Source organism: Scyliorhinus canicula, chromosome 4 (genome assembly GCF_902713615.1).
Source record: "Scyliorhinus canicula chromosome 4, sScyCan1.1, whole genome shotgun sequence".
NCBI classification, from domain to species: Eukaryota; Metazoa; Chordata; class Chondrichthyes; order Carcharhiniformes; family Scyliorhinidae; genus Scyliorhinus; species Scyliorhinus canicula.
This window is the reverse complement of record NC_052149.1, coordinates 44,685,730-45,262,445: the sequence shown is the minus strand read 5'-3', so window position 1 is coordinate 45,262,445 and position 576,716 is coordinate 44,685,730. Positions and strand designations below refer to the sequence as shown.

The window sequence follows — 576,716 nt, the reverse complement described above, 5'->3', positions numbered from 1 at the left end:
CCTCCAAACTGGAAGGCCTCTGGTTGATTGTCCAACTTCGAGGGTCCGCCCACCGCCCTTACTTGTGTAGAAAACCAGTCTCCATGCCAACCAAGGGAACCAAACCAACTCTGTGAAATTCTCAATGAGTGTCTGCTTCCTCCTGACCCGTTGCTTGACCTTGTAAGGAAAGCACATCCTTTACGTTGTAATATGAAGCAAACAAGCCAGGTGTCTTCGCAGAGCTCCTCCCACTCCGATTTTGGTGTAAATGGGTTGTAAGTTTTGTGGCCGGTGACCATAAGGCATTGGAATGGAAGCTGTTCCAACAATATTCTGGGCCTCAAATCTCTGTGAATCTAAGAATGGTCAGAGTGGGAATGGTTTCATTAAGTCAATTACACTGCCATTAGGCAGGCACAGTGCACCTGACACACACCCATTCTTATCGTTGTGAGCTACAAGTCAAGTCATGGGCAGCACGGTAGCACAGTGGTTAGCACTGCTGCCTCACAGCACCAGGGACCTGGGTTCTATTCCCGGCTTGGGTCACTGCCTGTGCCGAGTCTGCACGTTCTCCCAGTGTCTGCATGTGTTTCCTCCGGGTGCTCCGGTTTCCTAGCACAAGTCCCAAAAGACGTGCTGTTAGGTAAATTGGACATTCTGAATTCTCCCTCAGTGTACCCGAACAGGCGCCGGAGTGTGGTGACTAAGGGCTTTTCACAGTAACTTCATTGCAGTGTTAATGTAAGCCTACTTGTGACACCAATAAAGATTCTTTAAAGTCTTTATTGAGGCCCGTGCTTCATTTACTGGCAACTTGTGAACAGTAGGTGGTAAATTCATGCCCAGAGGAAGATAGTCAGTTGGGGTAGGTGGGACATCATCTGGCCTCCACGCAGAGCCACTGACAATCAGATCTAGGAGAGGGTGTTCCTTGGCAGGGGCTGGGGGTGGAGTGGAAAGAGGAGGGATCATTCCTGCTGCTCCTGGAACCAGAAATTTACAATTAAGAAACAAGTAATTTTTGAGCAACTTCCAGTGGTCCCTTAAAGGATCAACGGCAGTATGGATGTACTGGTCGTGATTGATCTCCATCCATCTGCACCTCAGAATTACAATCAAGCTCCTCTGTACAGTGTACAGCCCTGTTTTTCGTATTACAAGTAACCACTGACCTGAAACATATGTACACTGTGGCTGCTTTGGCAGGCAGCTTGCCCCAAAGACATGGATGAGATCCAAGGCCCAATTTTGGGATGGCCTCAAGCCCGGCCTAATCTCCTCTCCTCCCCAATCATTGTTAAGGATTCTAACATAAATGAGTTTGGACAATATCTTAAATCTGTTTCCAGTAAACATGAGAGGCACAGCAAAACATATTTTCCAAAAGCAGCATAATTGTTCTATTGATTCGGGGTAGGCTTGTTATTAACTGAGCCAAGGTGACACAGAGATTTTAATTAGCATGACTGATGCACTGGTAATTTAAGAAGAAAAAATGAATGGAGAGTGAGTTTTCAGCATTATTGAGAAAAAAGTTGAAATCTCCATTTACATTCTCTTCTCCCCCCATTATCCAAGGACAAAAAGATCATTTTTTAAAAATTGCATTGATTTTCCTTCCCTTGCCCTCTACACACACATCTACATATATACATATACATACACTCATATATATACACACGCACACATGTATACATACATACACACACATACAAACACATAACACATATACATACACACACATACAAACATATACACACACATATATATATATACACATACATATACATATACACCCGCATATATGAACAAACATATATACACACACACATACACAAACAAACACATAACACGTATACACATACAAACACATACACACATATAAATACACACACACACATATATATACACACATATATGCATACACACACATAGACATACACACACAAACACCTACACACATATACCTACATACACACACATACATATACATACATACGCATACATACACACAGCTACATGCAGACACACATGCGTATGCACAATTGCAGGTGGAATTGAGCCCATATATAGCATTTGCTTTTAACTCCTAAAGACATTCTGAACATCCTACTTCACAGAATTAGAGAAAACACAGACAAATATCCATGCTCAAACCTACATACAAGCAAGAAAACTAGAATGATATATGTGTTTTTGACACGTAAAAATGGTCCAGATCCTAACTATGTAGCTGCCTGTAATGAGACAACTATGCACAGGGGGGACAAAAATTGTGCATTAGAATATAAAATACATTATTAGGCCCTGTCGCCTGGTCCATGTCAATTTGTCAGGATGTAAACAGAAAGCAGAGCAGTCTTCTCCCTATTGCCGCCAGCCATCCTGTTTCTTTAAAAAGGAAAGGGCAGGCAGCAGTTTCGTGCACTATCCAGACTCTTCAACAGTCCCGTCAAACACAGATAACAAATCCATTTGTTACTAGAAATCGTTTCCAAATTTATATGTAATTACAAAAGTGGTAACATCTGTTGCTTGGCAGATGGTAACGGGTGCCTTAGGGATTGGTTTGAAATGCTCTTGTGGAACACATTTTATTTCAAACCCCCACCCCCTCCCACCCCACTCCAGTTAAATTTCATGACAGTTTCATTAAAGGGTTTGTTCAGTGCATCATATCATAAGAAACCATTACTTTCCAATTTAGGTCAATGAAGCAATATAATATGATTCAATGGTAAAGAAGAGGGACAGGCCCTTATCAATGCAGAATATGAAAATAGCACACATCACTATACTTTAAGTAGCAGTCACGTAAACACTTTTGGTACATCTTTAAACACAGAAGGTCTGTGTTCTTTTTCCTAACCTTTGTGCAAATAGTTGGCCAAAGTTCTGCCTACTGCACTGTAACACCAGTGACACAATCCAGCCTTCAAAGTTTAATTAGTTCAGCAGAGCTTACGAAGGTTTAAAGTGCTGATGTTTTAAAGATGAATGTCCTGTACAGTGCCTTGTACATACAATGGTGGTTTCAATGAAAGGAGAGGAGATATAATGATACAATTGCATTGCCAATACTGTCTGCCAAACTTAAAGCCAACATGACCCGATTTCTGGATCGTGGATCCTTGCATTCTAACAACTGAATACAGTAAGTGTTTTGAATTCTATATAATAAATCTTCCATGTCACTAATTCCTTAAGCAAATCAAACATTGTAATTAGAACCGCAGAATCTCAGAAGCCTATAACACAGGAGACCATTCTGTCTGTCATACATATGCTAGATCAATGAAAAGCTAATTCCAGTGTTCTGCTCTCTCCCATTGATTGATAAAATATGTAGGTTTAAACATTTTTCAGTTTTCCCTAATAGGAATCAAGGATTTTGCCACAACCGCTTGATGCTCCCAATAACTCTCAATCTCTACATCATTCATCTCATTTTCCGAATGACAATTTTAAATTGATGGCGTAAACCACCCACATTTAAATTGGGCAACTGTTTAATTTGGAAAATATTGCTAACTAATTTTCATTATCATTTTGTAAATGACAAAGTCACCAGTTAGAGTTAAGTACCTGCTATTTTGGGTGTACTGCTAAATAAACTACACAACAGTTTTCCATCCATGCAGTTCAGGTACAGTTAATCCAATTTAAAATAGAACACATTTATCTCTGGTACGTGTTTGTCATCTGAAACTCCTGTCAAGCTTCAGTGGAGTTTCAATAAGCGATTCAGCCGGGTGCAATATAGTGGTACTAAATTGCACCAGGTCCTCTTCACCCATCGCCTTTTGTTCACTGAATTAAGTTGACTCCCACTCCAGCAGTGGCTCTATTTTTAAAACTCTCATCCATGTTTTCAAATCCTCCATGGGCTTGTCCCACCCAATCTCTGTAATCTCCTCCAGCACTACACTTGCCGTGGTATCTGCACTCCTCCAATTCTGATCTTAACTTGTGCATCCCCAATTTGAATCACTCCACCATTGACAGTGAGACCCTCGATTGCCTAGACTCGAAGCTGTGGAATTCTCTCCCTCAAACTGTCTCTAACTCTCTTTCCTTCCTTTACCATGGTCCTAAAACCTGCCTTTTTGGCCAAGCAGCTGTTGTTGTTTATGGAAGGGGAAAATAACAACCTCTTATCCTTTCTCAAGTAGATCTGTGGAGATTGGTGCTAGCAATTTCTCCGTTATGAAAACCACACAGGAATGACGGAATTTTCCAGCTTTTCTTTGCAGAGTGGCGCAGTGGGCAGGAAAATTGCAAAGAAGCTGCCGGCCCCAAGGATGGCCTCCTCCGCCGTGTTTTTAGCCACTTGGTGCAAAAAAGGTTAAGGGGCGGGTCGCACAACGTAACCGCCAAGCAACTTAAGTTAAGGACGCAACAAGGGAAAATGGTGGGGTTGAACTGTTTATACTTCAATGAAAGGACTATTACAAACAAGGTAGATGAGTTAAGGGGACAGGCAGACACGTGGCAACAGGATGTCGTTAGTATAATGGAACCCTGGCAAAAGGAAGGGCAAAATTGAAAGCTCAATATCCCTGGATACAGAGTTTTCAGACAGGATAAAGTGGGAGATAAAAAAAAGGAGGGGGAGTAGCACTAATGGTTAGAGAATCTATTCCAGTTGTGAGAAGGGATGATATATTAAACAAGTCAATAGACAAGGCTTTATGGGTTGAACTTAGAAATAGAAAAGGGGACGCCACACTACTGGGACTAAACTACAGGCCCCCAAAGAGTGAAAGAGAGATAGAAGATCAAATATATAGGTACATTTCTGCCTGTAAGAACAAGAGGGCAATAATCGTAGGAGACTTTGACTATTCCAATATAAACTGGAATTGAAACAATGTAAAGGGAACTAAGGGAGAATAATTCATGCAGTGTGTTCAGGATTTTTTTTCAACCAATTAATGACAAAACCAATGAAAGTCTTGAGGAACGAAAAAGGGCAAGTGGGTGAAGTGACAGTTGGAGACCATATCAGGGATAGTGATCACAATTCAGTTAGATTCAATATTACTATGGAAAAGGACAGAGACTAAGCAGGAGTAACAATTTTGAACTGGGGGAAGGAAAATTTTGCAGACCTCCTTGGTTGTCTAGAGGAATACAGAAGAAGATCAAACAGAAAACGAAAGCAAATGATAGGCTCAAAGAACTAAGCACTGCAGATAGCCTAGATGAATATGGGAAGTGCAGGGATGAAGTGTAAGAAATATTCTGCAGTACAACATACTTTGCTTCAAGGACGTTGCAAATTTAATCTGCGTGATAAAAAAAAACATCATGTCATGAGACAGCTGTTTGGACATTGAATTAAGCTCAACACAAGTCCACTCTTCAACACCAGTATTATTGGAGCATTCAAAGAAGCCTAAACTAGTCTCACCGACAACAATCATTTTTCTCCATTACATATGCCTTGGTGTTTCCCTGAGATATGGCTGACACAATAGAATGCAGATTAAAAATAACATGAACTTTGGAGAGCTAGTGTCACATCAAATAGGTGTGACATATTGAAGAGTTTATTTTTTTTCAGGTTATAACTAAATAAGTTCATGTCAAACAATATTTTCTAAAACTGTTCCTGCTATAATACCACCCTTGACGTTAATTCAATTGGAAATATTACTATTATTTTAACAACTGGTGACATTACTCAATGATCATTCTACTTCCTTTCTTCAGAATAAATGGTGTTGGGGGTCACGAGATGTGTGCCCAAGTGGGAGTGGCTGCGTTTTCGTGGGCTCCAGATCTGGGTGTCTTTTAACTCATTTTTTTATCCATTTGCACGTTTCTTTTATGTCTTTTCTGGGGTACATAATTTTTAATATGTCCCAAGGTTTGTTGGTCAATATTTCGGTACTATTGAGTCGAGACAAAATGCGTAAATCCTCGTTGATTCCTGGTGGCTGGAAGGAGTTGGGGATGGGGCCTTCTCATTAATGGCGCAGCTGCTTTCGGAAGGCTTCCTGCCCTGACGGTGCGGTGTGTTCCGATGGATGATGGCTGCTAGTGATGATGTTGATCAGTCCAAATGTCTCGGCTCGATAATGAAGGTTGTCAAAGTCCAATTTCAAGAGTTTTGAGGCATTTATAAAGAATGGGTCACAGACTAACACAACTTCAGCATTGAGTTCAACTTTAGAGAGACCAACTTAAACTCCTTTTGAAAAAAACATCCCATACATTTATTGTCTCAATGCAGTAATACTCCCCCCCCCCCCCCCCCCCTCCACCCCCTCCCCACACATATTGGTCCATCTGTCTTTTGTTCTTAAAGTTGCTACATCTTGTTGAAATCTCTCCCAGCTAGTTTAATGTCTTACACATTCTCCCGTTCTTCAGTTCTGATGAGGAGCCAAAAGGACTTGAAACGTTAACTCTGTTCTCTCCCCCTGCAGATGCTGCCAGACCTGCTGTGATTTTGTAGCATTCTCTGTTCTTGTTTCAGATTCCAGCATCCGTGGTATTTTGTTTGGTTTAGAGAATTAGGTTAATGCTTAAGTTTCACTTCACTGAAAATTACTGCTGTTTCATTTCGGTGGAAACAAAATTAGTGGAATGATTATTCTTCCGTAATGATAGGTAGCCCGAAAAGGAACCATAGCTGGGTAAACTGTGTTAGGTCTTTCCTCAACCTTGTTTAATTAAGCTGCTGACGAAATACAAAAGTGTGTGGAAGTAATAGTTAATGAATCACCTTGTAGATCAATAGTTAGACTGGATCGCCATTTTATTAACAAGCTTGATGAGTGTCTTTAACCATAAATAACTGGTAGCAGGTACACACCAACAATGAGCCCCCGGAAGTAAGCTTGAAGGACAAAAGTGGTATACCTTAAGGGAGATTGGAACGAGCCATGGGGAACATGACTTAGACGTAAGAAAAGCAGTTCTACAGATGAGATGAGCTAAGGACATGATTGACAAGAAAATGGAAACCCATGGAAGGTGAAAAATAACACAAGAGTGGGTTTTTGGTTCATGCTTTAGACAATTAACTTGGCATACCATTGGGCACCTTGTATTAAAGGAGAACTTTTAAAGGCCAATTAAGATCTGCCAATATGACTCGCAGGTTCACCCCTGAAAAAGGGTATAAAGAGTCTTGGAAGGCTCCATACAGTAGGTGCTGGAGAGAAACTCCCAAGGGTGGACACTCGCTCCATGTCATGACTATATTTTTGCTGTCTATGTGGTGTGTTACAACTGTCTTAAACTCTGATTAACACAACATCTTTGCTTAACACTCACTCTTTGCTTGCAGTTGATCCCGATTAATTTATTAGATTAATATCAACAACAATCCTGCTTAAATTAAAATGTCAACACTATTCATCCCCACAGTGGTGAGGAGTGCAGGATGAACTACCTTTTTAAAGAGGTTCCACGCAATTCAGCTGCTTACACCCTTTTCAGAAATGTACATTGGTGACTGCAGTGATGGGAATGCAAATAGTGATGGGAATGCAAATAGATCTGGGTGTGTACCTCCCTCTTCAGGTCAATGGCGGGAATTTAAAAAATTTTAAATGTGACAACAATGCATCTCACGTTCTGGATACTTTAGGCTAATCGCACTCCTTGTTCTGTGTTATTTGTCTACATGGCTTTATGTCATTCAGATAAAAATGCTCAATAGAAACGAAAACCAGGCAGGATGTAGAACAATGGGGCATCCTGCCACTTGAAATCTAGTCCAGCCAATCTATAATAAATACTAGAGTAAACATTTGTATTTATTCCCTGAGCATTGAGGATTACCTGAGTGTACTACAGAAAGGAAAATCAGGCAAGAAACATTGCTCGTTGGTAACATTTAATTAATGAAAGGAAAGATTAAGCGAGGTTTGTGCCAATATGTCGCACCCAATGTTCCTTTCAATGATCTAGGCAGGAAGTGCTCAACAGTCAGATGGTACACATGAAAATCTAGTGAACTCTGTTCCATACCAATCATAAATACAGTAACCAACAAATGTCCTAGGGCAGATCTCTGTGGAAAATCACTGGTTACTTTTCCCTCTGAAGGAAAATATTTCATTTATCACCACCCTCACCGCCAAGCCTATATTCGATCCATCTTGTTACCCCCGCAATTCGGTGCTTTTTTGTTTCTTTTTCGAATGATTATTATGAGTTATACAAACTTGTTTTTCTCATGAATGTTAAAATCTCCAAAATGGTTTCTTGTACCTTTTAAGATACTCCTATCGGTTTTAGGTTTCTGAAAGCAGGACGGCATAACAGACACTGAGGTGGCATGCGAGGCATCCACACCATAATGAGACGACGACAACTGAGTTGTGATGGTGATGTCGGCAGAATACTTGACACACACTTATCAAAGTGAATCTTCTGTGGAGAGCTTGAATCTGGGGCGCGCTCTCAAGGTGGTCAAAAGAAGCACTACATGGATTCTCTGAAGGCTTCACTTAAGAGTTTTGACATGGACTTTGAATCCTGAGAGAAGCTCGCTGGGGACACCGCAGCAGGCAAAACCAAATGAAAAACAATGCGGCCTCCTATGAGAGCTAGCGCATATCAGAGACAGAGAGAAAACGCGAGGAGATGCAATTCTGAGTCAGTAACTTGCTGAAATGTCTTGTCTACGATATCTTGATCTAGTTGCAATAGAACATAGAACGATACAGCGCAGTACAGGCCCTTCGGCCCTCGATGTTGCACCGACATGGAAAAAACTAAAGGCCATCTAACCTACACTATGCCCTTATCATCCATATGCTTATCCAATAAACTTTTAAATGCGCTCAATGTTGGCGAGTTCACTACTGTTGCAGGTAGGGCATTCCACGGCCTCACCACTCTTTGCGTAAAAAACCCACCTCTGACCTCTGTCCTATATCTATTACCCCTCAATTTAAGGCTATGTCCCCTCGTGCTAGCCACCTCCATCCGCGGGAGACGGCTCTCGCTGTCCACCCTATCTAACCCTCTGATCATTTTGTATGCCTCTATTAAGTCACCTCTTAACCTTCTTCTCTCTAACGAAAACAACCTGAAGTCCATCACCCTTTCCTCATAAGATTTTCCCTCCATACCAGGCAACATCCTGGTAAATCTCCTCTGCACCCGTTCCAAAGCTTCCACGTCCTTCCTATAATGAGGCGACCAGAACTGTACGCAATACTCCAAAGCGGCCGTACTAGAGTTTTGTACAACTGCAACATGACCTCATGGCTCCGGAACTCAATCCCTCTACCAATAAAGGCCAACACACCATAGGCCTTCTTCACAACCCTATCAACCTGGGTGGCAACTTTCAGGGATCTATGTACATGGACACCGAGATCCCTCTGCTCATCCACACTACCAAGAATTTTACCATTAGCCAAATATTCCGCATTCCTGTTATTCTTTCCAAAGTGAATCACCTCACACTTCTCTACATTAAACTCCATTTGCCACCTCTCAGCCCAGCTCTGCAGCTTATCTATGTCCCTCTGTAACCTGCAACATCCTTCCGCACTGTCTACAACTCCACCGACTTTAGTGTCGTCTGCAAATTTCCCATCCTTCTGCGCCCTCCTCTAGGTCATTTATAAAAATGACAAACAGCAACGGCCCCAGAACAGATCCTTGTGGTACGCCACTCGTAACTGAACTCCATTCTGAACATTTCCCATCAACTACCACTCTCTGTCTTCTTTCAACTAGCCAATTTCTGATCCACATCTCTAAATCACCCTCAATCCCCAGCCTCCGTATTTTCTGCAATAGCCGACAGTGGGGAACCTTATCAAACGCTTTACTGAAATCCATATACACCACATCAACTGCTCTACCCTCGTCTACCTGTTCAGTCACCTTCTCAAAGAACTCGATAAGGTTTGTGAGGCATGACCTACCCTTCACAAAACCATGCTGACTATCCCTAATCATATTATTCCTATCTAGATGATTATAAATCGTATCTTTTATAATCCTCTCCAAGACTTTACCCACCACAGACGTTAGGCTCACCGGCCTATAGTTACCGGGGTTACCTCTACTCCCCTTCTTGAACAAAGGGACCACATTTGCTATCCTCCAGTCCTCTGGCACTATTCCTGTAGCCAATGATGACCTAAAAATCAAAGCCAAAGGCTCAGCAATCTCTTCCCTGGCTTCCCAGAGAATCCTAGGATAAATCCCATCAGGCCCCGGGGACTTATCTATTTTCACCTTGTCCAGAATTGCCAACACTTCTTCCCTACGCACCTCAATGCCATCTATTCTAATAGCCTGGGTCTCAGCATTCTCCTCCACAATATTATCTTTTTCCTGAGTGAATACTGACGAAAAGTATTCATTTAGTATCTCGCTTATCTCCTCAGCCTCCACACACAACTTCCTACCACTGTCCTTGACTGGCCCTACTCTTACCCTAGTCATTCTTTTATTCCTGACATACCTATAGAAAGCTTTTGGGTTTTCCTTGATCCTACCTGCCAAAGACTTCTCATGTCCCCTCCTTGCTCGTCTTAGCTCTCTCTTTAGATCCTTCCTCCTTGTAACTATCAAGCGCCCCAACTGAAACTTCATGCCTCATCTTCACATAGGCCTCCTTCTTCCTCTTAACAAGAGATTCCACTTCTTTGGTAAACCACGCTTCCCTCGCTCGACCCCTTCCTCCCTGCCTGACTGGTACGTACTCATCAATAACATGCAATAGCTGTTCCTTGAACAAGCTCCACATATCCAGTGTGCCCAACCCTTGCAGCCTACTTCCCCAACCTACACATCCTAAGTCATGTCTAATGGCATCATAATTGCCCTTCCCCCAGCTATAACTCTTGCCCTGCTAGAACCTTCTGGGCACATATCATTCTTAGCAGTCACCCACCGAAACCCTACCAAACAACCAGATGACAAAATTGGACACCTTTGCTTAAAAGGCTGAAGAAAAAGAAAGTTTCAGCATATATTTTCATACTAACCTCATGTAAATACATGAATAAAGATTTTTTTCCCTGACTCTCTCATTTCAAATTTAATCAAATTCATTATTTGTCTTTCTTTTGCTGCATGTACAGAGGATAAACCAACAAATGCAGTTTTAAACTTGAACGGCAGATTTGACCAGATAAAGAAAACTGAACATGGATTTGATAAGTTTATAGAGAAATGCATTTGGAAGAAAAACAGATGACATGAGCTTAATCAAGCATTTTCTAATACCAGACCTGTGTTAACAGCAGCATTTTTCTTTGTAGTCTTGTTACAACCTTACACCCAACTATCACTGTCACCCTTGAAAAAAGAGCAATAACTGAGCCATCAGGCCCTTCCCTGGATTTATTGATTTTGGTTTGAAATATCTCCAAGTCCACAATCACTCGCTTAAACAAAAGAAATTTAATCTGAAATTTATCACAGCAAAGTTAATTAATCTGTCTAAACTTAAATTGATCTCAAATGCAAATTCTAGAAGTTCACAATGTTAAGCTAATTATTTCAGTTATCTTTGTATTTTAGTCGTGGACAGTAAAGGCAAAAAAAAAAACTTCAAATGGGTAGAAGAAGGCAGCTCATCACTTTGTGCTTCTATTACTCAGAATGGATTTTGTAGTGTACACAAAGACCACAAAAGCTAAGTCTAATAAACAAAGCTAAATTTATTACACTACTTATTATACAGTTCAATCACTTCTTAAAGCAAGCAATATTATAACTAAACTATAATATACACTATACTAACATCTATCTCATGCACTATATCTTAAATTGTTCTCTGCTCTACTATTCTCACGAACTCTCACCTGCCTTCTCGACACTCTCACAGAAGCCCGAGAGGCATTCCATTTTATAGATCTGCTCCCTAGCCCCATTTAGTGGTCGATTAGAGTATTACATGAACCCTTTATGTGCTACACATTATACATAATGTCACAATCAAGTGCATTTAGGGATGGGCACTAAATTCTGGCCTTGCCAACACAAAGAATAAAAAATAGATACAGTGCTATTAATTATAATACTGACATTTTTCATGCAGTGATAGTTTTCCTTTGTATTGGGGTTACTTAGATATAAACTAAGATGGCCCATGTATGAAGGAAGTAGTTCACATTATAGTTCTGAAACTTGAATCTTTCATGTCTTTAATGGCCCATTAAATGAGCATAGCTATCCTGCTAGAGAGTAATAAGTAATTCTTACAATAAACTAGATTAAGACCCAAAATGACTAGAGCTACTTTAGACTACTATTGGTGATGTTTCCATCAGCATCAACAATCTCACTCGGCAGAATCATCATGTACCTTGGATAACAATCACCAAATAACCTGTTCCTTGATGCCCAAATCTACACCAGGATTGTCAAGGTCACAGCTGCCTTGTGAAAGTTGAGAAGATGGGTGTGAACCAACAGCAAACTAACCAGCTCCCTCCTTTGCAGTAGTGAGTCATGTATGCAATTATGAAGTCAACAATTTATCCAAGTCAAGAAAAGTGGCTTGACTTCCACTTCTGCTGCCTCGGATGGATATTGGACATCTCCTTCAAGACAGAGAGCCAAATATGGATGTGCACCAGTGGGCAAGGACATGCAGGGATCCCCAACATGTTTGCCCTCTATGGGCAGCACAGTAGAACTATGCTTCACAGCACCAGTGTCCCAGGTTCGATTCCTGGCTTGGGTCACTGTCTGTGCAGAGTCTGCACATTCTTCCTGTGTCTGTGTTGGTTTCCTCCGGGTGCTTCGGTTTCCTCCCACAAGTACCAAAAGACATGCTATTAGGTAATTTGGTCATTCTGAATTCTCCCTCTGTGTACCCGAAGAGGCGCCGGAATGTGGCGACTAGGGACTTTTCACAGTAACTTCATTGATGTGTTAATGTAAGCCTACTTGTGACAATAAAGATTATTATTATTATAGAGTCAGCAGCAACTCCATTAGTGAGTCACAGGAGCCAAATGGATAATGACTGCATCTCCAAAGATATGGGGCTGGTTACGCCATTGGCGGAATCCTCCATTTCGCCGGCAGTGCACTCGCGCCCACAGATTTCCCGATGGCATGGGGGTGCGAACAATGGCTGCCAGGAGGGAGAATATCACTGTCAACGGGGGCACCAGAAACGGGTGTGGCGGGATGGAGAATCCCGCCCATTGTCTATCGTGACCTTGCTACCAACAGGCCATCCATATCTACAATACAAGGGTGTCAGTAAGCAAGACCTCAAGTTGATGAGGATCAGAGTCAGTGCATGGGAATTCCTTGCTGCTGAGGGGGCATCCTAAAGACAAGCAGTCAGGCAGGGTGACGCAAAAACATAAGGTTAAAGGTTGCGGAAAAGAGAACCTGCTGGAAGGACAAAGATATCAATCGATCTCGGACTACTGTTATTCATCTGTACCAGCTACAGAAGGAATTGCCATTCACAAATTGACTTCCACACAACAGATTACATTCAACCCAGAAGTGATATACATCCTGGGCGCAGTCCATTGTCTCCTGAGGTTAACAGATGACACAACAATTAAAATGTTCATCATTAATGAGCTTTGAACATCAACAATTCCCATAGTTGATTAAGGCCTAATGTAAAATCAATGTTGCCATTGTGGTGATATGCATCACTGTAAGTACACAAGGGGTTAATGTAAATACACTTACACTACATAAACACTAGAGGGAGCACCAGAGACATAATGACACACAGACATTCAACCAATAGGCCACTAAGATAGGACACGACCAGTGGGCAGTCACGACACACACAGAGGTGGCACTACCACAGGGGGGGCATTATACCAACCCATATATAAGGACACAGCACATGATCTTTCTCTTTCCAGTGGAGACACTTAGTGAGTACAGATAGGGTTAATTGAAACACATCACACCCACCACGTGGATTGTAGTGAGTAGCTGTAGCAGGATTAACAGGGGGGTTGAATCCAAGTAGGAGAATCATTAACAGTTTAATAAATGTGTTAAAGCTATCTCCAAGTCTGAACCTTCCTTTGTCAGGGTGCACATCAAGGAAGCAGCTTATGCTACGTCAAGAGCATAACAAAACGACCATTTTTCTAGTTTTAAATTATCTAATTCCAGGAGATTGCTATTGTTATTTCATTATTCTGTGATGTTTATTCATTGTGTGGCAATTTCTGTGGTATTTGGTAGTTGGATTGTGGGATAAGTAATGTGGTTTCTGTTTTCGTTGGGGTTGTGTGGGTGTTGAGAATGTAGAATTATGTTCTGAATCAAATTGAAGACACATATTTACACAGTTTATTTTCATAATCTTCCTTTCTTTCACGCGTGTTTGGGTTTTGATATGCATTAGGTCTGCATGTCCTATCTGATTCAATAGTCAGGAGACCTCTGCCATGAGGCAATCTCTGTAAGCGGCCATTTTGGAGACAAGTTCAATGAAGACCTACAATGAGAAAATGCTGAGAAGCTATGCTGTCTTTAAACATGAAACATGGAACATGATCTAGTGGCCTCATTAGCTATGGGCACAAATCTCACAATGGCTGCTAAATCTCATGAGCATCCAAAAATGCAATTTGTGCTGATGAGATTTCAGTTTCAGATCTTCCCACGCCCTTGATCCAGCACTCCGTGTAATTTTGGGAAAATTCCACCCATGGCGTCAGAAGTGGAGTTTAAAATAGAATTTTAAACCCTGGAAATGTTGCAGCGAAGAGACGGCTCAGAAAGGCACACAGAAATGCTCAAACCTGCTTAAAGCTGCCAAAAAAGGATACGAAAAAGTAAAAACATACAAAAGGCTGCAAGTATAATTCTGGGTGAGACCATGGCGGAAATATTCCACTCCCTTCTGCAGTAGGAATGAAAGGTACATGTGACAGCATTAATGGTTTTTCAACTTGCAATGGCAAAACTATGATCTGGCAACAGATTTAATTAACAAGCCAGAACCGATTAGAGTGGCCACACTTCGAACGCCATTGGGGAGAGTCTGCAACCAGTGTGTACCACTCTAAATGTAACCAGTGACCAAGAAAAACAGACTGCAGAGATTTTGAAAGTCTTGAATGAACACTTTGAACTCCCAGGTTTACATTACTTATGAATGCTATGTATTCAACACTGGCATTCATGGTGAAAGATTAGTACGTAGTTGCTGTAACACAGCTTGCAGAATCATGTGAGTTCAGACAGCTAAAAGGTGTTCTGATTAAAGATAGATTAAACTTAGGACATGAGACCCCTGAAAGAGGAGAAGCTTACACACAAGAAAGCAATAGGGCATATGTAAAAATGCAGAAGTTGTAAAACATCAGCTAAAGCAAATGTATGACAGAACAGACCGGAGGTACATTATGCTGAGAGACATTACAGGCCAAAAGAGCAGAACAATCTCAGACAAATGGCAAGACAGCGGAAGACATTATGCTAAGAAAAAGAAGGATTGTGCAGTGTGAGGAAAGCAGTGCTTTAATTGCAATAAACCAAATCATTTCGTACCCAAGTGTTTGGTGAGAAAAGATCAAAACAAGTTTGTATGGGTGGGCACTGAGGAATTGTCAGCAGCAGAATCCGATGAATAACTGTGCACGATAAGGGCACAGTGGTTAGCACTGCTGCTGTTTCCCGAGTTCAATTCCACCCTCGGATCACTGTCTGTGTTGAGGGAGGCAGCGTAGAGCTCCCAGCTCTAGCTGCCGATACGGCCAGAAGCATTGCTGGGTCCGTGGCCACGCATGCGCATGGCGGCGCCTGCAACGGCCGCGCCCTGCTTCAAGGCGGACTCAGTTTACGGACCCGGACCTCAAAAAATAGTACCCCCTTTGGGCGCTTGTGCGCCCGGACCGCCCGGACCGCCCGCCCACAGTGCCCCCCCCCGGCCCCAAATGAAGCCTACCCTTGCCCAAGGATCGTACCTCCCCGACTGTGGCGGCACCGGACTTAGTCCGCAGCCGCCACGCTGAGTTCATGATGGGTGAGACCACACGTGTCCCACGCCATTGGGAACTCGTCCTGGAATACGCTGCTTTTCAGGAGCACCGCGAAAGCGCTACCACCCCCGATTTGGGCGTCATTGGGGATTCTCCTCCCCCTCACCGAACACGATTTCGGCGTCGGGGATCGGGGAATTCAGCCCCATATTAGCCATGGTTGAATGGTGGAGTAGACTCGATAGGCCAAATGGCCTAATTCTGCTCCTATGTCTAATGGTCTTATGGAACCATGCAACATCATGACCTTCACAGACCTGAGTGAAGTAGCTCAAGATGGTGATCCAAAAGTGAAGCACCCAAAAGTAAGGTTGAGGTTATATGATGGCACAATATTAATATCAAGAGGACAAATTAGTCTGAGATCCCAATGCAATGGCAAGGAGGAAGATCTAGAGTTCCATGTCATAAATGTGATTCAACATCCACTCATTTTAGTTGAAGACAATCTAAAGCTTAGGCTGGTAACCCCGAACATGAAAACACAACTTGTTGCAACACACAAAACCATTTACCATCAAACAAATCCAAGAACAGTACGAAGATGTGTTTACAGGGTTAGGATGTCTACCAGGAGAATATCCTAGAGGTAGATGAGGAGTGTAAGACTAATTCGGCATTTGTCGAGAAGAATTCCAGCTGCCCTCAATTCAAGCCTAAAAGACAGGCTTGAAGAGCGGAAAACAGAGGGTAATCAAAAAAGTGGCAACTCCAACAGACTGGATTAGCAGCGTGTTAGCGGTGAAACAGCCTGGAAAGCTGCAAGTATATTTAAGCCCAAAGAACCTGAATAAAGGGAAGAGATCTCATTTCCCCATGCCAACCTTCGAAGGAATGTTGCTGCAACTTGCCAAGGCAAAGATATTCACTCTCCTAAATGTGAAGTATGGTTAGTGACAAGTGAAGCTGGATGATAACAGTAGCTTTCTAATAATAGCTTATTGTCACAAGTAGGCTTCAATGAAGTTATTGTGAAAAGCCCCTAGTCGCCACATTCCAGCACCTGTTTGGGGAGGCCGGTACGGGAATTGAACCTGCGCTGCAGGTCTTGTTCTACATTACAAGCCGGCTGTTTAGCCCACTGCGCTAAACTAGCCTCTAATGGCGTTCTGGGTGACATTCATAGATAGTTATGCATGCTGTTTGGCATTTCCACGGCTCCAGAAGTGCATCGATACAGCAGCATGAGATAGTCCGTGATCTTCCCAAAGTGGAAGCCATAGTGGATGATCTACTAGCCTATAAGTGTGAAGACACAATGTAAGAATCCATAGCTGACCATGATCAGAATTTAATACAACTGCTGGGGAGAGCTTGCCAAGGAACCTGAAGCTGAACAAAAACAAATTGCAACTGAAGATGTCTGAAGTCAAGTACATAGGTCATGTATTGACGGCAAAAGTTCAACACCCAGATCCTGACTAGGTGAGAGCTGTAGTATTGATGCAGCAAACAAAAGATGTGAAATAGTGCATTAACTCATTGCATTTGTGAAGTATATCACAACTTTTTGGTCTAATTTGTTTTCAGAGTGTGAACCATTATGCAAGCTCACTGCCAAGGAGGTGCCATGGTATTGAGGAACAGAATAAGAAGCAGGGTTCACGGGAAAATATCTAGGCTTGGGATGACAAGTGGCAAGTAACGTTCACATCACGCAAGTACCAGGTAATGATCATCTCCAAAAATAGAGAATCAAACGATTGCCCCTTGACATTCATGGCATTACCATCGCTGAATCCCCCACTATCAACATCCTGAGAGTTATCATTGACCAGAAACTGAACTGGACTAGCCATATAAGGAAATGACTATCAGAGCAGGTCAAAGGCTAAGAATCCTGCAGCCTAACTCACCTCCTGATTCCCCAAAGCTTGTTGACCGTCTACAAGGCACAAGTCAGGAGTTTAATGGAATACTCTCCAGTTGCCTGGATGAGTGGAGCTCCAGCAACTCTCACGAAGCTTGATACCATCCAGGACAATGCAACCCACTTTTATTGCACCCCCTTCCACAAACATTCAAACCCTCCACCACCGACGAACAGTGGCAGCCATGTGCACCATCTACAAGATTCACTGCAGGAACTCAGGGCAGCACGGTAGCATTGTGGCTAGCACAATCGCTTCACATCTCCAGGGTCCCAGGTTCGATTCCGGCTTGGGTCACTGTCTGTGCGGAGTCTGCACATCCTCCCCGTGTGTGCGTGGGTTTCCTCCGGGTTCTCTGGTTTCCTCCCACAGTCCAAAGATGTGTGGGTTAGGTGGATTGGCCATGATAAACTGCCCTTAGTGTCCAAAATTGCCCTTAGTGTTGGGTGGGGTTACTGAGTTATGGGGATAGGGTGGAGGTGTTGACCTTGGGTAGGGGGTAGGATGCTCTTTCCAAGAGCCAGTGCAGACTCAATGGGCCGAATGGCCTCCTTCTGCACTGTAAATTCTATGTAACTCACCAAAGTTCTTTAGACAACATCTTCCAAACACATGACCATTACCATCTAGAAGGATAAGAGCAGGATATACCTGGGAACCCCACTATCTGGAGGTTCCCGTACAACTCACTCACCACCCTGACTTGGAAATATATCATCGTTCCTTCATTATTGCTGGATCAAAATCCCAGAATTCCCTCCCGAACAGCAGAGTGGATGTATCGCCACCTCAGGGACTGCAGCGGTTCAAGAAGTCAGCTAACCACCACCTTCAGAAGGGCAATAAATTCTGGCTTAGCCAGCGATGGCCACATCCTGTAAATGTATATTTAAAAATGCCACACAAACTTCACTTCCAATAGCAAAAAAGCTATTGTAACCAGAGGTAGTAATACCTGAGTGAAAAAAAATCAAGGTGTAATCAGCTGTAAGTTCCTTTTTTTCACAGAGATAACATCCACTAGACTCTGGCAGAGATTGAAATTATGAATCACTCAGTTCTTTATGAAGTTAAGTCAGAGGTGGCAGTTACAGGAGATACTGCAGCAGGCAGTGGCCATCCCAATGAAGACCTGCTGGACTTGAATTTACTCTTCCTAGAAGAAAGTGAAGAGGAAGAAACCCTTGCAGCACTGTTTGATGTCTTAGAGGTTGAGGTCCTAGAGGATGATTTGTTTTTGTGGAAGTCAGCACAGAATCTGCAGCACTTCTGAAGCAGCAGAAAATGTCCAGCAATCTTATCTCTGAGTTAATCGTCTACAGGGAATTTGTCTCCTTATGGTTGATGTCTTGTCTCCACATCCTCAACAATTCTTCCCATTGCCCTGAGTGAAGCAACTTCACAGAGAGGGAAGTGTGGTTGTTCTTATCACTGCCTACAGAAAGTGAACAATCCTCCCAAGATACTATCAGGAAATCATCCCTTCATCTTTTCCTGAAAGGCTTACAGGAATTTTGTCATTTTAACCTTCGCCATTTAAATTCATTGAAATCTGACGTCTTCAATATCTTCTCAGTCTTCAATGTACCAGTGAATGATATGGTTGCGACAGTCTTCCCTGGTGTTGAAGATCATTCCTCTTCTGGAGGTCTTTTGCTATGTCCCTTGAGAGAACAAGTTCTTCAGGAAGTTCGAAGTTCTTCTCCTCTTGTCCCAGGGGATCCAACGGTCAATGTTCTTCAGTCTATTCTCTTGGATCAGTCTTTTGTTGAAAAACCCCTTGCTGTCCTTGCAATCTAATCATGCTGAAATGTACGCTCTAGTTCCCCACAATGCTGTTAAATTGCTGTCTAATTATGCAGATGATGATATTCTCCCAGATGCAGGAGGAAAGCCTCATGTCACCAAGATGTCTTTCCTAATGGCCAAGAATACTGTGGGTGATTGAATTCCCCAAGACTGAGACTTGGAAAGAGGGACAGGGTAGGACTGAGAGCTGGGTACACTCTGTAGTTGTAAAAAGGGAGTTACAAAAAACTGGGGGAGGTGTAGTATCAAGGGTTAACAAATGGGATATGCTGAGATATGATTATAGATGATGATGCACCATTGAACCAGTCAGTCATGTCTTAGAATCAAGAGAGAGAGTTAGAACAACACACCCTGGAGCAACATGCCTACTCTGTAACCTGTTGTGGTGTAAACAAATGTTAATCAGAATAAGTCTACAGGCTGCTTAGTAACAAACTCCACACCTAGAACCCACAAGTAAAAATGAGCATCCTAAAACAACTTCTCCCCCTCTATGGCCAGGAGGAGTCAATTAATAACCAGCAAACAGAGGAGGTGATCAATTAAGGATGGCATCAGCCAAGCCTTCTACATGACCAGGCCAATCAGAGGGCCCAGAGTTCTGGAGACTCAGTAGCACCATGGGGAGAGGTAGCCGCTGCTGTGGCGGCAAGGAGAATGCAAGCGCGCCAACCTCAGAGGTGCCCTCGGAAGGGTGACCACTAAATACATTTTTATGTGGACCAAGTGGGGCCTCACGGTAGCATGGTGGTTAGCATCAATGCTTCACAGCTCCAGGGTCCCAGGTTCGATTCCCGGCTGGGTCACTGTCTGTGTGGAGTCTGCATGTCCTCCCTGTGTGTGCGTGGGTTTTCTCCGGGTGCTCCGGTTTCCTCCCACAGTCCAAAGATGTGCGGGTTAGGTGGATTGGCCATGCTAAATTGCCCGTAGTGTAAGGTTAATGGGGGGATTGTTGGGTTACGGGTATACGGGTTACGTGGGTTTAAAGTAGGGTGATCATTGTTCGGCACAACATTGAGGGCCGAAGGGCCTGTTCTGTGCTGTACTGTTCTATGTTCTATGTTCAAGCAGGTACTTGGTCTCCATTGCAACCACAGAGGCACATTTTCTGCCGGAGGTCCCCACTTTGCGTCATGGAGCCTCAGGCTCTGGTGGACATCCCAGGAGGCTGCTGGGACATCAGTTCCATCCAATTCTTACAAACATTCCACTCTGAAATGTTAATCAGTCCTCTCCATAAACACTCAATGATCTTTTGAAAGTTTCATTGTTTGCTCCTTCAGTTTCGGATTTCGAACAACCATATTTTATTTGTGTTTTCATTCATTCTGCAATGCTATTTATCTTGGCACAATAGACTGAGTGAAATGAACAGTAATGAAATTTACCTGATCTACCTTCTCACCTGAAGGGGTGATCACAGCCTCCTGAATTTCGTTCAGTGCCTCTCTACCTTTTCTTGATTTCACAAAAGGCTTTATTCTCTTAACTTCAGCTTTGAACTGGATTAAAAGGCAATCATTCCACAATTGCAAATCTATATACTAATGTTACTCGCTTTGACAAATTTGCCAAAAATATAATATTCCATAATAACATTTCCTTTGCACGTTCTCTGAATCTAACATTCAAAGGGTAATTTTCCTTCTTGATAATTCAATTAGACTTACTGTCTTCAAATCAAATCCATGGAGATATAAAAACAGCGTAAGAATTTCTGAAAGCTTGTGGTATTAAGTAATATCGGCTAATCCAATGCCACAAGACATTTATGATCAGTAAAAGCTCTCTGACATAATCTGGTTTGTTACCTGACCTATTTCCTCCTTTTTTTTCCAGCTTTCCCATGAACTGCATTCTGAAATAAATACTATTTTTAAAAACTTGATGAAAGTGTTTTGATTTATCACCAGAATAGATGGGGGATCCCTCCAATCTGCCTGTCAACCCTTCACCCGGGGACTGAGAACCGTCACTGAGGACTCACATTTGCTAGCATTAAATGGAAAATAAAATAAAAATGGTCATTATTAAAAATAGTCTGAGCTGTTTGCCAAACTGAACTTATGAAAAAAATCATATTTAATATTTCAGGCCTCTTAGTTCATCTTAAATGTTGGTCTACAATGAAATGCAATTTGAGTTCACGGTTACTTTAGGATCTTGAATGAAAATTATATTCGCAAAAGTTTTATCCAAGCTTGATTATAAATAACCTAAACTAGATATAATTATCTTGCACCAGAACAAAGTGAGCAGAAATATATTTAGACAGGCTTGACTTAATTCTTAGAATGTGCAAATCCATAATTACAAAATTATCTGCAATTCAATTCAACCTTACAGGCCGCAATTTAATGGGCTAGTTGCCCCGACGTGGCATCGTGGTGAGGCCATTGAATGAGTTTTGTGATGCTCAAGATGCCTCAAGAGGTTCAACAGAATCATTTAAATATGCATGCAAGCGCCAGATTCTCTGGTCTCCCAGGAACTAATGGACTTTCCAGCGAGGCACCGACCGGTCGCCGTTTAGCTCCGATCGCCACCCTCCACCAGCGCAGAAGGTCAGCCACAAGACAGCCATCCCGGGCGGCCCCCTCTCCTGACTCCGAGGAGAACACCTCGGAGGAGAACTCCGAGGATGCAACTGTTATAGTCGCAGCACAGCTGTCATCCCCACCCTCCACTAGCGCAGATACACACACCTCGGTGGGAAATGTTAGTGCTCAAGCTTCTGGGCCCAAATGGCACCTAAAAGGTTTCCCAGGGTCTCACAGGTCATTGGAGACCGCTGGGTGGTCAGGTTCAGGGCACGGCTCTGGCTGTGGCACCGGGCACCTTGGCACCTTGGCACTGCCAGCCTGACACCATCATCCTGGTACTGCCAAGGTGCTTGGGTGGCACTGCCTACTGGCAGGGACACTGCCAGGGTGGCAGGGTCACAGTGCCGGGGTGCTTGGGCGCCAGGGAGGCGCTGCCAAGGGTCAGGGTCTAAGGGAGGCCATTCCCATAAAAGGGAGATGAGTGGGGTTATGAAGTATGGAGGGGTGGGGTTGTGGGCTGCAATGAAGGGGTCTCGTAAAGGTTGGGGGAGTGAAGGCTGGGGATCCTGAAAGGAGGGGTCCCTATACAGTGGGTGTGAAGGCCTGAAAAGGACAAGGGGGTCCTCAGCAAGCCCATAGCAGAGTAGCAGTGTGTCCTCACTTCGGGGGGTACTAATGCTCATGTATGCAGGGGGGGTTGGTGGTGTGTGGGGATCCTCAAGTTCACTTAGAGATCGGAGTACCTGTTCAAAATGGCGGCCCGATCTCTGAGGAGCCGGTCTCACCAATGAGTTCAGTTCCCCGCTGCTGAAATAATTTCGAAGTGTTGTGATGTTCTTTCTTTAGTTCTCCAAGGTGGCTAAAAGTTGTAGACTTGACAAAGAACATCAAGCTATGTATTTGAAACAAAGCTAGTTTATTTTACACTATTTCAAATGGTTCGCATACTTCACTATGTAATAGATAATAAAACAACAGTATAAAATCTATGTTACAGAAATCTATAATATCTTTTTAGTACAGCTAACAATCTATCTCCCCTGGGGAGGGTGAACTCGTCCTCTTCTTGCACATGGCTCAGCTTAATTCAGCTGAAGGTGCTGCATAGGGCGCACATGACTGGGGCCAGGATGAGCCGGTTCTTTGGGGGGGAAGACAGGTGCGGGAGGTGTTCGGCAGGCCTGGTGAACCACATCCACATGTTCTGGGCATGTCCGGTGTTGGAGGGGTTTTGGAAGGGGGTGGCGGGGACTTTGTCCAAGATGGTCGGTTTCAGGGTGGAGCTAGGCTGGGGGCTCGCGATCTTTGGGATAGCATCGGAGCCGGGAGTGCAGGAGGCGAGAGAGGCCGGTATACTGGCCTTTGCATCTCTAGTAGCCCGACGTAGGATTCTCTTATAGTGGAGGGACGCGAAGCCCCCGAGCCCGGAAGCCTGGATCACTGACATGGCCGGGTTCATCAGACTGGAAAAGATTAAGTTTGCCCTGAGGGGGTCGGTACAAGGGTTCTTCCGGCGGTGGCGGCCTTTTCTCAATTTCCTGGCGGAGAGGTAGAGGGTGGTCAGTCTCAGCAGCAACCGGGGGGGGGGTTCGGGATTTGTTAAGGGGTTTTGTTTTTGCGACGGTGTGTTTGCTATTTCTTTTTCTTTCTTGCATTGTTATTAGTTATTAATTTATTACTTTGTATTGGGGGATTTCTGTTTCTGTTTAGTTTTACACCTTGTTTACTTTAACTGTTGGGAGAAAATTTGTTGTTGAAAAATTTGAATAGAAATTATTTATAAAAAAAAACAATCTATCTCAACCTCTCACTGTCCTTCTTCATAACCTTCTCCCAGAATACCTAGAGACGCAGCCTTTATAAGACTACTCTGCGGTGCCATCTAGTGCTGACATACAAGAACGTCATCTTGTTGACCCTTTACACTCCTTACATTATACGTATTATTAATCCCCCTTTTTTGATGTTTGTACAGTAACAAACAGTATAATATAAGTAACAATATTACATTATACATTGATTATGTATACCAAAAAGTTAACAAGTGAGTCAAAATTTGTTAAAGTTTTTTACAAAAGTCTTTCAGGTTTCTTTCTGATTCGTGATGATCTCCTCAATCCAGTCGACTGAATTGCAGATGTTTCCAATATCTTCTGGAAGTCACCTTGTTTGTCATCAGGTCTTGTAGTAGTATGCAATTAATTACCATCAAATTCAATGCATGGAAATAATGTTTGAGAAGACTTGACTTTCAAAAGAGCACGTCGGTTTCTTCTTAGAGCAGAACCATCAGTCGCTTTAACAATATACGAGTGAGGTGCTGTTTGGCATACAACCTTAGCTAAGTCAGAACATCCCCCAGTGGGAATCTGAATTCTCACCAGATCATCTGGTTTTGGTGAGAAATGGCCCTACAATATCTCCACAATCTCGCCATAAGTTTTTGAGGTTGTTTTTTCTTTGTTGCACCAGACTTTGCAGGTGTGAAAAGTACTGTTTTGCGTACAGTCCAGGCAGATCAGTCCACACATGAAAAACAGAGGACATATGATAAATACACGAAGTGAATACATAGACATCGGGTGAAGCATACGGAGCGTAATGCTACACAGTAGAGAAGATGCGCGGAAAGGTCAGTTCAGTCCATAAGAGGTTCATTCAGGGTTCTGGTATCAGCGGCGAAGAAGCTGTTTTTGAATCTGTCAATCCATGGTCTCAGACTTTTGTATCTCAAGCCCAATGGAAGAGGTTGGAAGAGAGGAGTCTTTGATTATAATCCCGCTTTGCCAAGGCAGCAGAACATGTAGACAGAGTAAATGGATGGGAGGCGGGTTTGCGTGATGGATTGGGCTGTGTTCACAACTCTCTATAGTTCCTTACGGTCTTGGGCTGAGTAGTTGGCGTACCAGGCTGTGGTGCAGCCAGATAGGATGCTTTCTATGGTGCATCTGGAAAGATTAGAAGAGTCAAAGTGGACTGCCGCATTTCCCTAGTTTCTTGAGGAAGTGTGGGAGCTGTTGTGCTTTCTTGGTCAGAGTATCAACATGGGTGGGCCAGGGCATATTGTTGGTGATGTGAATATCTAAGAATTTGAAGCTGTCAATTATCTCCACCTCGGCACTATTGATGCAGACTGGGGGTGTGTACGATACTTCTCTTCTTGTAGTCAATAAACAGCTCCTTAGTTTTGCTGACGCTGAGAGAGAGATTGTTGTCGTTACACCACTCCACTTGGTTCTCCATCACCCTCCTGTACTCTGACTCAACGTTGTTTGAGATCCAAAGCAAAACTATGGTCTTTCATAACAGCGGAACCAGCAGATACTGCCACTGGCTAATGGTGAGGGGAGGCCAGAGAATCCCATCCTTTGTGTTTTTAGTTTAACTGAACCCATTGGCAGTCAGAGCTAAGAAGGTAGAGAGAGAACAGCTCACTCAGCTCTGCCAGAAGCAGGGCAATAGAGTAATGAGCAGCAACGCAAGGCCCAGAAACTAAAGGACAGTTAGTTCTAGAAACTAGGGAATTATAAGAGGAGTTTCAGGAAACTGAAGTTAAAGGAACAGAAGAACTGGAATTGAAATTCAAAAGTTAGAGCTGAAAAGGGCAGATCTGAGAAGCCAGAGGTATTTGTAGCAATCTTAAGGTTGATGATATCTTACTACATACCTTACTACATACAGCCTTTGAATTAAATGTTGAAGTAATTGGGAATCAAGTGATGACTGGTTCCTTGAGAGATTATGTGAAAGAGCATGTGGCTATTCAAGACAAAGGAATACTGGAACAAAAGTTGTAAATCATGGGAAATCCAGTGAAATCAGCTGGTTCTCGGTGTAATAATCACCTGGGGCAGTTGAGGATAAATCCACAGAGGTTTGATTGGGTGACATCTGCCACTTGGGTTTCTGAGTGTGGTGTTACAGCCTGTTGGGTTACAGGGATTGTGCATTAAGAACATAGAACATACAGTGCAGAAGGAGGCCATTCGGCCCATCGAGTCTGCACCAACCCACTTAAGCTCTCACTTCCACCCTATCCCCAATATAACCCAATAACCCCCCCTAACCTTTTTGACACTAAGAGCAATTTAGCATGGCCAATCCACCTAACCTGCACATCTTTGGACTGTGGCAGGAAACCAGGGTACCCGGAGGAAACCCACGCAGACATGGGGAGAACGTGCAGACTCCGCACAGACAGTGACCCAGTGGGGAATCGAACCTGGGACCCTGGCGCTGTGAAGCCACAGTGTTAGTCACTTGCGCTACCATGCTGCCCTTAACTGAGAACATTTTAGCAAAAGATATATTTTGTACCCCGTGTTATCCTTAAAATCTGTGTATAAGGGAAATGAAGACGTATGACATTATAGTCAAATTTTCCATATTTAATCATTCATTTTTGTTGTTAACATCTAATTGGCAATCCTATGACTCTGTTCATGCACATTTTCTAAAAAATAGGAAAAGTTAGTCTTTTGAGCCAAGGTTCCATTCTGGAACCTTCCCGCCCAGTACTAACATCAACTGGATCATAACACAAGGATTCTTCTCAGGGTGTTTCCATTCTCATCCATTGACCCATGCCCACAAACAGAACCACAAGTGCTGCCTCCAGCCTCAGTTATCAAGTCTGTCTTTGCTAGTGGCTGCAGTCTTTGGTGGCGCTCTCTGGCTGCAAAACCCAGAGGGTGTCTGATCCCGAGTTCTCACAGCAGAGGCATGAGCAGTCTGCCTACAGGGGTTGTACTTCACAGGGATTGAATGAGAAAGACCTGTTAGGATTAAATTAAATGGAGTCGGATAATTTCAGTCTTCTGACTGCAAAAGCTCTTTTTTTTTAAAAAAGGATATGCTTGCTTATTGAGTGAGTGCTGTGACTGTAAAATACACCAACAGAGAGGTTTTCTTGATTTTTTTTGAAAAGAATAGTGTCTATTGCACTTTAGCTGGTTTAAGAAAAATAATAAAAATGCTCCAACTTTTACATACATACAAACATACAAACACTGGGATATGTTATAAAATGGGAGGATAGATTAAAGAGGCTGCCTGGAGTCTGATAAAAGATAAAGATATACGGGTCATGCACATTGATGTCTTGGATGGTTCCACGCTGGCTCAGTGGTCCATCAGGATTAAGGCGTTGTGGCAGTTTAAAGATGTTGTGTTGACATTTTAAAGAATCTCTGCCTACGGTACATAGATAGTCTCAGAGGAGACAAGAGCTTACAAGATGGATGGGGAAAGAAAGGAAGGCTCACCCAATGGCCTCTCTGCTTCTGTCTCAAGTCTAGAGAAAACAATTTCTTAAAACACAAAAGAGAGTCAGCCGGCCTCTTACATGACCATCACTCTCATCAACTTCCCAGTTACCCAGATATGGGCATCGACAGTGCATTCCAGGTGGATGATTCTGACTTGATTAGATTATGGATGGGTGAATTCCTTTTTCAACCAGAGTTCATTTCTGGAGGTGATTACATTTAATGCACAGTCCCTTCCCATATAATTGCTGGGATCTTCTTTGAATGGGTAAGGAGATGATCCCATTCACACTCCTTAAAGGTAGTGGTTTTTCTGGGGTTTCTGGACAGTCTAGTTTCATTTAATAGCTTTGGAATTTGTCTGGTGAAACGATGCAAGTGTTCAACCATCTTGAGTCTGCTGTTTAAGTCACTGGAATGTTGCCGCAGTCTCTTGAAAATTAAATTTGTGTTTTCCAACTAGTAAATACATAAAATCATGTTTTATAAAGCATGGTTTGCAACGTATTAATTGTTGTGCAGGGGAATTAATTTGGGTGTGTCTAACAATGTTGATGGTATTATGTTAATAAATTAAATTCTTTATTAGAGTTTGCACTTGTATGTAGATCCTGTACCAGAGGTATTTCCTCTTTCAAGCTACAGCTCTGCATCATCCCCTCTGCCCTGTGAAGTGGCATTGGCTGTGGAGAAGGCAGCTGTTTTCGGTGTTGTTGCTGCTTCTGGTGTTGCTGGTGATGTGGCTGCTCCTCATCAGAAGTCTAGGCTACTGCTGCATAGGTTACTGCTGTGCTGCGGTGAAGGCCGACAGTAAAGAAATTATGAAATGGCAATGAAAGTACGACCAGAAATTGAAACTGATCCTCAAGGCAATGAATTCAGGCTCTCATAGCTAATCTTGCAAGTACAAATGTTCAGGTTGGCTGACTACATCTTTGTGATTTCACTTTTTAAAGGTTTCCGAGCACGCCAACAATCACTCCACAATGTGATGTCGCCCCTTTGATCCTGGCAAGTTGCAGAGAACTCAGGAAACCCATGTGCTGGCCTTCAAGACTAGAATTCTGGGTTAGGTTCAAAGTTAATTGTTTGCTTTGTACATTAGAATAATTTTCCTAGGGCATTCCTGCTCATCTGCAAACCCGCATGGGTCGAACCCGCAAGTGGCAGGATCACGTCGGGTGGCGGATCCAACAGCACGTATCGAGGACTGAACCCCTGCCTGCACCCAAGACTGCCTCTCATTGACAGTTCCAATTCTGCACAATAGGCCCAGGGTTCATTTATTGAAGAGAAATCGGGAAAGGCACAGTTCAACCCTTCATAAGATCTCCAGGTCTAGAGGCTCATTGCATGATACAAATGTATCTAATAGATGGTGATAAAATAACTTTATTCTTCAAAATTTGGGCAATTAATAGAATGGCATTCATGGCATTGTAAGGTTTTCACTATAAGATAATAAGAGCTTTTTAAAAATCTTTTGACAGCGGAATGAAGCATCAGAATAGCAGTAACATTTTACAATTATGTACACTTTGGGTGAGTGTTGGCAATTATGACATCATCTTTGGGACTGTTTCTAAACTTTAGTTTACATTATAGCTCTTTTTCAGACCACTTATTTTATTGTTTAAAAAGAGCTCTCAAGTCATAGCATATGTTCAAGTTACAACTGGTTCCTATATCAATGCGTGGCATACACCAAACTGAAGCAATTTTACTTAAAGCAGCTACAGATGTAGTCAATTATTGATCCCTTTGCATAATGCTAGAGCATGGAAAGGGCTCGGATAAGCAGTTATTTTCATCTCCACAAGGTACGTCTTCTGGCTAAAAAAGTAATGTTAAAGAAGTAAAGTACAGATTGTTCAGCAACAGCATATAGCAGCAGTACAGAAGGGTCTTCTCTGACCTACCCCAGATCAAGTTATTGACTGTCAGCCAGACCTCAGAACAAAGAAAAGTAAATTAGACACTCTACCCACTTCTACTGATGATTATAACAGCAACACAACCAGAATCACAGAACTACTCTGTAAACATCCAAAACAAGAAAACGGGGGGTTGGGGGGGCATTGGAAATGAAAGTAGGAAATGAGCCTTGATGCAAAGAGAATGCAGCATGGTGTTCATTAATTGAGGAAGAACAAGAGAAGAAAATTCAAATCTAGAAAAATGAGTCGTCAAGTTGAAAAAAAAGGCAACCCCCGTTTACATTATTGGACATAATGGAAGTCTGTATATATTGTAAAAGAAATACACATTCCAAAACGTCATAATCTTGAAAGTTCTTTCATTTTACCTACTGTGGACTAACCATGGTGTCATTTGTAAGAATAGTCTACCAGAGGTAGCTTATGGAGACAATTACATTTTCTTGGGTACTAAGCTAAAAGTCAAATTAACTAAAGTTCCACAACTATTTGCTGTTGCAAAAGTGATATATGGCACCGATTTATGGGTTTCCTACACACAACATAATCCATTAAAATATATTTTGACAATTTGTAAACCAAACAGTTAGGCCAAGAACTCAGGAGTTGTTACAGCTGGACTGTTATATCAATCCAAAATTTCCTATGAAGCTTCATTCATTGCTTCTTACACCTTTGGAACTTTCTCAAAGACTTGAACCTTCGTTTACCTTCACTTCAGAGTTAATCGTTATTTACTGAAACAGGAGTGGTTAGAAATGTTATTCGTGAGCCTCTAACAATATGCAGGATGACCATGGAAATTGGTGGAACCTAAGTAATTTGAACCACATTTGCAGCATTGCCTGCCCTGGAATCACCAGACTAATACTGCTGCTGCTCCATTGTGAATGGTTATGATGAACCAGCTGTCTTTGGAGAAACTAGGCTTCCAGCTAATTGGCAGAGGTTCAATCTGATTGGCAATGAAGTTCCAGATTCCAGATATGTGATGCATGCTCAGGCTCTGATGCACAGAATAGGATAGTTTTCATGAACTGTGCTTACATCTCTGCTTAATCTTCCAGCATTGGTCTTCTAAAATGTATTATAACAGCTGTGCCTTCTTAACTATTTTATATCCTTTAAACATTGAGAAGTGGGCATTCACATTTAATTAGGTGAATTGGACATTCTGAATTCTCCCTCTGTGTCCCCAAATAGATGGCAGAGTGTGGCGATCAGGGGCTTTTCACAGTAACTTCATTGCAGTGTTAATGTAAGCCCACTTGTGACAATAAAGATTATTATTATTATCTTTTCAACCCGACTGACAAATATAAAAAGGAGACAATTTTGAAACAATTTATAATATGCCCTCAGTATATTCACTCTTTGCGCTCCGCATTGAGGGTTTTATTTTCAATCATTAACATTTCAATATATTTAGACATATCTTTTAAACCAACAAATTTCACATATCCCTGTTTTGGGGGTGTGATGAAGTCAACATTGCACCAAAAGACTTATAAACCAGTTATTTTGGCTGAATTGAAAGGTGTGTGATTTTACAATCCCTATTTAGGCAGCATGATGGATCAGATCACATTAATTTCACCTCTGGGCTTAAGTCCAGGACAAATGTCTTCTATTCCTCATTGCTCTAAGGATTGTAAATGAAATGCATTTAAGCAACCTTAATCTAGTTCAAAGTAGTTTTGAATTCACATCTTAATCAGCAACCTCAGCTGGACATTGGTTTTTAGAATCAGGTACTAACCCATTGAAGAGGGATTCACTACATTCCATGGAGGATTAGTTTGGTCGTTGATTGCGATACTATTCTTTCACCTCTGAGACTTGCATTGTTTCTATTGCTGAAAGCTTCTTTTCCCAACCAGACATACATGCCCTCACCAAAATATGTTTCTCGGTCTCCGAATAGTTCCTGGTGCTGTATGTCAGCCACATAAAACTGTCGGCATTTCGGCGCAAGTTTGCTACCTTGTGTAACCAAAGCCAGAATAGGCCTGGAAGTTAAAACATTCATATCAAGTTTGAAGCCGAGGTTTCGATATAATGGACTGAATCTTCCAGTCATTGTCGCTGCCTGCAAAGATTTTCCCTCCCCAATATTATTCTGCAGTTCTTTCCGTATCTTCCAAGCATTGCTGAAGGGGAGATTTGAAGCACAGCATATTCCAGAGAACTCCATCAGAATGCAAGAGAGATGGGGAAAGATCCCGTCCCCTTTTTTACAACACTAGCTGCCGTATTTTGGTAAGTATTTAAAGGTCCAATTTTGGACAAAGGTTGTGGGTTGGTCAATAGATGAGACAGTGGGTGAAAGGGTAGATGAGTGAATGGGTCAGTGAGTGAATAGGTATATAGATAGCTGAGTGAGGTGGGTAGGTGTGTGTTGGTAGTAGCATCAAAAGTGGTAGATGGATGGTCGGACGGTAGTTGGGTCAGGTTGGGGAGTAGGTGGGTGACCAGAGAATGGCAGAGGGGTGTTGGGTATGGTCAGGATGGTAGTCATGTGGTCAGGGTAGTCAACTCTGGTTGGAGGGTTGTCAGGTGATCGAGGAGGTGTTGGAATCCATTCGGGCTGGGGGGGGGGGGAGGGAGTGAAGGTATTCAGGTCACAGGGTAGTCAGCAGGTCAGAGAGATAGTTGGGTCTGGTCAGGGGATAGTCGGGTTGAGTATGTGATCAGGCCTCATCTCGGGCAGTCAGGTCAGTGTGGGTAGTCAAGAGGTCAGAAGGGCATGATTGGTGTTGGGGAGGGGGGGAGGGGAGTAATCAGTTGTGGAGATACCGAGGTGTTAGACCATGTTTTATTCTGTCCAACATTTACTGGGTAATTATCAAGGAAAGTTGCACGTATCTCAAATTTCTGACTCTACTCAGGGTGGGATACATTTGCGGAGGGTTTCCTCAGCAGGGAATCAGCGCACCAGAAGTTTAAACTTCCCAGCATTGCCCACATAGGCCCACACCTCAGGGCTTTCACAGGGTGCTGACGCACATCTTCCATCATATGTACAATCTCCAACAATCCAGAGGCTAGAAGAATTGAGTCAATATTGAGGTATGGTACAGTAGCAATTTTGTTTGGATATGCTAAATTTACCTAACCTGAAAAATAACTGCTACCAACACAGAGACTTGGAAAGTTGGCTCAGCTGTGCAGCCTCCATTTTCTTTGACACTAAATGGTTTTGTAAGCCTCCAAATATGGCAGTCAGGAAGCACAGGCTCACTGCAAACTGGAAGTACCTCACCGGCCAGATTATTATCGGAGAAAAAATTGGATTTGCGAGGCCCACGAGGCTCTTTGCACATACAAATAAGGGACTCACTGCCTGTTTGATGCCTCCTTTGCAATAATGGTTGGCCCTGAGTCAGTTAGTGCCAGCTGTATTCAGAAAAGCAGTTCTATATGTTGTGCTTCTTGAAAGAATGCTCGAAGTCGTCTTTAGGTTAAGGATGATTTATTGTGTCCCACAATAAATTACAGATTACACTTGATAAAAGGCTGCTCTTCAATGTTCTGCAACTAGGCCCCAAACAGACTAGCACCCTCCAGCTTCTTGCACCTCTTGCCACTCCAACCCCTCCGGTTCCAAGTGCCGGAGGCGGGCCTTCGGCGTTCCTTTTATGGGTGTCCCCGCGCTGCCCCCTGGTGACTCAGGCGAGGATCACCACATCCCCCTTCTTCACATTTTTTTTTTTTTTTTTTTTTCGGAGTTGCAGAGCTGTAGTAAAACACAAAGGTAAAGAGTTATGTTTATATATGTATATACACAGAACAGGGCAGGGCGATGCATTTGTCAGTCCATGTTCACAGGTTCAGACGGTCAGGTGCACGTCTGATCCGTGTAGACCTCCTGAGTGGGCTTGGAGATCCAGGGTCGTTTGTGTCCGTGCGGACATCTGCTGCTGGGGTGTCAGGAAGATGTATGACCGTGTCCTGTGGATCCAGTGTGTCCTGCAGATCGAGTGTCGGAAGGACCCGTGGACGAGGTGTGACCTTCAGAAGGTCTCGCCGATTTCGTCGAACCATTGTTCCATCATCCGACTGCACGACGTAGGACCGTGGCGATGTTAGGCGGAGGACCACCGCCATTTTGGACCAACCCCCAGCTGGGTTTCGCAGCCTCACTGTGTCGCCGATGGCCAACGGTGGCAGTACCTTGGCCTGCTTGTCATAGTGCTGCTTTTGCGCTTGGCGCTGTTGACGCATTTGATCCAGGACAGGCGAGTGATCAGGATTGGTGAAGTGTAGCGCTGGTAAAGTTGTCCGCACATCCCTGTTGAAAAGCATCTGAGCTGGTGATAGTCCCGAGCTCAAAGGTGACGAACGGTACGATAGGAGGGCCAAGTGTACGTCAGATTTGGAGTCCGCAGCCTTGCTGATGAGTTGCTTGACTATGTGGACACCTTTCTCCACCCTGCCATTCGATTGCGGAAAGTGGGGACTCGACGTTATGTGCTGGAAATTGTAAATCTTGGCGAAGTCCGTCCACTCCCAGCTGGCAAAACAAGGACCATTGTCGGACATGACCGTCCGTGGGATGCCATGCCTGGAGAAAGTTTCTTTGCAGGCCTTGATGACGGCTGCTGCTGTGAGATCCGGGAGTTGCAGGACTTCCGGGAAGTTGGAGAAGTAGTCAATGATCAGGACATAGTTGCGGCCCATGGAGTGGAACAAATCAATGCCCACTTTGTCCCATGGTGACGTGGCCATCTCATGCTGCTGCAGTGGCTCCTTGCATTGTGCCGGTCGATGTCTTTGGCACGTGTCACAGGAGAGCACCATGTTGGTGATGTCCTCGTTAATCCCTGGCCAGATTGGCGCGCTCTCCTTTTGCATTTTTCGGCACCAAGGTGCCCTTCGTGAATCCTGTGGAGGATGTCCGCCCGGAGAGCCATTGGAATGACGATCCTGTCGTTCCGCAGTATAATGCCATCGACCACGGATAGTTCAGTCTTGACATTCTGGAACTGTGGGCACCGCCCCTTTGGCCAGCCATGCTGCAGGTTGTGTAGGACTTGAAGGAGGGTGGCGTCCTCCTGTGTCGCCTGACGAATTTGCTGCAGCTTCTCATCCGTTGCCGGGAGCGTCTCCTTGCACCACTGTGCATGAGCTTCCACATCATTGATGGACGCCAGTGGCGGGTTGTCAGCGTCCATGGCTCGTGATAACGTGTCAGCTATCACAAGGTCCTTGCCAGGGGTGTAGACCAGCGTGAAGTCGTACCTGCGCAACTTCATCATCATGCGCTGTAGGCGCGGCGTCATATCATTGAGGTCCTTGTCAATGATATTGACCAGCGGCCTATGATCCGTTTCCACGATGAAAGTGGGGAGACCGTACACATAGTGGTGGAATTTGGTCACTCCTGTTATTAGCCCTAGGCACTCCTTTTCTATCTGTGCATACCTGCACTCTGTGGCGGTCATCGCCCGTGAAGCGTAAGCCACTGGAACCCAGTCCAACTGGTCATCCTGTTGCAGTAGCACAGCACCAATCCCATGTTGACTGGCGTCAGTGGAGATCTTGGTAGGTTTCACCGGGTCAAAAAATGCAAGCGTTGGAGCTGCCATCAGCTGGTATCTTAGATCATCCCATTCAGCCTGGTGAGCCTGGGTCCAGGCAAACTCCGTGTCCTTCCGTGTCACGTTCCTCAACGCCTTTGTCCGTGCTGCCAGGTTGGGTATGAATTTACCAAGGAAGTTGACGAATCCCAGGAACCTTAGAACCGCTTTCTTGTCCTGTGGTCGCTGCATGCTCTGAATTGCAGCGATCTTCTCAGCGTCCGGCTTCACCCCGTGCTCTGAGATTGTGTCGCCCAGGAATGTCAGAGAGGACTGTGCGAAAGTGCACTTGGCCCGGTTGAGCTTGAGTCCAAAGTGGTGTATCCTCTGGAAGACTTGCTTCACCCTCGCATTATGGTCTTTCTCCGTCGCCGACCATATGATGATGTCATCCACATAGACACGTACGCCTTCGATGCCTTCTACCATCTGCTCCATGATTCTGTGGAAGATTTCGGATGCAGATATAATGCCGAAGGGCATCCGATTATAGCAGTACCTTCCAAACGGCGTGTTGAAGGTGCATAGCAGGCGGCTGGACTCATCGAGCTGCATTTGCCAGAAACCCTGTGAGGCATCAAGCTTGGTGAAGATGCGAGCGTTTGCCATTTCGCTCGTGATTTCCTCGCGCTTGGGGATCGGGTAGTGTTCCCTGCGAATGTTCTTATTCAGGTCTTTGGGATCTAGACAGATCCGAAGTTCGCCAGACGGCTTCTTGACGCACACCAGCGAGCTGACCCAGTCGGTCGGCTGTGTGACTCTTGAGATGACGCCTTGAGTCTGGAGACGCTGAAGTTCGGCTTTTAGCTTGTCCCGCAATGGAGCCGGGACCCTCCGTGGGGCATGAACAACCGGTATGGCTGTCTCTTTGAGCAAGATTCTGTACGTGTAGGGCAGTGTACCCATGCCCGAGAAAACGTCGGGGTAGTCGGTGAGTAGCAGCTGTATGTCCTCGTAAATGCGTGATGATGCAGCCGTGTGCATGAAAATCCGCTGAATGAGCTGCAAATCCTTGCAGGCTTGAGCGCCGAGCAGCGAGGACCTGTTGTCTTCCACAATCTCAAAGCGTAGGCCTGTTACGACAGTTTTGTTGGCAACTTGTAGGTGGCAGGATCCCTTGGAGATGATCGGGTTGCCGTTGTAGTCAGTGAGCTTGCATGCTGCAGGTAACACCTCGTGCGTCCCTGGGACCGATGCGAGATCTTTGCTCGTTAGCAAGTTTGCTGAGGCTCCCGTGTCCAGTTTGAACGTGATGGGGAAGTCCTGTACGTGCACCGTGGCAGTCCATTCACTTGCAGAGTTGATGGCATGCACGTGTCGAGGTTGTGTCGTCAGCTCCTGTGGTCCCGCTGTGGCATTAATAATGCCAATGCTGTACGTGTGCTCCCAGGAGTTGAATTCTTCATGGTCGGAAAAATTGTCGCCAGGAGCCTGAGTGTTCGTGACATCAACCGTGCGGACTTTCAGGTTGCCATGCCGTTGAGTGGACGAGTGAAATTTAGCTGTGGATTGACATTGGGAGGCAAAGTGATTCATTTTTGAACACTTTCTGCACCTTTTTCCTTGGGCAGGACATTGCCCTTTTAAGTGGGAGGAGCCGCAGTAATGACACGTCATGACGTCATGCGTATGCTGCGTTCGCGCATGCGCATTGCGGTTTTCAGACCAGGGCCGGTATTGCGAGTAGTGCGCATGCGCGGACCGATCACTTCCGGGATCGCGTCTTTCAGGACGGTGCGCATGCGCAGACGGGCCAGAGAACGGAAGAGACGGCCTGGAAAACGGAAGAGACGACCTGTGAGGGGAATTCACCATCTTTATATCGTCCTCGTGGTGGATGTTTTGTAAGGAATGTTTTTCAAATAGCTCCTGTACCTGCTGCATTTTCTGCTCCTGTAACAAGCATTTTTCTATGGTAGTTTTTAGTGTTAAATCGTTTTGCAGTAATAGTGAGTCTCTTAGTTTTTTGTCAGCAAGACCATAGATTAGCTGATCTCTGATGAGTGAGTTTGTTAAATCACCAAAGTTGCAGCCTTGTGCCAGCAAGCGTAACTCTGTGACCAAGTGGGTGATAGTCTCCCCTTGTTTTTGGAGTCTGTGACGGAGGGTGAATCTTTCAATGATTTCATTGGATTGAGACTTATAGTGTTCATCCAATTTTGCCATTATCACTTGAAACTTAGTTTTGTCTTCAGTATCCGCATATGTGAACGAGTTATATGTGTCTACCAGTTGCTGGCCACACGATGTGATTAAAAGTGCAATTTTCTTTCCATCGGTGGCTGTATGTAAGTCCTGAGCTAACAAGTACATTTCAAATTGTTGTTTGAACATTTTCCAATTATAATTTAAATTACCTGTAGCTCTCATTGGCGCTGGAAGTACCGTGTGTTCCATTGTTGCAGAAAGTCGTCTGAAGTTGAGAGGCTGCAAAGTCTGGTGGCCTGCCTGTTGCTGGTGCTTCTTCTTTGTCTGCTGTCTTTGTCTTTCTTTGTCTTGCTGGTAGCGCTGGTTCCCTCTGTTCAGAGAATCCACTCCTGTACCATGTTGTGCTTCTTGAAAGAATGCTCGAAGTCGTCTTTAGGTTAAGGATGATTTATTGTGTCCCACAATAAATTACAGATTACACTTGATAAAAGGCTGCTCTTCAATGTTCTGCAACTAGGCCCCAAACAGACTAGCACCCTCCAGCTTCTTGCACCTCTTGCCACTCCAACCCCTCCGGTTCCAAGTGCCGGAGGCGGGCCTTCGGCGTTCCTTTTATGGGTGTCCCCGCGCTGCCCCCTGGTGACTCAGGCGAGGATCACCACACTATATACAACCTAACACACACTGATTCAGCTAAGCTTACCTGATTGCAGAATTGGAGGGAGCCAGGGAGGCCCTTCCAGATGCCGCATTAAAAGCATGCTGGATGCTGCGATCTGTTTCTCTTTGCAACAACCTGGTCAGTGTTTCCAGCATTCTCTATTTTATTTACAACGTTTATACCTGTTGAGTGTCTTGGTGGTTGTTTGAAGGGTGCTAAAGGAGCATTGTTTCAGCAACACAATGATTCATACTGTTTTCTCATTACTGTTACCAATATAATATTTTCCCACTGGGCGTTTCCACAATTTAATTAGCTGCTTGTACAGTCGGAAGGAAAGCAGGAATTTCTCATATTTTAAAAATAAAATACTTGTATTTTATCCAACCTCAACATCAGTCATCACACAACTTCTCGCTCTCATTATTCAGAATTGCAAGACTGAAGAAAATGTTTTTTCATAGCTACAAGTTAGTAAAGTTCAACAAATGCAAAATGAATGAGAGTTATTACTCTGGTGTTTTCTTGTATTGGATGGGGTAGCAGTTAACCAGTCTGGCACAGAAATACACTCAAGTGAATCAGAATATATCAATTATAATTACTGGTTCAGTAGGCAAATGGCTAGGTGTAAAGAACCATCATGAATCCAGGAATTACTGCCAGTCAATGTATGAATTTTTAAAATGTAGTATGATAGTCTTCTATCCATTACCTTTGCCTCCCATAAGACTACAAGACCATAAGACATAGAAGCAAAATTAGACCACTTGGTCCATCGAGTCTGCTCCGCCATTCAATCATGGCTGATATTTTTCTCATCCCCATTCTCCTGCCTTCTCCCCATAACCCCGGATCCCATTATTAATCAAGAACCTATCTATCTATCTCTGTCCTAAAGACACTCAGTGATTTAGCCTCTACAGCCTTCTGTGGCAAAGTGTTCATCCCTCATCCTTCTAAACTCCACCGAGTACAGACCCAAGGTCCTCAACCGTTCTGCATACGACAAGGAGTTCATTCCAGGGATCATTCTGGACCCTTTTCAAGGCCAGCACATCTTTCCTTAGATACGGGACCCAAACAACTCACAATACTCCAAGTGTGGTCTGAGCAGAGCCTCAGAAGAACATCCTTGGTCTTGTATTCTAGCCCCCTTGACATGAATGCTGACATTGCATTTGCCTTCCTAACTGCCGACTGAACCTGCATGTTAACCTTAAGAGAATCATGAACAAGGACCCCTTTGTGCTTCTGATTTCCTAAGCATTTCCCCATTTAGAAAATAGTCTGTGCCTAAATTCCTCCTTCCAAAGTTCATAACCTCGCACTTCTCCACATTGTATTTCATCTGCCACTTCATTGCCCACTCTCCTAGCCTGTCCAAATTCTTCGGCAGCCCCCTTGCTTCCTCAATACTACCAGTGCCTCTGCAGATCTTTGTATCATCTGCAAAACTTAGCAACAGTGCCTTCAGTTCCTTCTTCCAGATCATTAATGTATATTGTGAAAGTTGTGGTCCCAGCAAAAACCCCTGAGGCACACCACTAGTCACTGGCTGCCATGCTGAAAAAGACCCATTTATCCCCACTCTCTGCCTTCTGCCAGTCAGCCAATCCTCTATCCATACCAGGATCTTACCCTTAACACCATGGGCTCTTAACTTATTCAACAATCTCCTATATGGCACCTTGTCAAGGGCCTTCTGGAAATCTAAATAAATCACGTCCACTGGTTCTCCTTTGTCTAACTTCCTTGTTACCTCCTCAAAGAACTCGAACAAATTTGTCAGACATGACATCTCTTTGAAAAAGCCGTGCTGACTCAGTCCTATTTTATCATGCACTCCAAGTACTTCACGATTTCAGCTTTAATAAAGGACTCTAAAATCTTACCAATGACCGAAGTCAGTCTAACTAGCCTACAATTTCCTGTCTTCTGCCTCCTTCCCTTCTTAAACAGCAGTGTTTCATTAGCCACTTTCCAGTCCTCTGGGACCCTTCCTGCCTCCAGTGATTCCTGAAAGATCACCACCAATGCCTCCACAATCTCCTCAGCTATCTCTTTTAGAAACTTGGGGTGTAGTCCATCCGGTCCAGGTGACTTATCCACCTTCAGACCTTTCAGTTCCCCTGAACCTTCTCCTTAGTAATGGCCACTGCACTCACCTTTCAGTTTCCCCTGAACCTTCTCCTTAGTAATGGCCACTGCACTCACCTTTCAGTTTCCCCTGAACCTTCTCCTTAGTAATGGCCACTGCACTCACCGCTGTCCCCTGATTCTCCTGGAGCTCTGGCATCCCATTGGTATCTTCCACTATGAAGACTGATGCAAATTAACTATTCAGTTTGTCTGCCATTTCTTTATTTCCTATTATTACTTCTCCAGCCATGTTTTCCAGTGGTCCAATGTCTATTTTTGCCTCTCTCTTAGCTTTTATATATTGACAAAAAACGTTTCCTATCTTCTTTTATATTACTAGATAGCTTGCATTCATATTTCATCTTCTCTCCCCTTATTACTTTTTTAGTTGTCCTCTGCTCGCTATTAATGGCTTCCCAAACCTCTGGCTTCCCACTAATCCTCACCACTTTGTATGCTTTTTTCTTTTACTTTTTTGCTGTTCTTGACTTCCCTCGTCAACCATGGATGCCTTGTCCTCCTCTTAGCATGTTTCCTCCTCCTTGGGATGAATTTCTGTTGTGCCTCCTGAATAGCCCCCAAAAACCCCTGCCATTGCTGTTCCACTGTCTTCCCTGCTGGACTCCATTTCCAATCAACTGTGACCAGCTCCTCCCTCATGTCTTTGTAGTTACCTTTATTTAATTGGAATACCGTTACATCTGATTCCAGCTTCTCCCTCTTAAACTGCAGGGTAAATTATATCATATTGTGGTCACTGCTCCCTAAGGGTTCCTTCACCTTAAGTTCCCTAATCAAGTCTGCCTCATTACACATCACCAAATCCAGAATTGCCTGTTCCCTAGTGGGCTCTACCACAAGCTGCTCAAAAAAACACTTCTTAAACATTCCACAAATTTCTTTTCTTGGGATCCTCTACCAATCTGATTTTCCCAATCCACCTGCATATTGAAGTCCCCCATGATTATTGTGTTATTGCCTTTTTTACATGCTTTCCTTATCTCTTGATTTATTTTCTGCCCCACACCCTGACTACTGCTTGGGGGCCTGTACATAACTCCCATCAGGGTCTTTTTACCTTTGCGATTCCTCAACTCTACCCACAAAGATTCTATGCCTTGTGATTCTATATCGCTCCTTGCTATTGATTTAACTTCATTCCTTACTAACAATGCAACCCGCCTCCTTTGCCCATCTGCCTGTCCTTTCGATAGGACTTATATCCTTGCATATTTAGATTCCAGCCCTGATCCCCTTGCAGCCACATCTCTGTGATGCCCACAACATCGTACCAGCCAAGTTCAATGTGCTCAACAAGCTCATTTACCTTGTTCCGTGTACAGCGCACATTAAGATACAATCCCTCCGTCCAGCAAGACCACCTCCCTTCTCATACTTATCACCATTTTTGCTCTGCCTGAGGATGGTGTTGTTCTCTTATTTTTGTTCTCTATTTCCCCTTAATTTATGACACCTTCTAAGCTAACGCTCGGGTTCCCTCCCCCTGCTATACTAATTTAAATCCTCCCGATTGATACTAGCAAACCTCCAGCCAGGATATTGGTGCCCCTCGCGTTTAGATGCAATCGGTCCTTCTTGTACAGGCCCCACCTGCCCCGGAAGAGATTCCAATGGTCCAGAAATCTAAAACCCTCCCTCCTACACCACTGGTTTTGCCATGTGTTTAGCTGCACTATCCTCTTATTTCTAGCCTCACTGGCACGTGGCACAGGGAGTAATCCAGTGATTACACCCTAAAAGTCCTGCTTTTTAGCTTACTGCCTAACTCCCTGAACTCCTTCTGCAGAACCTTGTTGCTCTTCCTGCCTATGCCGTTAGTACCTAGGCGTACTACAACTTCTGGCTGTTCACCCTCCTCCTTCAGGATCTCCTGTGTTCGTTCAGAGACATCCTGGACCCAGGCACCAGGGAGGCAACACACCATCCTGGAGTCTCTCACATCCACAGGAGCGCCTATCAGTGCCCTTACTATAGAGTCCCCTATAACTATTGCTCTCCTGCACTTTGCCCTCTCCTGCTGAGCAACAGAGCCAGTTGTGGTGCCACTGTTCTGGCTGTTGTTTTTTTCCCCTGATAGGCTATCCCCCCCAACAGTCTCCAAAACGGTATACCTGTTAGAGAGGGGGACAGCCACAGGGGAGTCCTGCACTAACTGCCTGCCCTTTCTAGTGGTCACCCATCTTTCCGCCTGCACCTCGGGTGTGACAGTAAAAAATATTACAACACCAGGTTACAGTTCAACAGGTTTGTTTCGAATCATTAGCTTTCGGAGCCTCCTGAGGAAGGAGCTGTGCTCCGAAAGCTAGTGATTCAAAACATATCTGTTGGATTTTAACCTGGTGTTCTAAGATTTCTTACTGTGCTCACCCCAGTCCAACGCCGGCATCTCCACATCTTGGGCGTGACCACATCTCTATAACTTCTATCTATGACGCTTTCCATCACCTGAATGCTCCTGAGTGAATCCAACTGCTGCTCCAACCGAACCAAGTGGTTTCTGAGGAGCTGCCATTGGTTACACTTGCTGCAGACGTAGTCGACCGCAACGCTGGAAGCGTCACGATCTGCCACATCTCACAGTTAGAGCACTCCACCCCACTGAGTGACACTTAAACACTAATTAATTTAAAATAAATACTTAAATTATTGTTAGATTAAGTTACTATTAACTATGTGGCCCTGGTGCTAGCTTTTTACTGTAAAATTAAATGTTAAATACTAATCTCTGCCCTCGGTTTTAGTTACTCCTCTACCTAGTTAATTAATAAGTTTTAATTAGGCTTTTTCCAATGTTTTCTTTCTCTAGTCACCCACCGGAGAATCCTGCTCGGCTGCTGATTGGTATCACCACCCAAAGCTGCATATTGGCTGTCCAACCTATTAAATCCGCCATCCGGGGGGAGGAGGGTGCACAGTCAAGCCACAGATCGCAAAGGAAAGGGAAGATGAGGCGGAGGGCGACGGGGAAGGGGGGGGGGGGCAAAAACCCATAGGAAAACCGTGAGACACAAGGGGCTCAGTCACTGGGGACAAATCCAAGGGCAAACGGAGGACCAGAGGGAGCACATCGGGAAACAGTTTGACCATACGGCATAGGAGCAGAATTAGGCCACTCAGCCCATCAGGTCTGCTTCGCCATTCAATCATGGCTGATATTTTTTTCATGCCCATTCTCCTGCCTTCTCCCCATACCCCTGATCCCTTTATTAATCAAGAACCTATCTACCTCTATCTTAAAGACACTCTGTGATTTGACCTCCACAGCCTTCTGCGGTAAGGAGTTCCAGATTCACCATCCTCTGGCTAAAGACATTCCCCTCATCTCTGTTTTAAAGGATTGTCCCTTTATCTGAGATTGTGCCCTCTGGTTCCAGTTTTTCCTACTAGTGGAAATGTGAGAAGAAATTTATTCACCCAGAGAGTGGTAAATCTGTGGAATTTGCTACCACAGAAAGTAGTCAAGGCCAAAACATTGTGTAATTTCCAGAAGGAATTAGTTATAGCTCTTGGGCGGCATGATACATAGTGGTTAGCACTGTTGTTTCACAACACCAGGGTCCCAGGTTCGATTCCCGGCTTGGGTCACTGTCTGTGCAGAATCTGCAGGTTCTCCCTGTATTTGCGTGGATTTCCGCCGGGTGCTCCGGTTTCCTCCCACAAGTTCGAAAAGGTAATTTTGCCTGTTAGGTAATTTTGACATTTTGAATTCTCCCTCAGTGTGCCCGAACAGAACGGAATGTGGCAACTAGGGTTTTTTCACAGTAACTTCATTGCAGTGTTAACGTAAGCCTACTTGTGACAATAAAGATTATTATTATTATTATATTATATGGGGCTAAAGGGATCAAGGGATATGGGGGGGGGGGGGGGGAGAGCCGGGATTGGGGCATTGAACTTGATGATCAGCTTTGAGCGGTGCAGGCTCAAAGGGCCGAATGGCCTCCTCCTGTTTCTATTTTCTATGTATGTTTCTATGTATGACCTTATCAGCCTTCCCCTTCAGGATGGCCTGCAGTTGTTCAGTTACATCCCAGATCCTGACACCAGGAAGGCAACACACCATCCTGAAATCAGTTTGACAGCCCTAGTAGCACCTATCTGTTCCCCTGCCTAATGCTGTTTCTGTCTTCCCCTCCCTCTTGTACAGACAGGCTGTTTGTGGTTCCAAAAGCTTGGCTCTGTCTGCACTCCCTGAGGGAACCAGCCTCCAATTTGCAAACAGGACCTCAGGGGGACTCCTGAACTATCTGCTTGTTTCTCTTGGACTGCCTGCTAGTCACCCATTCCCTTCCTTCCTCAAGTCCCTTCAGCTGCGGTGTGACCACCTCTCTCAACATGCTATCCACGTGCTCTCAGACTCCCGGGTGCTCCACAGTGTCCCCAGCCAATGTTCCGCTCTGAACCCCGAGCTTCCAGGAGCTGCAGCTGGAAGCACTTCCTGCACACGTGCTGGCCCAGGGAACGACAATGGCCCTTCCCTTCCACTTTCCTCGTAGGAAAATGCTCAAGTGTTACAGCAGGGTCCGAGGGCCTGGAAATTCCTATCCCACCCTAACAAGGAAAATTTTGATCAGGGTATTCATGGTGTGCCACAAACAAACATATTCTGTAAGAGAGGAACACATGACAGTTAGCTCCAAAAGAGCCAGCTTAACCATTTTTAGCTGGGACATTAGTAAATTGGATATAATTGTGTTTTGTAAAATGAGGAATAACAGCAAATTGTTGGATTGCACTGCAAAACCTGTTTTGTGTGTAGTTCATTGGTTGTAAAGTGCTTTGAGACGTCTTAAGGCTATGAACAGTAAATAAATGCAAGTTTTTATTTGTCGTTAATTAGTTTCTGATATTCATGACTTGTCTCATTAGAGCTCTTCGAAATCTTCCTTGCTTGGAGAAATTGGAGATATTTGGTAGTTCATATGAGATTACAGAAGCCATTCCATGCAAAAAGACTTCTATGTTATGACCACTGGTTCACACTAGTATTTAACTAGACATTGGGAGGTAAATATTTACTCCAGCTCATGATATTTGATATATTAGTGTGGCCAACAATGCCGAAACCAAGAAGTGCAATAACCTACAAAATTAACCTTGCTTACTTCTAATTGCAGGGAATGTAGCAATCCATATCACGGAAATTGTGTGAGGTGCGCTAGACAAACCTTATGTATTTTCTGAGATGGAAAGGACATACATGCTTTACGTAAAGCATGAATTGCTAAACTAAGTTTTGTAAGGAAACTACTCTTAAAAAAAAATCACTTGGCCTAAATTATCATTACAGCATCCAAAGTCATAAAGAATAGCTAAAGATAAATAAGCCACTATGCTAAAAAGGTCCTTTTAAAAAAATTATTCTGAACAAATTTAGAAGTGATGGTTAAGCCTTTTTCAGCTATGTTACAAGCCAGGAAACAATCGACTCTATTGCTCCTTTGAGAAATTTAATAAGGCAAGTGTGGTTTAGGAATCAGGAAATCATCAAAGTGCTGATTAAATGCTTTGCATCAGTTTCCACTAATAAAGATGATATTACGAAGCTGGCAATGTGAGATAGGAGCACCGTTGAACTTAATTTAATAGACATTGATCCCTGGGAATCTAGATGCCAGTTATAGGGAAAACGCAGTAAAGTGTTATGAGGGATTTATGATCAACTAAAGATTCCAGTTGTCATAAGGGAATACCATAGATGATTTCAGGAAATAAAGTTCCTGCCATAAGATCCTAGAACTTCTCTGAGGAAATACACAATTCAAGGATGATGGCAATCCAGTGAATGGTATATACTTTGATGTCCATCAAGCCTTTGACAAAACTATTACATAGATTATATCATAAGGAGTTGCGGTCAGATAGACAACTAGTTGCAACCTTTTAGGTAGAGGGCGACCTAATGGAACCTTGGGACCAGGATCTAGGTGTAATCCTGCGGTTGTATGTGTAAATATTTGTCGAGAGTATTGCTGAAACGATTCACAAACCTGTAGATGAAACAAAATGTGCTCAGAGTTAAGAATTTCCATCAAAACAATAGATTGCAGGTTCATTTGTTTGCATAGAATAGGGACATTTGTGGCAGATGTAGAGCAATGAGGATGTGGAGTTGAAAATCTGGATCAAATTATGCATTTCATATCAACCCACCTGATTGTTGCTATTGCCTGTTGCTGGTACAAGTTGGGAAGTGGCTATTCCCAGAAGCAATGAAAAAAACCCTCACCTGTAATTGAAGAAAGCTAGCTGGAACTTAGGGAGGCATTTTATGGCAATCACTTCCAGATTGTACAATGTAGTTTCTGCTCTATGTTCCACCCACATGTTTACCATTGCTGTTCGTTCTCTTTGTGCCCTAAGGTAATGCTCCTCTCCTTTAAGGTCCTGTTGCAGAATCCCTGCAACCGGCCACCCATCCCTATTCCCCACCTACAGATCAAATCACATTTCCGGATCCAAGACAAGAATTGATGAGGTCTCATACCGATTTCTGTGGATGACCATCATGCCTGTATGCCCAGACATCCGTCAAATTTTGCTCAAAGTAAAAATTGACCTCAAGGGAAGCCTTATGTGCACATTTTTTTAATCTGTCATCTAGCTTTTCGTTAAATAATTTGAAGTATAACTGAACAAAAATTGCTAGAAGATTAAGAAAAATACTCCAGTGACTAGTGCATCCTGGGAAATTAAGTACAAGCACAACTGCATCTTCTGCATTCACCATATACAATTATAGCTCTGGGAACGATATCTAACAAAGTTTAAGCTTTTGAGGCCTTCGATATAAATATTTTTACTAACATTGTGAAAAGTCCCAAAAATGCTAAATATTGTGACATGAATCTTTACATTTGAAACTCTTCGGCTGGACTCTCCTTTCTTGAGACCAATGTTAACGCCAGCGCAGAATTCACTGCAGCTGGACCAATTCATGTTAAGAAGCACCAGCGCCACGTGGAACACAATCGATTCCAATGGGAAATGAACCGGATTCGTGATTGACACTCGGAGGCCGACAAGCAGCAGCCGCATATACACACTTAACTCCCCACACACTCATCCCAGCCAACAAGATGGCACTAATTGTGCTGGAGCGCACCCATACGATAGATGGGTCAGCTGAGGCCAGAGGGCATCTAGGGGGGGGGTGCCCTGGGGAGACACCCATATGACCATGGCCCTAAGTTCACAGTGAGCAGTCAGCAGCGAGTACAGCTGCATGGCTACCTTGCAGACTGCAGCAATGGTGTTCAAAAGAAATGGTCCGTCCACCCCAACTCCACAACCCCTCCTGGCCAGGCCCCGCTACTCCCCCCCCCCCCCCCCCCCCCCCCCCGGCAAGCAGCGCAACCATCAGCAAACTGTGCCAATGTTGGACACTTTCCATAGCCCCTCTCTCTCCTTCAGCAGCCACAGCACCTGTTTCACGATTTTTAAAAGTACAAGTGAACCTCGCCATCATGAATTCGGCCTATTGGAGGCAGAGAATCACGGAGGCCCCGAAGAATACCAGGTCAGGCCCACCATTGATATGCCAATACCGTTTACTGTACATGCATTCTGGAACACACTGATGCCGCTGTCGAGGCGACAGAGAATTGCAATTTGGTGTGAAATCGGCACCCACCGCGATTTCGACGTTGGAACCGATTCTCCACCCAATCGCGTTTCCCAATTCTAGCGTCGGCCGACAGAGAATCCCACCCCTTATATTTGGACATTTGGTCAGCTGTGATTGCACTGTCATTTGAGTCAGAAGGTTGTTGTTCAAGTTACACACTGAGGGATCAGACAAAATCTAGGCTGATAATTCAGTGTGGCCCTTGAGGGAATGCTGCACTGTCAAAGGAGCAGTGGTATTAAACCAAAGTCCCACCTTTGAGGTGGATAGAAAAGTTTCTATGCCACACTTTTGAAAACCATTGTCTCTTGGTGCCCTGCCCGATATTTATTCCATAACCAGCATCACTGAAACATTGGTCATTATGACATTGTTATTTGTGGGATCCTGCTTCTTCTTCGTAGGCAGTCCCTCAGGTTAAAGGATGACTTGCTTCCACTCCAGTTTGATGGATTCTGAAGTGACTGATGAGCAAATGCAGATGTGGTGCAGGGCAGGTGGCGCTCGGAGCGTCTGGTAGATGAGCTGTTTGGAGGTTTGTGTGCACCTTCCAATGCTTTGACTTCACCTCTACATATTATGCTGAAGTCTCTTGGTGTGTTCCGTGCTTTCCCAAATGAACCTTTTCCATTTTGGTCACTCACAAACCAGGAATTCCATGAGTTGGTGGGAAGTTTGGTCTCTTTGAGGACATCCCTAAAGCCTTTCTGATGTCCTCCCTTGAGTCTCCAGCCACTATGTGAAAATTAGCTACATTTCCTACATTACAACAAAAGTATTCAGTTGACTGTACAGCACTTTGGGATTTTCTGAGGTTGGAAAAGGTGTGGCATAATTGCATGTCTATTTTTTATTAGACGTTTCATAAATGGCAGTGAAATATTTCAAGAAACATTTAATTCAGGAGCAGGTGTTTGCCAGGTAGTACAACTGTAGAATAATGACTTAAGATAGGCAGTTTCCATTGATATGAGAGGGGGGATTTTCCAGCCGTTCTCATCAACGGGATCTTCTGGTCCTGCCGATGGCAAAGCCCAGCCACGAGTATCCTGGCGGTGGAGGTTGGATTCAATGGGAAATCCCATTGACAGAGATGGGATCAGAAGATCCGGCCAACGGCCTGCTGCCTCCCGTCGCCGAAACACACGGCGCAGGGGGGCAGGGAAAATCCCAGCTGATGTTAATACTGGACAAATCAGACCCCAGAGTGAAACCCATACCCGGCGGGGCAGGAGGTTCTGGTAGGACGGAGTGGCGTGAACCACTCCGGCGTCGGGCCGCCCCAAAGGTGAGGAATCCTCCGTACCTTCAGAGGCTAGGTCCGCCCTGGAGTGGTTAGCGCCCCGCCGGCCGGCGGGAAAGGGGCTTGGCGCCACGCCAACCGGCGCCGAAGGGCCTCCGCCGGCCAGCACAAGTTGGCGCATGCGCGAGAGTGCCAGCGCACGCTGGCGTCATCCCCGCACATGTGCAGAGGGATTCACTTCCGTACCGGGAATGGCGGAGGACCACAGCCTCCGGTGCGGAACAATAGAGTGCCCCCATGGCACAGGCCTGCCCGCGGATCGGTGGGCCCCAACCGCGGGCCAGGCCACGATGGTGGCACCTCCCGGGGCCAGATCCCCCCGCGACCCCCCCAAGAACCCCGGAGCCCGTCCGCGCCGCCAGGTCCCGCCGGTAAGGGACCTACTCCAATTTACGCCGGCGGGACTAGCAAAGAACGGGCGGGACTTCGGCTCATTGCGGGCCAGAGAATCCGGTCAGCCCCGGGGCCTATTGAGTCGCGCCAGACCCCGCCATTCTCCGAGGCGGGCGACGCGACTCATGCTGGGGCAATTTTTGAGGGGCGGGCGAGTTAGGAGGATGGCGGGGGCGGGATTCACGCCGACGATTCTCCCACCCGGCGGGGGGGGGGTTGGAGAATCTCGCCCCTGGCTTGGCATATACTAACTTTGTTTTTTTATTAGAAAACAATGGAGGTCAATTACTGAGTACATTCACAAGAAATCTGCTGGTGTACTTTTAACACAAAGAATAAAATATTTACCAAACAAGAAAAAATAACTATATGACACTGGTTAAAAGGTTGGAAAGATTTCAAAACAAATACCAGAAAATTATTCAAACTCACACTGTTATTTTTATTCCAGCAATTCCCTTGCAGACACAGAGCCCCAGTGAAGCTTTATCACTATCTGGAATGGCTCATTTTCAAAGAGTTTTCTTCTAGCAGACTTTTGAACAATCACTAGATGTTCTTACTCAATTGCTATCTTTCCTTGGGAGAGCCAAAAGCTCTACCTTCGACACAAACTACTTTAACTTTAGAATAAACACATGAGTTCCCAAAACATCAGTACTCCAGTCTGCAGCATTTCTTCCTGGAAAGTTTTAAACATTCTGCCTGCACTCTCAGGTATCCACACACTAACTAACTAACTGCTCTTCTGTCTTTTCTTGCCTGTATGTGTATTTGGACCCATGTCACTAAATAACAGCACAGTTTTCTACTTTTGCTTCTTTTTAAACTTCACTGAAGTACTAACCCCTTGGTAACCCATCTATTCACTTCCCAGACTTGGCAGCACCCAACTCACAAAACTCTAAATGGAACTAGACCCCTGTTTCACCTTTCGTAACGCACAAATACAAAATATAAATTAACTTAAAGCAAAACATTGTTCCTATCAATAGGAATTTAGAAAGGAAAATATTGATTCAAAAGAGTGACAAAAACTGAAAGCAGAGAAGTAAGGTTTTGTGGACAGGATGCTTATTCACTCTCTTAGGCTAACTTTTCTCTCCCACCCCAAGCATCACATAATTTTCCAGGCGTAGCTACAGGTAATCATATCAGTATTTCTCAGCATTCAGCTTCCACATTCATGCTACATCCAACATCTTCATTCTAATTAAGCCATCTTTTCCACTACATGTGACCTAATACTCATAGGAGAGGGTAGCAAGAAGAAGTTGTCATAAGAGCTTACATTCAGCTTTCACATTACAGGTATTTGGATAATTCCAAAGTGTTACAGTGGTTAGCACTGTTGCTTCAAGGTCCCAGGCTCGATTCCCGGCTTGGGCCACTGTCTGTACGGAGTCTGCACGTTTCCCCCGTGTCTACGTGGGTTTCCTCCGGGTGCTCTGGTTTCCTCCCACAAGTCCCGAGAGACATGATGTTAGGTGAATTGGGCATTCTAAATTCTCCCTCCCTGTTTGTACCCAAACAGGCGCCGTAGTGTGGCGACTAGGGGCTTTTCACAGTAACCTCATTGCAGTGTTAATGTAAGCCTACTTGTGACAATGAAGATTATTATATTATTATTGAGGGACGACTTTCATTTTGAAGTGTTTTCACTTGTATACGAACAAGGGAGCAACTTTACACACAGCAATTCACAAAAGCAAATGCAGCAAATAAGATAACAGATCAGGTAGTCTGCACTTTGGATAATACTGTAGGATGTGTACACATACACCTGACTGTCAGCATTGTCTCAGACTCTTGCCTCCGAGTCAGAAGTTCATGCATTCAAGCTTCAGTCTGGAGACTGGAAAAGAAAATTAACCACATTTGCCAGTGATCTCAAACCTCACATGCACTTGTCAGGCTATTATTTATTATTGGTGATGTTAGCAGGCAAATGCTAAATGTGTTCAGATGGCATTCCTCTGACTGCTAATTTGAATAAATATATTAAACTGTTCAAAGTGGGTAAATGTCAGGGAGCAGTGTCACTTGAATGCATGAAGCTATTGTCTATCCAATACTCCCAACAGTAATTTCCGGCCTGTAATTGCCTTGAAGCTTCTCGAGATGCTCTCTCAAATTGTGTAAACTACTGTGCTGCAATGTTATGTTGAGCTCTGGGTATCGTTTCATCAAACTTTGATAAGAGGCCTCTGTGTTGATAAACCTGAGGCTGCATTGGACCAAGGCAAAAATATGAGTCGGCTTAGGTCTCTGCTAATTAAAACGAAACTTGGGAAACTTCAAAATATATTTTCATCTATGTTATCCTCCAAATTTTTAGAAAAACATCAGTTACAACTGGGGTGGGGGGGGGTTGCTGGTCATAGTTCCGAAAAAAAAAGAGGCAGCATATGTTTCTGTTAATGAATGTGCCATTTGGTCTCTGTAAGAACTGTGCACCCTCTTTACTTCTCGATTCCAACAAGGCTAATGGAACATTTTAATTGAAAACACTGTAGAACTCTCTTTAAATCTGAATGTTTTATTACGCTGCCCTTTCTTTTTAAAATTTACAATGGTGAAGCTGAAATTCACTGACAGATACTTTTTATTAGGGGTTTCACAGGGGCTGCCAAAAGTAAATGCAAACGCTCTCCCACTCAGAACAATGGAAAACAGGCACACACCACCCGAAATCTGACTTAAAAGGGGGAGAAGAAAAGTAGCTCTTGGAAACAATGGACACTCTGTAACCAAAATCATCATTATGGAAGTTTTGTGGGATAAGTCGTCACACTTTAAAGGCTAGTTCTTAAAGGGAAACAAAAACAAAAATATGTTTTTCATTAATTTTAATTACGTTTGTGGTCATATATTCAACAACTGTACAGAGCCATAAAACAGAAACTGTACTTTCATAAACCATAGGAGAGTGACTTGAGGTGCCCCAGGGCCCCAACAAAGCAAAGCCATTATATAAATTCTTGTGTTCTCTCAAGGAAAGGTCCAATCCATGACCTCCAGCTTTTATATACTTTGAGTACCTCACATTTCCTAAGGATAATCTAAAACATTTTTAAGAATTATTACTTGTAATTCCCCATCTCCCTGAATGTAGAAGAAAAAGCTCATTAATATATTAAATAAGAAGAAAACTGTGGCTGATTTTCACCTGTTTGCCTATCTTGTATCATTTTTGACCCAATGTTAGCAGTGTAGACCACCTGTCCAATTATATGCCACAACTGATTTTGGATTCCATGAAGTCAATACAAAAGGAAAGTCAGCCAGGACATTTAAGGGTGGCTGATCCCCAACCTGCAGTTTACCACCTTCACCCAAAGTGAAAATGAGACTCTGGTATCCTTGTAAACCTGCATGGAAATTAAGTACTTTTTACGATGTTGGTCCCCACTGAGTTTTTCTACATTAAAAAAGGGTCATATTTGAAGTGTTCTTTCGGTTTGTGAGTGGAGACAACTCTCCGAATCGCCGATCACACCCAAAACAGAATACCCATGGGAAACATAGAAACCTAGGCTATTTAGCTCCTTAAGCGAGTTTGGTCATTCAATGAGATCATGGTAGATCAGCAATCTAAGTCTATTTATCAAACTTTGTCCCACATTCCTTAATACCTCTGGATAAAAAAACCATCAATCTTGTTTAAAATTTATCCAGCATCAATTGCTGTATGAGGAAGACAGTTCCAAACTTCTATCACTCTTTATGTGAAAGTCGCCATAGTCCCTTTGAGAGACAGAGAGCTGACTGGTGATGATTTAACGTGAGGGTAACCACATTTCAGGTGAGGGACAAGGTTGAGAAGGCAGGGCCTTCATGGTGACCTCAGCCATGAATTGAACCCGTGTTGTCGGCGTCGCTCTGCATCACAAACCAGCCGTCCTGCCAACCGAGTTAACCAATCTCCCGCTCTTTAAGTATGAAGTGTTATGGGGGACTGGGGTTTTGTGGTGGGTTTAATTTTGTATTGCAATGTTTTCAAATGTTAAAATGTTAAAAATTTGTATCAAACTTTTTTTTAGAAAGTAAGAAGTGGTTTGAAATTTAAAAAATTTTGAAAAAATCTGGCTCTAATTTTTAGACTATGATCCCTAGTTCTATACTCCTAAAATGCAGAAATAGTTTGTTTCTATCCATCCTATTTGTGCCTCTAAATATCTTGAAAACATTGATCAAATCCCCTATCTAAATTCCAGTTTGTGTAGTCACTCCTGGCCTAAGTATCTGTAATACACTCCCCCCAAGACCAGCATCTCCTTCCTAAGGTGTGGTGCCCAGAACTGCTCACAATTGTCCAGGTGTCATCTAACCAGGGCTTTGTATAGCTAAAACCTCACTTTGTGAAGTGCCAAAGGACTCGACAGTGGAAAATGTGACACTTCTTTTCAAATAAAGTAGGCAACATTAAGCCAGATAACATTGTTAAGTTAGTCTTCCTTCCGTTGTCGATAAACTACAAAGCTAGGATTTTCCTCAGGAAAATACTGATGGTAGTACTGTTGGTAGTTAAGGGAAATGGACAATATTTTTTCCAAGACAACTACCCACCAAAAAAACAATGGTTATATTTACCCTTGGGAAAAACACAAGTGGGTGGACATGGATTGATGGCCCCAATAATTTCCATCAGAGTCTTGTAGGGAACATTTTATTTACTATCACATAATTATCACTGCAATTTAAAGTGAGCACAGAAAATTAAAACTATACTTTGAGAGGAATAATAATTTCTATTTCTTTACTCATTCTGGGTAATTGGGCTTCGCACCCCTAGCGGGGGTAGGCAAGCATTCCCAGACCCTAGGTCCCGTGCGAGATATTATAAAGATCACATATTATTCTTCCAAACCCCACCCTACTTATCCTTTACTCATAAGATAATCACATCATCCCAAGAATCAGTCAGATGAACCTTCTCCGTTTGCTTTTAATGCAATTATATCCTTACTTAATTAACAAGACAAAAACTGCAAACAGTGCTCCAGATGTGGTCTCGCTAGGCCCTGTACAGCTGGCAATAAAGGCCAACATTCCATTTGCCTCAGCGGAATGCTAATTTTTTGTGATTCATGGACCTAGACTCCCAGATCTCTCTGTAGCGTAGAATTCAAATAATGTACTGCTTTTCTATTCATCCACATTTCCCCACATTATACTCTGGCTGCAATTCAACGGGGAAAAATCTACGACCAGTTTTTGGCAATGCCAAAGTGCTCAGTTGACTAAGGGAGTGCCAGGGTGTCACCCTTCCCTATCCTCGACCACCCAGGGGTCTCTAATGGCCTGGGAGACCCTCCAGGGCCATTATAACTGGTCCACATTTGTGGAAACCAGTACCAAACTGCAGCCTGGTGAGGTCTCCCAGGCACGGCAATTAGGTCCCAAGTGCTCAGAGAGTCCACAAATGCATAGTTAAATGTGTCTAATGATCATTTAAATTTGTAGATCTGGATTGTGGCCAGTGAGGGTTCCGCTAAATCTCGTGAGGCGGTTTCAAGTGTTGAAAATCTCACAACCGCCTTGTCCCGACACCAAGACGGACACAACAAGGCCATTAGATCACACCTTCCATCTGCCGACTTTTTCCCACTCACTTAATCTAAATCTTTTTATTTCTATATGTTCACTTGAAAACTTACATTTCTACCTATCTTTGTGTCAGCAGCAAATTTAGCTAAAATACATTTGGTTCGTTCAGCCAAAATCAATATGATATAGATTATAAATAGTTGAGACTTCAGCTGGGATTGGGTTTAGCTCAGTTGGCTGACAGCTGGTTTATAATACAGAACGGTGTAAATTCAATTCCTGTACTGGCTGAGGTTATTCATGAGGGCCCTGCCTTCTCAACCTCGCCTGAGGTATTTTTTTATTCATTTACGGGAGGTGGGCGTCGCTGGCTAGGCCAGCATTTACTGCCCATCCCTATTTACGCTTCAGAACGTTGAGGTGAGTTGCCTTCTTGAACCGCTGCAACTCATGGAGTGTAGATACACCCACTGTGCTGTTAGGGAGGGAGCTGCAGGATGTTGCCCAGCAACAGTGAAGGAACGGCAATATATTTCCAAGTCAGGGTGGTGAGTGACTTAGAGGGGAACCTCCAGGTGGTGGGGTTCCCAAGTATCTGCTGGCCTTGTCCTTCCAGATGGTAGTGGTCATGGGTTTGGAAGGTGCTGCCTTAGGAACCTTGGTGAGTTCCTCCAGTGCATCCTGTAGATGGTACACAAGGCTGTCACTGTTCGTTAGTGTTGGAAGGTTTGAATGTTTGTGGAAGGGAGAGCAATCAAATAGGTTGCTTTGTGCTGGATGGTGTTGAGCTTCTTAAGTGTTGTTGGAGCTGCATTCATCCAGGCAAGTGGGGAGTGTGCCATAATAATAATAATCATTATTATTGTCACAAGTAGACTTACATTAATTAACACTGCCACACTCTGCCGCCTGTTCGGGTACATAGGGGGAGAATTCAGAATGTCCAATTCACCTAACAAGCACGTCTTAAAGGACTTGTGGGAGGAAACCAGAGCACCCGGAGGAAACCCACACAGACATGGGGAGAGCGTGCAGAGTCCACACAGGCAGTGACCCAAGTGGGAATCAAACCTGGGACCCTGGCGCTGTGAAGCAACAGTGCTAACCTCTGTGCTACCATGCCACCCCTAATACCTGACTTTGAGGGGTCAGGAGGTGAGTTACTCACCGTAGGATTCCTAGCCTTTGACCTGCCCTGGTAGCCACAGTAGTAATGTGACCAATCCAGTTCAGTTTCTGATCAATGGTAACCTCCAGGATGTTAGTTGTGGGGGATTCAGCAATGGTAATGCCATTAAATGCCAACGGGCGATGGTTAAATCCTCTCTTATAGGAGATGGTCATTGCCTGGTAATTGTGTGGCACAAATGTTACTTACCACTTGTCACCCAAGCCTGGATATTGTCCAGGTCTTGCTGCATTTGGACATGGACTGCTTCAATATCTATGGGGTCGCGAATGGTGCTGAACATTGTGCAGTCATCCGCAAACATCACCACTTCTGACCTTATGATGGAGGGGAGGTTATTGATGAAGGAGCTGAAGATGGTTGGCCCTAGGACATTACCCTGAGGAACTCGTGCAGTGATGTCCTGGAGCTAAGATGATTGACCTCAAACCACCACAACCATCTTTCTTTGTGCTAGGTATGACTCCAACCGGCAGAGAGTTTTCCCCTGATTTCCATTGACTCCAGTTTAGTTAGGGCTCTTTGATGCCATACAAGTTTTAATGCTGCCTTGATGTCAAGGGCAGTCACTATCACCTCACCTCTGGCATTCAGCTCTTTTGTCTATATTTGAACCAAGGCTGTACGTAATAAGATAAGGAGCTGAGTGACCCTGGCGGAACCCAAACTGAGCGTCCGTGAGCAGGTTATTGTTGAGTAAGTGACACTTGATAGTACTGTTAATAACTCCTTCCATCATTTTGCCAATCGAGCAGTAATTGGATGGGTTGGATTTGTCCTGTTTCTTGTGTACAGAACACACTTGGGCAATTTTCTACATTGCCGGGTAGATGCCAGTGTTGTAGCTGTACTGGAAGAGCTTGGCTAGGGGTGTTGCAAGTTCTGGAGTACAAGTCTTCAGTATTATTGCAGGGATATTGTCAGGGCCCATAGCCTTTGCAGTATCCAGTGCCTTCAGCCGTTTCTTGATATGATGTGGAATGAATCATATTGGCTGAAAACTGACATCTGTAATGGTGTGGTTCTCCGGAGGAGACCAAGATGGATCATCCACTCGGCACTTCTGGCTGAAGATTGTTGCGAATGCCTCAGCCTTGTCTTTTGCACATATGTGCTGGGCTCCTCCATCTTTGAGGATGGAAATATTTGTGGAGCCTCCTGCTCCAGTGAGTTGTTTAATTGTCCACCACCATTCACCATTCACATCTAATGCATTCATTGTGGAATCGCATAGCTCTGTCTATTACTTGCTGCTTATGCTGCTTGACACACAAGTAGTCCTGTGTTGTAAATTCACCAGGTTGTCACCTGATTTTTTGGTATCCTGATGTTGCTCCTGGCATACTATCCTGCACTCTTCATTGAACCAGGGTTGATCCCCTGACTTGGTGGTAATGGTAGAGTGGGGGATATGCCAGGCCATGAGGTTGCAGATTGTGGTTGAATACAATTCTGCTGATGCTGATGGCCACAGTGCTTCATTGTTGCCCAGTCTCGAGTTGCTAGATCTGTTCGAAGTCTAAACGTTTAGCAAGGTGGTAGTGGCACACAACATGTGTGCTGATCCTCAGGTTAAATCACCACCAGTCAGCTCTGCCCTTCAAAGGGGAAAACAGTCATCTTGCTCGCTTGTTACTTAATAATAATAATTGCTTAGTCACAAGTAGGCTTCAATGAAGTTACTGTGAAAAACCCCTAGTCGCCACATTACGGCACCTGTTCGGAGAGGCTGGTGCAGGAATTGAACCCGCGCTGCTGTCTTGTTCTGCATTACAAGCCAGCTATTTAGCCCACTGTGCTAAACCAGTCCCAAGAACTCTAATAAATTGGTGCCTAATGATTTCCCTTTCACAAAAACGGTTTGATTGTATTAAGAATTCCCAAATGTCCTGCTGAGTTGGTCTAACATCGACTGCAACTGGATGCAGTGAGACTCGAATCAGGCTTCCGACACAGGAGATGGTCCAACACTGTTTTATTGAACTTGCTTGTTGCTGTACATAATCTGCTGTGGGTTGACACTCTATGAATCTAAACTGATAACCTCAGACTGGCTTGACCAGACTAGCTCTCTGTCACATGGAGAAGGTGCTCATGGCCTTGTGCACTCTAACTATCTCCTAAGCTGTATCCAGTGAGAAGAGGCAGAGTCTTAATGGCTCGTGTGTTTTATAGTGGTAGTGTCCTGCCGGGTGATTGGTTGTTCTGTGTCGTGTGTGTTCATTGGTTATCCTGTGTGTCAATCACTGCCTGTCTGCATCTCATTATATCCATGAGTGGATATTATGACAGCTATTACCTCCTAAATGATGGATTCTAGCATTTTTCCTATGACATGTTAGTCTAACTAGCCTATAACTGCCTGCCTTCTGTCTCCCTCCTTTCTTGAAGTGTTACATTAGCGATTTTCCAGTCCACCAAAATCTTGCAGAATCTGGGGAATTTTGGATGATCACAGCCAATACATCTATTACCTCTGCAGGCACTTTTTTTTAAGACCACAGATGCAAGCCATCAGTTCCAGGAATTGTCAGCCTTTAGTTTCCCAATGCTTAATCCCTAGTGATTGTGATTGTTGTAAATTGCTCCCTCCTTTTTTTTATAATAATAATCTTTATTGTCACAAGTAGGCTTACATTAACATTGCAATGAAGTTATTGTGAAAAGCCCCTAGTCACCAGACTCCGGCACCTGTTTGAGTACACAAAGGGAGAATTCAGAATGTCCAAATTACCTAACAGCGCGTCTTTCAGGACTTGTGGGAGGAAACCGGAGCATCCGGAGGAAACTCACGCAGACACAGAGAGAATGTGCAGACTCTGTACAGACAGTGACCCAAGCCAGGAATCGACCCTGGGACTCTGGTACTGTGAAGCAACTGTTCTAAGCACTGTGCTCTTGATTTTCAAGTAATTTGGGGTGTTTTTTGTGTCTTCGACAATGAATTCAGACGCAAAATACCTGTTCAATGTTTCTGACATTTCCTCATTTTCCATTATTATTTTCCCAATCTCACCTTCTTTTTCTTTTTAAGTATTGTAGAAAGTCTCTGTTTTTATATTTCTAGCTAGCTTTCTCTCATGATCTAATTTCATCCTTTTTTTTTTAGTCATTCTTTGCTGGTTTCTAAAATCTTCATCCACCAATTGTTGCAGTATTATACACATTTGCATTCAATTTACTACTTTTCTTAACTTCTTTTGCCCACAGTCCAAAGATGTGCGGGTTAGGTGGATTGGCCATGCTAAATTGCCCGTAGTGTCCTAAAAAGTAAGGTTGGGGGGTGGGGGGGGTTGTTGGGTTACGGGTATAGGGTGGATACGTGGGTTTGAGTAGGGTGATCATTGCTCGGCACAACATCGAGAACCAAAGGGCCTGTTCTGTGCTGTACTGTTCTATGTTCTATGTTCTTTAGTTAGTTACAGATGGTGCAGATGTCTCACAGAACCTTTCTTTCTCAGTGAAATATATCTTTGCTCAAATTACAAAAAAATCTCCTTAACTATCTTCCATGGCTTATATATTGTTCTACCTTTTAACCTGTTTTCTCAGTTCACTTTAGGTGACTTTGTGCTCATTGTCTTGTAATTGCCTTTATTTGGGTTTATGAAATTAGTCTTAAAGCCATCTTTCTCACCCTCAAACCTAACGTGAAATTCTATCATGTTAAGATCACTCTTACCAGAGGAATCTTTACTATGTGGTCATTAACTAAACCTGTCTCATTACACATTACTAGTTCTAAAATAGCAGCTCTTTAGTTGGCTCCATAAAATATTTCTCTTCAAAAATACTGTCCCAAATACATTCTCTGAACTTATCCTCAGGCTATCTGTACCAATCTGATTCATCAATCTATATGAAGATTAACATAACCCTAGCCAAAGAGTTCAAATATTGACTTCTCAAGCCAACAATATTGTATATACCTTCCCTCATGAAGGCTATTAAACAACTGTTAGCCAAGACTAACAATTTACGTTAGCAAGAAGTTATAAAAGTTACCACAGCATTTAATCTTTATTCAATCAGGTCCTTTCAGGCCACCTTGGGTGGCATCAGTCATAGCAGCTGTGTATCACTGTATTAATGTGGTTACTGTTGCCCTTAATTCATCTTAATTCATCATACTCTCAATGGGCACTACAAGAGGGAGTTAATATTTTATAGATGGCAGGATTCCTCCAGGGACAGGGTGCCATTGATTACACTCATATAACACTGAAGGCTCCATTTGAGAACCACTTCAATTATTGATTCAAAACACTAACAACTTGGTCGATTGGAGATCAGAACTATGCCTCACAGCCCTGGCTAATCTATACTCAACAAGAATTATAATAAACCCTTGAAACCATTCTAATTGTTGTCAAACAGACAATTGAAACACTGAAGTCTTGGCTCAGCTCAATTGAAATATTAAAGTCTTGGGCCAGTCAAATGTGGACTATACTTTGCCTGATTTTAATCTCTATTGAAATGAATCAAAAGTAAAATCAGGTGAAGGAGAATACAGGTGGCCAATCCAAACAGATCCCTGTCATTAGGTTAAAATTATCACCTTTGCTTCAACTGCCTTTACTGGTGATAACCAATCATATCAAGAGTATAACCAATAGTAATAACCAGTATCAAGAAAAATTGTGGCCAGTTGTAAGCTACACAACAATGCAAATCAGAAAGACATAGATGCAGAAAAGAATGATGAAGAGGAAGAAGGAACAAGCCCACCATTCCAGGATAATGATGTGGTTATCCAGGAGGGACATGAGGTGTTTCACGAAAATACATTGCCTGCAGCAAAAGAGAGATGTCAGGAAATGATTTCCAACTGTTTTCAATAAATGAAAGGAAAAATGAAAAATGAAAATCGCTTTTTGTCACGAGTAGGTTTCAATGAAGTTACTGTGAAAAGCCCCTAGTCACCACATTCCAGCGCCTGTCCAGGGAGGCTGGTACGGGAATCGAACCGTGCTGCTGGCCTGCTTGGTATGCTTTAAAAGCCAGCGATTTAGCCCAGTGAGCTAAACCAGCCCCAATAAAACAGCTGAGACTATATTCCCCGAATAGGCCCACTGTATTGGCCAGTTATGAATAGCATGCTCTAAAGCTTCTAAACTTTGTGCCTTCAAGGGGTTATTCAATTTCCTCACTGTATAGCCATAAGCAGCAGATGTCTACATACTGCAGCTGTAACTAAACATATGCACACACGTTTGGATGAAATAGTGCATATTATAACTGTTAATTTCTATTGCTTCTTACACCACAATGTTTCCTGCATGAGAACATCAAAAGAACTTAATTGGCTGTGAAGAGCTGTGGTTATGAAAGGCACTATAAAAATGCAACTCTTTCTCTTTACTTCTTCTACCTACCCATATTTGTTCTCGTAATCTCTTAATCTATATGCTGGCCTAAAGTGGTTGCTCCTGGTTGAGAGGAGTGGCTGGAATATTCTGCTGGAGCCTCCATGAACTGAGGTACCTCAGAACACTGATATGCTTGAAGGATCCATTCTGGTTTGATTTCTTTTCACTTGCAAGTGTTGCCAGTTCCAAATGTAGCTGCCTCATGCTAGCGTCAGTAGGGATGGATGGAACATAAATGTCAATATCTTGAGAGACATCATGTTAACACTCCTTACTGTTGTGTTCTGTGGTCTTGCTGTTACCATGATGCTCACAGAATTGCTGATGCCTTATTCAGAATGATGATTTCTTGGAAGGATAACATACAGAATATTATACAGACTAGGTTTCTCTGGAATTACCTGATGTGCGACTGTCCTTGAGTACGCTTTACTTACTACCAACTGATGAGTCTGCTCCATCACGTGACCAAGGTCTAACGCCACTAGCTGGTTGGAGGTCACATTGCTAACTGCATACAATATTATTCAAAGACATATCACCACATCCCCCTTCCTTTGGCGATGCCAACATTTATATACAGAAACATTCTTTGTCGTGCACAGAAACATGATTTGTATTATATTTTAACACATGTGACACGTTTATGTACACATTTAACTGAGCTTTAATCTACATGATATATTGATTTAATTGTGCTTTAGTCTACATGATATATTGATTTAACTGTGCTTTAATTTACATATGTCTGCTCAAGTGTCCTTTGTGCACAGCTCATTGTGCAGCTCCGACAGGATCACCCCACTGGTCTTCTGAGGTCTTGCCAGCTTACTGGGAGACTGGTTTCCATAAGATGGTGGACCCTGTCGGCCTCTTAAAATGGGCGCCCGCACTGAGACATTTCCTATTGAACTGCGTCACAGTGCTGATGCCGCTGGCGTCTTCCTCCATGTGGGTGACAAAATGTACTGATTTATTATGCAGCCAACTCACTCGCATGGCAAAGCTTTATTGCCTGTTCCTTTATCAGATCTTCATCCTGCAGCAATCTCTCACAGAGCTTTTCATTTGATATACGAAATACTATCTGGCCATGGATCATTGAAGATTTTAGATTATTGAAATTGCAGGACTGGGCCTTCGGCCTCAAGTCAGTGACAAAACTGTCGAAAGGTTTGCCTGGTTTCTGGGTAAGCGTATGGAAAATATATCTTTCAAATGTCTCATTCTTTTTTGGAGAGCAATGCCGAGCGAAGTACCCTATCACTTGATCTTCCTTCTTGCTTTCCTCTTCGCTAGCAAAAGCGAAGGTATTGTAGATTTTGATTGTGTGTGGACCTGCCACCGTGAGCAGCAACGCAATGCACCTCTCGTCAGGCTGCGCCTACAGGCCAAGGGCTGAAACACATAGCTTAAACTTCTGTTTGAAAACGTGCCAGTTTTCCACTACGTTACCCGATACTTGAAGCTGGTGGGGTGCCTTTAAACTCTCCAACTGGAGCTTCACCCTTGTTTATTCACTGAGTCGCCGCAGGCCGTAGTTTACCAGATCAGTTGAAGTATATTCTGTTTTGTCCTTCGGCCTGTTTTCCTTTGTCTTTTCTGTTGTTTCCTTTAAATGTTCATAGCACCTGGTACCATGTTATATTCTGTGGTTTTGCTGTTACCGTGATGCTCACAGAACTGCTGATGCCTTATTTAGAATGATTTATTGATGAACACATGGAAGTATAACAAATAGAATACTATACAGACTAGGTTACTCTAGAACTACCCGATGTGTGACTGTCCTTGTATATGCCTTACTACCAACTGATGAGTCTGTCCCATCACGTGACCAAGGTCTGACACCACCAGCTGGCTGGAGGTCACATTGTTAATTGCATACAATGCTATTCATAGACATATCACCACAATTACAGGCCACTGGAGCTGTGTGCAAGCTCTTCAACGCTAATGGTGAGCTAAAACTCTGACTCAATAAAATCCCAACTTTAAATTAAATCCTAAAGGCACCTATGGAAGCTTGAACGTCTCCACTGTCGGTTGATCCTCCTTTTTGCCACAGATCTTTCCTGGATTGTTCCACACTGCAAGATGGCCCACATAGCCCACTTTATTTCCTTTATGACACTGCAGTAGCGGGTAGTGGATTCTTCCATCCTGTACGCCTTTTGAACCACAGTACCTACTGTCTAGACAGGACTTTGATGCTTCGTTATCATCTTTTATTTGAAAACTGTGCAGCTGGGATCAGGGACCATAGGCATCTCAGCTTAAGGCAGCTGTTTCTTCTTCGTCCAGTGAGCTGTACATGACTCCTCCCATTCCACTCTCAGCGACTCATTCTAACAGGTGATGAGTGCATCACGATTATTTCTTAATTAGATGAGTGAATGTATCTGAACTATTACACAAGGAGGTGTAGAGCGTGAAGGGAGCTGGGAGTTTACCGAGAGTACAGCTGACTGGGAGCAGAGTCGGAGGGCAGATTTCCAGTTGGTCCACAGTGCAGCTGTATTCTGTAAGGTAAGAGGGGATGGAGGCTAGAGCAGTTGCATACTCCTCCTGTACGATGTGGGTGGTGAGGGATACCACTGGTGACCCCGCTGACTATGCCTGCGGGAAGTGCACCTAACTCCAGCTCCTCAGATACCGTCTTAGGGAACTGGAGCTGGATGAACTTCGGATCATCCGGGAGGCAGAGGGGGTAATAGAGAAGAGTTACAGGGAGGTAGCCACACCCAAGATACAGGACAAGAGTAGCTGGGTTACAGTCAGAGGAAAGAAAACGAAAGGGCAAACAGTGCAGAGATCCCTCGTGGCCGTTCCCCTTCAAAACAAGTATACCATTTTGGATGCTGTTGGGAGGGGATGACCTACCGGGGGAGGCCCTAGCGGCCAGGTCTCTGGCACTGAGTCTGGCTCTGGGGCTCAGCAGGGAAGGGGGAAGAATAGAAAAGCAATAGTGATAGGAGACTCAATGGTTAGGGGAATAAATAGCAGATTCTGTGGTCGCAAGCGAGACACCAGGATGGTATGTTGCCTCCCGGGTGCCAGGGCCAGGGATGTCTCAGATCGTGTCTTCAGGATCCTTAAGGGGGTGGGAGTGAGCAGCCAGAAGTCGTGGTGCACATTGGTACCAACGACTTAGGTAGGAAAAGATGTGCTGTATTTTTCTATGTTCTATGTTGTATGAGGTAAGACCCCCTGATGGCATTGGTGAGGCTGGTGCAATAGGGCCAAGGTGGATGTACTAGGTCTCTCTTAAGACTGATCATCCCAGTTGCACCTAGGAAGGGTATAAAGGGATAACTTTTAGCGTAACTTTGAAAATTATGATAGGGGATTTTACAATTGAGTTGAAAAACTGGAGAGTTTAACTGAATGTAGACAATCTCTGCCATTAGTACTCCAGTCCTGACAGCTTACCTCTAATGTCCCCATCTCCCACTGCTCCTTCCCTATGTCTCGCGAGAAATTGAAGCACTTTGCTCTTCTTATAACACTAAAGGCTGAATTTTCCTAGCCCCCTGGTGGCAGACTTGGAGGAAGAGGAGTGTGGGAAAAACAGGAGGGAACCACGTCAGGACAACTGCCTGACACATTGCCAACACTGAGAAGCTTACTGAGGGAGGCAGGCAGCCTATTAACATTGTTAAGGCCCCAATGAGGGGCAAGTTGCAGCCGCATTGGCATTTTCTTGGCAGCAGAGCAACCTTGCCATGTGTGTGGGGTCCGTGTGGCAGCTGTGAGGTCATCGCAACCGAAAGCTTCAAGACCCATGAAGGGCAGCAGCAAAAACTATTCCTCCATAAAGGTTTACTTTCCACGGCATGGAATCCAAAGGCCCTGGATGCACCTTCTCCTCTAAGATGCACCCTTGTGGTTCCTGACCTGCCTCAGGAGTCTCCACCTCTCTCTTTGCAGCTGCTAAGTCTCCAGAGCTTCAGATTATCTGATTCAGCCTCAATAGGAGAGCAAGCATGGAAGTGGCCAATTAGGAGAGTATCTGACACCTCATGGAAGATGATGCCAGCAGTCCCATTGTCAGTAAGTTGGGTCTCACAAGATCCACGTTTGATCCGGACATCGGGGTTCCGAAGCCCTCGGGAAAAACTAGCCAATGGTTGCCGTTCCTCCTGCTCTGACTCTTTGACACTAATTATGATCAGTATTTGCCTATGCACGAATAACACAAGAATTATTCACGTTAAGCAAGGCCTCTGGCTGGCATACTTAAACTCACCCACGTGTCTGCACCCAGGTGTCTGCAGTAATTCCAACATGAGGATGCTTTAAGTTCAAGGCAATCAGCTATCCATTCCATTTAGGATCTGAATGACCAAACTTGGTCTCAAGTACACAACAGAATGATGGAAAGGTGCAGACGTGTCAAGCTGGAAATTGGCAAAGGGGCGTGTGTGACGCATGACGTAACTTATGTATATTAGGGCGAGCAAATTCCTGAGTGGTGGAGGAGGCTGTAAATTGACAATGACAATGCAGAAGCACTCCAGCAGAAATTCCGTTTGGCTTCATAATAAACAAAATAAGTAACCCCCTCCCACTGACAGCCACATGCAACTCATGGAATTGGAATGGAATTGTCAATTTGCATGACTGTTGCAAATCTGATCCACTGCTTACAAGGCACAATTTAACAGGAGATATTATCAAGGCAGAAGCAACGGGAACACGTGATATTGCTTGTGTCGATTTTGGCCTTATCTTGGAACTCAGGATGTTTCATTTTAATACTCAAAAATCTTTTACAACTGTGCAATCAGCAAAGGACTGATGGTACATGTCCAGAAGATGTCAAAAAGCCTTATAAAAGCACTATTGATGATGAAGACACATGTACCAATTCAAGAGAGTATTCGATCCAAGGAAAAGGAATACAAATTGGCCAGAAAAGACAACAGACTTGAGGATTGGGAGCAGATTAGAATTCAGCAAAAGAGTACCATGTGATTGATTAAGAAGGTGGGAAAACAGAATACGAAAGTAAGCCCGCGGGGAACATAAAAACTGACTGTAAACGTTTCTATTGATATGTGAAGAGAAAAAGATTAGTGAAGACAAGAGTCAGAAAGAGGGGTATTTATATTGGGGAACAAAGAAGTGGCTGACCAACTAAATACATACTTTAGCTCTGTCTTCACAAAGGAGAACACACAAATAACATCCCAGAAATATTGGGAAATGTTGGCATTAGTGAGAGGGAGGAACTGAAGCAAATCAATATTGGTAGGCAAATGGTGTTGGGGAAACGATGGGATTGAGGGCCGATAAATACTTAGGGCCCAATAATCTACATGCCAGAGTACGTAAGGAAGTGGCCCTAGAAATAGTGGAAACATTGGTAATCATCTTCCAAGATTCTATAGACTCTGGAACAGTTCTTACAGATTGGAGGATAGCTCATGCAACCCCACTATTTAAAAAGAGAGGTAGAGAGAAAATGGGGAATTATCGAGCAGTCAGCCTGACATCGGTAGTGAGGGAAAATGCTAGAGTCCATTATAAAAGATTTAGTAGCAAAGCATTTGGAAAACAGTGGTAGAATCAGATGGAATCAGCATGGATTTGATAAAGGGAAATCACGCTTGACAAATTTATTGGAATTCTTTGAGGATGTAACTAGTAGAGTTGATGAAGGGGAGCCAGTGTATGGGGTTGATTTGGATTACAGAAGACTTTTGACTAAGTCTCACATGAGACATTAGTGTGTAAAATTAAAGCGCATGGTATTGAGGGTAGTGTATTGAGATGGATAGAAAACAAAGAGTGGGAACGGCAGGCAGTGACTAGTTGAATACCAAAGGGATTGGTGCCCCGGCTATTCACAATATATGTTAAAATGTAATATAGAACATAGAACATAGAACAGTACAGCACAGAACAGGCCCTTCGGCCCTCAATGTTGTGCCGAGCCATGATCACCCTACTCAAACCTACGTATCCACCCCACACCCGTAACCCAACAACCCCCCCTTAACCTTACTTTTATTAGGACACTAGGGGCAATTTAGCATGGCCAATCCACCTAACCCGCACATCTTTGGACTGTGGGAGGAAACCGGAGCACCCGGAGGAAACCCACGCACACAGGGGGAGGACGTGCAGACTCCACACAGACAGTGACCCAGCCGGGAATCGAACCTAGGACCCTGGAGCTGTGAAGCATTTATGCTAACCACCATGCTACCCTGCTGCCCCTTGTAAATAGTTACGGAGTAAATAGCTGCTGCCCAAATATCTCCAGATTTTCAGATGACATTAAGTTGGGTGGGAGGGTGAGCTGTGAGGAGGATGGAGAGATGCTTCAGTCTGATTTGGACAGCTAAGAGGGTGGGCAAATGAATGGCAGATGCCATATAATCTGGATAAATGTGAGGTTATCCAATTTGGTAGCAAAAACAAGGAAGAAAGATTATGCGAATGGTTAGAAATTGAGAGAGGGGAATGTGCAACGAGACCTGGGTGTCCTCGTACACGAGTCGCTGAAGGTAAGCATGCAAGTGCAGCAGGTGATAAAGAATGCAGATGGTATGATGGCCTTCATAGCAAAAGGATTCGAGTACAGTAGCAGGGATGTCTTGCTACAATCATACAGGACCTTGGTGAGACAAGACCTGGAATATTGTGTGCAGTTTTGGTCTCCTTATCTGAGGAAGGAAGTTCTTGCTACAGAGGGAGTGCAGCAAAGGTTGACCAGACTGATTTCTGGGATGGTGGGGCTGATGTATGAGGAGAGGTTGAGTTGGTTTGGATTATACTCATGGGAGTTCAGAGGAATGGGGGGGATCTCATCGAAACGGATAAAAGTCTAACAGGACTAGGGAGGGTCGACGCAGGGAGGATGTTCTCAATGGTTAGGAAGTCCAGAACCAGGGATCACAATCTGAAGATATGGAGTAGACCATTTAGGACAGAGATGAGTAGAAATTTCTTCACTCAGAGTGGTGATCCTGTGGAGTTTGCTACTACAGAAAGCAGTTGAGGCCAAAACATTGTGGGGGAAGCTCTCTTGCCTCCCCATGGAGTTTTTGTCATGGTGGGAGGTAGTGTACCATTTGCCAGTGGCGAGATCATCTGATCCTGCCACTGCCAATGGGACTTCAATAAAGAGCATGGAGAGAGAGAGGGTGAGACTTCAATAAAGTGTGCGGAGAGAGAGAGAGAGAGAGAGGCGAGACTTCAATAAAGAGCACGGAGAGCGAGAGGGCGAGACTTCAATAAAGAGCGCAGAGAGAGAGAGGCGAGACTTCAATAAAGAGCGCTATCGGGTGAGACAGCTGTGATGCGCAATCAATAACTACTGAAACGAGGATGTAGTCCGAATTGAAGGCTTTAATCAACAAGATGTTTCCCCAGCAGCTCGAGTACAGAAAGAGGCTGGCTGCTGGGAAACACGGGTTCTTATACCCCGCCTCACTGGGCGGAGATACCTTACATTCCGACCAATGAAATGCAAACACTTGGGCCAATAAGCAGCGAGCCTTCTCCACCAATGGTAGCTCACACTCCCAGGTACCATAGTACCTCTAGTCATACTACCACATTCACCCCTGTTGAGAAAGGAACCGGGGGGGGAGGGGGGGGAACTGCTTGGGCATCCACCATGACTGGTAGTCCGGTGCAGATGGGATAACCTACTGGTAGCATGACTAGTGATATGGTACTATACCCCTCTCGAACGGCGGCTGCCCACTGGCCTGTAACTATGTACAGAGTCAGGAATTGTGTTATATACATGGCGCACTGGCCCGTAACTATTTACAGAGACAGAAAAAAAAATCCATTAAGAGTTCATATCGACTCGATCAGACGATTGGGGGCCTTGGACGTCCTCTGCGACAGACGGAGCTTCAGCGGAGATGTTGATGGAGGTGCAGGCGTCCATGACTCCGGGAGCGATGATCCGGTCCTTGTGGAGGTTTCAACACCCCTAGACGGCGCTGGTGAGGGTCGGGTCGGGGGAGGGGCGTCTGGTCCTCCAGGCGGCGCAGGTAAGGGGGTTGACAGGCCAGGGAGGGGAGCGCCTGCAGGGTGCAGTTGCGGTTGGTGGGGTCCCGCCATAGCCTGTGGGGGAAAGTGTTGTCCAGGGAGGGGGGCTACGGTGAGAGGTGCCGGCGGGGTGGTGGGTGGGGCTGGTGACGAGGGCGATGGAGGGGAACCGGCAGGCGCCAGGTCCTGTAGAGAGACCATGTCTGGTCGGCCGTCGGGGTACTCCACATACGCATATTGCGGGTTAGCATGGAGCAGCTGGACCCTCTCGACCAATGGGTCCGATTTGTGCGCCAGCACGTGTTTCCGGAGCAGGATGGGCCAGGGGACTGCCAGCCAGGTCGGGAGCGAGGTCCCTGAGGAAGACTTCCTGGGGAAGACAAGGAGACGTTTGTGAGGTGTTTGGTTTGTAGAAGTGCAGAGTAGAGACCGGATGGAGTGGAGGGCGTCTGGGAGGACCTCCTGCCAGCGGGAGACTGGGAGATGTCTGGGCCGTAGGGTCAGTAGGACGGTCTTCCAGACCGTACCGTTCTCCCTCTTGACCTGTCCGTTACCCCGGGGGTTATAACGGGTCTTCCTGCTGGAGGCAATGCCCTTGCTGAGCAGGAATTGACGCAGTTCGTCGCTCATGAAGGAGGACCCCCTATCGCTGTGAATGTAAGCGGGGAATCCGAACAGGGAGAAAATGCTGTGGAGGGCTTTAATGATGATGGGTATGGAGGGCTTTTATGATGGTGGGTGTGGTCATGTCGGGGCAGGGAATGGCAAATGGGAAGCGGGAGTACTCGTCAATCACGTTGAGGAAGTACGTGTTGCGATTGGTAGAGGGGAGGGGACCTTTGAAGTCCGTGCTGAGGCATTCAAAGGGGCGGGAAGCCTTTATCAGATGCGCTTTTTCGGCGCGGTAGAAGTGCGGCTTGCACTCCGTGCAGATGTGGCAGTTCCTAGTGACTGTCCTGACCTCCTTGATGGAGTAGGGCAGGTTGCGGGTCTTCACGAAATGGAAGAAGCGAGTGACCCCCGGGTGGCAGAGGTCCTCGTGGAGGGTTCGAAGGCGGTCCACTTGCGCGTTGGCACAGGTGCCGTGGGATAGGGCATCAGGAGGCTCGTTTAGCTTCCCAGGACGATACAAGATGTCATAGTTGTAGGTGGATAACTCGATCCTCCACCGATCTTGTCGTTTTTTATCTTGCCCCGCTGTGCATTGTCGAACATGAAGGCCACTGACCGTTGGTCTGTGAGGAGGGTAAACCTCCTGCCAGCCAAGTAATGCCTCCAATGTCGCACAGCTTCTACTATGGCCGGTGCTTCCTTCTCGACCGAGGAGTGGTGGATTTCAGAAGCATGGAGCGTGCGCGAGAAGAAGGCCACGGGCCTGCCCGCTTGATTGAGGGTGGCTGCCAGAGCTACGTCAGACGCGTTGCTCTCGACCTGGAAGGGGAAGGACTCGTCGATGGCACACATCGTAGCCTTTGCGATATCCGCTTTGATGTGGCTGAAGCCTGGCTGGCCTCCGTCGACAGGGGGAAAGTGGTAGTTTGTATGAGAGGACGGGCTTTGTCGGCGTAATTGGGGACCCACTGAGCGTAGTAGGAGAAGAACCCGAGGCAACGCTTCAGGGCCTTGGAGCAGTGAGGGAGGGGGAGCTCCAACATGCATTCCGGGTCGAGGCCCTTCACTCCATTTGGCACTACGTAGCCGAGGATGGCTAGGCGGTCGGTGCTGAACACGCATTTTTATTTGTTTATAGGTCAAATTCAGGAGTTTTGCAGTTTGGAGGAATTTGCGGAGGTTAGTGTCGTGGTCCTGCTGATCGTGGCCGCAGATGGTGACATTATCGAGATACGGGAAGGTTGCCCGTAAACCATATCAGTCGACCATTCGGTCCATCTCTCGTTGGAAGACCGAGACCCCATTTGTGACACCGAAGGGAACCCTTAAAAAGTGGTAGAAACGCCCGTCCGCCTCGAATGCAGTGTACTTGCGAATGCTCGCGCGGATGGGGAGCTGGTGGTAGGCAGACTTCAGGTCTACCGTGGAGAAGATCTTGTATTGCACGATCCTGTTGACCAGGTCAGATATGCGGGGGAGAGGATACGCGTCAAGCTGCGTAAACCTGTTGATGGTCTGACTGTAGTCTATGACCATCCTATTCTTCTCCCCGGTCTTTACCACCAGAACTTGTGCTCGCCAGGGGCTGTTACTAGCCTCGATGACCCCTTCCTTCAGAAGCCGCTGGACCTTGGACCTGATGAAGACCCGGTCCTGGGCACGGGGCCCTCGGAGAGAGACGGGGTGATGTCCCGCAGTCGCTGCCCGGGACCGCAGTGACCGCCTTGGCTTGGCAGACTGACATAAAATGGCCCTTCTTACTGCAGCCCTTGCACGTTGCCGATCGGGCTGGTCAACGCTGTCGGGGGTGTTTTGCCTGTCCACAGAAAAAGCAACGGGGCCCAACGGGGTTTCCAGGGCGTTTTGCAACGCAGGTCTGAGGCGATTCAGAGTCCACGGGGTAAGATGAACTCCACGCTGCCCAGGGGACCGCCGCGCGGTCGGGGGGCGTGTGAGCGGGGGTTTCGGTAAGCAACATCTAGAGAGTTCACAAGGGCCCATGCCTCCATGAGGCTCAGAGTTTCCTTTTCTAAAAGTCTCTGGCGGATCTGTAGAGACTGCATACCTGCAACAAAAGCGTCTCGGATCAACAGTTCGGTATGCTCATTAGCAGAAACTTGCGGGCAGCCGCAGTTCCTCCCCAGTACAAGGAGCGCACGGTAAAAATCGTCTAACGACTCATCAGGGGTCTGCTGCCTCGTAGCCAGTAAGTGCCGAGCGTAAACTTGATTCACCGGTCGGATGTAGTGTCCTTTTAGCAGTTCCATGGCGGAATCATAGTCGGACGCGTCCTCGATGAGCGTGTAGATATCGGGACCTACACACGAGTGCAGGATATGTGCAGCTTCTGCTCCCTTGTTGGTACGTTTTCTGCCGTGCTGAGGTAGCTATTGAAACAAGGTAGCCAATGCTTGAATGTAGCTGCTGCGTTAGCCGCATGGGGGCTTGATGCGGAGCTCCATCTTTTAAAAATCTTGTTGATTAAATTGATGCGCAATTAATAACTACTGAAACGAGGATGTAGTCCGAATTGAAGGCTTTAATCAACAAGATGTTTCCCCAGCAGCTCGAGTACAGAAAGAGGCTGGCTGCTGGGAAACACGGGTTCTTGTACCCCGCCTCTCTGGGCGGAGCTACCTTACATTCCGATCAATGAAATGCAAACACTTGGGCCAATGAGCAGCGAGCCTTCTCCACCAGTGGTAGCTCACACTCCCAGGTACCGTAGTACCTCTAGTCATACTACCACAAGCTGCTTGTTTGTTTGTTCAAAATTGAAAAAAACCCGGTAAAGTGATGTCACATGAGATTGTGATCTGATTGGCTGAAAGGCAGACTGGCTAATTTTGAATATCTGGAGTTACTGATTTAAATACTAGTTTTGATTTGACTTAGATTACTATTTTTAAATTGATTTAAATTACTATTTTTAAATTTTTTAAATTTAACTTCAATAGTCAAAGTCAGAGAGTCTCGTGGATAGCACGTATTGAGAGGTGGTCACACCACAGGCTCAGACTCCGCAGACAGGAAGGGAATGAGTGACCATCAGACAGAGCAAGAAAGCGAGGAAGGTAGTGCAGGAATCTCCTGTGGCCATTCCCCTGCAGAACAGATATACCTTTTTGGATACTGTTGAGGTGAATGGCTCTCAGGGGAAAACAGCAACAGCCAAACCTGTGGCACCACGGTTGGTTCTGCTGCAGAGGGGAGGGGTGATAAGTGTGACAGTGCAATACAGTAGTCCCCCTTTATAACGCGGGTGTTGGGGTCCAAGACAGCTACCCGCGTTGCAACCGAGCCGCGGATATCCACGATGGGGGTTTTAAATTTATTTAAAAATCTATGCTAGCGCTTCCCATTGAGAGTCTACGGGGGGGGGGGGGGCGGGGGGAGAGGTCAGACCCCCGTAGACTCACAATGGGAAGCGCTAGCATAGATTTTTAAATAAATTTAAAACCCCCATCGTGGATCTAATTAAAACAGTGTCAATTTCAGCGGCCGGCTCACTTTGATCCGGAGAGGGAAGCTGCTCTCTCACTGAAACAATCGGCCGGCCGCTGAAATTGACACTGCCGCTGCTCTCTCCCTCCAATCCAACTTTTAAGTTTTAATGTTTCTGATTGGAGGGAGAGAGCAGCGGGCAGTGTCAATTTCAGCGGCCGGCTGATTGTTTCAGTGAGAGAGCAGCTTCCCTCTCCGGATCAAAGTGAGCCGGCCGCTGAAATTGACACTGCTGGCTGATTGGAGGGAGAGAGCAGAGAACACAGGAGGAGGTCATACGGGCCTCTGCAAGACCAGCATGGTCTCACATCGCCCCTCCCCTCTGTAGCTGGGGTTCAGGCTGTGGCTGCTGGGGTACAGGCTGTGGCTCCTGGGGTACAGGCTGTGGCTCCTGGGGTACAGGCTGTGGCTCCTGGGGTACAGGCTGTGGCTGCTGGGGTACTGTGGCTGCTGGGGTACAGGCTGTGGCTGCTGGGGTACTGTGGCTGCTGGGGTACAGGCTGTGGCTGCTGGGGTACTGTGGCTGCTGGGGTGCAGGCTGTGGCTGCTGGGGTACTGTGGCTGCTGGGGTACTGTGGCTGCTGGGGTACAGGCTGTGGCTGCTGGGGTACTGTGGCTGCTGGGGTGCAGGCTGTGGCTGCTGGGGTACTGTGGCTGCTGGGGTACAGGCTGTGGCTCCTGGGGTACAGGCTGTGGCTGCTGGGCTTCAGGCTGTGGCTCCTGGGGTACAGGCTGTGGCTGCTGGGCTTCAGGCTGTGGCTCCTGGGGTACTGTGGCTGTTGGGGTTCAGGCTGTGGCTGCTGGGGTACAGGCCGTGGCTGCTGGGGTGCAGGCCGTGGCTGCTGGGGTGCAGGCCGTGGCTGCTGGGGTGCAGGCCGTGGCTGCTGGGGTACTGATTGGAGGGAGAGAGCAGCGGGCAGTGTCAATTTCAGCGGCCGGCTGATTGCTTCAGTGAGAGAGCAGCTTCCCTCTCCGGATCAAAGTGAGCCGGCCGCTGAAATTGACACTGCCGGCTGCTCTCTCCCTCCAATCAGAAACATTAAAACTTAAAAGTTGGATTGGAGGGAGAGAGCAGCCGGCAGTGTCAATTTCAGCGGCCGGCTCACTTTGATCCGGAGAGGGAAGCTGCTCTCTCACTGAAACAATCAGCCGGCCGCTGAAATTGACACAACTGACAGTTGGGGTCCATAAGCCCCCCCGCGGTATATCGCGAACCGCGGTATTGCGGAGCGCGGTATAACGGGGGACTACTGTAGTTATAGGGGATTCAATTGTAAGGGGAATAGACAGGCATTTCTGGGACTGCAAATGGTATGTTGCCTCCCTGGTGCTAGGGTCAAGGATGTCTCGGAGCGGGTACAGGACATTCTGGAGGGGGAGGGTGAACAGCCAGTGGTCGTAGTACAGATCGGTACAATGACACAGGTAAAAAAAAGGATGAGGTCCTAAAGGCAGAATACAGGGAGCTAGGAAGAAAGTTAAGAAATCGGACCTCGAAGGTGGTGATCTCAGGATTAGCCACATGCTAGTCAGAGTAGAAATGACAGGATATATAGGATGAATACGTGGCTGAAGAGATGGTGTCAGGGGGAGGGTTTCAGATTGCTGGAGCATTGGGACCGGTTCTGGGGGAGGTGGGACCTGTACAAACTGGACAGGTTACACCTGGGCAGGACTGGAACTGATGTCCTAGTGGGGCTATTTGCTAGAGCGGTTGGGGAGGGTTTAAACTAAAATGCCAGGGTGATGGAAACCTACGCAAGGAGTCAGAGAAAGAGGGAGCAAGGACAAAAGCAAAAGATAGAAAAGTGAATAAGAAAAGTGATAGGTGGAGAAACCAAGGACAAAATTCAAACAGGGCAGTAGAGAAAAATATTGGGAGCAAGACAAGCATTGTGAAAAAGACAAACTGAAAGTCTCTGTGCCTTAATGCATGGAACATTTGCAATAAAGTGGATGAACTAATTGCGCAGATAGATATAAATGGATATGATGTAATTGGGATTACGGAGACATGGCTGCAGAGTGACCAGGGATGGGAACTGAATGTCCCAGGGTTCACAGTGTTTCGGAAGGACAGGCATAAAAGAAAAGGTGGTGGCGTGGCACTGCTGGTTAAAGAGGAAATTAACACAATAGTGAGAAAGGATATTAGCTCTGACAATATGGGATCTGTATGGGTAGAGTTGAGAAATACCAAGGGACAAAAAACATTAGTAGGTCAAATATATAGGCACCCAAACTGCAGTGGTGAGGTTGGGGATGGCATTAAACAAGAAATTAGTGATGCATGTAATAAGGGAATATTGGTGATCATGGGTGATTTTAATCTTCACATAGATTGGGCAAATCAAATTAGCCACAATGCTGTAGAGGAGGAATTTCTGGAATATATACGGGATGGTTTTCTTGACCAATATGTGGAGGAACCATATAGAGAGCAGGCCATCTTAGACTGGACACTGTGTAATGAGAAGGGAATTATTGCTAATCTGGCTGTACGAGGCCCCTTGGGGATGAGCGACCATAACATGATAGAATTTTTTATCAAGGTGGAGAGTGAAGTAGTTGATTCGGAGACTAGGGTGCTGAATCTTAATACAGGGAACTATGAGGACATGAGGCGTGAGTTGGCCTTGATAGATTGGGGAGAGTTACTTAAAGGGATGACAGTGGATAGACAACAGCAAACATTCAAGGAACACATGGAGGAACTACAGCAACTGTTCATTCCTGTCTGGCACAAAACCAAAGGAGGTAAGAGTGCCAATCCATGGCTTACAAAGGAAATTAGAAATAGTATCCAATCCAAGGAAGAAGCATACAGATTGGCCAAGAAAAATAATAGGTCTGAGGATTGGGAGCAGTTTAGAATTCAGCAAAGAAGGACAAAGGGATTGATTAAGAAGGAGAAAATAAAGTACGAAAGGAAGCTTGCAGGGAACATAAAAACTGGCACTAAGAGTTTCTACAGATACGTGAAGAGAAAGAGATTGGAAAATAGAAATGTAGGCCCTCTGCAGACAGAAACAGGGCAATGCATAATAAGGGGCAAAGAAATGGCTGAGCAATTAAATACATACTTTGGTTCTGTCTTCACAAATGAGGACACAAATCAGATCCCAGAAATGTTGGAGAATGAAAGGTTTAGTGAGAGGGAAGAACTGAGGGAGATCAACATTAGTAGATAAATGGTGCTGGGAAAACTGATGGGATTGAAGGCAGATAAATCCCCAGGGCCTGATAATCTGCATCCCAGAGTGCTCAAGGGGGTGGCTCTGGAAATAGTGGATGCATTTGTGGTCATCTTCTGGGATTCTATAGACTCTGGAACTGTTCCTGCAGATTGGAGGGGAGCTAATGTTACTCCAATATTCAAAAAGGGAGGTAGAGAGAAAGCAGGGAATTATAGACCAATAAGCCCAACATCGGTAGTGGGGAAAATGCTTGAATCCATTATCAAGGACTTTATAGTGGAACATTTAGAAAGCAGTGGCAGGATCAGTCAGAGTCAGCATGGATTTATGAAGGGAAATCATGCCTGACAAATCTGTTGGAATTCTTTGAAGAGGTAACCAGTACAGTCGACAAGCGGGAGCCAGTCGATGTGGTATATTTGGACTTTCAGAAGGCGTTTGACAAAGTCCTGCATAAGAGATTATTGTGCAAGATTAAAGGGCATGAGATAAGGGGAAATGTATTGAGGTGGATAGAAAACTGGTTGGCAGAGAGGAAACAAAGAGCAGGGATTAATGGGTCCTTTTCAAATTGGCAGGCAGTAACCAGTGGGGTACCACAGGGATCGGTGCTGGGACACCAGCTATTCACAATATATATTAATGATTTGGATGAGGGAACAAAATGTAACATCTCAAAGTTTGCAAATGATATCAAATTAGGTGGGAGGGTGAATTGTAACGAGGATGCAGGGATCCTACAGCAAGATCTGGACAGGTTGGGCGAGTAGGCAAACCAATGGCAGATGCAGTATAATTTGGATAAGTGTGAGGTTATTCATTTTGGAAGCAAAAACAGGAAGGCAGATTACTACCTGAATGGTTGTAAATTGGGAGAGGGGAGTGTGCAGCGGGACCTGGGTGTCCTTGTGCACCATTCACTGAAGGTAAACATGCAGGTGCAGCAGGCGGTAAAGAAGGCTAATGGTATGTTGGCCTTCATTGCAAGAGGTTTTGAGTACAGGAGCAGGGATGTGTTGCTGCAATTGTACAGGGCCTTGGTGAGGCCATACCTGAAGTATTGTGTGCAGTTTTGGTCTCCTTCTCTGAGGGAGGATGTTCTTGCTCTCGAGAGAGTGCAGCGAAGGTTTACCAGACTGATTCCAGGGATGGCGGGACTGTCATATGAGGAAAGATTGACTAGGTTGGGATTGATCTCACTGGAGTTCAGAAGAATGAGGGGGAATCTCATCGAGACTTATAAAATTCTAACAGGACTAGATAGGGTAGATGCAGGGAAGATGTTAGCAATGATAGGTGTGTCCAGAACCAGGGGTCACAGCATGAGGATTCAGGGTAAACCATTTTGGACAGAGATAAGGAGACACTTCTCACACAAAGAGTGGTGAGCCTATGGAATTCATTACCACAGGAAGTAGTTGATGCTAAAACTTTGAATATATTCAAGAGGCGGCTGGATATAGCACTTGGGGAGAATGGGATCAAAGGCTATGGGGAGAAAGCAGGATTAGGCTATTGAGTTGGATGATCAGCCATGGTCATGGTGAATGGTGGAGCAGGCTCGATGGGCCAAAAGGTCTCCTCCTGCTCCTATCTTCTATGTATCTATGTATGTATTTCCAATTACTCCCACCCCATACTGCAGAGGATCTTGCCGGCATGAACAGCCAGAGAATTCTGACCTGTATGTTTTCAAGAAGCACTTAGATGTAGCTCTTGAGGCGAAAGGGATCAATGGATATGGGGAAGGGGGGGGGGGGGGGGGGGGGGAGGCGGGATCAGGCTGTTGAACTGGATAATCAGCCATGATCATAATTAATGGGGGAGCAGGCTTGAAGGGCCGAATGGCCTCCTCCTGCTCCTATTTCCTATGTCTTTCTGCTTCTGGAGAACTCATTTAGCTACTTAGGGCATTATTTCCTTTTCACTCAAACACTGCTCTCGCTGTTCTCTTCTCTTTATTCTTTTTTTAAGTGAACTTTCAGGAACCCATTATTTTTTTTTAAAACCTAAATTCTACTTTTCCTTAAACTCAAAATGACAGCTCTTGCTTCCGAGGGCCATTTTCCATTTTTTTTCATTGTACATTTCTAAACTTCCGATTACACCAGCCAATTTAGGTCCGCTCTGTGTCTGCCCCTCAGGGTCTGGCAATATCTCAACATCTCAAATGGGTCTATTCCCAAACAGGAACATTTGGGTGAGTATTTTTTCTTCAGATTTTGACTAAAACAGGATATACACAGGTGTCAGACCAGAGGCTGTGTCATCTAAATCTATTTTACCCTCGTCGCCAAATGTAATGATGCACACTCGCATATTTCTTTCGAAACACAAAAGATATTTATTAATAAGTAAAACTGTACAGAGGCCAGCAGCCCCCCCCCCCCCCCCCCCCCCCCCTCCCTCAGGTGCCCTAGTCCCTACATTGCAGGGGCTGTTTAGCACAGGGCTAAACTCTGGCTTTGAAAGCAGACCAAGGCAGGCCAGCAGCATGGGTTCGATTCCCGTACCAGCCTCCCCGAACAGGCGCCGGAATGTGGCACTAGGGGCTTTTCACGGTAACTTCATTTGAAGCCTATTTGTGACAATAAGCGATTTTCATTTTCATTTCATTTCTTCTAAATCAGTGTTTTTCAAACTTTTCTTCCCGGGACGCCCTTTTACAAACCGGTTAACATTTGGGACCCATGCAACTCGACCCTCGCAACGCACCATTATTGTTTACCTTTGTGACAGAGGAGCCTGCTTGGTGTGGTCCTCACAATCTCACTTTCTTTGTCATTCAATACTATATTTCTGCTAAGTACTTCAACTCGCGATTTAAGTTCCCACTGCATCCTTTGAAAGAAATCAAGAGTTTTGTCCTCAAACTCAACGTGCTTAATCTTCAAATGCCTTTGAACTTTTGAGGGTTTTAAACTTTCATTTGCTCGTACCTCCCGGAATATAACACACATGAGGCAGAATTCTGTTTCTGAGACTAAGTGTTGATGCCGACGCAGAATTTGTGGACTTTCATGACACCAAAACTGGAACCTGGATCAATTCAGCAACTGTGGAGGGGCCAGCACTGGCGCCACATGGAACACAATCGATTCCAATGAAAAACGGTGCGGGATTCGCCGGGTCCGTGATTGACACTCAGGAGGCTGACAAGCTGCAGCCGCATATACACACTTCACTCCCCACACACAATCATCCCAGACAACAAGGTGGCACGGATTGTGCTGTAGCGCATCCATAGAGCTGATGGGTTGGCTGGGGCCAGAGGGCACCTGGGAAGGTGGCCAGAGGAGACACCTATACGACCCATGGCCCTAAGTTAACAATGGGCTGTCAGCGGTGTGCGCAGTTGCATGGCTGGCTTGCAGGTTGTGGCAATGGTGCTCCGTGTCCATCCATCCCGACCCCAGAGTCGACCTCCTGACCATCCCCCCAGCCCTAGCAGTAGCTCCCGGCCAACCGCACAACTGTCAGCACACAATGGCGATGTTGGACACTTTCCGTACCCCCTCTCTCTCTTTCTCAGCAGCCACGACGTCGATTTCACGATTTCCAAAAGCACGAGTGAACCACACCGTCGGGAACTTGGCCCATTAGAGGCAGAGCATCGCGGTGTCAGGCCCGCTAATGATATTGAAACGGTGTTTACATTACGTGCATTTCGGACCGCATTGATACCACTGTTGAGGTGACAGAGAATAGCGATATGACGTCAATTTGGCACCCGCCATGATTTTAGCATTAGAACCTAGTCTCCACCCAATCGCATTGTGCGATTTCAGCGCAGCCAATGGAGAATCCCACCCATGGGCTTTCCACTTTGATTTGCAGTGGCACAATTGAAGCCCTACCTCAAGAAACCATCTTCATAGTGCTTTGTTCCCGATTTCAGTTGCTTCTTAATGGGTTGTTCACCAGAGGCGCTGGAGCCTGTACAGAGCTAACACTAGGACTGCTTTGTCCTGCCATGGACTCTCCTAAGCAACTCTCTCCAGCAGATTCAGTTCTGAGATCCTGGCCTGCTTGTGCCTTCTCTTCCCTATTATAAAATAATCCATCTTCAGATCTTTACAATGTCTTATTGCGTGCTTGCTGGCAGCTACAAAGTGAAGAAATCTCTCCTCCGTAATTTCTCCCGCAAAGCAGGGACCTACAGGTCGCATGACTTCAGTGTACTTGCTGGACACATGACCTTCTCTCTGCTGCCACTTCTGGTGGGTAGACTCCATCGTTTGTATTTAAAGGCCAGTTGCAGCTGGCATTCTTTTGACTTTGAAGATTTTTCAAAGTTTAGGATATTTTACGACTGAAAGTTAAAGCAATTTTAGTTGAATGTGCACATCCTTACATATACACACAAACTTTGTTTTAAATCTATTCCATTTTTTTACTTTACAAACTATGATTTTAGACAAGCTAAAGTAACTTGTCAAACACACACAATGTCACAATATTTCTTAGGGCAATGGGGATCAAAGAATATGGGGGAAAGGAGGATTAGACTATTGAGTTGAATGATCAGCCATGATCTTAATGAATGGTGGAACTGACTCGAAGAGCCGAATGGCTTCCTCCTGATCCTATCATCTATGTTTCTACATTTTATCTCCTTCTCGATTCTTATAAAAAGCACTTACTTCCTGGTTTCCAAAGAGTCGTGACACAAAGTAATAAGTGTGTAGGTATATTCAGTGTTGATGTGTCAGCCGTATTGACTGGCCTCATTCGATCGGTATTCCTCACCGACAAACTTGGCCTGGCTTCCCTTGCTGTCCAGTAGTTGTTACTGTCATCAGATGCATCCACCTGAGTCACAGTTTCTGACCACTTCCCAACCCGTACTTCAGGTCATGGGAGTGCAAGTGGATGTTGTGCCGGCTGTTGAGCAGCTTAACCATGGAGCCGCAGGTCACATACTGCCAAGCAATGGCGGGGGGTATGCCAAGCAGCAGAGGACAAGCACCAGAGTGGAGTTCCAAGCTGGAGCCACCACAGTTAGCATCGCAAGCCCACCTGGCCGCTCATCAGCCCCTGCACCCCCCCCCCCCCCCCCCCCAGCCCTATGCGCAGTGACCAGCACAGAGCCCGGCCTCATGTCACCCCGCCCCCTCGAACACCGCAGCCAATCAGGGACTGCCCATGGCCAGCATTCATAAAAGCCAGTCATGGCCATTGGGCACTTATTCTCGCGATTGGAAACGCAGAACTGATCACTCCATGACCCTGAGTTTGAAAATCCTGTTCTAAATATATTCAGCCTGATTACCCACTCTCCGTTCCAATTGGTCCCCCAGGCCAGATGACCCTCTTCTGTTGTGATGCCCTTAAAGGAATAATCATCACAATATCCCTTGACATCCATGGTTCTCTGCACTCGTCAGTCCTATTATTCACCTTTACGGGAACATGTACATAGAACATGGAACATACAGTGCATAAGGAAGCCATTCGGCCCATCGAGACTGCACCAACCCACTTAAGCCCTCAGTTGCACCCTATCCCCGTAACCCAATAACCCCTCCATCCATTTTTGGTCACTAAGGGCAATTTATCATGACCAATCCACATAACCTGCGTGTCTTTGGACCGTGGTAGGAAACCGGAGCACCCGGAGGAAACCCACGCAGACACGGGGAGAACGTGCAGACTGCGCACAGACAGTGACCCAGCCGAGAATTGACCCTGGGACCCTGGAGCTGTGAAGCCACAGTGCTATCCACTTGTGCTACCGTGCTGCCCCGTGCATAGCCTCAAAATAAGGGGAAGTAGATTTAGAACTGAGTTTAGGAGGAACTTCTTCACCCAAAGGGTTGTGAATCTATGGAATTCCTTGCCCAGTGAAGCAGTTGAGGCTCCTTCATTACATGTTTTTAAGGTAAAGATAGATAGTTTTTTGAAGAATAAAGGGATTAAGGGTTATGGTGTTTGGGCCGGAAAGTGGAGCTGAGTCCACAAAAGATCAGCCATGATCTAATTGAATGGCGGAGCAGGCTCGAGGGGCCAGATGGCCTACTCCTGCTCCTAGTTCTTATGTTCTTATGCATGTAGCATGTGTATTGGGAAGGTTTGTGCTGCAGGTTTACATCCTGGGGTGGCAACTCACCAATCGGAAATCACTACGGTGCCTACATGAGGGACCTCTCCTTTTGTTCAGTTAGAATCAACCCAGCATCCATAAAATGAAAACCCGGTTCCAGTCTACTGTTGTACCCAGTTATTCCCCATAAATGGTCTAGACCAGGCAAAAACCAACTTCAGAAACAGGAAAGTAGTTTATTGTGTAAGGGGCTTGTGATGGGGCAGTGGTTAGCAGAGTTGCTTCATAGCTCCAGGGTCCCAGTTCGATTCCCGGCTGGGTCACTGTCTGTGCGAAGTCTGCACTTTCTCCCCGTGCCTGCGTGGGTTTCCTCCCACAGTCCAAAGATGTGCAATTTGGCTATGCTAAATTGTCCTTCGTGTCCAAAAAGGTTGAGTGGGGTTACTGGGTTAAAGGGATAGGGTGGGCGTGGGTAGCGTGCTCTTTCCAAGGGCCAGTGCAGACATGATGGGCCGAATGGCCTCCTTCTGCACTGTAAATTCTATGATATGATTCTAGGATTAAATTTTGGCAAATATCGAGGAAGCCATTCTTGAACTTATCAGTTCTGCCATGTTGGTAATCAGGAAATTGGATAATCTCTTGTATTATCTTGTTTAAAATAAATCATTAACAATCAGTATAAATAGAAAATGGATTCCTGCTAAAAATGGGTGTTTGATAAAGGAGGCCAGTTCCCAGCACTTTTAAAATAAGCCTCCAGAAAACTATAGAATGCTGAAACTTGCATCATGTTTTCTGTCTACCTCTGTCTGTTTATATTTTGTATAGATTTTTGCTTAAAGAGGAAATCAAAGGTCAAACTGGGTGTGAGGACACTCTCCTGAGGTCAGAATTGTTGTGGAAAGTAGGAACTTTATTTAACAATGCTGAGTCCTTGCTTCCTTTCATCTGATGCTTCATGCTCAAACTGTATGATGTGGAAAAGTAAATAAAAATTAAAGCATGCTTCTTAAATCCACAGGATGTCCCAAGGTACTTCATGATGAATGAATTACTTTCAAAATGCAGTCATTGTTATGTAGGTAAACACAGCAGACAGGTTGTTTGGAGCTATCCCATAAATAGGATGAAAGAACAGCAAGATAATCTGTTTTTCATGGTTTGGTTGAGGGAAATGCTGGTAAGGATACCGGATGAACTCTTCCTATTTCTCATGAATCTTTTATATCCTCCCGAGTGGGCAGATGTCTCATTTGAAAGCTAGCACCTATAACAGAGCAGTTCTTCTTCAGTCTTGCACTGAATTGTCAGCCCAGATTGTGTTCAAATCCATAAGCAAGGCTTGAACATACAACCTTCCATCACAGACAAAAGGTCCACCAACTGAGCCACATTGGCATTTGAACTAAATGCTTAATCGCTGGGTTACATCGGATATCTGGCACGGGACAGGCCATTCGGCCCAACCAGTCCATGCTCTTTTGTTAGTGCTCCACTCAAGCTGCCTCTTTCCTCTTCTAAATCTACCATCATTTTTTATTTATTTAGAGTACCAATTTTTTTTTCCAATGAAGGGGCAATTTAGTGTGGCCAATCCACCCTCCTGCACATCTTCTCGGGTTGTGGGGGTGAGACCCAGGCAGACACGGGGAGAATATGCAAACTCCAAACGGACAGTGACCCAGAATCAAACCCAGGTCCACAGCGCCGTAAGGCAGCAGTGCTAACCACTGCGCCACCGAGCCGCCCTCTATATCTCCCATCATTCCTTTCTCCCGCAAATGCTTGTTTGGCTTCCCTTTAAATGAATCCATTTGCTTCACCCACTCCTTGTGATAGAGAGTTCCACATTCTCACCACTCTTTCGGTAAAGATGTTTCTTCTAAATTTCCTGTTAGATTGCTTGGTGACTCTCTTATATTGATGGACTCCAGTTATTCACTTCCTCACAAAAGGAAACATTCTCTCTCGATCCACTCTTCAAAACCTTTTATAATTATAACGACTTCCATTAAGTTACTCCTGAGTTTCTTTTCGCAAGAGGAAAGGGATCCAGCCTGTCGATTCTTCCCCGATATGTCCACTCACACATTTCTGGTATCATCCTTGTAAATCCCTGCATTCCCTCCAATTCCTCTATGTTCCTTTTATAATATGGTGACCAGAAATTAGCACAGCACTCAGTATGGTTTAAACAAGCTTTGACTGATGTCGTTCAGCTACATTAGCAAAATTAATTGCCAGAAAGACACTTCTACAAAAAGAATCCTCACACCTTTGGATAAATGGTAGGTAGGCACTGGAGTATTCAACCTTTACCTTTCTTTTCTGGTCTCCCCTTCAGTAACATTCAACATTTTCAAAACATGTACACAATAGCTAACGTAAGAAGTGGGAAGGGAAAGATATCAAAAAACAGAAGCAACGAGGAGAATGAGGGAGAGACAAAGATCTGAAACTGGAGAGAACGAGAAATGAAGCTGAAAAGGATAGAGACAGCTAGAGGGATCTGAAGGAGCAGGCAAAGAGAGGGGGAAGACATGGACAGAAATGAAGTAGACTACAAAACATACAAAATGGATTGAAGATGGAATCACTTTAATCCAAATTCTTAATTTTTCATTGGGGTTTTATCATATGTGATGGGTTTTGGCACATAAGCCTGGCCACTGTTCCAAAAGGTTAGATGTCCCTCCTTAGGCCAATGATTCCAATTATCAAAGGACAGAAAAGAATGAAATGACAAAAATACTCGGATTTCCAGAGTTGCTTTAATAAAAACAAAGAGTCATCCAAACTGTTAGCTCCGCTCTCTCTCCATGGATACTGTAAAACATACTGAAATTGTCACTATTTTAGAAAAGGCATGTACCAATTTAAAATGAAATAATAATGGGTGCAATTCTCCCCAAAAATGACTAGATGTCATTTTGGACGGGTTTCACCGGGCGATTCCTGTTGGGTGTTTGGGCGCATTGCAGGCTTGTATTCACCCACTTAGTCATTATTTTTGGAGCTTCGGGAGCTTCTCACTGAAAAATCCCACACTTTGAATTTTTTTATGCATTGGGTAGCGAAAGACGCTGGCAGGACTGGCTCCTCAGAGATTGGGCCGCTATATTTGAAGTGTGCCCAGATTTCAAAGTTAAGTTGAGGGTCCCCCACATCCCCACCCATGGACATCGTCCCTCCTATACAGCCCTTCTTAAGGCTCAACCCCTTACAGCCCCCCCCCCCCCTTCAGGACCTGTCTTCATAGTCCCCTTTCATGAGCCTGGCCCCCCTCAGGCCCTCCCCATGACATCTGAGCAGTGCCAACCTTGCACCTGGGCACAGTCCTGGCACCCCTTCAATGCCAGGTTGCCTGACAGGGCACTTGCTCTGATCCTCAACCACCCGGGGGCTCCAATGGCCTCCAAGCTCCCCTGCATGGAAATCACGTATGGTTTCCGTTTCGAGGCAGCATGAGGCATCGCCAATGGGGCCAGTGAATACCGAGAGCTAGGAGACTGCAGCGTCGGGTGGCGGTGCATATTTAAGTCATTTTAATGACTCATTTAACTATGTTGATCTGGATCACACATTGGGCATAGCATCGGACCTCAGCACAAAACCAATTTTTGGCCTCTCCTGCTTTGCACCCGGCGTAACGGGATCGGTGCCAGCGCAATGTGGTGAGAAGATCGGGCCCAATATCTCCCCGACAATAAAAAAAAATGGCTATCACAACCAGAGACATAGAACATAGAACAGTACAGCACAGAACAGGCCCTACGGCCCTCAATGTTGTGCCGTGCCATGATCACCCTACTCAAACCCACGTATCCACCCTATACCCGTAACCCAACAACCCCCCCCTTAATCTTACTTTTATTAGGACACTACGGGCAATTTAGCATGGCCAATCCACCTAACCCGCACATCTTTGGACTGTGGGAGGAAACCGGAGCACCCGGAGGAAACCCACGCACACAGGGGGAGGACGTGCAGACTCCACACAGACAGTGACCTAGCCGGGAATCGAACCTGGGACCCTGGAGCTGTGAAGCATTTATGCTAACCACCATGCTACCCTGCTGCCCCAAGACTGTAGCATATAATCCAGGCTGACACTTCAGTGTGTAACTGAGGGAGTGCTACCCTTTCAAATTGATTTATTTTTAAATTCATCCATGGAATATGGGCTTCTCTGGCCAGGCCAGCATTTATTGCCCATCCCTATTTGGTCTTCTTAAACCGCTGCGCATTGATGTAGCCATGATGTGGAGATGCTGGCGTTGGACTGGGGTGGGCACAGTAATAAGTCTTACAACACCAGGTTAAAGTCCAACAGGGTTGTTTTGAATCACTAGCTTTCGGAGCACAGCTCCTTCATCATGTGATGAAGGTACACCCACCATGCTATTAGGGAAGGAGTTCCAGGGCTTTGACCCAGCAACAGTGAAGAAACGGCGACATATTTCCAAGTGAGGATGGTGAATGGCTTGGTGGGGAACATGCAGGTGATGGTGTTCCTATGTATCAGTTGCCCTTGTCCTTCTAGATGGGAGTGGTCGTGGGTTTGGAAGGTGCTGTGTGAGGAGCCCTGCTGAGTTCCTGCAGTGCATCTTGTAGGTGGTACACACGACTGTCACTGTGCATCTTTGGTGGAGGAAGTCAATGTGGATGAGGTGCTAATGAAGCGGGTTGCTTTGTGCTGGATGATATCAAGCTTTTTGAGGAGCAACAGTGAATTGGAGCAGCACTCACCCAGACAAGGGGAGCATATTCCATCACACTCCTAACTTGTGCCTTATAGATCGTGGGCAGGTTTTGGAGAGTCGGGAGATGAATTACTCACGGCAGGAGTCCTAGCTCTGACCTGGTGTTATAGCCACAATATTTATATAGCTAGTCTAGTTCAGCTTCTGGTTAATGGTGACACCCAAGATGTAATGGGTATATACAAAGAACAAAGAAAAGTACAGCACAGGAACAGGCCCTTCGGCCCTCCAAGTCTGTGCCGACCATGCTGCCCGTCTAAACTAAAATCTTCTGCACTTCCGGGTTCCGTATCCCTCTATTCATGTATTTGTCAAGCTGCCCCTTAAATGTCACTATCGTCCCTGCTTCCACCACCTACTCCGGCAGCGGGTTCCAGGCACCCACTACCTTCTGTGTAAAAAAACTTGTCTCGTACATCTCTCTAAACCTTGCCCCTTAAACCTATGCCCCCTAGTAATTGACCCCTCTACCCTGGGAAAAAACCTCTGTCTATCCACTCTGTCTATGCCCCTCATAATTTTGTAGACCTCTATCAGGTCGCCCCTCAACCTCCGTCGTTCCAGTGAGATATACTGAGAAAAAGCAGGGAGCTCTCCTGGTGGTCCAACCAACAGTCATCATTCACCTAACATTACCAAAACAAATTACCCCTAGTCAAGGAGCTCATTGTTATTTGAGAATTTGCGGTGTACAAAATAACTTCTCTGCACATTACATTTTCCCTAAATTTGCCGCCATTTCAAAAGTACTTCATTGGCTGTAAAATGAGCTGGAACGTCATATCATGATTCATGAAAGGTATCTTATAAATGCATGTCCTTTCCTTGCTCATCAGTTGAATTTGCAATTCTTTAAACAAATATAAAGTTAATCATCACTAGATTTTAATATTATGACCCAACTATCAGATATACAATGAACTCAAAACAATTGCACTGTTCGAATCATAGAAAAGTTACAACACAGGAGGCCATTCGGTCCATCTTATCCATGCCAGCCCGAGGATACCCAGGTACCCTTTCTAATCCCACCTTCCTGCACCTGCTCCAAAGCCCTGTAGCTTAGAGCACATGGGTGCAGATTCAGGTACCTTTTATTTTTTTCATTTTAAAAAATAAATTTAGAGTACACAATTCATTTTTTCCAATTAAGGGGCAATTCGGCGTGACCAATCCACCTACTCTGCATATCTTTGGGTTGTGGGGGGCGAAACGCACACAAACACGGGAAGAATGTGGAAACTCCAAACGGACAGTGATCCAGAGCTGGGATCAAATCTGGGACCGTGGCACTGTGAGCAATGCTAACCACTGTGCCACCGTGCCGCCCCTGATCCAGGTACCTTTTAAAAGAGTTTAGGGTCTCTGCCTCCACCACCAACTCAGGCAGTGAATACCAGACTCGCACTACCTTCTGCATAAAAAAGTTTCACCTCTTGTCCCCTCTGCACCTTCTGCCACTTATCTTGAAACTATGTCCCCTGCTTCTAGAATTCTCCACGAAGGGAAGCAATTTTATCCTGTCCACCCTATCTCTTCCCCTCATGATTTTGTACACCTCATTTAAGTCACCCCCCCGGCCTTCTTTGTTTTAAGAAAAATAACAACAACCTATCCAAACTCTCCTCATAGCTACACTTTTCTAATCCTGGCAACATTCTTGTAAACTTCTTCTGCACTCTTTCCAGAACAATAACGTTCTTCCTGTAATGTGGTGACCAGAACTGCACTAATGCAGAATTAAAAATAGAGAAACATAGGACAAGAAGAAACACAACTCCTTCAACATATGCAAATGAGGCAGAACTGGGCAAATGACTAAAGTATGGTGGACGGTACTTTGGAAAAAAAATTCAACACGAGAAATCATGTTAAAAGCAATTTCAACAGCACAATTTGTGAAACTTTGAATATTTTCTTCTGTTTATGACGAGTATCTTCCCCTTGCATCAATCCTTAGAAACTGTTGTGAATGTATTGATTACAAGGCCAAGATGATACAAGAGGTCTGTGATGCCATATGTTTCAGACACAATCGATTTTGCCACTATTAAGAATATATAATCTTACTTATATTTTTGACTTTGTTTTACAATATTTGTAATCAGACATCTTCATTTTGATCCATAACATCTGACTTGTCTTTAACAATAAGCTCTTATCATTTTTCTTCTTTAATTTATGATACCTCTGAAAGAATAATACTTTAGATTCATTTGAAATGTGTTTGCCTAGCTCTAGATGAACTACCTTCTGTGATTTTGTTCTTTTTAGATATTTATAACTAAAATTAGGGGGCTGGTTAGCTCAATTGGTTAGAGAGCTAGTGGAATTCAGAATAACATAACACTGCAGGTTCGATTTCCATTCCAGTCGAGGTAGACCTGGGAGCTGCCTCCTCACCCTGCCCCTGACAGTGGAAGGCAATAGCAAACCACCACTGACAAAAACTGGCTCCGGGTGAAAAAGCAACGGCCAAGGGCCTGCCTTTAGGCAGAGCTCAAACTAAATGAAATTGCTAGTATTACGAAAATATTTCTCCAAATAATATCAGGACAGTAAGGAAAACTTGTGTGGAAACTGTAACAGCCACATTTTGTCTAGAATTACTGGATGACTACTGTAATTGAACTCTGAGCAAGCCTTCTAGAAATTAGAAAGAACTTTACTTTTAAAAGAAAGAGGGGAGGTATATTAAGGAGCCGTTAGAATACAAGCATTCATGGGAGCTGTTTTCAAGTTGGACAATGTTAGTCGAGTTAAAATTGCTGATATAGGTTAGTTTTAAAATGCCCCACTATGATATTCCACTCCAGAAATGGTGAAAGAATGATAAAAGGAGCCATGCCCCGAGTGGACCAGAAGGCATTAGACAGCTCACGCCCACTTCATTGTACCAGAAATTATATCTGAAAGTCTTATCTGGCAATGACCAAGGAAAATATCCTCCACAAGTTTGGACAAGACTTCAGAGAGACCTGTAGTCAATCTGCACATTAGGGGGCAACACTGCAAATGACGGTCAAGTTCGCTAACAATGCTTTCACTTTTGTCTCCTCAGGTGAAGGGTGGCACAGTGGTTAGCACTACTACCTCACAGCACCACAGACCCGGATTCAATTCCAGCCTTGGGTGACTGTGTGGAGTTTGTACATTCTTCCCATGTGGGTTTCCTTCGGATGCTCACCGCCTCCCACAGTCCAAAGATGTGCAGGTTAGGTGGATTGGTCATGCTAATTGTTCCCTTAGTGTCAAAAGGTTTAGGTGGGGTTACTGGGATAGGGTGGGGGCATGGGTCTAGGTCGGGTGCTCTTTCAGAGGGTCGGTGCAGACTCGATGGGCCAAATGGTCTCCTTCTGCACTGTAGGGATTCTATATGAGCAAGAACATTAATAGTACAAAAACGTCACGTTTACAAGGCTTTCTATAACACAGGGATCTCAGTTAGTTAAGGATGTGAGACGAAGGTATGCTGGCCGACTTAAAAGATTTAAACATAAACCACGAAAGAAGAATTGATTCCCAATACCAAATCATACAACCAATTCTTTACAGAACAGACCAAAACAGTTAGTAATAGAACAGAACCTGGCCTGGGTAAAAATGAATACTTAATCTCTATGACTGACTTTCAATAAACTTTAAAGACAAGTAGTGGCATAATAAAAATCCTTACTGCATTGTTCTAAGAGAGGGAGCATTGCGAGGCGGTGAGTGGCTAACACACATTCGCGCATTCGAGGACATCAACTTTAACAAGAAACTATAGTGATGGCAACTTTTGGTTAAACAGCACAAACTTGAGGAAAACAAGATCAAAATCCACAAATATGTTGTGCGCTTGTTGGATTGACAGAACAAAATGCATCTGACCACAATTTCACAATAATCATTGTATGGAATGCTTCCCACAGCACAGTCTTTAATTTGACCAGCATACCTCTGTGCTCAGGAGGGAATTTCTGTGATCAACGCCTATATCATCTTCTATCACATGGTGCACTTCATTAGTCTTCACTCTAACTAAACACTCTCAGACATTTCATGCCTTGGAAACTAAAAACGCAAATACTCCATAAAGTATTGTATGCTATACTACATTGCCATCTAATGCAAGAGGAGAGAACTGCATCCCAAGGAGCCACTGCCAAACCCAATTCAAAAACTGTTAAAAATGAACTGAGTTACAGAATGATACAGTAAACACCAGTAAAAATTCTAGACATTTTAAAATAAGTAGGAACAAAAATATAATTAGATTTATTCAGTCAGCCCTAGTTCAGTAGCAGCGATCACATCTCTGAACCAGGTCTTGAATGAAAGTCCTACGTCATGACATATGGGGTCACAAAATGTGGTGGACATTCTAGTGCAGAACTTAAGATCTGAGCATTGTTGGAGGTCCCACTTTTCAGATCAGATGTTAAACCAAGGTTGTGTCCACCACATATGGCAGTGTTCTTCAAACTTTTGTTCCGGGGACCCATTTTTCCCAACCGGCCGACCTTTGCGACCCACCTGCACGACCCACCATTTTCTCTTACCTTGTTTGCTGCTGACAAAAATGGAGGAAATGGTTTTGGGTCCCTTTTGCCCTCGTACACAGTCCTCCAATAGAACCTGTTGGATGAAGGTGAAGCCTTCCGGTGTCGGAAAGTATGGAGTCTCCATCTGTCCAAAGTTCTACATTTTTTTCCTATAAAACTTTATCAAATAAACCCCCCCAACTTGTAAAAAAGAATAAAAATAAAATGAATAAAATAAATGAATAAAATCGCACCGAACTTGTAAAACTGAAAGCTGCGGCCATTTTATTTTAAAAACGGCCGCACTGCGCATGCGTGCCCGACCATTGGCGTGCATGCGCATAGTTTTGTGCATGCGTGCCGATGTTCTGGCACGCATGCGCAGTGCGGCCGCATTTTGTTTATATGTTCGTGGCCATTTTGAAGGCTGCTTGCAGCCGGCGTTATTAACAGCCGGCTGTTGCGTGCAGATTTGCGTGATCGGGAGCGCCGCAACGGACAGCTCCGCGACCTTCACAACACCATCCACGACCCACCTGCGGGTCGCGCCCCCGCGTTTAACAATGCCTGACCTATGGTGCCAATGAAATATCCTGGCTAACATTTATTCCTCAATAAAGATCACAGATTAACTGATCATACATGTCTTGGCTATTTGTGCGATCTTGATGTGTATAAATTGACTGCTCCTTTCATCTATCAAACAGAAGTAATCCATTGACAGTAAAGCACTTTAGAACATCTCAAATACGGAAAACAAAATGATATAAATTCCAGGAGTCTGGTGGACAAAAATAAAAAGGAATTTAAGCTCTGCAGTCCAAATATATAATTGACACTGTAAGATACTGTACTTAATCTCAATCACGTACTGTGTATGCCTGTCACCTCTCTCCATACATATAACACACAGTTACAGCTTCAACTTCAATCACACACACCTCTGCACAATGTAAACATGTCAAGGATCTCCACCAACTTATGGTTGCATCTGTACAACAGTTTAGTAACCGGCTTTTTCTACTGACCTACAAGCTGTAGCCTATTATGCCCAGAAGCCTATTAAGAACATCTGTAATCACGACACTAAATGTAATAAGCTGACAAATATACAAGTAGTGGTGGTCGGTAACAGCAATCCAGCACATAACAGTCCTGTCTATTCCTGTAATAAGAAGACATTCTTGCTCAATAAGAGTTATGGATGACTACATCACCAGAACGAGGAATCGGACATCTGACCAGCAATTTCCATGACACACATTGAAAGGAACAGCTTGTGAGCTTATTTGTTGAATCGGATATCTATAACCAACAAACTTGGGTACTTTTTTGATAGAATGGAAAAGTAATTGACACAAACCTTTATTTTGAAGTACAAGGAGTAGAGGCATTATAATAATAATCATTATTTTCACAAGTAGGCTTACATTAATACTGCAATGAAGTTACTGTGAAAAGCCCCTAGATACAGAGTGTAGAATCCAGGTAATTTTAAATGTAAAGGATGAAATCTCACCATTGGAATCCCTTTGAAAATAGAAATAACCACAATTAATTAATGACTTGTATTTATGGAGCACCTTTAATGGTGAAAAACATCCAATGTATAGGGCATACTTGAAAAGAAAATGGATGCCAAGCCATTCAGGTATGAGGATTCACAATGAAGTGCTTGGGCAAAGAGATAGATTTAAGGGGGCTTTTAAAGGAGTTGAGGAGGTGCAATGCAGGAGAGGTTTATTGAGGAAATTCTAGTGTATTGGGTTTACTATCACCTCGGAGTCAGTAGGTTTTGAGTTCGTGCCCCACTCCAGAGGCTAAATCACATAATCTAAGATGGAAGTTCAGTGTGATGATCTTTTTGTGGGTTTAAGAGAAATATGTTGGGCAAGAGACTGGCAAAACTTTGCCTTAGGATGTCCACGTGAGCCACTATAAAAGCCAACGGGAATCTTGGTTTCTCAATGCTGAGGTCCTTCAGTCCTGGCACAAAGTTTGAACTTCACAACTGATCCAAGCTGGCATGAAAGAATTATAACCAGCAAGAGCACCATCATAGCATTAAATGGTGGTTACCACTAGTAAGAAACAAAACCACAGATAATGGCCAGGATTTAATGGTCTCAGCATGGCAGACTGGGTGTGGCAACAATGCCACTGAATCTAGCGAGAGGCATCTAGTGAGATTCACGATGCTCGATATCTCGCAAGATTCAACCAAACCTCATGAGATGTCATGATCTGGATCTCGCTGCCCTACTCTCTTCTCACCCTCCCCATACCACCTATTCCCCCTCCCCCCCGTGCCCTTTCAGTGATTCTCGACCTACCAAGCTTTCCATGCTCTAGCGCTGCGCCTTGGTGTCTCCAGGATACACATCAGAGGTAGAGGAGCATGCTGCCGACCACGTCCCACGGCCTTCAATGCCCCTCACATCCATCTTCTGGGAGCCCTGAGGCCAGAGGGCCCTGGCGCCCTTGACGGCAGCACATGTCCCGCCGTGCCACCCTATTCCGGGTGCTGACTCCGACACGCACCGCGGTCAGGAGGTGGGTCTCGGGGGAGCTGGTGGCTACCGTCGTCACTCCATAGGGTGGCTCTGGGATACCACATAGCTCCTCCCAGTTGGGGCCTGCAGGGCCCTGGGGTTCACCTCGGGACAGAGGGACAGTGGAATCGAGCCCCGGCTGCCCCTGCATTATCTGGCTCTGCCAGCCCAGGCGGCTCCCCAGTGTCTGCAGCACAATATTGAGGCCTTCGGTGATGCTCCTCAGTGATTAAAAATTGCTCCGCAGCGCCTTGGCAATGCCAAGCGGAGACTGGGATATGCTCTGCAACGCCTCAAGGTCCACCTGGTACTAGGTCACGTCCTCCAGCTACTGGGGCACGCTGTCGAGGCGCTCAGTCATTGCCATTGCTGACTGAACCACGCCTTGGACACCTCCACTCATGCTGCTGACGTCGTGCACCAGGCCCTCCACTGTGGTCACCACCCTAGCAGTGTTGGCCTTGGTGTCACACATTGCTGGCACCATCTCCTGTGCCTGTAGCCTCTGGGACTCATCCAGTCGACTATGGACCTGCTGGAGTGTCAATGACATCCCCCTCTGAATATCACAGCTGCACCCTAGCGTCTAGATCAGCTCCAGGCAAACCTGGTCCAGAGGCTCAGCATGTAACTGGGACCAGTTGGGTCTTAGGATCAAGCAGACCTCTGACTGCTGTCTCGCCTGAGCGTTCCCGTCTCCACCTGATGTGCATAAGCAACTGTGTGGTACTCGCCAGATTGTGCCCCAGCAGCCTGTCCCCCACTGTCGCCTAACAAGTGTGTCTCTGTGCTCGTGGAGGGTAGGGATGACAGCTGTGCCATGAATACAATGGTCTCCTCGGAGCACAGGGACGCAACCACTCTGGACGAGCCGGCACCATCGGATGAGGATTCCTGTGGGAGAATGGACGTGGTCAGTGGGAGGGGTGGGTCAGTCTGTATGGCATCAACAACTCGTGTGACAGGTCATTTGGGCAGGGGCCCGTGTAACTCAGCTTACGGCGCAAAACTCTACATCGGTGACCCATCAAACGTCAGCCACCTCTGCAACCAGGGCCCGTTCCTGGTAGGGGGGGGGGGGGGGACTCTGGTGTCCGGCACTCCGACGCCCGCCTGGGCCCTCTCCCATCTGTTGTGGGCCAACTTCTGCGGGGACACAAAGGGGGCATACATAGTGAGTTGCACGTATGCCCAGGTCGGCATTCCCAATTCGTGGAGCTGGTCTCCTCGATGGCATGGCTGCGAGCTGTGTGGGGTTGGCTGTGCGGGAACGGTTTAAGTGCTGCCCTCCCCTCTCCCTTGTTAGCAGGGGACTGGTGAGTGCGGTCCCAGCGAATCAGCCAGCGAGACAGTAATTTGCGGTGTGAAGTCCGTGGGGCCTCGTTAAGTGGTCCAATTAATATTTACAGCGTCGGGAAGCTAGTGGCAGTTCTCACCCATTACCACACTTGGAAACCTTTCCATTAAACCGGTTCTATGTGTGGGTGATTGCTGGTGTGGATCTCATCCAAAAAGCCGGTGGAAAACACCCCACCAAACATGACATTTAGAAATCTTTTGGTTGAATCGCACCCTCTTCCATGCTGAAGTGTGCTGATGAAGTCTCAATCTTGGCTCAGTGGCAGCACTTTCACCAATGAATCAGGGATATCCAACTCCACTCCAGGGATTTGACCATATAATTTAGGCTGATGCTCATGAGGCAAAAATGCAGCATCTCTGATGAGGACCCATTTGTTCTCTCAGATGGATGTAAAGGATCCCATTATATTATTCTCCAGACTAACATTTACCCTCAATCAATAGTGCTAAAAAGAAAGTTGTCTTGTCATTCTTACCATTTTCTACACTGCAACAGTGATGGCACCTCAAAGTAATAATAATAATCGCTTAATGTCACAAGTAGGCTTCAATAAAGTTACTGTGAGAAGCCCCTAGTCGCCACATGCTGACGCCTGTTCGAGGAGGCCGGTACGGCATCTTCATTAGCTTAGTGAGGACACTATATAAATCCTTCTTCTTTCTCAATGCCTTCGGTATCTGCTGCTCTGTAATTAGTAAGTTTCAGATTGTGAATTAAAAAGAAAAACAAACATATTCTCGAGCATTTATTTGTAAATGTAGGATCGGATCATTGGAAAGGTACAAAAATTGTCATGATACAGATTTTTTTTTTTTAAAAAGTGTTGTGAAGATGCTCCATCAATTAAAATAGAGACACATTTTCCTCTTAGAAACAAATCACTTCCAGAATACAAGTGTAAACATTACACAACAGGCAGTTCACCTGAAACATTGGGCGACGATTTAATGGTGGTGGAGGTGACCCTGTGAATTTCCCCACGGCTGTTCTCCTGCAGGGCACATGTTCTGCCTCCAAAGAGATACCAGCCCATCAGAGGCCCCGGCGATGGAGAGGGAGAGGAAAAAGGGGGTTTGAGGGTAAAGGGGTGTCTTCCTGTGGGTCCCTCCCTTGCTGCCAACGGACCCCACTATAGGGCACAGGGTGCCCAAGAAGGAGGGATTCCCCCACCAGGCCACAAGCAGGTCCGCCAGACTTTATCCCTCAGCTGGCCCACATGGCGGGGCCTCACCCACCGCTGGCTGAATGCCAGTGACAGCAGGATGATGACCTTAAGTGGCCATTTAAGGGCCTCATTTGGGTTCCAGGATGGAAGGCTGCTCTCGACCTGCCAGACCCTGAATTATCTAGTGTGTTGGTAAAGTGATGGAATCTCCAACCCATTATATGTCACCCCCCCAAACCACCCGCTCGTGGGGTGGGGAGGAGCATTAAATATTGCCCATTTTTCTCCCACATATGCATCCCGTCCTGCTGAGTATTTCCAGCATTAACTGTCTTTATTTCAGATTTCCAGGATCCAGTCCTTTGCTCTGATCAGTATTAAAGCAGAGTTCAGTTGACCGAGAGATGACTGATTATTCTAACTTTCACCAACAGAGAACAAGCCAATAAAGAAGAAATAAAGTAGAGAGTTCTACTACAAATAATAAGTTTCGACAAGTATTTAAACTGGAGAATAAGCTATTTGCAATCTATGACTGCAATATAACAAAATTGGAAGAGTAAAATGATGAGCGCGTTTAGCAGTGTTTCCCGGCACTGTGGTGCTCGCAGTGCCGAGAAACGCCACGCTATCTATCGGGACTTTGTTTCAATTCGGAGCTTCAGCAGGGTACACCCCACCGAGACCCCATTTAGTCCCGTTTGCTGCAGATGAGCGCCACTCGTTGGAACTCCTCAGTGTCGGAAGTGATCGGGACACTATTTTTAAATGCCATCCTAATCTCTGACCTGACACGACCCTCGAATCCCCCCCCAAAAGCTCCAGTTCACAAATAAGGCTCAGGCCCTCTCTGCACCCCACCTCACAAGTGCAGGGCACCCTCAAGCCCGATTCCCGCCAGGGGAAAAAAAGACAGCCTGACACCTTGGCACTGCCCCTACCAGCTGGTAGTGTCACCTGGGCACCTTGGCAGTGCCAGGATGGCAGACGGCAAGCACCTGGGGGCCTCCGATCCCTTGGGAGATCCCCCCCACACAGTCTGGTTCCCGTTTGTGGAGACCAGCTCTGAACGGTGCTCATCCGAGGCGAAGGGGTTAGATCCCAACACCTTGGGTAATTCAGGGGAGTGACTATTAGACTGAGATTAGCTGTTTTATTCTAATATGCAGACTTGCATAATACTGATCCAGCCCATTGATTCAGATCATAATGTGGGACGAGATCACGTTAGATCTTGCGAGGCGCAGCGAGACAGGTAGATTTTACAAGAGGTTCTACAGGCCGTACCTCCTTTCGGATGCAATATGGCTGGTAGATCATGCCCTATGTTAATGACTTGGGTAATGGGATTAAATGTATGGTTGCTAAATTTCCTGATGACACCATAGATAAATAGGAATGTAAAATGTGAAGAGGGCATAAGGAATCTGCAAAGGGATATAGATTGGTTAAGTGAGTGGGCAAACATTTGGCAGAGTATAATATGGGAAAATGTGATCTTGCCCACTTTGGCAAGAAAAATAGAAAAGCAGCACATTATTTAGGTTGCAGAACTGAGGTACAAAGGAACCTGGGTGTCTTGGTACATGAATCAGGAAAAGTTAGTATGTGAGATGACCATGATTAGGAAGGCAACTGGAAGTTTAGTGTTTATTGCAAAGGAAATGAAATATAGAAGTAGAGAAATTTTCCACAGTTGTACAGGATGTTGGTGTGGCCATATTTGGAGTTCAGTGTACAGGTTTACTCTCCTTATTTCAAACCGGGAATAACTGCATTAGCACTTCAGAAAAAGTCATCCAACTGATTGCTGGGATGAGGGGTTTTAATCTTATGAGGAACATTTGGACCTAGAAAGTTGAGATCAAACACGCACACCATTCTCTCTCTAAGCGTTCTTTCTCTCTTGGAGCGCGAGTCTGCAAATTCTCTTCTCCCAGAGAGTGACAGAAGCAGAGGTTTAAATATACTTAAAGCCAGAAATGGATAAATTCTTGACTACAAAGGAATCAAAGGGTACAGGAAAGTGAGTTGAGAGCACAATTGTATCAGCTGTGATCTTATCAAATGGCGAAGCAAGCTCGAGGGACCGGATTGACTTCTCCCGCTTCTAATTTGTCTGTTCGTATATTTTTTTAATTGCTGTAAATTAGAAGTAAAAATCAATTTTACAGAAAATCCATGCACGTTGAAAATACTGCATCTGTTCTTCATACTTGTACAAAAATAAGAAACAGATGAACTTAAAATCATATATAAAAATCCCATTAGTTAGTAATTTCAGTTCCATGTTTTATGGAATTTATTTTAGTTTTTATCCACACCATGTGGATTTTGCCTTCCGATGACAGAGGAAAGTCTGTAATCTAATGAAATAGTTCAGACTTAGGAGAACTAGATACTTGGGAGTGATTAAAAGATAATAACATAACTTAAGTGGGGGGAAATCAAATAATAAAATTTCAATCCTGGATTGAACTATTTATACCATTCATTTGGCTTCCAAGATAAAACATGTTAGATGCATATGTACTACAAAAACAACTTGAAAAAATAAATGTATTCTTGATTGGTTTTCTGCAAACAGTGATGACCAGCATCGATACCCCATTGTAAGTGACTATGGTGTAGAAGAACACGCTCAACGCAGCACTCTCTCTCCATCACTGAGACCACAATCATTGCGGTGCTACATCACTCAGAGCTTTGAAACCACTCCAATTTTTAATTCACAGCAAAATTTGGAGTGTATTCCATTTGGAGTCAAGATTTGCACTTCTGATGGATGTCCTGACCAGCAGGGACAAGCAGTGAACTTGCACACAGTGCGAGAGCTTGTCCAGCCAAAGAAATAACGACTGTAATGGGAACAATGTTTATCAAGTGAAAACCCAATTGATTACTAGGAAACAACTGTCAGTGTATTTTATGTTAAAAAAAAATTGTTAAAAAAAAGACATCTTGCAAGCACACGGCTTGGTATAAGGCAAGAATTCCCAAGTCTCAAATTGACTATTATTTGTGAACTGTAGAATAATCATAAACAGCTGACACCTGGAGCAGAGAACACAATGCTGTACTATTAGTGGTGTGAATCCATTTGGGACTGCACACACTTGAACATCACTGACTCACAGATGTTGCTCTAATATGATAATTAACACGTTATTAGCCTCATGCAAATGGGCTTATTCAGGCATTAACAAAGAGTATCTTCTCATCACCTTTGAAGGAATAGACTGGCCTTTGTTGTCAGTCAATGGTCATCCTCAGCAGTCAGTTATCTAGGTTGCCTTATCCTGGACTGGGCTTGATGTCAAAAGGCGAAAGATGAAGTATTGACTGTTTGCTCTCTCTCTGGCCAACTATAGGGGTTCCTTCACTGCAGGTCTAAAAAAGCTGTCCATTGAGAGTTGTATCCTCCCACTGTCCTTTGGGCCTTTGTGTTTTCTTCCTTTCCGCTTTTCCCCAAATGTTTCAAAGCCACACTCTTGTTTGTCGCCCTGCAGCAAGATCAAAATGCACATTGGACTAGTATTACTTGCAATTAAAAATTCTAAATAAACCGTTCTAATAGAAAAGAAAACTTGTGACAGTTATTCATATATAAGCCTTTTACCAAGAGCATATTTGAATACATAGGGAATCATAATCAATTATCCTCACCCAATATTTAGACACGCACACAACTAAATCAATCAAGAGCTGTAGCCTTCACCAATTTTCCCTATTCTAATTTATAGTATTAAGAGAAAATGTGACTTCTGGTGTGGACCATGGAGTAAGTGGGCACACACAAGGCAGCTTCTGCCCAAGGTTACAGAAAATAACTATTTTTTTAATCAATACGGGGTGGAATTTTCATGAAAAGATGTAGGTGAATGTTGGAGGAGTACCTTCCCCCAGGAATGGCATGTCTCTTGGTTACCAGACCCGGCAGAAACAGTGAAAGATTTGGCTGAAGCTGCAGCAAAGACAAAAGCCTCTTCCAGCATGCAGGTGGGGGAAGGGCAAGCTTAAAGGCTTCAAACTGTCTTGAGGGCCTTTATTAATGCTGAATTCCATCAGCAGAGGGAGCAACTGTGAAAAGATCTCGCAAAGGCCATTGAAGAAGCGGTGACGAGACTTCCGGTGGCGGCCATGGAGGAGTAGGTCACATATCGGCAGCTCCCGTCTGGAACGGACTCTCGGACCTTTTTCAAGAGTTTTCACGGACTTTTTGAGGCAGATTGGTGAAGCGAAGACTCTCAAAAGGATTTCCTCTCTGTTGTATGGATAGCTGGACCAGGAGTGGCCGGGTGAAGCTTTAAGTCCCAACAGACAGAAGCGTGCGGAGCGGGCGCTGAGGCACGGCATGGCAGCCGCTATAGACCAGGGTACATGGGTGCAGTGGGCACAGGAGCAACAAGAGTTCCTTAGGGGCTGCTTTGCTGATCTTAAAAAGACATGCTGGCCCCGATGAAGGCATCAATAGACCAAATGATTGCAACTCAGGCGACACAAGGGAAAGCAATTAAGGAGATGGAGAAAAAGCTGCCCGACCATGAGGACGAGTTGGTCGTATTGGCCCTTAAGGTGGAGGCGCAGGATGACCTCCAGAAGAAGTGGCAGGAGAGGCTGGAGGACCTAGAAAACAGGTCCAGGAGACAGAACTTGAGAATTGGGGGCCTCCCGAAGGTGTGGAGGGGTCGGATGCAGGAGCATTTGTGTCCAAGACGCTGGAGACGCTGATAGGGACGGGCGTATTCTCTCGAACTCTGGAGCTGGATGGGGCGCACAGAGCCCTCGCAAGGAAGCCCAAGGCGAATGAACCACTGAGGGCCATGGTGGTGAGATTTCATCTCTTCTCGGACAAGTGACTTGTCTTGCGGTGGGCAAAAAAAGAACGGAGCAGCAGGTGAGAGAACAACCTGATACGCATCTACCAGGACCGGGTGTGAAGCTGGCCAAGAGGCATGCTGGATTCAACCGGGTGAAGGCGACCCTCTTCAGCAAGGGGGTGAAATTTGGGATGCTACACCCACCGAGGCTATGGGTCACATACAAGGAACGGCATCAGTATTTTGAGATGCCGGACGAGGCATGGTCATTCGTCAAACAAGAAAGGCTGGACTTGAATTAAAGGACAGTTAAGCTTTGGTGGAATATGGCGGTGGGGCTGGGTAACACAGTACCGTTTCTAATATAAGATTGTATACAATACCTGGGGGGGGGGGGGGGGGGGGGTGTGGCCTGTACTTAGTGCGATTCTTCGGGAAGTTAGAGCCTTGGTTCAACAAGTGCCTCCTCACTGGGCAATGTTAGTGTCTTCTGTTTATTTTTTGTTTCGTATTACTATTTACTCACTGGGGCTGGAGAGGTAGTTTAATTGGTTTATTCATGTGGGGAGAGGGGTCCGGACGGGGTACCAATTGAATGTCGGGGAAGATGGCTCCCTGTGGGGGCGCTTGTGAAAGCAAAGGGCGCAGGCTCGAGGTTGGCCAAAAAAGGGCGATTGCTAGTCGGTGGGGGGTTAGCCCCACCGTCCAGGCTGATCACGTGGAATGTGAGGGGTTTGAATGGGCCGGTCAAAAGAGCGTGCGTTTTCACACATCTAAAGGGATTAAAGACAGACGTAGCAATGCTTCGGAGACACATTTAAAGCTCGCAGATCACACGAGGTTGAGAAAGGGATGGGTAGGCCAGGTGTTCCGTTCAGGGCTCGATTCGAAGACCAGGGGGGGTAGCAATTCTGATCAGTAAGGGTGTGACATTCGAGGCTGGGAGAATTGTGGGAGATAAGGGGGGGGGCAGGTATGTAATGGTGAGTGGAAAGTGGGAGGGGGTCCGGGTGGTGTTTGTGAACGTCTACGCTCCGAATTGGGATGATGTGGAATTTATGAGACGCATGCTATGCAAAATCTCGGACTTAGTCACACAACCTGATCATGGGGGGAGACTTTAACATGGTCATTGACCCTGAGCTGGACCGGTCGAAGTCCAGGACAGGGAAGCGACCGGCAGTGGCTAAGGAACTGAAGGGGGGGGGGGATCCCTGGAGGTTCGCGCAGAACGAGTTCTCTTTTTTCTCCCACGTTCAAAAGGTTTATTCCCGCATAGACTTCTTTGTCATGAGCAGGGCGTTAATCCCAAAGGTGGCGGCGACAGAATACTCAGCAATCACAGTCTCGGACCATGCCCCACACTGGGTGGACCTGCGTCTTAGTGAGGAGAGAGGGCAGCGCCCACCCTGGAGACTGGATGTGGGGCTGCTGGCGGACTAAGAGGTTTGCGGGAGGATTAGCAAGAACATCCAGGATTATCTGGAAACAAACGATACGGGTGAGGTAGCAGCGGCGACAGTCTGGGAGGCTCTGAAGGCAGTTGTCAGAGGGGAACTCATCTCAATTCGATCCCATATCGGGAAAAGAGGGAAAAGAGAGAAAGAGCGGAGTGGGAGAGACTGGTGGAGGAGATACTCCGAGTGGACAGGAGATACGCGGAGGCCCCGAGGCGGGGCTACTGAGGGAGCAGCGGAGTCTGAACTGCTGACCACAGGGAAAGCGGTAGCACAGCTGAGGAAGGCAAGGGGGGCAGTCTACGAGTACAGGGAGAAAGCGAGTAGAATGCTGGCACACCAACTGCGAAAGAGGCAGGCGGCCAGGGAAATCGGGGGAGTAAAGAATAAGGAGGGTAACACGGTCTTGGATCCGGGGTGGGGGGGGGTGGTGAATGGAGTCTTTAAGGAGTTCTATAGTAAGCTATACGAGTCGAAGCCCCCGAAGGGAGCGGAAGGGATGAGGCAATATTTGGACCACTTGAGGTTTCCAAAGGTGGAAGAAGACCTGGTGGAGGGGCTGGGGGCCCCAATTAAATTGGAGGAGATTGTCAAGGGCATAGAGGGCATGCAATCGGGTAAAGCCCCAGGGCCGGACGGTTACCAGGTAGAATTCTATAAGAAAGTTTCGCAAATATTGAGCACACTCCTGATGAGGATTTTCAATGAGGCTAGAGAGAAAGGAACCCTCCCCCCAACAATGTCACAGACCTTGATCTAATTCATTCTGAAACGAGGTAAAGACCCGGAACATTGCAGGTCATACAGGCCGATTTTGCTTTTAAACTTGGATGCCAAATTGCTAGCTAAGATTCTGGCCACAAGAATTGAGGATTGCGTCCCAGGGGTGATAGAGGAAGACCAGACTGGGTTTGTTAAAGGCAGAAAACTCAATGTCAATGACCTGAGACTTTTGAATATTATTATGATGCCCTCAGAGGGAGGGGAGGCGGAGGTGGTAACAGCAATGGACGCAGAGAAAGCCTTTGACCAGGTGGACTGGGAGTACCTGTGGGAAACGCTGGGGAGGTTTGGGTTTGGTGAGGGCTTTATTGGCTGGGTGAAATTGCTGTACCAGGCTCCTGTAGCAAGTGTATGTACAAACCGGCTGATGTCGGGGCACTTCAAGCTTCACTGGGGAATGAGGCAGGGGTGTCCCCTCTCCCCGTTCCTATTTGCCCTAGCTATAGAGCTGAGAGTCTCAAGGAACTGGTGGGGACTGGTTCGGGGGGGGGGGGGGGGGAGAAGGAGAGGTGGAACATCGGGTCTCGCAATACGCGGATGATTTGCTCCTGTACATTTCGAACCCTGTGGAGGGGGTGGGGGAGGTTCTGTGGATCCTGAGGGATTTTGGTAGTTTTTCAGGGTACAAACTGAATGTGGGAAAGAGCGAGTTATTTGTGATCCAGGCCAAGGGGCAGGAGGAGAGACTGAAAAAGCTGCCGCTCAGGATGGTACAGAAAAGTTTTTGTTACCTGGGTATACAGGTGGCCAGGAAATGGGATGCCCTGCACAGGCTCACCCCGGTTGGTGGAGCAAATGGAAGGGGACTTTAAAAGGTAGGACATGCTCCCGCTGTCACTGGCAAGAAGGATGCAGACCGTGAAAATGACTGTCCTCCCAAGATTTTTGTTTGTCTTTCAGTGCCTCCCCATCTTCATCCCCAAGGCCTTTTTTAAGCGGGTGAGTAGGATCATTACAGGCTTTGTGTGGGCGAATAAGACCCTGCGAGTAAGGTGATCGCTGTTGGAGCGCAGTCGGGGGGGTTGGCGCTGCAGAACTTTCACAACTACTACTGGGCGGCATAGCTATGATTAGGAAGTGGGCGATGGGGAGGGGCGTGGGAGCAGCTGGAGGTGGCTTCATGTAAAGGTACTAGTCTGGGAGCTTTGATAACGGCACCTTTGCCATTCTCGCCGACCCGTTACTCCACAAGTCCAGTGGCGGTGGCGACACTGCGGATCTGGGGACAGTGGAGGAAGTACAAGAAGGTGGAGGGAGCATCGGTCTGGGCCTCGATATGCAACAACCAAAGGTTTGTCGTGGGTAGAATGTATGGTGGGTTCCAGAGCTGGCAGAGGGCAGGCATCAGAAGGATGGGCGATCTGTTCATAGACGGAAGCTTTCCCAGTTTGAAGGTGCTAGACGACAAATTTAATCTGCCGCCAGGAAATGCCTTTAAATATCTGCAAGTACGAGCCTTCCTGAAAAAACAGGTGGTGGCCTTTCCGACGCTGCTGCCACTGAGGATACAGGACGGGATGGTCTCCAGCATCTGGGTGGGGGAGGGGAAGGTATCGGATATCTACCAGGAACTACAGGAGGTGGAGGAAACCCCGGTGGAGGAGCTCAAGGGCAAATGGGAGGAGGAGCTAGGTGAGGAGTTGGAAGCGGGTCTGTGGGCAGAGGTCCTGGGCAGGGTTAATTCTTCCTCAGCATGAACCAGGCTCAGTCTAATTCAATTTAAGGTGATCCACCGGGCACATATGACGGCAGCGTGAATGAGCATGTTTTTTGGGGTAGAAGACAGCTGTATGAGGTGCAAGGGCAGCCCTGCAAACCATGTCCACATGTAAGCCCGAAGCTTAGAGAGTTCTGGCAAGGGTTCGCAAGGGCAATGTCCAAGGTGCTTAACACAAGAGTGATGCCGAGTCCAGAGATAGCGATCTTTGGAGTGTCAGAAGACCCGGGAGTTCAGGGGGCGAAAGAGGCCGACGTATTGGCCTTTGCCTCCCTAGTAGCCAGGGGACGGATTTTATTAACGTGGAGGGAAACGAAGCCCCCGAGTGTAGAGACTTGGGTTAACGATATGGCTGGGTTGCTCAGCCTCGAGAAAATAAAGTTTGCCTTAAGAGGGTCTACACTAGGGTTCTCTCGTGGAGGTGGCAGCCGTTCGTCGACTTTCTCGGGGAAAATTAAAATGTCAGCAGCAGCAGCAATCCATTGGGGGTGGGAAGATCTGGTCGCGTGGGTTTTTGATATTTAATTGTTATTGTATATTTGCTTTTTGCACTATGTTAATGTTCACTCTAGTTTGTTTTGTTATTATGGTTACTACTGTTTTATTATGAAAAGTTCTGCAAAACCTTAATAAAAATACTTTTTAAAAAAAGAGCAAATGTTGCATCTGCAAAGTAACCTAGCAAAGACCATCTATCTCAGCACAAACCAAACATCAAACTAAGAACCTTTGTGGACTACAGGATTCAGATATTTACTGTCAAACTTAAGGAGTAAGCTACTCAGTCGTATAGAACAGAAGAGGCCATTCGGCCCAGAGTCTCACCAGCAAATCTTCACTAATCCCACTTTCCAGCACTTGGCTCATAGCCTTGAATGTTATGACATTCCTTGAATGTTATGACATTCCAAGTGCTCACCCATGTACTTGTTAAAAAGGTTGAGGTTTTCTGCCTCTACTATCCTCCCAGCCAGTGCATTTCAGGCTCCCACCACCCTCTCGGTGAAGCAACTCAAATCCCCTCGAAACATCCTACCCCTCACCGTAACATTTTGCCCTCTCTTCATTGACCCTTCAACTGAGTGGAACAGCTGCTTCCTATCCACCCCGTCCTTACCCCTTATAATCTTATACACCTCAATCAGGTTGCCCCTCAACCTTCTCTGCTCTAAAGAAAACAACCCGAGCCTCTCCCAGCCTCTCTTCACAGTTCAAATGGTCCATCCCAAGCAGCATCCTGGTGAATCTCCTCTGCACCCTCGCCAGTGCAATCACATCTTTCCTATAGGAAGACGGGAGAACTGCACATAGTACTCCAGCTGTGGAATAACCCAAGTTCTGCACAGCTCCAACATAATCTTCCTGCTCTTATAATCTATGCCAGGACTGATAAAGGCAAGTGTCCTGTATGCCGCCTTAACTACCCTATTAATCTGTCCTGCTGCCTTCAGGGATCTGTGGACAAGCACGCCAAGTTCCCACTGTTCCTCTCAGCTCCTGAGTGTCCTGCCATTCATTGGCTACTCCCTTTTCTTGTTCTCCTTCCAAAGTGCATCACCTTGCATTTTTTAGGGTTAAATTCTATCTGCCACTGACCTTCCCAACCCATATCTTCCTGCAACCTACGGCTTTCTTCTTCACTATTACTCCACCCTGCCAATTTTCACATCATCCACATACGATCATTCCCCTACATTCTCATCTATATTGCTTATATATATCACAAACAAACAAGGGACCTAGCACTGATCCCTGTGTACGCCACTGGACACCGGCATTCAGTCACACAAACAGCCTTCAACCACCACCCTCTGTCTCCTACGACTAAGCCTGTTTCGGATCTAACTTGCCAAGTTAGCCTGGATGCCATGTGCTTTAACCTTTATCAGTCTCCCATGTGGGGATTTTCAAAGGCTTTGCTGAAATCCATATAAATCCAGGGTGACACAGTGGCAAGCACTGCTGCCTCACTGTGCCAGGGGCCCCGGTTCAATTCCAGCCTTGGGTGACTATGTGGAGTTTGCACGTTCTCCCCATGCTTGCATGGGTTTCCTCCCATAGTCCAAAGATGTGCAGATTAGTTGGATCAGAAATGCTAAATTGCTCCTTAGTGCCCAAAACATTAGTTGTGGGGATAGGGCGTGGGTGGGGAGCTCTTTCGGAGGGTCCATTTAAACTCAATAAGCCAAATGGCCTCCTTCTGCACTGTAGGGATTCTAAACATCAACTGCACTTATCCTCATCTACACACCCAATCACCCACCTGAAAAATAATCAAATTCATTAGGCATTACCTTCCTCTGACAAAGCCATCCGACTATCCCTGATCAAACCTTGCCTCTCTAAGTGGAGACAGATTCTTGACGTCAGAATTTTCTCCAATAGTTTCCCTACCACTGATGTGAGACTCACTGGTGTGTAATTCCCTGGTTTATTTCTGCCACCCTTTGGGTCCGCGCTCCTGTAATTTCCTTCCTCGTCTCCCACAGCAGTCTGGGATACGCCTCATTCCGATATGGGGATTTGTTCACTTTTAAGCCTGCCAAATGTCTAATACCTCCTCATTCAGCACTGGCGCAGTGGTTAGCACTGCTGCCTCACAGCTCCAGGGACCTAGGTTCAATTCCACTCTCGGGTGACTGTTTGGATTCTGCACGTTCTCCCAGTGTCTGCGTGGGTTTCCTTCAGGTGCTCCGATTTCCTCCCAGTCTAAAGATATGCAGCTTAGGTGGATTGGCCGTGCTAAATTGCCCCTTAGTGTCCAACAGTTCGGTCAAGTTCCTGGGTTTATGGAGATAGGGTGGAGGTGTGGGCTTAAGTAGGGTGCTCATTTCAACGGCAGTGTAGACTCGATGGTCGAATGGCCTCCTTCTGCATTGTGAATTCTATGAATTCCCTGTGTCAAACTGCTCACGAACCTCACAGTCCCTCTCCCCGAATCCTGTACCTACAGCCTCCTTCTCCCAAGTGAAGACAGATGTGAAATACTCATTTAACACCCTGTCAATGTCCTCCAGCTACATGCAGATTGCCCTTTGGTCCCTACTCACCCTTGGTATACTTATAGAATATCTTGGAATTCTCCCTAATCTTACCCACCAGTGCTTTTTCACGCTACTTCTTCGCTCTCCTAATTGCTTTCTTATGTTCCCCCTTGTACTTTCTATACTCTACCAAGGCTTCCACTGATTTGCTCCCTTTGTACATGCCAAAAACCTCTCTTTTCTTTCTTATCCAGTCCTGAATATTCCATGACATCCAGGGTTTTCTAGGCTTGTTGTTCCTACCTTTCACCCTATGGGGAACATGTTGGGCCTGTACTCTCTGCACTTTATGATGACAATGTACTGTGAAGGACTGGTGAATCTTGTGATTATACCGAACGACGATCATAAAAAAACTACAATATCGTAAAAGATAATAAGGCAAACTAAAGTAGGAAAGTCCAAAAGTAAATTGCAACAGCTACCTTGCACAGCCTTAGTTTTCACATGAATGCAGTCAAAACCTAATTCTACCCCACCACCACCGTTGCCCTGTCATATTTTTATTTTATAATACTCTTGTGAAGTGTCTTGGGATTTTTATGTCAAAGACGTTACATAAATGCAAGATGTTACTGTTACCTTGTTAAACAGCTTTTCGTTCATACACAAGTTGCCGTACAATCGGAACACCTGAAAGTATGATGAAAAGAGTCAAAACATTGAACTGTGAGTTCTGATCCAAAATATAAATCACTCACTTTTGGTAAATGTCAAAGCCCAAATACGCTGCTCCATTCAGTGGGAGGACACAGATTCAAGCCCACAACTCTTCAATGGCTCACTGCTCATCTCAAGCCTGGCATTACACTAAATCAATATTGGGGGATGCCGGGACACACTTATACCAGACTATGGAGCACGAGTGACAGACACCGATGGACCCCCCGCCCATTCTCCCAGTTGGATGAGGTGCATATTACAGACAAATTACAGAGGTAACAAGAGGGGCGGTACTTATTCCCAGAGAAGAGCCCCGTGATAGACATACCCACAATTATAAAATGCTGAAGTCTTAACATCAAAATCTTAGTAACAACATTTAGAATATTAGTAAGCATGAAGAAAAAGCACATAGCCCAGTTATTTGGCACTAGTCAGTGTACAGAAACTATACAGGCTATTTTTAAATTCCCTCCTTCCTCATTTCAAAACATTCACTCCTCCACTCACTGCTGCTTTGAATCGTCGAATAGGACAGCATTGAAGAAGGCCATTCAATCAAAGTTTACACTGGTCCTTACAAAGAACAATCCAGTGAATCCGCGGCTCTTTTCCCATACCCATGCATTCTTTTTCTCCTTCAGGTATTTGTTCAATTCCTTTTCGAAGGCTAGTTTTAAAATTCAATGCCCACCGCCAAACCAGGCAGCACATTGCAAATCCAAACGTTTCGCAGCAAGTTTTTCTCATGTTGCCTCTGGTTCTTTTGCCAATCATCTTAAATCTGTGCCTTCAATTTTCAATTGAAGACTTGAGCCCACATTTAGTGCAAAAGATTGATAAGACTGTCCCCCCCCTCTCCCAAAGGGGGAGGAGAGTGCTATCAGAATGAAGTACTTTCCTCATTTAAGTAATGCAAACTAGAGATTAAAACTAGCCCAAGAAAAATGTAAACCCCACATAGCTGATGATCAAAACTTGAATCTGAAAGAAGCTGCTCAGATGTAGTCAATCATTAAGGAGCCTTCAAGTTATAAGCTTGGAGCCCAACAGTTTCCAACGCTATGGAGCACTGTTCCTTTCTTTTTGACTCCGCAAATTCCACAGCCAAATATATTCGGGGCTTTTACCTTCTTCATGGCTGTAGACACAGCTGATTGATGAAACTCAGCCTTGGTTACCCAGCGGAAAGGAGGGCACTCTGTCTCCTCCTGCTTCACAGTATCGACGGTTGAATCACTAAATGAGTTACTGTAAACGTGGTAGGTCTGGTGAATGTGAGAGAAGATATGTACTACCTAAAAAATAGAAAAATAAAATTACTATCCCATCACGGTTTTACACAATAAATGCATCAGTTGGTTGAGTTCAGTAAAACACACTAAATGCAATATTATGCCATCCCATCAAACTTATACATCGAGGGGCTAAACTTCATTACTGCAGTGAAATTTGCTTTATTTTGATGGCTTTAATCCAAATCTGGACTCCTGGAAATTGAGCACGGGTTCCATCCACACTTACTCACCTCTCCCAGGTGCTGTAAATTTGCCTCAGTAACCGAGCTCCCCATTAATTCGGCAAGTCGATCTAAAATGATGTGCTTCTGCTTGGTTTCTGTCAGCTCGGCCTCCATTAGAATGCTGGGAAACTCCCACATTCCAGCCAACAGACCTGACAATCAGGAGGAAAAGCACAATGAATGAATGGCTTCCAAGCTCCAGCAGAAAGAAAAGAAAATGGAAAAAGATAAACGAGGGAAAAAAAAGACCGAGTCGCAGGCAATGTTGTAACGTGACAGAACTACAACCTCACAAGATAATCTATTATATCATTATTTCTATTATTCACATGAGGCATTCTATTGTGTCTGATAGTGAACACCAATATTTGCTACGTGACATATTTGTACTTCGTTCTTGTGCCCCCTCTCATCTGCTCCACTTAAATAGATATTCAACTGAGTTCAGCTTAGCTCGTTATGAAATTGCCCTTGGAGCTCTCTTAATTTAGTAGAACACGTTCTCAGATACTCAATGGGCTGAATGGCCTAATTCTGCTCCCATGGCTTATGGTCTTGTACGAAATCAAAGGACATTGACTCCAGTGACATGTACACTTGAAGTCACTTCTTTCTTTTAAAGCTACTATTGCTACAACTCTCAAGGGCGTGACACATTAAAAATACAATTTCTCTCCCCTCTCTCGCGCCCCCAAAAAAACCTCCACTCAAATTGTTTTCAGTTGACAACAGGTACCAAACTTGGGTCTCTGAATGATGAAGTATTCTTCTGTATCATCAGTATTCCTCTTCCGTGTCACCACACAGGTCAGTGTTCGCTCTGTTCGTGGTGGTTTCTTTGCAGGTTTCCTCGGAAAATTCATTACTCCAAGACTACTAACCCAGGATTTTTTGTCAGGTAAGCATAAGGAGCAGCTCCCTGCAACACCAAACAGAAATATTACTTTATTGTGTATTCACAGGTTGCCGATCGTGACATATTGTCAGACATTGACATGTTGTGCCTTTGAAACCTACTGGGCAGAGGATCAAGGTGAGCCACAATGGCTTCTGAGACAGATTAATCTGGGATGGATTCCTTCAATCACTGCTCCAAAACAACTGAAGATTATGTGGAAATGTCCCCAGAGGATAATAATGCGGAGGGATCAGTGGAGAACTTTTCTCCAATTTTCCAAAAATCAAGTTCCACACCTCGGGCTTTGGGGGAAAAGAAAATCTCACCCGTTATCCTCTGGACAGTAGGAAAGAAATGGAAGAAAATTTTAAAAATGGATGGGTGAATTTTTCTGGCCTTTATCAGCCACCCTCTGGAGCAAAATTTCACCGAGATCAGTATTTCACCCAGAAGTGGATCAAAAATAAATAGATCTGAAACAAAAACACCAAATTATAAATAGTTCATTATCTGTATTGGGAGTCCTTACTTAAAGTTGTATGAAAATCACAAATTTGAGTGGAATGACTTTAAATGATTCCGGTTCCCATGGCAGTCTACGTTAAAGCCAGAGTTCAGGTTCCTTCGACATTTCTCACCCAGAAAAAGCAATGTACAAATTGAAATACTGTACCATATGTACAGCACCGTATTCCAAGCAGAAATAACTTGCATCATGATTACACTCACCTACAGTGCTTTTCGATTGATCGAACTCCATCTAGTGGCAGAAATTGGTCAGTGGAGGTAGCAGTCGAAGTCCCAGGACTACCTGCACTGACCAACATCTGCTACTAGCTGGAGCCCAGGACTTCAGCACGAGCTTAACGGTGGCAGGAGACAAGCTGGGAGCAATTGAAGGACAAACTCCGTGGACCAAGATAAGAACTGAGGCAAGGCCAGGGATAAGGAATACCAGAGGGAAGCAACGGCGGGAGACAATGCTGGGAAGGAATTCCAGGAGGCGAGGGCGGGGAGCAGGCAAAATCAGAGGAAGCAACAGCAGGAGACAATGGGCGAAAGTCTCCGCGGACCGACGTGACGCCCATTTCCGGCGGGAAAAGGCGGTGCGCATGACTCCGGCGTCGGGGCCATCTTTTATGCCGGTAATCTCCGTTCCCGAAAGGGCCAGCAGCGGACTGACGCGATAGGCGTCAGTTTCACCCGCTGCGGAAGTGGCGAGTCCCGGTGTTTGTGTGGTGGGGAGAGAGAGAGACCCAGCGTGGTTTGGGGGGGGGGGGGGGGGGGGGGAGCGAGAAGAAGAGCGACCCGGCATTGGGGGGGGGGGGGGGGGGGGGAGAGAGAAGCGCGACCCGGCATTAGGGGGGGGGGCGGCGGGAAGAAGAAGAGCGACCCGGCATTTGGGGGGGGGGGGGGGGGGGGGGGGGGGGGGGAGAAGGGAGAGACCCGGCGTTTGGGGGGGGGGGGGAAGAGGAGAAAGACCCGGCGTTTGCTGGGGGGTTGCGGAGTTGAGAGGGGGAGAGCCGGAGAGAGGGAGGGAGAGGGAGAGGGAGAGGGAGAGGGAGAGGAGAGAGAGAGAGAGAGAGAGAGAGAGTGAGGAGAGAGAGAGAGAGAGAGAGAGAGGAGAGAGAGAGAGAGGACGAGAGAGAGAGGAGAGAGAGAGAGAGAGAGGGAGGGAGGGAGGGGGAGGGAGAGAGAATGGGGAGGGGGGAGGGAGGGAGGGAGAGAGGGGAGGGAGGGAGAGAGGGGAGAGAGGGGAGGGAGGGAGGGAGGGAGAGAAGGGAGGGTGGGAGGGAGGGATGGATTGCGGCGTGGAGAGGAGAGGGGGGTTACGGCGTTGAGTTGAGAGGGGGGAGGGGGTTGCGGCGTTGAGTTGAGAGGAGAGGAGAGGGTTACCTGCGTTGAGAGGAGGGGGGGGGGGTTACCTGCGTTGAGAAGAGAGGGGGGGTACCTGCGTTGAGAGGAGAGGGGGGGGTACCTGCGTTGAGAGGAGAGGGGGGGGGGTACCGGCGTTGAGAGAGGGGGGGGCGGCGTTGGAGGGGGTAGGGGTGGTGAGGGGGGGTTGAGGTAGGGGGCAGCGGCGTGCAGAGGGGGGGGGGCGACGGATGGCCGGGACCAATGCACCGTCGCCCCCTCTGCACGCCGCTGCCCCTACCCCAACCCCCCCCCACCACCCCTACCCCCTCCAACGCCCCTACCCCCTCACCACCCCTACCCCCTCACCACCCCTACCCCTTCCAACGCCCCTACCCGCTCACCACCCCTACCCCCCTCCAACGCCGCCCCCCTCTCTCTCAACGCCGGTACCCCCCCCTCTCAACGCCGCACCCCCCCCCCCACTAACGGAGGAAGGAAGGGGGGGAGGAGGAAGGAATGGGGGGAGGAGGAAGGAATGGGGGGAGGAGGAAGGAGGAGGGAGGAGGAGTGTGGGTGTGTGGGTACCGGCTTTCAGAGGGAGGGGGGTGTGTGGGTACCGGTCTTCAGAGGGGGGGGGGGTACCGGCCTTCAGAGAGAGGGGGGTGTGTGGGTACCGGCCTTCAGAGGGAGGGGGGGTGTGTGGGCACCGGCCTTCAGAGGGAGGGGGGGGGTACCGTCCTTCAGAGGGAGGGGGAGGGGTTGTGGGTACCGGCGTTGAGAGGGGGGGGGGGTACCCCCCCACTAGCCCTCGTACACTGAACGGCGTCAACCATCATCAATGGTTGACGCCATTTTAAAGCTACTCTGTTTTTCGCCGACGTGACCCGTGGCCACGTCGGCGGGACTTCGGCCCATCCGGGCCGGAGGTTTGTTGAAAGAAAAATATAATGAAATCCCGCCGGCGCCAGCTGTTTTCAGAGGCTGCCGGCGGGATTTGCACAACGCCGGTTTTTGGCCGGTTGGAGAATAAAAAACCCTGCGGGAGCTGGATTAACGCCGCTGCCGGCCGATTCTCCGACCCTGCGTGGGGTCGGAGAATTTCGCCCAAGGTTAGGAAGGAACGCCTCAAGGTGAAGGTGGGAGGTAAAGGGAAGAGGGACTTTGGCCAGGAGCAGTAGTACTGCAGAAAAGGTTTTGGTAGCAGGTAGGCCACAGAAGAGAAGTCTGGGGCAAATGACATTAAAGTGAAACTGGCAACATTAAATGGATATATTGACATTACTTTATTAATGACATTAAGGTAAAACAACGTCAAATTGGTCAAACCGAGCCAAGGATTTACTGTTAAAATAGTGTTAAAAATGTTTCATTATATAAATTATACATAATATTGTTCGGTATTTATAAATTCTTTTTTTTTTTTTAAATAAATTTAGATTACCCAATTATTTTTTCTATTAAGGGGCAATTTAGTGAGGCCAATCCACCTACTCTGCACATTTTTGGGTTGTGGGGGCGAAACCCACGCAGACACGGGGAGAATGTGCAAACTCCACACGGACAGTGACCCAGAGCCGGGATCGAACCTGGGACCTCAGCGCCGTGAGGCGGCTGTGCTAACCACTAGGCCACCATGCTGCCCTGGTATTTATAAATTCTTACCACATTCTTCAATATCTGGGGTGCAGGAGAGTTTTGACATGGTATTACCCAGAAGCCTCTTTGAGATCGCTTTCTCCTCCTTTATAACCTGAAATATACCATCAATAGAAGAAAGGTTAGTATTTATAGAGTGCCGTAAGTGACTTCAGAACATCTTAAAATGCTTGACAGCCAATGAAAGGTAGTCACTATTGTAAAGTAGGAAATTATGCACCGAGTTCATAACAAATTAGCTCCTGTTTGACATTCCCTTTCACCAATTCCCATTGCACAATTGTTTAAAAAAGCAGATAGCTCTGGCAGTTTTAAACCCCTGAGGTTGGGGGGCTGTGATCATGGGGATTTTGTTTGCATTTGCTCACAAATGATACAATTTGATGAAGTAAAGCACACTCACGCAGGTCTTTCGATTTCAATCGTTTGTTAGTGTGCACTTTATGTACCGTAGTCAGTCCCATTATCTCTTTCAAAACCCACCTGTTGGTAAGCTCTACAGTGGGCCTGAACAGGGCACTCTGAACAAAGTGGAGCTTTGGGAGTACAGACGATAGCACCCAGTTCCATCACAGCCTGATTAAAGTCTCCTGGTCTAACTGGATCCACCAAGATATTGGCCAATGTCCTATAACGAAACAACAGCACGAAGAGTAGATTTAAAATATCAATATCAGGAGACTGCAACGTAAGCGAACCATTTTTGGTCTCTCATTGATGGAGATCTTTTTGAATCAGCTGTTATACATAAGCAATTTTTAAAATTACAAGGTTTTAGATCCCAGTACCAAGTTTACTTTGAATCCCAGGTTGCAAGGGCCATTACAATTAGTTTTCGTACTATAAGCCAAGCTAACTTGGATCGATTAAAGATTGTCCGATTTGTTCAGTTAAATTCATGACTTGATACTATGGTGAAACAGTGCAGATAGTTAGGTCTACATCACTGCCCAGAAGACCTCCTGCAGTGATGTCATGGAGTGGAGCTGATGGACCTCAAACAATCACAACCATCTATTTTTGTGCCAAGTATGACTCCAGCAATTGAAGTTTTCCCTCTGATTAAAGCTCCACAGTACCATACATGGCTAAATGCGGTCTTGATATCAAAAGCAGTCACTCTGACTTGTCCTCTGGAATACAGGTCATGACCATGTTTAGACTAAGACTGTATTAAGTTCTGGGGCTGGCAGAACTCTAACTGCACATTTGTGAGCAGATTACTTATTTCAAACATTGAAGTGCCACATGGCAATTACCAACCAGAGTTTGCCGTTATTCTTTTGCTATGTTAGCAAAGGATTGCGGGCGCAATTTAACAGGGCACGTTTAGCAGGGTGTTTCTTGGCATCACTATCAAACGGGACTTTTTGGCCTCGGTGAGGAACGCCCTGCCGAGGCCGCACTTACTTGTCAGCGCAGGAAGAGATCGGGGCACCATTTTTAAATACTGCCGCAACCTCTGGACTCCCCACTGCGGCCTCCAGATCTCCACCCCCCTCCCCCTCTACTCATGCTCTAACCCCCCTCACCCCACCTCAAATGGGCAGGTCACCCGGGCCTGATCCCTGGCACCCAGGCTCTGTCAGCCTGGCAGTGCCCCTTCCAGCATGGTGGTGCCAGCTGGGCTCCCTGGCAGTGCCAACGGGAGTGCTAAGGTACCAGCCTGCCTAGAGCCAGACCATACAGGAGCCTCTGATGGCTTGGGAGATCCCCCAAGATCCACGGCCTGGTCCATGTATTTTTTTAAAATAAATTTAGAGTACACAATTCATTTTTTCCAATTAAGGGGCAATTTAGCATGGCCAATCCGCCAAGCTTGCACATTTTTAGATTGTGGGGGCGAAACCCATGCAAATACAGGGAGAATGTGTAAACTCCACACGGACGACTTCCGGTTGCGGCTACGACTAGCTAAGCCGCACATTTGGAAGCTCCTGCGACAAAGGTGTTTTTGGGCCAATTGGAGGGCCCCAACGGTGCTGAAAAGACGAATCCCGGTGGGGGAAGGTCCCCTGAGGAGAACTAGACCGATTTTATGGTCGGTACCCGGAGTGGAGCGGCAAGAAAAACGGCAGCAGCTCCCCAAAAAAAGCGGGGGAAGAAAATCAAAATGGCGGCCGGCGGCGCATCGGAGGAGTGGAAGAAATGGGCGGAGGAGCAGCAGGCCGCTCTCCTCCGTTTTTTCACGGAGATGAAAGTGGAGCTCTTAGAGTCCATGAACGCGACGGCCACCAGGTTGGTGGGAGCCCAGGCGATCCAAGAGGCGTCGATTAAAGAGCTGCAGCAGGAGATGACCGCGAGGGAGGAGGAGGCCACAGTCATCGGGGCAAAGGTGGCGGTGCACGAGGCACTCCACATGAAGTGGCAGAGCCGCTTCGAGGAGCTGGACACTCGGATGAGGAGGAAAAATTTGAGGATCCTGGGCCTGGAAGAAGGCCTGGAGGGGTCGGATCTCCCGGGATATGTGGCGGAGATGTTGAGCTCCCTGATGGGGGAAGGGGCCGGTCCGGCGCCCCTGGAATTGGAAGAGGCATACCGAGTCATGGCCAGGAGGCCTAGGGCAAACGAGCCCCCGAGGGCGGTGCTGGTGCGGTTCCAGCGGCTAAGTGATCGAGAGAAAGTCCTGAGGTGGGCAAAAAGGGAGAAAAGCAGCAAGTGGCAGAACTCGACGGTAAGGGTGTACCAGGACTGGAGTACGGAGGTGGCAAAGTGGCGGGCCCGGTACAACCGGACAAAGGCGGTGCTACACGCGAAAAAGATCAAATTTGGAATGCTGCAGCCGGCGCGCTTGTGGGTCACCTACAAGGACCAACATCATTATTTCGAGTCCCCAGAGGAGGCCTGGACCTTTGTACAAGAGGAAAAGTTGGACACGAACTAAAACCTGGGAGCACCGGCGGTCGTAGCCGCCTGGGGACTCTTGATTGAGCAAGTGGCCCTTTTCTTTTTCAGGCCAGGTCGGAACTGGGTAACAGTTTCGTGGATTGTTTGGGGTGTTTTTTCTCAAACGGTTGACTTTTCTGAATATCTTGAAGGTTTCGAGTTGTTGGGTGTTTCTGTATATTTGTACTGTTGAAATCTCTATTGTGGGTCGTTGGCTTCTTATGGGGTGTTTCTTCCCGTTTCCAATTTCCCTTAGTTATTTACCCCTTTTACCCTTTTCCTTTGGGTGCTTGGGGGGGGTTTTTTGTTCCTTTTTTTCTTTTCGGGTTATGGTTATCTGCGGTTATTTATACTGTTTGATGGAGGGTGATGGTTGGGCACACTGTTAGTTGATAGCTAGTTAATTATTTTGTTATTTAAGTATGTAGTTAAGTATTTATGTATTTAGTTGCCATTGGGTATTTATATCGTTAAGTTGGGGAGACGGGACGGGGGGGGAGCGGGTTGATTATGCGGGTCTTTCTCTGGGGTTTTAAGGGGATCTTTCACGGGCGCAGATGGGGTGAACCGGGAGGAGTCGGAATGTGGCAGGAGCAGCCGGGTCAGCGGAGACCAGCTGACTCTCGGGAGTACGATGTTGGGTACATCGCGGCTAGGAGGGGTCCTAGCCAGGGGGGGGGGGGGGGGGGGGGGGGGGGGGAGACACCGGGTTGCTGCTGGAAAGACCAGGGACGAGAAGGGGAGAGCCGGGGGGGGTGGGGCCATCGCTATGGGAAGCGGGTCAGAAAAGGAGGGATGACCCGGGGCAAGCAAGGGACAAGACATGGCTAATCGACAGGGAGTAGGGACGGGTCGCTCTGCGATCCGATTGATCACGTGGAACGTAAGGGGGCTGAATGGGCCGGTCAAAAGATCAAGGGTCTTCTCACACCTGAAGGGACTGAAGGCTGATGTAGCAATGCTGCAGGAGACTCATTTGAGGGTAGCAGATCAGGTCCGCCTGAGAAGGGGGTGGGTGGGACAGGTGTTCCACTCAGGCTTGGATATCAAGAACCGGGGGGTGGCGATTTTGGTGGGAAAGAGGGTGTCGTTTGTGGCGGCAGAGGTGGTGGCAGACAAGGAGGGCAGGTATGTGATGGTGAGGGGTAGGTTGCAGGGAGAGAATGTGGTACTGGTAAATGTGTATGCCCCGAACTGGGACGACGCGGGTTTTATGAGGCGCCTGCTGGGCCTCATCCCGGGACTGGAGGCAGGGGGCCTGATCATGGGAGGGGACTTTAATACGGTGTTAGACCCTGGGCTGGATAGATCGAGTTCCAGGACGAATAGGAGGCCGGCAGCGGCAGAGGTGTTAAGGGGGTTCATGGAGCAGATGGGAGGGGTAGACCCATGGAGATTGGTAGGCCTAGGGCGAGGGAGTATTCTTTTTTCTCCCACGTCCACAGAGTGTACTCTAGGATCGATTTTTTCGTATTGAACAGGGGGCTGATACCGAGAGTGCAGGACACGGAGTACTCGGCCATTGCGATATCGGACCATGCACCACATTGGGTGGACGTGGACATGGGGGAGGCGCGGGATCAACGCCCGTTGTGGCGCCTGGATGTAGGGCTGTTGGCGGACGAAGAGGTGTGCAGAAGGGTGAGAACGGGCATTGAGAACTATCTGGGTACGAATGACACAGGTGAGGTGCAGGTGGGGACGGTCTGGGAGGCCTTGAAAGCAGTGATTAGAGGAGAGCTGATCTCCATAAGGGCACACAGAGAGAGGAAGGAGAGGCAGGAAAGGGAGAGGCTGGTGGGGAGCTCCTAGAAGTAGATAGGAAATATGCGGCGGCACCAAAGGAGGGGCTATTGAGGGAGCGGCGTAGCTTGCATGCCAGGTTCGACCTACTGACCACTAGGAAGGCGGAAATGCAGTGGAGAAGGGCGCAGGGTGCGGCGTATGAGTACGGGGAAAAGGCGAGCAGGATGCTGGCACACCAGCTTCGTAAGCGAGATGCAGCCAGAGAGATTGGGGGAGTGAGAGAGAGGGGTGGGGACGTAGTGCAGAAGGGGCAAGAGGTGAATAGGGTCTTTAGGGACTTCTATAGGGAATTGTATAGGTCTGAACCGCCGAAGAGGAGAGGGGGAATGAAGAACTTTCTCGACAAAATGGGGTTCCCAAAGGTACAGGAGGAGCTGGTAGAAGGGTTGGGGGCGCCAATAGAGCTGCAGGAGCTAATTAAAGGGATAGGCCAGATGCAGGCGGGGAAGGCGCCGGGGCCGGATGGGTTCCCGGTGGAGTTTTACAGGAAATTTGTGGACTTGGTGGGTCCAGTGCTGGTGCGAGCCTTTAATGAGGCGCGCGAGGGGGGGGTTCTGCCCCCAACAATGTCGCAGGCCCTGATCTCCTTGATTTTGAAGCGGGACAAGGACCCGGTCCAGTGCGGGTCCTACAGGCCCATCTCCCTCCTGAATGTTGACGCCAAGCTGTTAGCAAAGGTCCTGGCAACCAGGATAGAGGACTGTGTGCCAGGGGTAGTCCATGAAGACCAGACGGGGTTCGTGAAGGGACGCCAACTTAACACAAATGTCCGGAGATTGTTAAATGTGATTATGATGCCAGCAGTGGAAGGGGAGGCGGAGATAGTGGTAGCGTTGGACGCGGAGAAGGCATTTGACAGGGTGGAGTGGGAATACTTGTGGGAGACGTTGGAAAGGTTTGGGTTTGGGGAGGGATTTATCAAGTGGGTAAAACTGCTCTATTCAGCTCCGATGGCAAGTGTGGTAACAAACGGGAGGAGGTCAGAATATTTTGGGCTCCATCGAGGTACTAGGCAGGGATGTCCCCTATCCCCCTTACTCTTTGCGTTAGCGATTGAGCCGTTGGCGATGGCACTGAGGGGTTCAGGGGGGTGGAGAGGGCTGACAAGGGGAGGGGAGGAACATCGGGTCTCGCTCTATGCGGATGATTTGTTGTTGTATGTGGCAGACCCGGAGGGGGGAATGCCGGAGGTAATGGGGATACTAGCGGAGTTCGGGGACTTTTTGGGGTATAAATTAAATCTGGGGAAAAGTGAGGTCTTTGTAATACACCCGGGAGACCAAGGGGAGGGAATTGGGAGGCTCCCCTTCAAAAGAGCAGTTAAAAGTTTTAGGTATTTGGGGGTGCAGGTGGCAAAGAACTGGGGGACCCTCCACAAGTTGAACTTTTCCAGACTGGTGGAACAGATGGAGGAGGAGTTTAAGAGGTGGGACATGGTGCCGCTGTCGCTGGCAGGGAGGGTGCAGTCAGTTAAAATGACGGTCCTCCCGAGGTTCTTGTTTTTGTTCCAGTGTCTGCCCATCTTCCTCCCCAGGGCCTTTTTCAAGAAGGTAACGAGTAGTATCATGGGGTATGTGTGGGCACATGGCACCCCGAGAGTTAGAAGGGTCTTTTTGGAGCGGAGTAGGGATAGTGGAGGGCTGGCGTTACCCAACCTTTCAGGATATTACTGGGCGGCAAATACATCGATGGTACGAAAGTGGATGATGGAAGGGGAGGGGGCAGCCTGGAAGCGCATGGAGAGGGCGTCCTGCGGCAACATAAGCTTAGGGGCACTGGTAACGGCACCATGGCCGCTCCCTCCCACGAGGTATACCACGAGCCCGGTGGTGGCGGCCACCCTCAAGATCTGGGGGCAGTGGAGGCGACACAGGGGGGAAGTGGGAGGTCTGATAGGGGCACCACTAAGAGGGAACCACAGATTTGCGCCGGGAAATACAGGAGGGGGATTCCAGAGCTGGCAGAGGGCGGGTATTAGACAACTGAGGGACTTGTTTATAGAGGGGAGGTTTGCGAGCTTGGGAGAGCTGGAGGAGAAATTTGGGCTCCCCCCGGGGAACACGTTCAGGTACCTCCAAGTGAAGGCATTTGCCAGACGACAGGTAGAGGGGTTCCCCGCGCTCCCCGACAGGGGGGTGAGTGATAGGGTGCTATCAGGGGTCTGGGTCGGGGAGGGGAAGATCTCGGACATCTATAAGATTATGCAGGAGGTGGAGGAGGTACCAGTAGAGGAGCTGAAAGATAAGTGGGAGTTAGAGCTGGGGGAACAGATAGAGGACGGGACATGGGCAGACGCCCTGGAGAGGGTCAACTCGTCGTCGTCATGTGCGAGACTAAGTCTCATTCAATTTAAGGTACTGCATAGAGCCCACATGACGGGGACAAGGATGAGTCGGTTTTTCGGGGGTGAAGACAGGTGTATTAGATGTTCGGGAAGCCCTGCGAATCATGCACATATGTTTTGGGCATGTCCGGCACTGGAGGAGTTCTGGAAGGGGGTGGCAGGGACGGTGTCGAGAGTGGTGGGGTCCAGGGTCAAGCCAGGATGGGGACTTGCGATCTTCGGGGTTGGGGTGGAACCGGGGGTACAGGAGGCGAGGGAGGCTGGAATATTAGCCTTTGCGTCCTTGGTGGCTCGGAGGAGGATCTTGATTCAGTGGAGGGACGAAAGGCCTCCGAGTGTTAACACCTGGTTAAACGACATGGCAAACTTCATCCAATTGGAAAGGATCAAATTCGCCCTGAGAGGGTCGGTGCAGGGGTTTTTCAGGCGATGGCAACCCTTCCTAGACCTCTTGGATCAGAGATAGAAACTGAGGTCGTGACAGCAGCAACCCGGGAGGGGAGGGGAGGGCGGGAGGGAGGGGGGGGGGAGGGGGGGGGGGGGAGAGGGTGGACAAAGACGAAGGAAGTACGGTAGCGGTGGTGGCACGGGCAAGGCCTGCCCGAGGACGCTGCTAGAAATGATAAGTTGGTCTGACTGTCGGTTCGCCGGCGGGGGGGGGGACTTTTCTCTTTTTTTGTTAAGTAGGGGGGTTTGACTTTGTTTTGTTATAATTTAAATGTAAATGTAGGGGGGGTTAAAATGTTTGTATTTTGAAAAATTTCTTCAATAAAAATTATTTTTAAAAAAAAAACTCCACACGGACAGTGACCCAGAGCCATGATCGAACCTGGGACCTCAGCGCCGTGAGGCAGCAGGGCTAACCCACTGCGCCACTGTGCTGCCCTTGCCTGGTCCATGTTTGTGTGGACCAGTGCTAAATGGTGCCATGGCGAGGTCTCCCGGGCACAGGCCTAGCTGCTCACTTAAGCATGCAAATCTGGATCACATCCAGTGAGGGCGAGATCCAGATCACGACGTCTTGCAAATTTTGTTGGATCACACAAGGCGTCCCAAGCCTCACAAATCTCACGAGAGGCCTCTCGCGAGATTTAAGGCCTTGTTGCGTCCTGAGACCATTCAATCGGGCCCTATGTAGTTCATGTGGCCTATGTAGTTCACAAAGGCATGGGAACTGACCCTCACCTATGAAAGTGGTCTTTGATAGGAAAGCCAGAATTTCAGGATAGGATGATTTGAAAAGATCCAAAGGTAAAAACCTAAATTTGGGAAATTGTAAAAAATTGAAATCAGAAAAGAAAAGCAACAGACACTTACATTGGAACAGGAGAAGGACTAGACCATTCAGCCCCTAAAGCCTGATCCACAATTTAATAAGATCATAGCTGATCTGAAGGTAACCTCAAACCTGCATCCTGCCTACCCCCATCTACTTTGTTAGAATTCTTAACGTGCCACTAGTTAGTACATCAGTAAGGGAAAAGTGAATCTTACCAAAGTGCTTCCGTCACTGCTGTGCTGGTGCTGTCCGCTCCAATCGCTCTCATACGGCACAAGACCCGTACTACATTCCCATCCACCACTCCAGTTACCTACAAGAAGCAAAGAATCAAGTTCAAATCTCCCACTGCTAATTTTTCCAGCAGAAAAGTGAGTTTTTGGATTTATTAAGAGGGAATAAATAATTAAGAGGAAATAAATAATTCATAACAATTTAGAGCCACATTAGTGAATGGTGTATTTTACAAAATGTAATTCTCAACCAATTGTTACTTTTCCTTACAGTTATATTTCACAGGTTCCTTTGTGCCTACTGTGCCCTTGGTCATTGTGAGAGGATGTGTTTAAACTTTTGCTTCATGGACCACATGTTCAAAGATTCTACCAGTTCAAGTTCAATTATTCTAAGTGTTTCAAAATGAGAAAATATTCCTTTGATGAGATGTCAAACACAGGTCCCGTCTGTTCTCAGACAGAATTAAAAAGAGCAGGGGATCAATTCCTAGTGCCTAACTAACATTTATCCCTCAATCAACACCATTGTCACATTTCTGTTAGCCGGAGCTTGCTATGTGGAAATTGGTTGCCTTGTTTCCTAAATTACAACAGTGACTATAATTGGCTGCAAAATACGCTGAAGCATTCAAAGGCACTAGTTAAGCACAAGTCTTTCTTTCTTGAAGTACGACAAGAATACATCATTCGGCCTCCTGCATGGGGACCTCTCTCCGGGCCCTCGCCACGGCAGCACTCCCATCCCCACCCAAAAAACACTCCAGCAGCCCAGTGGTGACAGCCACCCTCCAATCCTGGAACCAACTGCGGCAACAATTTGGCCTGACCAAAATGTCGGACAAGGCTCCCATCTGCAACAACCATAGGTTCACACCAGCACTGACTGACGCCACCTTCAAAAGGTGGAGGTAGGACCGGGGGACACTGACAGTCAGGGACCTATACACGGACGACAGGATCGCAACACTGGACGAACTGACAGAGAAATTTCGGCTAGCCGGGGGGAACGAGCTACGGTACCTGCAGCTCAAAAACTTCCTACGAAAGGAGACAAGGACGTACCCACAACCGCCACGACAGACACTACTGGAGGACCTGCTGGACGCAAGTATCTTAGAGAAAGGGAACTGTAGCGACATGTATGACCGACTGGTAGAAAGGGACGACACCGTACTGGACGCAACAAAAATGAAATGGGAGGACGACTTGGGGATTGAGATAGGGTGGGGATTCTGGAGCGAAGCACTGCATAGGGTCAACTCCACCTCCACGTGCACAAGGCTCAGCCTGACGCAACTAAAAGTGGTACATAGAGCCCACTTAACAAGAAACCGTACGAGTAGGTTCTTCCCGGAGGTGGAGGACAGATGTGAACAGGCCAAAGAGGCCCAGCCAACCACACCCACATGTTCTGGTCTTGCCCCAGACTTGTGGAGTACTGGACAGCCTTCTTCGAGGCTATGTCCAAAGTGGTGGGGGTGAGGGTGGAGCCATGCCCGATAGTGGTGATCTTCGGGGTTTCAGACCAGCCAGATCTATTCCTGGGGAGGAGAGTGGACACCCTTGCTACGGGTTCGTAATGGGGGTTTGATGGCTAGCTAAGGCCCAAAACCAAACTGTAAATAAATGCCTATAAACATGTGCCTCGGCCATATTGGGGAATGTAAAATATGTATGCCGGCTAAAGGGGGCGGCCACAGTTGTTATTATGAAGATGCTTACCTGTAAATATACATGTTAATTTTTGCGTGTTTTTTTGGTTTTTTTTCTAATAATTTGTAATTTGTTGGATATAAAATATGAAAACTCAATAAAAAACATTTTTTAAAAAAAGAATACATCATTCGGTTTTGCGATGTCAAAAAATTACTCATTTCTCTTTTCATTCCTCCTCCCCCCACCTCCCTTGCTTGAATACAATTCCATAGTCAAGCTTTATTTTGAGTCCAAGGGTGAATAACTAAGATTGGCTAGCTCTATATTTAGAATCATCCTGGACTTAAGAATTAATACAACCTTACAGTGCATTTGAAAAAACAGAATTGGATTGTTCTGATGAGTACTTGACAGTAAAGTCTTTCTCCAAGCTAGAGTCCTCAAATTAGTGAAATATGACAAATCCTACTGTACCAAGTGAGCAGAGTTTTCACTATATATTCTAGCTTCCCAATGAATAAGGGGGCTTACCAATACGGATATACTGGAGTCTTATGGAATAGACTTGATAACAAATCTGGGAAATTAGCTGTGCACTTGGATAGAAGAGCCTTGATATGCTGCTTCCTCACCTGTCCAAAACTGATTGAGGCAATTGCAGAAGCTGTGTATCTCCCAACCCCCGGCAGTAGCTTTTGTAGCTCCTCTGCACTCTTTGGCATCTCACCGTTGAATTCTGCTAAAACCTATATAAGAGACAAACAGGTAAAGATTGCATAACTGTATCGGGCGGTATTCTTCCCCCCCACCACGCCGGGTGGGAGAATCGGCGGGGCGCTGCGTGACTCGTGCCATGCCACCCCAACACCCACACACGATTCTCCCACCCCCCTGAAACCAGGACCGCGCGGATCGCGCAGGGCCGCTTGGAGAATCGCCGCAAATGGCAAGCGGCGATTCTCCGGCCCGGATGGGCTGAGTGGCCGCTCCGACACAACAGGTTCCCGCCGGCGCCATCCACTCCGGTCGCTGGCGAAAGGAACAGTGCGGGAACGCTGGTGGGTGGGGCCTCCGATGGGGTCTGGCCCGCGATCGGGACCCACCAATCGACGGGCCAGCCTCTTTCCCCCCCCCCCCCCCCCCCCCCCCAAGGGCCTACCTACTTACGCCGCCGGCCGCAGAACACCGGCGCCATGCTGGTGAGGGGCCGGCGCGCGTAAGAAGTTCCCCGCACATGCGCAGGATGGCGCGGCCCAACTGCACATGTGCGGGTTGGCGCGGCGCCCATTTGGCATCGCGCCCATTTGGCATGAACCGCTCCAGCGCCGGGCTAGCCCCCGTGGGGTCCAGAATAGGTCGTGCCCGGGACCTGTTCGTGCCGTCGTGAAACGTGACTGCGTTCACGATGGCACGGGCACTTAGTCCCGGGAGCGGAGAATACCGCCCATCATGTTTTTTCCTCTTTCTAGCATGTCTAAGCAGTAGATGTCACTCCTGGTTCAAAGGGACAGGTGTCATTCAGACGTCTCCTCCAACACTGCTCGGAATCTGGTCTCGAAACAACACAGAATAGGCCAGAACAACTTTATGATTCTTCCCCATCTTCTTGCGAGGACATACCTGGCCTCTAAGCATCGCTTTCACGGCAGCATGACTGTGATTAAGAACTCAGTTACACAGAGAATGGGGTGTGTAATCTGGACTCCTAACATTGTGACATAGCAGCAGCCAAAATCTGCTGCACTTACCATAATGCCGGTGCTCATATCTCATATTTGTAAATTCCTCTCCTACCAATTGCTGACATATTCTTCTAATATAAATGTGCTGAGGATAGGGATATCGACTGTAGCACTTATGCAAGGTTGCGTCTGATACCTTTTGGGCTCCTTCATGCAATCTTCTTCCTCTGGAATAATATCCAAGTCCTGACCACATTTCATTAACTTCCTGCAGGAATGGCATTAAAGAGACAATCTATTACATTGCACCATGAAAATACCAGAGTTAAAATATCAAAAGAATGACTTGAAATTTTAGTGATGATGCCTGCAGGACTCCATTATTGAATTAACCCGAGATTAACATTTTTCTCTATCGAAATGAGTGACAATTCAGAGATTAGTCATGTTTCATCATTTCGTAAAAGACTCTGGTCTGAATTTATCTCAAGCGGTGATGCAAAGTGGACAGTTTTACATCAGGAGCGGGATTCTCCCCTACTAGGCAGGGCAGGGGGGTCCCGGCGTAGCGGAGTGGCGCCAACCACTCCAGCGTCGGCCCCCCCCCCCCCCAAAGGTGTGGAGAAGCCCTCGCATTGAGGAGCTAGGCCCGCGCCGGAGCGGTTGGCACCACGCCGACTGTTGCCAAAACTGGCAACAACGGCCTTTGACGCCCGGCGCCAGGGCTGGCCGAAAGGCCTTCGCCGGTTCGCACATGCGCCGGTGCGTCAGCTGCGGGGGGTCGGAGAATTTTGCCCCAGATATCTGTTATACGGAGCACCCGATAATGGAATTAGTTAATGGAATTAAATACTAGGTGCTGTACATATGGGTGGCCAATCCAATGCCATCTGCTTAGCGTTGCAGATAAAGACAATTCTTTTTTTTAAAAAGAGGTTTTCTCTGTTTGTATTGTACTTCGTGTAAAAATGGATCAAGACCTACACTTAAAATGGTTTCTGCAACTACATACTGGGAGAGCGCCTTCTATTCAAGTTAGTACAGCTGTTTATCCAGATGAACACATCTGTTGATAAACAGTTACCATGCACACTCAAGTGCTAGAAATAGCTAGCTTGCTTCATTGCAATATAATCTCATCAAATCAGCCGCTATAGGTGACCGCTGGCATATTCGTGTATATTAAGAACCTCATCATTCAAGGTACAGAAATCTTGCAAACAAACTTCTCACAGGACTATTTCAAGGGATTTATAGGTACAAGAGTGTAACATTTTTGATATGCCAGTTAACATTCTGACGTGTAAGAAACATCTGCTAAGAAACAAATCAAAACCACTCAACTGGATATGTTTAACCCTTTCATTAACTGGTTTAAAGCTTGTTTGGACTGACTTCAACTATTCACTGTCATGGTTTGCTTCAGTGAATGACTATCAGTGAGTATATTTGCTTTATGCTCAAAGTCTGCTCAACAGCGTTTGAAGTGACAGATATTAATTGTTTTCTAAAGTGGCATGGACACATTGGAGAAGTTCTCTGCCTGAATCTAGACGACAAATGGATCCATCTTTCAGCTTGGATACGCAATCCTAAATTACTTTACATGCAAGATCTAATGTTATAGGAAACAATACCATACCCGTGATGCTGGCTATTCTACGGAGAACGTAATCAGAGAACTTACAAACTAGTGTTGCCAAATTCAGTGTGTGAAGCCTTTCAGTTAGACACAATAAAGTGCTGTAAAAGTGCTCAAGCCTATCTTTACTCTGAGAATATAATCTCTGCAACATTAATACAGAATCTAAGTCACCTTTGGAAACATCAATTAATTTCATTTGTTCTTGGAAATGTTTTTTAAACCAAAGCACCTTTTACCTCAAGGGTGGCTTTAGCGAGATCCTGCAAGGTTGGCCATCTCTGAAAGTGAAAGCAGTAACAGGATATTAAAACTTTGTACTTCCTGCTCAACCAAAACTTACTCTCAGAAGGAGGACAATCAGAATTTTATTTTTACCTGAATCCATTTGTTGTAGTAGCTAATCACAGTGGCAACCTGTGTTTGTTGCAGCATGATCTCAGACACCCAAACTGTGAGGGAAGATAAGGATTTCAAAATATCAGAACATTTACATAAGACATTGAGGAACATCGCAATTGCTAGGCAAAAGGCCATGACCATCGACTTTGCCTTTATCATCCTGGTAGTTGCATGGTAGAACGACAATGGACTTGTTGACAAATTAATCAATTCATTAGCCTACAACAGATGCAGAGAGGAGGGGAGATAAACCCCAGCAGCACTAATGATCTCAGGAGTGCTATTGGGAGTAGGGCTGCCAGGAAGCCAGCTACTTTCTAACAGAGAGAGAAGAAACGCGGAGGAAATCAATAATTATGCAGCTCTCACACACTTTCCATCCGCAAGAATAACATTGGCAGTGCCTTGCCGCATGTGCTGTGAAAGGGTAAAATGAGCAAGACCAGTGACAGGGAGGACATTCAGAACAACTTAATTCTTAAAAGGTTGGTACGGTGGCACAGTGGTTAGCACTGCTGCCAAGGACCCAGGTTCGATCCCGGTCACTTTCCGTGTGGAGTTTGCTCATTCTTCCAGTGTCAGCGTGGGTCCCGTCTCCACAACCCAAAGATGTGCAGGCTAGGTGGATTGGCCATGCTAAACTATCCCAGAATTAGATTTGAAATATATATTTTTTTAAACTTAATGATTAAATGTTAGTATTTATAGTGAAGGAAGGATCACAAAGTGCATCTCCTGGCAGGCGATCATTAAATACAATGGCCAGGAAAACAGCCTCTCACACTTTCCCAGGCAAAGGACAGAGCATGGCATTGTAAAGACAGCAATGAGGGGAGCTAAAACATGCATTCACTGATAACATAAACAGCTACATTGAATTGTCATTATGGGAATTGGAAATTGTCTTCATTACGATAATTTGATCAAAGCTGGCCACTGGGTTGTGGGGGGAGGAGTGAGCAAGTGGCAAGTCCTGCAACAAAGAAGAGTAAACCCATATACTCTCTTGATCCTGTTAAACAGTGTCACAACCCCGTGGGCTAGGGAACGGTCAATTCCAATCCCACTTGACCCAGAGTTGCAACACAAATGAAATTAAGTGTTATTTCAAAATACCCAAGGACCTTAGCTGAGCCCAATAAACTGCAGTCACCCGGTTGATAAATTTAACACACAAATAACCTTGTTATTTCACAGTAATATAATTAAACTGACAAAAATGTACACACACACACATTTTCAGTTAAGGTCTTTCAGGCGTTCAAGTTTTTATTTCAATGCTTCATCCTTCCAAGCTCGAGAAGGTTTTCTCTGACAAGGCTATCTGCTTTGTTTGTAGATTCCAGATCATTTCAACTATATAATAAAGATGTGTCAAGCACTCACTGCTTTGAGATTACTTCAGGAGATACAGACAGACAGACAGAGAGAGAGGGACAGACAGAGAAAGAGAGAGAGAGAGAGAGACAGACAGAGTATTTGACAAAGGGTCACTTGGACTCAAAACGTTGGCTCTTTTCTCTCCCTACAGATGCTGCCAGACGTGCTGATATTTTACAGCATTTTCTCTTTGGTTTCAGATTCCAGCATCCACAGTAATTTGCTTTTAGACAGACAGAGAGAGACAGACAGACAGTGTTCCTTCTTCGTTCAAGGTCTAATCACTTCTAGCCAGCTGTCTCAGAAGAATCCCACAGAAACCAATCACTGACTGTTGTCAGTTAGAACAGTCCCTGGCCAACCCACAGATTGTTAGCCAGCCAAATCAAACCGACTTCCTCCAAAGCTTGTTCTTTTTTTTTTTTTAATTTAGAGTACCGAATTCATTTTTTCCAATTAAGGACCAATCCACCTACCCTGCACATCTTTGGACTGTGGGAGCGAAGCCCACGCAAACACGGGGAGAATGTGCAAACTCCACACGGACAGTGACCCAGAACCGGGATCGAACCTGCGACCTCGGTGCCGTGAGGCATCAGGGCTAACCCACTGCGCCAACGCCGTGCTGCCAAAGCTATGTTTGTTCTTAAGAGTCACCCGAGGGTCTGTATTCTCTACTCCAAAAAATAAACTACTCCTGGAACACACTGTTCTGACTAGCAAACTGCCTCAGTCCACTATTCAAAGGTGCATTCCAACTGGGAGTCAAAAATAATAAAAAAGAAACTGGAAGAAATCGAAATGAAAAGGAAAGACTCTAACAATAGAAACATTGTTTCTGAAACAGAAACAGAAACCCTGAAACAATTTACCATCCTGCTTCTTGGTCAGGAAAGGGAAACACAAGAATGAAAGTAGAAAATAATAACAGATATAGAGTTCACAATACCTGCATAACTTCTTTTGTTCAAATCAGACTCTGCCACAGCCTGGAAAAGAAATGTTGCATTAATTAAATAAAACACTCCAAACCAACAGGAGAATTCGAGTAATATAAGAGGAGGGAATTTCAATAACCTCAGATCGTACCATTCTCCTCCAGGGTAACTCCCGTTTGTTTTTATCATACCAGGAGAGAAGACGTGCCCTAATGGAACAGATTTCAGTTAGATCCTTAAAGGAGTGACAGTCGATTTCCGTGACATTTACAATCCTTGATGACTCTGTAAAGGCAACAAAAACCAGAACAATGTGCAATTATTATAGATATACAGAGAACGGCAGGCCACATTGAATTGAAGGTAAACACATTTCCAATGTCAGGGGACATTCGGAGTGAGAAACATGGCCAAACATAGTGAGACAGGTCGTAATTTCAATTAAACGTAATGAGTGCTGCTTTCTCCCTAGGGCAAAATACATATTAAGTTTTAAACCAAAATAAAAGGATTCACAAACAAAACTTAATTAGTTTGCGAAGAAGGCTAAGATTTTTATTCCTCTAACTAGCTATTAATTTTCATGTCAGTTATAGACTAGAAATATCTGATTGACAAGTGTAGCCATCTGGGATGGCCACTTTCCATATATAAAATGGACACTCGCAGAGCCTATAGGGAAAAATGGACAATACTAAGCAACAAGCAGGCACAGAGCCTGAATGTATATTTGGAAGGCAGACTGTAGACTGAATCGAAACTCTGGGTCGATTTACATATTGATGGCCCATCTCCGGGAAACAAAGAATGAATGCTCAGGTAGCCGATACTGTTCCAGACAGTCCGGCGCCACTACCCAACCAGAAGACACAAACAAAGCAAGGCCAACTGCCACTTAGGACACGCCCAGCCATCAGTACACCCGCCCCTTTATTGGCTTAGATCGATGGCAGTGATCAAGAAGCGGCCCAATTAATTAGGACCAAGTTTAAGTCCAGCCTAAAAGCATGCGAAGCCCCTCCAAGTATAAGAAGGAACCCCCGCCAAAGGTTCAGCCTCTTGGATTCGGCTCTCAAGTGGAGAGACCCTTCCACCAGCAACACCAGAAGCAAGTAAGTTCAAGGTCAATGCTCGCTTCCAGACGGACAACCTTAGCTGTACTCCTGTTACCTCTTCGAACCCAACAGCCTCAGATCCGAACAACGGCCACTGTTCCTCTGACCTAAGTGGGCACTCGAAGTTAAGTGTAGGTGTTAGTGATAGATATAGTTTAGCCTGTAGTGTTATCGTGCATGAGTAGATAATACTGTGTGTAAATAAAGTAGTATTGACTTTGAACTAACTGGTGTATTGTGTTGGTCGTTCTGGGTGAGTGTGCTTTACACTCAATTTGGCTCCGTTTTATTCCTTAGCTCTAGAGTCGCTAGGTATCGTTAAGATACCGCCACAAGTTTCAAGTTGAAGTTCAGACCAATAACTCGATACACCAGTTAGTAAGTTCAAACAAGACATGTTTATTATAATAGTTATCTACTACTTATGCATATAAAACTACAAGACTAGGCTAATCCTACCACTAACAGGCCAATACTTATCTGGAATAAGGGAACTGCCGGATCAGGGAACAATGGCCTCTTGCTTTGTCTTGGATCCGCAGGCTTCCAGTCGGTGTGGACTAAAGGGGTCAGGAGTGTCTACTCTCGTAGCGTGCGTTGTATGACACTTACTTGATGGCGGCTGCTGACCAGGCCTCTCCTTCTCAAGGTTCTTCGAGAGCTGCTAAGATGTTCTGCTGGGAGGGCCGGCTAAGAGGAGCTGGTCAGGAGAGCGAATCAGTCCTGGGACCTGACTTTTATAGGTCCCAGGGGCTTCGCATCCTTCAGGGCGGACCATCTATAAACCTGCAATCGATTGGGTCTCTTCCCAATCGATTGATTTGAATTTCCCCAATAACAGGGCCGTTCCTCGATCACCGGGCGGTTCCTTACACCTTATTGGTGTCCTTTGTCTTAGACTCTACTGGCGCCGGAATGTCTGGCCTTCCATAGAATGTTTAACTGTTGTGTCCATTGTGCCTGGGAATCACCGTAAATCGCTTCATTAATATGCGCAGCCTGTTAGTTACAATTCTGACGGGTTTCTGTGGCAGCTAGAATACAGGGGATTCTGCAGACTGCTGGTTTCTTTGCCAATGTCCATTTTACCCTGCAATCTTTGCGTTCTTCCATTTTGTGTGAGGAAGTGGCCAACCCAGGTGGCTACAATTGGCTCTTTGATCGGTATTCGGTAGAGTACTTGATTGATGATGTGGCGGTAGAGAGAGATACCTGGCGACTCTGAAAGTATATTCATAATTAGGATTAAGAAAGGCGACCTTATTAACCGCCATATTTAGAGCAAGTAAACAGAGCAACACAAGCAATACTCACCCACTGACATCCTTGAGCCTTGCGGTGTGCATGCTGATTTTCTAAATTTATTTTTAAAATAGTCTCATACCGCAGCCTTGTTTCCTTATAGGTGTAACACCCTCCTTCTCGACCCCTTTCACATCTGGTAGAACAACCATCTCCTACATTCTACCACCCTCCAATTTTAAATGCCACCAAACAGTCTGCCCCGTTCTTGTTCTGCTGACCCTGCCTCCTCTGGCACAATCGCAATTTGTCCATCCCTCAATCTAAAATGCAAATATATCCCACAGCTGGAAACATCTTGTTCTGCTGATCCTGACATTGCCTCCTCTGGCACAATCCCAATTCGTCCATCCCTCAGTCTAAAATGCAAAGATATTCCACAACTGGAAACATCTGGCACAGGGCATAAACAAAACCAGGCACCTTACTGCTCCCAGGCCAGCATTTTGAGACAGTTTTTAATGCACATAGAAACTTTATAATGCTAAAAGCGAACACAAATCTGTACATTTCTGGAAAGCGGCATGGGAGAGCACAGTGGTGGCTCTCCCCAATCAGGCTCGGAAACTAGTCAGGTGAAGTGTAGTTGGCTGGATGTATTACATGAAATGATCATGGGCAATAACAGAGATCCCAGTGAGTGGAATCCACATCACAAAACTGGCCAGCGACTGTCACAAAATTAGCAACATCCTTCAGAACCCAATAAAATGACTAGGGTAAGAAATGGAAATGTCTTCGGGTAGCCTAATGGTGCTCTTTCCCGACATTATACCTGACCTGAAATTGCACAAGAAAGATATTGAGTGCACTAAATCCATCACTTTTGTGAACACAAAAGGAAACAACAAAAAGAGCTCTCACGCAAAATAAGAAAGCACACCAATTTCAGAAAACCACAAAAACTAGTACGACTAGAATCTGTAAAATGAAGATTGGGGGGAGGAAAATAACTGAAAGTGTTATCAACAATTTGGAACTTCACTACTGTAGCCACCTAAGATGGACACTGGGCTACAAAATGGAGAACTGCTAAGGCTGCAGGGAAAAACAGTCTTAGCAAGGACAAGCAGTTTGCAGAAGATTAATTAGCATTCTGCACGTACAGAAACCAGTTTGTGGCCAGGTGCAGAGTCTCAGCCAAAGGTGTAAATGGCAACAAGATCTACATAGTAATGAGGTGATCCAGATCCAGACCCCACACAATAGAAACATTTAAGTATGAATGGATACTTTTGAGTAGACGCCCAGACAGAACGGCACCACTGTATCCAACGCAAAGAACCATAGGGACAGCCCACCCATCGAGAAACGACACTCAGATTGGGGGGTTTGGAAGATATCGATTGGGAAAGGCCCAATCGATACATGGCAGGTAAAAGGCCCGCCCCGAAGGGGCACGGACTTCTAGGGACTATAAGAATAGACCCCGCACATGGTTCGGTCTGTTGCTTCCAGACTCCGGCCCAGACTTGTTACATCGCATCCTGACTCCAGTTTCAGCACCGGCCGTTGAGCATCAGCCATCGAACTGCAAGTGCCAATACAACGATCGCTACGTGATCCAGACCTTGCTAAATCCTGACAACTTTAAGTACCTGAGAGTTGCAGACCAAGAACGGGACGAAGGCCTTGCTCCCTGACCTTGCCTGTTCCTGTCCAGATAAGTATTTTAGTTGTTTAGTATTAGAAGTAAGTTAGTCTCTTTAGCGTATGCATGTGTATTTATTATTTGTCATAATAAATATCAATCGTTTGGACTTACTAATCGGTGCAGATTTATTACTTTGAACCTGACCTTGATATACTTTTGAGGTGTCTAAATACGGCACCTGGCGACTCCTGAGCATAATTACATACACAGAGCCATAGCAGTGTTAAGCACACGGCCTTTAAACGGAGGCGTGTTAATACACTCCAGTAAAACGAGCAACACTACATACCTTCTTTTATCCGTTCCTGACATAATCTCTTCCTTTGCGGAGAATGTTCCACATTTTGTTTTCTTTTTAATGATGTTTTTCTAACCATCACTGCGGTTCTCAATTTGCTCATTCCAGCATATTCTCTGGGGGAAAACATGTTCAAAATTTTTTAATCACGTTCAATGAGGAAGAAAGCTGACAACTCAAAAGTAAATATTGGGATACAATTTGCCTTGCTCTTCTAAAATGAACATTATTCTGACCATAAGACCAATTAAATAAGCATAATAACATAATTAAATAAGGAGCACAATTAGGCCACTCGGCCCATCGAGTCTGCTCCGCCATTCAATCATGGCTGATATTTTTCTCATCCCCATTCTCCTGCCTTCTCCCCATAACCCCTGACCTCCTTATTAATCAAGAACCTATCTATCTCTGTCTTAAAGACACTCAGTGATTTGGCCTCCACAACCTTCTGCGGCAAAGAGTTCCACAGATTCACCACCCTCTGGCTGAAAAAATTCCTCCTCATTTCTGTTTTAAAGGATCGTCCCTTTAGTCTGAGATAGTGTCCTCTGGTCCTAGGTTTTCCTACAAGGGGAAACATCCTCTCCACATACACTCTATTCCAGGCCTCGCTGTATCCTTTAGGTTATGACAGAAGTGAAGAACTGCTAATTCCAGATTGGATATTTGCAGAGATGCATTTCATGGATTCAACCAATAACCTATGCATGTCAAAGCTGGTCCAATCAAAGGATAATTGAACATGAAATTACAAAGTTCCAAACATACACTTATGCACTGCAGCATATTTAACTGGTGAGAAAAGGGGTTAACAGAAATGTCTTCACACAGGTTTGTGCAGCATAGAATTATATGCCACAGGGCAGGAGATAGCTGCACCTTGAAGAGAAAGCAGATAAATGTTTGAAAATGATAAAAGATTCAAGGATATGGGGAAGATAACAGGATTGTTGGAAAGAGTTGGTAGAGATACAACAGGCAGAATAGCTTTTCTTCTGTGATTTAAATGCATAAGGTTCCAATTCTCTCCATGTTTGTGCTATTATTTGCAGAAGATGGTGGTGTAGTGGTAATGTTAGTGGACTAGTTATCCAGAGACACAGACTAATGCTCTGGGGGTCAAACATTCAAATCGCACCATGGCGGTTGGTGGAATTTAAATTCAAGTAACAAATCTGGAATTGAAAGCTAGTCTCTCACACAGCTATCAGTGATTGGTGTTTTAAAAAAAAACATCACTAACGTCCCTAAAGGGAGGGAAATCTGTCATCCTTATCTGGCCTACATATGACTCATGGTAGCTAACTCTTAGTTGCCAATTTGCAAGCAGCTGGAAGAAAAGTCCAGTTTTCACAAATGAATCCAGCTCATGAAGATTGATAGCCAACAATAAATCACCCTATTATCATGCAGTTCAACAAGCTCTCCAAACCCAATACAATCGTGAAGGGGTGGAAACCCTCATTTATCCTGTTCAGGTGGACGTAAAAAATGCCAGGAGTCACCATAAGGAAACTTTTAAGTGTCTGGCTTGGTGCCCTGCTCCACAATATCTAAAGCTCAGCCTCCGCGTGGTTTCCTCGTGTTTGTTTTGAGGATAATAAACAATCTTGTAGCAGCCGCCGCCTGGACTTGCTGCACGACATCCGTTCCGGGTCTAATGAGAACCCCCGGCAGCCGGATAAACCACAACTTCACCCGAAAATAACGGGCAGATGGATATTTGGTGAGAACTCACTGTTCAACATCCCCCACATTGGGCTCCGCTCGGCCGATCTACACCGGCGGCGATCCCGGACCCCCCCGCCATCCTCCAATAGACCTTAATCGAAGGCGACATCGAAGAAGAAGGACCTGCCTCGGACTCTCCACTCGATTTGCCTGTGAAAACATTGCCGTGGACTTGTCGCTTAAACGTTTTGCGCGCGGGTGCGCCTGACAATTTTCCGCCCCAACCACTCAAGGCGTTAATTTTTGTTCGCCGAATTTAACGCCGCCCCCGCCCGGAGGGGGTTTTGTGATTGCTCCGGTTCTGAGCGACCGCAGCAGAGAAGGACCCGGTCCGTGAGGCTTGTGGAGGTGGGTTCATGGCGAGTCCGAGTCCCACTTGCTCCAATGTCTCTTCCCTCGCCCTGTTGGTGCATCAACCTTGTAATCGGAGCAGTGAGGCTTCACATAAATGTCCATCTGGTGAGAAAGAGAGGGATTGAGTGAATGGGTAGGTAGAGGACGAAGAACTGCAGCAACAGGACATCCCAAAGCGGTGGGGGACCGTCTCCATTGCTTCAGGCGCCCTTTCTACAATGTGCCATGGCGCCTTTTTATCTGAATTGCATAAACGTCTCTCTTTAGTGAAACATGTTCTGATCTCCTATAATTATCTGGGGCAACACAGAGAAAATTGGGTAACCGAATTTAGCTGCAAAAGAGGGAAGCCAGTGCAACAATCTGGGTTTTTAAAAAAAACTATTTTAGTTACCTTTTTAAGACGAGCACCTTGAATTTGAGCGGGTAGGTGTCGAGCCAAACGCCCAAAGCACTCGTCGTTACCCTGAATTGCACTTCAACACTGGCATGGTTGTGATTTTCCTGACTGGGGGATAAGGCTCAGGATTATTTTAAAATGTCAGCTAAAGAAGAGAAAATTCTATTGGTTTTAATTTTTAAAAACATGGCTGTAATACTAGTGAGCAAAGTTGGAACAGTTTACAATGGCGTTTAAATTGCCCCCAATTGCATTTAAGGTTTTTGTTGAAAATAATGTTGTTTTTTCTTCTAAGTGTGTGATGGATAAGCAATATAATAAGGTTTAGCCAGAGAGGAAGGTGAGGTGATTTTAAAAGAAAATACTTTAGTGCAGACATAGTGTCCTTGTAAAATTATATATGTCAATTGGAAAAAAGTTATTTAACATGTGCTTTTTTTAAAGACTGTGAATGAGATGAAGTTGATTTAACAAATCATTTGGCATTGATGAAAATCTGGTGAAGATGTCCTTTATGAAAGTGCCTGTTGTTGATGTCCACACTGACAATTTTAAGGAGATCTGGCCATCTATGCTGCTTGCAGTAAGGACAGCAAATTTCATAGCCATTGATACTGTGAGTGCAGCATTTCTTATCTCTTAATTGTTTTAAAGTCATTTTAAAATGATAAACATTTATATTTGACTGCTCTACTCACAGGAACTGAGTGGACTTGGGACACGAAAAGCTTTGCTGGCACAGTGAGTAGAAACTTTGTTGTGGTTAAAGGAGCTTATCCTTCTATATTCAGTTCAGTAATATTATTACAATATTGTGATGAGTGGTGTTCTTTCAAATTGATGCTGCCATTGCCCCATTCCTCAAAAATGCAAACCTAGACCCCCTCGGTCTTTGCAAGCTACTGTTCAATCTCCAAATTCCCTTTCCCCTCAAGTCCCTGAACTAATCCTCTCCCAAACCCATCCCTATCTTTCCCGGAACACCATGTTTGAATCCTTCCAATCAAGTTGCTGCCACTGCCAAAGTCACAACTTGCATCCTATGTTATTGGCACAAGTAAATTTTCCCTTCTTGAGCTGTCTTCAGCCGTTGAGTTGACCATACCATCCTCCTCCAATGCTTCCCCCTGTCGTCCAGCTGAGTGGGTCTCCTCGTATGGTTCCATTCTTATCTATCTAATCATAGCCAGATAATCACTTAGTAGTTTCTCCCCTTGCTTCCGTACCATTACCCTTGGTATCAAGGATCAATCCTTGGACTTCCGGTGGTGGCCATGGAGGAGTAGGTCGCACATTTGATAGCTCTTGCCTGTGACAGACTTTTGGACCTTCTCCCCCCACCCCCAGTTTTTTCCGGATTTTGAGATAAATCGGTGAAGAGTGAGACAGTGAGGAGAAAACCCCCTCCAGTACATGGAGAATTGGACCAGAAGTGGCCGTGTGAGAAGACAAAGTCCTACAAGGAAGACGTGAGCAGAGCTGGCAACGTAGGAAAGCATGGCAGAGAGCAAGGGGGGTGGGAAGATGGCACAGTGGTTGATGGAGCAGCTGGTGAAGTTTTTCGAAGATTGCTTCGCCAAGCTGAAGAAGGACACGCTGGACCCGATTAAGGCTTCGATTGATCAAGTTGTGCAGAATCAAGAGACCCACGGGAGAGCAATCCAGGAGGTGGAGGAAAAAGGTGTCCGAGCACGAGTAGTACATAACCGTGCTGGAGACCAAGGTGGAGATGATGAACAACCGCCAGAAAAAAATGCAGGAAAAGCTGGAGGACCTGGAGAACAGGTCCAGGAGGCAGAATTGTTGGCCTCCCTGAATGCAGCGAGGAATCGGATGCGAGGCCTTATGTGACGGACATGCTGGAGAAGTTGATGGGGCCTGAGGCGTTCCCTCGGCCCCTGGAAGTGGATATAGCGCACAGTGCCCTTGTGAAGAAGCCCTGAGCGAATGAGCCGCCAAGGGCGATGGTGGTACGTGTTCACCGATTCCTGGACAAGGAACAGAGCAGCAAGTGGGTGAATTGTGAGCCGCGCATTTATCAGGACCTGGGCGCGGATCTGGCCAAGAGGCAAGCTGGGTTTAATCGGGCAAAAACGGCCCTCTTTAAGAAGGGGGTGAAGTTTGGGATGCTGTACCCAGCCCGTTTGTGGGTCACACATGAGGAACGGGACTTCTACTTCGAGACACCAGACAAAGTATGGACTTTTATTAAAGAAAAGAGGCTGGAGGCGAATTAAAAGACGCTGAAGCCTTGGAGAGTACTGCGGCAGCAACTTGTTGTGCTGGGCTGTATAAGTAGTGCTAATTGTAATTGTAAAGGGGCTGTTTGGATGGCTACGGGTAACTTTGTCTTGCAGGGAGCTGATTAGAGGGGGGATAGTCTTTTGGTGCTGGTTCTGTTTTTTGAGTATTTATTTTTCTAAAGTGGCTGTTTCTTCACTTTTTTTCTGATTGTTTACTGGGGAATGTGATGCTTTTAATATGTTTGTCCAAGTGGGGGGAGAGGGGAGAGAACAATTGGGAGATAGACTGCTTGGTGCCAGGGACGGGTGCTATCAAGTCAGCATGGGTCAGCTGACTCTCTGAAGCACAGTGGGGGGTGAGCAGGTGTTAAGCTGGAGCTTGACTTTGGGGGGGGGGGGGGGGGGGGGGAGGTTTCTAGTGTTGTCCGGGGGGGGGGGGGGAGGGGGGGGGGAATTGTGAGCTGGAGGCTGGCCAAGAAAGGGTGATGGCTGAGAGAGAGAGGCTGGAAGCTCTCTTTTTTCCCCCCCCCTTTCCGACCAGGCTGATTACATGGAACGTCAGAGGGCTGAATGGGCCAGTCAAGAGGGCTCGCGTGTTTGCGTATTTGAGGGGGCTGAAGGCAGACTTGGTAATGCTACAAGAGACACACCTAAAGGTTATAGACCAGACGAGATTGAGAAGGGGGGGGAGGGGTTAGCCAAATATTCCACTTGGGGCTGGACTCAAAAGATCAGGGGGATAGCGATCTTGATCAACAAACGAGTGGCATTCGAGGCAGGGCGAATTGTGTCAGGCAAGGGGGGTAGGTACATAATGGTGAGTGGGAAGCTGTAGTGGGTGCGGGTGGTACTCATGAACATATATGCTCCGGATTGGGACGATGTGGAATTCATGAGGCGGGTTTGAGGTAAGATCCCAAACTTAGAGTCACATAACCTGATCATGGGAGGAGACATTAACACAGTCATTGATCCGGAACTGGATCGGTCAAAATACAGGACAGGGAGGAGGCCGGCTGTAGCAAAGGAATTGAAGGGGTTTATGGAACAGATGGGAGTAGGCCCATGGAAGTTTGCACGGCCAAGGGCGAAGGAGTTTTCTTTTTTCTCACATGAACACAAGGTATACTATCGCATTGATTTTTTTTTGTTCTGAGCAGGGTACTAATATCGGAGGTGGTGGATGCTGAGTACTCGGCAATCGCAGTGTCAGATCATGCCCCGCATTGGGTGGATCTATGGATTAGTGTGGAGAGAGGGCAACGCCCGCTGTGGAGACTGGATGTGGGGTTGCTAGCGGACAAAGCGATCTGTGGGCGGGTTAACAAGTCGATCCAGAACTACCTGGAAACAAATGATATGGGGAGGTCTCCGCAGCAACAATTTGGGAAGCTCTGAAGGCAGTGGTCAGAGGGGAATTAATCTTGATACGGGCCCACAGATACTCCAGGTAGACAGGAGATACTCAAGAGGCCCCGGACACGGGGCTACTGAGGGAGCGGCGGATGTTACAGGCAGAGTTTGGGCTGTTGATGACCGGAAAAGCGGTGGAGCAGTTGTGGAAGGCAAGGGGGGGCGATTTATGAGTAAAGGGAAAAGGCAAGCAGAATATTGGCGCACCAACTCAGGAAAAGGGAGGCGGCCAGGAAGATAAGTAAAGAGTAAAGGCGGGAATATTGTCCTGGACCCAGCGGGGGTGACCAAGGTGTTTCAGGACTTCTATAGTAAATTGAGTCGGAACCCCCAGCTGGGGTGGAGGGGATGAGGCAGATTTTGGATCAGTTGAGGTTTCCGAGGGTAGATGAAGATCTGGTGGAAGGGCTGGGAGCCCCAATTGAGGAAATAATCAAGGGCTGGAAGGCATGTAGTCGGGCAAGGTCCCGGGGCCTGACTGCTACCCGGTGGGATTCTATAAGACTTTTTCAGAGATATTGAGCGCACTGCTGGTGAGGATATTTAACTAAGCAAGAGAGAAGGGAGTCCCCCCTCCAACAATGTTGTAGGCCTCAATTTCATTGATCCTGAAACGGAAGAAGGATCCGGAGCAATGCGGGTCATACAGGCCGATTTCTCTACTGAATGTGGATGCCAAACTGCTGGCTAAGATACTGGCCACAAGGATAGAGGACTGTGTCCCGGGGGTGATAGAAGAAGACCAGACGGGATTTGTAAAGGGCAGGCAACTCAAGGACAATGTTCAACGGCTTTTGAATGTTATTATGATGCCCTCAGAAGGAGGGGAGGTGGTGGTGGTGGTAGTGATGGATGTGGAGAAGGCTTTTGATCGGGTAGAGTGGAATTACCTGTGGGAGGCGCTGGGAAGGTTTCGGTTTGGTGAGGGCTTTATTAACAGGGTGCGGTTGCTCCATCAGGCACCAGTAGCGAGTGTGTGTACAAACTGGCTGAGGTCTGGGTACTTTAAACTACACCGAGGGATGAGGCAAGGGTGCCCCCGCTCCCCGTTACTGTTTGCTCTGGCCATTGGCCATGGCATTAAGAGCCTCTAGGAACTGGAAAGGGCTGGTTTGGCGGGGGCGGGGGGGGGGGGGGGGGGGGGGGGGGTTGGAGCACCGGGTCTCGCTTTTCGCAGATGACCTGCTCTTGTATATTTCAGACCTGTTGGAAGGGATGAGGGAAATAATGTGAATCCTGGGGGAATTTGGCAATTTTACGGGGTATAAATTGAACATGGGGAAAAGTGAGATGTTCGCGATCCAGGCAAGACGACAGGAGAAGCCACTGGGAGAACTACCGCTTAGAATGGTAGGGAAGAGCTTTCGGTATCTGGGACTCCAGGTGGCCCGGAAATGGGAGGTACTGCACAAGTTAAACCTATCCCCGTTAGTAGAACAAATGGAAGGGAACTATCACAGGGGGGGGGGGGGGGGGGGGGGTGTACAGTCCGTGAAAATGACGGTCCTCCCCAGATTTATGTTGTCTTTCAGTGTCTCCCCATCTTCATCCCAAAGGCCTTTTTCAAGCCGGTCAATAAGGTTATTTCAGGCTTTGTGCGGGCGGGTAAAACCCCACGAGTAAAGAAAGTGTTGCTAGAACGCAGTCGCGGGGAGGGTGGGTTGGCGCTGCCGAACTGTTGCAATTACTACTGGATGGCTAATATAGCCATGATTAGGTAGTGGGGGAGGGGTCGGTATGGGAGCGGATGGAGGCGGCGTCATGCAAAGACACCAGTTTGGGAGCACTGATACCGGCACCTCTTCCGTTCTCGTCGGCCCGATACTCAAGTCCGGTGATGGTGGCGGCTCTGAGAATCTGGGGGCAATGAAGGAGATAAAAGAGTGGAGGGAGCATCGGTTTGGACCCCGATTTTATAATGATCGTCGGTTTGTACCAGGTAGGCTAGATGGTGGGTTCCGGAGATGGCAATGGGCAGGAATTAAAAGGATGGGGGATCGATTTATAGATGGGAGCTTTCTCAGCTTGCAAGCCTTGGAGGATAAATTTGAATTGCCAGCAGGGAACGGTTTTAGGTGTTTGCAGGTGCAAGACTTCTGGAGAAAGCAGGTGCCGGCCTTTCTGGTGCAACCGCCAGGGGGATACAGGATAGAGTAGTCTCCAGTACCTGGGTGGGAGCGGGGAAGGTTTTGGGTATTTACCAGGAGCTTTCGGAGGCTGAGGAAACTCCGGTGGAGGAGCTTAAGGACCAATGGGAGGACGAACTAGGAGGAGAGATAGAGACGGGTCTATGGGGGGAATGACCTAAGCAGGGCTAATACCACCTCATGTGCCAGGTGTAGCCTGATACAATTTAAGGTAGTCCACCAGGCACACATGACAGCGGCTAGGATGAGTAAGTTTATCGGGGTCGAGGAAGTTGTGTGAGGTGGGCAGGAAGCCTAGCAAATCGTGTTGACATGTTTTGGGCATGCCCGAAGCTTAGAGGGTTTTGGCAGGGTTTTGCTCAGGCAATGTCCACAGTACTAAAAACACGGGTGGTGCTGAGTCCGGAGGTAGCGATCTTTGGAGTGTCGGAAGAACCGGGTGTTCAGGGGGCAAAAGAGGCCGATGTCTTGGCCTTTGCCTCCCTGATAGCCCGGAGAAAGTCCTTGTTAATGTGGAGGGACTCGAAGCCCCCGAGTGTAGAGACCTGGGTTAGTGACATGGCTGGGTTTCTCAGTCTCGAGAAAATAAAGTTCGCCTTAAGAGGGTCAATGGTTGGGTTCACCATGAGGTGGCAGCCGTTTGTCAACTTCCTCAGGGAAAGTTAAAATGTCAGCAGATGCAGTATTCCAAGGGGAGATGGGGAGAGCCGGATTGTTGTTTTATGGTTGGGGTGTGTGAAGATTGGGATGGGAGGGGAAATGTTTATTATACCGTGTTGATGTCATTGTTAATGCTTTTTAAAAGTTTTCAAATACCTTTAATTAAAAAAAAATTTTTTTTTTTTTTAAAGGATCAATCCGTGGCTCCCTCCTATTTCCCATCTACATGCTGCCTCTTGGTGACATCATCCTAAAGCACAGCATTTGCTTTTGTATGTTTGCTGACAACACCAAGTTCTACCTCGCCGCCTCCAATTATTGCTAAATTATTAGACTGCTGTTCAACTTCCAGCACTGGATGAACAGAAAGTTTCTCCAAATAAATATTAGTAAGACTGAAACCAATGTTTTCAGTCTGCTCCAAACTTTGTTCCTTAATTTACCGACTTTCTCCCTGACAAAGATCCAAGATTAGACCAGTCCATTCTCAACCTTGGCGCCAAACTTGACCCTGCGATAAACTTCCACTTCTCTTATTCATTCCATCTCTAAGATTGCCAATTTCATAATCCATAACCGCGCCCATTTCAGCTCATCAGCTTAAAACCTCACCATGCCCATGTTACTTCTAGATGTGTCTATTCCAATGCATTCCTGGCTGGTCTCCAGATTCTGCCCTCTCTAAACCTGAGGTCATTCAAAACTCATCCACCCATGTTTTACTCCACAGTAACTCCCAATCCTCAACTCCCAATCCCCTATCACTCTCTGTGCTCACTAATTTGTGTTGGTATCATCCTTGTTTTCATATCCCTCCATGGCCTTGTTCCTTTCTATCTAGTCACGTGGAACGTGAGGGGGTTAGGAGGTCCGGTCAAGAGGTCAAGGGTGCTTGCGCATCTTAAAAGTTTGAAAGCCAATGTAGCAATGCTGCAGGAGACTCACTTGAGGGTGAAGGACCAGGTGAGATTTAAAGGGCTGGGTTAGTCAGATGTTTCACTCTGGATTTGATGAAAGGGCTCGAGGAGTATCTGTAATGGTCAACAAAAGAGTATACTTCCAGATGGAGAAGGTGGTGGCAGATCAGGGGGGTACATATGTGATGTGTGACCGGGGCGCTGGAGGGGAGGTTAGTGGCACTGTTAAGTGTTTTGGGTCCCAATTGCGACGATGTGGGATTCGCAATGAAGGTGTTTGGGGCCATCTCCGACTTGGACACACACAAACTGATACTACTCGCTGATCCCATCGGGGCGGGATCATGCTCCGCATTGGGTGGATATGGTACTGGAGAAGGGGGTAGCGCAGAGGCCGGGGTGGAAATTAGATGTGGGACGTTTGGGAGACCAAGGGTTCTGTGACAAAATTGAAAAGGTAATTGAGGAATATGTAGGTTTCAACTGTATGGGTGAGGTGTCGAAGGCAGTTGTCTGGGAGGCTCTGAAGGCGGTAGTGAGGGGTGAGGTGATTCTGTTTAAGGCCAGGGTGGCAAAGAGGAGAGGTTGGACCGGCAGAGGGTAATAGATGAAATGTAGGAGGTAGATAGGAGTTATGCAGAAGATGGGGACCCAGCGAAGCTGGAAAAGAGGAAGGAACTACAGACTAGCTTTGACCAACTATCTACCAGGAAGGCGGTGCGCCAACTGAGACGAGCAAGGGCTGCAGTTTACGAACATGGAGATACGGTGGGGCCTATGTTAGCAGGTCAGCTCCGGGGGGAGGCAGCGGTAAGGGAAATTGTTCAGGTGAGGGTTAGGGCAGGGAAGTTGGTGGTGGCTCCGGATCTGATTAACAAGGTTTTTGAGGAGTTTTATGAGAGGTTGTACAGGTCAGAGCCACCCAGGGGAGACCGTGAGATGCACGTATTTCTAGATGGGTTGGAGTACCCGAGGTTAGGGGAGGGAGACAGAGCTACATTAGAAGGAGCCACAGTGGAGCAGGAGATAAAGGATGCAATTGGAAGGTGGCAGGTGCGGATGGGTTTCCGGTTGAATATCATAAAAAATTCAAGGATAAGCTGGCACCCCTGATGGTAGGGATGTTTGAAGATGCAATAGGCAAGGGGGTGTTGCCACAAACTTTAGGTCAGGCATCGATTTCCCTGTTGCTAAAAAAAACATTAGGATCCGATGGCGTGTGGGTCGTATAGGCCCATATCACTTCTGAATGTGACACAAAAGTATTGGCGAAGGTACTGGCGGGTAGGCTCCCGAAGGTGATCGGTGAAGATCAGACGGGGATCGTGAGAGGGAGGCAGCTCTTTTCAAATGTCAGAAGGGTATTGAACGTCGTTATGGCACCGGCAGAGGGGAAGGAAACAGGTGGTTGTGGAATTGGACACTGAGAAGGCGTTTGACCGAGTAGAATGGGGGTACTTGATGGCAGTTCTGGAGCGGTTTGGGATTGGAACAAGGTTTGTGAACTGGGTAAAGCTACTATATAAGGAGCCAAGGGCGAGTGTCTGCACAAACAACATCAGCTCAAGATACTTTTCTCTCCACCGTGGGACGAGGCAGGGATGTCGTCTGTCCCCCCTGCTGTTTGCACTCGCGATTGAGCCATTGGCCATCGCATTTAGAAGTTCGGGGGTATGGAAAGGAATAGTGCGGGAGGGATAGAACATAGGGTGTCCTTATATGCTGATGACTTGCTGTTATACGTGTCGGAACCGAGTGTGCCGATAGGGGGAATATTGGAGCTGCTTCAAGTGTTTTGGTCTTTCTCGGGGCACAAACTAAATCTAGACAAGAGTGAGTATTTTGTGGTCGCGGGGGGGGTTGCCATTCCGTAGGGCAGGGACTCACTTTAGGTACCTGGGGGTGCAGGTTGCCCGGGGGGGGGGGGGGGGGGGGGCTCCGCAGGTACAACATTTCTAGTTTGGGGGGGGGGGCTCCGCAGGTACAACATTTCTAGTTTGGTGGGGAGAGTGAAAGCCGATCTGGCGAGGTGGGATGGTCTCCCTCTGTCACTGGCAGGTCGGGTACGGGCGGTTAAAATGAACGTGCTGCCGTGATTTCTGTTTATTTTTCAATGCCTGCCGATATTCCTGCCAAAGCCTTTTTTCAGAGAGATTGAGGGATTACTTCTTTCATATGGGGAGGGAAGGTGGCCAGAGTGAGAAAGGTGCTGCTACAGAGGGGAAGGCAGGCAACTTGTTTGGGTCTCCCAAACCTGATGTATTACTACTGGGCGGCGAATGTGGAGAAGGTGTGCAGCTGGGTCAGAAGGGTTGATTCCCAGTGGGTCAGAATGAAGGAGAGTTTGTTCAGGGGGTCGGGATTGAAAGCACTAGCAACAGCGCTGCTCCCGTTAGCCCCGGGGAATTACTCAGGGAGTCCAGTAATAGTAGCTTTATTGAGATTTTGGAGGCAGTTTCGCCAACACTTCGGGTTGGGGACAGGGTCAAGGGAAATGCCGATTCGGGGGAACCACAGATTTGAGGCAGGGAGGTGGGATGGAAATTTTCGGAAATGGGAGACTAAAAGATTTGTTTCTTGGGGGTCGGTTTACAGGATTGAAGGAACTGGAAGCGAAGTCTGGGCTGGAACAGGGGGAAATGTTTAGAAACATGCAGGTTCGAGATTTTGCCAGAAAGGAGTTACAGAGCCTCCCAGTGGAGCCGGTCTCCACATTGCTGGAGGAGGTGCTGACGACAGGGGGATTGGAGAGGGGGGTAGTGTCAGTGGCTTACGGAGTTAATTTGGAAGAGGAGAAGGCACCACTGGAAGGGATCAAAGCAAAGTGGGAGGAAGAGTTGGGAGAGGATATGGAGGAGGGGTTCTGGTGCGAGGTGCTCCGGAGAGGGAATGCCTCCACCTCGTGCGTGAGGTTGGAGCTGAAGGTGGTATACAGAACACCCCTCACGAGGGCGAGGATGAGCCGATTATTTGAAGGAGTTGAAGATGTGTGTGAACGTTGCGGGGGGGGTTGCTAATCACATTCTTATGTTTTGGTCCTGTCCAAAGCTGGAGGATTACTGGAAGGAAGTTTTTAGGGTATCTTCTAAAGTGGTGCATGTGAAACTGGACCCGGGCCCTCGGAGGCCATATTCGGGGTGTCGGACCAGCCAGGGTTAGAAACTGGTGGGGAGGCAGATGTTGTAGCCTTCGCCTCGTTGATCGATCAAAGGTGGATCCTGTTGGGATGGAGAGCAGCCTCTACACCCTGTGCCCTGGCATGGCGGGGGGACCTGTTGGAATTCTTGACTCTTGAGAAGGTTATGTTTGAACTGAGGGGAAGGATGGGGGGGTTCTACAATTCATGGGCATTATTCATGATACACTTTCAAGAACTGGATAAGATCGAACATTAGTTGGGGGGAGGGGGGCTGTGTGTGTTAATGGCGACGATGGGTGATCCCTAATTCCTTTTTGTAATTTGTTTGTGTGAACATGCGGGCTAATGTTTGGGGTTTGGTGGGAGGATGGGATCGTTGTTAATGATATGGGGACTGACATATTTGTTACTGATTATTGTTCATTGTTGGTGGGTGTAAATTTGGGAGAAATGTCCTGCAAAACAGGCTGGTGAAAAGAGCACCGAGCAGACTTTATTTATTATTAACCAACGTGAAGGACACTTTGCGCAGGATTGCAGGAGGGGGTGGGGGGACAAAAACCCCTGTCCCATCAAGATTGTCACCTGGAACATCGGGAGACTTAATAGCCCAGTGAAAAAATCCACAGTCTTTGCCCACCTGAAAAGTTTGAAAGCAGGTAGTCTTCCTCCAAGAGATGCACGGAGGAAAAGGACTAACTGCGGATAGGAAGGGCTGGGTGGAACAGCCCTACCATTCCGGCTATGGGACAAGTGCCGGGGGGTTGCTGTACTGTTAAATAAGAGGACAATGTTTACTGCAACAAGGACAGTTACAGACCCAGGAGGACGATATGTCATGGTCAGCAGTGTCCTGGGCAGGGAACCGGTAGTCTTGAGGAATGTGTACACGCCCAACTGGGACGACACAGAATTTATAAAGAAGACCATGGTGGAAATCCCTGACGCCGGCACGCACCGACCTATCATGGGGGGGGGGGGGAGAATAAATGACAGACAAGATGGGTTGAACCCCAAAACGGCAAGAAAATATCACTGGCTATAGATAATATGTTACTAACAACCAGAACAGTGAGATCTCACCCTTCATGGTCTGGGAGGCGCTGAAGGCTGTGATCAGGGTGAAATTGCCCACAAGGCATGTAGAGTTAGGGAAGAAAGGGTGGCGAGGCAATAGCTAGTTGACTCCATGCTTGAGGTAGACCGGCGATACTCCCAAGTACTCTACCGTAGAGCTTCGGGCGGCGAAGAAAAAGCTACAAGTGGACTTTGACCTGCTCTCCAAGAGGAAAGCCAGTGCACCAGCTCTGCTCAGCACAGGGGACTCTGTACAAGCACTCATAAACTGAGTGTCCGTGACCAGGTTATTGCTAAGTAAAATCTTGATGGCGCTGTTGATGACCCTTTCCATTACTTTCTGAGATTGTGTAGACTGAGTGGGTGGGAACTGGCCAGATTGAATTTGTCCTGTTCTTGTGTACAGGCCATACTTGGGCAATTTTGCACCTTGCTGGGTAGATGTCAGTGTTGTAGTTGTATTGGAACAGCTTGGCTAGGGGCATACTAGTTCTGGAGCACACTACTATTGACGGAATATTATCAGGACTCGTAGATTTTGCAAATCCACTGCCTTCAGCCGTTTATTAAGTGGAGTGAATTGAATTGGCTGAAGACATCCATCTGTGATGCTGATGAGGGGAATCTCAGGAGGCCAAGATTAACCATCTACTCGGCATTTCTGGCTGATAATGGCCAGCCTTGATTTTTGCTCCAATGTGCTGGGCTCCCCCATCATTGAGGATGGGGATATTTGTAGAGCCTCCTCTTCCTGTTAGTTATTTAATTGTCCACCACCATTCATGACTGGATCTGATCCATTGGTTGTAGGATTGCTTAGCTCAATCACTTGCTGCTTCCACTGTTGACATGCAAATTGTCCTGTGTTGCAGCTGCACCAGGTTGACCTCATTTTCAGGCATGTCCTCCTGCAGGTGTTGCTCTTGGCATGCCCTCTTCATTGAATCACGGTTGGTCCCCTGGCTTGGTGGAAATGATAGTGGGGGATCTGCTGGTCCGTGAGGTTACAGATTGTGGTCAAGTAAAATTCTGCTGCTGTTGATGGTCCACGGTACCTTATGGATACCCAGTCTTGAGTTGCTGGATCTGTTTGAAATCTATCCCATTTAGCTCATTTGTTAGTGCCATACAACGCTATGGAGGGTATCCTCGATGTGAAGATGGAACTTTATCCCCACAAGGATTATGCAGTGGTCACTCCTAGAATTACTGTCATGGTCAGATGCATTTGTGACAGTCATGACCTCGTTGAATGGTGGAGCAGACTCAGTGGGCCGAATTACCTACTTCGACCCCTAAGTCTTATGGTTTTATGGATTGCTGATGACGAGATTGAGTTGGTTTTTGGTTCCCTCGCCATCTGCCGCAGACCCAGTCTTGCAGCTGTGGGACTCAGCCAGCCCGGTCAGTAGTGGTCCTAACAAGCCAATCTTGATGGACATTGAAGTTCGCCACCCAGAGTACTTTTTGAGCCCTTGTCTTCCCGGTTTGGGAGGGGGGGGGGGGGTGGTTCTTGTTGGTCTACCCTATTGGTGGGATAGAACACACTCATGGAAATGCAATCATACAGACTAGTCTGTGGGACAACTCTCCTAATTTTGGGCTCCAATGTTGGTATGGAGGATTTTGCAGAGTTGGCAGGGCTGGGTATGCCATTGTCATTTCTCATGTCTAGGGCAATGCCAGGTGATCCGCTTTCATCCTTTTGGACTTTGTACCAGTTTGATGCAGCTTGCTTGGCCATTTCAGAGGGTATTTAAGAGTCAACCACATTACTGTGGTTCTGGAGTTACATGTAGGCCAGACCAGGTAAGGACAGCATATTCCCTTCCCTAAAGGACATTGGTGAACTAGATGGTTTAATTCTAGATTTATTAATTTAATTTAAATTCCGTGGGATTTGAACCGATGTCTCGATTACTAGTCCAGTGACATTATTACAAAATCTCGCCTCCCCTTCAATCTTAGCTATGTGGTTATCTTGCAGCTTGGTTCAATCTCTTTCCAGATGTTTCTTATCAGAATAGTTTCTGCTGTTATTTTTTTAAGAAGGGGCAAAAAACATGGCTCTTAACCATGTGACCTGTGACGAGTCGTAAGTCATCATTCCACAAAAAGAAGTTGGGTTGGGCTGATATACATCCCATATTGTAGCCTTTCACTTTTTTTATAAATTTAGAGGATCCAATTTTTTTTTCCAATTAAGAAGCAATTTGACCTGGCCAATTCACCTATTTTGCACATTTTCTTTTTGAGTTGTGGATGTGAGACCCACGTAGACACGGGAGAATGTGCAAACTCCACGCGGACAGTGGTCCGGGATCGAACCCGGGTCACCTGTGCCGTGAGGCAGCAGTGCTAACCACTGCACCACCGTGCTACCCATAGCCTTTCACTCTCAGAGTTTTGAGACAGCCAGGGTTTTTTTGTAATTGAAGATCCATTCCATTTAAATAACCCCATTGAATTCAGATAATTTTTCCGGAAAACGGATTTTAGTTTGGGTGTCTCTGTGACATGGTGAAGTAGGGCGACTGGTCAGCTACTCACAGTTCATCTTTAATAAAGGGACGTACGAATTTCACAACTGGCTGCAATTATCCACTTTTTCTGAAATATATTCACTCGGTTGTCGCTGGCTAGACCTGCATTTATTGCAGGTCCTGTTCAGAGGACAATTAAGAGTCGGCCACATTTCTGTGGGTCTGGAGTCGCATGTGGATCACACCAGGTAAGGACAACAGATTTCCTTCCCTAAACGGCATTAAAGAACCATATGGGTTTTATGATAGAAACAAAGATCGGAGCAGGAGGAGGCCATTCGGCTCTTCGCTCCGCCATTCGTCATGATCATGGCTCATCATTCAGCTCAATAGCCTAATCCTGTTTCTCCCTATAACCCTTGATCCTATTCATCTAAAGTGCCATATCTAGCAGCCTCTTGAATGCATTCTTGGTCATAATTAGACTTTGAATTCCATGCTTTTATTGAAAAATTTCACCATCTGCTGTGGTGGGATTTGAACCTGGGTCCCCAGAGCATGACCCTGGGTCTCTGGATTACTTGTACCAGTGATATTACCACTACATCCTCGCCTCCCCAATATAGGTATTTGCTTTTGGGTCTGTCTGAAACTTTTATGTTGCCAGCCATCTTAATAGCTGTTGTGTCCATTTTAAAATACAACTTTTACAATTTGTGTGTAAAGGGAAAGACACGTAGCTCTTTTGTTGGGTCAAAATCCTGGACCACCCTCCCAAACTGCACTGGGGGCACCCTACAACACCTGGCTCGCCTACACTTTCTCCAGGGCAATAAATACCGGCCTTGCTAGTGATGCTTGCATCCCACAAACTAATAAAAAATTAAACGAAGGAGGGGGTAGGTCCCAATATTGGTTAATGAAACAATCTGCTTTGAAGAGGAATGATATGCTCGAAGGATCATCAGGTGAGGCCACAGGCTTGAACTGATAAAAAAGGAACAATCTCACTGCCGGGTGTATGCTATGGACCCCAAAATATCAGCGACCGGTAGAGAAAGTATATGGACTGAATTGCTGAGAAGTGCAGAAACTATATGGCAGTAATAGGGAATTTCAATTCCCCAATTATTAACTGGAATAAAATCAACATAGAACGTACTATATAGCAGGCACAGAATTGTTTATGCATTTAGGAGGACTTTTTCAGTCAGTACAGAGCAGGCCCAAGCAGAGCAAGGACAGTGCTGGACTTGGGGAATTAATCAGGGCATCCGTGGGAGGGCATTTTGGTGAAGGTGATCATTATTCAGATATATTGATTTAGCATCTTTGTTCTTTTTAAAGATAGCCGCAGAATAAAAATGTAATATTGCGGAAAGGACGGTTTTACTAAGCTGAGAAGATAATCCAAAAGTGGATTGATCCAGTAGAGCAGAGCTACTGATTGGCTGTTCCGGGGAAATTTGCATACGTGCAGTGCGGTCAGCGTAATTTGAAGGTGTACCTGTGTAAGAGACCTGAGGTGTTCAAGTGAAGGCAAGCATCCAGCAGAGAGCAGTAGAGCAGAGCTCATGATTGGCTGTTCTGGGGAGGCCTTTTGGCTACGATCGAGCGTAGATTGAGCCTTTTGGCTTAGATCGGGTATGTCTGTCTTGTGGGGACAATGAATTGGATTCAATTTGAATTGGTTTTTGGAGCAGGCAAGGAGCTGGATTAGGGGTTCGCCTCTGATCCACACTCTGACCCCTAGCTTTGTAACTCAGATGAAGTAATTTAAAAAAAAAAAAGTTCTGGGGAAATTTGCATACGTGCAGTACGGTCAGCGTAATTTGAAGGTGGTTTGTGAAGGGGCTGTTGTCTCGTGACAGTTAAACCCGAAACACTTCCTCAGTATTTCCCCCCACCCCCTCCTCTAACCAAAAAAAACAACCGTGGTCATTGGGAAGGTAAGTTTACCTCTTTAAAAACTTACCTTGAAGAGTGACATCACAGCAAAACAGTGACCTGATTGGCTGGTAAGGAAAGTGCTCCAATTAGCAGTAGCTGGGAGAAATTGAACTCTTTGTGCGTTGGTAAGTATTGTGATTGTAAGTAAAATAATGTGGCGGGGGGTGGGAACCAGATTCGGAAGTTAAAGGTCAGTAAAGAGGCAGCAACTAAAGCCAGTAAGGAACTAGATAATAAACTCAATGTGACTAAGGGGAAGAGTAGACAGGGAAGAGATGATGATCGCAAAGGGACAGGTGGTCTGAGGTGCATTTGTTTTAATGCGAGAAGTGTAGCAGGTAAGGCAGATGAACTTGGGGCTTGGATTAGTATCTGGGAATATGATATTGGTATTACTGAGACTTAGTTGAGGGATGGGCAAGACTGGCAACTAAATATCCCAGGGTATAGAAGCTTCAGGAGGGATAGAGAGGGAGGTAGAAGGGGTGGAGGAGTTGCATTACTGGTCAGAGATGATATCACAGCTGTGATTAAGGAGGGCATGATGGAGGATTCGAGCACTGAGGCAATATGGGTAGAGCTAAGAAATAGGAAGGGTGCAGTAACATTGTTGGGACTTTACTACAGGCCTCCCAAAAGCGAGCGTGAAGTAGAGGTACAAATATGTAGACAGATTATAGAACAATGTAGGAGCAATAGGGTGGTTGTGATGGGAGATTTTAACTTCCCCAACGTTGAATGGGACTCATGTAGTTTTGGAGGCGTAGATGGAGCAGAATTTGTAAGGAGCATCCAGGAGAGTTTTTTGGAGCAGTATGTAAATAGTCCAACTCGGGAAGGGGCAATACTGGACCTGGTATTGGGGAATGATCCCGGCCAGGTGGTTGAAGTTTCAGTCGGTGATTACTTTGGGAATAGCGATAACAATTCCGTAAGTTTTAGAATACTCATTGTCAAAGACGAGAGTGGTCCTAAAGGAAGAGTGCTAAATTGGGGAAAGGCCAACTATAACAAAATTCGACAGGAGCTCGGGAATGTGGATTGGGAGCAGCTGTTTAAGGGTAAATCCACATTTGAAATGTGGGAGTCTTATAAGGAAAGGTTGATTCGAGTGCAGGACAGACATGTCCCTGTGAAAATGAGAGATAGAAATGGCAAGATTAGGGGACCATGGATGACGGGTGGAATTGTGAGACTAGCTAAGATGAAAAAGGAAGCATACATAAGATCGAGGCAACTCAAAACCGATGAAGCTTTGGAGGAATATCAGGAAAGTAGGACAAATCTCAAACGCGCAATAAAGAGGGCTAAAAGGGGTCATGAAATATCTTTGGCTAACAGGGTTCAGGAAAATCGCAAAGCCTTTTATTCGTATATAAGGAGTACGAGGGTAATTAGAGAAAGGATTGGCCCACTCAAAGACAAAAGAGGGAATTTATGCGTGGAGTCAGAGGAAATGAGTGAGATTCTTAATGAGTACTTTGCATTGGTATTCACCAAGGAGAGGGACATGATGGATGTTGAGGCCAGGGATGGATGTTTAAATACTCTTGTCATGTCGGCATAAGGAAGGGGGAGGTTTTGGGTATTCTAAAAGGCATTAAGGTGGACAGGTCCCCAGGACCGGATGGGATCTAACACAGGTTACTGAGGGAAGCGAGGGACAAAATAGCTGGGGCCTTAACAGATATCTTTGCAGCATCCTTGAGCACGGGTGAGGTCCTGGAGGACTGGAGAATTGCTAATATTGTCCCTTTGTTTAAGAAGATAGCAGGGATAATCCAGGGAATTATAGACCTGTGAGCTTGACGTCAGTGGTAGGCAAACTGTTGGAGAAGATACTGAGGAATAGGATCTATTCATACTTGGAAGAAAATAGACTTATCAATGATAAGCAGCATGATTTTGTGCAGGGAAGGTCATGTCTTGCAAACCTAATAGAATTCTTTGAGGAAGTGACAAAGTAATACATGGATTTCAGTAAAGCATTTGATAAAGTTTCCCATGGCAGGTTGATGGAAAAAGTGAAATTGTATGGGGTTCAGGGTGTACTAGCTAGATGGATAAAGAACTGACTGGACAACAGGAGACAGAGAGTAGTGGTGGAAGTGAGTGTCTCAAAATGGAGAAAGGTGACTAGTGGTGTTCCACAGGGATCCGTGCTTGGACCACTATTGTTTGTGACATACATAATGATCTGGACGAAGGTATAAGTGGTCTGATGAGCAAGTTTGCAGATGATACTAAGATTGGTGGAGTCGCAGATAGCGAGGCGGACTGTCAGAGAATACAGCAAAATATAGATAGATTGGAGAGTTGGGCAGAGAAATGGCAGATGGAGTTCAATCCAGGCAAATGCGAGGTGATGCATTTTGGAAGATCTAATTCAAGAGCGGACTATATGGTCAATGGAAGAGTCGTGGGGAAAATTGATGTACAGAGAGATCTGGGAGTTCAGGTCCGTTGTACCCTGAAGGTGGCAAAGCAGGTCGATAGAGTGGTCAAGAAGGCATACAGCATGCTTGCCTTCATCGGACGGGGTATTGAGTACAAGAGTCGGCAGTTCATGTTACAGTTGTATAGGACTTTGGTTAGGCCACATTTGGAATGCTGCGTGCAGTTCTGGTCACCACATTACCAGGAGGATGTGGATGCTTTAGAGAGGGTGCAGAGGAGGTTCACTAGGATGTTGCCTGGTATGGAGGGTGCTAGCTATGAAGAAAGGTTGAGTAGATTAGGATTGTTTTCGTTGGAAAGACGGAGGTTGAGGGGGGACCTGAATGAGGTCTACAAAATTGAGAGATATGGACAGGGTGGATAGCAACAAGCTTTTTCCAAGAGTGGGGGTGTCAATTACAAGGGTCACGATTTCAAGGTGAGAGGAGGAAAGTTTAAGGGAGATGTGCATGGAAAGTTTTTTACGCAGAGGGTGGTGGGTGCCTGGAACGCTTTGCCAGCGGAGGTGGTGGAGGCAGACACGATCGCATCATTTAAGATGCATCTGGACAGATATATGAACTGGCGGGGAACAGAGAGAAGTAGATCCTTGGAAAATAGGCAACAGGTTTAGATAAAGGATCTGGATCGGCACAGGCTGGGAGGGCCGAAGGGCCTGTTCCTGTATTGTAATTTTCTTTGTTCTTTGTTGTTGTTCTGGACTGGAAATAACTACTTGCAGGTTAATCAGTAACTGAACTATGGGAGGCAATCGAGCAGAAAATAGAGGGGATTCCAAACAAATGTGTTCCCACAAAGAATAAGTCTGGGGATGTCAAAGACAATACCGGGGAGAATAAGGTAAAAAGGGAAGCTTATGTCTGATACAAGTCTCGAGGATAATAGAAAATGCAGGGGTGAAATTAGGAAAACAAGGGTATAAAAACAAATGTAGGGAAAAAAAATCAAGGAACGCCTAAAATGTTACAGAAATCGATTAATACCAAGAGGACAACTAAAAGAGTATACCTGTTGGAAATCAAAAAGGTTACTTGTGTGTGGGGTTGAAGGACTTGGGCATGCTTCTTAAAATATTTTGTCTGACTTTTATAAAAGAGGGGGGAGAGGAGGTTTCAGACCTTGTAGGTAAAGAGGAGTGGAAAGTATCAGATGGAATAAGTACAGTGACAGGAAATATTGAGGTGTGTAGCGTTTTGAAAATTGGATAAACCACTAAGCCCAGATAGGAGGAGGAGAAGGTTGTTCAGCCTACAGCCTGCTCCATTATTCAATTAGATCATGGTTGGTCATCTACTTTAACGGCATTTTCCACATTATCCCCATAGCCCTTGATATCTTTACTATCAAGAAATGTATTAATCACCAGTCTTGAATAAACTCAATGACTGAACCTTCATAGCCCGCTGGGGTTAAAAAATTCCAAACCTTTGCCACCACCCCCTAACTAAATACCTTCTTGTCTCAGTCCTAAAAATTTAATATTGGGGCCTACCTCTTATTCTGAGATTTTGCCCCCTGGTTCTAAGCAGATAAGCTGGAGGATGGGGAGAAGAGGGAAAAGCTGTGAAACGGTGCACACCTTCATGTGTGGCGATTGCTCATACAGCCAAAGAAAATATAGGATATGATTTTCGGATGCCTTCTGGGAAAGCATACCTCTGCCAACTCCAATTTCCCAAAAGCACCAATCACACATTATAATGCCTTTTTCTCAGATATGAGACCTACCTGTATCTGCAGGAGCCAGTTAATGATTCTTTAAGCCAAAATCCCATCCTGGAGTGGCAGCACTGACATGAGGAGAGATTGCGTCAGTTAGGATTGTATTTGCTGGAGTTCAGAAGAATGGGGGACGGGGCGGATATAGAAACCTATAAAATTCTAACTGACTAAACAGGATAGATGCAAGAAGGATATTTCCTGATGGGGGTGTCTGGAACCAGGGGCCCACAGTTTGAGGATACGGGGCAGTCTGGTTAAGACAGATGAGGAGAAATTTCTTCACTCAGAGTGGTGAGCCTGTGGAATTCGCAACCACAGAACGTAGTTGAAGCCAAAACATTGTATGTTTTCAGGCAGCAGGTACATATAACACTTGGGTCGAAGGATGGGGAAGTCTGGATCAGGCTGTTTAGTTGGATGATCAACCATGATCATAATAAATGGCGGAGCAGGCTCGAATGGCCTCCTCATATTTTCCTGCTTCTATTTTCTATGTTTCTAGAACCCAAGACCCAAGATTTGGTACAGTATAGTGATCATTATTGCTTAAATATATATAGCTTAGCAGTGCACACACTTTGTATACAAGTGCAACTAAACCAAGGATACTTAAACCATGACAAGACTCTACACGACAGATCTCACTGCTCTCCAACCAAATCAGGCACCATTCAGGCCCCTCCAATCTTCTCCTGGATCACAATCTGTCTGTACCTTCTATAGGCGACGAGCAAGGATTCCATAATCCCAAACAACAAAGGACAAAAGAAAACCCAACACTAATAGTTCTAATGGGTGTTTCCTCACCCGGAATGAGGACTTGTACAGGCATTCCAGCTATCTCTATATCAAACCATCCACCCACTGCCCTGCTGCGGTGCCATTAATCTCCAAATAAAGTGACGGACTGCTTTTAAAAAATGTACTCCGCATAGAAGCATGGATTACAGCACATAAAAATAAAACTAGGTAAATACTGCACAAGCCTCATGTCATGCAACCAACTCTGCATGATTTTTGCAATATAAAAGGACAACAGGCGACCAGTGCCTCTGTGCTCATTTACGGACAAGGGTGTATATGTAGTTAGCACTGCTGCCTCACAGGGCCAGAGTCCCAGGTTCAATTCCGTCCTTGGGTGACTGTCCGTGCGGATTTGACATTCTCCCCGTGTCTGCGTTGGTTTCCTCCAGGTACTCCAGTTTTCTACCACAGCCCAAAGATGTGCAGGCTAGGTGGGGTTATGGGTTTGAGGATGGGGTGGGGAGTGAGCCTAGGTAGGGTCCTCTTTGAGAGGGTCGGTGCAGACTCGATTAGCCGAATGGCCGCCTTCTGCATTGAGGGATTCTATGGATTCAATATGAGCTGGGGAAGGCCAAAGCCATGACTGAATCGTTGGGCAACATTAGGATCCAACCAGAATTTCACCAAAGCCTCTGCACCTCTGCCATATCATTGTCCCAAAGCCCTGGTAATGAAAAACCTGGGCCCTGGCAGGTGGCAATGACTCATCCTGTTCAGCCACCTCCAACTCTTCTCTCTGAATATGGTCAGAGCCCACGACCGACCCCAGGCCTCGAAAACCAGATACAATGTGCTCCATTTAACTCCACACCCAACCTTCAAATTGAGATTATGAAAGCATAGCGGCCAGTTCTCAAATTCAGCTGGGAATTCAATCCCAGCTCCCCTTGGGAGACTGGACACACGATACCCTTCTCTGGTCCCCATCTCTCCAAATCAACCAGGATATTCAACATACCATGCAGCAGGGTTTCCGCGGACCGAAGGTGTAGCCCCACCGCTAAGACTGCCCTGTTAACCGAATGGATTCTCTTCCCCACTTCATTCATTTTTCTTTAGGATATCTCGCAGTTCATTGATGTGAGCACCAGAAAATAGTGCCAGAGAGCCAAGACTGTCGTCCACAATTTCACACTCAATGGCAGCCATCATCTTGACACCAACGGCATCATTGAAGTATAGGCCCATTCACCAGCACAACCCCACCCCAGCCAACCTCAACCCCTCAATCAGTCATGGATTTTGATGGCTTAACATTGCCAAATTTCAGCCAGGATCTCCCAGGAACATAGCACACATCACACACACACCAGGATCAAATAATTACGGTTTGTGCATCAGGATAAAGAAAAGGATTAAAAGATGAATGCCCAAGCTCGTAAAAACGTAGCTGCTCCCGCGCTTGCATCACGTGACCACCTCCTCGTCGTATTTCTTTAAAATCTTGAATATGCATCTAAAGAGCCATTGCCTACAGGGTTATGGACCAAGAGCTGGAAAGTGGAATTAGGCTGGATAGCTCTGTTTTGGTTAGCACAAGAGGCAATTTGCTCCAAGTTAACTTTCTGTGCCGTAAACCTCACTAGAGTAAGCTTCCTGTCCAATATAAGTGCCAGTTTGAGCTCTCTCTTGCTTTTCCAAGTTTCAGTCACTGTGGGAGTGTAATTGTGTAAATGAAGGCGGAGTGTTTACAAGTGTGGGGTGCTCATTGGAAGGTTGTAGAATGGAGGAGCTATATACTTGTAATGTTTCATTTTGTGAATAAATCTAAAACCGAGTTAAAGATTTGACTTCTGGCAGTCAATTGGTGAAGGAAGGCCAGCAGGTTAACAGTGAGGGTAAAGACCCAACAGTTCTGAGAGCTAATTGCTAACATTGTCAGTAATAGTAAGTGCACACGCATTCTTAAAGTGAACTTCTTTGGCTGATTCCTCTACTGAGTTGCTGACTAAGCACAGTGGCAAGTTAAAGAAAGAGAAAAGCTCCAGCAATGAATTAGCTTTTGTTTCCTCTGCTGTCATAGGTGACATCTGTTTCTAATGGTCGATTGAATAATTTTTGCTTTCTTGGATGTCCCAACAGATCAATTGAAGACCGATACAAAGCAATATGCCAAGCGGCCCGAACCCGTTCTGTTTTATCTCTTGGGATAGCAAGTTTCAAAGAGCTGTCAGACAAAGTAAGAGCTTTACAAAAGCAATTCCATTTAATCCCTTATGCTCTTCAGAAAGTTCATATTCCTCAGTGGCTATCACAAATATCTCTACAGATGAAGTCACCAGAGGCACACTTGGCCATATGATATAATCCATCGAATATTCGACAGGCTAACAATGGGGACAGCGGTTGGGTAACTGCGTACGGCAAGAGAGGTGCAATCTGAGTATGGGGAGAAGGCCGAGCCGCATGCTAGCGCACCAGCTGCGTAGGCAGGCCATGTCCAGGGAAGTACTGAAGGTCCAGGGAAATACTGAAGATGCGGACTGGGCTGGGGACGTAGTGTCGCAGCCAGGGAGGATAATTGAGCCGTTTAGGGAGTACTATCAGGGACTTTACGAGGTGGACCCGGAGGAAGAGGAGGGGGACATGGGGCGGTGTCTGGACGATCTGGAATTTCCCCTGGTGGAAGAAGCAAATAGGCAGGCCTTGGTGGAGCCCATGCGGCTGAGGGAGGTGCTGGATAGTATCAGGGGTATGAAGTCAGGGAAGGCCCCTGGGCCGGATGGGTACCCGGTGGAATTTTATGAAGAATTTACAACAGATCTGGCACCACATCGGTTGGGGGCGTTTAATGAAGCACTACCGAAAGGATGTTGCCGGTGACGACGGCGCAGGCAGTGATCACACTAATCCCCAAAAAAAGGGAAGGACCTGGTGGAATGTGGGTCATATGGACCCATATCACTATTTAACACGGATGCGAAAGTATTGGCTGAGTTGTTGGCGGGGAGGGTAGAGGACTGTGTCCCGGGGCTGGTTGCAGAACATCAAACGGGCTTCGTGAAGGGCAGGCAGCTCGCAAATAATCCAAGACGACTGTTGAATGTGGTGCTCTGGTACCAGAGGTGGTGGCTCCACGGACGTGGAGAAGGCTTTGATCTGTTGGAGTGGCGGTACTTGTTTGAGGTTTTGGGAAGGTTTGGGTTTGTGTCGAGATTTGTGGCATGGGTGTGGTTGCTGTATGTGGTACCCAAGAGTGAGGGTGAGGACATGAGCTCATAAAGCTTTGACTTATACAGGGTACGGGGCAGGGGTGCCCGCTGTCGCCGTTGCTTTTTGCACTGGCCATAGAGCTGTTGTCGATGGCTCTCAGGGGATCGGCGGAGTGGCGGGGGATTATGAGGGAACAGAGGGAGCATCGGGTGTCGCTCTCTGTGATGACTCTTGCTGTGGCATGTTTCGGATCTGTTAGGAGAGTATGGGAAGGACTATGGGCCTGCTGGGGAGGTTTGGAGGGTTCTCTGGGTACAAATTGAATGGATGGAAAAGCGAAGTATTCCCGGTGAATGAGCTGGGACAGCGGGCTAATTAAGGGGGGATGCCATTTCCGGAAGCGAGGGATATGTTTAGGTATTGGGATTCAGGTAGCGAGGGAATGGACGGGGCTCCATAAGTGGAACTTGACGAAGCTGGTGAAGAATTTCCCACCCACCCCCCTCCTCTAACCAATTTGATACGGTAAAGTTGTTTTTTTTTCACTCTTATTTGGTATAAGTTTATTACTGAGTATTATAGTAGTTGAATTGAGCTTTTATTTAGCAGAGAAGTACTAGCAATTATTTAACATAAATTTGTAAACGTTAATTAAATAAGTAGAGATGGTTGGACAGGTGATGTGTTGTAGCTGTATGATGTGGGAGCTGGCTGATCCCATTGTGAATGGCAGTGACCACATCTGCAGCAAGTGTTGGTTGCTGGAAGAACTCCGGATCAGAATTGATGATCTGGAGTCTGAGCTTCAAACTCTGCGGCACATCCGGGAGGGGAAGAGTTACCTGGACGTTTTGCTTCAGGAGGCAGTCACGCCCGGTAGATTAAGTAATTCAAATTCAGTAAGTGTTCAGGAAAAACAGGGTGTGATTGTAAGTGAGGCAGGTAGGGGGATTCGGAGTGCAGGAGCCTCAGCCCTTGACCTTGTCCAACAGGTATGAGATTCTTGCTCCCTGTGCGGATGAGGAAAAGGGCTGTGGACAGGATGAGCCAGCTGACCATAGCACCATGGTGCAAAAGGCCATTCAAGAGGGGGGAGCAAAAAGACAAGTAGTTGTTATAGGGGATTCTATAATTAGAGGGACAGATAGTATCCTTTGCAAGCCGGATAGGGAGTCCCGCATGGTGTGTTGCCTGCCCGGTGCCAGGCTGCGGGACATCTCCGACCGGCTTGAAAGGATACTGGAGCGGGAGGGGGAGGATCCAGTTGTTGTGGTCCACGTTGGGACTAACAACATAGGCAAGGCTAGGGTGGAGGACCTGTTTGGGGATTATCAAGCACTAGGAAGGAAATTGAAGAACAGGTCCTCGAGGGTCATAATCACCGGATTACTGCCCGAGCTACGTGCTAATTGGCATAGGGATAAGAAAGTTAGGGAAGTAAACATGTGGCTAAGGGATTGGTGTGGGAAAGAGGGATTCCATTTCATGGGGCATTGGCACCAGTTTTGGAACCGGGGGGATCTGTACTGTTGGGACGGTCTCCACCTGAACCGATCTGGAACCAGTGTTCTAGCGAAAAGGATTAATAGGGTGGTCAGTAGGACTTTAAACTTCTGAGTCAAGGGAAAGTGACAGGGAGTAGGGAGTTAAATGGAAGGATAAGCAGCAGGTTAGCATGTGTGCAGGTGGATTTAAATTCAAGGCAGTCTAGGAATGAAGCAAAAAGGAAGGATAACTTAGGACATCTCATGATGTCCAATTTCTCTAATAATAAGAAAGTCAGCATTAAGGCACTTTACCTGAATGCTCGTAGCATTCGTAACAAAGTTGATGAATTAACGGCACAAATCATCACGAATGAATATGACTTGATAGCCATTACGGAGACATGGTTGCAGGATGGTCACAACTGGGAGGTAAATATCCAGGGGTACCAGACGTTTCAAAGGGATAGACAGGTATGTAAGGGAGGTGGAGTAGCACTAATAATCAAGGACGACATAAGGGTGGCATTGAGGGATGATATAGGTTCTATGGAGAATGAGGTTGAATCCATTTGGGTAGAAATTCGAAATTCTAAGAAGAAAAAGACACTGATAGGCGTAGTCTATCGGCCACCAAATAATAGCATCACACTGGGACGGGCAGTAAATGAAGAGATAACTAATGCCTGTGAAAAGGGTACAGCAGTTATCATGGGAGATTTTAATCTGCATATAGATTGGTCAAATCAGCTCAGTCAGGGTAGCCTTGAAGAGAGTTGGTTGAATGTATCCGGGATAGTTTTCTGGAACAATATATAATGGAACCGATGAGAGAGCAAGCTATCCTAGATCTGGTCCTGTGTAATGAGGCAGGAATATTGGATGACCTCATCGTTAGGGATCCTCTTGGGAGGAGCGATCACAGCATGGTTGAATTTAGCATACAGATGGAGAGTGTGATGATAGAATCCAATACCAGGGTCCTATGCTTGAGCAAAGGGGACTACGATAGAATGAGGAAGGACCTCGCTAAAGTAGACTGGAAACAAATATTTTATGGTAGGACAGTTGAGGAGCAGTGGAGTACTTTCAAAGAAATCTTTCATAGTGCTCAACAAAACTTACAATTCTTCCTTCTCACTGGAATATAAGAAAAGAGGTGATCTACCATGGGTGTCTAAGGAGATACATGAGACTGTCAAATTGAAAGAGAAGGCTTACAAAGTGGCCAAGATCAGCGGGAAACTAGAAGATTGGGAAAACTTGAAAGGTCAGCAGAAAGCCACAAAAAGAGCCATAAAGAAAAGTAAGATAGAACACGAAAAAAACTGGCACAGAATATAAGGACAGATAGCAAAAGTTTTTATAATTATATAAAACTAAAAAGAGTGGCTAAAGTAAACATTGGTCCGTTAGAAGATGAGAGTGGTCATTTAGTTATGGGATATGATGAAATGGCGGAGGCATTGAACAAATATTTTGTATCAGTTTTCACAGTGGAGGACACTAATAACATGCCAGCAATTGACCGAGAGAAGAAGGTAGGTGAGGACCTGGAAACCATTACTATCACGAAAGAGCAAGTGTTGGGAAAGCTAATGGAGCTCAGGATAGATAAGTCTCTTGGCCCTGATGGAATGCATCCCAGGGACTGAAAGAGATGGCTGGAGTAATAGCAGATGCACTGGCGGTAATTTTCCAAAATTCGCTGAACACTGGGGCAGTCCCAGAGGATTGGAAAACAGCAAATGTGACGCCACTGTTTAAAAAGGGAAGTAGACAAAAGATGGGGAATTATAGACCGGTTAGCTTAACCTCTGTCGTGGGGATGATGCTTGAGTCTATTATCAAGAAAGAGATAGGAGGGCACCTCGATAGAAATTGTCCCATTGAACGGACGCAGCATGGATTCATGAAGGGCAGGTCATGCTTGACGAATCACTTGGAATTCTATGAAGACATTTCGAGCAAGGTAGACAAAGGGGACCCAGTGGATGTGGTGTACCTAGATTTCCAAAAGGCCTTTGACAAGGTACCGCACAAGAGGCTGCTGCATAAGATAAGGATGCATGGTGTTAAGGGTAGAGTACTAGCATGGATAGAGGATTGGTTGTCTAACAGGAAACAAAGAGTGGGAATAAATGAGTGTTATTCTGGCTGGCAATCAGTGACGAGTGGTGTGCCTCAGGGATCGGTGTTGGGACCACAATTATTTACAATTTATATAGACGATTTGGAGTTGGGAACTACGTGTAAGGTATCCAAGTTTGCAGATGACACAAAGGTGTGTGGCAGAGCAAAGTGTACTGAGGACTGTAAAACCTTACAGAGGAACATTGGCACATTAAGTGAGTGGGCAAAGTACTGGCAGATGGAGTATAATGTCAATAAGTGTGAAGTCGTGCATTTTGGTGGGAGTAACAATAGAACGGATTATTACTTAAATGGTAAAAAGCTGCAGCATGTTGCTATGCAGAGGGACCTGCGTGTACTTGTGCATGAGTCACAGAAGGTTGGTCTGCAGGTGCAACAAGTAATTAGGAAGGCAAATGGAATTTTGTCCTTCATTGCGAACGGGATTGAGTTTAAAAGTAGAGAGGTAATGTTGCAGTTGTACAAGGTGCTGGTGAGGCCACACCTGGAGTACTGTGTGCAGTTTTGGTCTCCACACTTGAGAAAGGATGTGCTAGCACTAAAGGGGGTGCAGAGGAGGTTCACTAGGCTGATTCCGGAGTTGAGGGGGTTATCGTCTGAGGAGAGGCTGAGTAGATTGGGATTATATTCACTGAAATTCAGAAGGTTGAGGGGGGATCTAATAGAAACATAACATTTTGAAGGGAATGGATAAGGTAGAAGTAGAAAGGATGTTTCCACTGGTAGGTGAAAGTAGGACAAGAGGGCATAGCCTCAAGATTAGGGGGAGCAGATTTAGGACTGAATCAAGGAGGAACTTTTCACTCAGAGGGTGGTTAAAATATGGAATTCCCTACCGAAAGGAGTAGTAGAAGCTACTTCATTGAATACATTTAAAGATAGGGTAGATGTTTTTTTTTGAAAAATAAAGGAATTACGGAATATGGCGAGAATGCGGGTAAGTGGTTCTGAGACCACGAAAAGATCAGCCATGATCTTATAGAATGGCGGAGCAGGCTCGAAGGGCCGGACGGTCTACTTCTGCTCCTAGTTCTTATGAAGGCTGGGGAGGATTTTAAGAGGTGGGATACACTGCACTTAACATTGGCAGGGTGGGTCAAAGTGGTGAAAATTAATATTCCGCTGAGGTTCTTGTTTAGCTTTCAGGCTCTCCCGATCTTTGTACCAAAGGCCTTTTTTCGGAAAGATCATTTCGGAGTATGGGTGGGGAGGACCCTGCTACAGAGGCAGCAGGGGGGGGCTTTGCCAAACCTGCTTCATTATGATTGGGGGGGGCGAATGTGGACACGGTGTGGCGGTGGTGGGAAGGAGAAGGGGTAGAGTGGGTTAGGATGGGGGAGGAATTTTGTGAGGGGTCTAGTTTGAGGGCTATGGTGACAGCAATGTTGCCAATGGCTCCGAGTAGGTATTCAGGGAGCCCGGTGGTGCAGTCCATGGTAAAGATATGGAATCAGTTGAGGAGGCATTTTAGGGTGCCAACGCCGCTGTGTGAGAATCATGGGTTTGTGCCGGGGGGGATGGATAGTGTGTACAGGAGGTGGAGGAAAGTGGGGCTGGTCAAGGTGAGGGATTTGTATTTGGAGGAAGGGATCGCCAGTCTGGAGGAGCTAAAGGCGAGGGTAGAGCTGCTAGGGGGGAGAGGTATCTACAGGTTAGGGACTTTGTGCAAAAGGTGTGGAGGGGTTCCCGGGATACACCTTACTGGAGCAACTGCTGCTTCCGAATGAAGGGGAGGGAAGAATTGGGGATATATACAAGTGGCTGGGGGATCAGGGAGGTGAGCAGGTTGTGAAGATCAAGGAGTTGGGCAGGGAGATCAATTGGGGAGTATGGAGTGAGGCACTCCGTAGGGTAAACGGGACCCCTCTTGTGCAAGGATGAGCCTGATACGGTTTAAGGTGGTGCACAGGGTGCATATGACTCGAGCGAGAATGAGTGGGTTCTTTCAGGGGACAGCAGATGAGTGTGTGGATGGGGGCCAGTGAATCACGCGTGCAGGTTTTGGGGTTGCGAAAAATTGGCAAGATTCTGGGTGGGAGTGTTCGAGGTCTTAGGATAGTGGAGGAGGGGTAGTGGGTTAGCACTGCGGCTTCACGGCGCTGAGGTCCCAGGTTCGATCCCGGCTCTGGGTCACTGTCCGTGTGGAGTTTGCACATGCTCTCCGTGTTGCCCCCACAACCCAAAAATGTGCAAGCTAGGTGGATTGGCCACTCTAAATTGCCCCTTAATTGGAAAAATGATTGGGTACACTAAATTTATTTTTAAAAAGGATAGTGGAGGAGGCGGCGGACCTAGACCCTTTGTTGGCGATATTTGGAGTTTCCGAGAAGCCTGAGCTCGTGGAGAGGAGGAAGGCCGATGTCATGGCCTTCGCCTCTCTGATTGCACGGCGGCGAATTTCGCTGGAGTGGCGGTCGGCATCGCCACCGGGGGTAGCAGCTTGGTTGGGTGACCTGTACAACTTCCTGCGGTTAGAGAAGATAAAGTATGAGTTAAGGGGCTCAGCAGGGGGGTTTGAGAAAAGGTGGGGACGTTTGTGACCGTGTTTGAAGAGCTGTTCGTTGTGGGGGGAGGGGGGTGAAAAAGGACAAAATCTGTACAGACTGTATAATTGATTGTTGGGAAGTATGTTTCCCGGGGTGTTTATTTGCTGTAACCTGTTTTGATGCACGTTTGTAATAAAATACATTTTTTTTTTTTAAATTATATAATCCATCGACAGAACTGTATTTTGACCTTCTCATCTCCTTGTCTTTTTTTAAAGTGAGACAGTGACCTGGCTGGTGGTGGCAGCCTAGCTGTTCGATTGGCTAATGAGTGACAATTCTGTCAGTATGTTTTTGTCGAGTCATAGATGTTTACAGCATGGAAACAGGCCCTTCGGCCCAGCTTGTCAATGTCACCCAGTTTCTATCACTAAGCTAGTCCCACTTGCCCTCATTCGGCCCATATCCCTCTGTACCCACCCTGCCCATGTAACTGCCTATGTTTTAAAGGGGAAAAGTTGTACCCGCCTATACCACTGCCTCTGGCAGCTCGTTCCTGGTGTACACCACCCTCTGTGTGAAATAATTTCCTCTCATGGTCTCTTTTGTATCTCTCCCCTTAAACCTATGCCCTCTCGTTCTAGACTCCTCCACCTTTGGGAAAAGATGTTGATTATCTACCTTATCTATGCCCCTCGTTATTTTATAGACCTCTATAACCTCACCCCTAAGCCTTCTACACTCCAGGGAAAAAAGTCCCAGCCTCCTCTTTATAGCTCAGACCATCAAGTCCTGGTAGCATCCTCGTAAATCTCTTCTGCACTCTTTCTAGTTTAACAATATCCTTCCTATAATAGGGTGACCAGAACTGAAATTAGTATTTCATGTGTAGTCTTACCAATGTCTAATACAACTTGAACAAGACGTCCCAACTCCTGTATTCGATATTCTGGCCAATAAAACCTAGCATGCTGAATACCTTCTTCACCATCCTGCCCATCTGCGACTCCACCTTCAAGGAGCTATGAACCTGTCCCCCTAAATCTCTTTGTTCTGTAAATCTCCCCAACTCCCTCCAATTAACTGAGTAGGTCCTGCCCTGATTTGATCGACCAAAATGCATCACCTCACATTTATCCTAATTAAACTCCATCTACCATTCATCGGCCCACTGGCCCAATTGGTCAAGATCCCGTTGCAATCTTACATAACCGTCTTCACTATCCATTATGCCACCAATCTTGGTGTTATCTGCAAACTTACTAACCATGCCTCCTACATTCTCATCCAAATCGTTAATATATATTACAGATAGCAGTGGACTCAGCACCGATCCCTGAGACACACCGCTCGTCACAGGCCTCCAGTTTGAAAAACAACCCTCCACAACCACCCTTTGGCTTCAGTCACCTACATCGTTGGTGCCTACATGCACCACAACAGCTGGCTAGTCACCCTCCCCCTTTTAGAATGTCCTGCAGCCACTCAGACATTCAGGACCCTTGCACCCTGGAAACACCAGCTTCCTGGAGTCTCGTTTGCGTCTGCAGAAACGCCTCTCTACTCCCTTTACAATCGAATCCCCTATCACTATAGCTCTACCATCTTTTTCCTGCCCTCCTGCGCAGCAGAGCCAGCCACAGTGCCATGAACCTGCCTTCCCCTGGTGAGCCATCTTCCTCAACAGTATCCGAAAAGGTATACCTGTTTTGGAGGGAGATGACCACAGGGGGCCCCTGCCTTCCTACTCTTCCTTTGCCTGATGGTCACCCATTTCCTATCTCCCTCAGTACTCTGCGGTGTGACAGCATGTGTGATCCACGACTTCCTCAGCATTATGGATACTCCAAACTGAGTCCATCTGCAGCTCCAGAGCCGTCGAGCGGTATTTATTTTCTCTTTGGCAACATCCAGCTTCTTCTCTGTGGTGCCTGTTGTCCAGTATGGGCTAAGATTGGGTTCTTTCCAGTTTGGCTCCCCTCTCTGCAAATCTGTCAAGCTGTGAATGAATACTTTGGATCATACTGGTCAACTTCTGGGGTTGCACTTTAGTTGAGCAAACAAAATATTGAGATAAGAGGGCATGCAGATAATTGGATTGGAAGATCAGAACAGAGGCATGCTGGGTGAAATGGGAAAGTACCTTGGCAGGGAGTGCTGTCCTGGACTTTGTTTTGTTTTGGCCTGCCGTTTACTTTATTTTCAGTAGCAAGGGAGATCTTGGTGCACTAAACCTTCTCTTCCCAGGTCCTCATTTTTGAGGGGGGGGGAATTATATGAAGTCAAACTGTATCCCCCGACAGGGTTAAATAAATGGTTCTTCTTGGTCAGCAGGATGGTGTTTCTGAGCATGAGCAACGTTCCCATCCAGGAATGTACAGGGGGTTCCTTCATGCTGTAGTTTATGCCACACACAAAATGTAGCTATCTGGGTAAGGAGGAAAAGTTGCAGGAAGGGGAAAGATTCACTAACTTTTCTAATGCTTTTTGCTACCCTATACAAATATGGCTGTTGGGGTTAGGATTAGGGTTGCTCAGCGCGCACAAAAAAATGAAATGAAATGAAAATTGCTTATAATCACAAGTAGGCTTCAAATGAAGTTACTGTGAAAAGCCCCTAGTCACCACATTCAGCGCCTGTTTGGGGAGGCTGGTACGGGAATTGAACCCACGCTGCTGGCCTGCCTTGGTCTGCTTTAAAAGCCAGCTATTTAGCCCTGTGCTAATTGATGGTCAGAACATGCAGCAGTTGATATCAACTCTCAGTACGTGTAACTACTGCTCTTTTAGCAGCTATTGTGAGAAATTCAACATTGGAAACACCTAGCATTGTGCTTCCTGCCATGTAGCGTGTACGTTGGATTAATGTCAACATTTTTTTAATGCATTATCCCATTAAGATCGTATGAATTGGGTCTTTTTCAATGTACTTTGAAATTAAGTGTTTTGATGCAATGATTTAAATAAGATATGGATAATGCATGTTTTGCATTATAATTGGTTAATCACCACTGTTAAATATTTCAGGCAGGTGGTACCTATTTGAGTCAGGTGTACAACATCACCTTGCTATGCATGGATGAATACATAATCGAGCCACAGTCAGTTCAGTTCTTGGTCCAGCATGGCTTTGATTTCAATAAACAGTATTCTAAAGGTATTCCCTACCACAAAGGAAATGACAAGGTAAGGGCAAACTTAGTTTTACTTATTTATTTATTTTTAAATACATTTAACCCTTTATTATATTTGTTTGTGCTGGATTTCTGGCTTCATGCTCTTTCAATTACTATTGCATACTTCGTAGGGGTGGGAAAGATGTTGACTTCATTGATTTGTGTGTAATTTATTTCACTGGTGCATAAGTTATGGTGTTCAGAGGCATAGTACAGCTCAAAACAGTCTTATCGTCACCCTGCCAGGCTGCAGTGTACAATAGCATAGAGCATATCCTACTAACGCTGCCATTTTCAGTATCAAGCTGTGCCAGAGCAGCTTTACCATGGTTACATTCAAAGTGCTCAATGTACCTTGGCCCAACATCAAAAGAACATTCGCTACTATGAAATTGTAATCTTTTGCAGTTACCAATCTGGTGGCTTGTTACAGACTGTTTTATGCTGCGCTTTTGTCCAGGAACTGGATGGATACTACCCAAATTCTGTTCACATTCAACCTGCGCAGGGCAACTAGGGGGAGGGTTACATATCAACAGTCTAGGCCTCCAAACTCACTATTTTTGATTTTTCCACAGCCTAATGAATGTCGTGGCCAGAATATGAGAGCTCTGTTCCTAGAAATTATTCAGTCAAAGAAGCCTTTAATTCTTCACAATGGGCTGATTGACTTGGCGTTCTTGTACCAGTGTTTTTATGCAAACCTACCAGACCAGCTCATGACCTTCACAGCCGATGTGTCGGAGATGTTTCCAGCTGGGGTTTATGATACCAAATACGTTTCCGAAGTTGAAACTCGCTTTGTGTCCTCCTACTTAGAATATGCCTACAAAAAATGGTAATTGATTTTCCTTTAGAGATAAGGGACCAGGGAAGTGATTTTCTTTAAAAATTGAACAGGATTATCATCTAAATCCCAGAAATCTTAAATTTCCTTATGTTATAAGTGTCATGTGAGAGTACCTTTAAGAAATGGGTGTTTATTACTGCAGTGATGTCAGAGTGGGTGGAGCTGGGCTGTCTCAGCTTTTTATTTTCGTTTTAGGCTGTTTGCTGCAGGGTGTGTTTTAGTTTCGTTTTCAGTGTTGGAGCTCAAGCCAGACCAAGCAGGTTTGCTGTTGTTCTCTCTGCCATCAAAAGACTATCTCTTGATCATTTGGTGAATTCAGAATTATAAATGTTCTCAGTAGTGAATGTAAACCTAATGTGCTTCTGGTAAAAAGTGCTTTAAGTCTTATGGATGTTAAAAGGAAAGCTTAAAGGATTACTTAGTGTTGTATTTGAATGGTTGCTAAGATGTTCACTGTAGGTTTTAAAAAGGCTAACTTGAGTTCATAGAATAAACATTGGTTTGCTTTAAAAGATACTTTTCCATTTCTGCTGTACCACACCTGTACAGTGGGTCGTGTGCTCCCCATACCACAATCTATTAAAAGTTGTGGGTCAGATGACCTCCATGATACACTTTGGGGTTCTCTAAACCCTGGCCCATAACATAAGGAATTGAGATGGTTTTAAATTACACAATTGAAAAGCTATAAAAGCATAATTAATATACTGCAAATCGCAACAGCTTTCTCACCTCCAATGAATTATTTCATTTGTATTGAAACTATAAAACTAATGTGATATTGGATAATTAATAAATGTTCATTGAGTTAATTCCTTGTTTTCAAGTCATGGAATCTGTGTCCATCTGGCCTTTGATTAACATTGCTCAATTAAAAGGCAGCAATCTTCATACTACATTGAAGTGTCAGCCGAGATGATGTGCTCAAATCTCTGGAATGGGGCTTGAACCCTTCTGACTAAGAGGAGAGAGCTTCTGATGAACCCAAAGCTAACACAATGAGGCACTCTTGGAAAGTGCCAAGAACCTTAGTTGGCAAACGCCGTCTGAAGAAGTGTTTTCACTCCTGAGCAGACATCCCCAGCCTTGAGCAAAATATTAAGAGCATTTTTGCAATATAAGATTGGTATGCCAAACTCTTCACCCATATACTTTTTTTAAAAGCATATTTTTGTTGTTTGTGCGAGAGGGCTTCATTTTTGTCTCAATAATTACTTGGTGAATATAAATTTGTAAAGGGCAAGCAATACCTCTTCTTTGTCATTAGAGGGAGTTTGTTGTTTAGAAAGCTCTTCCAAGACCTCTGGTGGTTTGAAACAGTAATGTCAAAATCCTGGGAAAGCATAGCTGTGATTTGCTGATTGCTGTCCTGACTCTCGTAATGGTACATTGATTGTTTCAATTTGCAGCAGAAGGGAGAATACCAGATTAATTGGCACTAGCAATGGGCATCTCTCCATTGAGTTCTGCAACTACAAGCAGGCATTCACCGGTTATATTGACTATCGGCACTGCAACCTCCCAGAAGCTGACAAAAAGGTTACAGACGAGGGTAAAATAGGAATATGTGAACGGTTTTCTGTGAGTATAACTAACATTTTTAATTTTGGGGGGAATTTTGTAAAATGGAGGGTGTCTGTACTCCTCTCATAAATCATCTTTAGGTCAACATTTCACACTAGTAACCAGATATATTATTTGTCAAGCCTCACACGACCCTTTTTCGGCTTAGTATAATGCATAATGATAATGGGAAGTACGTTCCATGACAATGCACTTATAAATGTCTTTGCATGTCTCCTAAAAGGCTTACGGTTGGTGTCCAAATGGAGTGAAATGCTCCCTCTCACACAACACTGACCTCATTATTGATGAAGATGAACGCATCAATGATAAAAGAAAGAAGAAAAAGGCCAGGAGAAAACGACGACAACACGCAGTAGAATCGAGCGACAATCCTACAGAATGTGCAGTTGCAGATAATATGGACCCCACTGATGTCCCACCGTCTAAGTTATTGTGCGACGACACCAGCGTGGAACCAGAAAGGATGGACACTGGGGAAATAGCACAGGAAAAGCTATTAAGTGATGTGCAACTCCCAGAGGCTACCTTTGACGAGGAGAGGAGTGAAGACAATCTCTGTGGAGTGGAAAAGCAGGGGGAATTTATAAGCAACAGTAAAATGGAAAACAACCCCGAGGATCAAAAGTGTATAAGAACTGAATTGGTGGAAAAGAGCGAAGTGGAAAAATATGAGGGGGGCACCCACCGTGCAGGGTTTGACGCTTTCATGACTGGATTTATAATGGCATACATTTTAATGTGGAAAAATGGTAGCACAAAGATGGACCCATGGCTCCCTGACTGCCATAATAAACTTTATCTAAGTGGGAAGGCCATTCCCTTACAAATTTGTAAAAGTTCATTCTCAAAGTCCTCAAAAGCTCACCAGGCCAAGATTGAATTGCTTAGGGAAAAACACTGAGGTTCGAACCATTAAAAAAATTTAATGCAGCTTTTTAAAAAAAAAATAAACATTTGAGTTCCAGGAAAACAGCCAGGTTTTCTTGTACATCTGTTCAAAGAATGTAATTAATTTACAGACCTATGGACTTCTGGGTAGTAGGAGGGATACAATTAAACATGCATTGTCTTTCTATTGTGGAAATGCTACAATTGATTAAATTTTAGTTTACCTTCCTTGCTTTGCGCTGTTAGATTACAATTACCCGAGTGTTGCTGTTTCCAATATATGAAACTAGATGCTAGAAGTGTTTGTATTAATATGCTACACGGTGATATTTGATATGGGGATTGGCCAGCCTCATTGAAGAAACCTTTATTGCTATTTGTTTAGTTTAATTCAGTGTTAAATAGGATCAAAGACATTCTTATTCACTATATTGCATAACTATCATTAGTTACAGATTGAACAGTTTCTTTTCCCCCCCCCCCCCCCGCGCGTTTTCTTTTGTTAAACGTTGATCAAGCTCGTCCTGGACCACGGAACCCTTTGTCACTGAATGTTAAGTCCAACCCAGGTGGTGCAGTGTTTAGTACTGCTGCCTCACAGCGCCGAGGACCCAGGTCACTGTCCGGGTGTTGTTTCTACATAATTCTGCTTGTGAACCTTATAAATTAGTCAGTTTCAGGTGGAGTAATAAGGGCAAACAGTTTAGTTGTCATTAAGGTGGTCCTCAGTCTGTCCCAAATTTAAATCTTTAATCTCCACCCATTTTCCACTGTGGTCAGTATTTCTTGATCGAATGCTAAATGGAGTATATAGTGCTATAATCCCCTTTCGAACAGGGAAGGAATTTGGCTCCAAATCTGTCGCGCACACAAAAAAATTCCAACAAAGCAGTTCTTAAATTATAGCTTTAATTAGAGGTCTGAATATTAAGACATTTAGCAAAACTCCTTTCATAAATAAGAAAATAGATCTACAATCAATATATTTTTCTTCCCATTGCAAAAAGAGGAAAACATTTTTGCATAGAATGTAGTGACAAGAGCTGCTTATTACAAGTGCAAATTATCTAGTTATACAAGTGTCGGAACTGCAAACTGGCAAAGGAACATTACAGCTTTTGTTCAAGTCTATAACAAATTTGTAAAAATCATTTTGTTGTAGTTATAAGGAAAGCACTCTGAGCCATAGTTCAAAATTACATCAATGTTTTCAAATACCTTTTTTCTGAATGAAGTGATACAGGAATTACTACCAAGTATACCTCGTCAGATTAGACTATTTTTAAAAGGGCATTTCCTGTTCTATAACATCTTGTCTCCGATTAATTTATTTACCAGAATCAACCTCTCAGAGTATAAATGACCCATTGTTATGTACACCTTGGGTCGGTAACTTGGTTAACCATGTTTCTTTCCTATTAAAGGAAAACTAAAGATCACTTTGTCCATTTAAGACAATTATTGGCGAGAAAATTGCCATTATAAAACTGTCAACATTCAATTATTGAGAATGTGAGAAGAATATTCTGCAAAGTTTACAAATAACATTGATTAGAAATCTCAAGTTGCTAAGATAGAAGAAGAATGTAAAAAGCTCTGTTTTAGCACTGCTATTCCAGCACTTTTCATATTTGGTATACCATCAGAGAATGTGGTGTTCAATACATGGGGATTTTGGAAAGTGAATATATCAATCACAAGGCAATCATTTATTTTTGCAGATCAAGACAATGTTTTAAAAAAATTTTTTTTTTTTTTTTTTTTTTGCTATAATCACGATTGCAGTTCTTGTAGTAATTTACTGGTGGACTGCAATATTAAACACCTACAATATTGTTTGTAATGGTGAAAATTATTTATCAGCCGACAGAAGTTTTTTAATTTACAGGGATTTTTCCATAATCATTACAAAAATAAAGAATTTCTCAAGCAGGCATCAAATGCCTACAAATAAAAACTGTCATTTGAGCTCTTGTAACTAGTTTTCTCAAAAGCTGAACTCTCCAGAAATGATCATTTTGTTCACAGACATGAGCTTCAAAGTGGACTCGCTTTTGACAAAATTCAAGAATGTTACATTTATGCTGTTGAAAATTTGCAAGTAAAAACATACAATAGTTTTCATTTTTCCAACAAACTAAAAGGATGCAAAGACTATAACGGGTGCCATGATGGAAACCATACCCTTCAAATAACTTACAGTAATATTTCATCATGATCAGCAAAGGCAACTAAAACTCACTTTGTTGCTGCAGATTGTGTGTATGTAGGACATCATTTCAAAAAATAAAGTAGCACTGGCCTGATTAAAAGTGGAACTCTAATCATTGATGGCTTTCTTGGACCCTGGAAAATTAACATAGCTGAAATTGCACATATTCAGATACCTGTGGCTAATAAGCAGTACTTCACAATCTGGTGTTAAATATTGGCTGTATCTCTATTGTAAAGTACTCATTTAAATTTGCAGATCCAATCATTTAACTTACTGACAAATTTTATGTGTGGTTCCAGGTAAAGCTCAACCAGAGGCTTTGGTTGCTCAAAATTATCTGTGTGAAAAACAAAGTTCCCAATTCTGAAAATTACACACAAATGTGGGAAATAGGTGGGAAGCAAGTGGAAATTTAAAACAATGAATAGAACAATTATCACATGAGTATTGCTGAAACAAATTGAAGCAACATCAGAACAATTCACAAAAATACTATGTAAAGAGAACAGTTTATACTGCATAAGACAAGTGCTGAGATTGATTGGCAAGTGGATTCTGATTGGTAGAGGTGTTGCCACAGAGAATGCACTAGTTAATTGTCACGCTTTGTTTAAATTTAAACCAGGCATGTTGACTGTGATCGGACAAGTAATTGCCCTAGGGAATTTTACATATATTCAGTTTACACGGTCTTGCCCTTTGCAGACAGAAAGAACACATGCACACATTGCACCTTTTCCAGCTAACAAAATAGGCGGCAGTCATTCTCTGGTTCATTCCCCAGGGCAACGTCTTGACCATGGTCAACCTGTCTGGTTTTAATTTAAACAACGCTTGGCAATTAACTGGTGCACTCTCCATGGCAACCTCTACCAGAGTCCACTGCCACACTCTTATACAGCATAAATTGTTGTTCCCTTTACATTTGATATTTACAAGATGAAACGCTTCAACATGTCTTTTTTCAGCAATATTGAAGTTTTGTGCTATCAAACAATAAATGATCAAATTATTTTAGCAAGACAGATTTGCTAAATGGACATAAAGATGTCTCGCTTGTGTCAGATGATGACATTTAGTAAATATATGAATCACAGTGAAATGTTTCAGTGGAAGATCACCCATTGATTATCTGAAATCCAACCCAAACTATTAATTTGGAATGGGATTCATTTGAAATAAAAAAATGTTCCCTCAACCATACTAATAAATGTTTTGATAGTTGAGCCTCTTCATTTTTAAGACCTGAAATGAATATCTCAAATTTTGTTGTCAAAATTGGATCTTTCCCACCTTGCCAAGTGGTTTTACTTAATAATGGAGTCTGCATAATAATGTACATTTAGTGAGGCATTTCACTTGGTACAGGGAATCCATTTGTGATCTCACGATTCCCATCATTTAAATAGTGGCTCAAAGGTTAGTGCCAATATAATAAATTAATCCTATTGTGTGAAAATAATCAAACTCCTGGTAACATTACATCCAATCAGCAGCTGAATCATGAAGAAATTCCCATTTATACACACATTGTAATGAAAGTCGCCATAGTCCTCGAGGACCATAGGTTGTACTCGCTCCTTTTGAGAGTGAGCTGACTGGTGGTAATTTAGCCTGAGGACAGCACACTTCAGGCAAGTGGCACGGTTGAGAAGACAGTGCCTTCATGGATACCTCGGCTGGTACGGGAATTGTAATAAATGGTTCCTGAATCACCTTTGTCTAAAAAGATAAATGAACCAAATTCATCACTTGTAAATTATTGGCAGGCTACACATGGATTTACAGAGTTGAACAGAGCTACTGCCAACCCACTTGTTACTTCTTCACCATAATTGATTCAGGTATCACAAGCCCGAGCTGGAACTTTCAGGCAGAACATTATGTCAAGTGCTCAATCTATCTGAAATTCCATTTTTCTTGAACAGAATTAGTAATTGTTTATTCTGATCAGATATCAATTTCAGGGTGGTACGTTATATTTAAGTATAAAAAAACCTTTTTATGATTCAAACCTACATGCACCACAAATTAATTTGACCCAATTCTTTAAAAATGACACAACCGCAGATAGCTTACATGGTCCAATGTCACATGGTTATTGATGAATGTACCCCACCCATACTTTTACATTCCTCCCCCACATTGTCTTAAATAGTATACGTTAAAACAAAATGCACAATCTAGCTGCACAGCACATTTGGCATTCAAACATACCGATATTGGTTTCACATATTGAATTCCTGCATCATTGTGCAAAGAAGGAAGAGTGCCTGCGTGGTGTGCTTGTCCCACCCACCTATGGAGCAACACTGACAATAATATGGAAATGGACAAACTACCGTAAAATTGGAGAATTATTTACCAAATAAAAAATAAGCCTGGGCTTCAGTTCAAAAGCTGTCCATCCATAGTTAAGCATAATTCTAGAGACAAATGGGTACACGACCAATGAATGAAACTTTATTTACACATTGCCTTTCAGGTCCTTGATCCTGGTGCTTTACAGCCATGGAATACTTTTGTGCAGTCACTATTGTAACCTAGGGAATCAGTAGCCAATTTGAACACAGCAATGACCCAATGAGACACATGAAAAAGTAATATGTATTTTCTAAAGTGATTATTTGAGATATAATATTGATCAGAACATCAGGAAGAATTCCCCTGCTCTTACTGAATAGAATTACAGTATAAGTTGAATCCAGCCAAGAACTGATGAACATCTCAACTGAAAGATGACATCTCTGGCAGTGTAAAACTCAGAATTGCTGAGATTATGTGGTGAAGTCATTGGAATGAGATTTGAATCTGCAACCTTCTGATACAGGTAAAAATGTTACAATCGAGCCAAGGCAGATCCCACAATACAAAGAAGAATGATATTTGTGGGAATACTTCAGCTATCTCAACATGTTAAGAGCAACTTTTATATTACACCACAAAGAGATGGGTGATTACGGGCAAGTACATTCGAAACATGGTATTAATCTTTGTGCCCCAATTCCTCCATTAAGATCAGCAATAAACAAGTAATGAATTCTGCAATAGAAAACATGTCTGGAATTTACACCATTTATATTGATAATGCAAATCTTAAAATTGAAATGGAGGCCTGTCAAAACTCATGCCCCAACATTATTTTGGATAGGTTTCTTCACAGTGAAAAAATTGCAGCTTCAGTGGTCTGACAAATTCTATTAATTAAGTGGTAGGGCAAAGAGTTTGCTCTATGTCTTTACTGCAAAATAATCAAATATACAGAAATTCAAAATAATATACAATAGTCACACGCCTTTTTGTGCAAACCACAAAGTAAAGCCAATCCATCAGATTCCTGTCATTCTACTCAACTAAGTTCATATAACATTTAATATTAGAAATGCCAAGTCATATTTAAAAATGTGGCCTTTTTACATAGATTGTTATTTGTTGGTGTTCACCCAAATATTCCGAAAACCAAATGGCCTTCCATTCAGCTCCACACTAGCAGCCATGTAATGCATCTTTCTTGATTTGGGCCACTAAAAAAAAGAGTGCTAACAGTTTGTACGGCTGGAGGATTCTGGACACAACAGCTTTGCTTTTTGCACATACATCAACTATATCAAAAAGAAAACCACAAGACATCTGTAAAATGAGATTCTACTTGATTTCTGACCCTTTTATGCTCAAATGCCTGGTTCCCATTTATGGAATGTAAAATAACAAACATCTATTAATATCTATTGCAAAAATCTTACTTTCTGAATTACTTCTAAATTAAATTATGAAATGTTAATAGTACACACCAGGTAAAAGCCAGAGTTTCCTTACATAATAAGGTACATCTAGGCACACATCTAATTCCTTGAATATGTACACTGCAAGCCAAGAAAGCACAAAGCCTCCAATGGATCAGAATCCAATGTTTGAAATGACAGAAAACAGTGATGGTTAAGGACAGCCAATAAGTGATTGACTTGATATCTTGGGCCACTACAGCAGTTCTTAAATGGTGTATTTCTTGAATGAAATAACACATAACTGCTGCATGCCACAAATCAGTGCCTGGATTTATCAAATACGTACTATCCAAAGGTGTGTACATTGTTTTAGTTAGATGCACAGTATGTAAATAGAAGTGGGACCTTATGCATATTCTTTACACATTATGAAAAACCCAAAGCATCTACCAACCTACACTTCTGTTATTAGTTATCCTTCACTTCACTGTTACCCAGCCAAGCTTAGGGCAAGTGTTTTCAAATAGAATATTTTTTGGTGTCAAACACATAGCTAAAGGTAATATCAATTGCAATGCCCTTGCTCCAGGTCAAGGCTCTGCGAATGATGAAGGCGCATGGGTGAGAATAAAGATGCTCTTGGTTCTTATGGAACTATTTCTCACACAGAGCGAAAATCCTCCTGAGAGTCCAACTAGAACTTACAGGTGGCATCAAAATGATAGCAATAACCTGATTCAAGTGTCAACAGCAGTACTATGACACCTACAGCAACTATGATACCAATACTGTGCTTCCTTCCCAAAGATACATACTGCCTATATTTTTATTGTGCAATAATTGTTTTGTTGCATGTAGCTAAGTTTGATTCCATTGATAACCTTATCCAAATCCATGTGCTGGTAACTCCCCTTAAATAGCACAGAGATGCAATACATAGTATTTCTATACACTTGGAATCAAAAACTCGGTAGCTTTTATATTGCACTCTACTCTGGAAATGGATTCATAACTGCACAGTACCCCTGTAATTTTCACCAACCAAAAAGTTATGGTTTTTGATCACAATTAAGTAATTTCCTAGGATTTCAATACTATTTATAAACATCATAATAAAGTATAGGTTTGCACTTAAATCGATAATGCTGTTTTAGTAACCCAAACCATGGCCAATATAAGGAAAGACTGGGTGTTGAAAAATGGTGCCAAGACAAATAGACCACCATCTTAAAGAAAATGTATTAAATTACATGGCACTATGCTGAAATACTGTGATATAGCTCTCTACCCCACCAAAAGCTTTAATTTGTGAAATGTATAAATTAGCAGTTAAGGTGAATTAGAAATGCAACTTCCATCATCATCGTTACTTAAATGGGAATGAGCAGAGCTACAAAGATCTGAATTCGCTCTGATATTTGACCACATTGATCATGCTTCCCAATTTCTCTATCCAGAGGCTTATTTTTGCTTTGGCTATTTGTGCTATTTTCGCAAATTTACAAGAGGATTAATCACTGATATTAATAATGTTAAGAGTTTAAAAACTAATTTCACACCCTCAAGGAATTACAGGATTATGTTTGTAGAGTGAATTATACAAATTGAACTAAAATCTGTGAAAATGTTTAATACAAAAAAAAACTCAAAACAATGCAAATTGCACACATAAGAAACCAAAGTAATGAGTCAAAGACATTTTTGCGGCTTGTCCAAGTCTCTTTTTTTTAAAAAGCATAATCAGATCAATATTGGACAGCTTTTTCACCATTAGAGTGCTGTAATTTGGAGTCAGACTGAATGTTAATTAAATGGTGACCAGTATTCATGAGGTCTGAAAATATATATACAAAATCCACATTTTTTTAAATTCAAGCAAAAGAAAATTCTAAGTGTTGATCAATGAATTAACATTAATGGGCCTGAACAATAACACATTTCCCATTAAATTTAGTTCATTATATGTCAAAGCTCATTTAAGGTCAGAAAACATCTGCACTGCAGTATTAGTCATGGGAAAACCTGGAATATGTTTGAACAAGTCAATTGAGAATAATCTGAAGTAACTCACCCATTAGCTCAAATGCAAATTAAATGCACCAATTTACCTTAACGCAGATTCTTTTTAATCCAGACCCATGGCCCTAGTTTAAACAGGGTATATAGGAACCATTGTTTTTTAATTCACATTCATGATTAAAATCAAATTAACTGACCAAGTGAAACAGGACAGCCTACAATCCGTGAAGTGCAGCAGTAAACAAATGTGCAAAATACTTCAGCACAGGGATAGGAAGACGGGTAACACAGAATGCAAATAAACATTTGAAACACAGCCTAACAGCCAATTACAAAACAGCATAGGATGTTGTGAAAAAAGTTCACCGATCTGCATAGTGCATGGCATTTTGGGGGGGGGGGGGGGGGGGGGGGGGGGGGGGGGAACGAAAAAATCTAATTCAAACAAAATTTCCACATCATAATAAACTGCATTTCACAGGGTTCATAAAAGATAAATACACCATGACTGACTTTCTTTGTTAATTAAACATTCCTTGCGCTAATCCCTTGGTTGACCCATCTTAAACTAATTTACATGACACCATGCTGCTATACATCTGACTCCAGTTACAGTAATCCAGGCTGAAAAACAAAATATACAGTAGTAACATCTTTCAAGCTATAGGAAAGAAAGTGATGAAGTGCTTCTCTCATTGAAGAAACCCTGGCGATCTGCCTCTTCAATTTGAGTAAAACAGTTAAATTTAGAGAGAGAAAAATCTTTCTGTGGACGACGGGGAGACCAAATCGAGACCCAAAACAGTTCATTATATACTGGTACCCTAGGACATGCAGGCTGTTCTAATAATGACACCGTGTTCATAACAGTAATCTTATCTCAAGCAGACTTGGGTGCAAACATGAAGTAAATATAACCATGTGCACTCTTTAATTTTCATGCAGCATGGACCTAATCCCGATTTATCAGGGCAAAACCTCCTACATATGGAAAGTGTGAAATTAAACTGGTACTTTATTATTAATTTGCCCAATGGATTTTCACTAAAACATGATAGATACAGGTCAATAATAATACAGTAAACTGCATCACAATTGAGGATTTTAAAAAATATATAAATATCTTAATTGCATTCAAATTGAGACTAGAATGGCCATCTAACATAGATTTGTTAAAACCACTAATGATTCTACAAATACTGAAATTTATGAATGGATATACTGTTGATACTGGCATTAATAAGGGGATAGACTTAGCTGCTTTATAAAACTACTGCCATAAAGATTTCACGTAACTTGTAGGTGATCCAAAATTTTACCCAAATTAGACCATTTATAATACTGGCTCACCACCACATATTATGCCAAATCATTTATCAGAACAGACTGATGTCCACAGTACCAGCATCCACCTGTTGAAACAGTTTTAGAATTTTAATCTTTCTCATATACCTTTTTCTGACGAAATAAAAGTAACTGGATTTTTATTAAGCCTCTCTGTACAATGTTAGTATGTGCGCGCCTTCAAATGTCACATTTTGACTGAATGTGACATGGATTTGAAGTCATGCATGGAGTCAGTACTACAGACGAACGCCCTTCCACGTCAGATTCTTCAGCTGTAAAAACAGAACTACTTTGATCCACTTCACCATCTTGCTCCAGTGCAATATTTACACTGAAGGGTAACTTAGGTTCTGGTATCGCTAATTTAGACATGTCCCTCTGCATCTCTTGTTCCTCCATTTCTTCATCGGAAACTGAGCTATCCCAGTGGCTGAATGATGTACGATCTAAATTTGGTCCATTACCTCCAGTCATACTATTGTACTTCAAACCTTCTTGGCCAAGGACAGTCATGTTTTCATTGTTTTTTACCTTCAATAGTGTCTTTAACTTTGTATATGCTTCATTTTCATCCTGTGGGAATTCACTTCTTGAACAGTCCATCGCAAACTGTTCTGATGATTCAGATTCTTGTGTCTGAGGTTTGAACTTAAATGGTGGAATCTGCAATTCAGAATGTCTGCAACTGCTTGACACTTTCTGCCGCACATCAGTTCCTAGGTCACATTTCCCAAGCATCAACGAAAAGGGTCCAAAACCGTGACATTCTTTTGCTGGAAGATCAGGTGAAACTGGAAGAGAGCGATATTGTCGTTCAGAGGGTAAAGATTCCTGAAACTCCCCACTGCGGTACTGTTTCACCTGCGATATAGACGTGACTGGATAGTTTACAGCATCAGGTGACGGCAGGTCAAATGCAAGCGATATTACTGATTTACTTGGTGTGTCCACAAATTTGATCTTTCCACCTTTCAGGTCCTGTCTGGCATTGAAAGGGTTAATCTTGCGTGATGTCCCCTCACTAGGAGTGTAATGTGGATCTTGGACATTAATCTTCCGACTGCTTTTTCGGGTAAAAAAGTCTGACTGACTACGAGAAAGCCATATATTGCGGCGAGGCCGAGGTGATTTGGGTGGAACCTTGTCACCGGGCAGTCGAAGGGGGCTGCACCTTTTTATTGCCAGTCCTTTCTCTCCAACGCCTACAAATGATCACAAAATAAAAAGTGTTAGAACCAAGAATATTATGATTACAGCTCGATTACATATTTCAATCTATCCATATTATACTTACTCGTGACAATGTCTTGCATAAACAATCCAGTGGCAATAAAACTAATTTATTATTAATAAATGCAATAGCTTTTTTATTGATTTACTTTTGAAGTATCCCTGTTTAAACATGAGCACTTCCTAGATAAATACTAAGCAAATGGTCAAAGTAAAGGCAGCAAACGTATTTTCAACTGCACAACAAACAGGAAGGTGGGAAAGGGAGAAATCACAAGAAAAAGCTCAAATAGCATTTACTGCCTCTATCCATTAAAAAAAAGAAAACATGCAAGTTTTTGTTTAAAACATATGCAAAATGCCTCTCCTCCCGGTCAAAATTCAAACTTGGACATTTTCAGGCATACATGAATTTAACACCCTATAAGGACAAAAAAGGGTGAAGGGACAGGAGCGGGGTGGGTGGCTAAACATTAAACTTTGAAATGAAATGAAAATCGCTTATTGTCACGAGTAGGCTTCAATGAAGTTACTGTGAAATGAAATGAAATGAAAATCGCTTATTGTCACGAGTAGGCTTCAATGAAGTTACTGTGAAAAGCCCCTAGTCGCCACATTCCGGCGCCTCTCCGGGGAGGCTGGTACGGGAATCGAACCGTGCTGCTGGCCTGCTTGGTCTGCTTTAAAAGCCAGCGATTTAGCCTGGTGAGCTAAACCAGCCCCTAGTCGCCACATTCCGGCGCCTGTCCGGGGAGGCTGGTACGGGAATCGAACCGTGCTGTTGGACTGCTTGGTCTGCTTTAAAAGCCAGCGATTTAGCTGAGTGAGCTAAACCAGCCCCTAAGAATACATACGTGGCATAATTTTTATTTTAACAGCCACAGGCATGTCATGCTTGTGTCCCATTTTGGAGAGGTGCGATATTTTATCAATCATATTTAAAATCAGCCTTCCACAGTTTAATTAGGCACATTATTTAATAGTTGCCAAACTGGGTTTCCCAGGAATTAGTTGCTTAAACACAAAGAATGTTTGTGATTATGGGAACTGAGCTGAAGAATGGAGTAAGACTAGCTGGAGAAAAACTCTAGAAGACTTAATTGGCCAATTTTGAAATAACCTATGATTCCACAACTTGTTTTCAAACAACAAACGTTCCTCAACAGAGGCAGAAGAACTCTGCAGCTGAGCAATATTAATACCACACCTAACCCAACAAAAGACAAAAAAAAACAAAATGGTATTCAGCCTCAACTGTTCATATTTTCCACTAGTGGCACTGGAAGAGTCTTGGAAAACCACCAAGTTAGTTCTTACCTCTTCCAGCAGTCGTGCCACCTCATTTACATCACAATGCTGCATCTTGCAGCAATAATGCAATGCAATGGGGTACCTGTAGTTTTTAAAAAATATACAACTCTTTTAGTGAAAATGAGGACCAAGCCATTAATCTATCTGATCCTTAAGCATATAGCTTTAAATAAGAAGTTATCTATTTGTTAGCCTGGATGTTAGATTAGATGGGCTTTTTGGTTGGCATGGACCAGTATGGCCGAAGGTCCTGTCTCCGTGCTGTAGATTCTATGATTATTTCTTTTAAATAAATTTATAGTATCCAATTCTTTTTTTTCTAATTAAGGGACAATTTAGTGTGGCCAATCCACCGTGAGGCGCCATTGCGCCGTGAGACAGCAGTGCTAACCACTGTGATTCTAAGATTCTAATACACTTTTCTTCCGAGTAAATGGGCCTTTGCCAAATACATTTCAACATATGCTAGCAGGTGTTCCACTGCTTATTCAAGTAGCCATTTTGCTTGCAAGAACCGAATATCCCCAGGCTACAGGGCCATAAAAAGCATCAACGTCAAGCCCAATCAAATTTTACACAGGCACAAACTTTTCAGACTTGGGAATTTTTGTATTTTCCTTTCCTAGCCCAGAAGGCATTAAAACCTGTGGACGGTTGTGCAACTTATCTATTGAGTGTTCCTGGTAAAACCCTTGCATCCTAAGTCTTGCACTTAATGGTAACAAATGTGGCTTAGTCCTGTTACAGCGAGGATAAAGACAGAAGAATATCTTCACACTAAATAATCACATAAGAAAGCAGCAAACAAAACACAGCTTTCCCTGGGCTTCTTCGCGCAACTCGCTGCATTGTGTAAATTATTTTGCATATTCTTGTAGAAAAAAGAAATTCAAATTACAAAAGCTTCTCACAGCTGCAAAAGGAAATATAACTCACTTCTTTTGCAAGTATACTGTCTCACTGATGTAATCTTCCCTTACATTGAAGTCAACTTGATAACTGATTCCATATCCCCCATTTTATACCTTTACCCATAAGACATAGGAGCTATTCGGCCCATCCAGTCTGATCAGCCATGATTGAATGGCAGAGATGTTTCTCATCCTCATTCTCCTGTCTTCTTCCCAAAAGTTAGATTTATCCCATTTTTCTCCAGCTCAGCAATATGAAAGTCAAGTCAATATATGTTCATTGTCTAATTTTTTAAAAACGATTGCGTCTTCAGCAAGAGGCCTCAGATACAATAGGTTGAAATGAACAGAATAAATGCTGCAGCATCCAATCCTGATGAAAGCGACCATGATAGATACAGTAAATGTGGCTTGAGTTTGCAGATTGATCATATTTTGTTCACTTTATTCATCATAACGTTAAGAAAATAACTGCACCTCATTCACAATTAAATTTTTTAAGTAGCCTCTTCTCTTCCCCTCAACACTAAATTTATTTCAATAATGCCATGACTTTACATCTGAAACCATTAAAGGGGACAGCAGCATGTTATTAGATTAGTAATCCAGAGGCCCAGATTAATGTCAGGGTCATGAGTTCAAATCCTGTGGGAAGTTAAATGCAATAAATTAATCAATCCAAAATAAAAGACTAGTATCCGTAATGATAATCATGAAATTACCCAATTGTCATAAAAGGCCATCTGATGCATGAATGCTATTCTTGAAAAAGAATATTGCCCTCTGAAATGGCCCTGCACACCACTAAGTTCTATCAAACAACTACTGAAAGTTAAATATCAATAAAACCGGACAGGCATACTCACAGAATTTGTTTCTTTTAACAGTCACTGTCTGAGACTGCTCCATCACCATCTCTGTGTATGTTCTATCCAACAGTCAGGACAGACAAATCTGAGGTGCTAACATGGTGGTATAAAATTGGGATACGGTGGTCCTGGGAGTCCTCAACATTGACTCTGGACCCAAAAATGTCCCATGGCATTTGGTCAAACATGGGCAAAGAAATCTCTTTCTGATTACAAAGTAACACATTTCACCCACCCCCCCAACTCTGGTTCAGCTGATGAATCAGTGGTCCTCCATGTTGAGGGCACAGAATGCACTCCGAGTGGGGACTTCAATGTCCATCAAGAGTGACTCATTAACGTCACCAATGACTGAGCTGGCTGACACCCAAAAGAAATATTGCTACATGGGCCTGCAGCAGATGGAGAGAAAAGCAGTCAAGTAGGTGTTGCCCACTTGCTAAGTCCTCGCCAATCTATTTGTTGTAGATTCTGCCTGTGACAGCACTGCAAGAGTGACCACAAAATCATGTCTTTACATCAAAGACAAGTCACAACACATCTAGCAGTTCAAAATCGGGCATCCATGAGGCGCTGTGAGCCATCAACTGAACATTATTCAATACAGTCTGTACCCTCTTGGCCCTGAAAGGCTTCACTTGAAAATGAAAATCGCTTATTGTCACAAGTAGGCTTCAAATGAAGTTACTGTGAAAAGCCCCTAGTCGCCACATTCCGGCGTCTGTTCGGGGAGGCTGGTACGGGAATTGAACCGTGCTGCTGGCCTGCCTTGGTCTGCTTTAAAAGCCAGCGATTTCCTTACTAGCTGACAAGGTCTTCAGTGAAAGGATAGCGCGGGCCATAGCAGAGTACACGGAGAACAACCAAAACAGGGAGGTCTCATCCTCCATGTTCTGGGAAGCGCTTAAGGCCGTACTAAGAGGGGAAATCATTGCCTTCAAAGCGCAGAGAGATAGGGAGGAAAGGGTGACTAGGCAGAAGCTGGTCGACTCCATACTGGAGGTAGACCGTAAATACTCCGAGGCCCCGACCGTAGAGCTCCTGGCGGAAAGAAAAGAACTACAAGGAACTTTGACCTGCTCTCCACCAGGAAAGCAGTGCACCAACTCCGCCAGGCGCGCGGGACCCTGTACGAACACGGAGACAAAGCCAGCCGCCTGTTGGCACACCAGCTGAGAAAGCAGGCAGCCACCAGAGAAATTGCGCAAATCAGGGGTACCAGAGGCACGTTGGAAACAGAACCAGAGAGGATTAACAAAACCTTCAAGGCCTTCTACCAAGAGCTGTACACCTCAGAGCCCCCAACGGGGAAGGCTGGGATGAACCGGTTCCTTGATGGACTGGACATACCAGTCGTGGGAGAGGGCAGAAAACGGGACCTGGAAGCACCACTAGCACTGGGAGAGATCATGGACAGCATTAGCTCCATGCAGACGGGGAAGGCGCCGGGACCGGATGGATTCCCGGCGGACTTCTACAAAAAATTCGCGACAGCGCTGGCCCCGCACCTGCGGGAGATGTTCACAGACTCGCTAGCTAGGGGCACACTGCCACCCACGTTAGCACAGGCCTCAATCTCGCTGATACCTAAGAAAGACAAAGACCCAACGGAATATGGGTCACACAGACCCATATTTCTGCTGAACGCAGACGCCAAACTCCTAGCCAAAAGGCTAGAAGACTGTGTACCTGAGGTGGTCACAGAGGACCAGACGGGCTTCGTCAAAGGTAGACAGCTTACCTCGAACATCAGATGCCTGCTGAACGTGATAATGACCCCCTCCGGGGAGAGAACACAAGAGGTGATCGTCTCCCTGGACGCAGAAAAGGCCTTCGACAGAGTCAAATGGAAATACCTCATAGAGGTACTGGAGCGGTTCGGGCTTGGAACAGGGTTCACCGCTTGGGTAAAGCTCCTATACAACGCTCCCATGGCGAGTGTACGGACCAACAATACCAACTCCCAATACTTCCAGCTGCACAGGGGCACCAGACAAGGATGCCCACTGTCCCCGCTGCTGATCGCACTAGCAGTCGAACCGCTAGCAATCACGCTCAGGGCAGCAAAAAAATTGGAGGGGAATCCGAAGGGGAGGCAGAGAGCACAGAGTCTCACTCTATGCAGATGATCTGCTCCTCTACATCTCGGACCCACAAAGCAGCATGGACGGAATCAACGCGCTCCTGAAAGAGTTTGGAGCCTTCTCGGGCTACAAACTCAACATGAGCAAAAGCGAGATCTTCCCAGTACACCCGCAAGGAGGGGGGGGGGGGGGGTGCAGCACTAAAGGAGCTGCCGTTCAAACGAGTCCAGACGATCATAATGAACGTACTGCCCAGGTTCCTCTTCCTGTTTAGATCCATTCCGATCTACAACCCCAAGGCCTTTTTCAAAGTGCTGGACAAACTTATCATGGCGTTCGTATGGGGGGGGGGGGGGGGGGGGGGGGGGGGGGGGGGGGTAACAATGCTAGGATCTCAAAGAAGGTCCTACAAAAAATAAAATCCAGGGGGGGCCTAGCCCTCTCAAATCTACAATTCCACCACTGGGCGGCAACAGCCGAGCGAGTAAGGGGATGGATCCAGGAGCCAGAAGCCGAGTGGGTGCATGCGGAGGAGGCCTCCTGCATGGGAACCTCCCTCCGGGCCCTCGCCACGGCAGCACTCCCATCCCCACCCAAAAAACACTCCAGCAGCCCAGTGGTGACAGCCATCCTCCAATCCTGGAACCAACTGCGGCAGCAATTTGGCCTGACCACAATTTCGGACAAAGCTCCCATCTGCAACAACCATAGGTTCACACCAGCACTGACTGACTCCACCTTCAAAAGGTGGAGGCAGGACGGGGGGACACTGACAGTCAGGGACCTATACATGGACGACAGGATCGCAACACTGGACGAACTGACAGAGAAGTTTCGGCTAGCCGGGGGGAACGAGCTACGGTACCTGCAGCTCAAAAACTTCCTAAGAAAGGAGACAAGGACGTACCCACAACCGCCACGACAGACACTACTGGAAGACCTACTGGACGCAAGTATCCTAGAGAAAGGAAACTGTAGCGACATGTATGACCGACTGGTAGAAAGGGGCGACACCGTACTGGACGCAACAAGAATGAAATGGGAGGACGACCTGGGGATCGAGATAGGGTGGGGACTCTGGAGCGAAGCACTGCGTAGGGTCAACTCCACCTCCACGTGCGCAAGGCTCAGACTGACGCAACTAAAAGTGGTACATAGAGCCCACTTAACAAGAAACCGTATGAGTAGGTTCTTCTCGGAGGTGGAGGACAGATGTGAACGGTGCCAAAGAGGCCCGGCTAACCACGGCCACATGTTCTGGTCTTGCCCCAGACTTGTGGAGTACTGGACACCTTCTTCGAGGCTATGTCCAAAGTGGTGGGGGTGAGGGTGGAGCCATGCCCGATAGTGGCGGTCTTCGGGGTTTCAGACCAGCCAGAACTATTCCTGGGGAGGAGGGCGGACGCCCTTGCCTTTGCCTCCCTGATCGCCCGCCGTAGAATCCTGTTTGGCTGGCGGTCAGCAGCACCGCCCAGAGCTGCAGACTGGCTGTCCGACCTCTCGGAATCTCTCCAAATGGAGAAGATCAAATTCGCCATCCGAGGGTCAGACGATGGCTTCCACAGAACGTGGGAGCCATTCATGCAATTGTTCCGGGACCTGTTTGTGGCCAACGAACAAGAGGAAGAATAGTCGGGTGGCCAAGAATCAGGGGAAAATGGACGGGAATCGGGGGAAGGTAGCCGGGGGTGGGGGGGGGGGGGGGCTACTGGTTTGTTATGGGGGTTTGATGGCTAGCTAAGGCCCAAAACCAACCTGTAAATAATTGCCTATAAACATGTGCCTCGGCCATATTGGGGAATGTAAAATATGTATGCCGGCTAAAGGGGGCGGCCACAGCTGTTATTATGAAGATGCTTACCTGTAAATATACATGTTAATTTTTGCGTGTTTTTTTTTTTCTCTAATGATTTGTAATTTGTTGGATATAAAATATGAAAACTCAATAAAAAACATTTTTTTTTAAAAGCCAGCGATTTAGCCCAATGTGCTAAACCAGCCCCCTCTTTACTGTCACTATCAAGCCAAGGGACCAATGCTGGTTCAATGAGGAATGCAGGAGTGCATGTAAGGTGCAGCACCAGATATACCTAAAAATGAGGTACCAATCTGGTGAACTATAACTTGAATTATAACATTGCTAAACAATGGAAGCTGCATCTAATAAATGCAGCAAAGCAAACCCACAACCAACAAATCAGGTCAATGTTCTGCGGTGCTGTCACATCCTATTGTGACACTTAAACAACTAACCAGGGGAGGCGGCAGTTCCACAAATATAATAAAGTAGTCATAATAAACTATTTTTAAAAAACATTAACCCTGCAATAAAATTACTGTGAAAATCCCAATCGCCACACTACGGCCCCTGTTGTAGTACACTGAGGGAGAATTCAGAATATCCAATTCACCCAACAAGCGGGTCTTTCAGGACTTTTTGTAGGAGGAAACCGGAGCACCCGGAGGAAACCCATACAGACACTGGAGAATGTGCAAACTCCACACAGACAGTGTCCCAAACTGGGACTCAAAACAGGGTGTCTAGCGGTGTGAAGCAACAGTGCTAACCATTGTGCTACCACGCCACCCATCCTCACCCTCAAAAGGTGATGGAACCCAGCACATCAGTGCAAAAGGCAAGATTGAATCATTTGCAACCATCTTCAACCAGTATGATCGGACTTTATTACATCTGGCTCCAAACATGGAAAAAAGAGATGAATTGAAGAGGTGAAATGTTAGGGACTTCCCTTGACATCAAGGGAGAATTTTATTAAACCTGCAGAGAGTATGTGAAGCTTGGCATTAAAATGAAAGCAGAACCTCAAAGGTACTAATCTCAGGGTTATTATCTGAGCCACGTGCACGGCTCAAAGACTGTTGTGGGTGGCAGCACGGTGGCGCAGTGGGTTAGCACTGCGGCCTCACGGTGCTGAGGTCCAAGGTTCGATCCCAGCTCTGAGTCACTGTCCGTGTGGAGTTTGCACATTCTCCCCGTGTTTGCTTGGGTTTCGCCCCCACAACCCAAAGCAGGGTAGCATGGTAGTTAGCATAAATGCTTCACAGCTCCAGGGTCCCAGGTTCGATTCCCGGCTGGGTAACTGTCTGTGTGGAGTCTGCACGTCCTCCCCCTGTGTGCGTGGGTTTCCTCCGGGTGCTCCGGTTTCCTCCCACAGTCCAAAGATGTGCGGGTTAGGTGGATTGGACATGCTAAATTGCCCGTAGTGTCCTAATAAAAGTAAGGTTAGGGGGGGTTGTTGGGTTACGGGTATAGGGTGGATACGTGGGTTTGAGTAGGGTGATCATGGCTCGGCACAACATTGAGGGCCGAAGGGCCTGTTCTGTGCTGTACTGTTCTATGTTCTATGTGCAGGGTAGGTGGATTGGCCACGCTAAATTGCCCCTTAATTGGAAAAAAATGAATTGGGTACTCTAAATTTAAGGAAAGAAAAGACTGTTGTGGGAGAACTAGGTTCCAGTTCTTGGGACACTGGCACCATTATTGGGGAAAGTGGAATCTATATTGTTTGGACGGTCTACACCTATAAAATCTACAGAATCCCAACAGTGCAGAATAGATAGTTTGTCCCATCGAGTCTGCACCGACCCTCCAAAAGAGCACTCTACCTTGGCCCACTGATTCGCCCAGACCCCATAACCCCGCGCATTGATCATGGCCAATCCACCTAATCTGCACATCTTTGATCTGTGGGAGGAAACCAGAGGACCCGAAAGAAACCCACACAGACACGGAGAATGTGCAAACTCCACAGTCAGTCATCCAAGGCTAGAATCGAACCCGGATTCTTGGCACTGTAAGGCAGCAGGGCTAACCACTGTGCCAACCTGAACCATGCTGGGACTAATGTTTGAGCAAGCCGCAAAACTAGGGATGTAGAGAGTGGTATAAGCTAATTAGCGAGAGCATGGGATCGGATTTCGGAAGATACAGTAAACCAAAGAGAGAGACAAGACAAGAGAGAAAGGTATTGATATGTTAAATGATAAAGGGAACATGACAGGAAGACTAGAGAATACAAATCTAAGAATAAAACAGCAGTCAAGGCTAGAGGTAACAAAAATGATAAAAGGGCAAAACTAAAGGCTCTGTATCTGAATGCATGTAGCATTTGAAACAGAACAGATTAAATTATAGCTCAAATAGAAGTAAATAAGAATGATCTGATGGCCTGACTTGACTGCAGGATGACAGATTAGGACCCAAATATTGAAGGGTGTGTGACTTTTAGGAAGAACAGGGAGCTAGGAAAAGATGGAGGGATGACTCTGCTAATTAATGGTGCTATTATCACATTAGAGAGAGATTACCTAAATTCAGGAAACCAAGATGTAGAAGTGGTGTGGACTGAGGTGAAAAATTATACGGGCAAGAAGTCACTTGTGGGGGTTGTGTACAGCTCCCCTAATTATAACTACATGGTAGTAGAGTGTATAAAGGAAGAGATAATGGGAGATTGTCAGAAAAGAGGATTATAATCCACACATAGGTGACATAGCAGCGATTATAATAACATTGAATTTTACATTTTGTTTGAGGGAAATGTAGCCACCTGGGGTGACCACTGCCCAAACACAAAATGGAAGATTGCAAGGAATGCAGGGAAAATTGGACATGTTGTAAAAAGCAAGCAGCTTGCAGAGTGCTTGTATATTTGGACTGCTGCAGAAACCAGTTTGGCTGTTGCTGAAACCAGACAACGCTGTGAAAAGAAAGTTAGCATATTAATGAGGCGATACCGGGCGATCCCCAGGCACAAAAGACACAAGTTAGCACTAACCGATACATTGAATGGAAGGCCAGACTTTTCAGCGCCAAAGAAGCCCAAAACAATGAGTCCCAAGAACCGCCACAGTGATCGAGATACTGTCCCGTTATTGGGGAATTCAAATCAATCGATTGGGAAGAGACCCAATCGATTACAAGAGTATAGAGGGTCCGCCCAGGTGGGCGCAAGACCCCGAGAGGAGTATAAAACAGAGACCCCGACCCCAGCTCGCTCTCTCTGTCAGCCTCTCCTTGACCAACTAGCCCTCCCAGCAGAACGCCGTGCAGCAGAAGAACCTTGTGCAGGAGAGGGCTTGACAGAAGCCGCCAGCAAGTAAGTCACAACGCACGCTACGGGAATAGACACTCCTGACCCCTTTAGACCATAACCACTGGAAGCCTGCGGACCCAGGACAAAGCTAGAAGACGTTGTTCCCTGATCCGGCAGTCCCCTTGTCCAGATAAGTATTTGGCCTAGTAGTGGTAGGATTAGCCTAGTCTTATAGTTTATATGCATGATTAGTAGATTACTGTAATATAATAAACGTGTCTTGTTTGAACTTACTAATTGGTGTATGGTTTTATTGCTTTGAACTTGACCTTGAAACTTGTGGCGGTATCTTAACGATGCCTGACGACTCCAAAGCTAAGTAACGAAACAGAGCCAAATTGAGTGTTAAGCACACTCACCCAGAACGAGCAACAGAAAGAAGTGGGTCCGAGACTAGTATTTCAAAATTAAATAAGGGGAATTATATGGCCAAATGTTAGGAAGCAGAGGTAGTTTATAAATAATCTATATTTTTATGTATGGATATTAGAAACAAAGTATAGCTTTACGCATGTTTAATTGTGTTTCTGTGTAACATGGGGTTAAAAGATTCGTAGCTTCATGCGCTTGCATGTGAATTTCACGTCAAACTGTATCTCCATTGTAATTTAAAGTTTACAACGTGAAAACACACATTATTTTAAAAAAGACTAGGCTGTTGTTTTGGAACCTGGGGCCCACATTGAAAAGCATCATCACTTATCGTTCAGTTGAGACCAGGTACCTGAGAAGAAAGCATCTCTCACAGAAACTGCCAGCAAAAAGGCAAGACAATGGAGTAAGGGGCAGAAAGCAAGTCCCAGAAGGTAAACAACAGATAGTTCTAGAAACCAGGGAATTGAAAGAGAAGTCCCAGGAAGACGGAAGTCAAAAGGACAAAACTGGCATCTGAACAAGGTACTGCTCACTGAAGTTAAAGAAAGGAGCAAGGAGAGAGGCTCCCAGTTAAGGATTGAAATACAAGGTGCAGACCTGGGAAAATTGACCAGTGAGAAGCCAGACATCTGAAGTAACACTAAGGTTGGTGAACGCTTAATGTAGCCTGTGAAGCAGTAGTGTTATGTTGACATGGTTCATTACCTGAGAGATTGTGTGGAACTCTGAATGCACATGCAATCCAAGACAGAGAAATATTGAAAGGAGATATTCAAATCCTGGAAGTGGTTTCCTTTTGAAGGCATCCAAGAGAAAGCATTCTTTGGGAGAAGATTCCACATCATGTTTTTTCAAGAGTGGAGTTTGGAAACATTCACGTAGATGTCAGAATTCCAGTGAGACCAGTTGGCTCAAAGTGTGATAAGCATTTGGAGGGGATTAGATGAGAAATACACAGAAGTCGTTATGGGTGGCAATTGTCACTTGGTTTCACTGTCATTTCAGCAATTGGTACATAGACTATGTACTTACTGAGAACATTAGAGTCCAAGGTATTTTGTAACTTGTGTAATCCTTGTAGATCTGTGTGTCTATGGAGGTGCAGTGGGAATGAAGGAGTAGCATTTTATAGTTAATCTTTTCTGATTGAAGAAATGTTTTTGTTTTGTTAAAAGTTGATTGGCAGTCCTGTGATTCTGTTCATCCACATCTCAAAACAAAGTTAGGGTCTATTGAGCTAAGGTTCCATTCGGGGACCTGACCGTCCAGTAGTAACATCAGCTGGGACCAGAACAATGAAAACAGAGCTAGCTAAAATAAACTGGCAAATCAGGTTGAGGGAGAGATGCAATGGCAGACATTTAAATGGATATTTCAGAATACATACATTTCAAGGAGAAAGAAAAATTCCAAGGGGAGAATCCAATATCCGCGGTTAACTAAATGCGCAAAAAAGCATATAATTAGACAAAGGCAATTGGCAGGTCAAAAGATTGGACGGAACATAAAGAATAGCGAAGAATGACAAAAACCTTACAAAGAAGGGAGTAGAAGAGAAAACTAGCTAGACACATAACAATGAATAGTAAGAGTTTCTTTACATATATAAATAAGAATTCACAAAATGAGCACTGGGCAAATAAAAAGTGAATCTGGAGAATTAATAAATTTAAAATAAAATGAGATGGCAGATAAATTGAACAGGTATTTTTCAAGGGTGTTCACCATCAAGGTTACAAGTAATATCCCAGAAATAGCTGTTAAATCACGAATTGGAATGGAGGAAGGAACTCAGGAAAATGACAATCACAAGGGAAGTGGTACTTAGAATATCGTTGGAGCTACAAGCTGAAAAATCTCTAGGTCAAATGAACTTCAACCTAAGGTCTTAAACTGAGTGGCCAGTGAAATCGTTGACGAGTTGGTTTAAATTTTCCAAAATATCCTGGATTTGGGAAAGGTGCATTAGATTGCAAAAATACACATGTGAAATTAAATGAATGAAAATTAAATGAAAATCGCTTATTGTCACAAGTAGGCTTCAATGAAGTTACTGTGAAAAGCCCCTAGACGTCACATTCTGGCTCCTGTTTAGAGAGGCAGGTACGGGAATTGAACCGTGCTGCTGTCCTGCCTTGGTCTGCTTTAAAAGCCAGCTCTTTAGCCCTGTGCTAAACCAGCCCCTATGTAATTCCTTTACTCAAAAAGAGAGTGAGACAGAAAGGAAGAAACTACAGGTCAGTGAGCTTAACATCTATTACAGTGACGATGACCGAGATCACTGTTAAAAATCAGTAAGAAGTCTTACAACACAAGGTTAAAGTCCAACAGGTTTGTTTTGAATCACTAGCTTTCAGAGCACTGCTCCGTCCTCAGGTGAATGAAGAGGTAGGTTCCAGAAACATTTATATAGACAAAGTCAAAGATGCAAGACGATAAAGTCGTTACAGGTCCAGATGGAGCAGGTTAGAGGTGTGAATTGTCTCAAGCCAGGACAGTTGGTAGGATTTTGCAAACCAAGGCCAGATGGTGGGGGGTGAATGTAATGCAACATGAATCCAAAGTCCCGGTTGAGGCCGTACTCATGTGTGCGGAACTTGGGTTATAAGTTTCTGCTCGGTGATTCTGCATCGTCGCGCGTCCTGAAGGCCGCCTTACCCGAAGATCAGAGGCTAAATGCCCTTGACTGCTGAAGTGTTCCCTGACTGGAAGGGAACATTCCTGCCAGGCAATTGTTACGCGGTCCGTTCATCCGTTGTCAAAGCGTCTGCATGGTCTCGCCAATGTACCACGCTTCGGGACATCCTTTCCTGCATCAGGACCATGCAGACGGTGCGACAACGGATGAACGGAAATATATTATCATTCATTGCAAAGGGAATTAAATATCAAAGTAGGGGGTGACAATTCAGTTACACCGGTCACTGGTGAGACCACATTTGGTATACTAAATTTCAGAGAAGGTTTACTGAACTAATACCAGAATTGGGAAGATTGCCTTCAGAGGAAAGACTGCACAGACTAGGCTTGCATCCATTGGGAGTTTAGACAAGGAAGAGGCAACTTGATTGAAACATCAAGATCCTGAGGGGTCATGGCTGGGTGGCTGTGGAGAGGATGATTCCTCTTGTGGGAGAATCTAGAACTAGGAGTCATTGTTAAGGGTTCATCCATTTAAGACAGATGAGGAGAAATGTTCTCTCTCAGAGGGTAGCGTATCTTTGGGACTCTCATCTTCAAAAGGTGGCAGAAGCGGGCTGACAAGGGGCGGGGAGGAGCACCGGGTATCGCTATACGCGGACGACCTGCTGCTATACGTGGCAGACCCAGAAGGGGGAATGCCGGAGGTGATGGAACTGCTAGCAGAATTTGGGGACTTTTCGGGGTACAAGCTAAACTTGGGCAAGAGTGAGGTATTTGTGATACACCCAGGGGACCAGGAAGAGGGAATCGGGAGACTCCCGTTTAAGAGAGCAGGAAAGAGTTTTAGATATTTAGGGGTGCAGGTGGCAAGGAACTGGGGGACTCTCCACAAGCTGAACTTCTCCAGGCTGGTGGAACAGATGGAGGAGGAATTTAAAAGGTGGGACATGGTGCCGCTGTCGTTGGCGGGCAGAGTGCAGTCCGTTAAAATGACGGTCCTCCCGAGGTTTTTGTTTTTATTTCAGTGCTTGCCCATCTTCCTCCCTAGGGCCTTCTTCAAAAAGGTGACGAGTAGCATCATGAGCTACGTGTGGACGCACGGCACCCCAAGGGTGAGGAGGGTCTTCTTGGAGCGGAGTAGGGATAGTGGAGGGCTGGCATTACCCAATCTTTCGGGGTATTACTGGGCGGCAAATGTATCGATGGTGCGCAAGTGGATGATGGAAGGGGAGGGGGCAGCTTGGAAACGAATGGAGAGGGCGTCCTGTGGCAACATAAGCCTGGGGGCCCTAGTAACGGCGCCATGGCCGCTCCCTCCCACGAGGTACACCACGAGCCCGGTGGTGGCGGCCACCCTCAAGATCTGGGGGCAGTGGAGGCGACACAGGGGGGAAGTGGGAGGTCTGATGGAGGCACCGTTAAGAGGGAACCACAGATTCATCCCGGGGAACATGGACGGGGGATTTCAGAGCTGGCACAGGGTGGGCATCAGGCAGCTGAAGGATCTGTTTGTAGATGGGAGGTTTGCGAGCCTGAGAGAGCTGGAGGAGAAATTCGGGCTCCCCCCGGGAAACATGTTTAGACATTTGCAGGTGAAGACATTTGCTAGACGCCAGGTGGAAGGGTTTCCCTTGCTCCCCAGCAGGGGGGCGAGTGATAGGGTGCTCTCGGGGGTCTGGGTCGGAGGGGGGAGGATATCAGACATCTACAAAGTAATGCAGGAGGCGGAGGAGGCATCAGTAGAGGAGCTGAAAGCCAAGTGGGAGGGGGAGCTGGGAGAACAGATAGAGGATGGGGCATGGGCTGATGCCCTGGAGAGGGTTAATTCTTCCTCCTCGTGTGCGAGGCTTAGCCTCATTCAATTTAAGGTGCTACATAGAGCCCATATGACGGGGACAAGGATGAGTCGGTTCTTTGGGGGTGAGGACAGATGTGTCAGGTGTTCGGGAAGTCCAGCGAACCATGTCCATATGTTTTGGGCACGTCCGGCACTGGAGGAGTTCTGGAAGGGGGTGGCAAGGACGGTGTCGAGGGTGGTGGGATCCAGGGTCAAACCAGGATGGGGACTTGCGATCTTTGGGGTTGGGGTGGAGCCGGGGGTACAGGAGGCGAGAGAGGCCGGAGTACTGGCCTTTGCGTCCCTAGTTGCTCGAAGAAGGATACTAATACAGTGGAAGGACGCGAGGCCTCCAAGCGTGGAAACTTGGATTAATGACATGGCAAGCTTTATTCAGTTGGAAAGGGTCAAATTCGCCCTGAGAGGGTCGGTACAAGGGTTCTTTAGGCGGTGGCAGCCTTTCCTCGACTTTTTGGCTCAGAGATAGGGTACAGAGGTCGCAGCAGCAGCAACCCGGGGGGGGGGGGGGGGGGGGGGGGGGGGCAACAACGGTTGTGGTGGGTTATTTACGGTTGAAATGCGGGCAAATTTGCTCGCAGTTCATGTTTGATGTTGAGTGTTGCTTTGTTTGTTTTTGGGGGAGGGGGGAGGGGGGGAGGGACAACGCGCGCGCGAGTTCGGGCGGGGGGGGGATATTTGTTAAGAGGGAATATTTTGTAATATTTTATAGTTAGTTGGGGTAAATATCTTCATGTAAAAAATTCTTTCAATAAAAATTATTTTAAAAAAAAGGTGGCAGAAGCAGAGTCCTTGAATGTTTTCAATACAGTGATAGATAGATAATTGATAAACAAGGAGGTGAAGGGTTATCGGGGGTATGCGGGAGGTTACAATCAGATTATGCATGATCTTATTAATTAGCACAGCAGGGCTGAGAGGCCACCTGCTCCTAATATGTTCATATCCAGCATGAAGGAGCCCTAACAAAATTGAAGTCAATAGGAATGGAGGGAAAAGACGCCACTGGTTGGAGTCATGCCTGCCACAAAAAAGATAGCTGTAGTTGTTGGACGCAATCATATCAGCCCCAGAACTTTGCTGCAGGAGTTCCACAGGGCTGTGTCTTTGGCCCAACCATCTTCAACTGCTTCAATTAACTTTCCTCCATTATAAGATCAGATGTGGAGTTGTGCACTGATGGTTGCAGTATTTAATTCCATTTGCAACTCCTCAGGCATGGAAGCAATTACATGCAACAAGACTTGCACAACATTCAGGCATTGGCTGAATAGTAGCATTCATGCTGTGCAAGTGCCAGGCAATGATCATCTCCAACTCAAGAGAATGTATTCATCTCCACGCAACATTGAATGGCAGTACTCCTGCATAAATATCCTGGGGTCATGTCATTAACCAGAAACTTAACTGGATAAACCATATAAATACTGGATAAACCATATAAATACTGTGGGTACAAGAGCAGGACAAAAAGGCTGGGAACTCACCTCCCGACTCCCCAAAGCCTGTCCATCATGTAAAAGCACAAGTGAGGAGCGTGATGGAATATTGTCCACTTGCCTGTACGATTAGGCTCCAACAGTACTCAAGAAATCCAACAGAATCCAGGACAAAACAGCTTGTTTGATCAGTGACACATCCACCACCTTAAGCACTCCCTCCCTCCATCACCAGTGCTCCATGGCAGCAGAGTGTACAATCTACAAAACGCAGTGCAGCAACTCCAAATAACCCACTTCCTGATTTGTAACTATAACACCACTCTTTCACTATCACTGCATCAAAATCCTGAAAGTAGCTCCTTAACAGCAGTGGGTGCACATACAAAAAGGTGGCTCACTAGCTTTACACGGCCAATTTGGGATGGACAATAAAAGTTGGCCTTACATTTGCATCCCACAAATTAATTAATTATTTTTTTTTTAAAGTCAAGCTCCCAGTATATGAAAACCAGAAGTAGGAGTATAAATAAAGTAATCACAACCAACTCAGATGGGCATTCCGATGGCTTCAACCCTAGGTCCCAGTTTAATGCTCACTGTTAACTTGCGTCAAATTTATTTCTGGGTGCATCTAATTCTACCTCTGCTACACCTCCTTATTCCTCACCCAAGACAGCCTGTTATAAATATATTTGAATGTAGAAATTGTTCACTAAAACAGGATTGGGCAGAGTGTTATTTTTTTTAAAAGTCACTTTCCTTTACAGCATGGAGAATAGGAGGTCATATGAAAATCACTTATTGTCACGAGTAGGCTTCAATGAAGTTACTGTGAAAAGCCCCTAGTCGCCACATTCCGGCGCCTGTTCGGGGAGGCTGTTACGGGAATGCAGACCATTCAGTCATAAAACTGCACTGCTCGGTCATTGAGAATATGCTGATGCATCAATTAATGCCGTCGCCCCCAACCACTCAACATAAGATCACACCTGGGTTGTAAATTGCAAACTGAATGATCACTAGTTCAATTATGGCTTATTACATGAGTTATTCAGAAACATAGTGTGGCATGCTGCATAGTACATAGTAATGGGATATGGGCCAAATGTGGGCAATTGGGACTAGCTTTGTGGTTAAAAACTGGGCGGCATGGACAAGTTGGGCCAAAGGGCCTGTTTCCACGCTGTAAACTTCTAACCAGTTTCAACACCAATAATGTTTGCAGGAAGGTTTAAGGAATTTACGTAGAGTTAATATTTTTAATTTCCGTGTCCAAAACAGCTATCAAAATACAAGACAATAGAGTCCACATGGAATTGCATACCTTTTGGGATCCCTGCATGGAACACTGCAAATTCAGAAGTGTTAGCAAACATTCATCAACGTGAAGTTTCCACTTTAGGTGTAATCAGAAAACTGAGTGTAATTTGTGCTTGAAATTGCTGTTTTTTTCCCCAAAGTGGTTTTAAGTTTCCACCCAAACCAATTTGCACAATTAAACATAATATCTTCCACAACTCGGTGCAGCCAGTGTCAGATTTTTTTTTTTTTTTTTAAACTTATTAATGTAGTTAAGAGCAGTAACATGAGGCTAAGGAAGGGCTGGATTAGCCAGGTCTTCCACTCGGACTTGGACTCGAAGTCCAGGGGGGTGGCAATCATGATCAACAAGCGGGTGCAATTTGAGGCGGAGGGCATAGCCGCAGACAGGGGGGGTAGATACCCGATGGTACGGGGCAGACTGGAGGGGAGAAGAGTGGTGCTGGTGAATTTATATGCCCCGAACTGGGATGACGTGGACTTCATTAAAGAGTGCTGGGGAAGATCCCGGACCTGGACTCTCGCAGGCTAATAATGGGGGGGGGACTTTAACATGATCCTTGACCCGGCTTTGGATCGGTCGTGTCCCAGAACGGGTAGACTCCCAGCAATCGCAAGGGAGCTGAAAGGGTTTATGGAGCAAATGGGGGCAGTGGACCCCTGGAGAGATAGACAGCCGACAGGAAGGGGCTACTCGTTTTACTCGCACGTCTATAAAGTATATTCTACTTTATAGAATGGGTGAAATGGGTCGGATAGATGAAGAGCACGCGGAGTCCCCGGGGGAGATTTTACTCAGGGAGAGGCAGAGACTACAGGCGGAACTGGGGGGCACCATCCACGAGCAGGGCCGTGGAACAGCTTAGGAAGGCGAGGGGAGTGGTGTACGAGTATGGGGAAAAGGCTAGCAGACTGTTAGCGCAGCAACTGAGGAGGAGGGAGGCGGCCAGGGAAATAGGTAGAGTGAGGGATGGGGAGGGGCGCAAAGTAGAGGACCCGGCAGGATTGAATAAGGTATTCCGGGACTTCTACCGCAAGCTGTATACTTTGGAGCCTCCAGAAGAACCGGAGGAGATGAAAAGGTTTCTGGACGGGTTAACCTTCCCAACAATAGGTGGGGGGAGAGTGGATGAGCTGGGGGCCCCGATTAGAGTGGAGGAGGTATTGGGGGGCCTAAAGGCCATGCAGTAGGGGAAAGCCCCGGGGCCGGATGGATACCCAGTAGAGTTCTATAGGATGTTTTCTGGGCTGGTGGGCCCGGTCTTGGCGAGGGTTTTCAATGAGGCAAGGGACAGAGGGACCCTGCCGCCGACAATGTCGCAAGCCACTATATCACTGATATTGAAGCGGGGTAAAGACCCGGAGGCGTGCAGGTCCTACAGGCCAATCTCCCTGATTAATGTTGACGCCAAGCTCCTAGCAAAGATACTGGCGGTTAGAATGGAGGACTGCGTACCGGAGGTGATTGGGGAGGACCAAACTGGGTTCGTGAAAGGTAGGCAGCTGGCGGCCAACCTGAGAAGATGACTTAATGTGATAATGATGCCCCCGATGGGCAGGGAGGTGGAGGTAGTGGTGGCGATGGACGCCGAGAAGGCCTTTGACCGGGTGGAGTGGGACTATCTATGGGAGGTGCTCGGACGGTTTGGGTTCGGGGAGGGATTGGATCAAATTATTATATCAGGCCCCGAGGGCCAGCGTCAGGACTAACAGAGAAGTGTCGGATGTACTTTAGGTTGTACCGAGAGACCAGACAGGGCTGCCCGCTCTCCCCGCTGTTGTTTGCGCTGGCCATAGAGCCGCTGGCGATTGCGCTGTGAGCCGCAGAGGGATGGAAGGGGATGGTGAGGGGCGGGGTAGAACATAGGGTCTCTCTTTACGCAGACGACCTGCTCCTGTACGTGTCGGACCCAGTGGCCGGGATGGGAAGTATACTGGGAATGTTGAGGAAGTTCGGACAGTTTTCAGGATACAAATTAAATACGGCCAAGAGTGAAATATTTGTGGTACAGGCAAGGGGCCAGGAGAACAGATTGAGAGGGCTACCGTTTAGGCTGGTTGAGGAAAATTTCCGGTATTTGGGAATCCAGGTGGCACGAGACTGGGGCTGCACAAGTTAAATTTGGCCAGGGTGGTGGAGCAAATGAAGGGAGAGTTTCGGAGATGGGATGCACTCCCGCTGTCGCTGGCAGGGAGGGTGCAGACTGTAAAGATGACAATCCTCCCGAGATTTCTGTTTGTTTTTCAGTGCATCCCGATCTTTGTTCCACAGTCCTTCTTCAAAAGAGTTAACAGGATGATCATGAGCTTTGTCTGGGCGGGAAAATCCCCGCGGGTGAAGAAGGCGATGTTGGAGAGGAACCGCAGCGAGGGAGGGCTGGCTTTGCCGAGTCTGATTAATTATTACTGGGCGGCCAACATCGCTATGATAAGGAAGTGGATGGTGGGTACGGGGTCTATCTGGGAGCGGGTGGAGGCAGCTTCGTGCAGGGGCTCCAGCTTGGCAGCCCTGGTCACGGCTCCTCTACCGTTGCCGCCGGCCAAGTACTCCACCAGCCCGGTAGTGGTGGCGACCCTGCGGATATGGGGCCAGTGGAGGAGGCATGCAGGGGAGACGGGGGCGTCGGTTTGGGCGCCAATCTGCGGCAACCATCGGTTTGCCCCCGGAAGTATGGATGGGGGGTTTCGAGTATGGTGGCGGGCGGGGGTGGGAAGGGTGGGCGATATGTTCCTGGAAGGGAGCTTTGCGAGTTTGAGGAGCTTGGAGGAGAAATTTGGGCTGGTAAGGGGAAATGATTTTAGGTACCTACAGTTGCGGGGCTTTGTTCGTAGACAGGTCCCATCTTTCCCACGCCTCCCGCCAATGGGGATCATAGACAGAATAGTCTCTAGGGGGGAAGAAGGGGAGGGTAGAGTCTCTGGTATTTATACGGTGCTCATGAGGGAGGAAGGGTCCCAGACGGAGGAACTGAAACTTAAATGGGAGGAGGAGCTAGGCGGGGAAATGGAGTACGGGCTGTGGGCAGAGGCCCTGAGTAGGGTAAATTCGACTGCGACACGTGCTAGGCTCGGGCTGATTCAATTTAAGGTCGTTCACCGGGCCCATATGACGGTGGCTCGGATGAGCAAATTCTTTGGGATAGAGGACAAATGCGCTAGGTGCGCGGGAGGACCAGCGAACCACGTTCACATGTTTTGGGCATGCCCTAAGCTGAGGGGGTACTGGGAGGGATTTGCGGACGTCATATCCCGGGTGCTAAAAACAAGGGTGGCGATGGGTCCAGGGGTGGCAATTTTTGGGGTTTCGGAAGACCCGGGAGTCCAGGGGGAGAAAGAGGCCGATGTTTTGGCCTTTGCTTCCCTGATAGCCCGGCGACGAATACTATTGGCGTGGAGGGACTCAAAGCCCCCGAAGACTGAGTTGTGGCTTGCGGACATGTCGAGTTTCCTGGGTATGGAAAAAATTAAGTTCGCCTTGAGGGGATCTGTACAGGGGTTCGCCCGGAGGTGGCAACCATTTATTGACTTCTTTGCGGGAGAGTGAGCGTCAGCAGGGGGGGGAGGGGGGGTAGAGTAGAGTAGAGTAGGAGGGATAAAATGGCGGGTAGTACCAGTGGGAGAGGAGCGGGCTTGTGCAGTATGTTACGACTGAAGTATTGAAAGTACATGGATGTTTGCACATTTTTGCCTTTTTTGCTTTCTTTCTGTTGATGTCTGTAACTGTTTATAAAGCCAAAAACTACCTCAATAAAATTGTTTATTAAAAAAAAGAGCAGTAACATGGTTCAGATTTATTAATGGAGTTGAAAATCTTTATTTTATCACAAAATAAATAATTTTAATTAGTGTCCAGTCTTCTTGCACCTGCATGGTTTTAGGTTACTGAAAATTACTTTACCATATTGAGCAGTTTATTTGTTTAATATGTGTACACCTGTCAGCTTCTTGGCAAATAAAATATTTAACATGAAAACGAGCACCTCAAGCCTTCTTGAACGACCCCCAATGGGCACAATCGGCAGAAGCTTCCCTCATCATTTAATTCTTGGGAAACGGCCAACTTCTGGCAGAAATTGTCTTTAAACTAGCATAAAAGATCTCAGAGCTCTGAACCCAATTTCAATTCAAATTTCCCCAATTATGCACTGGTGCAACCAATTGCACCCATTTTGTGCCGACAATACTAATGCAAACTGATTGCATTTATGGCTGCACTGAATTCTTTAATTGGTAGGATCCAATCTAAATGCTCTGTATAATTCAAAATAGTGCTGCAAGAATTCAATGCAGTAAAAATTCAGTTCCCATTATTAACACATTTTCATGGCACTCAACAGCCTGATTTTTATTTAAATGTTAATTTGACAATCTGGACAATACAAAAAAGGGACTGCTTACTTTTCTGAAGATTAATTGGCTTGGTCTCTCTACCTTCTTCACTGTTAGAAGATCTCTCTTGGCCTTCATCTTGTAGGTGTGGCGTAATTTCTTCTATAATTTTTACGATCTCTGGAAAGGATGGACGGAGCTTTGGATCCATCTGAAGAAAAGTTTAACACTTAATGTTGAACTACCACAAAGCACTTCACAGTAAATGGCTTACAACTGAAATCCAGGAGGCAAAATCTACAGGGAGAACAACTTTACTATTTCACATAATTCTTTTTAATATTCACAAAATCCCCAATGTAAGGTATCAATATAAAGCAGGTTCCATCACAAGCAATAGGTATATCAGGGATATGTGTTTACAGCCATTGAGAGATAATAATTGTGCAAAGCAATGATAATTCACCAGGATGATAAATTATAAGGAGAGCTTTGACATACTGGGGCTAATTCCACCAGAGGAAAAAAGGAACTCAACAGAACATTTTCTAAATTATGAAGTGTTCTGATAAAAGAGAAAATTAATTTTCTCTAGCTGGGAAGTCAGTGCAAGGTCATCAATTTAAAATTCTCTAATAAAGCAAGCAAAGAGGCTAGAAGTTTATTTACCAATAGAGTTGTAATATAAATAATTATAATCTTTATTATTGTCACATTAGACTGACATTAACACTGCAACGAAGTTACTGTGAAAAGCCCCTAGTCGCCTCACTCCGGTGCCTTTTCGGGTACACTGAGGGAGAATTCAGAATGTCCAATTCACCTAACAGCACATTGTAGCCACTGTAGCCACCTAAAATGGACACTGAACTGAACAAAATGGAGAATCGCTAAGACTGCAGGGAAAAAGCAGTTTAGCCAAGGCAGCAGCCTGCAAACACTCATTAGCATTTTGCAAGCAGCAAAACTAGTTTCTGGCCAGGTGGAAGATCTCAAACCAAAGGTGATAATGGCAGAACGCTTTACATACTAATGAGGCAGTCCAGATCTAGGCACACACAATGGCAACATTTGGGTTTGAATAAGATACTTTGAGTGGATGTCCAGACAGAGCGGCACCAGAAGTATCCACTATAGAAACCGCCATCAAGAGAGACCCTCACATTGGAGGAATTCAAAAGATATCGATTGGGAGCGATCCAATCGATACCTGAAGGTAAAGCCCGCCCAGGAAAAGGCAAGGACATTGGGGACCCCTATAAAAGATAGACCCCCACCCATGGTCCTGTCTGTTGTTTCGTGCTCCGGCTTTGACCAAGAACTTCGAATTGTATCCTGACTCCAGCCGTTGAGCACCAGCTGCCGAACCGTAAGTGCCAATACGACGCTCGCTACGCGAACCAGGTTCTCTAGACCCCCAGTGACCAGCACGCTTTCTGAAGGTTGCAGACCAAGACCGGAACGAAGGCCTCGCTCCCTGACCTTGCCTGTTCCTGTTTAGTTAAGTATTCTGATTGCTTAGTTTAGTCATAGCTTAGTCCCTTAGCGTGTGCATGCGTATTTATTATAATTGTATAATAAATATTGATCGTTTGGAACTTACTAATCGGTGTATCGTTTTATTACTTTGAACCTGACCTTGGAATATTTGTGAGGTGTCTATACGGCATCTGGCGACTCCTGAGCTGAAAATACATACATAGAGCCTAGTAGTGTTAAGCACACGGCCTTTAAACGGAGGCGTGTTAATACACTCCAATAAACGCGTTTTACACCCATAGCAAAACATGCAACAACATCTTTCAGGACTTGTGGGAGGAAGCCGGAGCACCCGGAGAACACCTACGCTGGCATGGGGAGAACGTGCAGACTCCGCACAGACAGTGACCCAAGCAGGAATCGAACCCGAGACACTGGCGCTGTGAAGCAACAGTGCTAACCACTGTGCCGCCATGCTGCCCAGTGTATCTTATAAAGGAAAAGTCAATACATATTTGAGACAGCTGAAAGCATAAGCTCTGGTGAGACAACAGGGCAATAGGATTAATTTTTCATTGCTCTACCAGCCATGGTGGTCCAAATGGTCATCTTCTGCGCATGTTCACTTCACCTAAATAATATCCAAATTTAAATTCTATGGAGAAGTTACTTCACGTGTTTGACACGACTAATTATAGCCGAAATGTCCAATTTTAACTGCTGATTTTAACACCAGAAAGAGTCCATCCCCAAATGACTGTTCCATGCAGGTTCCATTATAGTTAATCTGTGTACCTCAAATGCTGCAAAGATTCAACACGATTAAATCATCTAAAATGAAATATTTTGATTTTTTTAATGGTGATGTTATTTCTTAAAATATTAGGTTCCACTTACATCAATAATACATTTTTAACAAACTCAAGACAATTATAGCATGGATCAAATATGTTATAAAGATCCCTATGGAATCCCTGAAAATACACTGAAGTCAAAAGGAACAAGACTACAAGGGGGCCTCACGGTAGCATGGTGGTTAGCATCAATGCTTCACAGCTCCAGGGTCCCAGGTTCAATTCCCGGCTGGGTCACTGTCTGTGTGGAGTCTGCACGTCCTCCCTGTGTGCGCGTGGGTTTCCTCCGGGTGCTCCGGTTTCCTCCCACAGTCCAAAGATGTGCGGGTTAGGTGGATTGGCCATGCTAAATTGCCCGTAGTGTAAGGTTAATGGGGGGATTGTTGGGTTACGGGTATACGGGTTACGTGGGTTTAAGTAGGGTGATCATTGATCGGCACAACATCGAGGGCCGAAGGGCCTGTTCTGTGCTATACTGTTCTATTATACATATTTAGCCTCTCAAGCTTCTCCTGCATTCAATGAAATCATGGTATGACATAACTGCATGTATCCATCTTTGCCCCATATCCCTTAATATCTTTGGCTAACAAAAATTCATCAATATCTGTTTTAAAGTTAAGAATTGATCTCACGTTAATTGTCATTGTCAGAAGTGAATTTGAAACTAGTGTTTCCTAATTTCACTCCTGAATCTGCTTTTAATTTTTACACTGCGACTCCTGATCTTAGATTGGTCAACGAATGAAAATAGTTTCTGCCGAGCTACCCAGTTTCCCTTAATATTTTCAAAACTTCAATCAGTCACCTCAACCTTATTAGGATCTCAGTGGGGAAATTCTAAACCAAAATAACCAAACTTACCAAACAACGTCCAAATGAAGAAATTACCAACAAGATTTCACTGTCTGTAACTTACTTTACCAAAAATCATAACCAAGGAAAACTAAACATGAATTAACAGACAAATTTTACTTCAAATAAAAGGTAAATTTCACTGTAAATAACCAATACAACAAAGATAGGTCTTACGGAACTACAATCAGCTACATTACTCCTCTCAAACATGTGCATCATATGCAGTTTGAAAGTTTCGTAACTTGGCCTCTGGTACAGAGGATCTTTCACTTTCCCACTCAATTGACACAGCCCTGACGTTCACCGGTAGTCACATTCCAAGTGTGGTCACTGAAGACAGTCCTCACCAAAATGGTACATTCCTGCAGAACCGCCTCAGCTAGTCTTTATGATACACAACCCCAGAGATTTCTTTATCCAATTCCTTCAATAAATCCCATTAAAAGGTTTGGTAATCTCAAGCTAAACTGAAGCAGCAGCAGTAAAATTGCCCAATTCACAATCCCTGCTCTAGCCTGGTCTTCAACCTTCCGTCCTGATTAAATGTATTATATATCCTTTCGAAGGAGTGGTGCCCAGAACTACTCACAGTAATCCAGTAATGATCTAACCAGGGGTTAGAATAGCTGAAGAACCCATATATTCGAATATAGCAAAATACTGTAGATGACGGAGGTCAGAGATAAAAACAAAGTGCTGGAAAGCAGCATCTATGGAGAGAGAAACAAAGTTTACATTTAGAGTCCGTTATGACAGCTCCAAAGAGTCACCATATCTGACTCAAAACGTTAAATCTGTTTCTCTCTCCAGACATTGCCAGACTTGCGAAGTTTGCATGCCCCTTCAGCAATGCGCAGGCCCGGAGCCCAGCGAGGCAGATCACTTCCTCCTGATGATAGCGCACTGACCCAGGAGCCGATTCTTTTAGAAAATCAATGGAGTCTTCTCTGCAGAAGCAGTGGCAGGGAACAGGTCACACGTACACTGATGCCACGTGCTTTGGGTGCAAGAGAGATTCCTTCATTTTGTAGATGCCAGTAGTGCTTCTGTGAGCTCCAGGGCCTCTGGTGAACAACCCATTAAGGGGCTGAAATCAGGAACAAAGCAGTATAAAGAAGATTTCTTGAGGCACGGATTTACAAAATGTGCCAATGCAAACCAGGATGCAAAGCCCATCTGTGTTATATGCAGGGAAGTACTGACAAATGAAAAATTTCAAAAGCATTTGAAGATTAAGCATGGCGGGCTCGAGGACAAACCTCTTGATTTTTTTAAACAATGCACTGAGAACTTGTATCATCAACTGAATTACTTAGCAGAAATATAACACTGAATGACAAAGCAAGTGAGATTGTGAAGACCAAGCAGGCTCAGCTGTCACATTAAAAGGTGAGCGACAATGTGGGTCGCAATGGCCGGCTCTCTGTGGGTCGCAAAGACCGGCCCGCTACAGGTTGAAACGGTCGGCCAGTTGGTAAAAATGGGTCCCAGGCAAAAAAAAGTTTGGAAAGCACTGGACTAAAGAGTATGAGATACCTTATGTTCGCAGAGACGTAGAAATTAGGAGAAACTCATTCTGTTCAACGAGTATGATGTCTCCACTACTCAGTTCAAATTTTGTTTGATAGGGCTGCTTTAAAACACCTGGGGCGTTTCATATTAAAGTCACTATATAAATCCAATTTGTCATTACTGTGATAATAGGTTAGAATTTAGTTTGAAATGATAAGGGTAAAATAAAAGGGATGGTGGGGTATGAAGATCAGACATAGCAATGACAAATAACAAAAAGATAGAAACGAAATATCACTTTTAAGGAAGGGATTTGGTCAGCCCAATAAAGGTCAGCTACAGATCCTTAATAGTGGAAAAGTGTAAATGTCAGTAAATACATAAAATGTCCAAACAATCTAGCAGGGAGAGTAAAAGGGGAGATGGAGCATTTATTGTGTACAAGACACCTTTGTGATTCAATATGCAAGAAGACCAAAGGGAAAGCATACTGCTGGACCTATCGATGGGAAATGAACCTGAACATACAAGGGAAGTAAATGTAACAGAACATTTTGGAACTAGTGATTTAATGTAATATTGTGGAAGATAACCATCCAGAATTTTATCTGCAACGTCCACCATAATTTACACAAATTTCGTCATTTCAAACTTACTCCAAAATCTCTGAAAAGCAAGTTGAGTATGCCTCTGCAAGTTGAGTATGCCTCTGCAAGTTGAGTATGCCTCTGCAAGTTGAGTATGCCTCTGCAAGTTGAGTATGCCTATGCAAGTTGAGTATGCCTATGCAAGTTGAGTATGCCTCTGCAAGTTGAGTATGCCTCTGCAAGTTGAGTATGCCTCCGCAAGTTGAGTATGCCTCCGCAAGTTGATTATGCCTCCGCAAGTTGATTATGCCTCCGCAAGTTGAGTATGCCTCCGCAAGTTGAGTATGCCTCCGCAAGTTGAGTATGCCTCCGCAAGTTGAGTATGCCTCCGCAAGTTGAGTATGCCTCCGCAAGTTGAGTATGCCTCCGCAAGTTGAGTATGCCTATGCAAGTTGAGTATGCCTCTGCAAGTTGAGTATGCCTCTGCAAGTTGAGTATGCCTCTGCAAGTTGAGTATGCCTCTGCAAGTTGAGTATGCCTCTGCAAGTTGAGTATGCCTCTGCAAGTTGAGTATGCCTCTGCAAGTTGAGTATGCCTCTGCAAGTTGAGTATGCCTCTGCAAGTTGAGTATGCCTCTGCAAGTTGAGTATGCCTCTGCAAGTTGAGTATGCCTCTGCAAGTTGAGTATGCCTCTGCAAGTTGAGTATGCCTCTGCAAGTTGAGTATGCCTCTGCAAGTTGAGTATGCCTCTGCAAGTTGAGTATGCCTCTGCAAGTTGAGTATGCCTCTGCAAGTTGAGTATGCCTCTGCAAGTTGAGTATGCCTCTGCAAGTTGAGTATGCCTCTGCAAGTTGAGTATGCCTCTGCAAGTTGAGTATGCCTCCGCAAGTTGAGTATGCCTCTGCAAGTTGAGTATGCCTCTGCAAGTTGAGTATGCCTCTGCAAGTTGAGTATGCCTCTGCAAGTTGAGTATGCCTCTGCAAGTTGAGTATGCCTCTGCAAGTTGAGTATGCCTATGCAAGTTGAGTATGCCTATGCAAGTTGAGTATGCCTATGCAAGTTGAGTATGCCTATGCAAGTTAGAGTATGCCTATGCAAGTTAGAGTATGCCTATGCAAGTTAGAGTATGCCTCTGCATGTACAATGGCAAAACAGGGAATTCAGAAGTGGTGTTGCTGATGGATTACCTCAGCTGCATCATTGAGCTAATTAAAAAGATTACCGGACTCCTGGAATTCTGAATGTCAAATCCTTTTACTGTATTGAACTTACTTGTAGATAACGCCCTCTGAAATGGCCTAGCAAGCCACTCAGTTGTATTCTACCACTACGAGAACACAAAAAAAGGAATAAATCTGGACGGACCACCAGCATCAACCCAGGCACTGGAAAGACAATGGCACACCCAGCCCTGCCGATCCTGCAAAGTCCTTCTTACTAACATCTGGGACCTTGTGCCAAAGTTGGGAGAGCTGTCTCACAGTCTAGTTAAGCCTAAAATAGTCTTCTCGCAGAATCATATCTTACAGACAATGTCCCAGTCATCACTATCGCCATTCCTGGGTATGTCCTGTCTCACCAGCAGGACAGACCCAGCAGAGGCGGCGGCACAGTGATATACATTAGGGAATGAGTTGCCCTGGGAGTCCTCAACATCAGCTCCGGGCCACATGAAGTCCCGTGGGTTCAGGTTAAAGATGGGAAAGGAAACCTCCTGCTGATTACCACGTACTGCCCACCATCAGCTGCTGAATAGTACCCCTCCATGTTGAACACCAGTTGGAGAAAGCTCTGAGGGTGGCAAGAGCACAGAGCATGCTCTGGATGGGGGAAGTCAATGTCCACAAACAAGTGTGGCTCGGTAGTCGGTAGACCCACAGACAAGCTGGCCGGGTCCTAAAGGACATAGCTGCTAGACTGGCCTGCATCAGGTAGTCAGGTAGTGAGGTAACCAACAAGAGGGAAAACATACTTGACCTCATCCTCACCAATCTGCCTGCTGCAGGTGCATCTGTCCATGATAGTATCGGTAGAAGTTACCACCGCACAGTTCTCGTGGAGACAAAGCCCCGTCTTCATATTGAGGATACTCGCCATCGTGTTGTGCGGCACTCTCCCCGTGCTAAATGGGATAGACTGCGAACAGATCTAGCAACGCATTCAGAGATTTAGACAGAGAATTTTAAAATGGAGGGCTTTTGAGCAGATGGGGGAGCTCGGCAGCAAGCAGCAATATTTCCTCAACAAATCACAGCTATGAAACAAAATTGCGTAACCATATTTGCATATCAACAATAAAATATCAAGCTGCTGATTGAACCCACTCATTCTGCTTGCATCATAAAAATGAATGGTTTGTAACACTGCAATGCAGTCAATTGCAAAATAATGTATCCAAGCCAAAGTTCATTGAGGAATGAAGCAAAGAGAAATGCAAGTGGCAAGATCAACAATTTTTAAATATATTTTCACAGTGAAATATTTTCAAAGTCAAATGTATTCCTAATGTTATGAAGGATATATACCCAAAATGTTATTAACTTATTTTTCTCTCTACAGATGGTAACTAACCTTCTGTATATTCCCAGCAGTGGTTTTGAAAACAGCAATATATGTGCAATGAGTTTAAATTTTTGATCCCAGACTTTGATCCCATTCAATAACAGAACTCGCCTCCGGGCTATTAACGAGACGGAGGCTAGTACATCTGGCTTCGCCCCCATCTACTGCACCAGCGAGTCTGCAACTCCAAAATTAGCCACCAACGGGCACAGCTGAAGGAGACCCAGAAGTCAACCAGCTTTGGAAAAGACATGTGTGTATGATTCGTCAGCTCCCTAGAGCACCATTCACACCTATCTTCCACCCCCGAGAGGGTCAGGTGTGCCCTGTGCACCACCTTAAAGTGGATCAAGCTTACCCTCACACATGAGGGAGTGAAGTTGACCCTATGAAGAGCCTCACTCTCCACACGCACACACACCTTCAGATCCCTGAACCACTCCCACACCTTATTAATATTTGCCACCCAATAATAACATAACAGATTAGGTACTGCCAACCACATCGACTGCGTATCACTCTGCAAAAACGGCCTATGAAGCAAATGGGTCCTACCAGGCTTAATGAAAGTAGATATCAATTTATTGACCCTGCAAAAGAAAGACTTGGGAAGACTGGGAGAGAGTAGAACAAACTCAAAAACCTTCATCCTCTGAACCCTACCTGCTGTGGTCGGAGGGAGGGCGTCGCACCATTTCAAGTCGGCCTTCACCCCATCAAACAGACTAGCCAAATTAAGTTTATGGAGCGAGGCCCAATCATGGGCTACCCAGATTGCCAGAATCTAGTCCTGGCCGTGAATTCAACAGTCTCGCCAGATCAGCTCCCTTTCCCAGAGGGTTCACAGGAAAATATTCACTTTTGCCCAGGTTTAGCTTGTACCCAGAGAAGGAGCCAAAACCCTTGAGCAGCTTCATTATCTCCTCCACATTGAAGAGTGGGACCGTAATATATAGTAACAAATCATCTGCATTAAGGACACTCTATGTTCCCTCCCCCCACGCACTATGCCCCTCCATCTGGTGAACGACCTCAACGCAATGACCAGTGGCCACAATTGCTCAGGCAACAAAAGAGGGACAATGGACATGCCTGTCCTGTACTCCTACTAGTTGAAAATAACCCAAGCTCAGAGCATTAGTACGCACACTCACGGTAGATGCCCTGTCCCCTGTACAAAAGCCTAATCCATGATATAGACTTTAGCCCAAAGCCAAACCTTTCAAAGAGGTACCCCCACTCAACCCTATCAAACGCTTTCTCAGCGTCCATCAAAATAATCACCTCTGGTTCAGGCTCTAAGGAGGGCATGAACACAACATTTAACAATCTCGTAATGTTGGCCAACAACTGCCAGCCTTTAACAAAACCAGTCTGCTACTCCAAAATCACACAACGGAGGCAAAGCTCCAAATGCACAAACCAACAACTTTGTGTCAGCGTTTAACAAGTAAATAGGTCGATATGACTCACTTTCCGTGGAATTCTTGTCTTTCTTCAGAATCAAGAAAATCAAAGCCTGCACCAACAAGGAATCATTAAACATAACCAGCAAAGGTGGGACCAACTGACCCGCAAACTGCTTGTAAAATCCAATAGGGAATCGATCAGGACCAGTGCTTTGCCCGTCTGCATTAACTGAATACCGTTCATGACTCCTATCAACACCTCAAACTCCTGCTCCACCCCTGCCAACCCATCCAAGCATCATTGATGATTTCTGCTCTGGGGGTTCTAATGTATACAGGGGCGGGATTCTCCCCTACCCGGCGGGGCGGGGGGTTCCCAGCGGGATGGAGTGGCGTGAACCACTCCGGCGTCGGGCCGCCCCAAAGGTGCAGAAGTCTCCGCACCTTTAGGGGCCAAGCCCTAACCTTGAGGGGCTAGGCCTGCGCCGGAGAGGTTGGCGCCCCGGCGGCCGGCGGGAACGGCCTTTGGCGCCACACCAGCCGGGGCCAAAGGGAGTTCGCCAGCCGGCAGAAGACCACGCATGCGCCGGAGCGTCAGCGGCTGCTGACGTCATCCCCACGCATGCGCAGGGGAGGGGGTCACTTCCGCGTCCGCCATCGTGAAGACAATGGCGAACACGGAAGGAAAAGAGTTCCCCCACGGCACAGGCCCGCCCGCCGATCGGTGGGCCCCGATTGCGGGCCAGGCCACCGTGGGGGCACCCCCTGGGGCCAGACCACCCCGCGCCCCCCCCCCCCAGACCCCGGAGCCCGCCCGCGCTGCCTGGTCCCGCCGGTACGGTAGGTGGTTTGATTCATGCCAGCAGATCTGGCATGACAGCGGCGGGACTTCGGCACATTGCAGGCCGGAGAATTGCCGGAGGGGGGCCCACCGACAGGTGCGGCGCGATTCCCGCCCCCGCCGAATCTCTGGTGCCGCAGACTTCGGGAAACGCGGGGCCGGGATTCACGCCGACCCCCGGCGATTCTCCGACCCGGCGGGGGGTCGGAGAATCCCGCCCCAGGTCTCGGTAGAAGGCCTCAAATGCCTCATTAACCTTCACTGAGACGGAAAGCAACCCGCAGCCAGAGTCCCTGACCTGCACTATTGCCAGGGAGGCAGTCTGCCATCTCAATTGGTGCGCTAGATGACTGGCCTTCGCCCCATACCCATAAAAGGATCACCTCAAGCATCACAAATGGGTCACCGCCTTGCCAGTTGAGAGCAACTGTAATTCTGTCAGTTCTTTCTGCTTGCCAATAACTCCAGTGTCAGGGCAATTGAGTGCTGGCGGTCCACGTCGAGAATGGAATCCACCAGACTCTGCCTCTCCACCGTTTCTGATTTATCCCTATGTGGCTTGTAAGAGATTATTCCCCCCCCCCCCCCCCCCCCCCCCCAATGACCACCTTCAGAACTTCCCAGAGCATGGAAGGTGAGACTGCCTCGTTCTTGTAAAACTCAACGTACTCCTAATGGCGGAGGATATATGCCCATAAAATCTCTTATCTGCGAGCAACGCTTTGTCCAATCTCCACGGGGTAGCTCAGAGCGGCCAGCCCCACCACCAAGTCCATAAAGTGCTGAGTATGATCAGAGATAACGATCACAGTACCCTGCCCCCCCTCACCCTAGGGAGAAGAGACCTACCCACCATAAATATGTCAATATGGGAGCAGGCTTGATGGACGTGGGAGAAAAGAGAAAATGCCTTCATCCTCGGATAAATAAATTTCCACTGGTCTATGCTGCTATTGATGTAAATCCAAATCTGGAATAGAAGCCAGCATCTTATTAATGAATACCGTGTCATCCAGTTCGGTGCATACACTGAGCTTTGACAAAGGGTCATGTGCACTCGAAACGTTAGCTCTTTTCTCTCCCTACAGAAGCTGCCAGACCTGCTGAGTTTTTCCAGCATTTTCTCTTTGGTTTGACTATTACCACTGCGTGCCTGCCAATGACCTAGTAACAATTACGTTCCTCCCTCAGGGTTTGCAAATATATTAACCGCAGAAAATTACCTCTTATTGATCAACAAAGCACCCCTCAATGCCCCATTGTCAAAACACGAATGATAAACCCGCCCCACCCAGCCCTTCTGCAACCTTGTTTGATCATTGATTTTCAAATGAGTCTCCTGTAAAAAAATAACACATCAGACTTCAAATCTCTCAGGTGTACAAACACCCGGGACCTTTTTACTATGCAGCTTAACCCCTTTACTTTCCAAGTCATCAGCCGGACAGGGGACCTATGAGGCAAACCAGCAGTGCCTCAGCTTGTGCCAGCTCAAGGTACACCCAACATGGCCGCTACACCCCCCCACTGAACCAGCACAAAGACAAAGAAACCGCCATCGTCAGTTGTCTACCCCTCCCCTTATGATTCATGCACTAGGATACCCAGATGTCTCTGAATCTCAGAGATCTGCAATCTCTCATCTTTTAGATAATCTGTTTCATTTTTTGCAGTTCCTGCCAAAATGGATAACTTCACATTTGCCCACATTTTACTCCATGTGCCTGATCTTCGCATTCTCACTTAACCTATATCTAAAACCTTTTGCAGCCATGTCCTCTTCTCAACTTACTTTCCTAGCTATCTTTAAGTTGTCAGTAAATTTCATCCAAGTTATTGATATAAATTGTAAAAAGCTGAGACCGCACTACTGATCCCTATGGGACACCATTCATCACATCCTGCCAACCAATAAAAGACCAATTTATGCCAACTCAGTTTCATGTTAGTTAGCCAATCTTCGATCCATGCCAATATGTTACCCTCTTTTCCACAATAACCTTTGATGTGGCACTTTATCAAAGGCTTTCTGGAAATCTAAGTACAATGCCCCTCTGCCGGTTCCCCTTTATCAACAGCATTTGTGGCTCCTTCAAACAACATGATTTTCCTTTCACAAAACCATGTTGACTCTGCCTGATTGCCTTGAATTTTTTCAAAATGCTCTGCCATAACATCTTGAATAATAGCTTTTCATTTCTCTATGGCAGATGTTAGGCTAACTGGCCTGCAACTTCCTGCTTTGTCTCCTCTTTTTAAATAAAGGAGTTACATGTGCTTTTTTCCAATCTAATGGAACCTTCCCCAAACCAAGGGAGTTTTGGCAAATTAAAGCCAATGCGTCAACTAACTCATTAGCCACTTCCTTCAAGATCTTCGACTGAAGTCAATTTGGACCCAGGGATTTGTCAGCCCGCAGACCCAACAATTGGTTCAATACCACTTCCCTGGTCATTGTAATTTGGAGTAAATACCTCCTTTCCATTTCCTGATTTATAGCTATTTCTGGGATTTATTTGTGTTCTCGATGGTGAAGATCAATGCGAAATACCTGTTTAATTCAACTGCCGTCTCCTTATTTTCCATTATCAATTCCCCAGACAAACACTCACTTCGTTAACTTTTTCTATTTAAGTATCCATGGAAACTCTTACTCTCCATCTTTATATCACTAGCTAGCTTTCTCTTGTATTCTAATTTTTCCCTCCTTATTAATCTTTTTGTCACTCTTTGCTTGTCTTTGCATTCTTTCTAATCTTCTCACCTCACCTGTCTTTGCAGAATTATATGCTTTTTCTTTAAGTTTGAGAGTATTTGGGGCAGCACAGTGGTGCAGTGGGTTAGCCCTGATGCCGCATGGCACCGAGGTCCAGGTTCAATCCCGGCTCTGGGTCACTGTACATGTGGAGTTTGCACATTCTCACCGTGTCTGCGTGGGTTTCGGCCCCACAACTCAAAAGGATGTGAAGGTTAGGTGGATTGACTACACTAAATTGTCCCTAAATTGGAAAAAATGAATTAGGTACTCTAAATTTATTTAAAAAGAAAAAAAAGTTTGAGAGTATTTTTAACTTTTTTTAAGTTAACCACGGATGGTAGGCCCTGTCCTTGGAATGTTTCTTTCTCATTGGCATGCCTCATTCGGTGCATTCTGAACTATCCCTTTAAATGTCTGCCACTATTGATCCAACACTTAACCTCAGTTGCCAGTTCACTTCAGCTGGCTCCACTTGCATGCCCTCATAATTACCCTTATTTAAGTTTAAAATACTAGTCTTAGGCACACTCTTCTTTCCCTCAAACTAAAATTCAATATTACGATCACTGCTATCTGGTGGTGCATTCACTGAGGTTACCAATTAATCCCATCTCATTGCACAATACCAGATCTAGTATAGTATAGTGAGGCCAAACATTGTTTAATTTCAAGAAAGAGTTAGAGATAGCTCTTGGGGCTAAAGGGATCAAGGGATATGGAGGCGGGATCAGGATATTGAACTTGATGATCAGCCATGATCATAATGAATGGTGGAGCAGGCTCACAGAGTAAAATGGCCTCCTGCTGCTTCTACTTTCTGTAGCATGTTCTCTAGTTGGCTCCAGAAAATGCTGTTCTAAGAAACTATCCCAAAAACATTCTTGTGAACTCATCTTCACTACCTTTGCCCATCTGATTTTTCCAATCAATATGTAGATTAAATGCTTAGCACAGGATGTATGATATCCACTTGAGGTTACAACTTCAGGCTGAACAGTCCACTACACTTTTACATTTGTCAAAATATCCCCAAGGCAAACCTATGCCATTGCTATCTGATCAGATACAGAAATAACATTATTGCAACAGCGAGAAGTAACATTTTCCTAATTCATCCACAAAATGAAATCAAAAAGTAGCTCATTTTTGCAATACATTACTCACTTACTTTGCAACAGTTGAAGGCAAGCTGAAGAAAGCTGGGTGGACAGTCCCCGACCATGTTCTGAAATGCATCATAGTCTAACCCAAAGTTCTAAATGTTTGGAAGGATCGAGAGGAAAAGAAAATATAATTCAGTAACTAGGAGATGCTTAAACTGCAAACAATAAGTCTGGACAAGAAAGATATACATTTATTATGATAGAATGCATAAAAATATGAAATCACAAATTATACAAAAGTCTGTTTTAGGCAGCACGATGGCACAGTGCTTAGCTTTTCTGCCTGACAGTGCCAGAGACCAAGGTTCAATTCCAACCTCAGATGACTGTGTGTGGAGTCTGTACATTCTTCCCATGTCTGCGTAGGTTTCCTCTGGGTGCTCTGATTTCCTCCCAGAGTCCAAAGGTATGCAGGTTAGGTGGATTGGTCAAACTAAATTGCCCGTAGGATTCCAAAAGATTAGGTGGGGTCATGGGGTTATAGTAATATGATGGGGAGTGAGGGTGAGTAGACTTCTCCACTGTAGAGATTCTATGAAGTAAGTCAAAGACTAACCAAAATCACTTACTGTCTATTCGTATCAGTGCTGTAAGGGTGATGGCATTATTGAAGGATAAAGCAGAAATTTTCAAATTTCACCTTGGTATAATAAATAACAGATATAAATCCAGAAAACCCAATAAATATGCACTGCATATACTTTTTTTTTGAAGTAAGCATTTTTGGTAAAGATATAGCTCAAATTAATTTTCAAGAACAAAACTTAAACGGACTTTGAAAAAAAACGCCCACAACTTTATGGGTGCAGCTTTACCACACAGACTACAAAAGTTCAAGAAAGCCCAGCACCATCTTCAAGGGCAACTAGGGATGGAAAATAGCCTAGATGGAGCACCCAACCCAAGAAAGAATGAATAAAATTCTGAAGCATGATAATATAGCATGCTTTTTGTATCCAAATGCATTAAAACCCAAATACTTTAAGTGATGGTATTTGTTAAAATAAAGATAATTTCCCATTCACACTGTCGTTTTAGGATTGATGGAATATGTGATACTTTACATATAGAACCAATACAAAAGGGGGCCATTCAGCCCATCTAGTCTGCACCGGCCCTTGGAAAGAGCACCCTACTTAAGTCACCACCTCCACCTGATCCCCATTACCCAGTAACCCCACCTAACCTTTTTTTGGACACTAAGGGGCAATTTAGCATTGGTCAATCCACCTAACCTGCACATCTTTGGGCTGTGGGAGGAAACCGGAGCACCCGGAGGAAACCCATGCAGACATGGGAAGAAAGTGCAAACTCCACACAGACAGTCACCCGAGGCTGGAATTGAACCTGGTACCCTGGAGCTGTGAGGCAGCAGGGTTAACCACTGTGCTGCCCGTAGTTCCTACCATCAGCACAACAGCACTGATATTTCTGAGCGAAACTCAGGAACTAACCTCATACAATTTGGGAGATTTATAGCTCAGAAAGAACACTAAATCTACCATAATGATGTAATGCTAAAATTCTGCAATATAAGTTATGTATTCAATGTTAATAGCCAGAATCAATTAACTTTGGCACAATTTCTTACTAATTTTTAATACGGAACATTAAAACGTAATTACAAGGAACAGCAACAAAAAATGCAAGAATAATGGTAGGGCAGATTGCAATCAGGGTGGGTTCTTTAAAAACATCATAGCCATCACAGGATGTGCTGCACAAGTCGAGTTCTTCCTGACAACTCAGGAATGGACATTGGATAGGTGGCAAAGGTGAACACTCCTTCCATGTTTCATGCAACATCACTAGTTGTTAGCCAACCACTGCTGCCACTTTCCCCCAACTAATTGTTTTAATGCTTATGGTTTAGGCAAAATAAAAAGATATTCACAAATTTTACATCCACTGCACAGTTAACCAGTGACAGTATACAGATTGGTCCTACACTGGTCTGCTGAGAGAAAACCAAGTTGATAAAATTAAACGGCCAGCATCCCCATTAGTATTCACATTGAATGTTATCTCATTCATCTGCATACTCTTCTCAAACGAAGTAGAAAGGTGCCCATTTTGAAATCTCCTAAAAATACACTTACTTTTTAACGGCAACAAAGTTTATTGATAAAAAAAATTGGTTTGTTGTTAAATCACAGAAGTGACGAAACACATTTGACAACTACTCTTCGCTTATCTTAGCAGAAACAGGATCAAAACCTCATTTCTTACCACTGTCCGAGGGAGATAGTCAGGGTCGGCTTTTACTCTGGCTATGATTTCACATAGAATAATACCATACGAAAACACATCCGCCTGCCATTAAATTAAAAAGTGTTAGAAACAAAGCTTTAGGATCACTTATCCAATACTGTTATCTAGAAAAGCAAAAAAATAAATCATTCGCCTTTATACAGTGACTATTATCCTCCGATGTCCCACGGTACTTCTTTACCACGGCAATACTTTAAAAACATAAACTAAGAACATAAAAACATGAGAAATTAGAGCAGAAGTAGACCTGCAGCCCCTCAAGCCTGCTCCACTATTCAATGCAATCATATCTAATCTTCTGCTTCATAATTGAACATCCATAACCCTCTGGGGTAGAGAATTTCAAAGAGGTGTATAAGATCATGAGAGGATGAATGCACTCGGTCTTTTTCCCAGGGTTGGGAATCGAGAACTAGAACGAATAGGTTTAAGTTTAGAGAGGAAAGAATCAATGGGAACCCGAGGAGCAAATTTTGTACACAGAGGGTGGTACGTATGTAGGATGAGCTGCCAGAGGAAGTGGTTGAGGCAGGGACATCGACAACATTTAAAAGGCAATTGGACAGATACATGGATAGGAAAGGTTTAGAAGGATATGGGCCAAATACAGGCAAATAGGGTTAGCTTAGATGGGCTTTTTGGTTAGCATGGACCAGTTTGGGCTGAAGGGCCTGTCTCCATGCCGTAGATTCTATGATTTTGAGTGAAAAAATTATTCTTTATCTCAGGAGCAAATTATCATCCATTATCCGGAGGGTGTGGCCCCATGCTCTAGATTCCCCTGCCAGGGAAAACAATCTCTCAATGTCTACCCTGTCAAGAATCTTATATGTTCCATTGAGGTCACCTCTCACTTTTCTAAACTCTTAAGACTGTTGGTCCAATTTACTCAGCCTATCATCAGACAACCCTCTCATTCCCAGGGACCAATCTACTAAATCTACACAGTACCATCACCCAAGGCAAACATATCCTCTCTTGGATACGGAGACCAAAATTGCACAGAGGACTCTAGGTGTGGTCTGACCAAAGATGTATGCAATTGTAATAAGACTTCCCATGTTCTTGCACTTTAGTCCACTGGCAATGAAGGTCGGCATGCCATTTGCATACCATAACCATGCCTGCATGCTAAGATTCTGCATTCCTTGTACAAGTGCACCCAAGTGTCTCTGGACAAATCTGAAGCATTGTGCAGAAGAATGTCATTTCAGAAACTCTCACAGGATCTATTACATCATCTGAACTGACATGTGTGGCTATAATTTATTATCTCAACCAAATACGAGACTCCCTGTGTTCTTGTGCACTCCCCAGTTGCCTTAATGTCCAAATAAAGCATTGTAGTGCAGCCAAGGTGGCAAACCGAGAACTGTGTGTTTTATTTTAGCTCCTGGCTTTATGCCATGCCTCAGGGGACCCTCAGTCATCGAAAGCAAAGTAATATTACTCCAAATCTTGCTTTGGACTCTATTTACAGATTTACAGTACATTAAATCTCTGTTTAAAGTGGGCTGTTTTGCTTTAACATGATTAAGATAATGTGACCTGTAATTTTGTGGAGCGTCGCAAGTTTCATTTTAACATGATTTCTCACATGACCAATTGTCGCCATTCTGGTGCAGCCCCTACCCACTCCAAACCTCCAACTGACACCCCGTTGCTCGACCTCTGGTCCAACTCAGCCTTTACAAATTCAATATTGCGGAGTGCACCAGTCGAAAGATCATATCCCTTCTATCTTAATGTATATTAGTTTTCCTGTTTTTGGAGCCACAATGATGCTAGCTCATGTTATACCTGAGCAATAGATTCCATCGCAACAAATGTATATTTCAGTCATGAATTGAATTGCAACCACAATAAAATATTGGAATCAGAATGCACGATAATTAAGTTGTATACAAGGTTCAGCAGTGTACAGCTGATTCTGAAAATGTCTTTGCCAATTGTTCGGTAAGCCATTTCTCACATCAGTAACTTAGAACGTGCAAAAAACAGCATCTTTATCCCCAATATTATTTATCTAGCACTGTTATAGTTTCAAAATTTCTTGCAACTCCAGAGTTGTCAGCGTGAACTCGCACTGAGCATAAAGGAAAGCTACTGTAGTTGTTGTAGGTCGATCATCTCGGCCCCCAGCAGAAATTCCTCATGACAGTATTCCAGGCCTAACCATCTTGAGTTGCTTCATTTTTCACCTTCCCTTCATCACAATGTCAGATGTGGGGATGTTTGCAGTTTTTGGAAGTATACCCTGATCTACAGAAGCAGTCTGTGCCCAGAAGCAGGTAGCGGGGACAACATTCAGACTCTGACTGAATGTAATATGTGTGCCCCTAACAGAACTGTACCTACACCACACTGACTACAATGGTTCAAGGTGACAGCTCACGAGCACTTTTATGAAAGCAAAGGTTTACAAAAGCAAAGCTTTACAAAAGCTGGTCTCATCATCAAATACCTACCTTTTCATTATAATGCTCACTGTGCAGCACCTCTGGAGCCATCCAATAAGGTGATCCAACCACCGACAGCTTTTCTATATCCGCACTGACATTTAAAAAAGGATAAACAACGTGCTTTGTTATTTTAGAAAACACAAGTTTATTTAAATAAAAATAATTACTGGAATCCGAAACCAAAAGAGAAAATACAGTAAAATCTCAGCAGGTCTGGCCGTATCTATAGGCAGAGAAAATAGCTAACATTTCAGTCCGGATGACCCTTTGTCAAAGCTAAAAGACATAGAAAATGGGAGATATTTACACTCTGGGGTGAGGGAATGCAAGATGAGTAATAGCCACAGAAACCAAGGGAAAAGAGCGCTGAGAGCCACAGAAAACAAGGGAAAGAGAGCTAATGGCAGTCCCCAGAGAGAACAAAAGGTGTGAAAGGCCAAACAGCAAAGAAACTAAAATCAGAGGGTAAACTGTGACAGATGTTGGAGGGGAAGGGAGAAGCAAAGAGGAGAACAGGTAAGGAGAGGGGGATAAGATAGGAGTGGATATATATATATATAAAAAGACGAGAAAGAAATAAAAGGTAAAATACAGTTAAAATGAAAAGGAATGGAAACAAAGGGGTAAAGGTGGGGTGGAGCTAATCATCTGAAGTTGTTGAATTTGATGTTGAGACCGGAAGGCTGTAGCGTGCTTAACCAGAAGATAGGATGCTGTTCCTCCAGTTTGCATTGAGCTTCACTGGAACATTGCAGCAGGCCAAGGACAGACATGTGGGCATGGGAGCAGGGTCTTGTGCTGGAATGGCAAGCAACGGGGAGGTCAGGGTCCTGAATGCGCACAGACCGAAGGTGCTCAGCAAAGCGATCACCCAGTCTATGTTTGGCTCTCTGATAGAGGAGGCCACGTTGGGAGCAGCGAATGCAATAGACCAAATTGAAAGAGGTGCAAGTGAAACCCTGCTTAACCTGGAATGAGAAGGGCAGCACGGTGGCACAATGGTTAGCATTGCTGCCTACGGCGCTGAGGACCCGGGTTTGAATCCCGGCCCTGGGTCACTGTCCGTGTGGAGTTTGCACATTCTTCCCCCTGTTTGCGTGGGTTTCACCCCCACAACCCAAAAGATGTGCAGGGTAGGTGGATTAGCCATGCTAAATTGTCCCTTAATTGGAAAAAATAAATAAATAATTGGCTTCGCTATTAAAAAAAAAAAAATTTTTAATTTTAAAAACCTAGAATGAGTGTTTTGGGCCTGGATGTTAAGCATGGAAGAAGTAACGGGGCAGGTGTTACACTTTCTGCGATTGCATATGAATGGGAGAGATGCTGGGTATGGTGGAGGAGTGGACTAGATTATCTCGGAGGGAACGGTCTCTGTGGAATGCAGACATAGGGAGCAAAGGGAAGATATGTTTTGTGGTGGAATCACACTGGAGTTGGCGAAAATGACAGAGGATTATGCTTTGCATACAGAAGCTGGTGAGATGAAATGTGAGAGCAAGGGAGACTCTATCCTTGTTCTGGGAGGGAGGGGAGGGGGTGAGGGTAGTGGCCCTGGAGATGGACCGCACGCTGTTGAGGGCCCTGTCAACAACTGTAGGTGGGAAATCACGGTTGAAGAAGGAGGAACACGTTTTTGAAGCACCACTTTGGACAGTGGCATCATCAGAACAAATCTGAGAGAGGGGAAGGAGCTAAGAGAAAGGGATGGAGTCCTTACAGGGCGTAGGATTCAAAGAGCTATAGTCCAGATAGCTGTGGGAGTCAGTGTGCTTGTAATAGATATTAGTAGATAGTCTATTGCTTGAAATGGAGATAGTAAGGTCAAGGAAGGGAAGTGAAGTGTCTGAGATGGACCAGGTGAAAGTGATAGAGGGGTGGAAATACGGCTTCTTTGACATAGCATTTGGAAATTCTAACTGCAGATATTGACCTCCAGTGCATAATAGTATGATTAGAATAGTAATGATTTGCAATGTGACATGGAATATTAAAATATTACTTTCAGTTGGATTATAAGATTCTACGGCCAGTACATTTCATCCAATTTCATTTCTTATCAACTACAGATCACTTGGCTAAGTTCCCAAATCTATACATCATAATCATTAATTTTTCTGTACAGCATCACCACAGATCAGTCACAGCTATTAGTAAATACCAGTCACTCATGTGAGCATCTCAAACTTGTACATTCTTTCTTCCAATACTTCATGGCCCAGCTTGACCAAATACACTACAACTCACAAATCAGCATATAGCCCAATCTCAATCACAAAATACTGATGTAATATAACCAAACAACCTTTCGACAAATTCCATATTACTTAATATAGGTCCAGCCCACAGACAACCCCACTCACTTTGTTTTGATCTTCTACATGACCGAAGTTCCATAATTGGTCATACCTCTTGATCATACCTACTGTTTACCCCTACAACTGTTTTCATAACGGTTGTTGTAAATCCTCTCCTACAGGTTACCTATTGTGGGAGGCCAGTAGCACAGCGGTTAGCACTGTTACTTCACAGCGCCAGGGACCAAGTTCAATTCCCGGCTTGGGAAGTGCCGAATCTGCACACTCTCCCCTTGTCTGCGTGGGTTTCCTCCAGGTGCTCCGGTTTACTCCCACAAGTCCCGAAAGACTTGCTTGTAGATGTGCTTGTTAGGTGAATTGGACATTCTGAATTCTCCCTCCATATACGCAAATAGGCGCAGTAGTATGGCAACTGGGGGATTTTCACAGAAACTTAATTGCAGCATTAATGGAAGCTGAAATGCGACACTAATAAAGATTATTATTGACCGGCACCATTACTTCGAGTCCCCGGAGGAGGCGTGGGCCTTTGTACAGGCGGAGAAGCTGGACTTGAACTAGGGCCTGGGAACATACTTTGGCCGGCGTTGTTTCCGCTGTGGCTGTTTTGTTCCAACTGTTTCAACTTTTTCAACTTCGAAATGTGGGTTATGTATGCTGGTTTTCTTTTTGCTCTGTTTACGGGTGGGTTTGTCTGTTGGGTATGGTTGTGGGGTAGGTGGGGAGTGTTGGGGGTTTGTGTTCTATATGTTCTCTTCTGTACGGGGCTGGGGATTGAGGGGAAACTGGATTTTGGGGAACTGCGTCAGAAGGATGGGGTGTGGCATTATGAAAGCGCGGGCTTTCCTCTGGTTTCCCGCGCTGCGGGGCAGGGGGGTGGAGCTTGCGATGGGGGAAGGGCCTCTACGGGTCTTTTTTCCCGCGCTGCAATAATGCCAAGGAGGTGTGGCAAGAGGGGGATGACCCCAAGCCGGGAGGGGATAGGTTTTGGCGGGAGCTGCCGGGGTCAGCAGAAGTCAGCTGACTCACGGAAGTACCATGGAGGGTGCGTCGCGGCTAGGAGGGGTCCTAGCCTGGGGGGGGGGGGGGGGGTGGGGGGGGATACCGGGTTGCTGCTGGAACGACTAGGAAGGAGCCGATGAGGGCCGGGGGGGAAGAGGAGAGGCGCTATCGCCATGGGGAACGGGTCGAGCGGGGTATGCTGGCCTGGGGCGAACATCTGCCAAGCTATGGCTAGTCGGCAGGGGGGGGGGGGCGGGTTGCCCTCTGATCCGGCTGATTACCTGGAACGTGAGGGGGCTGAACGGGCCGGTTAAGAGAACCAGGGTGGTCTCCCATCTAAGGGGGTTGAAGGCGGACGTGGCTATGCTCCAGGAGACCCACCTGAAGGTGGCGGACCAGGTCCGTCTGAGGAAGGGGTGGGTGGGGCAGGTTTATCATTCAGGATTGGACGCAAAGAACCGGGGGGTGGCGATTCTAGTGGGGAAGAGGGTGGCGTTTGAGGCGGCTGAGGTGGTGTCGGACAAGGAGGGCAGATATATCATGGTGAGGGGTAGGCTGCAGGGAGAGAAGGTGGTGCTGGTGAACGTATATGCCCCGAATTGGGATGATGCTGGCTTCATGAGGCGCTTGTTGGGCCGCGTCCCGGACCTGGAGGCAGGGGGCCTGATCATGGGGGGAGATTTTAACACAGTGCTGGATCCCACACTGGACCGGTCCAGTTCAAGGACGGGTAGGAGACCGGCGGCGGCCAAAGTGCTGAGGGGATACATGGACCAGATGGGAGGGGTGGATCCCTGGAGGTTTGGGAGACCGAGAGCGCGGGAGTATTCCTTTTTCTCTCACGTCCATAGGGTTTATTCCCGGATAGACTTTTTTGTCCTGAGCAGGGGGTTGATCCCGAGGGTGCAGGATGCCGAGTATTCGGCCATAGCGATTTCGGACCATGCCCCGCACTGGATTGATCTGGAGATGGGGGAGGCGCGGGACCAGCGCCCGCTCTGGCGCCTGGATGTGGGGATGCTGGCGGAGGAGGAGGTGTGTAAGAGGGTTCGGAGAAGCATTGAGGGGTATCTGGTTACCAATGATACGGGGGAGGTCCAGGTGGGGATGGTCTGGGAGGCTCTGAAAGCAGTGATCCGGGGGGAGCTGATCTCCATCCGGGCCCACAGGGAAAGGAAGGAGAGGAAGGAGAGGGAGAGACTGGTGGGAGAGCTTCTGGAGGTGGACAGGAGATATGCGGAGGCACCGGAGGAAGGGTTGCTGGGAGAACGGCGCAGGTTGCAGGCCAATTTTGACTTGCTGACCACCAGAAAGGCGGAGACACAGTGGAGGAGGGCGCAGGGTGCGGTATATGAGTATGGAGAGAAGGCGAGCAGGATGTTGGCGCATCAGCTCCGTAGGCGAGATGCGGCTAGGGAAATTGGGGGAGTGAAGGATGGGGGTGGAAATGTAGTGCAGAAGGGGACAGAAGTAAACGGGGTCTTTAGGGACTTTTACGAGGGATTGTACCGGTCGGAACCTCCGAGGGGGAGAGAGGGGATGGAGAGCTTCATGAACAGGCTATGTTTCCCAAGGGTTCAAGAGAGGCTGGTTGAGGGGCTGGGGGCGCCGATAGAGTTGGAGGAGCTAGTCAGGGGGATCGGGCAAATGCAGTCAGGTAAGGCCCCGGGGCCGGACGGGTTCCCGGCAGAATTTTACAAAAAATATGCGGACCTGGTGGGTCCCCTGCTGGTGCGAACTTTCAATGAGGCGTGGGAGGGGGGGGCTTTGCCCCCGACGATGTCGCGGGCACTGATCTCTTTGATCCTAAAACGGGATAAGGACCCCTTGCAGTGCGGATCATATAGGCCTATTTCACTCCTTAACGTAGACGCTAAGTTGCTGGCGAAGATCCTGGCTACCAGGATAGAGGATTGTGTGCCAGAGGTAATTCATGAAGATCAGACAGGGTTTGTCAAGGGGCGGCAGCTCAACACGAATGTGCGGAGACTGCTCAATGTTATCATGATGCCGGCAGTGGAGGGGGAGGCGGAGATAGTGGTGGCGCTGGATGCAGAGAAGGCGTTTGATAGAGTTGAATGGGGGTACCTATGGGAGGTGCTGGAGAGGTTTGGATTTGGGGAGGGATTCATCAAATGGGTGAGGCTGCTTTACGCGGCGCCGATGGCGAGTGTAGTCACAAATGGAAGGAGATCGGAGTATTTTAGGCTTTATCGTGGGACCAGGCAGGGGTGTCCCCTGTCCCCCCTGCTCTTTGCACTGGCGATTGAACCGCTGGCCATGGCGTTGAGGGAGTCAGGGAAGTGGAGGGGTCTGGTGCGGGGGGGGGAGGAGCACCGGGTATCGCTGTATGCAGACGACCTGCTGTTATATGTGGCGGACCCAGAGGGGGGAATGCCGGGGGTGATGGAACTGTTAGCGGAATTTGGGGGCTTCTCGGGCTATAAGCTGAACTTAGGAAAGAGCGAGGTATTTGTAGTGCACCCGGGAGATCAGGAGGAGGGAATTGGGAGGCTCCCCTTCAGGAGGGCAGTGAAGAGTTTCAGGTACCTGGGGGTGCAGGTGGCCAGGAGCTGGGGGGCTCTTCATAAGCTTAACTTCACCAGACTAGTGGAACAGATGGAGGAGGAATTTAAAAGGTGGGACATGGTGCCGCTATCGCTGGCGGGCAGAGTGCAATCCGTCAAAATGACGGTTCTCCCGAGGTTCTTGTTCCTCTTCCAGTGCTTGCCCATCTTTATCCCTAGGGCCTTTTTTAAAAGAGTGACCAGCAGCATCATGGGATTTGTTTGGGCGCATGGCACCCCAAGGGTGAAGAGGGTCTTCTTGGAGCGGAGTAGGGATGGGGGGGGGCTGGCGTTGCCCAACCTCTCGGGGTATTACTGGGCGGCCAACGTGTCGATGGTGCGTAAGTGGGTGATGGAGGGGGAGGGGGCAGCATGGAAACGGATGGAGAGAGCGTCCTGTGGGGATACAAGCCTGGGGGCCCTGGTAACGGCGCCGTGGCCGCTCCCTCCCACGAGGTATACCACGAGTCCGGTGGTGGCGGCTACCCTCAAGATTTGGGGGCAGTGGAGGCGACATAGGGGAGAAGTGGGGGGCTCGATGGAGGCTCCGTTAAGGGGGAACCATAGGTTCGTCCCGGGGAACATGGATGGGGGATTTCGGGGATGGTATAGAGCGGGCATTAGACAGCTGAAGGACCTGTTTATCGACGGAAGGTTTGCGAGCCTGGGGGAGTTGGAAGAGAAATTTGGGCTCCCGCCGGGAAACATGTTTAGATATCTGCAGGTAAAGGCATTTGCTAGACGGCAGGTGGAGGGATTCCCTGCGCTCCCCGCGAAGGGGGTGAGTGACAGGGTGCTCTCGGGGGTCTGGGTCGGGGAGGGGAAGATATCCGATATCTACAAGCTTATGCAGGAGAAGGAAGAGGCGTCAGTAGAGGAGCTGAAAACGAAGTGGGAGGGGGAACTGGGGGAACAGATCGAAGACGGGACATGGGCTGATGCCCTGGAGAGGGTAAATTCTTCCTCCTCGTGTGCGCGGCTTAGCCTCATCCAATTCAAGGTGCTGCATAGGGCCCACATGACTGGGACGAGGATGAATAGGTTCTTTGGGGGTGAAGATAGGTGTGCCAGGTGCTCGGGGAGTCCAGCGAACCATGCCCATATGTTCTGGGCATGCCCGGCATTGGAGGAGTTCTGGAAGGGGGTGAAAAAAAAAAATAAAAAATAAAAAAAAAAAAAAAAAAAAAATAAAGATTATTATTCTCATGCTCGCAACTCTGGACCTACTGCAATCATGGTCTCAGTGTCACATATCACTTGCATTCTCTTCCTCATCAGCTTGGTTCCATTACTAGCACCTTATCTGAATTGTAATCTACTGCAGCAATGACTACCTAAACCCTGCTTATCATCAAGGTTGAAATACTCTTCAGTGCTTGGATTTGAGCAGCTCTGCACAATCCACAACAAATCAAATCACTTAACTGGCATCATATTCACCATCTTAAACATTAATTATCTCCCTCACCAGCACACCATGACTGCGGTATGTACCATCTACAAGATGCACTGCAGCATCACACAACGGCTCCTTCAATGGGACTTCCCAAACATGCAATCTCTACCACCTGGAAGAACAATGGCAACAACCACTTGTAAATAACCGACCATCCTAATTTGGAAATATATCCACATTCCATTATTGTTACTAGCGCAAAATCCTAGGACTCCCTATCTAACAGCACTGTAGATGTACCTTCATCACATGGACTATAACTGTTCAATAAAATGGCACACCACCATCTTCTCATTGGCAATTAGGAATGGACAACGAATGCTGGCCTTGTCACAGTGCCCACACCTAATGAATGAGATTTTTTTTTAAATATTCTTCCAGTGTTCTGGCCAACATCCCTCTAAACCAAAACCGTAGATTTGTTTATCTCATTATGCTGTATTACAGTGACTGCATTGCACAGCAATTTATTTTGCATAGCATGCTTTCAGAACTATAATAGAGCAGGATACAATTGGAAGTCTTCCTCTTCCATTTAAAAAATATACTGCAAATTTACTGATTGCATTGGTAGAAGGATTGATATGCAATCACAATCTATGCTGTAAAGGGAGAACACATGAGAAACAGACTAAAATTGTTAAATCCTAAAATATAAAGCCATTTTCCACCATCTAACTTCCTTTAAAGCTAAAGATGGTCATTTGGTCAGAAAAGTAAACTGACGATTAATCAAATGTTAGGAAGGTGATCTTTTGAACAGTAAATTGATATGCAAAGTCAAACAAACAAAAAAGTTAGATGGTAATACAATGCTAATTCCCATTCTAGAAAAAATATCAGAATGGCATTACTTAATCCCCAAGATGCCAATAATGATCACAGATTTCCACATAACAAAAACAGAATGACTTATTAACTACTAAGCAAATGGCCTCAATTGTAAATCGGCAGAATCATGGATTACGACCACAAAACAGTGGGAACAATGTTGAAGTTCGAATTATTCACATGAAAAATGAATACATATTCCAAAAAATTTTGATATTTCATCTTTAATGTTTATTATAAATAATTTTGGTCAATGAGAACATCCATTCATGGCACATAGAACTACTGTACTTTAAAAACTTAATTAAACATCACAACATTTTTAGAAGAGATGTAAATAAAAACATTGCGACAGATTCTCATTTTGTCACGCGTAATTTGATTCTGCTACTTTAAAGAGAACTTCATTTTTTGTTAAAAAGTATATTTACTTGTCAGGAATTTTCTCCGCTAACCCAAAGTCACCCAACACTCCAGTGTATCGATTCTCTCCCATTTTAATTAAACAGTTCTGTGGGAGATAAAAGCACAATTTTATTATATTAGAAATAACAATGATTTCATGCCCTTGGAAATGTATCCATGGACATCTTTAGATTTATATCAAAGTTAACAGGCTTGGAAATATATCAGCGTCTATGGTTAAAAACTGGCACCTTTAATTTTTTTTAATGTACATTTAAAATTCCATCTAGAACAATAAAACTACCACCATTCATCCTTTGTAGACAGAAGTTTGAATCAATGACCACTGAGGTGGTAAGCTCCTCATCGTAACTGAAAACAGTCTTTCTTTAAAAAAAGCTTTCCTTTTGTCAATTATACACGCGTTTACACATTTGCTGAATGCATCTCAGGTACAGAGTATTTTATTAATCAAATTAGTCCCATAAACTACCATCTAATCATAGATGCTCATTACACAATGTCTCAACACTTAAACGCACACTTTAAAGGTTCATTATTTAATCCTCAGGAGCAGAGGGGAAGTGGTGGCATAGGGGCATTGTCACTAGACTAATATTCTATGGGCCCAAAGAGAGAAAATGCTGGAAAATCTCATCAGGTCTGGCAGCATCTGTAGGGAGAGAAAAGAGCCAATGTTTCAAGACCAGATTATTCTTTGTCAAAGCTCAAACTCGTGTTCTATGGGGTTGGTTTAACTCACTTGGCTAGACAGCTGGTTTTTCAAGCAGAGTAAGGCCAGCAGCACGGATTCAATTCCTGTGCAAGCTGGGGTTATTCGTGAAGACCCGCCTTCTCAACATTGCCCCTCACCCGAGGTGTAGCGATCCGCAGGTTAAATCACCACTGGTCAGCTCACCTCCTCAAAGGGAAAAGCAGCTATGGTCACCTGGGACTATGGTGACTTTACACTAACAATATTCCAGAGATCTATGGTAATGCTCTGGGGACCCGAGCTCGAAATAGATGGTGCAATTTGAATTCAGTAATAAAAATCTGGAATTAAAAGTTTAATGATTACCATTAAACCACTGCCAATTGTTGTAAAAACCCTTTAGTTCACTAATGTCCCTTTAGGGAAAGAAATCTGCTGTCCTTACCCGGTCTGGTCTATATGTGGCTCCGCTGAACAAGGGCAATTAATTAAGGATGGGCAATAAGTGTTGGCCTAGGCAACGAACAAATATTTTTTTTAATACCTGTGCTCTTAAAACTCGATTGCAGTAAAATGCATGCACATGTATTGCACAAATAAATGTTGTTACTACTTCCCAGTTAGCAGCCATCATTTGAAGAAAAAGCTGTAGAAATGTACACTGAAGAACAAATGTACATTGGACTATCTTATTGTGGTATGACTGAGCCCCCTGCATTTCAGCCAATTAAAAGTTGCCATGATTGAACACTAGATTAACACTCCCTGAATACACAGAGAACCACCTTTGGATACAAAATTGATTTACCAGACAGCTTCATCATAATTTAGGCTCACACACTAAGCAAATACTATAAAAAATGAAAGACACTATGCATTTGTCACAATTTCATGTGCCCTAAGTTATAATCACTGTTTTAATATCACTGCATGTCACTTATGGCATCCAACAAGTTTCAGCTTTTAAAAAAATGCCAATAAAAAATTGTTGCATGCATCTCACCAACAAATAGTGTGTTACTTAATCTACTACTGATAAGAATCCTCTTTACAATTTGACAAATTTCACTTGCACAAGCATCATCACAGCTGAAAGATCCAGGATGCCCCAACCACATTGGTTATAACCAATCTCCTGCTACTCCACTGTTCTTCAGATCATGGTCTGGAGTTATGCCATAATTCATCGACCTGAAGCAGTGCAGAGACTAATTGGCGTTGATCACACAAACATAAGCAGTAAAGCCATTTCACAGGAACAAAGAAAACAAGAGAAAACTATTCAGTCCTTCGAGCCTGCTCCTCCATTCAGTATCATGGCTGAACCTCCATCTCAAACACCATAGTCCCCTTCTTATCCCTTGACAGTTTTAGTCTAGAAATCTATTTCTTTCCAAAATATTTGTAGTGACTTGGCCTCCACAGCCTCTGTGGTAGATAATTCCACAGGTTTACCACGAGTGAAGAAATGTCTCCCCATTTCAGTCCTAAATGGCTTACCCCCCTATTCTGAGAACCCTTGTTTTAGACCCTCCCAGCGATAGGAAATAGCATCACTGCATCCAATCTGTCCAGCCCTGTCAGAATGTTAAGCTTCAATTAGATGTCCTCTCATTCTTTTAAAATTCCAGTGAATTCAGGCCCAGTCGACCTTGTACAACAATCTTGCCGCCCCAGGAATCAGTCAAGTGAACCCTGGCTGAATTTTCTCTCTATGACAATTATATCCTTTCCTGAATAAGGAGACCAAACTGCACACAATACAACAGGTGTTGTCTCACCAAGGTCCTGTAAAACATCCTAGTTCCTGTACTCAAGTCCTCTTGCAATAAAGACCAACATACCATTTGCCTTCCTAATTGCTTGTTGTACCTGCATGCTTGCTTTCAGGGACAGGTGTACTGGAACAACCAGGTCCCTTTATATGTCAACATTTCCCAATCTTTCACCATTTAAATAAAACTGCCATTCTGTTTCTCCATCTGCATCTGCCATGTATTTGCCCACTCACTCAACTTGTTTAAATCACCCTGACACCTCTGAACATCCTCCTCACCATTTACATTCCCATCAAGTTTCATGTTGTCACCAAATTTGGAAATATTATATTTGGTTCCCTCATCCAAAACATTGATGTATATTGTGAATAGCTGGTGCCCAGGCACTGATCCCTGGGGATCCTACTAGTCACTGCATGCCATTTCAAAACAAACCCATTTATTCCTACTCTGCTTCTATCTGCTGACCAATTCTTAATCCATGTTATTACTCCCAGTCCCATGCGTTTTAATTTTGCACACTCACTTCTTTTGCAGGACTTTATCGAAAGCTTTCTGAAAATCCAAATACACCAGATCCACTGGTTCACCCTCATTTATTCTACTGGTTACATCCTCAAAAAACTGCAGTAGTTTTGACAAGCATGATTTCCCTTTCATAAATCCATATTTCTTTGTCTAATCCCATTGATATTTTCCAAGTGCCTGGTTATCACATCCTTTATAATAGACTCTAACAAAGTGATGGGCAATCTAGGCTCATTTGTGACCCTCCTTCATCTCAGTGTGCCGCAAGATTATCAGGCTGGTTTGCTAACCATCACCCCTGGAATAAGATTAAATACATGAAATACATGCCGAATATTTTACAATGACTAACAGAAAATGCTTAATCAATTATATATTAGTAGAACTATCAACTTCAAACGGTTAAAAACAAAATAAATATTTACACTATGAATGCAGAGAGAGCACACGGCTCTCACGGTCAATGTTATGTGCAATCAGCATACACATCACTTCATGTGTCCTTGTTTAAGTGGGGGTCACTTCAGTCATACTGGTAGGGGAAAAACGACGTGGACGGAAACCTTGCACATGGGCAATGGTCAACAAAATGTCTCATGGATCGCACTCAGAATCCAGGTAGGTCGCATGTGGCCCAACATTGCTCCAACATTTTCCTTACTACTGATGTTAAACTAACCAGTCTGTAATCCCCATTTTTTTCCTTCCCTCCTTGTTCAATTAACAGGATAACCCTTGTCACTCTCCAATTTGCCGTGAATGTGGAAGCTGACAATCAACACAGCCACTATTTCCATAGCCATCACCATTACACCCTGGAAAGTAATCAGGTCTTGAGGATTTATCAGTTTTCAGTCATATTAATTTCTCAGGCAATTATTTTTTTAGTAATACTAATTTCGTTCAATTCCTCCTTCTCATTAGATCCTTGGATCCTTAGCATTCCTGGGAAGTTACACATCTTCCCCCATGAAGACAGAACTAAAGTAGTTATTTGACTGCTCTATCATTTCCTGCTCCTCTATTATAAATTCTCCCATTTCAGACTGGGAAACCTACATATGTCTTCAATAACCTTTTTCTCTTTTTCCCCCAGGGTATACCAAGTCAGAACGGCCTGAGGAAAAAGGTGGGCTGAGGAAAACAAAAGCAAATTCTATGGATGTTAGAAATCTGAAATAAAAACAGGAAATGCTGCATGTCTAGCAACATCTGTGGAGACAGAAACAGAGTTATGTTTCAGGTCAATTGCCTTCCATCAGAACTTAAGTTAAGAGACAGAACATGTTTTGAGCAAGTGAAAGAGGGAGGTTGGGGGAAAAAAATGAAAGGCAAAGTCTGTGATGGGATGGAAAGCAGAATAGATTAAATGGCGAAAGAGTTGATGGTGCAGGACCAAAGGGAATGGTAATGGGCAAGGTAAAAAGTGTCTAGAGGTGTGAGTGGCAGAATCATGAACATCTGCCCTTGGAAAGGGAAACAGAAAAACAAAAGAAAAAAAATCAAAACCAGCAAAAAAGGAAACAGAACGGGGCACAGGTTCCGATCTATTATTGAACTAAACACCCAGAGGACTGTTAAAAATCCTAATCAAAGTTTGAGATGCTGTTCCTTGAGCTTGTGGTAAAGTGGACAACTGCCGGAATTTTAAGCCCAATATAATTTGGACACTTCAAATGAAGTATTGGACAAATGAAGGATAGGACATTTTGAATTAAACCACTTTCAGCTCCAGGGAGGCCTGATGGGAATTAAACAACCAAGTTTGAATCCACTGAATAGAGGCAGACAGTCAGGACAGTCAGGACAACTCTGGGCGTGCCCTGTCAACAAGACATCAGGGGATAATTAGTCCCATTCAAATGGATTGATTGTTGTGGATTGCCCAGATAAAGCTACACTTTCCCGCCGTTACCATATATGGAGCACGGTTACGTGCAGAAAATACACCTGGAGATGGACCCCCCCTGGCGGTGGGTTCCTGGTGTCCTACAAAATTGTAATCGGAGACTGCATTGGGTGTTGTGTCCCCACCCCGAAACCTCATTAGCTGAGGGCCAGAAAACTTTGTGAAAAGACTCGAAGAGGGGTATAAAGATGGACCACCCAGGACCTTTTGTCGCAAAGACTCAGCGCCGAGGTAGCAGAGAAGATTAGACAGCAGACCGGAGGGTGGAAGGAAGTAGCGTGCGCTATCGCCTGCGCGGATGAAGACCCGGAGACAACCACAACTCAGAGAATTGAACCCACAGTTCGCATAAGTTCATCGGCATGGGTAGTATTAAGAATCTTGGGGCAGACCTGCTGCTGTATGTGGCGGACCCAGAGGGGGGAATGCCGGGGGTGATGGAGCTGTTGGCTGAGTTTGGGAGCTTCTCGGGCTATAAGCTGAATCTGGGCAAGAGCGAGGTATTTGTAGTGCACCCGGGAGATCAGGAGGAGGGAATTGGGAGGCTCCCGTTTAAGAGGGCAGTGAAGAGTTCTAGGTTCCTGGGGTGCAGGTGGCCAGGAGTTGGGGGACTCTCCACAAGCTTAATTTTACCAGGCTTGTGGAGCAGATGGAGGAGGAATTTAAAAGGTGGGACATGGTGCCGCTATCGCTGGCGTGTAGAGTGCAGTCCGTCAAAATGACGGTGCTCCAGAGGTTCTAGTTCCTTTTTCAGTGTTTGCCCATCTTTATCCCTAGGGCCTTTTTTAGGAGGGTGACTAGCAGCATCATGAGCTTTGTTTGGGCGCATGGGACCCCGAGGGTGAAGAGGGTCTTCTTGGAGCAGGGTAGAGATGGTGGGGGGCTGGCGCTACCCAATCTCTCGGGGTATTATTGGGCGGCCAATGTGTCGATGGTGCGCAAGTGGGTGGTGGAGGGGGAGGGGGCAGCATGGAAAAGGTTGGAGATGGCGTCCTGTGGAGGCACAAGCCTGGGGGCCCTGGTAACGGCTCCGTTGCCGTTCCCTCCTATGAGGTATATCACGAGTCCGGTGGTGGCGGCTACCCTCAAGATTTGGGGGCAGTGGAGGCGACATAGGGGGGAAATGGGGGGCTCGATGGAGGCTCCGCTAAGGGGGAACCATCAGTTCATCCCGGGGAACATTGATGGGGGGGTTCCAGGGTTGGCACAGAGCGGGCATCAGACAGCTGAGGGACCTGTTCATTGATGGGAGGTTTGCGAGCCTGGGGGAGTTGGAGGAGAAATTTAAGCTCCCCTCGGGGAACATGTTCAGGTACCTGAAGGTAAAGGCGTTTGCTAGGCGGCAGGTGGAGGGATTCCCTTTGCTTCCCGCGAGGGGGGTGAGTGACAGGGTGCTTTTGGGGGTCTGGGTCGGGGATGGGAAGATATCTGATATCTACAAGGTAATGCAGGAGGTGGAGGAGGTGTCAGTAGAGGAGCTAAATGCTAAGTAGGAGGGGGAACTGGGGGAACAGATCGAAGATGGGACATGGGCTGATGCCCTGGAGAGGGTTAACTCTTCCTCCTCATGTGCGCGGCTTAGCCTGATCCAATTCAAGGTGCTGCACCGGGCCCACATGTCCGGGTCTAGGATGAGTAGGTTCTTTGGGGGCGAAGACAGGTGTGTCAGGTGTTCGGGGAGCCCAGCGAACCATGCCCATATGTTCTGGGCATGCCCGGCAGTGGAGGAGTTCTGGAAGGGGGTGGCGAGGACGGTGTCGAGGGTGGTAGGATCCAGGGTCAAGCCAGGCTGGGGACTCGCGATCTTTGGGGTTGCGGTGGAGCCGGGAGTGCAGGAGACGAGAGAAGCCAGTGTTTTGGCCTTTACGTCCCTAGTAGCCTGGCGGAGGATCTTGCTACAGTGGAAGGATGCGAGACCCCCAAGTGTGGAGACCTGGATCAATGACATGGCGGGATTTATTAAGCTGGAGAAGGTAAACTTCGCCCTGAGATGATCGGTACAAGGGTTCTTTAGGCGGTGGCAACCTTTCTTCGACTTTCTGGCTCAGCGATAGGGTACTGGGTCAGCAGCAGCAGCAAACCGGGGGGGGGGGGGGGGGGGGGGGGGAGTAAAAAAGGGGGGGGGGTAAAAAAGGGGGGACGGACGTTGACTATGTTTATTTAATTTTAATTTATTTTTAAGTTCTCTTGTTGTTTACTGGGTTTGGGGGAGGTGGGGGGGTTCTATACATGCATTGCTACGGTCTTGGGGGTGCTATACTTATTATGTTGGTTTATTGTTGCTTGTTATTATTTGTTATATTTTCTGTAAAAAATTTCAATAAAAATAATTTTTTAAAAAAACCTTGGGGCAGCACGGTGGCGTAGCGGTCTCACGGCGCCGAGGTCCCAGGTTCGATCCTCTGCTCTGGGTCACTGTCCGTGTGGAGTTTGCACATTCTCCCCGTGTTTGCGTGGGTTTCGCCCTCACAACCCAAAGATATGCAGGGTAGGTTGATTGACTAAATTGCCCCTTAATTGGAAAAAATGAATTGGGTATTCTAAATTTATTTAAAAAAGAGAATCTTGGGATTATTATTAGTTGGGATAATTTAAGAGGGATAACTGCTTTTCTGTGTTTAATAATAAATTTGTTTGAATCATAAACCTTTATTTGTCCTTTGTTCATCCTGCAAATAAGGGCAACTGGGTAAAATATTTTACAGTAATAATAAACTAGTCAAAATGTCTGAGGTTTTACAGACAACAAGCTTTTGACATGGATTGTGAAAACACCCATATATTATCACGGCAATTGTTTTATTTATTTCAGACTATAAGCCAATGTACCTTCAGCAAATATTGCAGTTAGAATTCATTCCTTCTCATATTACTGGGTAGGATATGAAAAATCAGAGTTCTCACTACTTGAGCACTGCATACTATTTGGATTATCATTAAGAGGGCTCCTCTTGAGCAAACAGGCATGAGAATGTTCAGTTTCTTTGCAAGACAAGCCCTCTAAATGCTAATTCAAATAGTATACAAATGCTCAAGAAGAAAAATCTCTGCTTTTTCCTTTTCTATCTAGGAACAACAAGGGAAAAATGTCTACTATATCACTTACAAACTTATTTGGCTGCACAGTGGCAAGAGTCTTATTTCCGAAAGGAAACAAACAAATTCAATGATAATATGAAGGTGTTTGCACAATTCGTGAAAACTGGTACATATAAATAAATTTTGACTTGAAAGCCAAAATCTAAGATAAGATTTTGGCACATAATCTTAAGCAAACTTTTTTGGAATGTAAACTAACTACCGTACCCACATGCAAACTGAGATAACATGGCTCCATCAGTAATGTACGTATCTTGCCAAATCTCTCACTCAGATGAGGGCTAGCATATTACAGTATTAATGTTGCATTAAAGCAAGATACAAGTTTCAATCATTCTAAAGGATTTGCTAAAAGATCAAATTTAATTCCTACAATAACCAACTGAATCAATGAAATATCACAGCTTCTAAGCAACCAACCTAAACTGAGGCAACACATATGTAAAAGCAACATGCACGCTTAGTAGAGTTGGAGAGAATCTAATAGGAATTACTAACAATGCTCCAACAATTTGAAGCTCTCTGAAGATTGGACAAACACTTGGCATTAGGCATTTAAAAGCTCTGCTGGATATCAAAGTAAGTAGTAGAAAGAGTCTCTGCTGGAGGGAAAGGGCAGTGCCACAGGATATGCATGATACAAAGATTGCGACCCTGTACAAGAGCAAGGTAGATTCCATCGATTACAACTGTTGAGGCATAATTCTGCTGAGCACCATGAGAAAAGCATTTGCCTCTGTTGCTCTCATTAGCTCGCAGAATCTAACTAGACCATCGACCCCGAATACCATGTGCAGTTTAGAACATGGAAGATCTACAAATGACATGGACCTTCTCAGGTTGGCAGCTGCAAAAGAAAAACCATGAATACTATAAACTGCCTTCATTGATCTCATGGCGCCGGAGGGTGTGCAGAGGAGATTCACTAGGTTAATCCCAGAGCTACGAGGAGAGGTTCAGCAGACGGACTGTACTCATTGGAATTTAGAAGGATGCGGGGGGGATCTTATAGAAACATATAAAATTATGAAGGGAATAGATAGGATAGATGCAGGCATGTTGTTTCCACTGGCGGGTGAAAGCAGAACTAGGGGGCATAGCCTCAAAATAAGAGGAAGTAGATTTAGGACTGAGTTTAAGAGGAACTTCTTCACCCTGAGGGTTGTGAATCTATGGAATTCCCTGCCCAGTGAAGCAATTGACGCTCCTTCATTAAATATTTTCAAGATAAAGATAGATAGTTTTTTGAAGAATAAAGGAATAAAGGGTTATGGTGTTTGGGCGGGAAAGTGGAGCTGAGTCCACAAAAGATCTCATCGAATGGCGGAGCAGGCTCGAAGGACCAGATGGCCAGAATCCTGCCCCTAGTTCTTATGTTCTTATCAAGGTATTCGCCCATGTGTCCAAGGACAGTCAATTTAAGCTGCTGGAGAAAACTAGCCTATTCTGAAGCTGCTCAACATGATTTCTTTCCATGATAACATGCTGGCCAAGATCAACTATAATGTGGCTTCATCAAAACCTTTTGAAATCCAGAGTGGCATCAAACAAGGTTGTGTTCCAGCAGCGACACTCTAAGCATATTGTTACAATCCCAGTTGGATAGGAAGATCCCAGGTTGGAACCCTGGCTCAAAAGATTTAATTTTTTATTTTTGTTTCATAAAACATGGAGGAACATAGTCACAGGACCACTAATTTTAATTCACAGAAAAAAAAATTAAACAGGAAATGTTGATTATAAAATACTCCTTTACGCTCCCTCCCCATCCTTAACTTTACAAATACACACATATTTTAAGATTAACATGGATTACAAAGTACATCCTGAGCTACAATGACACCATTAACACAACTGACCACAGATTGGCTGTGGTCAAATACACACACTCTCCTGTGAATCAAAGTTAGTGTCTGTGGGTTTCTCCAGAGAATACCCCGAGAATATTTTCACATGAGAATTTCCAAATTCCACTCCCAAAAACGGGCATTAAAATCTTCATTCATAATAATGCTTTACATTCAAAATTGCGTCCAGGTTTTACAAATGACTCTTTAACCCAAGCTACCCTAGCAGCAGAGAGTGCAAACAGCTGAAAACACTGCTGACAGCAGCAGGACAAGAAAATCCTGTCGCCAGCAAAAGCAGGCGGAAGATCACACCTATGGTCCAATGGCCTCACCTGTAAGTCTTGTACTGGGTACAAGTAGAATTTTGCCATTATGCTGAACCCTATCTATTCCAACAAGTACTGCAACTCAGTGAAATACCACTTCTGTTGTATCCGCAGAAGGGACTGGTGTAATCTTTCAGTTATCCCAAAAGCAGTACTTTAACAGTAAGCATTATTATAGTAAAAGCTAAATACTGCTGATGCTGGAATCTGAAAGAGAAGGTGCTGGAAAAACTCAGTACACTTGACAGAATCTGTGGAAAGAAAATAGAGTTCACGTTTACAGTCCATATGATGCTTCAGGATATTAGATGCCCAAATCAAACAGTTCATTTTACGCACAACGTGCCAATAATTTAGTGGCCCAAGTCATTTGGCATTGTCAGGGGCTCAGGATTAACAAGATGTGTAGATTACCCATTTCAAGAAAACCTGCAATTACCCAATGGTCAAATTTGAGCTGCAGTATTGCAGAGTTGTACATACGCACAGGAAATCTTGTGATCTCTTGTCTATTTTGAGATGCTGCAAACACCCACCTAAACCCTTATTACTATACCCATATAATGAAATGAAAGATGGCTATAAGAATCATGAAAGCTATCTGAAGTCTATATAAAAATTGGAGAAAGGATTCCTCAAGAGCAAGGAGCCCTTGGATGAACAAATGCGGAGGCCTTCAAAGTCCTATACATTAAATGCATATGTATAATATGTATAAACATCTTGGTTTCCAGTTTGTTCCTCTGTTCTTCCTGTACAACAACAAATGAGCTATTTTCAGTTTCCTGCTAACCAAGAGTAGAAAGGGGAATTTTAAAGTCATACCTTGTTAATTGACTAGTTATGGATGAGTTATCTGCTCCTTCAAGTAGTATGTATTATTAAAAATCGACCGGCATGAAAATGGATCTATTTAGACAATCATCTGTTTCAGGGGAGATGGTGGGAGTCTTTCCCCTTTTGTTACGATACTCCGTGCTAGGGGATGTTCAATTCTAGCCTCCTTGGCCCGGAGTTGGAACACAATTGAATTAACCAATAATTCTTAGAAAAATATCCGAAGTCTTTGGCCCTTGGCTGCCCAATAATAATTTTTTTTAAATATAAATTTAGAGTACCCAATTCATTTTTCCAATTAAGGGGCAATTTAGCATGGCCAATCCACCTAGTGTGCACATCTTTGGATTGTGGGGGCGAAACCCACGCAAACACGGGGAGAATGTGCAAACTCCACACGGACAGTGACCCAGAGCCGGGATCGAACCTGGGACCTCGGCGCCGTGAGGCAGCAGGGCTAACCCACTGCGCCGCCGTGCTGCCCAGCTGCCCAATAATTATAGTCACCAGGTTGTAAATTTAAATTCAATTACTTTTTATTTCTCACAAGAACTATAATGAAATATGCAGCAAATACAACTGGTGAGCTATTATCAAATTCCTAATCCACCACTTTATCTTGCCCCAACCTCTATACATATGCGCACACACACAAGGCAGACAAACACAGATGGGAGAAGAGGGGTAATAAAAGGGATACAATTTTTGTTTCAGATGGTTATCTGGTAGAAAATCTTCCTTAAATTTAGGCTTGCCATTCAAGGCTTTCACTGCAGATTCATTCAGATCTCTGGAAAAACTGCTGTATTTCTGAAACTGCAGAGAGAATACGAGGGAGAAAACAGGTCCTTTATGAGCATCCAGGATTCAAACTCTACTTTCCTTAGGTCAGCAGGGTAGCATGGTAGCAGCAGGGGCAGCAGGGTAGCATGGTGGTTAGCATAAATGCTTCACAGCTCCAGGGTCCCAGGTTCGATTCCCGGCTGGATCACTGTCTGTGTGGAGTCTGCACGTCCTCCCCCTGTGTGCGTGGGTTTCCTCCGGGTGCTCCGGTTTCCTCCCACAGTCCAAAGATGTGCAGGTTAGGTGCATTGGCCATGCTAAATTGCCCGTAGTGTCCTAATAAAAGTAGGGTTAAGGGGGAGGTTGTTGGGTTACGGGTATAGGGTGGATACGTGGGTTTGAGTAGGGTGATCATGGCTCGGCGCAATATTGAGGGCCGAAGGGCCTGTTCTGTGCTGTACTGTTCTATGTTCTATGTCTCTGGAAATCTTCACACTCAGGCAGGATGCAATCACCATCTGTTACCATGCAGAACACTACCTTTTGGCCAATTTAATGACCACCAGCCAACCAATAGAACAGAGTCCCACCCTTCTCCCGGGTGCCACAAATTCTGGGTTTTGATATCCAAAGCTAGTTCTCTTTTGTAACTTTTGAAATCCTCATTTCCCCTGCCTGACTTAAATATGCATATCCATTCAGCAACCATGGATCAAAATGATAATGGGAAAAGATTAAAGGGAAAATAAGGGAATCATCAGGTTGGGCACCTTTCCCTCAATTCTTGGTTGTCTGCAGCAAGTTGTATTTTAGAGAAAGCGTTTAAAGTGGATAGTTGATAAACAGTCCTCTAGAAAGTACATGCCCCAGGTCTGGATGGATTCTCTCTCGTGGTTCGTTGGAGATAAATGGAAGTTGAAAGTCTCTGGATTTTCAGACAACACTTTGGTCGAATTTCAGTACAGCAGGTGTTTTTCAAACTTTTTTTCCGGGGACACGTTTTTATCAATTGACCAACCTCCGGGACCCACGCCGGCCGACCTTTGCGACCCACCATTTTCTCTTACCGTTAATGCGAGAGGTGAGCCTGCTTGGTCCTCACAATCTCACTCCAATCAGGTTCACAGGAAGAGAGGGCTTTGCGCATATTGGGTGCAGGATTCAGCCAGTTCCTTTGTGCCGTTTTCATCTTTGTGAGGACGGAAAATCCAACCTCGCACATGTAGGTCGTTGTGAAGGGCAAGAGCAACAAAATGCTTGTTTTACTCGGCTCCGGATACTCCATGAGTATCTACTCCAGAACGCTGACAGCCTCATTGACTTGTGCCGTGTTTTTAATGTGCTGTCACAGCTAAGGCGCAGAAGTTCAGTTTCTTCATTTGGAGTCAGCTGCAAGTTAAGAACTGATTCTGGGGGCTCAAACACAAAGGGATGTTTCACCCACCTCTTCTCTCTCAAAATCTTAAACTTCTCCTTTGCAAAGTAGCACCCAAAATTGTTGATCAGCGCAACCAGATGCAACTGAATAAGGCTTGCCAATCCATTTACAGTTTCCTTACTAATGCTGGTTTTTGCAATGTATCGTAGCCGTGTGGGAAACATGTTGTAGTTTTGGCTTTGCACTCACAATTGCCAACCTTTGAATGTCTTTTGGAAAGCTTCAATTTCTTCACAATGCCGAAAGCAATCATCATCCTTCCCTTGCAATTTGAAGTTCAGTCCAATTAGAATTGAAAAGATGTCTCCAAGGTAAGACATTGTCAGCATCCAAGTTTCATCAGCAAATGAATCAGCCAGAGAGGACAATTTCTCAAGGAGGAAAGCGTGGATTTCATACCTCAGTTCGTAAACTCTGAGTAGCACCCGGCCCTTTGATAGCCAATGTACTTCTGTGTGGAACAATAAATGTGTGTTCTCAGCCCCCATATCGGAGTACAGTGTCAAAAAGTCCAAGTGTGCTCTGTTTAATGAAATTCACAACTTTCACAATTCCTTTCAACACCACTTCAAGATCGGATGGAATTCTTTTCGATGCCAGTGCCTCATGGTGAATAAAACAATGATTCCAAATAATGTCCTGACCAGCTGCCTCCTTAATCCTTACTATATAACTCCCCTGTTTTTTCCCCAGTCACATTGGCTCCATCACTTGTGATTCCTCTGCAAAAACTCAGTCGAGCCCGCTCGTTCCAACCAAGAAACTATTCAAAGCTTCAAATATTTCTGCGCCAGTCGTGTTGGTTGGTAAAGTCAGGTACACAGCAAATCTTCAACAAATCCAATGTGCCAAACATACCTAATGTAAACTAGCACGGTTGCACAATCTGAAATGTCTGTACTTTCATCCAATTGTATTGAGAACGCCTTGTCATGTAAGAGTACCTTTAAGAAATGGGTGTTTACTACTGCAGTGATGTCAGAGAGTGGGTGGAGCTGGGCTGTCTGTCAGCTTTTTACTTTCGTTTTAGGCTGTTTGCTGCAGGATGTGTTTTAGTTTTGTTTTTAGTGTTGGAGCTGAAGCCAGACCAATCAAGTGTACTGCTGTTCGCTCTGCCATCAAAGTACTATCTCTTGATCATTTGGTGAATTCAGAATTATAAATGTTCTCAGTAGTGAATGTAAATCTAATGTGCTTCTGTTGAAAGGTGTTTCTTCTGTCTTCTGGATGTTGTTTGGGAAGTTATTAAGCATTACTTAGTGTTGTATTCTTTGGGGGTTGTATTTGAATTAATGGTTGCTAAGATGTTCACTGTAGGTTTTAAAAAGGCTAACTCGAGTTCATAGAATAAACATTGTTTTGCTTTAAAAACTACTTTTCCATTTCTGCTGTACCACACCTGTAGAGTGGGCTGTGTGCTTCCTATACCACAATCTATTAAAAGTTGTGGGTCAGGTGAACTCCATGATACATTTTGGGGTTCTTTAAACCCTGGCCCATAACAGCCTGCACTGATTTTAAACAAGAAATAACCTGGGCTTCTAAATTCTCAGCAATATCACAAATTTGGCAACCCAGTGTTATCACTAAGTGGGATGCATTTCGCTTTTTCAACGAACCTCTCATTAATGAGCATACAAACTATATCTAATGCTGCAGGGAGAACTAATCCCTCTGCTATAGTGTGGGGCATTTTCTCTTCAGCTACACGGTAAGCTACCATGTAAGAGGCTAATTGTACTTTGTCGTTCAATGTAACATTTCTGCTGAGGACTTCAGCTGACGATTTAAATTCTCGATGCATCTTTTGAAAAACATCGAGAAGTTTGTCCTCGAACTCGCTATGCTTAGTCTTCAAATGCCTTTGAAGTTTTGAGGGTTTTAAACTTTCATTTGCCAGCACTTCCCTGCATTAATGCACATGGGCCTTGCATCCAGATTTTCATTTGGCACAATTCATAAATCCATCCCTTAAAAAATCGTCTTTATACTGCTTTTTGCCTGATTTCAGCTTCTTCGTAATGGGCTGTTCACCAGAGGCCCTGGAGCTTATACTACCACTGCTTTGTCCCGTTGTGGATTCTCCTGAACAGCTCACACCAGCACCGCTTTGTACTGTTGTGAACCCTCCTGAACAGCTCACACCAGCACTGCTTTGTCTGTTGTGGATTCTCCTGAACAGCTCATACCAACCAGTACTGCTTTGTACTGTTGTGGACTCTCCTAGACAGCTCACACCAGCACTGCTTTGCCCTGTTGTGGACCCTCCTGAACAACTCATACCACCACTGTTTTGTCCTGCTGCACTCTCCTGGCCACTCTCTCCAGCAGGTTTAGTTGCGCGATCCTGGCCTGTTTGTGTCTCTGGACCTCTCTTCCTTATAACAAAACGATCCATTTTAAATTTTACTTGTTTGTTGCTGAGAAAATGAAGGAATTGCAATCGCGCCCAAAGCACGCAATGTCGACGTTTGTGGGGGTGTGTGACCAGCTTTCTGCCTCCCTTCAGGTAGGAAGATTACATTGAATTTTATTTTAAATCTTCTCTTGCATCTCTGATTGCGTAAATTTGCATGTAAGCTTTTAACAATGCCGGCTGCGAATGGTCTTCCAAATGACGGCCGTGAAAATGTAACAATATGCGCATCGGTGTACATGCGCAGAGCGGCCACATTTTAAAAATTATTATTTTGAAGGCCGCTCACAGCCGGCATTGTTAAAAGCCAGCTGCTGCTGTTGCATGCGGATTTGCGCAATCCGGAGCACCGCAATGGACGGCTCCATGACCCTCCCGACACCCGCCCGTGAAGTAAATGCCTTCTGTAGAGACTAAACTTTGTAAATAAAAACAACTAAGTCCCCTTCACACTGTCTTGGTTGATTGCCTTGAGGCAGGATTCTGTTCTTCTGACTGGAGGAATTGTCCCTCTCATCCTCAGCAAGTCTAGCAACATCTGTGGAGAGAAACAGAGTAAATGCTTCAAATCTAAATGATTCTTCTACAGAACTTTTCTGTGGAAGGATCATTTAGATCCAAAACAATAACTGTTTCTCTCTACAGATGCTGCCGGACCTGCTGAGTTTATGCACATTTTCTTTTTTTTTTCAGATTTCCAGCATCCAACAGTATTTTGATTTTATATGTCCCTCTCATCCTGGTGGTTTCAGACTGTCTTGCTGAGTTGCCTTGTAGAATAAAAAGGTCTCAACCCTCATTCAGTTAGTTTAGTTCATATGATGGCAAGTTTCAGTGCCTCCCATCATCCACATAATGGATTGCAGTCAAAGTGATTGATTCAGAATGAGGAATGATTGATAATCCATCAACATACCAGCTTTTGCTAGCTCACTGTAAAACTTTATTTCATGTTCCATCATCAGTGCCAATAAGTCTGGTGGCCATCGTCTGTTAAATCTCTTCCACCGAGCTAAGGGTCACTTTATACCTGAGAAACCAGTTTACATAGAGCGCTTTCTAGAATCAGGTTCAGACAGGACTCCATTTTGAGTCACCCAACTCTCAGCAGCCAGCTTGGGCAGCACTTTGACCATTTTTTAAGAATCAATTTTCAAAAGTTTACATTGACTGCAGTCTACATTCTGAAAGTTAGGGATAGGGTATCCTTATTGGACATGACATCTCTTTCATCCAAACATTGTTCCATGGTTCAACCGAACCTGTTCCTGGAAATCTGACTTATTTTACCCTGAAGAAAGCATCTTTCACAGTAATTGTATAAAAGGTCAGGGGAGCACAAGTAAGCATTTGACATTGATGCGAATTAACTTGGCAATGGTACTCCTATAACATCCATTTTCAAATCAACTCCCTACATATGCTTCTAGGTGAAAATTGCTCGAAGATAGGGCAAAGATAAAGACCATCCTTCCACAGTTTGCATCGGGTTACCCAACCTACACAGCAGAGGTTTGGGGAAAATCAAGTAGAGTCTGGTGCAAGACACTTTCCCCACAAATTTGACATCTATGTATTGGACGCAATTTTGGTGAGTTTTTAAAAAAAATCTATATTCTCTTAACCCAAAAACTGATTGGTATCGAACACCATCAACAACATGTTTCAGAAAGTGACAGAATTTCTATACTGGGCATCCCAGCGCCAGAGTAGTTCAGTAATCGAGAGTTGTAATCAGGAAGTAAACAGGAAACAAACAGAAGAGGACCTTACACTATGAATAAACTATCACATGTTAGTATTCAAAAGTTTTTGACTGGATGTTAACTTTGTTTCAGCTGAGGTGTACACATGAATTGATGCAGGCAATATATTGCAGATTACAGGATTGTCATCAAGTCGAATGATTGTAAAAAAAACTCAAGTGGGGTTATCCACTAAGTAAATTCTTACTGCATTTTACTTTACATGTTTCTTTGAAACGACTGCCACAACTTTGTGGTTGTCAATAGCTCAACAGAGAATTACATATAGCACTGCCGCAAACTATATGACAATGTTGTCCATGCTTTATTTTATACATGGCCTCAAGAAAACAATATTTCTATTAATATTCATTGTGAAAGCTCATTGGTAAAACACCTTAATTCTCTGAAAAAAATCTGAAAATGTAAAAGCAAAACTAGACCCACATGAAAAGTAATACATTCGTGAAGCTGTAATGGGACATCTGAGCTACTCTGAAAGAGAGACTAGAGGCTTCTCCCAATTCTTCCAGCAAGGCAATAAGAGAATCAGAAAAAGTACTCTTTTAAGCTACAGAAAAATTGAGCCTTGCAATAATGCCGAGTTTTAAAATAACTTTGGAGCATACCATCTTATGCAGTACTACCAATCTACAACGTCAGGCACATATTCTCATAAATCAAGCAAAACTTTATCCGTGTTTGTAAATTATTTTGAAATAGACTTAACACGCATCACTTGTCTATTTTCCCCAAGTGAGTGAAGATTGAAATAGAGCATTAAAAATAAATAATGTTCATTTTTGATTTCTCATTCCATATACTGGCCTTAGAAGTTAAGTCCCGATGAAAGACACCCTTTGAGTGTAGGTAGCTGAGTCCACAGGCAAGATCGTATGCTATTTTGACCCTGACACGCCAGGACAGATGATCGCTGCTGTCTAATAACTGTTCGAGGTTCCCTCTATTAATGTACTGTAAAGAAAGCACATAGGAGAAGAAATCACCATTTGAAGTGGTCTCATGCTGTGCTCACTTCCCAGCAATAAAATATCTTATTTTCCGTTTAAAATACTATTACACCGGCCACTATTAACCAAAAAGAAAAACAGGTTTAACCACTAAAAGAAACCTTCTCATCTTGTTTATCTAGATATAACTCAAGCACACTACTGCCAAAGCTACTGCAAATCCACAATTTTGACCAGTTATTTAAAGGTGTATTAGAGTGTCATGGGACAAGTAAGTTAGTTCTGTGCAACTTCCAGGCATGCCCAACAATCGAGGTGCATCCCAAAATCTTCATGGCTGAGATCACAAATTTGCCTTGCAGGCGAAAACCATATCCTGTCGTTGAATGGTTCATACAAATTTAAACGGAAAAGCTTGGTGTTTTTTTTAAAATTTATACAGCTGGGAATATGGTGAGAGGCAAAAAGAAGAGGGTGCACTACAGGAATAAAATGGTGGAAATAAGAGGAAAATATTGTTGTGCAGTCCAAGTGAAATCTTGTCATATACCAGTCACATATATTATTGGGTAGATTTATTTTGGTTTTATAAATGACTTTAAAATCAAAGGCATATAAGACCATAAGACATAGGATCAGAATTAGACCACTCGGCCCATCTGCTCCACCATTCAATCATGGCTGATATTTTTCTCTCATCCCCATTCTCCCGCCTTCTCCCCATAATCCCTGATCCCCCTATTAATCAAGAACCTATCTATCTCTGTCTTAAAGACACTCAGTGAATTGGCCTCCACAGCCTTCTGCGGCAAAAAGTTCCACAGATTTACCACCCTCTGGCTGAAGAAATTCCTCTTCATCTCTGTTTTAAAAGATCGTCCCTTTGTCTGAGATGGTGTCCTCTGGTTCTAGTTTTTCCTACAAGTGGAAACATCCTCTCCACGTCCACTCTATCCAGGACTCGCAGTATCTTGTAAGTTTCAATAAGATCCCCGCTCACCCTTCTAAACTCCAACGAGTACAGACCCAGAGCCCTCAAAAGTTCCTTATTCCAGGGATCATTCTTGTAAACCTCCTCTGGACACTTTCCAAGGGCTGCATGGTAGCATAGTGGTTAGCACAATTGCTTCACAGCTCCAGGGTCCCAGGTTCGATTCCCGGCTTGGGCTACTGTCTGTGCGGAGTCTGCACGCTCTCCCCGCGTGTGTGTGTGGGTTTCCTCCGGGTTGCTCCGGTTTCCTCCCACAGTCCAAAGATGCGCAGGTTAGATGGATTGGTTAGATGGGGTTACTGGGTTATGGGGATAGGGTGGAGGTGTGGGCTTGGGTATGGTGCTCTTTCCAAGAGCCGGTGCAGACTCGATGGGCTGAATGGCCTCCTTCTGCACTGTAAAATCTATGATCCTTCCTTAGATATGGGGCCCAAAACTGCTCACAATACTCCAAATGGGGTCTGACCAGAGCCTTACACAGACTCAGAAGTACATCCCTAGACTTGTATTCTAGCCCTCTTGAACTGCATTTGCCTTCTTAACTGCCGACTGAATCTGCACATTAACCTTAAGAGAATTGTGAACAAGGACTCCCAAGTCCCGTTGTGCTTCTGATTTCCTAAGCATTTCCCCATTTAGAAAATAGTCTGCCTAAATTCCTCCTTCTCAAGTGCATAACCTCACACTTTTTCACATTGTATTTCATTTGCCACTTCATTGCCCACTCTCCTAGCTTGTCCAAGTCCTTCTGCAGCCCCCTTGCTTCCTCAATACTACCTGTCCCTCCACAGATCTTTGTATCATCTGCAAACTTAGCAACAGTGCCTTCAGTACCTTCTTCCAGATCATTAATGGATATTGTGAAAAGTTGTGGTCCAAGCACAGAGCCCTGAGGCACACCACTAGTCACCGGCTGCCATCCTGAAAAATACTCCTTTATCCCACTCCCTGCCTTCTGCCAGTCAGCCAATCTTCTATCCATGCCAGGATCTTACCTTAACACCATGGGCTTTTAACTTATTTAATAGTCTCCTGCGGCACCTTGGCATTATGAATATATTGATATTCTTAAAGCTTTTTCCCACTAAGTGTTATGGTTCTCAATTACATAAAAACCCTCTGTCCACTTCTTAATTCAAAACACCTTAATCAGCTCCAAACCGTGCCAGATTATTTATCTGGAATTGGATTCTCCTCATTGTTTGGTATTGTCCAGGATGTCCCAGACCAGCTAAAAGTCTTCTAAAACAGTCTGGATTAGTATACGAGTTATCAGAGAACATAAACCGAAAATTACGGAACATAATTTTTCTACTACATCTATATTTGCTTAGTTCTGCAACCCAATAAGGTAAATAGGATCAGGAAGTGGCTGTTCAGCACCTCGAGTCTGTTCTACCACTGAATTAGATCATGACTGATGCGTACCTCACTCCATCACCTGTCTTTGCTCCATAGCCTGTAGTAGGTGCAGAGAAAGCTCAGTCTTTGCTTATGGCAAAACAGTCTGAATATATTGGGACTATTTAAAGGTAGTACTATTTAAATCATACCAGAGTCCATCATCTATAATTTCACTGCACAGTAGCTGTGCTACGTAACCTCCGGAAAATCAACATTAGGATAAACCCATAACAGTTAGCAGATACTTAAGTTAGAAATGTAAGAACAGAAACAGACCATTCAGTTCTTCAGACCAGTTACAAACATTCAGCCTTTCGATCCTACTCTGCCATTCATTATGATCATGGCTGATCATCCAACTCAAGAGCCTGATTTTGTGTGTGTGTGTGTGTGTGTGTGTGTGTGTGTGTGTGTGTGTGTGTGTCCAATATCCTTCATCCCGTTTGCCCCAAGTGCTTTATCTAACTGCTTCTTGAAAACAAACAATGGGTGAAGACATTTCTCCTCATCTCTATCCTGAACTATTTTACCCCATATCCTCAGACTGTGAACCCTGGTTCTGGACATCCCCACCATCTGGAACACCCTTCTTGCACCTACCCTGTCTAGTTCTGTTAGAATTTTTACAAGTTTCTACGAGATCCCCCCTCAGCCCCCTCATTCCTCTGACCTCCAGCAAATATAATCCTAACCAACTCAATCTTTCCTCCTAGGTCATTCCTGCCATCCCAGGAATCAGTCTGGTAAACCTTCTCTGCACTCCCTCCAAGGCAAGAACATCTTCCTCTGATAAGGAGACCAAAACTGCACACAATATTCCCCGTGTGGCCTCACCAAGGCCAACATACCATTTGCCTTCTTCACTGCTACTGCACCTGCATGCTTACCGTCAGTGACTGGAGTATAAGGACACCCAGGTCTCGTTGCACATTCCCCTCTCCTAATTTATGCCCATTCAGATTATAGTCTGCCATTCTGTTTTTGCTACCAAAGAGGATAACCTCAGATTTATCCAGATTATACTGCATCTGTCATTCATTTGTCTACTCATTCCACTGATCCAAATCACATGGAGGGTTTCTGTATCCTCCTCACAGCTCACCCTCCTACCCAGCTTTGTGTCATCTGCAAATTTGGAGATATTACATTTAGTTCCTTCATCTAAATCATTTTTTATATATACACAACATATATATATATATATTTATATTTATTGTATCCCTGCGGTACCCAACTAGTCACTGACTGCCATTTGGAAAAAAAACCATTTATTCCTACTCTCAGTTTCTTGTCTGCCAACTAGTTTTCAATCCATCTGAATACATTATCCCTAATCCCACACGTTTTAATTTTGCATGCTAATCTCTTTTGTGGGACTTTGTTGAAAGCTTTCTGAAAGTCCAAATAACCACATCCACCGGCTGCCCCTCATCAACTCTACCAGTTATATCACTGAAGAATTCCAATAATTCTGACTAAACAAATTCAACAATCAACATAATCTTCTCCCATACAAAACATCATGGTTACTCTAGTAGTTAGTTCAAGAGTAATGAATGTCAATATGCCACAATTAAAATAGGTGCACTAATAAAGGGAAAAATATGCAGGTGATAGAGAGCATCATACAGAGAACATTCATCTTCAGGTGTCAAAACATATTAAAGAGGGCACGGAGGCTTTGGGGGGTCCATAATGATTCTTCACCAATAGCAATTTAGGTTTGCTCATGCAGTGTATGGATGATGTGGAGTAAGACTGAGAAACCTTTGATTGTTATTCCCATAACCCTTACCACTGTTTTGTCTAAAACTATCCATTTTACCCAAGCAAATTGCAACCACATTTCAAAACATAGCAGCTGTAATAGCAGCTTTTAGTAGGAACTACTAATTTTATGTGTATAACAAGGTTACAACATCCAAGATCTGGGGTTGCGGCTATGCGGAGCTAAGCCGCACGTTCGGCAGCTCCCACTTTAATAGGACTTGTGGGCTCTTTCAAGGGCCCCAAACAGTGCTGATTCGATGATTCCCGGTGGATAAAGGGGTCTGGAGCAAAATCCCCCGTGATTTATGGTGCGGACTCGAAGTGGGGCGAGGAGAAAAACGGCAGTAGCTCCCCTGGAAAAGCGGGGGAAGGTGGACAAAATGGCGGCCAGTGGAGCCCCTGAGGAGTGGAGGCAGTGGGCGGAGGAGCAGCAGGCAGCCCTTCTGCGCTATTTTACGGAGCTGAAAGGGGAGTTGTTGGAATCCCTGAAGGTGACGACTAGTAAGCTGCTGGAAACCCAGACAACCCAGGGTGCAGCGATACTTGAGTTGCAGCAGCAGGCCTCTGAGCGCGAGGAGGAGGTTTCGGCCCTCGTGGGGAAGGTGGAGATACACGAGGCGCTTCATAAAAAGTGGCAAGATCGGTTCGAGGAGATGGAGCTTCGGTCACGGAGGGAGAACCTGCGGATCCTGGGCCTCGAGGAGGGGCTGGAGGGGTCGGACCTGCCGGCCGATGTGGCCGTGATGCTGAACTCGCTGGTGGGGGCAGGATCCTTCCATCTGCCCCTGGAGCTGGAGAGGGCCCACAGAGTACTGGCCAGGCGGCCTAAGGCGAATGAACCCCCGCGGGCGGTGCTGGTGCGGTTCCATCGGTTCAGTGACCGGGAGTGTGTTCTCCGATGGGCCAAGAAGGTGAGGAGTAGTAAGTGGGAGAATTCGGTAGTGCGTGTCTACCAGGACTGGAGTGCGGAGGTGGCCAAGCGGAGAGCCGGGTTTAACCGGACAACGGCGGTGCTCCACGGAAAGCAGGTGAAGTTCGGCATGTTGCCGCCTGCGCGCCACCTACAAGGACCGGCATTACTACTTTGAGTCCCCGGAGGAAGCATGGGCCTTTGTGCAGGCTGAAAAGTTGGACTCGAACTAGAGATTGGGGGCTGTGGGAGTTTTTCTATTTCTGTATCACTGTTTATGCTGTAGCTGGTTATTCTGTTTGTTTCTGTTTTTTCTCTCGCTTTCGGATGATGTGGGTTATGGTTTTGTGTTCTAAGGGGGGTACTGGGGTTTGTGGTTGATCTGTGTCTTTGTTTGTACGGAGTTGGTGGTTGGGTTGGGACTGCTGTTTGGGAGCTGCGTTGGTGGGGTGGGGCAGTGTGAAAGCGCGGGCTTTTCTCTGGTTTCCCGCGCTGCGGGATGAGGGGGTGGAGCTGGTGGCGAGGGGCGTGGTTATTAGACCGGTTTTCCGCGCTGAAGCGGTGCCAAGGAGCTGATGCAGGGGAGGAGGGGGGACCTCATATTAGGAGGGGTCGGAGTTCGAGCAGGAGCTGCCGGGGTCAGCAGAAGTCAGCTGGCTAACGGGAGTACAGTGGGGGGGGGGGGATACCGGTGCGGGTCGGGGTGAGGTTCTATCGCCGTGGGAAACGGGCCGAATGGGTGCTGGCCAGGGGCGAGCAGTCGATGGGCTATGGCTAGTCGACGGGGGAGGGGGGGCGGGGTTCCCCCGATCCGGCTGATTACGTGGAACGCGAGGGGGTTGAATGGGCCGGTTAAGCGGGCCCGGGTGTTTTCGCATCTGAAGGGGCTGAAGGCGGACGTGGCCATCCCAGGAGACCCACCTGAAGGTGACGGACCAGGTCCGTCTGAGGAAGGGGTGGGTGGGGCAGGTTTTCCACTCAGGGCTCGACCCGAAGAACCGGGGGGTGGCGATCCTGGTGGGGAAGAGGGTGGCGTTTGAGGCGTCTGAGGTTGTGGCTGATAGTGGCGGCAGATATGTGATGGTGAGCGGTAAGCTGCAGGGGGAGAGGGTGGTGTAGGTTAATGTGTACGCCCCAAATTGGGATGATGCTGGTTTCATGAAGCGTATGTTGGGCCGCATTCCTGGCCTGGAGGTGGGGGGCTTGATCATGGGAGGGGGACTTCAATACGGTGCAGGATCCCCTACTGGATCGTTCTAGTTCAAGGACAGGCAGGAGGCCGGCGGCGGCCAAGGTGTTGAGGGGGTTTATGGACCAGATGGGAGGAGTGGATCCCTGGAGGTTCGGGAGGCCGAGGGCTCGGGAGTACTCTTTTTTCTCCCATGTGCACAGGGTTTATTCCCGCATTGATTTCTTTGTTTTGAGTAGGGGACTGGTCCCGAGGGTGGAGGAGGCCGAATATTCGGCTATTGCGATTTCGGACCATGCTCCGCATTGGGTGGATCTGGAGATGGGGGAGGTGCGGGACCAGCGCCCGCTTTGGCGTCTGGACGTGGGGTTATTGGCTGATGAGGAGGTGTGTAGGAGGATTCGGGGATGTATCGAGAGGTACCTCGAGGTCAATGATACTGGGGAGGTCCAGGTGGGGATGGTGTGGGAGGCTCTGAAGGCAGTGATTAGGGGGGAGCTGATCTCCATCCGAGCCCATAGGGAGAGGAGGGAGAGACTGGTGGGGGAGCTGTTGAGTGTGGATAGGAGGTATGCGGAGACCCCGGAGGAGGGATTGCTGGGGGAGCGGTATAGCTTGCAGGCTAAGTTTGATTTATTGACCACCAGAACGGCGGAGACACAGTGGAGGAAGGCGCAGGGAGCGGTCTATGAGTATGGAGAGAAGGCGAGCAGGATGCTGGCGCATCAGCTTCGTAAGCGGGACGCGGCTAGGGAGATTGGTGGAGTGAAGGATAGAGATGGGAATGTGGTGCGGCAGGGGGCAGAGGTCAATGAAGTCTTTAGGGACTTTTATAGGGAACTGTACCGGTCGGAGCCGCCGGCGGTGGGAGGGAGAATGGAGAGTTTTTTGGACAGGCTCCGATTTCCAAGGGTGCAGGAGGAGCAGGTGGAGGGACTGGGGGCGCCGATCGAGTTGGAGGAGCTGGTCAGTGGGATTGGCCACATGCAGTCGGGGAAGGCGCCGGGACCGGATGGGTTCCCGGTTGAATTTTATAAGAAATACCCGGATCTGCTGGGTTCCCTGTTGGTTAGGACCTTCAACGAGGCATGGGAGGGGGGTTTTTTGCCCCCGACGATGTCTCGGGCGCTAATTTCCCTGATCCTGAAGCGTGATAAGGACCCCTAACAGTGCGGATCATACAGGCCAATTTCACTGCTGAATGTAGACGCCAAGTTGCTGGCGAAGATCTTGGCCACTAGAATAGAGGACTGGGTGCCAGGGTTGGTACATGAAGATCAGACGGGTTTTGTGAAGGGGAGGCAGCTGAACACAAACGTGCGAAGGCTGCTAAATGTGATAATGATGCCAGAAGCAGAAGGAGAGGCGGAGATTGTGGTGGCATTGGATGCGGAGAAGACCTTTGACAGGGTTGAGTGGGGGTACTTGTGGGAGGTGTTGGAGAGGTTCGGATTTGGGGTGGGGTTTATTAAATGGGTGAGGTTGCTGTATGAGGCCCCAATGGCGAGTGTAGCGACAAATGGGAGGAGGTCCGAGTACTTCAGGCTCCACCGTGGGACGAGGCAAGGGAGCCCCCTGTCCCCCTTACTTTTTGCGTTGGCAATTGAGCCTCTTGCCATGGCTCTCAGGGAGTCGAGGAGGTGGAGGGGTTTGGTGCGAGGTGGGGAGGAGCACCGAGTGTCGCTGTATGTGGATGATTTGCTGTTGTATGTAGCAGACCCGGTGGGGGGAATGCCGGAGGTGATGGAGATTCTTGCTGAGTTCGGGAGTTTCTCGGGATATAAATTGAACCTGGGCAAGAGTGAGCTGTTTGTCGTACACCCGGGAGATCAGGAGGAGGGGATTGGTAGGCTCCCGCTAAAGAGGGCAGTGAGGAGTTTTAGGTACCTGGGGGTTCAGGTGGCTAGGAGCTGGGGGACTCTGCACAAGCTCAATTTTACTAGGTTGGTGGAGCAGATGGAGGAGGAATTTAAAAGGTGGGACATGCTGCCGTTGTCGTTGGCGGGTAGAGTACAGTCCGTTAAAATGACGGTGCTCCCGAGGTTTTTGTTTTTGTTTCAGTGCCTCCCCATTTTCGTTCCGAGGGCCTTTTTTAGGAGGGTGAACAGCAGCATTCTGGGATTTGTTTGGGCGCACGGGACTCCGAGGGTAAGGAGGGTCTTTTTGGAGCGGGGCAGGGATAGAGGGGGGCTGGCGCTGCCCAACCTCTCTGGGTACTATTGGGCGGCTAACGTTTCGATGGTACGTAAGTGGGTAATGGATGGGGAGGGGGCAGCATGGAAACGGATGGAGATGGCATCCTGTGGAGGCATGAGCCTGAAGGCACTGGTAACGGCGCCGCTGCCGCTCCCTCCAACGAGGTACACTACGAGCCCCGTGGTGGCGGCTACCCTCAAAATTTGGGGGCAGTGGAGGCGACACAGGGGGGAAGTAGGGGGCTCGGTGGAGGCCCCGCTGCGGGGGAACCACCGGTTTGTCCCAGGGAACATGGATGGTGGGTTCCTGGGGTGGCACAGGGCAGGCATTAGGAAGTTGGGAGACCTGTTTATTGATGGGAGGTTCGCGGGCCTTGGTGAACTGGAGGAGAAGTTTCAGCTCCCTCCGGGGAATATGTTCAGGTACCTTCAGGTCAAGGCGTTTGCTAGGCGACAGGTGGAGGGGTTCCCTTTGCTGCCCCCGCGGAGGGTAAGGGATAGGGTGCTTTCGGGGGTGTGGGTCGGGAATGGGAAGGTGTCTGACATTTACCAGTCAATGCAGGAGGTGGGGGAGGCACCGGTAGAGGAGCTGAAGGCTAAGTGGGAGGTGGAGCTGGGGGAGCAGATTGAGGTGGGGACATGGGCGGACGCCCTGGAGAGGGTGAACTCCTCCTCTTCATGTGCGAGGCTTAGTCTCATCCAGTTCAAGGTGCTGCACCGGGCCCACATGTCCGGATCTAGGATGAGTAGGTTCTTTGGGGGCGAAGACAGGTGCGTCAGTTGTTCGGGGAGTCCAGCAAACCATGCCCATATGTTCTGGGCATGCCCAGCACTGGAGGAGTTCTGGAAGGGGGTGGCGAGGACGGTGTCGAGGGTGGTGGGATCCAGGGTCAAGCCAGGCTGGGGACTCGCGATATTTGGAGTTGGGGTGGAGCCGGGAGTACAGGAGGCGAAAGAGGCCGATGTTTTGGCCTTTGCGTCCCTAGTAGCCCGGTGGAGGATCTTGCTGCAGTGGAAGGATGCGAGACCTCCGAGCGTGGAGACCTGGATTAATGACATGGCGGGATTCATTCAGCTGGAGAGGGTCAAATTCGCCCTGAGGGGGTCGGTACAAGGGTTCTTTAGGAGGTGGCAGCCTTTCCTCGACTTTCTGGCTCAACGATAAGGTACTATGTCTCCAGGAGCAGCAACCCGGGGGGGGAGGGGGTTTAGGGGGATAGTGTTTAAGTTAATTTGCTTGTTGTTAATTTATTTTGTTGTTTATTGGGTTTGGGGGGGTGGGGGGGGTTTGTTATATGCGTTGTTACGGGTGTCGGGGGGTGTTTATTATTATTATTGTTATGGTTATTATTGATCTGTTGATATATATTTTTCAAAAAATTTCAATAACATTTTTTTTTTAAACATCCAAGATCTGGGTGGCTTTGTAAACTATCTTTCAAATACTTGGAATCTGTTCCAATCTCATAACAGGCATATTTTGGGGACCAAATACAAAATTATTTCAATGATATTTGTCACTTTTCATGCTAATTAAGATGTGTAATGAGTATTGGAGTAATAGAATACGATACATGTTGACAACTAGCATCCACATCAAGTACACAAATGAGTTGCAGAGAAGGCTGAATTCCCGAAATCCCACACAAGGTATCCCCACTGCTAAGGTAAGTTTGCCAATTCAGTATTTATTACCTATACCTAACTTCCCTTTGATGGTTTACTAGGTCATTTAAGGGAGCAGTTAAGAGGTAATAACGTTCATAGGCTAGATTGATTAAAGGCAGTGGGTTTCCTTTCCAAAAGGACATTTGTGAAACAGTTGGGTTTTCATGGCAACCCAATAACTTCATACCAGCTTTATACATCCAGTTTTATTTAAATTTTGTTTTAAACTAAACTAAAATTGTCAAATTGCACTGCTGGGATATCACTCGCATTCTCTTGCAGGACTCTGGATTATTGGACTAGTAATCTAACAATCACACCATTGTATCCCATAATATTATTAATGTAACAATATTACTATGAAACCCAGCAACCTACCTCAGTTAATGCGTGCAGTTGGCCTTCATGAACACAAACACCCATAAATCTGCAAGTACATCACAAAAAGGGCCACAATATAAATAAAAGCCTTGCAAAAGTAAAAGCGTGAATTTATAAATGTTATTTAAGGAGCAGTCATAACATTCAACGGCAAGGGTAAACAACTTGTACAATAAAGTGTCTTAACATAGAAAATAATTCCTATGGTGCTAAAGAGAGGATTAACAAATACAAATCACTGAGAGGAAGCATCATCTCTGGGTGCTGTTGAAGTTGTTAGTTATGGGACGGCGGGCGGGAGGCGGAGGGCTCCCGATCGGGAACGGCATTTTCGGGGCTTTAAGCCCGGCCCCAGGGTCCACGGAGGCGTCAAAGGCAGGGAGAAGGCACGGAGAAGGCACAGTAGAAGATGATGTCCAGGATCAGCAAGAAAACGGCCGGTAAAAGAACAGCTGAGGGCCCGTCGAGGAGTGGAGAGGTTACCACAGGGTCACCAGGGAAAAAGGAGGCTGGAGCACCAGGGGAGGCCGCATTGCTGAAGGCGAAGAAATAACTACGGTAATGGCTGCAGAATTCGAAAGGCAGTTTACAAAACACCTGGAGGCGATGAGGAAGGAGATGAGGGAGGTTTTGAGGGTGCTGGTGGAGGAGGCGATTTCCCCGGTGACGACGGCGGTGGCGAGTGCACTGGCGGAGGTGTGGGAGCAAGGGGAGGCGCTGAAGGTAGTGGAGGAGACGGTGGGGCAGCACGGTGATCAACTTACCTCGATGGGGAAGGAGATACGGAAGGCGATGGAGGTGAACAAGGATCTGCAAGGAAAATTGGAAGACCTGGAAAACAGGTCCAGGCGACAGAATTAGAGGGTTGTGGGGTTGCCCGAAGGAGTTGAAGGGCCGAGGCAGACTGAGTATTTTTCTGCGATGCTGGCAAAACTATTGGGGGAGGATCCCTCCTGATATGAACTGGATCGGGCTCATCGGTCGTGGAGGCCTGTACCAAAGGCGGGTGAGCCACCAAGAGTAGTGACTTTGTGCTTCCGTAGGTACTGTGTGAAAAAGAAGGTCCTGTGCTGGGCCAAGCAGAAGCGGGTGGTGCAGTGGGCTGGAGCTGGTATACGTGTATACCAGGACTTTACGGGGCAGCTGGCGAGGAGGCGGGCTGCTTTCAACCGGGTGAAGAGGGCACTGTACATCAGCAAGGTGCAGTGCAGCATTGTATATCCAGCGAAGCTGAGGGTGACTTATAAGCTCAAGGACTTTTATTTTGGAACAGCAGAAGCAGCGGAGGAGTTTGCGAAGGCAGAAGGACTGTGGCAGAACTGAGAAATTGAGAAATGGCCATGTGCCGATGTAACCTCAGGACTGTATTTTCTTATTTTTTGTCTTTTCTTTTTTTGTTTCACTACGTCCGGGTGTATGAGCTAAAGGAGCCAATGGTGTATATATTTGGACAAGGGAAGTGATGGGATTTGCACTCGAAGCGAGGGCTCTTTGGCGTGTAGGTGGACATGCAGGGTGTGCATGCTAAAAGGGGATTTCTGGGCTTTCCTTGGGCCGGGCAAGGGGGAAAGGGACCTGGGCGGGGGCCTCCGCGCTGGCCGGTTTAAACCGGCCAGTGAACGGGAGTGAGGTGGGGGGAGGGGCTGCAGCCATCGGAGCCAGGCAGAACAGGGTCCGAGGGGTCTAGCCAGAGTGGAAAGTTGGAGGGAAGGAACCGATGTTGGGGGAAGGAGTTTTACAAGAGGTAGTGGGCGGGAGGAGTTGGAGGGGGGGGGGGGGTTTACAACTCTTGGGTGTCACATACGGTACTCTTTCGGAGGTAGGACGGCGTCGAGTGTGTGTGGGGTGGTGGGGGGAGTGGAATCTAGGGTGACCTTGGGCGGTCCCGGACTCCTTTTTCTCCTTTGTTTTTTTTTGTTTCCACCGTGGGAGGGTTAGTTTTATTGGATGCATATATTGACAGGTGGGCCGTTGTTTGGGGTGGTGGGAGGATGGGATCGTTGTTATTGTTAAGGGGATTGACTTTGTATTTGTTACCGTTTACGGTTTGGGGGTGGGGTGGGAATTTTGGAGGAAAATGTGAAAATAGAGAATAAAAACATTTTTAAAAAAAGAAGTTGTTAGTTATGTACCGTAAGTCCATTTGAAAGGCCATCATCTCCACAGTGGTGAAATTCAATTTTTTAAAAAATCAACTTAATACATTTTGTAGACAGACACGTAACAAAGTTGCTACAAAGCACCATATCACTTAACTCACTGCTACATAAAAGACTGGTTCTGCAACAAATATTCTGAATTCTGCATTCCCAGTATTCACGTGATGATTCAACAAAAATGTACTGGAGTAGAAACTGGACCGTGATGCAAACTGTGTTTAACCAACTGTGCATTACCTTGATTGTTCAGGTCCTTTGTGAAGGTTATTTTAAACAAATGCAAGTTTCAGGAAATATTATTAGTTTTAACATATTAAAAATGTAATTTATAGATAAAGTGATAGATAGCTCTGTATCTGAACATATGACAATAAGATGAAGCTCCAGGCAACACTGCACGTCCGAGTGTTCCACAGGCAGCAAATAATTAATGAAGCCTTGAAATCAACATTTAGTTAGAATATTTTCAATTAACATGGAATATTGAGGTACAGAGGCCAAGTCACCATGAAGTACAATCATTGCAGAAATGAGTGAAGCAAGACTACAAATAAGAAACACCAGAACAAAAACTAAAAGAAAATTGGCAAATGCAAATCACACTAGCTAACCACAAAACATGTAATGTTAAGCTCAGATGGCAAAATACCATCATTAATAATACGAGGCAATTAGAAGATCCATAATACACATATTACATCATATTATGTCACTCACAAATATAAAATGCATCTGATTAGAGATAATCGACAGATTGTTTTTAAACTTCTGACCTGCTGAACTTAAACATAGCAAAGTTTCATCAGTAAGAGGTATCAGGTACAATATAGACAGTACTCTTCACAAACAAAATAATGTCAAACATCTGGAAATTCAATGCAGCCGTACAAAAGCAGAAATAATCAATTCAATATGGGCTGTACAATTAATGCAGCAATCAAACAGCAGATATTTGAGTTAGTATCTACTGGATTGGATAATAGTTTGGAACACAGAAGGTCAAAAGGGATAGCAAGATTCTCAAGAGTTTAGTGCACAAAGGAAAATGGCCCAGGTACATTCCAGGAAAACTGTCAATTGGCCCTGGTAAAGTCACATTACTACAAATTATAACATTTGTCCTCGGCTGTTGTATGTTTGTTTTGTTCCCAGGCTAGTTCTGCATCATTTATTAAGTATTGGAAGAAATTCAGTGCCTATGGGTAGGATGCACATTTCACAATACATAGTGAAAGTTGTATAAACTGACACTACCAAAATACTAACACCTGTAAAAAGACACCTATTGAGAGACCCAGACAGTATTAAACATATAAAGTAGGGGGACCCAAGGGATTTGCAACAGATGTCTTTCACTGACAAGTGTCCTTACTTTCAAAACGGATCTTGAAATTGTAGTAACCATATGAGCCATATACCCCAAGATTGTCTGTATTTCCTAGTGTTCCTTGTTTGGGGGGGACTAATTCTGTGCCTTGCTAACATGATGGCATTTCAGTCATTTTCTGTTTGGTTGTTTGAGCTTTTACGTTCACTCCCATCCAGGGGTCCTTTTGCATTGACAGGAGGATGTTCAGATTCTGAGATCTGCTACATTGCCAGTGTGTACAGGACAAGAAAGCAGTTGGCAGAGTCAGGGTGTCTGGGAGAATCAGACACAGAATCTTGTGTGGGACTCCTTCCCTCCATACTGCAGCTGCTAATTGTGGGAGTGTAAAGGGAGGTATCTGGCAAATGTATAATGTGGGCAAAAAATTATCCAGCAACAAATTAGGAAAGCTAACAATGTTATTGTTATTGCATGGGGAATTGAATATAAAAGCAGGGAGGTTATGCTCCAGATATAAAGGGTATTGGTGAGACCACATCTGGAGCAGTGTGTACAGTATTTGTCTTCTTATTTAAGGAAGAATGTAAATGTGTTGGAAGCAGTTTAAAGTTGACTCAGCTAATACGTGGGTTGGACAGGCTAGACTCGTATCTGCTGGAGTTTAGAAGAATAAAGAGACTTGATTGAAACATACAAGATCCTGAGGGGTATTGACAGCCTGCATGTGGAAAGGATGTTTTCTCTTGTGGGAGAATCTAGAGACACTTCAAAAATAAGCGGTTAAAAATAAGAGGAGAATTATTTTTTTCCTCAGAGGGTCGTGAGTCTTTGGCACTCTCTTCCTCAAAAGGCGTTGGAGTGTCTCGAGTATTTTTAAGATAGATTATTGTTAAGCAAGAGGGTAAGAAAGGTTATCGGGGGTAGATGGGAAGTGGAGTTGAGATTACAATCAGATCAGCCATTATCATCGTGAATGGTGAAGCAGACTCAAGGAGCCAAGTGGCCTACCCCTGCTCATAATTCTCACACACATATTTTAGCAGCTCATTTGTAACTATCTGACAGGTGGAATGAGATGTCTAGGGTTGCCAACCCTGGTTGGCAGCATTCCTGGAGGTTTGATCAAGTGATTTATCTGTCAACGAGCTCTCAGCCCCCATGTGTCCCCAAAATATGATGCCTGAAGCATCTTGAAATATTTAACATTTAAGGCACGACCCTCATATGCTTGAGGTTAACACAGTCCGCATGAGGATTTGGTAAAAGTAGCGTTTGGGGAATGAGTTTACCCAACATGCACAGAGGCAGATAAGCTATCATTTTGGGGACTAACTGCTTGCATTATTCTAATCCGAGGAGCTGTAGCTCTACTGCTCTGGATGTGGTAAAGAGTTCTGCATTCTATTATGTAAAAAGGGAACCCACAAACAAAAAACGAGACAGCTAATGCCAATCCCAGTGTCAGTAATATACAGGTTTCCCTGGACAAGCAGTGATGGTCAACATCCAAATTTTGTTTTCAGTCCAAAGTAGCCCCTTTTTCAAAAAAAGGTAATTTTAAAAGCTATAGTTCAATCTATAGAAAGCACAGGGACTCCAAAAATCGCTTGCTTTAGTGGGTGAAATATAGCTAAAGGATTTCAGGGGCATCAGCCAATAAACCTAGTTCTGAAGTAGTACAAATAGTGTTGATGAGAAGTTAGTATTCTAAATGTAGCAAAGATGTGTTTCTGAAAACCAGAATAAAGACTGGCGTGATGATTAAAGTTTGGACATTAAATAAACTATATATGCATATATTCCAGAGATGTCAAATGGTAGGGTATAAATAAATCACTGTGACAAGATGAGTTTTAGTCTCTACCATTCACACTGCAAACAGATAAAAAGAAAAAAAGGAGCACTGCTGATCCAGTAATGGGAAATGAACCAGAGCAGATGAACGTAAATAGGAGAACATCTATGCAACAGCATATAATGAAATTTAAGTGAAATATGAGAAGCGCGTACAATGAGGTTTAAATTAAATTAAATATTGAAAAGAACACAACAGGAAAGATCAAAGTAATAAATTGGGGGGGGGAAACGCTTAAATTGGATAAATATGGGACTAGGAAAAATTAACTGGAGCAAATTAGTGACAAACAAAATGTAGCAAGTTAGAAGGAAATGTATGGCTGGTCAACTGAAATTTTCAATTGATCATCGTTAGCCAAAAGTTTGAGGGAAAAGGATCAAAAACAGGTCAATGGAAATAAGGTATAGTTCAGCCATAACCATATTCAATTTCAGACCAAGCTCTAGATGCCGAATAGTTTACTTCTGTTCTAATTTTTAAAAAATATTTTTATTCTCCTTTTTCACATTTTCTCCCAGATTTACACCCACCAACAATAAACAGTAATCAGTAATGAATGCAATGTCAATCCCCATATCAATAACAACAATCCCATCCTCCCACCAACCCCCCAAACAGCAGCCCGCATGTTAACATAAACAAATAGCACAAAGTAATCAGGAATTACCCCTAGTCACCATTAACACATTCAGTCCCCCTCCCCACAACGCTCCCAACACCCGTCCCTAATGTTTGATGTAACCCAATTCTCGAAAGTGCAGAACGAATAACGCCCATGAATTGAAGAACCCCGCCATCCTTCCCCTCAGTTCAAATCTGACCTTCTCAAGAGTCAGAATTCCAGCAGGTCCCCCCGTCACGCCAGGGCACAGGGTGGAGGTTGATCTCCATCCCAACAGGATCCGCCTTTGGGCAATCAACAAGATGAAGGCGATAACATCTGCCTCCACACTCGTTTCCAACCCCGGCTGGTCGGACACCACAAAATGAAATGAAATGAAATGAAATGAAATGAAATGAAAAATGAAATGAAAATCGCTTATTGTCACGAGTAGGCTTCAATGAAGTTACTGAGTCGCCACATTCCGGCGCCTGTCCAGGGAGACTGGTACGGGAATCGAACCGTGCTGCTGGCCTGCTTGAAAAGCCAGCGATTTAGCTCAGTGAGCTAAACCAGCCCCTATATGGCCGCCCGAGGGCCCGGGTCCAGTTTCATGTGCACCACTTTAGAGATTACCCTAAAAATCTCCCAGTAATCCTCCAGCTTTGGACAGGACCAAAACATATGAACGTGGTTTGCCTGCTCCCCCCCCCCCCAACCCCCCCCCCCCCCCAACCCCCCCCCCCCCCCCCCGCTCTAATTGAAGACACTTTAAGGAAGTTGAGGAGAACAGCAACCATTTGTCACTTCGCAATTAATGAACCAAAATCAGCACAAAGAATAAAACAAAAGATTTGTTTCTTGGGGTCGGTTTGCAGGATTGAAGGAGCTGGAAGCGAAGTATGGGCTGGAGCAGGGGGAAATATTTAGATACATGGACGTTCAAGGCTTTGCCAGAAAGGTGAGACAGAGCTTCCCGGTAGAGCCGGCCTCCACATTGCTGCAGGTGGTGTTGATGACAGGGGGACAGGAGAAGGGAGTTTACGGGGCTATTTTAGAAGAGGAGAAGGCACCGCTGGAAGGGATCAAGGCAAAGTGGGAGGAGGAGTTGCGAGAGGGTACGGAGGAGGGGTTCTGGTGCTCCGGAGCGTGAATGCCTCCACCTTGTGCGCGAGGCTGGGACTGATACAGCTGAAGATGGTGTATAGAGTGCACCTCACAAGGGTAAGGATGTGCCGGCTCTTGGAGGGGTTAAAAGATGTGTGTGAAAGGGGGGGGGGGGGGGGGGGGGGGGGGAAGGGAGGGGAGGGGGGGATAGCAACGAAGGGAGCACGTCAGCGGGGGGCCGCGGGCAATGACTGCCCGAGGCCATCGGCAGAAAGGGAAAAACGGTTTGGTTGCTAGACTGGTAGCGCGGGGGAGGGCGTGGGGAGGATTTTCCAGGGGGGATTTGTTGTGTTATAATTTAAAATGTAGTAGGGGTAAATGTTTGTATCGAAAAATTTCAATAAAAATTATTTAAAAAAAAAAAAAAGATGTGTGTGAACGTTGCTCGCACCTTCAATCCCAACCCCCTACACAAACTCTCTTTCATTCTGACCCATTGGGAGTCAACCCTTCTTTCTTCACAAAATCGGCAGGCATTGGAAAATAAACAGAAATCGCGGCAACATGTTCATTTTAACCGCCAGTGAAAGAGGGAGACCATTCCACCTTGCCAGATCAGCTTTCACTCTCCCCACAAAACTAGAAATGTTGTTCCGAAGGCCCCCCCCCACCACCACCACCAATTCCGAGCACCCTGCACCCCCAGGAATCTAAAGTGAGTCTCTGCCTTACGGAATGGAAGCCCCTCCACCCCTGCCCCCAACCGAGACACCACAAAATATTCACTTTTGTCTAGATTTAATTTGTACCCCGGGTGCTTCTGTTCTAATTGAAGACACTTTAAGTTGAGGAGAATATCAATCATTTGCCACTTCGCAATTAATGAACTAAAATCAGCACAAAGAATAAAATTATAAGCAATTTTGAATTTAACTTAGGGCAGCATGGTGGCGCAGTGATTAGCGCTGGGACTGCGGCGCTGAGGTCCCAGGTTCGAATCCCAGCCCTGGGTCACTGTCCGTATGGAGTTTACACATTCTCCCTTTGTCTGCGTGAGTTTCACCCCCACAACCCAAAGATGTGCAGGTTAGGTGGATTGGCCACGCCAAATTGCCCCTTAATTGGAGAAAAAATAATTGGGTACTCGAAATTTATATATTTTTTTTAATTTTAATTTTACTTAACAGCTGAATAAGAAGACTCGTATTACATAGATCACCCACAAACCCACTATACATCTCATCAGTTCAACATGCATTGTTAATCCTCCTTTTCAAGTTACAGGACATGAATTTCCTCTGAACTTCGCCAATGCCCCCATCATATCTACACAAGTAAATTGCATTTACATCATGTTATGGGTGCTGGGAGGAGAAGCTCAAAGTAAATTTACCAGAACCAGATAATAGACATTTGTTCAGATTTAGTTTTGAGAACCAATTTCATTTCAACTCCTTTAAGTCAAAGTTTTGTGAACAAAGTTTACCTCTTCGCACGATATTGATTTTAATGTTTTATTCTGGATCAGTAATCTTCCATGCAAAGAAATTATTGAACTGAACCAGAATGTGATTCTTTGTTCTGGAAATATGAGCTGTAATTGCTGAGTCTAACTGAAATTAGAGAAAAATCATGGCCTTAAATAATTGTTATTATCATAGTTTGCCTGAAAAAAACATCTCAGATGACCATGAAAAAAAGTTGAATAAATCTATGTTGAAAATTATGCCTCCAAGTTAAAAAACTCCTTCAAGCCAAGATTCCGCTAAAACAGGGAGGGACTATAGGTTACATAAAATCCATCTCAATTACAGCATGGGAGATATTCTACAATGCTAATAGCTACTTAGAAGTAACTGTGTATGTACAAAGATGCAGGATCTTCTGGTAATCAGGTTGCCATATCTATCCTCATGGTGGCCCGGGAACATGCCCAGAAGAGAAGAAATTGAGAGAAAAATGTCCAACAGCAGTAAATCAATTTTCATATTTATTTCTAACTCCAAGGTATAAACCTGCCAATCAAGTGGTTAAAACAGATAAGCGCAATACAAAGAATATGCTCTATACCTTTCAGAAGTTATTAAAAATTACATTTTATTAAATCCAAAATAATCATAACTCAGTATCCTTTTTCTATGCAAGCCACTTGCAAGGAAACACTGTCCTATCAAAGCTAACTTCAGTCAGCTAAAGGAGGAACACGTGAAAATTAAAATAAACTTGACTAAACCTCTAATAAGCCAATATAAGAAATTCTTGGAATAGGGTAAACATTTTTAAAAGTGAATTCCCTTCAGGACTAATGGTTTCACTAGTTACTGTTCAAATACCTGAGAATGTTGGGATGAGAAAGACGATTCATTAGTTGTATTTCTCGCAACATATTTGCTCTGTTGCTAAGCTGTTTGTTCATCTTCAGTGCCATTACTTGGCCTGATGTTCTGTGCCGCACCTATAAAATAAAATAAATTGTAGATGTAACGTTAAAGAATCAAACCAGTACTACACAGCCAATCTATCGGAAGGTGAAACACAGGAAAAGAATAGAAAAGAAAGGTTTTGCTTCAAACTCCAGGACACATGACAAAGCAATGCCACATGTATAACAGATGTCATGGAATCCATATAGTACAGAAGGCAGCCATACAGCCCATCGAGTCTGCACCAACCCTCTTAAAGAGCACCCTACCTAGGCCTCACTTCGCGTCCTAGCCCCGTAACCCCACCTAACCTTTGAACACTACACGACAATTTAGCAATATTAGAATTGCCAATCGGCTTAACCTGCACATTTTTGGACTATGGGATGAAACCGGAGCAACCAGAGGAAACTCACCCAAACACAGAGAGAATATGCAAACTCCACACAGTCGCCCAAGGTCGGAATCGAACCTGGGTCCGTGGTGCTGTGAGGCAGCAGTGCTAACCGCTGTTCCACCATACCGCCCTAACACGTCAGTTGTACAGTAAATCTAAAAATTATGGAAATATGCAAAAGGAAAGAGGGGCAAAGACAGTATGATAATAGAATAGAGAATTCAATAAGGTGTCACAGAAGAGGTTGTTGCACAAGATTAGATTTATGGGATTGGGAGTCATCTTAACACAGACAGAAGATTGGTTAACTAACAGAAAACAAAGAATAAATGGGGCACTTTTGGGATGGCAGGATGTAAATAGACATAGTGCCACAAGGGTCCAGGCTTCGGTTTTAGTTATTTACAATCTATATTGCTGACTTTGTTGAGGGAACAGCCTGTGGAGGATACAAAAAGGCTTCAGAGGAACACCAACCAGTTATGTGGTGTGGCAAGATGGCAGGTGGAATATATGTGGGGAAGGTGAGAAACTATTCACTTTGGCAGAAAGAATGGAAAAAAAAAATTTTTTTTTAAAATTAAAGTTCAAAGAGCACTAGATACAGTAGTCCCCCGATATACCGCGGGGGGGCTGATGGACCCCAACTGTCAGTTGTGTCAATTTCAGCGGCCGGCTCACTTTGATCCGGAGAAGGAAGCTGCTCTCACTGAAATAATCAGCCGGCCGCTGAAATTGACACTGCCCGCTGCTCTCTCCCTCCAATCCAACTTTTAAGTTTTAATGTTTCTGACTGGAGGGAGAGAGCAGCCGGCAGTGTCAATTTCAGCGGCCAGCTCACTTTGATCCGGAGAGGGAAGCTGCTCTCTCACTGAAACAATCAGCTGGCCACTGAAATTGACACTGCCGAGGGGGGGGCGGGTGTTGGGGAGGGGAGAAGAGGGGGGGGCGGGTGTTTGGGGGGGGGGGTGGAGAAGAGGGGGGGCGGGTGTTGGGGGGGGGGAGAGGGGGGGGAGAAGAGGGGGGGGCGGGTGTTTGGGGGGGGGGGGTGGAGAAGAGGGGGGGCGGGTGTTGGGGGGGGGGGAGAGGGGGGGGAGAAGAGGGGGGGCGGGGTGTTGGGGGGGGAGAGGGGGGGGGAGAGGAGGGGGGGGGGTGTTGGGGGGGGAAGAGGAGGGGGGACGGGTGTTGGGGGGGAGAGGAGGGGGGGGCGGGTGTTGGGGGGGAGAGGAGGGGGGGCGGGTGTTGGGGGGGAAGAGGAGGGGGGACGGGTGTTGGGGGGGGAGAGGAGGGGGGGCGGGTGTTGGGGGGGAGAGGAGGGGGGCGAGTGTTGGGGGGGGAGAGGAGGGGGGCGGGTGTTGGGGGGGAGAGGAGGGGGGGCGGGTGTTGGGGGGGAGAGGAGGGGGGCGAGTGTTGGGGGGGAGAGGAGGGGGGGCGGGTGTTGGGGGGGAGAGGAGGGGGGGCGGGTGTTGGGGGGGAGAGGGGGGGAGAGGAGGGGGGGCGGGTGTTGGGGGGGAGGCGGGTGGTGGGGGGGGAGAGGAGGGGGGGCGGGTGTTGGGGGGGAGAGGAGGGGGGGCGGGTGTTGGGGTGGGAGAGGAGGGGGGGCGGGTGTTGGGGGGGGAGAGAGGAGGGGGGGCGGGTGTTGGGGGGGAGAGGAGGGGGGGCGGGTGTTGGGGGGGAGAGGAGGGGGGGCGGGTGTGGGGGGGACCCCCCTGCGGGTGTGGGGGGGACCCCCCTGCGGGTGTGGGGGAGACCCCCCTGCGGGTGTGGGGGAGACCCCCCTGCGGGTGTGGGGGAGACCCCCTGCGGGTGTGGGGGAGACCCCCCTGCGGGTGTGGGGGAGACCCCCCTGCGGGTGTGGGGGAGACCCCCCTGCGGGTGTGGGGGAGACCCCCCTGCGGGTGTGGGGGAGACCCCCCTGCGTGTGTTGGGGGAGAGAGGAGGGCCCTGCGGGTGTTGGGGGAGAGAGGAGGGCCCTGCGGGTGTTGGGGGACGGGGGAGGAGAGGGGGGGGGGAGAGGGGGCGAGCCGGAGGGTGTGGGGGGAGAGGGGGCGAGCTGGACGCTGTGGGGGAGAGCAGGAGGGTGTGGGGGGAGAGGGGGCTAGTTGGAGATTGTGGGGGGAAGAGGGGGCTAGCCGGAGGGTGTGAGGTGGGTGGGGTGGGGGGGGAGGGGAGAGGAGGAGACAGAGCCCAGTGGGTGTTGGGGGAGAGGAGGAGACAGAGCCCAGTGGGTGTTGGGGGAGAGGGGGCGAGCCGGAGGGTGTGGGGGGGAGAGGGGTCTAATTGGAGGATGTGGGGGGAGAGGGGGCGAACCGGAGGGTGTGGGGGGAGAGGGGGCGAGCCGGAGGGTGTTGGGGGGGGGAGAGGGTGCGAGCCGGAGGGTGTGGGGGGAGAGGGGTCTAGTTGGAGGATGTGGGGGGAGAGGGGGCGAGCCGGAGGAAAAAAAAAAGAAATTGACACTGCCGGCTGCTCTCTCCCTCCAATCAGAAACATTAAAACTTAAAAGTTGGATTGGAGGGAGAGAGCAGCGGGCAGTGTCAATTTCAGCGGACGGCTCACTTTGATCCGGAGAGGGAAGCTGCTCTCTCACTGAAACAATCAGCTGGCCGCTGAAATTGACACTGCCGGCTGCTCTCTCCCTCCAATCAGAAACATTAAAACTTAAAAGTTGGATTGGAGGGAGAGAGCAGCGGGCAGTGTCAATTTCAGCGGCCGGCTGATTTCAGTGAGAGCAGCTTCCCTCTCCGGATCAAAGTGAGCCGGCCGCTGAAATTTTAATTGGATCCACGATGGGGGTTTTAAATTTATTTAAAAATCTATGCTAGCGCTTCCCATTGTGAGTCTACGGGGGTCTGACCTCTCCCCCCGCCCCCCGTAGACTCACAATGGGAAGCGCTAGCATAGATTTTTAAATAAATTTAAAACCCCCATCATGGATATCCGCGGCTCGGTTACAACGCGGGTTGGGGTCTTGGACCCCAACACCCGCGTTATAAAGGGGGACTACTGTATTGATATTCAGCAGGATTCGGTGGTCCTTGTGCACAAACACCACAGGACATCAGTATATGGCGTGTATATTGTGCATTGGTAGTAGTGGGAGTCAATATTTAAGGTGATGGATGGAGTGCTGATTTCATGATTCCCTACAGGGTAGTCATGTCTACACCAAGCCTACGAAAGAGCACCCTGCCGAGGCCCAATCCCCACCCTATCCCCAAAACACCACCTAACCTTTGGACAGCAAGAGGCAATTTAGCATGGCCAATCCACCTAGCCTGATCATCTTTAGACTGTGGGAGGAAACTGGAGCATCCAGAGGAAACTCACGCACACACAGGGGGAAATGTGCAAACTTCACAGCGTCGTAATATTGCCTGGCATTTGTGCCGCAAACCTTCTTGGCATTTATCGGCCAAGCCTGGATTTTGTCCATACCTTGCAGCATATGGACACAGACTGCTTCAGTATCACAGTAGTAACAAATGGTACTAAACACGGCGCAACTATTGGCAAACATTCGTACTTCTGACCTTGGATGGAACATCATTGATGAAGGAGATGAAGATGGTTAGGCCTAAGAAACTACACCGAGGAACTTCTGCAGTGATGTCCTGCAGTAGAGGTGATTGGTGTCCAATAACCACAACCATCTTCTATTGCACCAGGTATGCAGGTACGATTCCAATCAGTGGAAACTGTAGCCCTGATTTCCATTTACTTCAATTTTGTTCGGGCTTCTTAATGTTACACTAGGTCACATTCTGCCTAAATGTCAAGGGCAGTCACTCTCACCTCACCGCTTGACCCAGCTCTTTTATCCCTGTTTGGCCCAAAGCTGTAATATGGTCAGGATCTGATTGGCCCCAGTAGAACCTAAAAATGAATACCCGTAAGCAGATTATTGCTGTGTAAACAAAGAACATAGAACAGTACAGCATAGAACAGGCCCTTTGGCCCTCGATGTTGTGCTGAGCATTGTCCGAAACCAAGATCAAGCTATCCCACTCCCTGTCATTCTGATGTGCTCCATGTGCCTATCCAATAACCGCTTGAAAGTTCCTAAACTTTTCTAAAGTGTCCGACTCCACTATCACAGCAGGCAGTCCATTCCACACCCTAACCACTCTCGAGTAAAGAACCTACCTCGGATATCCCTCCTATATCTCCCACCCTGAATCTTATAGTTATGCCCCTTGTAACAGCTACATCCACGCGAGGAAATAGTCTCTGAACGCCCACTCTATCTATCCCCCTCATCATCTTATAGACCTCTATTAAGTCGCCTCTCATCCTCCTCCGCTCCAAAGAGAAAAGTCTTAGCTCCCTCAACCTTTCCTCATAAGACCTTTCCTGAAAACCAGGCAGCATCCTAGCAAATCTCCTTTGCACCCTTTCCAATGCTTCCACATCCTTCCAATAATGAGGTGACCAGAACTGCACACAATACTCCATACCCGTGGTCTCACCAGGGTCATGTATAGCTGCAGTATAACCCTGCGGCTCTTAAACTCAAGCCCCTTGTTAATAAACGCTAACACACTATAAGCCTTCTTCACAGCTCTATCCACTTGAGTGGCAACCTTCAGAGATCTGTGGACATGAACCCCAAGATCTCTCTGTTCCTCCACATTCCTCAGAACCCTGCCATTGACCCTGTAATCCGCATTCAAATTTTTTCTACCAAAATGAATCACCTCGCATTTATCAGGGTTAAACTCCATCTGCCATTTTTCGGCCCAGCTCTGCATCCTATCAATGTCTCTTTGCAGCCTACAACAGCCCTCCACCTCATCCACTACTCCACCAATCTTGGTGTCATCAGCAAATTACTGACCCACCCTTCAGTCCCCTCCTCCAAGTCATTCATAAAAATCACAAACAGCAGAGGACCTAGCACTGATCCTTGTGGTACACCGCTGGTAACTGGTCTCCAGTCTGAAAAATTTCCATCCACCACCACCCTCTGTCTTCTATGTGATAGCCAGTTACTTATCCAATTGGCCAAATTTCCCTCTATCCCACACCTCCTTACTTTCTTCATGAGCCGACCATGGGGAACCTTATCAAACGCCTTACTAAAATCCATGTATACGACATCAACTGCTCTAACTTCATCTACACACTTAGTTACCTCCTCAAAGAATTCAATCAAATTTGGGAGGCAAGACATACCCTTCACGAATCCGTGTTGACTATCCTGGATTAAGCTGCATCTTTCCAAATGGTCACAAATCCTATCCTTCAGGACCTTTTCCATTAACTTACCAACCACTGAAGTAAGACTAACTGGCCTATAATTACCAGGGTCATTCCTATTCACTTTCTTGATCACAGGAACAACATTTGCCACTCTCCAGTCCTCTTGCACTATCCCAGTGGACAGTGAGGATCCGGAGATCAAAGCCAAAGGCTGTGCAATCTCATCCCTTGCCCCCAAATAATCCTGGGATTTATCCCATCTGGCCATCTGGCCCAGGGGACTTGTCGACCCTCAGGTTTTTCAAAATTGCTAATACATCCTTCCTCAGAACATCTACCTCCTCCAGCCTACCCGCCTGTATCACACTCTCATCCTCAAAAACATGGCCCCTCTCCTTGGTGAACACTGAAGAAAAGTATTCATTCAATGCCTCTCCTATTTCTTCTGACTCCATGCACAAGTTCCCACTACTGTCCTTGACCAGCCCTACCCTCACCTTGGTCATTCTTTTATTTCTCACAAGAGTAAAAAGCCTTGGAGTTTTCCTTGATCCGACCCGCCAAGGACTTCTCATGGCCCCTCCTAGCTCTCCTAAGCCCTTTTTTTTTAAGCTCATTCCTTGCTACCTTGTAACCCTCAAGCGACTCAACTGAACCTTGTTTTCTCATCCTTACATACTCTTCCTTTTTCCTCTTGACAAGACATTAAACCTCTTTTGTGAACCATGGTTCCCTCACACAGCCATTTCCTCCCTGCCTGACAGGGACATACCTATCAAAGACACGCAGTATTTGTTCCTTGAACAAGCTCCACTTTTCATTTGTGCCTTTCCCTGACAGTTTCTGTTCCCCTCTTATGGTCCCTAATTCTTGCCTAATCGCATCATAATTACCCCTCCCCCAATTATAAACCTTGCCCTGCCGTATGGCCCTATCCCTCTCCATTGCAATAGTGAAATACACCGAATTGTGGTCACTATCTCCAAAGTGCTCTCCCACAAACAAATCTAACACTTGGCCCGGTTCATTACCCAGTACCAAATCCAATGTGGCCCCCCCTCTTGTCGGCCTATCCACATATTGTGTCAGGAAACCCTCCTGCACATACTGTACAAAAACTGCCCCATCCGAACTGTTCGACCAATAGAGGTTCCAATCAATATTTGGAAAGTTAAAGCCACCCACGACAACTACCCTGAGATAGTTGATAGGGATACACCTATCCATAATCTGTTTTGCAATTTCTTCCTCCACATCTCTATTACTATTTGAGGGCCTATAGAAAACTCCTAACAATGTGACCGCTCCTTTCCTATTTCTAACTTCGGCCCATATTACCTCAGTAGGCAGATCCCCTTCGAACTGCCTTTCTGCAGCCGTTAAACTATCCTTGATTAACAATGCTACTCCTCCACCTCTTTTACCACCTTCCCTACTCTTACTGAAACATCTATACCCCGGAACTTCCAAGAACCATTCCTGTCCCTGTTCTAACCATGTCTCCTATGTCGTTGGTACCGATGTGTACCACGACTTGTGACTTGTAAGTGCTGTTTCCATCACTTTACTATTGATTGCGAGAGTACCTGGGATAATGTATACAGTTTTGCTCTCCTTAGCAAAGGAAGAACCTGCCTTAGACCATGTGCAAAGTCGGGAGAGCTTCCTAAAGGAGAGATCGAGTAAAATGGCCTATGTGCTCTATAGTTAAAAGAATGAGAAGCAATCTCATTTAAACATATGAAATTCTTGCTCGAGAGGGAGTTCTCCTGGCCAGAGTCTCGAACAAGGTATCATCATCTCAGGATAAGGGGTCAGCCATTTAAAACTAAGATCAGAAAGAAATCCTTTTACGAGTTGGGAAGCTACCCCAGAGCCCTGTGAATAAATTCAAGATCAAAATCAATTGATTTTTGGGCACAAAGGGAATCATGAGATGAGGTTAGAGAAGACAACTGGATTTGATGCAGACGTTTGCCATGATCTTCCTGAATGATGGAGCAGGACTGAAGTACTGTATGGCTGACTCCAGCTTCTATTTCTTATTTTCTAACAATAGGGGCATGACAGTAGCACAGTGGTTAACACAGTTGCTTCACAGCTCCAGGGCCCCAGGTTCAATACCTGACTTGGGTCACTGTCTGCGTGGAGTCTTCACATTTCCCCAGTGTCTGCGTGGGTTTCCTCCGGGTGCTCCGGTTTCCTCCCACAGTCCAAAGATATGCAGGTTAGGTGGATTGGCCGTGCTAAATTGCCCTTAGTGTCCAAAACGTTTAGATGGGTTACGGGGATAGGTTGGAGGTGTGGGCTTAAGTGGGCTGTTCTTTTCAAGGGCCGGTGCAGATTTGATGGCCCAAGTAGTCTCCTTCTGCACTGTAGATTCTATGATGCTATGAACATAAAGGGAATTCAAGGACCTTGTATATTAACAGTGGAATGGGTTGTTGGAGGAGCAGAGCCAATTAGAGATTGAAATGGAAATCTCCGAGAGAAAGCAGAGAGCATGGCTGAGATACTAAATAAGAACTTTGCATTGGTGTTTACCATGACTGAGAGATTAGGATAATCAAGGAAGTTGCACAGATACTGGATAAGATAAAAACAGACAGAGGAGGCACTAGGAAGGCTAGCAGTATTTAAAGTAGATACAGCAACCTGGTCCGGATGGGATACATCGTTAAGTTGCTGGGGGAAGTGCGGGTAGAAAATTGTGGAAGCACTGGCCACAATCTTCCAATCACCCTTAGATACAGAAGTGTAGTGGTAAAGAATTATAAATGTTACATTCCCATTCAAATGAAAAGGAAAATGATAAATCTGGTAACTATAGGCCAGTTTGTTTGTTTAATGTCAGTAATGGGGAGCTTTAAGGGACAATAACCCAGGATAAAACAACAGCCACTTGGACAAGCACTGGTTAAGAAAGGGGGAGCACAGATTTTTTAACAGTAACAGTTCATGCTTGATAAACTTGGTTAATTTTTTTGATGATGTAAGAGAGAAGGGTAGATAGGACAGTACAGTTGATGTGTAAATGGAAAAGCTACTGTTCTTGGAGGAGAGAAAACCAAGAGGCGATGCGATAGGAGGCACCTAAAGTCATTAATGATTTTTTAATGGAGCAAATAAACATAAGGACATAAGAAAAAGGAGTAGTAGATTGTTTGGCCCCTCAAGCCTGCTCCACCATTCAATGGCTAGGCATAAACATTTATGGAGCAACGGGTTCCTGGAAATTATGTTTCAGAAAATAATCACATCCCTCATGGTCAGGTACAGAAGGGTGCAACTGCAAGTCAGGAAGGTATGGGGAATCCGCATCGAATCATGGAGGAGCCCCAGCCCCCGACTTTATACAATAGATACGAGTGCTTGCTAGCTGTGTGGATGAGCGGACTGGCCATGGCACCATGGTGAACGATGCCGATCAAGTGAGGGGGGAATCAAAGAAGAATGCGGTGATAAGGAGACATTAGAGTCGGGTACAGATATTGCTCTCTGCAGCTACGACCGAGTCCTGCAAGTTGTGTTGCCTGCCCAGTGCTTGGACATCTCCTCCCTGCTGGAGGGGAATTCAACGATCCAATTATCATGGTCCCTGTGAGAACTAATAACATAGCAGCAATTCATTTCTGGTTCTGCCCAAGAGAATTTGAGGAATTATGGTCCAATTAAAAAAAGCAGAACATGAAAGAATTTCATTTTTAAAAATTTCATTTTACAGGATGTAAACGTCGCTAGTTAGGCCAGCATTTATTGCCCATTCTCGGATAATTGGATCGTGGTTAGGATTTGGAATGCACTGCTTGACAAGGCAGTGAGACCAGATCCAAAAGAGTCTTCAAAAGGAAAACAACTGCGATTCAGGAAAAGAGCAGGTAAGTGAGACTAAATGGTTTGCTCTTTGAAACAGCCAATGCAGTCTTGATAGCCCGAGCAGCCTCCTTCGATGTTGTATATTCTGTGATTCAATAAAAACTGTAACTGCTTTTGGAGATCTCAAGCAGATTATTCGATGAAAACAGTTGCAATTTCCAAAAGTTGTAACTTTTGTTTTTATAGACACAAAGAAAACAAGTCAATAAGAGAGAAATGATAGCAAACGGGTATTTGCATTGCACTTCCTTGTGCCCATAGAACATCTAATTGTCACAAGTAATTTCATAAACACTTAATTAATTTAGCAATGCATTAATTGCTAAATAGGAAAAGATAAGAGCCAACTGCATCCAGCAAGGTCACATAAACAGTAAATAAGATTGATTACACTAGATGTGCTTACTCAGGAAGCTAACATTTACTGGAAACTACAAGAATTCCCTTCTTCTCTTTCCGTAGTGCCATCTCAGGATTTCTACTTCATGTTTCACTGAAAAACAGTACATCTTACATCTTCCAACGTATGTAGTCACAGTATCAGCCTAGATTAGGGCCCAAGTCTTCCTGTCACTGGGTCATCAGAGACCTCAAGGTATGCCACAGAACCCTTTCAGAAACCCCAACACACTGACTCCATGGGAATGGTCCAGGAAGTTGGAACTTCCGATGGGCAATTCCCCTGCTCCCCTGGACCCGCCGAAAAGGTCTCAACCCGGGGACAGAACCAGAGGCTTTGGAGTTATCTCATAAAATAACAGATGGTTGAAGGAAGCAATGCAGTTGTTGCATATAGACTTTCAAAATGCATCTGCTACAGAACTATGTAATAGGCCTGCCAGTAAAATGGAGATTAAGTGTATGGATACAAAGTTATCTGAAAGACAGAGAGAGCAGAGAGTAATGATAAACATTTATTATTCAGTGGTATACCCTAGGAACCAGTAAAGAAGACCACTCACTGCTCTTTCTAAATGTTCATTCATGATCTGTACTCAAGTATAAAGGGCATCATTTAAAAGTTTGCAAATGACAAAAAAAAACTCAAATGTACTAAAAATGTGGACTGTAATATACTTTAAGACAGGCAGACAGACTGGTGAAATGGATAGACAGACATGGCAGATACAAAAGTGATGCAATTGGTAGAAAGAATGAGAACTCGGGGCATACGTACAAAAACCTTTTGAAGGTAACAGGACAAGTTGAGAAGGCCTTTAAAAAAGAATACAGTATCCTCGGCACAAAAACATAGGGTACAAAGGTAGGGAAGTTGTACCAAATCCTTATCAACCATTATTTTGCTCCAACTAAGGTATTTAATTTTTTTATTAACATTTTGTACTTAATGTCCAAACTTTGCAGAACAATGCAGAAGCAACAATAATAATCAACATAGTAACAACATCAACACAGGTACCACAGGCTGACCAGTGTCTGTGACAGTGACCCAAGTTCCATCTTTTTCCTACTCTCTTCACATTAGTGTGTAACTTGTAGTTTTTTTTTAAAATATTTTTATTCTCCATTTTCACATTTTCTTCAGAATTTACACCCCACCAACAAACAGTAAATGATAACGAATACAATGTCAATCTCCTTATTAACAACAACGATCCCATCCTCCCACCACCCCAAACAACGGCCCAACTGACATTATAAGCATCAAATAAAACTAAACCTCCCAAGGTGGGAAAAAAGGAAGAAAAAGGAATCAGGAATCGCCTATGGGAACCATTGACCATCGTCCATATATAGTCCAGCCCCCAACCCCCCCCCCCCCCCCCCTCCAATATTCAACGCCATCCAATCCCTGAAAGAGTACCGTGAATGACACCCGTGAATTGTAGATACCCACCCAACCCCCCTCCCAGACTCCTCCCCTCCACTTCCTCCCCCCAACCTCCGTACCTTTCCCCAACTTTTCACCCCAGTTAGATTCACCGAAACCTGTTCTACCAGGCTCTGATGGCCGCAGCCTCTCCCCCCACCTCACTCCCGTTCACTGGCTAGCTTAAATCGGCCCCAGGTCCCAGGAAAACCAAGAAATCCCCTATAGCACACAACCCCAGCATACACACACAAGCCCCAAAGAACCATCGTTACAAATGAAAGTCCCAAATCTTCCCTTGTCCAAATATATACAGCGTCGACTCATTTAGTACATACACCAACATGCAGTGAAAAAATAAAGTTACATGAGGCTACATCGGTACACAACCCGCTCTCAGTCCCAATTCTCAATTCTGCCACAGTCCTTCTGCCTTCGCAAACTCCTCCGCCGCCCCAAAATAAAAGTCCTTGGATTTATAGGTCACCGTCAACTGAGCTGGATATACTATGCCGCACTGCAACTTGCTGATGTACAGTGCCTTCTTCACCCAGCTGAAGGCAGCCTGCCTCCTCACCAACTCCACCGTAAAGTCCTGGTATATGCATATACCAGCTCCAGCTCACTGCACCACCCGCTTCTGCTTTGCCCAGCACAGGACTTTCTCCTTCACGCTATACCTACAGAAACACACATTTACTACTCTTGGCGGTTCACTCGCCTTTGGTATAGGCCTCCACGACCGATGAGCACGATCCAGTTCATATCGTGAGGGATCGTCCCCCTCCCCCAATAGCTTCGCCAACATCGTGGCAAAATACTCCGTCGGCCTCAGGCTTTCCACCCCTTCGGGCAGACCCACAATCCTCAGATTTTGCCGCCTGGAAGTTTGCCAGGTCTTCGATTTTGGCTCGCAGACCCTTGTTGGTCTCTATCACCCTCTGTCACCCATCGAGGTGAGTTGATCACTGTGCTGCGATAATGCCTCTTCCACTTCCTTCGGCGTCTCACCTTGCTCCCGCACCTTCGCCGCTGCGCTTGATACCGCCGCCCTCACCGGGGCAATCGCCTCCTCCCCAGCACTTTCAAAATTGCCCCCATCTCCTTCCTCATCGCTTCCATGTGCTTTATCAACTGTTTTTCAAGTTCCACCGCCATCACCTTGGTCATTTCTTCTGCTGAGAGCAATGTGGCCTCCCCTGGTGCTCCGCCTCCGCTTTCCTTACAGTTCCTGCACTGACTTTTCCACTCACCGGCGACTTTCATTAACCCCCTTTTCCACGGCTGTTTTTTGCCCCAAACTTGGACATTTCTCCTCCCTGTGCCTTCTTACAGGTTTTTCAGCCTCCGTTGCCCTCAGGACCGGGTGTTAAAACTCACAAAATTTCTAATCCCAACTTGTAATCTTTTTAAGAAGTGTTCTTATTGGGGCTCAACATTTAGTAATACATGTCACACACAACTTTAGATATGTATTTACAACTATTGCCAGGGTTCTTTACATTGTTCATAATCTATAACTACAGTTACATTCATTTTGCTGGGGAGGGAAATTCACCCCCCCCCCCCCCCCCCCTCGCTTTCGGGAGAGGTTAGACAGGTCCATCCTTTCTTCCGGTTTGGCCTATGTGCGAGGAATCTATGTCCCCACCTGTAAATAACCTCCCTCCCCATTCCTTCTCTGTTATTTGCAGGTTCCTTTTCATCCAGGCAGTGTTCTCTGCGCCACCCCCACCCCCACCCCCACAGTTTTTTGCTGGTTGCGAACATGTCTGTAAAGAGGTTTTGTGAATCTCCTCCACATGTCTTGGAATCTCTCTTCAGGTCCCCTTATCGAGAATTTTATTTTTTCTAGTTGCAGGAACTCAGCCAAGTTTGAGAGCCACTTCGAGGCCCTGGGTGGCGCTGCTGTCTTCCAGACCAGCAGATGTTTCTGCGCTGGCTATCAATGAGGCGAGGCCCAGGGAGTCCGTCCCCTTCATCCACAACCCTGGATGCTCTGACACCCCCAAGACCACCAAAGTTGTGCCTTTTTACTGTCTGCCTCCGCCCGTAATGCTTTATTTGCTTGTAGATCAAAAATCTAAATCAACTTGAATATATTCAATGACTCAGCTTCCACTGCTCTCAATGGAAGAAAAGTCCAAAGAAAAACAACCCTCAGAAAATAAATTCCTCATCTCAGTCTTAAATGGGATATCTCATTGTTAAATTTGGGGCCCTAGTTCTAGATTCTCCCAGGAGGGAACACACCTTCTCAGCACCTACCCCGTCAGAATTTTAATATGTTCAAATAAGATCACCTTTCATTCTTCTAAACTCCAATTAGCAAATACTGCCATGATGCAAGGGCAATTACTCTCACCTAACACCTGGAGTTCAGCTCCTTTGTCTATCTTTGGTTGTAATGAGATCTAAAGCCGTGCCTCTGGTGGAACCTAGACTGAGCATTAGGGACCAAGTGCTGCTTGATATCACTATCATCAATACCTTCCTTCATGTTGCTGACGATTCTCATGGTACGGAGGACCCAGGTTCGATCCTGTCCCCAGGTCACCATCCGTGTGGAGTTTGCACATTCTCCCCGTGCCTGCATAGGTCTCATCCCACAACCCAAAGCTGTGCAGGGTAGGTGGATTGGCCACGCTAAATTGCCTCTTAATTGGAAAAATTAGAAGAAAATATGTTTTTTAAGAAAAAAATGTTGCAGATGATGAACAGTCGACTGATTCAGTGGCATTTGGGCGAATTGGATTTGTTCTGCCTTTTGCAAACAAGTCATTCTTGTGCAATTTTTATATGTAAACTATATGAGAGTGCTGTAATTTTACTAGAATATTTAATTCTGAAGCACAAGTCTTCAGCACTGCAGCCAAGCTGCTGGTCAGGTTTCGTCATCTTTGCTGTATCTACTGCATTCAGCTATTTCTTGGTTTCAGATGGAATAAACTGATTCAGCAAAAGATTCTTCTGCCATGGTTGGAACCTCAGGAGGAGGAAATTATGGATCATCCACTTGGCACTTCATTCAGCCTTATCTTTTGCACTCACATGCTGGGTTCTATTATCATTGATGATGAAATGTTCATGGAGCTTCCTCCTTCCTGCTGTTAATGGCTCAACAGATACCCAGTTTTGAATTGCTAGGTCTGTTCTGAATCCATCTCATTTAGCATGGCCCCAAATTATGATGGAGGGTGTCCCCAGTGTGAAGTTTGAACTTCCATCTCCACAAGGACTGTACTGTGGTCTCTCCGACCAACACCATGGACAAATACATCTGCGACAGGTACATTTATGAAGATAGTCAAATAGTTTTTTTCATGCGCCAGTTTTCTCACCACTTGCCACGCACGGCCCAGTCTGTCACTATATCCTCAGGGCTCTACTAGCTCAGTCAACAGTGGTACTATTGGGCCACTCTTGGTAATGGATATCAAAGCCTCCACCCAGAGTATATTCTGTGCCTTCTTACCCTTAGTACTTTTTCCAAGTGGTTTTCAACATGAATGAGTACTCAATTCATCAGAAGACATCAAGTGGCAATCAGCAGTTTGCCCTGTCCATGTTTAACCTGATCCAACAAAACTTCACAGGGTTAGAGTCAATGTTAAGGACTGCCAGGGGCACTCCCTCTAAACAGTATACTGCTGTGCCACTATGTCTGGTGGGTCTGTCTTACTAGTGGAATGGACAATAGGGTAAGGGGTAGCCATTGAGGAGTCTGAGACATTGGCAGTAAGGTTTGATTCTGTGAGTATGACTATATCAGATTATCGTTTGACTAATGTGTGGGAAAGCTCTACCAATTTTGACACAAGTCTCTGAATGCTTGTGAGGAGGACTTTCCAGGCTCAACTGGGCTGGGTGTGTCGAGTGTCTTCTGGTCCATCTGGTTTTCTTAACTTTTCTTGTAATAGTTTCATATGACTGAATAGCTTGCTAGGTCATTTGAAAAAAAATGAAAAATGAAAAATGAAAATCGCTTATTGTCACGAGTAGGCTTCAATGAAGTTACTTTGAAAAGCCCATAGTCGCCACATTCCGGCGCCTGTCCGGGGAGGCTGGTTTCAGAGCGCAATTAAGAGTCAGCCACATTGTTATGAGTTTTGAGTCATATATAGACCAGGTCAGGTGAGGACAGCAGATTTGCTTCACTCATCAGTGAACCAGATGCATTTTTAATGACAATCCAATATTTTCCAGGTCACATGGTCGGTGCAGACTTGGAGGGCCGAAGGGCCTGTTCCTGTGCTGTATTCTTCTTTGTTCTTATTACCGATTTTAGTGACTTGAACTCAAATTCTCCAGCCGACATGGTCGGATTTGAACTGAAGTCTCCAGATCATTACTCAGGCTTCTGAATTACGACAAAAAGCAAAATACTGCAGATTCTGGAAATCTAAAATAAAAACAGTAAACGCTGGAAGTACTCACTAAGCCTGGCTGCATCTGTGGAGGAAAAATTGAGTCAATGAGCAAGATTTAATGCTAGCAGCAATGGGCCTGTCCACGGCCTGGAGAGCAGGTGGCAACCCTGCCATGACCAGAGGTGCCCGACTTCCCAAAGGCTCACCCACCGATTCAGTGCAAACCAGGCAAGTACCTGATTGGAATCAGGGTCCTAATCACGTCAGGGCTGATATCCTGCCTCAGAGAGCCGCCGGGCAACCAGAAGAGGTGATCACTGTCTGTACTGCAGGAGACCCAAGCTGCAGCCTGGGATGAAGGTAGCCTGGATCACGGGGGTCAGTCGGGAAGGCCCTGGCAAGGTGGGTTGGGGGGGAGGTTCATTTTAAGACAAGGCAGGAGAATTAGATATAGCTCTTGGGCTAAAGGAATCAAGGGATATTGGTGGGTGGCAGGACCATGGTATTGAACTCAATGATCAGCCATGATCACAATGAATCGCAGAGCAGGCTCGAAGGGCTGAATTTCCTACTGATGCTTCTATTATCTTTGTATATTTCTATGTATGCTTCACCCTTGGGTAGCCCTCGTTCATCGGAGGGGGAGGGGGGGGGGGTCTCTCTCTGTTGGCCACCCCAAATAGGATGGAAAAAGCCATCAGGCCACAGGCATGACTGCCAGGGTTTATCTGGCCACCCACATGGCCACCCCAGCTGCTGATTGAATATCAGTGCAGCAGGATGAGGGCGCAAATTGGCAACTTAAGGATATCAATTGTCTTCTGGGCAAGAGGACTGTCCTCAATCCTTCCAACCCTGGACTTAATTGGTGTGAGGAGAAATCACAAAGGCGACAGGGTCTCCACCTAGCACCTCCCATTCAAATATAAAGGAACCCCCCCCCCCATCTCTACAATCCTCCCGGAACCCCAATGAAAAGTCAAAAACCTGAAAATGTTGACTTTGTTGCTCTTTCCACAGATGCTGCCAAACCTATTATTTCCAGCATGTTCTGTTTATCCTTCTGGATTACTAGCCCATTGACATAATCATGCTCTGTTACTTTATGATTTTATGGTTTAAGTTGCTCTGGATAAGCTTCGGAATCCAGGTGACGGACAGAACCTGTATTTCTACTGTGCCTTTCACAACCTCAGGAAGTGCCAAAGATCTTTATCGGCAACCAAGGACATTTGAAATACACTGTTGTAATGTAGGGAACATGGCAGTCAACCTGTAGTCTGAAAGGACCCCAAAATGTAATGGGATAAATGAACAGATTATCTAACTTTTTTTGTTGGTGGAGAATTCCGTTGCTCTTCTTTGAATAGTGTCTCTTCCCTTCCAACCTAGGGACCACGAGGGACCATTGTAACACTATTCCAAAGGCAGTACCTTCAATAGTGCAGCATGCCTCAAGTGCTGCAGTGAAGCATCCATTTTTATTGGGACTCAAAACCACAAACTTCTGTCTTAAAGACAAAGTGCTATAATTGGATCAAGACTCCAACAAATTCAAAGGACCGATGTATACACTTGAATATTTTTACTACTTTAATAAACCACTTCATTTTACAGCAACTGAGTATACAGAGTAACGGTTAAAGCAAATTCCACATTCTTTCACATAATCACATTTCTTTCCTTGAAAATTGATAAATCAGGCACTCTTGTCCCTTTTATGAGTTGATTAACATTTTTTGGCATTGCCTTTCTTCCCAGACAACTTCTAGCTCTTAAACAATTGTCTTATTCCAACTTGTCTTTCAGCTTCAGGTCTAGGCCTGTACCTCACAGTCTCCTGATTACTGAGTAACTGGTAGAGTCTAGTTTTATTCATAATTTTATTCATATAGGGGCTATTTGAATGCATATAGTGGAAGAAACGAAATACTAAAAGTGTCTTGACTGTGGGAACTCAGTCATTGTCTCATATCATGAATTAACCATTGCATTCAAGTGTATTCAGCACTGAGAACGTATTGTTCTCTGTTTAATCAACTAATCAGTTCTAGCAAGGTCTCTGCCAAGCTGTGTATCATGGCAGGTGTGAGAAAACATATCCAGTAATTTTCCTAAGACTGCGTATGCAGACCCTAAGCTAGTTTTGATAGGCACCAGTCAATCTTAAATAATGTCCAATGCTTGATTAACAAATCATCCCCTAAGTAACAGACATTAATTTGAACAAATCAGGAGGTCTCAGCTGAGAATTAGAAGCCTACAAAAGTAAATGAGGGGTTAAACCAGAGATAAGGATTCTTGAACCATCTGTTTGTTTGTGTTTTATGCTTTTTGCCATGTGCTTGACTTGTTTGATATTTTGTTTCTAAGTTTTCCTTCAGTTCTTATTTGTGTACATCAGAGAGTAATTAGCAATAAGGTTGTATTTTTGACACCTCCCACCATACGACTGCCGATTCTTGTTAGAAGGTAAAATAAGAGTCCCACAGTGACTACTCAATGTTTACCATTCCCTTTCGGTAAGAGGAAACCCCACTTAATCTTCAACGACTTTCCCATTCAGGATTCACCAATAAACTGATTACCTCCTCTCCCAGGTGTGTATTCCCAAGGATACCCCCCGTATACCTCCTCTCCCAGGTGTGTATTCCCAAGGATACCCCCCGTATGGTGACCTGAACAGTATTGTCATAAATGACATGAGTCGGCATATGAGATGAGAGAATATTTTGCTTAGCGTCTCCAGTTGTTAGAATAAAGATAGTCAGATAATCACCATATCATATGCCCCATTGGCTCAATGATTGCATCCTTTGGCTTTTTAGTTCTGTGCAAATTCCTTTTGTTTTGAAGTGTAACACTTATGAATATAAAACTATACTCACTTGGTGTGCATGTACACCAGTCCCTTAAGGTAGCAGGGCAGGTAGATAAAGTGGTTAAGGCAGCATATGATATACTTGCCTTTATTAGTCGAGGCAGAGAGTTTAAGAAAAGGGAGGTAATACTGGAACTATATAAAATGTTAGTTAGGCCACAGCTGGAGTATTGTGTGTAATTCACAACGTGGGAGGGATGTGATAGCACTGGAAAGAGTGCAGAGGAGATTTCTCAGGATGTTGCCTGGGCTGGAGAGTTTTAGTTATGACGATTGTATTGACTGGTGTTTCCTTGAAGCAGAGGAGATTGACGGGGAATGTGAGATGTATAAAATGAGGGGCATAGATAGAGTAGACAGGAAGAAACTTTTCCCTTTGGTGGAAGGATCAATGACAAGGGGGCATAGATTTAAGGTAAGGGGCAGGCGGTTTAGAAGGGATGAGGAAAAACATTTTCATCCAAGTAAGAGCCTGGAACTCACTGCTTGAAAGGGTTATCAAGGCAGAGACCCTCATAACATTTAAGAAGTATTTAAATATGTACTTGCGATGATACCAAGGCATACAAGGCTATGGGACACGTGCTGGAAAATGGGATTAGAATAGTTAGATGGTTGCGTTTGACCAGTGCAGACATGATGGTGAAGGGCCTTTTCTGTGCTATAGACCTCTTATGACTATGATATAATATTTATACACCGATGCTAAAAATAAAACATAAAAATCAAAGAAACGATCCCGGCTCTGGGTCACTGTCCGTGTGGAGTTTGCACATTCTCCCAGTGTTTGCGTGGGTTTCGCCCCCACAACCCAAAAAGATGTGCAGGGTAGGTGGATTGGCCACACTAAATTTCCCCTTAATTGGAAAAAATTAATTGGGTACTCTTAAAAAAAAAATTTAAATCAACGAAGGCAGACTAACAATGCCAGTGATTTCTTAAACTAAATCTCAATTCTCAGATATGATTTGTATGGGGATCCATCAAAATCAATAGGTACTTACCTACATAGGGAATTGGACAAAGACACTGTTTACATTAATACTTAAATCATAACTCATTTTCCCCACTTCTGACCTTTAGTAGAAATCAAAAGGGAGAATTTCTTTTGGAATCGAGCAATATTAGCAGCTGCTACTGTTAAGATTAAGTCTCATCTCAATTTACAAACATTAACTCTGATGTTTCAAGACATCCTATAGTGGGATCAATGATCAACTCAAAAACAATGTAAATTTGTCACCATTAAGGTGCAAGAGCTTCTTTATTTTTAAATTTAGAGTACCCAATTATTTATTTTTTCCAATTAAGGGGCAATTTAGTGTGGCCAATCCACCTAACCTGCACATCTTTGGGTTGTGGGGATGAAACACACGCAGACATGGGGAGAATGTGCAAACTCCACACGGACAGTGACCCAAGGCCAGGATTCAAACCCGGGCCCTCAGCGCTCAGTCCCAGTGCTAACCACTGTGCCATTGTGCTGCCCTCAAGAGCTTCTTGAACTTAAAAAGAAACATCTGTGATAACCTAACCTTTCCTAATTTACTACTTCATGGAACCACTGCATTAAACCTACTATAACATTATCTCAAAACAAGAAAATGATTATGCCATTAATATACCCTGCTATTTCAATGAAACAGATTCATAGAATTCAAGTGATATGCACAGAAGGAGGCCATTTGGCCTTTTATGCCTGTGCCAGATCTTTGGCAGAGCTATGCTGTTCATCCCAGTCCCCTATTCTTTCAACATATCATAGAAAAAATGTCACAAACTACTGGTGAATGATGCACAACACCAAATTTAAAACTCAGAAGCTCATCCCCACACAGATGGAAGAGTTAAGGTAAACAATAAAAGAAACTCGAAACATGATGGGCCTCAGACCTTTTGCCACATTGCTATGGAATAGCTAGCAGTGGATCATGGTCAATGTCACAAAAGATTACTGTTGCTAATTCAAATTTGAATTAACAAAACAAAGTTTTTCGGAAAAACCAGATTGACCACTTTGCATTGCAGAACACTGATCACATGATTAGGAAATCTCTGGTTAACCAAGAAAACAAAATATTGGTTCCAAATGTGATATTAAAAGCCTGTACATTACAAATGAGTGGTGGAATAGTTCAATCCACATTCCATTCAAATGGTATTTTATTAAAGACAAATAGTGATAGAATGGTCAACAGGCCACCTTGTACTGCATCTAATGCCCAGTTTTATAGCAACATTAATCCCCAATGGGATTCAGCCCAGCGCTACCAGGAGAGAAAATTAGATGTTACAATTTCCTTCAAATTCTAACTTTGGTTGAAAAAAAAAGTCAAGGGCACATAAGCCACTCAACCATGCATCTATGTTTATAACCTGGCTACCCACCCGTATCCCACCATCCATCTTCCGTCCCTGCCACCAAGAGATCAATTAACATCAAATTGTTGGAGGAGAAAAGTCAACATGAGTTTCCCTCGAGTCACTGACCAGCGCCTCCTATAACATTTTGCAGCTGTGCAGCCAAATCAAAAATTGCACCAGGTCAGACTGGGAGCTAACAAGCAAACTATCAGCAAAATGGTGACTGAACTAAACAGTAATCAGCATTTATTTTACTAGAAGCATAATGGACACAAGAGTATAGAACATAGAACAGTACAGCACAGAACAGGCCCTTCGGCCCTCGATGTTGTGCCGAGCAATGATCACCCTACTCAAACCCACGTATCCACCCTATACCCGTAACCCAAACCCCGGTCACTCAAACTGTGACCTTTCATCAGAACCCCACACATCTAAAGTTTCAACTGTTTCTCACTCGGCACATGCTGTGTTACCTGTTCAGTATTTCCAGTATTTTCAAATATCTGTAGCATTTTGTTTTTGTATCCAGTAATATATATCCTGCTAAAAAGGACATCAAACATGGCAAACACATTAATATGCCCATGGTTTGAACTTTACCCAGGAGCCAAATCATTAAACCATTCCTTTTACCATTCAGGGGCTGGTTTAGCACAGGGGCTGGTTTAGCACAGTGCTAAATCGCTGGCTTTTAAAGCAGACCAAGGCAGGCCAGCAGCATGGTTCAATTCCCGTATCAGCCTCCCCGAACAGGCGCTGGAATGTGGCGACTAGGGGCTTTACACAGTAACTTCATTTGAAGCCTACTTGTGACAATAAACAATTTTAATTTCATTTCATTTTAAGCTTCATCGGTTTCAACGGAGGTTTCAAAAATATTTCACGTATGAAAAACAGACTTAATTTTCTTGATCAACAGATCTAATGAATTCTTAATCAATTACCATGGGGAACAGATTTAAGATGATTGGTAGAAGAATTAGAGGGGACATGAGGAACAACATTTTCACCCAGAGGGTGGTGGATGTCTATTCAAATAAATCACATTTCATAAGAGATCATGGTCTTTCACTGCCAGTTATATTGTATAGAATGAGAGTACGAATATGAACTAACTAACCTTGTAGACTTCTGAGAAAAATCCAGATCCTATTTTTTCACAGGTGAAATCATCAAGCCTAGTAAGTCTGGAGACAGCACTGCTCAGGGCTCTGTATGATGAAGGGAACACTGTCCCCGATTGAGCAACACCACCTTCTCTACTGCCATCAAAATCTTCCAATCGCTCATATCTTGATGGTAATCCTGCTATCGAATTTCTTTTGTTTCGATCCATTCCAGAGTATAGCAAAAACGGCTTTCACATTTTAGCATCCAGAATTTGTTTCAATTATTTAGCTGGACTCTAACTGAAGGAGAGAAAAACACATGTTTAGTAATTTAATTTTTTTTAAGTCTATTGATCCACCCATCTCCATAACAGCAATAAACATAAAATTATCTCTGTTTTCATTAGCAAACTAGTATGAAAAATCTGACAGGAAAGCTTTATAGCTAACATTTTGATGCAGTTTTTTCTCTCATTATTAACTGCTTATGTGCATCCGATGCAGGACATCAATTTATAAAGAATAGAGTTTTCTTCAATATTAGCATAAACCCCAGAACCAGACCAAATGTGTTCTAAGCTTCCCCAGATTTCCTCAAAGAGCTTCAGAGACTTCCCTCCTATTTTTCTCTTCCTGTACATTTATTCCAATTGTTGCTGCAGTTTCAATCTTTAAAAATTCTAAGACACAAGCCTGCAATTAGGATTCTCAATTGAGAAAAGCTGAGGTCTGGCACTTGGGAGTGGGCAAGACAAGTCACCACCAGAAGGTGGTTTTATATTTTTGGCAGCTGGTTCAAAAACAACATCAACACAGATCCCCAGGAGCCTGTTGCCTGCCTTGCAGTATAGGAGGGAATACATTAATCTCACACACACGCACCTCAACACTCATTTAAAAGTTTGTATCCCATCAGATTTACTGTCCAAGTAATTTCTTTGAAAATAAAGACAACAACCTTATTTCAACACAAGCTAAAAATTAATCAACTGCTACTTATGCAATTACACTTTGCACTTTAATCCTCACCAGACTAATCCCCAAGATGGTGTATTGTCCTATCAGGACAGATTGAGGAGACTTGCCCTGCAAACTCTAGACTTTGGAAGAATGAGAGGTGGCCTCATTGAAATGTACAACGGTCTTACAGGACTCGACAGGCTAGATGGAGGAAGGATATTTCCCCTGGTCGGAGAGTTTAGATACAGGGGGACATAGCCTCAGAAGAAAAGGTTGGTCACTTAGAACAGAGATGAGCAGGAATAGAGATGTGGAGAAATTTATTCAACAAGTGGTGAATCTAAGAAGTTATATTTTTTTTAATTTTAAAGTACTCAATTCATTTTTTTTCTAATTATGGGGGCAATTTAGCTTGGCCAATCCACCTATCCTGCACATTTTGGGTTGTGGGGGTGAGACCCACGCAAACACAGGAAGAATGTGCAAACTCCACATGGACAGTGACCCAGCCCTCGACACCATGAGGCAGCAGTACTAACCACTGCGCCACCATGCTGCCTCAACTATGGAATTTTCTACCCCAGAGGGTCTGTGGCGCTTCAATCAGTGAGTATGTTCAAAGCAGAGATAGATAGATTTTAAAATACCAATGACATCAAGGGATACGGGGATACGGTGGGAAGATAGCGTTGAGGTAGAACATCAGCCATGATTCAGCTGAATGGCAGCGCAGGATTGAGGGGCTGAATAGCGTACTGCAATGTTCCCATTCCTATGTTCTGAATACAAAGTATGCTGTCCATTGACATAATCCAGTGAAAGAAAGTCCCATCATATTATCTAACAACTCCTACTCCAGCAACTTCTCTGGCATTGAACAACTAAATTATCTTCCCCATCATAAAAAAATCCAAGGAGAGTTAATAACCAGAGGACATAAATTTAAGATAACTGGCATTAGAACCAGGGCAGGAAATGAGATGTAATTTTTTAATAAAATGCAGCAAGTGGTTTTCAGCTGGAACGCAATGCCTTGAAAGGGCAATGAAAGCAGATTCAATAGTAACTTTCAAAAGAAAATTCGGCAAATACTTCAAAAACAAAAACGAAAAAGAGCAGGGGGTGGAAATTTTTGGAAAGCTCTTTCAAAGAGCACATGCAATGGGTCAAACAACCTACTTTTCCGCTGAAACCGAATACTTTTGCCCAACAAAAATCTATCCATCTCAGTCTTAAATTTCAATCGACTCAATATCCACACAGCCTTTTGGGGAAAGAATTCCAGATTTCCACTATCCGTTTGTGCGGGAAATGTGCTTCCTCCATTCATTCCTAAATGACCTAGTTCTAATTTCAAGATTCTGCCTCCTTGGTCTCAAATCCCCACCAGGGAAAAGAGTCTTACTGCATCTACCCTATCAAATCCCCAAATCACAAATGTTGCACCATTCCACCTTCTAAACTCAAGTGAACACAAACCAAATTTATGCAACCTGTCCTAATTCAACACTAAACCCAGTATCATTATGGAGAATTGGAGATGTATCCTCTCCAAGATTAATATATATTTAATGAGATCCGCTGCTGAAATTGAATGCAGTAATCCAAACAGGGTCAAACCAAGGATCTGTGCAATAAAATAGCTTGCTCACATTTGTATTCCAACAACCTTTGAGATAACAACCAACATTCCAGCAGTCTTTCTGATTACCTTCTGCATTATAATGACCTGTATACATGGAGATCCAACCCCTTTTGCTCTTCCACAGCTCTTGATTTCTCACTATTAAGAAAACATTACAATTGTTCACTCCAAAATGGATAATCTCACTTTTACATATGGAGCTACATGCCCAGAAATTCTGCCTGTACCTTTGTGCTCCCAACTACATATCAGTGTGGGCAGAAATAAGAAATAGCAAGTGAAAGAAGTCCCTGGTAGGAGTAATCTCTAGGTTCCCAAACAGTAGTGCCGTAGTGAGGCACAGTGTAAACCAGGAAATATTGGGAGCTTGGAAGAAAAGTACAGCAGTGATTTTAATATGCATATATACTGGATGAATCGAATTGACATAGGTAGCCTCAAAGGGGAGTCAATGGAATGTACTAGAGATTGTTTCTTGCTGTGGAAGCAACCAGGGAGCAATGAAATGAGGGGGGGGAATTAATTAATGGCCTCGTCGTTAAGGATCCGCTAGAAAAGATGATCAGACCCTGAAATTCAGGTTGTGGGCAAGAAACTGGAGACCCACACGAGTATTATGGAGTTAAACAAAGGTAATTTTATCGACATGAAGATAGATTTGGCCCCAGTAGATTGGGCAGAAAGACTAAAAGGCAGGACAGCTGATGAGCAGTGGCAGTTGTTTAAGGAAACAATCAATTCCTCCCAACTAAAATATATTCCAGAGAGGAAGATAGATTGTAGGAGGAGGAAAACATCCAAACCTAAGCAAGGAAGTTAAAGATAACATAAAGACAGAAATTAAGGCATACCATGTTGCAAAGGCCAGTAGCAGGATGGAACATTGGGAAACTTTTAAAGATCAACAAAAGATCACTAAAAATCATCGGGTCTCACTATACGCGGATGATTTGCTCCTGCACATTTTGGACCCTGTGGAGGGGATGGGGGAGGTTCTGCGGAACTTGAGGGATTTTGGTAGTTTTTCAGGGTACAAACTGAACACAGGAAAGAGCGAGTTGTTTGTGATCCAGGCCAAGGGGCAGGAGGAGAGACTGAAAGAGCGGCGCTCAGGATGGTAGAGAAAGGTTTTCGCTACCTGGGTATACAGGTTGCCAGGAAATGGGATGCCCTGCACAGGCTCACCCGGTTGGTGGAGCAAATGGAAGGGGACTTTAAAAGGTGGGGCATGCTCCCGCTGTCACTGGCAGGGAGGGAGCAGCTGGAAGCCGCGTCATGTCAGGTACTAGTCTGCGACCTTTGATAACGGCTCCTTTGCCGTTCTCGCCAACCTGTTACTCCACACGTCCGGTGGTGGTGGCGACACTGCAGATCTGAGGACAGTGGAGGAGGTACAAGAGGGTGGAGGGAGCGTCGGTCTGGACCCCGATATGCAACAATCACAGGTTTGTGCCGGGTAGGATGGATGGTGGGTTCCAGAGCTGGCAGAGGGCAGGATGGGAGATCTGTTCATAGACGGAAGCTTTCCCAGTTTGGAGGCGCTAGAGGACAAATTTAATCTTCTGCCAGGAAACGCCTTTAAATATCTGCAAGTACGAGCCTTCCTGAAAAAACAGGCAGTAGCCTTTCCGACGCTGCCGCCACCGAGGATACAGGACGGGGTGGTCTCCAGAACCTGGGTGGGGGAGGGGAGGGTGTTGGATATCTACCAGAAACTACAGGAGGCGGAGGAAACCCCGGTGGAGGAGCTCAAGGGCAAGTGGGAGGAGGAGCTAGGTGAGGAGTTGGAAGCGGGTCTATGGGCAGAGGTCCTGGGCAGGGTTAATTCCTCCTCATCACGTGCCAGGCTCAGTCTAATTCAATTTAAGGTGGTCCACCGGGCACACATGACGGCAGCGAGAATTAGCAAGTTTTTTTGGGTAGAATACAGTTGTATGTCCACATGTTTTGGGCATGCCCTGAGCGAGTGTTCTGGCAAGGGTTCGCGAGGGCAATGTCCAAGGTGCTTAACACACGGGTGGTGCCAAGTCCAGAGATAGCGAGCTTTGGAGTGTCAGAAGACCCGGGAGTTCAGGGGGCGAAAGAGGCCGAAGTCTTGGCCTTTGCCTCCCTAATAGTCCGGAGACGGATTTTATTAATGTGGAGGGACTCGAAGCCCCCACCCCGAGTGTAGAGACTTGGGTTACAGACATGGCTGGGTTTCTCAGCCTCGAGAAAATAAAGTTTGCCTTAATAGAGTCTATGCTAGGGTTCTCTCGGAGGTGGCAGCTGTTCGTCGACTCTCTCGGGAAAAATTAAAATGTCAGTAGCAGCAGCAATCCGTGGGGGGAGGGGGGAGTGCTTCATTGGTATAGTGTTAATGTTCACTCTAGTTTGTTTTGTTATTATGGTTACTACTGTTTTATTATGAAAAATTCTGCAAAACCTTAATAAAAATACATCTAAAAAAAATCACTAAAAGTGTAATTGAAAGAGCAAGGAAATATTATGAAAAAAAATTAGCACAAAATATAAAAAAGGAAAGCAAAAGTTTCTACAAGTATATAAATGGGAAGAGAGTAGCCAAAGTGAATGTTAATCCCTTGAAGAATGTGACAAGGGAGTTAATAGATGGGAACAGAGAAATGGCAGAGATGCTAAATCAATATTTTGCTTCAGTTTTCACAGTGACGGACACTAGTACCATCCCAATAGGAACAGGTAATGCAGGGGTTATATAAAAGGAGGAACTTAGGCCAATCAATAGGGGAAAAGTACTAAACAAACTATCGGAATTGAAGGCAGAAAAGTCCCCAGGGCCTAATGGCCTACATCCTAGGGTCTTAAAGAAGTGGCAGCGAAGATAGTAGATCCATTGGTTATAATATTCCAAGAATCCCTGGATGCGGGAAAGGTTCCAGTGGATTCAGAAAATGCTAATGTAATGCCCAAATTCAAAAAGGGAGGGATGCAGAAAGTAGGAAACTATAAACCAGTTAGTTTAACATCTGTTCTTGGGAAATTATTAGAATCCATTATTAAGAAAGCAATAACAGGACATTTGCAAAGTCAAAACACAATCCAGAGTCGGCATAGTTTTATGAAGGGTAAATAGTGTTTGACTAATTTTCTAGAGTTCTTTGAAGATGTAACATGCCAAGTGAATAATGGGGCTCCTGTAGATGTAGCATATCTGGACTTCCAGAAGGCATGTGATAAGGTGCCACACAAAAGGTTAATAAACAAGGTTAAGTTCACAGGAGATTAAGGATAATTTATTAGTTTGGATAGATGACTGGTTAACCAACAGAAAGCAGAGAGTCAGGTTAAATGGGTTATTTTCTGATTGGCAAGATGCAACTAGTGGGGTGCCATAGGGTTTGGTTCTCGGGCCCCAACTATTTACAATCTATATTGATGACTTGAATGCAGGGATAAAAGATACTTTAGCCAAATTTGCAGATAACACCAAGTGGGATAGCAAGTCGCAATGAGGAAATAAGAAATTTACAAATGGATATGGATAGGTTAGGTTAATGGGCCAAAATTTGGCAGATGGAATTTAAGGTGAGTAAGTGAGGGTATCTGTTTTGGTCGGAAAAATAGAATGGCAACATATTATCTAAATGGAGAGAAACTTCAGTGTGCTTCTGTGCAGAGGGATCTGGGTGTCCTCGTATGCAGTTTCAGCAGGTAATAAGGAAGGTAAATGGAATTTTGCCATTTATGGTTAAAGGAATAGAGTAGTATAAAAGTAGGGAAGTGTTGCTGCAACAAGTCATTGGTGAGACAACACCTGGAGTACTGTGAACTGTTTTGGTCCCCTTATTTGAGGAGGGATGTAATTGCATTGGAGGCAGGTCAGAAGAGGTTCACTAGATTGATTCGAGAGAGAAGGAGCTTGTCTTGTGAAGAGAGATTGGTCAGTATAGGCCTATACTCTCTCCAGTTTAGAAGAACGAGGGGCGATCTAATTGAGATATACAAGGCGATAAAGGATATTGACAAAGTAGACGTAGAGCAGATGTTTCCTCTTGTGGGACAATCTAGAACAAGAGGTCATAGATTTAAGATAAGGGGTAGCAGATTTAAAACAGAGATGAGGAGAAATTACTTCTCTCAAAGGGTCGTGAATCAGTGAAATTCAATACCCCAGAGTGCGGCGGATGCCAAGACATTGAGTAAATTTGAGGAGATTTTTAATTAGTAATGGGTTTGAAGGGTTATGGAGAATGGGCAGGAAAGTGGAGTTGAGGCCATGGTGAGATCAGCCATGATCATACTGAATGGCGGAGCAGGCTTGAGGAGTTGAATTGCCTAATCCTGCCCCTAGTTCTTATGTTCTCAAAACACCATGCCTAACTTAGTGTCAACTGCCAACTTACTCTATTCCTTCATGCAAGTAATGATATAAATGCTGAAAGCAGAAGTCTGATTAGAGGCCTCTGGACTGCTGCATATTTTTTGTCAAAGCCCACCAGTTATTGTGGGTCTATCCGTCAACCAATTACCAACCTACGTCACAAGGTTCCCTCCACTACCATGTGCTTTCATCTTTATTAATAAGCCCCTCTGCGGAACTTTATCAAATACCTTCTGGTAGTCCATGTGAACAACATCCCCTCCCCACCATTCTAATACCCATCTCTAATGATAAGAGTCCAGCAATGTTTTCACAACTGATGTTATAAACACACTAGGCTTTATTTCTAGGAGGGACAGAATTGAAAAATAGTTATGCTAAACCTGTACTGAACTTTGAGTATGGCATGCAGCTCTGATTGTCATATTATAAAATACAGAGGCATTGAAAAGGATGCAGAGGGATAAAGATGATAACTGAAAGACACCCAATATAATATAGATATAAATATAGCAAGAAATGATTGACAGGCTGCATCTCTTTTCTCTTGAAAAAAAGGCCAAAGGTGACCTAATAGGTCTTTAAAATTAAGAAAGGTTTCAATAGAGTTGATAGAGAATGTTTCTTCATGTGGGAAAGTGCATAACTAGAGACCATCACCAAGAAATTCAACATAAATTCAGAAGAAACATCTTCACCCAAAGAAATTAAAATGAAAATCGCTTATTGTCACGAGTCAGCTTCAATGAAGTTACTGTGAAAAGCCCCTAGTCGCCACATTCTGGCGCCTGTTCGGGGAGGCTGGTACAGGAATTGAACCGTGCTGCTGGCCTGCCTTGGTCTGCTTTAAAAGCCAGTAATTTAGCCAAGTGTGCTAAACCAGCCCCAAATTAGAGTGAAACCCATGCAAAAAAAGAGTGATAAGCATGTGGAACTCAACACCACAGGAAGTGGTGGAAGTGAATAATATATAAGTATTTAAGGGGAAGCCTGAGGGAGAAGGGAATGGATCATTATGATGGTAGATTTAGATGACGTTGGTGTTATTTTTGATTCTGAGATGAGCTGCCTACCACATACAAATGCCATCACCAAAACCATCTGTTTCCACTTCTGTAGTATCACCGAATTTCATCTGTCTCAAGTTATCTGCTGCTGAAAGTCTAATTAGGAGGAACACGGTGGCACAGTAGTTAGCACTGCTGCCTCATAATGTCAGGGACCAGGGTTCACTTGCAGCACTGGGTGACTGTTTGTGTGAAGTTTGCACATTCTCACCATGTCTGAGTGGCTTTCCTCCGGGTGGCACAGTTTCCTCCCATAGTCCAAAAATGTGCAGGTTAGGTGGATCGGCTATGCTAAAATTGCCCCTTAGATGTGTAGGTTAGATGGGGTTATAGAGATAGGGCCGGGCCCAGGTAGGGTGCTCTTTCAGAGGGCCGGTGCAGACTCAATGGGCCGAATGGCTTCATTCAGCACTGTAACTACTCCATGGATTCTATGCTAATTCATGCCACTGTTAACTCTCAGGCAGGCAGGTAGTCAGTCCGTCTCAGCAGGCAATGGACTGCGCCCAGTGTCCACGTCCCTTTTCTTTTTTTTTAAATTTAGAGTACCCAATTCATTTTTCCCAATTAAGGGGCAATTTTGCATAGCCAATCTACCTACCCTGCCTGAAAATCTTTGGATTGTTGGGGTGAAACCCATGCAAACACGGGGAGAATGTGCAAACTGCACACGGACAGTGACCCAGAACCGGAATCGAACCTGGGACCTCAGCGCCATGAGGCAGCAGTGCTAACCACTGTGCCGCGCCTGCCCCTACGTCACGTTTCTAATGAACGTCTGTTGTGGCTGTAGAAGCTGATTCACAAGTGATAATTCATTCACAGCTGGCACAGATGAATAGAAGTAGCCTACGGTCTGATTTTCTTTCCCCTTCCAGCAGGTTCTCTTGTCCACAATCTGGTCATTTCTTTTAGAACATAGAACGATACAGCGCAGTACAGGCCCTTCGGCCCTCGATGTTGCACCGACATGGAAAAAAAACTAAAGGCCATTTAACCTACACTATGCCCTTATCATCCATATGCTTATCCAAAAAATTTTTAAATGCCCTCAATGTTGGCGAGTTCACTACTGTTGCAGGTAGGGCATTCCACGGCCTCACCACTCTTTGCGTAAAAAACCCACCTCTGACCTCTGTCCTATATCTATTACCCCTCAATTTAAGGCTATGTCCCCTCGTGCTAGCCACCTCCATCCGCGGGAGAAGGCTCTCGCTGTCCACCCTATCTAACCCTCTGATCATTTTGTATGCCTCTATTAAGTCACCTCTTAACCTTCTTCTCTCTAACGAAAACAACCTCAAGTCCATCAGCCTTTCCTCATAAGATTTTCCCTCCATACCAGGCAACATCCTGGTAAATCTCCTCTGCACCCGTTCCAAAGCTTCCACGTCCTTCCTATAATGAGGCGACCAGAACTGTACGCAATACTCCAAATGCGGCCGTACTAGAGTTTTGTACAACTGCAACATGACCTCATGGCTCCGGAACTCAATCCCTCTACCAATAAAGGCCAACACACCATAGGCCTTCTTCACAACCCTATCAACCTGGGTGGCAACTTTCAGGGATCTATGTACATGGACACCGAGATCCCTCTGCTCATCCACACTACCAAGAATTTTACCATTAGCCAAATATTCCGCATTCCTGTTATTCTTTCCAAGTGAATCACCTCACACTTCTCCACATTAAACTCCATTTGCCACCTCTCAGCCCAGGTCTGCAGCTTATCTATGTCCCTCTGTAACCTGCAACATCCTTCCACACTGTCTACAACTCCACCGACTTTAGTGTCGTCTGCAAATTTACTCACCCATCCTTCTGCTCCCTCCTCTAGGTCATTTATAAAAATGACAAACAGCAACGGCCCCAGAACAGATCCTTGTGGTACGCCACTCGTAACTGAACTCCATTCTGAACATTTCCCATCAACTACCACTCTCTGTCTTCTTTCAACTAGCCAATTTCTGATCCACATCTCTAAATCACCCTCAATCCCCAGCCTCCGTATTTTCTGCAATAGCCGACCGTGGGGAACCTTATCAAACGCTTTACTGAAATCCATATACACCACATCAACTGCTCTACCCTCGTCTACCTGTTCAGTCACCTTCTCAAAGAACTCGATAAGGTTTGTGAGGCATGACCTACCCTTCACAAAACCATGCTGACTATCCCTAATCATATTATTCCTATCTAGATGATTATAAATCGTATCTTTTATAATCCTCTCCAAGACCTTACCCACCACAGACGTTAGGCTCACCGGCCTATAGTTACCGGGGTTATCTCTACTCCCCTTCTTGAACAAAGGGACCACATTTGCTATCCTCCAGTCCTCTGGCACTCTTCCTGTAGCCAATGATGACCTAAAAATCAAAGCCAAAGGCTCAGCAATCTCTTCCCTGGCTTCCCAGAGAATCCTAGGATAAATCCCATCCGGCCCCGGGGACTTATCTATTTTCACCTTGTCCAGAATTGCCAACACTTCTTCCCTACGCACCTCAATGCCATCTATTCTAATAGCCTGTGTCTCAGCATTCTCCTCCACAATATTATCTTTTTCTTGAGTGAATACTGACGAAAAGTATTCATTTAGTATCTCGCTTATCTCCTCAGCCTCCACACACAACTTCCCACCACTGTCCTTGACTGGCCCTACTCTTACCCTAGTCATTCTTTTATTCCTGACATACCTATAGAAAACTTTTGGGTTTTCCTTGATCCTACCTGCCAAAGACTTCTCATGTCCCCTCCTTGCTCGTCTCAGCTCTCTCTTTAGATCCTTCCTCGCTTCCTTGTAACTATCAAGCACCCCAACTGAAACTTCATGCCTCATCTTCACATAGGCCTCCTTCTTCCTCTTAACAAGAGATTCCACTTCTTTGGTAAACCACGGTTCCCTCGCTTGACCCCTTCCTCCCTGCCTGACTGGTACGTACTTATCAAGAACATGCAATAGCTGTTCCTTGAACAAGCTCCACATATCCAGTGTGCCCAACCCTTGCAGCCTACTTCTCCAACCAACACATCCTAAGTCATGTCTAATGGCATCATAATTGCCCTTCCCCCAGCTATAACTCTTGCCCTGCGGGGTATACTTATCCCTTTCCATCACTAACGTAAAGGTCACCGAATTGTGGTCACTGTTTCCAAAGTGCTCACCTACCTCCAGGTCTAACACCTGGCCTGGTTCATTACCCAAAACCAAATCCAATGTGGCCTCGCCTCTTGTTGGCCTGTCAACATATTGTGTCAGGAAACCCTCCTGCACACATTGTACAAAGAACGACCCATCTAATGTACTCGAACTATATCTTTCCAGTCAATATTGGAAAGTTAAAGTCTCCCATAACAACTACCCTGTTACTTTCGCTCTTTTCCAGAATCATCTTCGCCATCCTTTCCTCTACATCCCTAGAACTATTAGGTGGCCTATAGAAAACTCCCAACAGGGTGACCTCTCCTTTCCTGTTTCTAACCTCAGCCCATACTACCTCAGAAGAAGAGTCCCCATCTAGCATCCTTTCCGCCACCGTAATACTGTCCTTGACTAGCAGCGCCACACCTCCCCCTCTTTTGCCCCCTTCTCTGAGCTTACTAAAACACCTAAACCCCGGAACCTGCAACAACCATTCCTGTCCCTGCTCTATCCATGTCTCTGAAATGGCCACAACGTCGAAGTCCCAGGTACCAACCCATGCTGCCAGTTCCCCTACCTTATTTCGTATACTCCTGGCATTGAAGTAGACACACTTCAAACCACCTACCTGAACACTGGCACCCTCCTGCGAAGTCAAATCTGTGCTCCTGACCTCTATACTCTCAATCTCCCGTACCCCAAAACTACACTCCAGGTTCCCATGCCCCTGCTGAATTAGTTTAAACCCCCCCAAAGAGCACTAACAAATCTCCCCCCAGGATATTGGTGCCCCTCAGGTTCAGATGTAGACCATCCTGTCTATAGAGGTCCCACCTTCCCCAGAAAGAGCCCCAGTTATCCAGAAATCTGAATCCCTCCCGCCTGCACCATCCCTGTAGCCACGTGTTTAATTGCTCTCTCTCCCTATTCCTCATCTCACTATCACGTGGCAACGGGCAACAACCCAGAGATAACAACTCTGTTTGTTCTCGCTCTGAGCTTCCATCCTAGCTCCCTAAAGGCCTGCCTGACATCCTTGTCCCCTTTCCTACCTATGTCGTTAGTGCCAATGTGGACTACGACTTGGGGCTGCTCCCCCTCCCCCTAAAGGACCCGGAAAACACGATCCGAGACATCACTTACCCTTGCACCTGGGAGGCAACATACCAAACGTGAGTCTCTCTCGCTCCCACAAAATCTCCTATCTGTGCCCCTGACTATTGAGTCCCCAATTACTAATGTTCTACTCCTTTCCCCCCTTCCCTTCTGAGCAACAGGGACAGACTCCGTGCCAGAGGCCCGTACCCCATGGCTTACCCCTGGTAAGTCGTCCCCCCACAAGTATCCAAACGGTATACTTGTTACTCAGGGGAACGACCGCAGGGGGTCCCTGCACTGACTGCTTCTTCCCAGTCCCTCTTACAGTTACCCATCTATCTCCAGTCTTTGGTGTAACTACTTCCCTGAAGCTCCTATCTATGACCCCCTCTGCCTCCCGAATGATCCGAAGTTCATCCAGCTCAAGCTCCAGGTCCCTAACACGGTTTTTGAGGAGCAGGAGTTGGGTGCACTTCCCACAGATGAAATCAGCAGGGACACTGACGGCGTCCCTCACCTCAAACATTCTGCAGGAGGAGCATTGCACTGCCTTCCCTGACATCACCTCTAGATTTTAAAAAAAAACAAGAAAAAGAAAAAGAAAGGAAGAGCTTACCTGATATTACCTCAAACCCTTATAGTTTTTCCATACACTTCCTGATTGCTAGTGCCCATGCATTCAAATCGGCAGCAAGTGAGATTAGGTGTGCAGGCCAGGGCCTTTTATGCATTGGTGCAGACTCAATGAACCAAAGTGCCTCTTCTGCACTGTAGTGTTCTGGATTCTGAATCTGTTATTCTGACTTCCCATGCAGCAACTCTAATCCTGGTCAACATGAAGTCTCATTTGCAGACATCCTTTATCATAGACATGGGCAACCTGTTGGTCCCAAGACAAGAGCAAGCTCGTCTCCCACATGCTATCTTCCATAAACTTGAGGTCATCCAAAGCTACGCTGTCTATAGCTATGTCCTGTTCACCGAGCACCCCTGTGCTTGCTGACCGATACTGGCTCCCAATCAAGCAATGTCTGATTTTAAAATTCTCTTCCTTATTTGCAAATCTCTTCACAGCCTCACCCTCTCCTTATTTCTGGAATCTCCTCCAGATGCACAACCCGCCAAGATATCTGCATTCATGTAATTTTGGTACCTTGAACAACCCGATTTTAATCACTCCACCAATGGTGGCTGTGTTTCTGTTGCCGAGGCCCCAAGCCGTGGAATTCAGTCCCTACATTTCCTAGCCTCTTTAGATCACTTTCCTCCTTTAAGGCACTTCTTCAAACCTACCTCTTTCACAAAGCTTTTGATCATTTGACCCAATATTTCCTTATGCAGATAATCATGCATTTTGTTAATTCAGATTGCTTTGCCCTGTAGCAAGATGTTGACCTGGATGAGGAGGTGCAGCAGCATGCTGGAGTATGAGAATCGATAAATGTGGAAACATTTAGCATAAACACCTGTGCTGGGCAAAGCAGAAGTGGTTGGTGCAGTGGGCTGGAGCTGGTATACGCATATACCAGGACTTTACGGTGGAGCTGGTGAGGAGGCGGACTGCCTTCAGCAGGGTGAAGAAGGCGCTGTACATTAGTAAGGTGCAGTGCGGCATAGTATATCCAGCTAAGTTGAGAGTGAACTATAAATCCAAGGACTTTTAATTTGGGACGGCGGAAGCGGCAGAGGAGTTTGCGAAGGCAGAAGGACTGTGGCAGAATTGAGAAATGGGACTGACAGCAGGTCGTGTACTGATGTAGCCTCATGTAACTTTATTTTTTCACGGTGTATGTACTAAATGAGTCGACGCTGTATATTTGGACAAGGGAAGAGCTGGGACTTTCATTTGCAATGATGGTTCTTTGGGGCTTGGGTGTGTATGCTGGGGTTGTGTGCTAAAGAGGATTTCTTGGTTTGCCTGCGACCAGGCAAGAGGGAAGGAGACCCGGGCGGGGACCTCCACGCTGGCCAGTGAATGGGAGTGAGGTGGGGGGAGGGGCTGCGACCATCAGAGTCTGGTAGAACAGGTTTTGGTGAGTCTAGCCGGGGTGAAAAGTTGGGGAAGGAACCGAGGTTGGGGGGAGGAGTTTACAAGAGGAAGTGGAGGGGAGGAATGTGTGGGGTGGTTTGGGGGGGGGGGGGGGGATGTCTATGAATCATGGGTGCCATTCACGGTACTCTTTCGAGGATTGGATGGAATTGAATATGGGGGGGGGGGGGGGGGGAGAGAGAGAGAGAGAGACCCCCCCCCCCAATATGTCGACAGTGACCAGGGTCGATTCCGGATTCCTTTTTCTTTTTTCCTCCTTGGGAGGTTTAGTTTTATTTGATGCTTATATTGTCAGGTGGGCTGTTATTCGGGGAGTGGTGGGAGGATGGGATCTTTGTTGTTGGTTGCGGGATTGACATTGTATTCATTACCGTTTTCTGTTTGTTGGTGGGGTGTAAATTCTAAAGAAAATGTGAAAATGGAGAATAAAAATATATTTTTTTTTAAAGCGTTAAGGTAGATAAGTCCCCAGGGGCTGATTGAATCTACCCCAGAATACTGAGGGGCAAGGGAGGAAATTGCTGGGGTCTTGACAGAAATCTCTGTATCCTCATTGGGACCTACAGGTGAGGTCGCAGAGGACACTCCATGATGTTCCTTTGTTTAAGAGTAGCAGTGGGTAGCACCCATGTCTGCATGGATTTCACCCCACAACCCAAAGATGTGCAGGTTAGGTGGATTGGCCATGCGCAATTGTCCCTTAATTGGGGAAAAAAAAATAATTGGGTACTATGAATTTATTTTTATTTTTTTAAAACAAGGGTAGCAGGGATAATCCAGGAAATTATAGGTTGTGATCCTTACATCAGAGAAAATATTGGAAAAGATTCTTAGGGACGGAATTTATTCACATTTGGAAAGAAATGAACTTATTAGTGATAGGCAGCATGGTTTTGTGAAGGGGAGGTCGCGTCTCACTAACTCGATCGAGTTTTTTCAGGAAGTGACCAAGATTATAGATGAAGGAAGGATGTTTTCCACATGGACTTTAGTAAAGCCTTTGACAAGTTCCTTCATGGCAGATCGGTACAAAAGGTGAAGTCACATGGGATCAGAGGTGAACTGGCAAGATGGATACAGAACTGGCTCGGTCATAGGAGAGAGGGTAGCGGTGGAAGGGTGCTTTTCTGAATGGAAGGCTGTGACTAGTGGTGTTCCTTCAGAGATCAGTGCTGACATTTGTTGTTCGTAGTACATTAAATGATTTGGAGGAAAATGTAGCTCGTCCGATTAGTAAGTTTGTGGAGGACACAAGGTTGGAGTTGTGGATAGTGAAGAGGATTCTCAGAGGATACAGCAGCATGTAGATCGTTGGGGACTTGGGCGGAGAAATGGCAGGTGGAGTTTAATCCACACAAATGTGAGGTCATGCATTTTGGAAGGTCTAATGCAGGTGGGAAATATACAGTAAATGGCAGAATCTTTAGGAGTACTTGCAGGCAGGAAGATCTAGGCGTACAGACCCACAGATCACTAAAGTGGTAACGCTGGTGGATAAGTTCCTCAAGAAGGCGTACGACATGCTTACTTTCATCGATGTCAGCACTGAATATAAAAATTGGCAGTCATGCTAGAACTGTACATATTTGGAATATTGTGTACAATCATGGTTGCTACACTACCAGAAGGACGTGGGTGCTTTGGAGAGGGTACAGAAGAAGTTTACCAGGATGTTGCCTGGTCTGGAGGGTATGAGCTATGAGGAGAGGTTGGATAAACTCAGATTGTTTTCACTGGAACGAAGAGATTGAAAAACAAAAAATGAAAAATTGCTTATTGTCACGAGTAGGCTTCAATAAAGTTACTGTGAAAAGCCCCTAGTCGCCACATTCCGGCACCTGTTCGCGGAGGCTGTTACGGGAATCAAACCGTGCAGCTGGCCTGCCTTGGTCTGCTTTCAAAGCCAGCGATTTAGCCCAGTGTGCTAAACAGCCCCTCAGATTGAGGGGTGATCTAATAGAGATTTTCAAATATGAGTAGCATGGACAGAGTGGATGGTCAGATGCTTTATCACAGGGTAGAAAAGTCAATTACTAGGGGACATAGGTTTAAGGAGCGAGGGAAAAAGTTGAGAGGAGACGTGCGAGGCAAGTTATTTTAAACAGATAGTGGCGAGGGCCTGGAACTCGCTCCCTGGGGAGGTGGTGGAAGCAGATACGATGGCAGCGTTTAAGAGGCATCTTGACAAATACATGAATGGGATGCAAATAGAGGGATACGGACCCCAGAAGTACAGAAGGTTTTAGTTCATACAGGCATCATGATCGGCGAAGACTTGGAAGGTCGAAGGGCCTGTTCCTCTGCTGTACTGTTCTTTGTTCATCGTTGTTTGGAACTCTGGCACAAATCAATCATGACAGCGTCTGAATGCAGCTTGTAGATTCAGTTTCAAAAAGTACTTCGCTTCAAAAGTAGTTTCTGAGAATAGACACCCACGGGACTCTGGCTCTCTAGCCAAACAGCATTCAACCACGTTCTGGATATTGCCACGATGTGTTCTTTTGGTGCTACTCAATATAGCTGGTTAGCTTGTTTTCCTTTTGTTGACCTGAAGCTGTTACTGGTCAAGCTGTTCGAAATGACAGCTCCGTTCTCTGCAGAAAGTTGTTGGTGCTTCCTTGGTGTTTTAAACCATGTTAAACATCAATTTCCCAGATAACCAAACAGCAACTATGGAAGGAAAGCACATATGACAATCAAAAAACATACACACACTGCTTTTTGAGCTTTAATTCTATCAAAATGCCTGGAAAGTTAAGGTGCGTATGCATATGCCATATAAATGAGTTGAAATCACATGCCCTACAACTTAGAATTCTAAAACATCAAGCTCTGAACAATTGTTTCACGTGTACAAAATTTATTGCTTTGGCTAACAACCAGCTTCAATTTAGCCACTGTTGAGGTCACCAAGGCAGCAAACATTTTTCAGGTCAGTGCCTTGAGGCTTATCCAAACTGAACAAGTATTCAGCATTAACTTCAAAATGTTGCAGATGAATTTTTTGCAGAGTATACTCTACTTATTGCAATGATACTGAACACTAATTTTGTCATCTGAACACTTTAAGATGTCAAAAATTGTACAAAAGAAACGATTAAGTCCTCTGACAACAGCTCGCAGTTATATGCCAAATTCACTAATGGAAATATACCAAATGGACACAATATGACATACTATAAGTTTCTTCTCTCAAGGCAAATGGTTTTGCAGTATACGCTGATCAAGTAGCTTTTCCCAAAGTTCTTCTATCAATGCCACCCTGTAACTAGGCATTAACCCAACATAAGGAAATTATAAAAGGTTACTCACGTGTAAAACTTACGTCCTAAGTTTTCTTATGGATAAAAATATTTCCCACTGGCAAATACTAGTGACTTCCAACGGTCATGAAATCCACAAGTGATGAATCATGATCACAAAACCACATACTATGCTGCCATGACAGTACCAGATCACAGCAATGCACTACACCATCCTGCCATCGCAAGCCATAGAAACAGGAGGTTACTCAACTCCTCAAGCCTGATTCTGTCATTCAATAAGATCATGTCTGATCCGTATCCTAATTCGATCCAAGTATCTTGGCTCCTTTTCCCTTCATACCCTTGGCGAGCAAAAATCTATTGATCTTAGATGTGAAAATTAATTTAGTTAAGATTTACTGCTTTTTGCAGAACATAGGCCTTTAGGGAAGGAAATCTGTCGTCCTCACCTGGTCTGGCCTAAGTGACTCCAGATCAACAGCAATGTGGTTGAGGGAAGGGTGATAAATGCTGGCCCAGCCAGCAATGCCCACATCCTATGAATGAATAAAACCTCTAGCATATTTGTGCAAAGAAGGTATTTTGCCTTTGGATTTGTTTTATTGTTGAGTGCACAGAGGTACAATTAAAAGTATCGTTCTGCGTACAGTCCAGACAGAGCATTCCATACACAAAACAAAACGTTGGACATACATAAATGCACAATATAAACACATAGAGACAGGCAATGGGTGGGCATGCGGTGTGCAGTACTACTCAGTAGAGAAGATGCGTGGAGAGATCAGTTCAGTCCATAAGAGGGTCATTCAGGAGTTTGGTAACAGCAGGGAAGGAGCTGTTTTTAAACCTGTTCGTGTGTGTTCTCAGACTTTTGTATCTCCTGCCCAATGGAAGACGTTGGCAGAGAGAATAACCCGGGTGGTAGGGGTCTTTGATTATGCTGCCCGCTTTCCCAAGGCAACAGAAGGTGTAGACACAATCAATGGACGGGAGGCGGGTTCGCGTGATTGACTGGGCTGTGTTCACAACTCTCTGTAGTTTCTTACAGTCTTGGGCCGAGCAGTTGCCATTCTAGGCTGTGGTGCAGCCAGATATAATTCATCTGTAAAAATTGGTATGAATTGCCAAATTTCCTTAGTCCTGAGGAAGTATAGGTGCTGATGTTCTTTCTTTTCAGAATTTGCTCTCGAGTAGCCTGGCTTTGGCTTAAGATTATGCCCAATCGCACTAGGCCACCTAGCCAACAGAAAAAAAAATTCTATCTCCCCTGTCAATTACTTTCAAAATGCCAAAAACCTCAATCAAATCACCTTGTAATCTGCAATCTTCAGACAGCACTTTTGGATTAAACAGTTTACCAAGGCCCTGTTGCCCTCTCAGATGGACATCAAAATAGTGCCCATGGATATTTTAAGAAGTGTTGGAGTTATCCCTGGCATCCTGGCCAATATTTATCCCTCAATTGACATCACAAAAAGAGATGATCTGGTCATTATCACAGTGCTCCTCGTGGGAGCTTGCTGTATACAAATGGTGTATGCATTGGCTACCACATTTCCAACAGCATTACAGTGGCTACATTTCACTGGTACAGCCTGATTATGCGAGATACTAGATAAATGCATGTATTTCTTTCTTTACCATTAAACTACAACTTAATAGGGATTGAGAATGGCTCTGCCACATGTGGGAAAGGTAGTGCTTGAAGGGTTGGATAGATGGGTTGCTTGGAAGTTTGTGCACTCCCTCCAATGCCTTGGCTTCCCCTCTGTATGTTCTCGACAAGTCTCTCCAGTGCCTTCTCAAATGAGCCTTCTCCATTTCTCCAGTGCTTTAGAAGGTGCCTGCTGTAGGTCTTCAAAGTCTCATAAGCAAATATACCTGAAATTTCTCACTGAGAAGTAGGCATTTTACCACTGCAGGAACAATTAAACAGAATGGCCAAAAATGCTTCTTTAGTCAAGTAACTTGAGTCACTAAATTGTGTTACCTAAAATGCCAGAGACACAAAAAAAAAAATCTGAAAAAGCAACAAAAGTGCTGGAAACATGCTACAGGTTATGGCAGCACCTGTGGGGAGAAACAGGGTTAACATTTCAGGTCTGCAAATTTACCCAGTTCTAATAAAAGGTCAGAAATGTAATAGATTTTGAGCAAGGGTGGGTGGTACCAGGACAAAAGGAAGGTATATTAATGGAAGACAGGAGAAATTGAATGACAAAATAATTAGTCTTCCAGGGCCAAAGGGAATGGTGATGTGGCAAGAAAAAGATTCAAAGGAAGAAATAAGAGATTCAATCCTTCCTGTTTTTCACCATGGGTGGCGAACGGTGATTAAATGTATTGCTGGAGGTTTCATCACATGACTTGCTCCCGACTCCAGCCAATACATCCATCCTTGTGATGTACTGCCTTCCTACGCCAAATGGAAAGCAGCAAGATTCATTATCCAATTGGATGATGCATGACGGTCAGCCAAACTGCCTTTTGTTTTCAATTTTCAACATTTTTATATCTGGCAAAAAGAAATGTTCAATAAAAAAAATGCATCTTTTTTTAAATGTCTCTATGATTTTTCTTCATAGTTGCACATAGTAGCACCCTGGAGATTGATCGCCAATCCTAGAGGTTTGGCAACCCTACCTATCACCGATGTTCCTTTTCTCCATTCCTTGCTCAAAACCTATTAGATTTCTAACATTTCTGAGTTCTGGGGAGAGGTCACTGACCTGAAACGTTAACTCCACAGATGCTGCCATTACCTGAGTATTTGCAACATTTCCTGCCATTTTCAGATTTCCAACAGTGGCAGTATTCTGCTTTTCTACCTGTTATCTACTTTGCTTAGAATAAAAACAAAGCAGTACAAAATAACTTACGGCTAATAGAATGTGCTCTTTTCAGCAGCTTAACTTGTTTTATACAAGTTAGCCCATAGCTGAAATTAAACATGATTTTGTGGATAATACAAGGTCGCAGTCCCTCAGTCAAACAATTGACTACTGTGGTTCTATATTACTGGCAAAAAGAAAGTATCTGTTTTTTCAGCAAATACAAAAATGTGAAGAGTGCTAAGCACATGATGCTTGGCATAATTGTGATTTAATGCTCCATTTCTGATTGGTGTTAGGAGTGGGAATAGTGGGTGTAAAAGGCATTGAAATATCCGATGAGCCATGAACATATTAAATGGCGGAGCAGGTTCGACGGGTTGAATGGCCTACTCCTGTTCTTAAGTTCAGAGGACTGCTGATTTGTTTTTGGCCATGGCAGGCCAAACTCAACATATCAGCCAAGCAATTTGACATCATACGTTTTCTGCACCTTGCTCTGGGGAATAAAACTGCAAAAACAAAAAATGTATAGTTTATCAAACATTTCTGAATCTACTTGCACTGCAAGATAAGTATATGGAGTCAAGATATCAGCTATGATATAACTCAGGCTTCGCCAACTTCCAGCCCACAGGCCAAATCAGCCAGCAAACCTCCGTAACCAGCCCACGGAGGCACTGGTTCAAACTACGGGTAGGTTCAATGAAGGATGTCGGGTGGAACAGCTGCACGGTGGTCAGCACTGTTGCTTCACAGTGCCAGGGACCCGCTGTGCAGGTGAGGGGCCGCTGGGCCCACGAGGAGCCGTTGAGCAGTGAGGGTGGGCGAGTGAATGGACGGGCGAGCGAGTGGGCGACCATCTGAGCGACCGACCGATCATCCGGGTGAGCGACCGGCCGGGCAAGCAACTTACCACCCTCAAAGTGGAAATGAATAAATTCTCTCAGAACTCATGCCAGAAAATATCTTTCCCCACCCAAAGCCCACATTTCTCTACTGCTCAAAAACAGAACAGCAGCTTGAAACAAACTTGCCGGCATTGCTCAAAGTGACAATATACACTACAGGCTATCAACTCAAATTGCCACTCAGATTATGCTCATGTCCTCATTTTAAAATTTCATCTACTCCATAGATGGTGTGTGAATTGCTCATTATACATAACAACTTGCATTTATACAGCACCTTTAATATAGAAAACCTTTCCAAAGCTGCTTTGCAGAAGCTCAGGCGGCACAGTGCTCAGCACTGCTGCCTCATAGCGCCAAGGACCCGAGTTCAATTCCGACCTTGGGTGACTGTCTGTGTGGAGCTTGCACATTCTCCCCATGTGTGCGTCGGTTTCCTCCGGGTGCTCTGGTTTCCTCTCACAGTCCAAAGATATGTAGGTTAGGTGGTTTGGTCATGATCAATGAGCGGGATTATAGGGATAGGTTGAGGGAGTGGGTCTAGGTAGAGTGCTCTTTCTGACGGTCAGTGCAGGCTCAATTGGCCTCCTTCTGCACTGTAGGGATTCCATGGAATCATTAAAAAATGAAATTTAAAAAAAAAGCAACTATTAATAAGGTTGACAGTTTGGCAAAAGAGCTGGGCTTTAAAGGAGAGTGAGGTGGCCCACCAGAGCGTTAATGCAGCCAACCATCGCACCAGGGAAAGCACACGAGATGCACCACAGTCTAATGCTAATCAACAGTGAGAGAACTGTGCATACATCAGAAGAGTCTGCATGCACAATTTTTCATGACACCTGGCTGATTGGCGTCAGTAGTTGTGACACTAAAGTACCGATTCAACAAAAGGACAGCTTCAGGAGAAATTCTTGGCCAAAATACTTCCAGGTAACCTGGTGTTGGCCAATGATCGGCGGCTGGAGAGGAGATTTCTTGGACTGCGCACAGCCAGCATATTAAAGGAGACAAGCCCAAATGGAACAGCACAAAGTACGTGTGCATTCAAGGTTACTCAATTAGATTATTGCAGTTTTTATTTGCCTTTTGGTTTTATAAGTACATGCACACGTCAACTTGTTTTTCACTTCAGTTTTAATACTCGTTATGAAAAGCTGTCAATTCAGTTTTGTTTCCCCATTTCTTTACCAAGGGTGCTGATTCCAAGGTCTGGTGCCATGGGTGCTGGCAGGATTTGAACCCAGGACCTTCAGGTCTGCATTGCCAGTGCAATACACTGCAGAATGTCTTCACCCACTAGAATAGTTATACATCTATAATATTTGTTTTTAAATCTTGCATCTGTGCATACATCCTGCCAACCTTTTATATTATAAATTCATATAGCCCAATAGTGTCCAACCTTTGCTTGAGTGGCCCCATTTCAAATGTTCTCATCATGGGTCCAATGAGCAAATTTTGCAAAGATAAAGCATTGGAAATTTATCTTACTATTAATTAAGATAATAAATGTGCACTAATAAGATGCTTCAAATGAGGAGACTAATTTATTGGCTTACGTTCTTGTCACTATATTGAACACTGATTTATTGAGATATTTGGCATTATTTCTGCTTGTATAAGCAGTCAATGTCTGTCCACGTACTTGATGTACTGATGAAGAGTACTCCAGATAGATACCTGGCTGTCAGGAGTTATCTCAATTTTGTTTTGGCATTTTTCATTGTTGAAGAAAGCTGTTCGCAGCAATCGAAAGGCATGTTTTGGTAGATTTGGATAAGACTGAGTGAACATATTTTATAGTCAATATCAGATTGTTATGCTCTGCAAATGCTCTTTTCATGGCACTGTCATTTTGGATTTCAATTAGTTCCAGTTGGAACATGTTCTGAGTATCAGTTTTCAAATAGATCTGCAGACAGCTTCAGCTCATCACAGACTACAATCAAGGGAGCCAGCCGCCTGCTTTATTTTGATAAGTATTAAGGATGGCCGCTATTCAAGATAAATAGCAGTTACATATCAATGCTTGAAATCAATAATTTTGAAATTGACGGAATGAAAATTCAGCAATTTGATTTGAAAAAGAAAAATCTGAAACTCATAGTCTATGTCTTCTACCACCAGTCAACACAGGTTTTAAAAGATTTCCGGTCGCATAGAAACCTTTGGCGGGCCAGCCTCCGGCAACCCTGCTACAGTCACATATATAATGGCACAAGGGATGTGGAACTTCAGTTAAGTGGGGAAATAAGAAAAGCTGGGGCTGTTTTCCTTACAGTAGAGAAAGTTATGGTACATTGAATAATGGTGCTCAAAATCATAAAGGGTATTGTTTAGTTTCCCCAGTATTGTTTCCTCATTCAGTAAATGAGGGGAGAACTTTTGACAGCAGAAAGGTCAGTAACCAGAGGAGACAGATTTAAAATAAAATTGTCAAAAGAGCCAGAAGGTAGAAGGCTTGTAGACCCAGCAACTTAGATCTACAATTCTTCTGGCGGACAAGGGATTGAAACATTGAAGTATAAATGTTCACCTGTTAGGAGTCCCAAGAAATACAAGTTTGATGGTCTCCACAAGCAATCTTGATTTAACATTTTGAAGCGAGCACTTCAATAAGCTGTTGCTTATGCATTTCCAGAAATTAAAGCTTAAAAAGCATCTTGTGCTGCCAGAGGTGTAGCTACGATTTCAATTTTTAGATGAAGGTTGATGAATGTCATGTGTTTGGTTTTGGATTAGGGTTTTGTGTCTTGAGAAAATTGAAAATTAGGAAATGCTCCCTAATAGGTGTGGATCCGATTTCAGGTGCACTTGGTAGTTCCTCTTTTAAAATATCCTCTAGGAATGAGAGATAGAGGATACAGATCGCTGAACTTCCCACAAGGTACGATGACTGCCTCAAAGATAGCTTTTGGTCTTTCCACAGTTTTTCATTGTTGCTTTTCTCTTGGTTGTTCTTGTAACACCATGTTCTAGATCACAGTAAACAGTATTTATATTGACAAGACAAAAGTAAAATATTGCAGATACTGGTAATCCGAAAGAAAAACAGAAAATGCTGTTTGGAGGGAGGAGTGTTAACTTTTCAGGTTGATGACCAGTCTGATGAATAAACAGGCCATAACAGATTTTAATGGTAGCTGTCGATAATCATAGAATTTACAGCGAAGGAAGCCATTTGACCCATCAAGTCTGCACCGGCCCTTGGAAAGAGAACCCTGCCTAATCCATACCTCCACCCTATCCCCACACTTCCACCCCATCCCTGTAACCCCACCTAACCTTTTTTCGACAGTGAGGGCAATTTAGCACAGCCAATCCACCAACTTGCACATTTTTGAACTGTGGTAGGAAACCGGAGCAAACCCACACAAACACGGGGAGAGCGTGCAAACTCCGCACAGACAGTGACCCAAGCCAGAAATCGAACCTGGGACAGTCTTTCAAATGTGTTAACCACTGTAATACCATGCTGCCCATTAATTGATAACAGATTGATTAATTGATAACAGAATTAATTTTATGTGTTATGCTCTACGTTAGTTAATTTTGAAATATCTGTCCACCTAGAATTTCCACAGCCAACTAATTAATTTGGCATATCGTGTATGTTGCCAAAACAAAGCACTTTGCTACACCCCATTATAAGAGCTACAAAAAAAAGTGTACAATGGTTTTGAGTTTTCAACAAAGAATGGCATGCAAAATATTTTTCACAAAGGTGGACTCAACGTCTGTATATGCTTCAATTGTCAGGATAGCGCCGCAGTGTTCAAGGACAATTTGTATTGACATTTCTCAACAAAAGGTCCCAACTATGGCAATAACTTAACAGCTGAGAAAAAGGACAAGGAAAGCTGAGTAAAATCAGCATTTATTGAAAAGCTCAGCACAACATTTGGCGCGGCAAAGAGTTCTCAGGAAGCCACTACAAAGGCAAGTTATGCTTTAGCGTTCATAAATTGCTAAACAAACAAACCTTTTGTGGGAGTTTTTGAAAGTATGCATGGTCAATATTGCTGGCATGCTGCTCCCCGAATACCAAAAATGTGAAAACATTAGCTTGTCACAAAGAACTATGACTCTTCGTTTGGAGCTGACGGACTTGTGCTTTATGATATTTTTGTTTCCTCTCAATGATAGCACTGAAAAAAAGACACATACCTCAACTCTTTATTTTTTAAATCAGAAAAATTAAGAATTTTGTAATGAGAGAAAATGTTACCAATGGAATCAATGAAAAGCACAAAAAAAATCAAATTTTACCATATTAAACATCTGAAACCCCCCCTGGAATAAATTGAAAAATGAGACCATAATGGATCAGCAAATTTAACTGGGATAAATGTGGGACATTTAAAAACAATTTTGGACAAATTAACAGAAGACTGGTGAAGTAATTTTTCTGTATTGTTTTGACCCACTATCAAAACAACTTGTAGATAATCATCTTGTTTACAGACTCATGAAAAGAGTGAATTATTAAGACCAAGGGGACTTAATCATCAGCAATTCATTTTTCTTCTTGAAACAATGATGCTTGAACTCCAGAACTTACTTTATCAAACTAAGTCTGCTGGCTCAGCTTAGAAAAAGCAACACAGTGAATATGGGAGTTCAGAAATGAAATTCACACTTTTTTGGATATGCAGAGGAAATGATTTCCCCAAATTAAGAAAATCCAACTGCATATGCAACCCCGCTTTTAGCACAGTATCACGACACATTTAAATGGACTTAACATGAAGCTACAAGGTATTAATATGTCTGTACACAAATTGTATTCCAATGTGAAAGCTTACAAGGCCAACTGAGTCTTGTTCTTAGAATAAATGAAGAGCAAAGAATTTGTTCACTTTCCAAATAGACTCGCGCAGAGAAGTTTGGAGAGGCAGATATCGAAGCACTCCTGGAGCGGAGGAGGAGCATCATCTGCCCTAGAAGAGGGCACCGCCACCCTGCCAGCGTAGTGCGACGGGCCTGGCATGAGGTGGGCACTGCCGTGAGTACAGTGGGGCAGACCCCTTGGTCTGGGGAGCAATGCAGGAAGAAGCTCCACAACCTCACCAGGGCTGCCAGGGTAAGTGCCAAGAGGGTGCCCCCGGGTCACAACAATTCTTCCCCCCCCCCCCATGTACTTAATCACCCACCTCCCGCCCTGGCACGAGGGGGAGGGGGGCAGAGTGAGTGGAGGGTGGTTTACCAAGTAGTCGCAGACCCACATGAGTGCTGCGACCCCCTGGAGAGATGCAATGGTTAAGTTACAACTTGAGCCTCCACATTCTCCAATATGTGAACGTCCTGATGATACCTGCCGAATTGATGATCTATTTATGCCCCCCCAACAGGACAAGACCGCTCACAATACCCAGGAGCGCAACAGGACCGGAGGGGGTTCGCCCATTTTCCACCCCCTGACCACGTTTGAGCAGAGGGCACTGGACCTTGCTGGGGGATCTGCCACCCGGGTGTAGCGCAATGCGAGGTTGGAGGTGCTGAACCAAGTGAGACAACCCTGCATGACAACCCCCACCCCCCATCCTCTTGTCCCTTCACACTCTGCCCACTGGACACCCCCCCCAATCCTCTGCCCCTTCACACTCTGCCCACTGGACACCCCCCCATCCTATGTCCCTTCACACTCTGCCCACTGGACACCCCCCCCAATCCTCTGCCCCTTCACACTCTGCCCACTGGACCATCCAACGCCCGGCTGAGCGTTTCTAAATAACCCCGTTTCATTCTCTTCCCAAGGACGCGCTGCCGAACAACCAGGGCCGTCTGCATCCAGGCAAAGACGAGCACCTGCCACCACCACCACCACCGCACCCAGGGCCGCACGTCAGAGGGTGCCGGGAGCACAGTCAGGGGTGCCATCCTCCCAGATTCTGTGGAGCAGGAGGCGCGGAGGACGGTGACAGAGGGAGAGGGAGAAATGGGCCGCGAACACCCTGCGGCCACTCATCAATAGGCCGATGACCCCGACGACATTTGTATGGACGAGGACCTCGAGCTTGGGGCACTGCTATCTCCCACACCATCCCCGAGACACTCACCTCGGTTGAGTAATTCAGTGATGAGGCTCCCGGGTCACGGTCTGGTTCGCACAACACAGCTGAGCAGGTACAGCAGGTGGAGGTCGGAGCAGCCGAGGGCCTGGACTGTCGGAAGGCAGGCCAGGCCCAGCATCCAGCTGGCTCCCAGACGTTTCCTGGGTTCCTGGATTTACTTGACCCACCCGCACAGCCGATGCATCTCGAAACCCAGGGACACAATGACGGGATGAGGGCCGTCTTCCAGCAGCTGCAGACGCAGTTAGAGTCGTCGAACCGCGTCCAGGAGCAGGGAGTGGTGCCGCTCATGGCAGCCACCCAGGCCGATACCGCACGGGTGGCATCCGCGGTCGAGGCAATGGGTGAAACGGTTTCAGCCATGGGTCAGGTTATGCAAGGCGTTGGGCTTCATTTGCATGCGTCATCCTCGGCCCTGGACAGGGCTGCCCTCTCACAGGCAGCAATGCGCCAGAGCCAACATGACATTGCCGGCGCGCTGCGGGCCTTGGCCGAGTCTCACCAAGCCATGGCCCAGTCGCAGCACGCCACGGCACAGTCCCAGCAGGAAATGGCAGTCCCACCAGTCAGTTGCGGAGAGCATCAACCGCCTGACACACGTGTTGGATGGCGTCGCGCACTCACAGGTTGAGGTCGCACAGTCCCTGGCGGCAATGTCTCACTCCCTGGACTCCGTCTCTGCGAACCTTCGGACCCTGGTCGTTACCGTTCCAGGCCTCCAGGACTGGCAGCGCCAGGTGTTGGTGGGGCGACGGGGCACCTCCCTGCTCGCACCTCCGTCCAAAAGTGAGGCCCGGGGGCCACCGGGCTCCCCGAGGGAGGTGGTGGTTTCGGGGCCCGTCCCATTAACTTCATCACGGGACGTCCCTGGACGCTCGGCCTCCCCCCATCCCATCCCTGGTGCATCGGGTGGGCAGCGGGCAGAGCAGGGTGGCACCACATCATGCGAAACGCCCGCAGAGCAGCCTGGCCCATCAAGGCCGGGTCGCCCCAGGAAACGAGTGCCGACGGGGAGACATGTCGAAGGGGGCGATTCGCAGCAGTCCTCCTCCACTCCTGCTGTATGATCTGGGGAATCACTTAGACGTAGTGGCCCGTAAGGCAATGAAGAGGGACACAAAGTAAGTTGGCACGGGTGAAGGGCACAGTTTAGTTGTAGGGGCTAGGGCATCTGTAAACTATGTTATCCATTAAACACACTGTTGCACCTAACTTGTAAGACTGTGTGGTTTTTCCGTTGCCACAGGGATCGTGACCGAGTGTCGCTGGGGTTGACGAGTGGTGAAACTTCGGTGCCGGGTGTGCAGTCCCTCCACCCCCCCACCGCTACCCAACACGGGCACGTGATGGAGTGTCCCTGACAAACTCAGCGGCCACCGAGGTGAATGGTTCAGCTATTGCCATGAGTCAGACTTTGTCTAACGATTCTAAGTTCTCAGCTCATCGCAGAGCTGGCCGTCATCATTCAACATGGCACTGATCACACCCGCTGACACAGCCATCAATGTCGTGCCATACCGTTGTGCCGCAGTGGTAAGGATGATGTAGAACTGGAGCAGAGTACGCAGAGCAGGAGTGGTGGCAGTTGTGTGTTGACTGTCTGCGCGACTGCCGATGCAGGTGGTAGTGTTGGTGTTCAACGGTGCCGCCACACGCGACGCATGAATCTGGCTGCCACCAAGGCGTTGCGTGCCCGCCGTCCTCGCCGGGTCCGTCGTGCAGCCTCCTGGGCATCACCAACAGCCGGGTCCTGTCTGCGTGCTGCGCCCACCACTCCACCAACCACCTCCTCCTCTTCTGTGCTGGCACCACTGCCACTGGCTTCTCCCTCCGCCTCCTCCAGCAGGGCATCTCCCCGCTGCATCGCTATGTTGTGCAGCGCACAGCAGACCACAACAATGCGAGCGACCCGGTCGGGCTGGTACTGCAGGGCACCTCCGGAGCGGTCCAGGCACCTGAATCTCATCTTCAGGAGACCAAAGCAGCGCTCCACCACACCCCTGGTTGCTGCATGGTCCACATTGTATCGGGTTTCCACATTGGTCTGAGGCCTCCGTATAGGCATCATCAGCCAAGACCTCAGTGGATAACCCCTGTCGCCCAGCAACCAGCCCCTCAGCCAGGGGGGCCATCCCTCAAACATTGCAGGGATGTACGACTGCGCCAGAATGTAGGCGTCATGCACACTCCCTGGGAACCTTGCGCAGACGTTCATGATCCTCATGTGGGGGTCACATACCACCTGGATATTCATGGAGTATGTCCCCCTCCTGTTTATGAAGACCTCCCTGTCCCCTGCAGGCGGGCCTATGGGGACCGTGAACAAAATCGATGACCCCCTGCACCATCGGTATCCCGGCCACGCTGGCAAATCCACGAGCTCATGAATGTTGACTTGCTCGGTCCTCGGGAAAGGTGATGTAGCGGTCCGCGATGGCATAGAGGGCGTCGGTCACATCCCGGAAGCACCTGTGCACCGATGACTGGGAGACCCCGGAGAGGTCCCCGCTCGGAGACTGAAAGGAGCCGGTCGCATAGAAGTTAAGTGCGACCATCACCTTGACGGCAACCGGGATCGCGTGTCCTCCTCCTGTTCCACGTGGCGTGAGGTGCGCCACGAGGTGACAGATATGTGTCACCATCTCTCTACTCAACTGGAGTCCCCTCCTGCAGGTGATGTCCGGCATTGTCTGGAACGATATCCGGGCACGGTACACCCTCGGCCTCGCCCTGGCTGCACCTTCCCTCCTTCCTTCCTCCCCCCCCCCCCCCCCCCCCCCCCCCCTCCATGACTAGCAACTCCTCGGCCATTCCCTCTGCTGCTGCAGTTGGCCCTGCATCCACTGCGAGTTGTGGCTGTGGACGCTGCTCCATCTCCAACTGCAGTGCAGCAGCCCCAACCACTGCGCTGAACATAGCCGTTCTGTTCGCATACATTCTGCTAATCGACAGAAGGGTGGTGGGGGGCAGATAAACGACATGTTAGATGGAGGTCATTGGACACCTCGGCAGCCGCGTGCCACGGGATACCCGTGTGTCCCGGTGGCCTGGTCGAGCTGCTCCCCCCTCTCCTCTCCTCTCCCTCTTCCTCTTCCTCTCCCTCTTCCTCTCCCTCTTCCTCTCCCTCTTCCTCTTCCTCCCCACCCTCCCCCTCCCCTCCCCCCTCACCCTCCCTCTCCTCCCCTCTCTCCCCCCTCCCTCCTCACCCCTCTCTCTCCCCTCCCCTCCCTCTCCCGTCCCCCTCCCCACCCTCCCTTCCCTCCCCCCCACCCTCCCTTCCCTCCCTCTCCCCACCCTCCCTTCCCTCCCTCTCCCCACCCTCCCCCTCCCATCCCCCCTCTCCCAGGGAATGGCCGAGGAGTTGCTAGTCATGGGGGGGGGGGGGGGGGGGGGGGGGGGGGGGGGGGGAGGGAGGAGGGAGGGAGGAGGGAGGGAGGAGGGAGGGAGGAGGGGGGAGGAGGGGGGGAGGAGGGGGGAGGAGGAGGAGGTTGAGCTGCCCCCCCCTCTCCTCTCCCTCTCCTCTCTCTCTCTCTCTCTCTCTCCCTCCCTCCCTCTCCTTCCTCTCCTTCCTCTCCCTCCCCCCCTCCCCCTACCCTCCCCTCCCCTCCCTCTCCTCTCCTCCCCTCCCCTTGGATTGGATTGGATTTGTTTATTGTCACGTGTACCGAGGTACAGTGAAAAGTATTTTTCTGCAAGCAGCTCAACAGATCATTCAATACATGGGAAGAAAAGGGAATTGAACAGAATTCAAGAAAATACATGAGAATACATAATAGGGCAACACAATATATACAATGTACTACATAAGCATTGGCATCGGATGAAGCATACAGGGTGTAGTTAATGAGGACAGTCCATAAAAGGGTCATTTAGGAGTCTGGTGACAGTGGGGAAGAAGCTGTTTTTGAGTCTGTTCGTCCGTGTTCTCAGACTTCTGAATCTCCTGCCCGATCGAAGAAGTTGGAAAAGTGAGTAAGCCGGGTGGGAGGGATCCTTGATTATGCTGCCTGCTTTCCCCCGGCAGCGGGAGGTGTCCTCCCTATCCACCCTCCCCCCCCCCCCCCCCTCCCTCTCCCCTCCTCCCCCCTCTCCCCACCCCACCCTCCCTCTCCCATCCCCCTCCCGCCCCCCTCCTCCCCACCCCACCCTCCCTCCCATCCCCCTCCCCACCCCCCCTCCCATCCCCCTCCCCACCCCCCCCTCCCCACCCCCCCTCCCATCCCCCTCCCCACCACCCCTCCCATCCCCCTCCCATCCCCTCCCCCTCCCCACCCCACCCCTCCCCCCACGCTCCCCACCCCTTCTCCCATCCCCACCCCCTCCCCACGCTCCCCACCCCTTCTCCCATCCCCACCCCCTTTCCCCTCCCCTCCCCACTCCCTCTCCCCTCCCCACCCCCTCCCCCCCTCTCCCCCTCCCCACCCCCTTCCCCTCCCCTCCCCACTCCCTCTCCCCTCCCCACCCCCTCCTCTCCCCCTCCCCACCCCACCCCCTCCCCCCACGCTCCCCACCCCTTCTCCCATCCCCACCCCCTCCCCACCCCCTTTCCCCTCCCCTCCCCACCCCCTCCCCTACTCTCCCCCCCCCCTACTCTCCCCCCCCTGCCCTCTCCCCCCGCCCCTCTCCGATCTCCCCCCGCCCCTCCCGCCCCCCACCCTCCCCCCCTCTCCCTCCCCACCCCCCACCCTCTCCCCCTCCCCACCCCCTTCCCCCCTCCCCACCCCCCACCCTCTCCCCCCCTACCCACCCCACTCCCACCCTCTCCCCCTCCCCAACCTCTCCCCCCCACCCTCTTCCCCCCCCCACCCCACCCTCTGCCCCCCTCTCCCACCCTTCTCCCCCCCACCCTCTGCCCCCCTCTCCCACCCTCTCCGCCTTTCCACCCTCTCCCCCCCCCACCTCGCCACCCTCTCCCCCCCTCCCCCTCCCCACCCTCTCCCCCTTCCCACCCCTCCCCCTTCCCCCCCTCTCCCCCTTCCCCACCCTCTCTCCCCATCCCCCTCCCCCATCTCCCTCCCCAACCCTCTCCCCCCACCCTCTCCCCCCTCCCCCTCCCCTCCCCCCCCCCCCACCCTCTTCCCCCCCCCTCCCCCCCACCCCCTCCCCACCACCCTCTCCCCACCCCCACCCCCCCACCCTCTCCCCACCCCCCCACCCTCTCCCACCCCCCCACCCTCTCCCCACCCCCCCACCCTCTCCCCACCCCCCCACCCTCTCCCCACCCTCTCCCTCCCACCCTCTCCCCCACAGCCCCCCACCCTCTCACCCCCTCCCATCCCCCTCCCCACCCCCCTCCCCACCCTCCCATCCCCCTTCCCCCATCTCCCTCCCCACCCTCTTCCCCCCACCCTCTCCCCCCTCCCCCGCCCCACCCTCCCATCCCCCTTCCCCCATCTCCCTCCCCAACCCTCTTCCCCCACCCTCTCCCCCCTCCCCCTCCCCTCCCCACCCCCACCCTCTCCCCCCCCCTCTCCCCCCACCCCCTCCCCACCCCCCCACCCTCTCCCACCCCCCCCCACCCTCTCCCCACCCCCCCACCCTCTCCCACCCCCCCCACCCTCTCCCCACCCCCCACCCCCCCCCACCCCCCCACCCTCTCCCACACCCCCCCACCCCCCCACCCTCTCCCCACCCCCCCACCCTCTCCCCACCCTCTCCCCCACACTCCCTCCCCACCCTCTCCCCCACACCCCCCACCCTCTCCACCCCCTCCCATCCCCCTCCCCACCCCCCTCCCCACCCTCCCATCCCCTCCCATCCCCCTCCCCACCCCCCTCCCCACCCCCCATCCCCCTCCCCACCCCCCTCCCCACCCTCCCATCCCCCTCCCCATCTCCCTCCCCCTCCCCACCCCACCCCCCACTCCCCCTCCGCTCCCCACCCCCTTCCTCCCATCCCCACCCCCTCCCCACCCCCCGCATCCCCACCCCCTTTCCCCTCGCCCTCCCCCACGCCCTCTCCCCTCCCCCTCTCCCCTCACCCCACCCCCTCCCCCCCTCCCCCCCCCTCCCCCTCACCCCACCCCCTCCCCCCCCCCCCCCCCCCTCCCCTCACCCCACCCCCTCCCCCCTCTCCCCCCCCCTCTCCTCCCCCCCTCTCCTCCCCCTCCCCATCCCCGCTCCCGCCCCCACCCCCCACCCTCCCCCCCTCTCTTCCCGCCCCACCCTCCCCCCCTCCCCACCCCCTTCCCCCCAGCCCACCCCCCACCTCTCCCCCCCTACCCACCCCACTCCCACCCTCTCCCCCTCCCCAACCTCTCCCCCCCCACCCTCTTCCCCCCCCCCACCCCACCCTCTGCCCCCCTCTCCCACCCTTCTCCCTCCCCCACCCTCTGACCCCCCTCTCCCACCCTCTCCGCCTTTCCACCCTCGCCCCCCCCACCTCTCCACCCTCTCCCCCCCTCCCCCTCCCCACCCTCTCCCCCTTCCCCACCCTCTCCCCCTTCCCCATCTCCCTCCCCTCCCCAACCCTCTTCCCCCCACCCTCTCCCCCCTCCCCCTCCCCTCCCCACCCCCACCCTCTTCCCCCCCTCTCCCCTCCCCATCCCCACCCTCTTCCCCCCCTCTCCCCCCACCCCCTCCCCACCCCCCCACCCTCCCACCCCCCCACCCTCTCCCCACCCCCCACCCCCCCACCCTCTCCCCACCCCCCCACCCTCTCCCCACCCCCCACCCCCCACCCTCTCCCCACCCCCCCACCCTCTCCCCACCCCCCCACCCTCTCCCTCACACCCCCTCCCCACCCTCTCCCCCACATCCCCTCCCCACCCCCCACCCTCTCCACCCCCTCCCAACCCCCCCCCCTCTCCCCACCCCCCCACCCTCTCCCCCTCCCCACCCTCCCCTCTCCCCACACCCTCCCCTCTCCCCACTCCCCCCACCCTCTCCACCTCCCCACCCCCTCCCCCTCCCCACCCCCCCACCCCACCCCCCCCTCTCCCCACCCTCTCCACCTCCCCACCCCCTCCCCACCCCCCCTCTCCCCACCCCCTCCACTCTCCCCACCCCCCTCTCCCCACCCCCTCCACTCTCCCCCCCACCCTCTCCCCCCCCACACCCCACCCTCCCCACTCTCCCCCCCACCCCCTTTCCCCCTCCCTCCCCTCCCCACCCTCCTCCCTCTCCCCACCCTCCCGCCCTCTCCCCACCCTCCCGCCCTCTCCCCACCCTCCCGCCCTCCCTCCCCCCCCCCCCACCCTCCCACTGTCCCTCTCCCCACCCTCCCCCCACCCTCCCACCCTCTCCCCACCCTCCCTCCCCCTCTCCCCACCCCCCCCCCCACCCTCTTCCCCCCCTCTCCCCCACCCCACCACCCTCTCCCCATCTCCCTCCCCTCCCCCACCCCCTTCCCCCCCTCCCACTCCCCACCCTCTCCCCCCCTCTCCCCCATCTCCCTCCCCTCCCCACCCCCTTCCCCCCCCCCTTCCCCCCTCCCCCCTCCCTTCCCCTTCCCTTTCTCCCCCCTCCCCCCCCCCTCTCCCTCCACCTCCCTCCCTCCCCCCCCACCCTCTCCACCACCCCCCCCCCTCCCCCCTCCCCACCCCCTCCCCCCGTCCCTCCCCACCCTCTCTCCTACCCCCCCTCCCCACAACCCCATCCTCTCCCCCTCTCCCTCCCTACCCTCTCCCCTCCCCCCACCCCCTCTCCCCCCCACCCCCCCTCTCCCCACCCTCCCACCGTCCCTCTCCCCTCCCACCGTCCCTCTCCCCCCCCCACTCCCCCTCCCTCTCCCCCCTCTCCCCTCCCTCTCCCCTCCCTCTCCCCTCCCTCCCCCTCCCTCTCCCCCCCTCTCCCCACCCTCCCTCCCTCTCCCCACCCTCCCTCCCTCTCCCCCACCTCCCCCATCCTCCCCCCACCTCCCCATCCTCCCCCCACCCTCCCTCTCCCCACCCTCTCCCCCCCACCGCCTCTCCCCCCCCCACCCCCCCCTCTCCCCCCCTCTCCCCCCCCCACCCCCCTTCTCCCTACCCTCCCTCCCTCTCCCTCTCCCTACCCTCCCTCCCTCTCCCCACCCTCCCTCCCTCTCCCCACCCTCCCTCCCTCTCCCCACAATAACTGCTGGAGTTGTGAGAGATGTTGGCATCACAGAAATTAATAAAAAGATATTTGTGCAAAGAGAACAAAGCAAGGGCAGTTTCCCTCAACTGGACACTCACGTGAGGATTGTCATTGGAGAAGGATGGTGTGGTTAACCATCTAAAATACAGTCAAAATGATAAGGAGAGATAGTTGATCACAGTTATAGGGGAGGTCATGCAACTTATTACAGTGTTTCATTATTGTAACAGTGTTTCATCATAGTAACACAAGAAGAAATCAGAGTAGAGAGATTAAAACATGAGGTCGCAGGGTAGGTAATTACAGATATGCTAAAGTACCTCAGAGAGAAAGCAGAAGTTTTGACATGGGGAAGTAGTTTCCAAGACAGAGGAGTTGAAAACATTACTTTTGGAAAGGGAGTTGATGTCAGCTACGAGTAATTTGAAACCTGAAATTACAAGTTAAACCAACATTTGTATCATTTTGTAACATAAATTAATGTAACTAAGTATCTTCTGTGGGAACAGCACCAAAACGTGCTGCTTCAACAGTTTTAGAATTGTCTCTATTTTTATAATACAGGTCTATTACCAGGAAATTTGCCTTGTCAATTCTCACTTATCTCTGCACTCTTTGTGACAAGACAAAATGACTATAATTGAATTGACAGATTGCTCTTTGAATTGCTTGGTTTCCTGCACCGAGGATATGTTTAGTTTCTCTGTACAAGTAATTGAATAGCTGTTATTTGCAGCTAGCACAATAAATTTTTCAACACAGGAAAACAAACTGCATATTCGAATAACATGTCTGCAGATACATTCTCCAAAGTTTAGACAATTTTTTGCATTTTATGTGTTTTATCCACATGATGCTGAATTATGGGTGAGTGCAGCTCAGGCATTGCTTTTTTCCCCCCCATTTAGCCAATAGGTTTATATCCATCTCAGCTGGCAAACACAAATAATATCCTGAATGAGTACCGACTATTTAACTTCCACTTGGTAGAAGTGGAACTTCCCCACCTTACCATCTCAAAACTTACCTAACCAGATTGAAATCCATTACAGTAGGGAACATTTATTACTGACTACCCATCAATTTGCCATGTCTCAAAATTCCCTTCAGAGGTACACTGAACCAGAAATTTATTTTGACCTTAAACAGAACATATCTGAGCACAAATCAAACAAGTCCTTTATTTTAGAATTGGGCATGATGTATCAATTTTTTGTTCTCAACAAAGGGTCAAAATTTGTTTCATGCCAGCTGATCTCATTCTTTTTATTCCAACATAGCAGAACTGAAGTTAGTTTTGATTTAACAGCATACATGTATGCTATTCGGGCAGCACGGTAGCATAGTGGTTAGCACAAATGCTTCACAGCTCCAGGTCCCAGGTTCGAATCCCGGCTTGGGTCACTGTCTGTGTGGAGTCTGCACATTCTCCCAGTGTGTGCGTGGGTTTCCTCCAGGTGCTCCGGTTTCCTCCCACATTCCAAAGATGTGCAGGTTAGGTGGATTGGCCATGCTAAATTGCCCTTAGGGTCCAAATTGCCCTTAGTGTTAGGTGGGGTTTCTGGGTTATGGGGATAGGGTGGAGGTATGGGCGTGGGTAGGGTGCTCTTCCCAAGATCCAGTACAGACTCGATGGGCCGAATGGCCTCCTTCTGCACTGTAAATTCTATGAAATCTATGCAATATATTTCCAATTGGTCAAATAAGATGCAATTCATATGAAATGGATTTCGTAGGACTCACATGACAGCACATAAGCTTTATTACCCGTCCTGCATACACGTTGAAAAATGTAACAAGAATACAAGAACAATGTACATTAATACAAGTCCTTTAACTTAGAGAAGCATCCCAACGCACAACTCATCAGACCAAGCAGGCCAGCAGCACGGTTCGATTCCCGTACCAGCCTCCCCGGACAGGCGCCGGAATGTGGCGACTAGGGGCTTTTCACAGTAACTTCATTGAAGCCTACTCGTGACAATAAGCGATTTTCATTTTCATTTCATGAATAATTCAGCCTTCAGTAAACTAAGGTTTCTTAATCTTACTGAATCTTAACACTGTTTCTGAAAGACACAGACAGGATGTACAGCTTCCTTCATATAAATAGCAGGTTGTGACCAAAGTGTGTTCAACATCTTATCTTACCACTGATATTGGAGCCCTTTAAAGGAAGCACACTCATCTCAAATTGGATTCTCACCTTCAGTAACTTGTTTCAAATCCCTTTTTCTAATCGCTATACTCTCATCTCCAACAAGTACAAGGAGTTTGTGGACTTATTTGTCATTCAAGTTGACACCATATGATTAGCTGCCTCTGCCATTTCCATTTCTTCCATCAGCTCACAGGGGCAACATTTTTCTAAAAGTCCCACCTTGCACTACCTCTAAACTTGCATCATTTTCTAGTTTTGCTTCTTTCTCTCTCCCTCAAGTTCTCTCAAAGCTCATTTGTCCACGAGACCGATTTCCCGCTCCCTCGACCCTATTCCCACCAAACTAAACATCCAATCTCCCTTTCTGACTCCCGTGTCACCTGATATTCTAACAGTTTCCCCTCTTTAGGTACTGTCCTGACCATTAAATCTGAGATCATCCCTTTCCACGAAAGCCAAACTTTAAACACTCAAGGCTTGCAAATTACTACACTATTTCATATATCTCTACCTTCTCCAAAATCTTTGAATGAACGTCACCTCGCAAATCCATACCAATTTTTCCTGGAATTCCATATTTGAATCCCTCCAGCCTGCTGCCTGCTGTGGTACCAAAAGCACAAATGACATTCTAAGCAACTGTGGCAAAGGTAGAACTACCCCTCACCTTTCTTGGCCTGTTTACAGTCTTTAACGTAGTTGATCACATGCCTCCAAAGCCTCTCTAATGTCATCCTGCATGGGACTGCACACACCTGGCTCTATTCTCATCTATCCATTCAGAGCCAGAGAATCACCAGCACTGGCTTCTCTCCGCACCCCCACACTATTGGCCCTGCTGTCTCCCCCCCCCCCCCCCCCCCAAATATTTTCCTTGGTCCGCCTATTTCTCTTTGTCCCTTGACAACATTAGCAGAAAAAGCAAAAGTTTCCACATTTATGCTGACCATACCCAGTTCTCTCGTACCACATCTCCATTCTGATTAAAGATCACAGAGCTAAAGCATTACCTCTTGTCTCTCTTCACAGATGCTCCCAGGCATCGTTCACATAAGATGAAATTAGTTCTGTTGAACAAATATTTGGTCACAACTATAGGTTTTAACGAGTATTTTGAAGTAGGAAAGCAAGATAGCGAGCTGGAAACTTGCAGACAGGGTTTTCCAGAGCTTGGGGCCCAGGCAACTGAAGACAGGAGCAGGCATAGGTTATTTCGCCCTTCAGACGTGTTCCAGTATTCAATATTATAGCTGATCTGTTTGTGGTCTTAATTCCACTTTCCTGTTCTCTCTCTCTCTCTCTCTCTCTCTCCCCCCCCCCCCCCCCTCCCACAAACACACCCACTCCCCATAACCTTAGACTCCCTTGCCTCCTGTCTACCTCTGCCTTGAATAAATTCAATGGCCCAGCCACCACTATTTCCTGGGAAAGAGAATTCAATACTCCAACAACCGTTTGGAGAAATAAATTCTCATCTGTCTTATTTTTAAACTATGCCTGTTCTAGTCTCCAACATGAGAGGAAAGATCTTCTAGATATCTACCCAATTAAGTCCCCTCAGGATTTTAGACACTTCAGTAACATCACCACTCATTCTTCTAAACTCCAATGGGTTTAGACCCAACGTGTACAACTGGCATTCATAATACAACAATTGGTATCAGGAAAGGTTGGAGGGCTGAAGGACATTACAGAGTTAGGGAGAGATGAGGCGATGGAAGAATCTGAAAACAAGAACTATAATTTTAAAATCAAGTCACTGCTTAACCAGAAGCCAATGGAAGTTAACAAGCACAGGAATAATAGAGGAATGGGGGTGCAAATTAAGACACATGCAGCAGAGTTTTGGATGATCTCAAGCCTGTGGAGGATAGAATGTGGGAGGCTAGGCAGATGTACACTGAAATAGTTGAGTTCAGAGGTAACAATGGCATGATTGAAGGTTTCAGCAGCAGGGGAGCTGGCACAGGGAGACAAAGTCATGCAATGTTATAGCGGTGGAAATAGATGGTCTTGATTGATTCATTGATATTTGTCACATGTACCGAAGTACAGTGAAAAGTATTTTTCTGCGGCCAAGGGAACGTATACACTACATACATAATATACATAGTAAATAAAAGAATAATCGACAGAGTACATTGACAAATGGTACATCAACAAATAGTGATTGGTTACAGTACGGAACAAGGGGCCAAACAAAGCAATACATAAGCAAGAGCAGCATAGGGCTTTGTGAATAGTATTCTTACAGGAAACAGATCATTCCGAGGGAGAGTCATTGAGGAGCCTTGTAGTTGTGGGGAAGAAGCTGTTCCTATGTCGGCATGTACAGGTCTTCAGACTTCTGCCTAATGGAAGGGTCTAGAAGAGGGCAAAGCCTGGGTGTGAGGGGTCTCTGACAATACTGTCTGCCTTCCTGAGGCAACGGGAGGTGCAGACAGAATCATTGGGAGGGTGGCAAGCTGGTGTGATACATTGGGCTGAGTTCACCACACTCTGCAGTTTCTTGCGATCTTGGACCGTAGCAGTTGCTATACCTGATGGAACCATCAATTCACGAGACACGTGCTTTAGGAAATGAACAGTGGTTTTAATCTACTTACTACAGAGCCAGCCTGTTACAACTGCAGGCTGGCTCTGGACACGGTTATTTATACAGCAGTCTAGGGGGAGGAGTCGTGGGCGGAGCCACGGGTGGAGCCCTGTACAAACTCCTGAGCATTCCCAGAGCTACTCCCCCTAGTGGCCGGATAACGCTACTGCGCTTACAATGGTATTGGTAAATACAGTGTGAATACCAAGCTGAGATGCAGCCGGATAGGATGCTCTCTATGGCACATCTGTAGAAGTTTGGGAGAGTCAATGCAGACATGTTAGTGATAGACCAAAGCTCCTCTTGGGATCAAATGTGACACCAAAGTTGGTTTAATCTCAGATTGTTGCCAGGGAGAGAGATGGAGTCAGTGGTTAAGAATTTAGAGTGGGGACTGAAACCAAAGGCTTTAAATTTAACAGGAGGAAATTTAATTTAGCAACAGTGAACAAATCAAGAGACATGGTGATGGGCGTCATCAGTGGACACAGCAATATCATCTGGCATTCACAAAGAGCAGCCCGCAGATGAAAAGGAGAAGCCATGGATAGATGCTCGGGGAACACCAGAGATTCTGGTATGGTGGTAGGAAAAGCTGTTCATATGTTAAGGCTCTAATGAGGTCAGGAACTGAGACACCCTGGCAGGACCCAAAGTGAGCATCAATGAGCAGGTTATTGCTTGATAGCACTGCTGGCGACCTCTTCCATCACTTTACTGATGATCTAGAGCAGTGGTTCCCAACGTGGGGCGTACGCCCCACAGGGGGGCAATTTGATTTTTAAGGGGGGCAATTGAGCGCGACCAGCGGCGTGCAGAGGGGGGGGCCGACGGTGCGCTGGCCCCGGGCAGCCATTGGATGGGGGCAGCACCTCGGTCGGCCGGAGCGCGCCTGCGCCCCGCGGTCGGGTGGAGCGCGCCTGCGCACCGCGGTCGGGTGGAGCGCGCCTGCGCACCGCGGTCGGGTGGAGCTTTGGACTCGGAGGCTGGAGAGGGAGCAGAAAGGGCGCGAATTCTCCAGCATCGACGGCAATGCCACCATGGGTGAGTTTTATTTATTCTTTATCTTTTGATCTATTTTAAAACTCTTCTCTGCACCCTCTCTGTAGCTGTCAACTTACTAAACTGTCGTGCCCAGAATTTCACATTTGGGCCAGGGGCACCCATTTGGGACAGAACCAGTATTTTATGAAGATTCATCATGGCCTCTTAACTTTTGCCCTCTTACCCTTTATACTTAAAGCCCAGGCTCCTATAAATGGAAGATTCTCAGAGACAGGGGCAGCACGGTAGCATGGTGGTTAGCATAAATGCTTCACAGCTCCAGGGTCCCAGGTTCGGTTCCCGGCTGGGTCACTGTCTGTGCAGAGTCGGCACGTCCTCCCCGTGTGTGCGTGGGTTTCCTCCGGGTGCTCCGGTTTCCTCCCACAGTCCAAAGATGTGCGGGTTAGGTGGATTGGCCATGCTAAATTGCCCGTAGTGTCCTAAAAAAGTAAGGTTGAGGTTGGGGGGGGGGGTTTGTTGGGTTACGGGTATAGGGTGGATACGTGGGTTTGAGTAGGGTGATCATTGCTCGGCATAACATCGAGGGCTGAAGGGCCTGTTCTGTGCTGTACTGGTCTATGTTCTATGTTCTACTTGACTGCAAGCAGCTGGAGCTCGGATCTTGAACAGAGCTTTATATCTGGACTTGGGGACCCTTTATGCACTGGCATAGTGCACAAACAGGCCCCACATGACCAGGGTTTTGTGAAGAAGAAGGGATCTGGAAATGTGTCGACTGTGAAAATTATATTTGTGGAAATTGGGTGAAGTAATGCCGATGTTTGATGAAACTTGGTGCTAAAGCTTTAGAGAAATGAAGATGGAATTTGATTTGAAGAAGTTCAACGTTTTGAAGGATATTGTGGCTGAAATGAATGCGATACGTGCTGAATGGGCTGACTGAGAAATGTGTGAGATATGTCTTTGTATCTGCTATGTGTAATTTATCGGTCATATTATTGCAATTTTCCTGTTAATTCATGTTTAATTTACGTTGATTTTGGTGTGATTGCTAATATAAAAGTGAAGTCTTGTATATTGGTCTTAGTTGGGTTGTTTGTAGTTTGTTTCCACAAGGGTCATAACAGTATTTCCATGACGTTGCTGCTCTTATCCTTCTCCATAGGGGTTGCAGAGGAGGGAGGCACAACTTGCGAGACATAACATCTCACCCATTGCTGCAAAGCAAAATGACTGAAGAAGAGAACAATATCCCTAGAATCCCAGCGCTAAGGGGAAATTGACTAACTCTTACAGCGCAATTTAACCTCAGGCAGCCGTCCTATACCTTAGAGATGACCTAGAGGCAGTTTGGGGCCTGTCGTGAAGGTGAGTGAGTGCCTTTAAATTTGCTTACCTTTCACCGGGAGCAAGGTTTGAGGGAATATCAGGTAAGCTCTTCGTTTCTTTTTCTTCTTCTTGTTTTTTTTAAATCTAGAGGTGATGTCAGGGAAGGCAGTACAATGCTCCTCCTGCAGAATGTTTGAGGTGAGGGACGTCGTCAGTGTCCCTGCTGATTTCATCTGTGGGAAGTGCACCCAACTCCAGCTCCTCAAAAACCGTGTTAGGGACCTGGAGCTTGAGCTGGATGAACTTCGGATCATTCGGGAGGCAGAGGGGGTCATAGATAGGAGCTTCAGGGAAGTAGTTACACCAAAGACTGGAGATAGATGGGTAACTGTAAGAGGGACTGGGAAGAAGCAGTCAGTGCAGGGACCCCCTGCGGTCGTTCCCCTGAGTAACAAGTATACCGTTTTGGATATTTGTGGGGGGGACGACTTACCAGCGGTAAGCCATGGGGTACGGGCCTCTGGCACGGAGTCTGTCCCTGTTGCTCAGAAGGGAAGGGGGGAAAGGAGTAGAACATTAGTAATTGGGGACTCAATAGTCGGGGCACAGATAGGAGATTTTGTGGGAGCGAGAGAGACTCACGTTTAGTATGTTGCCTCCCAGGTGCAAGGGTACGTGATGTCTCGGATCGTGTTTTCCGGGTCCTTAAGGGGGAGGGGGAGCAGCCCCAAGTCGTAGTCCACATTGGCACTAACGACATAGGTAGGAAAGGGGACAAGGATGTCAGGCAGGCCTTTAGGGAGCTAGGATGGAAGCTCAGAGCGAGAACAAACAGAGTTGTTATCTCTGGGTTGTTGCCCGTGCCACGTGATAGTGAGATGAGGAATAGGGAGAGAGAGCAATTAAACACGTGGCTACAGGGATGGTGCAGGTGGGAGGGATTCAGATTTCTGGATAACTGGGGCTCTTTCTGGGGAAGGTGGGACCTCTATAGACAGGATGGTCTACATCTGAACCTGAGGGGCACCTATATCCTGGGGGGGGAGATTTGTTAGTGCTCTTTGGGGGGGTTTAAACTAATTCAGCAGGGGCAGGGGAACCTGGATTGTAGTTTTGGGGTACGGGAGATTGAGAGTATAGAGGTCAGGAGCACAGATTTGACTTCGCAGGAGGGTGCCAGTGTTCAGGTAGGTGGTTTGAAGTGTGTCTACTTCAATGCCAGGAGTATACGAAATAAGGTAGGGGAACTGGCAGCATGGATTGGTACCTGGGACTTCGATGTTGTGGCCATTTCAGAGACATGGATAGAGCAGGGACAGGAATGGTTGTTGCAGGTTCCGGGGTTTAGGTGTTTTAGTAAGGTCAGAGAAGGGGGCAAAAGAGGGGGAGGTGTGGCGCTGCATGTCAAGGACAGTATTACGGTGGCGGAAAGGATGCTAGATGGGGACTCTTCTTCCGAGGTAATATGGGCTGAGGTTAGAAACAGGAAAGGAGAGGTCACCCTGTTGGGAGTTTTCTATAGGCCACCTAATAGTTCTAGGGATGTAGAGGAAAGGATGGCGAAGATGATTCTGGAAAAGAGCGAAAGTAACAGGGTAGTTGTTATGGGAGACTTTAACTTTCCAAATATTGACTGGAAAAGATATAGTTCGAGTACATTAGATGGGTCGTTCTTTGTACAATTTGTGCAGGAGGGTTTCCTGACACAATATGTTGACAGGCCAACAAGAGGCGAGGCCACATTGGATTTGGTTTTGGGTAATGAACCAGGCCAATGTTAGATCTGGAGGTAGGTGAGCACTTTGGAAACAGTGACCACAATTCAGTGACCTTTACGTTAGTGATGGAAAGGGATAAGTAAACCCCGCAGGGCAAGAGTTATAGCTGGGGGAAGGGCAATTATGATGCCATTAGACATGACTTAGGATGTGTAGGTTGGAGAACAAGGCTGCAAGTGTTGGGCACACTGGATATGTGGAGCTTGTTCAAGGAACAGCTATTGCATGTTCTTGATAAGTACGTACCAGTCAGGCAGGGAGGAAGGGGTCGAGCGAGGGAACCGTGGTTTACCAAAGAAGTGGAATCTCTTGTTAAGAGGAAGAAGGAGGCCTATGTGAAGATGAGGCGTGAAGTTTCAGTTGGGGCGCTTGATAGTTACAAGGAAGCGAGGAAGGATCTAAAGAGAGAGCTAAGACGTGCAAGGAGGGGACATGAGAAGTCTTTGGCAGGTAGGATCAAGGAAAACCCAAAAGCTTTCTATAGGTATGTCAGGAATAATAGAATGACTAGGGTAAGAGTAGGGCCAGTCAAGGACAGTGGTGGGAAGTTGTGTGGAGGCTGAGGAGATAAGCGAGATACTAAATGAATACTTTTCGTCAGTATTCACTCAGGAAAAAGATAATATTGTGGAGGAGAATGCTGAGACCCAGGCTATTAGAATAGATGGCATTGAGGTGCGTAGGGAAGAAGTGTTGGCAATTCTGGACAAGGTGAAAATAGATAAGTCCCCGGGGCCTGATGGGATTTATCCTAGGATTCTCTGGGAAGCCAGGGAAGAGATTGCTGAGCCTTTGGCTTTGATTTTTAGGTCATCATTGGCTACAGGAATAGTGCCAGAGGACTGGAGGATAGCAAATGTAGTCCCTTTGTTCAAGAAGGGGAGTAGAGATAACCCTGGTAACTATAGGCCGGTGAGCCTAACGTCTGTGGTGGGTAAAGTCTTGGAGAGGATTATAAAAGATATAATTTATAATCATCTGGATAGGAATAATATGATTAGGGATAGTCAGCATGGTTTTGTGAAGGGTAGGTCATGCCTCACAAACCTTATCGAGTTCTTTGAGAAGGTGACTGAACAGGTAGACGAGGGTAGAGCAGTTGATGTGGTGTATATGGATTTCAGTAAAGCGTTTGATAAGGTTCCCTACGGTCGGCTATTGCAGAAAATACGGAGGCTGGGGATTGAGGGTGATTTAGAGATGTGGATCAGAAATTGGCTAGTTGAAAGAAGACAGAGAGTGGTAGTTGATGGGAAATGTTCAGAATTGAGTTCAGTTACGAGTGGCGTACCACAAGGATCTGTTCTGGGGCCGTTGCTGTTTGTCATTTTTATAAATGACCTAGAAGAGGGCGCAGAAGAATGGGTGAGTAAATTTGCAGACGACACTAAAGTCGGTGGAGTTGTAGACAGTGCGGAAGGATGTTGCAGGTTACAGATGAACATAGATAAGCTGCAGAGCTGGGCTGAGAGGTGGCAAATGGAGTTTAATGTGGAGAAGTGTGAGGTGATTCACTTTGGAAAGAATAACAGGAATGCGGAATATTTGGCTAATGGTAAAATTCTTGGTAGTGTGGATGAGCAGAGGGATCTCGGTGTCCATGTACATAGATCCCTGAAAGTTGCCACCCAGGTTGATAGGGTTGTGAAGAAGGTCTATGGTGTGTTGGCCTTTATTGGTAGAGGGATTGAGTTCCGGAGCCATGAGGTCATGTTGCAGTTGTACAAAACTCTAGTACGGCCGCATTTGGAGTATTGCGCACAGTTCTGGTCGCCTCATTATAGGAAGGACGTGGAAGCTTTGGAACGGGTGCAGAGGAGATTTACCAGGATGTTGCCTGGTATGGAGGGAAAATCTTATGAGGAAAGGCTGATGGACTTGAGGTTGTTTTCGTTAGAGAGAAGGTTAAGAGGTGACTTAATAGAGGCATACAAAATGATCAGAGGGTTAGATAGGGTGGACAGCGAGAGCCTTCTCCCGCAGATGGAGGTGGCTAGCACGAGGGGACAATGCCTTAAATTGAGGGGTAATAGATATAGGACAGAGGTCAGAGGTGGGTTTTTTACACAAAGAGTGGTGAGGCCGTGGAATGCCCTACCTTCAACAGTAGTGAACTCGCCAACATTGAGGGCATTTAAAAGTTTATTGGATAAGCATATGGATGATAATGGCATAGTGTAGGTTAGATGGCCTTTAGTTTTTTCCCATGTCGGTGCAACATCGAGGGCCGAAGGGCCTGTACTGCGCTGTATCGTTCTATGTTCTAAAGATAAAGAGGTCAGTGAATAGCTCTAGAACGGGTGCAACTACGTTTTCTATAGGTTTTTTGGTGATATTTAATGAAATATTTACGTGGGGCTTTGGGGCATACAATCAAGATTTGCCCCGGGCATCACCAGACCTCTGCACGCCACTGAGCGCGACTGAGGAGGTCTGGGTCCAAATTTTCAATTTTTATTTTTTGGGATTTTCCAATCTATCAATGCTATCAAAGCTAATGCCAAATGTGAGCGTCTTTTCAAGCAATTTTGTGAAGATAACAATGCAGACCATGTGAGACTTTTACTTCACACTGAGGTACGGTGGCTTTCGAAGGGGAATTGTTTGAAAAGATTCATGGAGCTATTTGATGAGCTTAGTGACTTTTTAAGTGAAAAGCCTGAAATGAAACACCTGCTAACCGTTGATGGAAAAGCGTTTGTGAGTTATTTAGCAGATAATTTTGAAAAACTGAATGTGTTGAATAAACAACTTCAAGGAACACTTAATGTTTTTTTCTTTTTTCTTACAATTTTTTAGTAATTTCTTGCTCAGAACTTTAACTGTCTTTTGTTTATTTCATTTTTCTTTTTCATGGATGCCATGTTCTTTTGAAGCTTGTTTAAACCAAGGTATTGGCGTTTTAAGCTTCTTCAGCTGAAACAGAGTTCACTTTTTAAATGATAAGAATTATATATCACCACATGGGGGGGGGGGGGGCATCAGGATTTTAGAGGTGATTAGGTGGGGCATGGCCAAAAAAAGGTTGGGAACCACTGATCTAGAGTAAACTGATGGGGCAGTAATTGGCCGGGTGGGATTTGTCTTAGCTTTTTGTGGACAGGACAACTTCTCCACATTGGCATCAGCAATGTTGTAACTGCACTGGAACAGATTGGCTAGGAGGGTGGAAAGTCCTGAAGCACAAATCTTCAGTAGCCAGAATATTGTCAGGATCCATAGCCTTTACAGTATCCAGTGCTTTCAGTTGTTTATAGATATTACGGAGTGAATCAAATAGGCTGAAGATTAGTATCGGTGATGCTGGGGACCTCTAGAGGAGGCAGAGGTTGATCATTCATTCTACACTTTTGGTTGAAGATTGTTGAAAATGCTCCATCCTTATCTTCTGCATTGATATGCTGGGCTCCCTCATTAATGAGGATGGGGATATTTGTGACTTTTAATTCGTGATTTTAAATTCCACCATCTACTATGATTCGAACCTAGGTCCCCAGAGCATTATCCTGGTCTCTGGAATACTAGTCGAGTGACAATACCAATACCCTGTTGCCCATGTCCTAACCCGCATCAATCCCCATATACATCTTACTTGTGTTCACGAACCTACAATAACTCCCAGTTAAGAGGGTTACTTTTAAGGTCCCCCATCTTTGTTTTTAAATTGCTCTGTGGCCTTCCTTCCCCCACCTCTAATCTCCTCCAACCCTACAATCTTCTGAGATATCTGCACTCCTCCAACATATGCTTCTTCAGCATCCCTGAATTTAATCACTCAGTGGTAGTCATGCTTTCATCTGCCACTGCATTACCCTCCGAATTCCCTGCCTAAATATTTCTACCTTTCTTTCCTATTTTAAGATGTTCCTTAAAATCTACCCTTTTGATCAAGTTTTAAGTTATCTGCCTAATATCTCATGTGACTTGAGAGTCAAATTTTGTCTCATGATGCTCCTGAAAAGTGCTTTGGGGTGTTTTACTATGTTAAAAAGGTTAGATAAATGCAAGCTGTTGGAGTGGTCAACATCATGAAAAATTCAAAAAGACAAGCAACAACTGAATCACTCTAAACTGATACAAACAAAACTGAATAGCAAGCAGTTTTCAAAACTGAAATGATTAACCAATAATTCATCAAGAATGTCCGCTTTTATGTCGCACCTCAAATCTCAACACTTACTTAACCCTGGCTTAGTAATTATATCCACTGTAAACTTGGCAAACCCAACTGCAGAAATTGAAAAAGCTAGAATGGGAAAATTCTTCCAACTTTTATCACCATCAGCAATTCCAAAGTTCAACAATAACTATACCTATCCAGATATGAAATATCAGTAACTAGAAAGATTGTATAGCTAGCAAATTGTATTTATATAGTGCCTATAACATTAAGAAATTTCCCTAGAGAAAAACTAACATCTAGTCAAATAGTGAAACTAGGAGCTGTGCAAATGCTTATGTACATAAATCACTAAAAGATGGTGCAACGGTAAAAAAAATATTCAGAAAGAATAATGGCACATTGGCCTTTATTTCATAGGACCTGGAGTACAAATGTGAGGAAGTGATGCGTTAACTGTACAGAACATTGGTCAAATGCCATCATGAGTAATGTATTCAGTTTTAAGATTGCATCTCAAAATAGCCTTGAAAGAGACAATGCTGATATACCAGAATTATACCCAGGTTTCATGGGTTAAATTACAAATTTGAATTGCACTAATCAATTCAAGGGATTTAAAAGATTAGGGGTGATAAAATTGAGTATTTAAAATGTTTGAAGAATTCAATAGATACAGAACAACTTTGTTCTGGTGGAAAATCCAAAACAAAATGAGTCATGATCGTAAACTGAAACTGCCCAAATACAGCAAGACCTGGACAATATCCAGGCTTGCGCCGACAATGGCAAGTAGCATTCGTGCCACAGAAGTGCCCAGACCTAACAAGAGAGGAGCTAATATTCACCCCTTGATTTTCAATGGCATTACGATTGCTGAATCTCCCAATAGCAACATCCTGGGGAACAAAGTAGCACAGTGGCTAGCATTATTGCTTCACAACACCAGGGTCCCAGGTTCAATTCCCGGCTTGGGTCACTATCTGTGCGGAGTCTGCACATTCTCCCCGTGTCTGTGTGGGTTTCCTCCGGGTGCTCCAGTTTCTTCCCGTAGTCCCGAAAGACATGTTCTTAGGTGAATTAGACATTCTGAATTCTCCCTCAGTGTACCTAAACAACCACCGGAGTGTGGCGACCAAAGGATTTTCACAGTAACTTAATTGCAGTGTAATGTAAGCATACTTGTGACACGAATGAAGATTATTATCCTGTACATTGCCACTGACCAGAAACTGAACCGAACTAGCCATATAAATACTATGTCTCCAATAGCAGGTCAAAAGCTAGGAATCCTGTGGCGAATAACTCACCTCCCGACTCCCCAATGCCTATCCATCTATCGAGTCTGGAGTATAACTTGCCTGAATGAGTGCGGCTCCAACAATGCTCAAGAAGCTTAACACCACCCAGGATAAAGCACTTGATTGCAACCCCTTCCACAAACATTCAATCTCTCCACCACTGAACTGTGGCAGCCATGTGAACCATCTACAAGATCATAGAATGATAGAATTTACAGTGCAGAAGGAAGCCATTCGGCCCATCAAGTCTGCACCAGCTCTTGGAAAGAGCATCCTACTTGAGCCCACACCTCCAACCTACCCCCGTAACCCAGCACCCCATCTAACCTTAAGGCAATTTAGCAAGACCAATCCACCTAACTAGCACATCTTTGGATTGTGGGAGGAAACCCACGCAGACACGGGGAGAACATGCAGACAGTGACCCAAGTGACCATAAAATTTAAGACTTTAGAACTTAAATATATTATCACATCATGCCTGACCTATTCTTTTCTTCAAATTTTACAAGAAAGACTTTGTAATTTATGAAAATAATAAAATCGAATCTGGGACGCTGGCGCTGTGAAGCCATAGTGCTAACCACCAGATGCACTACAATAACTCACCGAGGTTCTTAGGCAGCACCTTCCAAACCACAACCACTACTATCTAGAAGGGAAAAAGCAGCAGATAGCTGGAAACACCACCACCTGGAAGTTCCCCTCCAGGTCACTCACCATGATGACTTGGAAATATATTGGCGTTCTTTAATTGTCACTGGGTCAAAATCCTGGAATTTCCTCCCAAACAGCGCCATGTTGTGGGTTTACCTACACATGGCCAGTAGCGGTTCATGAAGGCAGTTCACCATCGCTTCTCAAGGGCAATTTAGGATGGGCAATAAACACTGGCCTAGTCAGCAACAGGCACATCCCATAAATTAAATTACATTTAATATTGTTCAATATTATGAGGGGTTATGTTGAAAGTAAGCGAGAATCTGTTTAACTCACTGTTTAGCTCACTGAGCTAATTCGCTGGCTTTTAAAGCAGACCAAGCAGGCCAGCAGCATGGTTCAATTCCCGTACCAGCCTCCCCGGACAGGCGCCAGAATGTGGCGACTCGGGGCTTTTCACGGTAACTTAATTGAAGCCTACTCGTGACAATAAGCGATTTATATTATATTATTGTATTTCAAATTATTGGTAAAATAAAGAGACAAGATGATTGGTTTTTTAAAAACGGTACAAGTTATGATTTGGAGTGCATTGCCCGAAAGGGCGTTGGGAGGCAGATTCAATCATAACTTTTGAAAAGGATTTTGACATATACTTCAAAATGGAAAATAGGACTCATGGGATTAAACTAATTAGATCTTTCAAGGACTCTGTACAGATATGATGAGCAGAATGGTCCCTCCTTCCACCCCATGCAGGAATGCTGCTGACCATTGCAGCATCCCTCAAGCGACCCCCGCTGAGAGTGATTTGGAACAATGTAACAGCAATCAAATTTAGGATTTTCATGGCCTTAATCTATACTGCACAGTGCATTTAATCACAACTATCGCTAAACAAGTCTGGTAAATCATGTCAGCCTAATTAATCCTGTACATTAATAACCATTGTAAAATACAAAGTGGTTCTGTAACACAAGGCAAAATAAAAATTATTGGGTCACATTTAAGCCACTTTCCAAAATGCAATGTGTCTTTTTTACTGTGATGTAGCTTTTGAAAAAAAAACTCCAATTAGAGGATGATGCTGGGAAACACATCAACTCAATGTTTTTTTTCTAAATGCACTACAAAAACACTGATCAGTAGCAAGATATAACAAGTATCCCCACTCACAAAGCTAACCATAACATTTAAGACTTCAGAACTTAATTCAATTATCACATCATGCCTGACCTATTCTTTTCTTCAAATTTTACAAGACTTTGTAATGTGAAAATAATAAAATTGCACAAAGAAAATATTTTTCCAGGAATATTACTGTTCAGCCCTTTGCTAAGACAAAATTATCAAAACAAGTACCCTCAGTTTTTTACAAAATAGCCAAGTATTACGCTTAATTTATTTCACATTGAATTATTTTAAATTTCTATTTTAATTTTCAGCATTGGAATCTCAATATCCAATAACAAAACTTTACGGTCTTGGTCTGTCTGAAATCTAAATGCAGTCTCCAAAACCTGAAAATGTTCCTTCACAAGAATCGTCAGATTGTTGGGCAGCAAAATTGTCAGTTGTGGAAGTGAACACAGAAACAGGTGCCAGTACTCAGCTCAGATGGCTTACTAGAAAACAACCCTTACAAATATCAACAGAACAACCCAGACACGAACTTACCGTCAACAATTTAATATTATTTAGACTAGTGCATGTGGATTTTGTTGAATTTTTCAAACTTTTTTCCAAGTCACAACATTCAAAGTACAAAGGTCGGAGGGAATAAAATGACCGTCAATCAGACCATGTATGCATTCCCTTCACCCACCACAAACAAATCTCTACCCTTGCATTGAGCTGCCTGAAGAATTGGAAATCGAGATCAAAAGGAATGACAACACTATATGTTTAAACAACACTGCCCGAGTTGCCATCAATATGCCAAGTATTATGTGACTTTTGGAATCATACACATTTTGGTTGAGTTAGTCGGGTTGCATTTAATGTTTTAAATGTTGAAAATCACAACAAAACGTAAACAAACGCAGCGCGTACTCTTTCATCGCCAAGGCCCCTCTCAGCTCACACTTCAGACACCAGGAGGCTCATTCACCTGTGACCACCTTTCCCCACCTCCTCAGACTCCACCTCCCTGATCCCAGTGTAAATAGGAAGGAGTAAGGCCCCGGCTCCTCCACTGGTAACTGCGCTCGTCTCTTATCGACTGGAGAGCGCGGCCAAGCCCCTCGGGCCTGGCCTGACACTCGGAGAAAACCCGGACCCAGTACAGCGCAATAAATAAACGGGCCCCCTCCTTTTGCCAATACCCCTGACTGGCCACCGCCTATTTAAATAGAGGCCCCTGGCCCACCTTACTTACTATTTGTTTATTTGTCCCAGCCGATCGGGGGCTACGTTCATCTCTCCGCCTGCGCCCTACCCGAACGCCAGCGCAGACAGGCAGCATCCCTCAGCCACTCAGCGATCCAGGAGCGAAGCCTGGGCGGAGCAACTTACTCCACTCCGCGCCGCCCCTCAGCCCTACGCGCACGCGCGCCACACCCATCCAGTGGGCGGGGCGAGGAGAGGCCATGAAGTTCGGTGGAAATGGGGTGGGGCAAAAGCACGCCGCGTGAAGGGCGGAGCCAATGCGCGCCCCGTGAAGGGCGGAACTCCAGTGCGCCGCGCAGAGCTTCCACTGCGGGTCGAGAGGAGCACACTGCGTCGCGCGGAGGAAACGGAGCTCTATAGCGCCACTTGCGGGGAAGCATGAAAACGAGGAGAAGAGCTAGCGGGCTCTGAGCCGTGTGCAGGAAGATGGGATTAGAAAGGACACCTGTGTATCTTTGGGTCAGCATGGACAAGATGGACTGAATAACCTCCTTTCTGTGTTGCACCGTTTCTAAGGTTCTATGGATCTCTGCAGCTGTTACACTGCAGTAACATTGCAGTAACTTGCCAAGTGACCCTTGACCACTACCATCTAGAGGACAAGAGCAGCAGATACCTGGGAACCCCACCACCTGGAGGTTCTGCAAGTCACTCCACCCTGACTTGGAAATATGTCACCGTTCCTCCACTGTCACTGGGGCAAAATCGTGGAACTCTTTCCCTAACAGCACAATGTGTTTATCTACGCCTCAGGGACTGCAACGGTTCAGGAGGGCAACTTGCCACCACCTTCTGAAGGGCAACTAGGGATGGGCAATAAATGCTGGCCTAACCAGTGACACCCATGTCCCGTAAATGAATTTTAAAAAGTTCCTCAGAATAGTGACTAAGGTCCAATCATCTTCAGTCACTTCATCAATGAGGTTCCTTCTATCACAAGGTCAGAAGTGGGGATGTGCGCTGATGTCTGCACAATATTCAGCACCATTCACGACTCCTCAGATACTGAAGCTGTTCATGTCCAAATGCAGCAAGACCTGGACAATCCCCAGGTTTGGACTGACAAGTGGCAAGTAACATTGCATCATACAAGTACCAGGCAATGGCCACTTCCAACAAGAAATGATCTAACCATCGTCCCTTGACTTTCAATGGCACTACCATTGCTGAACCCTCACTATCAGCATCCTGGGAGTTACCATTGACCAGAAACTGAACTGGACGAGCTATATAAATACTGTAGCAACAAAACGAGGGCAAAGAGCTAGGAATCCTGCGGTGGGTAATTTACCTCCTGACCCCCAAAGCCTGTCCACCATCAAAGTGGCATAAGTCAGGAGTGTAATGGAATACTCTCCAGTTGCCTGGATGCGTGCAGCCCTAAAAACACTCAAGAGGTTTGACACCAACCAGGATAAAGCAGTCCACTTGATGGCTACCTCTTCCACAAACATTCAATCCCACCACCACTGACGAACCATGGCAGCCTTATGTACCATCGGCAAGATGCACTCCAGGAACTCTCCAAGGTTCCTTCGCCTTTTAAAACCAAGATGACCACCATCTAGGAATACATGAGCAGCAGATATGCGGGAGGGCTCCCCTCCAAGTCACTCACCATCCTGACTTGGAAATATATTGCTGTTACTCCACTGTCACTGGATCAAAATCATGATGTCTCTCCTTAACAGCACTGTGGGTGTACCTACACTTCAGGGACTGCTGTGCTTCAAGAACACTGCTCCCCACCAACCTCTCAAGTGCAACTAGGGTTGAGCAATAAATGCTGGCCTAGCAAGCGACACCATGGCCTATAAATTATTTTTTTAGAATTTAGGCTCAGCTTATAGCTCAGAGGTGTTCCTATATCACAAATGTATTATCAACGATCATCTTTCATGAGTCCTGAAAGCAACCACTGATGGAAGTTGCTATTCGGCAGGTACGAGCTCCCATACAATACACCTTGGGATACAATACACCTTACACCTCTGCTGACCATTATTATTGTGCTGCATTTATGTACGTGCTATCATTCAGATGAAATGTTAAAGACTAATACAAAGTCAAATACTGTAGGTTAGGTGGATTGGCCATCCTAAATTGCCCCTTAGCATCCAGGGATCTGCAGGTCAGGTGGAGTTATAGGGTTAGGGGATAGGGTGGGAGATTGGGCCTAGGTAGGGTGCCCTTTCAGAGGGTCAGTGCAGTCTCAATTGGCCGAATGGCCTCCTTCTGCCCTGCAGGAATTCTATGGTTCTATTCTATGGTTCTATGGGATGTTGGATATCTGAAATAAGTATTCTAACGTTTTGAGTCCGATGACTCTTTGTCAAAGCTGGGGGCTTTGACAAAGAATCATTGGATTCGAAACGTTAGCTCTTTTCTCTCCCTACAGATGCTGCCAGACTTGCTGAGATTTTCCAGCATTTTCTCTTTAGTTTCAGATTCCAGCATCTACAGTAATTTGCTTTTATATAAGAGTCAACCATTTTGCTGTGGGCCTAGAGTCAAATGTAGGGCAGACCGGGCATCCGATTTCGTTCCCTAAAGGACATTAGTGAACCAGATTGGTTTTTACAACAATTGGCAATAGTTTCATGTTCATCATTAGACTTTTAATTCCAGATGTTTATTGAATTCAAATTTCGCCATCTGCAGTGTCAGGATTTGAGCCTGGATCCCCGGAGCATTACCCTGTCTCTAGTTTATTAGTCCAGTGACAATACAATTACACCACCACCTGGGGAAGATAATGGAGGTGCTTAGAAAGTTTGGTTTCTTCTCAGGATATAGATTGAATGTGGGCAAGAGTGAGGTTTTTCCAGTGAGCCCTCCAGGGAATGGAGCTACCGTTTCGGCTGGCCAGGGCTAACTAGTTTTATGTACTTGGGAATGCGGGTGGCTCACGACTGACCCTTGTTACACAAGTTGAAGCTGACCAGTCTGGTAGAGGGAGTGAAGGTGGACTTGAAGAGATGGGATGCCCTCCATTGTCCTTGGCAGGAAGGGTTCAGACGGCTACGATGAACATCCTTTCAAGGTTCTTGTTTGTATTTTAATGTCTCCCAGTCTTTCTTCCTACATCTTTTTTTTTAGTAGTGTCAACAAGTAATTTTGACGTTTTTTTGGGTGGGTAAGACCCCCCGGGTTCAAAGGGCTTTCTTGCAGAGAGCCAGGCAGTTGGGAGGTTGGCATTACTTAGTTTGTTGTATTATTATTGAGTGGAGAAAGTGTGGGGTGGGTTAAGGATCCGGGGTCTGTTTTGGGGTGGATGGAGGAGGCATTTTGTATAGGTTCGGGTTTGAGGGCACTTGTCACTGCTTCTCTTCCATTCTCTTCGACTAGGTTCTCTTCGAGCCCAGTGGTAATAGCCTCTCTGAGAATATGGAATCAATTCAGACAGCATATTAAATTAGGGTATGTCGCTACTGGCGCCGATCTGTGAGAACCATAGGTTTATGGCTGGGATGGATTTGTCGTATAAGATCTGGGAGAGGGAAAGTTATAACATCACTCCCCTCCAAAGTCCAAGGACTCTACTGATGACTGCGGAGTAGGTGAGTGACAGACTTTCTTCACCCATGGCTCCGTTTCCTGCACTTGAGGGGCTGGATCAAGCGGTGTAAACCTGGAGGGAAAAAAACACTTCAATTCGGAACGCCATGCTGGAGGTATGGTCTGAGGCTGCTACACTGCTTGCTCCTTGTCGGAGACTTCCGACGCCTGGGTCCCCATGTCGGAATCCAGATGTATGACCTCTCTCATTTCGGTGCCTAGACCCTCTTGAGGTAATGTTCCAGTCTCCACTGGCAAAGGAGACTAGAACATTAATTGACTTTAATTTTCCTCTTTCAAGGAATTTTTCATAGGACTGGTCTCCTGGACCTTATGTGAATGACGTATTTTTTTCATGACACAACCCTGTGTCTGAACTTGATATGATACTGCCTCTGTGTGGTAGTCACCACTGTTGTATTGTATTGTATATATGGGTATTACGGTAAGGCCCCTATACTACAGGTACGGGGGTAGTTCCCTGCCTGCTGGCTCTGCCCAGTAGGCGGAGTATAAACGGGTGTGCTCTCCGAACAGCAGCCATTTCGTCAGCTGCTGTAGGAGGCCACACATCTCTGTGTAATAAAGCCTCGATTACAGTCTACTCTCGTCTCGTCGTAATTGACCCTGTCTGGCGGATGAGCGTTTTCATTTTGGACACCCCCAGGCACATCCCCCACAATAGGATGCTGTCTTCTATACTAAACTCGGACATTTTCGTCAAGAATGCCCGTAACCCATTGGGCAATCTTCTATACTGACCCTCATACAGGACGATGTGACAAACATTTGAAAGGACCAGATCTGTTTGTGTCCACTCATGGATTGCGCGTCTGCAAAGGCTTAACGTATTCGTGTTCATGATCTGGGTAAACGTTGCTAACCTTGCCTCGGTGTCCCACAGATCTAACGATCTCAAATGAGTATTCATTTGCAGGCAGCAGGAGGGCCCAATGCTGCTTCCTGGCAGAGGCAATGGGAAAAATCGCTTTGTCTTCTTTGAAAATCCCCAGCAGTGGATTGTGCCCGTGATAATTGTGAACCATCGACAGTACACATTTTGGTGGAATTTCCTCATGGCGAAGACAACTGCCAGACCCTCCTTCTCAATTTGTGCATAATTGTGCTCAGCCACGGCCAGAGTCCGGGAGGCGAAAGCAATCGGCGTCTCCTTGCCATCTTCCATGCGATGTGATAAAACGGCACCAATGCCTTACATTGATGTGTCACACATGACTATTGACTGTTTTCCAGGATCATAGTGTGTTAACAAGCCTGAAGAAATCAATTGTTTTTTTTTACCTGTGTGAAAGCTTCTTCCTGTTGCCTTTTTCACGCCCATTCCTGGTTCTTTTTCAAGAGGAGATGTACGGGGAGAGGGGGGGGGGGGGGGGGGGGGGGGGGGGCGCTAACATGATTGTGAGGCCAAGGATGAACTTTCTGTAATAGTTCACCAATCCCAAGAAAGAATTGCCCATACATTCTCCACAACTAGGTGTAACCCCTCATGGTCCACTTGGAAGCACAAGTGCACTATTTCCTGATGCACAATCAATCGGCACGAAACGTAGGTGAAGTCCGAATGAAAGGCTTTAATTAGCAAGAAGTGAACCCGGCAGCAGGTGTACAGGAGAATGGCTGGCTGCCAGGGAACACGGGTTCTTATACCCCACCTCATAGGCGGAGCTACCTTCCTGTTAGCCAATTGGGCTAAGAGGCACACGATACCTGGGCCAATGGGCAGCAAGTCCTATGCACCAATGGCAGCTCACACTCCCAGGTACCGTAATACCCCTAGTCATACTACCACATTCACCCCTTGTTGAGAAAGGAATCGGGGGGGTGTGTACGGGGAATGCGGACATGGAGGGGGGGTGAGTCCCGTGAGTATATGAGAGACTGGTAGTATGACGAGAGATGTTGGATCGTACCATTTCACTGATGGCTGCCCACCGGCCCGCAACTATTTACAAATACAAAACACAGTGACTATGTACAGTTTGGGGAATGGGAAAAAAATAGAGAACAAGCAAAAACAAGAGTCCATCAAAAGTTCACATGAATTCGATCAGCCGATCGGGTACCATGGACGTCCTGTGCGGCCTGCGGAGCTGTGTCGGCGACGTTGGAGTGGTGGTCGTCCATGACGCCGGGAGCGATGATTCTGTTCTTGCAGTTGCGTCTGTACCCCTAGTCGGAGCTAGCGGGGGCCAGGCCGGGGGAGGGTCGTCCTGTCCACTAGGCAGCGCTTGTAAAAGTGTCGGTGAGGCCGGGGAGGAGAGGCGCCTGCTGGGGGAAGTTGGGGTTTTGGGGGGGCTGGTGCTGGGGGGGGGGGGGGGGGGTGGCCGGGATCCGGCAGGTGCCAAATCCCGAAGGGAGACCGTGTCCTGTCGGCCGTCGGGATACTCCACATACGCGTACTGCGGGTTCACGTGGAGTAGCTGGACTCTTTCAGCCAACGGGTCCGACTTGTGCACCCACACGTGTTTCCGGAGCAGGATGGGCCCGGGGGTCGCCAGCCATGTCGGGAGCGGGGTCCCTGAGGAAGACTTCCTGGGAAAAACAAGAAGGCGTACGAGAGGCGTTTGGTTAGTGGATGTACAGAGAAGTGACCAGATAGAATGGAGGGCGTCTGGGAGGACCTCTTGCCAGCGGGAGACTGGGAGATTTCTGGACCGAAGGGCCAGCAGGGCGGTCTTCCAGACCGTACCGTTCTCCCTCTCGACCTGTCCGTTACCTCTGGGGTTGTAACTGGTCGTCCTGCTGGAGGCGATGCCCCTGCTGAGCTTGAATTGACGCAGCTCGTCTCTCATAAATGAGGAACCCCTATCGCTGTGAATGTAAGCGGGGAATCCGAACAGGGAGAAAATGGTGTGTAGGGCTTTAATGATGGTGGTTGTGGTCATGTCGGGGCAGGGGATGGCGAACGGGAAGCGGGAGTACTCGTCAATCATGTTGAGGAAGTACGTGTTGCGGTTGGTAGAGGGGAAGGGATCTTTGAAGTCCATGCTGAGACGTTCAAAGGGGCGGGAAGCCTTTATCAGATGCGCTTGTTCGGGGCGGTAGAAGTGCGGCACGGTTGGGGGCGTACACGTGAGCATTACGATTTGCAACGTCTAGGGAGGAGGTGAGGGCCCGTGCCTCCGTGAGGCTTAAAGTCCCTCTCTCCAACAGTCTTTGGCGGATCTGCGAGGACTGCATACCTGCGTCTCGGATCAGAAGTTCGGTATGCTCAGCAGCAGACACCTGTGGGCAGCCGCAGTATCTCCCCAGCACGAGGAGGGCACGGTAAAATGCGGCTGTTGCATTTGCTGCGTGCGGGCTGAGTCGAAGACACTCCGGCTTGATGCGAAGCTCTATCCTTTAAAATCTTGCTAATTAAATTGATGCACAATCAATGGACACGAAACGTAGGTGAAGTCCGAACGAAAGGCTTTAATTAGCAAGAAGTGAACCCGGCAGCAGGCGTACAGGAGAATGGCGACGAGGACCCAGGTTCGATTCTGGCCTCAGGTCACTGTCTGCGTGGAGTTTGCACATTCTCCCCATGTCTGCGTGGGTCTCACCCCCACAACACAAAAAATATGTGCAGGGTAGGTGGATTGCCTCTTAATTGGATAAAAGAATTGGGTACTCTAAATTTTAAAAAAAACTTATACTCCTCACACAGTCTGACTGTCATATCTGGTTTGAGCACCGGGACTACCGGCGCCACCCAGTCAGCAAAACATACGGGTTGAATGGTCAAATCGGCTTAATTCGGCCTCAACTTTCACTAACAAAGCGTAAGGGACCGGGCAAGCCCGAAAGTACATTGGTTTTGCGTCAGAGTCAACCTGAATTTTTGCTATGGCCCCTTTTCCTTTTCTCAGTCTGGGTTGTAAAATCTCAGGGTGCTTCCCTAGAACTTCATATTGGCCCCCAGATCCCATTTGGAAAATTTGTTGCCAGTCCATGTGTAGGTGCTTTGGTCCATCATGGCCTAGCAGGCTGGGATCATGTCCCTTGACCATGATCAACTGTTGCTCATCAATAACCAGGGCCATTGTGATTACTGCAATGGCTAATGGCTTGCAGGTGTACGTTGCTAACCTTGCCTCGGTGTCCCGTAGATCTAACTGTTGCACCCCCGCCTTTATCCTGCTAAAGGTTTGTTTCCCAATAACCGAAACTGTGTCTAGTTCCATGTCTAATGGGTGACAGTTATCTTGATGGGGCCACTGAGGGCGCCTCAATGCAATTCAGCTGCATCCACTCCTCCTCTGGCTGGTCCAGGTGGAAGGTGGAAACCCTTGGTTGGCGCCTGCCTCTACCAGAGTGCCGGGGCCGCTGGTTGACTTGTGCCTTGCACTCCCTATGGCTCCGACATCCACATGGCCCACAATGTCTGGGCTCTCCCTCTACAGATTCTAGGGAGGTATCCCATCCAACGTTTCAGTCCTTGACCAACGGACCTGGCCCCAACGGTACTCTGTCCAGGGTGAGTTTCAGCCTTGAAGTGGAGGGTGCTCTCCGGGAGGGAGTGCCTCTTAGGGTGTCAGGGTGTACCTCCACCCCTGGATCTCTTGCACTCCTCTCGCTGCACTTTTGCAGGAAATCAAAATTTGAACAACTTGCTGCAGATATAGGGACAGTTCGGCTGGCAACCTCCTTTGAGTAGCCATGTTATTTATGCCGCAGACCAAGCGGTCGAGCAGCATTTCAGAAAGAGTACTCTCGTAGTCACAATATGCGGCTAGTTTTCGTAGCTTCATCAGAAATTTGGTTATGCACTCTCCTGGGGTCCTCTCTGCCATGTTAAAACTGTATCTCTGCACTATTATGGATGGTTTAGGGCTGAAGTGTTGCGACACAAGGGTTACCAATTCTTCAAAAGTATTAGTGTCCGGAGCTTTGAGATATGTAAAGCTTTTCATCACTCCATAAGTGTGAGTTCCACAAGCCGCATGCTGGTGCAACAGCTGCGGAGGCAGGCTGCGTCCAGGGAAATATTGAAGATCCGGACTGGGGCTGGGGATGTAGTGTCAGAGCTAGGGAAGAAAAACGAGGCATTTAGAGAGTATTACCAGGGACTTTATGAGGCAGACCCAGGAGGAGAGGAGGGGGATATGGGACGGTTTCTGGACGAGTTGGAATTTCCCCAGGTGGAGGAAGCAAAGAGGCAGGCGTTGGAGGAGCCCCTGGGGCTGAGGGAGATGCTGGATAATATTAGGGGTATGAAATCGGGCCAGATGGGTACCCGGCAGAATTTTATAAGGAATTTGCAGCGGACTTTGGCACCACATCTGTTGGGAGTTTAATGAAGCACTGGAGAATGAGGAGTTGCCGGAGACGATGAAGCAGGCAGTAATCACACTAACCCCAAAAAAGGGAAGGATCCGGTGGAATGTGGGGTGTATAGACCCATATCACTATTCAACATGGATGTGAAAGTATTGGCTAAGTTGTTGGCGGGAAGATGGAGGATTGTATCCCGGGGTAGTTGCAGAAGATCAAACAGGCTTCGTGAAGGGCATGCAGCTCGCGGGTAATATAAGACGACTGTTGAATGTGGTGATGAATCCATCGAGAGCTCTGGTACCGGAGGTGGTGGTGTCCATGGACGCGGAGAAAGCATTTGATCAGGTGGAGTGGCGGTACTTGTTCAAAGTTTTCCAGAGGTTTGGGTTTGGGCCGAGATTTGTGGCATGGGTGCGGCTGCTGTATGTGGCGCCAAGAGCGAGGGTGAGGACGAATGATAGGAGCTCACGAAGCTTTGACTTACACAGGGGTACGAGGCAGGTGTGCCTGCTGTCGCCCCTGCTGTTTGCGCTGGCCATAGAGCCGTTGGCGATGGCTCTCAGGGAGTCGGCAGAGTGGCAGAGGATAATGAGGGGACAGAGGGAGCATCGGGTGTCGCTCTATGCCGATGACCTCCTGCTGTATGTTTCGGATCCGTTGGAGAGTATGGGAAGGATTATGGGCCTGTTGGGGAGGTTTGGAGGGTTCTCAGGATACAAGCTGAATGTAGAGAAAAGCGAGGTATTCCGGGTGAATGAGCTGGCACAGCGGGCAAATTTAGGGGGAATGCCATTTATGGTGGCGAGGGATAGGTTTAGGTACTCGGGGATTCAGGTAGTGAGGGAATGGACAGGGCTCCATAAGTGGAACTTAACAAAGCTGGTGGAGGAGGCCAGGGAGGATCTTAAGGTACACTGCACTTAACGTTGGCGGGGAGGGTCCAAGTGGTGAATCTTTCAGGCTCTCCCGATCTTTATACCAAAGGCCTTTTTTCGGAAAGTGGACACAATCACCTCTGACTTTGTATGGGCAGGGAAGGTGCCGAGGGTGGGGAGGACCCTGCTACAGAGGCAGAGGCAGCAGGGGGGGTTGGCGTTACCAAACTTGCTTCATTATTATTGGGCGGTGAATGTGGACAAGGTGCGGCGGTGGTGGGAAGGAAAAGGGGTAGAGTGGGTTATGATGGAGGAGGAATCTTGTAAGGGGTCTAGTTTGAGGGCTATGGTGACGGCAGCATTGCCAATGGCTCCGAGTAGGTATTCAGGGAGCCCAGTGTGCAGTCCACGGTGAAGATATGGAATCAGCTGAGGAGGCATTTTAGGGTGGAAGGGATGTTGGTGCTAACGCCGCTGTACAAGAATCATGGGTTTGAGCCGGGGGGGATGGATAGTGTACACAGGAGGTGGAGGGAAGTGGGGCTGGTCAAGGTGAGGGATTTGTATTTGGAGGAAGGGTTCACCAGTCTGGAGGAGCTAAGGGAGAGGGTAGAGCTGCCGAGGGGTAGTGAGTTCAGGTATCTACAGGTTAGGGACTTTGCACAAAAGATCTGGAAGGGGTTCCCTAAATTGCCAGGATACACCCTGCTGGAGCGACTGCAACTTCCGGATGTGGAAGGGGAGGGAAGCACTGGGGATATATGTAAGTGGCTGGGGGAGCAGGGAGGCGCGCGGGTGGTGAAGATCAAGGAGAAATGGGAGGCGGAGTTGGGAATGGAGATCAATTGGGGAGTATGGAGTGAGGCACTGTGAAGGGTAAACGGTACCTCCTCTTGTGCAAGGATGAGCCTAATACAGTTCAAGGTGGTGCACAGGATGCATATGACTCGGGCGAGAATGAGTGAGTTGTTTCAGGGGGTGGCAGATGAGTGTGAGAGGTGTGGGCGGGGCCTGCGAATCATGCGCACACGTTTTGCGGTTGTGAAAAATTGGGAAGATTCTGGGCAGGGGTGTTCGCGGTCTTAGCCAGGATAGTGGAGGAGGGAGTGGACGTTTGGTGGCGATATTTGGAGTTTCAGAGAAGCCTGAGCTAATGGAGAGGAGGAAGGCCGATGTCTTGGCCTTCGCAAGTCTGATTGCACGGCGACAAATTTTGCTGGAGTGGCGGTCGGCATCGCCACCGGGGGTAGCAGCATGGTTGGGTGACCTGTACAACTTCCTGCGGTTAGAGAAAATAAAGTATGAGTTAAGGGGCTCAGCAGAGGAGTTCAAGAGAAGGTGGGGGATGTTTGTGACCGTGTTTGAAGAGCTATTTGTCGCCGGGGGGGGGGGGGGGAATGGAGGAAAATCTGTACAAACTGTATAGTTGATTGTTGGGAAGAATGTTTCCCGGGGTGTTTATTTGCTGTAACCTACTTTGATACAAGTTTGAATAAAACGTGTTTTAAAAAAAAGTATGAGTTCCACAGGCAGTCAGCAATACTGTCGAACCTCACCTGTGATCGAGTCCACCCAGAAATAGTAACGCATGCATTCTGCATACTGTGTCAAATCCTCTCTGCTGGCATCGAACACGTCTAAACTTCTGAACAAAGGCTTTTTTGCGACAGAAAACTGATTCGAACCTTAATCCAGCAGTGGAAAGGGGGTGGTTGTTCATCCGCTGGTGTAGCAGCATCGACGATAATCGAGTTTTATTCTCGTCGCCAGTTTTGTAAGCCACAAACAAGTCCGAATCAAGTTGGTGAAAAGAAAACTAGGTTTATTGCAAAGCAATTATAGTTACAATATACATCAGATCCCAGCCGGGTCTGCTGTGTCGGTTCCATCCCTGGCCGATTTTATATAGAACTCAATCATGAATGTCCTCAGATTGGCTCCTACCCCGGAGCTGTTGGCAGCTCCAGGTGAAGTTTGACTTGGTATCCACTGGAAGGGCTGTGAAGCAGCTTTGATGTGTGAGGGGTGTAGTTGAGGGGTGTAGTATATCAGCACGGGGAGAAGGCAGGTTGTCTGTTGGCGGTCCAGCTGAGGCGGCAGGCAGCCTCATGGTAGATAATGCAGGTCAAGAACATGAATGGTAGTTTAGTGACAAAACCAAGGGAAGTCAATACGACTTTTGAGGCATTCTACAGGGATCTGTACAGGTCGGAGCCGCCAGAGGGGATGTCAGATATGATGGAGTTTCTGGATGACCAGTACGCATCCCTGAGTCCTGAGGACCAGTACCAGTGAAAAGGTACTACTCACAGGGTGCTTGATGTCAAATGTTGATGTCAGACAATTCATAAAGTCATATTTAGGCATATTGACTCCTGGGCATAGACCAGATGGTAAAAAATACTTCAACTAGAATGTTTAGAGGATAAGTATTTGTCTGATGCCCTTAATCTCAGGGTATCGATTGAACTCGGGCCAACATGTAAAGATAGCAGCTGAAATTATTGAGTCATCCAAAAGAATGACTACAACAGTGGCTACACATCAAAATAATCCTTACAACTTCTGATGAAATGTGAGCAACCTTAAATATTAACTCAATTTCTCCCCCTGCAGATGTTGCCCAACCTGTTGAGTGTTTCCTACGTTTTCTGTTTTTATTTCTGAAATAATTAATTGCTTCTACAGCACATTGGGACATCTTGGGGTCATGAAAAACATCTTTCTTTGTTTACATTCTTTCAACAAGTCCAGGACTGTGTTTCACTCTAGTCGTGGCTTGTTCTAGTTCCTATGGAGGGAAGCACTTCACAGGGTCAATTCCTCATCTTCATGTGCTCAGCTAAGTCTGGGCCAATTCAAGGTGGTGCACAGGGCACATTTGACTAAAGTGAGGATGAGTGGGTTTTTCCTCTGGGGTGGAGGACAAGTGTGAGCATTGCTCTTGGGTTCTACTTCAGATGTCGGCCATTAATTTCCTTTTTTAAGGAGCTAGTCACCGTCAGCTGTTAGGTGGTTTCGTTTAGTTTTTGGGGTTAAGTAATGTTTGCTTTTGCTTGGTTAGTCTCGTTCTTTTATTGTACAACTTTGGTTAATTGTGTCTTTAAAATATTTTAATTCAAATTTTAACATTTTAGAATTAAACACATAAAGCACGTAACATTTACAAAATAAAACCAGCCCAAAACAGCCCCTCGGACTAGCACCCCCCCCCCCCCCCCCCCCCGGGCCCCCGGCAGTTGGCGGCAACCAGCTCCCCCAAAATGCAATGTAAACAAGCCCCATCTCTTGTGGAACCCATCACTCGCCCGTCCTCAGAACACATTTTACCTTTTCCAAATAGATCCCCCAGCCATACCGAGGCACAGGGTGGAGAAGCTGATCTCCACCCCAAATGGATCCGCCTGCGAGCAATCACGAGACAAAGACAAAAACATCAGCCCCCCCCCCCCCCCCCCCCCACCCATCTGCAAGTCTGGTCAATCCGACACCCCGAATATGGCCGCAGGGGACTAGGCTCTAAGTTCACATGCAGGATCGGCGACATGGTGCCGAAGAAGGACCCTCAAAACTTCTCCAACTTCGAGCAGGACCAGAACATGCATATGTGATTTGCTGGGCCCCTCGCACACCACTCCCAAGTATCTTTCACCCGTTCAAACAACCAGCTCATCCTCAACTTCGTCAGGTGCGCTCTATGTACTACCTTTAGCTGTATCAACCCTAGCCCCGCACACGAGGTTGAGACATTCACCCTCCGCAGCTCCTCAAGCACAATCCCTCCTCCAGCACAATCCCCAACTCCTCTCCCCACTGGGCCTTAACCATTCCAGAGACACCCTATCCTCCTCCAAAATCCATCCATAAATCGCCGAGACGACCCCCCCCCCCAACCCCATCACCGACTACAGCCACTCCAGTAACGAGGGCGGTGCCACTGGAAAGGTCGGACAGACCTTTTCACAAAATCCTGCACCAACATGTACCTGAAATCCACCCTTCGTGGGACCCCAAACTTCGTCCCCAACTCCCCCAAACTCGCAAACCGTCCTTCTAGAAACAAATCCTTTATTTCCACCACCCCTCGCACCCCCATTCCCGAAACCTCGCATCCATCTCCCCAGGTTCAAACTCATGGTTCCCTCGAATCGGCATGAACTTCAATCCCTCCCCCAGCTTAAAGTGCTGACGAAACTGCCTCCATATTTTCAGCATGGCCACCACCACTGGACTCCCCGAATATCTCCTTGGGGCAAACGGAAGCGGCGCCGTTGCCAGCGCTCATAACCCCAACTCCTTACAGGAACCAGCCTCCGTCTTCACCCACAACGTCTCCCTCTCCCTCCAAACCACATCTTCTTGCAGTTTGCCGCCAAATAATAATATAACAAGTTTGGAAGGGCCAATACCTCAGCTGTTGCCCTCTTTTTAAAAAAAATAATTTTTATTGAAAAATTTTGTATTTATACAACAACATTGAACCATAATAAAACACCAACAATAACAATAATGATAGCAATCATAAATATTCGCCCTTCCTCAATAAACAACACAACATATTAACAACAACTTAAATTAACACAATGTTAAGTTACATAACCATAGAGAAAAAACAAAAAAAAACAGAAACTATAATAAGGAACCCTTACCCCCAAGATACCTATCTTTGAACCAGGAAGTCCAGAAAAGGCTGCCACCGTTTATAGAACCCTTGTATTGATCCTCTCAGGGCAAATTTGACCCTCTCCAATTTTATAAATCCCGCCATGTCACTGATCCAGGTCTCCACACTTGGGGGCCTCGCATCCTTCCACTGCAGCAAGACCCTCCGCCGGGCTACTAGGGACGCAAAGGCCAGGACACCGGCCTCTTTCTCCTCCTGCACTCCCGGCTCCACCGCAACTCCAAAAATCGCGAGTCCCCACCCTGGTTTGACCCTGGATCCAACCACCCTCGACACCGTCCCCGCCACCCCCTTCCAGAATTCTTCCAGTGCCGGGCATGCCCAGAACATATGGGCATGATTCGCTGGACTTCCCGAACACCTGGTGCACCTGTCCTCACCCCCAAAGAACCTACTCATCCTAGTCCCGGACATGTGGGCCCGGTGCAGCACCTTGAATTGGATGAGACTAAGCCTCGCACATGAAGAGGAAGAGTTGACTCTCTCCAAGGCATCCGCCCAAGTCCCATCCTCTATCTGCTCCCCAAGTTCCCCCTCCCATTTAGCCTTCAGCTCCTCCACTGACGACTCCTCCACCTCCTGCATTACCTTATAAATGTCAGACACCTTCCCCTCTCCGACCCACACCCCCGAAAGCACTCTGTCCATCGACCCCGCGAGGGCAGCAAAGGGAACTCCTCTACCTGTCGCCTAGCAAACGCCTTTACCTGCAAGTATCTGAACATGTTCCCTTGGGGGAGCCCAAATTTATCTTCCAGTTCCCCCAGGCCCGCAAACCTCCCGCCAATAAACAGGTCCCTCAATTTACTGATGCCCACACTTTGCCATCCCCTAAATCCCCCATCAGTGTTCCCCGGGATGAACCGATGATTTCCCCCAATGGAGCCTCCATCGAGCCCCCTGTTTCCCCCCTATGCCGTCTCCACTGTCCCCAGATTCTTAGGGTCGCCGCCACCACCGGGCTCGTGGTATACCTCTTAGGAGAGAGCGGCAACGGCGCCGTTGCCAAGGCACCCAGGCTCGTACCTCTACATGACGCCATCTCCATTCTTTTCCACGCCGCCCCCCCCCCCCCCCATCACCCATTTACGCACCATTGACACATTGGCTGCCCAATAGTACCCCAAACGGTTGGGCAGCGCCAGCCCGCCTCTACTCCCTCGCTCCAGGAAAACCCTCTTCACTCTCTGAGTCCCATGTGCCCACACAAAGCTCAAAATACTGCTAGTCACCCTCCTAAAGAAGGCCCTAGGGATGAAGATGGGCAGGCACTGAAAGAGGAACAAGAACCTTGGAAGCACTGTCATTTTGACGGATTGCACCCTCCCCGCCAACGACAATGGCAGCATGTCCCACCTCTTGAACTCCTCTTCCATCTGATCCACAAGCCTGGTGAAATTATGCTTGTGAAGAGTCCCCCAGTCCCTGGCCACCTGCACCCCCAGGTACCTAAAACTTTCCCCTGCCCTCCTAAGCGGGAGCCTACCAATTCCTTCCTCCTGGTCCCCAGGGTGCACCACAAACACCTCACTCTTGCCTAAATTTAGTTTATAGCCTGAAAATTTGTAGGTCACCCTCAACTTAGCTGGATATACAATGCCGCACTGCATCTTGCTGATGTACAGTGCCTTCTTCACCCGGCTGAAGGCCGCCTGCCTCCTCGTCATCTCCACCGTAAAGTCCTGGTATATACGTATACCAGCTCCAGCCCACTGCACCTCCCACTCTGCTTTGCCCAACACAGGACTTCTCTACTTCACGCTGAACCTATGGAAACAAATAGTTACTACTCTTGGCGGCACACTCGTCTTTGGTATAGGCCTCCACGACCTATGAGCCCGACCCAGTTCGTATCGAGAGGGATCGTCCCCCTTCCCCAATAGCTCTGCCAACATCGTGGCAAAATACTCTGTCGGCCTTGGGCCTTCCACCCCTTCGGGCAGACCCACAATCCTCAGATTCTGCCGCCTGGATCTGTTTTCCAGGTTTTTCATTTTGACTCGCAGACCCTTGTTGGTCTCTATCACCCTCTGTAATCCCTTCCCCATCGAGGTGAGTTGATCACTGTGCTGCGATAATGCCTCTTCCACTTCCTTCAGTGTCTCGCCTTGCTCCCGCACCTCCGCCGCTGTGCTCGATACCGCCGTCCTCACCGGGGCAATCGCCTCCACCGCCAGCACGTTCAATACCGCCCCCATCTCCTTCCTCATCGCCTCCATGTGCTTGTATTTTGGGACAGCGGAAGCGGCGGAGAGGTTTGCAAAGGCAGAAGGACTGTGGCAGAATTGAGAATTGGGACTGAGAGCGGGTTGTGTACCGATGTAGCCTCATGTAACTTTATTTTCTTACTGCGTGTTGGTGTATGTACTAAATGAGTCGACGGCTGTATATTTGGACAAGGGAGGAGTTGGGACTTTCATTTGCAATGATGGTTCTTTGGGGCTTGGGTTTGCGGGGGTTGTGTGCTAAAGGGGATTTCTTAGTTTTTCCTGGGACCAGGCAAGGGGGAAGGAGACCCGGGCGGGGGCCTCCATGCTGGCCGGTTTAAGTCAGCCAATGAACGGGAGTGAGGTGGGGGGAGGGGCTGCGGCCATCGGAGCCTGGTAGAACAGGTTTCTATATATGTCAATGGTGACCATAAGCGATTCCTTTTTCTTTTTCTTTTTTTCCTCCTTGGGAGGGTTTGTTTCATTTGATGCTTATATTGTCAGGTGTGCCATTGCTTGGGGAGGGGGTGGGAGGATGGGATCGTTGTTGTTGGTAGGGGGATTGACATTGTATTTGTTACTGTTTACTGTTTGTTGGTGGGGTGTAAGTCTTGAAGAAAATGTGAAAATGGAGAATAAAAATATTTATTTTTTAAAAAAACCATGCTCACCAAACTTGTAAAGTTCAATTTATGGATTCCCGCCCAGCCCCAAGCCACCTGCACTCCTAGATGCCTAAAATGGGTTGTTGCAACCCCCCTGATACCAGCCCCCGCCCCCAGAGAAGACACTACAAACCATTCACTTTTCCCAAATTTAAATTGTAGCCTGAAGAAGCCCTGAATCTCCTAAGCAGTCCCATCATATCCCCCACTGAGGAGCCTGGATTGGAAATATACAACAGCTGATCACCAGTTTCCAGGGACATTCTGTGCTTCACTACCCCCCCCCCCCCCCCCCCCCCCCACTAATCCCATTCCATTTATCCGAGCACCTCAGTGCTATGGTCAAGGACTCTATTGCCAGCACAAACAGAAAAAGGGAAATAGGGAACCCTTACCTCGCCCGGGTCTCCTTCCCCCTTGCCTGGTCCCCATTGGGTCCTTACACAACAGCTTCAACTACGCCACACACTTAGTCCCAAACCCAAACCTCTCTAACACTGCAAACAAATAGCTCCACTCCACATGATCAAATGCTTTTCCAACCACCTCCAACTCCTTTGCTTCTGCCACAAAAATACCACATTCAACAGACGGCGCACATTAAGTGATAAGCGTCTGCCCTTCGCAAACCCCATCTGCTGTTCCCCAATCACCTTCAAGAGACACTCCTCCAACCTGAGCACCAACACCTTTGCCAAAATCTTGGCATCCACATTGAACAACAATATTGGCCTGTACAACCCACACTCTACTGGGTCTTTGTCCTTTTTCAGCAGCAGAGAAATGGATGTCTGTCCCATTGACTCCGGCAGTACCCTTCGCTGACTGCATCCTCAAACATCTCCACCAGCAGCGGTGCCAACCTGTCCAGAAACTTCTTATAAAACTCCACCGATAAACCGTCCAGTCCCGGTGCCTTACCTGTCTGCAACTTCCCAACACCGTCCGCACTTCCTTCACCCCTACTGGCTCCTGCAACATGCCCTCGCCTCCTCTCCCACCACAGGACATTCCAACTGTCCCAGAAACTCCCTCATGTCTGACTCGTCCTCCAGAGGCTCTGACGTATACAGATTCTTATAAAACTCCTCAAGCACTTTATTCACATGCTCCAGTGCCACCATCAACCCCCCTGTCTTCTTCCAGACCGGAACGGAACGGGGCTGAATAGCTGGCTTTTAAAGCAGACCCAGGCAGGCCAGCAACGCGGGTTCAATTCCCGTATCAGCCTCCCCGAACAGGCGCCGGAATGTGGTGACTAGGGGCTTTTCACAGTAACTTCATTTGAAGCCTACTTGTGACTATGAGCGATTTTGATTTCGTTTCATTTTTATTTCAATCTCTCTTGCAGCCACCTCCCGGCAGAGCTTACCCGGCAAAAAACGGCTGGCCTTCTCCCCAAATTCATATATTTTTTTAAATTTAAAGTAGCCAATTTTTTTTCCTTCCAATTAAGGGGCAATTTGGCGTGGCCAAACCACCTACCCTGCACATCTTTGTGTTGTGTGGGTACGACCCATGCAGACATGGGGAGAATGTGTAAACTCCACACAAACAGTGACCCGGGGCCCGGATCGAATCTGGGACTTCGGCACTGTGGGACAGCAGTGCTAACCACTGTGCCACCGTGCCACCCCATTCCCCCAGTACGTATATACCACCCCCTTCTCCCGCCTTAACTGCCGAATTGCCTTTCCCATGGACAGAAGGTCAGACCTCGCCTACAGCTCCTTCCTCCTCACCAGAAGATCCGAAGTCGGATACTCCACATACCCTCCATCCACCTCCAGAATTTCCTCTACCAACCGTTACCGCTCCTCCCTTGCCTCCCTGCCCACCTGAGCCTTAAACAAGATAACCACGCCACTCATGAAATGAAATGACATGAAAATCGCTTATTGTCACAAGTAGGTTTCAAATGACGTTACTGTGAAAAGCCCCTAGTCGACACATTCGGCGCCTGTTCGAGGAGGCTGGTACGGGAATTGAACCGTACTGCTGGCCTGCCTTGGTCTGCTTTAAAAGCCAGCTATTTAGCCCTGTGCTAAACCATCATTCATTTCATTTCATTTTCATTTCATTTCACGTTCTTTTTGATCTTTGTTGATTTTGGAATGAATCAGATTAAAATGCCTAGAGGGGAACTATGATGATTTGGTTACTTTGTGTTCAAATCCTTTTGCACTGAGTATGGTGATGATACACAATTTACCTCTGCAGCTCAGTTACTGTGCCATTTCTGACCTCAGGAGGGCTTTACGTTTACTCAGAAGATAAGAGGTTAAATTTTGAGTGGCAAATGCTCATGCGCAATCTGACCTGCAGAGGTCAGAGTTCCCACTTGTAACACGCATTTGTTGCCTTTGCACGTAAATTGGAATCATATTGCCAGTGGCGGACTGGGTCTAAAAATATTGGTTGCCAGGAGACAAAGGGGGCCCACCCACAACTACAATGCTATCATTTAATTTTCAAAACGAATAAATAAAATTTTCAAAAAATACATATGGAAAAAAGGGTACAATTAAATTTTTGTGGAAAAAATGTGTATTTCTTAGTAATTACAGTGTACATGTACTGTACCTATTACTGGCAGTAGATACAAAATGTAAATACAGAATGTTGTAATTTAATTTTTTTTATTTTTTTTATTTTAAGTAATTGGTTGATATTTTTAAATAGTTTACTGCACAATTTACACATTAACAGATAGTTCAGAAGCACAATAGAGCATTGCATGCAGTCCACTATATTAAGAGCAATCGTTTGTGTTCGCGAGATGATTGTGCGAATCTGCCAATAATTGCTTCTGCATCCAATTCATCTAACAATTCCTTTTCAATGGATAGCAACATGTATGATTCCAAATTCTCCTCAGACAGTGAACTTCTTAACCTTGTCATTTTTGATCTTTAGCTTTGAAAATGTCCTCTCACATTGGACTTGAGTAACTGATAGTGTGCAGATGACTTTATAAAGTTCTTAAAGGTTATCATATGCCTTGTCATGAAGTTTGTTGGATGCCAGAATTTTTAGTACACACGATGGGCAAGTGCTGCAAATTTTACAATTGTTGCAACTGGAATCCATATTCTCACCATCATTAAGCAATAGCTTTAATACATCAAAGTTTGAAGCAAAAGAAAACAATTCCAATATTACTTGATCTTTGCTGATTTGTGGAAACAGCTTAATATTACCTTCCAATGCTTCATCTTCAAGGCCCTTCTCTGCAATAGTTTTAAACTTTGCTGGGTCCAAGCAGGACAAATCTTTATACAACTGTTTGTGTTGTACAAAGCGTGATTCTAGTGACTGGACAATGCGATCCATTATTAGGTTAAACACATTTACTCGAAAATCAGCTAGAGAATCTGAGGAATTTCTTTCATCATCAATAATCTCATCTGCCATTCTTTTCTTCTTCCTCTGCCTCTTAACTGGCAATGCTGTTTCCAACACATCAATTTCCAATGTTTGATTTTCATCCATATTCATCTGAAATCCTGTCATTACATTTATTTACAAATTCCAAAGCCTTGCCGTGAACGTTATCAAATGTTCTTGTCTGTTCCTTCAACTTTGTTGTAGCTGAATCTACCAAACTCCATGCAACCACTTGTCTGTAGATAACTCGATAACGGGGCTGTAGTTTCAAATATATACAAGTAAGTAAATGCTGTCAATATGGTTTCAAACTTTAGAAGACTTTGAAGTAAAACATTTGCTTCATGTTTTGTTTTTGCATCAAACTTTTCTGAATCATGTATCATTGATAAGCATGTCAATAGATTTACGAAAGTACTGGCAGCGGCATCATCAAAACATCCAAATATAGTTGTTGCTGCATTGGATTTTCCTGACCACCTGGTCTCACCAATTAGCTTTAATTGTTTTATTTTTTCTTGTCCTAGATGTTTTCCAACAACTTCTATCCATGCAGCCATTCTCTTGTATGATGCTTTCACAAAAGTTGCTATATTCTGGAGCAAATTGAAAAAAGAAACTGCAGGCACACAACATTTTGTTGTTTCAGTTATCACCAAATTCAAGACATGGGCATAGCACCATATATGAACATGTTGATCAGCCACATCAGCAATTTTACTTTGTAAACCATTATACTGGCCATGGTAGCTTGCAGCGCCATCTGTGCTATCAGACAAACATTTTTGGGGGTCAATTTTAAGATGCTGTAATGTTTCAATCAATAGATCAAAAAGTCCATGTCCTGTACCATCATTACTTGGCACAACTGAAAGTAGTCGCTCACAGATAATACCTTTAAGCACATACCGAATAATAATGCTAAACTGATCGATGGATGAATTATCTTGTGTTGAATCAACCTGAATAGAATAATATTTTGCTTGAGAAACTTCATGACTAATTCTTTCATGTATCATATTCTTCACAATTTTGATTAACATGTTTATAGTTGTTTTACTCAGGTATGTAACAAGTCCACCACGGCCTTTACTTTGAGCCTTTCCTTGTTGCTCTAATTGTTTGAATCTTTGTTTCGACTTGTTTTGCACTGCAGAAATGTGAGCTGCCATAATGGGGTCATATTTTGCCATTAACTGCACTGTAGCTAAAAAATTACCATGATTCAGAACCTCATTATCTAGAGTGTAGGCCGATTCATTTCTGTGACCTCGAAAAGGAAGTGCTTGCTTGCCTAACATCTTTATGATGTCTATAATCCTCATGACAATACTTCTCTGCTTCAATACTTCTTCTTTCCTTTTAATTAGTGATGCTGCAAAAACTTTATCTAAGGTGCCATCATTAACCACACTGATATATTGCTGAGCATTTCTGACATGTGTTGTTGTCGATTCATGTAAAGTCAAGCTCTGGCTAATATGCCTGTAGTCACTAAAGCCACGTACAAAGGGTGATGGATTACAAGTGTTGGGAAACTCAAAGGCTAAGCAGTATGAACAATATAAGCATCTATTTTCTTTGTTATATGTTAGCCATTTTCTTGGGACTGAGTCATTCATAATTTTCCTCTCATACAAACGTGCATCAAATGGCAGATCATCAAATGGCTGAAGTGGATGTTCAGCAAAAAACTGTTTTAGCTTTGCTCGTGATGGATATTGGAAGATTCCAGTAATTGATCTTTCATTTTCTTGCGTAGGTTCATTTACAGGATGTGCTTCAGAAACCAAGTCATTTATGCTTGAAGGAATATCTGATTCCCTGTCACTAGTTGAAGCTATGTGTTCAGATGTTGCAACTACAGGCAGTACAGATACCGGAACAAGGAAGCCAGAAGAAATATTGGGCCTGGGTTGATTAGTAATGGATGCACTTGTATTTGTCTCTACATTCAAAGTAGCTCTTCTCTGTTCTTGTGATTCGCATGTCATTGCATCATCACCATTGTTTCTTGCTTCTTGATTATTTGTTGCAGAACTGGATATTGATGTGGATTGTGCTTGTGGTATTATAAACTCTGTAATAGGCCTGCATTGCTTGGCTGATTCCTTCCTTTCTGCTTCTTTTTGTTCTTTGCGTTTTAGTGACCCAGATTTATGCTTTTTCTTTTCCATGCTGGTAGGGGTAATATTCCTGAAATAAAAACTTATTTAAAAATAGCCCACATTGGGAAAAATGAATATTGATGATTGCAAGAATAACTTGAAGGAACGCCTGATAAACCCCTACTTGATAAAAAAATATAAAATAACTTACTTACACGTCAATAGGCTATGTTCATTAGTCAATACTACTGTGGCCTATGCAGCTTCAGAAGAGGAGACAATCCACTGTCCAGTGTTCACACCAGCAAGCAACTGAGACAACTGTTGAAACTTAGAAGTTTGGTCTGACTATAGTAAGACATTAAGAATGGTCCCACGACCAAAGTTAACATGTCCAGTTTGATACCAGTGTCGCAACACTTTGAGTTTACCGATCATGGCTTATCATTTCAATATCTTTGACCTCATGATTCACGGTCAAAGGTACCGCTTCTCCTTTTCGGTGACCTCACGACCCTATGTACTGCTTGATATCCTTTCAAGTTGCCGACCATCTCAAATCACGAACTGTAACTTTATCTTTAAATTCACACACTCTTGCTGAAAACGTGGATTTCCAGCTATGTCCGACCCGGGTGAACCAGCCCCCCCACCCCTTCACTTCTTTTCACATCCATTTAACAATGCTTCGTTCCTTCATACACTGAGTGATTATTGTTTGTTTCTTTATCGCATTTTTATTTGGTATTGCTCTTTTTAAAAACAATTATATTTTATTAAGTTAGAATACAAATCTCAGGAAAGAAGTTGGAGATTTATTTATCTAATTAATTATAATTTTTAAGGGCCCTTCAGAGATTCACGGGCCCCTTCTTGGCTCTCCGGGCCCCGGACCGATGTACCGGCTGAACCAAGACTACTGCTTGATATCCTTTGAAGTTGCCGACCATCTCAAATCACGAATTGTAACTTTATCTTTAAATTCACACACTCTTGCTGAAAACATGGAATTTCCTTAATTATGCTCGACCCGGGCCCCCCATTCCACATCCTTCCTCTACCTCCCCTGCTTCATTCCTTTTCATGCACTGCTTATTTGTGTCCTGTTCTCTTTTTTTCTTATTCCTTTTTATTACTAAAACAGTTGTCTGTGTTTGTTTCTTTATTGCATTTTTATTTGATATAGGGGGCCCACTTCATCAGGGGCCCACTTGCCATCGGGCAAGCTGACACCCTGGCCAGTCCGCCACTGCCTAATGCTAGTCGCACAATCTCAATGCAAAATTTTTCAATAAATGCACTGTGCAAGTGATGCACAATCAATGGACACGAAACGTAGATGAGATCCAAACGATAGGCTTTAATGCACAAGATGTGTGCCCGGCAGCAGACGTACAGAAGAAAGGCCGACTGCCGGGAAGCACGGGTTCTTATATCCTGCCTCGTAGGCGGAGCTACCTACCTCTCAGCCAATCGGCTGAGAGGCACATGACTTACCCGGGCCAATGGGCAGCGAGTCTTCTGCACCAATAGCAGTTCATTTCCAGGTACCGTAATACCCCTAGTCATACTACCACAGCAAGCACCACTTATTTGTGCATGTTCTTGAGTAGCTCTCCTTAAAGGGACTGCTTGTGGCCACTCAAGAAATGGGCAAAAACGCTACGAGTTACCTTCATCTAGAGAAGCGGAGCAGGGTTTACCTCCCACCCCTCAACATCTACCCTATTCACATTCATATTATTGTTGGCCCTTTGAAAGAAAATGGGTACTTAATAAGTAAACAATAGTTCCTGACCATTAATAAAAATTATAGTTACAATTGCTGGCAAATGTTAAAGTATGTGATTTTACAAATTAATTTATCATATCTTAAATGGTAGAATCCTACAGGGAGGTTTGAGTTTATACATATGTGAATGTGAAATGAGACAGCTTAGTTTTAACCTACTGATGATAAATGTGATGTTGCAATAGTAATCCTGTTCAGTACGAGAGGAACCGCAGATTTAGACATTTTGGGCTGGATTCTCCAGCAGTGGGATTTTCCGTTACGCCAGCAGCACACCCAGGCCCACGGGTTTCCCAGCAGTTGCCGCAATGGGAAATCCCATTGGCAGGTGGTGGCGACAGAGGATCCCACTGCCGGTGAGGGCACACCGCCCAGGAAAACTCCGGCAGACCGGAGAATCCCGCCTCGGTATATGTGCGTGGCTGAGGAGCCGATGGTGCAAAGCTAACATTTGTGAAATTATGACTGAACGCGCATGTGAAAACTGGACAAGAGGTGGTTTCAAGAGCCAGTAGTTATCCACAGTGTGTGGATATATTTCCTGATTTTCCATGCCCCTCACCGGCAATGTCACGAGGTTCACGCCCTAATTTTAGTGGAATTGAATAAATTTAAATATCGTTACCCTGCCTCCCCCACCACATGATCCCCCTCACTGAATATTCAAACCTTGCTGATGTGACGCTATTATCGGTTACTTAAGGGCCGCTTCCTACTCAGCTGCAGTTTTGAGGGCAGCAAGCGGAGGCCGAGGGTTCGGGGGTGCTGAGCTGGAGGTTGGGGGCTGCAGAGGAGGCCTGGCAGGTTAGTCTGCTCAGGCCTCGAGTGGGAAGCGAGAGGTGCTTCCAATACTGGCTTACTTTCCTGATTGAGGTCAGACCCCCCTGAGGTCTTTTCCTTCCTCTTTTCAGAGTTCTCCCTCCCCCTACACCCTCAAACACAACCACCATCTTTCTCAGCAGCCCCCCCCCCCCCCCCCCCCTCCCCCCACATCCCCAGCCAGGAGCTTTCCCTCCCATTTCCACCGTTTAGCTTTGGCTGGTACTTAGATTCACTAGGTGTTGAAGGTGTTGGCTCAATGGTGGTCACCATTCCCATGGCACCGATGGGACTAGAGAGCTGCCAGTCAATCAGATTGAGACAGATGTTCCTCCTGACTGGGGGCAGAAGTGCTGAATCCAGCCAGTAGCTTCGGGGTTGTCAACATCTGACCCCTTTGTTTTTTTTAAATTTAGAGTACCCAATTATTTTTCTCCAATTAAGGGGCAATTTAGTATGGCCAATCCACTTACACTGCACATGGGCAGTGACCCGGGGCCGCAATCAAACCCGGGTCCTCAGCGCCATGAGGCAGCAGTGCTAACCACTGCGGCACCATGCCACCCTGAACCCTTTGTTTTTTTTTTAAATAATTTTTATTGAAATTTTTCGATACAAACATTTACCCCTATTACATTTTAAATTATAACACCACAAGTCCCCCCTGGAAAAACCTCCCCACGCCCTCCCCCGCGCGCACCCCCCCCACCCTCCCTCCCCCCCCCCCCCCCCTCCCCCCCCCCCCCCCCCCCCCCCCCCCCCCTCCGCGCTATCAGTCTAGCAACCAAACCGTTTTTCCCTTTCTGCCGATGGCCTCGGGCAGTCCTTGCCCGCGACCCCCCGCTGACGTGCTCCCTTCGTTGCTATCCCCCCCCCCCCCTCCCTTCCCCCCCCCCCCCTTTTCTCCTCGGGTTGCTGCTGTTTCGGCCTCCGGTTCCTATCTCTGATCCAGAAAGTCAAGGAAGGACTGCCACCGCCGGAAGAACCCCTGTACCGACCCTCTCAGGGCGAATTTGATTCTTTCCAATTGGATGAAGCTTGCCATGTCGTTTAACCAGGTGTTAACGCTTGGTGGCCTTGTGTCCCTCCACTGAATCAAGATCCTTCTCCGAGCTACCAAGGACGCAAAGGCCAATATTCCGGCCTCCCTTGCCTCCTGTACTCCTGGCTCCACCCCAACCCCAAAAATCGCTAGCCCCCACCCTGGTTTGACCCTGGTTCCCACCACTCTCGACACCGTCCCCGCCACCCCCTCCCAGAACTCTTCCAGTGCCGGACACATCCAGAACATATGTACATGGTTCGCAGGGCTTCCCGAACACCTAACACACCTGTCCTCCCCCCCGAAGAACCGACTCATCCTAGTCCCCGTCATATGGGCTCTGTGCAGCACCTTAAATTGGATGAGGCCCAACCTTGCGCACGACGACGACGAATTGACCCTCTCTAGGGCATCCGCCCATGTCCCATCTTCTATCTGCTCCACCAGCTCCGCTTCCCACTTGTCTTTCAGCTCCTCTATCGGTACCTCCTCCACCTCCTGCATTATTTTGTAGATGTCCGAGACCTTCCCTTCTCCGACCCAGGCCCCTGACAGCACCCTATCACTCGCCCCTCCATCGGGAAGCAAGGGGAATCCTTCCACCTGTCGTCTGGCAAATGCCTTCACCTGCAGGTATCTAAACGTGTTCCCCGGGGGGAGCTCAAATTTCTCCACCAGCTCTCCCAGGCTCGCAAACCTCCCCTCTATGAACATGTCCCTCAGTTGCCTGATGCCCGCCCTGTGCCAGCTCTGGAATCCCCCGCCAGTGTTCCCCGGGACAAATCTGTGGTTCCCTCTCAGTGGCGCCGCCATCAGACCCCCCACTTCCCCCCTGTGTCGCCTCCACTGCCCCCAGATTTTAAGGGTGGCCGCCACTACCGGACTCGTGGTATACCTTGTGGGGGGGAGCGGCCATGGTGCCGTTACTAGCGCCCCCAGGCTTGTATTGCCGCAGGACGCCCTCTCCATACGTTTCCAAGCTGCCCCCTCCCCCTCCATCACCCACTTGCGCACCATCGATGCGTTCGCCGCCCAGTAGTATCCGGAAAGATTGGGTAGCGCTAATCCTCCACTGTCCCTACTCCGTTCCAAGAAAATCCTTCTCACTCTAGGGGTGCCATGCGCCCACACATAGCCCATAATGCTGCTAGTTACCTTCTTGAAGAAGGCCCTGGGGAGGAAGATGGGCAAGCACTGGAACAGAAACAAGAACCTCGGGAGGACCGTCATTTTGACTGACTGCACCCTCCCTGCTAGCGACAGCGGTACCATGTCCCACCTCTTGAACTCCTCCTCCATCTGCTCCACGAGCCTTGAAAAGTTCAGCTTGTGGAGGGTCCCCCAGTTCCTTGCCACCTGCACCCCCAAGTACCTGAAGCTGTGCTGCTCTCCTAAAGGGGAGCCGCCCAATTCCCTCCCCCTGATCTCCCGGGTGTATCACAAAGACCTCACTTTTACCCACATTTAATTTATATCCCGAAAAGTCCCCAAACTCCGCTAGTATTTCCATTACCTCCGGCATTCCCCCTTCCGGATCCGCCACATACAACAACAAATCATCCGCATAGAGTGATACCCGATGCTCCTCCCCTCCCCTTGTCAGTCCTCTCCAACCCCCTGAACCCCTCAGTGCCATCGCCAACGGTTCGATCGCTAATGCAAATAGTAAGGGGGATAGGGGGCATCCCTGCCTGGTACCTCGATGGAGCCCAAAATACTCCGACCTCCTCCCGTTTGTAACCACACTCGCCATCGGGGCCGAATACAGCAGCTTCACCCACTTGATAAATCCCTCCCCAAACCCAAACCGTTCCAGCGTCTCCCACAGGTATTCCCACTCCACCCTATCGAATGCCTTCTCCGCATCCAGTGCTACCACTATCTCAGCCTCCCCCTCCACTGCTGGCATCATAATTACATTCAACAGCCTCCGGACATTTGTATTAAGTTGTCGTCCCTTTACGAAACCCGTCTGGTCCTCATGGATTACCCCTGGCACACAATCCTCTATTCTGGTTGCCAGGACCTTTGCCAACAGTTTGGCATCTACATTCAAGAGGGAGATAGGCCTATAGGACCCGCACTGTACAGGGTCTTTGTCCCGCTTCAGGATCAAGGAGATTAGGGCCTGTGACATTGTCGGGGGCAGAGCCCCCCCCCCTCTCGCGCCTCATTGAAGGCTCGCACCAGCACTGGACCCACCAAGTCCACATACTTCTTATAAAATTCCACCGGGAACCCATCCGGCCCCGGCGCCTTCCCCGCCTGCATCTGGCCTATCCCTTTAACTAGTTCCTGCAGCTCTATCGGCGCCCCCAGCCCCTCCACCCATTCCTCCTGGACCTTTGGGAACCTCAATCTATCGAGGAAGTTCTCCATTCCCCCCCTCCTCCTGGGCGGCTCAGACCGGTACAATTCCCTGTAGAAATCCCTGAAGACCCCGTTCACCTCTTGCCCCTTCTGCACTACGTTCCCTCCCTTCTCTCTCACTCCCCCAATCTCTCTGGCTGCATCTCGCTTGCGCAGCTGGTGTGCTAGCATCCTGCTCGCCTTTTCCCCGTACTCATAGACCGCACCCTGTGCCCTTCTCCATTGCGTCTCCGCCTTCCTAGTGGTCAGTAGGTCAAACTGGGCCTGTAAACTGCGCCGCTCCCTCAACAGCCCCTCCTCTGGTGTCTCCGCATATCTCCTGTCCACTTCTATAAGTTCCCCCACCAGTCTCTCCCTCTCCTGCCTCTCCTTCCTTTCTCTGTGTGCCCTTATGGAGATCAGCTCTCCTCTGATCACTGCTTTCAGGGCCTCCCATACTACCCCCACCTTCACCTCGCCCGTGTCGTTCGTGCCCAGATATCTCTCAATGCCCTTCCGGACCCTTCCGCACACCTCATCGTCCGCCAGCAGCCCCACATCCAGGCGCCACAGCGGGCGCTGGTCCCGTGCTTCCCCCAGTTCTACCTCTACCCAGTGTGGTGCATGGTCCGAAATCGCAATGGCCGAGTACTCCGTGTCCTGCACTCTCGAAATCAGCCCCCTGCTCAGTACAAAAAAGTCTATTCTGGAGTACACCCTGTGGACGTGGGAGAAAAAAGAATACTCCCTCGCCCTTGGCCTGCCAAATCTCCAAGGGTCTACCCCCCCCATCTGCTCCATGAACCCCCTTAGCACCTCCGCCGCTGCCGGCCTCCTATTCGTCCTGGAACTCGATCTGTCCAGCCCAGGGTCGAGCACTGTGTTGAAGTCCCCCCCCATGATCAGGCCTCCTGCCTCCAGACCCGGAATGAGGCCCAACAGGCGCCTCATAAAACCTGCGTCATCCCAGTTCGGGGCATATACATTTACCAGCACCACATTCTCTCCCTGCAGCCTACCCTTCACCATCACGTTCCTACCCTCCTTATCTGCTACCACCTGCGCCGCCACGAACGACACCCTCTTTCCCACCAAAATCGCCACCCCCCGGTTCTTTGCATCCAAGCCTGAGTGGAACACCTGTCCCACCCACCCCCTTCTCAGGCGCACCTGGTCTACTACTCTCAAGTGAGTCTCCTGCAACATTGCCACATCCGCCTGCAGTCCCTTTAGGTGTGAAAAAACCCTTGATCTCTTGACCGGTCCGTTCAGCCCCCTCACATTCCAAGTAATCAACCGGGTCGCGGAGCGACCCGTCCCTTTCCCCTGTCTATTAGCCATGTTCTGTCCCCTGTTCGCCCCGGGTCGACCCTCCCCTTCTGACCCGTTCCCCCTGGCGATGGCCCCCCCCCCCTCTCTCCTCCCGTTCTTCCCTTCCCGTCCTCAGCCTTTCCAGCAGCAACCCGGTATCCCCCCCTAAACCCCCCCCGGCTAGGACCCCTCCTAGCCGCAGTGTATCCACCATCGTACTCCCGAGAGTCAGCTGGTTTTCGCTGACCCGGCTGCCCCTGCCACACTCCGACTCCTCCCGATGTGGGGGGGGAGGGGCCTCCCCCCCCCCCCTTGCCATCCCTCTCTGACTCCGCTTCAGCGCGGGAAAAGCCGCCATTGCTGGCCACACCCCACTCTTCTCTCCTCCCCCTTCCTCCGTCCCGCGCGCGGGAAACAGGGGAGAGCCCGCGCTTTCGCCCGGCCACACCCTACCCCGCCATCTTCAATTCCACCCCCGTCCCCATCCACACCGATAACAAAGCCCCCTTAAAACGAGAGGAAGAAAAAAGAGAAAAAGAAAACACGCATAACCCACTTGCTCCCCCCCCCGTCCCGCCTCCCCAACTTAACAATATAACAATATAAATAACAAATCGCAAATAAATACATAAATACATAACTATGCCTGCATAACTAAATAACTAAATAACTACCCAATAATAACGTACTTAACCAACAGTAACCATAACCCTTAAAGAACAGATCAAAAAACAGTAAAAAAAAGCCCCCCCTACAACAACAATAATTAAGGGAAGTTGGCAACGGGAAGAGACACACAAAAAGGAACAAAGAAACCCCCCATAACACAAGTTTCAAAGAAACCAAACGATCCATCAACTTTAACCAAGTTCCGACCTGGCCTAAGAAAGACATGGGCCACTTGATCAGTCAAGGGTACTCGGGCGGCCTCGACCGCCGGCGTTCCCAAGTTCTAGTTCAGGTCCAGCTTTTCCTCCCGAACAAAAGTCCATGCCTCCTCTGGGGTCTCAAAGTAATGGTGCTGGTCCTTGTAGGTGACCCACAAGCGCGCTGGCTGCAGCATTCCAAACTTGATCCTTTTTGCGTGCAGCACCGCCTTCGTTCGGTTAAACCGGGCCCGCCGCTTTGCCACCTCCGCACTCCAGTCCGGATATATCCGCACCATCGAATTCTCCCATTTGCTGCTTTTCTCCCTCTTGGCCCACCTCAGCACTTTCTCCCGATCGCAGAGACGCTGGAACCGCACCAGCACCGCCCTCGGGGGCTCGCTTGCCCTAGGCCGCCTAGCCATGACCCGATATGCTTCTTCCAGCTCCAGGGGCGATGGACCGGCCCCCTCTCCCATCAGGGAGCTCAACATCTCCGCTACATATTTCGGGAGATCAGGCCCCTCCAGGCCTTCTGCTAGGCCCAGGATCCTCAAGTTCTTCCGCCTCATTCGCGTGTCCAGCTCCTCAAAGCGGCTCTGCCATTTCAGGTGGAGTGCCTCGTGCACCTCCACCTTTCCCACGAGGACCGTGGCTTCCTCCTCCCTCACCGCCATCTCCTGCTGCAGCTCTCTTATCGACGCCTCTTGGGTCGCCTGGGCCCCCATCAGCCTTGTGGTCGTCGCGTTCATGGACTCTAAGAGTTCCACTTTCAGCTCCGTAAAACACCGGAGGAGAGCGGCCTGCTGCTCCTCCGCCCATTTTCTCCAATCTTCTAGTGCACCACCGGCCGCCATTTTGGTCCTCTTCCCCCGCTTTTTTTGGGGAGCTGCTGCCGCTTTTTTTGTCGCCCCACTCCGAGTACCGACCATAAAGTTGGTCTCACTCTCCTGAGGGAGCCTTCCCCCACCGGGATTCGTCTTTACAGTACCGTCGGGGCCCTCCAATCGGCCCTTAAACACCTTTGTCGCAGGAGCTGCCAAATGTGCGACTTAGCTGGTCATAGCCGCAACCGGAAGTCCTGAACCCTTTGTTTTAACCAATAGAACTACATCCCAAGACTTCACATTTTGTAAACAAGTTACAAACTTGATTGTATGTAAAAGAATTCAACAAAACACTCGCTATTAATTTAACAATATCGTTTATAATCACAATATGTAATGCATTCAGGTTAACTTCTTATTTCCCCAAGAACTCTCTTAAAACACCCAGCAATCTTTTTTTTAATAAATTTAGATTACCCAATTATTTTTTCTATTAAGGGGCAATTTAGCGTGGTCAATCCACCTACTCTGCACATTTTTGGGTTGTGGGGGCGAAACCCACGCAGACACGGGGAGAATGTGCAAACTCCACACGGACAGTGACCCAGAGCCGGGATCGAACCTGGGACCTCAACGCCGTGAGGCGGTTGTGCTAACCACTAGGCCACCGTGCTGCCCCACACCCAGCAATCTTAAAATTATTTAGCTATGGAGGGACCATCTATAAGTACGTCACAGACCTCTGGAGAATTCTCCTCAGGTCCAAATATTCTATGAGGCAAAACTTTCAAAACTGTGGATGCTCCAATCCCTTGTTCTGGCTATTTACTTTTCAAAACTTCCATGCTAATTCAGCTGATTACTTTCCTTTGTAATAAGGCACTGTGACGCCTGTTGTAGATCCTCGTATTTGCTTCAAACTAGGCAATGTTCCAATTTATGTTCTCTCACAAGATTCAAACAGATTAAACCTCACATGCCTTCCACACCATCAATGCTGAAGTTAGTATTTTATTCTGCTGACCGTGCAGGTCTATGTGGCTGCCATTTACTTTGGTTACCTTCTCTCAGGAAGCGACATCATGTCCAAACTGCAAGTAAAAAAACTATCTCGGCAAACATCCAGATAAATTGAAACCAGGGTTAATATCCATAACCTTGCCAAGCCCCACCTAACTCCATAATAATGTTTTTTCAAATTAATTTAAGGGATGTGAGCATCGTTGGTTAGGCCGGCATTTATTGCCCATCCCTAGTTGCTCTTCAGAAGGCGGTGGTCAGTTGGCTTCTTGAACCGCTGAAGCCCCTACTGCTGGGGAGGGAGTTCCAGGATTTTTCCCCAGCAACAATGAAGGAACGACATGCATTTCCAAGTCAAGGTGGTGAGTGACTTGGAAGGGAACCTCCAGCTGGTGGGATTCCCAGGTATCTGCTGCTCTTGTCCTATGTAGCCTACTCTGGGCTGTCCTCAAATCAACCTCTACATTAATTATCCCACATTTACAATTTCCTTTTTGATCTGATGAAGTAAATGCGTTTTATAACCTTTCAGCGTTTACTAAATGTTTTTAAATTAATTTAGCCCTCCCTCTCAAAACAAAAGGATCTTTCTGGACTGCCATTGCTGCAAGCTTTGTAGACAGTTGTCTCACGTTCCTTAGCTAAGTAAGTCCACCTTACATTAACACTGCAATGAAGTTACAGTGAAAATCCCCTAGTCGCCACACTACGGTGCCTGTTCGGGAACACAAAGGGAGAATTCAGAATGTCCAATTCACCTAACAGCGCATCTTTCAGTACTTATGTGATGAAGCCGGAACACTTGGCGGAAAACCATGCAGACACGGGGAGAACGTGCAGACTCCACACAGACAGTGAGCCAAGCGGGTATCGAACCTGGGACCCTGGAGCTGTGAAACACTGTGCTACCATGCCGTCCTAGTGGGAGAGGCCAAAATCGAGATTCCCGCTGATGAATGAGTCTGCTATCTAATCGGCCCGCACCCGAGTTCTGGATCAAGCCAAAATGTGACGAGCATATCATTAACCCTCATTTGCATTCATTTCCATCTCACTAGCGAGATTGAAGTTAAATGCAATGGCCTCCTGGGAATTAACTGGCTCCCCAGCGGGAAATCACGTGGGCGTCGTTAGTACTCCTTTTTTAAAGTGTGAAGCTGGCGCAAAGGCTGCTGAAGGGAACTGAAGAGGTGAGTAGCCATTTCCATTTTCTGACAAGCAGCTCAAGGGCACTGGAGCTGCTGCCCCAGTGCTCAGGGTGGGGCGAGTGGAGACACCTCAGGGGGATTTGATTTGGTCGGAAGGCTGAAACGTTCCAGGTCGGTGGGTCGCCTCTGGCCTGGGGGGGATGAGGAGCTTTTCATCTGTGAGCCAACTTTAAAAATTGTGGATAACCGTAACAGGGACAACTACAGCTGCTGCCTGTCCATCCTACCAAACACATCCAGGACAGAGCTGAAGGTCACTTTGACTCCCTTTGACTGTGAGCAGCCTTTAGCTTCACAGCTGAAGGTTATTGCTAATGAGGAATTGGCCTTGTTAGTTGTGAGAGAAATTCACAGCTCTCAAGTGGTTTCTTGTGGATATATGTACCATGTCTCAGATAATGATTATTGCATCGCATTTCAATCAAACTTTGAAGCCTGATCAGTTTGCTGAACACGAGAAGCTTCAGCACCATAGAGGCTGCAGCCAACCATGAAACATTCAGGAGTTGGGCTTCAGCACAGGGATATCCTCGCGACCATACTGTAAGTGTGTGCATCAGAGGAGGGCACCTGAGCACGGTCTTTTTAATGTTCTCGGCAGGAGTCGGGGGTCTAATGGCTCCTCTGTGATGTAGCGGCTCCTGCTATGGTTGGGGATGAGTTTGCAGAGCGAGGTTTTCCAGCACAATGGCTCAGTGGATGGCACTCTGAGGGAAGGTGAGGCACATAAGGATGGGGGAGGCTTGGGGGATTTGAGGTTCCCGGGTTGGAAGCCCGAAGTGATTGTCGGTCTCTCTCCTTCTCCAATTCCTTACAGATAGAACAATATGGCCGGTGCTGTCGATCCCACAGAGACTGGTGCTGTGGTGCTGGTGGCAGCCGAGGCAGACAGATGCCAGAGAAGGCAGCAATGTCGATGCAGGCTGAAGGCGGCACCCTATTTGAGGGGGCCACCACACACCCTGAAGACCTGGCCACCCATCAAACTGAGGAAGAACCCAGAGGGGGACGCTAGTGACGGCCCAAGGTGTACATGAATCGTTGGACTTTCGATGAGGTGACGGACAACATGTGCTGCTCCATCTCAACAAAGAGGCAGTGCAGCACCTGTACCACGTCCTCAGGGACTTGACACCATGTGGAGGAGGACACCTATTCCCAGTGGCCCTGAAGCTCACCACAGCCCCGTTTACTCTCTTTCTCACCACACTAATGAATCTACTCTGCACTCTTTCCAAGGCCTTGATAGCCTTCTCAACATGTGGTGCTCAGAATTGAACACAATACTCCAACATGCTCATCGGAGCTCAGCTTCATTCACCAGTCATGTGGTTCCTATGGAGGTTTCCCGTATCTCAAAGGTTGTGCTCCACAGCCCACTGAGCACGGGAAACCCCTCCTGTTGCAAACTTAGATATACAGACATTCTGATAGTCAACCTCAGAGCTTGCAAGTTAGATCCCTATAAATGGGGAGCGGGAGGGGAACGACCTTTGACAGACCAAATGGAGAAGACTCTGTTGAGTGAGATTTCAACATTTGAGAAGATCACCCGTGTCTTCAGGTGCAAAAGCCATTCATCCCTCCAACACTGACTTCATATGGAGTATTTGCAATTGGTTAAGCAAATCATGGGCGGGATTCTCTGACCCCCCACCAGGTCGGAGAATCGCTGGGGGTCGGCGTGAATTCCACCCCCGCTGTCCTCCAAATTCTCCCGCCTGACCAAAAATTGCCCCGGCGTGAGTCGCGCTGCCCGCCTCGGAGAATGGCAGGGACTGGCACGACTCAATGGGCCCCGGGGTTCCACGAATTCTCAGGCCCGCGATGGGCCGAAGTCCCGCCCGTTCGTTGCCAGTCCCGCCAGCGTAAATTAGAGTAGATCCCTTACCGGCGGGGCCTGGCGCTGCGGGCGGGCTCTTGGGTTCTTGGGGGGGTGCAGAGGGATCTGGCCCCAGGAGGTGCCTCCACGGTGGCCTGGCCCACGATCGGGGCCCACCGCTCCACGGGTGGGCCTGTGCCATGGGCGGCACTCTATCCTTCCGCACCGGAAGCTGGGGTCCTCCGCCATTCTCGGTGCGGAAATGAATCCCTCTGCGCATGCGCGGGGATGACGCCAGCATGCGTTGGCGCTCCCGTGCATACGCCGACTCATGCCGGCTGGCGGAGGCCCTTTGGCACCAGTTGGTGTGGCACCAAGCCCCTTTCTGGCCGGCAGGGCGCAAACCACTCCAGGGCGGGCCTAGCCCCTGAAGGTGCGGAGGATTCCACACCTTTGGGGCAGCCTGACGCCTGAGTGGTTCGTGCCACTCCATCCCGTCGGGACCCCCCGCCCCGCTGGGTATGGCCAAATCCCACCCCATGATTTTGGCCTAATGTCACACATGAGACAACATCAGCCTGGGCTGTGATACTATTTTCTTTGCTCAACACTCAACCGTCAAAGTGACGGGGAAACCCATTATCAACTCCAGCTGAGGCCTGACTAGGAAGTGATACACAAAAGTTTTGTTTGTATTTTTTATTTAACTACAAATATAGCGCATCTCCCATGTAACAGGGAATGTGACATTTTTTAGGTTAATGCAAATGCATCTTATTGCGGTCACTGAACACTGGCTTAGAAGTTGAAATGCCCAATAGCAAAAAAAGGTAACAAATGCCACAAAAAGGATTTCTGAAGCATTTTGTCTCCTTGTACTTGACATATGTGGCCCAAGGGGTTATTGCAGCTTTTTCGCTCTGCACACACAGGTGCAGTTTCAAATGAAATCCCACAACTGACATAACCCTTCAAAGCTAAACATAATTGATCGGTAAGGAAATCAAAGTGCAAGAAATCTATCTGGTGATTCAATGGCCTTCATTGCTCACTGAAAAAAATGTTTTATTATTGCAAAGCCATTACTTATAAAGTATAAAGCATATATCCTGTTCTGATATAAAGTGAATTATACTAAAATAGAAAACATTACATTCAAGTCACCTTGGAGTTTAACGGTTCTTTCCTACTTTAAAAAGACTCACTCTGGTTTTGCATAAGGGTTATTTGTATGGGCTAGTTCTCCACCAACCACAAAACATGCAAATCAGCATGATTTTGCCTGATAAACGGTTGTTGCTGGATATGCCTAGTGTGGGCAAGGTGAGTACCTCTGCAACTATGCCACTACTAGATTTTCCTTGTTAATACAAAGAACAAAGAAAATTACAGCACAGGAACAGGCCCTTCGGCCCTCCCAGCCTGCGCCGTTCCAGATCCTTTATCTAAACCTGTTGCCTATTTTCCAAGGTCTGCTTCTCTCTGTTCCCCACCCGTTCATATATCTGTCCAGATGCTTCTTAAATGATGCTATCGTACCCGCCTCTACCACCTCCGCTGGCAAAGCATTCCAGGCACCCACCACCCTCTGCGTAAAAAACTTTCCACGCACATCTCCCTTAAACTTTTCCCCTCTCACCTTGAAATCGTGACCCCTTGTAATTGACACCTCCACTCTTGGAAAAAGCTTGTTGCTATCCACCCTGTCCATACCTCTCATAATTTTGTAGACCTCAATCAGGTCTCCCCTCAACCTCCGTCTTTCCAATAAAAACAATCCTAATCTACTCAACCTTTCTTCATAGCTAGCACCCTCCATACCAGGCAACATCCTGGTGAACCTCCTCTGCACCCTCTCTAAAGCATCCACATCCTTCTGGTAATGTGGCGACCAGAACTGCACGCAGTATTCCAAATGTGGCCTAATCAAAGTCCGATACAACTGTAACATGACCTGCCGACTCTTGTACTCAATACCCCGTCCGATGAAGGCAAGCATGCGATATGCCTTCTTGACCACTCTATCGACCTGCGATGCCACCTTCAGGGTACAATGGACCTGAACTCCCAGATCTCTCTGTACATCAATTTTCCCCAGGACTCTTCCATTGACCATATAGTCTGCTCTTGAGTTAAATCTTCCAAAATGCATCACCTCGCATTTGCCTGGATTGAACTCCATCTGCCATTTCTCTGCCCAACTCTCCAATCTATCTATATTTTGCTGTATTCTCTGACAGTCTGCCTCGCTATCTGCAACTCCACCAATCTTAGTATCATCTGCAAACTTGCTCATCAGACCACTTATATCTTCGTCCAGATCATTTATGTATATCACAAACAACAGTGGTCCGAGCACGGATCCCTGTGGAACACCACTAGTCACCTTTCTCCATTTTGAGACACTCCCTTCCACCACTACTCTCTGTCTCCTGTTGCCCAGCCAGTTCTTTATCCATCTAGCTAGTATACCCTGAACCCCATACGACTTCACTTTTTCCATCAACCTGCCATGGGAAACTTTATCAAATGCTTTACTGAAGTCCATGTATATGACATCTACAGCCCTTCCCTCATCAATTAACTTTGTCACTTCCTCAAAGAATTATATTAGGTTTGTAAGACATGACCTTCCCTGCACAAAATCATGCTGCCTATCACTGATAAATCTATTTTCTTTCAAATGTGAATAGATCCTATCCCTCAGTATCTTCTCCAACAGTTTGCCTACCACTGACGTCAAGCTCACAGGTCTATAATTCCCTGGATTATCCCTGCTATCCTTCTTAAACAAAGGGACAACATTAGCAATTCTCCAGTCCTCCGGGACCTCACCCGTGCTCAAGGATGCTGCAAAGATATCTGTTAAGGCCCCAGCTATTTCGTCCCTCACTTCCCTCAGTAACCTGGAATAGATCCCATCCGGTCCTGGGGACTTGTCCACCTTAATGCCTTTTAGAATACCCAAAACCTCCTTCCTTATGCAAACATGACATAGAGAATTTAAACATCCATCCCTACCCTCAACATCCGTCATGTCCCTCTCCTTGGTGAATACCGATGCAAAGTACTCATTAAGAATCTCACTCATTTCCTCTGACTCCACGCATAAATTCCCTCTTTTGTCTTTGAGTGGGCCAATCCTTTCTCTAGTTACCCTCTTGCTCCTTATATACGAATAAAAGGCTTTGGGATTTTCCTTAACCCTGTTAGCCAAAGATATTTCATGACCCCTTTTAGCCCTCTTTATTGCGCATTTGAGATTTGTCCTACTTTCCCGATATTCCTCCAAAGCTTCATCAGTTTTGAGTTGCCTCGATCTTATGTATGCTTCCTTTTTAATCTTAGCTAGTCTCACAATTCCACTCGTCATCCACGGTTCCCTAATCTTGCCATTTCTATCTCTCATTTTCACAGGAACATGTCTGTCCTGCACTCTAATCAACCTTTCCTTAAAAGACTCCCACATTTCAAATGTGGATTTACCCTTAAACAGCTGCTCCCAATCCACATTCCCGAGCTCCTGCCGAATTTTGTTATAGTTGGCCTTTCCCCAATTTAGCACTCTTCCTTTAGGACCACTCTTGTCTTTGTCCATGAGTATTCTAAAACTTATGGAATTGTGATCGCTATTCCCAAAGTAATCGCCGACTGAAACGTCAACCACCTGGCCGGGATCATTCCCCAATACCAGGTCCAGTATGGCCCCTTCCCGAGTTGGACTATTTACATACTGCTCTAAAAAACTCTCCTGGATGCTCCTTACAAATTCTGCTCCATCTACGCCTCCAACACTACATGAGTCCCATTCAATGTTGGGGAAGTTAAAATCTCCCATCACAACCACCCTATTGCTCCTACATTGTTCTATAATCTGTCTACATATTTGTACCTCTACTTCCCGCTCGCTTTTGGGAGGCCTATAGTAAAGTCCCAATAATGTTACTGCACCCTTCCTATTTGTTAGCTCTATCCATATTGCCTCAGTGCTCAAATCCTCCATCGTGCCCTCCTTAATCACAGCTGTGATATCATCTAGAACATAGAACATAGAACAGTACAGCACAGAACAGGCCCTTCGGCCCTCAATGTTGTGCCGAGCCATGATCACCCTACTCAAACCCACGTATCCACCCTATACCCGTAACCCAACAACCCCCCCCCCCCCTTAACCTTACTTTTATTAGGACACTACGGGCAATTTAGCATGGCCAATCCACCTAACCCGCACATCTTTGGACTGTGGGAGGAAACCGGAGCACCCGGAGGAAACCCACGCACACAGGGGGAGGACGTGCAGACTCCACACAGACAGTAACCCAGCCGGGAATCGAACCTGGGACCCTGGAGCTGTGAAGCATTTATGCTAACCACCATGCTACCCTGCTGCCCCAGTAATGCAACTCCTCCACCCCTTTTACCTCCCTCTCTATCCCTCCTGAAGCATCTATACCCTGGGATATTTAGTTGCCAGTCTTGCCCATCCCTCAACCAAGTCTCAGTAATACCAATAACATCATATTCCCAGGCACTAATCCAAGCCCTAATGTTTCTTGCAACACCTTTAAGAACTTGGATGGAGAAACTTTTTGCTTTCTGCACAATAACAAATATCCGTTTTTAATTAAGATTTAAGTAGTAGCAGGTCTTCCTTAGAATTGAACTTTGCCCAACTGCACAGTTTATTTCTTGAATAAAGTCCAGATTTGCTCCATGCATGAATGGATTTTAGCCTCAGCTGATTAACTATGGATGGCAATGGAACTTGAATGCCCCATCCGTGATTTTTTTTCTTTGAAAGATTAGTGTCCCAGGTTATACGCTATACAAATATATCTTTGGATAGAAATGTTCAAAGTTAACACTTCAGCCAATATTCTCCACCCATTGCAGTTATTTCGCATGCATCTCTCTTGTTTGAATTATTTTCCTGAACAGAAAAGACCATTTATAGAACAGTACAGCACAGAACAGGCCCTTCGGCCCTCGATGTTGTGCCGAGCAATGATCACCCTACTCAAACCCACGTATCCACCCTATACCCGTAACCCAAACAACGCCCCCTTAACCTTACTTTTTAGGACACTACGGGCAATTTAGCATGGCCAATCCACCTAACCCGCACATCTTTGGACTGTGGGAGGAAACCGGAGCACCCGGAGGAAACCCACGCACACACGGGGAGGACGTGCAGACTCCGCACAGACAGTGACCCAGCCGGGAACCGAACCTGGGACCCTGGAGCTGTGAAGCATTTATGCTAACCACCATGCTACTGTGCTGCCCTAAAACCATTGATCCAGTTAAAACGTGTCTGCAGCCTAAACATAAGAGGTTATGACATTATCCAGTGACTACTTGTTTGACTCAATTAGTACATTAATAAATGGAGCAGAAGTGCAGCATGATGTACATGTTGTCCAATTCTCCCTTTTTTTAGACAATGGGACACATATATAGTTCAGGTGTCCAGTTCAGGTCTTTGAGGCTGGGTTGGGAAGGCCCAGTAAAATGAGGGGAACTGGTTTGGGACCACTCTATGAGGCATCCTGCCACCCAGACATTTTCCCATCAGTGGTCTGTGACACAGATCGGTTGCCCATTCCAAGGAAGCAGGCAGCCAATTTGACTAATTAAAGACCCAATTAAGGATTAAATGGTGTCAGCATTTTTCTGATAGCAGGGCAACATCCCCCCCCCCCCCCCCCCCCCCCCCCCCCCCCCCCCCCCCCCCCCCCCCCCCCCACACCCTCCCTCACCACCATGTGGGGATGCTCTTAGCTTAATAGAGGCAACCTCCCCACAGCAGCCTGAGAGGTCATCAAAGCTGGAGGTGCGATGGCCCAAGGAAAAGCTTGGGTGAAGGAATGCAGCCCCAAGGTCCCAAAAATCTCCCCAGAGGGGTTTCTCCTTTGACCCCCAAATTTTTCATAATTTTTCACTTACCCCTCTGAGGCTTGAGGTCTCCTGCCTCCCTCAGTCGTGACCACCTCTCAGGTGGTACAACTGAGGCTTCAGAACTACCAGCCAATTATGCCGACTGTCTGTGGTAAAATTGCCGAGCCAGTCTTACTGCTGGCAAGTGTAGGGCGGGAATCCGCTGGGAAAAAAGAGAAATGGTTAAAAGTGATGAGAAAATACAGAGAAAGCATTATAGTCTGGACTACCAAGAACAGCTGCTCTTTTGTAACTAGAGTGGGTACAGCAGCTTCAAAAAACATACATTAATTGCAGGTATATATTGCAACACCAAATATTTAACTAATTGCGACGTCTTACTGCAAATTTCTTCCTTGTTTTCCCTTACTTAGTAGCTGGGCCACACAGCCACATTATCATCTTCTGTTTTATTTATTTATTGTTTTAAAATCTAATACAAATGCCATTTTTATCTTTCTCTATGCAGCTCCATTAACTAGCCAAGAGAATAGACATTGTTCCATGAATGGGAAGCATCGCAGGTGAATTACATTATTATTGACCGTTCCTGTAATATTCCACTGCAAAGACAAGAATTTTCTTTAATTTTTAATTTTAAACTTGTTACTGGTATTCCACCAAGAGAAAAGAGGGTTAAAGGTTGACTGGTGACTTACAACACAAAACACCCCCACACCCCCATAACCCGACCCCTCTCCCTTACCGTTCGGGGCGGCCGAACACCCACCCTGCCCCATATGCCAGCACCCTACATGCCCTAGCCACTGAGGCCACCATCGACCCAACCCCCTGGGCTGGATGCGTCGGACTGTCTAATGGTGTCATTGTATGTGTCTCCCCCCCCCCCCCCCCCCCTCCCCCATCCCCGTCCCCGTCCCCGGAGAAGGCCGCACACAACCACTGAGAGCGCGGACCCTCACCATGCACGAGCATGGATGTGGGGGTGGGCTGGTCTGGGCTGGATTGGGCATTGCCTGTGCAAGCCTTGTGGGATGACCATGCTCTCCACCCCCCCCCCCCCCCCCCACCCCACCCCCACCCCCCGCCCTGGCCAGCACATATGAAGAGATCGCCCAGGTGGAAGGTGCTACTGTGCATGAGTCAGGTATTGTCATACGATGTGGAGCACCAGAGCTCATTGCAGAGTGGGTTGTCATCATCCTCCATTCCATCGACCAGAACCACTGTCACTGGCAACCTAGGCCCCCCAGTTTGTAGCACTTTAGATATCTATAACGGAGGGGTGTGCAAGCAGGCGGTCTGGGAAGTGAGGGGGTGCAGGTCACGGATGTGGTGGCCGTGCCCCTGGCCAGCGCACCCCTCCTCACCACCCCTCCCTCCTAGTCGATGAACCTGGAGGCGATCAGAGCGTCCCGTACGTGTTGGCCCTGGTGATAACATCGTGCGGCCTCCCGTGCCTGCCCGGGCCCCTCCCCCGCATCCTCCTCGTCGGACGAGGCCTGCCCTTTATCCTCATCCTCCGCCTCCAGCACATTGCCCCTCTGCTGCGCCATGTCTTGGAGGATGCAACAGGCCACCACGATACGGGTAACCTATTCAGCATCATACTGGACGGCCCCTCCAAAGTGGTCCAGGCACCTGAAGCGCATCTTCAGGATTCCAATTACATTCCTGGTCACTACATGGGCGTTGTTGTAGCCTGTTTCCGCATCAGTCTGTGGCTTCCGTATCGGTCTGTTTCCTCCAGATAGGTGTCATCATCCATGGCCGCAGTGGGTAACCCCAGCGAGTTGCCCAGGAGCCAACCCCTCAGCCGGGATGTGCCCCTCGAACATTCAGGAATCACCGAGTGGATAAAGGAATCGGGCACACTGTCCGGGTATTGGGTGCAGAGGTGCACGATGCGCAGCTGATGGTCACAGACCAGCTGGATGTTCATTGAGTGGTAATCCCTTCAGTTAGTGTAGAGTGGCCTGTTATCTGCATGTCCCCGTAGGGCGACACGCATCCCGTCTATCGCCCTCTGGACCCGGGCACCCCGTAAATGGCAGCGAACCCCACCACCCGGGCATTCTGGTGGGCTCAGTCCACATGGAAATGGATGTATTGAGATGCCTGTGCGTATAGGGCCTCCATGATGGCACGGATGCACCTGTGCGGCGAGGTCTGTGAGGTCCCGGACAGGTCCTCACTTGGCGACTGGAAGGACCCCGTCGCGTAGAGGTTCCGGGTGACCGACACCTTGACAGTCCCGGGAGCGGGTGTCCTCCCCCAGACCCCTGCGGTGCCAGTGTGCTATCACCTGGCAGATATGTCGCAGTGTCTCTCTGCTCAGCTGGAGTCTCCGACGGCATGCCCGGTCCGGCAGGTCCTCCTCCTCAACCTGTTGGGCGGCCGGCCCGCCAGCCCGTGCAGCCGCCACCTGCCCCTCTACAGCCCGGTCTTCTGCAGCCCAGTCCTCTGCTGGCTGTTCCACTGTTTCCCACTCCGCCTTTGCAGCTTCCCCCTCCTCTCCGAGCGGCCCCCGCTCACGCAGCTACAGGGCATCTCACAGAGCTGCAATCATCACCACAGCGGCCAGCATTGCAGGTTGAACGCCAAACGGCATTGTCTGCAGGGGGTGGGAGGCAACATGTTAGCATGCTGCATACTCTCGTTCCCAGAAAGGTTCCATGGGCTGCACGGTGGCCCCGGTTGGCACTGCGGTCTCAGCCCACACATGTCCTCCCTCACCCCCGCACTCCTGCCCCATAGTGGGTGCCCCCGGTCCTGGCGCCAGTCCCTCCTGCCAGGGGTATCGTTGGCTGCCACTACACTCACTGGGGGCTGCCTTTGGTGAGGCCTTGTGTAGTCCACCTTGATGGCCACCAGGAGTGGGGGTCGTTCACCACACCCCGGCGGCAGATATGTCGCACTGTCTCCCTGCTCAGCCGGAGTCTTCGACGGCATGCCCGGTCCGGCAGGTCCTCAAATGACAGGCATTGCTTGTACACACGAGAGCCCATGCGGCACCTCCTTGGCACCTCCTGCTCCACGGCCTGTTGGCAGCTGGCTCTCCATCCCGGGCGGCTGCTTCCTGTCCCTCTGCTGCACGCTCCACTGCTGCAGCTTCCTCCTCCTCTTCAAGCAGCACCAGCTTGTACAGCTGCAGGGCATACCCCAGGGCTGCGGCGACTAGCAGGAAAGCCGCCATTGCTGGTTAAATTCCAATATCCATTGTCTGCAGGGGTGAATGACCGACATGTTATAATGGTGTATGCACCCCCTGCCCAACCAGGTCCAATGGGCTACATGGTGGCTCCGGTTGGCACTGCGGGCTCTGCCTCCGCGTGTCCCCCCCCCCCATCTCCACATCCCTGGCCCCATTGTTGCCCAGCACCATGTAGCCTCTGCCTGTCCCTGATGCCAGGGATACCGTGGGCTGGCACTACCCTTGCCTGGGGTACGTTCGGCGGCCCCTGCCCGGCGCCTCCATGGGGCTACAATGGGCGTTGCCCTGGGTGGTGCCGGGTGGGGGGGCTGTATGACGGAGGGTTGGGTGCAGGGGTGGGGGCACCCATATGGCCGGTGTCACTCTGCAGAACCAGGGGCTAATGTGGGTGGTCAGTGGGATGCGCAGCAAGATGGCTTTCTTGCAGGTCGCGATAATGGCGGTCCGTGCCTGGACACCGCCTCAGTCCCGCAGGGGTTCACCCCAGTCACTCGGCCTGTTTCCCCATCATCCCCCTCCTCCCCGGCCCTGGCAGGGCGCCCCCACCACCATAACCAGCCCAGTCAGTGTCAGGCCTGGCAGCCCACAGTCATGCTTCTCCATGTCTTACCTCCTCTCTCACTTCCTTATCAGCCACGACACCGGTTTCACCAGTTTTAAAAGCACAAGTGAACGCACCATCAGAAACCCGGCCCATCGGAGGCGGAGAATCGCAGAGACACCGGAGAATGCCGGCTTGGGCCTGTGAATGACATGCAAATTGTGTTTACAGTACGTGCATTCCGGAAATCATTGTCGAGATGATGAAGAATTGCGATTTGGCGTCAAATTGGCACCCGCCGCGATTTGGCGTCGGAACCTATTCTCTGCCTCGTTCGTGATTTTGGCGAGAATCCCGCCCATAGAGTTTTGAAGGATTTTGTAACTGAGTTTGATGACATTTATGCTGAATAGACTGCTGAACCAATTCACAAGATCTGTTGTGTAATTTGTAATTCGTACTCAACCGTAATTTGCCTGTTTATTCATGTTCAACTAATGTTTACCTTGGGTTTTAGGGCATAGGTGATTAACTAGGATTGTGTATAGTGCTTGTTTTGTTTGACTCATGTATAATAAAAGTTCTTGTTTCAAACCCATGGAATCTTGTGGCTTCATTTTTTTGGTAAATAACTGGGATTTTGTTTTTTTTTCTACTTAAAAAGAAAGTTACTGGCTTCTACCAAGATTGTAACCATCTTCAAACATGTAAAAACTATCAATGCTTTCATTTCCTGATTGTTCTTCAAAGGAAAATAAATCCGTCTCACCTTTCTTATGGTTTTCAGTCTTCTGATACCTCACCTTTATTAAAAAAAAAGAAAAGGAGCTTCATGAGCAACCACCTCACAAAAGCCACTTTAGTGGCCACACAGGAATCCAAACACGAGGGATAAAGAAAACTTTTATTGTAAAGTAAACTATATACGGCAGTAAACCTCAGGTCCCAGCCGGGACTATCCTTGCACGGCTTCATCTGGGCTGGCTTCATGTTAGAGTCCATTTACTTTGCTGATTGGCCTCCTCCCCTCAGCCGGGAAGCTCGTATTCTCTGAGACTTAAGGGGAGGCTAATTAGTCCATCTAGGTCTGTAGGTCTCATGCGGGTTATAACATACCTCCCCCACAAAGTCCAAAGTCCCATTGGAAGACCATGAAGCCTGCGAGGCTGGATCAGGAGGCATATATCTGGATGGCCAACGCCGTTTCCTTGCCTATTGCTGGGGTAGGAGAGGGGAGGGAGGGGGCTGTTCTCCGGCTGGTTCACCCTCAGAAACTTCCGATGCCTGGGTCGCCATTTTGGAGTTAGAATCCTTGACTTCCCACATATCTGCATTGTGGGGGACACCACCCTGGGATTCATTGGTATTATGGCCATCTGACTTTAAACTGGTATCACCAGAGGAGCTTCGCGTTTAGCTGCTCTCCTGCGTCTGAGGTGGTCTACGTGTTTCATCATCACTTGGGCCTGAACTCGAATCTGGTATGAAACTGGCCCTTTCTGTCGAACTATCGTACCAGGGATCCACTTGGCGCAGTCCCTGAAGTTTCTAATATAAACTGCGTCACCTGGTCCAAACTGTCTGGGCAACACCCCTGCTGCTCCTGACGTACATTCCTGCCAATATCTGGGAACGCAAAGCTGAGGTGGGTTCGAAGTCTTCGGCCCTTTAAGAGTTCTGCCGATGCTACGTTGGTCACGCATGTGGGGTGGTATGATAACAAAATAAAAATCTGGCCAGTCATGTTTCAAGAGTCTTCTTCAAGCCTCTTTTAAATGTTTGCACTGCCCTTTTGGCCAGCCTGTTGGAAGCCGGGTGGTACAGGACCATGTGGATGTGGCGCACCCCATTTTCCTTCATGAAACCACAGATCTCTTCGCTAGTAAAAGGCATGCCATTGTCAGTGATCAACACCTCCGGGACACTGTGTGCACTGAACAAGAGTCACAGTTTTTCAATCGTTGCATTCAAAGTTGTAGACAACATCCTGTGGACCTCCAGCCACTTCGAATAGGCATCCGCAACAACTAAAAACATGCACCTTTGTCGAAAAAGCCTTTACTTCATTGGGCAGTTGCTGGTGTTGACCTCCTTGAAGAGTCCCAACAACGGTTTGTGGTCCGTCAATATTGTAAAATAACGCCCACACACTGTCTGATTGAACTTTTTGACTGCGAAAACTGCGGCCAATCCTTCATTCTTACTTTGTGTGTGGTTCCTGTCTGCTGCGGCCAGTGTCCTAGAGGTAAATGCGATCGTCCACTCTCTACCGTTGCCCATATGGTCTGGCAATACAGCGGCAATCCATTCAGCGAGGCATCGCATATGATTATCAGTGGTTTGGCGGAATCGTAGTGCGTCAGCAGGCCAGGTGAAATTAGTTTTGTCTTTACTGAGGTGAACGCCTCTTCCTAAACTGCTCCCCACACCTATGGCTGTTTTTTCTTTTGTAGGACAGTCAGGGGGGCCAGCAAGGTTGCAGTCCAGGGCTAAATTTTCCAAAATAGTTCACAAGCTCCAGTAACGAGCACAGCTCAGTTGTGTTCTCTGGTATGGAGGCCTGTTGGATTGCTTGCACCTTCTCTTCCACCCGGTGTTGTCCATCCCGGTCTACGCAGTACCTTAAGTAAATCACCACCCTGGCAAGGAAAACATGTTTCTCTCTCTTGAGACGGACTCCCGATTCTGAAAAGCGACGGATTACCTCGTCTAAGTTGCTCAAGTGTTTGCGTTCCATCGTTCCCATGACCAAAATAAACCAGCATATGTGACGGGCCCCTCAGACTGTTTTCCATCACGCGCTGGAAAATGGCACAGGCCGAAGATACACCAAAGGGCAATCTAGTATACTCATAAAGGCCCCTGTGGGTATTTATGGTCACATATTCTCTGGACCCAGGGTCCAAATTCAGCTGAAGATAGGCATAACTCATGTCAAGGTTTGTAAATGGATGACTTCCAGTCAGTTTTGCATACAAGTCCTTAATGCATGGCATCGGATACCTATCCAATCGGGAGGTCCTATTTACTGTCAATTTATACTCGCCGAAAAACCGAACAGTTTTCCCCAGCTTAAGGACGGGGTCTATCGCAGCTGGCCAATTGGCACATTTTACCAGTCAAATGATCTCAAGGCCCTCTAATTGGTTTAGCTCCATCTCAACCTTCGTCAGTAGTGTGTAGGGGACAAAGCGGGCCTGAAAATATTTAGGCTGCGCTCCAGGGCCAACATGGATTTTTGCCATGGTTCCCTTGATTTTCCCCAGCCCGGTTTGGAAAACTTTTGGATATTTCCCCAACACCTCATAGACGCCTCCATTATTCATCTAAAAAATCCACTGCCAATCTAGGCAAAGGCATTATAGCCTTGTCCTTTTATCACAATCAATGGCAGACTTACAGATTGTTGCCTGTAAATCACTGGGGTCATCGTGCTGGTCCCAGTTATGGCAAGCACGTTCCCCATGTAGGTTGCCAATCTTGCCTCCGTATCACGTAAAGTCAACTGTTGTATCTCTGACTGAAATTTTGAAACGTTGGTTTACCTATGACCGAAACTGCAGCTCCCATGTCCAATTCCATTACGAGAGGGTGACTATTTACCTGAATAGTGATCCGAATGAGGGCAACTTTGGGTGCTGCAATGTAGCTCAGGTGTATGCAGTCGTCATCGGGCTGATCGAAATGAAAAGTACGGGTACGGGCTCTGTGTTGACAGCTACCCCGGGTGGAGCAGCAGGTTTGTTGACTGTCCTGTGGCTTTCACTTCCTGCGATTTCTCTGGCCACACGCCCACATCTTCTGGAGTCTCCCTCTACCGTGCCGCCCATGGCTTGTGGTCATAATGGTTTGCCACTAGTGCTACCAGATCTTCAAAGGTCTTGGAGTCCGGGGCTGTGGGCAATGTGAGGCTTTTTATCACACTGAATGCGGGGCTCCACAGGCAGTCAAGAGTATTACAATCTGTCGCTCATCACCAGTTATAACATTAGCTCTAAGGGTGGTGTGGGGGTGGTGATGGGGTGGGTGAGGGTGGTGTTATGGTGAAGGTGATGTGCAGGGGGTACACATGTGTCATGTGGAAACCACAACTCAGTGGGGCCTCACTTCCTCGCCCGATGCCGACCTCTACCACGGCAACTGCCCTTTCTTTGGGCCCACCGACCACGTCCAGGGCCCGCTGCACTGTTGTGGTGAGGGGCCGCAGATCCTGCAGTCCCCCTCCCGTCTTCTGCTCCCAGTGGTTATGTGCAGCCTTTTCCTGGGGCGTCCAACAGGGTCTCAAGCTCGGCATCTGTAAAACAGGGTGCCGTTCTTCTTGCTGCCACCATCTTTGCTGGGATGGTGTGTGTGGGGAGTGATGTGTGTATATGCGGCTGCAGCTTGTCAGCCGACTGAGTGTCAATTGTGAATCTGGTGAATCCGGCACCGTTTCCCTTTGGAATCGATTCTGTTCCATGTGGCGCTGGTGTTACACCTTAACGGTCGTTGAATTGGTTCAACCGGCCAACCCCATGGAGTTCCTACTTCCACCTGCTGTACTGGAGCATGTGTATGGTGGACACCAGAGAGTGGCCCAGGAGCCTTTTCACTAAAGTGCCCAACCGAGTTGAGTGGGATGGTGAACGGTTTTGTAGACAGTTGTGAGAGCCAATCAGTGGGGTGGGGTGGGGGTGAGGGTGCGCATTGTGTCCAATCCTCTACACTAGCATCCAACTCATCCATTCTTCCAAAGAGCAGTATTTTGAAATCAGTGTATACCTTATTCTGCAGTAGGCGATGAGCATTCCTTCAACAGTTAGCAGCAGCGACTGTAACTCCACTTTGACCCTCGTTGCCAATTTAGTGGCACAGAGGAGTCCAGACGAGAGACAGAAAGAAAACTGTTTTAGTGTAAAGTAAACCATATACGCAGTGGGACACTTCAGGTCCCAGCCAGGACTATCTTTGTCGACTCTTATCTGGGCTCGCTTTTATGCTGGAGTCCATTTACTCTGCTGATGGGACCCAGCCCCAGCAGAGAAGCTTTATATTCTACGAGGCTTGTGTAGAAGATAATTGCTCCATTCCCGTGGGTTTTGTGCAGGTTATAACAACCATCATAAGGGATTGTGGTGAGGACTTCCGGTGACGGCGGGCGGGAGGCAGCCACGCGTTGGAGGGCTCCCGTTTGGGAACGGCATTGTCGGGGATTGACACCCGGTCCTAGGGGCAGTGAAGGCGGTGAAGGCCAGGAGAAAGCACAGGGAAGGGATATGTCAAGGACCAGTAAAAATACGTCTGTAAAAACAGCTGAAAGTCCGTCGGGGAGTAGAAAGGTCACCGTGGGGCACCAAGGAAAATGGAGGCTGGAGCACCAGGGGAGGCCGCATTGCTTACGGCTGAAGAAATAACTAAGGTGATGGCTGCGGAATTCGAAAGGCAGTTTACAAAATACATGGAGACAATGAGAAAGGAGATGAGGGAGGTTTTGAGTGTGCTGGTGGAGGAGACGATTTCCCCGGTGACGATGGCGGCGCAGTGGCGGAGGTGCGGAAGCAAGGGGAGGCGCTGAAGGAAGTGGAGGAGACATTATTGCAGCATAGTGATCAACTTACCTCGATGGGGAAGGAGATGCGGAAGGTGATGGAGATTAACAAGGATCTGCGAGGAAAAATGGAAGACCTGGAAAACAGATCCAGGCGACAGAATTTGAGGATTGTGGGGCTGCCCAAAGGAGTTGAAGGGCTGAGGCTGACTGAATATTTTGCTGCGATGCTGGCGAAACTATTGGGGGAGGATCCCTCTCGATATGAACTGGATCGGGCTCATCGATCGTGGAGGCCTGTACCAAAGGCGAGTGAGCCGCCAAGGGTAGTGACTCTGTGCTTCCGTAGGTACAGTGTAAAGGAGAAGGTCCTGTGCTGGGCCAAGCAGAAGTGGGTGGTGTAGTGGGCTGGAGCTATACCAGGACTTTACGGTGGAGCTGGCGAGGAGGCGGGTTGCTTTCAACCGGGTGAAGAGGGCACTGTACATTAGCAAGGTGCAGTGCGGCATTGTATATCCAGTGAAGCTGAGGGTGACTTACAAGCTCAAGGAATTTTATTTTGGCGGAAGCAGCAGAGGAGTTTGCGAAGGCAGAAGGATTGTGGCAGAACTGAGAAACTGAGAAATGGCCATGTGCCGATGTAACCTCATGACTCTATTTTCTTCTTTTTTTTGTTTCACTGTGTGCGGGTGTATGGGTTAAAGGAGCCAATGGTGTATATATTTGGACAAGGGAAGTGATGGGTCTTTCACTCGAAATGAGGGCTCTTTGGGGTGTAGGTGGATATGCGGGGTTTGTGTGTTAAAAGGGGATTTCTGGGCTTTCCTAGGCCGGGCAAGGGGGAAAGGGACCCGGGCGGGGGCCTCCACACTGGCTGATTTATTCTGGCCAGTGAAGGGGAGTGAGCCTGGCAGAACAGGGTCCGAGTGGTCTAGTTGGGGTGGAAGGAACCAAGGTTGGGGGAAGGAGTTTTACAAGAGACAGTGGGGGGTGGTTTACAACTCTTGGGTATCATGTACGGCACTCTTTCAGAGGTTGGACAGCGTTGAGTGTGGGGGGGGGGGGGGGGGGGAGGAGTGGACTATGGTGACCATGGGCAGTCCCGGACTCCTTTTTTCTTTTTCCCCTTTGTTTTTTGTTTCCACCGTGGGAGGGTTTGTTTTATTGGATGCATATATTGACAGGTGGGCCGTTGTTTGGAGTGGTGGGAGGATGGGATCGTTGTTATTGTTAAGGGGATTGATTTTGTATTTGTTACCGTTTACTGTCTGTGGGTGGGGTGTAAATTTTGAAGGAAAATGTGAAAATGGAGAATAAAAACATTTATTAAAAAAAATAAGGAATTGTGGTGAGAATTTATGGCGTGTGTCTGGAAAAGGTGCTTCAGCTTTGTTGAACTAATTTCAGCTCCACCGAATAAACATTATGCCATTCAGCATTCAACTGTTGGTTTTGCTTTGATGGTCTCCCTTATCTATAAATAAATCTGATAAAGTAACCTTGCACTTTGCTGTTTTAGTGTGTTTCTTTGCAGGTATCCGCGAGATTTCCAGCAATCAATCCACTGTCATTTACGGATAATACGGTGATTTGGGTTGCCCAATAATACAGCAGTGGATAGGGGCGACAATACATTTCAATGGTGCACCCATAGTTTCCAAGAATACAATCAGGTGGTCCAAGATATCTAGATTTTGGGCTCATTTAAACTTTGCCAGATATTTGCAGATGCCTAATGGATCATTCACTCAGCTTGCTGGTATTGGTTGGTGCATGGAGGCTGCTGACAGGTAGGCCCCATTGGAACAGATGGTGGGAGAAAGCAGATTACTGTGTGATGGTTAAAAGTGAGGATAGAATAGCAGTGGGCTTGGAGATTTTTGTGATCCTACAGAAACCTAACAAAAAAGTAAAACTGTGCTGTTCTTGAGCAGGCTCCCTTTCAGGACCAACATGGTGGCATTGTGTGGCCCAGAATGTGTCGCAATAATTATGGTGAAAATGTCAGATTCTGCAAAACTTCTGACATGCGCATGTGCACAGTTTAACCTCGAAATCCAACATTACACATGGTGTGCTGTTAAAGTCCCACAGAAGACAAGTGAAAAAAATTACAAAGCTGCTGAGAACTTTCTCTGGGGGCTGGTTTAGCACAGTGGACTAAACAGCTGGCTTGTAATCCAAAACAATGCCAGCAGCGCGGGTTCAAGTCCTGTGCCAGCCTCCCGTACCAATTCCCAAACAGGCGCCAGAATGTGATGACTAGGGGCTTTTCACATTAACTTCATTGATGCCTACTTGTGACAATAAGTGATTATTATTATTAATAACAATGTCAAACACCTTGAAAAAGTTTTACATTTGTTAATGAGGTTTAATGGTACAGTAAGGGAAGACTGTGGCGTAGTGGTATTGTCACTGAACTAGTAATCCAGAGACTCAGCGTAATTTTCTGGGGACCTGGGATGGGTCGCACCTCAGCAGGTGGTTAAATTTGAATTCAATAAAAATCTAGAAATAAAAGTCTAAAACGGTGACCATAAAAACACATTTGGTTCACTAATGTCCTTTCGGGAAGGGAATCTGCCGTCCTATATGTGACTCCAGACCCGCATCAATGTGGCTGACTCTGAAATGCCACTTGGATGTCGATAAGGCCTAACCAGCGATGTCCATATCCAATAAATACAAAAGGTCAGAAATTGTGTTAAACACTGGACCTGAAAAAATAATCTTAAATTCATGAAACTCAAATGTTTCCAGTATGATAAAAATTCTGTAGTTTTGTGTGAAATAATGAAATTTACTTTTAAAAGTTTATTGGTGATATTTCAACTTCTAAAGCCTGCCTGTACTGCACCACTGAACTCATCATCAACTGAGCTCTGATGGTTCTGCGATTTTTTATATGCTTTTAACCAATTCCAGATGCCCCAGAAATTTTTATTTCCAATCCCAGTTTCAATCCTATTTTCCTTAAAAATCTGATTTTCTCAGTTTCCCTTTTAATTTTAATTTCCCTTTTCAATGAGGGTCTTTCTCAAAAAAATAAAGCTTTTACCACTGATTCCATCACAGGATAAAGTGATTGTTAGAAATTGCTGCCTTTTTTTGTATGCCCACATTTGACTGCACACCTGTCTATAATGAAAAATTAGAATTTAATTGTCAGATTGCATGTTAACATTTCAAACAATTAAATATCAAAGAAAACAGAATAAACAAGAAAGACAGTTTCCTTCTTTAAAACCAGGAAATGTTGAGGCTAGTTTCTGGTTCCCTGCAAATTGTAATAAAAAAGTGCCTTACAAACTTCTGCATTGTAGACCACATGGAGCCAAGCACTGAAATTTGGTTCTGCATGATCTATGCCTAACTTGCAACAGTCAATGTGCCCAGAGGAAGGCCAGAGGTGGTGTGGAAATTCCCCCAAGCACCAGCAACAATATGAACTGCCAGTTCTGTGGATATCCAAGCCCTTCCACTATTGGACTCTTCAGTCATGTGAAGATCCATGGAAAATTATGAAATGAGTAGGCATTTCATGATTTGTTTTTAAAATTCAATTTATGGGATGTGGGCATCGCTGGCAAGGTCAGCATTTATTGCCATTTCCGAGTTGCCCTTAAGGTGGTGGTGAGTTCGGATCCTGGCCCTGGGTCACTGTCCGTGTGGAGTTTGCACATTCACCCTGTGTTTGCGTGGGTTTCACCCCAACCCAAAAATGTGCAGGTTAGGTGGATTGGCCACGCTAAATTGCCCCTTAATTGGAAAAAAAAATTGGGTACTCTTAAAAAAAAAGATGGTGGTGAACTGCCTTCTTAAACTGTTGCAATAGGGGCTGGTTTAGCTCACTGAGCTAAATCGCTGGCTTTTAAAGCAGACCAAGCAGGCCAGCAGCACGGTTCAATTCCCGTACCAGCCTCCCCGGACAGGCGCCGGAATATGGCGACTAGGGGCTTTTCACAGCAACTTCATTGAAGCCTACTCGTGACAATAAACGATTTTCATTTTCATTTTTCATTTTCAATTCCTGAGGTGTAGGTACACCCATAGTGTGGTTAGGGAGGGCATTCCAGAATTCTGACCCAGTGACAGTGACATATTTCCAGGATGGTGAATGACTCAGAGGGGAACGTCCAGGTGGTGGGTGTTCCTAGGTATCTGCTGCTCTTGTCCTTCTAGATCAGGGTTTATCCAAGTGCGGGTCAAGACCCACGGGTGAGTTGGGGATGAATCTCGGAAGAGTCGTGGAGCGATCAATCACAGCGTTCCTATCGCGGGAGAAATGCCCAATGGCCGCTACTGGCATTTGTATTGAGAATGGCAGCTGCTGCTGCCTTTTAAATAAGAAGGAAATTAGGCTGTGAGCAGTATTTCAGCCATAAGCGGCAGCAGTGAGCAGTTCACGGGTTCTGCATCTATTCTTGACATCAAGCCCTCTGTGTACATGCTCTTGATGCCAAATCATGGAGGAGAGCTTCCATTTTCTAGCTGCTAGCAAGCAAGTCAAGATGAACCATTTTCTTCCAAGTAAGATACAGCCAGAGGCTCAAATTGGCAGTGTACCTACTGGCCAGGATCTCACAACTGAAATCTCCTGGAGAGAGCTGATCTGGAGAGTCCAGGGCAGGACAGCGCAGTGCTAGTCTTATCTATATACAGAGCTGTAGGGCCTCTGGTTAACAGCCTACAAAGAAGAAACGGAACTCGGGAACAAAGTAGTATAAAGTTGATTTCTTGAGGTATGATTTTGTCAGTTGTGCCAATGCAAATAAGGATGCAAAGCCCATGTGTTATATGCATTTACTGATAAATGAGAGAAGTTTCAGATTTTGAAAGAGAAGTGGTGGTGAAAAATTCCTTTTGAGGTTGAGACCCCAGAATCAGTTATTAACTTACAGTTGATTCCAAATGAAAAGTCTACGCTGCTGCATCTGACCTGTGGTAGCACATTAAATAACACCAATAGCCCACGAGGCTGTTGGCATTCTGGAGTAGCAATTCATAGAATCATAGAATCCCTGCAGTGCAGAAGGAGACCATTCGGCCCATCGAGTCTGCACCAGTCCTTGGAAAGAGCACCCTACTTAAGCCCACGTCTCCACCCTATCCCCATAACCCTACCTAACCTTTTGGACACTGAGAGGCAATCCCAGGATTATCCAGTGTTGAGTAAAACAAACATTTTGTTGCTATTGCTCTTCAATATGACCTACATGTGCTTGGTTAGATTTTACATTTTCACAAAGATGAAGATGGCACAAGAGAACTGGTTGAATTCTGCACCTGATATGTGCATTGCCCTCTCCTCCTATCGGTTGTGTCCCAGCGTATACTGCATGAAAGGATGTCCCGAAGTGTGGTACATTGACGAGACCATGCAGACGCTGCAACAACGGATGAACGAACATCACGTGACAATCGGCAGGAAGGAATGTTCCCTTCCAGTCGGAGAACACTTCAGAAATCAAGGGCATTCAGCCTCTGATCTCCGGGTAAGCGTTCTCCAAGGCCTTCAGGATGTGTGACAACGCAGAATCGCCGAACAGAAACTTATAGCCAAGTTCCGCACACATCAGTACGGCCTCAATCGGGACCTTGGATTCATGTCGCATTACATTCACCCCCCACCATCCGGCCTGGACTTGCGAAATCCTACCAAATGTCCTGGCTTGAGACAATTCACACCTCTTTAACCTGGGATTACCCCACCCTCTGGATCTGTAAAGACTTAATTACCTGCAAATGCTCGCATTCAAAGCATTGGCATGCATCTTTGACTTTGTCTATATGTATGTTTCTGGAATCTACCTCTTCATTCACCTGAGGAAGGGGCAGGGCTGCGAAAGCTAGTGATTTGAAACACACCTGTTGGACTTTAATCTGGTGTTGTAAGGCTTCTTACTGTGCTCACCCCAGTCCAACACCAGCATCTCCACATCACTGTTCCAGATGGTAGTGGTTGTGGGTTTGGAAGGTGCTGCCCAAGGAATTTGGTCAGTTCCTGCAGTGCACCTTGTAGATGGCACACATGGCTGCCACAGTTCGTCCATGGTGGAGGGATTGAATGCTTGTGAAAGGGGGAGCATGGTGTTAAGCTTCTTGAATGTTGTTGGAGCTGCACTCATTCAGGCAACCTGAGAGTATTAAATCACACTCCTGACCTGTGCCTTGTAGATGATTTGTCAGGCTTTGGGGGGGGGGGGGGGGGGCGGTGAGTTACTTGCTGTAAGATTCTTCCCCTTTGACCTACACTGGTAGGCACAGTATTCATATTCCTGTAACATATAAGCATCAGCGGCAACAAACCTCCCTGCACACATTATGGTGAGTTCACTTTGAACATAACAGCCAATAAGAGCCAACAGCTCTCCAACAGAACTTCCAGCACTGAAATCCAATGTTGGGGACAACTCCAGAGCCTTGACTCCTCTAGGTCTGGGTTCCAGTGTTTGACCAATGAATTGATTTTTAGGGTGGAGTTTATATGTGTCTCTGTGTTCCAGAGCGTGTTGATTTCAGTCCCACTGTGGAAACACGTGGCGCTGTTGAGACTAAGGCAGACAAGCGCCTTCTCTCTTTCTCCCACTGCGTGACTCATTCGCAGGTTATTTATAGCCTTCTGGTCGGGGATTCAGTTCGAGCTTTCGGGAACAGTAGTGAGGATGGAGACGCTAGACCGCTGGAAGATCTGTTTGTATCTTTTTGTTACAGTGCTCAGCTCTTCTCTTGGTAGGAACGGCCGCTATTAATGTTTGTCGGTGCATTTGTTTTGAGCAAACTCGTCATTTGTATATTGCATGTGTACAGTATTTGTGGGGTTTACCCCCCCCCCCCCCCAACCTTTTCACAATGTAATTATCTTCAGATGTCGACTTCGGTTCGTTCAGCACACGGTGGTTCAATCTTCGCGAGATTAATGCGGACGAGCCTTTTCCTTTGTAATTAAAGAACAGTTTCTTGCTGCTACTTTGTAAGGAACGTTTTTCCCAGTTTTTGGCAGGGTTCAGCAATACTTGTATCTGCCAGCGACATATTTTTTCGCCCAGTAAAATGCATAACACTTCTTTGCACACACCTTTAAGCAATGGGTTCAACTGTAACACTTTCAAGGAGTTGTGCGGGGATCGGGTGCAAAGATTCCCAGTAACGTGCAGGCATTCGTCGGACTCCGGAAACCTTTTAGCATTTAGCTTTACGTCTCAATTGCTTTGGCGTTTGGAAATTTGACTTCGTTAAAGGTCACATTGCGTTTAATTTGTTGTAGGTGAGGAAGTTGGACGTGATTGCGACCTCCCATTGGCCAGAACTGACCCTTTGCAACGCTGTAACTAGCACTGTTCTATAATCAGTTGTTTCTATTTCAAGATAGCTGGGTATGAGAACTCCTTGCACAAGCAAACTTTTCCCTTTTTTGGAGGGAGGGAGGGGGCTGATGTCCCAATCATTGGGCATATTTGGCAAGTTTTGTTTTCGATTTGGCAGGATCATGATCTATCTAGACTGAGAATGCTTTTAAGTTTGGGGCAACAGTCTAAAATACTGAGTCTGGCTTCTTTCATGCTGCAGTGGCCTTTATTCTCTTGAACGTTTAATTTTCTTAATCGAAAGAAGCACAATTGGTGATTTCATTGAGTACCCAGCACAGAATCTGTAACATTTTAAAATGGTTTTATCATGCAAGGGGGGGGGGGGGGGGGGGGGGGGAATCAATTTAAACTCTTAACTTCTTGCTGCAGGGAGTTTTGAAGAGCAACACAGATCAGACACCTTAGCATTTACTGTCAGAGCAAATACAGATGCAGTCGATTTACCAGTCAAGGTATCTATCAGAAGTAGTAAATGACTTGTGACCGGGTAAACTTGGGTTTTTTTTTAGTGTTAATTGTTGAAGGAAGCGAATTGGCTAACATCCCCTGACACTTCAGCCTTAAATTTCTGAACTGAGCAGAGTAACTTTTTTGTTTATTAAATAGTACATCCTAAAATACTTGTACACGTGGATGGTGAGAAATAACAGAATGATGTAAATATTTTTTAAAAAAGTTTACTGGAATGATTGTTTAAGATTTCCTATGTGCAGTGTCCTTGAAAGCACTGCAGTATTTGTACAGTGATACAATCAGTCACATGGGAATGTCATTCCATTACTGACAGGTTCTCCCTGTATGAGCAGAGTAAAAATGGAATGGAGTGGGAAAATTGTGCCTCCTACTTTTGTCAGTGATGATATTTTACTGCCGTGTCCCAAGATAGTAGTGTTTCAAGCTTTTAAAAAATTTAAATAAAGCTTTTACCGTTGAATTCTGAAGTAATACACACAGAATCCAACCCAACAATGCACTGTTAATGACCAATCCAAGCCAAAAGGATTAGTTTTAAACTGGTTATTTGTATGTGATCTGTGTACTTGGAACTGTAGGGTTCTTGCTTGGGAATTGGCTGGGGAGCAGCTAATGCAGACATCAATATGCAACTGTGCATTTAAGAATAAACAATCCAATTCCATAATGGTGCTTTTAATATTGGGACAGTGCTTTCTAAATAATGATGCAGCTCTGTGTTCCAGTACAGCTACAACGCTGACATCTACCAAACACGGTAGAAAATTGCCCAAGTATGTCTCTTCTGGAAGAAGGACAATTCCAATCCAGCCAATTACTGCCCAATCAGCCTACTCGCGTCAGTAAAGTGATGGGAGAGGTAATTGACAATTGCTATCAAGGAATATGGACCAAAAGCTTTCTCATTGATGCTCAGTTTGCGTTCTGCCAGACCACTTGACTTGCTCTCGTCTCATTTCGCCCTTGGCTCAAACATGGACAAAATTGTAGAAGTGATTAAGAGCAACTGCCTTTTGCACTATGGTAGCATTGAGTTTGGCATCAAGGACCCTGAGTAAAGTGGAAATTGGGTGAAAACTCTCCACTGACTGGAGTTGCATATAGTACGAATTAAAGATTTTTGTGGCTATAAGATATAGTCCAGGCGTCATAGTTATCTTTATAAAACCTTAAGATCACCGTTTGTGTTCTGTGTACGGTTTTGTGCTCCACATCACAGGAAGGATGTTAAAGAAATTCTGAGCCTACAGTGTAGAAGATTCACTCTGATTGTTACCCAGCATGAGGAAATATAGATATGAAGAAATATTTGTATGGAGCTGTTTTGTTAGAGAAAAGACCATTGTGATTTGATATTTTTTAAACATAGGAATGAATTAGCAAAGTAGATTGAAACAGACCAGTGATTGGGTAAGTGGTCTAAACCAAAAGGAAATGAATGTAAAAGATTTCTGACAAAGTGCAAGGGAAATTTTCTGCAAAAATTGAGGCTGTGGTTTGCACTACCAGGATCAGTGATTGAAGCAGAGATCACGTCAACATTCGGAATGTTGGTTGTTGAAGATAAAGGGTTTAGGAACAGGGTAGGCACATGGGATTAAGATCACTGGTCCTGTGAAGGTTAAGCACAATTGCAGATGAGGCATAACGGGTGGGATTCTCCAATCCCGCGGCAGAGTGACCACGCCGTCGTAAATGCCATCGCGTTTTACGATGGCATGAACGGGCTGCTGCCAGGACTAATTATGGCCCCTACAGGGGGCCAGCATGGCGCTGGAGTGGTTCGCGCTGGTGTGAACTGTGCGCCGTGGGATCCGCACAAGCGCAATGGCGCTGGCGCCAATGCGTGCATGCGCTGGCGCCAATGCGTGCATGTGCAGTGGCCTCCTTCAACGCGCCGGCCCCGACACAACATGGCGCAGGACTACAGGGGCCGCCGCGTAGGAAAGGAGGCCGCCAGCCAGAGAGGTCGGCCCGCCGATCGGTGAGCCCCAATCACGGGCCAGGCCACATTGGAGGCCCCCCCTGGGTCGCACCCCCCCCCCCCCCCCCCCCCCCCACACACACACACACACACACACACACACACACACAGGCCGCCCACCTGACCCTTCCATGCCGAGTTCCCGCCGGCTGGGAGAAGATTACAACGGCGCCGGCGGGACTCAGTTTTTTTTTTCCATGGCCGCTCAGCCCATCCGGACCGGAGAATCGGCGGGCTGGCCGCGTAGAGCGACCGGCACCACACCAGCGCCAATGCCGGCGTCGGGGCAGCATGGCCTGGTCACTGGGATTCTCCGGCCCGGCCCAGGGCTGGGAGAATCCCGCCCAATGTTTGTCAATTCTATATAAGTCTAATCCGTCTACTTCTACCTCCAACATATTGCCTACTATCTCCATTGCTGGTTCACTTGACAACTACTGGGGCAACCATTCATGCCTTTTCATTTCCATATCTGACTCCAGTATCTTCCAAAGGCAAAATACTGTGGATTCCCAAAATCTGAAGTAAAAACAAACTGCTGGAAATAGACAGCAGATCAAGGCAGCTTCTGTGGGGAGTGGAGCAGAATTAAAATTTCGGGTCTGTGACCTTTCATCAGAATCGGGAAAAGTTGGGTGTCCTAATTTCAATTCCTTCCATGCCAGACTCCCAGGTTCTGCTCTAAAGTGACTGTAGAATATCCAGAGATTTGCTGCCTCCCATATTCTGACTTGCACAAAACCCCACTCGCCTGTTTTTTTTTGCGAGCAGGTGCTCGCATTCCGGGGCATCTCTGACTGTGTCTATATAAACATTTCTGGAACAAGCCTTTCCATTCACCTGAAGAAGGAGCCGTGCTCCGAAAGCTCGTGTTTGAAACAAACCTGTTGGACTTTAACCTGGTGTTGTAAGACTTCTTACTGTGCTCACCCCAGTCCAACGCCGGCATCTCCACATCCTGTTTTTTTTTGTCTTTGTCATATGTCACCTGTTGCAGACTTCACAATCCTTGCTCTTAGCTGCAAATCTCTCTACAGCCTTATTCCTTCCTCTGTACCACCTTATCTATTCATAAAATGTTAGTCTACAAATATGTTTCTTATTTCCATAAACTCTACCCATGGTGCCACATTCTTTCTGGGGAACACTTCCCCACGACTTTGTTTCATTTCTTCTCAGCATTAACTTGGGCGGTGAATTTGTCAACCTCTGCTAATGCCTTTTCTGTTTGATTCGACCCCAACTATGATATGGTTTTGGACAATTTGCTGTCTTAAAGGAGCTATATGTGTAGTTGTTCTGTAAAGCAACATAATTGAGATCAGGCACTCCCAAGATGCATAGAATATGAGTATTGCAGTCTATTGTCCCAACATGCCACCCTGTTGTAATGCATGTTGACGTTCATACATAACTAGTAAAGTGGTCCAAATCATAAAAAGTGTTAGGATGAGTGTCTTTGGATTTCAATGCATCACTTGTAAAGCACTTTTCCTTGGCAGTAAGTTCCTGAAGCATGCCTGGGGGTAATGGGGAAGATTTTCTACAACCATTTCTTACCTGTAAATCAGAAGACCAGCAAGAGGAATTATCTGGTGGGATTGTTAAGATACCTGAGTTTTCTGGTGGGCAGTTCAATGAGTACTCAGCAAGCAGGAGGCACAGTCCTTGTTTTTTCTCAGACTTGTATGGCCTAACCTGGACGAATTCGAACAAGGGTTTCTACCAGAATGTGCTGCTTCACTAACTGAGGAGCTATGAATTTAACCAAATGCTGTGCAGGTATCAGTGAACCTTTTATGGAGGGGAAGGTCAGTGACAAAGCAGCTGAAGGTGGCTGGGCTTAGAACACTACTCTTGAGGAGTCACTGCATCAATGTCCTGAAGCTGAATGATTGGCTCCAACAGCCACAATCATCTTTCTTTAGTTGAGGAATGACTTCAGCCAATGGAGAATTTCCTCCTGATTCCTCCTGGTTTCCTGAATACGAGGGTTCATTGCCCTGCTCAGTGAGATTTTGCTTTGATATCATTAACAGTCAGACTCGTCTCGCCTCTTGAATTCAACTCTTTAGTCCATGTTTGGACCGAGGCTGTAAGAGGTCTGCAGCTGAGTGCTCTTGGAACTCAAACTGAGCATCATTGAGCACATTATTGGTAAGTCATTGTTGCTTGGGAGCACTATGGAGGAACCTTGCATCACTTTGAGAATAGGCTGATGTGCTGCTATTTGGCCAGATTGGATTTGTCCTGTTTTTTGTGGACAGGGTATATCTGCTGAATGTTCTCCAGTCAACGCCAGTGTTGCAGCTGTATTTAAACAGCTTGATTAGTGGTGCAGCTATTTCTGAAGTCTTCGGCTGTACAGCTGGGCCCATTGCTGGCCCTCAGCCATTTGCTTATCATGTGGAATTAATCAAATTGACTCATGTCTGGCTTCTGATGGCGGGTACCTTGGGTGGAGGCCAAGATTGATTGTTCACTCGGCACATCTGGCTGAAAATGGTTGCAAATGCTTCAGCCTAGCCTTTGATGTGCTGGACAGTGCCATCTTTGAGGATGGTGATCCTTCTCCTCCAGTTAGTTGTTAAATTGTCCATCACCATTCATAACTGAATATACCAGGACTGCAGAGCTTTCATCTAATCTGTTTGGCTGTGGAATTTAGTCCTATCAATAGAATGCTGTTTCTTCTCTTTCACTTGCATGCCACTGTGTGGTGTAGTTCTATCAGGTTGCCTCATCTTTTAGGTACTCGTGCACCTACACTCCGCATTGGTCCATGGTTTGTCCCCAGCCTTTATGGTAATGGTGGAGTGAGGCACATGCTAAGCCATGAGGTTACAGTTTGTGTTGGAATTCTATTCTGCTGCTGATGTTCCATAGCACCTCATGGGTGCCCTGTTTTGAGATGATCGATCTATTTGGAATCTATCCCATTTAGCATAATGATAGTGCCAAATGCACACTTTGATTTAGTTGGTCTTTTAGGTCAGTGGAGGACTGCCATTCTCAAAGGCAAACGGGTTTGGAGCTTGCAATCCATTTTATTTTTAAAAAATACCTGCAGACTTATTTTGAATCCCTCCATATCTGGAGACATGAATAATGGCATTCACTGACTCAATAGCCAAGCGTGTAACTTCCCAATGCTTCAGAAAATTCAAATGAAGACAAAAAAAAACCTTTCTTTTTATAAATTGAGTACCCAATTATTATTTTTGCAATTTAGGGAGACCAATCCACCCTACCCTCCACATTTTTGGGTTATGGGGGTGAGACCCATGCAGACATGGGGCGGGGGAATGTGCAAACTCCACACGGACAGTGACCTGGGGCTGAGATTGAACCTGGGTCCTCGGTGCTGTGAAGCAGCAGTGCTAACCACTGCGCCGCCCCAAATATTAACTTTTTGTACCTTTTATTTCAATCCAAAATTAAATTTAGATTTGTTTCTGTTCATGACATCTACAATGTTGCGTTATTTCATTCTTTGGTGGGTTGACATCATTTGAGTTTGGGGTGATTCCATGGTGACCTGTGCAGCATACTTTAAAACATTTGAATTGTGTGAGGTTATTTGCAACCAGCTGAATTTACACATTAAATCAATCCTTGCTATACATTATCCCTTCTTGAGGTGCTGATTCATGCAATTATTTTCAATTGGGCTCTGTTTTTACATAATTGGCCTTTCCTTAATCTTATAATATGAGGCTTAGTTTTTGAATTACATGGTAAAGTCTGTTCTTTAATCTAATTTGCACATTTTAATCAGGTTTTCAGGAATGGAATTTGTATACCATTCATGTTGCACTAAAACAGAAGTTCTGGCTTGTGATCTGAGAATATTGAAATGTGTTAATTACTTGCTTCCTATTTTTGTATTTGGCAGCGTCTGCAGAAGCAACACCATGGTTCCAGGATTCCAACTGCATTTGAAAGTTTAATGTAGAGTTGACCACAAAAGTTGTGCTTCCACATTGACCAGCTGTAAGAATCTGTATCAGGATATACCATGTATATTGAATCAAAAATATTTATTTATTAAATACTATTGTTAGACAATTCCAATTGCCTACTGCAGTGTACAGTTGTCAGGAAGGGAAGCTTTTATTTCCGAGCATTAACTTCCACAATAGAAGTCAACAGAAAGCCAGCAAAGTATTGGCATTTGGAATTCCTCTGAGTGAGGGAGGAAAACTAAGATCCGATTGGAGCAGTTTATTGACCAGGGAAAAATCTAGGCAAATATTTGACATGTATTATTCAAAATTATCATGCAATTGTGGAGTAAAGATTTCTGTCTCACTTAATATCAATTGCCCCTGTATCTTGTCCACTATTCACATGAGCCGTGACATCAAATAGTTTTGTTTTCACTTGGCCTTCACAAACCTAGGCTTGCCATAGGGGCAATTTGACCGTGATCAAGAGTATCGACCTTCTCTTATTTATAGCTCAGGGATGCCCATTTTTATTGTTCAGATCACCATAGTTTTCCTGGGCTGCATGTACTGGCTGCTCACTTGAGCTATCAAGTGAACAGACACGCTTTTCTAAAACAAATTTTTCATTGAACTTTACCTCGTTTGCAGCAAAACTGCACATTGCACTCCTTGCTTTGAATCATTACTTAAATGCTAAGTGAAAGAAAAGGTCAGGGGGTGTTCATAATTTTCCATTCCTGCCCTTCCTATATCTACTTCCCACAACATTAATCAATACATGATGGACAATGACAGTGTCCAATACCTCAGCTTTAGACATGTGATCACATGTAGCTTTAGACCTCATCTTTCGGCATGTGATCTTGTGATGGAATGACAGGTTTGCAGAACTAGTAGGGGTGCACGTATGACCTGTTGTCTTAACAGATAACTTGTCAAATGATGTGTTTGAGGAAATGAACAGAAAGGCATAATGGGTAGTTAGGCCAAGTTAGGAGTAAAATCTTACTACAGTAGAATAAGGAGTTAGGTTAGTGGACTTTTAAACATCTCTAACTTAGGCTGGAGATAATGGGTAAAAGTCTAATTGCCTGTAACTGGGATTCAAGGCAGGAAGAGAGGAATGGGCAGCCATTAGGACCATTTCTTTGTTGCAGGGGATATTGGGAAAAGGGGCCTCGGGCCAGGTTAAAGAATGTGGGAAAAGCCTATGGGAGCTTTGCATTTGCCACCGCTGCCTTGGTCGTGTGTATGTGAAATTTGAGCGACCTGAATATATATGAAATTAGATGCTTTGTCCCTTTGCCCTCACTCGCTCTGGAAGTTTCAAGAGACATGTAGTCTCCTGCCTTTTTATCAGAGTGAGTGGAGCTTACAAGCTGTTTGAAATAAACGACAATTGATACCTACAAATCCGACTCAGAGTTCACTGAGACCAGACTGAGGGCAAAAAAAAAACTCTAAATCGTCATGTTGAACAGACTTGTCAAATGATGTGTTTGAACAGACCCTAGTTTCAAAGTTTGTATTTTTGAGTCAGACCAACTGAAAGGAAAACTGCAACTTCAGGTTTCTTGGGAAACTGAAACTGGTTGAAATCAGAAAACAACGCAGCCATCCAAGCTCTCATCACCCAGTGGTACATTGCAGGCAGGTTGAAGAAGTTCATAACTGATCAGACTCAGCTGGACAATGCACAGGGGTCACTGAGGGTTCAGAGAAAGGTAATACTGGTGAGTTCAAGACTCAGCAGAGCTGAGGTTGTTGTGGAGGATTGGACCATTTTGTTGAAATTTTCATCCCATGGAGTGTGGGTTGATTGGGAACTGCTGTTGGGTGAGATTTGGTGGTTTAATCTTTTCAAGAAAAGGAACTAGAATTCTCCCTGGGGAGATCAGAGTTTTAAAGGACTTTGTTGTGGCTGAAATTGGTTCCATATATTCTAAGTGGACTGCCTGGCAAATCTGAGACATGCTATTTAATGTGTAACTTGTAAATCCATGGTCACTTTTACATTATCTGTTAATTTATGGTGAGTTTATGTTGATTTTTGGTTTGAATGTTAAAGGAGGAATGTTAAAATCTGAAAAATTTGCCATTGCTTTTTCATTGACGTCTTTTGGTTTGGTCTCCACCGGAATCATAACCTCAATATCCTCCTTTGAATTTATTTTATGTCGGCTGGTAAGAGAGGTAGCAGACGGGTTTTTTATATATTGAGTAATTTACTTGCTCACTGGCAGTAGATGTTGAAAAAAATATCCATATGATGTCCATTTCCATCACCATAGCCACACCTATGCCTATTGAGCAACTTCTGGTGAACACAATTTTGTACTGAAGCTGTTTTCATAGCCTGAGGGGCATGTTCTGCAGTTTTACTGGGCACTGATTTTATTTTCCCATAAACGCACTGCTAACATTTCAAATAAAAAGGTCAAAGAACAATTTAACCATTTATATGCGGATTTTTGGATCAGTTTATAATTGCACAGAAAGATATGGCAATTTTGGTGGCACATGCACATTGGTTTAAATGTAAAACATAGACTAACAAGATTGTACAGTCCCCGCAAGGAAATACCCTGCTTAAAGTCATTTCACTTTAACATTGTTTATTCTTTCTGATTTTTCATCATGTTTGGTTTTATGTCATCAGCACTCTGGCCCTGCCCCTCTGCTTTGCATTCTGGGCCAGCTGCCGCCATGTTCTGATGCCGGAGCTGCCGTCTCCGTCATCAGAGGCGCAGGATATGGGGAAGGTGTGAGGAGTTGAGATCCAGGAGCACTAGAAAAGGATGGTGATCTGTGGGAAATCTGCGTTGGGAGGGGCCAGGGGAGGTGCTTCATCCACAGCTTTTTCCATGGCCCCCTCCAGGCTCCATCAGTGGCCCCCACCTCACCAGTTCCAGCTGCAGCACCCCGGCAACAGGGGCTTGGCTCCTGCAGACTGTGAGGAAGGGATCCTCAGCCTCTGAAGGAGAGAGTGGGGACCTGAGTTTCCGGGGTACTGTAGGTTAGTCACAGAAGCTGAGCTTGTTTGGGTGATTTGGTTTTATATAATTTGAATTTGTACAGTATTTCTGTTTAAAATTTTATTCCAGCTAGGGTTGTGAAGTACTGCACATGTGCAGTACAGTATTTCAACTTGTGTATTTTTTTTCTTGACAAGAAATGTTTATAAGACCATAAGAAATGGCAGCAGAATTCGGCCACTCGGCCCATCGAGTCAGCTCCACCATTCAATCATGGCTGATATTTTTCTCATCCCCATTCTCCCGCCTTCTCCCCATAACCCCTGATCCCCTTATTAATCAAGAACCTATTTATCTCTGTCTCAAAGACACTCAGTGATTTGGCCTCTACAGCCTTCTGTGGCAAAGAGTTCCACAGATTCACCACCCTCTGGCTGAAGAAACTCCTCCTCAACTCTGTTTTAAAGGATTGTTTCTTTAGTCTGAAATCCTCCGGTTCTAGTTTTTCCTACAAGTGGACACATCCTCTCCACATCCATTCTATCCAGGCCTCGCAGTATCCTGTAAGTTTCAACTAGACCTCCCCCTCATCCTTCTAAACTCCCACGAGTACAGATCCAAAGTCCTCAACCGTTCCTTATATGACAAGCTCTTCATTCCAGGGATCATTCTTGGGTACCTCTTCTGGTCCCTTTCCAAGGCCAGCACATTCTTCCTTAGATACACGCCACAAAAATGGTCACAATACTCCAAATAGGATCTGACCAGAGCCTTGTACAGCCTCAGAAGTACATCCCTGGTGGTGTATTCTAGCCCTCTTGACATGAATGCTAACTTTGCATTTGCCTTCCTAACTGCCGCCTGAACCTGCACTTTAACCTGAAGAGAATCATGAACAAGGATTCCCAAGTCCCTTTGTGCTTCTGATTTCCTAAGCATTTCCCCATTTAGAAAATAGTCTGCACCTCCATTCCTCCTTCCAAAGTGCATAACCTCGCACTTTTCCACATTGTATTTCATCTGCCATTTCATTGTCCACTCTCCTAGCCTGTCCAAATCCTTCTGCAGCCCCCCTGCTTCCTCAATACTACTTCTCCATCTACAGATCTTTGCATCATCTGCAAACATAGCAACAGTGCCTTCAGTTCCTTCTTGCAGATCATTTATGTATATTGTGAAAAGTTGTGGGCCCAGCACAGATCTCTGAGGCACACCACTAGTCACCAGCTGCCATCCTGAAAAAGGCCCCTTTATTCCCACTCTCTGCCTTCTGCCAGTCAGCCAATCCTCTAGCCATGCCAGGATCTTACCCTTTAGACATGGGCTCTTAACTTATTTAACAGAATCCTATGCAGCACCTTGTCAAAGGCCTTCTGGAAATCTAAATGACTCACGTTCACAAGTTCTCCTTTGTTTAACTTCCTTGTTACCTAAAATATTCATCAGACATGACTTCCCCTTGACAAAGCCGTGCTGACTTAGTTATATTTTATCATGCACTTCCAAGTACTCTGTGATCTCATTTTTAATAATGGACTCTAAAATCTTACCAATGACTGAAGTCAGGCTACCGGCCTATAATTTCCCGTCTTCTGCCTCCCTCCCTCCTTAAACAGCAGTGTTAGCCACTTTCCAGTCCTCTGGACCCTTCCTGCCTCCACGATTTCCTCCGCTATCTCTTTTAGGACACTAATAATAATAATGGGGTGTAGTCCATGATTTATCCACCTTCAGACCTTTCAGTTTCCCTAGAACCTTCTCCTTAGTGATAGCCACTGCAGTCACCTCTGCCCCCTGATTCTCCTGGCGCTCTGGCATCCCACTGGTGTCTTCCACCATGAAGACTGATGCAAAGTAACTATTCAGTTAGATATACATATAAAATTTACAGTGCAGAAGGAGGCCATTCGGCCCATCGAGTCTGCACCGGCTCCTGGAAAGAGCACCCTACCCAAGGTTAACACCTCCACCCTATCCCCATAACCCAGTAACCCCACCCAACACTAAGGGCAATTTTGGACACTTAAGGGCAATTTATCATGTCCAATCCACCTAACTTGCACATCTTTGGACTGTGGGAGGAAACCAGAGCACCTGGAGGAAACCCACGCACACACGGGGAGGATGTGCAGACTCCACACAGACAGTGACCCAAGCCGGAATCGAACCTGGGACCCTGGAGCTGTGAAGCGATTGTGCTATCCGCAATATTACCGTGCTGCCCCTCTGCTCAGTTCCTCTGCCATTTCTCTGTTTCCTATTATTACTTCTGCAGCCATGTTTTCTAGTGGTCCAATGTCTATTTTTGTCTCGCTTACCTTTTTAAATATTGAAAAAAAACTCCTCTTGTCATCTTTTATGTTACTAGCTAGCTTGCACTCATATTTCATCTTCTCTCCCCTTATTGCTTTTTTAGTTGTTCTCTGCTGGCTTTTAAATGATTCCCAATCCTCTAGCTTCCCACTAACCCTCGCCACTTTGTATGCTTTTTATTTTTCTTTTATGCTGTCCTTGACCTCCCTTGTCAACCATGGATGCCTTTTCCTCCCCTTAGCATGTTTCCTCCTCCTTGGGATGAATTTATGTTGTGCCTCCCGAATAACCTCCCAAAACTCCTGCCATTGCTGTTCCACTGTCTTCCCCTGAAGGATCCTAACACCTCGGCCAGTGTTAGTATCACCCTTCAGTTTGGGAGAACAGCTCACAATAAGACTCCCTCTTTTTTTTCATTCCCAGGTGGAAAGTATTTGACTTCCCCAAAGCATCTTTGTTGAGATTAGAAGCTCACAATGTGGGGATTTGCAGGCACATTCATGTGCTCTGTCATTTGTGCAGCATAATGGATTCACTCCAGGATTGGCAATAATGAGTTACGAAACAAGAATAAATTTACACCACCTTTTAAAAATGACAAACTAAATTTTGTAAGCGTGTTGGCCACATCGGTTTCCAGGAGAGAATCATGTTCTAAAACAATTCACAATTTCCTCCTCTTAAAATGATCCTCTGAAACCTACTATTTTGACTTGTAATGTATTCTTTTTAGGAAAATGAAATTGGTAAAGATACTGGACAAGAACCCCCAAACAATTTTTTGAAATTTTTAAACTTGTGAGGAAAGGATACTTCACCCCAAGAGTAATGATTCTGACCAGTAGATAGCTTTTATATTAAAACAAACTTTAAATTAAACTTCAAAATTAACATAAAAACCAATAGATTTACAACCATCAGGTAAACCATTCTTGCACGAGGAAAAACTTAAACTGATGATCTATACCTGCTACCAACGCCAATTAAGCAACCTGATACAGTTCAAATGCCACTTAAGTTAACAAACCGATTACTTGCTTACCTGTGTAGAAAGTTTTGGAGGGAGAGACCATTTTAAGAGCAGAAATAGTACACTGCTGCTCAGCCTAGCAACGTTTGGCAAAACTGCTGTTCAGCGTAAAATCCTTCTGTTTTGTCAGGCTCAAATCCTATGGCAAAACTACATAGACTGGCTCCTCCCAGTAAAATACATCGCCTGTATCTCACTAAGATGTCACATGATCTTAGCTAGGACTAAATACAATTCCTCATAAATTACCTGCTGTTCAGGAAATCCTCAGCAATCATAAAAACAATTCCATTTGCCCTCAATATGTAAACCAATAAATGGTTGGATACAATCATGACCTCCCCTTTACAATTTCTTAATTACAGCTTTAGCTGACACTGTCTGCATACCTTGTACAGCTTTAACTGGCGCTATCTGGATATCTTGACCTATGATCTTTTAATAACATTACTGCAACAAATATATACCGTGACCCAGGCTTTTAAAAACCTTACTGCAACAGATAAATAATTCATCAATATCTGCATTCACCACTATTAAAATGTCAGGGTGTGCGGAGTAGCAATGATGCAAAAAAACTTGTGCATGAACTCATAACGTGGCACGTGAGCTTGTAACATGACAAAATTAGTGACTCGAATGGGATCAAAGTGGTATTTGTTTCCTTGGGTTGTTGCAAGACATTTTAATTACCGATTTAAGGTGGTTTTACAAGAATTTGTTCTACATAAATTGATTTATTGAAATGTTTTGCAAACACTGGTGTTGACTCTCACCTGCCTCACCCTATGCGTGCATGAGACTCTGGATCATTGTTATGGCCAACTGGAATGATGTGTTCTCTGTTAGTTTTGAATTTGGAAATTGGATAGGGTGCATGGCACACATCAGAATGCTTGAAACCTGTGGCCTTGAATCATTCTGATCATATATTGAAAGAATGGAGATGTTTTTCAGAGCTAATAACATTTTGGACTGTGAAAGTTAAGAGACCAAGATTCAAAATAAGGCAATTCCTGAGTGCAAGGACAAGCTTTGCTAATGGACATTAACCCAGAAGCGTGTGGCACTCTCTCAAACCACCTTGTGCCCAATAAGGCAAAGGATGTGCCATTCCAAACAATCATTACCAAGTTGGAGGAACCCACAAGCGATTGCAGAAAGCTACAAATTTCAAATCGGAAATTTAAAAAGTAGCGAAAAGTCAATGATCCTATTGTGGCACTGAAGGATTTATTACTTGATTGAAACTTTGGTACGTTCCTAGACTGCATGGAGACAGATTTATGTGCAAATTGGTGGGCGAAGTTACTAAAAACACAATATTACATTTAGACTAGTGTACACGATTGCTCTCTTTCCATGGTGATGGTATCAGAGAATGCTCAAATTTTTCCTAAGCAAGTGATTAGAGTATCCTCCCACAAGGTAAACTTTGGCTAAGCCTAAAGTGGGAAGACCTAGTCAGAAGAGTGCTGGTGAAAATGATTTGGTAGCTTGTTTAATTTCTATTGGAAAACACACAGCACATGCCTGCTGGTACATAAGTGCCAAATGCTTTAATTATCAAAGGAAGGCCACATTGCAGCTGCTTGCTGAATGAGGGCCAAAACAGGGAAGATATTGTAACTCATTTCTCTTTGGAATGACAAGGAGCAGGAAATAGTGTTGACACAAGTTAGAGTTCACAATTTTGAGGTGAATTTAGAATGCTCAATTGAAAAGTATCTAGGGTTGTATATATAGTATTTATGACATAAGCAATCACTTAAATGACAAGAGCTTTGTAATTGGAAAATGAGCAGTATATTGCCATGTACATCAATATGACTGCAGATTGCTCTATTATGAGTAACGACGTGTGCAAGCACAAATTCATTGATGCACTTAACTGTGAGCACAGTTCAGTTGAATGCCTACTCTTGAGTTGTTAGAAAGGTGTGGACTTGCGAGGGCAAGTTCCAGAAATTGGCTATTGTATCAATATATGTCAACAAACCAAACAAATGTTTGCATACGGAAGCATGTTTACCAAGTTGAGATGACCAACTCTATCAGCTGTTGAATAGTTGCAGCAACTGTGAAGGCATAATTGGTGTAAGTGCATCTCCGAATGTAAAATCAGTATAGTGTAAGGCTAGTCTGATTCCCTATGTTCTCAACCCAGCTTGATGAAGAGGTAAAGAAGCTAGAGCGAAATGGTGCGAGTGAGAGGTGAATAGTGACTGCAGAATCCAAATTGTAGCAGTGCCCAAGTCAGCCAAAAGCATATAACTATGCAGGGACTCCAAAGTCACAATCAACCAACAGTGGATAGGGCAGCTTGGTGGCACAGTGGTTAGCACTGCTGTCTCACAGCACCGAGGTCCCAGGTTCAATCCCGGCTCTGGGTCGCTGTCCGTATGAAGTTTGCACGTTCTCCCTGTGTTTGCGTGGGTTTTTCCCTCACAACCCAAAGGTGAGCTAAATTGCCCCTTAATTGCAAAAAATGAATTGGGTATTCTAAATTTAAAATAAAAAAACAACAGTGGATGATGAGTAGCATTTATTTTATTATGATTTGAAAAATTTTCCAGTTGAGGGGCAATTTAACGTGGCCAATCCACCTACCCTGGACATTGGTTATGGGGTTGAGACCCACGCAGATATGGGGAGAATGTGCAAGCCTGGGTCCTCGGTGCTGTGAGGCAGCAGATGAGCAGTATTTATTACTGACTTTGTTTGCTGAGTTAGCAGGGTCCAACGAGTTGGGTTTTTCTACATTTACACACAGTTCCACATGGATTGAGAGAGCCTGCAGTATCTGATGTTTAAAAACATACACATATGGAAAGGGACTCTTGCAGGAAACTACCTATGATATGAAGTCTTCTCCAAACATTTCCAAGCTGCAATGGTTAAGATTTTTCAAGGAGTGCCACATTAATCAGGGCATGTTGAATGTGGCTGCAACTGAGGAAGGGAATCTGTTGGATGACGTGCGAGTGTGCTTTTGCGCAACTCGTGCTGGTATACCTTGGCCTGAAAGTCTGTGACATGGGACAACAGCAAGCAAAAGAGACTATTGTGGTTACTGTCAATGCCCAAAAGCAAAAATATTCTTTTATAGGTCCAATAATTTTAGAAATTTCTGCTCGGAGTTTGCACTGAGTTTTTGAAGAAAAGATGGTAATGGTCTAAAGCACACTATGCTTATAATGCATGTAAGGATTCCTTGACCAGTGATGCACTGTTCATTCATTCGCAAATTGTGACCTGAAGCTGGCATGCGACTCCTCAAACTTTGTTTGAAGCTGTGACCAGTCACATTATCAGCCCACAGGAGATGTTAGCACCTTCCTCGTCACCAGCTAATGATTTCCAGGTGGGATTATCGATGTCTAGGCCTCCATGTCACACTCGTGAGCATCCTTGAAGTGGAACATTCAACAGATTGTCTGGCTCCAGGTACCTCACTATATAGAAAGTCCTTAAATATGTGACCATCTTCCATCTTGTGGATGTGCCTGTACCAATTCTATTGAGTACAGTACTAGCAAACTGCAACTCTGCTGTTGAGAGGTCTCATTGCGTGCAAGATGATACATGATGTGGAGGAATATGTGAAGCGTTTGGGGATATTAGTGAAATTAATGTTGACTTGTTTAGCATTTTAATGATATTAAATTCCAGCCATGCATTTTTAAGATTTTTTTCTGATGTTTTGCTGGAAACATTGAGCCAGAAACTGGATTCTCTTTTCTGCTTACGCGGAGTGAACAAGGTTTGAAGTCTCCACATTGCAGAGCCAATTATCAGTTGTTTTGGTGAAACTTCCAAGTGTATTTATCTGCATAATGTCAGCCTTGAGTGACAATTAGCAATTTGGCAACTGATGTGAGTGCGAGCCATTGACATCATAATCAAAACTGGCTCTGTTTACAACGGTCCCTGCAGTTTCATGTAAATTTGATATTGTAATGCCTGATCAACAGAATTACACATGGCACAATTCTTTCTTGAGTTGTTGACTTGATTTTTACATTGAGACTTATTTGATTTTGGGGGGGGGGGGGATCTCTCTGGAATGACAAGTAGCATGAAGGCAATAAAAGTGAGATTCCAGTTTGATGTGGGGTTGGATGGGTAATTCACTTTGAAAGAAAGCTTGTTGAATTTTGAAATGCTCTTTCCTGTGTGTGGGTGGTCGCGTGCAAACTATTCAATCAAAATAAGTTTGCCACTTGAACAGAATTTAATCTTAATATTTTGTGAGTCTTTATCAAATCAGAGCCTATCTGGATAACAGGGGTGTTTATAAACGAATTAATCTTGTCGTCCTCCTCTGTACCCTTCCTTCTAATCCCTTTCTCAGGTTGTCCTTTGCTTCGGAGAATGGAAAAATAAATACTTGTCAGGCTGAGTCACACTCTGGATTACGAATCAAGCTTTACTAAAGGTTAAACAGTAGCATAAAGTTTAATACAGTAACATTTGGCTTGGCGACAGATTTCTAACTTATACCTTCTCAAAGAATCAACACTTTACTCACTCTCTCGTAGGAGTACTTGAAGGTCAGCCGCCTCCTTGAGCGGCTGCAGTTCGTGGGTGGGGTATGAGGATCTTGACCCAATGATCGGGAACAGCCATTTTGAAGTCTGAATGGTTTGTGATTTGGAAATCTTGGGAGGTCATGGTTTTCCCATGTGTCTGCAGCCCTTATGGGGGAGGGAGGGAGCCGTCATTGTTCAGGATGTGCAATTGAAGAAACTGTGGGCATGCTACTGCGGTGTAGATGGTGTGAAGTAATGGGTTAAGAGACATTCCAATTAGTTGTCACATTTATGTTAAGTATCCAATAATTGACACTGATTATGTAAAGGGGCTTCAGGTGGCCTTTGTGTCGGGTGATGTGATTTTAGAGTTTTGTGCAGAGTCTGTTGAAGTAAATTAAAGGTGTTTGTGGAAAAGGAGCAGAACCGTTGACTCTTTATACAACAGCAGCTAAACGTCTAACAAATGGTAGCAGAGGATCGTTGCTGTGGAAATGTGAAGGGTTGAAAGATACAATTTTTCCAGACCGAACCAAGGAGTGAATGAGAAGAAAAAAAAAGATATATGGCTGAACCTAGGATAAAGATGGCCGAATATGACTACACCCTCTTTCCCCCCCCCCCCTTATTTTCTGAAAGGGGATCGTACGATCAATGGAGAAGTGCAGTAGTTATGTGGACTAAGGTAACTGCCTTGGAAAGAGGAAACAAGGTATGGCATTGGCTCTTTCTCTACCTTATGACTGTAAAATCCGAAGCAAAGTGTTTTCTGAGCTGGAATTGGACGAGTTAGACTCAGAAGAAGGTGTGGAGACTCTATTACGTTATATGGATAAGATTTATGAAAAGGATGACTTGTTAAGTGCGTATGAAGCATGGTCGGCTTTTGATAGGTTCCGGAAAATAGAGGAATTCTCCATGGAAGACTATATAAAAGGCTTCAGAAACACAACCTGGAATTTCCACAGTCTGTGTTGGCTTTTAAATTACTTGATTGTGCTAGAGTGAGCAACGTGGATAGGCTCCTGGTTTTGACAGGAGTTCAGTTTGCCAATAAGGATACCTTATTCGATCAGATGACAGAGGTCAGCCTACAATAGGAAGCAGAACATGGAAGATACAGTACTAACAGGATGGCGAAATCGTATGGCTACAAAACAGGTTCCAAGACTATAGAAGGAGATTGGGACCTGGAAAGTATGAAGACAGAAACCCAGTTAGAACCTACAATAGGATGAATTATAGAAATGCACGGGCCATGATAGCATTGTGGATAGCACAATCGCTTCACAGCTCCAGGGTCCCAGGTTTGATTCCGGCTTGGGTCACTGTCTGTGCGGAATCTGCACATCCTCCCAGTGTGTGCGTGGGTTTCCTCCGGGTGCTCCGGTTTCCTCCCACAGTCCAAAGATGTGCAGGTTAGGTGGATTGGCCATGATAAATTGCCCTTAGTGTCCAAAATTGCCCTTGGTGTTGGGTGGGGTTACTGGGTTATGGGGATAGGGTGGAGGTGTTGACCTTGGGTAGGGTGCTCTTTCCAAGAGCCGGTGCAGACTCAATGGGCCGAATGGCCTCCTTCTGCACTGTAAATTCTATGAAAAAAAAATTGATTTTTTCAATGTGACTCTCAATACGATTATGCTTTCAACTGTCCAACTCGTTATGATAAAGAGTGTTTGAAGCGACACCTGACACGGAAGAGTCAGAAGAGGAAAAAGATAGTGACCAGAAAGAAGGCATTGTCCTATTAACGAGCAGTTTTACGAGGGTGTTGGTTGCAGAATCCTTCAATTGCGCTGTATTGGACAGTGGCTGCATATGTACTGCGTGAGGAATTGACTGGTTAAAATGTTACCTGGACTCCTTGAATGCTGAAAATCGTAACAAGGTTATGGAATTTGAAAGTTCCACAAGTTTCTGCTGTGGGGATGATAATACTCTGAAGTCGCTGAAAAAAGTGGTGATCCCTTGCAACATTGCCAGAGTGAATCATTTCATTAGCACGGATGTTGTATCAAGTGAGATACCTTTGCTTCTGAGCAGACCGCCGATGAAGAAAGCACACATGAAACTGGATAAGGCAACAGTTTTTGGAAAGACGGTGGACTTACACAGTCGGGACACTACTGTATTCCATTACTGACAAATAATATTTCAAGTACAGTTGTTAATGATGTGTTAATGGCAGTTGAAAATGGGACTTTAGCTGATAAAGAGTGCTGTATTAAAACAGCATAAACAATTTGCGCATACGTCACCTTGGAGGCTGAAAAATTTATTAAAGGATGCAGGGGTAAGGGATGAAGACTATACTAAGCTAATAGAACAGATTAGTGATCACTGTGAAGTTTGTAGGAAGTACAGAAGGACACCAGCACGACCGATAGTAACCCTACCTATGGCGAGGGATTTTAACAACATTGTGGCCATGGACGTTAAGATCTGGGATAAAGCCAATAATATATTTATTTTGCATTTTGTACATTTAGCGACCAGATTTAGTCAATCAACGATTGTACGAAGTAAAGAAAAGAGTAATTCTGGATCAAATCGTGGAAAAATAGATAGGGATGGGACCATCGGCAAAATTCCTTACGGGCAATGGGAGATAATTTGCTAATGATGAGTTTAGGGAATATGTGTAAAAACGTGACTATCACAGTTATGAATACAGCTGTGGAAAGCCCATTTAGTAATGGTGTGTGTGAAAGCAACCATGTGGTAATAGATTACATACTCTGGAGAATTTTGGCAGATAGACCAAACTGCAAGCTAAATTCAATTTTAGCATGGGCGGTACATGCAAAGAATTCATTGAAGAAGGTTGGGGGCTATAGTCCCTATCAATTAGTGTTTGGTAGAAATCCTAAAATTCCGTCCATGTTAAAGTTGGGTTGTTGCCAGTCGAAAGCAGGCTCGGCAATGTTTTACTGGCACTATAAAGGAAATCTTTCTGGCATCTTTATGATGCATGTCGATGATTTTTTGTGGCGTGGGACTAGTGATTTTGAAGCTATTGTAATCTCTGGTTTGGGGAAAGAATTTGGGGTTGAAAGTCAGGCTGCCGGTGCATTTAAATATATTGGACGGGAAATCGGACAGACTAAGTTAGGGGAAACTTTACGTCAGCAATCTTATTTGGAAAGCATCAGCCCAATAGCAATTAGCCATGGCCAGGTTTCACAAAAAGACGCAATAGTTTCAAAGATGGAAAAAGAGCAACTGTGAAGTTTAATTGGGCAACTGAATTGGTTAGGTAGACAGACTAGATCGGACGTGAGTTTTGATGTCTTAGAGTTGAGTACAAAAATGAATGATCCCAAAGTAGAAGACATAATAAGAGCAAATAAAGCGTTGGTCAAACTAAAAATGCAGGAGTGTTTTTTGAGGTTTCTGGTTATAGGTGACTGTAGGCACTTGAAACTCCTGGTTTATAGTGATACATCCAATGCAAATTTATGTGATGGGGTTTCAAGCGCAGGAGGTTTTATAATTTTCCTTTTGGGGAACAATGGTTATTGTTGCCCTCGTGTGCTGGGAAACAAAGAAAATAAGGAGAGTGGCCAAAAGCACTTTGGCTGCTGAGACGTTGAGCCTTGTAGAGGTGGTGGATATGGCCTTTTATATATCTCAGATATTGACAGAAATTTTGGGATTAGGGGATTTGGGTAATATACCTATTGAATGTCACATTGACAATAAATCCCTGTGGGGAAAATGTGCACTCTACAAAAAGTGTCAATAAAAAAAGGTTACGGATAGACATCGCAAGTCTGAAGCAGATGTTAGACAGAGGGGAAATAGCAAAAATTAAATGGGTTGACAGTAGCTATCAATTGTCAGACTGTTTTACAAAAAGTGGGGCTTTTGGGTATTGTTAATGAAGGGTGCCTGTTTCTGTGACTGTTTTTTCTTCCAAGAATGAAAATAAAAGGGGGAAATTGCGTGTGCGTTTTGAGTTTCTTCTAATTTTGTTTTCTCCTGATTATTTTTTTCTCCCAAGGAAGGGGAGACTGTTAAGTAATGGGTTAAGAGACATTCCAATTAGTTGTCTCATTTATGTTCAGTATCCAATAATTGACACTGATTATGTATAGGGGCTTCAGGTGGCCTTTGTGTCAGGTGATGTGATGTTCGAGTTTTGTGCAGAGTCTGTTGAAGTAAATTAAAGGTGTTTGTGGAAAAGGAGCAGAACCTTTGACTCTTTATACAACAACAGCTAAACATCGAAGAGATGGCACTCCGTACAGCCATAGTGTGCCAATGGGAGGAGGGAGTGAATCTGTAAGGGGATGGTGGGCTGCTTTGCCCTGAATGATGTCGAGCCTCTCTAGAGTTGGAGCTGCACTTATCCAGGGGAGTGACGAGGAGTATGCCATCACACTCTTGGGCCTGTGCCCTGTGGTTGGATGGAAATACTTTTGGAAGTCGGAAGGTGAATCATTGTTGCAGAAAACCCCACCACTGACCTGCTGCTGTATTTATATGTCTGGTCCAGTTAAGTTTTCCACTTGCTTTTAAGTATCCCTGTCCTTGTGCAACTACACTTCTTTCCTCCATTGAGAGTTTTGCCAATTATGGCATACTATCTTTGTTTGTACTTGTTCCCATTTGTTTACATTTGGCAGGCTTTGTTAAATAGCCAGCCACTCCTCCCTTTTTATCTAGCATCCCTTGTGCATTCTCCTACATTTCTCCTCCTAGCTTGCCATCAACAAATTTGGATATTTTTCTCTTTGTGTCCTGAGGAACACTTCTTGAAGTAGGTTTTAAATACACCAGGCCTTCAGAACAGGGGTGCTAAGTTCTAACCATGCCGCAGCATACATCATACTGTCCACTTTTTAATAATCATAATCTTTATTGTCACAAGTTGGCTTACATTAACAATGCAATGAAGTTACTGTGAAAAGCCCCTAGTCGCCACATTCCGGCGCCTGTTCGGGTACACTGAGGGAGAATTCAGAATGTCCAAATTACATAACAGCACGTCTTTTGGGACTTGTGGGAGGAAACCGGAGCACCCGGAGGAAACCCATGCAGACTCTGCACAAACAGTGACCCAAGCCGGGAATCTAATCTGGGACCCTGGTGCTGTGAAGCAACAGTGCTAACCACTGTGCTGCTTGCTGCCCAAGGGAAGTGTTTTTATCTTGCAAATCACACACACACACACACTCATTTTTAAAAATGTGCAGTTTGGAGGCTTTCATTGGAAGACCCCTGGGAAAAGAAGCTTTTAAATTTATGCAGGCTTGGCAGTCAGTTTGATCATTTAAGTTCTCCAGTCAGCCGCACTGAGAATCGTTACTACTGCACACCATGCAAGTGGATTATAGCAATTTACATCAATTAAAGGTTTTGTTTTGGTGTTGCAAGCACCATGTAATTAAACATAATTTCAAGCCTACTTTGTTTTGCCTCAGACACAAATTGAGTTTCCTCTTGCCTAATTTTGATTTGATGTTTTGGTTAAGCTGTTCAGTAAAGATATCCAGCCATAATAAAGATCTGAATTATTTAACAGCCTCAAATTGAGGGCTTGTGTGCAAGAATCTTCTGTTTATGGAAGCATGACTAATCCATTAAGACATTGCTTATTGCTGACGTTTTGTTGAAGGCTTCTGTCTTCGTCAGTTTTTCTTGAGGGATATTGCTCAGATTGATCTGTATGACAAACGGGTAGGGGTGCACAGTGGTTAGCACTGCTACGTCACAGCGCCAGAGACCTGGGTTCAATTCAGAGCCTTTGTGTGGGGTTTATATGTTCGCCCCGTGTCTGTGTAGGTTTCCTCCGGTGCTCCGGTTTCTTCCCACAGTTCAAAGATGGGCAGGGTAAGTGGATTGGCCACACTAAATTACTGCTTAATATCCAGGTTACGGGGATAGGGCGAGGTTGGTGGGGGAAGTGCAAATGAGTCGAGTATCATTTGAAGGGTCGGTGCAGTGATGGGCCGAATGGCCTCCTTCTGCGCTGTAGGGATTCTGTGATTATAGGTTTGCACTTGTGACTTTGTTTCTTTCTGCAAAATGTATTGTAAAGTCAGGATTGGTGCTATTTGCTGATGTTTCCAATCTTCAGTTTTCATTATCTGGAGGAGTTGTAAATAACAAGTCAAAAGGTCCATGCAGGAACTCCTGGGTGGGCTTGATTCTGATTGCAGATCTCTATTTATAATCATCCTGGTCTGCATTATCATGGTTCACAAGTTGGCACTTGTGCTTCTCTTCCTCGTCCTGATCTGAAGGGTAGCAAGTAAAAATGAAACTGACGTTGCTCCCTTTGCATGAAAGAGACCGAAAACAGATGAAAGGTTGAAACTGTATTTTCACAGGAATGCAGAGGGGGAGGATGATGGTAATGGTGAAAACAGTGTTGGTAAGTGGCTGGGGGAGCAGGGAGGCGAGCGGGTGGTGAAGATAAAGGAGAAATGGGAAGTGGAGTTGGGTATGGAGATCAATTGGGGAGTATGGAGTGAGGCACTGCGAAGGGTAAACGGGACCTCCTCTTGTGCAAGGATGAGCCTAATACAGTTCAAGGTGGTGCACAGGATGCATATGACTCAGGCGAGAATGAGTGAGTTGTTTCAGGGGGTGGCAGATGAGTATGAGAGGTGTGGGCGGGGCCAGCGAATCATGCGCACATGTTTTGGAGTTGTGAAAAATTGGGAAGCGTCTGGGCGTGAGTGTTTGTGGTTTTAGCCAGGATAGTGGAGGAGGGGGTGGACCCGGACCCTTTAGTGGCGATATTTGGGATTTCAGAGAAGCTGGAGTTCATGGAGAGGAGGAAGGCCGATGTCTTGGCCTTTGCCTCTCTGATTGCACGGCGACAAATTTTGCTGGAGTGGCGGTTGGCATCGCCACCGGGGGTAGCAGCTTGGTTGGGTGACCTGTATGACCGCCTGAAGATAAAGTATGAGTTAAGGGGCTCCGCAGGGGAGTTTGAGAAAAGGTGGGGGATGTTTGAGGCGCTGTTCGTTGTGGGGGGGCTGGGTGATGGGGAGGGGGGGGTGAAAAAAGAGAAAAATCTGTACAAACTGTACAGTTGATTGTTGGGAAGAATGTTTCCCGGGGTGTTATTTGCTGTAACCTACTTTGATACAAGTTTAAATAGAATGCGTTTAAAAAAAAAAAAGAACAGTGTTAGTGTTCAGTCACTAACCCGACACCAGCAACATCCCACCAATCTCTCCATCTGTTGTGGCAAAAGCTGTGTGCCTTCCCACCAGCTCCACGATCTTCTGGTTGGATATGAGATACTTAAGTCTGGAGAACTGTCTTGCCTCTGGGCTCTGAAGCGACAGAGATTGTGGAGGTGCCGGTTATGATTTTCCGACGTTCTCTAGATTTCTGTAGTGGTCTTAAGGAATTCGAAGCCAGCAAATGTAAATCCATTATTCGAGAAGGGGGGGGGGGGGGGAGAGAAAATGGGCAACTGGAGGCCAGTTAATCTGAAATCGTTCATCGGAAAATGCTGGAAGCTATTAATATGGACATCTTCACTCTGACCATGATCAAAGTCAGCATGGTTTTGCAAAAGGAAAATAGTGGGTGGGATTCTTCGACCCCGGGCCAGGATGGAGAGTCTCCAGATCTCTGGGGGGGGGGGCACGATTCACCTGGCAACGCCGCTCTGACGCTGATTCTCTGGTCACTGGAGAATTGGCGGTGGTTGTAGCCGCTCTGCCTGCCTTCTCTCCCCAACCCCCCGGCAATTCTCCGCTTGTGATGGGTTGAGTGGCCGCCAAGATAGGCCGAGTCCCGCCGGCGCCTTTCACATATGGTCTTACCTGGCAGAACCTCGGCGTTCATCCTGCGGGGAGCAGCCTGGTGGGGCAAAGAGGGGATCTGACCCCAGGGGGAGGGGGCCTCAACCATGGCCTGGCCCGCTATTGGTGCCTACCGATCGGAGGACCGGCTTCTCCTGGTGGGGGGCTATGTTCCTAAGCACTGGGCTCCAGTAACTCTCTATCATGTTGCATCGGGGACAGTGCGGAGGAGGCAACTAGCACGCATGCGCGAATTTGCGCCGGCCATAGCGCGCATGCGCAGACCTGCGGCGCCGGTTCTGACACCGGTATTAGCAGCTGGAGCTGCGTGAGTCGCTCCAGTGTCGTGCTGGCCCCCTATGAGGCGCAGGATCGCTGCTTCTAGAGGCCTGTTGACACCGTCGTAAAACGCGATGGCATTTACGACGGTGTCAACACTTAGCCTCAGGATCAGAGAATCCCGTCCAGTGTTTGGGAAATTTATTATTTTATTTGTGGATGTGACTATGAGGAGAGATTGGATATTTTCCTTGGGACAAAGAAGGCTGAGGGATGACTTAGTTGAGGTGTACAAAATTATGAAGGGAAGAGATAGATAGAGTGGACAGGATAAAATTGTTTCCTTGGCGGAGAATTCTAGAATGAGAAAACCTAGGAGCAGACTTAGGCCATTCGGCCCATCGAGTCTCATTGCCATGGCTGAAAAGTTTCACATCCCCATTCTCCTGCCTTCTCCCCACAACCCCTAATCCAGGGGACACAAGTGGCAGAAGGTGTAGAAAGGACATGGGGTAATGGGAGTCTAGAATTTGTTGCCAAAGTTGTAGGTGGAGGATGCAGAGACCCGAAATTCATTTTAAAAAGTAACTGGATCTGTGTGTCCCCCCCGCAACAAGCCTGTCCATCATCTACAAGGCACAAGTCAGAAGTGTATGGAATACTCTCACACTTGCCTGAATGAGTGCAGCTCCAACAACACTAAAGAAGCTCAACGCCATCCAGTACAAAGCAGCCCATTTGGTTACTCTCCCTTCCACAAACATTCAATCTCTCCACCACCAACGAACGGTGGCAGCTGTGTGTGCCATTTACAAGAGGCACCGCTGTAACTCCCCATGGTTCCTAAAGCAGAACCTTCCAAATTCCTGACCGCTACCATCTAGAAAGACGAGAGCAGCAGATACCTGGGAACTCCACCACCTGAAGGTTCCTCTCCAAGTTACTCAGCAACTTGACTTTGAAATATATCGCCATTCCTTCATTGTTGCTGGGTCAAAATCCTGGAACCTGCTCCCTAACAGCACTGTTGGTGTACCTACACCTCAAACACTGCAGGCATTCAAGAAGGCAACTCACCACCATCTTCTGAAGGGCAACTAGTGATGGGCAATAAATGCTGGCCTAGCCTGCAACACCCACATCCCGTAAAATTAATTTTAAAAATAAAGAAACTATTGCTGTAGAAGAGCAGTGTTACCAACCAAGCTAGAGGCTTTTGAGAGTTTGGCATAATGAGATGGGGAAATATGAAGTTATTCACTTTTCCTAGTAGGAATAGAAAAGCGGAATATTTTAAGGCAGGCCTCGTAAATGTTGGGTGTACTTGTACAATGAACACAAAATTGGCGTGCTAGTATGGCAAGCAATTAGGAAGGTGAGTGGCACAAAAAAAAAGAAGCCTTGCTATAATTGCACAGGGTTTTGGTGAGACCTTATTAGTTTGGGCTCCAAGGAAGGATATCCTTCCCTTTGAAGGCGGTGCAGCAACAATTCATTTGGTTGATTCATGGAATGACCAGGGCTGTCCGAGTAATAAGAGACTGAGTACATTGGCCCTATACTGTCTGGGGTTTGGAGAATGAGGGGTGATCTCATTGAAAGATACAAGGCGCTGAAGGGGGTTAACAGGACAGACAAAGAGGTCATTTTCCCCTGACCAGGGAAACCTAGAACATGGGAGCACAGTCGCAGGGTGAGTGGGTGATCATTTGGGACTGAGAAGGAGGAGAAATATTCACTCAAAGGGTTGTTAATCCTAGGAATTCCCTACCCAACAAAGTTCCAGCTACTCCGTCGTTAGTATGTCTAAGGCTGTGATGGAGAGACTTTAGGTCTCTTGTGGAATCGAAGGACTTGGGGAGCAGGTGGAAAAATTTGAGTTGAGACGCATCACACTGAATAGCAGAGCAGGCTCGAGGGGGTAGAGCCCAGAATTCTCCGAATGTTCACGCCAGCGGGTTTCTCTGGTCCCATTGGCAGTGCACCCGTGCCCACTGGCTTCTTACCATTGACAGCGGCAAGACCAGAGAATCCCACCACTAGCGAACGCCGTGCTGAGTAACACGCAGTTGGGGGACCAGAGAATCACACCTATAGTTCATTTTAAGGGAGCTGAATGACCATCGTACTAAATCCCAAATTACTGACCCCAATTTAAGTGAGTGAATAATTAGCGTATTTGGAGCGAGTATTGTGAATGAATAATTAGCGTATTGGGAGCGTGTAGATGTATATCTTTCGGGTGATGAGTTGTGCTCCTGCTCCGACTGCTGGTGTCTTATCTTGCCTGCATTAGTCCTAACATTGAACTTGTTGGAGCACTGGCCTGCAGCCTGGGTATGCAAAACAACCTCCCTCTACACAGCATAAGTGACATTTCCTGTCTGGAAACACCAGTTGGTGCCTGCAAAGCTCCATTTTCCTTCAGGACTTTTGGGTTCAAGTCTGAAATTGTGCCATCGCTGTCTGTGTGCCATGTTGTCATGCCTAGATTGGTTGTGTGTGCAGTTGCTCCTAATGGATATCTTTGGTGTTAGGTAAGGATTTGGGAGACATGCATCGAGTGGTGCAATTCCTTACTGACCTGTTTTCCCCCTCTTTCTTCTCTCTCCACCCCCCCCCCCCCCCCCCCCACCAGACTGTTTAGTTAAAAAAGGCTACCTGTACCTCAGTCGATTGCACCTACTTTGCACAGAACTATTACTGCAATAGAGCGAGCTGACCCAGGAAATAGTCATGTTCATACCTGCCCAGACTTCCGGCAGGTGCAAATCTTCTGTGTATTATAAACTGTTACAAATGTCTAGCTCATATTAATATTTTGTAGGTAATGTTTATTCTGGAAAGATTATCGTTGTGAAGGTAAAATAAAATGCTGGGCTTTGTGATTGCTGGAACACCTAAAGAAATGGCAGTTCAGAAGATTAACCATGTTTGTCTGATAGAGCTATAAAACAGATGGGCTTGCTTAGCTGGAGAAATTGTAAATGAGGGGTAATTGGATTGGTTGATTTGGGGGTAGCACAGAGTAGGCCACAGTGGAATTTAGGCTCTCTGGTTTAAATTTATCTGGGCATTTGCTGGGAGATATTTTTGATTGCAATTTGGACCTCGTGTGGTTTGCTGCACAGTGCAAGAAGTTAGCCAAAATAAATTATAGTTTGACAGACCTGCACTGTAAGCAGAGTATAAAATGTTTTTCATTGACCATGTGGAAGGCTGGTTAGGCTTATTCTCTGTTTGATTTTGTGAAGCTGGAAGTGGGAGAATCTCCAATGGGCCTCAGTGTCTTATTACGAAAGAAAGCAATCGGATGATCCCCAAACCTTCGAGCTGATTTTCACCTTAGGAAACAGTATGCCAGGAATTGGGAGAGCACAAAAATATCTCTGTTGTATCGCAGGGCCGATATGGATCTTTGCCAAGGCCCTGCAGATTGTCCCCAGTCCTGTCCTAAAAACTTTGGGTACTTTGCCAATACCATGTTGAGGCCGCCTGAGCCCATCTGGAATACCTGCTATCAGTCTGTGGAGGAGCTGTAATTGTAACCAGTTGCGGCCGAGCATACTGGGGCCCTTGCCCCTCATACAACCAAGCGGACTGTTACGCTTAGACCACTGGGGCCAGGGTGGTCGCAGCAACAGCAGGAGCTGCACTCCTGTCTGGAGTTCCGACAACGGAGATGGCAGCACCTGTGTCCAACTCCATTAGCAATGGATGGCCATTGACATGAACCATGACCTTTATGACTTTGGGTGCCGAAACGCAAAAAAAGGTGTGGGACTGGAGGAAGCTGCTAGGCAGAGCGGGGCGACGGGTGGTCTGGCCATCCCATGGACGCTGTGCTGTGACCACACTGACCACTCATCCCACAACGCTTGAGGTTGCCCTTGTCTGGAGCTGAGATGGGCCCCGCCTGGTCACCGAGGTCCTGGGCCACTGGGCCAACCCCTAGCGGGTTTCTGCCTAGGATGGAGAACTGGGGTTACTCGAGCAAGGGAGTGCTGCTCTCCGAGGAGAGGTGTGGCTTAAGCTTAGGACTTGTACACCGTATTCTGCACTTTATAACGACAGGACAATTTCCACAGCCCTCTTGAGGTCCAGCAACCAATTTCAGCTGGGCCAATGCGTTATGGACGCCGCAGACCAACCTGTCTCGCAACATTTCTGAGGGGGCAGTTTTGCTATGTTTCGGAGAGGGTGGCAATTTCCTGAGATGCACCAGAAATTCCATTGTAGACTCCCTGGGGGTCTGTTTGGCTGCATCGAAACAGGAGCGCTGGACGATGAGACACGGTTTGGGGTTAAAGTGGTCTGCAAATGACTTCAGCGTGGAGGGGTACTTCAAGACTTCAGCGTGGAAGGGTACTTCAAGTTCTTTATCACACTGAAGGTGGGCTCACCACAAGTCATTAAGAGAATCATGGTCTGGTGTTCATCGCTGATAATGGCGTTGGCCTGGAAAGAAAACGCATACGCTCTACATACTGTGACCAGTGTCTGAGACTTGCACCAAACGCCTCCACCTTCCCAAAAAGCGATATCGCTGCGGCAGGCGAAATGACCTCTATAGACCTTCAGAGGGGTGGCCAGGTATTGCAAAAATGGCGCCATCTGCAACTCCACTTAGCTGTCGTCGCTGGTGTTGAGTTTAAGGAGAGGCCACACGGGGAAGCGTAAGTTAGTAACAATAACGAAGACTCTACTGGTCCCAGAAGGGACTGCACCACTCTCGGGCTGGGGTTTTTAGATCCTGATGAGGGAGTTCTTCCTCCTCAGCAGTGAAGCTCGTATTCCACGAGACTCACTGGGAGCCTAATCGGCCGAGCCCCGTGGGACTAGTGTAGGTTACAACACTCTGATTTATTTTTAAAAGTGGTTCCTAACCAGATCGTAACAAAGCACGTTGTAACTTTCCCTCCGTTTTTAGACCGGGATTATATATTATATGTCAAGCAAGGTGTATGATTTTATGGTTCTCCACCAGTACTGCCACTTTTTGCTTGAGTAACAGATTTGATTGAGAACCAAAGCTTGTATCTGGTGTGCGAGTGTGTTTTAGTCCATGTATTTATTCCACTGGGTGCATCCTTTTAATGCTTTCCTCATCTGTTTATCATGGGGCGCGGGGAGGAATGCCACATCTTATTGGTGAGAGTCGGGCTGCTTGCACACATCTTATACCAAGACCAGTCCAACCGTTACTGAGTTGACTACATAAAGATTCCAAGGCCAGCAATAGTTTTCTGGTATCTCTGGCAGTTGCATAAAATAGAATGATGTAAAAGCATGACTAAGAAATCTGCATTATTTTCTACCATCTGCATTTCATTGATCAAACTTGTGTAAGATTGTCGACTGTTGTACAAAAAGAAATGACTTTTACTGATGCCTTTTAGGGAAGAAACCCTGTTTCTAATGGCTAATGCCCTCCATACCTTGCCTGGTATGGAGGGCATTAGCTATGAGGAGCGGTTGAATAATCTCTGTTTGTTCTCACTGGAACGATGGAGGTTGAGGGGTGACCTCGTATAGAGGTCTACAAATTACGAGGGGCACAGACAGAGTGGATAGTCAGAGGCTTTTTCCCAGGGTAGAGGGGTCAATTACTAGGGGGCACAGGTTTAAGGTGCGAGGGGCAAGGTTTAGAGGCGATGTACGAGGCAAGTTTTTTTTTAACACCGAGTAATGGGTGCCTGGAACTCGCTGTCAGAGGAGGTGGTGGAAGCAGGGACGATAGTGACATTTAAGGGGCATTTTGACAAATACGTGAATAGGATGGGAATAGAGGGATACAAACCCAGGAAGTGTAAAAGATTTTGGTTTAGACGGGCAGCACGGTCGGTGCAGGCTTGGAAGGCCGAAGGGCCTGTTCCTGTGCTGTACTTTTCTTTGTTGTAGACAGAATCACAGACTCTGTGCTCCGGTTACCACTCTCTTCAGTGCAAGGAAATAGAGGAGGCTGCTCCAAAATGAGGGGGAGCAAGGTCTTTTTATGGGAGCAGTCTGTGAGACATTGATGAATTCCATTCAAAATGGGGTAACCAAAATGCAAGGTGCAATTTTGTTTGAATTACCAATGCCTCTTGTCTCTCATATAATGCAAATACATACCAAAGCAAACTATGGCTGGATGCCAGAAACCTATTATTTAAAACAAAGTGTTGGAAATACTCTGGTCTGGCAGCATCTGGGTGAGAGCAAGACTCAATGCTTCAGTCCTGTCCTGATGTCAGGTTTACATTGTTGCTCGTTCTGGGTGAGTGTGCTTAACACTCAATTTGGCTCTGTTTCGTTACTTAGCTCTGGAGTCGCCAGGTACTGTTAAGATACCGCCACAAGTTTCAAGGTCAAGTTCAAAGCAATAAAACCATACACCAATTAGTAAGTTCAAACAACTGAGTTTATTATAATACAATTATAATACTACCCATGCACACGCTAAGATGATTAAACTATTCCTACCACTAAATAAACCAATACTTATCTTAAAGGGAACTGCCGGATCAGGGGACAAGGCCTCTTGCTCTGCTCTGGTCCACAGACTTCAGGTTGGTATGGGTTAAAATGGGGTCAGGAGTGTCTATCTCTGGTAGCGATCGTTGTGAGACACTTACTTGCTGGCGGCTGCTGTCCCAAACCTCTCCTCTCTCTGTCAAAGTCTTCTTCGGTAAAAGGCTGATCGAGAGGGCTGGTCAAGAGAGGAGGGCTGGACAAGAAGAATGAACTAAGTGTGGGACCTGTCTTTTATAGGTCCTAGGGCTTCGCGCCCTTTTGGCCGATCCCTTTACCTGCTCGGAATCGATTGGGTCTCTTCCCAATCGATTTGTTTGAATCCCCCCCAATACTGAGGCTATCTCTCGGCTACTGGGCGGGCCTTCAGGTGCTTTGTTTTCGAACCCCGCTGGTGCCGGGGTGTCTGGTTTCCCATACACTGTTGCAATCACTTCTCTATTTGTGTCCATTGTCCCTGGGATCGTTCCATTGCTCTGTTAACTATCCCGGAGATTGCCTCATTAGTATGCGGAATGTTTGTTTTGGTGCTGTCTGCTCTCTTAGCAGACAGAATACACATTGGCTTGGTGCAGCCTGCTTGTGCTGCAAACATTGTCCATTTTAACCTGCAAGCTTTGCGTTCCTCCATTTTGTATTGAGGGAATGGCCAACTTCGGTGGCTACACGCCCTCCTTGTGATCCTCATGAGAAATCATGAAGGATCACCCAATTACGGTGTCTTTGGGTCCCCCGACCTCAGCGAGTTCCATGGCTTCTATCCTTTCCTCAACTATGGCAAAAAATTTTAACTAACAATTTCTGATTGGCGCTATGTCAAAGGGGACATGCATTACCAATTGGAATCGGGAACCTCTAACTATCCTCAATAAACTACTCTCATCTCGTATTTAAACATTCTAAACCCTTAATCATTCACACCACAGCATCATTACATTTCATTCTCTGACTCGGCAGTCGAGCTCAGAACATTATAATACATCCACAAAAGTCTTTATTTACAGATCACATCAAAATTAAATCCTTTATTACACATCAAGGGGTTGGGGGGATTGGTGGAATCCGAAAATAGTGGATTGTACTCTGTACACTGTTGAGGCACGAGAGTGGTGGGCTCTCCTTCTCCATTTCCTCATCCTGAGGGTTTGGACTATAATACAGAGAACTGCAATCACCAAAAGTGATTTCTATGACATACGACAAGGAGTACCATGTCAGAAATCTGGTACACCAGGTCGGGGTACTGTTACCGTTGACTGGGCTGGGGGTGGTCTGGGTTTGGGAGAAGTTAGCAAACGTTGTACTGTGGGAAAGGTGGTCCGCGTCCACGCGCAACCACACAGATGCCACAATAGCTAAAAACATAGCAATTGGAGTGCTCTTCATCTTCTCTGTCTCTTCTCTTCTCTTTCCTTCTTGGGATCTTGCTGTGCTGTTGCTTCGGTTCCTCTCGCGAACGTCCGAAAGCTATGGAATCGAGCATATTATCTGTTGGTGTTCAGCTTAATATCTTGACTTTAAGTATATCTGTCCTCTTGTTCCAAATTTCCCTTTATGATGGTCACCTCCATGTGACTCCCTCATTTTTTTTTCAAAAGCGGATTTAGGACCAGACATATACTTATCTATTAAACCAGTGCGAGCCGTCTCGCAGAGTGTTGCAATTTACCATCCCAAAATGTTCCTGGATGTAAATAGCATATGGAGTGGTGGCCGAAGGACTACCTTAAACAAAATGAAACCAAGCTTTATAAATGAACGGTCGAATGAGTTGCGTATGGGCCGCGACAGGTAAGAGTTGAATGGGATCCCCGGGTAGGGCGTGCTGTGCTGTACCCGAGATTAGCTGACCAAAAGGGGTGTCCTCAGGCAGGCCGGGTCCTCAATGCCGTTTCTCCACTGCCTGAGCGACCTGAAACGAACGGGCAAGAATGTAGTCATTGTTGAATTGCAGCCTCTATTCCCAGAATAGAGGGGCACCTTAAAAAAAACAAAAAACGGGGAGGAGCCAAGATGCTCCTAGTGGGGTGAAGGGTGAAGCGTTGAGCTGGGCTCCAGATCTTTCAGCTGAGTCAAGTTCTCAGAAATATCGGCGGACAAACTAACCTGCATGTGAGGTGGTCACAAGCTTTTCAGCTGAAAACCGAGTGGCCAATCTCCAAAGCAAACATTTAACATACAAACATCACCAACATTGGTGCAGGTTCCATCAGTGGTGGCGTGGGGAACATTTAACAAACACATACAAACAAGCATGCAATGAATATCGTACAGGTTCCATCAGAACAAAGGATACCGTAAATGACATTTGGCTTGGGGTGTAACTAGCATATGGAGTCAGTGTAGTGTGACCGAAGAAGAGAGGAAGGAGAGAAACAAAAATGAATTGGCATTGCTGAGGTATCCCTGCCATGAGAAGTGGTGGGTAAGCGCTGATAGTTTGCATGGGGCAGCTGGGACCTTGTAACTGCTGTGGGTGGTGTTCTCTTTCATATCTGGGGGCGGGTCTAGCTGGTGGTGGGGGTCTCTTGCAATCTCGGGTGAAGTGTCCTGGCTGCCTACAGTTGTTACATGACCCCTGAGGCACATAAGGCGGAGCAGGCACTCTGGTGTATTGTTCCCTGAGTGGGGGGTCTGGGCTGTTGGTTTCATTGCTGCTTCGGGGGGCATTGGTGGGCTGATTCTGTTGCTGTTTCGGGGGGGGCTTGACATTCTCGAGCGTAATGTCCTAACTGTCCACAGTTAAAACATTCTTGTGACTTGGTCTGCTGTGGGCTGTTCCTTCCCTCATTCACACATGCGGGGTTTTGATGTGTTTTAACTGGATGCATGTCTGCATCTGCCTGCTCTTCCTCGGGATTTATAAATGCTGTTTTATTGTGGACGGATTGCTGCCAAGCGCGGGACAATCTTTTCAAGACCCATTTTTCATCATGGGCCTCTTCTGAGTGGTCATAATTGGAGCAGACATTCTTTACATACTTTTGCATAGAATTTACAGTGCAGAAGGAGGCCATTCGGCCCACCGAGTCTGCACCGGCTCCTGGAAAGAGCACCCTACCCAAGGTTAACACGTCCACCCTATCCCCATAACCCAACCCAACACTAAGGGCAATTTTGGACACTAAGGGCAATTTATCATTGCCAATCCACTTAACCTGCACATCTTTGGACTGTGGGAGGAAACCGGAGCACCCGGAGGAAACCCACGCACACACGGGGAGGATGTGCAGACTCCGCACAGACAGTGACCCAAGCGGAATTGAACCTGGGACTCTGGAGCTGTGAAGCGATTGTGCTATCCACAATGCTACCGTGCTTGCTTCTGTCCTGCATCTGTGGCGTGGGAGATTATGGTGTGGGTCCATTTAACCATATTATCTCTGGTTAAATGTGCACGGTCTAAATCACCAAAAACGGCAGTGAAATGAATCCACAGCCTTCCTGCGAAGGCTGTGGGGTGCTCTGTCCTCTTCTGCCTACACTTATTTAGGCCTTCGACTGGGTCTCCTCTATTGTACCTTATCGCGTCTAAAATAGCTGTATGCATCTCTTCGAGGGTGCCTGCTCCAACGTTCTGTGGGTCGGGGAGGGCTGCTACAACTGATGAGTCTAAACTCAAAACCGTGAGCGTCACCTGCTCTCGCTCATCCAGGCCGTACATGGTCGCCTGCTGTTTCACTCTTACGGAAAATTGGTGGGGGTCTTCAGTGGGGAGGAACGGGGTGATTTTCTCACGCACGTCCCTTAGTTGTGTTACAGTTAAGGGGGTGGTGTATGTGACCTCTGGTGCGCCTTCTGCGGTTGCTTTTCTTTGGGTGGTGACTGGGTTCATTGGTGCGGGTGCTATCTGATCTGTGGGGGAGTTGGGGCGCTTTCCTTTTCTGTTGCGCTGCTGGCGCACATGTTCCCTGAACATAGCGCTGCGCGGTTTTGCTCAATTCCTGCCAATCTGGGGCATTTACTTCATCTAACTGGGTCCCAAATGTTTCTTGGAACCCATTCTGTACAGAAAGCAGAGATTGCAGCTGCGCAATCTGCTTCCTACATTTAGCATGATCCACTGTGCTTTGCCTTTGCTCAGTGGTGGCAGCATGGAGTGCCCTTAAAGCTGCCTTTAGGTCAGAGCATTGCCTTTGCAGTGCCTCTACCTGCTTCTCTGAATTTTCCTTGATCAGAACTGCGCGCTGCACATCCTGATAGGCTTTCTCATACTGGGCTTGGGAACTGCTCAGATGGGCTAGACAAGACTGATGTGCCCTCTTGGCATCATCCACCTCTCTATCCTTCTCTGCCAATTTCCTTCTTAATTCTAGATTCTCCTTTTCGATGTCCCTGACATCCACTTTGCTCATCCTATTCCTCTCTTCTAATTCTTTGCGGAGCATCCGAACGACCTCCTCTGTGCCTCGCAATTGTGCCAAGCAGGACACAATTGCCATCGGCTTGCGTGCTTTTCCTAAACTCTTTTTATGAATTTGAGAAAGGTTCTCCCACCAGGTATGTCCTATACTCCCGGGACCTGTCTCCTCATTCACGCAAAATCACTCCAAAGGGGCCATCCTTTCCCTTTGATGTATTTCCTGAGTTCCAGCTCCCACAAGGGTCACTGGCCTACTCTGCTACTGTTGGTCGCTGCGACCACGAACTGCTCTGGGTTCATGAGGCGTTCCATTGCCTGCATGGCCATTTTCTCTTTCTTTATGCTCCCTTTAATTTGGAACGAGGGGTAATAAGGCAATGCTTAAAATACGGGTACGGCTTTCGCTATGTTCCGATTATAAAACTCCCGACAGTTTGTCGCAACAAAAATCTCTCGGTTTAACCTTACAACCCTGTTAGTTACGCATGCAAAAACACACTTCCGAATTATGACTATTGATTTGAACTCCTTGAACACTTGTGGTTTTTCCTTTTCCAAATTGGATTTGAAATTCTAATTTCTGGGTTCTCTCGGGGTGGGGGTGGGGGGGGGGCACTTCTAATCGAGTCCCGTCTAGGAGTCGCCACTAAATGTTGCTCGTTCTGGGTGAGTGTGCTTAACACTCGATTTGGCTCTGTTTCGTTACTTAGCTCTGGAGTCGCCAGGTACCGTTAAGATACCGCCACAAGTTTCAAGGTCAAGTTCAAAGCAATAAAACCATACACCAATTAGTAAGTTCAAACAACTGAGTTTATTATAATACTACCCATGCACACGCTAAGATGATTAAACTATTCCTACCACTAAATAAACCAATACTTGTCTTAAAGGGAACTGCCGGAACAGGGGACAAGGCCTCTTGCTCTGCACTGGTCTGCAGACTTCAGGTTGGTACGGGTTAAAATGGGGTCAGGAGTGTCCATCTCTGGTAGCGATCGTTGTGAGACACTTACTTGCTGGCGGCTGCTGTCCCAAACCTCTCCTCTCTCTCGGTCAAAGTCTTCTTCGGTAAAAGGCTGGTCGAGAGGGCTGGTCAAGAGAGTAGGGCTGGACAAGAAGAAAGAACTAAGTGTGGGACCTGTCTTTTATAGGTCCTAGGGCTTCGCGCCCTTTTGGCCGATCCCTTTACCTGCTCGGAATCGATTGGGTCTCTTCCCAATCGATTTGTTTGAATCCCCCCCAATACTGAGGCTATCTCTCGGCTACTGGGCGGGCCTTCAGGTGCTTTGTTTTCGAACCCCGCTGGTGCCGGGGTGTCTGGTTTCCCATACACTGTTGCAGTCACTTCTCTATTTGTGTCCATTGTCCCTGGGATCGTTCCATTGCTATGTTAACTATCCCGGAGATTGCCTCATTAGTATGCGGAATATTTGTTTCGGTGCTGTCTGCTCTCTTAGCAGACAGAATACACATTGGCTTGGTGCAGCCTGCTTGAGCTGCAAACATTGTCCATTTTAACCTGCAAGCTTTGCGTTCCTCTATTTTGTATTGAGGGAATGGCCAACTTCAGTGGCTACAACATGCCTGAAACATTCACTCTGTTTCTCCTTCCACAGATGCTGCCAGAACTGCTGTGTATTTCCAACACTTTGTTTTTCTGCAAATAAGTAGAATGTCAGTATTTTTTCGTATTGTCTGACCTTCATTTTTTGCTGATGTTTAAAAAAAACCAATATGAATAATAACTGCCTCATCCCTGATGCTCCATTAAGTTCTATGCATGCACTTACTGCTTTGTGATCTGTAGCCCCAATATTGACTTGTGATTTAGGGGGAATCGACAGTAGAAAAGTAACACCAACAGCCTTAATGTCCACTCAGTAACAAGCCTGGAATAGCTTGATGAAATACAATAATAAAGCACAGCACACGTCCTCTTTCAGTAGTTTTAATGAAGTTTGGGATCATGAGCATGGATTTCAGTGAAACCCGGATTTCAGCGAGAGGTGTCCAGGGGTTCTGCAGAGATGCCGGTTGCCATGAGACCAGCAAATGCGTTGGAACTCTGGAGCAACGCTCTCCAGCACTTCAGCAGCCAGTGCTCAGACAGGTAGAGCTCTGGCCCATTTTCATTTCCTCCATCTCTGACTGGGCAGAAAAGCCGTCCGCCAACTGTGAAAGATCGAGGCAGAGGCGGCAGCATGGCCTATGATAACCATCAATTCAGTCGAGTCGGTTGTTATCGAATAGAAATCAAATAGAAACGTGCCAAACCAGTAGCTCCTCCCACACGGAGAGCCGTCCCAGATTGGCCGGTTATATACCCCCTCAGAGAGGCGGAACCACAGGCGGAGCCAATAGCAGCATCAACGCAACAACTAGCAACGGAACAACAGTAACTGAGTATATACAATAGTAGTGACAACGATATTAATAGCAATAGATCAACAGTGAATATATATAATAGTCATACGTGTCTCACCACATTCACCTCCTGTTTATATAAAAAAAAAGTCCTGCGGGGGTGAAGTGGACTCATAGGTTCAGTCTCACAGGAGGCTGTAGGAGGGTGTATCGTCTGCTGTGAACGCCTCGGCCCCGGCTGCAGTGTAGGTGCTGGCGTCGAGACAGGGCCCTGGGCAGGGTGACTACGCAGGGGCGGTGCTAATGCATCCGGGAAAGAATGATGGGGTAGATGGGGAGGTAAAAGGAAGGGATGAGGTGATGGCGGGCGTGGGGATACCCAAGGATGATGGGGTAGATGGGGAGGTAGAAGGAAAGGATGAGGTGATGGTGGGCACGGGTATACCTGCGGGAGCCAGGTCCCTGACGGAGACTGTGTCCTGAGGTCCATCGCGATGTGCCACGTAGGCATACTGAGGGTTTGCGTGGAGAAGCTCAACCCTCTCGACCAAGGGCTCGGCCTCATGGCTCCTTGCGAGTTTCCGGAGGAGTACTGGCCCAGGTGTCGTGAGCCAGGACGGAAGCGAGATCCCGAAGATTGATGTCCTGGGAAAGACAAATAGACGATCATGAGGGGTCTTGTTAGTGGCAGTACACATCGAGTGGAGTGCGTCAGGGAGGACCTCCTGCCAGCGGGCGGCTGGGAGACTTCTAGAGCGTAGGACCAGAAGGATGACCTTCCAGACCATAGCATTCTCCCTCTCCACCTGCCCGTTTCCCCGGGGGTTGTAGCTAGTAGTCCTGCTCGAGGCGATGCCCTTACTGAGCAGGTACTGACTCAGCTCGTCACTCGTATAAGAGGAGCCCTGATCGCTATGTATACAAGTAGGGAAACCGAACAGGGTGAAGATGCTGCACAGGGCCTTGATGACAGTGGCAGAAGACATGTCAGGGCATGGGATTGCAAAGGGAAAACGTGACTACTCATCAACAACGTTGAGAACGTACATGTTACGATCAATGGAGGGGAGGGGCCCTTTGAAATCCATGCTGAGGCGCCCAAAAGGGCGGGAAGCCTTCACCAGGTGGGCCTTGTCTGGCCAATAGAAGCACGGCTTGCACTCCGCACAGACCTGGCAGTCCCTGGTCATGGCCCTGACCCCCTCTGTGGAGTAGGGCAGGTTGCGGGCCTTGACAAAGTGAAGAAACCGGGTGACCCCCGGGTGACAGAGGTCATTGTGGATAACCTGTAACTGGTCTACCTGTGCGTTGCCACAGGTGCCAGGGACAGGGCATCTGGGGGCTCATTGAGCTTCCCAGGGCAATACAAGATGTCGTAGTTATAGGTGGAGAGCGCGATCCTTCACTGCAAAATCTTGTCGTTCTTAATTTTGCCCCGCTCCGTGTTATTAAACATGAAGGCAACCGACTGTTGGTCAGTGAGGAGAGTGAATCTCCTGCCAGCCAGGTAATGCCTCCAGTGCCACACAGCTTCCACAATGGCTTGCGCCTCCTTTTCAACAGAGGAGTGTCGAATTTCGGAGGCATGGAGGATACAGGAAAAAAATGCAACAAGCCTCCCTGCCTGGTTAAGAGTGGCTGCCAGGGCAAAGTCACACTCATCGCTTTCTACCTGGAACGGGATGGATTCGTCCACAGCGTGCATCGTGGCCTTGGCAATCACGGTTCTGATGCGGTTGAAGGCCAGACGGGCCTCCCCCGTCAGGGGAAAAGTGGTGGACTTAATGAGTGGGCGGGCTTTGTCCGCATAGTTGGGGACCCGCTGGGCATAGTAAGAGAAGAACCCCAAGCATCTTCTCAGGGCCTTGGGGCAGTGGGGAAGGGGGAGTTGCAGGAGAGGGTGCATGTGGTTGGGGTCGTTTTCCATGACATAGCCGAGGATGGCTAGTCATGGTGTGCGGAAAACACATTTTTCCTTATTGTATGGCAAATTAAGGAGTCGGGTGATGCGGAGGAATTTTTGAAGATTGGCGTCGTGGTCCTGCAGGTCATGGCCACAGATGGTAACATTATCCAAGTACGGGAACGTGGCCCGCAGCCTGCACTGGTCGACCATTTGATCCATCGTTCATTGGAAGTCCGAAATCCGTTGGTGACGCCGAAGGGAACCCTGAGGAAATGGAAGTGACGGCCATCTGCCTCAAAAGGCAGTGTATTGGCAGTCCTCCGGGCGGATAGGAAGCTGGTAGTATGCGGACTTCAAGTCTACCGTAGAGAAGACACCATACTGCGCAATCTGATTGACCATGTCAGATATGCGCAGGAGGGGGTACGCATCAAGCAGCGTGTACCGGTTGATCGTCTGACTGTAGTCGACTACCATCCGGTTCTTCTCCCCGGTCCTGACCACCACTTGTGCTCTCCAGGGACTATTACTAGTCTCAATGATCCCTTCCCTCAGGAGCCGCGTGGCCTCTGACCTCTGACCTGATGATGAAGGCCCTGTCTTGAGTTCTGTACCGTCTGCTCCGGGTGGCAACAGGTTTACAGTGTGGGGTGACGTTCGCGAAGAGCGAGGGAGGGGCAACTTTCAGGGTCGCAAGGCTGCCAAAAGTGAGAGGGGGCAGGGGCTCCCCAAACTTTAGGGTTAGGCTACGGAGATGACATTGAAAGTCTAACCTGGTCTTATCCGGGTGCTCTGGTTTCCTCCCACAGTCCAAAGATGTGCAGTCCAAAGATGTGCAGTTTAGGTGAATTGGCCATGCTAAATTGCCCTTAGTTAGGAAGTTAGTTTAAAAAGGTTAGGAGGGGTTATTGGGTTACAGTGATAGGGAGGAAGTGAGGGCTTAAGTGGATCGGTGCAGACTCAATGGGCTGAATGGCCTCCTTCTGCACTGTATGTTCTATGTCCTAGTAGGAGAGGGGCGCAGAGATAGGGGAGGACGTAGAGGTTGAAATTGGCGTACTCGATGCCCTGTACCACTAAGTTGATGGTGCAACACCCCCGGATTTGTAGAGAGTGATCCGGAAGCAAGGGATATGGTTTGTGAGACTGGGAGGACCCGGAGGGAACAGCGTCTTACCATGTCCGGGTGGATGAAACTATCCGTGCTCCCGGAGTCGATGAGGCAGGGCGTCTCCTGCCCGTTGAGTCTGACGACCATCATAGAGTTTTGAAGGCGTAACGGCCTGGACTGGTCGAGTTGGGTCGTGCTGAGTTGATGACAATGAGCCTCGGCATTGTCGTGCTGGTTATGAAATGGCGGCGTCGATGAAGTCGGCCAAGATGGCAGCGCCCATGGATCGCACGCGGCGATCAATGGTGATGACGTCAGACAAGATGACGGCCCCCACAGGTTGCACGTGGCGGGCGGAGTCGACGACATCGGCCAAGATGGCTGTCCCCACTGGTCACACGAGGCGAGTGACGCGTCAGCAGGGGGCGGTCCCGGCAGGCACGACGCCACGTGGCGTTGCGAGCCAGGCAGTGCTGCCGGGGGTGCTGGCCCTGCCCGCAGAAGTAACAGCACGGCCCTCCAGACCTGGCAGGCTACCGCGCGGCGCAGGTATGAGGCACTGCAGGTCGGGTGATGGCGGCGCCTCCGACGTCCTCGAGGATGTCGCGTGGTCAGATGGGAAGGCATCCAGGCTCTGGAAAATGCACCGAGGTAGTCAGTTTCACCATCGTCTCGAGGTCGAGGGCCCCTTTCTCGAGCAGCTGTTGCTGGATGTAGCTGGACCGGACACCTGCCCCATAGGTGTCTCGGATCATCAGCTCTGCGTGCTACACTGCCGTGACCGACCTGCAGTTACAACTGTGGACGAGTACCCTCAGCTCGCGCAGATATTCTGCCAGCGACTCACCCTGGCGCTGACGCCGCGTGGTCAGGAGGTGTCGAGCCCGTACCTCGTTTACTGGCCTCACAAACTGCCTTTTGAGCAGCTCCACTGCCTCTGTGTATGAGGCCGCATCCCTGATCAGCTGAAAAATCCCATGGCTCACCCGGCCATTGAGGAGACGCTGTTTGATTTCCGGGGTGACCTCGGCAGCGAAGGAGCTGAGGTAGGACTCAAAGCAACTGAGCCAATGCTCGAAGATGGCTGTAGTTCGAGTCGTCTGGTTTTAGACCGGCATCCATTGAAAAAAAAAAACTCTTTGATTAAATTGATAACCATCAATTCAGTCGAATTGGTTGTTATCGAAGAACAGTGGTTTTAATCAAATAGAAATGTGCCAAACCAGTAGCTCCTCCTGCATTGGGAGCCGGTCCCAGATCGGCCAGTTATATACCTCCGAGGGGTAGAGCCACAGGCGGAGCAAACAGCAGTATCAACACAACAACAACAACAACAACAACAACTAGCAACGGAACAACAGTAACAGTGAGTAATACAATAATAGTGACAACAATAATAACAGCAATAGATCAACAGTGAATATCTACAATAGCCATACATGACTCACCACAGCCTACAGGCGGCAACAGGCCGCAGCCAACTGTGAAATATCGAGATAAGAGGCGGCAGCATGATCTACAGGCGGCAACAGGCTGCAGCCAAACAGTGAAAAATCGAGGCAGAGACGGCAACACGGCCTACAGGTGACAACAGGCCGCAGACAACAGTGAAAGATCGAGGCAGAGACGGCTACACGGCCTACAAGGCGCAGGCAGCAGGCCTCTGGAAAGGAGGGGGGGCGCGGTGTCATTCAGGCCTCAGAAGTGTGTGTGTGATCTCTTGACCTCCTCCCCTTAAAAATTCCAAAAGCCTAGACTTCATTTTTTATTAGAAGAATATTTAATTATTAGCAGATTACCCACTCCTAAAGTGGGTACTAATTCCAGGGTATTAATGTTAAGGGTCCAGGGGAGGGTGGCTTGGCTAGGGGTTAAGGTGAGGCGATCATGTAGCTGGCGAATGTATTAGTGACTGTGTGTCTCGCTTCCTCATTCTTATTGCATAGATATAGCTAGAAAAGGCTCGCTTACATTTGATTTCTGTGTTCACACTAATTTTGTGGCAAAGAATTGTGAGACTGTTTTGGGGTTCCCTGATGCTCTTGGCAGGTCGCTAGGATATCCACAGCTCAAGGTTCGGGAAACACTGCCGTATCGGATAGTATCTGGAATGGGCAAAGTCTTCAGTGCTCTCTTGTTTCCAAGTGTTTCCCTGTGACTACAACTCGGCAGAATCTAAGGAGAGTATGTTCCTGAGTCTTGGTCTCATTTTAAAAAAAAATTGGGGAGCTTTTGTTATGTGGGTATCTATTGTAATTTTGTTTTTTTTAAAAAGGCCAAAATGACCAGCTCCTGGTCTGAACTGCTCCCATTGCGTCTATAGTTGGAAACATCCTTTGCCAAATTACCCACTTGCTCTTTGGACATGTTCCAAGTTTTCTACTTGAGGTTGGCAGACACAGTTTAAAAGGAAACCGTTTGTGCGTCCATTTGAAGACTGACTTGCTTCAACAAGTTTTATCTTTTTGTAAACACTCTCAGATCTAAAGCTGTTCTTTTGCTAAGCGAGTTGTGGGCCCAGAAGTCCAGCAATTAGTGCTTGATTTTCAAAAGGAGGACAGCTAAGGAACAAGAGAGCAAAGTGTTCTTTGAGAAGGTTGAGGCTCAACTGTATTGCCTCGAGGCATGCTTTGCTGATATTATCACATTTGGAACAATGTCAAAGTTTGGGAATCCTGTACCTGAATTTATTCCATTTTTCCTCTGTGGTTTCATTTGTACGTGGTTAGCCAGCAGCTTTTCAAATGACAGATGGCCCTTTTTTTGTTTTGTGTCAGCATTAATTTCCCAAAAGCCGTGCAGGATTTCAAAAGACCAGCTTGTTCCCCTGAGCTTGCTGCAGACAAACTGCAGAAAGCTTTTCTGCACCTGTGGGACCAGGTATCAGAACTTTTTTTTTAAAGCCCAATTAATTTTTTCCAATTAAGAGGCAATTTAATGTGGCCAATCCACCTACCCTGCACATCTTTTTGCGTTGTGGGGGTGAAACCCACGCAGACACGGGGAGAATGTGCATACTCCACACGGACAGCGACCCAGAGGCGGGATTGAACCTGGGACTTCAGCGCCGTGAGGCAGCAGTGCTAGCCACTGTGCTGCCCTTCAGGTATCGGAACTTTTACTTTTGGTGAGATTGAAAGAGTGCCGTGTCCTTTGGAGAAAGGTGCCTGGAGCCAGCTCCTTAAGCTGGTGAATAGTTTTGTTTTGAAGTAAAGTATTAACTAGCCACAGCTGAGAGCACTCCAATGAGCTGAAAACTGTTGAGGAATTTTGCTGTTCTTTCGTTGTTACAACACACGTGGATCCAGGTTCGAGGGGCCGAATGGCCCGCTCTTCCAATTTCTTGCATTTTGGAGCAAGCCATAAACTGGTTGCCTTTTAAGAAAGGGTACAGGGGAGACCACGGGCCCGATTCCCTGGAAAGATTTCTAAGTGCTGCAGCGAGCGGGAACTGCCATGAGCTTCCCGATGCTTGGCCCAGTGAGGCCGGCAATGCTATTCAACGTTAACTGGTCCACTTAACGAGACCTCATGGGCTTCTCGGTGCAAACAAAGGCTCGGGAGCTGATTCGCAGGCACCGTACTCACCTGCCTCCTGCTAACGAGGTCAAGAGCACTTGCCACTTGCTCAGCCAACCCCAGCCAGCTCTCAACAAGATTCGGGGATGCAGATTTGGGGAGGCTGCTAGACACAGTGGAGGCCAGAAGGGATGTCCTGTTTCCTGGAGTGTCAGCCAGTGCTGCCTGGAATGAGGTGACGGCGGCTGTGAGCACCGCGAGTGACCAGGAGGCCTGGCATCCAGTGCCGGAAAAACGTCAACGACCTATACCGGGCAGCACGAGTGAGTAGACCCCCCCCCCCCTTCAAAATCACCACCACTGTGAACTATGCATGTGAACGATGCCCTCGCTGTGTCTCCTCAGGAAAAGCTCTCCTACAATCGTCGGGAGAGGGTCCTACTGTCGGTGGTATGTCGGTCCATAAGAATCCTCACCACCATCAAGGAATGGGCCCTGGAGGTGACTGGTGTGGCGGAGGACAGGGCGGTGAGCAACATGGAGGCTTGTGTACTATCCATAAGATGCACTGCAGGAAGTCACCAAGGCACCTTAAGCAGCACCTCCGAAACTCATGGCTACTTCCATCTAGGAGGATGAGCAACAAATACCTGGGGACCCCACCAGCTGGAGGTTCCCCTCCAAGTTACTCACCACCCTGACTTGGAAACATATCGCCGTTCCACCACTGACACTGGGTCAAAATCCAGGAGTGTCCTTGCAGAATATACTGTGGAATTGCTGTGGTTCAAGAAGGCAGCTGCTCACCACCGTTCTCTCAAGGTCAACTAGGCAGGGTAATAAATGACAGCCGAAACAGCGTCGCCTGCAGCCCAAAAAGTATGTTGAGATAGACCCCGAATGTCACTTGAAAGAATCAATAGAGTTACGTTTTTAAAAAGAAAACCTTCAATGGTGCAAGGTTTAAAAATGACTGCATAATTAGAAAAACTCTACAAGCAAGTGGTAATTTTTCACATTGTGATTGTTGCTCTTGCTGATTTATTTAACTCGAACGCTTGACTCTAATGAGTGGGCAGGAATACCACCTGCATCCTATTACAGGTAAATTCTGTTTTATGTAACATCAATTTACGTTCACCAGTTAGGTAAATAACAACTGTTCTGACATCCTGGCTAGTGCCTAGTCGATTCTAGCCCCATGTGCCCCGGAGTCGCAACACAAATGAATTAACCAATCATTCTTATTAAACGCCCCCACCACCCATTACAGTCACCAGGTTTGTAAGTTCAAACACACTTGCTGTTTATAAAACTAGAACAAATAAGAAATATGCAGTGAAAACAGTTGGTTAAATGTCCTTTAACACTTGACCCCCTTTAACTGCCCCACCCTCTACCCACAAATACAGAAGGGAAGGGAAAGGGTGAAAAATAATGAGGATCAGGTCAAAATGTGTGCTTCAGGTGGTGAGGTCTTCAGTGCACGCTCTTCACAGTATGAGTCACTGGTCCAGAGCTTGTAATGGTCTTTGCAGTTCAGCAGTATATCTTACTCCCAGCTTTTACAGGAGAGGCCTCTGGCTTCACATCAGCCTTATTTTTGCAGACCGTGTTATCATGTTCTGGATTCTGCTTGCACAGCCTTTTCTGGAGAGAGAGAGAGAAAGTGAAAGTTATCAGATTCTCTGTGGCCTTTTGGTGAGAATTAACTGTGTATATTCTTGGAGTGAGTTGGTTAGATTCCTCCAACCAGCCTGCTGAATCAAAATTGAAATGAAAACAAAAGTCTTGTGACTCCGGAAAGCACAGCCGTGTAACCAGACACAATCAGCACCTTCCACTGGGCAAAGCACTGCCCCTTTTGGCCTCCTTGACCATCAGCCAAATCAATTAAATCGTGTCACCACTGATCTCTGTCGCTGCTGCAATCCTCTGCTTGAATTTAAAAAAAATATTTTTTTCTCCTTTTTCACATTTTCTCCCAAATGTACACCCACTAGCAATAAACAATAATCAGTAACAAATATGTCAATCCCCATATCAATAACAACGATCCCATCCTACCAATAAGCTCCAAAACATTAGCCCGCATGTTCAAATAAACAAATGACAAAAAGGAATTGGGGATCACCCATAGTCACCATTAACACACCCCACCCGTCCCAACTAATGTTCAATGTTATCCAGTTCTTGAAAGTGCATAATGAGTAATGCCCATGAATTGGAGAACCCCTCCATCCCTCCCCTCAGTTCAAACTTAACCTTCTCAAGAGTCAAGAATTCCAACAGGTCCCCCCCACCACGCCAGGGCACAGGGTGGAGAGGTTGCTTCCAACCTATCAGGATCCGCCTTTGGACGATCAACGAGGCGGAGGCTACAACATCTGCCACCACACCCATTTCCAACCCTGGCTGGTCTGACACCCCGAATATGGCTTCCTGGGGGCCCGGGTCCAGTTTCTCGTGCACCACTTTAGAAATTTCCCTAAAAACTTCCTTCCAGTAATCCTCCAGCTTTGGACAGGACCAAAACATATGAACGTGATTAGCTCCCCTCCCCACCCACAACATTCAAGCTCATCCTTGCCCTCGTGAGTTGTGCTCTGTATCCAACCTCCGGAGCACCTCACACCAGAACCCCTCCTCCATATCCTCTCCCAACTCTTCCTCCCACTTTACTTTGATCCCTTCCAGTGGTGCCTTCTCCCCTTCCAAAATAGCTCCGTAAACCACCAACACTATCCCCTTCTCCAGTCCCCTTGTCGTCAGCACCTCCTCCAGCAATGTGGGGGCCGGCTCCATCGGGAAGCTCTGTATCTCCTTTCTGGCAAAATCTCAAACCTGCATGTATCTAAACATTTCCCCCTGCTCCAGCCCATACTTCGCTTCCAGCTCCTTCAATCCGGCAAACCGACCCCTAAGAAACAAATCTTTTAGTGTCTTAATCCCCTTCTCCTCCCATTTCCAAAAATTTCCATCCAATTTCCCTGGCTTAAATCTGTGCTTCCCCGGCATTTCCCTTGGCCCTGCCCCCAACCCGACGTGTTGGCGAAACTGTCTCCAAATTCTCAATGAAGCTATTATTACCGGTCTCCCTGAGTATTTCCCCGGGGCCATCGGGAGTGACGCTGTTGCTAGTGCTTTCAATCCCGACCCCCTGAACAAACTGTCCTTCATTCTGACTCACTGGGAATCAACCCTTCTGACCCAGCTCTGCACCTCCTCCACATTCGCCGCCCAGTAGTAATACATCGGGTTCGGAAGACCCAAACGCCCTGCCTGCCTTCCCCTCTGTAGCAGCACCTTTCTAACTCTGGCCACCTTCCCTCTCCATATGAACAAAGTAATCATTCCACCAATCTCTCTGAAAAAGCCTTCGGCAGGAAAATCGGCAGGCATTGAAAAATGAACAGAAATCGCGGCAACATATTCATTTTAACCGCCTGTACCTGACCCGCCAGTGACCGAGGGAGACCATCCCACCTTGCCAGATCAGCTTTCACTCTCCCCACCAAACTAGAAATGTTGTACCTGCAGAGCCCCCTCCCAATCCCGGGCAACCTGCACCCCCAGGTACCTAAAGTGAGTCCATGCCCTCCGGAATGGCAGACCCCCCCCCCCCCCCCCCCCCCCCCCCGGCCGAGACCACAGAATACTCACTCTTGTCTAGATTTAGTTTGTACCCCGAGAAAGACCCAAACACTCGCAGCAGCTCCAATATTCCCTCTATCGACACACTCGGTTCCGACACGTATAACAGCAAATCATCGGCATATAAGGACACCCTATGCTCTATCCCTCCCGCACTATTCCTTTCCATACCCCCGAACTTCTTAATGCGATGACCAATGGCTCAATCGCGAGTTCAAACAGCAGGGGGGACATAGGACATCCCTGCCTAGTCCCACGGTGGGGAGAGAAGTATCTCGAGCTGATGTTGTTTGTGTGGACACCCGCCCTCGGCACCTCCTATATAGTAGCCTTACCCAATTCACAAATCTTGGTCCAATCCCAAACCGCTCCAGAACTGCCATCAAGTACACCCATTCTACCCGCTCAAACGCCTTCTCAGTGTTCAATTCCACAACCGCCTCTGTTTCCTTCCCCTCTGCCGGTCGCAAAAGGACATCCAATACCCTTCTGACATTTGAAAAAAGCTGCCTCCCTCTCACGAACCCTGTCTGATCTTCACCTGTCACCTTCAGCAGGCACTCCTCCAGCCTATCCGCCAGTACCTTCGCCAATACTTTTGCATCCACATTCAGAAGTGATATGGTCCTATACCACCCACACTCCCTCCAATCCTTATCTTTTTTTAGCAACAGGGAAATCGATGCCTGCCCCAACTCTGCTTGTATTTAAAGGCACAGTAAGAAGTCCTACAACACCAGGTTAAAGTCCAACAGGTTTGTTTCAAACACGAGCTTTCGGAGCGCTGCTCCTTCCTCGGGTGAATGGCGAGGTATGTTCCAGGAACATTTATATAGACAAAGTCAGAGATGCTGGACAATGCTTGGAATGCGAGCATTTGCAGATCCAGAGTTAGGGGGTGATCCCAGGTTAATGAGGTGTGAATTGTCTCAATCCAGAACAGTTGGTAGGATTTTGCAAGTCCAGGCCAGATGGTGGGGGGTGGATGTAGTGCGACATGAATCCAAGATCCCGGTTGAGGCTGCACTCATGTGTGCGGAACTTAACTAGAAGTTTTTGCTCGGCAATTCTGCGTTGTCGCGTGTCCTGAAGACCGCCTTGGAGAACGCTTACCCGGAGATCAGAGGCTGAATGCCCTTGACTGCTGAAGTGTTCCCCGACTGGAAGGGAACATTCCTACCTGGTGATTGTCGCACGATGCCCGTTCATTCGTTGTCGCAGTGTCTGCAAGGTCTCGACAATGTACCACGCTTCGGGATATCTTTTCCTACAGCGTATGAGGTAGACTACATTGGTCGAGTCGCCGAGTATGTGCCACGTACCTGGTGGGTGGTGTTTCCACGTGTAATGGTGGTGCCCAAGTCGATGATCTGGCATGTCTTGCAGAGACTGCCTTGGCAGGGTTGTGTGGTGTCGTGGCCGCTGTTCTGAAGGCTGGGTAATTTGCTGCAAACAATGGTTTGTTTGAGGTTGCGCGGTTGTTTGAAGGCAAGTAGTGGGGGTGTGGGGATGACCTTGGCAAGATGTTCATCTTCATTGATGATGTGTTGAAGGCTGCGAAGAAGATGTCGTAGTTTCTCCGCCCCAGGCCCAACTTTAAAGGCACAGACCACTTACAAGCTGCTTTGCCTCAAAAGTCACAATTATCCATGATAGGCAATACGGTAGCATAGTGGTTAGCACAATTTCTTCACAGCTCCAGGGTACCATGTTCGATTCCCCACTGGGTCACTGTCTGTGCGGAGTCTGCACGTTCTCCCAGTGTGTGCGTGGGTTTCCTCCGGGTGCTCCGGTTTCCTCCCACAGTCCAAAGATGTGCAGGTTAAGTGGATTGCCCTTGGGTGTCCAAAATTGCCCTTAGTGTTGGGTGGGGTTACTGGGTTATGGGGATGGGGTGGACTTGGGTGGGGTGCTCTTTCCAAGAGCCGGTGCAGACTCGAAGGGCCGAATGGCCTCCTGTCCTGTAAATTCTATGAACTATCTATGGATCAAAACTGTAACGGCCAAATAAAAGAAAGGGAAAATAAGGGGATAAACAGGGTAAACAGGGAACAAACAGGAGGGACCCAGCATTTAGTTACATATAGCTACAATACAAAAGCTTTCGGCCTTGTGGCTGCGAGTCCATTTCCATTGGCGCCACGGTAGCACAGTGGTCAGCACTGTTTGTTCCACAGTGCCAGGGTTCAAGGTTCGATTCACGGCTTGGTCACTGTCTGCACGTTCTCCCTGTGTCTGCGTGGGTTTCCTCCGGGTGCTCCGGTTTCCTCACACAAGTCCTGAAAGACGTGCTGTTAGGTGAATTAGACATTCTGAATTCTCCCTCTGTGTATCCAAACAGGCGCCGGTATGTGGCGACTGGGGGATTTTCACAGTAACTTCAGTGCAGTGTTAATGTAAGCCTACTTGTGACAATATAAAGATTATTATTAGGATCAAACAGGGTGATCCCCCACCCTGGCCCCTTGGTTACCTGGGTCACATGATCCCCTCTGCAGATCATGCCATAAAGGGGACAAACACCACACCGATTTACCGGGTTTTGTGGACCGGCTTGTGGGCCTGTGCTGGATTATTGCTGTTCCCCCTTTTTGATTTATATCGGCTGAAGAGTTCAAGTCACAGGCTAAAATGTATTTTAAAAATAACTCCGCGGCTGTGAGCTTCGCTGTTGAACTTACTGCAGAGAGCTCAGGAGCACTCGCCTTGCTAAAACTATACCTCTTCCGCGAACTCCTTTCTAACCCACTAAATCACCAACTACTGCCCCACTCGAAGATTGGATTGGATTGGAATGGATTTGTTTATTGTCACGTGTACCGAGGTACAGTGAAAAGTATTTTTCTGCAAGCAGCTCAACAGATCATTCAGTACATGGAAGAAAAGGGAATTAAACAAAATTCAAGAAAATACATAATAGGGCAACACCAGATATACATAAGCATTAGCATCGGTTGAAGCATACAGGGTGTAGTGTTAATGAGGTCCGTCAATAAGAGGGTCATTTAGGAGTCTAGTGACTGTGGGGAAGAAGCTGTTTTTGAGTCTGTTCGTGCGTGTTCTCAGACTTCTGAATCTCCTGCCCGATGGAAGAAGTTGGAAAAGTGAGTAAGTCGGGTGGGAGGGATCCTTGATTATGCTGCCCGCTTTCCCCCGGCAGCGGGAGGTGTAGATGGAGTCCATGGATGGGAGGCAGGTTTGTGTGATGGACTGGGCGGTATTCACGACTTTCTGAAGTTCCTTGCGGTCCTGGGCCGAGCAGTTGCCATACCAGGCTGTGATGCAGCCCGATAGGATGATTTCTATAGTGCATCTGTAAAAGTTGGTAAGGGTTAACGTGGACATGCCGAATTTCCTTAGTTTCCTGAGGAAGTATAGGCGCTGTTGTGCTTTCTTGGTGATAGCGTCGACGTGAGTGGACCAGGACAGATTTTTGGTGATGTGCACCCCATGGAATTTGAAACTGCTAACCATCTCCACCTTGGCCCCGTTGATGCTGACAGGGGTGTGTACAGTACTTTGCTTCCTCAAGTCGATGACCAGCTCTTTAATTTTGCTGGCATTGAGGGAGAGATTGTTGTCGTTACACCACTCCACTAGGTTCTCTATCTCCCTCCTGTATTCGGACTTGTCGTTATTCGAGATCCGGCCCACTATGGTCGTATCGTCAGCAAACATGTAGATGGAGTTGGAACCAAGTTTTGCCACGCAGTCGTGTGTGTACATGGAGTAGAGTAGGGGGCTAAGTACACAGCCTTGCGGGGCACCGGTATTGAGGACTATTGTGGAGGAGGTGTTGGTGTTCATTCTTACTGATTGTGGTCTGTTGGTCAGAAAGTCAAGGATCCAGTTTCAGAGTGGAGAGCCAAGTCCTAGGTTTTGGAGCTTTGATATGAGCTTGGCTGGGATTATGGTGTTGAAGGCAGAGCTGTAGTCAATAAATAGGAGTCTGATGTAGGAGTCCTTGTTTTCGAGATGCTCTAGGGATGAGTGTAGGGCCAGGGAAATGTCGTCTGATGTGGACAGGTTGCGACAGTATGCGAATTGAAGTGGGTGAAGGCGTTCCTGGAGTATGGAGGTGATGCGCTTCATGATCAGCCTCTCGAAGCACTTCATTACAACTGACGTCAGGGCCACCGGACGGTAGTCATTGAGGCATGTTGCCTGGTTCTTCTTTGGTACCGGTATGATGGTGGTCTTCTTGAAGCAGGTGGGGACCTCGGAGTGGAGTAGGGAAGGTTAAAGATGTCTGTGAATACCTCTGCCAGCTGGTATGCGCAGGCTCTGAGTGCACGACCAGGGATCCCGTCCGGGCCCATCGCCTTCCGTGGGTTCACTTTCAGGAAGGCCGATCTGACTTCGGAAACTGTGATGGTGGGTATGGGTGAATTATGGGCTGCTCGGGCACTCGACAGCGGATTGTTGGTTACCTGCTCAAACCGAGCATAGAATGCATTAAGTTCATCGGTGAGGGGTGCGCTGCTGCCAGAGATACTGCTCGGCTTCGCTTTGTAGCCCGTTATGTTGTTTAGTCCTTGCCACAATCGCCGATAGTCTGTCTGTGATTCTAGCTTGGTTTGATATTCTCTCTTGGCATCTCGGATGGCTTTGCGGAGGTCGTACCTCCGATGCCTGTTTCCTTGAAGGATAAATGTATTAATATTCCAGCCCTTGCATCGCAGGATCTCCTGCCCCTCACCAAAGCCATCCCACTCAGCCATTCTTTTCCCCATCCATCCTGTCCACACGCAGTACTGCTCCCATCGCATCTGATTGTCCCCCAACTACTGTGGCACCTTTTTTTGCTCCCTCAAACATCTCGCCTTTTTTCACACACCCCCCACCCCCCCTCCCATCTCTTAATTTAAATCGTAATTGTTTACCATTGAAATCCTTGGCCAGAGCTGTTTTCTGACTGCATTAAGCAAAATCTTGGCCTCTTAATCCCCCACCGTCTGCTCTTTCCTTCAACTTCACCCGTTCTAAACTAATAGGCATCCTCTATTGAAATATCTTGTGGCTGGTCAGTCCTTAGCACAGCCTCCACACAAGGTCACATTGCTGATAGAGTCGATTTGGCTGAAGTGTTGCCTCGCCGAAATACAATACTGGTTTGAAGGAAAATACTTTTTCATGGAATGAACTCTGCCCCCACCCATTTCGTAAAAACAGGATTGCCCTGTTTGTCATCATTACTGGTTTCTATCTTGCCCCATGTTGATTCCTTTCCACCCCTCCTGTGTAAATTAAAAGTTCCTTCTTGCATTGCTTTTCCTTTTTTGTTTGCATTGCAGTAATCTGGCCGTGCTTAAACCTAGCGTCTGTCAAAACACCTATGGAATTTTAAAATCTTTTGGTTGTGTTCCAGTGCCATTCTACAACTGCCAATCGATGGGAGAGGGAGGAGGAGGGTCGTTCTTGTTTAGTTTTCCCCTGAACTCTGCACCACCCCTCCTCCCCCAAATGTTTTGACTGTAGGAATTCCACTCGAGGTCTAGCATTCCGTGATAAAGCAGATTAGTGTACAGAACCAAGCTGCCCTAGTTTGTAGTATCTGTTTTTATCAACATGTACAAAAAAGATTGAGACTATGTGGCATCAACTTGCATCTGTGTCAATGGTCAACGCTAATTCTTTTAACCATGGCTATTTCGGTTCTTTGTCTGAATTCTGATCTGCTTTTCCAGGTATGTTGAAGAGAGTTTACTTTCCTTTTTTTTTGTGAAAATTGATGATTTAAAATGTTTGACAATGGGAAATCAGTATTAGAAAAATTGAGCTGACTGTTGCTCTAATTTAATGGAATGTGAAGTGATAGATCTACACAGGTCTTGCAGAAGGTGAGGACCGAGATTTAAGCAGGAGAGAAAAGTCGAGAATTCAAATGGCAGCCAACTGGAAGCTCGGAGTCACACTTGCGGGCTGAACGGGTGTGTGCAATAAAGCAATCTCCCCCCCCCCCCCCCCCCCCCCCCCCCCCCGGAAGTAAAGGAGATCACATGTGGACATCACTGGCAAGGTCAGCATTTGTTGCCCATCCCTAATTGCCCTTGAACTGAATAGCTTGCTAGGTCATTTCGGAGGGCAGTTAAGAGCAGCCCACATTAATTTGGGTCTGGCGACGTATGTCGGCCAGACAGGGTAAAAACGGAAGATGTTCTTCCCTAAATGGGCATTAATGAACCAGATTGGTTTTTCCAGAAATCAGTAATGCTTGCCATGGTGAAAGAAGACTAGATTTATATTCCAGACTTTTAAATTTGAGTTCAAATTCCACCAGCTGCTGTAGTGGGAATTGAACCCATGTACCCAGGGCTTTCACCTGGGCCTCTAGATTACTCATCCAGTGATATTATCACCATCTTCCTCCACCACACTGGCATGGGTCTGGATCAGGGAAGGGAAAACTGAAAGGGGAGGGGAATTTGTGTTTGCTAACATTAATGGTGGGGTGGTGTTTGTGCAGTGTGTCCAGGAAGCTTTTCTAACACAGTATGTAGATTGTCCGACCAGAGGGGAGGCCATATTGGATTTGGTACTTGGTAATGAACCAGGGCAAGTGATAGATTTGTTAGTGGGGGAAATGTTTGGAGATCGTGACCACAATTCTGTGACTTTCACTTTAGTAATGGAGAGGGATATGTGCGTGCAACAGGGCAAGGTTTACAATTGGGGGAAGGGTAAATACGATGCTGTCAGACAAGAACTGAAGTGCATAAGTTGGGAAAATAGGCTGTCAGGGAAGGACACAATTGAAATGTGGAACTTGTTCAAGGAACAGATACTACGTGTCCTTGATATGTATGTCCCTGTCAGGCAGGGAAGAGATGGTTGACAAGAGAGGTTGAAGGTCTTGTTAAGAGGAAGAATGATACTTGTGTAAGGCTGAGGGAGCAACGTTCAGACAGGGCGCTTGAGGGATACAAGATAGCCAGGAGGGAACTGAAGAAAGGGATTAGGAGAGCTAAGAGAGGGCATGAAAAATCTTTTGTCGTTTAGAATCAAGGAAAACCCCAAGGCCTTTTACACATATGTGAGAAATATGAGAATGACTAGAGCGAGGGTGGGTCCGATCAAGGACAGTAATGGGAGATTGTGTATTGATTCAGAAGAGATAGGAGAGGTCTTGAACGAGTACTTTTCTTCAGTATTTACAAATGTGAGGGGCCATATTGTTGGAGAGGACCCGGAACTGATCCCTGCGGTACGCCACTGGTAACTGGGCTCCAGGCTGAATATTTGCCATCCACCACCACTCTGTCTTCTATTGGTTAGCCAGCTCAAAAACTTGAGGATAGACAAGTCTCCCGGACCTGACGGGATATATCCAAGGATTCTATGGGAAGCAAGAGATGAAATTGCAGAGCCGTTGGCAATTATCTTTTCATCCTCACTGTCAACAGGGGTGGTACCAGGGGATTGGACAGTGGCAAATGTCGTGCCCCTGTTCAAAAAAGGGAATAGGGATAACCCTGGGAATTACAGGCCAGTTAGTCTTACTTTGGTGGTAGGCAAAGTAATGGAAAGGGTACCGAGGGATAGGATTTCTGAGCATCTGGAAAGACGCTGCTTGATTGGGGATAGTCAGCACGGATTTGTGAGGGATAGGTCTTGCCTCACTATTCTTATTGAATTCTTTGAGGAGGTGACCAAGCATGTGGATGAAGGTAAAGCAGTGGATGTGGTGTACATGGATTTTAGTGAGGCATTTGATAAGGTTCCCCATGGTAGGCTTATGCAGAAAGTAAGGAGGCATGGGATAGAGGGAAATTTGGCCAGTTGGATAACGAGCTGGCTAACCGATAGAAGTCAGAGAGTGGTGGTAGATGGCAAATATTCAGCTTGGAGCCCAGTTACCAGTGGCGTACCGCAGGGATCAGTTCTGGGTCCGCTGCTGTTTGTGATTTTCATTAATGACTTGGATGAGGGAGTTGAAGGGTGGGTCAGTAAATTTGCAGACGATACGAAGATTGGTGGAGTTGTGGATAGTGAGGAGGGGTGTTGTCGGCTGCAAAGAGACATATATAGGATGTAGAGCTGGGCTGAGAAGTGAAAGAGTTTAACCCTGATAAGTGTGAGGTTGTCCATTTTGGAAGGACACATATGAATGTGAAATACAGGGTTAACAGTAGGGTTCTTGGCAATGTGGAGGAGCAGAGAGATCTTGGGGTCTATGTTCATAGATCTTTGAAAGTTGCCACTCCAGTGGATAGAGCTGTGAAGAAGGCCTATGGTGTGCTAGCATTTATTAGCAGAGGGATTGAATTTAAGAGCCGTGAGGTGATGATGCAGCTGTACAAAACCTTGGTCAGGCCACATTTGGAGTACTGTGTGCAGTTCTGGTCGCCTCATTTTAGGAAGGATGTGGAAGCTTTGGAAAGGTTCAAAGGAGATTTACCAGGATGTTGCCTGGAAAGGAGAGTAGGTCTTACGAGGAAAGGTTGAGGGTGCTTGGCCATTTCTCATTAGAACGGAGAAGGATGAGGGGCGACTTGATAGAGGTTTATAAGATGATCAGGGGAATAGATAGAGTAGACAGAGAGATTTTTTCCCAGGTGGAACAAACCATTACAAGGGGACATAAATTTAAGGTGAATGGTGGAAGATATACGGGGATGTCAGAGGTAGGTTCTTTACCCAGAGAGTAGTGGGGGCATGGAATGCACTGCATGTGGAAGTAGTTGAGTCGTCGGAAACATTAGGAACTTTCAAGCGGCTATTGGATAGGTACATGGATTACGGTACAATGATGGGGTGTAGATTAATTTGTTCTTAATCTAGGACAAACATTTGGCACAACATCGTGGGCCGATGGACCTGTTCTGTGCTGTATTTTTTAATGTTCTATGTTCTAATGCTGGAGATGTGGGCAATGCCAGAGAATAATTCATTAACTGTGGAGCATGGTGGAGTGGAAGTTGAGACAATGGTTCTGGGAGATGAGAGAAGACGTGTATCAAATTGCAAGGATATGATTGATCAGCTAGTTGGTCGTGGACTGAGGTTGTGGGAATCCTTTGTTGAGGAACAAAGTTTTTCAATTTATGAGTTTGAGTTTGTAATTGCCTGCCTGCCCCCAATTTACTGCTTTAAGATTTCCTTTTTCTTCTCTTATTTTCTTTGAACGGTATCTGCCATTCACACCTGCTGTAAACCGCCCTAACCCATTATTCTCACCAGCCTTCCACCTTATCACATACCTTCCTGCTTTGTTCTATTCCCACCCTCTGTGTTTTTGTTTGCTCAAAACTTGTTACACCTCTAGCTTTCTGTCAGAACTGACAGAAAGCCATTGACCTGCAAGGTTAACTCTGCGAGACCCACTGAAAATGTTCTGTTTTTATTATAGTAAATTAGATCATTTTGCTATGAAGTTATAAGCTAGGTGGATAATGTACAGTCGGTTTCCCATGTGATTTGTTTGAATTGAAAGGCATTTCCCTGCTTATGATTGCGAATGAGCTATGACGTCAAGTATCACCAGGTCATTTACCTCTGGACGCATTACTGCCAACTTCTGTCCTCCTACAAAGTCAACACACGTACTTTAGCAGTAATGATTGACTAGCCCAGATGGTGAGCCCCAACCACCTAAATCAGACAGGCAACCTCCTCAGTGCTAATTTGGCTCTCTAAACAATGTGCATCAGCGATACGGGGCTGGATTCTCTGCTGCCTGACACTGGCAGAGTGATTCGCGATCGGGCCGAGAATACAGCGTTGTCAAATAAACGGGTGCTGATCCATTTCTGATGCTAGATGCCCCCGCGCTAGCAGGAGGATGCAAATAGGTCAAATTAATCTACTTGCATCCTATTAAGGGTCTGGACACTGGATTATCCACGCTTCCGTGATCTGCCGGTCTTCTGGGCCGGGATTCATGTGGCTGTCAATTGTGGCAGGTATTTGTTGGCCTAGCTCTGGCACGGTGGACCGTGTGGCGGCCAAGAGAGTAAGTGTTTAATGTAGGTGCCCCAAATCGCTTCTCGGCCTTTTGGCTAAGATCGAGCGTAGATTGAGCCTTTTGGCTCAGATCTGGTATGTCTCCTTTATGGGGACCATGAATTGGATCCAATTTGAATTGTTTTTTGGAGCAGGCAAGGAGCTGGATTAGGGGTTCGCCTCTGTCCACACTCTGAGCCCTGGCTTTGTAACTCAGATAAAGTAAAAAAAAAAAAAAAAAAATGTAGGTGCCCCAAAGTCCATCGAAGGGTCTCCCTCCCTATAATAGACCCCTGCCTGGAAGCTAAAGGGCAGTCCAGACAGAAACAGTGAAAAGAACATCACTGCTTTGAAACTCGCTTGTCCCCTACAGCTGCTGCCGCAGGCAAAGAATGTGGCAGCTGTACAATCCTTGAAAGCGAAAACCACATCACCAGGGTTTAAACCTCCTCAGATCCTTTGTGCAAGGCTTTTATTTACATCAATGAGAAATTGTTTTTAACTGGGCGGTGATTGACCGCTTCCAAACACTTTGATGACTGGATTGTTTAATTTCATTTCTGTTTGTGCTTGAATGGAGCTCAAGTAACCTAATAATAATAATCGCTTATTGTCACAAGTAGGCTTCAATGAAGTTACTGTGAAAAGCTCCGAGTCGCCACATTCCGGCGCCTGTTCGGAGAGGCCGGTACGGGAATTGAACCTCCGCTGCTGGTATTGTTCTGCAATACAAGCCATCTATTTAACCCTCTGCGCTAAACCAGCCCCTAGTTAAACCAGCCCCTAGCTGCTGTAAAACAGCTTATAAACATCGGATTTGGTGCTTTCACTTTCTCGTTTTCCAGCAGAAAGCATTTTCTTGCTTTTGATGTGGTCAAGAACTGTCGGTCATAGCTTGATATTTATAAACACCGCTGTTATTTTGTCAGAAGTATACTTAACCTCCATTCAAGTTTGAAGGGAAATGAAATTGAACAAGCCATTCAATCACCGCCTCATAAAAACAACTTCATTGATGTGAATAAAAGCCTTGCAGATTAAAGAATCTGAGGAGATTTAAACACTGGTGATATGGATTTCATTTTCTAAGTATTTGCAGCTGCTGCTTTCTCTGCCTGAGCCATGAGTATAGAGGACAGGTAAGTTTTACAGCAGTGATTTTTTTTTTCACTGCTTCTGCCTGGACTGCTTTTTAACTACCTGGGGGGCCTCTTTAGTGGGAGGAGGGGAGAGGGGTCGCTACCCACGTGTGTGTACTGTGGAGTGGGGGGAGGGGGAGATCATAGATCATAGAATTTATAGGGATAGATCATAGAATTTATAGTGCAGAAGGAGGCCATTCAGCCCATCGTATCTGCACCGGCCCTTGGAAAGAGCACCCCACTTAAGTCCCACACCTCCACTCTATTCCCTTTTTACCCCTGCAGCCCATTAAATCGGTGACGATTTATCTCCGGGAGAACATTGTTTCCCAAACTGCCCACTATCTCAACTGAAAAAATATTAGAGATTGTTGTTACCCTCCTCTTTAAAATATACGGACTGATCATTTACCCAGTAAACATGTGAGCAATATCTGGAGGGTCCCTGACTTGATGCCAGTCTTGCAGAGTTAACTGATTTTGTGCTAGGGAGATCCTCCAATTGGCCTCCATGCCTCTTAGAGTTTAGCAGAAGAGAACAAGCTGGTGTTTTAATCCTGATCTCCTTTTCTTTTCTCCGTTTAATATGTAAATATCGCCACAGTCCCAAGGGACCCTTTGCGAGCTGACTGGTGGTAATTTAACCTGAGGGTCACCAGACCTCTGGCAAGTTCTTTTAATAATTTCCACTGGAAGTATACGTGTTGACTCTGTGTCTGTGATGCCTGTGAAGGTGAAACGGTTGATATTTGCTATTGAGGCAGAGTAAATTTGGCTGCTTGGGCATGGTACTGAAGGGCACCCAGATTCCGTGGCATCATTAGCAGCAAGAGTTGATGCCTTCAAGAAGGAACGAGGGCGGGGATTGGACGGGGTACAACAAAATACTTCGCTTTTGTGTTGACATTTATTTTGAATTCAGGCACAGGGCCATAGTGGAAGAGCACAGATAGTGAGTGATAGTTGTTGATCCCTCAATCGAAGTGGAATGGATATAATTACCCTATTGGTGGTAAATTTCCTGAATGTTATGCTTCTAACTTTATTCGTGGGTGTTAATTGCACATGAAAGCAGTTCAAAAGCAGTTGCATGTTTGAATACAGCTGTACTGAACAACAGCCATAGCTACACTCAATCATAGTCATAAATATTCCCCACAGGACCATAGAATTCCCACAGTGCAGGCGGAGACCATTCGGCCCACCAAGTCTGCACCAACCCTCCAAAAGAGCACTCTATCTAGGCCCACTGCCCCGCTCTGCGGCCCACAACCCCACCCAACCTGCACAGCCCTGGGCACTAAGGGCAATTTAGAATGGCTAATCCACTCAACCTGCACATCCTAGGACCATGGAAGGAAACAGGGGCACCCGAAGGAACGCCACGGAGAACGTGCAAAGTTCACAGTCACCCAAGGCTGGAATTGAACCCGGGTCCCTGGTGCTGTAAGGCAGCAATGCTAACCAATGTGGTAATGCAGTAAAAGTTGGTTTAATTAAACATAATTTACAGGTGCTCAATTAAATGATTCATTTAATTCAATTGAGCAGTTCTGATGATGCTTTAAACCAGGTGAGCAGAGCTTGAATAATTTATAAACTGCCATATTGAATTGCGGCCTTGCAATGCATTGTGAACTATTGGGTAATCCTAATTAAATATAGTCTATAAGTTAGTTACCAGTTAGATGAAAGGGCGTTGGAAGTTTGTGGCAGATACATGAAAGCAAATTGCTTCATGTAACTCCCACTGTTGTATAATTGCCAGGTTTCTGTGATTAAAGACAAATAAGCCATGTATTGAACACTTGGTTGTGAGAATTTATCTTCAGGGCCCAGATGAGTTTTGCAGAACTAGAGCTGTTTGTTGCAAATGATTTTACAACCTTGAAACTGCTACTTGGTGTCTAACATGAACAATTAATCTCCGTTTCATCCATTTTGATGTCAGCAGGGGTCAACTGAGAGACCATTTGTCCTTGGAACATGAAAATTGGGGAAATAAAGCATGACTGTCAGTTTTGGTATTGGTGACAATTTATCAAAATCTACAATTAGTTGTGTATCCTGTTTATATAGTAATCGGTGGAGAATGGGAATGTAGCGATGCTTGTCGTTTCTGCCCACCTAATGGGATAACTTTCCGCTGGCAAGGAAATGTAAAATCTGTTGGATTGGATTTGTTTATTGTCACTTATACCGAGGTACAGTGCAAAGTATTGTTCTGCGTACAGCTCAGGCAGATCAGTCCGTACATGAAAATAAAATACATAGCAGCAAACAAAATAAGCAATGGACATTAAATAGAGAATGTCAATACGTAGACACAGGCATCGGTGAAGCATAGAGAAAATGTATGAAGTGATCAGATTAGTCCATAAAAGGTTCATTTAGGAGACTGGTAACAGCGGGGTTGAAGCTGTTTTTGAATCCGTGCATGTTCTCAGATTTCTGTATCTCCTGCCCGATGGAAGAAGTTGGAAGAGTGAATAAGCCAAGTGGGAGGGGTCTTTGATTATACTGCCTGCTTTCCCAAGGCAGTGGGAGGTGTTGACGGTGTCAATGGATGGGAGGCGTGTTTGTGTGATGGACTGGGTGGTGTACACGACTCTCTGAAGTTTCTTACGGTCTTGGGCCGAGCAGTTGCCATACCAGGCTGTGATGTAGCCAGATAGGATGCTTTCTATGGTCATCTGTAAAAGTTGGTAAGAATCCTTCTGGGTTGAGTAATAGATGGGCACTCTGAGCAGGAAGTTCTTAAGACTAGGAGCACCATTCAAAACAAAGTTGTTGAGCTTGGCTCAGTAAAGGCACTCTTGGCTCTTAGAAGTCCAAATATTTATGGGTTAAAACTCCACTTCAGGAACTGAGTACATGGTGTAAGGTGATAAGCCAGAGCAGTAATGAGGGTGTGCTACATTGTTGGATGCGATGTTAACCTGTCCAGATAGGTATAAAAAGTACTGTGGTGCTTTTTCCAAAAAAGGTTCTTGGACTATTCTGGCCAATATTTAGCTTTCATCCCCACTAAAACAGATTTTCTGGTCATTCACCTTACTTTACTCCTTGTAAAACCTCCAAATTGTCTGTCATAAATAAAAGCAAAATGATGTGGATTCTGGAAAACTAGAATAGAAACACAAAATGCCAGAAAGACTCACCAGTTCTGGCAGCATCTGCAGAGAGAGAGAGAAAGGGTTAACGATTCAAGTCCGTTTGACTCTTCCTCAAAACTGAATGGGGTAGAACTGCGATAGTTTATATAGTTGGGTGGAGTGGGTTGGTGCGGAAGGTGGGGCAGAACATAAAATGGGGGAATAGATGGGAGCTCATTGCAGATTGACAAAGATGTCACGGACGCAAGTCAAAGGAGTGTTGGTGGTGTTAAAGACTGAAGAAGGTGTGAATAATTGTATAAATGTAAGGTAGCAAAACAAGGGTCAGCGCTCTCTAAAACAAGTTACAGATGGCCTTGTGGGGGTGGGGAGCTGGCAATAAAAATAGAGGAGAGAGTTCATGGTCTGCCACGTTTGCTTACATAATGGTGACTAAGCAGTGTGAAGCTGTGAAACGGTTTGGAATTCTCAATTAAAAGGAAAAATACTTGTCCTTTGCAGTCAGTTGGTACTTTTTGCAACACAGTCACTGTTGCGATGTGGGAAATGACGGCCAGTTTGCTCACCACAAGGTTCCACTAACGTCAATGTGATAATGACCAGATAACCGTCTGTCCTTTTAAAAATGATTTTGCTTGAAGCCTGATGGAATTTTTGTGTTTGCCTGGGGGTAGACCTGACCTTGGTTTAATATCTCATCTGGTAAGGCTGCACATCCAGCAGTATCACACTCCTTCACTTCAGCACTTTGCTGATTGTGTAAGGCAATTTGATCCAGCCCAGTATTCAATGATAAACATCTTCATTCTGGTACTGACCTGAGCTTGCTGTCCAGTGAAGGTTGAGGTATTCGCTGCTGTATGTGACCAGCCCCTGCACCTTTTTTTGGTGCTTGTGTTTCATGTTTGTCATGCATGCTGATGCCTCCTTGTGTTTTGGTAGCAAGGTTAACTTCCAACCAGTGTTCTACTATGGGTTTCTCAAACGTTTCGAACCGTGGAACACCTGGTGATCTACTAAGAGTATTGGGAACCCCAAGCATTCCCATAAAGCCGGTACCCCTTTTATTTGATGGGTGGCATGGTAGCACGGTGGTTAGCACAGTTACTTCACAACGCCAGGGACATAGAACATAGAACAGTACAGCACAGAACAGGCCCTTCGGCCCTCAATGCTGTGCCGAGCAATGATCACCCTACTCAAACCCACGTATCCACCCTATACCCGTAACCCAACAACCCCCCCCCCCCCCCACTTAACCTTACTTTTAGGACACTACGGGCAATTTAGCATGGCCAATCCACCTAACCCGCACATCTTTGGACTGTGGGAGGAAACCGGAGCACCCGGAGGAAACCCACGCACACACGGGGAGGACGTGCAGACTCCACACAGACAGTGACCCAGCCGGGAATCGAACCTGGGACCCTGGAGCTGTGAAGCATTTATGCTAACCACCATGGTAACATGACCTTGGATCACTGTCTGTGCGGAGTCTGCCCGTTCTCCCCATGTCTGGGTGGGTTTCTCCGGGTGTGCTGATTTCATCCCACAAGTCCCGAAAGACGTGCTGTTAGATAATATGGTCATTCTGAATTCTCCCTCCGTGAACTCAAGCAGGCGCCGGTGTGGTGATTAGGGGATTTTCATTTCATTGCAGTGTTAATGTAAGCCTACTTGTGGCACTAAATGATGATTATTATTATTATTGGTCGTGAAGTAGGTGAAAACATAGAAATGAAATGTAAATGAGTCTTTTTCAGACTTCAAGTGGCGACATCTAGGTGGAGGTTGCATGTTGGGTGGTTCCTGCGAGTTCTCGGTTTTTGGCTCTTTTCACCCAGTTTTAGGGGGAATTTTTATTATGAGCTGCCCTCAGTAAAGTTGTGCAAATTCGAGGATGTCAAAATCCCAATGGAAGAATACGGCACAAAGAGGAACGAGTACTAATCTAGCCGTGGGCCTGTGATTGGTGTAATGTTCTTTGGGAGAAAAGATGGCGGGGGAAAGCTTGCCGGTTGGGGCTGTGCCCATTACGGTGGTCACGCCGGCTGAGGTGATGGCGGTGGAGTTCGTGCTGCAGAATGCCACGTATATTCAGGGTAGCATGGTGGTTAGCGTAAATGCTTCACAGCTCCAGGGTCCCAGCTTCGATTCCCGACTGGGTCACTGTCTGTGCGGAGTCTGCACGTCCTCCCCGTGTGTGCGTGGGTTTCCTCCGGGTGCTCCGATTTCCTCCCACAGTCCAAAGATGTGCGGGTTAGGTGGATTGGCCATGCTAAATTGCCCATAGTGTCCTAATAAGTAAGGTTAAGGGGGGGGGGGGGTTGTTGGGTTACGGGTATAGGGTGGATACGTGGGTTTGAGTAGGGTGATCATTGCTCGGCACAACATCGAGGGCCGAAGGGCCTGTTCTGTGCTGTACTGTTCTATGTTCTATGAAGTGGGATGGCAGTGGTGTTTGTATATACCAGGACGTCACAATGGAGTTGGCAAGAAGGCAGGCGGCCTTTAATAGGTCGAAAGCAGTGCTTTGCAAGAGTGATGTGTGGTCCGGTTGTCGTCCTGGCGAAGCTGCAGGTTACATATAACTCCGAGGACCGTTTCTTTGAGATGGTGGCGGAGGCGTTCGCGAGGGCTAAAGGACTGTGACTGAGTGGAGTTTGGACATTGATTTATTATGTGCGGTTGTGAGAGGATGGTTTGTGGATGATATGAAATGAAAATGAAAATCGCTTATTGTCACAAGTAGGCTTCAATGAAGTTACTGTAGTTGCCACATTCCGGCGCCTGTCCGGGGAGGCTGGTACGGGAATCGAACCGTGCTGCTGGCCTGCTTGGTCTGCTTTAAAAGCCAGCGATTTAGCCTTGTGAGCTAAACTGTGCCAGGGTTTACTCCCTTTGTTTGGGGTTTGATATGTGTGGTTGTTTAGAAGGATGGGGGGAGGGGACTTTTCTGTTGGTTGCTGCGTTAGGTATGTGGGGGAGGAGGCTCTGGTCAGGGCCACCTAGTAAGCAACCTGAAGTTTGCTAGTGAGTGAGGTGGTAGGAGGGGCCATAACTGGTCAAACCTGTGTGGACAGGTTTTGACTGGTCTAGGAGGTATGAATGGTGGGGAGAGAGGAGAGGGGGGGAGGGAGGTAATGTGGAGCTTGCTGAGCGGGATGGGATGGGAGCACAGGTAGTTGGTTGACGGTGACTAGGGGCAGGGCTTGGTCAAAATCGTGGGATGGGGTTGTGGGTCATTTTGGATGGACGGGCCTAAGAAGTTGCCGAGGGAGTAGGGCTGCCCCCGGAGAGTTATGTTGGTTGGGGGGGGGGGGGGTTTGGACTGGTGAAGTGGACAGGAGTCTTTCACATTTGAAGAGCCTGCGAGCCGATGTGGTCCTGTTGCAGGAGACCAATCTGAAGCTGAAGGACCAGGTTAGGCTTTGGATTGGTTGGGTGGGTCAGGTGTTTCACTCGGGCTTTAGATAGCAGGGCCCAGGGGATAGTGGTATCAGTGGGTAAGAGCTAGATTTCAGATAGAGAAGGAGGTGGCAAATCAGGGGGGCAGATACGTTATGGTAATGGGTGCTTTGGAGGAGTCGTTGGTTATCATGTGTGCCCAGAATTGGGATGAAGAGAATGTTGGCAGCCATCCTGAGCCTGGACACGCATCATCGGGGGGATTTGAACAAAGTTGCATCTGAAGATGGATTGTTCTAAACCACATTCGTTAACCCCTTGTTGGGGGGAGGGGGTGTTGGCTGGTTGTGTTGGCAGCATTTAGGAAGGAGATGGGAGGAGCGGATCTGTGGCAGTTCTTGCATCCAGGGGGTAGAATGTGTTCCTTTTTCTAGCGAATGCCTAATGTATATTCGAGGATTGGTTCCTTTATTGTGGGGAGGTGAGGAAAGCGGAATACTCGGCGGTAGTTATTTCGGATCATGTTCCATACCTGGTGGATGTGGTCTTGGCGAAGGGGCCAGCACAGAGGCCAGGGTGGGGGTTGGATGTGGGGCTGTTTGCGGGGATCAGTTTTTTTTGTTCCAGGATGGCAAAGTTGATGATCATGTGGGGCTCAATAAAAATGGGGAGGTCTCACTGTCGGGGGATGGGAGGCGCTGAAGGTGATGGTAAGGGGTGAGATAATTTTGTTTAAGGCGCAGGTGGATAGGGAGGCAAGAGAGGAGCGACAGTGGTTGGTAGACCAAATTTTGGAAGTGGACGGGAAGTATGTGGAGGAGCCCACTCCGCAACTGTTGGCCAGTAGAAACGGACTACGGATGCAGTTTGACCTTTTGTCAAGAGGAAATGATATGCAGGTGAGGCGGCAAAAGGGCGGTGTATGATAATGGAGAGACACCAGTCGCATGCTGGCACGACAGCTCCGCCGACAGGTGGCTTCCTGTGAGATTGTTCAGGTCCGGAATGGAATGAGGGAGCTGGTGATTGTGCCGGAGCAGGTGGATAGGTATTTGTGGGGTTTCGTAACTAATTGTGCAGGTTGGAGCCTCTGGGGAATGAGTCCGATGTGAGGAAGTTTTTGGAGGGGCTGGACTGTCCCACAGTGGAGGAGGAGGAGGATAGGGAAGGATTGGAGGAGCCGCTGGGGTTTGAGGCAATTTGGACAGCGGGAGGGAAGGTGCAACACTGTTGCTAGATGGGTTCTCAGTGGAAATTTATGAGGTTTTTGGATAGGCTGGTGCTGCTGTTGAGGGGGGGAGGGGGGGGGGGGGGGGGGGCGGAAGATGTTTACGGGCACGGTAACTAGGGAGGTGCTTCCAGAGACTATGAAACAGGCATCTAGTTGCTGTTTAAAAAAGGATAAGGACCTGGTGGAGTGTGGGTCGCGTCGGCCAATATCCCTGTTGAATGTGGATGCCAAGGTTCTTGCTGACGTGTTGGAGCTTCGATTGGAGGAGTGCCTTCCACAGGTGGTTGGGGAAGATCAGACGGGGTTTGTAAAGGTTGTGTAGGCAGTTGTCCTCGAATGTGCACCATGGTGTCTCCCTGCCACACATGGGGGAGCAGGAGGTGGTGATGGTGCTGGATGCGGAGAAGATGTTTGATTGAGTAGTGTGGAATTATTTGTTTGCAGTGTTGGAGTGGTTTGGGTTTGGCTCTCGGATTGGGCCTATGTTTGTTGAGTCGGTCAGATTGTTGTAAAAGGTATCGAAGGTGAATGTTTGTACGAATGAGGTGAACTCGGGATATTTTCAGCTGCTATGGGGAACGAGGCAAGTGTGCCCCATGTCCCCTCTTCCATTTGCGCGAGTGATAGAGTCCTTGGCCATTGTGCTGAGGAGCTTTTTGGGATCCAAATTGAATGTGGAAAAGAGAGAGTGCCTCTGGTCTCCCCTCCAGGGGTTGGAGCAGGTTTGGGAGGAATGCTGCTTCGTGTAGCGACTACAAATCTCTGGTATCTGGGGGTGCAGGTGACTCGGTATTGGGCCCGGCTCCGTAAATTGAATTTTACGAGCCTGGCGAGCAGGATCAAGGTGGAGCTGTTGAGGTGGAATCGTCTCCCCCTGTCATTGACAGGCTGGGTGCAGGCGGCAAAGATTCATGTTTTGCTGCAGTTTTTTTTTATTCCAGTGTTTATAGGTCTTCCTGTGAAAGGTTTTGTTATGGGGGTGGAATGATTGATTTCGTAGTTTTCTGGGCAGGTACGGTCGCGAGAATTCGGAAGATGGTACTTCAGAGAGGGAGACAGTCCAGGGTTTGGCTTTCCGAATTTGATGTGTTAATATTACATGGCGAAGTGGCGGCGAATGCCGAGACGAGTGGGGTTGGGGTAGGGAGCCAGAGGATGGAGGCTGGTTCGTTTCGAGCATTGTGGGTACTGGCAATGGCACGGCTTCTGTTTGCCCCAGGGAAATATTCGGGTAGTCCGGTGGTGGTGCCACGCTGAAGATATGGAGGCAATTTCAGCAACATTTTACGTTGGGGGGTAGGTTAAGGCTTATGCCGATCCAAGAGAATCATGGGTTTGAGTCGGCGAGATTGGATGTTCGGCTTCGGGAGAGGGTGGCCGTGAAAATGAAGGACATATTTCTGGAAGGGCAGTTCGTGAGTTTGGAGGAGTTGGTGGAGAAGTTTAGTTTTGGCTGTTGGGGTTTGGCCGTTAGGGTTTGGCTGTTAAGGTTTATGCAGGTGTGGGATTGTCCCGACATTTCCGGTGATTCCTCCCTCGTTGTTGGAGGAAGTGTTGTCGATGATTGGGTTGGAGGGAGGGGGGGGGGGGAAATCCCGGTGATTTATGGGAGGATTCTGGAGGAGGATACAGTGTTGTTGGAGAGCTATAGAGGCCAAGTGGGAGGAGGAGCTGGGAGTGTCACTCGAGGAAGCGATGTGAGGTGTTGCGGAGGGCGAATGCCTCAACCTCATGTGCGAGACTGGGGTTAATGCAATTAAAGATGGTGAGGGGGGTTATTTTTCAAAACATAGGTGGTTTGGTAGGTAGTGTTATCCTTTTGTTCTTTTTGTTTTGTGTTGTTTTTATGTTTGAAATTTAAAAAATAGAATACAAATATTTTCAATAAATAGTTGGTAGAGTTTTATTCTTTTGTTCTTTGTTTTCTTTTTGTTTGTGTAGTTTTTATGTAAGCAATGTTAAAAACTGAACACAACTATTTTCAATAAATGTGTTGTCTTTTTTAGCTCTATCTATGCATATATTAATCTGATAATTCAAATGTTCTCTGTTTAAAATATATAAGTCCTACCCTTTATCATTTTTAATGAGGAAAGCTGATTCTAACATCAGACAGGCACATCTGTCTCTTGCCCTCTCGATCACGCGCTTGCCCCCTCGATCGCACTGTCGCTGAAAGCCCTCCTGCCTCACCTTGGCCTTGCTGTTGGTCATGGGCTATTCTTCCCAGAAACAGCGAGATGGAAAAAAAATCAAATGGGTTATTCAGAGGAAGGCCACTTAGAGCACTGGATGCTGTTGGGCGCCTATTTGCATCCAGTGCTCCAGAGGTATTGCTCTGGCCCATTTGATTTCTCTAATCCTCTTTAAATGTTGCACATTCGAACTGGCGTTTACCAGTCACATGGTGGCCACTAGCTTCGCGGACCCCAGTTTGGGAATCCCTGTTCTATCAGGTGTGGATATTGGGGTGTTCGGAGGGGTGAGGGTTGCAAAGTTTGGAACTAGAGCTAGTTAGGAGTGCGGAGGAAGTATACACCTTAAGCAGCTCATCTTCAAAGTTGTTTCGGGAGCATAACTTAGTTGGGAAGCCAGCTGATATATAGAATTTCAGACATGGTGTCTGTTTTTCAGATGACAACTCAAGGATAAGGTTTCAATCCATCAGTACCATGTAGCAAATTACACTGGAAAAGTTCCCAAGTAGCAGTTCAAATTGAGCTACGGGGACCTTGTGCTGTCAAGTTTATTCCTATAACTTTTTAAAAAATTACATCAGATAGTAAAGCAAATAGCTTGAGAGATTTGCCAATCAATCATGGGATGCTTTTCTCAACAAAGAAGCCCCCAAAGCATTATTGTTAAACAGATACGGTAGGCAGCTTATGGTGCTATGAAAGTAGAACTTCAAACACTTTATTCACCATTTGATGCTAAACATGACATCCATTGTCAAATTCGAATAAATAATTAGCTTGCATTCAATGCGTTAAAATTTTTAACGCTTGAGTAAGGAGGGCTCCGCAGGTACAACATTTCTAGTTTGGTGGGGAGAGTGAAAGCTGATCTGGCAAGGTGAGACGGTCTCCTTCTGTCACTGGAGGGTCGGATGCAGGTGGTTAAAATAAATGTGTTGCCGCGATATTTTTTCATTTTCCAATACCTGCCGATTTTCCTGCCAAAGGCTTTTTTCAGAGAGATTGAGGGAAGGATTACTTCGTTCATATGGCGAGGGAATGTGACCAGAGTTAGAAAGGTGCTACTACAGAGAGGAAGGCAGGCAAGGGATTTTGGGTCTTCCGAACCTGATGTATTACTACTGGGCGGCGAATGTGGAGGAGGTGCAGAGCTGGGTCAGAGGGGTTGATTCCCAGTGGGTCAGGATGGAGGAGAGTTTGTGCAGGAGGTCGGGATTGAAAGCACTAGCAACAGCGTCACTCCCGATGGCCCCCCGGGGAAATACTCGGGGAGACCGGTAATAATAGCTTCATTGAGAATTTGGAGACCGTTTCGCCAACACTTCGGGTTGGGGGCAGGGTCAAGGGAAATGCCGATTCGGGGGAACCGCAGATTTGAGCCAGGGAAGTGGGATGGAAATTTTTGGAAACGGGAGGAGAAGGGGATTAAGACACTAAAAGATTTGTTTTTTAGGGGTTGGTTTGCCGGATTGAAGGAGCTGGAAGCGAAATATGGGCTGGAGCAGGGGGAAATGTTTAGATACATGCAGGTTCGCGATTTTGCCAGAAAGGAGATACAGACCTTCCCGATGAAGCCGGCCCCCACATTGCTGGAGGAGGTGCTGACGACAGGGAGACTGGAGAAGGGGTAGTGTCAGCGGTTTACAGAGCTATTTTGGAAGAGGAGAAGGCACCACTGGAAGGGATCAAAGTGAAGTGGGAGGAAGAATTGGGAGAGGATATGGAGGAGGGGTTCTGGTGTGAGGTGCACCGGAGAGTGAACGCCTGCACCTCGTGTGTGAGGTTGGGGCTGATACAGCTGAAGGTGGTATACAGAGCACACCTCACGAGGGCAAGGATGAGCCGATTCTTTGAAGGGGTAGAAGATGTGTGCGAATAGGGGGGGGGGGGGGGGGGGGGGGGGGGGGGGGCGCTAATCACGTTCATATGTTTTGGTCCTGTCCAAAGCTGGAGGATTACTGGAAGGAAGTTTTTAGGGTAATTTCTAAAGTGGTGCACGTGAAACTGGACCTGGGCCCTGAGAGGCCATATTCGGGGTGTCGGACCAGCCAGGGTTGGAAACGGGTGCGGAGGCAGATGTTGTAGCCTTCGCCTCGTTGATTGTCCGAAGGCGGATCCTGGTGGGTTGGACAGCCACCAACAATAAACAATAATCAGTCGCAATCCTCATCTGAAGGATCAGAACGTCAAAAGTCACAATGGTTTGTAGTCGCAATTGTGTCAGTGTTAAAACATTTAACAAAAAATATTTTTATTCTCCTCCTTTTTCACATTTTCTACCAAGTTTACACCAAACTTGGTAGAAAATGTGAAAAAGGAGGAGAATAAAAATATTTTAAAAAAAATGTTTTAACACTGACAAAATTGCGACTACAAACCATTGTGACTTTTGACGTTCTGATCCTTCAAATACCTCCATATATATGGACATTCAGAGCCACCTGGGGAATTTTCACCTCCCTTTGTTTAAGGATAGATCAACAATAACATACCTACAGAGGAGCGGCACGGTAGCACAGTGGTTAGCACTGTTGATTCACAGCTCCAGGATCCCAGGTTCAATTCCCGGCATGGGTCACTGTCTGCACGTTCTCCCCGTGTCTGCGTGAGTTTCCTCCGGGTGCTCTGGTTTCCTCCCACAAGTCCCAAAAGATGTGCAGATTAGGTGGATAGACCATTGCCCTTGGTGTCCAAAAACAGTTTAGAAGGGGTTATGGGGATAGGGTGGAGATGTGGGCTTAAGTAGGGTGCTCTTTTCAAGGGCCGGTGCCGACTCGATGGGCCAAATGGCCTCCTTCTGTACTGTCAATTCTATGATTTCAGCTGGCCCGTCTTTTTGTTTCACCATGGACAAAAACATGTTAAATGAACGGGAATGGTCCCATCGACCTTCCACTGTATAATGATGGTCTCTCATCCAAATTAGATTGGATGAATTTTAAGGTGCCAACCAACAACATTGGATGTGTAATCAACAGACCACTTTCTTTTTGTATGGGGGGGGCAAATGTGGAAGGACATTAATGACCAAATTAAAATGATCAATCATGCTCCTAACGTGGCTCAGTTTACGCTGGCTAGAAGTGACATAACATTCATATGAAGAGACCTGTTCTCTACAAACAAAAGAAACATTCAAGCCCTATGCCTTTTGAATTACTTGGGCGAATGGGGAGCAAATGTTGTTTTCTCCATGGCGATGCCTGAGCCAATAATCTACAGTACAAATTATGATGGTTTGAAATTTGGCATTCTTGTGTTTGCCTGATCAGTGCAAGAGGAAAGGCTGCAGTGACATGCCTCCCTTTGAGCAACATTCAGCTCTGTACCTCCAAGAGACTCCTGACATTCCAATTCAGTCGCACAAAAAGTTTGGAAGGAGACACATTTCCAGATCCTCCTTTAAAACACACCTTTTGTGTCATGAGCTCAGAGTATTACTGCAAAGACTTGGGAGCAGATCACTTGTCTGTCGCGGATGCAATTGGCTCATCACCCATTGACACATTGCGGGGGGTGGGCGGGGGGGGGGGGGGGTGGTGTTGGGAGGAGGAAGTGGGGTGGGAGCTGACTCTGGAAAATGATGATGTTGAAGTAGGATGTGAGTTTTCGCTTGTCAACTGCTGATCAATGATGATCAGTTGGACTAAATTTAAGGCAAGGTACATCCCTGCAGAAAGGGTGAGTCACGATGACCAATCTGCCTCACCTCTTCTGGTTAAAGTGCTGGGGAACCTAACAGTATATTAGTGAATGATGTGCAATGGGATAGGCAAGCTCTTAACTAATTAGATTTATATAATAATGATAATCACTTATTGTCACAAGTAGGCTTCAATGAAGTTACTGTGAAAAGCCCCTAGTCGCCATATTCCGGCGCCTGTTCGGGGAGGACGGTATGGGAATTGAACCTGCACTGCTGGCATTGTTCTGCTTTACAAGCCAGCTGTTTAGTCCACTGTTTCTAAACCAGCCCCTATAGAAACAACATCAAAGGGCTTGTCCGGGATTTGAACCCACGACCTCTCCCATTTTGGTGCAGCACAAACCCCGAAGCGAGAATCTTACCCTTGTAGCCATGGAATCGTGCAGGGTTGAGTTTTCTCCTGACCCTCCCTGTCCTCCATCCCTTTTATTTTTGGCAACAGCTGTATTCTTCAGAATAAAGCAGCACTGCCTTTCTTGTATTGTAAAACAAAACCATCGGTTCTTGCTGTCGATGAAGTCTGAGGGATACATTTTGTTGCAGTCTTCTGTGACTCCAGCAGTTGAATGAGCAGATTTTGATATTGATGTTGATGCTGATGACCAGAGCAATAGACTCGTATGATCCATTGAGCCAGCCCACTGATGATTTTCTTTTTGTTTTCTATTCTAATTTAGGAAATTCTACAACTACAATCGTAGTAACGATGCCCACTAATGCAACATCACCTGCATTCAATTTGTCAACAACTATAATGGGATCCAATAACTTCTCTACAGTAGCCAGTGATTACACTCTTCCTCACATTGGCAATGGAAGCACCATAGACATCACCACAACTCCAAGCTTGAAAAATGGAACTGGCTTTAGTTATTCATCAGTGAACTCAACTGTCAGCACCTTGACTGATGCTCCAGATGTGGGTGACATAACCGACAGGATGACTAATAATGATACAAGCAATGACCTTCAAAAAGGAAATGAAACCAAAATCCATGTTAGCATACCGAGTCCTACAAGTGGTCCCAGTACAATTTCAGTGAATGCCAGTGTTGGTCCTGTCATGACTGAGAGAAATGGAAACGCTACTGAAGTTGGCCATACTGTCACAACAGTCTCCCAGCAAACGTTGACACCTGGAAAAATGGACTCATCTGCTAGCAACTCTCCACATGAAACCACAGTTGAACCAACACTTACGACATCTGCTGGTCAGAAGGTATCAAAAGGTAAGGCTTTTACACTAATTTGAACAAAAATTACTCACGAAAGCTATCCTGGACGCCAGTGTTGTGCTATAGGTTCCTGGAGAAATGGATTAAAGCCCCTAGTTCTTCACCCTTTTCGGGTAGTATTTGAGCTCAAGTTGTAGAATAGAAGCACATTGTGATAGGTTCTGTATGATGTTTTTAAAAACAAAAGTCACCTCAATTTATTTGTTTTGAAGGCCAGCTTAGCATAGCACGCATGCTGAGGAGATGAGGCAGTAAGATGCTATGAAATATTTCCATTAATTTTTGAAAATGATGTGTTGGCACATTGAATATTTGTTGTAGGCGTGCGATGTCGAAGCATAAGTTGCTCTGCTCATTTCTTCACACCTCATGGTATGGTGCTTCCCTCTTCAGTTGCTTGTCAGAGTCTCCCATTTTCAATGAAAAATAGGATTAGGATAAAGAATATGAGGTGGTTTCCTGTTGGCACCTTCATGTAAGCTTAAAGGAAATATAAGTCTTCCGAATGGTCCTCTGTCTGTCCCTCGATATTCTAGCTCCTCCACTGAAAAAGCGAAAGTTCCACATTGGCCATGGCTCGTAACAGCTGAGAATAGGATCCATACATGGGCCTGAGGTGACTCGCTGGTACAACCATCTCCCGAGGTCTCCATTTACCCTACTCTGCTCCCCTTACATTTGAGTATTGTGATTTCCAAAATGTACTGAGCGCAAGTAATGCTGTTCGAAGGAATTATTTTCTACTCTTCCTCCCTGCACATCATTCCTCCTAAACCTCAATATTTCTCTTCTCCTATTTGAGCAATTTGAGGAGAACATCGAATGTCATTGTTCTGTTCAAAAAGATTGATTTTGGAAATGGTATTTGGGGGGTGTGAGAGGTTTTGGAGCACTGTAGGGATTGAAAATTCATTTTTAAAAATTGCTATTATTTAAGGCCTTGACTTTACTTTAAAGAAATTTTGGTGTACCCAATTATTTGTTTTCCAATTAAGGGGTAATTTAGCATGGCCAATCCACCTGCCCAGCACATCTTTGGATTGTGGGGGTGAGACCCACGCAGACACAGGGAGGAGTTGCAAACTCCACACGGACAGTGACCCAGAGCCGGGATCGAACCTGCGTCCTCAGTGCCGTGAGGCAGCAGTACTAACCACAGTGCCAGCGTGCTGCCCACGATTGAAAACTCTTTAACTCCTACTCTGTAGCATTGGCTGTTTGAGAGTTCTGTGCAAGTTAGCAGTTTTCCTAAATGGGGTTTCTAGGATACCAGTGTTATCCGTCCGGGCAGGTGTAGGTTATCCGTCCGGGCAGGTGTAGGTTATCCGTCCGGGCAGGTGTAGGTTATCCGTCTGGGCAGGTGTAGGTTATCCGTCTGGGCAGGTGTAGGTTATCCGTCTGGGCAGGTGTAGGTTGTCCGTCTGGGCAGGTGTAGGTTATCCGTCTGGGCAGGTGTAGGTTGTCCGTCTGGGCAGGTGTAGGTTATCCGTCTGGGCAGGTGTAGGTTATCCGTCTGGGCAGGTGTAGGTTGTCCGTCTGGGCAGGTGTAGGTTGTCAGTCTGGGCAGGTGTAGGTTGTCCGTCTGGGCAGGTGTAGGTTGTCCGTCTGGGCAGGTGGAGGTTGTCCGTCTGGGCAGGTGTAGGTTGTCAGTCTGGGCAGGTGTAGGTTGTCCGTCTGGGCAGGTGTAGGTTATCCGTCTGGGCAGGTGTAGGTTGTCCGTCTGGGCAGGTGTAGGTTGTCCGTCTGGGCAGGTGTAGGTTATCCGTCTGGGCAGGTGTAGGTTGTCAATCTGGGCAGGTGTAGGTTGTCAATCTGGGAAGGTGTAGGTTATCCGTCTGGGCAAGTGTAGGTTGTCAGTCTGGGCAGGTGTAGGTTGTCAGTCTGGGCAGGTGTAGGTTATCCGTCTGGGCAGGTGTAGGTTGTCAGTCTGCGCAGGTGTAGGTTGTCCGTCTGGGCAAGTGTAGGTTGTCAGTCTGGGCAGGTGTAGGTTGTCAATCTGGGAAGGTGTAGGTTATCCGTCTGGGCAGGTGTAGGTTGTCAATCTGGGAAGGTGTAGGTTATCCGTCTGGGCAGGTGTAGGTTGTCAGTCTGGGCAGGTGTAGGTTGTCAGTCTGGGCAGGTGTAGGTTGTCCGTCTGGGCAGGTGTAGGTTGTCCGTCTGGGCAGGTGTAGGTTGTCAGTCTGGGCAGGTGTAGGTTGTCAGTCTGGGCAGGTGTAGGTTGTCAGTCTGGGCAGGTGTAGGTTGTCAGTCTGGGCAGGTGTAGGTTGTCAGTCTGGGCAGGTGTAGGTTGTCAGTCTGGGCAGGTGTAGGTTATCCGTCTGGGCAGGTGTAGGTTGTCAGTCTGGGCAGGTGTAGGTTGTCAGTCTGGGCAGGTGTAGGTTATCCGTCTGGGCAGGTGTAGGTTGTCAGTCTGGGCAGGTGTAGGTTGTCAGTCTGGGCAGGTGTAGGTTGTCAGTCTGGGCAGGTGTAGGTTATCCGTCTGGGCAGGTGTAGGTTGTCAGTCTGCGCAGGTGTAGGTTGTCAGTCTGGGCAGGTGTAGGTACGATCCAGCTTCAGACCATCACAATTCGGATGAAAGCAGTGGACCTGAAATGTAATTTCTCTCTCGGGTGCTGCCTGGTCTGTGTTTCCAGCATTTTCTGTTTTTATTTTAGCTTCTGACCTCTATCTGCTTAGACCATAGGATGTAGGAGCAGAATTAGGCCACTCAGCCCATTGAGTCTGCTCCACCATTCAATCATGGCTGATATTTTTCTCAACCCCATTCTCATGCCTTCTGCCCATAACCCCTGATCCCCTTATTAATCAAGAACCTATCTATCTCTGTCTTAAAGACACTCTGTGATTTGGCCTCCATAGCCTTCTGCGGCAAAGAGTTCCACAGATACACCACCCTCTTGCTGAAGAAATTCCTCCTCATCTCTGTTTTAAAGGATCATCCCGTTAGTCTGCGATTGTGTCCTCTGGTTCTAGTTTTTCCAACAAGTGGAAACATCCTCTCCACGTCCACTCTATCCAGGCCTCGCAGTATCCTGTAAGTTTAGATCGCCCCCAGCCCAGTATCCTATGCAGCACCTTGCCAAAGGCCTTCTGGAAATCTAAATAAATCATGTCCACTGGTTCTCCTTTGTCTAACTTCCTTGTTGCCTAAAAGATTTGTCAGACATGACTTCCCCTTGACAAAGCCATGCCGACCCATTCCTATTTTACCATGCACTTCCAAGTACTCCGCGATCTCATCTTTAATAATGGACTCTAAAATCTCACCAATGACCGAAGTCAGGCTAACCAGCCTATAATTTCCTGTCTTCTTCCTCTTTTCTTAAACAGCGGTGTTACATTAGCCACTTTCCAGTCCTCTGGGACCCTTCCTGCCTCTAGTGATTCCTGAAAGATCACCACCAATGTCTCCACAGCTATCTGTGTACCCCTGGGGTGTAGTCCATCCGGTCCAGGTGATTTATCCACCTTCAGACCTTTCAGTTTCCCTGGAACCTTCTCCTTTGTGATGGCCACTGCAGTCACCAGTGCCTCCTGATTCTCCTGGAGCTCTGGCATCCCACTGGTGTCTTCCACCGTGAAGACTGATGCAAAGTAACTATTCAGTTCCTCTGCCACTTCTTCTTTGTTTCCTATTATTACTTCTCCAACCACATTTTCCAGTGGTTCAATGTCTATTTTTGCCTCTTTTATATATTGACGGTATATTGCTGAGTTGTAGCTCCAGATTCCTACTGCTTCCTTATTGCTGTGATGAGATAATTGTCTACTTACTCAAATGAATGTATTTAAAGATGACGTTTAAGCATTTTCCCAGGATCCTGTGAATTATAATGCCAATATCAGGAAGCCAAAATGATTTGGGATGACCCGAGAACCTCCCAAAATACAATCCCAATGATCTATTTGTGGGGCAGAATTTTACAGCCCCCTGACATGGGTGGCTTTGCAAGCCAAGTTCCCCTGCAGCGGTCCCGTCTGCCCAGGCCCATCTGCGATTTTTGTTGTTTTTTTTTCTTGCATGGGATGGGCAAAGCCACTTCCGCTCTGCCTTCGTTTTGAGACTGACATTAGGAGTTCCAGGGCAGCGGGTAGCCCAGCAGGTCGCCCTGCTGGAGCTCAGGTGGAGAAGATGGGACTCCTCATTCAGAGGGCTCTTTTACCACATCCGCCTCTGTGTGCTTGTCCCACCACTACCACCACGGCCTCTCCGTCAAGAACCCCCCCCTATGTGGGCCTCACCTGCCCTGTCCTGAAATTCGAATCTGGACTTTCAGGTGGCAGAGAGGGCAGTCCAAAAAGTCCTGCCTCTGAAGTTTTTATATAATGACATCCTTTGTACTGATGCAAAATATTTTCAGCTAATACTTGAAACTCCGCTACGTACCTGGCACTCTCCTCGACAGTGACCCTCAACGGTTATTTATAAACATTGGTCGTACCAAGCACATTGGATTGGATCTGTTTATTGTCACGTGTACCGAGGTACAGTGAAAAGTATTTTTCACTCAACAGATCATTCAGTACATGGAAGAAAAGGGAATTAAACATAATTCAAAAAAATACATGAGAATACATAATAGGGCAACACAAGATATACAATGTAACTACATAAGCACTGGCATGGGTTGAAGCATACAGGGTGTAGTGTTAATGAGGTCAGTCAATAAGAGGGTAATTTAGAAGTCTGGTGACTGTGGGGAAGAAGCTGTTTTTGAGTCTGTTCGTGTATGTTCTCAGACTTCTGAATCTCCTGCCCGATGGAACAAATTGGAAAAGTGAGTAAGCCGGGTGGGAGGGATCCTTGATTATGCTGCCTGCTTTCCCCCGGCAGCGGGAGGTATAGATGGAGTCCATGGATGGGAGGCAGGTTTGTGTGATGGACTGGGCGATATTCACGACTCTCTGAAGTTCCTTGCGGTCCTGGGCCAAGCAGTTGCCATACCAGGCTGTGATGCAGCCCGAGAGGATGCTTTCTATAGTTACTGCAGTTATTGAGTTACTGCAATGTTTTCATCAAGTCTTAAGCTGAGAGAAGGGGGAGGAGATAAGTCACTCCTTGAATCAACTGTGTCATCAGGATTGCTGCATGGTCTTATTACAAATGAGCATCTCTTGTGTTTTTTTTTTAGATTCAGCTAATGCCACGGCCTCTACGCAGTCTCCAGTGTCTGAAACAATGCCAATACGACCAACCTCTCAAAATTCTAAGACCATACCAACTACGGTGACATCCAGTGGCTCTGGAGTGACGTCAAGCATTACAGTGGCCCTGCCCACCATTCATACCAGAGCCACCACCACAGTGAAAGCAGCTGCCACAAGTAGCACAACAATCGGCAAAGTAACCACATCATTTTCTGTGCAGCATAGCGAGGAGAATTCGGCCAATACCAAAGAAATGGTGGATGGTGGGTGATTTTGGCAACCTATTTATATCCTGTGAGGAGACCCACAACGAGTCTAATTACCAGCAAAGACTAGCTGCAGCAAATGGCCTGTTTGGTCCTGTGTATTCCCTGTGATCTTCGTTTTGTTAAGTTTCTACATTTACTGATTATTTGGTGTGCTTTTGGAAATAGTGGAATTGTGGCAAGCAAGCTCACAGGTGGTTAAAGCATGCTTTGAGTCACTTGCTGTTTACAATTTTGTGAAATAATTAAATATAGAGTTCGATAATTAAGTCCCAAAGAAGTGACTATATCCACAAAAAGCATTTATTTTGGGAACGAGTTAAGCAACCCATATTTCTGAGATTCTCCCATTCCTTTTAATGGACATGGGACATTGGAGAGAGAACTGAGCAACCTACAGTTTTTAAATGATCCAGCAACATAAAGTTTGGAATGATGAGAATTTGGCTAATTGATTCTGTTCTTGCTCATTCTATAATTTACACTGTGAAATCTAAATGTATATAGTCTCCTGCCGAAACTGGGTGACTTAAGAAGACCAAACTATTATGGGCAAACTTAGTGACACGATAGGGAATCAGGCTAACCTTCTAACCTATTCTATCTGAGCTAGTGACATACCACATGGGAGATGTGCGTGGAAAGTTTTATACGCAGAGGGTGGTGGGTGCCTGGAACGCTTTGCCAGCGGAGGTGGTAGAGATAGCAACATTTAAGATGCATCTAGACAGATATATGAACGGGCAGGGAACAGAAGGAAGTAGACCTTGGAAAATAGGGGACAGGTTTAGATAAAGGATCTGGATCGGCGCAGTCTGGGAGGGCCGAAGGGCCTGTTCTTGTGCTGTAATTTTCTTTGTTTATTCTTTGTTCACATCTGACCATCCTCTGCTTCCTTGTCCTATACTTGTACTGCAGTAGTCTAGACCTGATCTTAAGTCCTTGTTAGCCTCTCGAGTCATGTACCAATATTTTGTTAGAATATAGCTGATATATACCTTCATTCTATTACTTTCCCTCCCTATCCCTTGCATTTGTCTAACAAAAACTTTTTGACCCCAGTCTTAAATCTCACCTGGCCCAGCGTTCCATGGCCTTTTTGGGAGAGGATTCCAGATTTCCACTACCCTTAGTTGTGGGTGGGGGATTGGAGCAGGAGGTGGTCGAAATAGCCAATCTCTAATTAAGATGATGCTCCTTTGTTCTGGATCCACCACTAAAGGAAAAAGTGTGGATTTAGTGCAACCCATTTCCTATTCTCAATTAAGGATATATGCAAGGGGGGGTGGACCATAAAGTAGGGAGGTCTTACAGGGCATTGTTTAATCACAATTGGAGTATAGTGAATAGTTTTGCTATCTTCACTTGAGGGTTATACTTGCATTGGAAGCAAAGAAGGTTAACCATGCTGATTTCCAGGATAAAGGGGTTGTCGTATGAGGAAACGATGAGCATTTTGGGCCCATATTCATTGGCGTTTAGAAGAATGAGAGGCAATTTTATTGGGGGTGGGGGAAAGATTCTGAGGGGGCTTGACAGGGTAGATGATGAGAGAATATTTCCTCTTGTGGGGGATTTCAGAACTGGGGGACACAGTTTTAAAAATCAGGGGTCTTCCATTTAGGATGGGCAGGAAGAGGAACTTCATCTCTGAAGGTCATTAATTTTTGAAATTCTCTTCCCCACAGAGCGCTGGAGGCTGGGTCATTGAATATATTCAAGTCTGGAAGGCTGCATTAGATTTTTGACAAGGGAGTTGAGGATTCGAGGGGTCAGACAAATGTGGAGTTAAGACCACAATCTGATCATCCATGATTTTATTGAATGTGGCCCAGGTTCGAGGGGCAGAATGGCCTACTCCTATTTCTTACGAGCTTGTAATCTTTGTTTCTTTATCATAAAAATCACGATTAAATTGCCCTTCAACTTTCTAAAATTTTTGATGCAGATTGCCTTGTAAAGTGAGATTAATTTCATAGAATCATAGAGTTTAGAGTGCAGAAGGAGGCCATTCGGCCCGAGTCTGCACTGGCTCTGGAAAAGCCCACACCTCCACCCTATCCCTGTATCCCAGCAACCCCACCTAACCTAAGGGCAATTTAGCATAGCCAATCCACCTAACCTGCACATCTTTGTGGGAGGAAAACGGAGCACCCGGACAAAACCCAGGCAAATTGGGGGGAGATTTTCAGAAACTTTGGGAGCAGAATTTGTGAAATTGCAAGAATAGAGCGAGAAAGCAGAGGAACTTTTGTAATATTCTTGGAACTTTCAAACCACAGATAGTTTTGCTTACCCTGGTAGTCCAAGGAAATGGGGAAGTTTGTTGCTGCAAGCTAACAATGAGACAATGTGAAGAAATCTGACTTAGATATACAAACCGTACCAGTGAAAGTACTTTTTCCTTTTTGAACAGGGAAGCCGGTTTCTAGTCCAAATGGAACCAAAGTGGACCCGCTTGTTATAGGAATGATCACCATTTTCTTTATAATTATTGGAATTGTTTCCATTCTCGGATTTCTGAAGTACCGTCAGCGAAACAACCAACCAGAGTTCAGGCGCCTTCACGAGCTTCCAATGGTAAGATGGGATGGAAAGTTACTGTCCTGAAAATAGAGTGGAAGCTTTAACATGCAATTTAATTTCCCAAAGAAATGTGTCCTTTTCAGTTGTGCACCTGTATGCCATTTTGCCACTTTTCACTCTGCTATGTTTATTGATGCTGTTAATTGTGGTATTCTTGTGTGATGGTGAACTGATCATTTGATCAAAGGTAATCTGAAGTGGATTCCATTGTGCTGGGAGTTATTTTCTGGATTTGTGTATTTTTACTTCAGGTTATCCAAAATGAATGATTCATGAGTAAGCCTGAAAATCATGTTTTACGTTCAAAATTATTATGTTTCTATAAATCCGGGGGCTCAAGTTATATAAGGGGGGAAAGGCAGGATCAGGGTTTTGAACTTGATGATCAGCCATGATTGTCATGAATGGCGCAGCAGGCTCGAAAGGCCGAATGGCCTCCTGCTTTTATTTTCTTATGTTGCTATTAGTGGGATGGGAACACAGCAATAGAATTGTAAAAAGATATATTGATTTATTTACATTGGATTACAGCGCAGTCAGGCCTTTCTGCCAAACCAGTTCATATAGTGTTAATGTTCCACTCCAGCTCCTCCCATTTTTCCTCACCTAATTCCATCATTGTTATTCTCCATTCCTCAAACTTGGGCTAACTAGTGTTCCAGACAAAACTCTCAAATTATCGTACAATTTCCTCTATTGTACCATACCAAGTTACCATAGAAGTATCAAAACTCCACTATTAAAGGTATCGACAGCTCTATTACATGAAGTATCAGGGCTTGGACCTAAATACCACCTGTTAAGAGCGAGGTGATCAGATTCCCCCTTGGATAATTCCTGGACCCAGTACACAGCTTCTTACGATGGCTATTCCTGCAGGTTTTTGCTCCAGACGTTCCTTTGTCTTTCCTTATACAGATCTTCTTTATGCTTCCAGTGATTTACTCTTAGGGCAAGCACCAATCAATCACTGTCCCATTGTCACAAATGCTCCGAAGTCGTGACTCTCTTGGAGGTCATATTTCTCTCATTGACCATTTGTATTTAATTCTCAGTCCTGGTATAATTCTCAGATTTCTGGTTTGGCACGCCGTCGGGATTCTCCGTTTCGCCGGCTCGTCAATGGGGTTTCCCATTGTGGGGCAGCCCCACGTCGTCAGAAAACCCCTGGGCTGCCGGCAAAACAGAGAATCCCGACGGCGGAGAATTCAGCCCCCTGTCTCAGTAATCCCTACTATGTCTGGGTCCTCTCAACACACAATTACTACCAGCACCCCTGTTTTATTATAAACACCTTGTGCGTTGCTGTGCAGACATTTTACCGCATTTTTAATGATTTTGCTTTCACTTTGTTTATCCATCTTTTTATTTGTTTTCCCAATTAACGGGCAATTTGCCATAGCCAATCCACCTACCCTACACATCTTTGGGTTGTGGAGGTGAGACCCACACAGACATATGGAGAATGTGCAAACTCTACATAGTGTCCCAGGGCCAGGATCGAACCTGGGTCCTTGGCGCTGTGAGGCAGCAATGTTAACCAATGCACCACTGTGCTGCTCCTATCCATCTTTTTAGACCCTCGTTCTCTAACTCTATTTATTCCCTTGCCATCAATGCCGTCCCTTACTTTAGTCTTTCCTATGTTCTCCTGTTGTGTTCTGTTAACATTTGGGATGCTTGCTTTTCTTGTTGATCCCTCACCACCATACTCAATTAAAGACCTTCCCGCTTCCCTATTTGCCCTTTCCATTTGGACAAGGATCCCATCCCATTGTTACAGCTCCTTCCTATCCCAGAACAGGTGCCAGTGTCCCCATGAAAAGGAACCCCTCTCTTACACATCAGCCCTTTAGCCATATAAAGTTTGTAGCAGTCCAACAATTGGCGTGAAATATTTGCAGAGTCGGTGCCGTGGTAAACTGACTCCAGAACCGTTTTGGCCTGATTTGTAATTATGAATTCCTATAAGTCTGGATTAATTTCTGCTAGTGAAGTGCCACAAAGTCTGTGGCAGCGAGTTGGTTAGGTTTGTGTCAGTTGGTGCACACAAATGCTCTTGCATTCCGGAGTTTTCCAAGGCAGTGGAAGGGCACCTTGTTTGAATGAGGCTGGGGAATGGAAGTGCCACTTGGAGCTGAATGATTCAATGCCCATCTTCCCTATGTGTCTGGAAACCATTGGTGGGTCTTACCAGAAGACTGTCCTGGTGTCTTATGGCACAAATATTGCCCTTGAGCTGAAATGTGGGTATTTGGTGTTTAGGTGCCGTAGTTCATTATGGGACAGAATGATTTGGTGTTGTATGCCAGTGATCTCTCCAAATGGGACATTTACAGTCTCTGCTGTGCTATGGAATGATACTGATGGGAGTTGCTGTGCTTTAGGAATGATGCTGATGGGTGTTGCTGTGCTTTGGGAATGATACTGATGGGTGTTGTTGTGCTTTGGGAATGATACTGATGGGTGTTGTTGTGCTTTGGGAATGATACTGATGGGTGTTGTTGTGCTTTGGGAATGATACTGATGGGTGTTGTTGTGCTTTGGGAATGATACTGATGGGTGTTGTGCTTTGGGAATGATACTGATGGGTGTTGTGCTTTGGGAATGATACTGATGGGAGTTGTTCTGCTATGGGAATGATATTGATGGGAGTTGCTGTGCTATGGGAATGATACTGATGGAAGTTGCTGTGCTTTTGGGAATGATACTGATGGGTGTTGCTGTGCTATGGAATGATACTGATGGGTGTTGCTGTGCTTTTGGGAATGATACTGATGGGTGTTGCTGTGCTATGGGAATGACACTGATGGGTGTTGCTGTGCTTTGGGAATGATACTGATGGGAGTTGCTGTGCTTTGGGAATGACACTGATGGGTGTTGTTGTGCTTTGGGAATGATACTGATGGGAGTTGTTCTGCTATGGGAATGATATTGATGGGAGTTGCTGTGCTACGGGAATGATACTGATGGGTGTTGCTGTGCTTTTGGGAATGATACTGATGGGTGTTGCTGTGCTATGGGAATGACACTGATGGGAGTTGCTGTGCTATGGAATGACACTGATGGGAGTTGCTGTGCTATGGGAATGATACTGATGGGTGTTGCTGTGCTATGGGAATGATACTGATGGGTGTTGCTGTACTTTGGGAATGATACTGATGGGTGTTGCTGTGCTATGGGAATGATACTGATGGGAGTTGCTGTGCTATGGGAATGATACTGGTGGGAGTTGCTGTGCTTTGGGAATGATACTGATGGGAGTTGCTGTGCTTTGGGAATGACACTGATGGGTGTTGCTGTACTTTGGGAATGATACTGATGGGTGTTGCTGTGCTATGGGAATGATACTGATGGGTGTTGCTGTGCTATGGAATGATACTGATGGGAGTTGCTGTGCTATGGAATGATACTGATGGGGAGTTGCTGTGCTATGGGAATGACACTGATGGGAGTTGCTGTGCTATGGGAATGATACTGGTGGGAGTTGCTGTGCTTTGGGAATGATACTGATGGGAGTTGCTGTGCTATGGGAATGACACTGATGGGAGTTGCTGTGCTTTGGGAATGACACTGATGGGTGTTGCTGTGCTATGGAATGATACTGATGGGTGTTGCTGTGCTTTGGGAATGATACTGATAGGAGTTGCTGTGCTATGGGAATGATACTGATGGGTGTTGCTGTGCTTTGGGAATGATACTGATAGGAGGTGCTGTGCTATGGGAATGACACTGATGGGTGTTGCTGTACTTTGGGAATGACACTGATGGGTGTTGCTGTGCTATGGAATGACACTGATGGGAGTTGCTGTGCTATGGGAATGACACTGATGGGTGTTGCTGTGCTATGGGAATGACACTGGTGGGAGTTGCTGTGCTTTGGGAATGATTCTGATGGGTGTTGCTGTGCTATGGGAATGACACTGATGGGAGTTGCTGTTCTATGGGAATGATACTGATGGGTGTTGCTGTACTTTGGGAATGACACTGATGGGTGTTGCTGTGCTATGGAATGACACTGATGGGAGTTGCTGTGCTATGGGAATGACACTGATTGGAGTTGCTGTGCTATGGGAATGACACTGATTGGAGTTGCTGTGCTATGGGAATGACACTGGTGGGAGTTGCTGTGCTTTGGGAATGACACTGATGGGTGTTGTTGTGCTTTGGGAATGATACTGATGGGAGTTGTTCTGCTATGGGAATGATATTGATGGGAGTTGCTGTGCTATGGGAATGATACTGATGGTTGTTGCTGTGCTTTTGGGAATGATACTGATGGGTGTTGCTGTGCTATGGGAATGACACTGATGGGAGTTGCTGTGCTATGGGAATGATACTGATGGGTGTTGCTGTGCTTTGGGAATGATACTGATGGGTGTTGCTGTACTTTGGGAATGACACTGATGGGTGTTGCTGTGCTATGGGAATGATACTGATGGGAGTTGTTCTGCTATGGGAATGATATTGATGGGAGTTGCTGTGCTTTGGGAATGATACTGATGGGTGTTGCTGTGCTATGGAATGATACTGATGGGTGTTGCTGTGCTTTTGGGAATGATACTGATGGGTGTTGCTGTGCTATGGGAATGACACTGGTGGGAGTTGCTGTGCTTTGGGAATGATACTGATGGGTGTTGCTGTGCTATGGGAATGAAACTCATGGGAGGGAGCAATCGGTAAGAGAACTCTGCATAGATAGAATGACACATTGAATGTCGCTACTTTTAATGATGGGGAGTGGGCCTTCTATTTGAAGTGTCCGAACTAATTTTTGTTTTAATTTCTAGGATGATATGATGGAAGAGGATACCCCTTTATCTCTCTACAGCTACTAGAAATCTTCTGCTGCCAAAAAAAACACATCAACTTGCACAACAACCTACAGTGTTTTGAAGTATTGTTAGTTGGCATGTTAAGGACTTTGTTTCTCTTTAGTGTGAGCCAAAACTTGTCTTTTTGTTTTCTTTCTACTCCATTTGGGGGAATGCTCGGGTTGAAAATTGGTCAAAATTAATATTTATGCCCCAAAATATGGTGTGTCCCTGGAGCTTTTAACGTACACCTTGTTTATTCAGGCAAACTTGTAAGTTTGCAACATTTTCTTTTAACAATTGGAGGGAAGCCATTGGTGACCTATCCTGAATGTCCAATCTTATGTTGGAGGTTGTGGATATCCAACCATGTGCCAAAGGAGCTAGGATTTGGGTTTCCTGCTAACCGGGAGTCCTGTTAATATTCAATTCAGAGGTCCAGGGCATTTACTACAAGTGTCTTGGGTCTGAAGAAGTCAGTTGCATGTATCAAATTATGGAATTGGTACTTTTAGGTAATGCATTTTGGGTTGATTTGGACTTTTTTATTCTACCGATATTGTTCCATCACTTGCAAGCCATGTTGAAACGCTTTTAGTTGATCATTGAAAGTATTGGTGTCATGAGCAAGAACCTTGGAAGGGAAAAAACTGGTTCAATTTCATGAGTTGAATGGAATGATAGGAAGATCCTGATCTGGTTTTAAACACTTTGGAGGATGTCGTACAATCCCCCTGCAGCCCCACTAATGTACCACATTGGGAGTTACTTTGCACCAGGATTCATCAAATCAGACCACTAATACAATGAACTGAAAAATAGAGAGAAAGGTCTGAATTGTACTTGGAAGCCAATGTTCTCCTGGATTCTCCTCCCTCTATAAATCTAGATCAGTTCTTGCACCAGTGTACTGCCTCTTTTTCAAACCCTTGGTGGTTAGGCTTAAATCCTTGTCCATGTCCAGCCACGTGAACAATTAACTTATATATGTCCAACTCAAAGTTCTTTTCTGTGTAACTAAAAACGGTATATTAAGGGATTTGGTCTTGGCTTCAAGTTCCACAGATCTATCATTGTTTCAGAGAATGAGGATGCACATCTCTTGCAGCAATTCTTTGTAGAAACGTTTCTGAGGTGCGATCCTAGAGACACTTTTTAATTGTTTTGGAACCTAAATGTGTTAATTCCACTTGACTCTGATACCTGCTGTCAGAATTGATTTCTAAGCTTAAAAAACAAATTGTGGAGGCGGTTTTGGCTGGTTCCTGGATAGCCACCAAGAGATGGTTCCCTTTCAAATAGAAAACTGGCCAATGCACACTGAAAATCAAGTTTGGAGCTTAAGTTATTTTCTTCCTCATTTATAAATTTCAGTGATTCTGTACCATCTAATCCTCTCCAAAGCCTGGTTGTGGAAACCTTTGGTTCCAGCTTAAACATCAATTTCTGTTTGAGATGTTACATCATTACGGCAATTTAAGACACTTGCATGGGATTAACTCAAATTGAACTTGGCTTAGCCTACAAAATATTAAAGCATTCTTGACTGTTCCATGCCTCGGATTCAATTTAGGGCATCTGTGGTTAGACTGGTTTATTGTAGGTTTCATATTTTCTGGTATAGATGTTCTTTTCTCTTAATTTCTGTCTAATATTGACACAACGCGTACGCGAGAGATTCCACACTGATGGTGCGTATAAACTGCTAAGCGGTTGTTACAGAGATGATGATGTGCTGTGTTTTAGGACTTTTAGTCTCTGCATTTCATTTTTTTTTGATGTACTGCCACAATTCCTGTATTTGATTCTGAATAATATACAAACAATGAAATCATTCCACACCTTTCCGCCCTCATCTTGATCGACAATTGATGGTGCTTTTTCATAGTTGCCACGTGCACAGAAATGTGAGCTGCGGTTATTATACAGACCTTCTGAGCTCCGGCCGTAAGCCAAACAGCCCCTCAGCCCATTCCATCGTTTGGTGAGATTGTGGCAGATCGGTACTTCACTCCATACCCTTGATATGCTTACCGACAATTCCTGGCTCAAAATGTTAATTAATCATACACCCGTAACCTTTTGGGCAGAGCGAATTAAGATCTCAACAGTTCTGTGTGTGCGTGTAAGCACATGTTGTGAAATTACTTCTTGATTTTCGCTCCTAGGTCATTGAGATCTAATTTTAAGATTGTACCTACTTGTTCTGTATTTTTTTTTCTCACCAGAGAAAATAGTTTCTCTGTTTATCTACCCTATCATTTTCCAAGACTTCAGAAGGCTCTCTACCACTGAAACATAACTTCAGCCCCATCTGTATTACAATCCTGTTGCGATAATGGCTAACATTCCATTTGCCTTTATTTTTATTGGTACCTGAACACCCAGATCACATTGCTCTTCCGCAGCTCTGTCCAGAACTAGTGAGAGATGTCCCAACTACCATTGGGCAATTGCAATCATCGGATGAAGGTTTAGTTAGTTTTCTGCTTTTCTGTACAAAAAACCCTGAACTTCAGTGCTGGGGGCATTGGATATGTTTGCACAGGACTGAAATCTGAACTACTTGTGGTGGAAGTTGAGAAAACAATTGACTGCAGTTTAATGCTGGATGATTGAGAATCGTGCATTTCAGAAAGTCAGCTGTACAAAAGCTTTTTGGCAATGGTTATTGTGTATAATATTGGTATTCTTTGTTTAAAAGTCGTAACTCCTTCGTGCAATATTGTTAATTTCTACTGAGACTGTGGAATTGGTGAAATATTTAAAATGGGCAGAAAGTCTTTTTTGGGAACTCCTGATGAACACAAATTTCCTATTATCCAGTCATTCCCTTAAACCGAAAGCAATAAATCTAGGCTTGAGCAACACAAATAGAGAATTCCTATTAACTGGCATGTACCACATTGAGCAGTGAAAGATCAGAAAAGACGCTGAACAAGTGCCCCCTGGTGGATTCCAGACATATAACAGCAGAACAGAAAGAATGGAATTTGTTTTACACGAGGTCCTTTTAATCCTCACAATTTAAATAAAGATCAGATTCACATATAACTGAAGTAGATTAAACAGGTTTTAATCTCTTTCTGTCTCTTTAAATATGTAAAACTGGATTTAAAAAAAAGTGTAACATGTTTCTGTTGATGTTCCTCTATCCCCGAGTCATTGACTAGGCCAAGCTTCAAATCAAACGTTGCAAAGGAGGTCAGTTTTGCTGATGTTGGGGAAATTGAATTTTCGGAAGCATATTTTCTACTTTTAATTTTTCCAATTAAGGGGCAATTTAGTGTAGCCAATTCACCTACCCTGCTCTTTGGGTTGTGAGGGCGAGACCCATGCAGACAGTGGGCGAATGTGCAAACTCCAGCCGACAGTACCCGGGATCGAACCCGGGTTCTCTGTAGTAGTGCTAACCACTGCGCCACCATGTCACTCCATATATTTTCTATCTCAAACGAGCAGTCTGTGAAGTCACAATTTAGTTAGGAACACACTCTTCTTGGATTTTTAATGGACTATATTTGTGCCCCCTCTCTCTTTCCCCCCCCCCCCCCCACCAAACCCGGCCAAACTGTATAACTTTCCAACTAGCTGACTATAAATGTACAGGTCACCAGGAAATATCCTAGAGCAGAGGTTCCCAAATTGGGAAGTGCAACAAAGTTATAGATGTTGCCGGGGGTTGGGAGGCAAGAAACCGAAGAGAAATAACTGTTCAAGTGACTGTAACAGTTTGAAGTTATACTGCAAAAAGCTGTGCAAATCAGTGCCTGTCATGGGAGTGCTATTTGAGGCCAAGTCAAGAGTACTACAATGCCCATGGGGGAAGGGGACATTCGGTCCTAGAACAAGCACATTTGAGGACAGTTGATCCCTGCCATCAAAAGAAAAGGTTTTGTGTAATGACTGATGTCTTTTGGGATCTTCAGCGCCCTGTTCGTGAAATGGCTAGGTGGAATTCTGGAACAGCGATCAAATAGCTTCTGCAGTCAATTATCTTGCAATTTTTGTAATTCTCTGTGAACATGAACAAAATGTGTTTTAAAATAAAAGTTCATAATTTTTGTATTTGAATGTTTCTAATCTGTTAGAAATGGATTTTTGTTCTGTTGGCATTGCATAGAAGATTATTAAGTGGAACAAAGGTTGTTTTTCTTAATCACCTGAGATTGAATCTGCATTATTTTGATTCTGGATGACGATTAACAAAGTTCCCTTTTTTCTAATTTCTGAAAGTCTTTCGTCATGAACAGTTCTCGAGTACCTTTGATGAAATTGATGTAAAGTACAATGGGCATCCAATTATTCTAATGACTCCACTGACACAAATTTAGTTTAAATTGAGATATTGAATAACTGCTGGGTCAGCTGACTCTTTGATTCTAATATGTTGAGGTTATTCAGCAGAAACTGCCAAGGGCCCAAAACAAATAACGCTTCAATTGGAAATCCACTGTATAAAAGAAAAGCTCTGGGCATTGATTACTTTTTCAAGTTGTGGTGTTCCTCAGGATGTTTGTCATTTTATATATTCTACCAGTTTGTTTGACCCAGGTTGTCAATTTTCCTTTTAATCTTTCCCTTGCCCCTCGGCACAAGTCACTATTTGTGTGAAATTTCCAGAGTGAAAGATAGATCAAAAATATATGATGTGAGTGTCTATTAGCACGTATAAATGTGAGTGGAGATTTTGGTATGCCCTTCAGTGCCATTATGTGTGTCTTTAATGTGATGCTGGTTTCCTCTTTACATTGGAGCTGAAAACAAAGTGAGCTGAAGTTCGGATTTATTTTTCTTTTGCAAAACATCCCATGACCTGGTCTTGTCAACCAGTAAATCAGATGGGCCCTGCACTTCATGCTACCATTCCTGATTTTGGCAAAGCTTTTGAGTTCAAATAATGCACAGCTGCTGGTTCCATAAGTGCTGCAATCCTTTTAGTGTGATAGTTCATTTCAGTGCTTGGAGAAGGAGCTTCCATATAGTCAGGATGCCAGTAGACTTGAGTATTTGGTCACTGCCTGTAAGGAAGCTGCAACCTGCTTGCTCATGGCTAACAGTTTTTCTTTACTCTCCCAACCAACAGGGGAAGGTTTGGACACCAGAAATTTGCAATCATAACTTTCAAATAACTGGTTGCATGCTTGTATAGTTATGATACTGCGGTTTCAGGTTTTCGAGCTACGTATTGCAGAACAGGCTTTCTTGAATCTTTTTTCAATTATTTTTTAATTTTTTAAATTTAGAGTACCCAATTCTCTCTTTTTTCCAATTGAGGGGCAATTTAGCCTTTCCAATTCACTTGCCCTGCACATCTTTTTAGGTTGTGGGGGTAAGACCCACGCATACACGGGGAGAATGTGCAAACTCCATACAGACAGTGACCCGGGGCTGGGGTCGAAGAAGAGTCTTGATAGTTATGGATGGTTTTTTATTTGACGACAGTACAAATTAACCACACCAGATGTGGAGGCAGTCTTGCAGTCCCGTGAGCGAGCATTTAATAAGCTTTTATTTTAAACAGAATGAGTTGTTGGGAAGAACTCTATATTTTTATAAGGATGAAAGCCATTATTACCACTTTTGTCTTGTGCACAAATGCTGTGCAAATAAGAGATTTCAACATTATACCTGTTCATTTGAAAATTTATGTTCGAAGGGTCAAATGACCATTTGCAACTACCGAAGTGTGGCCCAAATATTATCATTTTCAAATTCTGTTTAGCTATGCCACGGGGAAAATTCCAAAATAGTACCAAGAATTAGAACCTGTGGAATTAAGACATCAATAATCTCACTGGTAGACCCCCATTGCGTTGCTATCCTTTCCTTCCTTACCTTTTGAATACTATTACCAGCCTGCAGGTATTGCCAATTTGCCATTTTGGTGCAACATTTTTTTTCCAGGTCGGACTTTGTTTGGAAAGTTGATTGTTCCCAATCTTTTTGTGATTTGCATTTAATGCAATAAAATACTGTTGTGAATTGTCAACATGAGGGGGATACCTAGTTTGCACTATTTGAACTTTTTTTTTCTTCAAGAAAACCATGCTGTATGCGAGAACTTGCTGCAAACGTCCGTGTGATGTTGATTTCCTATGGAATGTGTATTCTTGGGCAGGAAATGGGAAATTTGAGTGTTAGAATTGAAGAATGTTAATTTTATACAATTGCTGTGTGTTTTTGATTTATTAAAAATTGGTTTTCCCTTGAACCCAAGTTGTGAATTCATTCATATGCTAACAATTGGCGAAGGAGGTGGTGGGTTATCAAACAATCCTTCCATCTCTTTTCCTCCTCTTTTTTTTTTCTCCCCTGTTATGAGAAGTTTCAAAGAGATTCCCTAAAACGGATGACTCCACTGAATAAAATTGGCATAAGTGGTCCAAAGCTCATTCAACAATTTCACAAGAACACTAAATAGGAGCAGACCATATGGCCCATCAAACCTGTTCCACCATTCAATATGATCATGGCTGATCTTTGGATTCAGTTACACTTTCCCGCCCACTCGTATCCCTTCATTCCCTGAGACCAAAAACCTGTCTATCCCTGCCCTTAAACCAATTCAATGATGGAGCATCCACAACCCTCACTTCAGAACTTTGTATGTTTCAATTAAATTGCTCTTATTCTTCTAAACACTGGCGAATATAGACCCAATTTACTTGGCCTCTCATAATAGGACTACTGCTTCCCATGGACCAACTTCGTCAAACTTCGCTGTACCGCATATCCTTTCTTAAATGTGGAGACCCAAAACTGAGCACAACATTCCAGATGTGGTCACTCCATAAACCTGTGCAATCCCAGCAACATGTCTTAATTCTTATGTGCCAACCCCCTTGCAATAATTCCTAATTGTTTACTGCACTTGCATGCTAACTTTCTGCATTCCTTGTATAAGCACACCCCAAATCTCTTTGGATGTTAACATTTATAAATTTTTTAAAGTGTGCTTTACTATTCTTGCAACCAAAGCAAATAACTTCACACTCCCTACATTTTTTATTCTATCTGCCACCTTGTTGCCCATTCATTCAATCTGTCTATCTTGCAGCCGCTGTGTCCTCTTTCCCCCCCCCCCCCCCCCCCCCACTCCCATTACCTGCCCACCTAGCTTGGTATCATCAGCGAAATTAGATTCATTGCTCGCTGTCTCTTGATCTAAGTCATTATATAGATTGTAAATAGCTGGGGCCTCAGCACTAATGTTTGTGACATCCACCTGTTGGCTTGAAACAGCCCCGTTTAATCAATCCTCTATCCATGCTAAAATATTACTCCCACCGCCATAAGTCCTTATCTTGCCGATTTAACCTTTTGTGTGACACTTTATCAAAATCCAGGTATACTACGGGTGCGATCTTCTGGCCTCGCTACACTCTCGCTCAAGCAAAACGAGGCCGGTGAATAGGGGGAGAGGCTAAAAACGAGACCCGTGCCAGGCGCCAAACAACTCGATGCCACCGGCCCGCTCCCATGGGCGAAATCGGAATCTTGCCGTAGTGTAGCGAGAAAGCAATTATCAACACTTAAGCCCCATTTCCATACTATTAACAAGACCTACCTGTTATCAAAAGGCCTTCCATCATTCAGCGGCATCCCCAGCAAATGGTCTGATTAGTACTCCTTTTTAAAACCGTGACCCTGGCGGAAGAGTTTCTGTGGGGAGTTGAGGAGGTGGGTAGTTGTCCCTGCTCGCAGGCAAAGTGCCTGGGGACACTGGGCTTCCTGACCCTGTGCTTGGCGGAGGATGGGGACCCACCACAGTGGTGGGCCGCCATGGGAGGTTGGGGGTGAGCAACCGCTCGCTACACCATGATAACCCCTGGATTGTGTACCCTTTACTGGGGCAACCCTGCCTGCCCGTCTGCCCCACCAACCCCCCCATAACTATCACCGACTGCCAAGGCTTCTGGCTGCACGGCCTCTGGCTATCGCCTTTAGAGAATTGCCAATCTTGGTAGGTGAGCACTTCACACAACCCAGTGAATCCCCTTGAGTGGGCGGACCATGTAGCATGTGGGAGTCATTGCCTAGCATCCCAAACACACCTTGAACACCACACAGGCAGCAGCCAACGTCCGAACTCAGAATGGGACACGGCTCCGGGGGATATGTCCACGGCTGGAGAGTGGGTGAGTGCCACAGGGAGGGAGCCAGCGCCCAGTCCGATTGACGTTGTGAGCCGGTGTCTGGGATTGGGGGCCTGGTGAGCGAGGCCCGCTGCAGCCGGCAGCACTTGGGGGTGGTGGGGGAAATCAGTGGGGGATTGGAGGGTCCCATGTTGGAAGCCACCGCTGTTTCAGTCTAACACCTTCTCCCACTTTACAGATATTGAATGCTATGACAGGGATGTTAGACTCGGAGGTTCCCCGAGTGGTGCTGGTGCTACGCGATGCGGTCACCTGCTGGAGAAGGGGCAGCAGCATCTGCAGATGCTCGCGGCGGCAGCCCATGTGCCGTACCCTGTCCCACACCCTGAGGACCCACCTGGCTAGGTGGGAGCCAGAGGGGGAGTCCCGCCGTGGCTCAGGGTGTACAGGCGCCACTGGTCCTTTGAACAAATGACGGACAGCGCATGTCGCAGAGGCTCCGCCTCAACTAAGAGACAGTGCGGCACCTGGCATTTCCTCACAAACCTGGCACCACGTGGATGAGGAGGCTGTCAAGGTCACCGTAGCTCTTAACTTTTACACCTCCGGATCATTCCAGGCATCTGTCCCTATATGCCCAGGCGGAAGACTACATCGTGTTTGACATGGACCAGGCCCAACAGGATGCCCGGGCAGCAGGCTTCTCTGCCTTCGCCGGGATGGTCCAGGTCATAGATGCCACTCCTGCTGCCCTGCTCTCAACGGGCCATCTGGGGGGTGCCCTATGTTAACCGAAAGGGGTTCCACTCCCTCATCATTCAACTCATCTGCAACCACCAGATGAAGATAATGCACATGTGTGCCCACTTTCCGGGGAGCGTCCATGTTAGCTACATCCTGGGGCAGTCGGTCAACCCTGCCCTCTTCGAGGAGTATCCCCAGATGGGCGGCTGGCTCTTGGGGGATAAGGAATACCCGCTGAGGCCCTGGCTCATGCCGCCAGTACGGAGGCCGGGGACCGAAGGAGAGACCCGATATAACGAGGCCCATGCGGCCACCCAGGCTGTGATTGAGCGGTGCATCGGACTCCAAGATGCGGTTCTGATGCCTTGACTGCTCCGGAGGTGCACTCCAGTACACCCACCGGAGGGTCGCCCGCTTTTTTTGTGATCTGTGTCCTCCACAAACTCTCACGGCAGCAGTGCGACGAGCTGGAGGTTGGTGACAAGGAATATGTGGCTACCTCTGAGAAGATGAGGACGAGGAAGATGAGGTGCCATATTAGCAGGGGCTGGAGGATGAGGCTGTGGAGGAACCGGAAGCCCAGCTGGAGGCGGGAGCGGTGAGGGTCCGGCAAGTCTCATCCTGGCCAGATTCACCTAGGACGTGGCCTGGTTCATCGTCGCATCCTTACCCACCCACCACCCCATTTCCCACCCCTCCCTCCCAGGGTATATGTCGGGTTACTCCAGGATGCTGGTACTGTGCCAGCACTGTCAGCAGATCACTGTTGCATGCAGGGGGTGATGATAACCCGCAGAGAGCTGGGCGCTGGTGCTCCACAATCTATACCATAGTCTGACCCCTGCCTGTCTGCTGAGTGCTCGCTCACACCCATCACCACCTGCCTGCTGTGATGCATTGTGGGAGAAAGTGATGGAGGCTTCCTACTGGTTGTGCATACGGGTGTTTATTATTTAATACAGGTCCCACTCTCCAGATGGTGTAGCCCGCTTCCCTTACCCGGTGCCCTCCGTAATCCTCCATATGCTTGGTCCTCCTAGCTCTACCATTACGTTTAGGTGTCTCCCAAAGATGCACATCTGAGGTGGAGGCAGCCAGCTTCTTACCTTGACCCCAGTCCTATGATGCCCCTGCCGGCAGTCCTCTGGGGCCGGAGGGCCCGGCTCACCAGTTGACGGCACATGCACAACTGTGCTGCCCTGTCCAGTGTGCTGACCCCGAGATGCAGCCTCATCAGAGGGGTAGAATTCGGAAGAGATAGCGGCCACCATTGCTGTCCCATGGGATGGGTCTGGGTTCTCTGCCAGACCTGGCGACTCCCCGATGTCTGCATCATCGTGTCAACGCCGTCGGTGATGCTCTTCAGTGACTGGGACACGCTCTGCAGTGCCTTGGCAAGCCAACCTGTGGCTGGGACAAGCTCCGCTGGTGGAGGGTGGGAATGACCGCTGTGCTGCCCGGTGGTTCCTCACCTCTACGGACTCTGCCAGCCTCCGCTTGGGTGACCCCCCTGTCCTCCGCCACACCGGTCACCTCCAGGGCCCACTCCTCGAAGGAGGTGAGGATTCTCAAGTCCGGCACCCCACCACCAGTCCGGGCCCCCTCCCGCCGATTATGGGAGAGCTTTTCCTGAGGAGACACAGAAGGCACCGTTTGTCACACGCGTGGTTCACAGTTGCTGGGGGGGGGGGGGGGGGGTTGAAGTGGTGGGGTGGGTGGAGGGAGGGCCCAAGGGGGAGGGGGATGGAGGGAGGGCTGGGGGTCGCCTGGGGATGCTCCCTTGGGGGGATGTTGGTGTCTAATCCCTTGTGCTACCCGGTCTAGGTATTGACACTGGCACTGGAGGCCAGTCCTGGTCACACTGCCCGAGCTGACAGCTGTCTCCACCTCGTCCTTGTGGTTCACCCTCCTGGGCTCCGGGAGGGGGGGGGGGGGGGGGGGTCATCCCCTCGGGGGGTCATCCCCTCGGGGGGTCATCCCCTCCTGGCCTCCACTGCGCCCTTGAGCCTCCCCAGGCCAGCATCCACGAACCTTGGGGCCGGTCTCCTCGGCGTAATTGCCGTGAGCTGGCTGGGGTTGGCTGAGCAAGTGCCACTCAACATTGTTACCGGAGGGAGCTGGTTGGCGCAGTCCCGGCAAATCAGCTGGCGAGCCATTATTTGGGGGCAAGAAGCCTGGTGAGGCCTTGTTAAGTGGACCAATTAACATTGAATAGCGTTGGCGGCCTCGATGGGCCGGGTGCCGGGAAACTCTGGCAATTCCTGCTCCCTCAAACACGGAGGCGTTTTTCTGGAGAACCGTGCCCTATATTTACTGGCTCCCCTTTTGTCTGCCTTATTAGTTACTTCCTCGAAAGAAATTTGTCAAACACGATTTCCCTTCATAAGAACATAAGAACTAGGAGCAGGAGTAGGCCATCTGGCCCCTCGAGCCTGCTCCGCCATTCAATTAGATCATGGCTGATCTTTTGTGGACTCAGCTCCACTTTCCGGCCCGAACACCATAACCCTTAATCCCTTTATTCTTCAAAAAACTATCTATCTTTACCTTAAAAACATGTAATGAAGGAGCCTCAACTGCTTCACTGGGCAAGGAATTCCATAGATTCACAACCCTTTGGGTGAAGAAGTTCCTCCTAAACTCAGTTCTAAATCTACTTCCCCTTATTTTGAGGCTATGCCCCCTAGTTCTGCTGTCACCCGCCAGTGGAAACAACCTGCCCGCATCTATCCTATCTATTCCCTTCATAATTTTAAATGTTTCTATAAGATCCCCCCTCATCCTTCTAAATTCCAACGAGTACAGTCCCAGTCTACTCAACCTCTCCTCATAATCCAATCCCTTCAGCTCTGGGATTAACCTAGTGAATCTCCTCTGCACACCCTCCAGCGCCAGTACGTCCTTTCTCAAGTAAGGAGACCAAAACTGAACACAATACTCCAGGTGTGGCCGCACTAACACCTTATACAATTGCAACATAACCTCCCTAGTCTTAAACTCCATCCCTCTAGCAATGAAGGACAAAATTCCATTTGCCTTCTTAATCACCTGTTGCACTTGTAAACCAACCTTCTGTGACTCGTGCACTAGCACACCCAAGTCTCTCTGAACAGCAGCATGCTTTAATATTTTATTGTTTAAATAATAATCCCGTTTGCTGTTATTCCTACCAAAATGGATAACCTCACATTTGTCAACATTGTATTCCATCTGCCAGACCCGAGCCCATTCACTTAACCTATCCAAATCCCTCTGCAGACTTCCAGTATCCTCTGCACTTTTTGCTTTACCACTCATCTTAGTGTCATCTGCAAACTTGGACACATTGCCCTTGGTCCCCAACTCCAAATCATCTATGTAAATTGTGAACAATTGTGGGCCCAACACGGATCCCTGAGGGACACCACTAGCTACTGATTGCCAACCAGAGAAACACCCATTTATCCCAACTCTTTGCTTTCTATTAATTAACCAATCCTCTATCCATGCTACTACTTTACCCTTAATGCCATGCATCTTTATCTTATGCAGCAACCTTTTGTGTGGCACCTTGTCAAAGGCTTTCTGGAAATCCAGATATACCACATCCATCGGCTCCCCGTTATCTACTGCACTGGTAATGTCCTCAAAAAATTCCACTAAATTAGTTAGGCATGACCTGCCTTTTACGAACCCATGCTGCGTCTGCCCAATGGGACAATTTCTATCCAGATGCCTCGCTATTTCTTCCTTGATGATAGATTCCAGCATCTTCCCTATTACCGAAGTTAAGCTCACTGGCCTATAATTTCCTGCTTTCTGCCTACCTCCTTTTTTAAACAGTGGCGTCACGTTTGCTAATTTCCAATTCACCGGGACCACCCCAGAGTCTAGTGGATTTCGGTAAATTATCACTAGTGCATCTGCAATTTCCCTAGCCATCTCTTTTAGCACTCTGGGATGCATTCCATCAGGGCCAGGAGACTTGTCTACCTTTAGCCCCATTAGCTTGCCCATCACTCCCTCCTTAGTGATAACAATCCTCTCAAGGTCCTCACCTGTCATAGCCTCATTTCTATCAGATTAACTAAACTCCCCAACCCATTAATTTAAAGACCTGTCCATAGCCCTAGTTATATGATTGGCTAGGACACTAGTCCCAACTGGTTCATGTGGAAGCAATCCCAACAGAAAAGCTCACCCTTCCCTGAGTACTAATGCCAGTGGCCCATGAATCAAAGCATTTTCTTCCCCTACCATGCTTTGAGCAATTCCAATGCTCATATATTTAAAGCTATTTTAATTCGGCCAGCTCCTTGCAGTTGTGCTGTTAAATCATTTCTCTATATCGCTTCTCGACCTTTGGCTCAGATCAAATGTAGTATCTGCTCTGCCTTTTGGCTCAGATCTGGTATGTCTCTCTTGTGGGGACCATGAATTGGATTCAATTTGAATTTGAATTGGATTTTGGAGCTGGATTAGGGCTCCGCCCCTGTCCACACTCTGAGCCCTGGCTTTGTAACTCAGAAAAAGTAATTTAAAAAAAAAGAAAAATCACTTCTCTATAGTCCAGCAGCAGACTTGTAGACCACATTTTTCTGACCAGGAAAATCCACCTGTAAATTCATCTGCTACTTAGCTTGGGGGGGACTGACATAACACAAAAAGTGCCAAGACCTGGTTCACTGATGCTGGGCTCCGGGAATGGAAATGAAAAGTACAGTATAAAAACTGCTACTGGTGGAATGCTCAAATGTATTTTCTCCTGTAATCTGAATTGAGATATATTTGGGCCCGAGTTCAGGGAGCTCATTCATGTTTGTGTGGAATTGAATCAATGTCAAAAGTGAGAGAATAGTTGGTTTCTTAGTTCTAACTTACTTTAGTGATTGTAAGCACTTGTTTGACTCTTCTGAGGTTTCTGCCTGCCCGTTAAAGTTAAAACAACCCAAAATTGTACGCATAATTGTGCACTAGCATTGCTTATTCTGACTTACAATTAGCTGACTGCAAGCTGCTCACGTTTTGTTAGAAAGAACATGGAGAGACAGTATAAAATAGGGATACAACTTTAAACAGTGTGTATAAGCAGAGGGACCTGTGTGTCTTTGTGCGTATGTCACAGGTCAGGTTGAGAGAGCGGTTAATGTAGCGTACAGTATCCTGGTTATGTTGAACTTTGAGTCACCAATTCAGCTTCCATTGGAGCATTGCGTTCAGTTCTGGGTGCTGCACTTTCCAATGTTTTCACATTCTTCCGAGAAAGTGCAGGAAATATTCATGGTTGCTGGGGTGAGGAACTTGAGTTATGAAGATAAATTGGAAAAATTTGGGCAATTTTTCTTAAGGAAAAGAAGGCAGAAAGGAAATTGAGGGGTCTGTAAAGAGTAGTTTACCCAATCTATATGTGGGTTGAAATCTCCATGATTACTGGATTAACCGTATTGTGAAGGACAAATTCTTGGAATATGTGTGAGATGTATTCTAGAGCAGTATGCTTAGGAACCTACTAGGGAACAGGCTATTTTAGAAACTATACTGTATAAGGTTAGTTCATTTTATTGTATAGAAGCTTGTCAGAAAGAGTGAACATAATATTAAATAATTTTTCACTTTCAACTTAAATCAGAAATCTAAACGAATGGGCAAATAGGTGATGGGGATTGGAAAGCTACGATGAATGGTATGAAAATAGACCAGTAATGGCTTAAATTTAAAGAAATAATACCTAGTTTACAACAATACATTAATACACAAAAACCGAACTATGGTTAACGAAAGCAATCCAGGATTGGTTTTTAATTTTTTATAAATTTAGAGTATCCAATTAAGGGGCAATTTAGTGTGATCATAATCTGAACATCTTTGGGTTGTGGGGGTGAAGCCCACGCAGACATGGGAAAAATGTAAAAACTCCACGCAGTCAGTGACCCGGAGCCGGGATTGAACCCGGGTCCTCAGCACCATAGGCAGCAGTGTTAACCACTGCGCCGCCGTGCCGTGCTAGCAATCCAGGATTGTATTCATTCAAAGGAAGGCTTACGAACTTGCCCAAAAAATGATAAGCTTGAGGATTGGGAGCATTTTAGGATTTTGCAAAGGAAAGGATTGAGAAAGGGAAAATAGAATACAAGAGTAAATTAGAGAGAAACACAAAAGCAGACAGTGAAAGTTTTTATACGTATGGAAAAACTTGCAAAAACAAATGTGCGTCAGGAGAATTTATAATGGGCAATAAGGCGAGGGCAGAGAAACTACAAATTCTTTTGTGCATGTCTTCACGAGGAAAATACTGAAAACCACCCAGAAATAATGGTGAATGAAGGGACTAGTATCAATGACCATGAGCAACTGTAAGATATTAATATCAGTTTTTTAAAAAGTTACCAGAGGCATTACTGGGGCATAGTAGATGAGTGTCCTTGGCCTGATGACCTACATCCCAGAGTGTGGAAAGTGGTGACTGTAGAGATAAGTAGGTGCAGTGGTGGCCATTTTTCAGAATCCTATAGATTTGGAATGGTTTCTGCAGATTGGAAGGTGGCGAATTCGCTCCCACTATTTAAGAAAGGATTCTTAGAATTTACAATGCAGAAGGAGGCTATTCAGCCCATCAAGCCTGCACCAGTCCTTAGAAAGAGCACTCTTAACAGGGACAGGGCAGCACGGTAGCATGGTGGTTAGCATAAATGCTTCACAGCTCCAGGGTCCCAGGTTCAGTTCCTGGCTGGGTCACTGTCTGTGCGGAGTCTGCACGTCCTCCCCGTGTGTGCGTGGGTTTCCTCCGGGTGCTCCGGTTTCCTCCCACAGTCCAAAGATGTGCGGGTTAGGTGGATTGGCCATGCTAAATTGCCCTTAGTGTCCTAAAAAAAATAAGGTTAATGGGGGGGGGGGGGGGGGGTTTACTGGTATAGGGTGGATACGTTGGCTTCAGTAGGGTGATCATTGCTCGGCACAACATCGAGGGCTGAAGGGCGTGTTCTGTGCTGTACTGTTCTAAATTCTAAATTAAGTCCACACCTCCACCCTATCCCCATACACCCAGTAAACCACCCCCCCCCCCCATACACCCAGTAAACCACCACCCCCCCCCCCCCCCCCAACCTCTTGGATGCCAAGGGCAAATTAGCATAGCTAATTCACCTAATATTTTTGGACTATGGGAGGAAACAGGAGCACCTGGATGAAACCCACATGGACACTGGGAAAAAGTCACCTGAAGCCGGAATTGAACCCAGGTCCCTGGAGCTGTGAGGTAGCAGTGAAGAAGAGAGAAAACTGTGAACTACAAACCTGTTAGTCGAACATCAGTAGTAAGAAATAAATTGCAATCTGTAATAAAGGGTGTGAATGGTAAGAATTGAGCAGTGTCAACATAGATTTATGAAAGGGAAATCATGTTTGTCAAAAGATTTATTTAGCAGAATAGATCGGGGGAACCAGTGACAGTGGTATATTTAGATTTTCAGAAAGCTTTTGAGAAGTTCCTGCTATGTTAGTAAACAAAAATAGAGCACCTGGGATGCGGGGGAATATACTGACTCAGACGGAAAACTGGTTAGCGGAAAGAAAACGACAGGAATAAATGTGTCATTTTCAGGTTCGCAGGTTGTGACTAGTCAGATACAACAAGAGGGAGTGCATCAAAGGTTTATCAGACTGATTCCTGGGATTGTGGAACTGACATATGAGGAGAGATTGAGTCGGTTAGGATTTTATTTGCTGGAGTTTCAAAGAATGAAGGGGATCTTGTAGAGCTCAGCTAGTCACAATCTATACCAGGGGCTGGTTTAGCACAGTGGGCTAAACAGCTGGCTTGTAATGCAGAACAAGGCCAGCAGCACGGGTTCAATTCCCGTACTGGCCTCTCCGAATAGGTGTCAATGTGGCGACGAGGGGCTTTTTGTAGTAACTTCATTGAAGCCTACTTGTGACAATAAGCTATTATTATTATTAATGATTTGGACGTTGAGATGTTGGGAGATAACATGAGACAAGTGAGAGCTGAGGATGCAAAGTTGCTTCAAGGGATTTGGAGAGGCTAAACGAGTGGGCAAAGAAATTGGCAGATGGAATACAATGTGGTGAAATGTGATGTTAGGAGGGAAAAGCAGAAATTCAGGGTATTTCTAAAATGGGGAGGGACAGGGTAGTGTTGAATTTCAAAGGGACTTAGTCACTGAAAACTAACATGCAGCTACAGCAGGCAATTAAGTTGGCTTTTTTACAAGAGGATTTGAGTGCCAGAATAAAGATGTCTTACTGCAATTTTATAGAACCTTGTGAGACTGCACCTGGAGTATTGTGTGCAGTTTTGGTCTCCTTATCTAAGGAAAGCTATAATTGTGATGAAGGTTCACCAAACTAATTCCCGGCATGGAGAGATTGTCCTATGAGGAAAGATTAAACAGACTGGGCCTTTATTCTCTGGCATTTAGGAGACTGAGGTGATATGAACAGATGAAATGGGAGCAAAAGTAGGTAATTTGACCTGAGCCTGCTCAGCCATTCAATGAAATCATGGCTGTCCTGTTTGTGGTTATGATGGAATGGGGAACCTTACTTAAAGGGATGATTGTGGGTAGGGTAGGCAATGACAAACATTCAAAGAGCGTGTGGGTGAACTGCAACAATTGTTCATTCTTCTCTGGTGCACAAATAAAACTGGAAAGATGGTCAAATCATTGCTTACACAGGAAATTATAGATAGTATTAGGTCCAAGGAAGAGGCATATAAATTGGCCAGAAAAAAAATCAGCAGACCTGAGGAGTGGGAACAGTTTAGAATTCAGCAAAGGGGGACAATGGGATTGATGCAAGATGGGGGAAATGAAATATAAGAGTAATTTTGCGGGGAACACCTAGAGAAAATGATTAGAGAAGACAAATGTAGGTCCTTTACAGAAAGTGACAGGAATTTGTAATAGAAAAGGCTGACCAACTCAATGCATACTTCGTTCTACTTTCACAAAGGAGGACACAAATAATGTAACACCAATGTTGGGAAATACAGGATTTATTGAGACGGAGGACCTGAAAGCAAGTCGTATTAGAAGGAATTTGTATTGAGGAAATTGATTGGATTGTAGGCTGATTGATCCCAAAATACGTAAGGAAATGGCCCTAGAAATAATGGTTACATTGGTGGTCATTTCCCAAGATTCTATAGACTCTGGAGCAGATTGGAATCTAGTTAATGTAACCCCACTATTTAAAAAGGGAGGTAGAGAGGAAACAGGGAATTATCGACCAGTCAGCCTGACATTGGCAGTAGGGAAAATGCTAGAGTCCATTATAAAATATTTCATAGCAGAGCACTTGGGAAACCGTGGCAGGATTGAACAGTGACAGCATGAATATATGAAAAGGAAATCATGCTTGATAAATCTACTGGAATTCTTTGAGGATGTAACTAGTAAAGTTGATGAGGGGGGAGCTAGTGGATGTGGTTTATTTGGGCTTTCAGAGGCTCTTGGCAAAGTCCCGCACAGGGATTAGCATGTAAAATTAGGTGCCTTGACCGCTCTGGAGGGGCCCTCCAGTATGGCGCTGGGTCATCCACATCGTGGTGGCCTGCTGCGCCATCCGCATCACACAGCAGAGGAGGAGGATGAACGGCAGGTCTCATCCGATGAGGAGGATGTGGGGGAGGGGGAGAATGAATAGGACATGAGCCGGACAGGCACGTGAGGCCGCACAATGCGTGCGCCAGGGCCAACATGCACCGGACACTTTGATTGCCTCCAGATTCACTGACTGGGTATGGGGGACTGGCCAGGGGCATGAACATCGAAACCACCCTCTCCTTCCCCTCCATCAGCCTGCCTGCAACCCCCCATGAGACATACCTGCCGCACTACGGGGTGTGGGCCCTGCGTTGGCAGTAATGGTAGGCCTGCTCGATGGGATGGAGAATGATGATAACCGCTCTGCAATGAGCTCTGGTGCTCTGCATCATTCAACAATGTCTGACTCCTTCCCACAGTAGCACTTTCCACCGTTTTGCCTGGGTGATCCCTGCATGTGAGCTGGCCATTCCATTCCACAGTCCCATCGAATCACCTGGGATGGGGTGGACGTCAGAGCGGCTGGCTGAACTGCAATACCTGAGCCAAACCCACCCTCAATGTCTGCCCAACCCCCTCTACGCGCAGCCCAGACCAGCCCACCCCTCACACTCTTCTAAAGAGCGCCATAAGACATGAGACCTTAAGAGCAGAATTAGGCCACTCGGACCATCAAGTCTGCTCCGCAATTCAATCATAGAACATTACAGCACAGAACAGGCCCTTCGGCCCTCAATGTTGTGCCGAGCCATGATCACCCTACTCAAACCCACGTATCCACCCTATACCCGTAACCCAACAACCCCCCCTTAACCTTACTTTTATTAGGACACTACGGGCAATTTATCATGGCCAATCCACCTAACCCGCACATCTTTGGACTATGGGAGGAAACTGGAGCACCCGGAGGAAACCCGCGCACACAGAGGGAAGACGTGCAGACTCCACACAGACAGTGATCCAGCCGGGAATCGAACCTGGGATCCTGGAGCTGTGAAGCATTTATGCTAACCACCATGCTACCCTGCTACCCAAATATCATGGCTGATATTTTTCTCATCTGCCATTCTCCTGCCTTCTCCCCACAGCCCCGATCCCATTATTAATCAAGAACTTATCCGTGTCTTAAAGACACTCTGTTGTAACATTGTACACAGGTATTTTATGTGAAAACATACGTACCGATCGCTAAACTGTGCCCTGCACAGTGCCAACTAAATGGTGCCTAATTGTCTGGCTATTTGGGCCCTAACGCTATGGCTAGGTGGATCCCTAGATGGTACATCAGGAATGAAGGTGGCCAGGGCAGCATGGTGGCCTAGTGGTTAGCACACCCGCCTCACGGCGCTGAGGTCCCAGGTTCGATCCCGGCTCTGGGTCACTGTCCGTGCGGAGTTTGCACATTCTCCCTGTGTCTGCGTGGGTTTCGCCCCCACAACCCAAAAATGTAGGTGGATTGGCCACACTAAATTGCCCCTTAATTGGAAAAAATAATTCGGTAATCTAAATTTATTAAAAAAAAGGAATGAAGGTGGCCTGCTGTGATTCCCACCCTACTACCTGGACCCCCTTTGGCAGGTGTCTTCTGTGGCAACTGGGCCTGGATGGGCCCAGCTGCTGCTCCTGCAAGACACAAGACAAGGCACATGATTAGACCACGGGCCGGGGGGTAGTGAGTGTGTGGAGCGGGGGTGAGAATGTGGTGTGGGGGGTGAGAAGGTGGTGAGGGTAGTGTTGGGGGGGGGGGGGGGAGGAACACGTGTGTCATGGGGAACCGCCACTCAACGGGGTCTCACTTCTTTGCCCAACACCAATCTCCACCCTGCAGACCACCCTTTCCTCTGGCCCACTGACCACAGCCAGGGCCCACTGCTCTGCCGCGGTGAGGGACCGCGGATCCGCCTCATCCTTTCCCGCTCCGGGTGGTTATGGCCAGCCTTCTCCAGGGGTTGGGGGAGGGGAATGGAAAACGCACAGGGTTAGATCGCCTGACGCATGCAGCCCAGAGGGTGGTAGTTGGTGGCCTCAGTGGCCAGGACACCTGGTCATGGCAGCCGATATGGGTGCTGGCATGTGGTGCAGGGTGAGGGGTTTGGCTGCCCTCCGGGTGGGGGGCACTTATGCCTGCTTGACAACATACTTTCCTACCTATCTTTTTGTGTAGGACTGGGGTTGGTGTGAGGGGCACAGTGCTGCCTACTAACCCTGACCGGCCTGAGGAGGTCATACAGTATTTTCCGGCACTGCTGGCCGGTCTGGATGGTTTTCCTGACTGCCTCTGCCACCTGTGCCCAAGCATGGTAAACAGTGGCTGCTGGCAGCCTGCTTCCTGGGCCGGGGACAGGGTCGCCTGTCTCTTGTCCATGGCGTCCAACAGCGTCTCAAGTTCAACATCCGTGAACCTTGATGCCGCTTTCCTCGCTACCATCTTGTTGACTGGGATGGTATGTGTGGGGAGTGAAATGTGCATATGCGGCTGCTGCTTGTCAGCCTCCTGAGTGTCGATTGTGAATCCAGCACAGTTTCTCATCGGAATCAAGTGTGTTCCACGTGGTGTCGGTGCTAACCCCTCAACGGTCGCTGAATCAGTCCAGGTGCAGCGCAACGCGTTTTGCTGTCTTAGAAATCCACGAATCCTGCCCCAGCGTCAACACAGTCTCAGGAATGGAGAATTCTGCCACTTATGTCTGATTCTTTCTGTCACCTGCAAATTTAGCTACAACACCTTCACTCCCCTCATCGAAGCCAATGATGCAAATGTTAATATAGACCATTGCGGGTCTCCACTCATCACACCCCGTCAATCAAGACAAGGACCTTTTTAAGCATACTCACTGTTTTCTGCCAGCCAGTCAATCTTCTATCCATGCTAATACGTTACCCACATACCATGATCTTTTGCTTTCAGCAGTAACCTTTGTGACAACTTATCAAATTCCTTCTGGAAATCCAAATACAGCATGTCTGCAGGTTCCCCTTTATCCACAGTGCAAGTTACTCCTTTGATGAATTCTAATAAATTGGTTAAACATGATTTCTCTTTCACAAGACCATGCTGATTCTTCCCGATTACTTTGAGCGATTGCTAAGCTATAACCCCATTAATGATCGATTCTAACACATCCCCCTTCTGTTTTATGCTTCCCTCAAGTCTTGAATAGAGGGATTTGCTATTTTCCCAGTCTGCTAGAACCTTTCCAGGTCTCGCCAATTTTGAAAAATTAACATCAATACATCCACTACTTCAGCCACCTCTTTTAAGACCCTAAAATTCATCTGGACCCAGAATGTTTTCAGGCCACGGTTCCATCAGTTTGTACTGCTTCGCTAGTGATTGTAATTTCAAGTTCCTCTCTCCCTTCCCTTCCACCTCATGATTTAGAGCTAATATTGGAACGCACTCTCTGTAGTGAAGACAGATGCAAATATTTGTTAATTTCATTTGTCATTTCCTTATTATTTACAATTAACTCCCCATTAGAGGACCAACCCTCACTCTTTACCTTTTTAAATGCTTGTAGCAATTCTTGCTATCCATTTTTACATTTCTAGCTGGCTTCCTCTCATACATTAATTTCTTTCTCCTGATTAACCTTTTTGTCACTGTCTGCTGTTCTTTATATTCTGATCAATCATCTGACCTGCCACTCATCTTTATGCAGTTACGTGTTTTCTTTCAGTTTGATGCTTTGTCTGGCTTTAATTAACCAAAGATGGTGGGTCCTCCCTTTAAGAGTTTTTATTTATAGTCTGAATATACTTGCTCTGAATATTTTGAAATGTCCCTCTTAAATGTCTGTCACTGCTTCTCTATTAATCTATCCCATAGCCTCGAATCCCAGTTAATTTCAGCTGGCTGAATATTCATGCCCACATATTTGCTCTTATTTAAGTTTAAAATGCCAGTCTTCTACCTACTCTACCTTTCAAACTGGATGTAAAATTCAATCATATTGTGGTTGCTGCTACCTAGCAGTGCCTTTATTCTGAGGACATTAATAAATCCTGTCACAGGGCAGCACGGTGGCGCAGTGGGTTACCCCTGTTGCCTCACGGCGCCGAGGTCTCAGGTTCGATCCCGGCTCTGGGTCACTGTCCGTGTGGAGGTTGCACATTCTCCCCGTGTTTGCGTGGGCTTCGCTCCCACAACCCAAAGATGTGCAGGCTAGATAGATTGGCCACGCTAAATTGCCCCTTAATTGGAAAAATGAATTGGGTACGCTAAATTTATAATATAAAATAAATAAATTCTGTCACATTGTATAATGCCAAGCCTAATATAAGCTGTTCTCCGGTTGACCTCATTCAAACATACAAAATTCTTAGAGGACTCGAAAGGGTAGATGCAGGAAGGACATTTCTCCTTCCTGGGGGAGTATCTAGAACCAGGGAACACAGTCTCAGAATAAGGGGCAGGTTATTTAGGACTGAGACGGGGAGGAATTTTTTCACTTAAGAAGGTGGTGAATCTTAAATTCTCTATTCCAGAGGGCTGTGGAGGCTCACTCATTGAGTATGTTCAAGACTGAGAGTGATGGATTTCTATATATTAAAAACATTAGGAATATGGGGATAGTGTGGGGCAAATGGTGTTAAAGGATCAGCCATCTTATTGAATGACAGAATGGGCTTCAAGGCCTGAATGACTCCTGCTTCTTTTCTTATGCAAAGTCTTTCCTAGTTTCTCCCTTGCATCAACCCATTGTAGGTGTTCTGTGGTTCGAATGTTCTTTCTATGAAGATCCAGCTGAAGACATGCCCATTCACGAACTGGGGTTGCGGCAATGTCTAAATTGTTATACCACTTCCCTAACCTCATTAAGGAACCTCATTAATTAAGCACAATTAAAGAACTAGTTGAAGAGTTTCAAATCCTACAGAAGTTAATTCTATTGAACAAAGATAAAGAAATATCCAAAATGCTGATTTTTAAAAATTATTTTGAAGTTGTAAATTAATCCTGCCTCCAGATAATTCATTTGATTAAGTAATATTTAATGTACAAAATGTTCAAATAATTATTTGTTTTTCAAATACTTTCATGTAGCAGATGGCTTCAAAGATCTATCAAACTTTTAGAACATGATAAAGATTCAAGCATTATATTGCATTTTCCAAAATGCCTACTGTTAACATTGGCACTAAACTTGAGTTTCACCAGCTTAAGTTTATTATTTCCTGTTGAATATACTTAAACATCTAATGGTTCAACAGATTTCACCCCAGCTTCCTGATCTGTTCAGTTGGTCTGGGTTTTGTGGAAGACAATTTATCATTTTGATTTTATACACCGAAGAGAATTTTACTCCACATCAGCATATTTACAGTGCCTGCAATAAGGCACAACCGTTGAAATATGGATTTCCCCTTGCACTAGTTAGCTTTGAGAAAGGGGTAACTATTAATATACTTCTTGCTCCACTGAAAGGCTGGTGAGAAATAGAAGTCAACTTGATATCTGCTCCACCGCATCAGTGAGCACTAGCTATGATTAGCAGTTTAATAGCTACCTACCAGATGGAAAAGTGTTGAGTAAAGATTTTAAATAACAAAGCAACGTAGATGTACTATAGACATAGATTGTGTTAAGTTTCTAATGACCATAATGTTACTCAATCATTCGTAAAGTTTACTCATGAATGTCTAAAAGTGGGCAGCACAGTGGCGCAGTGGTTAGCAATGTTGCCTACGGCGCTGACGACCCGGGTTCGATCCTGGCCGTGGGTCACTGTTCGTGTGGAGTTTGCACATTCTCCCCGTGTATGCGTGGGTTTCACCTCCACGACCCAAAGATGTGTAGGGTAGGTGGATTGGCCATGCTAAATTGCCTCTTACTTTGGGAAAAAAAAGAATTGGGTACTCTAAATTTAAAAAGGAAAAGAAAATGGACTGCTGAATCACTGGTGTTGTCATAGCCCTGGTTTCACCACACTGTGATTATAACTGACATCCCCTAAGGGGAAGGTGCCAGAGCTACTGCAAGTTGAACACCGGAGGAACCAAACAGTTTGAATAATTGCAGCGGTTCATGAAGGCTGCCCACCACCACCTTCTCGAGGGCAATTAGGGATGGGCAATGAATGCTGGCCTAGCCAGCGAAACCCACATCACATAAATTAATATAAAAACTTATCTGCTCTCAAAGTATCAGGTAATGGCCGAGATACTCCCCTACCCGGCAGTGTGGGGGGTCCCAGCGTGATGGAGTGGCATGAACCACTCCGGCGTCGGGCTGCCCCAAAGGTGCGGAAGTCTCTGCACTTTAAGGGGCCAAGCCCTCACCTCGAGGGGCTACGCCCGCGCCGGAGTGGTTGGCACTCCTCCGGCTGGCGTGGACGGCCTTTGGCGCCACGCCAGCCAGGGCCGAAAGGACTTCGCCGGCCGGCGTAAGTCCACGCATGCGCGGGAGCGTCAGCGGCCGCTGACGGCATCCCTGCGCATGCGCAGGGGAGGGGGTCACTTCCGCCTCCACCATGGTGAAGACCATGGCGAAGGCGGAAGGAAAAGAGTGCCCCCACGGCACAGGCCCGCCCGCCGATCGGTGGGCCCCGATTGCGGGCCAAGCCACCGTGGGGGCACCCAGCGGGGCCAGATCGTCCCCCCCCCCCCTCCTCCAGAGCCCACTTGCGCCGCCTGCTCCCGCCAGTAAGGTAGGTGGTTTGATCCACGCCGGCAGGAGAGGCTTGACAGCAGCGGGACTTCGGCCCATCGCGGGCCGGAAAATCGCCGGGGGGGGGGGGGGGGGGGGGGGGTTCGCCGACCGGCGCGGAGCGATTCCCACCCCCGCCGAATCTTTGGTGGCGGAGAATTCGGGACACGGCGGGGGCGGGATTGACGCGGCCCCTGGCGATTCACTGACCCGGCGGGGGGTCGGAGAATCCCGCCCAACATGTTTTACTGCTTTTTGCCTATTTATTGTTTGCAACTAATTGTACATATGATTACACCATATTGGAGCATAATAACTGGGAGCAAGAGTAGGCAATTCAGCCCTCGCCATTCAATATGATCACGGCTGACCTCCTCGACCTCAACTCCACATTCCTGCACATTCTCCATAACCCTTCAACCCATTACTGATTAAAAATTTGTCTGTCTCTCTCAAATCTACCCAATGTCCTGGCATCCATTGCAACCAGGGGCTGGTTTAGCATAGTGGGCTAAACAGCTGGCTTGCAATGCAACATCAGTTCAATTCCTGTACTGGCTTCCCTGAACAGGTGCCGGAATGTGACGACTAGGGGCTTTTCACAGTAACTTAATTGAAGCGTACTTGTGACAATAAGCGATTATTATTACTTGAGGATATATTATTACAAATTCCACTGCCCTTTGATAGAAATAACTTCTCCCCATCTCAGTTTTAGGATAAGGGGTAGTAGATTTAAAACCATGACTTCTTGTTCTCTAGCTTGCCCCACAAGACGCAATGTTGGCATCAACAAAACTGGGGAAGTTGCGAGGGCAACGGTCTCTAGAGTAGGTGCACCTCCTATACCTTGGTATAGAGGGAAAACAGACACTTGATAGTCCTAACTGTGAGTCTAACCTGTCATTTTTTTTAAATGATCTCTGTGTAAACAAGGTTGCAGGATATATTTTCACCATCTTTCTGATGGAGCAAGGTAGCTACCACTTCCCTGGACTGAACACCCTCTGGCCTAAGTACACTCCCTGTGCCATGTTGTCTACATGAAGATATCCTCCCTATGTCACCCCACCCACTCCATACTTTGGTAGGTAAGTCAGCAACAAAGATTAAAGGTTGTGGCACTTGGACAAGGACAGACAACTCTCAGATTTTAAAGCTGTTTTGGAAAATTCATTTTAAAAATTAATTCATGGGATGCGAGCACTGCCGACAAGGCCAGCATTTATTTCCCAACTCTAACTGACCTTGAGGTAGACTTGGTTAAGTTGAAGTTATGAAAATTCACTGAAATTCAGTCTTTATGTGTTATCAATTTTTGGCTGATTATGTTTGTGTCTTGGGATGTCCTACATAATGGGTCATTGTCGGTGCGGAGTCTGCATGTTTTCTCTGTGTGTGCGTGGGTTTCCTCTGGGTGCTCCGGTTTCCTCCCACAGTCCAAAGATGTGCAGGTTAGTTGGATTGGCTATGCTAAATTGCCCTTAGTGTCAAAAAGTTTAGGTGGGGTTACTGGGATAGGGTGGAGTGTGGACTTGGGTGGGGTGCTCTTTCCTAAGGGCTGGTGCAGACTCGATGGGTCAAATGGCCTCCTTCGGTAAATTCTATATTGCAAGTTATGTGTTCACACATACCTGCAATAACTGTTGCACCTAGAGGTGATACTGTGAGTCCTGTTTGCAATGTTAAAAGTTACAATTCTGGCTGCTATTTAATGAAGGATATGTTTCTACTTTTTGCTGTCAGGTAAGCAAGACAATTTGTAATTTAATAATGTTGTGGGTTTTTTGTTTAGTTGAATCTTTTAGTTACTCTTTACCCCTACTCTGCTTTCTTCTTTCAGCCAGCCAGCCAGCTACCATTCACCCCATGCTCTAACCTTATTCAGTAGTCTATTACATAACACCTTATCTTTATGGAAATCTTCGACATGTATCTACAGCATAACCTTAGTATGCTCACTCTGCTAACTCTTCAAAGAATTCAATGAGATTGATCAAGCAAAATTTTCCTTTTGAAATCTATATTGACAATTTATTATCAGATTTTTTGTTTCTAGATTTTAATAGGAAGAATACTAGAATCTCCACTGTCATCTATGTTAAGCTGCTCTGCAGTTCTCTGGACAAGATCTTCTACCCTTCTTAAACATAAATAATACTAGCTATCGGCTGGAGAGATAGAAGAAATATGCAAAGTAATTTGAAAATGAATAACCACCGTGGGATTTTATTACCCCAGAATTAGTTGACTGAAGACATCGATGAAAGTGATGAGAGTGTAGCTACTATGATGTGCATGAGACTCTTTTTTTCTAATTAAGGCCAACGGGAAGACTCTCGACTGGATCTGATAATTGGGAATTAACCCAGTAGCTCATTCAAGGTTTTACTACTCATTGACGATCCCTTCTCATCCACTCAATGCTCTTTGGTTCTTTGCCCAGGGACATTGGCTGCTCATTTGTTTAAGGCCTTACTAGCCCCATCTTCAGCTGGCAGCCTGCCAGTGACCATTCTTTTTTGGTCACTTGCACACTGGCATAAATGCTGTTAATAAAATTCAGAGTACACTACTGTGCAACGCCACAAGAAATCAGCTAGCACGATGAAGCTTCTATTTCTCTCCAAACTTTTCAATAGTTAAGAAACTTAGCCCACTCTTTCAGATATTAGACCTCTGCTGCACACAGCAGTATTTAACGTAAATATTGAGATTAATATGAGTTTTTGCCTTTCAATGAATAATTTATCATGATTAATCTATTTCTTAATTGCTGAAAGAAAGGCTGAATGGTCGCCTGGTGCTAAACAACTCTTTTTTTTATTAAAAAATTTTTAAAATTTTTTTTTAAAAAAAAGAGTACCCAATTATTTTTTCCAATTAAGGGGCAATTTAGCGTGGCCAATTCACCTAACCTGCACATCTTTGGGTTGTGGGGGCGAAACCCACGCAGACACGGGGAGGTGCTAAACAACTCTGCCATGTTCATCCAAACTTATGTGAAGTTTGAACCCCATGTTTCTTCCAGCATCTTTTGCAAAAGCACAGCTAAGATTGAGATACCATGAGGTCAGGAATCACATTGTATTGGCACAGCACCACAATCTTCATCCACAATTTCTCAATTTCATAAATTCTGCTGTAGCTTTATAAATATGATTGTTGGTTTTAATAGTAGTTATCAGTTGATAAAGGAGTATCATCAAGTGTCTTTAAAAAGATCGGAGAGGGACCAGAACTTGAAATGTAAAAATGTTAATTAACATTGGTCTGGATCCATAAGCAACCTATAAAAACACACATACAAAGTATATGGATATCTTACACTTGACAGAAATGCTTGCCTTTGGCATGAATAGTTTTGATTTAAATATTAATAAGAAGCATAATTTTGAAAATGTTAAATGGGCCTTTATGAGAAACAATTCGGAAATATCCATCTCCAGTTTCCGAAGACTCCACCACTCAGGAAAGATCACTGAGATTTAGTTCAGGCGGATTGTCAGATAGCCCTTCCAAGTCCACGCTGACATCTTCATCAGAATAATTTATTCTTGGTATTCTCTTACTGTCCTCTATGCATAAGGCAGAGCTGGACCTGCAACCTGCAATGGAACAAAATATTACTTTTTGAGTTACCCATCATTACTTTAAGATGGAATACTATTTGAAGGGGCAGTTTGAATAAGTTCGTGTTGCAGCATCCCACTTGGCAACTTAAACGGAGAAAATTCCATTCCAGCTTCAGGCAAATAAAAAAACTCAGCAATTCATTAGTCTGCAGGTGACAGGTTTTCACTGATTCCTCCATCTGCCACCCTAGATGGACCCAATCTCATCCAGTTTATAAAATTATCATAATCCTATTGGTTACATGAAATATAAACAGCTGAGAAATCATGGACCATTTATTGCTTTTCAAGTTTATCATAGTGTAATGACAAATAACTTGAATTGAATTAATAAAGGAAAGGGAAATAAACTAAATGAAACAATTAAATCACAATTACACTGCTGGTATTTATAAAAAACTATATTCATGAGATGCTTCCATCATGGGCTGTGATGGGGCATCATGGTAGTACAGTCGTTAGCACAGTGGTTATCCAGGATGTTCAAGCAAGAGTTCCACAATCATAATGCTGTTGAATGTTAATTAATTCAAGAGTGATCAATAACCATAATTCCTAATCAATGTGATCATTAACCATAATTCCTAATCAATGTGATCATCAACCATAATTCCTAATCAATGTAAGATTTGAACTGAACTATTTACTGAGAGAACTCTAAAAGCATCATCTGTCCCACTGCATGAACAATATTTGGTCCATGCATTCTTTGAAACAGGAAATTGCTGATGGTTGTAATTATCCTTCCCTATCTCCTAAACCATTCTGCCCATTTACATGTGATGATGTAGGAAGTAATTATCATTTTCTGCCTTTGCCATTGGTTATTTGACTCATCCAATTAATTTGAATATAGCAGAATCCACTCTCCGCTACCACCCTTCATTGGCTTCTTCCCCAACACATCAATTTCAAAATCCAGGTCCTCATTTTCATAGCCTTGTTCTTCTCTTCTACAATCTCCCTGAACCCTATATTTGCACACACTCCTGTGTACTCTTTCCAATTCTGCTCTTCCCTTCACAAATCGCTTCAGATGTCACAACTTTGCATTTAGAAAGTATTTTTCCTTTGAACTTCTGCAACCTGACTGTTCTCTCCCTCTTTCAAAACATTCCTCAAAATTTACCCTTTTGATCGTGCCTCAGGTCATCACACTTTCCTCGCAATTATTCAATGTTGGATTGCTTTCACTTCCAAAGTACTTTAGGATGTTTGATTACAGTTTGCATCAGTGCCTTCACACAAGTTTGGGCCTGAACCTCCTTGGAATTGCAATCGGTGTCAGCAATCAATGGTAACCAACACTCCAAAATGCAAAATAAACTCAAGGTCAAAAACTCCTAACAGGTCCCCCTACCACTCAGAGGCACAATGTGGAGAGGCAGACCTCCACCCCAACAAGACTCACCTACAAGCAGTGAGGTGAAAGCTAACATATCGGCCTCCGCACCCGCCTGCAACTCTAGCTGGCCTGACATCCCGAATATGGCTTCGAGGGGATTGTGCTCCACATCCACATGTAGAACCCCTGAAATACCGGACCTGGTCCTCCAAAACATTTTCAGCTTTGGGCAGGAAACATGCACATAGTCCACAGGGCCTCTCCCACATTGCTCACAAAAATCCTCCACCCCTTTGAACAGTTGCCTCATCCATAGACTTGAGGTGCATCCTAGACACTACCTTCAGCTGTATCAGCCCCAGCCTCCCACACAAAGTCGAGGCATTTACCCTCCGCAGCACCTCACACCATCATCCCTCCTCCAGCACCACCCCCAACTCTTCCTCCCACTTCGCCTTAACCCCCTCCACGGACACCCTATCCTCCTCCAAAAGCTGAGACGATCTCTCCAACTAACCCCCGCTCCCACAGCACCGCCTCCAGCTACAAGGCAGGCGCTATCAGGAAGACCTTCCCCGCAATGTCCAGTACCTGCATACACCTGAAACATTGCCCTGTGCCAGCCCAAACTTCTCGACCAGCTCCTCCAGACTCGTAAATCGTCCTCCCACTTCATTTCCTTGATATCCCCTTTCTTCCCATCCCTGGAACCTGGCATCCATCCTCCCTGGCTCAAACCCATTATTCCCCCTAATTGAAGAGAGTTGGAGTTTAAGAGGCCGCACACTATTGTACTAGCTGCTGTAAACCAGGTAAATTTAAAGATCCAGTGAAATTGTCAAGCCAGTGAAGTTAGTGTCTCTTGCCAAGTCCTTGAACATTTTCGAGGCTGTAATTGATAGATTTTCAATCCGTTGGGGAATTAAACGTTACGGAGATAAGGCAGGAAAGTGCACTTAGTGAGTGTTAGATCAGCCGTGATCTTATTAAATGGTGAGCAGGCTCAAAGGGCTGAATGGCCTACCCCTGTTCCTATTTCTGGGTCTTACACGTCGCAGGATTCCTAGCCTCTGACCTGCTCTTGTAGCTATAGTATTTATATGGCTAGTCCAGTTCATTTTCTGGTCAATGGTAACCTCCAGGATGTTAATAGTGGTGTTATGATATTGATAGACCTTATAGACCAAATGGCCTCCTTCTCTGTACATTTCTATGATTTGTAGGATTTGTTATTTTTAATGTTACTACATTTAAATACCGTTTGCTATTGTTACGTCTGCGTGGTGTCTCATGTTTGTGAAATTCTCCACAGCCTCTGCTGGTATTATTTTGTCTTTTCCTTTCTGCCCCTCTTCTATGCTGCAAGCTGGTAAAACAGTTGCACTGAATTTACAGCATAGAAACAGGCAATTTGGCCCAACAGGTTTATGTTCCATATGAGCCTCTTCACCTGCGGGGCTTTACCGGCCCATATAAAACGCGAGATCACCGCATTCATCATCCTAAAAAATGCCGTAGGGATGAAAATTTGAAGTGGGGAGAGTGGACACCCTTATCTCGCCACCCGCCACAAGCAGAATATTGAAATGAAATGAAATGAAATATTCTAATATTCCGATCAAACCTGGTTTGTCCTAACATTTGCCACTGGTGCCTGTTATAGCAACCGGACCCAATCCCTGCCCAAACCCAAACCTTCCCAGGACCTCCCACAGATATTTCCACTCCATTCAATCAAAAGCCTTTTCTGCATCCATGGCCACGACCACGTCGACCTTGCGCCCCTCCGCAGGCATCATTATTGCGTTAAGGAGCCGCCTAATTTGGACGCCACGTGTCGTCCCTCAACAAATCCCATCTCGTCCTCCACTATTACCCCCGGAACACAATCCTCTATACGTGTGGCCAAGATCTTTTCCAGCAATTTTGCATCCACGTTTAGCAGGGAGATTGGCCGATATGACCCACAGCTCTCCAGATCCTTATCTCATTTCAAAATGAGAGCCGAGGGAGGCCACTCAGCCCTTTGAGTCTGCTCCGTCATTCATTGAGCTCCTTGACTCATTAAAAGCCTTTACCAGAAGCCGCCCCAACAGCCTGGAAAACCTTTTATCGAACTCAACCGGGCATCCGTCTGGTCCTGGGGCTTTGCCTGATTGCATCGCCCCCAACCTGTCTATAATCTCCCCAAGCCTGATTTGGCTCCCAAACCGTCCACCATCTCCTCATCTATGCTCGGGAACTCCAGCTCTCCCCCCCCCCCCCCCCCCCCCCCCCCCAGCAATCCCCAGCTGGGGGTTCAGATTTATACAATTTACTGTAAAACTCCCAAAACACATCATTCACCCCTCCTCGATCCAGAATCACCTTCCCCCATGAATCCCTCACTTTCCCTATCTCTCTCGCCGCCTCCTGTTTCCTCAACTGGTGCACCAGCATCCTGCTAGCATTATCCCCATACTTATAAAGCACCCTCCTTACCCTCCTCAGCTGCCCCACTACCTTACCTGTGGACAGGAGCCCAAATTCCAGCTGCAGTCTGTGATGCTCTTTCAAAAGCCCGTCATCTGGGCAGCAGGGTAGCATGGTGGTTAGCATAAATGCTTCACAGCTCCAGGGTCCCAGGTTCGATTCCCGGCTGGGTCACTGTCTGTGTGGAGTCTGCACGTCCTCCCCCTGTGTGCGTGGGTTTCCTCCGGGTGCTCCGGTTTCCTCCCACAGTCCAAAGATGTGCGGGTTAGGTGGATTGGCCATGCTAAATTGCCCGTAGTGTCCTAATAAAAGTAAGGTTGGGGGGGGTTGTTGGGTTATGTGGATACGTGGGTTTGAGTAGGGTGATCTTGGCTCGGCACAACATTGAGGGCCAAAGGGCCTGTTCTGTGCTGTACTGTTCTATGTTCTATGTTCTATCTGGAGACTCCTCATCTCCTGTCCACCTGTAAAATTTTGCCTACCAGTCTGTCCAACCCGGTCTGCTCAGCCTTCGCCTGATGGACCCGAATTGAGATGAATTCCCCCTGATAACCTCCTTCAGAGCCTAACAAACTACCCCCGCCGAAACCTCACATGTATCATTGATCCGTATATATCCCCAAATGGCCTACCTTACCCGCTCACACGCCGCCTCCTCCGCTAGCAGCTCCACACCCAACCTCCATTGAGGGCTCTGGGCCTTTCCTTTGCTAACTTGCAAGTCCACTCAATGCAGGATGCGTTCTGACACCACTATTGTGGAATATTCAGCATCTACCACCTCAGCCAGCAGCCTATTGTCCATGTACCTTATGCACATGGGAGTAGAACGAGTATTCCTTATTCTTCTGCCTCTCAAATCTCTATGGATCGACTCCCCACCATGTGCTCCATGAATCCCAAGAGCTCCTTTGCCATAGCTAATACCTTCCCAGACCTAGAACTCAACTGATCCAACCATTGAAATCTCTCCCAATAATCAGTCGATGTGAATCTATGTCCAGGATCTTCCCCAGTACCCATCTCACAAATTCAACGTCATCCCAGTTCGGGGCATATATATTTTCAAAAACCACAGCCATTCCCTCCAGCTTCCCACTAACCATAACCTACCTACACCCAGTGTCTGCTTCTATATTCCCCACCTCTAATGCCACCCGCTTATTAACCAAGATCGCCAACCCCTCGTTTTAAAGTCTAGACATAGACATAGATTTACAGTGCAGAAGGAGGCCATTCGGCCATCGAGTCTGCACCGGCCCTTGGAAAGACAACCCTATTTAAGCCCACACCTCCACTCCATCCCAGTAACCCCACCTAACCTTTTGGGACATGAAGGGCAATTCAGGATCTAACCTGCACATCTTTGGACTGTGGGAAGAAACCGGAGCACCCGATGGAAATCCATGCAGGCATGGGGAGAACGTGCTGACTCCGCACAGACAGTGACCCAAGCTGGGAATTGAACCTAGGATCCTGAAGCTGCGAAGCCACTGTGTTAACCATTGTGCTACCCCGAATGGAACACGTGTCCAACCCATCCCTTTCTTAATTTAATCTGATCCTTCACCTTCAGATGAGTCTCCTGCAACATGGCCACGCCTGCCTTCAGTTGCCTCACGTGCACAAACACATGGGCACTTTTGACTGGCCCATTCAGACCCGTACATTCCATGTGACCAGCCTGCTCAGGGGCACTCCTCCCCATTACCCTGATGATCAACCATAGTCTCTCCTAGGCCAGTCTTCAGCCCATGTCCCGCACCTCCCCTGGCCCGCCCTCGATGAACCACCATCATCAACCCTCCTACACTTTGAAAGTTCCCTCCCCTTCAGCAGTATATCTTCCCCCCCCCCCCCCCCCCCCCCCACCAAACATTGATCTTCAATTCACCCACCCGCTTTGCTTCCGTGAACTAGCCCGCCAGCTAGCCTGGCAGCCCCCGCCCATGGCACCTAGCATCCTACCCCCCACTGATTCCCGTCCCCCTCCGCTCTTAGTGAAAACAGTCAAAACAAAGGCAAGATGTAAAAACAAACAAAACATCCCTCCCAAGGTCCGAACACCAAAACCCACCCATCATCCCTTAACAGAGAACTGTAAACCAACCTAACCCCAAAAGAAACAGAAAAATGAAACAAATGAAAGAAACCTGAACATCAAAAACCCAAAGTTTTTCACAGTAGAATATATGCACTCCAGTTCTCCTCCAAAGTTCAAGGTCCTCCTTCTCATGCCAGTCTATTCTCCTTCACAAAGTCCACTGCCTCCTCTGCCGAGCCAAAGGTCACCCATAGGCGAGCTGGATACAGCAGACCAAACTTAACACCCTTCTTGTACAGGGCCGACTTGACATTACTAAAGTTCGCCCTCTCTTCGCCAGCTCTACCTCCAGGTCCTGGCACACTCTAATCTCGACGCCTTCCTAGGTGTATCGCTTCGTCTGCCTGGCCAACCGTATCCAGGAACTGATGAAATCGTACCACCATCGCCTTCACCGGCTCGCCCCACTGGGGCTTGTGCATCAACGCCCTGTGGGCTTGATCCACCTTCAAAGGCACCTTCCCCGAGCAGTTTCTCCAGCATCTTCCCAACATAAGCACCCGCATTCGTTCCTTCGCTCCCCTCCGGCAAATCCACGATCCGGATGTTCTGCCTACGAGAACAGTTCTCCAAGTCCTCCAGCAGCCACTTCTGCTCGTCTCGCATCAGTCCCATCTCTGCTGCCATCGAGGTGGACTGTTCCTCATTTCCCCCACTAGTTACTCCAACTTCTGCATCACCTGTCCCTGGGCTGCCAGTCTCGTCTCCACACGGTCAACCACCGCCTTGATCGAGTCCACCGCCTGGGCCGGGTCCTCCAAATTTGCCTTCCACTGATGGGTGAACCGCTCATTCAAGAAGCTCACCAACTGCTCCATCGACCACTGGGCCGGTAGGGTCGCTTCCTGCCCCTGCGCCATCTCCGCGTGTGTTTCCCGCTCCTCACTCGCCTCAACCAACTGTTTTGCTTTTTTCCGGGCACTTCTGGTCCGCAGCTCCATAAATTAGAGGTCACTCTCTTCTGCTCTCACTCCTACACCTTTTACTCCACAATTCCTGCTATAAACCAGTGTAAAGGCCACAAAAAAAACCAAGAATGGGAGCTGCCAAATACGCGACCGCTCACTCCATGGCCGCCACCGGAGGTCCTAACTGCATCTAAGTTAATCACCTCAATTACTCCTTGTGGTGAAGAGTTCCACGTTCGAAATACGGAGTTTCTCCCGAATTCCCAATTGGTTTTGTTAGTAACTTTATGGACCAATATCGGTCTTGCCCGCAAGTTGAAACAGCTTTTCTTCATGGACCTTTTCAAACCGTTTCATAATCTTAAAGATCTCTAGAAGATCACCCCCTCTCGCCCAAGCCTTTCAGATAGGTATAGAATGTCAATTAAGGAGAATGGGATTTAAGCAAATCATGGTCTGCCATTGCAGCAACTGGTTTGTTCAACCAGCATTTACAACTATCCGATTTCCAGACTTTACCTTTTTTATTTGGTGGATCAAAATCCAGATCCTGCAACGAAGAAAAGTCGTCATCTGAGCTTATGTCTACAAGACTGAGAGTGGAACTTAGATTGGAGTCAGAATCTTCACTGAGTGACTGGGTCTTGGGTTGTTTCTTTCGGTATTGTTTCCTCGTATCTGAAATGATGAGAAAAATCAGATAATGCCGTACTTAAACGAAAATGTTTCAAAACTACTTGGCATCTTCACTTTTAAAGCAAAAATAATGCTGCTATACCTACAAAAAAAAAAATTCTGGCAGGGGTGTCCTCCCTTTGGGACCAACTGACTCCCATCTAATAGGAATGTTAGGAAACAATATGTAACTAAGCTTAATTTATACTTGAACTTGGGTATTCAGAAAGGTGAAATTTGATTCTAGTTTCATTTTTATTTTTTTTAAAATTTAGAGTACCCAATTAATTTTTTCCAATTAAGGGGCAATTTAGCATGGCCAATTCACTTACCCTGCACACCTTTGGGTTATGGGGGCAAAACCCACGGGAGAATGTGCAAACTCCCCACGGACAGTGACCCAAGCCGGGAATTGAACCTGGGACCCTGGCACTGTGTTATTTGAACCTGGGACCCTGGCACTGTGCTATTCTCCCAGTGTCTCAGTGTTTCACCCCCACAACCCAAAGATGTGCAGGATAGGTGGCTTGGCCACACTAAATTGCCCCTTAATTGGGGAAAAAAAAATAATTGGGTACTTTAATCCTCCCCCTAATCGCCTTATTGGCCAACAACCCACATCCAATCTCCACTGCAGCCGCTGACAAACCCCCTTCTCCATACACAGGATAAGATGCAGCACGTGGTCCGACACCACAATCACTGAATACTCCATTCCAAAGACCCCCGCCAACAACATCTTGTGCATGACAAAAGAAAAAGATCCGGGAATGCACCTGCTTAACATGCGCGAAAACAAAAATTCCTTTACCCTCAGCCTACCAAACCACCACAGATCCACAGCCTCAATCCATTCCATCAACCCCAACAGTTCTTTTGCCATCACTGACAGCCTCAAGGACATGGGACACGACCGATACATCCTTCCCAAGGTCAGAGACTGTATTGAAATCCACCCCCCATAATCAACCCTTTTCATGAAATCTACATCAACCCAATTGAGGGCATAGACATTTCACCAACATCACAGGCACCCCTCCAACTTCCCACTAACCTTCACACACATACCCTCTGGATCCTCCACTATACTGCTAGCTGAAAAAGCCACATTTTTACTAATCACCACCGCAATACCCCTCTTCTTCATATCTAACCCCGAATGAAATACCTACCTCACCCACCTTTTCCTCCGTTTAGTCTCGCAACCCTCAGTTCTGTCACTTGCATAAACACCACATCTGCCTTTAAACTTTTTAAGTGACGAAAACATGAGACCACTTGATCCGCCCATTCAGTCCCCAAACATTCCAGACCAGTCTGGTTGGAGGGCTCCATGCCCCTACCCCACCCTGATCAGCTATGTTCACTTTTCAATGGACTTCCCCAGACCCCAGTCCAGCCCACATCCCAGGCCTCCGCATCCCCAACACAAAATTCCACCTCCTCCAAGCCACTAACAAAGAAAACTAGCACCACCAACCCCCCCCCACTTCTCCTTCTTCCATAACTTTCCCCCCCACCTCACTTCCGTTAACTAGCTTCCCTGCTAACAAGATGGCCCCCATCCGAGGCAACCGACCCCCCATTTCAAAGTGACCTCTACCCCCCCCTTGCCCCACTCAATCCCTGTGCCGAACCAAGCTCTGCCCCCCTCCCCTTCGCTCCCACGTTGCCCACCAAATCCACACATTTTATATTACAAACCGCAGTGCCCCCAAAACGGGGAGGCAAAAAAGGTTTAAACAAAACTCTACATGAATGCAATTAATTTTACAGCATGATAGCAAAAACCAAAACCAATCAAACAACCCCACGCAAAAACATCCAATTCTCTTCCCGGAGTCCAACACCTCCAGTCCATTAAACAGATGAACCTAACCAAAATCTAATGTCCTCAAGCATCCCCCAATTATGATCCCTCAAAAAGCTGCTAGATTCCTCTGGCTTGTCGAAATAAAGCTCCTGTCCCCCATGTGTGACCCACAGATGAGCCGGGTACAGCACCTTGTTCCTGTAGAGGGCCTCCTTGACCTTGATTAAACCTAACGCTCCATGTCCTGGACAGTGACCCAGAGCCAGGATTGAACCACAGCAACATAAAGTGCAATATTCATACCAAGAGGACTTGCGTGGTGCAGTAAGAGAAAAGATGAAGGATGGACCCGTGACACAGTTGCCCGCTGCATGGACAACAGAGCAGTTGGTGGCATTCCTGAATTCTGAGTTCAAGCAGCAAAGGACGGCAGCATCAGAAGATCTGGTCATGGTGCCACAGCCGATTCGGGCTGCCTTGGAGAGAGTAGAGCAGAAACTGGAGGCGCAGAATGCGTCAGTCCAGAAGGTGGAGGAAGTGGTGTCTGATCATGAGGATTGTTTATCCTATTTGGAATCTGAAATGCTGGTGACGTAGAGGATCAGAAAAAGTTGAGGGAGAAGGTCGATGACCTGGAGAATCATTCGAGGAGGTGGAATCCGAGGATCGTGGGGCTGCCTGAAGGGATCTAGGGAACACAGGCCATGAGTATGTGGCCAAGATGTTTGAGTACAGATGGGGAGAGGGGTCTTTAAATGCCCTTCTGAAGTGGAACGGGCACACAGGTCGTTGCGACCATCGTGAGGCTGCATTAGTACCTGTGTAAGGAGAAGATTCTGAATTGGCAAAGGAGACACGGGAGTGCACCTGGGAAGGCCATGTGGTGCGTATTTACCAGGACATGGAGGATTGGGTTTAATCAAGGTCAAGGAACAGGAACAAGGTGTTGTACCCGGCACATCTGTGGGTCACACATGGGGGACAGGAGCTTTATTTCAGTACCTCAGCGCCGTGAGGCAGCAGTATTAACCACTGTGCCACCCCCACAGGTACAGAATCTTGATTGGATAGATTAAAATATGGAGCTGCAGCACCGATGATGGATTTGGGAGATGACATGCTCAAGGTCTTTGGAGAACAAAAGGAAATTTGAAGGAGAGATGGTAGTTTTCCAGTACATCAATTAAAAGCATGTTTCTGATGCTATTATCCTTGGCGTGGGCAGGACGGTAGCACAGTGGTTAGCGCTGTTGCTTCACAGCTCCAGGGTCCCAGGTTCGATTCCTGGCTTGGGCCACTTTCTATGCGGAGTCTGCATGTTCTCCCTGTGTCTGTGTGGATTTCCTACGGGTACTCCGGTTTCCTCCCACAAGTCCCGAATGACGAGCTATAAAGTAATTTGGACTTTCTGAATTCTCCCTTTTGTACCCGAGCAGGTGCTGGAATGTGGCGACTAGGGCCTTTTCATAGTAACTTCATTGCAATGTTAATGTAAGCCTACTTGTGACAATAAAGATTTTTATTATAAAGAAAAGGAAGAAGACAATTTCTGAGGGCTAAGTAATAAGACCCCATCGGGGTAGTTACAATGAATGGAGAGACCTGGTTATAATGTAAGCTAGGTTTTCTTATACATTAAGCAGCAGCTTGCACAAACCTGGTTTTGATGGTGTACTGGTCTGATTGTCAGCCAAACACATGTTTCTCAGTTGTTCCTTCAAACCAGCAACTGTGGATCTAGAAAGAATTTCAGCTCCCAGAATTAGCAATGAATTATGCAAGGTATTATAGTTGCAATAGTACATTGTCCTTACATAATAACAATTAGGGCAGAATCATATTTTACCAATCTACTGTCAATAACATTTGTGGTTTCATTAATATTCAACTCTTCAGTGACTATCCTACAAAGATTACAGAATTTCTTGGGCAGATGGAAGTGACCACAATTTAAATACAATAATTTCAATAATATGAACTTGGAGTTCATACGGTAAACCTGTTTGTGCTCTGCTACAGCAACCTATGAATTTATTTAGATCACGGGGTAAAACTACATTGCTGAAAGGCCAATGTGGATCAAGGGGTAAACCCTCCAGTCATTAAATCACACTTGGCACAAAGTAAGATGATTGTGCTTATTGGACGTCATTTATTTCAGCCCCAGGACATCATTACAGGATTTCCTCAGGGTAGTGTCCGAGGCTCAATCATCTTAAGTTGCTTCATTCATGACATTCCATTCCTTTGATCATAAAATCAGGTGGAGTTGCCTGCTGATGATTGCAATGTCCAATGCCATTTCCAATATCTCAGATAATGATCCAGTCTGTACTCCTATGTAGGAGATGAGACAACATTCCAGCTTGAACTAACAAGTAGCAAGCAACATAGAAGTCAACACCATACAAGTGCCAGAAAATTGTCATTTCTAACAAGAGAATGAAACCATCTCCCTATGACGTTCTGTGATATGACCATCCCCAATTTCTGGGATCGCAAATTAAATTGTTTCAATCATAGCTACTGGAACAGGTCAGAGGATGGATATTCTGCAGCAAGTAGTTCATTTCCTGACTTCCCAAAACCTCTTGATGACTGTGATGAATACTTTCCACTTGCCCTGAAAGGTGCAACGATACTCAAGAAACTCAACATCATCCATGATAAACTTGACTACTTGTTCAACACTTAATCTTGACCATCAATCACCTCAATTACTAAAGGACCTTTGTTGCACAAGCTACAGGATGCACTGCAGCTTTTCATTTGCACCTCTACCACCTAAAACATCAACAAGAAAAGTGCATTAGGATGACATCACCTCCAATTCAGGTACTACCCTGACTTGGACATATATCACCTTTCCTTCATTGTCGCAGAACATTGCCTGAGCACCTTCACTGCATGGTTCAAAAAGGTACCCCCACCACAACCTTCCCGAGGGAAACTAGAAATGCACGATAAATAAAACCATAGAAAAGTTACGGCACAGAAAGAGGGCATTCAGCCTATCATGTCTGCGCTGGCCAAAGAGAAAAAAATAGAAACTAGCTGCTCATTTTAATCCCACTTTCCAGCTCCTAGCCCATAGCCTTGTAGGTTACAGCACTTCAGATGCAGAGCCAAGTACCTTTTAAATGAGTTGAGCATTTCAGCCTCAACCACCAATTTCGGCAGTGAATTCCAGATGGGTGAAAAATATTTTTCTCATGACCCCTCTAATCCTTCTACCAATCACCTTAAATCTATGGCCCTTGTAATGATTTCTCAGCTAGGAGAAAGAGGTCTTTCCTGTCTACCCCATTTTGCAACTCAATTAAGTCACCCCTAGGTTCTAAGTAAAAATAGGTTATGACCATACAACTACGAAAGGATAACAGTTCAGGTCACACACTCTCATGTTACGAGATTATGTTACAGTATGGCTCATGGAAAGCCTAACAGAAGCAAGTCAGACAAAGCAAATTAATGTGGCCAATTAACCAACCCTGCACATTTTGTTGGGTTGTGGGGGTGAGGGCCACGCACTCATGGGGAGAATGTGCAAACTCCATACGGACTGTGACCCGGGGACAGGATTGAACCCGGGTACGCGGCGCCGTAAGGCAGCAGTGCTAACCACTGCACCACCATGCCGCCCGAGCCTCACTGTTTTCTGTATGTATATTTGGGTCGAGTACTGTCTGAGAGTGGGGGACGGGGGAGGGAAAAGTAGGGGTAGTTTGCTCAAGATGACTGCAGATTTTTCTTTGTTTAATCTAGTTAGTGGGTTTCGCTGCCATCTTTGGCAGGAAATGGGCTTCATCAAGGAGGTGAGACCCTGCTGAGTTCCAGTTCCCCGTGCCACGTGTATCAACCCCACCACCACGGTCACCCCCTCCTCACCAGGCCTGTGGTCTAATCATGCATCTTGCCTTGTATCTTGAAGGGCCTGCCGGTGATGGGGTGGGCCCTTCTGGTGTCCCTGACGCCCAGCCACAGCCCCCGGAGCCAAGCAGCGAGACCAACACAGAGTTGATTCATAGAACATAGAACATAGAACAGTACAGCACAGAACAGGCCCTTCGGCCCTCGATGTTGTGCCAAGCAATGATCACCCCACTTAAACCCACGTAACCCGTATACCCGTAACCCAACAATCCCCCCATTAACCTTACACTATGGGCAATTTAGCATGGCCAATCCACCTAACCCGCACATCTTTGGACTGTGGGAGGAAACCGGAGCACCCGGAGGAAACCCACGCACACACGGGGAGGACGTGCAGACTCCACACAGACAGTGACCCAGCCGGGAATCGAACCTGGGACCCTGGAGCTGTGAAGCATTGATGCTAACCACCATGCTACCGTGAGGCCTCATATGCCCAAAACTCAGGACACCCTGGAGCTCCAGTCCTTTGTTTTTTTGTAAAATATTTTATTAAGGCATTTGTGATTTTATAACAGTAACAGTAAACCATATACAAACAACTATAAACATGGTGAAAAGATCCTCTACCTCCCTCACAGATCCCACCTTCCTAAAACAGTAATCAAGACTAACCCCTCCCCCTCTCTGCTGACAATTAATTTTCTCTGAAGAAGTCGACAAACACTTGCCACTTCCGGTTGAATCCTAGCATTGACCCTCTTAGGGCAAACTCGATTTTCTCAAGACTGAGAAAGCCAGCCATGTCATTGACCCATGTCTCTGATATCGGGGGCTTCGCGTCCCTCCATGCTAACAGTATCTGTCTCCGGGCTACCAGAGAGGCAAAGGCCAAGACGTTGGCCTCTCTCGCCCCTCTGGACTCCCGGGTCCTCAGACACTAGAAAATCGCCACCTCTGGACTCGGTGCCACCCTTGTTTTTAACACCGGGGACATGATGTTTGCAAACTCCTGCCAGAATCCCCTAAGCTTCAAACATGCCCAAAACATGTGGACATGGTTCACTGGCCATCCCGCGCACCGTGCACACCTGTCTTCTATCCCAAAAAACTTGCTCATCCGGGCCACCGTCATGTGTGCCCGATGAACGACGTTCAATTGTATCAGACTGAACCAGGCACGTGATGTGGACATGTTGACCCTGCTTAATGCAATCCGCCAAGAGACCTGTCTCTATCACTCCCCCAACTCCTCCTCCCATTTGTGCTTTAGCTCCTCTGTCTGTGTTTCCTCTGACTCCATGAGTTCTTTATAGATATCAGAGACCTTCCCCTCTCCCACCCATACTCTAGAAATTACCCTATCTTGTATCCCACATGGTGGTAGGAGCGGGGAGGTTGGAGCCTGCCATTGCAAAAAGTCCCGAATCTGCAGATATCTAAACCCATTCCCTCCCGTAACTCAAACTTCTCCTTAACTCCCTCAAACCGGGGAAGCTCCCATCTATAAACAAATCTCCCATCCTCCCGATCCCTGCTCTCTGCCATCCCCGAAACCCTCCATCTAGTCTCCCTGGAGCAAACCCTCCAGTCCGTTGTTGACACAAATTTCCCATCACAGCCGTCCCCAACATCCTTCACCATCACAGAGACACTCACCTTGGTTGGGCATTTTAGTGAAATGTCTCCTGGGAAACTCTCTGGTGCACACCACACAGATGCTCCTGTAGATCAGGTGGATGTAGGAACTCAGGAGGGGGGGTGCGGACAGACAGAGGGCGGACCAATCCCAGGGACTAGCTGCTGTCCAGACGGGTTTCGGGCTTCTGGAGCAGACAGTCCCATCGACTGTGGAGATGCAGTTGCAGACCAGGGACTACATGAGGGATTGTCGGCGAGCATCCTGCACTTAAAAGCGCAGGTGGAGGAGTCCAAACACATGCAGGAGCAGGAGGTGGTACCAGCCATGCGTGTCACCCAGGCCAGCACCACTAGGGTGGCGTCCATGGTGGGGGCCTTGGAGGAGAGGGTTGAGACTATGGATCACCATGTGCAAGGCCTGGGGCATTCTTAAAATCCGCCTTCATCCCCTCCATCCATCGAGCAAGGTTTTATCTATGCAGTTGTTCCCAGTTCCGCGCCAGTTGAATACCTAGGTACCTGAAATTCGTCCCCACCACCCTAAACAGTAACTGCCCATATCTCCTTTTCTGCTCCCCAGCATTGAGCAGGAACACCTCACTCTTTCCCATGTTCAATTTATATCCCAAAAGCTGACCAAATTCCCCCAAGATTTCCATAAACCACCCCCCACCCCCGATTCCCTCACAATACTGCCCATCGAGTCCGAAATATATAGTAAAAAATTATCCGGGTATAGCGAAACCCTATGCTCAGAACCCCCCACCACCGCCTCATCCCACGCTGTAGCTCAAATTACCCCAAACTCACTTGGTTTGTCCGCACGCTTGCCACCAGCGCATTGTACAGCAGCCAGACCCAATCCACAAGCTTCTGCCTGAACCCAAACCATGTAACCCCAAACAGATACTCACACTCTACCCGGTCAAAGGCCTCCTCCATGTCCATCACCACCACTACCCCAACCTCCTGCCCTCCCAAGGGTATCATATCACTTCAAGTAACCTCCAGACACTCACCAATAACTGCCTCCCCTTCACAAAACCCATCTGAGCCGTCCCAATCACCCACTGCACACAGTCCTCAATCCACGATGCAAGCACCTTCGCCAAAAACTTGGCGTCAACATTCAATTGTGATATCGGGTGGTACAATCCACACTGCTCCAGGTCCTTGTCTTTCTTTAAAATTGGGGAGATGGAAGCCTGCGACAAGTAGGGGGTGTTTCCCCCCCTCATCATATGCCCTCACCAACAGTGGCCCCAGTTCCGTTACAAATGTTTTGTAAAGCTCTACTGGGAACACGTCTGGCTCCAGGGCCTTCCCTGCATGCATCGCCCCCTGCCATCCATCACCTCCTTCAGCCCAATCGGGGCCCCAGGCTCTGAACCGGCCCCTCCTCCACCTTGGGAACTCACCCCTGCATTCCCACTTCCCCCGTCGGGGGTTCCGATAAGAGCCCCTCATAAAAGGGCCTCAAATACCTTACCCCTCTCATCCCTCACTCTACCAATCTCCCTTGTCGCTGCTTGCCTCCTCAACTGATGGGTCAGCAGCCTACAACCCTTCCCCCATACTAGTACACCGCCCCTCTGGCCCTCCGCAACTGCCCTACCGCCTTCCCAGTCGACACTAATCCAAACTCTGTGGATCCTCTTGTCGCTCTATCAGCAACCCCTCCTCTGGCGCCGAGTACCTCCTGTCCACCCTCAAGATCTAATTTACTAGCCGTTCTGCCTTCTCCCGCTCCACCCTCTCCCTGTGCACCCAAATTAAAATAGTGCCTCCTACAATGTGGCGCCTGTGACCGTCCCAGTATTGTTCAACTCCACATCGCGCCGAATAGCTGCCCTCACCTGCTCACAACCCCCTCACCTGGGCAACACGGTCACATAGTGGTTAGCACTATGGCTTCACAGTGCCAGGGCCTCCGGTTCGATTCCCGGTTTGGGTCACTGTCTGTGCAGAGTCTGCACGTTCTCCCTGTGTCTGCGTGGGTTTCCTCCGGGTGCTTCGGTTTCCTCTCACAAGTCCCGAAAGTTCGGCTGTTAGGTAATTTGGATATTCTGAATTCTCCCTCAGTGTACCTGAACAGGCGCTGGAACTAGGGGCTTTTCACAGTAACTTCATTGCAGTGTTAATGTAAGCCTACTTGTGACAATAAAGATTATTATTATAATCTGCCAACAGCCCACATCCAACCTCCACTGTGGCCATTGGGCCTCCCCATGAATCACCGCAAACAGACCCAATTAGGCATGTGGTCAGAGACCACAATCGCCGAAATCTTGAGTCGGCCATCTGCACCAGCAGCGTCTTGACCACGCGGTGCACATGGAATAAAGAAAAACTCCTTCGCCTCGGCCTCTCAAACCTCTGCGGATCATACGCTCCATGAACAACCTCAGCTCCCTAGCCACTGCCAACCTCCTCAATGACTTCAGGGCTGACCAGTCCAGATCTGGGTCCAGAACCGTATTGAAGTCACTCCCCATTATTAACCAATGCGAGTCCAGGTCCGGAACCTTCCCCAACATCTGCCACATAAAATCCAAATCCACGTCGTCCGAATTCGGGTCATAAACATTTACCAGGACCATCGGCATCCCTTCCAACTTCCCACTGACCATCACATACCTACCCCTGGATCAGCCACACTGCTCCCCACCTCAAACACCACTCTTATTAACCAACACTGCAACCCCTCGTCAACACGGGGAACATGTGAAAACTCAACACAGGCTATCACCCAAGGCTGGAATCGAATCAGGATCCCTGGTGCTGAGAGGCAGCAGTGTTAACCACTGTGCTGCCCTTTTTGTAAAGAGTTACAAGGCTGATCTTTCGTTATAGATGTAATGCAAATGATGGTTAAATGACAGTCACATCTAAATAACTTGATCCCAATAGCTGATTATATAATTGATGACAGCTGTTTCAAAGTCAGAGTGACCTATCTCATGGAGGATGGATTTTAGTGAAGAGATCCACAGAGTGGCAACAGAAGAAAATTAGGACATAATTACATCTTTGAAGAGCTGTGAATAAATGTGACACATCGTGTCATATCCATCTGCAATGAGCTATCCATCAGCACTAAGTTTAACAATGCAATATTTAGCAAACCTTCAGCAACCAAATGTTTTAAATGTATCTACTCACCTGATGTGAGTAAGCTCCTGTTCAGCATACTCCCGCTCATGAACTGACTTATTTGAATCCAAAAGCTGACATTGATACTTATTCATCAATTCTCTCAAAATCTATCGGGGAAAAAAATGCACAGCATCTTTCACAACCTCAGGACATATCAAAGTTCTTTACAGCCAATGAAAGACTGTTTGAAATGTAGTCACTGTTGTAATGTAGGAACTGCATCAGCCAATTTGTACACTGCAAGATCTCACAAACAGCAGAGATAATAACTGCACAATTTGTTTTACAAATGGCAGTTGAGGCATAAATAATGGTCAAAACACTAGGAGAATTCCCTGGTCTTTTTAAATTGTGCAACATCCCTGAAGGAACAATCATTTTGTACTCATCGAGAAAATTGATTTGACTTGATTTTCACTGTATAGCTAACCTCTAAAATCTCGGAGCAGAAAACTTTAGATCAATTCCCAGACTAATAGTTCAAACAGCTCGCATTTGTGAATCTGTGACACTGTTCTGGAGCATTGGCAATTGCTCAAGATTAGTAGTTTTACTGGTTTCTGCTACTTAGCTATTTCAAGCTCAACATATATATCTTCCTTTCCAAATTATTGAGTGGCACTGGCTGAAATAATCCAACTTCCAGAATCCAAATTATCCCAGACTCCATTCCGAAAACTCATACTGCAGAAGACTGAACAGCATCTTTTAAAATATATATTTTAGGGAAAAGGCAGTTTACTGCATTTTTGTCCAATAGGATCATAGAACCCCTAAAGTGCAGGAGACCATTCAGCCCATCAAGTCTGCACCGACCCACTGTATGAGCACCCTATCTAACCCACTCCCCCATCAAACCTGCACGTTTTGAACACTAAGGGGCAATTGTTTTTTTAAAGCATAGCCAGTCCACCTAACCTGCACATCTTTAGACTGGGATGAAACCGGAGCACCCACAGGAAACCCTCGCAGACCACGGGGAGAATGCAAACTCCACACAAACCATCACAGAAAGAGATATATATATTTCTTCACCAAATACATATGTAAAGTTGGGTTTTAGAGTGAAATTGCAATTTTTAAAATAGTTTTATAGTTTAAGATGTATGTAATTCAGAGTTTTATTAAGAAATAACATAGGGGAGTGGAGTGAAAATTAGTCTGCGCAAGTAAAAGGTCTTTAACCAAATATGGTTCTTCACAGTGGTAGATTCGCCTTATGCTGTCCAACTGGTATTCCAAAGGTAGAATGCCAAATAAGACATTCAAATAAAACATCCTTAATTTGCATTGCAGTAATCTACCTTGGTATTTTTCTCCTGTGATTGTTTAAGTTCCTTTGTGTCAGAAATGTGGTTCAGCAGATCCTCCTCTTGTCTCCCTAATAAGCAATACAGTGCAAATTAATTTTAATCAGGTAACATTTGCTAAATGATAAAAGTATCCTTAGGAAAACTCTGCTTATTGCCTTTCTGAATTAAGAATTGCTAATGGCATCTCCATAAATAAGACTTTCAAGAATAAAATTATGAAGCATGACTTTTACAGGTTACTATCACATCAAATCAAGTGTCTATTGTCTGGAGTACTGGGGAACAAAATTTTGGTGAAATATTTTATTTTTGAATGCTAATATAGGGAACAGAAACCCATACACATGGCAGCATTGTTGATTATCATCAGCCAGGACTATGCAAATTTCTTAAAATAGTGCCAAATTTCTAAAAATAATGATGAATTCTATGGTACTGTTACCGAATATGGGAAGAGAGACTTTGTACACATGCTAAAAATGCCATGGGGTCTCAACATTCTGAACATATTGCACCTCTAGATCATGCTTTGAACATAGCCTTCATTGCTCTAACTTTCTTCATACTTTTATCTTCTCATACTAGGCACCAGCCTAGTGAACCTCAATGCACCTCTCAAAATTCTTCTATTCAATAGTCTATATTATTGCTCTTGTTGCTCACTGATGAATCTGGCTGGATGGTGTCAAGCATTACCATGCTGCCCCTTTAATGGTCAAATATTTCTAATACTCCAGGATCAACTTGAAGGTAAGAATACCCTACCACATCCTGTGAGTACACTTCAAAATGTATTTGGCCACAAAGTGTTTGAGAACATAAGAGGCCATGAAAGGTGCTGTATTAATGGAAATTCATTTATTCTTTCTTCCTTCCTTTTGTAATACTTTCTTGAAAACTGCTTCCTCATACCCCTCTCACCCTCTCCCACTCTTACTTCTTACATTTGTGCTTCATCATCTGAAGGTGCCACCTTCCAACCCTCACTCATTCTTCCCAAGACACCGGAAACTTTGCAGCTTCTCTACCACTTTCCCCATTCACCTGTTTTATCAGATCCATTTCCAGACTCCTTGATGCTTCGCTCACCTGGTCCTGACAATGTTGTTGTTAATGACTTCCCTCCCCTCACCACCACTCCCTAATTGCCATTCAACCTCTAACGTCCTTTTCTGTGATCTCCTGGTCATGGTATATAATCCTCCTTAATCGCTTGCAGCATTACACATGGTTCTATTATTATCACCACTCGGTGGTCCACCTCAGAAGGTCTGTCATTCTATGTCCCCATTTCAATCTGTCGCAAAACTGCCATCAGAACTGCAGCAATGACGCAAGACTGCAGCCCCTGTTCACCAGCTCCAGACTTCCCCAATGATTACCTCCTCAATCATGTGTTGTCCATCAGCGAAATGAAGGTCAGGATCCAAACAAATGCAAATGACGCCCAAGTCTACTATAGTCCAAAATCTGCTCAAAACACATTCATCAACCAAGCTTTCAGTAACAAATCTGCAAAAGGTTTGACACCCACTCCTATGAAGTATTTTAGGAGATTTTTCTGCATTATAAACAGTACATAAACATGATTTCCATGAATAACATCTTTCAAAGAAGCAAGTGATTAAGTGGAATGTAGAAAGGTTCTAATCATGCCACCTTTTTCTGTAGGACCTGCGTGGATTGACCCAAAATGTACAATGCATGTTGTTAATGTTTCTATATTCCCTTCAATGTGTTAAATACGCCAATGTTTCACTGTTGTAATTGTGAAGTGTGTAATAAGTCATGATGCAGGTTTTAAAATTCATAGAATTTACAGTGCAGAAGGAGGCCATTCGGCCCATCGAGTCTGCACCAGCTCTTAGAAAGAGCACCCTACCCAAGGTCAACACCTCCACCCTATCCCTATAACCCAGTAACCCCACACCCAACACTAAGGGCAATTGTGGACACTAAGGGCAATTTATCATGGCCAATCCACCTAACCTACACATCTTTGGACTGTGGGAGGAAACCGGAGCACCCGGAGGAAACCCACGCACACACGGGGAGGATGTGCAGACTCCGCACAGACAGTGACCCAAGCCGGAATCGAACCTGGGACCCTGGAGCTGTGAAGCAATTGTGCTATCCACAATGCTACCATGCTGCCCAACAAATTCTCCCACATTACATGATTGCAGGATGTTTCAGTAATGGGGATCAAATGTCTACTCTCACATGGAAATGCTCGTTCTCTTCCCCTCCTCTCAAATATAAATAAACGTTTTAATTATGGCATATGGATCCTTTCATCTTTTGTCAAAAGGAGTAGAAGGCAAAACTGGAAAAAAACAACTGTTCCTAATCTACAGACATCAAAACATAAACCCTTAAGGCAATGCACTTACGTATTTTGTGCTTCATATTATCAATCTCCCTTCGAAGTGAATCATGTTCTTCACACAGATCCTTTTTGCTGTGAAGGAAGCATTTGATTAAAACTTGCTTCCACTGGTTTATTTACCAATTGTCATCAGTTTTTCAGGAGATAGTCAAATATTATCAGTGATAAAGTAATTACAGCATACTTCACGATTCAGTATGTTTTTCAAAATAGTTTAATTTAGGTGTATCAAGTGACAAGACAAATTGTCATGCCTGCAAGGAGAACAGAAATGGCAACAGTGGTTAGTTTCTTTAGTGATATATCAAAGCACTATTTCTCCAGCCCATTTCAAAGCACTATTTCTCCAGCCCAATCAGTATTTGTTACACAAAACTGAGGAATACTGTTAAAAAGGAAAATTTCAGTTTTTTGGAATTTTGTATCTGCCTCACTGCTCTACCAATGGCTTTGAACAAAATTCAGACAGAACTTCATTGGGAAAACAACGCCACAAAAACCACCGAGGAATGCATTAACCAGTTCCTACCTTTCCTGTATTTCTTGCGTCAGACTAGAAATTGTGATTTTGCCATGTTTAAATCTCCCTTCCACTTGTCGTAATTGCTCCCGCAAGCTGTACATTTCATTTGACATCTCCCTCCGCCACTCCTCCATCTTCCTCTCCAATTGGAAATCCAAACACTTTTCTTCGGGTCGACTCTGTAATCGTCGAATGTCATCTATGTCAGACAAAATTGGAAAACTGAATTCAGATTCCATTTTTATTAAAAACAAGTTCGTATCTAAGCTAAAAAGGCTTTAAAGTATTACCTTCTAATGATCGGATTTTCTGCTGTTGCTGCACCTTTTCTGTTTCAACTCTCAATAAAGCCTGTTGTAAAAATTCAATGGCCTAAAGACACAAAAAACTATGTTGACCACCACAAATTAAAATAAGTATGTATACGGTCAGAAAATACTACTTTGAAGAAAATGATTTACCGTTTTCATTTCTCTGTACTGTGGAATCATACCAGTGGCTGGTACACAGACGACCACTTTGAGGGTGATGAGTCACCTCGGTCTAGATGGTTTGTTTAAAAATTGTTAGATGCAAATTCCAAACAGACCATTAAAACAGAGCAGAATATTTGACAGCAGAGAGGGAGACAGTGTAATAATCCAGGGGCCCTGGTGAATTCTCTGGATATGTGGGATCAAATCCCACCATGGCAGCTGGTGGAATTTAAATGAAATTCATAAATCTGGAATTGGAAAGCCATAAAAACCCATCTGGTTCACTAATATCCTATAGGGAAGGAAATCTGGTGTCCCTACCTGGCCAGGCCTAATTGGGACATCCCACAGCGATGTTTTTGACTCTTATGTGCCCCTTGAAATGGTTGAGCAAGCCATTCATTTCAAGAGGAATTAAGGTTGGGCAACAAATGTCGGCCTTGACAGCGATATCCACATCTCATGAAAGAATAAAGAAAATAATGGGGGGGAAAAAGAGGTGTGTCGGTTAGGTAGAAACCAGGAAAGACCAGATGGACAGACTGGAACCAAGGGTTAGTGAGAAAAACTGTAGCTGAACAATGACTACTTTCAAAAAAAGAAATTAAAAGGGAACGGTAGAACAAACAAATCCAGGGCTCTCTGGGTGACAGAGGAGATAACAATGAAAATGAAGAATAGTGTGCTTATGACAGCTGTCAGGTAGAAAATATAATTGAGAACCAGGCTGAATATGGAAGGTTCAGAGGGGAGATTTAAAAAAAGCAAATAAGAGAAGCCAGAACGGATGGAGAGAAAAGACTGGCAGCCAATATTAATGAAATCTCAAAGTCTTCGATCGGCACATAAATATTAAAACAATGGTAAAAGGAGAAGTAGAGTTGATTAGGGACCAAAAAAAGGATTTACACATGAAGGCAGAGAACATGGCTGAGATAGTGAATTAAACTTTGCATCTGTCTTTACAAAGGAAGTAGATGCTACCCAGGCTTTGTGACAGAGGAGGCAGGTCTGCAACTTGAAGGCTTCAAATTGATGAGAAGAAGATATTGGATCAACTGTCGGTCCTTAAAATTGACATGGCACCAGGGCTGAATGAGATGCAACCAAAGATATTAAAGGAAGTGAGAGAAGAAATTGCAGGGGCACTGGCCATAATCTTCCAGTCGTCTCTCGACTCAAGGGGAGGTGCCAGAGGGCTGAAGAATTGCAAACATTATGCCCTTGTTCAAAAGTGCAAATGGTAGAGCAATCACAGATCAGTCAGTTTTAACTTTGGTGTTGAGGAAGCTTCTGGAAACAATTATTCCAGATAGAATTAATAGTCACATGGAAAAGTGTGGATTGATTAGGAAGTGCCAGCATGGATTTCTAAAAGGGGAAAATGTGTCTACCTAACTTGGTTTTTGGAGTATCTGAGAGGGGTGATAAGGGTAATGCGGTTGATGTGGCGCACATGGATTTCCAAAAGGCATCCAATACAGTGTTGCACAACAGATTTGAGAAAAGTGATAGCTTATAGCTCATGTAATAAAAGGAACAATAGCAGCTTGGAATCAAAATTAATTTAGTAATAGGAAACAGCTAGCAATGGTTAATGGACATTTTTTGGGCGGGAGGAAGGTTTGTAGTGGTGTTCCCCAGGGGTCGGTATTGGGACCTCGCTTTTACTGGACCACCCTACCTGGGCTCACTCCCCCCTGCTTTATCCCCATAACCCCACCTGACCTGCACATCTTTAGACATTAAGGGAAAATTTCATGGCCAATCCACCTAACCTGCACATATTTGGACTGTGGGAGGAAACTGGAGCACCCAGAGGAAACCACGCAGACATGTGGTAAATGTGAAAACTTCCCACAGACAGTCACCCAAGGCTGGAATTGAACCCGGGACCCTGGTGCTGTGAGGCACCGTGCCACCCCTAATAGAACATACAGTGCAGAAGGAGGCCATTCAGCCCATCGAGTCTGCACCGACACACTTAAGCCCTCACTTCCACCCTATCCCCGTAACTCAACAACCCTTCCTAACCTTTTTGGTCACTAAGGGCAATTTATCATGGCCAATCCACATAACCTGCACTTCTTTTGACTGTGGGAGGAAACCAGAGCAACCGGAGGACACCCACGCAGTCACGGGGAGAACGTGCAGACTCTGCACAGACAGTGATCCAGCGGGGAATCGAACCTAGGATCCTGGCACTTGGAAGCCACAGTACTATCCAGTTGTGCTACCGTGCTGCCCTAGATCTAGATCTTGGTCATTCAGTGACAATTCCAAAGTTTGCAGATGATACAAAACTTGGAAACATTATAAACTATGAGGAGGACTGTGCAGAACTTCAAAAGGACATAGACAAGTTGGTGAAAATGGGCAGATTATGGCAGATGAAGTTCAACGCAGAGAGGTGTGAGGTGATTAATTTCGACAGGAAGAACATGGAGACAAATATAAAATAAGATGTACAACACTAAAGGGTGTGTAGGAGCAGAGGAAGCTAGGTGTTTATGTGCACAAGTCATTAAAGGTGGCAAGACAGATGTAGAGAGCTATTAATAAAGCATACAATATCCTAGGCTTTATTAATAGGTCGTACAACACCAGGTTAAAGTCCAACAGGTTTATTTGGAATCACTAGCTTTCGGAGCTGTGATGAAGGAGCTGCATTCCGAAAGCTTGTGATTCCAAATAAACCTGTTGGACTTTAACCTGGTGTTGTAAGACTTCTTACTGTGCTCACCCCAGTCCAACCCGGCATCTCTACGTCTTTATTAATAGGGACATAGAGTACAAAAGCAAGGGAGCTATGCTGAACTTAGACCTCAGTTGGAGTAGTGTGTAGTTTTGGGTGCCACACTTGGGAAGGATGATGTGAACGCATTGGAGAGAGTGCAGAAGTAGTTTTTAAAAATGGTTCCATGGATGAGAAACTTCAATTATGAAGATAGGTTGGAGAGGTTGGGACGGTTCTCCTTGGAGAAGAAGGTTAATAAGTCATTTGATTAAGATTTTCAAAATCATGAGGGGGCTGGATGGAGTAGATGGGGAGAAACTGTAAAAAGATTGAGAGGAAGACAGCACAGGTTTAAAGTGATTTGCAAAAGAAGCAAATGCACCGTGACAATTCTATGGCTCTGTGACAGACTATTGGCACCACAATATAAAATATACATTTTTCTCATTTACTTTTTCACACTTACCTTTCCTTGGGATTGTAGCTGCCTGTAGATACCCATTAATTCTTCTTTTGGTAATTTGCAGTTCAGAATATCAGAATAAGAGGAGGGTTCCATAGGGACTGATATGGGATCACTGAACCGAGTATGTTCCATTGTATCAAGTGAGCCAACTAAAAGGAAGCAAAAGACTTAAAATAATAAAACTAAACTAATGGAAGTTTCATATTTTGGGGATTACAGCAGCAAATAAACATTTATTTCTCAGGTGTTACATGCTAATTTACCTCAGGTGACAATATTTTCCTTTGGTGCAATTATTTGACTGGAACACATTTGCTTTGTTATGTGCAGCCATTTCACACATAAGAACATAGAACATACAGTGCAGAAGGAGGCCATTCGGCCCATTGGGTCCGCACCGACCCACTTAAGCCCTCACTTCCACCCTATCCCCATAACTTAATAACCCCTCCTAACCTTGTTTTGGACACTAAGGGCAATTTAGCATGGCCAATCCACCTAACCTGCACATCTTTGGACTGTGGGAGGAAACCGAAGCACCCGGACGAAATCCACACAGACACGGGGAGAACGTGCAGATTCCGCACAGACAGTGACCCAGCAGGGAATAGAACCTAGGACCCTGGCGCTGTGAAGCCACACTGCTAGCCACGTGTGCACCGTGCTGCCCTTGAAGAATCCAAAGTCTTGATTATAATTACATGGCCCAGAATGGAGGGAAATTAAAAGCATGATTGCGACAGGGCACTCTCACATACCTTTCAGCCACCATATTAAGAGGACGTTGGCTTAACTATGGGAGCAGACTGCTTGCGTCTTTCTCAGGGAGATTATGGCATAGTGGCAGTGGACTAGTAATCTATTATAATGCTCTGGGGACATAGGGTGAATCCCATCATGATAGCTTGTGGATTTGGATTGCAATTGATTAACTAAAAAGAAAACACTTAATAATTCTACAATTGGCCTTGGTGTTGGGGACCATGGAATTACCATTGATTGTTGCAACAACAAAAAAAACCCTAACCCTAATTGTCCTTACCTTATCTGGCCTACATGTGACTCCAGATCCAAAGCAATCTGGTTGACTCTTTCTTTACTGCTCTCTGAAATGCCCTAGCAAATTTTGACAATTAGGGATGGGCAACAAATTCTGGTTTTACCAGAGTACCCACATCTCATGAAATAATAAAAATGAAAGCTGCAAAATGGCTGGCAAACAAGACTGGTCCAAGTGATGCACCCTCAGAAATAAGAAATTTGTGATAAATTGTAATCACATTTGAACGTTCATCTAAAATACAAATTAAAGAAAAAAAAACATACCTTTTGTATAATACCCTGTTGTGTTCAATCTTTTCTGTAAAGGGAAAAAGGCTTTCCATTATTCTTCAGTGGTACATAGAAATGTTCAATAGTAATATTATTAAAATAGCATAGGCCTGAATTATGCGGCCAGCGGCAAAGAAACAGTGGACTTGGAAAGGATGTTTCCTCTTGTGGGCGTGTCCAGAACTAGAGGCACCGTTTTCAAATTAGAGGTCGCCCTTTTAAGACAGAGATGAGGAGAATTTCTTTTCTCTCAGAGGCATGTGTGATTTTGGAACTCTGCCCCTGAAGGTGGTGGAGGCATGATCATTGAATATGTTTTAAAGGCAGAAGTAGGTAGATTCTCGTTGTGTGCAAGGGAATTAAAGTTATCGGGGTAGATGGGAATGTGGAGCTCTAAACACAAACAGATCAGTCATGATCTTACTGAATGGTGTAGGAGGCCTGATGAGCAGAATGATCTGCTTCTGTTCCTTTAAGACTTCAGCTGCCCCAAACTATACACAGGCTTTTGAACTGCAACATATGGTCATCAGGAGTGTGATATCGTGCAGCACCCATAACTGGGACCTGTGTGAAAAGGGCAAACACAAGTACGTCTCTTCAACCAGATTTCAGGAACCTTACTGAGGCGCAGAAAGTCGTAAGCATGAAATTCAGTTAGAATAGTCAATTCAATATGAAATCATGCACAGAAAACAAAAGAGAGAGGGAAGAAAATATGAGATTAAAGGAGATAAAACAAACAAAGAAAAAGTCCTTTTTTATTAAATCTCCATTAAAATCTGACAGAATAAAACTCCTTGTAAAAATAAATTTTCAGTGGCAGAGAGGTTGCTTGGCTGCCATGAAAATTATTTCACACTTGATTGGAAAACCCCAATTTTTGCTGGTGTATTTAGTAGGCAAGTAAGCCTTCATCGGTTTGAATGCTTTATCTGTTGGTAAGATATCAATGTGAGAGAGTTTGTGGGGGAGCAACTTTCTGATTTCTACATTTAACCATGCGGACATGGAATGGTGCTGCTCGTTTTACTCTTTAATGAGCATTGATGATCTAACATTATTCCTATCACAAAACCTGGACCGTAGTGTTACGACGGATAGGAGAGATAAGCCAGGGGAGAAGGGGAGGCAGTGCAAAAAGTATTTCTCCAAGTTGTTCTAGTCACAGTTCTGAACAGCACAACCAGGTGGTGGTAGGATGATCTACTTCCATGCTTCTCAAACTGATTAAAATGAGAACAACATTTCTCTGGCATTAGTACTACGGGATTGTATTTCTGGCAAGTTTATTGCAGCATTGCTTCTGGTGATACATGTGCATCAGAAGCTAGTAGCTGCATTGCACTAAACCCAGCAGTCTTACTGATTGAATTGTGTTAAGCTGAAGTGCATGGCAATCAGCACCACAGATATGTACAAATTCATAAGTGGAAGAGCAGAGGGTGCAAAGAGGAAAAGAGGGCTAAATGAGGTTTGCAAAAATGAGGAGTGATGAGGCTACTGAGACTTTTGTAATTGATATGACGGCAGAAATTGAGCCAGTGGAGGTTGGGGAGTAAGACTTGGTGCAGGATAGGATGTCCGTTGTGATTTGTACAAGTTAGAACTCAGGAGGTTAGCAAGGGAAAACATGAGGAATACATAGATGAGTATTTCAGAAGCAGTTGCAGAGGTGGAAGCAAACAGCTATGGTGGTGGTAAGGATGTGGAACTTAAAGTTAAGTTACAGCTCAGTTAAAATAGCACCTTTAGTACTGCATCCAGTTCTGATCAAGACATTAGGGAGACATCAAGCACTAGATGCAGTTCAGAGAAGATTAGCAAGGATGGTCCTTGGTGTAAGAGACGTCAGCTGGGTATTTCAGCCTCAGTAGATGGTAACCGAGTGCAAATCTAATCGGTACATTTGATAATAGAAAAGGTAGATCCAAGAAATTACATCAAATTAAACTTCAGGTTAAGACAAGTAGAAACATTTCCAAACTAGTAAAAAAAAACAACACTGAATGGGGGTCAAGAAATTCTTGTTCACATGCAGGGATACATTTTCACTTTTAACATGAGGCAGAAAATGGGCAGTAATGGATTAGCAGTCCCTTTTACATTCTGGTTAACTTAGTTTCCATTGGAATTTGACCTTATATGGCACCACAGAGCTCCAGCAAGATTGAAGTCTTCCCGTGTCTGCGTGGGTTTCGCCCCCACAACCCAAAAAAAAATGTGCAGAGTAGGTGGATTGGCCACACTAAAAAATTGCCCCTTAATTGGAAAAAATAATTGGGTAATCTAAATTTTAAAAAAAAGATTGAAGTCAATGGGAAACCGGAAGCAAAGTCTCCCAGTTGGAGTCACTCTTTGCACAAAGGAAGATGGTTGTGGTTGCTTAGCTCCAGAACATCCCTGCAATAGTTCCCCAGGGTAGTGTAGTTGGTCCAGTCATCTTCCGCAGATTCACTAATGGCCTTCCCTCCAACATTAAGTCAGAAGTGGGGAAGTTTGCTAATGATTGCAATGTTAATGGGCAGCACGGTGGCCTAGTGGTTAGCACAACCGCCTCACGGCGCTGAGGTCCCAGGTTCGAATCCCGGCCCTGGGTCACTGTCTGTGTGGAGTTTGCACATTCTCCCCGTGTCTGCGTGGGTTTCGCCCCCACAACCCAAAAATGTGCAGAGTAGGTGGATTGGCCACACTAAATTGCCCCTTAATTGGAAAAAATAATTGGGTAATCTAAATTTTAAAAAAAAAAGAAAAAAAAAAAAAAAAAAATGATTGCAATGTTGAGTTCCATTCACAACTCCTCAGGTACTGAGCAGTCCACGCCCGCAAGGAAGACTGGACTACATTCAAGCTTGAGCTGATTAATGGAAAGTAATATCCATGCCACACAAATGCCAGACAATCTTGCACAAGAGAGACTCAATCCATCTTCCTTCACATTCAAGGGTATTACACCACTGGATCCCCCACCATCAACATCCTGGGGATCACCATTAAACAGAAACTTAGCTAGATCAGCCTTATAAATACTGTGGCTTAAAAGCATGTCAAAGGTGGGAAATCCTGTAGCAAGTAACCTAACTCCCCAAAACCTGCCCACTGTCTACTAGGCACAAATCAGGAGTGTGATGGAATACTCTCCACTTGCCTGGATAAGTGCAGCTCCAACAACACTCAACAAGTTCAATACAAACGAGGACAAATCTGCCCGCTTGGATGGCAGTAGTAGCAGTGTGTACCATCTACAAGACACTCGCTAAGGCATCTTTGACAGCACCTTCCAAACTTATGACCACTACCACCTAGAAAGACAAGGGCAGCTGAAGAATGGGAATGTTACCACGGCAAGCTTCCAACCAAGCCACACTTCTTCCTGACTTGGAATTATAGTGCTGTTCCTTCACTGCCACTGAGTCAAAATCCTGGAACTCCAGGACTAACAGCACTGTAGTTTTCCTATGCTACATGAACTGCAGAAGTTCAAGGAGGTCACCACGTTCCCAATGGTAATTAATACTGACCTTGCCAAATACACATAATGTACTTCAGACTAGAGTAGTGGAGACAAAAGCCTCGAAACATTTAACAATTAGCTGCCAATATGGGAGCTGTAGAACTAAAAACAATGTTACTTATTTCCAAATGAGGAAAGGAGCAGGTAAACAAAGTGCAAAACAGTATCATAATGTAACTCCCCTCTAATAAACAGACAAACAAAAACTACACACAAAAAAAGGTAAAATTAACAGTCAACAGTAATTAACTCTTTAAAGAAAGAGACAAATGGTTGCCATCCACACAAAAATTGTTAATGAATCCCCTTATGGCATTCTTAATCCTCTCCAAATATCAAACAACTTTAGAATATAAGACATGAAGACTTTGCAATCAGGGTCAAGCATTGGGTAGTTTGGGGGACTTCCAGGTTAATAAAATCCACCTATGGGCTATTAATAAGAAAATACAATGACGACTGCCTCACTCTAAGTGAAACTAACCAGTACAGATGGCACTCCAAATATGGCTATCAAAGGACAAGGCTGTAAGTCAATATCTAGAACTTTGGAAAGTGTGTCAAAGAAGGATGACCAAAAATCAGTCAGCTTCGGGCATGACCAGGATATGTTGGTATGGCCTGCAGGGGTGAGTGAGCACCGGTCATATTTGTTGCCTTGGTAAAGTGAATTCTGTGCATAACTTTAAAGTGAAATAAGCTTAATTAAGCACAGGAGGATGTGGGTTGAGCAATCCAACACAATCAAAAACCCCACAATAACATACCCAACTTCACCCCCATCCTAACTCCTAGCTACCCGTATATTAGATTCCCTGCCCTTATTTTTCACTTCCATGCCCCCCCCCCGGCCTGCTGACGGTTAATTCTCCGTGATGAAATCGATGAACGGTTGCCACCTCCGAGCGAACCCCTGTAATGAACCCCTTAAGGAGAACTTAATCTTGTCTAGCCTAAGAAACCCTGACATGTTACTGACCCACAGCTCTGACTTTGTAAGCTCTGAGTCCCTCCATCCCAGCAAAATCCGTCTCTGTGCCACCAGGGAGGCAAGGGCCAAACGTCGGCCTCTCTTCCCCCCTTGGCTCCCGGATCTTCCGACGCTCCAAATATTGCCATCTCTGGACTCGGAGTCACCCTCCCTTTCAGAACCTCTGACATGACATCTGAAAATCCCTGTCAAAATCCCCTCAGCCTCAGACACGCCCAAAACATATGTACATGATTCACAGGACTTCCCCCACACCTCCCACATCTGTCCTTCACCTCCTCAAAAAACCAACTCATCCGGGCCACAGTCATATGAGCCCTGTGGACCACCTTAAACTGGATCAGGCTAAGCCTGGCACACGATGAGGATGCATTAACTCTACACGACGAGAATGCATTAACTCTGATCCAGAGGATATCATGAGATCGTACAACCTTGAAATAGAACCACTGCTGGTTTGAGGCAATGACAAAATCCTTTCTAATAATAATAATAATCTTTATCATCACAAGTAGACTTACATTAACACTGCAATGAAGTTATTCTGAAAAGGCCCTAGTCGCCACATTCCGGCATCTGTTCGGGTACACAGAATGTCCACATTACCTAACAGCTCGTCTTTCGTGACTTGTGGGAGGAAACCGGAGCATCTGGGGGAAACCCATGCAGACACGGGGAGAACGTGCGGACTCCGCACATACAGTGACCCAAGCCGGGAATCGAACCTGGTATCCTGGCGCCGTGCAGCAACAGTGCTAACCACGGTGCTACCGTGCTGGATGTAGTTGACAAAAGGATAGACAGTGCGAGCAAACAAAACCACCACTATTCTGGAAAAGTTCCTATCCACAAATAGGTTAGTAAAACATTTGAGTTCCTTCTTCCTCCACAAGGAAAATGCTGAGTTAAGCAAGGAGGACAAGAATAAGTGGTTATTACACAAAGGAGGGGGAAGTTTAAAATGCTGAAACAATTGTTTCCATATTTTAAAAATAGAAATCACAACGGGGTTTGACATGTATTCAGAGGGGAAAAGGGTAGCGGGGATCAGAGGTTATGGGGAGAAGGCAGGAAAATGGGGATGAGAAAAATATCAGCCATGATTTTTTTTTTTTAAATTTAGAGTACCCAATTATTTTTTCCAATTAAGGGGCAATTTAGCGTGGCCAATCCACCTACTCTGCATATTTTTGGGTTGTGGGGGCGAAACCCACGCAGACACGGGGAGAATGTGCAAACTCCACACGTACAGTGACCCAGAGCCGGGATCGAACCTGGGACCTCAGTGCCGTGAGGCGGTTGTGCTAACCACTAGGCCACCGTGCTGCCCTTCAGCCATGATTGAATGGCAGAGCAGACTCGATGGGCTGAGTGGCCTAATTCTGCTTCTATGTCTTATGGTCTTATGGGGCACAAATTAAGGCAGGAAGAGAGGATGAGCAAGAGTGCACTTCCATAAGACACCAGTTTAAACTTGGAATCATGACACCAAGTTAAAGGGCGCAATTCTCCCATTGGGAGACTAAGTCCCGACGCCGGAGTGAAAACCGGAGTGTTTCACTCCGGCGTCGCAGGCCACTCCCTGACCCCTATTCTCACACCCCCGGGGGACTAGGAGCGGCACCGCGTCATTTACTCGCGCAGGCCTTGGGGCCATGTAAATACGGCGCCGTGTAAATGACGTCACCCGCGCATGTGCAGGTTGGCCGGCGCCAACCCGCATATGCGAGGTTGCCGTCCTCCCCGCGGGTGCCCCGCAGGAAAGGTCGGATGGATCTTGCGGGCCAGACCCCTTTTGAGGCCCCCCCCCCCCCGGTGCAGGATCCCACCCACCCCCCAGCATTCACCCACTGTTCCCGTCGGCAGCAACCAGGAGTGGACGGCGCCGGCGGGAACCTGTCGTGTTGGGCAGGCCGCTCGGCCCATCCGGGGCTTGAGAATCGCCGCTCGCCTGTTACAAACGGCGAGCGCCGATTCTCCCAGCGGCCAGCAGTGAATCGCGCCGCGCGGGTTTGGGGGGGTTGGGAGAATCGCGTGCGGGTGCCGAGGCGGCGTGGCGGAACTCGCTCGGCACCCCGCCGATTCTCCCACCCGGCGTGGGGGGGGGGGGGGGGGGAGGGGTTTCCACCCACAGTCTTTTGATTATTGACTACCCAATAAATTAGGAAGAGCTTGCCCACCAACCGATCTCCCTCTTTGAAGTATCACTCTACAGACTCCAGGAGTCTTGCCTGCCCAGATAAATGTTGGTCTCAGCTTGTTAATCATAACAAAGAAAGAATTTGGCAGCAAAATAAGGAAACAATGGAAAAAATCCAAGAATCTGGGCAGAATGTGAATTTTTATGGATTGAATTCTTCCAGCTAAGGAAAGAGGCAAATTATCCCAGCATGACAAATCCAATTTCATTTTGGTGACCAGGCTCATACCATTTGTGTATGGAAAGTCTCAAGCGAGTGTGTTGATCCCACTTAAATAACAAAAAACAGCACCAGATATACAAAATGGTAAAGTTGGCACTAGAGTTCATTGGGAAACACTCACTTTTCTTGATATTCAATTTATGACCAGAAAACAAAGCTAAGGAACTGAAAATATTCATTATGCCATCAACACAGGCACAGGGTTAGTGGTAAGGCAGCATTTTTCAAACTTTTTCCCCCCCCCTCGTAACCTACTTTTGCCAACCTGCCGATTTTCAGGACCCATGCCAGCCTACCTTCACAACACATGCCACGTTCACTTGCCTTTAATGTGAAAGGGGAGCATGCTTGGTCCTCACAATCTCACTTCAATCAGGTAAACAGGAGGAGAGGGCAATGCACATATCAGGTGCCGAATTTAGCCAGTTCCTTTGTGCCGTCTTCACCTTTGTGAGAATGGAAAATCCAACCTCGTACATGTAGGTCGCCATGAAGGGCAATAGCAACAGAATGCTTGTTTTGCTCAGCACTGGATACTCCTGGGAGATGCTATTCTAGAATTTTGACAGCCACGTGGGCTTTTGCTGTATTTTGTTTCATAAATTTAGAGTATCCAATTACTTTTTTCCAATTCAGGGGCAATTTAGCGTGGCCAATCCACCCAACCTGCACATCTTTGGGTTGTGGGGGTGAAACCCATGCAAACACGGGGAGAAAGCGCAAACTCCACACAGACAGTGACCCAGGGCCGGGATCGAACTGGGTCTTCAGCACTGTAGGCAGCAGTGCTAACCACTGGGCCACCGTGCCGCCCTGCTGTATTTTAATATGCTACCACAGGTCAGGTACAGCAGTGAAGTGTTTTAATTTGGAGTCAGCTGTAAGTCTCAACCTCCAAAGGACCTTTTCACCCAGCACTTCTCTTTCAAAATCTGAAACTTCCCCTCTCATTTGGCAGCACTTCTCTGCATAGAACCCAAATGGGCTTTGCATCCTATTGGCACAACTGACAAAACAATACCTCAAGAAATCATCTTTATACTGCTTTGTTCCCGAGTTAAGTTTCTACTTTGTAGGATAAAAGCAAATTACTGCGGATGCTGGAATCTGAAATGAAAGAGAAAATGCTGGAAAATCTCAGCAAGTCTGGCAGCATCTATAGGGAGAGAAAAGAGCTAACGTTTCGAGTGCGATGACTCTTTGTCAAAGCTAACAGACAAAGAAAGTGGGAAATATTTATACTGTGGAGTGAGAATGAAAGATGAGTCGTAGCCACAGAAACCCAGGGAAACCGGGTGCTAATGGCCACAGAAACCAAGTGGAAAGAGTGCTAATGGCAGTCCCCAGAGAGGACAAAAGATGTGAAAGGTCAAAAGGTGAAAGCTCTTTTTCTACTTTGTAGGATGTTCACCAGAGGCCCTTGTGCTCTGTGAAGAGTTAACACTAGCACTGCTCTATCGTGTCATAGATTCTCCTCAGCAGCTCTCTCCAGTGCATGTGGGATCCTGGCCAGTCGGTACAGTGTCAATGGTCTGTGGCCATCTCTTACTTGTAAGTAAACTATCCACCTTCACAGTTCTTGGGTCTTGCTTGCTAGCAGCATGGGCTGTTTAGCACAGGGCTAAATCGCTGGCTTTGAAAGCAGACCAAGGCAGGCCAGCAGCACGGTTGGATTCCCGTAACAGCCTCCCCGAACAGGTGCCAGAATGTGGTGACTAGGGGCTTTTCACAGTAACTTTTGAAGCCTACTTGTGACAATAAGCAATTTTCATTTCATTCATTTTATTTCAAAATGGAAGCTCTCCTGCATGATTTGGCACCAAAAGCACATACAGACAGAGGCACTTGACTTCAAGTGTATGTGCAGGGCGCATGGTTTCATCCAAGTGAATCCATGTTGCAGCTTTACACTGGTCAATATCCCATCTATAATGAATGGGATGTCCCGAATTGTGCATGATATTCAAACATGTTGGATCGTCTCTCCACTCCTAATTGCAATTTGCATACCGCCGCAACCGGTCCACAGCAGAAGACATTTCCCTGGCCCTACACTCATCCCTAGAGCATCTCGACAACAAGGACTCCTACATCAGACTCCTATTTATTGACTACAGCTCCGCCTTCAACACCGTAATCCCAGCCAAGCTCATATCAAAGCTCCAAAACCTAGGATTTGGCTCCTCACTCTGCAACTGGATCCTCGACTTTCTGACCCACAGACCATAATCAGTAGGAATAAACAATAACACCTCCTCCACAATAGTCCTCAATACTGGGGCCACGCAAGGCTGCGTACGTAGCCCCCTACTATACTCCCTGAACACACGACTGTGTGGCAAAATTTGGTTACTGCATCTACATGTTTGCTGACGATACGACCATAGTGGTCCGGATCTCGAATAACGACGAGTCAGAAAACAGGAGGGAGATAGAGAACCTAGTGGAGTGGTGTAGCGACAACAATCTCTCCCTCAATGCCTGCTAAACTAAAGAGCTGGTCATTGACTTCAGGAAGCAAAGTACTGTACACACCCCTGTCAGCATCAATGGGGGTGAGGTGGAGATGGTTAGCAGTTTCAAATTCCTTGGGGTACACATCACCAAAAATCTGCCCTGGTCCACCCATGTCGACGCTACCACTAAGAAAGCACAACAGCGCCTATACTTCCTCAGGAAACTAAGGAAATTCGGCATGTCCACATTAACCCGTACCAACTTTTATAGATGCACCATAGAAAGCATCCTATCTGGCTGCATCACAGCTGGTATGGCAAATGCTCGGCCCAGGACCGCAAGGAACTTCAGAGAGTCGTGAATACCGCCCAGTCCATCACACAAACCTGCCTCTCATCCATTGACTCCATCTACACCTCCCGCTGCCTGGGGAAAGCGGGCAGCATAATCAAAGACTCCTCCCACCAGGCTTTCTCACTCTTCCAACTTCTTCCATCGGGCAGGAGATACAGAAGTCTGAGAACACGCATGAACAGACTCAAAAACAGCTTCTTCCCCACTGTTACCAGACACCCAACCGACCCTCTTATGGACTGACCTCATTAACACTACACCCTGTATGCTTCATCCGATGCCGGTGCTTACATAGTTACAGTGTGTACCGTGTGTTGCCCTATTATGTATTTTCTTTTATTTCCTTTTCTTTTCATGTACTTAATGATCTGTTGAGCTGCTCGCAGAAAGTTTTTTTTCACTGTACCTCGGTACACGTGACAATAAATAAATCCAATCCAATTTCCAATCTGGAGATCCGGGCAACCCTTTCCCACCTAGCCTTCCGACTCAGGGCGAGAAATGTGTAGGGCAGAACATTCCTGAGGCCGGAAGTAGTGCCCTCTTTATTTACAGCACTATCTGTGTATCCACCAGGGCATCTTTTGGGTAATCCCAGTTTACGACTGATGGGAGCTTGGAATTTATGGGCCATTATGTTCCTTGAGAAAATAGCAACAAAAAAGTATATAGTCTATAATTACTAATGGAGAAAATAACAAACCAGTGTGTAACTGTTTTCTACAATAGTACTTCCAAATCTCTGAATCAAAAATGTAACTCGAATTTTGTTTTAAAGTGCCCTGGGAAAAACTTTGAACATGGACTACATTTTTGAGATATTTTCTGCAACACAATCTAAAGAAAGGTTCTTTATTTCATTCTGACTGTTGCAAATTATAAATTAAAAGGAAAAATAACAAATTCTTTACAGTAGCATGACACACTTGCCTTGATTTTTGCTACATTGCAATCAGTATCATCCAGTATGGAATTTAGCTGAGTGTCCCAGTTCATGTTCTGTTTCTGGAATGTAAACACAGCTTATGTCAATAGCAACCTCAAATACATGACCAAACAGTATATTAATCAACAAATTTCACTTTCTTTTTTAAAAAACAGGTTGCTATTGCTGCCAATGATAAAATAGTACAGCTCATGTTCCATGAATTTAGAAACAAAAATACCATTTTATTTTTAAGTGGACACTAATATTAATATTTGCCAAGCTAATAATTTACCCATTTCTATAGTGACTGTAACGTAGACCAGATAAGAAATCACACATGCCAAAGAAAGAACCATTAAGAGGGGTGATCGAAAGCTTTGTCAAAGAGGTGGGTTTTAAGAAGGGTCTTAAAGGAGGAGATGGAAAGGCAGAGGTTAAGACAGGGAATGCAAGAGGGATGAGATTCCTATAGGCATGATCATTTATATGAGGCATAATAATCTTTATTAGTGTCACTAAACAGCTGGCTTGTAATACAGAACAATGCGAGCAGCGCAGGTTCAATTCCCGTACTGGCCTCCCTGGACAGGCGCTGGAATGTGGCGACTAGGCGCTTTTCACAGTAATTTAATTGAAGCCTACTTGTGACAATAAGCGATTATTATTATATTATTACGTAGGCTTACATTAACACTGCAATGAAGTTACTGTGCAAATTCTCTCGTCACCACACTATGGTGCCTGTTCGGGTGCACTGAGGGAGAATCAGAATGTCCAATTCACCTAACAAGCATATCATTCGGGACTTGTGGGAGGAAACCGGAGCACCCAGAGGAAACCCACGCAGACACAGGGAGAACATACAGACTCCGCACAGACAGTGGCCCAAGCCGGGAATCAAACCCGGATCCCTGCCGCTGTGAAGCAACAGTAACCACTGTGCTACCGTACCGCCCATGAAGGAATGAAGAATGTGGAAGAGACCAGAATTGGAAGCAGGGCTGGAAAAGATTACAGAGATGAGGAGGAATAAGTCCATAAAGAGGTTCAAACCAAAGGAAAGGAAATTTAAATTTGTTGCTGTGAGAGAGCCAGAAATCACAGAGTAATGGGTGACCTGTGACCTCCACCAGCGAGAAAGACAAGGGCAGCAGAAACACAAGAGCACTATTCCCTTCAAGCTTTGTGCCATCTGACTGTTCTCTCACTGCCATCGGGTCCACATTCTGGAACTCCCAATTCTAACAGCACTGGGGGTGTACCTGCACAACATGGACTGCAACGGGTCAAGGCAGTATCTTCACTACAACCTACTCAAAATGGGCAATAAATGCTGGCCTAGCCAGTGAGTTCCAAATCCTGCAAAAATTAAGGTGGGGGGAGGGGGGGGGGGGGATGCTGGTGATGATTGGGGGTGGGCTGCTGGTGATGAGGGGGAGGCTGCTGGTGATGAGGGGGAGGCAGCTGCCGATGAGGGGGAGGCTGCTGCCGATGAGGGGGAGGCAGCTGCCGATGAGGGGGAGGCAGCTGCCGATGAGGGGGAGGCAGCTGCCGATGAGGGGGAGGGAGTAGATGGGCTGGAGCAGGGGCATTGACAAGTGATGTTAGAAAAATGCAAGTGGCATCCTTTGTGATGGAGAGAATGAGAGACTGGAAACTGTTTTGGACCAAGTAGAAAGTTGAATTTGGAAATCGTAATTCAGCCCAAAACATGACCAGATATCTTCTTATTTAGCCCAACAATACAACCACTTCTATCCTGTCAAAATGTCTCTTATGACATCAAAGTGCAACTGAGTCTTAACATTCTTCAGTTGAATGAGAAGTATTAAGATTTACCATTTGGTTTTTGTTACACTTCAATACTTGCCACTGATTACCTAACTCCTTCATCTGACAATCACTCATGTTGAACAAAACTATCATATTAAACTACATATTATCTCCATCACCAAGTTCACTTACTGCCACCGTTTTATGTCTGGTTCCATTCCACCTTGGTCTTTAAAACTCTAATCAGTGCAGTTGTCACTTTAATAATCTTTATTGCCACAAGTAGGATTACATTAACAGTGCAATAAAGTTACCGTGAAAAGCCTCTAGTCACCACATTCTGGCACCTGTTCGGGTACACAGAGGGAGGATTTAGATTGCCGAAATTACATAACGGCAGACTCAAATACTTCAATGCTGTCTTTGATGACCTTCTATCAACGAGCCTCCATAAATTGCAATTTGTCCAAAATGCATCTGCCCATATCCTACACTTAATAATTCCAACTCACTCAGCAGCTCGACACCTACACCTGTCATAACATACATCCATGTATATGATGGAGTGCCGACAGGCAGTGATTGACACACAGGATGACCAGTGAACACACAGAACACAGCAGCCAATCACCAGACAGGACACGACCACTATAAAGCCAGAGGGCACTAGTTTTCCCGCTCTCTTTGGTTCCAGCCTCTGAGACAGTCAGAGCTCGTGAGCAGCGGCCAGTTCAAACACCATGTGGTAGTCAGTTAGTCTGACCAGGCTAGCCTCAGGTCTCCAGTCAAGTCAGCATAGTGTCAACCCACAGTTAAGCATGTAATATAGTTAGATGTTAAATAAAATTGTGTTGCATCTCATCAAGTGTTGGAAGCCTGTCTCTCTCTACATTGCATCAAACGCAGTCCACATAGATCCAGCTTACCCAACACATCATGGTACCAGGTCTGGATGTTGAGAATTGACGGACTCATCTTGAGGTAATTTGCGTTGACCAGCAATCAGCCATCCGGTAACATGGACAATGTCTGCCCTCCTCCGCAGCTCCGCATTGCCAGCAACCTCGGTGCAAACTGGAAGATTTTCAAACTGAAGTTCCAACTCTACCTTGAAGCCACCGACCTCGAGGCCGCATCAGATGCCAGGAAGATCGCACTATTCCTTTCTACAGCCGGTGACCATGCTATCCACATCTACAACTCCCTTACATTCGCTGAAGGCGAAGACAAGACAAAATTTAAAACAGTCCTGCTGAAGTTCGACAGCCACTGCAACATTGAGGTGAATGAGAGCGTTGAACGGTACGTTTTCCAGCAGAGGCTTCAGGGTAAGGATGAACGTTTTCAGTCCTTTTTGACCCATCTCCGCATCCTCGCGCAGTCATATAACTATGACTCAACAACTGATTCCATGATCCGGGATCAGATCGTTTTCGGGGTCCACTCCAATTCCCTTCACCAGCAGCTCCTGAAAGTCAAGCAGCTCACCCTCACCATCGCCATCGAAACATGCGTTCTCCACGAGCATGCTAGCAACCGGTACTCCCACATCAGGGCGGCAGAAATGGCAAAGCTAAACCCCCACGAGGCAGAATGGGTGCAGGCCATCACACAAATGCAGGGCCTGAGTCTTGATGGGAGTGGCCATTTTGCACGCTTTTCCCGGGCTCCAGCACATGCGCGCCACGACCGAGGGGACGGCGAGACCGACGACCAGCCTACGCAGGTGCGTACGTCTTTCGACTGCACTGCGCATGCGCGTTTGCACACGGAACGCGCTGACGCCGGCGTCATGACGTGTCCAAATTGTGGCACTGCCCATTTAAAGCGGCAATGTCCGGCAAAATCACGACGCTGTCTTCAGTGTGGCAAGCTTGGCCACTACGCAGCCCTTTGCAGATCTGCCCCACTGCCCAGCATCCAGCAATCCTAGCCACGGCGCAGAAGCGTCCATTTGGTACAGCAGGCCGTGACAGACTCCGACCCCGACAGCCCACCAGATCCTGATGCCGAGTGCCTCAAATCCCTATTCCGAGTGGTCATCATTACTAAGCATGCGCTGCCTCTCTCAAAGATGGTGAAACACCTCCCAATCCTGAGCGTTGATCCGGACGACGAGTGGTGTGCTACCCTTACAGTTAACAAGGCTCGCATCCGTTTCAAGCTGGACACCGGCGCTTCAGCAAACCTCATTTCAAAATCTGACCTCGACACCATCCGCGTCAGACCATGCATTCTTCCACCGGCCTGCCAGCTCCTCGACTACAATGGAAATGCCATTGCTGCCAGCGGCTCATGCCAACTTGGGGTATCCAATAGGTCATTGAAAGCGACGTTGCGATTTGAAATCGTGGGACCTGACAAGAGCTTCCCTGCTCAGTGCTCGGGCCTGCAAACTCCTGAACCTGGTTCAACGAGTCCACACCATGTCATCCGCACAGGCAATGGCCTCTCCTGATGAAAACTTCCAGGCTCAAATTGATGACATCATAGCGCAATACCATAACGTGTTCAAAGGTATGGGCACACTCCCATACCGATACAAAATCCTGCTGAAGCCAAACGCCACGCCTGTGGTTCACGCACCGCGTCGGGTGCCGGCACCCCTCAAGGACCGCCTCAAGCAGCAGTTGCAAGACCTCCAGCACCAGGGCGTCATATCAAAGGTCACCCATAGACTGGGTTAGCTCCATGGTTTGCGTCAAGAAGCCGTCAGAGGCGACCAGGTCCGTTTGAGGAAGGGATGGGTGGGGCAGGTTTTCCACTCTGAGTTGGATGTGAAGAACCGGGAAGTGGCGATTCTGGTGGGGAAAAATGTGTCGTTCGAGGCATCGGAGGTGGTGGCGGCGGATAAGGGGGGTAGGTATGTTATGGTTAGGGGCAGGCTACAAGGAGAGAAGGTGGTATTTGCTAGTGTGTATGCCCCAAATTGGGATGATGCGGGCTTTATGAGGCGTATGTTGGGACGGGTCCCGGATCTTGGCGGAGGAGGAGGTGTGTAGGAGGGTCCGGGCAAGTATTGAGGGGTACCTCGAGGTGAATGATACGGGGGAGGTTCAGGTGGGGGTGGTCTGGGAAGCCCTGAAGGCAGTGATTCGTGGGGAGCTGATATCCATCCGGGCACACAGGGAGAGGAGCGAGAGGAGTGAGAGGGATAGACTGGTGGGAATGATGCTGGAGGTAGACAGGAGGTACGCAGAGGCACCAGAGGAGAGTCTGTTGGGGGAGAGGCGCAGCCTGCAGGCTAAATTTGATTTGCTGACCACTAGAAAGGCGGAGGCACAGTGGAGGAAGGCACAAGGGGCAGTGTACGAACATGGTGAAAAGGCGAGTAGGATGCTCATCAGCTCCGCAAGCGGGATGCGGCTAAGGAAATTGCTGGAGTGAGAGACAACAGTGGGAATGTGGTGCGGAAGAGGGTAGAGGCGAATGAGGTCTTCAAGGACTTTTACGGGGAAATGTACCGGTCGGTGCCAACGGGGGAGAGGAGGGGAATGGAGAGGTTCCTCGATGGGCTTTCTTTCCCAAAGGTGCAGGAGGAGCAGGTGGAGGGGTTGGGTGCGCCGATTGAGCTGGAGGAGCTAGTTAAGGGGATCGGGCAGATGCAGTCAGGGAAGGCACCGGGGCCGGATGGGTTCCCGATAGAATTTTATAAAAAGTTTGTGGACCTGGTGGGCCCCTTGCTGGTGCGGACACTTAATGAAGCGTGGGAAGGGGGGTCTTTGCGCCCGACGATGTCGCGGGCGCTGATCTCATTAATTTTAAAGAGGGACAAGGACCCCCAGCAGTGTGGTTCATACAGGCCCATATCTCTCCTCAACGTAGATGCCAAGGTGCTGGCAAAAATCCCGGCCACCAGGATAGAGGACTGTGTGCCAGGGGTTGTACACGAGGACCAGACAGGTTTTGTGAAGGGAAGGCAGCTGAACACGAATGTGCGGAGATTGTTGAATGTCATCATGTTGCCGGCGATTGAGGGGGAGGCAGAGATAGTGGTGGCGCTGGATGCGGAGAAGGCCTTCGATAGAGTGGAGTGGGGGTACTTATGGGAGGTATTGGGGAGGTTTGGATTTGGTGAAGGGTTTATTAGATGGGTAAGGCTGCTATATGAGGCCCCGATGGCGTGCGTGGCCATGAATGGGAGGAGGTCGGAGTACTTCCGGCTTTACCGAGGGACCAGGCAGGGTTGCCCCCGTCCCCCTTGTTGTTTGCACTGGCAATCGAGCCGCTGGCGATGGCGTTGAGGGATTCAGAGAGGTGGAGAGGTTTGGTGCGAGGTGGGGAGGAACATAGGGTGTCGTTGTATGCCGATGACCTGTTACTGTATGTGGAAGACCCGGTGGGAGGGATGCAGGGGGTGATGGAGCTGCTAGCTGAGTTTGGGACCTTTTCAGGCTTATAAACTAAATTTAGGCAAGAGTGAGGTGTTTGTGGTGCACCCTGGAGACCAGGAGGAAGGAATTGGTAGGCTCCTGCTTAGGAGGGCAGGGGGGAGCTTTAGGTACCTGGGGGTGCAGGTGGCCAGGGACTGGGGGTGCAGGTGGCCAGGGACTGGGGGACTCTACACAAACATAATTTCAACGGACTTGTAGATCAGATGGAGGAGTTCAAGAGGTGGGACATGCTGTCATTGTCGTTGGCGGGGAGGGTACAGTCCGTCAAAATGACGGTGCTTCCGAGGTTCTTGTTCCTCTTTCAGTGCCTGCCCATCTTTATCCCCAGGGCCTTCTTTAGGAGAGTGACTAGCAGTATCGTGAGCTTTGTGTGGGCACATGGGACTCCGAGAGTGAAGAGGGTGTTCCTGGAGCGAGGGAGGGATAGAGGCGGGCTGGCGCTGCCCAACCTTTTGGGGTACTATTGGGCAGCCAATGTGTCAATGGTGCGTAAATGGGTGATGGAGGGGGGAGGGGCGACGTGGAAAAGAATGGAGATGGCGTCATGTAGAGGTACGAGCCTGGGTGCCATGACAACGGCGCCGTTGCCGTTCTCCCCTAAGAGGTTTACCATGAGCCCGGTGGTGGCTGCGACCCTAAGAATCTGGGGACAGTGGAGACGGCATAGGGGGGAAACAGGGGGCTCGATGGAGGCTCCATTGGGTGGCAATCATCGGTTCGGAACAGGGATGGGGGATTTAGGGGGTGGCAGAGAGTGCAAAGACTGCATCAAATGCAGTCCACATAGACCCAGCTTACCCAACACAATCTCCCTGCACCAGAATGCATTCAATTTAACGGGCGATGCTTCGACCTCTGCAACAGTTAGTTGGGTAAGATGAGGTTTAAGAGTTCAGCTCAGCATAGGTATTGCAAATGGTCAGGTTCAGTTTGAGGGAGAGGTGGAGGAGTTAGCAGCAGGAGCCAAAAGCAAATGACTTTGCGTCTTTTCTACAGCGAGCTGGAGGAAGTTGTGATAAATTTCGGAGTTGAGGTAGCAACAACAGTCTGACAACAGATCTGGCATCGTATCATTCGCGGGTGAAAATTCATCCCAAACCAGTTGATGTCGCTAAAATTAAGACAAGAAGAGAAGGACATCCAAGAGGTAGCTTAGAAGTGGGCAATGCAAAAGGGAAAGGAGATCTCATTGTTGGAAATGGAACTGCAGCATTTGGATATTGGGCAGATAGCAGCAGTCTCTGGACAACAGTGAAGGAAGAGTCTTTGCAGGAGGCTAACCCTATATCAAACTCTGTGGAAGAGGGAAGCTTAAATAATACAGGCCCTTAACCTTCACCAACTGTGTTATCGCCATTTTCACTAAAAATACTGGGCTAAATTGATATTTCACAAAGCATAAACGCTACACTCGAGCCCATAGTTCTTACTGCAGCAAGGCCTGGCCTGGCCTGCCGTTAGGAGGACGCGGTATGAAGAACGCAACATTCACTCACCCCAGCGGCTCCCCGAAGTTTAAATGAGCGTCGCTTCACCTGACGCCAGGACGTATGGTGCGGGGCAGTCTGGGAGTTGTAGTTTGTAATTGTCCTTGAGCCGGATATTGCGTCACAGCACCATGAGATCATGGCGGCTGCAATACAGCAGCAGCTGAGCGCGTTTCTGGGTCCGCTTGGCTTCGAGTGTCACCCGTTCAAGGTAAATACACCTCGGATAGCAGGCCCTGGGGCGGTGTAATATGGAGGAGGGGTGCGATATGGGGGGATAGGGAAGGGCAGGATGGGAGGGGCGAAGCAATGTGGGTGGGGTGATGGGCGGGGTGATGGGCGGGGCATGGGGTGATGGGCGGGGCATAATGGGTGGGGTAAGGAGGTGAGGTGATGGACAGGGATGGAGCTGGATATGGGGGGTGCATGTAAATTTCGGGTTGATTCCCTTTGTTAGTATTCAATGCAACTTAAAGTAGAATTTAGAGTGTTTAAATAGTGGGTGGGATTCTCCGCTGTGAGACTGTGTTAACGCTGATGCAGAATTCATGGATGTTAACGACAGCAAAACTGGCGCTGCACCTGTTCTGTTACAGCTCATGGCGCCATGTGGAACACAACCGATTCTAATAAGAAACAGTGTGGGATTTGCCGGTTTTTACGATTGACACTCTGGAGGCTGACGGGCTGCAGCCGCATATACACACTTCACCCTACACAGACCATCCCAGCCAACAAGATGGCAGCGAGGAGAGCAGCCCCAAGGTTCATGAACGCAGAGCTCAAGACTCTCCTGGACGCTGTGGAGAAGAGGAGGATGACCCAGTACCCCGGCCCAGGAAGGAGGCTGCCAGCTGTCGCCATTTGCCGCGCCTGTGTGCAAGTGGCAGAGGTGTATCGGCATGGGCAGCTGACCATGTCATCTGGACCAGCCAGTAGTGCTGTAAAACATTGCGCAACCTCCTCCGGGTGCGTAGGGCAGCACCATGGCCCTGGCACCAACACCTATAACCCGACACCACTGCCCCCCCCCCCCAACTCGAAGGATGGGCGAACCCCCACAGTGCACCACATGCCGGTACCCATACCGGCTGCCATGGCTGGGTGATCTGGTCACTGAGACCACCAGCACTGGGCTGCATGCGTCAGACTGTCTAACTCTGTTGTTTTCTGTTCACCTCCCTCCCCTGCAAGAAGGCCACACAGAACCGCTGGGAGTGGGAGAATCCAGAGGGAGACTGCCAGACCTGCGGCCCCTCCCTGTTGCTGTCAAGAGAGCCCTGGGGAGCCCAGAGGAAAGGGAGGTCGCTGAGGTGGAGTTCGGCCACGGACGAAAAAGTGATACCCCACTGAGTTGCGGTTCCCCATGACATGAGTATCAAAGCCCCCCCCTACCCCAACACCACCGTTACCCCCAACCTACCCACACGCTCACCGTTCCATGGTCTAATCATGCATCTTGTCCTGTGCGTTGCAGGACCTGCTGGTGATAGGGGCAGGTTCATCTGACGTCCACTGCCCCTAACCAGTGCCTCAGCCGAGGCCCCCCCATGAGCTGAGCATCTGAGATGTCAGCCCTCTGCCCAAGAGGAGACCCTGGAGCTCGAGCCGGAGGATGACCCTCCAACACCTCCACCATCCCAGAGACACTCACCTTGGTTGGGCACTTTAATGGAGAGGTACCTGGGACATTATCTGGTGCGCACCACACAGCTGATCCGGTACAGCAGGTGGAGGTAGGAACACCGGAGGGGGTGGACGGTTGGAGTGCAGGCCGACTCCTGAAACTAGCTGCCGTCCAGACGGGATTTGGGCTTCTGGAACGGACAGTCCCATCAATCATGGGGATGCAGCCGCAGAGCCAGGAACTACATGAGGGGTTGTCCTCATGAACACCTCATCCAACACCTGCAGGTGCAGTTGGAGGAGTCCAACTGCATGCAGCAGCAGGAGGTGGTGCCGACAATGTCGCACATGTGCCGTCCGTGGTGGAGGCATTGGGGGGGGCGACGGTTTCGGCCTGGGGTGTTGTGTGCCGGCGCTGGCCGAGCCCAGGTGAGGGCTGCCATCTCACAGGCAACCATGTGCCAGAGCCATGTGAACATCGCAGTGACGCTGCTGAGTGTGGCACAGTCACAGCAGGCCATGGCTGGGAACGCCGGCGGCATTGCCCAGGCACTGACCAACGTGGCACAGACACCAGTCCCAGAGGGCGATGGTGCAGTTGCTGGCTGATGTCACACAGACCCAGAAGGTAATGACACAGTCACAGCGTGATTATGGCGCAGTCCAAGGCGGCGATGGTCCATTCATCGTGCTCCATGGCTGCGGGCATGCGGACCCTGGTCGACACCAGTGCAGGCCGCCAGGACTGGCAGCACTAAAGTGGCAGGGGAGCCTCAGTGGATAGCCTCATCCCATGGAGTAGCCCGGGTGCCATTAGGCACCCTGAGAGAGAGAAGGTGCCCCCCCTTTCTCTTCCCCCTCCTGTCCCTGGAGCATTTGGTGGGCAGCAGGCGGAACAAGGCGTCACCACACCACCTGGAACACCCGAGCAGCAGCCAGGCCCATCCAGTCTGGTCGCCCCAAAAGATGGCTGCTAATGGGGAACCAGTTCGCAGGGCGGGATTTATAGAGCTTTTATTTGTATTTCTCTTTTTTAGCCCTGTTTTTTGTTGTTGGCTTTCTTATAACGCTACTTTGTGTTTTTTTCCCTCCCCAGATTGGTTGGTATAATGCTGTCTTACAACCCTCCTTCCACCTTCAGTACCCAGATGACACATTGGCCTTTGTTGTCCTCAGCACACCTCAGATGTTTGAGAAAGCCTTCAAACCTTTCATTGCAGATAAGCAATTATCCACTGTTCGAGACCCTATTGATGAGTGTGCTGTTCTTTATTTTTCACTTGTCAAAGAAGTAAATACGCATGTTTTACTTAATGTCTTTAATACTTAAGACCTGCTGACTGAATGGGAGTGTTAAATAGTATTTACTATGAGAGATAACCCTTAATGTTGGTAATTATTTGATTGTCATATTGGGCCATGTTGAGAATTTACTGCTTCTAAAATTTTATTTGTTTTTCAAATTTAATGTGACTATTCTTAAAGTCTTGTCTTTTTGCTGATTATTATTCACAATCGCTGATGCATTAATATAGCTTATGTCTGTATATAGTACCAGCATGGTGCAAAAACATTAAACCCATTTCACGTACAGAGAATTTAAGGAATTTGTTGAACCTTATGGGTTCGACATCGTCATCACATTATCCAAGGGTGTAAAGTATGTCCCAGATGACCATCGGCTAATTTTTTTCCCCTTTGACAGGGAGAGCTGACTGGTGGTGATTTAGCCTGAGGATTACCACATGTCAGGTGAGGGGCAAGGTTGAGAAGACGGGGCCTTTATGAATAACCTCAGCCGGTACAGGGATTGAGCCTGCGCTGTTGGCCTCGCTCTGCATCACAAACCGGCTGTCCAGCCAACTGAGCCCCCTCCTAAGGAGAGACAGGTTTATAGATAGGTCGAGATGATCAAGAACAGATAGAAAAAGGGGAGTTGTAGGGTTCTGAAGGTTTCTTGAATTCTGGAGGGTTTGCACATCAGGATCAATTTTGGAGGTGACAAAATATAACAAGTCTTTGGAGAGTCGTGCAAGGTTGAAGATGGAATTTCTGACAAAGGATAGGCTTTGAAAGTTAAAAGGAAATTGGAATATCAATATCAAGGAATATCAACTAACTTAAGTGACCTGAAAGGAAATGTGGGGGGTCAGTAGTTTACAAGGAATGGGATTGAGTGGGAAGGAATAGAGTTTCATTGATGAGTTGAGCTGAGAGAGAACATATGGGCATAGAAACAAAACCTGATAGATTAGTATTAGGACAATTAGTGGTTCGGCTTGGTACACATGCAGGAAGACTGTAATTAGATCAAATATAATAATTAATTTAGGATAGTGAGCATTTATGTAGTCAGTTAACTTGAGAATGTCGTGAATCATTTAACAAAGTTTTCTTTGAAAATATTACCATTATGGATGCCAGATATCTGGTCCTTCAGAACTCTTATATTACGAGAATAACATTTTCTTATTTTCTTGCTCTAGAACTTCTCTGATCAGAGGATTGAAGCCATTCATGACTTTGAGATGCTTCCCAATCGAAAGCCAAAGGTTTTGGTTCAGACAGCTGCACATGTGGCTGGAGCAACCTATTATTATCAAATGAAGGATGTGCAGCAAAACCCCTGGGGAGAAAAAGTAAGGGAGAGAGCGACTGTCTTCTGTGAAGGAGAGGAGAAAGCTAGCGCTTTGCTTTGACTTGCCTACTTAAAAATATTTCCAATAAGACATGAACTGAGCAGTTTTGTGAATTGCAGCTCCAATCTGCATTTTGCCATTTGCTGGCTGAGAGCATTAAGATATCAGCATGTAGCACCCCATGTTTATCAAGGAGAATTATATGGAATGCATTGGCATATTTTACTGTTGATTAGATCTTGTCATTCATTGCCAGACCTGGTTGGTTGACTTGAGAAAGACTGTGCCTCTCCATGGCCAAAGTTTCCTACAATGCCAGGATAAAGAATAAATGGAAAGGGTAAAACCAATTTGTATTCTTCTTGATGAAGATTTGATTCTCCCTTCTGTCTCCCTACATGCCCACAGCTCTCAATCCTTAACTACAATGTCATGTGTGGAGCTTGTGGATTTTTTAAATCTCCAATCTAGAAATGACCACATAGCATCCCATCTGGTTCACTAATGTTCTTTGAGGAAGGAAATCTGCCATCCTCACTGGTCTGGCCAACATGTGACTCCAGACCCACAGCAATGTGGTTGACTATTAAATGCCCTCTGAGCAAAGACCAAGGCAATTGGGGATGGGCAATAAATGCTAGACCAGCCAGCGGCGCCTACATCCCATGAACAAATTTTAAAAATCAGCAGCTGCAAGCATCATATCCAGACTGTTTCTCAGTAGCCATAAATTACCATTTCAGATGTGAGGTGTTCCGGTAACTCGGCTTGTAAGCCCATTGAAAATATTTATTTCCAAATAATGACACCACCTAGCTGTGATGTAGTTTTCTTTTTCCTGTGGGCATTGCTGGCAAGGCCAATACTTATTGCCATCCCTAAAGGTCCCTGAGAATGTGGGAGTGAGCCATCTTGAACAGCTTGTAGTCCATCGGGTTCAGGGACAACTGTTTGAGAGAGAATTCCAGGATTTTGACCCAGTGATAGCAAAGGAATAGTGATATAGTTCCAAGCCAGGATCGTGTGTGGCCTGAAAGGGAACTTGCAGGTGGTGATGTTCTTAGATGGTAGAGGTCATGTTTGGACACTGCTGTGAAAGATGCCTTAGTGAGTTGCTGCAAACATCTTATTGATGGTACTCCCTGCTGCCACTGTGCATAATAATAATCTTTATTAATGTCACAAGTAGGCTTACATTAACACTGCAATGAAATTACTGTGAAAATCCCAGGGGTGGAGGAAATAAATGTTTACAGTGATGGGGTGCCGATCAAGCGGGCTGCTTTGACCTGGATGGTGTTGAGCTTCTTGAGTGTTGAAGCTGCATTCATCGTGGCTAATGGAAAGTATGCATCACACATCTGACCTGTCCCTTGTTAATGGTGGACAGAATTTGGCGAGTCAGGTGAATTATTACTCCCCTCAGAATTCCTAGCCTCTGATCTGCTGTTGTAACCATATGGCTAGTCCAGTGCATTTACTGGTCCACACTAACCCACGGGATATTGATAGTGGAGGATTCATCAATGGTCATGGCATTGAACATCAAGGGTCAATGGTTAGATTCTCTCCTGTTGGAGATGGTTATTGTCTGCAGCTTGTGTGATGTGATTGTTACTTGTTACTTTATCAACCCAAGCCTGAATATTGTCCAGGTCTTGCATATAGACAAGGACTACTTCTGTATCTGAGGAGTCGTGGTAAGTTGTCTATCTCGACCAGTGGAATAGGTGAAAGCTTGGTGCTGCCATACAGGAGAGAAAAATATTGGCGGAGCTTCTAGCAGACAGAGTGGCATTGTTAGAGGCCTGGGACTTGCTAGCTGTCATCTCTGCCAAGGATGGCATTTGGTACTGGGAAATGTTCTGTAGTTAGCATGGAAATCTGGAAGGGATCTCGGCCTTAAATTGGAAGAGCACTTTGGGGACATAGCATATTGAATCCAACATACGGCACAAAGTAGTAGGAAAACAATTGATGTCTATTATTCCTCCCAAAATGAATTTTCGATCTCAACTATGCCATTTGTGGGGAACAGCCAGTGATGAGTAAAAATCCTTCCTTGCAAGAAAGGAGAAATAACTGAGTGTCATATTGTTGAACCACTAGATGCCTTCAGGGGGCGTTTTATAGCGTGCCATTGAATAAGGTCTGTAATTTGGTCATCTGTCCATCACATTAGCTGCATAAATCAATAAATATCTTGCATTTAATAAAAAATATTAAATCATTTTCTTATAGAAAATGTACGGAGTGTGCATTCATCCACGCTATGGAGGCTGGTTTGCAATACGAGGAATCTTAATATTCCCAAATGTCCAGGTCCCATCCCTTGAGCAGAAGCTGCCTGTGGACTGTGTTTCAACAGATGAAAAAAAGATCCAATTACTTGAAAGCTTTACCTTTCACTGGAGAGACTGGACCTACCGTGATATCATTGATGTAGAAGAAAGGTACTCTGAAGAACAAAAACAATACTTTGCAACACCTCCTGCTGAAAGATTTAAACTACTTGGACTGAAAAGTAATATTTCAGGAGAAAATCAGCAAAGCAAAACACATGGAGCTTTTTAATATCTCCACTGATAGGAAGCCTAGATGACAACATTTGGTGAGGGGTTGGTGGAGGGGAAAGCGTATAGAGACTACTTACTCACTATTTAGCTGCTGAATAAATAAATTATGGGAGTAAAAAGGTTTTTCTATTTTTGTGGGGGATAAATTATGTTTTCAACTCAATGCCATAATGTATGTTTTTTAAAATATTTTATAAAAAGAACTGTTTTCTCTACATTGGCTTTAATTTTTATATGGTGATATTTTTAGTTTCTATATAGTTATATATTGCTTTGGATGGGGAAAACAAGTTTACATAGTTTAATATTGCTCAATGCAGTAAAACAAAAATAATGCAATATTTGGAGATTTTCAGTGATCTTGTTCACCAATAATATGTCATTCAGTTTATATTCTGGGTTTGCTTATTCAAGGTTGTTTATTCAAAACGTAATGTGGAAGCCAACACATGGAAACTAGTACAAAATAAGTCACAGCATGGAAACAAGCCATTTTGCCCAACTAGTCTATGTCAGCTTTTATCTTTCACCTGTGAACATGGTTCTATCTGTCCATTCTGATCTTGAATGTTGACATAGATTCTGTTGACCCTGGAAGTGAGCATTAAAACTCCAATGTACGCACAAGTCTCTGTGATACAAATACTTTGTGAAAAAGTAACATGTAAACCAATGAAAAATCTAAAATAAATGTTTACTTTTAGAAGTCATTTTGGGGAGTCCCACTGAATATATTTCAAATTTTGCCTTTTTTATAAATTGTTTAAAATTACTGCAAACAATTGTAAAAGAGTATGTTACAGTATGAGCTCTCACACCTAACTCTTGTCCTTCAAATTTACAACAAAAGGCTGTTTCAATAAGCAACTCCACTCCTCCTGTCATCTAAAATAATAATAATAAACTTCATTATTGTCACAAGTAGCCTCCCATTAATGCTGCAATGAAGTTACTGTGAAAAGCCTCTAGTCACCACACTCTGGCGCCTGTTCGGGTATACGGTG

At 46.2% G+C, this 576,716-nt stretch overlaps 6 protein-coding genes across 23 annotated transcripts; 3 read left to right on the top strand and 3 right to left on the bottom strand.

The window, feature by feature from the left end:
• Nucleotides 1–93,381: 93,381 nt before the first annotated feature.
• Nucleotides 93,382–138,101, bottom strand: mutyh (mutY DNA glycosylase). Of its 5 annotated transcripts, none has more exons than XR_005460314.1 (17): nucleotides 137,897–138,093; nucleotides 136,147–136,271; nucleotides 131,926–132,071; nucleotides 131,798–131,837; nucleotides 129,445–129,518; nucleotides 129,306–129,347; nucleotides 127,621–127,692; nucleotides 126,375–126,488; nucleotides 124,066–124,163; nucleotides 116,019–116,163; nucleotides 115,542–115,629; nucleotides 111,861–112,043; nucleotides 111,131–111,276; nucleotides 110,733–110,900; nucleotides 109,522–109,572; nucleotides 100,343–100,621; nucleotides 93,382–96,638 (listed from the first exon to the last, which is right to left on the bottom strand). XR_005460314.1 is itself a non-coding variant. In XM_038794158.1 (16 exons), exons 2-16 carry the CDS (start codon nucleotides 136,256–136,258, stop codon nucleotides 100,484–100,486), a joined length of 1,617 nt encoding a protein of 538 aa, XP_038650086.1. In that variant the 5' UTR covers nucleotides 136,259–136,271; nucleotides 137,897–138,093; the 3' UTR covers nucleotides 96,685–100,483. The 5 variants fall into 5 exon arrangements, 3 of the variants coding, with proteins under 3 accessions (XP_038650086.1, XP_038650088.1, XP_038650087.1); XR_005460313.1 differs by lacking the exon at nucleotides 93,382–96,638 and adding an exon at nucleotides 96,685–99,260; XM_038794158.1 differs by lacking the exon at nucleotides 93,382–96,638 and having other exon boundaries at nucleotides 96,685–100,621.
• Nucleotides 138,102–138,143: 42 nt separating this feature from the next.
• On the top strand, nucleotides 138,144–177,271 carry toe1 (target of EGR1, exonuclease). 4 transcript variants are annotated; one of them, XM_038794164.1, is made up of 8 exons: nucleotides 138,144–138,237; nucleotides 139,088–139,259; nucleotides 139,344–139,384; nucleotides 161,738–161,834; nucleotides 171,960–172,118; nucleotides 172,687–172,946; nucleotides 174,368–174,539; nucleotides 174,766–176,872. In XM_038794164.1, exons 2-8 carry the CDS (start codon nucleotides 139,149–139,151, stop codon nucleotides 175,444–175,446), a joined length of 1,521 nt encoding a protein of 506 aa, XP_038650092.1. In that variant the 5' UTR covers nucleotides 138,144–138,237; nucleotides 139,088–139,148; the 3' UTR covers nucleotides 175,447–176,872. The 4 variants fall into 4 exon arrangements, with proteins under 4 accessions (XP_038650092.1, XP_038650090.1, XP_038650089.1 ...); XM_038794162.1 differs by having other exon boundaries at nucleotides 138,188–138,348; XM_038794161.1 differs by having other exon boundaries at nucleotides 138,188–138,376.
• Nucleotides 177,272–183,802: 6,531 nt separating this feature from the next.
• On the bottom strand, nucleotides 183,803–348,864 carry LOC119964527 (dual specificity testis-specific protein kinase 2-like). Of its 9 annotated transcripts, XM_038794128.1 has the most exons (14): nucleotides 348,744–348,864; nucleotides 331,738–331,847; nucleotides 321,269–321,434; nucleotides 312,502–312,948; nucleotides 295,983–296,271; nucleotides 273,852–273,973; nucleotides 264,461–264,509; nucleotides 253,813–253,959; nucleotides 235,587–235,666; nucleotides 226,988–227,072; nucleotides 224,478–224,561; nucleotides 222,254–222,340; nucleotides 208,295–208,436; nucleotides 183,803–185,941 (listed from the first exon to the last, which is right to left on the bottom strand). In XM_038794128.1, exons 5-14 carry the CDS (start codon nucleotides 296,196–296,198, stop codon nucleotides 184,917–184,919), a joined length of 2,037 nt encoding a protein of 678 aa, XP_038650056.1. In that variant the 5' UTR covers nucleotides 296,199–296,271; nucleotides 312,502–312,948; nucleotides 321,269–321,434; nucleotides 331,738–331,847; nucleotides 348,744–348,864; the 3' UTR covers nucleotides 183,803–184,916. The 9 variants fall into 9 exon arrangements, with proteins under 9 accessions (XP_038650056.1, XP_038650060.1, XP_038650054.1 ...); XM_038794132.1 differs by lacking the exon at nucleotides 312,502–312,948; XM_038794126.1 differs by lacking the exon at nucleotides 321,269–321,434.
• A 57,416-nt stretch (nucleotides 348,865–406,280) lies between these two features.
• LOC119964532 (mucin-22-like) lies at nucleotides 406,281–500,869 on the top strand. Its single transcript, XM_038794155.1, has 5 exons — nucleotides 406,281–406,489; nucleotides 481,284–481,835; nucleotides 486,974–487,252; nucleotides 489,672–489,835; nucleotides 494,632–500,869. The coding sequence occupies exons 1-5, from the start codon at nucleotides 406,423–406,425 to the stop codon at nucleotides 494,677–494,679; spliced, it is 1,110 nt and encodes a 369-aa protein (XP_038650083.1). The 5' UTR covers nucleotides 406,281–406,422; the 3' UTR covers nucleotides 494,680–500,869.
• Nucleotides 500,870–522,837: 21,968 nt separating this feature from the next.
• On the bottom strand, nucleotides 522,838–569,056 carry LOC119964530 (myosin heavy chain, clone 203-like). 3 transcript variants are annotated; one of them, XM_038794142.1, is made up of 12 exons: nucleotides 568,881–569,056; nucleotides 561,220–561,294; nucleotides 550,545–550,578; nucleotides 549,219–549,367; nucleotides 545,830–545,911; nucleotides 545,546–545,738; nucleotides 545,021–545,088; nucleotides 542,619–542,695; nucleotides 541,321–541,421; nucleotides 534,302–534,381; nucleotides 530,676–530,834; nucleotides 522,838–523,300 (listed from the first exon to the last, which is right to left on the bottom strand). In XM_038794142.1, exons 1-12 carry the CDS (start codon nucleotides 569,010–569,012, stop codon nucleotides 523,161–523,163), a joined length of 1,290 nt encoding a protein of 429 aa, XP_038650070.1. In that variant the 5' UTR covers nucleotides 569,013–569,056; the 3' UTR covers nucleotides 522,838–523,160. The 3 variants fall into 3 exon arrangements, with proteins under 3 accessions (XP_038650070.1, XP_038650071.1, XP_038650072.1); XM_038794143.1 differs by lacking the exon at nucleotides 568,881–569,056 and adding an exon at nucleotides 568,183–568,227; XM_038794144.1 differs by lacking the exon at nucleotides 568,881–569,056 and adding an exon at nucleotides 563,917–563,943.
• On the top strand, nucleotides 569,000–576,422 carry mmachc (metabolism of cobalamin associated C). Its single transcript, XM_038794157.1, has 4 exons — nucleotides 569,000–569,082; nucleotides 571,594–571,788; nucleotides 572,984–573,136; nucleotides 575,378–576,422. Exons 1-4 carry the CDS (start codon nucleotides 569,011–569,013, stop codon nucleotides 575,708–575,710), a joined length of 753 nt encoding a protein of 250 aa, XP_038650085.1. The 5' UTR covers nucleotides 569,000–569,010; the 3' UTR covers nucleotides 575,711–576,422.
• Nucleotides 576,423–576,716: the final 294 nt, after the last annotated feature.

Excerpts from the sequence above, each read along its gene's own strand:
- mutyh (XM_038794159.1), bottom strand. The coding sequence starts at position 136,258 with ATGAGCAAATTGAGAACCGCAGTGATGGTTAGAAAAACATCATTAAAA. Across the intron at positions 112,044-115,541 it reads CCCAGATATTGAAGAATGTG|GGAGCTGCTCCTTATGCTTA; the intron begins GTAAGAATTTAT and ends TTGGTGTTGCAG. Across the intron at positions 110,901-111,130 it reads ATTTACAGCACCTGGGAGAG|GTAGTACATATCTTCTCTCA; the intron begins GTGAGTAAGTGT and ends TCTATTTTTTAG.
- toe1 (XM_038794164.1), top strand. The coding sequence starts at position 139,149 with ATGTCCTTTATGAAAGTGCCTGTTGTTGATGTCCACACTGACAATTTT. Across the intron at positions 139,260-139,343 it reads ATTTCATAGCCATTGATACT|GAACTGAGTGGACTTGGGAC; the intron begins GTGAGTGCAGCA and ends CTCTACTCACAG. Across the intron at positions 139,385-161,737 it reads CGAAAAGCTTTGCTGGCACA|ATCAATTGAAGACCGATACA; the intron begins GTGAGTAGAAAC and ends ATGTCCCAACAG.
- LOC119964527 (XM_038794128.1), bottom strand. The coding sequence starts at position 296,198 with ATGGATCGAAACAAAAGAAATTCGATAGCAGGATTACCATCAAGATAT. Across the intron at positions 224,562-226,987 it reads GTGAGCATTATAATGAAAAG|GCGGATGTGTTTTCGTATGG; the intron begins GTAGGTATTTGA and ends ATTTAATGGCAG. Across the intron at positions 208,437-222,253 it reads TTGCCTTCAACTGTTGCAAA|ATGGATCCAAAGCTCCGTCC; the intron begins GTAAGTGAGTAA and ends ACTTTTCTTCAG.
- LOC119964532 (XM_038794155.1), top strand. The coding sequence starts at position 406,423 with ATGGAGACGCTAGACCGCTGGAAGATCTGTTTGTATCTTTTTGTTACA. Across the intron at positions 487,253-489,671 it reads TACCAAAGAAATGGTGGATG|GGAAGCCGGTTTCTAGTCCA; the intron begins GTGGGTGATTTT and ends CTTTTTGAACAG. Across the intron at positions 489,836-494,631 it reads GCCTTCACGAGCTTCCAATG|GATGATATGATGGAAGAGGA; the intron begins GTAAGATGGGAT and ends TTTAATTTCTAG.
- mmachc (XM_038794157.1), top strand. The coding sequence starts at position 569,011 with ATGGCGGCTGCAATACAGCAGCAGCTGAGCGCGTTTCTGGGTCCGCTT. Across the intron at positions 569,083-571,593 it reads TCGAGTGTCACCCGTTCAAG|ATTGGTTGGTATAATGCTGT; the intron begins GTAAATACACCT and ends TTCCCTCCCCAG. Across the intron at positions 571,789-572,983 it reads ATTTTTCACTTGTCAAAGAA|AACTTCTCTGATCAGAGGAT; the intron begins GTAAATACGCAT and ends TTCTTGCTCTAG.
- LOC119964530 (XM_038794142.1), bottom strand. The coding sequence starts at position 569,012 with ATGATCTCATGGTGCTGTGACGCAATATCCGGCTCAAGGACAATTACA. Across the intron at positions 541,422-542,618 it reads CACAGGAGAAAAATACCAAG|ATTTTGAGAGAATTGATGAA; the intron begins GTAGATTACTGC and ends TTTCCCCGATAG. Across the intron at positions 523,301-530,675 it reads TGATCCACCAAATAAAAAAG|GTTGCAGGTCCAGCTCTGCC; the intron begins GTAAAGTCTGGA and ends GTTCCATTGCAG.